The 576716-nt window shown below is 42.4% G+C and overlaps 11 protein-coding genes, 2 long non-coding RNA genes and 1 pseudogene across 91 annotated transcripts; 6 read left to right on the forward strand and 8 right to left on the reverse strand.

The window, feature by feature from the left end:
* Positions 1-75676: 75676 nt before the first annotated feature.
* On the forward strand, positions 75677-78254 carry Hsd17b10 (hydroxysteroid 17-beta dehydrogenase 10). The gene is made up of 6 exons (XM_046452628.2): positions 75677-75868; positions 76191-76355; positions 77144-77308; positions 77435-77563; positions 77643-77751; positions 77954-78254. The coding sequence occupies exons 1-6, from the start codon at positions 75842-75844 to the stop codon at positions 78142-78144; spliced, it is 786 nt and encodes a 261-aa protein (XP_046308584.1). The 5' UTR covers positions 75677-75841; the 3' UTR covers positions 78145-78254.
* A 146-nt stretch (positions 78255-78400) lies between these two features.
* On the reverse strand, positions 78401-95346 carry Ribc1 (RIB43A domain with coiled-coils 1). 9 transcript variants are annotated; one of them, XM_046452620.2, is made up of 8 exons: positions 94917-95175; positions 93820-93858; positions 83527-83643; positions 81940-82021; positions 81414-81758; positions 79530-79648; positions 78737-79131; positions 78401-78620 (listed from the first exon to the last, which is right to left on the reverse strand). In XM_046452620.2, exons 3-8 carry the CDS (start codon positions 83641-83643, stop codon positions 78557-78559), a joined length of 1122 nt encoding a protein of 373 aa, XP_046308576.1. In that variant the 5' UTR covers positions 93820-93858; positions 94917-95175; the 3' UTR covers positions 78401-78556. The 9 variants fall into 9 exon arrangements, with proteins under 9 accessions (XP_046308576.1, XP_046308575.1, XP_046308574.1 ...); XM_046452619.2 differs by lacking the exons at positions 93820-93858; positions 94917-95175 and adding an exon at positions 95239-95346; XM_046452618.2 differs by lacking the exon at positions 93820-93858 and having other exon boundaries at positions 94917-95174.
* On the forward strand, positions 95315-151904 carry Smc1a (structural maintenance of chromosomes 1A). Of its 5 annotated transcripts, XM_046452616.2 has the most exons (26): positions 95315-95446; positions 102524-102712; positions 102822-102934; positions 104531-104734; positions 104826-105064; positions 105763-106021; positions 106113-106253; positions 107283-107365; positions 107505-107712; positions 110557-110742; positions 110835-111014; positions 111106-111252; positions 111349-111486; positions 112350-112466; positions 112572-112678; positions 116281-116422; positions 120405-120550; positions 120641-120794; positions 122028-122138; positions 131398-131554; positions 131974-132128; positions 132234-132385; positions 133520-133589; positions 133880-133990; positions 146007-146037; positions 146624-146755. In XM_046452616.2, exons 1-25 carry the CDS (start codon positions 95338-95340, stop codon positions 146028-146030), a joined length of 3642 nt encoding a protein of 1213 aa, XP_046308572.1. In that variant the 5' UTR covers positions 95315-95337; the 3' UTR covers positions 146031-146037; positions 146624-146755. The 5 variants fall into 5 exon arrangements, 4 of the variants coding, with proteins under 4 accessions (XP_046308572.1, XP_058438027.1, XP_046308569.1 ...); XM_058582044.1 differs by lacking the exon at positions 133880-133990; XM_046452613.2 differs by lacking the exons at positions 146007-146037; positions 146624-146755 and adding an exon at positions 134420-139020.
* Positions 151905-182196: 30292 nt separating this feature from the next.
* On the reverse strand, positions 182197-189714 carry LOC124098050 (small ribosomal subunit protein uS2-like; annotated as a pseudogene).
* A 574-nt stretch (positions 189715-190288) lies between these two features.
* Positions 190289-272073, forward strand: Iqsec2 (IQ motif and Sec7 domain ArfGEF 2). 6 transcript variants are annotated; one of them, XM_046452590.2, is made up of 16 exons: positions 190289-191161; positions 217992-218021; positions 231248-231343; positions 252625-252886; positions 253708-254109; positions 256844-257739; positions 259159-259320; positions 259809-259931; positions 261185-261351; positions 264250-264389; positions 265110-265235; positions 267092-267191; positions 267891-268052; positions 269683-269856; positions 270347-270396; positions 270996-272073. In XM_046452590.2, exons 1-16 carry the CDS (start codon positions 190455-190457, stop codon positions 271959-271961), a joined length of 4563 nt encoding a protein of 1520 aa, XP_046308546.1. In that variant the 5' UTR covers positions 190289-190454; the 3' UTR covers positions 271962-272073. The 6 variants fall into 6 exon arrangements, with proteins under 6 accessions (XP_046308546.1, XP_046308547.1, XP_046308551.1 ...); XM_046452591.2 differs by lacking the exon at positions 231248-231343 and having other exon boundaries at positions 190290-191161; XM_046452595.2 differs by lacking the exon at positions 270347-270396 and having other exon boundaries at positions 190294-191161; positions 270996-271158.
* Positions 272074-280036: 7963 nt separating this feature from the next.
* On the forward strand, positions 280037-314093 carry Kdm5c (lysine demethylase 5C). Of its 16 annotated transcripts, none has more exons than XM_046452632.2 (26): positions 280038-280532; positions 284193-284270; positions 286110-286232; positions 286527-286697; positions 287438-287572; positions 288605-288728; positions 288806-289008; positions 289979-290137; positions 292382-292501; positions 292634-292792; positions 295155-295336; positions 295435-295597; positions 303583-303702; positions 303812-304006; positions 306871-307052; positions 307142-307266; positions 307395-307542; positions 308114-308210; positions 309279-309637; positions 310222-310360; positions 310826-311005; positions 311172-311309; positions 311500-312099; positions 312380-312458; positions 312597-312796; positions 312906-314093. In XM_046452632.2, the coding sequence occupies exons 1-26, from the start codon at positions 280383-280385 to the stop codon at positions 313269-313271; spliced, it is 4695 nt and encodes a 1564-aa protein (XP_046308588.1). In that variant the 5' UTR covers positions 280038-280382; the 3' UTR covers positions 313272-314093. The 16 variants fall into 16 exon arrangements, with proteins under 16 accessions (XP_046308598.1, XP_046308588.1, XP_046308587.1 ...); XM_046452631.2 differs by having other exon boundaries at positions 287441-287572; positions 308105-308210; XM_046452630.2 differs by having other exon boundaries at positions 280039-280532; positions 308105-308210.
* Positions 281673-384352, reverse strand: Kantr (KANTR integral membrane protein). Of its 12 annotated transcripts, none has more exons than XR_006853444.2 (6): positions 384011-384341; positions 383819-383893; positions 380120-380256; positions 372452-372584; positions 318108-318293; positions 281673-282032 (listed from the first exon to the last, which is right to left on the reverse strand). XR_006853444.2 is itself a non-coding variant. In XM_046452645.2 (6 exons), exon 6 carries the CDS (start codon positions 357984-357986, stop codon positions 357756-357758), a length of 231 nt encoding a protein of 76 aa, XP_046308601.1. In that variant the 5' UTR covers positions 357987-358790; positions 364649-364787; positions 372452-372584; positions 380120-380256; positions 383819-383893; positions 384011-384352; the 3' UTR covers positions 350709-357755. The 12 variants fall into 12 exon arrangements, 1 of the variants encoding a protein (XP_046308601.1); XR_006853443.2 differs by lacking the exon at positions 281673-282032 and adding an exon at positions 296049-296190; XR_006853438.2 differs by lacking the exon at positions 281673-282032 and adding an exon at positions 314017-314240 and having other exon boundaries at positions 384011-384339.
* Positions 384353-391097: 6745 nt separating this feature from the next.
* On the reverse strand, positions 391098-397528 carry Tspyl2 (TSPY like 2). The gene is made up of 7 exons (XM_046452648.2): positions 396575-397528; positions 395182-395259; positions 394966-395077; positions 394745-394890; positions 394530-394624; positions 393513-394216; positions 391098-391844 (listed from the first exon to the last, which is right to left on the reverse strand). The coding sequence occupies exons 1-7, from the start codon at positions 397376-397378 to the stop codon at positions 391696-391698; spliced, it is 2088 nt and encodes a 695-aa protein (XP_046308604.1). The 5' UTR covers positions 397379-397528; the 3' UTR covers positions 391098-391695.
* A 2322-nt stretch (positions 397529-399850) lies between these two features.
* Gpr173 (G protein-coupled receptor 173) lies at positions 399851-420646 on the reverse strand. 2 transcript variants are annotated; one of them, XM_058582051.1, is made up of 2 exons: positions 419883-420646; positions 399851-405937 (listed from the first exon to the last, which is right to left on the reverse strand). In XM_058582051.1, the coding sequence occupies exon 2, from the start codon at positions 402595-402597 to the stop codon at positions 401476-401478; it is 1122 nt and encodes a 373-aa protein (XP_058438034.1). In that variant the 5' UTR covers positions 402598-405937; positions 419883-420646; the 3' UTR covers positions 399851-401475. The 2 variants fall into 2 exon arrangements, with proteins under 2 accessions (XP_058438034.1, XP_046308585.1); XM_046452629.2 differs by having other exon boundaries at positions 399851-402694; positions 419883-420645.
* A 28805-nt stretch (positions 420647-449451) lies between these two features.
* On the reverse strand, positions 449452-482623 carry LOC124098065 (uncharacterized). 10 transcript variants are annotated; one of them, XR_009227531.1, is made up of 7 exons: positions 481108-482623; positions 480480-480620; positions 478743-478943; positions 478323-478446; positions 470142-475383; positions 467317-467423; positions 449452-454498 (listed from the first exon to the last, which is right to left on the reverse strand). It is a non-coding gene; the product is annotated as an uncharacterized LOC124098065 (long non-coding RNA). The 10 variants fall into 10 exon arrangements; XR_006853454.2 differs by lacking the exon at positions 449452-454498 and adding an exon at positions 465798-466417 and having other exon boundaries at positions 475299-475383; XR_006853457.2 differs by lacking the exon at positions 449452-454498 and having other exon boundaries at positions 465798-467423; positions 470142-474695; positions 475299-475383.
* A 46-nt stretch (positions 482624-482669) lies between these two features.
* LOC124098066 (protein FAM156A/FAM156B-like) lies at positions 482670-501125 on the forward strand. Of its 9 annotated transcripts, none has more exons than XR_009227533.1 (7): positions 482848-483123; positions 484653-484744; positions 485879-485959; positions 486217-486357; positions 493593-494702; positions 495511-495663; positions 500375-501125. XR_009227533.1 is itself a non-coding variant. In XM_046452659.2 (5 exons), exon 5 carries the CDS (start codon positions 493713-493715, stop codon positions 494355-494357), a length of 645 nt encoding a protein of 214 aa, XP_046308615.1. In that variant the 5' UTR covers positions 482670-482840; positions 484653-484744; positions 485879-485959; positions 486217-486357; positions 493593-493712; the 3' UTR covers positions 494358-495060. The 9 variants fall into 9 exon arrangements, 6 of the variants coding, with proteins under 6 accessions (XP_046308615.1, XP_046308616.1, XP_058438035.1 ...); XR_009227532.1 differs by lacking the exon at positions 500375-501125 and adding an exon at positions 498195-499139; XR_006853460.2 differs by lacking the exons at positions 493593-494702; positions 500375-501125 and adding an exon at positions 498195-499139 and having other exon boundaries at positions 482854-483123.
* Positions 501126-517439: 16314 nt separating this feature from the next.
* LOC124098026 (protein FAM156A/FAM156B-like) lies at positions 517440-536042 on the reverse strand. Of its 9 annotated transcripts, none has more exons than XR_009227534.1 (7): positions 535239-535637; positions 533800-533891; positions 532588-532668; positions 532190-532330; positions 523845-524954; positions 522884-523036; positions 517440-518172 (listed from the first exon to the last, which is right to left on the reverse strand). XR_009227534.1 is itself a non-coding variant. In XM_046452557.2 (5 exons), the coding sequence occupies exon 5, from the start codon at positions 524832-524834 to the stop codon at positions 524190-524192; it is 645 nt and encodes a 214-aa protein (XP_046308513.1). In that variant the 5' UTR covers positions 524835-524954; positions 532190-532330; positions 532588-532668; positions 533800-533891; positions 535704-536042; the 3' UTR covers positions 523487-524189. The 9 variants fall into 9 exon arrangements, 6 of the variants coding, with proteins under 6 accessions (XP_046308513.1, XP_046308512.1, XP_046308511.1 ...); XR_009227535.1 differs by lacking the exon at positions 517440-518172 and adding an exon at positions 519408-520352; XR_009227536.1 differs by lacking the exon at positions 523845-524954 and having other exon boundaries at positions 535239-535613.
* LOC124098027 (uncharacterized) lies at positions 535690-558568 on the forward strand. Of its 10 annotated transcripts, none has more exons than XR_009227541.1 (11): positions 535690-535944; positions 537434-537482; positions 537970-538110; positions 539331-539542; positions 539647-539847; positions 540144-540267; positions 543207-548448; positions 550660-550761; positions 552564-552683; positions 557224-557451; positions 557942-558568. It is a non-coding gene; the product is annotated as an uncharacterized LOC124098027 (long non-coding RNA). The 10 variants fall into 10 exon arrangements; XR_009227540.1 differs by lacking the exon at positions 539331-539542 and having other exon boundaries at positions 543207-543291; positions 543895-548448; XR_009227545.1 differs by lacking the exon at positions 539331-539542 and having other exon boundaries at positions 543207-543291; positions 548261-548448.
* A 7534-nt stretch (positions 558569-566102) lies between these two features.
* LOC124098043 (hsc70-interacting protein-like) lies at positions 566103-567712 on the reverse strand. The gene is given in 2 exon segments (XM_046452603.2): positions 566103-567521; positions 567523-567712. Coding segments are annotated over 2 exon segments (1116 nt in total). The 5' UTR covers positions 567639-567712; the 3' UTR covers positions 566103-566521.
* Positions 567713-576716: the final 9004 nt, after the last annotated feature.

Genomic DNA, 576716 nt, shown 5'->3' on the forward strand with positions numbered 1-576716 from the left:
CTCAAGTCTGGGGCTCAGTTTAAAATTTTGATTTACTTTATTAATTTAATTCATTTCTAATAAAATTTAAAAAAGAATTTGACTAGCTTTCCAGAAGACTGTTCTGTTTGTTTTTGTTTTGTCTTTCCCTTGTCATCTGCCTGCCTGTCTGCCAGTCTGTTCACAGATCACCTAGTAGTCTCTTGTGGTTTTTACTCCATCCAGCACTTAAAGCTAATCTAAGGACTTTGATGGTTTCAGCCTTCAACAACAACAAAAATAATTTAATAAAAGTTTAGTTAGAAAAATAACCCCAAGTGGTTTTTGTGTGTTTTTTCTAATTCACTAAGGTACTGTCTCCTAAAGATTTCCCTGTGGCCTTGTCTCAAAGTGTAGGAAAGGAGAAGAGGCTTAACCTGATACACTGAGCCTAATGCAAGTGGCTGCCATCCATTTACTTCTGTTCAATATTCACATTTTACCTGGACCCACCCCAACAACCAAGAAGATATGGATTTGCCCCATCCCTGTTTCTGAGCTTCTAGTTGGAGGAGACAGTGATCAATTCTGTAACATAACAATGTAAAAAGAGGTCTCAGCTATGACCCACACTTCTAATCCCAGCAATTTGGGGGGCTAAGACGAGGAGTACAAGTAGCAAGACCATTTCAAAAAAAATAAAAAGGACTGGGGAGGTAAAGCACCCTTTGGTTCAATCCCCAGTACCAAAAAAATAGGCCTCTCAGTGCACAGAAGTACTCTACAGCTTAGAGGGTCAGGGCAGGTCCCCCAGCGTTGGTGGCCTTAGATCAAACTCTAAAGCTGTGTAGGAGTTGAGGTAAGAGTCACCTACGTCAGGACATCAAGAGTTCCCTCCGGGCCTGTCTTGAGAAGGGATATTGGCCTGAGAGGAGGCTGGGAGTTTAGCAGGGTTCTAAACTGGAAAGAACGAATAGGCAGAAGTGCCCTAGAACTGAATGACTAAAAACTGGTTATTGGAAACAATAAAGGTCTTGCAAGTCATTTAACTTAAATTTTAAAAGGGCGCACAGGTTGGAGTTTGGGAGTGGGGGTGAGGAAACGGAGTACAGACGGAATAATCCTGAAGGAAATGGAAGCAAATCAAATTCAATGGCATACTTCAAAAATATGAGGGCTGGGACTAGCATGTGTGAGGCACTGGGTTCAATCAGCACCACATAAAAATAAAGGTATTCTGTCCATCTACGACTATAAAAAAAATGGAAAATATATAATATAATCAACCTCAGCAATTTCATAAAGGCCTAAGCAATTAGCAAGACCCTATCTCAAAAACTAGAGGGCTAAGGGGGCTGGGCTTGTGACTCAGTGGTAGAGCACTTACCTGGCACATGTGAGACACTGGGTTCAATCGTCAGCACCACATAAAAATAAAGACTGTCCATCTACAACTAAAAAATATTTTTTAAAAAAATTGGGGACTGGGGTTGTGGCTCAGCGGTACAGCGCTCGTCAAGCACTGTGTCAAGCAATGTGTCCATCTACAACTAAAAATATTTAGAAAAAAAAATAGAGGGCTGGGAATGTGTCTTGGTGGCTAAGCACCCTTGGGTTCAATCCCCAGTACCAAAAATAAAATAACATTAAATTATGTTGTAACATGATTTATCTCTGATATGTACAGGCAGTATATCAACATCAAACAAGAAAAACTGTCAATGCAGTAGATGCAAGGCATTTTTATATTGAATAACCAGTCCTGGTAACTTAAAAAGATGCTATCTTGATAATGTAATCTCAGACTAACAACCAAACTAGACTTGAAAATAGTTGAAGAGAAACTTTACTAAACCAAGTGAAGCAAAAGTTAATGGAACAGTCCAGCAAGAGGCTTGGTTAGAACTTTTATTGTCCAATAGAAATGTAAATTAATTGTAAAAATACATGTGATGGGATCCATATTACAGTAAAATGTACTGCATACTGATTATACATGCACAATCTCAATGATAAAAAAAAGTTTGAGGAATTAGATACAGTGAGACCTGTTTAAAAGTGCAAATAATTGGACAAGCCTGTAATCCCAGCTGCTTTGGAGGTTGAGGCATGAGAATCACAAGTTCCAAGTCAGCCTGAGCAATGTAGCAAGACTCCCTCAAAATAAAGGTCTGAAGGTGTACCTCAGTGGTAGAGCACTTGCTTAGCATGGGTAAGTGCCTGGGTTCAATCTCCAATAAATAGCAAATTCCCTTCACAAGGGGGAAAAAGTTGCAAAATAATAAAAGATACATATGTATGAAGAATATGAAAAACCATGTATGATAATGACAAAGTTCTGCAAATGTTCAGTCTGTCTGGGCTATTAAGGGGGTGTGGGAGTGAACAGAATACAGCTAGGAAAGAGATACATAAGAGGGCTTCATTGGTGGTTATTTCCTACCTGAGTAGTACTGGATGCATGGGTGTTCCCCATACTATGGTGATTTATAACGTCCTAGCAGTGTTTTATATCTTTGCTTTTGTTTTGTTTTGTTTTGAGACGGTCTCCCTGTATTGCCCAGGTCAATCTTGAACTCCTGAGATCAAGTGCTCCTCCTGATTCAGCCTCGAGCTGGTGGCACTGTGCCCAACAGTGCTTTTTTTTTTTTTTAACTGGATATTGAACCCAGGGCCTGGCATGTGATAGACAAGTGCTCTACCACTGAAGTACATTGCCAGATCTTAATTTTATTCTGAGGCAGGGTCTCGCTAATTGTCCAAGCTGGCCACCAACTTGCATTCCTCCTGCCTCAGCTTCCCATGTACCTAGAATTACAGGCATGGGCCACCACATCTGGCTCCGGTACCTTTTTTGAGATATACAAAGTATGAAATTTCATGATGCAGGGGTTTCATGGTATTGGGTTTCATCCCCAGTACTGCAAAAGAAAAAAAGAAAAAGTTCACAATGCATTTGAGGTAGGTAGCAGAGGAGAAAACATAATAGCAAATAGATCCCCTTCACAACAGCAACAATAATAATCTAAGAATAACATTAAGAAGCAATGCTTAGGGCTGGAGTTGTGGCTCAGTGGTAGAGCACTTGCCCCCCATGTGTGAGGCCCTGGGTTCGATCCTCAGCACTGCATATAAATAAATAAATAGAATAAAAGATTCATTTACAACTAAAAAAATTAAAAGAAGCAATGTTCAAGGTGCATGTGAAGAAGCAAACAACAGAAGTCATGGAAGAAGTGTAAAAAGAAGCATAAAAATAAAAGCTTAGCCTACCTCCATACCTTTGGGAACAAATTGACATGTTAATCAAAGTAATCTTGTTAACACCTGTGCACAAAGATAACAGCAGCCCCTGACTTCCAGGATCTGGCCGCTGCCTTCATAGCTGGCCTTCCTGTCCTCCTGTTGAACACAATTTCACAGAATGTTGATATCAAACAAGGTTGCTTTGTGACCAAGATAGATCAAGACAAATTTGAGAGTACTCCATAACCATGACTGAACACATAGTCCAAACCACAAAAATAACCAAACATCCCCTATCCAGACTAAAATAAATGGCTGCTTGTTTTATTCTGACCAAGTATAGCTTTAGCATGTCTCTAGGCTGCCCTCCTAGATAAGATCTATTAACATACCCAATCATAAAATTAACCCACTTCTGGATAGTACTTAATCTAGAAAACCTCACTTGCTTAAACCCTCCTCCCCAACACCCAACACAAGGCCAAATCATAATACATCTTTTCTAACACCCTCTTTCTGAGATGCCTCTCAGTTCCTCATGGTGTCCATTCTCTCCCATTGCAAAGAGTAATAGATCCAACTTGTTCAACTCAGGGCATGTTCATGTTCCTGATCTTTAGCTATGAAGAGCCTTAAAACATACATAGTCAGATGCCAAATAGTAAAAACCCTAGGCTTCCATTAATGCTTTGTAATAATTCACAAGTTCAGACATCAACTGATAGCCCAAACGTTTTAGCTTGCAGACATGGTGTGTGTGTGTGTGTGTGTGTGTGTGTGTGTAAGAATATGAATGATTTGGAGTGGGACATTCTTCTCTAGGTCTCACAGTCCCCACCAATCCTCATTATGGCTTATACCCTCTGTTTATTCGTTCATTCAACAAGCATTTAATTGTGCACCTACTATGTGACAGGCTGGAGATGCAGCAATGAACATACATATCAGGCATAAATTCCTGCTGTCAAGAAGCATTTTAATGAAGAAGGCAGACAATAAACATGAGTAACATGTTTTCTTCTCTGAAGTGAAAGGATAGAGAGTTGGGGGGGAAAGGTATATTTTTAGCTGATGTGGTCAGAGGAAGGTCTCTAGACAGAGGTGATATTTGGCGTGGAAGACTTGCTTGGAAGCAGGATAAGTAAAAGTCAGTGGTGAATCTCAAGGAAGAGGGAACAGCCAATGTAAAGGCTCCAAAAAGGGAATAAACATGACATCTTTGAAAACTAGAAAGAAGACCAGTGTGTTTCCAGGGAGGAGAGTGATAGGCAGGGTCAGATCAAGGGCTCCTACTGAGTATAAGGTGGGAACTACCAAAGAGTGTTCCAGAGGAAGTGCCATCTGAAACTTGTCTAGAAGCTGTGGAGAGTGGGTGGGTGAGGTGATCGTGGAGGCGGGGAAAGTCCGAGGAGTTTCCTCATCGGTAAAAACACAAATCTTTTCTACCTCATGAAACATAAAATGAAGCAATGTTTACCTGGCGCTCAGCACAGTGTCCAGTGCAGAGGAAGCAGTAGGTAAACATTAGCTTATAATAACAGATGTCTGTATCTGCAAGAGTATACCCCTGTGATTTTGTCTGCATTTCAGAGATCATGCATCTGTGGGGTTAACTGTTTCAAGAAAATACATACATATACATATATATATATATATATTTTTTTTTTTTTTTTTGCAGTAGTAGGGATTGAACCTATAGGTGCTTTATCACTGAACCACATCCCCAGCCCTTTTTATTTTCTATATTGAGACAGGGTCTCACTAAATTGCCCAGGCTAGCCTCAAACTTGTGATCCTTCTTCCTCAGCTGTCTGAGTAGCGGGGACTAAAGAGATGTGCCACTGTGCTCAGCTCAAGAAATGTTAATTGAATACCTACTAGATACCAAGCACTGTAGTAGGTACTACATATGCAGGAGGTTTTTTTTTATATTTATTTGTTAGCTGTAGTTGGACACAATACCTTTATTTTATTTATTTATTTATTTATTTATTTATTTATTTATTTATTTATTTATTTATTGTGGTGCTGAGGATCGAACCCAGGGCCTCACACGTGTTAGGCAAGCACTCTACCACTGAGCCACAACCCCAGCCCTTATATGCAGTTTTGAGGAAAGGAAAAAAGTGAGCCACAACCCTTGCCTTCAATCAACTGCCACCTTCAGAATCTGGGTGTACTGACCACCTTTAACACTACAGATATACTTACTTGTGAGCAAAATGGCATGGAAACAAATGTATTGCAGGAAAGCATTGAAGGTGACTAGTTAATCCTCATTAAGCCCCCTAAGACTCTTGATATCAATAATCCCTCACCCTCTGATTTCTTGGCTCTTATTCTGTCCCATGCAGATACCACAGTGTTTTGATTACTGTAGTTTAACAACGAACCTTGAAATGGGGGTATTGTTAGGTTCTCTAACTTCATTCTTTTCTTACAACACTATTTTGGATATTGTAGGTCCTTTCTGTTCCATATGAATTTTAGAATCAGCTTGTAAGTCCCCTCCCCCCCCAAAAAAAACAGCCTTCTGGGGTTTTTTATTGCAATTGCATTGCATTTATAGACCTATTTGGAAATGACTTTGCAACAATATTGAATCTTCCAATCCATGAACATGGCATATCTCTCTATTTATTTAGATATTATTTAATTTATCTCAGCACTATTTGGTTGTTTTCAGTGTGAATGACTTGTAAGACTTTTTTAAAAAATATTTTTCTTAGTTGTTGATAAACCTTTATTTTATTTATTTATACGTGAGAATCAAACCCAGTGCCTCACACATGCCAGGCAAGTGTGCTACCACTGAGCCACAATCCCAGCGACTTGCAAGATTTTTACCAAAAATTCCCCTACATATTTTATATTTTTATGGTATTATACTTTAATTCCAGTTTCTGACCATTCATTGATAGTATAGAAATACAATTTATTCTACAATCTAGCTAAGCCTATTTATTAATTCTAGTAACTTTTTTATAGAGTCTATGTTGGTTTTCTACATAGACAGTCATGCGATATGTAAATCACGTTTATTTCTTCTTTTCCAATCAGTCTGCTTCTTATTTCTTCTTCTTGCCATAGTGCCCTGGCCCCACCCTCCTATACAGTGTTAACCAGAACTCATAGGAGTAGACATCCTTGTCTTTTTCTTGATCTTAGAGTGAAAATACTTTTACCCTGAAAAATGAAGTTAGCTGTAGTTATTATGTAACACTCTTTGTCAGGTTGAGAAAAGTCCCTTCTACTCCTAATTTTCAAAGGTTTATTTTTATCAGTTTTGTGTTGTTTAGTCAGGAATCGATATCAGATCTTGTCAAATGCTTTAGTGGTATCAGTGGAAATAATTATATGGTTTTCCCTCATTAATCTATTAATATGGTGAATTGCATTGATTAATTTAAAAGTGTTAAATAAATCTTGTATTCCTGGAATAAACCCTGCTTCGTCATGAGTTATTACCTCTTTTATATATTATGTTGGATTTGACTTGCTCAAACTTGTTAAAAATTTGCATATCTAAATTTCTGAAGAATATTTGGTTGTAGTTTCCTTTTTTTATAATATCTTTGTCCTGTTTTGATGTCAGGATCAGGGTAATGTTGAACAGAAGATTTTGGGGAGCATCCCTTCCTTGTGGTTGGCAGAATTCTAAGATGGTCATCAAGATTCCCAGCCCCTGGGGGGGCTGGGATTGTGGCTAAGCAATAGAGCGCTCACCTAGCATGTGTGAGGCCCTGGGTTTGATCCTCAGCACCACATAAAAATAAATAAATAAAATAAAGATATTGTGTCCAATTACAACTAAAAAATAACTATTAAAAAAAAGATTCCCAGCCCCTGGCATACAAACAATTTCTCCTAGTTATTTAATTAAATGTGAATCTAGTTATTGCTGTGAAGGTTTTTTTGCAGCTGTAACTAAAGTCCCAAATCAGTTGGCCTTTAGACAGAGAGATTAGTCAGGTGGGTCTGAACTAATCCTATGAGTCCTTTAGATCTGGCTCTAGAAGTCAGAGATTAGATGTATTTGACACTTGATGACTTGAAGACAGAGGAAATCACATAGCAAAGAATGCAGGTGGGCTATAGGAGGTGAGAGCAGCCCTGACTGATAACCAGCAGGGAAACAGAGTCTTTGTTCCTATGCAATAAAACCTGAATCTTGCCAACAACAAAAATGACCTTGGGCCTGGTGCAGTGGTGTACTCCTGTAATCCCAGGGGATCAGGAGGCTGAGGCAGAAGGATCATGAGTTCAAAGCCAGCCCCAGCAATGGTGAGGTGCTAAGCAACTCGGTGAGACCCTGTCTGTAAAAAAAAAAAAAAATACAAAATAGAGCTGGGAATGTGGCTCAGTGGTCGAGTGCCCCTGAATTCAATCTCTGGTACCCCCTCCCCCAGAAAAAAACCTTGGAAACCTATTTTCAGACTTCTAGTACCATGAACAGAGAACACAACCATGTTGTTCTGGACTTCTGACCCACAGAAACTGAGATAATAAATGCATATTGATTTAAGTCACCAATTTCATTGTAATTTGTTATTCATCAATGGAAAATGTATACATTCCTAATTCCTGAGAGAGTTTGTGCACAACTATTTTTTTTTCCTTACTATTTGGTCAAATTCACCAATGATGCCACAAGGGCATGGAGTTTTCTTTGTGGGAAAGTTTTTAACTACAGAATAAATTTCTTTAAAGACTTAGGGCTATTCAAATTCTCTTTTTCTGGAGTGAGATTTGGTAATTCATGTCTTTCAAAGAATGTGTCTAAGTCATCAAATTTATGAATAAAGCTGGGCACGGTGGTGCCTGGAATCTCAGCAACTTGGGAGACTGAGGAGGAGAATCACAAGTTCAAGGCCAGTCTTGGTAACTTAGTGAGACCCTGTCTGAAAATAAAAAATAAAAATGGCTGTGGATGTGGCTCAGTGGTAAAGTATGCTGGATTTGATCCTGAGTACCACAAAAAAATATGAGCATAAAGCTCTTTATAATATTATAATTTAATATCCTCTTAAGTTTTGTAGAATCTATAGTGTTGTCCCCCATCTCATTCCTGATATTGATCATTTGGGTCTTCTCTCCTTTTTCCTTCATCATTCTGGTTAGAGGTTTACCAATTTTACTGATCTTCCCAAAATACCAGATGTTGTTTTTTTTTTTTTTTTTCTATTGCTTTTCTGCTTTCTACTTTAGTGTTTCCCACTTTTATCTTTATTCCCTTTCCACTGCTTACCTTAGTTTTAATTTCCTCTTTTTATCATAATTTCTTAAAACGGAAGCTGAAGTCATTGATTTGAAACCATTCTTCTTTTCTAATATGAGCATTTTTTTTTTCACAGTGCAGGGGATTGAACCCAGGGCTTCATGCATGCTAGGCAAGCTATTTCCCAGCCCCTCTAATATGAACACTTAATTCTATCGATTTCTTTCCATGCACTGTTGTTGCTGCATTCCATAAATATTGATATGCTCACCATCTCTAGCAGTCAGAGAAATGCAAATCAAAACCACCCTAAGATACCATCTCACTCCAGTAAGATTGGCAGCCATTAGGAAGTCAAACAACAACAAGTGCTGGCGAGGATGTGGGGAAAAGGGTACACTTGTACATTGCTGGTGGGACTGCAAACTGGTGCGGCCAATTTGGAAAGCAGTATGGAGATTCCTGGGAAAGCTGGGAATGGAACCACCATTTGACCCAGCTATTGCCCTTCTCGGACCATTCCCTGAAGACCTTAAAAGAGCGTACTACAGGGATACTGCTACATCGATGTTCATAGCAGCACAATTCACAATTGCTGGACTGTGGAACCAACCCAGATGCCCTTCAATAGATGAATGGATAAAAAAAATGTGGCATTTATACACCATGGAGTATTATGCAGCACTAAAAAATGACAAAATCATGGAATTTGCAGGGAAATGGATGGCACTAGAGCAGATTATGCTTAGTGAAGCTAGCCAATCCCTAAAAAACAAATACCAAATGTCTTCTTTGATATAATGAGAGCAACTAAAAACAGAGCAGGGAGGAAGAGCAGGAAGAAAAGATTAACATTAAACAGATACATGAGGTGGGAGGGAAAGGGAGAGAAAAGGGAAATTGCATGGTAATGGAGGGAGACCCGCATGGTTATACAAAATTACATATAAGAGGTTGTGAGGGGAATGGGAAAATAAACAAGTAGAGAAATGAATTACAGTAGATGGGGTAGAGAGAGAAGATGGGAGGGGATGGGAGGGGAGACAGTAGAGGATAGGAAAGGTAGCAGAATACAACAGTTACTAATATGGCATTATGTAAAAATGTGGATGTGTAACCAATGTGATTCTGCAATCTGTATTTGGGGTAAAATGGGGAGTTCATAACCAACTTGAATCTAATGTATGAAATATGATATGTCAAGAGCTTTGTAATGTTTTGAACAACCAATAATAAAAAAAATAAAATAATAAATAAATAAATAAATAAATATTGATATGTTGTGTTTTAAAATACTAACTTTCTTTATGATTTCTTCTTTGACCTGTGGTATGCTGGTTATTTGTTTCATGCCTCTCAATTTCAAACCCACCCTTTCTGCCTGCTCTGTGAAAATAGAATGCCTTTGAATATTTTCTCCTTTGCCGGCTGGCACTGAGGTTTTCTCAATAGAGGGTGCTAGAGAGATACTGCAAAAGGACAAAGCTTCCTGTGCTCACTTGGCAGGCTCCTGCTGCCTGGTTTTTTCTAGCTTCAAAACTCGTGCAGCACTCACAGCTTTTACATCCTCTGGTTCCTGCAAGTGCATGGTGGTGGCCAGTAGTAGCCTTTAGTGACCAGTAGCTTTCCCCACCAGCAGTTGCTATCAGAAAGTTTAGATTTCCAACAAGTCCCACTGGTGCAGCACCACAGTGACTTTTGTACCATTTGGTGAACTAGAGTCATGCCTCTTCTGACTCTAGTTGGGATCTATGGATCCCAGTCTCATAGCCTCATATCATGGCCTAGGAAGGGTGGCTGCTCCCTATATCTGCTATTCCTGTATTCTGTAGAATTCTCTTTACATCTTATTAGCCAATCCTTCATTATTCCAATCCCCCATTATAGGTAATTGCTTCTATTAAACACTCCCTATTCAAACTACTGTGTCATCCTCCCCTGATGGGATTCAGACTGAAACAAAATTGTTACCAGGAGCGGGTCCCAGAAATATACTGGCAGAAATGGAACTCTGGGGTTGGTCTGTTCTTGCCTCTAGGCTTGAGCACAGTGCTGAACTCTTTAGCAATGATAAATGGATGCTAGTCATCCACGGCATGAAGAGGCATCACAATTAATCCATCTATTGATTGTGATGAAGTGACAACTGATGTACCTTCCTCGAGAAATTGAATGGCTGCTGCAGTTGACCATCATGGCAGTAACCAGGACCATAAAGACTGTTGTGGTGCTGATTTTTTTTAAATGCACTTGAGCTCTTACAAAAAGAAAATGGCAAACATAAGCCCATTAACATCTCAGCTCAAGTCATAGTCTGAGAACCAGAGAGCTTTCGTGGTGTCAAAAAGAGGCACCTATTCATCTAGCCACAGGGTTAATATTGCTGAGAAGCAAACAACATTTATTTGTGTAGGTTGCCAAGTTACAATGAAAGTTGAATTCACAGTCTTTTGTAAAGACTGTAAACTTGTAAACTTGTAATTTCTCAAGTGAAAGTTAGGGCATGACTAGTAAAGAATGGGATACTAGGGCTAGGGTTGTGGCTCAGTGGTAGAGCGCTTGCCTGGCATGTGTGAGGCACTGAGTTCGATTCTCAGCACCACATATAAATAAATAAAGGTTCATCAGTAACTAATAAAAATATTTTTTAAAAAGAATGGGATTCTAGCCAGGTGTGGTGGTGCGTGCCTGTGATCCCAGGTGATCAAGAGGCTGAGGCAGAAGGATGGCAAATTAGAGGCCAGCCTGGGTAACCTTGTCTCAAAATAAAAAATAAAAAGGGTGTAGCTCAGTGGTAGAACATCCCTAGGTTCAATCCCAGCACTACACAAAAAGAATACAAAAGAAAGATCCTGAAACTTGGAATGAAGACATCTGTGTGGTCCCAGATGAAACCGACAATCTTGAACTACCAAGTCATTTTGAGCCTCCCTTACTAATGGAAGTAGCTTGCCCTTCAGTATCTGAGACTAGCTTGTCTCTTCTTGAAAATGCTGAGATAAATTCACCTGAGAAGATGCCTTGAAAGGAATGCTCATTCTCTGCTTTTCCCACCACAACAACCTTCTACTGCCACGAGACTCATAATTAGGTTCAAATCTCACCACAAACCAAGTATGAACAAGAAGCAAATAACATTCAAACACAGTATGAAACACAGTATGAACACAGCACAAACACAGTATGAACAAGAAGGAAATAACTTATTCACCAGAAACATTGCAAGTCTTTGCTAATGTACATTAACACAAACCTGAGGAATATGTAAGAAGTGGTTTCTAAGGGTGTTAGAAAAAGGAGGGTGGGATATTACACTAGATTGGGCAGAATTCATTGATACGGTACACTTATTAGAGATTCTCAATTTACTGTGTCAGCTCATGTAACTGGAGGTGGCTCTAAGAGATTATTTTGTTAGTTAACCAAACTTGATCTCAATTGTGACCTACAGTTAATGAGGTTGAGATGCCTCCTCTTTCTTTTTATTCTTCTCTTCTTTCCTCCTCTCCCCTGTCCCTTCCCCCCCTCCCCCACTAAGATGCACCTGCAACAATGATTCCAATGAATTGGAAGATAAAACATTTTGGACACTGTGGGCTCTTTATGCCAATTAAACAACAAGCAAAAGAAGGAGGGGTAAAATAATTAATTTACTGGCTTGAGTGGTTGATCCTAATTACCATATGGAAATTGGGCAGTTGCTACACAATGGATGCAAGGAGGACCACGTATGCAATACAGAGAATTATCTAGAATGCTTCTTAGTACTTCCATGCCCAACAGTCAAGGTTAAGGAGAAATATAGCAACTAAAAACAGGCAGGATAGCTGAGTACAGTGCCACAGGCCTATAATTCTAGCAGCTCGGGAGGCTGAGACAGAAGGATTGCGAGTTCAAAGCCAGCCTCAGCAACTTAGTGAGGCACTAAGCAACTCGGTGAGACCCTGTCTCTAATAAAATAAAAAATAGGACTGGGGATGGGGCTCAGTGGTTGAGTGCCCCTGAGGTCAATCTCCAGTACCAAAACAAAAACAAACAAAAAACAAAACAAACAAAAAAACAGGCAGGATGATCAAGGACTCAGACCCTCAGGAATGAAAGTTGGGTGGCTCCAAGTGAAGAAAAAGAATTTGAGATTCTGGATGACGACAGGCAAAATAAATATGGAATGTATAACAGAAGAAAGAAGCCAGAGCTGTCAATTACTGCCTCATGATCAATTACAGAAACGAATACTAGAGTAGCTTTGATAATTTTCTTTTTGTTTCTTATGCATGTGCATTTATTTGCATATGCTAGCCATTTTCTTTCTCTCTCCTTCTCATTTATATTTTATATATTTATTTTATTAGTGCATTATATTCATACATAATAGTGGAGTTCATTTTGACATTTTCATAAATGAATATAATTTTCCCCATATCAAATCCCAGTATTGCCCCTTTCTCTTCACTCCTCCCTCCCCTGATCCCCTTCCACTACTCTACTGGTCTTCCTTCTATTTATTTTTTTAAATTGGTACATAATAGTTATACATAAAAGTGGAATTCACTGTGACATATACATACATACATATAGCATAATTGGATCAATTTCATTTCACAGTTCCTTCCCTTTCCCATTCCTCCTCCCATCCCCTGAATCCCCTTCCTCTCTATTCCACTGTTATCCCTTCTGTTTTCATGAGAGTCCCCTCTTTTATTAATTATTTATTTCTCTCTACCTTCCACATATGAGACAAAATATTCAACCCTCATCTCCCTGAGTCTGGCTTATTTTGTTTAACATGGTGTTCTCAAGTGCCATCCATTTACTAGCAAATACCATATTTTATTCTTATTTATGACTGAGTAGAACCCCATTATGTGCATATATAACACATTTTTTAATCTACTTGTCTGTTGATGGGACCTGCGCTGGTCCCATTGGTTGGGCTATTGTGAGTTGAACTGCTATAAACATTGATATGCATATATCACTATAATATGCTGATTTTAGTTCTTTCAGATGAATACTGAGGAGTGGAATAACTGGGCCGTCTGGTAGTTCTATTCCTAGTCTTTTGAGGAACTCCCTATTGATTTCCAGAGTGGATGTACTGATTTGCAGTCACAACCAACAATGCATCAGTGTACCTTTTTCCCCCACATCCTTATGAACATTTATTATTATTTGCACTATTGATGATTGCCATTCTATCTAGAGTGAGATGAAATTTTAGTGTAATTTTGATTTGCATTTCCCTGATTGATAAGGATGTTGAACATTTTTTCATGTATTTTTGACTATTTATTTGTATTTTTTCTTTTTTGGGGGATATCAAGTTTTCTGAGTTCTTTATATATTCTGAGTATTAATTCCTTGTCTGAAGAGTAGCTGTCAAAGATTTTTCTCCCATTCTGCAAGCTCTCTCTTCAACCTCTGAATTGTGTCCTTTGCTGTGCAGAAGGAATCATTGCATTTTATCAGTTCACAATAGAATGAAATTATAAATCTATAACAAGATAAGACAAATCATTTTAACACGTGGAGATTGAATAATATGCTTTTGCATGAGGAATGGGTACTAGAAGAAATCAGGGGAGAAATAAAAATTATTAGAAACAAACAAGAATAGATACACATCACATCAAAAATCTCTGGGACACCCTGATTCTAAGAGGAAAGTGTATAGCATTGAGTGCCTACATTAAAAAAAAGAAAGATCCCAAATAAACAATCTAATATTACATGTCAAGGCTCTAGAAAAGCAAAAACAAACTAATTTAAAAACCAATAGAAGACAGGAAATAATTAAGATCAGAGCCAGAATTAGTAAAATCAAGAATAAAAATACAAGTGATAAATGTAACAAAGAGTTTCTTCTTTGAAAATATAAACAAGATTGATAAACCCTTAGCCAAACTAGGCAAAAGAAAAAGGAATCCTGAATCAACAAAATCAGAGGTGAAAAAAGGAAATATCAGCACAGACATTTATGAAATCCAGATGATCCTTAGGGACTATTTTGAAAACTTATATTCTAATAAATTGGAAAATCTAGAAGATATTAACAAATTTTTAGACACATATGACCTACCTAAATTGAACCAAGAAGATATAGAAAACCTAAACATACTGATATTAAGCAATGAGATGGAAGCAGTAATAAAAATCCTTTCAACAAAGAAAAGCCCAGCATCAGATAGATTCTCAGCTAAATTCTACCATACCTTTGAAAGAAAAACTAATGTCAGTCCTCGTCAAATTATTCCATGAAATAGAAAGGGGAGGAACACTCCCAAACACTTTTGTTCTATGAAATCAGTATCACCATGATACCAAAACCAGATAAAGACATGTCAAGGAAAGAAAACTACAGATGAATATCCTGATGAACATAAGTGCAAAAAAATCTTTAATAAAATATTAGCAATCTACATTTGAAAATGCATTAAAAAGATACTATGCCATGACCAGGTGGATTTCCTCACAGGGATGAAAGGTTGGTTCAACATACACAAATCAATAAATGTAATATATCACACATATAGAATTAAGGACAAAAATCATATGACCATCTCAGTAGATGCAGAAGTAGCCTTTGACAAAAGTCCAGCACCCATTCATGTTAAAAACACCAGAGAAGGAACTTACCTCAACATTGTAAAGGCCATATATGACAAACCCAAAGCCAGCCTATACTGAGTGAAGAATAACTGAAAGCATTTTCTCTGAAATCAGGAACATGACAAAGCTGTCTACTCTTACCATTCCTATTCAACATAGACCTTGAAACTCTAGCCAGAGCAAATCAGGCAAGAAAATAAATTTAAAGGAATACAAACAGGGAAAGAAGTCAAACTCTGTTTGCTAATGACATGATTTTATACTAAGTAGACTCAAAGAACTCTACCAGAAGACTCTTAGAGCTGATAAACAAATTCAGCAAGGTAGCAGGATTCAAGATCAACATTCATAAACCAATAACTTTCCTATACTCCAATAATGAATCTGCTGAGAAAGAAATCAGGAAAATAATTTTATTTATAATAGACTTAAAAATACTTTGGAATAAATCTAACTAAGGAGGTGAGACCTCTACAATGAAAATTAAAAAACACTGAAGAAAGAAATTGAAGAAGATCTCAAAAGATGAAAAGACCTCCCATTTCCTTGAAATAGGCAAAATTAGTGTCATCAAAACAGCCATATTGGGGCTGGGATTGTGGTTCAGTGGTACAGCACTTGCCTAGCATGTGTGAGGTACTGGGTACAATTCTCAGCACCACATATAAATAAATGAATAAAGAGGTCCATCAACAACTAAAAAATAAAATAAAATAAATGGCCATATTACCAAAAGCATTATGTAGATTCAATGCAATCTTCATAAAAATATCAATGATGCTGGATGTGGTAGTACATGCTTGTAATCCCAGTGGCTCAGTGGGCTGAAGCAAGTTCTCAGTAGTCCTGAATCACAAGTTTGAAAGCCAGCCTCAGCAATTCAGTGAGGTTCTAATCAACTTAGTGAGACCCTATCTCAAAATAAAAAATAAATAAATAAGAAGGGCTGGGGATGTGGCTTAGTGGTAAAGTGCCCATGGGTTCAATTCTCAGCACCAAAACAAACAAATGACAAAAAACAATGACATTGTTCACAGAACTAGAAAAAAACTATCCTAAAATTCATTTGGAAGAACAAAAGGCCCAGAATAGCTAAAGCAATACTGATCAATAAGAATGATACTAGTAGCATAACAATACCTGATCTGGAATTATACTACAGATCTATAGTAACAAAAACAGTATGGCATTCGCATAAAAGCAGACATGAAGACCAATGCAACAGAATGAAGGACACAGAGACAAACCCACATAGATACAGTCATCTGAGAACTGACAAGGGTACCAAAAACATATGTTGGAGGAAAGACAGCCTTTGAAACAAAGAGTTCTGGGAAAACTGGATATCCATATGTACAAGAATAAAACTATGGGGCTGGGATTGTGGCTCAGCAGTAGAGTGCTTGCCTAGCATGTGTGAGGCCCTGGGTTTGATCCTCAGCACCACATAAAAATAAATAAATAAAATAAAGATATTGTGTCCAACTACAAGTAAAAAAAATATATTTTTTTAAAAAAGAATGAAACGAGGTCCCTATCTTTCACCCTGCACAAAAATCAACTCAAAGGGGACCAAAGACCTAGAAATTAGACCAGAAACACTGTAACTGTTACAAGAAAACATAGGGTCAATACTCCAACACATGGGCTCAGGCACTGACCTTCCTAAAAGCTCCTAAAGCTCAAGAAATAAAATGAAGAATCAATAAACGTCAAGTTTAAAACCCCATTTTAATTTATTTAGAAGTAGTTGTTTGAAGTTAATTTTACAATTTGGTCTTTAGGTAATAGTATATCAGTGAGGTCATGACTAAAATTGAGGAATAATTAATATAGATAGTGATGATACAATGACTCCAGGGATTGTGTCTCCTCATTTGGGGGAAAGAATGATAACCTCCTCTCTTATAAGAGGGCTACATCTTGTTAGATATAAATAAAGTTGCTTTGTTGTACAAGAATTCAACAAAACAAGGGTATACAAGGGTGCATATAGAAACTGATAGGTCAAAGGAGGGTAGTAGGGACTTATCAATTTTTGCTTGTGGGCTTCAGATTGAAAATGTGATTAAATAGGTAACTATTTTTCCTTTGCCAGCTGGCACTGTGAGCTTTTGCCAGTAGAGGGCACTGGAGAGAAACTGCAAGAAGGAAAAGCGGTTTGCTTTCCAGTGGTGCCATAGCACCTACTCAGGAGGTGTCTGCAGCATAGACACCAGGGTCCCGCTGCTCTCACAACCTCTCCAGTACCTGGCTTCATGGTAGCCAGCAGCACCTAGTGGCCAGCAGCCTCACACCTGGAATCCCCCATTAGATGGGTTAGTAGAAGTTTGCTTCTAGCTTCTGAAGCATCAACGGATTTCCCGTTTTCTAGCTTTTGTAGTACATGGCAGCCAGTAGCAGCTAGTAGCCAGCAACTTTCTCCAGCACCCTACATCATGTAGTTTTGAGACACAGTACCTCTAGTTAGACCCTTCCTGCAAGGGCTTAGATATTGAGTGTTCCCCAAAGATTCATGTGTTTAGGGCTTGGTCCCCACACAAGGTGATGGTATTGAGAGATGTTAGGATCTTTAAGAAGTAGGACCTGTGAGAGGTCCTAAAGTCAATGGGAGGGTGCCCTCAGAAGGAACTGTGGGACACGGTCTGTTTCTTGTTCCCTATCTGGCAATGTGATTATTTGCACCCCTGTGTGTTCCTGCACTGCCATCACTAGGTGGCAATAGAGCCAGGGGAGACCCTCACCAAACCCTGTACTCTGCTATTTAGGCTTTTATACCCACAAAATGTGAGCTAAATAAAGCTGTTTTCTTTATAAAGTTAGTCTACCTTAGGTGATTTTTTTTTAATATTTATTTATTTATTTTAATTATCGGCGGGCACAACATCTTTGTTTGTATGTGGTTCTGAGGATCGAACCCGGGCCGCACGCATGCCAGGCGAGCGCGCTACCGCTTGAGCCACATCCCCAGCCCCGAGGTGTTTTGTTATTGTAACAAAAAACCTGGCTAATAAACCTCCCCATAAACAGCTTTAAGGGTGGGTTTCTGGAAAGTTCTAGAGAGCAGATTTTCAGCAAGCTCTGCTATTCAATGAGCCACAGACATATTTTCTCCAAAAAGGACTGGATCTCAGCCCTGAATTGAGGCAAGAGAGAAATATTGTGGGCAAGGGTCATCCATGAGCGCTCTATTTCACCCATGTTCATGCCTTTCCCTACCTTCTTGAATGTATGGCATGTATTTATAACAGCTCTTTTAATATCCTTTGTCTACTTATTCTATCATCTGGGTCACTTTTGGGTCATTTTCTATGGACTATTTTTCTTCTCGTTAAGGGTTATATTTTCCTACTTCTTTACATGCCCGATAATTTTTATTAGATGCCAGGCATTATAATTTTTTTCCTTGTTTGGTGCCGATTTTTTGTACTTTGTAATATTTATTTTTGTTCTGAGACATAGTTTATCAATTTGATCCTTTTGAAACTTACTTTTATATTTTGTTGTTGTTGTTTTCAGGTAGGACTTGATCAACCTTTAGTCTAGGGCTAATTAGAGCTAATTTGGTACTGAAGCAATACCCTTCTGAGTTTTCCCCTCAACATCCCACGTGTCAGGAGGTTTTCTCATTCAGGCTGGTATGCAAATGAACTATATTCCTGGCTCTGAAAAACTTGAGACTTGTTTAGGGGCCTTCCCATGGGCCTTAGATAGTTTGAGGCCAGCCTCAGCAATTTATCAAGACCCTGCCTCAAGACAATAAATAAAGGGGGCAGGCACAGTGGTATATGCCTGTCATTCCAGTGGCTTAGGGGGCTGAGGCAGGAAGATCACAAGTTCAAAGCCAGCTTCAGCAACTTAGCAAGGCCTTAAGCAACTTAGCAAGACCTTATCTCAAATAACAAATAAAAAGGATTGTGATATGGCTCAGTGATATTGCCCCTGGGGTCAATGTTCATACCAAAACCAAAACAAAACAAAATAAAAAATAACAAGGGCTGTGGATGTAGCTCAGTGGTAGAGCACTCCTGGGTTCAATTCCCAGAAAAAAGGAAGGGTGTTTTTAGATTTGGCTTAGATGACCAGAGGCTTGAATAGTTCCACAATGGCCTGCAGACTGGAAAGCAGAGAAACCAGGAGCATATCAGATCAAGTTCTTTTCTCAGAACAAGAAAATCCAATGATACAGCCCCAGTCCAAGGCTGAAGACCTAAAGCCCTGGAGAGTCATTGCTGCAAATCTATATTCTTTTTTTTAATTAATTAATTAATTTATTCTTATTTGTTATACATGACAGCAGAATACATTATGATTCATAGTACACAAATGGAACACAATTTTTCATTTCTCTGGCTGTACTCAAAGTAGAGTCACACCATTTGTGTCTTTATATATGTACTTAGGATAATGATGTCCATCTCATTCCACCGTCTTTCCTATCCCATGCCCCCTCCTTACCTTTCTCTCCACTTTGACCTATCCAAAGTTCCTCTATTCTTCCCATGCTTCCCCCTACTCCCATTATGGATCAGAGAAAACATTTAGTCAGAGAAAACACTCAGCATTTGGTTTGGGGGTATTGGCTTACTTCACTTAGCATGATATTCTCCAACTCCATCAATTTACCTGTAAATGCCATGATTTTATTCTCTTTTAATGCTGAGTGATATTCCATTGTGTATATATACCACAGTTTCTTTATCCATTCATCTATTAAAGGGCATCTAGGTTGGTTCCACAATTTAGCTATTATGAATTGTGTTGCTATAAACATTGATGTGGCTGCATCACTGTGGTATGCTGTTTTTAAGTCCTTTGGTTATAAAACAAGGAATAGGAAAAACACTCCATTCGAAATCTATATTCAATGGTTAAAGAATCCTGAGTCTGACGTCCATGGGCAATGGCAGCAACAAAAACACACACCCATTCAAGAAGTGTTTACTGTGTGCATACGTGCAAGTTTCTCCACTCTTCCACTCTTCCACTTTTTGTTCCATCTGGGCCCCCAGCCCTCCCGGATGGTGCTGTCCAGATTCAGGGTGGGTCTTCCCCACTCAGTTCACTGACCCACATGCCAGTTGTTTCTGGAAATACCTCTCAGACATCTAGAACTGTGCTAAATCCATTTTGTAGGAATCTGTCAATCCAGTCAAATTGACAACCAAGATTAACCATCACACCACCCCAACAATGCACCTAGAAATACTCTCTATACAATCATATGTTTTACTCATTTGTTTCCCTTCTCTCAGGGATCATGGTGCCATGTTTTCTGTTGTCTAATGTCTGGAAACCATTGTTTCATATATTATCTGGTTTCTTAGTTGTTTAAGGCAGAAGAGTAAATCTAGTTGCTATTACTCCATCAGGGCTGGTAAGAGAATTTTCTTTTTTTGATCCATGGTCTCAGACTTTGCCTTCTGGAACTCACACTCAAGTCATCAGCAAAATCTCTACATCCTCAATCTTTTCTCTGAAGGACAAGCTCGCCTTCTTGTTCCAATGGGAACATAAATGGATTTTACATAACAATGTTGCAGATCTCTCAAACCATGGCCATTTTTCTCTCCCACACCTCAACACCAATGGTTCCAAAGGCATAGGTATCCTCTTTGTGCTTCATTCATGTCCTCCAACCATGCTATCTCCCTCCTCAGGACATTCTCCAACTCCTTGGAGGCAGAAGCATCAGACTCTACAGCCTTCTACTCATCTCTGTCACAGCCATCTACCAAGCCCCTCATGACTCCTCAAAACCTTTTTTAGGATTTTATTATAGCTCACTGTCACTCTCTACAATACCTCTCTTACCCAGAATTTTTTGGTGATTTCAAAATCCACATTGATGATGGATTCAAAAATCCATATTCTAAACCATATGTGGTGGCACATGCCTGTAATCCCAACATCTTGGAAGGCTGAGGAAGAAGGATCACAATTTTGAGGCCAGCCTCAACAACTTAGTGAGATCCTGTCTCCAAATAAAAAATAAAAATAAAAAGGGCTGGGGATGTGACTCAGTGGTTAAGCACCTTTGGGTTCAATCCCTGGTATAAAAAAAAAAAAAAACAAAACTATATTCCAACCCTCTGCCTTCTTTGTTCTGTGAACTGTTCTGCACTGATATGGTACCCACTCTACTTCAGCCACCCCACTCCCCACTGTTGTGCCTGAGGTCTAGTGGTAAACAATATCTGCAGTCTCTCCATAATCTCAAATTCAAGGTTTCACTCACTGACCACCACATCTTCTCATTCCAGCTCACTTCTACTTTATTAGTCAGAGTTCTCCAGAGAAGAATCAATGTCACGTAAATGTGTGTGTGTATATATATATATATATATATATATATATATATATATATATATATTCCTCAAATTACAATGTTACATCCCAATAAACTCATCATAAGTTAGAAATGTCATAGGTCAAAAATGCATTTAATACATTTAACCTACCAAATATCCTAGCTTAACAGCACAGTATGCCACAGAGTATTGGTTGTTTCCCCTCATGACTGCATGACTGCCTGGGAGCTACAATGTGCTGTCACAGCCCAGAATCACATGAAAGAATAATACTGCATATCACTAGCTCAACAAAAGACCAAAATTGAAAGTACAGTTTCTAGTCAGGTATGGTGGCACACACCATTAGTCCCAGCTACTTGGGAGGCTGAAGCAGGAGGATCACTTTAAACCTTGGAGTTTGAGATGAGCCTGGGCAACATAGCAAGACCCTGTTTCCAAAAAAAAAGTACAAGTACAGTTTTTACTGAATTTATATCACTTTTGCACCGCAGTAAGATTGAAAGAATCATAAACAGAACTATTGTAAGTCAGAGACCATCTAGATAGATATATAGATGGAGGGATTATAAGGAATTGGCTAATGAAACCTGATTTGCTGCAACATCAGTGTGCTGAATTCTTAAGGACTGGAGGAATTCTAACTTTCCTTTTAGTCCTAGTTGAAACCAAACACCCTCAACCAAGTCTAGGTCTATTCACTGCAGCTGTTCTATATCCAGAGGCAGCAGCATGGATTATGGAAAGGCACGGATTGACAAGGTTAGTTGGTGACCAGGCACCCATGGGCAGATCCTAGGCAGTGAAATAGCCTCTTTGCATTTGGGTCTTGATGCAGGAATTTTGCTGGGAGGTCAAGAATTGAAGATGAGGGGTGGCAATGTTTATCTCGAAGTGGAACTTTTCCAAGATACTAAGAGCAATGAGCTGAGCTGCACTTAAGACAAGGCTCTAGTAAATTATCATGCCCTTGATAAGAGTCTAATATCCCGATTATATAAGGCATTCTTACTGTCCAACACCAAAAACAAAAGCAAAAAAACCCTATTTTTTTTCCTGTAGTACTAGGGGTTGAATACAGGGACACTTTACCACTGACCTACAGCCATAGTCATTTTTATTTTTATTTTTCTTATTTTGAGACAGGGTCTTGGCTAAGTTACTGAGGCTGGACTCGGGTCCTGCTAAGTTTCCCAGGCCGGGCTTTAACTCACTATCCTCCTGCCTCAGCCTCCTGAATAGCTGGGAATACAGGCATGCATCCAGCTAACAACCTGATTTTTTTTAATGGGCAAAGGACATTTTTTTACAAAGAAGATATACAAATAGCCAAGGACATTAAAAGATACTCAACATCATTTATCATTAGGGAAATGCAAATCAAAACCAAAACAAGGTCCCACTTTATCACATAGTATGGCTATAATAAACAAAACAGAAAATAAGTGTTGGCAAGGATTTGGAGCAATTGAGACTCTTGTACATTGTTTTAGGAATGTAAAATGGTTCAGGCACTATGGAAATAGTTGCTTGTCTACGAGGTAAACAAAGAACTACACATAATCCAGCAATTCCACCCCCAAGTACATACCCGAAAGAACTAAAAACTGGTACTAATACGTAACACATATTCATAGCAGCAGCATCCACAATAACCAAAAGGTGGAAACAGCACAAATGTCCATCAACAGATGAATAGATGGACACATTATGGCACACACACACACACAGAGGAATATTATTTAGCTACAAAAAAAACCCCAAACAAATGAAGTGCCTGCTACATGCACAATGTCAAAGATTAACACAGATGACAGTAAAGTGGTAAAAACACATTTATTCAGTAACTACTGACAGTAAGGAAAGCTCTGAGCTCTATTTTGATCTATAGGTGATTTGGGTGTTATCAAAGGAGATGGAGGGAGGAGAGAGAGCAGAGGCTCAGTAAAGTCAGAGAAATGAAAAAGTACAGATGGCTGGTGAGTGTAAATATGATGGGGACCGCCATGTTTTCTGGATGACAATTATGGAAATAGGATTCTGTGCTCCCACAGAAACAGGCCCTATCCTTACTGATGATTACATTTCAAAGGAATAGCTCTGGGGTCCTTGTAAAAGATGTTTCTGATTGTCTGGGGTTGTGGCTCAGTGGTAGAGTGCTCGCCTAGCACGCATAAGGCCCTGGGTTTGATCCTCAGCACCACATAAAAATAAATAAAGGTATTGTGTCCAACTGCTACTAAAAATAAAACATTTTTAAAAAGATGTTTCTGAAATGCGAGAGATACACATTTACAATCATAAGCCTTTTTTTTTTTTTTAAAGCAAATGCTGTAAAGGTAAAGAGCCTATCATGGGGTGATGTCTAGAACAAACAGTAAATTCTGAAAGTCTGAGCTTTCTTAGGCAAGTTTTTTGTTTGTTTGTTTTTCATACTGAGGATTGAACCCAAGGGTATTTAACCACTGAGCCACATTCCCAGCCCTTTTTATTTCTTATTTTGAGACAGGGTCTCACTAAGTTGCTTAGGGCTTCACTAAGTTGCAGAGGCTGACTTTCAGCTTCCAATCCTCCTGCCTCAGCCTCCCAAGCTGCTGGGATTACAGGTCTGCACCACAGCACCTGGCTCAACCAAGTATTTTAGTGGGGAACTGGTGACATCCCAGGAACATGGCCTTATGCTGCTATAACTCATGTTAATGTTTGGTTAGGTCTCTTATTGCAGGGTTTAGATGAAGCTGTTATGTGCCAAGAGTTCTGCAGTTCTCAGTGATACATGTTCCAATGTGGATGAACCTTGAAAATGTGGTGGTATGTAAAAGAAACCAGACACTAAAGATCATATGCTCGATGGACCCAGAATAGGAAAATTCAAAAAGACAGAACACAGATTGGTAGTTGCCAGGGACTGGGGTTGGGGCAGGGAATGGATAGCATTTGCTTGGTACAGGGTTTCCTTTTTGGGTGATTAATTTTTTTTGGAACTACATGAAAGTGGTGGCTGTACAAACTGCCATACAATGGTTGATTTTATGTTATGTGAATTTCACCTCAAGTTTTAAAAAGAAAAAAGAAAAGTCAGGCATAGTGGCACACAGAAACTTGCAAGTTTGAGCCAGCCTGAGCAAATTAGAGCCTGTCTCAAAATAAAACAAGACAGGGCTGGGAATGTAGTTCAGAGGTGGAGCATCCCTGGGCTAAATCCCTATGATGGGAGGAGGTGGGCAATGTGTAGGGGCAGAGAAGAAAAAAGAAAAGAAAATCTAATTTTCTGATGAGGACTGGGCAAGTAAGTTTTCCTTCAAATATTCTATTCACAGTAACTCATGTGTGTGGGAGTAAGTTCCACATGCTAACCTCATGGTAAAAAGCACAGATTCCACCCTCGTTTCCAGCACCTTCTCTAGATTAGCATATGGAATAAAACATTCTGCAATTTCAGAAATGCTCTATATTTACACTGTCCGGTATGGTAGCTACTAGCCACATATGACCATACAGCATTTAAAACATGGCACATGGTGGGAGAACTTGCCTAGCAGATGCAAGGCTCTGGGCTTGATCCCCAGCACTACAAAAAATTAATAAATAAAATATGCTGGAAGTTGTGGTGCATGCCTATAATCCCAGCAGCTCAGGAGGCTGAGGCAGGAGGATTGCAGGTTCAAAGCCAGCCTCAGCAATTCAGCAAGCCTGTAAGCAACCTTGTGAGACCCTGTCTCAAAAAATAAAAGGGCTGGGATGTGCCTCAGTGGTTAAGTGCCCCTGGGTTCAATCCCTTGTACCTAAATGAATAAATAAGTGGCAAGTGTAACTGAGGGGCTAAATTTCTACTTTTTTTTTTTTTTGGTCTGGAGATGGAACCCAGAGCTTCACATGTGCTAAGCACATGCTCTACCCAACCCCTATTTAATTTTTTATTGCAGTAAAATACACATAACATAAAATTTAACATCTGTCTTAGTTCATTTCTGCTGCTATAACAAAATACCTTAGACTGACTATAAATAATAGAAATTTATTTCTCACAGTTATGGAGACTGGGAAGACCAAGATCCAAGGAGTCAGAAGATTCAGTGTCTGATGAGGGCTCACTCTCACACTCTGCTTTAGATGATGTCTTTTGCTGTGTCCTCACATGATGGAAGGGCAAAGGGTTCACAAGCTCCCTGAGGCCTCTTTTAATAAGAGCATTAATCCCATTGATGAGGATGCAGCCCTCATGATCTAATAACCTCCCGAAGTTTCTACCTCTTGAAACCACCACAATTGGGATTATGTTTGAACATGAATTTTGGAGGCACATAAATACTCAGACCATGGCATCATTTTTCTTTTACTGCTGTTGATGGTGGTACTGGGTATTGAACCAAGGGGCACTTTGCCACTGAGTCACATTCCCAGTCCTTTCCATTTTTTATTTTGAGACAGGGTCTCCTGTCTCCCTAAATTGCTGTAGGTCTCACAAGTTGCTGATGTTGGCCTCAAACTGATCCTCCTGCCTCATACCTCCAAGTTGCTGGAATTATAAGTGTGTGCCTCTGCCCCCAGCCATCTTGATCATTTTTAAGTGTACAATTCAGTGGTATTGAGTACATTCACATTGTTATGCAACTATTATCATCACCCATCTCCAGAACATTTTCTTCTTCCCAACCTGAAACTCATACCTATTAAGCAATAACTCCCCATTCCCTCCTTCTTCCAGTGCCTGGCAAACATCATTCTATTGAGAAACAGAAGAGAAAGACCTGACCTTCCCCAAGAAAAACTTTTTATTTTTCTTCTTTCCTCCTGCTGCTCCAAACACTTCACAGCTGGACTGGGAGATGCTGACCTGGCTGGATGTCTCATGGCTGCTCTGGGAGACTTTTGGCTATAGCAGTCTCAGATTCCCTGGGATAATTCTAGAAGACTAAGCCCCTCTGCTGTCACTTCAGATATCCTCATTCTAATTGGCAAGGGGCCTCTCCCTGACCCATGATAGCCAAAGCAGGTGGGCCCAATATACCTGCCTAGGCTGGCATGATTATGCAGAAAATTCACAGTAGGCAGGAGATTGTGTGAATGCATAGGCATGCTCTTTTTGCCTATATATGCAGCATTCTTTTCACTCTCATGGGGATGGGGAAGCCCCCATCCTGTGTACTGCTCCCCTTTATGCTGCAATATAGTCCTAATAAAACCTCTTTCCAGGCTAAGCTGGTTGTATTAAGAGCTAATAATATGAGGGTGGTTCACACCAAGAGATGCCAGCAACCAGAGCTGATAACACCAAGAGCTTTTAGCCCTGAGAACAGCTAACAGCCCAAGAGCTGTCAGGAGCTTCAGAAAAAGCTGCTGAGAGAGCTGCTAGCTCTGATTGCTAGAAGAGCAACAAGGAGAGCTGTCAAATAGCCACTGGCAATCAAGGTTCAGGGCTACTAACACCAAGGGAGCTGCACTTCATTCATTCATGGTTTCTATCCAACTGAGTAAAATACCCCTCAGTCAACTGGTAACTCTACTTTCTTGTCTTTATGAATTTGACTTCATATGTGTGGAATCATACAGTATTTTGACCCTTTATGTCTGGCTTACTCAGCACAATATCTTCATGGTTTATGTATGCTGTGCCTTGTGTCAGAAACATCTGTGTGTCATTCACTAATTCTGAGAAATATGTCACTAGGCAATTTTATTATGCAAACATCATAGAATGTGCTTTCATAAACTAAGATGGTTACAACCTCACTAGGCAATATAACGTGTGTGTGTGTGTGTGTGTGTGTGTGTGTTGGGGATGAAACGCAGGGCCTCACATGTGCTAAGCACACATTCTACCACTGGGCCACACCACCGGCCCAAGGTGGTATACTTTCATAGGACTACACTCATGAATGCAGACCATTCTTGAATGAAATATCATTATGTAGTGCATGATTGTTCTTTATTTAATTTTAATTTTAATGTAAATAGTTACAGGTAGCTAATGTCTACCACATTGGATAGCACAGCTCTATAAAATGCTTTTATCACATTGTGTCAATTTATCAACTTGATATAAACTGTTTCAGAGTAGAGAAAAAAGAAATCCCCCAACCCATGTATTATAATTTAAGTACTGGAGATTTTCCTAGAGGATGCTTATAGGAATCTTCCAGTAAAAGAGAAGGAGCAGATGTCATGTGTGCTGTGTTAAGGATTAAGAGGTATGTTCTGAACCAAAATGTGCAAATAGTCTTTGAAGATGAACTATGGGACCCCTTCTGCCTTAACATACTCTGGTAGAGGAAGACTTGGAATTAAGATGCCCACCTGCTTCTGATAGACAGAAGGTATATTGGAAAATTATCCTGAGGGCTGAGCTGGGGCTAATTTTGTGATATTCTACCATATTTATTCGTTCATGCATGTTTAATTCCATGGATGTTTATGTATTACCTAACTCTTCACTAAGCCACGTGCCAGCTTCTGGGACACGGCAGCACAGCAACCAGATAAAGTCCCTGCATTCATGAATGTTACTTTCTCACAGGACAGAGCCAAATAATAAATAAAAAATAAAAACAAGAAACTCAGATGGCTATACTAAGTACAAAGTAGAATGAAAGAGAATGAGTGCTGGGTGGTTGGAGATACCCAGGAATGGTTAGTTTGTGAGACACTGGAGCAGGCCTCACTAAGAAGAGGACATATAATTAGAGATATAAAGGCAGCCTGGATTATTAGACTGGTTTCTCCCCATGGTCTTGTTCAACATGTTCCTCTGTTGGTTGGGTTTCTACAACCTTGGAAGTTGGATCTAAAGGCTGATCTGCTATAGGTTCAATTTTGGGGCAAGAATTCTTGATAGGTAGTGCTGAATTCTTCCATCAGGAGGCTCATGTCTGGCACAGTCTCTAAGACATATTTTTATTTTTAATTTATACTTAATAATTGTGCATATTTATAGGGTCTCTCTCTCTCTCTCTCTCTCTCTCTCTCTCTCTCTCTCTCTCTCTCATATTGGGGATTGAGCCCAGGGGTGGTTAACCACTGAGCCAAATCCCCAGTTTTTTTTTTGAGACAAGTTCTCACTAAATTGTTTAGGGCCTCACCAAGTTGCTGAGGCTGGTTTTGAACTTGAGATCCTCTTGTGTCAGCCAAGTTATTGGGATTACAGGTGTGCACTACCATGGCCAGCTGGCTCTCTCTTTTGCTGTGATCCTGTGGCCCTAGATAGCCATTGTCTGAACCCAATATTTCATTAAGTCTTTGTAAAGTGATGAGAGTCAATCATTCCTTCTTCAATTTAAGAGTTATTTTACAAATCCTTGGTGTACATAGAACATTTTCAAACAATTCTCCCTTGTTTCTTCCCCAAATCTTTCAGTTTTGACCATCATGTCATGAGAGTCATGATTTATTGAAGTCATTTACCAACCCTCATTTCTCCAGAATTTTAGTTCCTATATTAACCATAACTCCCTTCATATTGCCCTCCCCTTGACCCTTGATGATTTCATTTTCACTGAAATGATCCTTCCAAATATCTGAACTCTCGCTTTCTTGACCTCCTTTCTTGCATTGATCTCCTCACTCACTTGCTTCCATAAAAAATAACCTCATAACACCATCACTGTTATGGTTTGGATATGAAGTGTCCCCAAAGACTCATGTGTTGAAGGCTTGGTCCCAGATGCTGCAATGTTCAATGTTCAATGGATTAATTCATTAATGAGTTCTTAATTGAAGGGTCGATTAGGAGGTGGGGCCCAGTTGGAAGAAGTAGGTCACTGGGGGTGCCTTTTAAGGGTATATCTTGTTCCTAGCATCTTCTTCTCTTTTTTTTCCCAGCCACCACGAGGTGAACTGCTGTGCTCCACCACACCCTCTGCCATAATGTTCTGGCTCATCACAGGCCAAAAGTAATGGACCCAGCCAACCATGAACTGAAACCTCTAAAACAGGGACCTTAAGTTGTTTTTCTCAGGTATTATGTCAGAGACAGAAATCTGATTACCACAGTCACTCAAACTGGAAAAGGTGCAATTATCAACTTCATGCATCCCTCTCTCTGACATTTTTCTTCTATTGTTTCAGGTAATTTCCTCTAGTACTCCAGCTATAGTAATCATCACATCCTAAAACAGGGGCACTGAAACATCATGAAGAATTCACAGCTATGGATACAGACTCCTAAGCATAGTAAAGACAACTCTTCAAAGAAACATCCTCCTAAATTGTTCTAGCTTCAGATCCTGACACAGATCCATTAAAATCTCAGAAACCTCCCACCAGGGACACAGCCTCTCAAACTCAGATACCTCACAGACTGGACACAAATCCCCCAAAGGATCAGAAATCTAACATCCTAGGACACAGACCCTTAATAGAACAGAGGCCCCATACCCTGGAATACACCTGTGAACAGCTTAGCTACCTGAAACATGCACCCCAAATTCTGAGACCTCAAACACTGATATAAATTTGCCAAAACCACAGAGACCCCAAAACCTAGTGAATTCCCAGTCACCTCAGACACCTCACACTATACATATATCCTCAAAGAATTTATATGCATCACACACTGGGTCCCAAATACTGTGTTTCACATCCTGAAATACAGACCCACAAAAAGCTCATAGACCACATGTAGAGGATAGAGCCCCCCAAAGTCTGCACATTTCATATAATGGATAAAGAATCCCAAACAGATTTAAGACATTATACCTTGGGTCACAGAAGCCCTGAAAGAACATAAAAATTAGGTTCTGGGACACAAAACCAGAAAACCATTATAGATAATATTTATAGCCAGAGACAATCCTAGAAAAAGTTCAGAGCTCACACTTCTTGGAAACAGATTCTTTTTTTTTTTTTTTCTAGAAAGAGGTTCCTACACAGAGGAGAGATATCTTATTCTCTGTTAGAATTCCATACACAACTTTTTCTTTTCTTTTCTTTCTTTCTTTTTTTTTGTGGTGCTGAGCCTTGTGTATGACAACTGAGCTACAGCATCAGTCCCCACATATAACTTTTAATACTATGTATCTAAGGATACTGACCTACAAAATACACTAAACATCTTTGACAAAAGCTAAGTGACCTCAAATTCCAGACACATACATAAAATCATCTCAGAGACCTGAAATTTATCCCCAAAGGGATTCAAAACCTTAAAATGCCAGAGCCTTCACACTCAGGGACAATGAACCCCATAACACCAAAACCTAACCATCATGGAAAGAGTCCCACAAAACTTGAGAGTGCCCACATTCTGGAGAGCATAGACACACGCAAAAAACAAACAAACAAAAAACTCAGTGGCCTCAGAAACAGGAAGAAAACCAAATTGGCTTGGGGAAGTCACAGTCTAGAAAACAGAAATCCAAAGAGCTTCAAGACCTCACCCTTTGGACACAGCTTCCCTAAAACCTCAGAGACTATTATGAGACACAGGCCACAAAAGAGCTAGGAGATTTCAGTCTGTGGAACAAAGATCCAAGCAACTCAGATACTATATACAATGGTATAGAGACTCTCAGATTAAAGATATCACAACCTGAACAAAGGCCCTCAAAAACCTCAGAGACCTTGTTCCCTGAGACACAGAAATGCCAAACAACTAATATCACAGCTACGGTTTGAATGTGTTCCCCAAAAGTTCATGATTAAAAATTAATCCCCAAATCCATATATTAATGAATTTAGAGGCAGGGACTTTGGGAGATAGTTAGGATTAGATGAGATTTGAGGGTGGGCCTCAATGATGGCATTAGTGGCTTTATAAGAAGAGGAAGAAAGACCAGAGCTAGCATGCTTGCTCTGTCTCACCATGTGATGCCTCCTGCCATCTCATGATGCAGCAGGGAAGCCCTCACCAGATGTTAGTGCCAGGTACTTGAATTCCCCAGCCTCTAGGATTCTGAGCCAAATAAACTACTTCTTCTTTTTTTTTTAATAATGAGGAATGAAGCCAGCGGCATTTTACCACTGAGTTACATCTCCAGTTCTTTTTTTATTTTTACTTTGAGACAGGGTCTCACTAAGTTGCTGAGGCTGGCCTTGACTTTGCGATCCTCCTGTCTCAGCCTCCTGAGTTGCCGGGATTGTTGGGGAACAGGCAGATGCGATGGTGGGAACATGAGGTTAAAAGAATAATTATATAAAATGGGCCCACTGTTCTGACCCCCACATGCTTTCTTTTCCAAGAAACAATCTACCTGCAGCCCTATCCAGCCTAAGTGGACAGGATATGTCACACTCCTTAGTAAACTACCTGTTCACTGCAGGAGAAAGGGCAGGCCTAAAATAATGTTGATAAGAAGAGCCCATTACCCTGAAAGAGGGTCACCAGGTCCTGAAACTCTGAGAGATAAAGATAGTTCTTACTAACCATAAAATATGTAAGAATGTATGGCTAAGAATCCAATTAGAACTGGTCAGCATGGGCCAAGGTAATCTAGAGTTGTCATGAAAATTGGGACTTAAAAGTATGATGTCATCCTGCTGTTAGTCAAAAGTCAAGAGGTGGACCTGGGCAGGGCTCTGTGGAAACTTCTCTGGCATGCCCAATAAAACTGGAGTTCAGGAGAGGCACATTGTTTCTCTCCTAAGAGGACCCACTCTCTCCCTCGAGAGTGTTCCCTTTCCCTTTTCCTATCTTTTTAATAAACTTATTCCTGTTACTCTCAGCAATATGTCTGAAATTTTTCTGACTTGGTTGCAAGAATCAGGGTTTGAAGAGGGGGGTCTTTACACTGCCCTGGTTTCTCAGAAGGCCTGGCTAAACTTATTTTTACAAATTACTCCATCTTGGGTAGTTTGCTATAGCAATAGAAAATGGAGTTATGACAATCACCATATAACAAACTGCTCTCATCAGCCTTTAATATTTCAAAACCTGGAATACCTGTTTTATTAAGGAATATTATTAAGACCTTAGTTCTATTAAGGGTCTGTGTCCTAGAGTGTGAAGTCTGATCCTTTGGGGGATTTGTGTCCAGACTGGAAGGTACCTGAATTTGGAAGGCTCCATGGTGGGAGATTTCTGAGATTTTCTGAGACTCCCCAAATTACTTGCACGTTTAACATCCTGCACAGAGACACTAAATAGTTCTATGACCTCACATTGGCCATGATCCTAAAGTCAGCTCAGAAATCTGGCACACCTAAGAACAGTAATGTGGCCTCAAATTCAAGAAGAGAACCTCAAAAATTCAGAGATAGTCACAGTCAGGGACACCAATTCTCAAAAATGTCAAACACTTCAAAATAAAAAATAAATTTAAAGAAAAGTCAAGCATCTCACAGCCATATAAATGGACCCACAAAATGTTCAGAGAACTCATGCCACAGTCAAAAATAAGCCAGCTCAGAGAATTCACACTCTAGGAAGTGTGAGATGTCACATGTTGGGTAGTATAACCCCAAAGAGTTCAGAAGGCTTACAGCCTGGGATACAGAGCAGAGATGTGGAATACAGCCTAGAAACCTCATACCCTGAAACTCAGATCCCCAAACTTTCCAAGGAATTTATAGCCTTGGTCACAGAAATGCAAACATATTAATGACCTCACATCCTGAGACACAGGCTCCCAAATACCTCAGGACCTTATCCTATGAGTCAGCAATCCCCAAATACCTCAGAGTTCACACCTTGGAAATGAAACCCAAAGTACTCAAAGTCCTCACAATACTGGGAAGCAGAACCACTGGGCATGGTGTCACATGCCTATAATCCCAGCAACTCAGGATTCTGAAGCAGGAGGATCGCAAGTTCTAGGCCAGCCATGGCAACTTAGTGAGACCCTGTCTCAAAATAAAAAAGAAAAAGGTCTAGGGATGTGGCTCTGTGGTTAAGCATCCCTGGGTTCAATTTCCAGTACCAAACAAACAAAAACACCCAGAATAACCTTAGTTTTAGGGGATGGGAAGGTGGCTTAAGTGGTACACTACTTGCCTGGGAATCAGAACCCCAAACAGTTCATAGAAGAACCCTCACACACCTGGACACAGCTCATCTCTAGGACATAGTCCCTGAAAGAGCCCAGATGTATAGGGGATGCTTGTGAGTTTGAGGTCAGCCTGGGCAACACATTGAGACTCTGCTTCTTAAAAAAAAAAAAAAGCGGAAGATGGCGGCGAGGGGAGTGCAATGCCCCCGTGTGCTGCTTCACTGTGCGGGAGTATGACAAGTCAGGACGGCTAAAGGATATCTTGTTAGGAATTTCCAGCAATAGTGGGGTGCTCCGGAACCTGGAGGAAGGATTTCCATCGCACGAGGATCGGCTACGGGGACTCAAAAGCGAGAGGTTTGTCGCACGGAGGGTAACACTGCTTATTTAGCAAATCGCCCCGCGGCTAGAGTCTGCAGCGCGCGCTGGGATAGAGACGCAGGGTTACAGCGCTGCAGTTTCTGCCAGCCGCACAAGCACCGTACTCAGGGCTGAATTCTGGGTTCGAGATGGGGGAAGGAAGCGGTCCATCTCGGTTCTCCACACTGGTCAGACCACAGAGGAGGCCAGCAGCCACCATGTTGGTAAACTGACATCACCTTCCCTGTTTTCGACTGACCGCAGCTCATTCAGCCATAGAACAGTTAATTGCAGGCTGCAATTCGCCTGCGGCTTGCAGACAGATTGCTAGGGTTCAGTGCCTGGGTGCTTCTTAGAACACCGAGAGTGGGGTGGCCGAGTTCCGGCTCCCGGAACCGTCCCGGAACTGCCCTGGCCCAGGGCTGCGGAGCCTGCGGAGGCTGCTTCTTGGACCCTGCGCCTATCAGAGCATACACCAAGCACTAAGCAGCCGAATTCCGGCTCCCGGAACTGAGCCCGCGGGGACTGCTTCTTGGAGCTTACACTTATAGGAGCTTACACCGAGCACGGAGCGGCCGAGTTCCGGCTCCCGGAACTTCCCTGGTCCGGGGCTAGGAGCCCGCGGAAACTGCGTCTCGGTCCGGGTCCTGCTGAGGGCCGGTCAGGACTCACCCGTTGCTTTGGTTGCCCGGCAAGGGGAACGAAATGCTGCCATTCGCATAGGATACCAACATGGCAGAGATCTGATGTCAGCAGAAAGCGGCGGAGGAGAGAACTTCATCAATACCAACGGTGACATAAGCAGTTGGTCTCCTGGTAGGGGGGGTGAGGCACAGTCACCCAAGTCTCCTCAATTTGTCCTCGAGCCAGAGGGGAGGAGCCGGGCCGCTGCCAGCGCCCGGAGCAGGCCCAGCGGCTCGCCAACGTGGTGACCGCGTGACCCCAATTGGAGAGGGGGCGGAGCGGAGCCGCCACCCACACCTGCAAGGTGGGCAGACCCGCGACCGAGTGGTACATGGGAGTGGTAGGAGGGGCAGGGCAGAGCCGCCCTTCGCGCTTGCAAGGTAAACAGACCTGTGACAGCCTGGCGGGTCAGGCCCAGTGGCCTGCCAGTGTGGTACACATGTCACCCCAACTCGAGTAGGGGCAGAGCAGATCTTTCTCCCACGCCCGGATCAGGCCCTGCCGGTGTGGTGGTCACGTGACCCCAATTGGAGTGGGGGCGGAGCGGAACTGCCACCCGTGCCCGCAGGGTGAGCAGACCAGTGATCAACCTGCAGATCAGGCCCAGGGGTCCGCAGGCGAGGTAGGAGGGGCAGGGCAGATCCGCCGCCCGCACCTCCAAGGTAGGCAGACCTACAACAGACCGGCGGATCAGGCCCAGGAGCCTGCCGGCGTGGTACAAACACCACCCTAATTGGAGTAGTGACAGAGCAGAGTCGCTGCCCGTGCCAGGAACAGGCCCAGCGTCCTGCAGGCGGGGTAGTCACGACACCCCAATTGGAGTAGGGGCAGAGCAGAGCCTCCACCCGTGCCCGAAAGGTGGGCAGATCTGCGACCGACCAGCGGGACAGGCCCAGTGGCCTGCCGGTACGACAGACACGTCACCCCATTTGGAGTAGGGGCAGAGTAGAGCCGCCGCCCGCGACTGCAGGGTAGGCAAACCTGCAACCGACCGGTGGATCAGGCCCGGTGGCCTGCCGGCGTGGTACACTCGTCACCCCAATTGGAGTAGGGGCAGAACAGAGCCGCCGCCAGCTCCCAGAACAGGCCCAGACACCCCAATTGGAATAAGGAGAGAGCAGAGCCGCCGCCCGCACCTGCAGGAAAGATACACAAGCAGTATGAAAAGACAAGGAAAGAAAGGACCACAAGCAATGCAGGTCAACGCAACTTTAGAAGAGGTAACAGCTGCAGCAGATGGAATGTCAGATAAAGAATTCAGGATATACATGCTTCAGATGATCTGGAGTATCAAGGAAGACATTAAACAGCAAAATCAGACAATGAAAGATCACTTCGACAACGAATTACGCAAACAAATCCAGGAAGCAAAGGATCAACTATGCAGGGAGATAGAGGTTATAAAAAACAAGCAATCAGAAATCCTAGAAATGCAGGAAGCAATAAACCAACTTAAAAACTCAATGGAGGGCTGGGGATGTGGCTCAAGCGGTAGCACGCTCACCTGGCATGCGTGCGGCCCGGGTTCGATCCTCAGCACCACATACAAACAAAGATGTTGTGTCCGCTGAAAACTAGAAAATAAATATTAAAATTCTCTCTCTCTAAAAAAAAAAAAAAACTCAATGGAGAATACTACCAGCAGAGTAGAACACTTAGAAGATAGAACATCAGACAATGAAGACAAAGTATTTCAACTGGAAAAGAACATAGACAGCTCAGCAAGACTGTTAAGAAACCATGAGCAGAACATCCAAGAAATATGGGATAACATCAAGAGACCAAACTTAAGAGTCATTGGGATACAGGAAGGTACAGAGCTCCAAACCAAAGGAATGAGCAGTCTATTCAATGAAATAATACAAGAAAACTTCCCAGACTTGAAGAATGAGACAGAATCCCAAATCCTAGAAGCCTACAGGACGCCGAATGTGCAAAATCATAAGAGATCCACACCTAGACACATTATAATGAAGATGCCCAACATACAGAATAAGGAGAGAATTTTAAAAGCTACAAGAGAAAGGAAGCAGATTACATTTAGGGGTAAGCCAATCAGGATAACAGCTGATCTTTCAACACAGACTCTGAAAGGTAGAAGATCCTGGAATAACATATTTCAAACACTGAAAGAAAATGGGTTCCAACCAAGAATTGTGTATCCAGCGAAATTAAGCTTCAGGATGGAGGATGAAATTAAAACCTTCCACGATAAACAAAAGTTTAAAGAATTTGCAGCTAGAAAACCATCTCTTCAAAACATCCTCGCCAAAGCATTACAGGAAGAGGAAATGGAAAATAACAATGAAAACCAACAGTGGGAGGTAGGACAGTAAAGGGGGGGGGAATAATCAAAGAGGAAAACAAACCATGTTTAGTAACATAAATAAACAAATATGGCTGGAAGAACAACCCATATCTCAATAATAACCCTAAATGTTAATGGCTTAAACTCACCAATTAAGAGACACAGGCTAGTAGAATGGATCACAAAACAAGACCCAACAATATGCTGCCTACAGGAGACGCATTTGATAGGAAAAGACATACATAGGCTGAAGGTGAAAGGTTGGGAAAAATCATATCACTCATATGGACTTCGGAAACAAGCAGGAGTGTCCATACTCATATCAAATAAAATAGATTTAAAGCCAAAGTTAATCAAAAGAGATAAAGAGGGACACTACATACTGCTTAAGGGAACCATACACCAACAAGACATAACAATCATAAATATTTATGCCCCAAACAATGGTGCAGCTATGTTCGTCAAACAAACTCTTCTCAAGTTCAAGAGTCTAACAGACCACCACACCATAATCATGGGAGACTTCAACACACCTTTCTCGCCACTGGACAGATCTTCCAAACAAAAGTTGAATAAGGAAACTATAGAACTCAATAACACTATTAATAACCTAGACCTAATTGACATATATAGAGTATACCACCCAACATCAAGCAGTTACACTTTTTTCTCAGCAGCACATGGATCCTTCTCAAAAATAGATCATATATTATGTCACAGGGAAACTCTTAGACAATATAAAGGAGTAGAGATAATACCATGCATCTTATCTGATCATAATGGAATGAAACTGAAAATCAACGATAAAAGAAGGAAGGAAAAAGCATACATCACTTGGAGAATGAACAATAGGTTACTGAATGATCAATGGGTTATAGAAGACATCAAGGAGGAAATTAAAAAATTCTTAGAGATAAATGAAAACACAGACACAACATATCGGAATCTATGGGACACATTGAAAGCAGTTCTAAGAGGAAAATTCATTGCTTGGAGTTCATTCCTTAAAAAAAGAAAAAACCAACAAATAAATGATCTCATACTTCATCTCAAAATCCTTGAAAAAGAAGAGCAAAACAACAGCAAAAGAAGTAGAAGGCAAGAAATAATTAAAATCAGAGCTGAAATTAAGGATATCGAAACAAAAGAAACAATTGAAAAAATTGACAAAACTAAAAGTTGGTTCTTTGAAAAAATAAACAAAATCGACAGACCCTTAGCGATGCTAGCGAAGAGAAGAAGAGAGAGAACTCAAATTACTAGCATACGGGATGAAAAAGGCAATATCACAACAGACACTTCAGAAATACAGAAGATAATCAAAAACTATTTTGAATCCTTATACTCCAATAAATTAGAAGATAGTGAAGGCATAGATAAATTTCTTAAGTCATATGATCTGCCCAGATTGAGTCAGAAGGATATAGAAAACCTAAACAGACCAATATCAATTGAGGAAATAGAAGAAACCATAAAAAGACTACCAACTAAGAAAAGCCCAGGTCCGGATGGGTATACAGCAGAATTTTACAAAACCTTTAAAGAAGAACTAATACCAATACTTTTCAAGCTACTTCAGGAAATAGAAAAGGAGGGAGAACTTCCAAATTCATTCTATGAGGCCAACATCACCCTGATACCTAAACCAGACAAAGACACTTCAAAGAAAGAAAACTACAGACCAATATCTCTAATGAACCTAGATGCAAAAATCGTCAATAAAATTCTGGCAAATCGGATACAAAAACATATCAAAAAAATTGTACACCATGATCAAGTAGGATTCATCCCTGGGATGCAAGGCTGGTTCAATATACGGAAATCAATAAATGTTATTCACCACATCAATAGACTTAAAAATAAGAACCATATGATCATCTCGATAGATGCGGAAAAAGCATTCGACAAAGTACAGCATCCCTTTATGTTCAAAAACTAGGGATAACAGGAACATACCTCAATATTGTAAAAGCAATCTATGCTAAGCCTCAGGCTAGCATCATTCTGAATGGAGAAAAACTGAAGGCATTCCCTCTAAAATCTGGAACAAGACAGGGATGCCCTCTCTCTCCACTTCTCTTCAACATAGTTCTTGAAACACTGGCCAGAGCAATTAGACAGATGAAAGAAATTAAAGGCATAAAAATAGGAAAAGAAGAACTTAAATTATCACTATTTGCAGATGATATGATTCTATACCTAGCAGACCCAAAAGGCTCTACAAAGAAACTATTAGAGCTAATAAATGAATTCAGCAAAGTGGCAGGATATAAAATCAACACGCATAAATCAAAGGCATTCCTGTATATCAACGACAAATCCTCTGAAATGGAAATGAGGACAACCACTCCATTCAAAATATCTTCAAAAAAAATAAAATACTTGGGAATCAACCTAACAAAAGAGGTGAAAGACTTATACAATGAAAACTACAGAACCCTAAAGAGAGAAATAGAAGAAGATCTTAGAAGATGGAAAAATATACCCTGTTCATGGATAGGCAGAACTAACATCATCAAAATGGCAATATTACCAAAAGTTCTCTATAGGTTCAATGCAATGCCAATCAAAATCCCAACGGCATTTCTTGTAGAAATAGAGAAAGCAATCATGAAATTCATATGGAAAAATAAAAGACCCAGAATAGCAAAAACAATGCTAAGCAAGAAGTGTGAATCAGGCGGTATAGCGATACCAGACTTCAAACTATACTACAGAGCAATAGTAACAAAAACAGCATGGTACTGGTACCAAAACAGGCGGGTGGACCAATGGTACAGAATAGAGGACACAGAAACCAATCCACAAAACTACAACTATCTTATATTTGATAAAGGGGCTAAAAGCATGCAATGGAGGAAGGATAGCATCTTCAACAAATGGTGCTGGGAAAACTGGAAATCCATATGCAACAAAATGAAACTGAATCCCTTTCTCTCGCCATGCACAAAAGTGAATTCAAAATGGATCAAGGAGCTTGATATCAAATCAGAGACGCGCCGTCTGATAGAAGAAAAAGTTGGCTATGATCTACATACTGTGGGGTCGGGCTCCAAATTCCTCAATAGGACACCCATAGCACAAAAGTTAATAACTAGAATCAACAAATGGGACTTACTCAAACTAAAAAGTTTTTTCTCAGCAAAAGAAACAATAAGAGAGGTAAATAGGGAGCCTACACCCTGGGAACAAATTTTTACTCCTCACACTTCAGATAGAGCCCTAATATCCAGAGTATACAAAGAACTCAAAAAATTAGACAATAAGAGAACAAACAACCCAATCAACAAATGGGCCAAGGACCTGAACAGACACTTCTCAGAGGAGGACATACAGTCAATCAACAAGTACATGAAAAAATGCTCACCATCTCTAGCAGTCAGAGAAATGCAAATCAAAACCACCCTAAGATACCATCTCACTCCAGTAAGATTGGCAGCCATTAGGAAGTCAAACAACAACAAGTGCTGGCGAGGATGTGGGGAAAAGGGTACACTTGTACATTGCTGGTGGGACTGCAAATTGGTGCAGCCAATTTGGAAAGCAGTATGGAGATTTCTTGGAAAGCTGGGAATGGAGCCACCATTTGACCCAGCTATTCCCCTTCTTGGTCTATTCCCTAAAGACCTAAAAAGAGCATGCTACAGGGACACTGCTACATCGATGTTCATAGCAGCACAGTTCACAATAGCAAGACTGTGGAACCAACCTAGATGCCCTTCAATAGACGAATGGATAAAAAAAATGTGGCATTTATACACAATGGAGTATTACTCTGCATTAAAAAATGACAAAATCATAGAATTTACAGGGAAATGGATGGCATTAGAGCAGATTATGCTAAGTGAAGCTAGCCAATCCCTAAAAAACAAATGCCAAATGTCTTCTTTGATATAAGGAGAGTGACTAAGAACAGAGTAGGGACGAAGAGCAGGAGAAGAAGATTAACATTAACAGAGGTGGGAGGGAAAGGGAGAGAGAAGGGAAATTGCATGGTAATGGAAGGAGACCCTCAGGGTTATACAGTGGAGGAGGTAGAGAGAGAGGAGAGGAGGGGAGGGGAGAGGTGGGGAGGGGGGAGGGTGGAGGATGGGAAAGGCAGGGGAGCACAACAGACACTAGTATGGCAATTTGTAAATCAATGGATGTGTAACTGATGTGATTCTGCAATCTGTGTATGGGGTGAAGGTGGGAGTTCATAACCCACTTGAATCAAAGTGTGGAATATGATATGTCAAGAACTTTGTAATGTTTTGAACAACCCACAATAAAAATTTAAAAAAAATAAATTAAAAAAAAAAAGCCTTCCACTTCCCCCTGCAGATCAAACCTTTTGTTCCATAAGGGTGTGAGTCTAGGCAATCTCGGTGGTGTGGTGCTGTTTCCCTCCTCCATGGAGCACCATACGGGCAAGGAGGGAGTTTTCTCCAGATTCCCCCTACCCTTCTTGTGAGAGCCTGGTGGGGTTCTTGGTATAAAATCCTGGAAAAGGGTGGGAAGTGCCCCATGGCAGCAAAGCCCCAAAGCTTCCCACTCTCTCCCTAGCCTGTATAACAGCCTCCATCAATTCACCAAAATTCCTCGTTTAAAGTTCCTATCAAGCCAGGAGCAGTGGCACATGCCTGTAATTCCAGCGACTCCACAGGCTGAGGCAGGAGGATCCAAGTTTGAGGCCAGCCTCAGCAACTTAGTGAGACCCTGTCTCAAAATGAAAAATAAAAAGGGCTGTAGCTCAGTGTAGCTCATGGGGTTTGACCTCTACCCTTTTATATGAAACATTTTTTTTGGAATGTTTAGAGGGAAGCATGGCTCAGAATAGCTTTTCTAACTTCATGATTCTATAGCTCCCTCTTCTGTTTTTGTAAAGAGCTCAAAACGATGGGATTTTGCTTTTGGAGATAGGTTCTGTTCTCTCTCACTCTTTTTTTTTTAATTTAATTTAAATTTTTTTATTTATATATGACAGCAGAATGCATTACAATTCTTATTACATATATAGAGCACAATTTTTCATATCTCTGGTTGTATACTCTCTCTCACTCTTATGTGAATGCAGCTCAGTGTAAAGCACCCCTGGGTTCAATCCCAGTATCAAAAAAAAAAAAAAAAAAAAGTTCCTATCAGCTTGTGAAGCTTCCAGTGGCTTCAGCCCCATGTAAGCAGAAGTCTGGTCCTGTGTCTCTCTGCAGGCTCTTGTCTCTCTCCAAATTTTAGGATAGCCATCTGTCCTGTGATCTCAGTTCTCTGATGAGTTCACATAGTTATTTATTTGCTCTCTACCCACCTTTTTTTTTTCTTTTTGCAAGGATGGAAGTTTCTTTCTTTTTTTTTTTTTAGTTCTTTACACATTCATGTTGAAACCGAGCCTTTTTATTTCTTTTTGATCTTCAAAACTATCCTCCGCCTTTTCATCTATTTCTCTTAAGCCATTCATTATCTGTTGTGTTTATTTGATTTTATATTCCTTGTAGTTTTAGTCTCAGTTTCTGAAATGTCTTTGTTTCATTGCTAGTTCTTTCTTCAATTCTATTACCCCTTTTCTGAATTTTCTCATTCTGATTTATGTAGTTCTTTCATATCTCATATCATTTCTTAATCTCTTTGAGCTCATTTGGAAATATTAGGATAGAGTTTTCATTTGTTAATTAGGCATGTCTTTCTGACATTCTTCCTCATTGTCTTTAGGGTTGTAATTTGCTTCTTATTTTTTTCTTACAATTTTTTAAGGGGTTTGGCTGCTACCATTTTATATGAAACAATTTTTCTGGAATGTTTAGAGGGAAGCATGGCTCAGAATAGATTTTCTTTTTTTTTTAATTTTTTATTGTTGGTTGTTCAAAACATTACATAGTTCTTGATATATCATATTTCACACTTTGATTAGATTTTCTAACTTCATGATTCTATAGCTCCCTCTTCTGTTTTTGTGAAGAGCTCAAAACGATGGGATTTTGCTTTTGGAGATAGGTTCTGTTCTCTCTCATTCTTTTTTTTTTAATTTAATTTAATTTTTTACTTACATATGACAGCAGAATGCATTACAGTTCTTATTACACATATATAGAGCACATTTTTCATATCTCTGGTTGTATACTCTCACTTTTATGTGGACATTTTTTTTTCATTTACTTCCTCTGTCTCCCTCCCTCCCTCCTCCCACCTCTCATATTGAGGATTGAACCCAGGACTACTATACAACCCTTTTTATCTTTTATTTAGACACGGGATCTTGCTAAATTCCTGAGGGTGGCCTCAAACTTGCAATCCTTTTGTGTCGAACTTGCAATCCTCTTGCTTCAGCTGTCCGAATCACTGAGATTCGTGTGCACATCACCACACTCAATTTATTTTTTTCCTTTATCTCTATGTTCCTCCTAATCACAACGGATTGATGTGTGTGTGTGTGTGTGTGTGTGTGTGTGTGTGTGTTGCTGAGGATGGAACTTAGAACCTTGCAAATGCTAAGCACATGCTCTGCCACTCTACCACTGAGCTATACCCCTGGCTCCTCCAATGGATTCTATTCCCAGTTTTTTCAGTGTCCCTGTTTGACAGTTCATAGGACCTAGACTATTTCAGCCCTTTCAGAAGAATTGTTTACTTTTGCATATGTTTGAAAAAGTTCTAATAAGTCTTAAAAATCTATGTCAGAAATAGAAAGAGACGGGGGGAAACACAAGATTATATAATAAATGACTAATAACGGTTAATGGCAGGGTGAGGGTGGATGCTGGCTAGCATTAGCAGGAAGCTTTTCATTGCATTTCTTTTCACTTCAGGGTTGTTGTTTTTTTTTTTTTATTTGGTAGCAGGGATTGAACCCAGGGGTGCTTAACTACTGAGCCACATCCCCAGTGCTTTTTATCTTTTATTTTGAGACAGGGTCTCACTAAGTTGATTAGGGCCTGGTTAAATTGCTGAGGCTGACTGTGAACTTGTGATCCTCCTGCCATATCTTCTGGAGCTTCTGGGATTACAGGCATGAGCCACTACACCTGGCTTCACTTCTGTTTTTGAAGCATATTTATATCACCAATTCAAAAAGTAGTTTGTAATCTAGTACAGTGGTGCACACCTGTAATCAAGCTACTCGGATAGTTGAGGCAGAAAGATTGTCAGTTCCAGGCCAGCCTGGGCAACATAGAAAGACCCTGACTCAAAAAAAATTAATTCTTTAGAAATGTGCCTATATACTATCATTCACTTCAGGTAGGAATGCAAAATAGTACAACATGTATGGAGGACAATTTGGCAACATATACTGAAATTACAAATGTACATCTATGCTGGGTGAGGTGGTGCATGCCTGTGATTCCAGCAACTCAGGAGACTGAGGCAGGAGGATCAAGTTCAAGGCCAGCCTCTGCAATTTAGCAAGATCCTCTCTCACAATAAAATAAAAAACGGTGTGGGGTGTGGCTCAGTGGTAAAGTATCCCTGATTCAATTGCCTAGTATCACAAATAAAGCAAGTACACATCTACCCCTTAACCCAGTAATTCCATTTCTGGGCATATGCAAAATGATACAAGATTATTCATTATAGCATTTTCATAGCCAGAAGCTGGAAACAATCCAACATTAAATAAAGTAAGGTACATGCACACAAAGGAATGCTAAGGAGCTGTATAAAAAATGAGAAAGCTGGGGATGTAGCTCAGTGGTAGAGCACTTACCTAGTGTGCGTGAGGCCCTGGAATCCATCCCCAGCTCTGCCAAAACAAAAGCGACAACTGAGGACGTTTTCTATGTACCATTTGTAAAGATTTCCAGGGTACATTGTTAATAAAAGGTACAGAACAGTATAAAAATGTGCTATCTTTTGTGAATAAATGAAGAGTATATATTTGTACTTGCTTGTAAATTCATAAAGAAATTCTGGACAGATACACATTGAACTAATAAAGGTGGTTGCAGAAGAAACTCAACCTCTTTGGCCTGGAATACAAGTCCTTTTAGGATAGGCTTTTAAAGCCAGATTGTCTGCCACTTTGGTACATGTCTTTGGGCAAATTCATGTTTCCTCATCTGCAACACAGGATAATAATACCTATCCTCAAAGAGTTGTGAGGGTCAAATATATTAATACATACCAAGACTGTGGCACATAGTTAGCTTTCAATACATATTAGCTAAGCTGGGATGTAGCTCAGTGGTACAGCATATACTTAGAATATATGAGGCCCAGGCTCAATACCCAGCACGTACATACATGTGCACACACACACAAACAAATTAACTAATTTATATTCAATGGTATCAAGCTCTAACTGACCTTTCCATCTATGTCTTCAACAGCTCTCCTATAGTGTGGCTCTCAAGGCTAGCTGAAATTTTAAATCACACAGAAAAAAAACAAAACTGATGCCTAGACCCCACTCCCAGATCACATAAATCAGAATTCTTGTGATGGGGCTATGGAGTAGAGCCCAGGCACTGTTTCTTTGTTTGGTTTTTGCGATGCAGGTGCTCTACCATTGAGCTATACCCCCAGCCAACATAGCATTGATATTTTTTAAAAGTCTCAAATGATTTTGATCACACCTTCCAGATGATGAGTCCCCTCACTGTACCTGACTGGGTCAGGCCCATTCCTACCTCCACACCTCTGCTAACACCATCCTCCTCTATCCTCCATCCCACATCCCTGACTGTTGATTTTCTACTCATCATAGATGTCTCTTCCTCTATAAGGTTCTCCTTGTTCTCTTCATGCTCCTTCACTTGTATTACACCCTGCTGCCTATAGGGTACAGTAGGGGCTACTGGGCACAGCACACAGTGGCCACCTTTCCAGTAGTTCATTTGTTTGTTTTTTGGGTACCAGGAATTGAATCTAGGGTCACTTAACCACTGAGTCACACCCCCCAGCTCTTTTTCATGTTTTTATTTTGAGATAGAGTCTGGCTAAGTCCTTACTGTCTCACTAATTTGCTGAGGCTGGTCTTGTACTTGCAAATCCTCCTGCCCCGGCCTCCTGAGTCACTGAGATTACAGGCGTGCACTACCACCATGCCTGGCTGTTTGTTTTTGATACAGGGTCTTGCTATTTGTTGGCCAGACTTGTCTCAAACTCCCGGACTCAAGTGTTCCTCCTGCCTCAACCTCCCAAGTAGCTGGGACAACAGAGACCTAACATCATACCAGGCCATCCCAAGCCTTATCACCTTCTTATCCTTACCACATAGGTATGTATTTCCTGTGTTCTGCCACACACAACCATTTGGCCTTCTGCAGCCTGCACTTGCACCTGACACTTCACATATGTGCTTCCTAACCCTCCCCAGCCTCAACTATTTGCCTCAACAACTCTTACTCATCCTTCAAGACTCTGCTTATGGGCTGGGGATGTAGCTCAATGGCAGAGTACTTGTGTGAGGCCCTGGGTTTGGGTTTGATCCCCAGCACCACCTCCCCACACAAAAAGAACTCGCTCAATGTGTAGAGCTCCACTGAAGCCTACTCTGAGCCTCTGTGCCAGTCTCCTTAAGGTTCAGTTTGGTTTTCTCTGCCCTCTGTTCCCTTGCACTCTGGACTTATCTATAGCACTTCCCAAATTGTGTTAATTGCCTGTGTATTTGTCTGGGTCCCCAGTCTGTTATCTTTAGGATAACAATTTTTCCCCTCTGTCTTCCTTCGCTGCATCACAGGCAGCCCTGCATAAAGGAAGTACTTAGAATGTTTGCTGAATTCTATTACTCTGTGGGGGTTTACTGGTATTCATCTTGAAAATTACTGGGCTCTCCTTAAACTCAAAGCCCTGATAACTGAACACTATAGTCTAAGACTAGCATGAACAGCACTAAGGGAACTGGATTATCACCTCCTTCATTTTAGCCCATTGCTGTCTAGGTCTAAGATCTCAATACCTTATTTACATTGCATTATCAAGCCAGCCTTCTAAGTCTAAGATCTTATTAATGTTAACAAGCTAGCCTTTGAGTACCGCCCCCTCAGCCAATTCACTGCCTGACAAATTGCTTTTCTTAGGCAATGGTTTGCAACCCTGACTATACATTCAACTCAGCTGGAGTGCTTTTAAACAACCTACTGCTTAGGACTCCCTGCAGGCCAATCACATTAGAATCTCTGGGGGTGGGCCCCAGGCATTAGTAGTTTTTGAAGCTCCCCAGGTGATCCCAATGATCCGCCTTGAGAATCAGAATCACTGGTAGATTTAAAGCCATATAGCACCTTCAGCTGGCTCTGCCCTTTCCCTCTCCCTTGTCTACCTTTCTTCCCTACCCACATCTTCACGCTCCTCTCCTCTCCTTCCTACTTGCCTGTCTTCTGGTTGCCTACCCCTGTTTTCTAATGATGCAGAGCCAGTAAGCCTAGGGCTCTGTCCCTTTGTGGTCTTGGGGCAAGTCACTTCATTCTGGTTCTCAGTTTCCTCTTGATTTCAGTGGGGGATCATAAGCCTTGTTGTGAAGATCACAGGAAATAACAGACCCCCAAAGTCCTTTGGATGCTGGAGAACACCATGTAAATATAAGGGTTATCTAGAGCTGTGTGCATTCCAACATACACAAGGATGAGGGATGAAAAGCTAGCTATAGGAGGGGCCACATGGTGTTAATACAGGTCTAAGGTTTCAAAGCATGCAAAACAAGACTACCTCATGTTTACAAAATACTAGAAAACATTTCTGAAATAGGCATATAAACTCAAAGGACAAAACACCCACAGGAATGATAAACTCCAAACTCCAAATGAGGGTAACTGGGGGAGGAAAGGGGATGCACTAGGAAAAGGGAACTGAGAGGGAGACAACTATATCTTTTTCAAAAATAAATTTATAATACCTTTTATTTATTTATCTTTATGTGGTGCTGAGGATAGAACCCAGGGTCTCAAACGGGCAAGGTGAGTGCTCTACCACTGAGCCACAATCTTTAATGCTTTATTAGGGAAAAAAAAAAAAAACCTAAGTGGCTGGGGATGTAGCTCAGTGACAGAGCACTTGCCTTGCATGCACAAGGCCTGGATTCCATCTCTAGCACTTCAAAAACAAAAATAAGGGCTGGGGTTGTGGCTCAGCAGTAGAGCGCTTGCCTAGCATGTGCGAGGTGCTGGGGTTCGATCCTCAGCACCACATAAAAATAAATAAAATAGAGGTATTGTGTCCAACTACAACTAAAAACAAAATGTTAAAAAAATATGAAATATGGCAAAATGTGATAAAACTAGGGGTGTCATATTCTCTACTTTTCTGCATACTTTAAAAGGTAAAATGACTATACAATATAAATATACAACAACCTTTCTTTCTTTCTTTGCAGAGCTGGGGATTGATCCAGAGCCTTGTGCATCCTAAGTAAGTGCTCTACCACTGAGGTACACAGCCCTATAATAGAAACGTTTTTTTGAGGGGTGGCAGGGATTGAACTCAGAGGCACTCAACCACTAAGCCATATCTCCAGCCCATTAGTTGTAGATGGACATAATACCTTTATTTTTTCATGTGGTACTGAGGATGGAACCCAGTGCCTCACACGTGCAAGGCAAGCACTCTCACCACTGAGCTACAACCCCAGCCCTCCCCAGTCCTGTTTTATATTTTATTTAAAGATAGGGTCTCACTGAGTTGCTTAGCACCTTGCTTTTGCTGAGGCTGCCTTTGGACTAGTGATCCTCTTGCCTCAGCCTCCTGAGCCACTAGGATTACAGGTGTGTGTCAATTCCATTCTAGAGGGTTCTGCCTTCATGATCTCACCACCTCCCAAGAGGTTCTACCTCCTAATACACCTTGGGTGTTAATAATACCAGACACTGGGATTTTTTTTCTTTTCTCTCTCTCTCTCTCTCTCTCTCTCTCTCTCTCTCTCTCTCTCTCTCTCTCTCTCTCTCTCTTTTGCAGTACTGAGAATCAAACCCAGAGATGCTCTACAACTGAGCTATACCCCCAGCCCTTTTTAGTTTTTATTTTGAGACAGGATCTTGCTAAATTGCCCAGACTGTTCTCAAACTTTTGATTCTCTTGCTTCAGCCTCCCAACTCACTGGAATTAGAGGCATGCACCACCTGACCAGTGGGACACTGAGATCTTTTGACCCAATTATGATGGAAATGAAATTGAGTCAGTCAAGTGAATATTGTAGAGAAGGCTTGTATTAGGGCTTCCATTTAGGATGGGAGACACAACTCCAAGACATCAGGCTGGCCTCCTGAACCAAAGAAGGGAGCTCATTTTATTGGTTACTTGCAGGAGTGGAAATTAAATGTAGCATTTTGCTTTGTGCTAAAGACAAGTTACTGCAGCTGTTCAAGAGAACACATACAGGGCACCTGACCTCAGCAATGCATAGTTGACTGTGATTGAGGGTAATACACACCAAACCTCCAGGGGTCTGCTGTCAGGCCATGAGCCAAGGCCCAGAATTGAGGTTTCCTTTTGTCCCTATGGTGGTCCCTGTCTCTAAGATTTCAACTTTTGCCAGGAGTGGTGGTGCACACCTATAATACCAATGAATCAGGAAGCTAAGGCAGGAGGATTGCAAGTTCAAAGCCAGCATTAGCAACTTAGTGAGGCCAAGGCTCTAAGCAAGTTAGCAAGACCATGTTTCAAAATAAATAGAAAATGGGCTGGGGATGTGGAATAATAGGTAAGTGCTCTTGGGTTCAATCCCCAGTTATCCCTCCCCCCAAAAAAGAAAGAAAGAAAAAGAAAAGAAAACATGTATATATGTTATGGGCCAGGCTATATGGGCAATGACCAAACAGACTCCTTTTTGCCTGGAGACTCCACATCATGTAAGAAATGCTTCTCCCATGGAAAGTCCCACTTCTGTACCCATCAACAGTTGCTTAGAATAGCATGTTTGGCAACACAAAATGGAAATTCTTATACAATGTAAAAGTATTCTCTCTTTGGTTCCCGTTTTTCTTGGATAATGTGCCCTGTCAGAGATTGATTGTCTAGATGTTAGTAACCATTCTTTAACTTGTACTCAACTAGGGACATTTTGGCCCACTCCCTTTTCTGCTTATGATTTTAGATCTCATGATGTTTGTTTATGGTTTTGAATCATAGCAATAGCCACTTATGCTTTAATATGGTTTTGGATATAAAAGATATACTCAAACACCAGGAGGGGGGTCAAAGGGTGTAAACTTGCAGCCTACCCCTTGGCCCACCAGCTGGTGGATCCGGACCGCCAACTGGTGAATAAAGTTTCCATCTCCTGCTTTAAGGTCAACTCAGTTATTTATTGCAATCTTGCCTATGTTTGTATGTATGAATGTGTGTGTATATATATATATATATATATATATATATATATAGAGAGAGAGAGAGAGAGAGAGAGAGAGAGAGAGAGCGCATGTCAGGTATGGTGACACATGCCTGTAATTCCAGCGATTGAGGAGGCTGACGCAAGTTCAAAGGCAGCCTCAGCAACTTAGCGAGGCCCTAAGCAATTTAGCAAGACTGCCTCAAAATAAAAAAAAAAATAAAAATAAAAAGGGCTGAGGATATGGCTCAGTGGTTAAACACCCCTGGGTTCAATCACCAGTAAAAAAAAATAGATTTCAGAAAGACACAAATATTCCAAACATAGTAATGCTTCTCTGGAAGATGAAGCCCCTTTGGCTCACAATTTGGCTAGCTTGTGGTTATTAGAAAAGACACCCTTTTCCCTGACATAGCCCTGCACCAGAATGCATTACACAGCTTGGTCAGGATGTTACAGGTGGAATTTTAGGTCCCCATCCTCATTCCCTCAGCACAAGGGACCCTTATACAATGAAAATTGGCACATGGGGTGGTCCTACTGGCACATTAATAAATCCTTGTGACCCGAATGCTGACTGTCTCCAAAACTTCATACTTCAAGGGCTAGCAATGGATCTCAGTTGTAGAACACTTACCTAGCATATGGTAGGCCCTGGGTTAAATATCCTGGCTGCATACACACACACACACACACACACACACACACCTCAGACTTCAGTTGTCCCACCTCTCCTCCCTATCCCCACTCTTGTTTACTGCTTCCATCGCCCATTACCAGCCCTCCAGGAACACTGACCTTCCCTCTTGCTCTGGTAAAAGAGAGGCCTTGTCCTGAAGCAGGACTTTTAATTTGCTCCTCCTTCTTGACTACTTTTCTTCCCAGACTCTGCATCTCTAGATTCTCAGTTCACCGAAATAATCAGTCCCTCTTCCCAGTCCCCCAGATCTTCAAATATCATCATTACCTGAAAGTTTTATTTAAATATTTATTGTTGATTCCACCCCCGCCATCTTGAGAAATGCAAAAACTCTATATAAAGAATGTTTCATTTCATGGGCTGGGGTTGTAGCTAAGTGGTAGAGCATTTGCCTTGCATGTGTGAGACACTGGGTTCAATCCTCAGCACCACATAAAAATAAATAAATAAAATAAAGATATTGTGTCCATCTACAACTAAAAAAATGTTTAAGAAAAAGAATGTTTCATTTCAAACCTTTGCACTAAAATACTTGACCAAACTTAACATGTCTCATAGCAGCCAGAGACCATATCCCTGGAATAACTCGGCCCCCTTTTGGTTTCCAGTGTAAAAAAGTTCAAGGTTATCAAAAGAATTTACCATTTGTTTTAGCTAACACCTGACCATGGGCCCTGACCCCCTTCCTTTCTTATTTCTAAGGAAAAGCTTAGAATTGTGAATTCCTCCTCTATCCCTTTGAGAAATATACGCTGCTGGGAATATCTTATCTGAGAGTCATTTCTATGAATGTAATCATCAGGAAGGAGAGGACCTAAGACTCCCAGTCTCTGTGGGAAGGTAGAATCCCAACTTCTATCATTTTCAACTAGCAAATACAGCTGGCCTCATCACACAAACCCTGATCAACCCTCTTACCTGATTTTTATAACTATTCACTTCCCTGACTCTGTGTAAGCTGCCCCAGCATTAGATCCCACTCCCCACCTACCTACTCCCTCATTCTGCCTTTTGTGAAAGAAATGTGTGTCAACCCTAACAACATCAATGACAAAAATAAAACTGGGAGGTTATGAAGAAAGTGTCCTTGTGCATGCTGCCTGATATTAACTGTCATGAAAAGACTCTACTGGAACCACAAACTTTCACAGAGGCCTGAACAATCTTATACAAAAAGTACTTCTACAAGCACATCTGCCTAGCAACTGTCTGTTTGACCTCAGATGAATACCACTCTTGTTATTAGCCATTATGACCAAGGATTATTGTTTCAAAATATCAAATGTAATCCTCCTCATTTTTATATTTAAAAACTATGGGCAGCCAGGTGTGGTGGTGCATGCCTATAATCCAAGCAACTGGAGAGGCTGAGGCAGGAAGACTGCAAGTTCAAGGCCAGCCTCAGCAATTTATGGAGGCCCTAAGCAACTTACTGAGACCCTGTCTCAAAATAAGAAAGACTGGGGAGCTGGACACAGTGATACATGCCTGTAATCCCAGAAGCTCAGAAGGCTGAGGCAGGACGATTTTGAGTTCAAAGTCACCTGCAGTAATTTAGCAAAGTCATAAGCAACTCAGCAAGACCCTGTCTCTAAATAAAATATTTAAAAACGCTGGGGATGTGGCTCACTGGTTAAGCACCCCTGGGTTCAATCCCCAGTATTCCTCCCCCAACACACACACACACACACACACACACATACACAATGGGCATATGCAACCTTTTTGAATGCCTATAGTTCACTATGGCTTGCATTTTCCCATTGTAGTGCTCTACTATTCCCATTGCAATGCTATTTCCAAATAAATATCATTATTCTTTGGAGAATCTCTCTCTCTCTCTCTCTCTCTCTCTCTCTCTCTCTCTCTCTCTCTCTCTCTTTTCATTTTTTTTGCAGTGCTGGAGTGAACCCAGGGCCTTGCACAGGCTAGGCAAGTGCTCTACCACTGAGCTGTATCCCAACCCCTGATTGTTTTTTTTTTTTTTTTTTTTTTTAATTTAAGGTGACACTTTGAAAATCCTAGTCACCTCTCCACAAATCAGACTGGAGCTCAACTTTCCCCCTACTACCAGTAGTTGCTGAATAAACTCGACTTTTTATCATTTTAACTAATGTCTGAGTGTGTTTATCTTTGGCAACTTTCACCCTCACCTTCTGTTGAGGACCATATTTATTTTGTTCACTTCTTACTCCTCAGTGCCTCCAAAAATACCTAACATTATAAAATCTGCAGAATGAAAAAATAAATTATTTGAATACATACAGCCAGATGTAGTGGCATGTACCTGTAGTCCTTGTACTCAGGAGGCTGAGGCAGGAGGGTCACTTGAACCCAGGAGTTCGAGACCAGACTAGGTAACCCAGTCTCAAAAAACATAAAACAAAATGCATATAGTAAAAAGGCCCCAAGATTGAGAGACAAGAGACCTAGATTTTAGTCTAATTTTTTTTCTTGGTTAACTAACTTGATTTGGAGGTCCAATATTTATATAAGGGCTATCTGGAGGTGGAGCAGGGTGAAGCTGCACAATTTTACATCAATTTTCTCTGCACTAGTGTATTTCCCTTATATTACAAGGGCACAGGTAACTAACTCCTTACCTGAGTCAAATTGCTTCATCAACTTGGTCCAACTACTATCTGTGTGACCTGAGGCAAGTACTGAAAAAGATTGTCTCCTTGGATCAAAACTTCAGTCAGCTCCTCTGAGTCCTCAGTTTGACCACACCCTTGTTTAGGGAGGGGGAAGGTGAGAAGAGAAAGGGGGGAAAAGCCAGTTTTAAAATAAGCCACAGTGATAGATTAGTGAGGGTTATGTTAAAGTTTACCTGCAAATGTCATAAAGTCATTCTTCTTTATAGCTGAATAATACTCCACTGTGCATATATACCACATTTTCTTTTTCATTCAACTCTTGAAGAGCACCTAGGTTGGCTCCATAGCTTAGCTATTGTGAATTGAGCTGCTATAAATATTGATGTGCCCATGTCACTATAGCATGCTGATTTTAAATCCTTTGGAGATATACCAAGGAGTGGGATTATTGGGCATATTAAGTGAAATAAGCCAATTCCCAAAAATCAAAGGTTGAATGTTTTCTCTGATAAGTAGAAGCTAACTCACAATAAGGAGTGGGGAGGGAAGATTAAAAGTTCAACGGATTGAACAAAAGGGAATTAAGGGAAGGGAAAGGGGATAGGAATAAGAAGGACAGTAGAATGAATCTGACATAGCTTTCCTATGTGTGTGTGTGTGTGTGTGTGTGTGTGTGTGTATATATATATATACACACACACACAAACATCACAGTGAATCTCACTATGGTGTACATCCACAAGAAATTAATTTAAAAAAATAACTATAGGTAAATGGCAGAAAGATCAATAAAGGGAAGGGAACAGGAGGGTGGGGAAAGGGAACAGGAAGGAGAGGTACTGGGGTCTGAATTAGAATAAGATATATTCCATGTTTATATAATTATGTTAAAATGGATTCTACTGTTATGTATAACTAAAAAGAAACAATAAAAAATTTTAAAAAGCTTAACTGACTTTGTCCTGTCCCAAAGTGCCTCAAAGCTCTCTGAGGTTTTGTATGTCCTATATAAAATAACAATAATAACAAAAATCTTAAGTTCTTAAGAACACTTGGATTACTTGAGATTTTAGGAATGTTCATTTTAGTTATTTTTTTCTTCATAAAGAATTTCTTGGGGGCTGGGGATATGGCTCAAGCGGTAGCACGCTCGTCTGGCATGTGGAGGGCACTGGGTTTGATGCTCAGCACCAAATAAAAATAAAATAAAGATGTTAAGTCCACCGAAAACTAAAAAATAACTATTAAAAAAATCTCTCTCTCTCTCTTTAAAAAAAAAAGAATTTCTTGGGCTGGGGCTTGTAGCTCAGTGATAAAACACTTGCCTCACATGTGTGAGGCACTGGGTTTGATCCTCAGCACCACATAAAAAAATAAAGACATTATGTGTTCATCTACAACTAAAAAAAATATTTAAAAAAGAATTTATTTTCCTGAGCCCTTGGTAGGCACTATCAAGTACCCTGAAAACTTTATAATGGGAAGCTTATACTGACAATAATTTGCAGACACTTTGGGACAGACTTAAAAGTCCAATCTCAATGGGGACTCATAGAGTATCCCAGAGGTTATATTGCAAGATAGACTGAAGGTATTATCTTGATAGGGACATATAGAGTACCCCAAAGATATAGTATGGAACAGATTTTAAAAATCTGATCCTGGTTGGGGGCTCAAAAAGTACCCCAAGGCCTATGTTTTTGTTTTATTTTGTTTTTCTTTTCAGAAAACCATATTGCAGATGATGGGTAATTAATTGTCTATCAGTGAGAACTCACCACTTGGGTGTATATTAAATAACTGGAATTATTTTAAGGCAGAAGACTTTAAAAAGGGGGAAATGATTTTTTTTTCTGTAACATGGTTTCATCCCAATATAATTAGAAAATGAAGGCATATTCTATAAGTGGGGAAAGAAGGAACAGAGATCTGACTACCTGGGTCCCCCCTTCCTGCTGTCTTTTAAAAAAAGGATAATTATTCAAGGGTTGCTGTCAATACCAAAGGTCACATATTAGTTAGACCCGTGGTTCTGTGAGATTGTTTCCTACCCAAAGGTGGACTTGGGACCTTCCATGTACTTGCCCCAGCTGAAACCTTTGAATGTGTCGTTTAACCTAATTTGATAATGTCAACTGACCTGAGATCCACTTTTTTTGTGGTGTAATACCTCCCCCTTCCTAAGAGACCTTAAAAAGAATATATTTTGCTTTCCCTATTTGGGCTGAAACTTTTTCAGACCCCACTGTGCAGTTAGTTCTAATAAACCTTTTTGCCTAAAGGTTGATCTGACTTCATGCCTCTCTTGAGCCATACTCTCCCTTCCTAAACCTAATATTTTAGTGCCAAGAACCAGGAGAGGTATCACTGACATGGATAGCCCTGTAGGGCTTCTCCACCCTTGCTGCTGCTTTGTCTGGTTCTAAATCCAGACCATTGTTCTCTGGTGAGTCTCCAGTGTCCTCTGGAATTCCCTGCCCATTTTACAAATCCTAGAACTAGGTCAGGGGTTCCCCTGGCTTGGGTCTCTTCCCTCCTCCCGACCCCTCGAGTCCAGGTGTTAGGCAGGAATTTATGGACATCAAGATGGCAGAGGCAGGGTACAAGAAAAATGGCTGGAGTACAAAACCAAAGTTGAGTCATCATGTCCCTACTTACAATAAGTACCATTTTCATGACAAATCCTGCCACAGAGGGCTCATCACCCATGGCAAACCCCACCACAGGTTCAGTACTCTAATTAGGTGAAAATAAAGTAACTAATGTGGGTAAAGTGGCCAGTATTCTAATTATGTATCATAAGGTGACCCATGGAAAAAAACTGAGGCAGGGTTTTCAATCAGGTTCATGTGGGGAAGGTAACACCTTACAGCTCATCATGTAAGAATCTCCTTGACATAGGCCGGGGCTGGGGCTGTAGCTCAGTGGCAGAGCACTTGCCTCACATTCATGAGGCACTGGGTTCGATCCTCATCACCATATAAAAATAAATAAATAAAATAAAGGTATTGTGCCCACCTACAACAACAACAACAACAAATTAAATTAAAAAAAAAAAAAAGAATCCTCCTGACATCCAGGCCTGGAGTCAGTCTCTCCCAGCCCCCCTCCACACACACTCTGCTTTGCAGAGTGTACTCATTCTACTTTATGGACCACATTTCGCCTTCAATAAATCTATGCTTTGTCTGTCATTTCTTTGTCTTGCTCAATTCTTTGAGTGAGAGGTCAAGAACCTGGACTCCAACTAGACACCCCACCAGTAACACAGGAAGGCCTGTGCTTGTTCTCAGTTTATTTCCTCTCTCCAGAAGGGAACTTGAGGAACCAGAGGATGCTTGTCTCACTCCTTTTCTTCCAGACCCTCTTGACTCCCCAGAGCTCATAATGGGTACCTCTCAATCTCATCCACCCAAAGACTCCCCCTTAGTTGCCTTCTCTACAGTCTTAAATTTCCTTGTTCTGGGGGTGATATTAAACCTGAAAATTAACCTTCTTTTGCAATACTGTCTAGCTACAATACAAATTGAATAACAGCAGTCAGTGACCTGAAAATGGTACCTTTGATTTCAAAATTCTAAGAGATCTAGATAACTTCATACAGTATAATGGCAAGTGGTTAGATATCCCTTACATTCAGGCTTTCTTCTTTCTCTATAACCACCCCTCTCTCTGTCAATCCTATATCACATTCCAGATTCTATTACTATATGAAAAAAATGGAAAAGAGATCAAGCCAAATACCAATTAATTGTAGCCACTGTCCAGGGTTATCATTGTATTAGGAGTTCAGGGAAGCCAAGATGACGTGAGGCAGGGTACAAGGAAAACACTGCTGGAGGACAAGACAGGGAGATGAGTCATCATGTCCCTGTTTATGATGTTCCATTACCATGACAACTTTTGCCACTGAGGACTTACTACCCATGATAACTCCTGCCACAGGTTAAGTATTCTAAAGTAATCAATGGGAGCAAATGGAATAAGCTTTTCAATCAGGTTCATAAGGGAAAGAGAATACCTCATAACTCAGCATATGAGACACGAATTTTCAGACATCAGGACCTTGAACCTCTCTTTCATTTGGTCTACTCTGGTTTACCTTATGGAGTGCTACTTTCACTTTCACCTTCCATAAATCTGTACTTTACCTATTACTTCTGCATGTCTTGTTCAATTCTTTATTCAGGACAGCAAGGAACTGGACCCCAAATGGACACCCCAATGATAATGATTATTTTCTGGCATTCTCCATACAGTCTTCTGAATATCTATTCTCCTCCTCAAATTCTTGGTGAGTAGAGGAAAAAAATCTTAAGATTTTTGGACAGTGTTTTGGGTAGAGCACATTCTGGTAAAAGCCTGAAGATCTCGTGATTAGAACTTGGATGCCACAGCCCTTAGAGATAAGAATTGATGCTTTCATCCTCAGTCTTTGGAGGACAAAGCTCATCCACTAGCAATTAAAAATTCTTGGCAAGGGCAATACCCTTGTAGAATCTGAAAGCCAGTGACCATGAGATTTTGATCTTTACCTGTTAGGATAAAGAGACCTGTCTTTCTCTTACTCTTTCATCTTTATCTCCAGACTAACAAAATGTTGTGGGTCCTCATTCAAGGCTCAAATCAGTGGGAAATCTAATTAACATCTAGGGCAAAGGAGTACCCTCTTATCTCTTTGAGTCAGGATATCCTATTTAATATCCTTTGCTTCTCAAGTTCAAAACAGTAACTTTCCTTGCTCCTTAGCTTTCTGCCTAATATCTATCTCTCCAAGACTTTCATTTGGAATGTAAGCTGCATGAGCAATTGTCTAAAACCGGTTTGAGAACAGAATAAAAAGTGTCACTTTTAAATTTAAGCTGTTGTGGGACATAAATTGCTGTTTTCTCTCTTCTTGTATTCTGAGGTTTTGCTCACTCAATAAATTTTGGAATATGTACAAGTGTGTTTTGTTTTGTTTGATATCAGGGACCCAGAGGAACTTAGCACTGAGTTACATCCCAGCCCTTTTAATTTGTTATTTTGAAACAGGGACTTGCTAAGTTTCTTAGGGCCTCACTAAGTTGCTAAGGCTGGCTTTGAACTTGTGATCCTCTTTTCTTTTCTTTTTTTTTCATTGTAGGTGGACACAATATCTTTATTTTATTTTTATGTGGTGCTGAGGATCAAACCCAGTGCCTCAAGCTTGCTAGGTGAGCACTCTATCACTAAGCCACAACCCCAGCCCCAAACTTGTGATTCTCTTGTCTCAACCTCCTGAATCATTGGGAATACAGGTGTGCACCACCATACCCAGCAAGTTTTCTTTTTCTTTTTTTTATGCCTTTATTTCACTTATTTGTCTTTATGTGGTGCTGAAGATCGAACCCAGGGTCTCGCACATGTGAGGCTAGTGCTCTACTGCTAAGCCACAACCCCAGCCCAAGTTTTCTTTTTCTTGAGAAACTTTTCCTGAGGTCTGTCCTCTCCCAGACCTCATGGACTCCCACATTCTTTAAAAATATTTGGACTCACTCTGATCCAAAGGCACACTCTGATCAGATATAGATGTTCCATGTTCTCCCTTACTAAAGTAATTATGTATGTGCCATTTTTTTAAACCCCCATCTTATTCTGAGCTTATGTATTTTCTGGGGATTCATATTTGGTCCTGCTCACCTGAATTTATATATTATTTGTATATAAAATTTATGGATTATTTATATATAATTTATTATTATATACAATTATTATTTTAATATAATTTGTCATTTATATATAATTTTTATATATATATATATATATATATATATATATATATATATTTGCTCTGTTTTTGTTTTGTCTAACTGGAGTTTTTTTTAAGCCCTCTGTTATTTTTTCTGTTGTCTTTATTCAGAGGCCAATTAATTAAGGGTTAACTCTAAAATACACTGGAATAGAAAAGAGATTGCATCCTTTAGAGGAACCCAAATGGAGAATAAACAGTGGTGATTGTTAACATGATTCTACCTTATGGATGGATAAATGGCCACCTGAATCATTGACTCAGTATCCATATATAATTGGTGGACCCTGCCCTACCCCATCCTCAACTATAGGCCTCCCTCAGGTCAATGTCTTCTAGCCTATAACTTATTGTTCACTGTCACCAAAAGGACAACTGTGACAGGCTCTATCTTATTTTCTAAATGGTTAAATGTGATAGATACTGTGTAATAAATATCTGTAGTTCTTTTGTCTCCTACCTATGGGGATCATATACCTAGCAAAAATCTATAAAATCTTTATTCCCTATCTATATTCATGATATCTGTGCACACTTAATTATTATACTTTGTGTCTACATAAGTGCTGTATCTACAAATCATTTACATGGAACCATAATTGACTTATAGATAAAATGAGTGCTCATAAATTTAAAAAATAAAAAATGGGCCATATTGCCATTAAAAAAAACTGGGGCTGGGGATGTGGCTCAAGCAGTAGCGCATTCGCCTGGCATGCGTGCGGCCCGGGTCCTATCCTCAGCACCACATACAAACAAAGATGTTGTGTCCTCTGAAAACTAAAAAATAAATATTAAAAAAATTCTCTGTATCTCTCTCTCTCTCTCTCTCTCTCTCTCTCTCTTTTTAAAAAAACTGGCTTACATCTGTTTGCTTTTTCTTCATAAATGCTATGTAAATGAAATACATTTATAAATCAGATAATAAGTCTATTTCTGATCACTAACAATTTTCAACAGATGGGATATAGTGCTAACTTCTAGTACTAATACTGATCGCAATTAAATGGAAGGGGTAATTGTAAAATTATAGACAGTGAAATTAAAACCCATTACTCCCACTTCAAGACTGGTGAAACTAGCCTGCTGGATGTTTAAAAACCCAAACTTGTAAACCAAAGACAAGAAAGGAAAAAGGACAAGTAAAAAGCAGTCAATATTTTGACCCTTGCCCTCTAAGGTCATCCAGGACTCAGGAAATGACAGGACCTCTCTAAGGGTCCTGCAACTCTGGTAAGTCACACAATCTCCCAATCAGGGATATTGTGAGGACCCTAGAGAACAGGAAACCAACTAGTACACATTCTGCAAAGAGAAGGTGGAAATATCCTTGCTGCTTCCAAGGAAAATCACATGTGGTCAGCAAGACCCTAACCCATCCTGGCAGATGACACACCTTGTAGAGGAAAGGTTAAAGGAGCCAAGAGTCTTCTCAAAATTTCCCAAGAGTAACCCCTGAAAAATCTTAGCTGATTTTAACAGTAGAGAGGAACAAGGTCAATTTTTTGACAACTTGGTCTTAAAACACCTGGTAGGAGAGTATAACCAAAGCACAGTCATACACAGACATTTAAAAGGAAAGACAATGGTCTTTTAATATAACTTGATATGTACACTTGTGTAAGTTTTACGAAAGTAAGATAGGAAGCCATAAAGAAAGGGTTCTTATATGGGAGTGCCTGATAATAACTATCTCAAAAGACTCTGCCAGTCACAAGTGTGTCTTGAATCAATTTGAGCCTGACCTCACTGACCTACAATTCTTCCCGATCTGAGTTTTTGTTTTTCACTGGTGTGATTATCTATCCCCAATATTTATTCCTCAGTTTGGTTTAAAAGATGTGAGGTGACACATGGAAGCCCTGACTAACTATACCAAGAGAGCCCTAAGTAACATAGCTAAAGGGATCCCTCTACTAAACACAGAAGTAACATCAATGAAAACAACTATTTTTCAGAAATCAGATGGCTTTAGATATCTTAACTACAGTTCAAGGAAACACCTGTGCATTATGAAAACTAATTGTTGTGTATATATTTATAACAACTATGCTAATATTTCTAAATCCTTAAATGGCCTCCACTAAAAAACAAATGGCTTGCTGGACCCTACCCTAACCTTTAATGAGTTACTGTCTTCACAATTTTGAGAGACTGACTGGAAATACTAATTGCTCTTGCACAAATAATTTGCAAAAAAAGTAATGTTTTGCTCTATAATTTATTGTTGTCCTAGCAGGATCACTGCCCTATGTTCACCTCATCTAGTTACCCACCAACTACCATCATAAAACTCTGGATTTCTCTGATGTTAAATATCCTTAACTGCCCTGGCCTCACCTGATAGTGAATAAAGACTTCAGGTCACTTCTCCCCAACCATGCCCCAGTTCAGCAGGAAATAGTCCCTTCTCCCCTTGGAAGTCCCCCTACTTCCTTTCCTATAAAACCATCTCTCTGTTTCTTTTGTATACAAACAAAAAGGCTGAAAATATCATGTACCAAAGGTGACATATTAACCAGGCCCATGGTTCTGTTAGTTTGTCTCCTTGTACCCAAATATGGACATGGGACATTCCAAGTACCTGCCCAAAGGTCACAGATTAACCAGGCCCATGGTTCTGTGGAATTTTCTCCTTTCACCTAAGGGTGGACTTGGGAGAAGATCCCAAAGTACTTGGAAGCAAGTACCTGCCCCAGCCCAAACCACTGAATGCATAGTTTAATTTGGTAATGTCAACCAACCTGAGATCCACTTTCTTGTGGTGCAACACTTCCCCCTCCCTAAGGGACTCTAAAAATATCTTTTGTTTCCCTGGTTGGGCTGAAGCTTTACTTCAGATCCCACTGTGCTACTGGCTCTAATAAACTTCTTGTCTGAAGGTCACTCTCACTCTGTGTCTCTCTTGAACTATACTCCCCCTTTCTAAACCTGATAGTTGCTATCTTATTCAAGGGCTAACTCTCAAACTCACTTGGAACTAAAGGAAAGAAAGAGATATTCCCCTTTAAAAGGTCCTAATATGGCCTGGAACTGTGGTCCACACCTGTAATCCCAGCAACCTGGGAGGCCGAGGAAGGAGAATGTGAGTTTGAAGCGAGCCTAAGCAATTTAGCAAGGTCCTAAGCAACTTAGTGAGACTCTGTTTCCAAGTAAAAAATAAAAAGGACGGGGGATGTTGCTCAATGGTAAAGCACTTCTGGGTTCAATTCCTGGTACCAAGAAAAAAAAGTTTTAAAAAGGAGAATAAACAGTGGTGATAGTTGACAGGGATCTATTTCATGTATGGACAAGTGGCCACCTAAATCATTGATTGAGTGTCCAGATATGATTGGTAGACCCTGCCTCAGCCATCCCCAACTGTATAGGCTTCCCCTGGGTCTATGTCCTGTATTCTCTAATATATTGATCATTGTGTCACACAAAAAACATCTGTGACAGACTGTTGTGGTTTCTAAAGTTCTAAGTCTGGTGTGCATTCTTTAATAAGAAGCTTTAACTTTCTTTTTTAAAAATACTCTACAATACTTTATGTGCAATTTTTATAAATTAACACTTTTTAAAATAATATAACTAGACAAAAATAGATAGTTTAGAGAAATTAACATCAGTAATTGTATAAAGCTGTCTTCTGGGGTCCTGAAAATTTAGGACAAACATTAGCTCTGTAAATAAATTGTTACTGCGACAGTCCTGAAAAGCCACTATATATATTTATCTACATATAGTTATCACATTGACATTTTCAAGGGTACCAGCTTTGCTATATAATTTTTAGATTATGTATTCAAGTGTTGAGATTTTTATGACTATGCAAACATGAAAAGATTAGTGGTATAATATAAGTACCTGGGGAACAAATTTGAGCCAGCATTGTTAGAATTTCAGGCTCTAACGTCCCCAATTTAAATTCTAAATCACTGATATTTTTTCACTTCCAAAACAGTAATGAGAAGCTGGGGATATAGATCAGTTGGTAGAGTGCTTGCTTTGCATGCACAAGGCCATGGGTTCAATCCCCAGCACCACACACACACAAAAAAAAGTAGTGAATAATTCTTAAAATTACTGCAAACAAGCTTGAAACATGATTCAGATTATTTTAAAATATATTTTTATTTGTTCTCATTAGTTATACATGACAGTAGAATGCATTTTGACATATCATACATAAATGGAGTATAACTTCTCATTCATCCGGTTGTAGATTTTATTATGATTTTAAGTTTTTTAAAAATGCAAACAGTTCATTTTATCATCCTCCATTCCTGGTGTTGCTGCAGCCACTCCCCAGGCAGCCAGCCCCAGCAGCAAGGGCGGCAAGGGCCATCCAGACACAACTGCCCCAGCAAGACGCTCAGGGCTCCCGCCACCATCTTGGGAACCCTAAGAAGCTTTAACTTTCTTGGCCCCTATCTGTGGGTGCCCAATACCTAGTCTATGAAAACTTTACAAAAAACGCCCTGTCTTTTTCTCTTCCTTTACCTGTCTCAAGAGACACTTTTCTGCTTCTTGGTTAAAGGGGATATCTGGCCTGTTGGTGACTCTGGAAAAAAAAAATACCCTGGCAAATGGTAAATCTAGATGAAAGCTATAGAGTGTTTGTTTTCTGTCTACATTTTTGTACATGTGCATATTGTATGTTGTTTCCGCATGGTACAAGATTGGCTTATAAATAAACAAGTGCTTATAAAATTTTAAGAAAATAAATCCAAATGCCTTTTAGTTCAAGTTACTTAAGTAAATTTTGAAAAAAAAATTAAATTTGTTAATAAAATAAGAGTAAACATGTCTTTAAAATTATTAACCCACATGTTTTTCTTGGTAGTCAGCCAATCAAGAAAGTGTTGCTTTCCGTAAAATGTTTAAAGTTCATTGCTTTTGAAATTTTGTTTGGCAGATAAAAGATGCCTTAAAATGTTGACTGTGCTTATCTGATTATTTTGTTTTTTTTTTTTATGAGTAACCTAAAATTAACTGTTAAAAATAGGTAAATTAGGCTTGATATAAATGAAATTTACAAATGTATTAGAAAAGATATCTAATCAATTTGCAAAGTTAAAGTACTAAAACATCAAAGTACTAAATAAAAATTCAAATACTCATCTAAACTTTATAATTTGGATCTATTAATAACTATATTTTTATAAATTGTTGGTATATGGAAAGAATGGTTTAAGATTGCTTTGTTTCTAGTTCTTCAATAACAGCAAGTTTACTAAGAGTTAAAATTCTAATTAACAGATGTAATTCTATATGTAAAAATGCAAAAAAAAATTAAGCTTGTTCTGAGTAGGAAAAAAATCTGTAAAATGTGAAGTATTTCATTGTATTTAAAAGGAATAATTTGTCTAAATCCAGAATTTTTGCAAGGATTATTTCAGAATATAAATTTAAGAGTCAACAACAAAAAGATTTATATATGGAAATATATTTTGGTAAGGAAAATGGAATGCTTCTGAATGAAAAAACATTTTGTATGGAAAAGTCTAAGTTACAAAAGGTTTGTAGAACAAAAATCTCAAAAAGCTAGGGTATGTGATGAGTTGGTTATAATTAACACAGTCAGAGTATTCAAGGGCTTTACTTTTGGGGGGGGCGGGGAACCAGGGATTTAATCTAGGGGCACTTTATCATTAAGCTACATCTCAGTCCTTTTTTATTTTTTATTTGGTGACAGGTTCTCACTAAGTTGACCAGGGCCTTGCTAAATTGCTGAGGCTGGTCTTGAATTTATGATCCTCCTGTCTCAGTCTCCTGAGTCGCTGGGATTACAGGCATGCACCATTAAGCCCAACTTTTTAAAGGGATTTTTTAAGGTCAAAATTGAATGTATTAAGTGGGGCACAGTGGCGTGCGCCTGTAATCCCAACAGCTGGGGGGTGGGTGCTGAGACAGGAGGATTGTGAGTTCAAAGTCAGCCTCAGCAATTTAGTGAGGCCCTAAGCAATTTAGTGAGGCCCTAAGCAACTCAGTGAGACCCTGTCTCTAAATAAAATACAAAATAGGCTGGGGATGTGGCTCAGTGGTTGAGTGCCCCTGAGTTTAATCCCTGGTACCCCCGCCCCCCGCCAAAAAAAAAATTAATGTATTGCCAGATGTGGTGGAGCATGTCTGTAATCCCAGTGGCTCAGGAAGCTGAGGCAGGTGGATTGCAGTTCAAAGTCAACCTCAGAAATTTAGCAAGACTCTAGGTAACTTTGTCTCAAAATAAAAAATAAAAATAAAAAGGGCTGTGAATGTGGATCAGTGGTCAAGCAGGTTCAATCCCTGGTTCCAAAAATAAACAAACAAATAAATAAATAAATAAATAAATAAATAAATAAAATTTACAAAAACCAAAATTTAATGTACTGAGCCAAGTGTACACCTGTAATCCCAGCAGCTCAGGAGACTGAGGCAGGAGGATTGTAAGTTCAAGGCCAGCCTCAGCAAAAAGCAAGGTGCTAAGCAACTTAGTGAGACCCTGTCTCTAAATAAAATACAAAATAGGGCTTGGTATGTGGCTTGGTGGTCAAGTGCCCCTTAGTTCAATCTCCAGTACCCCCCAAAAATTTTACTGTACTGATATAACATCAAAATTTAATTCTCTATGTGTTAAAACAACAAAGTTTTCTTGAAATATTGATCTGCTCTTATTGGGATAATTTCTGTGTCTATTAGGTTTTATTATTTATGGAAACTAAGTCTTAAAAATTAGGGGTTAAGTACCTATCTGTTTCAAGGTATTTTAATGACTGTTTTGTAACTCTAGTTAAATAAACACCAACTCTTCAGATTCTTAATTTTACTTTAAAAGTAAAATCTAAGTTAATATATAAAGGACTTCTGGGTTAACTGTGATGCTAATTATTACTGGCTTTTACATATTAAATATATTTGTGCCTTCTAAGATGCAAAAGCTTAAGAAGGCACACTATACACTGGTGTTCTCCAAACCGGAGTTGTTTGTAATGATAGCTTCTCTCAGATTTATATAAAAATAACAAATTTCATTGGAGATCTATTTATGTCATTTAATGTTTTGAAACTGGATAAAGGTAAACACACACACATATATCACATAAGGTTTGTTACTCATTACACTTGGCACTTGGGTGGGAATTTAAATATATTTTTGGAAAGGTAATAAGGAAAACCTGATTTGTTTAGAGGTTGACAAAGTGGAACATGAAAACTTTTTGCCACTTTTTCTGTAAGGAAGTTAGGAGCTCTCTTAGTCTTTCTGTTTGATTGTAATGTTATGTAATGTTGTATTCTGTTAGCTGATATTCAGATAGACTCATAAATAATATATAAGAACTTAGAAAAATCATATTTTGAAAAGAGGCAAAGGTCACCTTGAAAAATAAGACACTTTAACTAAGGTTTGTCAAAATGCCGGCCCCACCTGAGATAAGGCTCTCACATGACTCCAAAGTAGGCTAAAATTAAGCTCATTTAAAGTTATTTTTGTTGTAAAAATTACTATAATAGCAAATAAAGAAGGATATAATACAAAATTAAGTAAAGGTTTGGGTAAATTATAAAAGGTATTTAAAAGGTGTGAAAGGGGGCTGGGTTCGTAGCTCAGCAGTAGATAGAGTGCTTGTCTATCATGTGTGAGGCACTGGGTTTGATCCTCAGCATCACATAAAAATAAACAAACAAATAAATAAATAAAATAAAGGTATTGTGTCCAACTATAATTTAAAAAAAATTAGGGCTGGGGACATAGCTCAGTTGGTAGAGTGCTTGCCTTGCATGCACAAAGCCCTGGGTTCAATACCCAGCACCACTCACACACACAAAAAAAAAAAAGTTGTGAAAGTTTTTTTTCCCCATAGCTTTATTGAGGTAAAATTGAAGTACAATAAAATGCACATATTTGAAGTGTGCAGTTTGATCAGTTTCGACATGTATATAACCAATACAATCAATATAAAAAAGATTCCCATTACTTTTTTAAATTTGAAATTATGCAGACTGTGTTTCCTGCATGATTTATTACATTAGAAATCAATCATCTTAAGATATATAGAATCCCACCTCCACATGTCATCCCTGGGATGAAACAGTACTCAGATGAATATTTATAACTTAAAGTACTTGTACTAGAAAGAAGCTAGAATAACAATCACATTTTTTTATCTTTTTTTTTTTTCTTTTTTGGAACCAAGGATCAAACCCAGGGCTTTGAGAATGCAAGGCAGATGCTTTGCCACTGAGCTACATCCCAGCCTTAGAATATCAAATTATTTTCAAATTATGTAGTAGGAAGAAAAAAATAAGAGTAGGAGAAGAAATAAATGAAATAAAGGAGAAATAATACAGCTAAACTTTGATAAAATCAAGCAAGTCTAGTCAAGAAAAAAGCAAGAACACAAAAATTAATATCAATGGAAAGGGGGCTATGAAAATAACCTTACAAATGCTAAAAATATATTAAAGGTAATACCACAATATTATACCAACCTATGTGATAGCTTACATAACATGATCTATATTAGAGAAGGATCCGTATGCTGGTGAAAAGAAAGTGTATTCAGTCATTGATGTCTGTTAAGTCTAAGTTATCAATTTATTTTTTACTTCTATAGCTTCTTTATTTAGTTTTTGTTTGGAGGATCTATTTAGTAGTCACAGAGGCATGTTAAAGTTATTTGAATCTTGAAATTGAGAAGGGTTTGTTTGATGTACTCCATTGTTTGAGGCATAAATATTTAGGATTGTTATGTCTTATCAATGGATAATTACCTTAAGTAGTATGAAATGTCCTTCTTAGTCCCATCTAATTAACCTTGGCTTAACATCCAATTTATCTGATATGAAGATAAACTGCTTGTTTACATGATCCATGTGAGTGATGTGTTTTTCCCCATATTTTCACCTTCAATCTGTGGATGTCTTTGCCTATGAGGTGAAACTCTTGGTGACAGTATATTGTTGGGTCTTGTTTTTTAATCCAATATGCCAGTCTGTGTCTTTTGATTGATCAGTTTAGGCCATTAATATTCAAGGTTATTGTTGAGCTATGATTTGTATTCTTGGCCAGTTTTTAATTTGAATTAGTTTCTACTTTGATTAACTATTCCTTTAGTGTAGTTCCTCCCTTTGCTGGTTTTCATTTTTTTAATTTCATTTTCATGGAATATTTTGTTGAGAATGTTCTGTAGTGCAGGCTTTCTAGCTGCAAATTCTTTTAACTTTTATCATGGAAGGTTTTTATTTCATCTTCAAATCTGAAGCTTAATTTTGCTGGATATAGGATTCTTGGTTGGCATCCCTTTTCTTTCAGAGCTTGGTATATGTTGTTCCAGGACCTCCTAGCTTTGAGGGTGTGGGTTGAGAAATCAGTTGAGATCTGAATTGGTTTCCCCCTATATGTAGTCTGATAATTTCTCTCTTCAGCCTTTAAAATTGTTTTTATTCTGTATGTTAAGTATTTTCATTTTAATGTGCCTTGGTGTGGGTCTGTTGTAATTTTGTACATTTGGGGTCCTGTAAGCCTCTTGTATTTGATTTTCCATTTCATTCTTTAGATTTGGGAAATTTTCCAATATTATTTCATTGAAAAGATTGTGTGTTCCTTCATCTATCCCAATAAATCTTAAATTTGGTCTTTTCATGTAATCCCATATTTCTTGGAAGTTCTTCGTTTTCTTCAAATTTTTTTTTTTTAGTTGTAGTTGGACACAATACCTTTATTTATTTATTTTTATGTGGTGCTGAGGCTCGAACTCAGCTCCTCATACATGCTAGGCAAGCGCTCTACTGCTGAGCCACAACCCCAGCCCTGGAAGTTCTTCATTTTTAACTTTTTTTTTTTTTTTAGTTGTAGATGGACACGATATCTTTGTTTTATTTATTTGTTTTTATGTGGTGCCGAGGATCAAACCTGGTGCCTCACATTTGCCAGGAAAGTGCTTGACCACTGAGCTACAATCCTAGCCCCTCTTGGAAGTTCTGTTCATGATTTCTTAACATCTCTCTCCATGGTCAACTCTATTTTCAAGATTATATATTTTGTATTCATTGCCTGAGATTCTGTCTTTCAAGTGGTCTAGTCTGTTGGTGATGTTTTCTATTGAATTTTATTTTATTTTAATTTTTATTTTAGTTTTCGGTGGACACAACATCTTTATTTTATTTTTATGTGGTGCTGAGGATTGAACCCAGCGCCCTACGCATGCCAGGCGAGCATGCTATTGCTTGAGCCACATCCCCAGCCCTCTATTGAATTTTAAAATTTAGTTTATTGTTTTCTCCATTTTGAGGATTTCTGCTTTTTCCTCCCAGAATCTCTGCCTCTTTATTGAAGTGATCTTTCACTTCCAATGTTTTTTCTCTGATTTCATTTCTTACACCTTCCTTTACTTTGCAGATCAATTTAACTATGTACATGCTAAACTCCATCTCCGACATTTCTTCCATTGTGGTGTGGATGGATTCTGTTTTTGGAGTATATTGGTTTGTTTGTTTGAGGTGATTTGTTCCCTTGCTTTTTCATGTTATTTGTGTGTCTACCCATCTAACAGTATGGACCTGAGGCAGCAGAGTTTCTACCCTGTGGAATTATAGTGTCTTTGAAGGTTTCCAGTATCTCACTCTTTAGGGGCAGACAAACAATAACAACAACCAATGCAAACAATATACAGCTTTAAACCAAATAGTTCCTATTATGATGTCTACAATGTTATCATAATAAACAGAAATGATATGATCAGTTACTGCCTACAATAATAACAGCAAGTTTCCAAAAGGGTTTATAATTTCAAATGGTGGACAGGAAGAGAACAGAAATGATATAGGATGTGATTATTATGAGGGAGGAAGAAAGAAGATGAAGCAAAAAAAAATAAAAGAAGAGTTAAAGAGAAAACAATATAGACTGGCTATTAGCAGAAGAGAGAATCAAGGGAAACAGGTAGGAGAAAAAAATATATATAGCAAATTTTAAAAAAATTAAAATAAAAATAAAATAATACAAATCAAAACTAAAATATACTAATGAAACATCCTAGTTCACACACATGAAAAAACTGATCCATGAAATATAACTGGCTTCAAAAATGCCTGAAATGAGAAAAATAAATATGAATATGTATAAATAGCCACATACCATCAAGATCACAATTAAACAAGGAAAAATAATTCAAAAAAATCTTGATGAAAAGTTAAAGAATTCTTTCCATTGGAGTTCAAAAGACTCTCAGTTTCTCTTCTCAGCAGAGTTATTAGTGGGGTCTTCTGGAGTGTGATGCTCCACTGTCTAGATTTCTGGAGTGAGAGAGGTAACCTGTAGGTGGAATTCCTGGAGGTAGGGTTTAGGCCTAGGTGGTTTCCACGCTCTTCATTGAATGCCAGTTGGTCTGGAGATTTTAAATCAGTGCACCTCCAGTGCCCAGTACTTGCTGGTCCACACTGAAACTGCATGGCTCCTGCACGGACTGCCGGTCTCCCTCCAGTTGGCTGCTGCCCCCTGCTGCCAGCGGCCAGTCACTCCCAGATCTGGTGCCAGCTGACTTCCTCTTCCTCAACTTTTTTCCTACTTGCTTGCAATCCTTCAGGCTCTCCATATCCCCTTTTCTTCCTTCCCCATTTCCTCTATTGATCCCCTTCTCTTTGTTTTCCTTGACTTCCATATCTTTAAGATATGGCTGTCTTGGGGCTGGGGATGTGGCTCAAGTGGTAGCGCGCTCGCCTGGCATGCGTGCGGCCCGGGTTCGATCCTCAGCACCACATACAAACAAAGATGTTGTGTCCGCCGAAAACTAAAAAATAAATATAAAAAAATTCTCTCTCTGTCTCTCTCTCTTTAAAAAAAAAAAAAGATATGGCTGTCTCCCTCTCCCTCCTCTCCAACTCCAAGAATCAAAACATAATAAAACAAAAAATCCAACTAATCCTGTATGACTTCATTATCTGAGTTTGTAGATTAGTCCCAGCTTCCAAGATCCCTGACTGGGTGATGTGTAAACCACCAGGCAATTCTTCCAAGGCTGTGGAGTGAAGGTGAATATAAGTGGAACTGACACTGTGTACTGATTGAAGGGCTTATATCCACCAGAAGATGCAGGTTTATTATGATGTCACTTGTATGCATTTGTATTGCCAACTGTTCTATGCCAAGCCATGTATTGCTCAGCAAGGATACACAAATGAGAATATATCCTCAATCTCTCAGGAAGGCAAGTGTTGGTTTAGAGGTAGGCACACGGAGGCTGTGGGTACCTGAGAGAAAGGATATCTCACCATCCTGGGAATTATTTGTGGGGTAGAGTTGCTAGATTTAGCAAAAAATACAAAGTGCTCATTAATTTGAATTTCAGATAAATAACAAATATTTTTAAGCACATGTATGTTCCAAATATTGAACAAAATACTCACACTAAAAAGGGTATTAATAGTTCACCTGAAATTCAAATTTAGTTATTGAACATCCTGTATCTGATCTGGTAACATCATTGTGGGGGTATTAAGTCATGTATTATTATTGGAAAGTACAGTGTTATACAGATTGAAGTTATTCAGCAGCCGTCAGATTATAATGAGCCTTAAAAATGAGGCTAGGAGAGTCCACTGAAGGAGTTAAAGCAAAGAGGCAGGGTTAATATTAACTGGGGGTTATGACATAATGCTAGATGTTGCTGGTTCTGGTGTCCTTGCCATGCCCCTTGGCTCAACTCTGGCCCTCAGGTTCCCATGAGAAGAGTATCCAAACTGATAAGAATCCAATGTGTATAAAAGTTGGATTGTTCTATTTCCTATTTCCTCTGCCTCCTCCTCCTCCTCCTCCTCCTCCTTCTTCTTGTATTGGGGATTACACCTAGGGGTGCTTTACTGAGGAGATAACCTTTATTTTTATTTTGAGACAGTCTCACTAAGTTCCTGAGACTGGCCTTAAACTTGTGATCCTCCTGCCTCAGCCTCCCAAGTTGCTGGAATTACAGGCATGCACCACTGCACTCAGTTCTGTTTCCTATTTTCTGATCAACTTGAGGCAGAGATACATACAATAAAGAGGGAGGATACTCAACGGCACAAATCTCCAAGAGAATGGGAAGTGCTGGGATACAGCCCAGTGGAAAGAGTGAGCCCCAAACAAGACCTCTCTTCTCTGAGATCCAAGGAATAGATGGTGTGGGTAAGGGTAATTTTGGAAGTGACAAGAAAGGAAGCATTAACCTAATGGCTTCCATTTTCTCTAAATACACTTCTTAAGCCAGAGCCCACAGGCCTCTGGGGGGTCAATGGACAGAATTCAAGGAGCCCATAAATTTGGATGGGGGGTTGTTGCATCTTTATTTTCACTATCATTAACAGAAATTAAGCATATCCTTGGGGCTAGGATTGTGGCTCAGAGGTAGAGTGCTCGCCTAGCATGGGCAGGACCCAGGTTCGATTCTCAGCACCACATAAAAATAAAGGCATTATGTTGTGTCCATCTACAAAAAAAGATATTCTCTCTCTCTCTCTCTTAAAAAATAAATTAAGCATGTCCTTCTAGGCAGTGCTGATAAACTACAGTAATACCAACAGTACCTGTGACTTTGTCACCAACAGAAATCAGATTTTCATAGCACATTACAATTGTTGCATAGTTCTCAAAATAATATCACCATTTTCAAAGTCATAGTAGCCATTAGACCTGGTGATAGAGCTTGTTATTTAATGTGTTAATAAATGCATACATACACTACTAACATTACAGATGTTCTTCTTGTTGTTTTAGTACTTGTGTTTCAATATAATTGGTTTCTTTCACAATTCTATTTGTCTTATGAAATACATGCATTATTCTGGGAAGGGGTTCCTTAGACTTCACCAGACTTCCAGTGGTGTCCACAGCATAAGAAGAGCTAAGAAACACATTCTGAAGAATAACAGGAGCTGGCACTTACATAGCTCTTGCTACCGGACCAGGGCTGTTCTAAATCCTCCTTTTTTCTTACATAGTTGTCAACTCACTTAATCTCCAATCACCGTACATGGTAACTACTTTGATTATACTCATTTTAAAGAGGAAAATGAGGTATAGCAGTCAACTAACTTGTCCAAGGCCATTCAGTAGGTAAATGATGAAGCTGAGATTCAAACCCAGATGTTCCAGTTCCCAAGTCTATGCTGAAAATCAGAGTTGAATTGGCATAATGCCAAGAGACAAATGGGTCAAAGGTGCTGGTGAGAATGGGTAAAGGGAGAGGAGGAATGGGAGCAGGTCTACACTGACCAAAAGAAAAGTAGAAAGAGACTGGCCAAGATGAAAGAAAATGGAAAGGCCCACAAAACAAAAAGGTTTGAGGAGACAAAAGAAGTGGTGGAAGAGAGATCTGAGGCTCAGAGAAAATGGTCAGAGTGAGAGAAGGTGGTGTGTAGGTGTCAAGGAGGTACATGGGATGACAAGGCAATAATGTGACCTGGACAGGTAGGTGGTTAAAGTGGAGAGGAAGTAAAGATCCCTGGGATTGAGCAGATGAAGAGATCTTAAAACTACTCCTACAAATTCTCCTAAGCCTCACTCTTTCATTCATTTAACATGTTCCGCTTTTAGCAGGGGAAGAACTACAAAAATAAGGCCACCTTAGACAAGAGTACAGGTTCACAAGCCTTCAGGCACAATTCCACAATGTTCAATCCTCAGTACCAAAGTTCTGAAAACCATATGGTTATTTTTTCACACGTGGGAGTCCAAACTCATTAGGGGACAAAACCTGACCTGAAGTAGAGTGAGGCTATTTGTAGACTTTATTCACACAATGTGAATTTTCATAACTTTCATTTTAGATATTTTAATGTTTAATTAGCATGCTCCAGACCTTTTTCAGTAGTTATATAATATAGAGTATATGCAGTATAAAGAGTTTTGTAATATAAACTGTATGTCTTCCTTTCTACAATTGAAAAAAAAATCTGAATTCCAAAATATATCTAGCCCCAGGGTTAGAAAAAGGATTATGAATGATCTATAAGTTTTATATAAAGAATTTAAATACGCAATGGGACAGTGACTGTTTACACCTTGTGTGGTCAGGGAGTGCCCCTCTGGAAGTGATATTTAAATTTAATTCTGAATGTCAACAAAAGGCAGGAATGTGGACTACAATTATAGCTCAGTGGTAGAGTGTTTGCCTAGCACATGTGAGGAATTGGGTTCAATCCTCAGTACCACATAAAAAATAAGTAAAATAAAGATATTGCATCCATCTACAACTAATTTTTTTAAAAGGCAGGAGGAATTCAAAGATCAGGAGGAAAGCATTTCAAGCAGAGGAAACAGCTAATTCAAAGATGAACAAAAAGTAGGCCCCTGTTATTGAAGCATATTGGGTCAGCAAAGAGTGCTATCAATTGATGGGAGCCCTTAATGTAGACAGAAAGATTGTGAGTATGGTGGTATAACTTTGATGAATATGATGTAGTGAACATGAGTCTGGTAGTCATCAGCAACTAGGAGGCCCAGAGAGAACTCTTCCTGGGTGGCAAAGCAGATGGGAAGATACTTCAGATAGAGAAAACATAAAGGAATTCTGAAGATGAAAACGCAGGTTTCGGGGCTGGGACTGTAGCTCAGTGGTAGAGCACTTGCCTTGCATGTGTGAAGTACTGGGTTCAATCCTCAGCACCACATAAAAATAAATAAATAAATAAAGATATTGTACCAACTACAACTAAAAAAAAAAAAAAAAGAAAGAAAGAAAACGTAGGTTTAGATTTATTGCCCGAAGACCTTGAATTGGGGAAAGTATAGAAAGAAGACTGGGCTCAAGATTCTAATTGGGCATAGGCCTGTAATTCCAGTGACTTTGGAGGCTGAGGCAGAAGGATTGCAAAGCCATCCTCAGCAACTTAGTGAGGCCCTAAGTAACTTAGTGAAAACCTGACTCAAAATTTTAAAAAAGGGGTGGGATGGGGATATGGCTTAGTGGTAAAGTGCCTCTGGGTTCAATCTCCAGTACAAAAAAAAAAAAAAAAAACTGGGTCTTACATAATGGTTTCAGGTTAAGGTGAAATTGACAATGTTTGATCTGAGCTTTTGGACTTCTCTGTGTTTGTGCCTCTCAACAGCATCTGTATCAAAATGAATGTCTGCCTCCTAGCATTTCTGCCTCTTAGTGTCTCTCCACATTCATATCTCTGTGATATTGTCTGGCATCTCTATTTCTGCCTCAACATATTTTTCTCTTTGGTACCTCTTCATTTCAGAATCTCCATTCTTGGGTCTGTGTTCTGGAATCCAGTTCTTGGGCTAAGAATGTATCTCAGTGGTGGAGTGCATTGTTTGATCCCCAGCACCACAAAAAAATAAATTCTTTGTCCCTTCTGTTCTCTGCACTTCCTCCAACTGTACTGGGGATTGAACCCAGGGGCACTTAACCACTGAACCACATCCCGAGCCGTTTTTTATATTTTATTTAGACCCAGGGTCCTGCTTAGTTGCTTAGGACCTCGCTAAATTGCTGAGGCTGGCTTTAACTCACAATCTTCCTGCCTCAGCCTCTGGAGCTGCTGGAATTGCAGGCTTGCACCACTGCACCCATCTCTCCAACTGTACTTAATAATTATCTTTCTCCAGCTGGATTGTGCCCTCTTAGAAGGCATAAACCTTTTATTATTCGAGTATCCCCAGTGCCTGGGGATCTCAAATTTTTTTCCGAGAAGGGGACTCCCTTTCAATCTCCACCCTTCATCTCCCCCAGGGAGCTGGCCACCTGCCAAATGGCCAGCTAGAGAGCAGGACAAAAGGAATGAGCTGCTGCTTTGGGGTTCTATTTCCTGGGGAGATAAGTCTCCACAAACATCACACTAGGACTTTCTCGGAAGAAGCAGGGTACGCCCCTACGTCCTCCGCGGCGGTCGTTCCACCCTGCAGGCACCACCTCCACCTCAGCCAATCAGCGAGCGCCTGTGCTAAAGGGACGAGCCTCCAGTGGTGAAGCGGACGCAAGATGGCTGCGGCGTGTCGGACCCTGAAGGTAAACCACCCTTTGCCTCGCTTTGCAGGCTGAGACGGCATGGCCAGGAACTAGGAAAAAAGGGCCATGCTTATGTGGGCGGGGTATTGCGGTGGCGGTTGGGCTCAGTAAAGGGAAAGTCCGCTGCATATGTAATATGTGGGGTCACTGAACTATTTGGGGAATGAAACCCCTCGCCCCCCTGCCCTCCCTCAGATCTCATCAGTGAGGAGAGGAAGCACACCTGGGCCACCTCCCGCCCCCACCCACTTCCCCTCAGAAGCCTGTACAACCCGCGTGTGAAAGGATGGAGAGGGTAGTTGCTGACGGTGTCCCTTTTCAGGGCTTAGTCGCGGTAATAACTGGAGGAGCCTCGGGTCTTGGTCTGGCTACCGCGGAGCGACTGGTGACTCAAGGGGCTACTGCTGTGCTTCTGGACCTGCCCAACTCAGGTGGTGAGGCCCAGGCCAAGAAGTTAGGAAAGAGCTGCGTGTTCGCCCCAACAGATGTGAGTGGTTTCAACTTTCCCAGGGTGTCCTTGAGACCACTACCACCTACCTGGGAACACATGGGGGTCCCTCCCATAAAGTTGTTATCTATGGGATAACAACTTGTCCCTTTTGGCCTAAGCCTTCAAGCACTATAGCACTACCTACCGTAAAGACCCCAAAACTGCACCACAGCCTCAGAAATTGGACTTATCAGAATTGCTTGAAGGGAGGATTGCATAATTTGAAAATGCATATTGTATCTTAATGGTTTTACATTTACAAAGTTGAAAAACTATTTTCATGAAATCTTCTTAGTAGGTGGGGATACAAAAAAAAAGCTCATTTATGTTCCTATCAAAAGTTTTCAAAACAGGGTTGTATTAATTCTTTGCTCCATAGCAATCGAGAATCACCAGGGATATGTGAATTTATCAAAAGATTGTATAAGTTTGAAAGGTATTTTGCAACACTGCTTTATAGTACCTGACATATACACCTTCACCCCACTCTCCTCACGTTTTACTATAACACTTTCTCTTCATCTGTCTTTTTTAAAAATAATTTTTAGTTGTCAGTGGACCTTTATTTTTCTAATTTATTTATATGCAGTGCTGAGAATTGAACCCAGTGCCTCACACATACTAGGCAAGCACTCTACCACTGAGCCACAATCCCAGCCCCTCTTCATCTGTCTTTTGCTCACACAATTCTGTTCCCACCCAAGGACTGGGCCTCCTCCCCCAGGTTTAGTAGTGACATGATGTGCTGGCAAATGAATACCTTTTCTACGTTTCTCCCTTTGAAGGTGACCTCTGAGAAGGATGTGCAATTGGCCCTGACTCTAGCAAAGGAGAAGTTTGGCCGGGTGGATGTGGCTGTGAATTGTGCAGGTATTGCAGTGGCCATTAAGACATACAACTTAAAGAAGAACCAGGCCCATACCTTGGAGGACTTCCAGCGAGTTATCAATGTAAGACCTTGGAGGTTCTCCAGGAGTGGGAATGAACTCTCTGGGAGTGGTTATCCCCAAAGTTGTTAGTGATCAAATGGTTGCCTCTTCCTGAGGTCCTACACCATGTCTCTGCTCATTTTCCAGGTGAATCTTATGGGTACCTTCAATGTGATCCGTCTGGTTGCTGGTGAGATGAGCCAGAATGAACCAGACCAGGGAGGCCAACGTGGGGTTATTATCAACACTGCCAGTGTGGCTGCCTTTGAGGGCCAGGTGTGTGATCAGGGGCAAAGTTTGTGCCTCCTCTTGACTTGTTGGGCTCTCTCACCCTTGACCTCTACTCTTTTTCTAGGTGGGACAAGCTGCATATTCTGCGTCCAAAGGGGGCATAGTGGGCATGACATTGCCCATTGCTCGGGATCTGGCTCCAATAGGCATCCGGGTGATGACCATTGCTCCAGGTAGACATATTCTCTCTTCCTGCCATACCTGGGATTGGGTGGGATCCATGGGCACTTGTGAGGGGCAGGTATCCACTATCTAAGTAACAGTAGCCTTCCATCTCTAGGCCCTAGAGAGGCACAAGAAGTAGGCCTAAGGTGAAGAAGAACTGAGTAAATATGAAAACAAGGGTGGGTCTCTGACTCTGACTATCTTGTCTAGGCCTATTTGGCACCCCACTGCTGACCAGCCTTCCAGAGAAGGTACGCAACTTCCTGGCCAGCCAAGTGCCCTTCCCCAGCCGACTGGGCGACCCTGCTGAGTATGCTCATCTAGTACAGACCATAATAGAGAACCCATTCCTCAATGGAGAGGTCATCCGGCTGGATGGGGCCATCCGCATGCAGCCTTGAAGGGAGAAGTCTGGGAAAACAAAGGCTCCTGTGCCCCACCTCCTCCTGGGGTACTACTAACTTTGTCTACCAGTCATCCTCTGTGCCTAATAAACTATTTTCTTACTTTGTGGGCAGTGCTTTGTGCTGGGGGAACTGGCATGGGGAAGAAAGGTAAAGGCTTTGATAGGGTTGGATATATAGAGTCCCAAGCAAGGTAGGATAGGAAAGGCAGTACCTCACATTTTTGTGTGTCCTGTTACAACAATACATGGCCTTGAATTTAGCGAATAACTTTATTACTTAGGGTAGAAGGTGGGGATATTGTCTTAGCTCTCTCATTGGGGAATGGATTAGAGGTAAGAGGTGGGGGTATGTAGCATTTGCATCTGTAAGCTTGATAGGAGAGAAGAGAGAGATGACCATCTTGACCTCAGAAGCTGTGATACTGGGCTGTAGGTTGATTGGTGTAGATTATTGAATTCAGATAATTTTGCCTGTTAAAAAAAAAAAGTCCAGAGGCCTCACTTGATGTTTTCCCTCTCCCTGGTCCTCACCATCCTTCCCTACCCTCCCATGGTATTCATCCCCACTGCCACTCCCTAGAACTCACTGGGCTTTTTGCTCCTTAGCCAACTGCTGGTTGAAAGAACCCAGCCCCCTCCGAAATTCTGCACACAATTCTCTCTCCTGCTCTTCTAGCTCCTGCACTGCCTGGGCCAGGTGCATGGTTTGGCTTTCCCATTCAGTATCCAATGCTTGCTCAGCCTGGTGCTGTGCCTCCTTCTCATGGCACTGTGCTTCCTGGACTTTCCTGATGGCGGCTCGCTGCTGTGGAGTCATGCCCTTCCAGCAATGGGGCAGAACCCGGTGGGGAGCCATGGAATTCTGGGCAACTTGGGGGTTCTCAGTTAGAAAGTCACTGGTGACCTGGTTCTGAATCTTCATGAGGTTGGCCTCCTGTTGGCGCTGATGCTCAAGGCGCTGCCGCTCAGCCAGCTCAGCTGCCTGGTGGGCAAATATAAGTATTTGGGTGCCTAACCTCAGAGAACTCTCAGTTCCAAGGGTGGGAGAAACGTGGCCCTATTTCTCCATCTCAGGGAGAGAAAGAAAAGACACTACATGATTTTAATTATCCTAAGGATAGGCGGTGGAATGGACAGGGAACTTCTCTGCACTCAGGATTAGAGGGCAATAATCTGTTCTTAAATCATTTTGTGTTTGGAGATAGGGAGAGGTGACTTGTATTCTAAGAAGCACCTTAGATGGAAGGGGTGTCCTCAGGCTGATGACAATTCTGGAACTGATTTGAGAAAGGATATGAGGGGAAGGGTGTGGCTAAGGTTCCCCAGGATTTTGTTCAGGGGGTTGGGAGGACCAGGTGCACTGGAGGGGTCAAGCCATACCTGGGCTTTGTTGGCATTGGCCATGGCAAACATCATGGCCACGCGACAGGACTCCTCTACCCTGGCCAGGTGGGCAGCCCGCATGTCCATGGCTAAGTGCAGCTGGTCATTGAGCATATCTACATGGAGAAATACAACTTCCTCCATTCCTGGTTCATTCATTCAGCCATTTAGTCAACAAATTTTATGTAGGTATATGTATACTTGGGAGGGAATTAGTGTCCAAGTTGTAGAGATGTGGAAGGGGTTACTCTTTGGGGCTAGGGATAGCCAAAGTGCAGCAACCTGGGTCAAAGTGCAGCTCTGCCACCTCTGAAATGTGTAGTCTTGGGTAAACCATTTCACCTCCAAGCCTCACTATAAGATCCATGTATTAGATTCTAAGCATACCACAGAATTAGATCCTGCCCCCCCATCTAGTGGGGGACACAGATCAAACAGATTATCAGACCACAATCTGGAAAGGACAATAGCAGAGATGTATACAAGGCATAACAAAGGCTTGGAGGCTAAAAGTGGTAGAGGACATGCTTAGCACACACAAAGTGTGAAGGCTCTGGGTGGTAGGTAGCAGGAAGGCTTCCAGGAGGAGGTGTTCTTGTACACAGGCAAAAAGAGCAAATGGTGCTCTAGGCTGAGGGCACAGCACAAGCAAAGGGCACAGCACTGGCATTCTTTTCCACTCTAGCCACATGATGATCTTGTTTCTAGGAACTGTCAGAAACTGATGATTTGAAAGGTGAGCAATATAAATACATAAGACATAGTCCTTGCTCTTGAAGGGCTTCCTCTGATGAAAGAGAAGGATGTGGCCACAGAGAATATAATAATAGTAGCTACTCCATGTGATTTGGATTATTATCCCCATTTAATTAATTTATTTATCTTGTAGTACTAGGGATTGAACCCAGGGGCATTTTGCCACTGAGCTACATTCCCAGCCCTTTTTATATTTTATTTTGAGATAGCGTGTCACTAAGTTGTGCCTAGGCTGGACTCAAACTTGTGATCCTCCTGCCTCAGCCTACTTAGAAATTGGGATTACAGGCAGGCACCACCAGGCCTCATTTATCCCCATTTTAAAGATGAAGAAACTTGTTGGAGGTTTTGCTCAGTGGTAGAACTAAGCACATATACATGAAACCCTGGGTTTAACCCTCAGCACTAAAAAATAATAATTTAACAATTAATTAAACTGGGTTTGGTAGTGCATGCTCATAAATCCCAGTAACTTGGGAGGCAGAGACAGGAGGATAGTGAGTTAAAGGCCTGCCTCAGCAATTTAGCAAGGCCTTAAGCCATTTAGCAAGATCCTGTCTTAAAAAATAAAAAGGACTGGGGATGTAGCTCAGTGGTAAAGCACCTCTGGGTTCAATCCCCAGTACCAAAATAAATAAATTTAAAACTTAATTAGGGCTAGGGTTGTGGCTCAGTAGTAGAGTGCTCGCCTTGCACGTGTGAGGCCCTGGGTTTAATCCTCAGCACCACATAAAAATAAATAAATAAATAAATAAATAAATAAAGATATTGTGTTCAACTACAACTAAAAAATAAATACAAAAAATTAATTAAAATTGAAGCACAGAAAGGAACATTCATTTCCCAAACTAGCTAGGTAGAGCAGAGCTGTTAGGTATGTGTTTATACTATGCTGTCCCCAGGTAATGGAATGCCAAGCTAATCATGAACAATAGCTACACTGTCAATTACTGAAGGAAGTCAGGGAAGTTGGGGCTTACACAGCCTAAACTTTTAGCATCAGTTATATGGGTATTGGGTAATGACCTCCCCACAGAGTTCTAGCCTCCTGGGTGTAGTACCTAGCTCAGGAGAGCTGCCTGCTAGACCTTGAGACTCTTGAGTCCAGAGGGCCTGGCTGCTTACCTGCACATTTCTCATCAACCCTGGCTTGCTGTTGCTCCTGCAGCTGCCTCTCCAGGCTGTACCTGAACTGCTCCTGCTGCATTCTCAGGTATGTGGTCCTGTCCAGGTCCTCCCCAAAGAAGCACTGCATGCTGGCCTGGCCATAGAAGGGATCACTGTCATTGAAATAGACTGGAAACTCCCTCTGGAGTCGGTCTGGATCCCAAGGGTCAGATTCACGCCTTTTCTTGAGCTGCTGCTTCTGCTTCCGAAAATCCTGGATTTTCTTGGCCAGTCGATGTGCCCGTTCTGCCTCTTCCTTCTCTAGCATCTGGGCTACCAGATCATACTGCACCTGCTTAGTATCTGGGGGTGATAGGCAGGGACATGGGAAGGCACCACAGGAGGTCCAGTTAGCATGCCTCTGCTCCCAAAGGCCATCTGGTTTGTTTCACCACCCTAGGACCTCAGGCCCTCCACACAGGAAGAACTGCCCTACCTGAGCCTACTCAGGCTCTTGGTTTGACCTGTGGCCTTGGACATTTACCATAAGCTGCATCCTTGCTCTGCTCAGTTGCCTCCCGAAGCTTTTTCTCCTCTTCCTGGTTGTTGAGGGCTTCAACATCCACCTGGATCCCAAAGAAAGGGACTAAATCAGGGCAGAGGCCCAGTAGGGTCCTTGAGTGCTCTAACAAACTGCTTAGAACCCACTTAAAAATCCTCCTGTAGCTTCTCAGGACTTACTGTATAAAGTTCCACCCATAAGCATGGCTCTTAAGTGCTTCCATGGTCTAGCCTTTGCCTCCTTCTCCAGCCTCATCTCTTTGCACCCTTTTCCCCTGTCTCCCCTCTCACTAGCCTTGGGAACTGTGCTTCCAGTTCCCTGCACATCTTAGGCAGTTTTGAATCTATAGCCTTTGCTCTGCTTCCTTTACTTAGAACACTTTCCTCCCCTCTACCCAAACTCCAATTCACACTTCAAGACCAGCTCAATCTTTGTTTCTCTGATCCTTCGGGAAGGTTCTGCTCCCATAATCTAGGACCCATTGTCTACATTACATTGAAGTTTGTTCAGTTATCTCCTCTACTAGACTGTGAGCTCTTTCATGAGAGAGACTGGGCTTTAGTTATCTTTGTATCATCACTGCCCGATAGTGCTTTTTTTTTTTTTTTTTTTTTTTTTAAGAGAGAGAAGAGAAGAGGAGAGAGAGAGAGAGAGAGAGAGAGAGAGAGAGAGAATTTTTTAATATTTATTTTTTAGTTTTCGGCGGACACAACATCTTTGTTTGTATGTGATGCTGAGGATCGAACCCGGGCCGCACGCATGCCAGGCGAGCGCGCTACCGCTTGAGCCACATCTCCAGCCCCCCTGATAGTGCTTTCAACAGAGCAGTCCCTGCGAGGAAATGCTTGTCACCTGGATCTCCATCTAACAACTCAAACGTAGCCAACTACTTACTTGTGCCAGGCACCATGCTCTAATTATCAGAGCTGCCACCTCAGTGCTTCCTTTATTTAACTGAAGAGGAGACTGGAGCTCAGAGAAAATAAGGTGACTTATCCAAAGCCACACCTCTAACAAACAGCAGACCTGGCCTCAAACAGTTAAGGTGTCTTTTCCAGAACACCATGCTGCATTTCCTCTTTCTATCCACCTAGCAATCCTTTTTTATTTCTTAAACCATCAATATTTTCTCTTTATTTTGGTTATAATTCATTGGAAACATTTAAAGTAGTACAAAAGGGAATACAGATCAGTAGAGACTAAGTATCCCTTCAGTCTCTCGCCCTCATTCTGGTTAGCAGTATATTACTTACTTTGCCAAAACGGCTTATGCATACATAATACCAAATATGCTTTAGCTCTTTTTTGGATTCACATGGCCTGCCTCTCAAGAATCAGACCACATGGCCCAGAGCTGACCAGAAAAGAGCCAACTGTCACCCCCTGTACCACCCATCCTTCCCAATCCCCTTTTGGGCCTATGGGAGTGGGTACCACCCCTTCCTCCTTCCTTTCTAGCCCTAGGGCCTGCTTGAGTCAGGAAAAGGACTATAATGGGCACTGCTGTGTTCCTTTCCAGTCATGTGAGGTAGCCCCAGTTCTGTGAAATGACTCCCACTGCCTACTCACCACCATGACTCGGTTCCGCACATTGAAGAATCGGCTTTGTCGTTCTTTTTCTCGATTTCTTCTAGCTTCAATGGCTGCCACCTCCTTGGGATCTGCTGGCAGGCCTAGCTTATACATCTGGAGTGAAGGGGAAGTGGAATGGCCCATCAGTGCTGACCACAGTCCTTGATTACATCCCACCTCCTTTCCTTTATCCCTATAGTATCTCACCAGTTATTGATTCCTACTGATTTTACTTTCTGACATATTTCATATCTGTGTCTTCGTCTCTGCTGTCACTGCCCTAATTCAGGCCTCACAGTCTCATATCAGGTGATATTCCCAGGAGTCTCCTCACTGGCCTCCCTTGTTCCATGTTATCCTCTCTGCCCTGGCCACCAGAGTGATCTTTCTGAGAGCAAATATGACCATGGTACTCTTCAGCTTAAAACCTTTGAAAATAGCTTTAAAGCTAATGGCTCCCCTGTGCTCACAAAATAAGGTCTGACCCCCTTTGCCAGATTTATAAGGGTCTTCATGATCTGAACCCTGCTCACCTTTCTAAGCCTCAAAGGCATTGACACATCTCACCCTTTCTCATACTCTACTCAGTTTTCCTCATTTCAGTAAGTGGTACTACCATTCACCAAGTTGCTCAGGCCCAAAACTCAGGGGACATCCTTTAACTCCTCCTTTCCCTCACTCCCTCTTCTTTCAAAATAGCCCTAGTCAAAGCCACGATTGTCACCTTCCTAATGACTGCAGAGGTCTCCAGATTGGTCTTCCAGTTTCCTCCATTGGTTCCTATAGCCCACTCATCACACAGCAACCAGACGTTTTCTTTACTGAAATAAATTTCCCCTTTTGTTTTTATTTTATTACTTATTTTCTAGTGAGATGAAAGTTTCAAGGTCTTAAATTCATCTGTGTCCCTTCACATTTGGGGAAACCCACTTTTGATATGTGAGCCAAAGCCATAGTTAAAAAAAAAAAAAACACAAAAACTCTTGCAAACATAAATCTGATGATGTTTCTCACCTGCTTAAAATCCTCCATAGGCTTCCCACTGCACTGAGAATCAGATCCAAATTCCTTACCATGGGCTTTCAAGATCCAATCCCTCCACACTTCTACAGTTGGTCTCATAACCCATGCTCCAGGCACACTGGCTTCCCATCAAGTATTTCAACATAACTGTTCCCACCTCTGGGCCTTTGAATGTGGTGTTCCTTTGTGTGGAGTATCTTTCCTCAACTCCTATTGAGGTCTTTTTAAAACAATCCTACATGAGGTCTTTTTTAAACAATCATTTTGTAACTGTGAAGTAGTTGATATATACAGGAAAATATATATAATCCTGATGTAAGATTGAAAGTATGACAAAATAAAGAAACCAACCCCTACCTTAAGAAATAGAGCACTATCAATACCATTGAAGTGTTCTATGTTTCTTCTTTCTTTTTCTTATTCCAACAGTACCCTATATAATATCAAAAATCTATTATCATTTCCTCCTAATATTTATTAATATACATTGTATGTGTATGAATCTCTGAAAAACATTTTTACAAGTTTTATTGGTTTTGACCTTTATAAAATATCAGGCTGTATATATTCTGAATCTTGCTTTTTCTACTTGGCATTTATCCTATCATTTAACTGTTGAGAGCCACAGCCGAATCAGCAGCAACAAATTGTATATGATCCTGGTGTATATGCACAAATTGCTGTAGATGCAATTAAGGCATGGAAGACTTTACAAGGACATGGAGGTTTACAAGGTCAATTATCTAAGGTAATACAAGGAGCTAATGAACCTTATGCTGAATTTGTAGATAGGCTTATTCAAACAGCTACCAGAGTTTTTGGGAATACAGAACAAGCAATGCCATTACTAAAACACCTGGCTTATGAGCAAGCGAATCGTTGGTGCAGAGATATCATTAGACCATGGAAACATGAAGATTTAAACACATATATTAAATTATGTAGAGACATTAATGAACAAGAGCAAGTCGTGGCAGCTGCAGTAAAACAGGCTTTAGATGCCAGAGACATTAATGAACAAGGGCAAATTGTGGCAGCTGCAGTAAAACAGGCTTTAGATGCCAGGCCAAGAACATGCTACAATTGTGAACAAACAGGACATTTTAAAAGGAAATTGCCCCATTGGAGGAGGGTTTAACAAAACTAGGTATCAAAGGAGTAGAATACCAGGTATTTGCCCACGATGCCGTAGAGGGAGACATTGGGCTAATGAATGCCGTTCTCAAACCACCATAGAGGGTACTCCATTATCAAAAAACGAACAAGGACCAGGTGTTTATCCACGATATCGTGGAGAAAGGCATCGGGCTCCATTGACAAAAAATGGACAGGGGGGCCCAAGGCTCCGGGGCCCAAAACCACAAATATACGGAGCACTGGAGGAACCCAGCAACCCCATCAGGGTAGTGCCCAGGACACATTGTCCATCAGATCCCTCATCAGACAAACCAGAGGGAGCGCAGGGTTGGACATCTGCGCCTCCGCCAGAGCAGTACTAACTCCAGAGATGGGAGTTCAAATCATTCCCACAGGGGTGAAAGGACCTCTTCCCAAAGGAACAGTAGGCTTATTATTGGGACGCAGCTCTTCTACTCTAAAAGGACTTATGATAAGTCCTGGGGTAATTGATCCCGATTATGAAGGTGAAATAAAAATTATAGCCAGTTCTCCAAAGGGTATATCAGTAATTTCACCAGGAGATAGAATAGCACAGTTACTAATAATACCCAGCCTACATGATAAATTTTCCAGTCATACTGTAGAAAGAGGTTCCAAGGGATTAGGCTCCACAGGTGTAGATTGGGCTATGCTTTCTTTAAATTTAGATTCTCGCCCCATGCTAAAACTAAATATTCAAGGACATGAATTTAATGGGCTACTGGATACAGGTGCAGACCTTAGCATCATCTCTCGTCAAGAATGGCCAAAACATTGGCCATTACAACAAGCCACTCAAACGCTTCGAGGCCTAGGAGTGGCGATTAATCCCCATAGAAGTGCAATGGTATTAGATTGGAAGGATCCTGAAGGATGTGAAGGAACTATACAGCCATATGTATTGGATCATCTTCCCGTAAATTTATGGGAACGAGATGTCCTAGATCAATTAGGTTTGACATTAACAAATAACATCAACCAAAATGCACCCACTATTATGACTAGACAAGGTTTTAGGAAAGGAAAAAGATTAGAAAAACAAGAACAAGGTATAGCAGCACCAATACAAATAGATCAAGGAACAGAAAGACATGGGTTGGATTTTCAGAAAGGGCCACTGAGACAATAAAAATTACTTGGAAATCAGAAAGACCAGTATGGGTTCCTCAGTGGCCCCTGACTAAAGAAAAGATACAAGCAGCCCATGACCGGGTCAAACAACAATTAGCGGAAGGACATATACAACCTTCTGTATCTCCCCATAATACTCCCATTTTTGTCATCAAAAAGAAATCTGGTAAATGGAGATTAGTGCAAGATTTAAGAGCCATTAATAATGAGATGGTTATTATGGGACCTGCTCAATCAGGGATTCCTCAGTTGTCTGCTTTGCCAAAAACCTGGTATGTTTTAGTTATAGATATTAAAGATTGTTTTTTTTTCAATTCCAATTCATCCTGAGGATAGTCCACGTTTTGCATTTACTATCCCTGCACTGAATCATGAAGGTCCTGATCAGAGATATGAATGGAAAGTACTCCCTCAAGGGATGGCTAACAGCCCAACTATGTGTCAAATTTATGTTAACAAAGTAATCCAGCCACTTAGAAATCAAAATCCTGAACTACAAATATTTCACTATATGGATGATGTATTATTAGCACACAAAGATAAAAACACATTGCTAGAATGTTATGCCACACTTACAAACTTATTAAAAAATTATAATCTAGAGATAGCAATAGATAAAGTACAATTAAATTTTCCAATTAATTATTTAGGAGTTCTATTATCCTCAACCATGGTCCGTCCACCAAAAATTCAAATACGAGTAGATCAACTCAAATCACTTAATGACTTTCAAAAGTTATTAGGAGACATAAATTGGATAAGGCCTTATTTAGGTATACCAACAGGAGAGTTGGGACCTTTATTTGATATCCTAAAAGGTCCATCAGATCCAAATTCACCCCGAATGTTAACGCCTGAAGCAAGAAAGGCATTAAAAATCATTGAAACATATATGGAAAATATGCATTTGGATAGAATTGATATAAGTTTGCCTTTATTATTTATTGTACTACCAACAAAAAATATTCCTACAGGAGTATTTTGGCAAGAAGGTCCATTATTATGGATACATTTATCTTATTCTCCTAACACTATTCTTACTAGGTATCCTGAGGCTGTAGGACAATTAATACTCAAAGGAATGAAAGCAGCAAAGGGAGTGTTTGGAATTTCTCCCAATAAAATTATTACTCCATATACTATGAATCAAATTGATGAGTTAGCTAATGAGTTAAATACTTGGGCAATAATCATGTGCAAATCTAATGTTTCATTTGATAACCACTTACCATCTAATCCTTTATTGTCTTTTTGGTCATTGCATCCTGTAATTTTTCCAAAAATGACAAGAAAAACACCTATCATGAATGCTCCAAATATATTCACTGATGGGTCAAATAATGGTACAGCAGCAGTAGTTACCCCTGATCAAACTTTTACATTTTTAGTACCCAAACAATCAGCTCAAAAGGTAGAGCTTAATGCAGTTTTACAAGCTTTTGTGATGTTTAAAGATTCTGTATTTAATTTATTTTCTGATAGTCAGTATGTAGTTAATGCTATAGTATCTCTTGAAGATGCTGGTAGGATTTCCCCTTCTTCTACTGTTTTCTCTTTGCTTTCCACTATACAAAGTCTAATCTGGGACAGAAAAGATCCATTCTTTATAGGACATATCAGGGCACATACAGGATTGCCTGGAGCCCTTAGTTTGGGCAATGATTTAGCAGATAAAACTACACATGACATACATATTTTTTCTACACTAGAAGAAGCTATAAATTTTCATAAAAAGTTCCATGTCAATGCTAATACTTTACAAAAGCGTTTTAAAATAACTAAGGAACAAGCTAGACAAATAATAAAACAATGTCAAAATTGTGTGACCTTTTTACCACAAGTTAATCTTGGAGTCAATCCTAGAGGATTGATACCTAACCATATTTGGCAGATGGACGTCACACACTTGCCAGAATTTGGAAAATTAAAATATTTGCATGTTACAGTTGATATTTCTTCTGGATTTTTGATGGGCTCCCTTCATGCCGGAGAAAAAACTAAAGATGTTATAGCTCATTGCTTACAAAATTTTGCCACTGTGGGTGTTCCAAAACAGTTAAAAACAGATAATGCCCCTGGTTATACTTCTACCTCTTTTAAACAATTTTGCTCAACATTTGGCATTACTCATATAACAGGAATCCCATACAATCCACAGGGACAAGGCATAGTTGAAAGAGCTCATCAAACTATTAAAATGTACTTATTAAAGCAAAAAGAAGGAATTGGGAAGGGGTATATATTCCCCAAAGATAAACTTAAAATAACCCTTTTTACTCTAAACTTTTTAAATTTGGATTCATCAGGACTTAGTGCTGCGGAAAGGCATATGTGTCCAAAAAATGTGCATAAGCCCAAGGTACTTTGGAAGGATATTCTAACAGGACAATGGAAAGGTCCTGACCCAGTAATTGTCTGGAGTCAGGGGTCTGTTTGTGTGTTTCCACAGGGAGAACAGCAGCCGATTTGGATTCCAGAGAGATTAACCAAGGTCCTGACCCAGTGATTGTCTGGAGTCGGGGGTCTGTTTATGTGTTTCCACAGGGAGAACAGCAGCCGATTTGGATTCCAGAAAGATTAACTAAAGCGATTTCTACAGACCAAAAAGAAGATGATTTGGCTCAAATCCATAACAACTGATATCCAAAACTCCAGTTTGGCTATTCTTACATCTGCAACAGAACCAGGATGCTTTTTTCAATATCTATTTTATTATTGCCCTTTGCCATATCATGAAGTTCTATTTTGTTTTTTGAGCTCATACAGACCTAGGTTAATGTTTTGCTGATCAGTTCTATTTTTTGACTATAGAGTTTTTAAACATTGCAATGGAGATTTCACCTGTAAAAAGTTATAAGGCCTTTACTATAATGTTATGTGTTGTATGTATTATATTATGTGTGCACACTTGTGTTTTGTGTTATATGTTTGAATGTACGTATGTCCATATATCATATATGATGAGCGCTCATGATAAAATGGATCCAAATATTTTTTTTCACGTGATTTATATGGTTTAATTTAAATTGGGTAAACAACTCTTGAGGATTGTTTTAATATGTAAACAAAAAAGAAGGTTAACAGATCTGTTTGTTTACTTTCACCTTTCCTTTTCATTATATTTAATAATTCTCTTAAAGATAATGTAAATTGTTAAGAAAATTGTTTTCTTTTAGTGCCTTCTGTAATGTTACATAATTTTTTCTTTAGCCATTATTGCCAGAATTCCTATCTTCATCCCAGTGCCGGTGAAGACAATGTAAATTGTTAATTGGTTCCATTGTGATATATTTAACAACTCCTCCTTAAAAAGCCATGGGCTACATTTTTGTATTGTATCAACGTATGCCCTGATTGTTCTTGATTTTACTGAGATGCCTCCTTCCTCTAACAATTTACTTAACACTCTTTCAGTTTGTTTTTTTACTAATTTCTGATCCCGTATTTCTACTATAATACAACCCAACAAGATGACGCCAAACAAAACTGAAACTGAGTGAAACAAAATTGGAACAACACAAAATCATTATAATAGCCTCCTGAAATGTCCATCCGTCCTTTCTCCCTATCTGTTCCTCAGATGTGAGCGGTTTTTCTTCCATCTTACACATCTCCAGGGACAGGCAACTTAAAACAAAAGTGAAACAAAATAACAAAAGAAGAATCTTAAAATGGCTACCCATCCTCTCGCCCTGCCCTCAGGGGCGAGCAGTTCACTTACCCTCAGTCGTTCCCCATATGGGCCACCAAATGCCACAGTCAGGCTGGGCACAATCAGGAGCCACTTGTCAAAAGAAACTAACTTTATTTTTAGAACCACACACGCCAAACAAAACAGCCTCTCAGGAAAAACCCTCAGAGCCTCAACTGCCACCACCGGCTTTCCACAAGCCTCTCTCTCCCTCACAAGCTTCTCTCCACCTCCCACAATCCTCCTGCTCTTGAGGCCGATTGGCTGGGTCACGTGGGCGGAGCCAAAAAAGTCCCCCAATGAGCAGCTCCGTGGTCTGAAAGGGCAGGGAAACAGCCCAATGAGCATCACCGCAGAGGAGCCAATCAGCTAGATGTTGCTGGGGCCGAGGAGCCAATCAGCTAGATGTTGCTGGGGCCGCTGTGAGCCAATCATCAGCCGGCAGCTGGAAGTTTGCTGGCAGCTGGAGGTTTGCTGGGGCTCCTTCGGCTGTGGCTCTCAACATTTAACAAATATTCATAGAGCGTCTACTAGTGGCCAGATGCTCTTAAGCATTTGGGAGACATGGAGGAATAAAACTGACAAAAATCTCTCATTGTGGAGGTTACTTTCTAGACAGACAATAAAAATTAAAACATAAAATGTACATTGAGTAATTTGTAAGATGATGATAAGCAATATGGAAATAGAGCAGGATATGGGGAATTGGAGGTGCCAAGGAAATGAGAGAGTGTTGCAATTTTTAAATATGGAAGTCAGGAGAAGCATAGTTGAAAAAGTAACATGAGCAAATACTTGAAGGAGGTGAGGGAATTGCCCATGCAGGTAATTCTTCAGCCTGGGTCCTGTAATGATGAAGTCTTGGAATGATGACACAGAGCAGAGATGCAGCCAGTCCACAATGAATAAGAAACTTAAGTGAGATATAAGCTTTTGTTTTTATTCTATTTGTATTTATTTATTTTTGTGGTACTGGGGATTGAACCCAGAGGCACCTCTACCATTGAACTACATCCCCAGTCCTCTTTAGTTTATTCTGAGACAGGGTCTTGCTAAGTTGCCCAGGCTAGCCTTGAACTTGTGATCCTCCTGCCTCAGCCTCCCAAGTTGCTGGATGTGTGCCACTGCACCCAGCTAAGCTTTTGCTTTTATAAGCTGCTGATATTTGGGGGTTATCTGTAACCTCAGTATAATGTAGCCTATCCTGAATGATACAAAGAAATATGGGTTTTTTTGTTTGCTTCTTTGCCGTGCTAGGGATCAAACCCAGTCTTGAGCATGCTAGGGCAAATGTTCTAGCACTGAACTGCATTCCCAGCCCTTAACACAAAGAAATGAAAAGCTATGAGACTATATGAAATCTCTAGGGAGTAAGTGTAGATGGATAAGAATGCCCCAGAGGAGACAAGGACAGGAGTGGCCAGTGAGATGGGAGATAAACTAGGAGATGTGGTCTTCCTAAAGCCAAGTAAAGAAAATGCTTTTGGAGGAGAGTGATCAATTGATGATGGATTAAGTAAAATGAGGACTGAGATTTGACTGATGTAGTAACATGAAGGTTGCTGATGACCTTGACAAGAGCATCTTTGGTGGAGTATAGGGATGAAAGCCCAATTGAAGTGGGTTCAAGAAATTAGGACCCTGCAAGACAAACAACTCAGTTAAGGATTTTTTTTTAATTGCAAGAGAAAAAGAGGAACTTAGAGATGAGAGATTTCATATGTGCAGGTGGGAAAGTTTCTCGTGCGTACGTGTGTGTGTGTGTGTGTGTGTGCGTGTATATGAGAGAGAGAGAGAGAGAAACAGGAAAGAAAGTGCTAGGTTGTAGAATGTATGCATATTTAACTTCATAGGATAATACTAAGTTAATTCCCAAGGAGATTATACCACTTTACACTATGACAATAATGTACAAAAACTCCAGTCAGTGTACATCCTAACCAACACTTGGTATTGCAGACTTAATGTTTTTTAGTTTGTGGGTATAAAACTATAATTACTGACTTTAATTGAAATTTTATTTATTGCTAATGTGGGTTTCATATCTTTTCACGTGTTTAACCATCTTTGCTTCTCTGTGAAGTGCCAATTCATATCTTTTGTTCACTTAATTTTTGCACTTTTAGAATTTATTTTTAAATGATACATAAAAATATAAAGATTATACATATTTTGGGGGTATCATGTGATGTTTTAATATAAATATACATTATCTCATGTTCAAATCAGAGTAAACATAGCTATCTTCTTAAACGTTTATCATTTCTTATGGTGAAAATATTCAAAACCCTTTCTTCTATCTTTTTGAAATATACAGTACTTTATTGTCATTTATAGGCACCATATTTTTGTTTACTTTTTTTCCACAGTCATTGTTTTTAAAAAATCAGGCCAGTGTGGTGGCACAAGCCTATAATCCCAGCAGCTTGGGAGGTGGAGGCAAAGGATCATGAGTTCAAAGCCAGCCTCAGCAATTTAGCAAAGTGTTAAGCAATTCAGTGAGACCCTGTCTCTAATAAACTACAAAATAGGGCTGCTACCTCCCCGCCCAAAACAAAATCAGGTTTGTCAGCTGGGTGTGGTGGCACACGCCTATAATCCTACTGACTCAGGAGGCTGAGGCAGGAGGATCACAAGTTCTAGGCCAGCCATGGCAGTTGAGTGAGAACCTGTCTCAAAATAAATAAAAAAGGGCTAGGGATGTAGATTCAGTGGTAGAGTGCCCTTGAATTCAATCCCCAGCACTGCAGAAATAAATAAACAACAAGCAAATAAATAAATAAATGTGGTAAATATCTCCAAATTTGTGATTTTTTTATTTGCTTATTATTTTAAAGTAATTTTTTGGGGGGGTACCAGGGATTGAACTCAGGGGCACTCGGCCACTGAGCCACATCCCCAGCCCTATTTTGTATTTTTTAATTTTAATTTAGAGACAGGGTCACACTGAGTTGCTTTGAGCCTCGACTTTGCTGAGGCTGGCTTTGAACTCATGATCCTCCTGTCTCAGCCTCCCAAGCCACTGGGAATACAGCTGTGTGCCACCAATAACAAAATGAACACTTCCATGGAACTCAGAAAATGTTATCAATATTTTAGAGGCTTTCTCTGTGTACTTACCCATCTTTTCACTTCTTTATGGTGAATATTAGTGAATGTAAATGTAGTCACGTTTACCCTTTTTTTATCCTTTGAACTTAGTGGTTATTATTTTTTAAAATTCCTTCCTATCCAGAGATCATAAAGGTATTTTCCTACATGTTCTTCTAAAATTTCTAAAGTTTTACCTTTCTCACTTGTTTTAACCCAGGGTTTGATCCCCAGCACTGAAAAAAAGAAAAAAGAAGAAAGGAACAATAATTCTCTCCTTCTCTGTGAATAATATGAAATAGCTGTCCTTGTTCATCTTATCCCCTCTGTCTGTGACTTTTTCTTCCAAGTGAACTTCATTTATGGGTCTCCTACTTGATTGTAGGATTCTCACTTTTCTGGACTTGTCCTGAGGAAGAGTCTTGTCTTTAGGACTCTTCCGAGCCTTCAGACATAATTTTAAAAATAGTTACAGGAGTGGCTACAGCAACCACCAGATCCTTTCCACATCTGAGAATGGCACCAACCCCAGCCTACCAGTTCCATCTGCCACCATAATGTAAGGTCACTGACCAGGAAGATTCAGTAGGCATTTTAAGCTTCTTGTATTGCTAAGGCCATGACCTTAGTAATGAATAGGTATAAGGTGACAGATTATAGAGGGATGAAAAGTTGGTGAGGAGGGATTGAAAAGGTGGGGAAGCTGAGTGGAGAGTGTCAGAGGTGCAGAGGAGGAAAAGGAAGGAAGGTAACAAGGGAGTGGGAAGGCAGAAGTCAGAGAACCAAGAGGAAAGAGGAAGAGGGAAAGAAAGGGAAGGTGGCAGAGGGGTATGCAGCAGTGGAAATGGCATGGGGGAGAGGCATGAAGGGAAGAAGGATGCAGGTGCAGAGCACTGCCTTAGGGACCCTGGCCTCTGGTATTTCTCAGTAAAGAATCGCAATTTTGAAGCTCCTAGTTGGATTTGGGTCCAAGTCTGCTCTTGGGTTACAGCGGCAGTTTCTGAGCTCGCTTGGAGAAACAGGAAAGAAGGACATGGGTAAATCTGAGGCCACAGCCTTCCCCAGTTTGTATCCCTGTCTCCTGGTGAACCCCGTCCCCCTTAACTCAACATCTATTTTGCAATCTCACCTCACCATCAGCGAAATCTGAGCACACCTAAACAATGAATCCTCTCACTGGCTCCTTCCTTCCCGTTCAGCCCTCTGCTCCACGGAGTCCTTCCAATTCCTGACCCTGTCGTTGTCTAAGCCTTCAGGCTTTCTAGACTAAATGAAGCCACAGCAGAATTCCCACCTTTCACTTGCCCTTGGGGGGCATAAACTTGCTGTGACTTCTGACTTGTCTCGGCAAGCGTAGGTTCAGGTCCTGCCTGCCTTCTCGGATCCCAAAAGCTGCTCTGAGTCCTCCTGGCACCAACTTCTCTACAACTTAGTCCTCTGCGGCAGCGGTTTGTGGTTGCCACGCAACAAGAAAGAGGGGCGGGCCCAAATCCTAGCTCGAGCCTGGGCAACGGATCAACAAACCTCCACGTCAGACCGAAGTTCCCGCCCCTAGTTCCCACTCGCGCAGGAAGCCGGATATCCCGTTGGCCTGGGCTTACTCTCGCGAGGTTTACCTTCCGCCCGGCCTGCACTGCGGCGTTTCCCGCGCGGGTAACCTCGGTTCCCGGGCTTACGGCGCGGCCTCTCCTACCGCCGCTGGAGCCGCCGCCGACATGGGTTTCCTGAAACTGATTGAGATCGAGAACTTTAAATCGTACAAGGGTCGACAGATTATCGGACCATTTCAGAGGTTCACCGCCATCATTGGACCCAATGGCTCTGGTGAGATAAACCCGGCTGCCGCCCTGCGCACGTCCCGGCCTGGACCCCCCTATCCGACGCCAAAGTAGTACGACCCAGCCTCTGTAACCTGAACCGTTGTGAAGCCTAAAAGGTTCCTTGCCTCTCCTGACGGGGGGAGTTCGACTCTCCCCGCTCAGGTGTTCTCACTCGAGCCTCTTCCCCAGGTGTCAGTTGCGCGAGTTTTGTGCGGCCCCCGTTCTGGTCCTAGTGGTTCAGGCCGAACTGTGTGTTTCCGCGCCCACTGCCCCCTCCCGCCAAAAGAGGCGCGTCCGGAGGCAGCTGCCAGCTGTCGGCTTCCTGCTGCGCGGCTCCCTGCTGGTCTGTCTGGTTCTAGCTTCCCAGCCCTGTTTGACCCCTCCGTGAAATGTGGGACAGCATTTCGCTCTGTCGTGTCCTGCGGTCCCATACAGTACACTTATGCTTCAACCTAGCGCCCCCTCCCGCTTCGCATTGGTACGCTCCAATTCCTTCCTTTTTACTCATCTCCAGAGGCGGCACTTTTGAATTTTGAACCCTGAGCCTGAGTCTTCAGAGGGCTTGGAGTCCCGAACCCGACCTCAGAAATTGTTGTGTAGAACATTCCTACCGGAAACCACCAAAAGCCTGGTCTTATTTGCTTATCAAATTTGTTGAATGTTTTAATGTTTATAAGTTCAAATTATGGAAATAGTGGAGAATAGAATAAACCAAGTCCATGCTTTCAGAGAACTTATATTCTAGAGGGGAAAGAAGATAAAGAATCAAGAAATAAGATAACTTTAGACTGGATAAATGTTGTGCAGGAAATGGGACAGGTTAATGTGTTGGAATGCCTTGGGTGGTGTCTTTAGAGTGGTCTGGTAAGACTTCTGTTTGGTATCTTAACTCCTCACTTTTAAATGATAACCCCTTGGATTCCTCTCACCTACCCCCAGAAGTGATCCGTTTGGAATCCTGCTGTGTTCTTATACCCCAGAAATGTAGCGAATAATTTTCTAGCCTTTCTGTGAAATAGTTTTGCCTGGATTTGACTCTGCTTAGAGCAAAGTTTCTCAACATTGGCACTTCATTAAGATAATTCTGTGCTGTGGGAATAGTCCTGTTCATTGTAGGATGTTTGACAGCATCCATGGCTTCTCTCCACTAGATGACAGCATCCCCCACTCCTCAGATATGACCGTCAAAAATGTCCTAGAGTTGGTTGGTCATGGTGGCAGATGCCCCTAATCCCAGCTACTTGGAAGGCTGAGGCAAGAGGATCACAACTTTGAGGCCAGCCTTGACAATTTTTTTTTTTTTTTTTTTTTTACTGGGGAAAGAAGATAAAGAAGAAGGAAATAAGATAACTTTTGACTGTCATAAATGTTGTGCAGGAAATGGGACAGGTAGATGTGATAGAATGACTTGGATGGAGGAGGATCACAAGTTTGAGACCAACCTCAGCAATTAATGAGGCTCTAAGCAACTTATGGAGAACCTGTCTCAAAATAAAAAGGGCTGGGGTTGTAGCTCAGTGATAAAGCACTCCTGACTGCAATCCCCAGCACCAGAAAAAAAAAATTACTTGAGACATTTTATCAGTATACAGCCCATATAATGTGTTACAGACATGCTTATGATATTGAGTGCTTGTAGAGGCTTTTGGCTGTGAGATGTTCTTGTCATCTCTAGAGATAATGGGAGAAGCCCAAAGTTGGAAGTTGGTGCCTAAAAGATTGACACCTGGTTTGCATAATGTGTCAGGTAGTCCTGCGGTGATGAGGGAGACTGAACTGAGTCCAGACTTGTGTAGGATAGATGTGTCATTTATTGAATACCTGCTGTGTGTCAAGTACTTTATTGGGGCTCTTTCCATTTATTTTAAAACAAATTTGGTGCTGGAGATTGAACCCAGGGCCTCCCTCACCATTGCTAGGCAAGCACTCTAACTACTGAGTTAAGTCCTAGGATTTTATGTGCAAATGGTGCTAGGTAAGTGCTGTACCACTGAGCTACATCCCCAGCCCTAGGGCATTTTACATTTAAATTGTCATGGTGACCCTAGGTGGGAGATATCATTTAATGGGGAGACTGAGGCACAGAGATTTAATAAATTTCCTATAGTTTTCAGCTGGGATCAGAGCCCATGCCTGCTATATTTTAAAGCATATGTTCCTGCCACTTCAACATAGAACCATGTGCCAATCATTTTTTTAAAAAACTTGTGAGTCATGGTTTTTCGTTTTTTTTTTTTCCCCAGGTGAGGGGATGGAATGTCAGCTAAAAGAGAGTGAAACTTGTGCTGAGGTATATAGCACACTAGTACAGTGCTTGCCTAGCACTTATGAGGCCCTGGGTGATACCCAGCACCACCCTGAAAAAGAAAAGAAAATGGGTGAAACTAAGATTAGAACCTTGCCTACATCTGTTGGATGAGAGCCCAAGCCTTATTTTTTTTTAAGTGCTGAGGACTGAACCTAGGGCTTCTTTCATGCCAAGTTTGCAATCTGTCACTGAGCTGTACCCCCACCCTTCCCATGGTCTTAATATTGCTTCCATGAAAGGACCATTTTTATGGTTAGGTTGAGTGGTATTGGATATTGGATATTATGTCTTCAGTTCAGTCATATAACATGTTTGTGGAGAATCTTGAGGTAGAATTTATGGGAGTTAAACTACCTCTTCACCCTCTAACCCCAATGTAAACATCTTAATTCCTTTTTTTTTTGTACTGGGAATTGAAGCCAACGGTGCTTTACCACTGAGCTACATCTCCAGTCCTTTTTAAAATTTATTTTATTTTTTATTATTTTGGTACCAGGGATTGAACTCAGGGTCATTTAACCCACATCCCCAGCCCTTTTTTGTATTCTATTTAGAGACAGGGTCTCACTGAGTTTCTTAGGGCCTCGCTAAGTTGCTGAGGCTACCTTTGAACTCACAATCCTCCTGCCTTAGCCTCCTGAGCTGCTGGGATTACAGGCGTGTGCCACCCCATGCCCAACTCTTTTTTTAATTTATTTTGAGACAGGTTGGCCTCAAACTTGTGATCTTCCTGCCTTAGCCTCCCACGCTGAGATTAGAGGTATGGATCACTATGCTTGGCAAGTTTTTATTATGAAAACCAGAAAATATATACATGTTCATTCATTCATCCGTCCTCCTTTCTTTCCTTCTCCTTTGTTTTGTAGTACTGGAGATTCAGGGGCATTCTACTACTGAGCTATATCCCAGCCCTTTTTCATTTTTGAGACAGTCTCACTAAATTGCCTAGGTTGTCCGGGAATTTGTGATCCTCCTGCCTTGGCCTCCTGAGTAGCTTGAATTATAGGCATGAGCCACCATGCTCAGCAATATATGTGTTTTGCTTAACCACTTGAAAATAAATTGCAGACTTCATGATACTTCACTCCTATGTGCTTCATTATTCATTTCCTAAAATCATCATTCTCCTGTATTACTACTATTCTATTAGCACAACTAAGAAAATTAATTTCCTCATGTCATCAGTTATCCAGTTTTTTATTCAAGCTTTCCTAATTGTTTTCCAAAAATAGCATTTGATTACGTTCTAGAATGGTTCTCTCAACTCTTCTTTTTAGACATTGACTTTTTAAAATATTTTTTTAGTTGTCAGTGGACCTTTATTTTATTTATATGTGTGCTGAGAATTGAACCTAGTGACTCGCATGCTAGGCAAGCGCTCTACCACTGAGCCACAACCCCAACCCTAGACATTGACTTGTGTGTGTGTGTGTGTGTGTGTGTGTGTGTGTGTGTCTGTCTGTCTGTCTGTGTGTCTGGGTCTGGTGCTCAGGGCCTTGTGCATGCTAGGCAAGCACTCTACTTCAGGTATATCCCTATGCAGACATTGACTTTTTGAAAGGACCAGGGCAATTGTCTTGTAAAATATCTCACAATCTGTTTGTCCTAAAATTTCCTCATGGTATCATTTACCAGGTTCCTCTGTTGTATTTCTTAGAAATGAATATAAGTATGCAAGTGGGATTCATCCCAGGGATGCAAGGTTGGTTCAACATATGGAAATCAATAATGTAATTCATCATACTAATAGACTTAAAAACAAGAATCATATGATCATCTCAATAGATGCAGAAAAAGCATTTGACAGAATTCAGCACACCTTCATGTTCAAAACACTAGAAAAGCTAGGGATAGTAGAAACATACCTCAATATTGTAAAAGCTATCTATGGTAAATCCAAGGCCAGCATAATTCTAAATGGAGACAAATTGAAAGTATTCCTGCTAAAAACTGGAACAAGACAAGGATGTCTTCTTTCACCACTTCTATTCAACATCATCCTTTAACTCTAGCCAGAGCAATTAGACAAAGAAATTAAAGGGATACAAATAGTTAAAGATGAACTCAAACTATCACTATTTGCTGATGACATGATTCTATATCTAGAAGATCCAAAAAATTCCACCAGAAAACTTCTAGAACTAATAAATGAATTCAACAAAGTAGCAGGATATAAAATCAACACCCATAAGTGAAACTTATTTATGTACATCAGTGATAAATGTGAAAGAGAAATTAGGAAAACTACTCCATTCGCAATAGCCTCAAAAAAAAAAAAAAAAAAAAAAAAAAAAACCCTGGGAATCAATCTAACAAAGGAGGTGAAAGACCTCTACAATGAAAACTACAGAACACTAAAGAAAGTAATTGAAGAAAACCTAAGAAGATGGAAGGATCTCCCATGCTCCTGAATAGGCAGAATTAATATTGTCAAAATGGCCATACTACCAAAAGCGTTATACAGATTTAATGCAATTCCTATTAAAATCCCGCTGACATTCTTCATAGAAATAGAAAAAGCAATCATGAAATTTATTTGGAAAAACAAGAGACCCCAAATAGCTAAAGCAATCCTTAGCAAGAAAAGTGAAGCAGGAGGCATCACAGTACCAGACCTTAAACTATACTACAGAGCTGTAGTAACAAAAACGGCATAGTAGTGGCACCAAAATAGACTTGTAAACCAGTGGTTCAGAATAGAGGACAAGAGACAAATCCACATAAATACGGTTATCTCATACTAGACAAGGGTGCTAAAAACATTCACTGGAGAAAAGATAGGCTATTCAACAAATGGTTCTGGCAAAACTGGAAATCCATATGTAGCAAAATGAAATTAAACCTCTCTCTCTCACCCTGCACAAAAATCAACTCAAAGTGGATCAAAGACATAGGCACTGGAACAGAGACCCTGCACCTAATAGAAGAAAAAAATAGGCCCAAATCTTTACCGCATTGGCCTAGGATCTGACTTCCTTAACAAGACTATTAAAGCACAAGAAGTAAAATCAAGAATCAATAAATGGGATGGATTCAAATTAAAAAGCTTCTCAGCAAAGGAAACAATAATGTGAGGAGAGAGCCTACAGATTCAGAGAAAATCGTTACCATATGCACCTCCGATAAAGCATTAATCTCTAGGATATATAAAGAACTCCAAAAACTTAACACTAAAAAAAACAAATAACCCAATCATTAAATGGGCTGAGGAACTGAACACTTCACAGAAGTCATACAATTGATCAACAAATATGTAAAAAAGTGTTCAATGTCTCTAGCAATTAGAGAAATGCAAATCAAAACTACTCTAAGATTTTATCTCACTCCTGTCAGAATGGCAATCATCAGGAATATAGGCAACAATAAATGTTGGTGAGGATGTGGTGAAAAAGGTATACTCATACATTGCTAGTGGGACTGCAAATTGGTCTGCAACCACTATGGAAAGCAGTATGGCGATTCCTCAGAAAACTGGGAATGGAACCACCATTTGACCCAGCTATTCCACTCCTTGGTTTATACACAAAGGACTTAAAATCTGCATACTATAGTGATGCAGCCACATCAATGTTTATAGCAGCTCAATTCACAATAGCCAGACTATGGAACCACCCTAGGTGTCCTTCAATAGATGAATGGATAAAGAAAATGTGGTATATATACTCAATGGAATATTACTCAACTTTAGAGGAGAGTGAAATTATGGCATTTGCCAGTAAATGGTTAGAGTTGGAGAATATCATGCTAAGCGAAATAAGCCAATCCCATAAAACCAAAGGCCAAATGTTTTCTCTAATATGCAGATGCTAATTCATAATAAGGCGGGGACCACTAGGGAAGAAAAGCATTACTTTGGATTAGGTAGAGGAAAGTGAAGGGAGGGGAGGGGAGGGAAGGGGAGGGGATGTGGGGATAGGAAAGATAGTAGAATGAAACAGACATTATTACTGTATGTATATATGTGACTACATGACCAATATGATTTTGCAACATATACACTCAGAAAAATGAGAAATTATATCCCACCTATGTATGCTATATCAGAGTGCATAAATGCATTCTACTGTCATGTATAACTAATTAAAACAAAAAATGAAAAAAATAAAACATTTGCAAAACAAAAAAAAGAAATGGATATAAGTCTAAAGGCTTGTTTAGATTAAGTATTTTTGATGATACCTCATAGCTCATGCTGTGTGCTTCTTGTACAGTAACTGGAACATGCCCTTTTAAGAAAAAATGGTAAAGTAACAAAAAAATTACCAAATTAACTACTTTTAAGTAGTGTTAAATATATTTACTTTCTTGTGCAGCAGATCTCCAGAATTTTTTCATTTTGCAACACTGAAATTCCATGCCCATTTTTAAAAATCTCTTTTATTTCCATTCTCCAACACATTTTTTGTTTTTTTCACATTGGTGAGATCAAATGATAGAGTTTTATGTCTTGCTTGTTTTTCCTATAGTGTGCATTTGCCCATATTATTAAGGGTTGTTAGTATAATCCATTTTATGAATAAATTGTTACTTTTGATAGGTGGTATTCTAGTTTCTGGCTGCTATAAATAATAACTGCAAGGGAACTGTTTTTCTTATCTTTGACTCAGAGCTTTGGTTGGGCCCAGTTTTTATGAGGGCAAAGGAGTAGTCTCTCCTATTATCTGAAAAGAAATTAATTAGGACATTTCTTTTCCTCTCAGTGTCTCCTTTATACCATTTCTTCTCCCCTTTCTTCCTGACTTTCCCTCCTCCATTTTTCCCTTCCTCCCTTAGGTAAGTCAAATCTCATGGATGCTATCAGCTTTGTGCTGGGTGAAAAAACCAGCAACCTGAGGGTAAAGACCCTGCGGGACCTGATCCATGGAGCACCTGTGGGCAAACCAGCTGCCAACCGGGCCTTTGTCAGCATGGTCTACTCTGAGGAGGGTGCTGAGGATCGCACCTTTGCTCGTGTCATTGTAGGTGGGTAAGGCTGGTCATAAAACTGTCTTTGGATCCTAGGAAGTGGCAAGACTAGTTGGTGGGATAGGAGGACATCCTGATCCTCACCAACTCGTGCATTGTCTTATAGGAGGTTCTTCTGAATACAAGATCAACAACAAAGTGGTCCAGCTACATGAGTACAGTGAGGAATTAGAGAAATTGGGCATTCTCATCAAAGCTCGTAACTTCCTCGTCTTTCAGGTGGGCATTTTAAATAGTTATGGGCTGTCTGCTTTTTGTTAGCCCCTGTCCCATCTCTGCTGGGTCTGCTTCATCATTTCTATCCTGAATTAATGTAGCACCTTTTTTACTGGGCTTCCTGATTCCTTTCCAACCCCTTCCAGTTCATCCCCTAGGTCAGGTTCTTCTTATGAGGACACAAATCTATTTCTCTCCTTTTTTTCCCCTTAAAGCATTTCAGTGCTGGGCACTGTGGCAGATGCCTGTAATCCCAGTGGCTTGGGAGGCTAAGGCAGGAGGATTTTGAGTTCAAAGCCAGCCTTGGCAACTTAGCAAGGCCCTAAGTAACTCAGTGAGACCCTGTCTCTAAAAAAAAAAAAAAATTATAAAAAAGGCTGAGGATGTGGCCCAGTGGTTAAAGCGCCTCTGGGTTCAATCCCTGGTACCAAAAAAAAAAAAAAAAAAAAAAAAAAAAATTCAGTGATTTCTTCTTGTATTATGGTGGTGGTTCTCAAATTATAGTCCCCAGACCAGCAATATCAGCACCACCAGGGAATGTGTTACAAATGAACATTCTCAGGCCCCATTCTAGACCTTTTGACTGAAGAGACTATGGGATGGGACACAGCAGTTCGTGTTTTACCAAGCTCTCCAGTGTATTATGATGCCTACAAAAATTTGAGAATGATTGCCTTAGATGAAAATTCATACTTCTAAGTTTGTCGTTCAGGAAGCACTATCATTTGGTTCTTGCTGGCCACCTTATTGGCCTTAGCTGCCAATACTCTTTCCCTCGAACCTTGGTACTCCAGCCTAATTAAACCATTTGTAGGTCCCCCAATTCACCTGCTATCTTTGCCCTGTTGGCCTTTGCATATTAATTTTCTTTCACATGAAATAACCTTTTTTTTTCTCTTAATTTTCTCCCTCCATCCCTTCCTGTGCTAGGAATTTATCCAGGGACTCACAAATGCTTGGCAAGTGCCATACTTCTGAGCTATACCCCCAGCTCCCTCTTATTTTCTTGGTTAGTTTTTTCCCATCTTCCAAATTCAGCTTGGAAGAATCCTGGGGACTAAGGTCAGGTTGGTTTAGGAAGATGAGCTTTATCAATCTTTGCCCAGAATTAATCCTTTTCTCCAGGAGTATAGGCTATTATTATAAAATCCATTTCTTTTATTTGTATTTCTATTGGAGATAAAAAGCTGTACTAGGACAATGTTGTGTTCAAGAGCAGGTAATGTTTAATATGTGCTTTTGAAAAATGTAAATAAATTGCATATTCACTTTTTTAAAAAAGAAAAATTCAGCTTGAATATCACACTTGGAAAGCCTTTCCAAGATAGGCATCCTTACTACTCTTCTACCCTCCAAGCATCATTTAGTCCTTTTTCTGTTTTGCTTCTATCAGTGTTCATAACACACTGTTATCTTTGTGTCTGTCTCTTCTGCTCCCTGTGCTCCTCAAAAGCAGAAAACGTGTCCTCAAAGCCCAGTGTGGAATGTGGCCATATTTGGGGAGAGTGGACTTTTTTTTTTTAATGAATGAATGAGAGGGAGTGAGCAGGGAAAACAGTTAGCTAGGGTATAAATGGGAGAGTGTTTTAACCTTTATAGGGTGCTGTGGAATCTATTGCCATGAAGAACCCCAAAGAGAGGACAGCTCTATTTGAAGAGATCAGTCGCTCTGGGGAGCTGGCCCAGGAGTATGATAAGCGAAAGAAGGAAATGGTGAAGGCTGAAGAAGACACACAATTTAATTACCATCGCAAGAAAAACATTGCAGCTGAACGCAAGGAGGCCAAACAGGAAAAAGAAGAGGTAGGTTGCCAGTTTGCCTCTTAATTCTGAGGGACCTAAATGGAGCCAGTGCCTTACCGAGGCACCCCTGTCCCCGTTCCCATTTGCACAGGCGGACCGCTACCAGCGCCTGAAAGATGAGGTGGTACGAGCCCAGGTACAGCTGCAACTCTTTAAGCTTTATCATAATGAAGTAGAAATCGAGAAACTCAACAAGGAACTGGCCTCAAAGAACAAAGAGATTGAGAAAGACAAGAAGCGAATGGACAAGGTAGAGGATGAGCTGAAGGAGAAGAAGAAGGAGCTGGGCAAAATGATGCGGGAGCAGCAGCAGATCGAGAAGGAGATCAAGTAAGAAGCAGACTTGGTCCTGCAATTTGTGGGAAACCAAGAGGCTGTGCTATTCTCTAGGGCTCCTTTGAGCCTAGAGTCCAGTGCCTATACTAGTTTATCTTCTTGACTTACTTTGACCAGAACCAGGCACATTTCTTGACCTGCATTTAAGACAGATAAAATATTTAAGTACTTAGGCTGTGAATAGACAGGTTCTCAGATGAGGGAGAACTTGATAGGGGTGGTGGCCTTGTCAGATGAGAAGAAGCAATAAAGACCCAGCAATTGAAATGGCCAAGAAGACTGTCCTGGAAGAGGAAAACTGAAGCTAGGAGCATAAACAGGCATTTGAAATGGTTAGATCAGATGAGGGACAACTCAGTAAACACAGGGTATTCTTGGAAGTTGTTAGTGAGGGGTTTGGCTTGGCATGAGGTTGGAGCAGAGGTGGTAGCTTTGCAGCTGAACACAAGGAGGCAATACAGGAGAAAGAAGAGGTAGGTGGCTAGGCTGCCTCTTGACTCTGAAGGTCTAGAACATAAGGCTGAAGCTGTAATTCCAGGTAGTAGTTCGACTGCCCCTTTTTTGAAGATCCATGGGGCATTACATTAGCTGGGACTAGCTGGGGAGCTCAGCCCCCCCTTTCTTTAAGTAGAAAGCCTGGGACTCCTCCCTTCTTCCACAGTGCTGATTGTCCCCTTTCTCTCTGACAAAAGGGAGAAGGACTCAGAGCTAAATCAGAAGCGACCTCAGTACATCAAAGCCAAGGAGAATACCTCCCACAAAATCAAGAAGCTGGAAGCAGCTAAGAAGTCTCTGCAGAATGCTCAGAAGCACTATAAAAAGCGTAAAGGTGACATGGATGAACTGGAGAAGGAGATGCTGTCTGTGGAGAAGGCCCGGCAGGAGTTTGAAGAACGGATGGAAGAGGAGAGTCAGAGTCAGGGCAGAGACTTGACCCTGGAGGAGAATCAGGTAGGCCTTGGAAGCAGTTGATTGACAGGCGATTGCTGGGCTGACCTGGGCTGACTTCGACATTCTTGTCCTCATTTCTGTCCCTACACAGGTAAAGAAATACCACCGGCTGAAAGAAGAAGCCAGCAAGAGAGCAGCCACTTTAGCCCAGGAGCTGGAGAAGTTCAATAGAGACCAGAAAGCTGACCAGGACCGTTTGGATCTGGAAGAGCGGAAGAAAGTAGAAACAGAGGTTGGCAGAAGTTATAAGACTATGTCTGGGGACTGGGATATAGCTCAGTGGCAGAGTGCATGCTTAGCAAGTACAAGGCCATAGGTTCAATCCTCAGCACACAAAAAGATTAGGAATGATGGTCCCTAGAAAAGAAAATAATGATAGTCTTTTTTTTTTAATATTTATTTTTTAGGTGTAGCTGGACACAATACCTTTATTTATTTTTATGTGGTGCTGAGGATCGAACCCAGGGCCTCACACATACCAGTTGAGTGCTCTACCGCTGAGCCACAACCCCACCCCTGATAGTCTTAACAATAATGGCAGTAGCTAACATCTATTGAGTACTTTATTTATTGTGTGAGAGGTACCATTCTTTACATATATTCACTTATTTAATTCTTCATTTATGACTACCTTTATGGGATGGTTACTATTATCCACACTTTCCAAATAAGGAAACTATAGCACAGAGGTGAAGTAATTGTCTGAGTTCATATAATTATTAAGCAGCAGAACCAGAGTATGAACTTGGGCTGTCTAGCTCTAAAGCTCACACTGATAACTCTCTTACCACGTATACTTACTATTTTTCTAATGTCGATGAAGATGATAGAAAGTTGTCATATTGCCCCAAGAACCTGAAATGTTCTAGGCATTCTGTTAAGCACTTATATAGTAGTTACCCTGTTTTAAATGCTTGACATATATTTTATGAAATCGAAGTTATCTACATTTTACAAATGAGAAAACAGGTTCAGAAAGGCCTGTGAAGCTTACTTTGCCTGGGTTTGACCCTCTGATTGGCGAGGAAGCCTGGAGTAAGGACAACACCTGTGAGAGGTTCTAGAGCCCTGGGAGGCCTTTGTCAGTTAGCAAACCAAACTAGACACCATCTGTGTGTCTCCTTTTTAGTAGGCCTCCTGCATTAATGACAAGTTGTCTTGGACTCTTGGATGAGTGGGCACATAGAGAGTGTAAGTAAGCCCCTGTGGTCTTGGAGTTAACTGCCTCAGGCCCTGGTGATAGAATTTACTTGTTACCTAGGCCAAGATCAAGCAGAAGCTGCGGGAGATTGAAGAGAATCAGAAGCGGATTGAGAAGCTGGAGGAATACATCACTACTAGCAAGTATGTGGCTCAGCAGCCTTTCCCCCTTCCTTCTACTCCTGTCCTGCCCTGTCCCTTTTTAGGCAGGACCACTGAATCCCTCAGTCAGGAACATTATCCCACCAGCCAGGGTTAACTTCTATGTTCTGTCATTTTGTAGGCAATCCCTAGAGGAGCAGAAGAAGCTAGAGGGAGAACTGACTGAGGAGGTGGAGATGGCCAAGAGGCGAATAGATGAGATCAATAAGGAGCTGAACCAGGTGATGGAGCAGTTGGGGGATGCACGCATAGACCGCCAGGAGAGCAGCCGTCAGCAGCGAAAGGCAGAGATAATGGAAAGCATCAAGCGCCTTTACCCTGGCTCTGTGGTAAGACAGGAAAAGGGAGTCTTACTGAGCACTTATTCATACCCACTATTATGGTTTTCCCAACAACCCTGTGAGGACAGGGTTGCTAATCTTATTTTTATAGTTGGGGAAATTGAGACTCAGAGAGATTGGTCCAAAGAAGCCCAGCTTATAAGTGGAAAAACTGCAATTCAAACCCAATTTGTCCTGATGCTTAAGCTTATGTTCTCTTCACCATACTAATTACATCTTCCATATGGCCTCCCTTGACATATACCAAGCCTGTTAGCTTTATTTATTTATTGTTTTTTCTTTAATTGGTACACTACAATTTTGCATAAAAGTGAAATTTATGGTGTTATGTTCATACAAGCACATGGCATAATTTGGTTAATTTTATTCTCTCCTATCCCTCCTTCCTCCCCCTCTGTCCCCTTCCACTACTCCACTGTTCTCTTTCTATTTTCATGAGAGCCCATTAGCTTTTAGGGACACCCCGAACTTTATCAGATATCTTGGCCTCTTTCACCAAATTCCGTGTTCCCATGTTCCCTGAGTAGTACCCCTCTAAATTATCCTGTCCCTGAGTTTAACTTAGTTTAGTTCTACGAATATTTCATGATCATTCCTCTGGGTACTGCTGGGGAGATAAGTATGAATCAGAGTCAGTCCTTGGCCTTGAAGATCTTATCCTTTATCTGATGGTTCTTAGGAAACCATGCTTGATTTTGGTCAGGGATGATGTAAGGTCAAAAGAGATTTATGTTGTAAGGTAAAAGAGATTTATTTTGCTTGGTGCTTATGAAAGTTTGATATAATGTATATAACATATTTGACATAATGCCTGGGTTGCAGTGATCTGTGAAATGGTAAAAGTGATTTTTGGAAAGGTAATTTTGAATTCAGACTTTGATTTCCTTGAGTCATTGTTGTTTGGGAGCCATAATAGGCTTTTTTCCATAGGATGGGGATTCTATTCCTCTGTGAGACAGAAAAATACCATGGTGCTTTTCTTACTCTCCCACAGTTAATACAGCACTTTACTTTTGATACCAGATGTTTGGGTTTTTTCCCCACACACCAAGCAGTTCTCTAGACACCAGCCGGGTGTTCAGTAATTCAGTTCAGTTCTGACACTTGTCTATGTAGTGTCAGATCCCACGTTAAGGGTTCAGTCTGACAGGACTGCCTCTCACTTCAGATGTCAATTGCAAGTGGTAGGTTGTGATCTGTGGTTCTGACTGACCTGTTATAAATAGGCTTCCCACGACCCTCCTCTTGGATTTGACTCATTTGCTAGGGCAGCTCATAGAACTCAGGGAGACACTTAGGGATACCCATTTATTATAAACAATTTTACAAAGGATACAGATGAATAGCCAGATGGAAGTGATGTATAGGGTAAAGTATGAGAGCTGAATCATGTAGTTTCTTTTTTTCTTTTCTTTTTTGGAACTGGGGATAAAACCCAGGGCTCTGTGAATGTGAGGCAAGTGCTTTGCCACTGAGCTACATTCTAGCCCAGGTCATGGAGTTTCTATGCTCTCACCATGCACACCATTCTCCAGGGACCACCTCTTGTTCAGATATCTAGAAGTTTCTTTTTTTTTTTTTTTCTAGAAGTTTCTGAACACAGAACTTTTGGGCTTTTATGGAGGCCTCTTACATAGGCAGGATTGATCACTTTATTAGCCATTGCTGATCCCAACTCAATCTTTGGCCCATCTTCCACAACAGAGGTTATGAGTGGGGTAGGGCTGAAGGTCTCAACCTTCTAATCTTGCCTTGGTCTTTCTAGTGACTAACTTCCATATTAAACCTATGTAGGAATGACCAGTGATCTGTTGTCACTCTTGTTTTTGGAGCTATGTGTGTCAAGAACTGGAGACTAGGACTAAATGTATATTTCTTTTTTCTTTATTTCTCTCTCTCTCTCTTTTTTTTTTTTTTTTTAGTAGTTCACATTGAAAGAAGGGACACTCCTGAGCTACATCCCCAGTCCTACTTATTTGTTTATTTATTATTTAGGTATCAGGGATTGAACCAGGGGGTGCTTAAACACTGGACCACATCCCCAACCTGTTTTTGAGACAGGGTCCCGCCAAGTTGTTTAGAGCCTTGCTAAGTTGCTGAGGTTGGCCTCGAACTTATAATCTTCCTGCCTTAGCCTCCCCGGGATTACAGGAATGCACCCTGCACCCAGCTCTAAATGTTTCTCAGTATCATAGTCCACACTGGTGTTTGAGTACAAATCCGTTATACCAGAACAATCATGAGTCAAAAGAAACTGGCATGTTACTAGAATACTCTTCAGTCATTCATTAATAATTAATCTAGTCTATCATCATATCATGTGTAAATGTCTCCTGGATGAGGCTGCTCAGGTTTGTAGCCTTCCATTCATTCTTGTAAGTTTCTAAAAGCAGGAATAGTCTTGGAGAACCTGTAGCTTTGCTCTTTTAGGTGTTTAGAACTATATGTCATCTCTTTCACTAAGCCTCTTTTGAGGTATTAATGTAATATTGGTTTTCCTACATTATGTAACCTATGTATTCATACCTTTGCTTCCCTCTTAACCCAAATGTTTTCATCTTTGGGAGGAACATTAGGATTGGCTACTGTGCAGCTCTAGATTGTAGACAGCACTAGTCTTGCAAGTACCCCCCTCAGTCCATTCCTGTTCACATAAAGTAGGGTTACACAGATGTAGAACTAGCTGGCTAGTTTGACCAGTAGGGAGTATAGTTATGTGGATTGTTTCTGATAGAGATTCTAGCCTGCCCTTTCTGAGCTGGTAATTGAGATTACTACACCAGCTCCCAAAAGCCTCATGCTTCAATTTTTTTTTCCTCCTTTTCCACTTAGTATGGCCGCCTCATTGACCTCTGCCAGCCCACACAAAAGAAGTATCAGATTGCTGTGACCAAGGTTTTGGGCAAGAACATGGATGCCATTATTGTAGACTCAGAAAAGACAGGCCGGGATTGTATTCAGTATATCAAGGAGCAGCGTGGGGAGCCAGAGACCTTCTTGCCTCTTGACTACCTGGAGGTGAGGCTTGTGAGAATGGGGTCAGGGCAGTATTCGAGGGCTCTTCCTCTTGGGCCTCCGTGTTGTGCCACTTATTGAGCTTCTTTACACAGGTGAAACCTACAGATGAAAAACTCCGGGAACTGAAAGGGGCCAAGCTAGTGATTGATGTGATTCGCTATGAGCCACCTCACATCAAAAAAGCCCTGCAGTATGCTTGTGGCAATGCCCTTGTCTGTGACAATGTAGAAGATGCCCGCCGCATTGCCTTTGGAGGCCATCAGCGTCACAAGGTATTGATTCCCTTACCCAGGTTGGAGCTGAACCGCTTTAGTAATGGAGATTCCTGTTTAGTTTTTCCTTCTTTCTTTATACTGTGTATAGACAGTTGCACTGGATGGGACCCTGTTCCAGAAGTCAGGAGTCATCTCTGGTGGAGCCAGTGACCTGAAAGCGAAGGCACGGCGCTGGGATGAGAAAGCAGTAGACAAGTTGAAAGAGAAGAAGGAGCGGTTGACAGAGGAGCTGAAAGTAAGCCATGGGCACCTGTAGTCCCTAGGAGTAGAGGTTCCAAGCTCCCCGTATTGACTGCCTTCTTACTATGTAGACCTTCCTTGTCCTCTTCAGGAGCAAATGAAGGCAAAGCGGAAAGAGGCAGAGCTGCGTCAGGTGCAGTCTCAGGCCCATGGATTGCAGATGCGACTCAAGTACTCACAGAGCGACCTAGAACAGACCAAGACACGACATCTGGCACTAAATCTCCAGGTAGGGCCTGGCCTTTAGCCCTGTTTTCCAAAGGTCCTCCTCATTTTCCTAGTCCAGGTTTCTCTGGAGGTGGGGAACTTGTTCCTTTCCTCCCAGAATGTTCCAGAGAACCAAGCATAGCACAGTGTCAGACAGCCAGGGGTTCAGATCTTGGCTCAGCTATGTGTATAACATTCAGCAAGATACACAGTGTCAGTTTTTTCATCTTTATCTATAAAATAGGAATTAATATCTACTTTATAGGGTCCTTACAAAGATGGAAGAAGTTTATACCTATAAAGCGCTTAGACTAGTATGTGCTCAGTTCATGTTAGATGGCCATTATTAGCATATTCATTCAATAAATTTTTGAACTTCTAAAAGTGAATTAAAAGTGGGCCATAGGAATTTCAGTCCCTGTAGGTGGTGGCACTGTTCTAGGTATTTTCACGTGTTTTTCGATTATTGGGTTCTTCCCCAGCTTACTCTGGAGGTGTAATACAATATGTAGTGTGTATATGCACAATTACATGTGCATGTATGAGAATAAAAAAGAATTTTTACCTTTCTCTAAAAAAAGATCTGACTTGTAGGACATACGTAGTTCTAGGGTATCTATAGATAAGCGATTGTGGACCTATAGTTAAAGGTGTTTACTGTGTTGCCTAGTCCTATGGATTGAAGCTGGTTAATAGGAGGCCAGGAAAGAAGTCATGTGGTGGCTCCAGCAAGAGATGATGGGATTTGACTAGGGCAGTGGTGCAAAATCAGGTTTTCTCAGGGTGTGGAGAGCTTGCCCTTCCTGACTGTTAAGCCAGTGTAGTCAGGGTAGCTCTTGTCCTCCAAGGAGTCTGGTCTCTTATTTTTCAACCCATTACCTCTAGGAAAAGTCCAAGCTGGAGAGTGAGCTGGCCAACTTCGGGCCTCGAATTAATGATATCAAGAGGATTATTCAGAGCCGAGAGAGGGAAATGAAAGACTTAAAAGAGAAGATGAACCAGGTTGGTAGAGGGTGAGCCATACCAGCATGTGTGTCAGGGCAGGACTGGGATTTGAAGCAGACTCTGACCAAGAGAACCTCCATACTCTCTGGCTTCTCCCTTCAGGTAGAGGATGAGGTATTTGAAGAATTTTGTCGGGAGATTGGTGTCCGCAACATCCGAGAATTTGAGGAAGAGAAGGTGAAGCGACAGAATGAAATTGCCAAGAAGCGGTAGGTAAAAGTATTGGTAGAAAATACTGGGATGCTCTTTAGCTTCCAGCCTGACATCCTTGAAAATCAAATGCTGTCATAAGACATGGTCCAGCTCTTAGAACCTAAATAGTTTATTGTAGGTAAGCCTCAAAGAACAGGGGAATCAGGGAGGCAGTATGACGTAGGATAGTGTTTAAAAGTATCAGATTTAAACTTGGTTTACCTGGAATTAATGGGATCTACAACTCATTATCTCGGTTAGTGACTTGACTTCTACAAGCTACAGTTTCTGTGACATGGGATAATAATGATACCTATCTTGTGGCATTGTTGGGAGGAACAGATGAAATAATGCTCATGAAGTATTTAGCATAAAACTTAGCACCTGCTAAGAGCAGTAAACATTAGTATTTATTTTCTCTTATCATGATTGGGTAGGGGGTTCTAGGCTGAAGAAATAGCCAGAACAAATTAAGCTCCTTTGTTTCTCTCTTTAGTTTATTCATTCATTCAATAATCTTGAATACCTATCTTGTGCCAGGTTGTCCTGTACTAGGTATTGAAGGAGCCCAGGGGATTTGGGGGTTAGACAGATGAACATGACATAGTCACTATTAAAGGAGGTCACTCCTTAGATCCTGGTTCTCAGTCAACAGTTCATCTACCCCTTTACCAATACAGTAAATATTCATTGCACTCCTACCACAGGCTAGGCTCAAAGGATTAAATTGGAGGATCTATCTTTTTTCAGGGAGCTTATGGAGTACTTGGGGAAACAGACAGATCAACAATAACAGAACAGTGTGATTGATAGTGTAATTGAGGTATATAAAAATAATACAAAGGACATTTTCAAGGAGCTACAAATCAGTAAGAGGAAAAATACAAAAAAAAGAAAATGGGCAGAAGATACAGTTGGCATTTTATGGAAAGAGAAAATTGGTTGGCTAACAACAGTAGGAATTAATGTTCAGTCTCTTAACCAGAGGAATACAAGTTAAAAGCAATCTAGCAAGGTCTGAGGATGTAGCTCAGTGGTAGAGCACTTGCCTAGCATGTGCAAGGCCCTGGGTTCAATCCCTAGTACTACAGCAAAGAAAAATTCTAGCAGTATTTGGTGAAAATTAGTCTACATATGTCCTCTTTAGTATGGAGATCATATACACACACATATTCCCCACTCCATAATATAATGTTCAGTCTCTTTGAACCAGAGTTAATATATACACATATACACACACCAGAAAATCTTACTACAGGATCACAAATAGGCACATTCAAGGTTGTTCATCTTGGCATAATCTGTGTTAATGGGGCATTGGTAGCAATGTAGAATGGCCATCACTGGGTAAAAGTATAAGTTTAAAGTGATGATTATACAAACTAATACTGTAAAGCAGTTCAAAGCAAGAATAGATTTATAAACAGTTACTTGGATAAAGTATGACTGAAAAAATAAGAATGAAAATTATAACACCAAGCATTTGTATAAATTTGAAAACATTTTATAAGGATATGCATTTTTAAATTTTTTTTTATTTTTTTAGATGTTGATGGACCTTTATTTTATTCATTTTATTTATATGCGGTATGTGCGGTGCTGAGGATTGAACTCAGTGCCTCACATATGCTAGGCAAGCGCTCACCACTGAACCACAACCCCAGCTCAAGGATATGCATTTTTAAGGGGGAGTGTGTGTGTATACATATCACTTTGGGGTATGTATTAATAATAGGGAAGGTAATTGAAGTGGAAATTGGGTATTAAAACAAGAAGACGAGAAGGGTCTTGCACAGACAGTGATAAGTGTAATGAGCCATGGATTTGATTAACTCAACTCTGCAACTGAAGTTCAAAAAAGGAGGAACCCAGCAAAGTAAAACAGGTACTCAGAACCTGCTCTGAACCACCAGGAAAGGTTTTACAGAACAAGGAGTGATGAACTAAAGACCTGAAGAGTGAGTAGGATTTAGCCAGCCAGGTAGTGGCAGAAGAAGAGAGTTGCAGGCAGCGAGAAGAGCATGCTTGGAGGTGTGAGAGAGCATGCCTTGTTCTGGACACTAAGTAGTTTTGAATGTCTAAATCATAAAAACAGGGTCAGGAGAAAGGCGGGGGTGGTGGAGAGGTCAGCAGGGGCCAGATCACAGAGGACTTTATGAGTCATACTTAGGAGATTAGACTTAAAATTGCATGGCTCAAAATTATAGAGTTAATTACATTCCATTTGGATTATAGTGACTAATAGGTTTAAGCTGCTAGCATGACATCTGGCAGCATCTGTCACACTCAATTGGGGATTGGAGGGGCAGTTGAAAGTTATTAGCCCTGCCTGGCCTGCTAGTGTCTATATATGGTTACATACTCTTAGTTTCTGAAAAGATGGGGGACAGGCAATAATAAGAATCTAATATTTTCTCCATGGTCCTACCCAAGCTCTGCCCCTTAAGAGGTTCTAAAATCTTCAGCAGTGGTTGGGATGCTGAAAATAATCAAAACCCTTGAGCAAAGATGAGCTGAATATAGTCAGTATACCTGGCAATGATAACTTTAAAAAAAATTTTTTTTATATTGGGAATTGAACTCAGGGGTGCTTAACCACTGAGCTACATCCCCAGCCCTTTTTTATATTTTATTTAAAGACAGGGTCTCGCTGAGTTGCTTAGTGCCTCGCCAAGTTGCTGAGGCTGGCTTTGAACTCGTGATACTCCTGCCTCAGCCTCTCGAGCCACTGGGATTATGTGCCACCCTGCCCGGCATAACTAAAATTTATTGAGTAGTTACTGTGTGCCAGACATAGTTCTAAGGACTTTAACTCATTGAGAATATCTCTCAGTAATTCTGAGGTAAGTACTGTTGTTATTTCCGAATCTGAGGAATGGAGAATATAATATAACTTGACTGAGATCATACTACTAGTAAATGGCAATATTGGGATACCAATACTCTAAACTCACTACATTATATTGTGATGATGGTGTATGGGAGTGAGCCCAGGTTTGGTGTTAGACTTGGGTTCCAATCTCATATGTGCCATTTACTAGCTGTATGGCCTTTTAGCCTGTTCTCTCTGTTGTAAAATTAGGATAATAATGCCTACTGTGGAGCTATCGATTAGAGGGTTTAAGAAAATGTGTAAAGTACATAGAAGCTTAATAAATAAGAATTAAACATAGCTGGTGGGTTCAGATGGACCTTTTTATGCCCTCACGGGAAAATGGAAACATGCTGGAGTCTTCAGTGTTTGAAGGGTGATAAATGGGTTTTGGCCTAGTCTCCCCTACTTTGTGCCATGTCCACAGGGGAATTTCATTCTTTAACTTTTGGCATGTGGGGGTACCCAACCACTGAGCTACATCCCCAGCCCTATTTTTTATTTAGAGACAGCGTCTCGCTGAGTTGCTTAGTGCTTTGCTTTTACTCAGGCTGGCTTTGAACTCGTGATGCTTCTGCCTCAGCCTCCTGAGCTGCTGGGATTACAGGCATGTGCCACCACGCCTGGCATAGTTTTTTACTTGAAGACAGTTTTATGTGCATGTGAGTGGATGAGATAATGGTGACTAAAATCTAGCAATAATGTGGAGGCCTGAGCCCTGGGCCTAGTTCCTCTCTCTCTCCTTAGTTTGGAGTTCGAAAATCAGAAGACTCGCTTGGGCATCCAGTTGGATTTTGAAAAGAACCAACTGAAGGAAGACCAGGATAAAGTACACATGTGGGAACAGACAGTAAAAAAGGATGAAAATGAGATAGAAAAACTCAAGAAGGTAAGGAAGGAGAAAGTTAAAAAGGAAAAATTGGAATAAATATGACAGAAGGGTATGTCCATAGTTTATACACCTCTCACCTAGATTAATAAGAAAAACATCAAAATCCAAGTAGGGGGAAAATGAGTAAGTAACATAGACAATGAGATTCTAACAGCTCATGAACACATACAAATAATTTATCCTTACCAGAAATCAAAGAAATGCAAATTAAATTAGAAACATTTGGGTATAATTTGTTTCTAGTCTATTGCTCAAGATTTTAAAACGAAAAAAGAATACTCAGTACCAGCTATGGTGCAGGAGAACAGTATTCTTACACAATTTGCCATCATCCATCAGGAGGACTCAGAATACATTTATACCCTGTAACTTGGTAATACCTGAAGAGATCATCAAGATCACGGTAAAGCTTTGTGCAAACAGGTTCATGTTTATTAGTAGCATAATTTATAGTTCTAAATTGCTAACTACCTACATGCCCCTTGGAAAGTGGGAATTTGGCACATCATGGTACATTGATGTATGTGTGTACTTTAATGGTTTTAACATTTCAGTAATACAGAGACCTCTTTTAAAGCAAAACTCTCCTCTAAGATATTGCCTTAAACCCTTGATGTTACTGAAATATATACTTAGAAAACTTAAAACAAAAGCCAAGAAAAACTTACAAAATAAATACTAGCAAAATGAATAAAATTGCCCGGCATGGTGGCACACGCCTGTAATCCCAGCGGCTCGGGAGGCTCAAGCAGGAGTATCACGAGTTCAAAGCCAGCCTCAGCAACTGTGAGGTGCTTAGCAACTCGGTGAGACCCTGTCTCTAAATAAAGTATAAAATAGGGCTGGGGATATGGCTCGGTGGCCCCGAGTTCAATCCACCGTACCTAAATAAATAAATAAATAAAATTAAAATTTAGATTTTTTAAAAAGTAACAAATATATATTTTTTAGGTTTTTTAAAAAATTTGTTCTAATTAGTTATACATGACAGAATACATTTTGACACATCATACATAAATGGAGTATAACTTCTCATTCATCTGGTTGTACATGATGTACAGTTACACAGGTCATGTAATCATGTATGCACATAGGGTAATAATGTCATTCATTCTAATATCATTCCTGCCCCTTCCCCTCCCTTTACATTCGCCTGTCTAGTCCAAAATACCTCTGTTTATCCTTATTGGGGATGAGCATCTGCATATCAAGAAAATATTCAGCTTTTGTTTCTTTGAGATTGGCTTATTTTGCTTAGCATAATATTCTCCAGCTCCATCCATTTACTGGCAAATGCCATAATTTCATTCTTCTTTAAGCCTGAGTAATAGTTCTGTGTGTGTGTGTGTGTGTGTATGTATGTGTTTATGTATATATCTATCACAGCTTCTTTATCCATTCATCTGTTGAAGGACACCTAGGTTGGTTCCATAGTTTAGCTATTGTGAATTGAGCTGCTGTAAACATTGATAAGACTGCAGCACTATAGAATGCTGATTTTAAGTTCTTTAACAAATATATTTTAATTGATCTCAAATAAAAAATTCTCAGGGAAGGTCAATAATTGTTTCAAGCCCCTAATCTGCTGGAGCCATTTCTTGAAGAACCTTGAGGAACTGGGTTAATTGTTTTTTCTCATTATTTCACACCCACAGAATTTGCATGTCTGGCAACTGAGTTCAGTTTCTTCATATTTCATATTTAGTCTTTAGATCTTCTGCTTTGTCAGCATAAGCTTTCATGGCATTCCCTTTAGTACTCCCTTTCAGCTAATTCTGGGAATCACACTTGGCCTTACCTTTGAGTTCCAGCATCTTAAGCTATTCTGTATTTATGTTACCTACGGTCACTTGTTCATAGTGGCTATAAGAGGTATAGCATCTCATTGTCTACTGGGTTTGGTCTTAAGACCTGCTGGTCTAGTCGCAGTCTCTCTGGGAGCCTAGAGAAGGCAAGGGAGAGGAACTAATAGTGTAAGATTGAACTGACAAGTACATCCCCAAAGATTCCAGACCCCAAATTTAACTACATTCATTCCTTGCAACAGATGATGATGTTTTGCTGAAACCTCATCACTTCATAGTGATTTTTTTCTAGTGGCTACTATACCTTAGTTCTTTGGCATGCCTGTGTCAATGTGTACTCTGTGATGACTCTCATTTTCCTACATCCTTCTTTGAGTTACCATAAAACTTTTGTTCCTTACAGTATTCCCTCCTGATATGGTATGGTCTTCTCTTGATTTGAACATATCGTTTTACTTTTGTCTACCTATATCTGTTTTATCATTCTTTGTTTTTTTCATTAACCCCTGGTGATTAAAGTAGTTCTCTTTGTTGTCATTGGAATCTTAAATGCAATTGCCAATAGGGTGGTGAAATCCTAGGGCAGGACTAGATTCATATCTGGATGATGCAGGATAACGTGTTTATGTGAGTTTTGGACTTTTTTCTTTTTGGGGAGGGTATTGGGGCTTGAACTCGGGGACACTTGACCACTGAGCCATATCCCCAGCCCCATTTTGTATTTTATTTAGAAACAGGGTCTCAATGAGTTACTTAGTGCCTCACTTTTGCTGAGGCTGGCTTTAAACTCTCAATCCTCCTGCCTCAGCCTCCAGAGCTGCTGGGATCACAGGACAGGCATGCGCCACAGCACCCGGCTAGACTTCTTATTTTGAAATAATTTTCAGGTTAGCAGAGAGTTGCAGGAATAATACAATGATTCTCTCAATATTTGTGGAGGATTGGTTCTAGGACCCTCCTTCAAAGACACCAAAATGTGAGGATGCTCAAATCATTTGTATAAAACAGTATTATTTTTGTCTAACTCACATATATATTCTGTATGCTTTAAATTATATATTATTTATAATATGTAATATAATGTAATACTATGCAAATAGTTATACTTTAGCGTTTAGGGAATAATAACAAGAAAAATGTCTATACACATTCAGTAGAGACAATTATTTTTTCCAAATATTTTTGGTTGGATGTAGAACTAAGGATAAGAAAGGCCAAATGTCAAAGAACTTCCATCTGCTTATCCCCAAGCTTCACCAGTCATGAACATGTTACCACATTTGTTTTTATATTTCCTCTATGTATGTTTATTAGTTGCAGATATGTCTCCTTTATATGACTTCTTAAAATGAAAAAAAAAATCTTCCAATACAAAATTAGAACATTATAAGTAAGGTTACAATTCTCCTTTGGCTGACCACCCTCAATCCTAGTCCCCTTATTCTTTGCAGAGGTAAGCCCAGAATAGTTTGCATTCTTCAAGACCTTTTAGGATTTGCTTAAATATATGTACATTCATATATGAGTACTCTTAGAAATACGTAGTATTGTTTGTGTGGGTTTTTACAAAACATGTAATATTATACATGACAAATTTTTGATTTATAAAAATAGCTCAAATATAACATTGTCAGAATGCAGACTTCTAATTACAATCTAATCTCAACTATGTAAAGCTGTTTATAAATAATGCTGGGGAAAATATACTAAAATATTAATTGGTTATCTCTGGCTGGTGGGATTAAGGAGTACTCCCCTTCGCCTTTATTCTTATTTTTTTTTTAAATACACGACAACAGTGGAATGCATTGCAATCCTTATTACACATATAGAACACAATTTTTCATATCTCTGTATATAAAGTATGTTCACGCCAACTCATGCCATTATACATGTACTCTTTTTTTTTGGCATTACAATTCTTAATACACGTATATACCACAATTTCCATACTTTGACAAAACTTGTCTATAGTGGGTAACTTAGGTAATTGGGATTTTGTGGGAGGGCAACCAAATAAGATATAGAATGCTAAGAGGTTACAGGGGTGTGAAAGCAAAGCTCATTGATGAGTGGCTCCAACAAACTGCCTGTTGGGAAGGGTGGGGCAAGAGAAGATCCCACAGTGAGATGGGAAAACCTTCATGTCTTATCCTGTTCCATGCTGGGACCAGGAAGAGCAAAGACATATGAAGATCATAGATGAGACCATGGCCCAACTACAAGACCTGAAGAATCAGCACCTGGCCAAGAAGTCAGAAGTGAATGACAAGAATCATGAGATGGAGGAAATTCGGAAGAAACTTGGGGGTGCCAACAAGTGAGTGGGCTCAGGGATAGGGAGGGAGGAGTAGTTAGAAGAGGAAGCCTGCCAGATCTGGGTCTTACTTACCTCCCTGGACCTTTTTAGGGAAATGACTCATTTACAGAAGGAGGTAACAGCCATTGAGACCAAACTTGAACAGAAGCGCAGTGATCGCCACAATTTGCTACAGGCCTGCAAGATGCAAGACATCAAGTTGCCGCTGTCAAAGGGCACTATGGATGATATTAGTCAGGAAGAGGTGAGTATTATGGCTGGTGGTAATGGGCTGTGAACAAAATTTACCAGGGATGGGGGTGAGAGTGGCCAAGAAGGCAGGTGACAGAGGCAGGTGGGCAGAGGGTGGGAGGGACATAAAGAGGGATGTACGTGTGAGAGATGAGGTAAGGGAAGGCAGGTATGGTTTTAAAAAAAATGACTGTGCTGGGTGAGATGGCACACACCTATAATCCCAGCAACTCAGGAGACTGAGGCAGGAGGATTGTAAGCTCAAAGCCAGCCTCAGCAAAAAGCAAGGTGCTAAGCAACTTAGTGAGATCCTGTCTCTAAATAAAATACAAAATAGGGCTGGGTATATGGCTTGGTGGTCAAGTGCCCCTGTGTTAAATTTCCAGTACCTACCAAAAAAAATTGGCCTTGGCGTGAGAGGAAAGATGAATTGGGAGTAGAACTGCAAGCCAGGGAGTGGTGAGAAAGTTGAGCCAGGAAAGGATGAAGTAATCCATTAATCTTAGGGACATAAGTTAGTTTGGCTCCAGCAGGTGATGGATTTTGTAGGAGTGGGAAATGAGGGACATTAGCAAAGAGCAAAGGAAGATGGGAAACTGGGAGACCTGAGGCTTAGCTGCAGTAAGGGATTTTGGCCAGGAGAGGGTTGGCTAAGGGACATCAGCAATGCAGAGGGGAGGAAGCTTAGTTACAGGAAGGGGAGTGACGTTAAGGCAATAAAGGAGCCAAGGCATTTTATCCATTGGAAGTGAAGATTTGTAGCTAGTGGGTGGGAAATATTAACCAAGAAGAGGTAGGAGGTTCATACATATCTTTGACTGGGTTATGTACCTCTGTCCTACATGTCTTTCTTCCTTCCTCTTCCCAAGTAGCATGTCAGTTCAATTCAGTAAAATATTTTGAACTCTAGAAATGTTCTGGGCATCATGGTAACATGTGACATAATTACCTCTAATCCTAACCACAGTCCTGTGAGGCAGGCTTTGTCCCAAAGAAAAGCCCACATTACAGATGAAGAAGCTCAGCATCCAAGGTCATGACTTGCTGAGGATCACACTGTTAGTAAGAGGTAGATCCCTATTATGAAAATTCAAGTCTTTTTGCCTGTAAAGTCTCTTTTGGTTCTTCCCCAGTGCCTTCCTAGGAGGTGCTTCCTCAAAGACATTGGAAGCTGCAAAGGAGCCCTTTGCCTTCCACTAGAAAGGCCAATCTGCTCCATTTGACACTCTCTCTCTCACCATCACAGGGTAGCTCCCAAGGGGAGGAATCAGTGAGTGGTTCCCAGAGAACTTCCAGTATCTATGCTCGAGAAGCCCTCATTGAAATCGACTACGGTGACCTGTGTGAGGATCTGAAGGTGAGGATCAAACATGGGAGTGGGGAGTATCTTCCCAGCTGTCTAGAGAGAATGGGTCAGCCCATCTTGGAGCCTGTTGAGACCATGACTGGAAAGGAGAGAGCTAACAAGAAAGGAGGATTGAGCTGTGAGCCAAGGTCTCTCCCTCATGTACAAATAGACACATGTGCATCTCTTACCCTTGACCCCCAGTTGCTTGTATACATGTTTGCTGCTAGTTACCCTATTTCACATATATACATGGCAGAGCTTAGATACACAGACAAAAGGCTCCTGTACAGTAACAGACTGGCCTCAGGTGTTCCGCACTGTTATGTCCTGGGTACCCTCCTCATGTGGCATTATATCATCGTGGGTGTTTCTTTCCTTCCTCATGCTTCAGCTGCTATCTCTATGCTAGGTCCCACAGGTTACATCAAACTCCAGCCTTCCTCCCAGATCTGTCCCTTATCCTACATGCTCTTCCAGAAATCTGAGCCTCATGCTTGACTCCTCCCTCTCTCATTTTACGTATCAAGTCCTATTGATTCTGCCTCCTAAACATATTAAATTATTTTTTACATTTGCAACATCTTCTCTAGGGCATGCCACCTTCATCTCACACATTCTTAAAGGAGCCTCCTAAATAATTTCCTATGCTTTCCAATCCATATCACATTATCCAGAGGGACTTGATTAAAAAAAAAAACTTTATGCAAATTTCCAAACATATATAGAAGTAAGGAGAATGCTATAATGAATGCCAGGCACCCATCACCCAGCTTCAACAGTTAGCAACATATGGTCAGTCTCATTTTTTTTATACCACCACCACCATTGGACTATTTTAAAGCAAATTCCAGACATTATTGTATCCATAATTACTTCAGCAAGTGTGTCTAGAATACGAGGACTCTTAACCACAGCAGCATACCTAAAAAAGAGGAATTACTCTGTAATAATCTAATATTCAGTTAGTGTTTAGACTTCCATGAAAAGTCCCTCCCACTTTTTTCTCAGTTTATGTGTTCAAGTCAGAATCAAATTGAGAGGTCCATATGTTAAAATTGGTTGTCACTAGTCTATAACATTTTTCTATCCTTTGTTCTTTTTTTTTCCTATTTATTTATGGAAGAAACTGGGTCATTGATCTTTTAGAATTTTCCACATTCTGGATTTGGCTGATTATGTCCCCATAATGTTACTTAACATGTTCTTCATTCCCCATGTTTCCTATAAACTGGTAGATAAATTTAGGTTTTGATTTGATTTTGATACCACTGAGCTATATCTCCAGTCTTGTGGGGTGCAAGACTGGGGATATAGCTCAGTGGTAGAGTGCTTGCCTAGCATACACAAGACCCTGAGTTAAATCCCTGGTACTGAAAAAAAAAAAGTCCTTTCTTTTTTAGGGGGAGGGGGCAAGAATGTATCATAGGTAGTGCTGTGTAATTGTGAACTTCCTTTTGTATCACATCATAGATATTTGTTGTCATGGTGTACTCACTTGTCTTGTGTGCTAATCTGTGTGTGAGTTCATGCACATGCTCTTTTTCTCTCAGTCTGGTTCCAGGAAATCTGTCTCACCCACAAGGATACCAAAGTCCATGGATGCCCAAGTCCCTTATAGAAAATGCTATATTTGCATACATATAACTTATACTTGAAATCATCTCTAGATTACTTACAATACCTAATACAATGTAAGTATTTGTTACACTAGTGTTAGGGAATAATGACATAAAGTCTGTACATGTTCAGTATAGGCACATTTAAAAAATTTTTTTTTGGTACTGGGAATTAAACTCAGAAGCACTTTACCATTATGCTGCATCAGGCAGGCCTTTTTTTTGTGTGTGTGGGGGGGCATGATCTCACTAAATTGCTGGCCTTAAATTTGTTATCCTCCTAACAGCCTCCCAAGTTGCTGGGATAACAATTTGTACCTCCACAACCAGCTTAAAAAGTATTTTTGATCCATGTTTGGTCAAAGCAGAGGATGCTGAGGGCTGATTGTGTAAGAAACACTGAATGCCAGATGAACCTATGAAATAAAAGCACAGGGATACATTCACCAAATCTAAATTATGGGAAATTTGTTTTTGTTTTTATATATTTATTTTTGAGACAGGGTCTTGCAGTGTTGCTGAGGCTGGCCTCAAACTTGGGCTCAAGTGATCTTCCAGTCTCAAATTCCTGAGTAGCTGGGATTACATATGAGAAACTAAGGGGAAAAGATCTGATTTCATCCATAAATGAAAGAAAAGAGGGAGGGGAAGCTGTTACAGACTAAGAGACTAATCAACCCATTGAAATGTGTGCACCTTACTTGAATTCATTGAAGAGAGGGAAGAGGGAACTTAGAAGGTAAGGGAGCTTAAGAGACGTATTAGGTAATTGCACTGTATTTGGAATCAGCTTTGGAAAACCTATAAAAATAATTTATAAAACAGGGCAAATTGAACACTGACCAGATGTTTTTAAAGTTAGAGAATTGTTAATTTTTTTAGGTTATGATAATGGTATTGTGGTTTCATTTTTTAAAAAATACTTATCTCTTACAACAGTGATTCTCATTGTTTAGGTGAGTATTTTGCCCCCAGGAGACATTTGACAATGTATGAGACACTCTTTTCAAACCCACTTGTCATGGCTTGGGCAGGGATTACTCTTAGCATCTAGTGGGTAGATGCCAAGGATGCTGCTGAAATCTTACATAGAATAGCCCCCAACAAATATTCTAACCTAAAATATCAATATACGCCTGAGGTTTAGAATCCCTGTTTTAGAGATACATACTAAAGTATTTGAGAATGAAATGAATGACTTGGATTTGCTTTGATTCAATTGATTATTTTGGAGTTGGGCAGTATAGGTAACAGAGTATTGGGCATGAGTTGGTAGTTGTTGGAACTGAGCAATAGGTACATGGGTTTCATTATATTCTCCAAGGTTTTGTATATATTTGATAATTTACATAATACAAATTTTTTAAAAAGAAAAACATAATCATTAGTTTTGGGTGATCCATTTTTATAGAAGTCCCCAGTACCTTTTAGCAAATTGGTTTTAGCAGATGTTGACAGTCATTGCCTAAATCTGTTAAGGGTTGTAAAAGGATAGTCTAATTCTTTCATTAATCATTCTTTGATTTATTTGTGGGATTTATTTATTTATTTGTTTATTTAGGTATTGGGGACTGAACCCAGTGGTGCTCCACTACACATCCGAATCTCTAACCCTTTTTAATTTTTATTTTGAGAGACAGTCTTACTAAGTTGCCCAGCCTGGTCTGGAACTTATGATCTTTTTGCCTCAGCCTCCTGAAAAGTTGGGATTATAAGCATGCACCACTGTGTCTAGCAATTCTAAGAAGAATTTTGCCACATCAACTGTTCCCTTGAAATAAAGTACAACCCCCCCCGCCATGAACATCCCTGGTTTCACCTTATAAAGTTTGAGTTATTAATGGTCAACTGCAGTCCAAAAATATTAAAATAGAAAATTCCACAAATAAACAAAAAGTTCTGAGTTGTGTGCCATTCTGAATAGCATGATGAAATCTCTTGCCTTTCTGCTACATCCCTGGGGACATGAATTATTTCTTTGTCCAGCATATCCATACTGCATATGCTACTCCCCCTTCATTAGTTACTTGGGCATCTTAGTTATCAAATCAACTGTGGTGGTATCAAGTAACTTTAATGTAGTAGCTTACGGCTGCCTATGTGCCCACACATTAGCTCCACTTAATCTTATATAGGCATTGTATCATATCACATCATCACAAGAAGAGAAGGGTGAGTATAGTTCAATAAAATATTTTGAGAAAGAGACTATATTTCCATAATATTTGTCATAGTGTATTGCTATAATTCTTTTTATCGTTACTCTCTTACTGTGCTTAATTTTCTGTCATAGATTATATATATATATATATATATATATATATATATATATAGAGAGAGAGAGAGAGAGAGAGAGAGAGAGAGAGAGAGAGAGAGAGAGAGATGTGTATATTTAAGGGAAAAAAAACATAGACCATGGCATTCATTACTTTCTGTGGTTTCAGGTATCCACTGAGGGTCTTGAAATACATCCACTCTGGATAACAGGGAACTACTGAACAGTTAGTACAGGAAAGATAGGATAAATAAATATGTAATCCTTTTGTTTTGTTTTCCAGCTTTCAGAATGATGAATTGGTTACCCTTGTAATCTTCAAAGGTGACCAATGAGGTTTTTAATTTATATTCATTATAAACTGCTTAAGATGTGATTGATGTTTTGATTCATTGGAAGTCATTTTTCTTCTTGATGTTCATATTGTCCCATTCTTGGCCAGTGGGAGCCACTACAAATTTATCTTTTTTATTTTTAGATTTTTATTGAAAATTTCACATGCAAAAATAAAAAAATAAAATGCTCCCTCATGTACTATTACTAGTTTCAACAACCATCAGCTCATTGCCAAAATTGTTTCTTCTTCACCTCAATATACTCTGTTGTAAATCCTATATATTATATCATTTCATTTGTTAATATTGTAGATTTTATCTTTGAAACAGAAAAAAAATCTTTCAAAATAATTAGAATCATTACCATTGTTCTAAAATAATAATTCCTAGCTGCAGATATAGCTCAGTGATACAGCATTTGCCTAACAGGCTTGAAGCCCTATGTTTAATTCCTATCACCACAAAAAAATTAAAATAATATTTCCTTGATATGATGATTGGTATCACATGTACCAACTTGTTGCATACACATTCACATTCTGTCATAGTTTGCCTTCTTGAATTGGGATTCAAATAATTTGTTTCATGGATGGATAGATAAGGAGGATTGATAAAACCATCATTTGATATATTTCTTAAGTCTGTTTAGTCTATGGGATCCCCTGTATCCATTTTTATTTTTCTTTGTTGTTATTGAAAAAATTGACTCATTTCTCCTGAAGGATTTTCCACACTCTGTAGTTTGCTGATTACATCCAGTAATGTTTAAACTGTCTTCTCAAAGCAAAACAAAGATAGTTCTACTGTTCCCTATAGTTCCTGTAAGTGGGTAGGGCTCATGCTATCCCATTTTTGGCTAGTGGGAATGCACTCAGTTCTATAAATCAGTGCTGTTCAATAGAAAGAACATGTGACTTCATGTGCAATTTTAAATTTTCTAGTAGCCATATTTTAGAAAGTAAAAAGAAAAGAGTAAAAGTAATTTTAATACTATAATATTTAAATTAGTATATCCAAAAGTATCATTTCAGTATGTGACCAGTATAAAAAATATCATGATTATATTTTTGAGAAAAGGTCTAATTATGTTGCCCAGGCTGGCCTTTAACTCCTGGTCTCAAGTGATCTTCGTGCCTCAACCTCCTGAGTAGTGGGGACTATAGGAATGTACCAATTAGCACAGCCGGCTTTAAAAATTATTGATGAGATATTTGACAATCTTTTTTTGTACTATCTTCAAAATCCAGTATGTATTTTAACACTTACAGCACATCTCAGTTCAGATGCTAAAATAGCCTCAGAAATACTTGATCTGTATTTAGATTTCCTAAAATTTACAGTTGAAAAAGGAGACCCATATACCCAAGTTGTTCCAAATATACTTAAAAATTTTCCAGTAACTGAACTATCTGGTTTTCAATGTAAATGAGCTAAAATTCCATAAAATTAGAACTTCAGTTCCTCCATCATGCTAGCCATATTTCACATGCTCAGTAGTTTCATGGCTAGTGGTACCTCTTTGGACCACACAGATATAGAGACTTGATTAGACTTCTGGGTTTGGCTTATTTGTTGTGGTTGTGACTCCTTCACAGGTGTTCGTGTTACTTCTGTCAGTAATGTCTGGTTGTGGGTCATTTGTGTAGTTTGCAGCCATGAAGATGATTGCTTGGATCCTTTAATTAATTGGGGGTTGCTAAATGGTAGTCTTAGTCTATCATTCCTTTGTTATTAGCCATAATACATAGAGACATAATTCTCATTATTTGGTAACCCTGAAGTAGTTTGTTTAGGAAAGGTAAGATATGTGCTCAGTTCTTTCCCTTTATTCATCAGTTTGTAAAATAGTGAATTGGTTCCTTAATATTCTTAAGATTTGTCCACTGAGTTGTTTTTGTATCATTATGAATTTAAACACATTTAGTATGTTTCAGTTTGTTGTGGTTATTATCCTTGATGCTCAGATTATCCTATCTTTGGCCAGTGGGAATGCATTCAAGTTGGCTTCTGAATCATTTTGATGCAACCCTTGTAGCTTTGTCATCTTCCTTGCTTCCTGATATGTCCATGCTCATCTCTACATTTCTCAGCCTAGACCTGGAATGAGCCATTTCTTCAAGAAGCTCTGGCTTTTTTTAGTGGGAAATGTTATTATTTAGCAACTACCATCTGGACACTAGAATGCTCATGACTGCTGGGTTGGTTAGTGCTTCTAGAACTTTTCACTAGATTGGGCCACTAAATGCATTTTTTATTTTGAAGGGAAAATGCACCCTGAGTTCATTTTGATATTTCCAATTGAAATTATAATTTTCATAGTTTAACATCATTGATTTTATGTTTGAGTCTCTAATTATTCTTACTGGAAATCTTGGTTCCTAGCAACACTAACATAATAACATATTTACTGTATCCTACTCTATGTAATAGTTTAAAAAACACAATAAGATATTATTAGTAACAATTTGATTATTGAATGTAGTTTTAAATAGTTTAAAGATTTTGTTGAGGTTCTTTTGTCACTAAGCTCATTGGGCATGTGTAGTCATGTTGCTATATTTTAATGTGATTGAAAATAATTCTCTTGAGTATTTAACCAGCTTAATGTAAGTTAGGTTTCTTTGTTTTCTGTTTTTAAGAATTATTTTTTTAGCATTTTAGTTTATTTTTTCCCTTCTTCAATTGTGAAATGTTTCAAACCTATAGAAAAGTTGAAAGAATAGAACAGCGAATACCCAAACACCTTTCACTTTAGATTCACCAATGAATATTTTACCACATTTGCTTTTTCTCGCTCTTCTTTCTCTCCCTCTCACCCCACTATACACCTTTTCTTTTCCTAAGTCTTTTGAATGAAGTACAAATGTCATGATATTTCAACCCTAAATACTTTTGCTATACAGAAAATAAGGGATTCTCCTACATAATCACAATTCCATATTGTACCTAAAAATGAATAATTATTTCATATTTACTATTCAGCTTATGTTTGAATTTCTCTGGGTGGTCCAAAAATTGTCTTTTTGTAATCTATTCTTTTTAAATTAGGATTCAGTCAAGATTTATGAATTGATTTTGGTTATTATATCTCTTTAGTTGCTTTTAATATGAAACAGTCTCTTCACCTTTTAATCATGGCATGATCTTTCAGAGTCTGTGAGTTATCTTGGATATGTTGGTTTCCTTTCCTCTTTAACCTGCTCTTTCAACCCTGATATCTCCTATAAATTGGAACCTTGGTCTAGTCTGTAGACTCAGTGAATTTAGGTTAATTTTTTTTGTAAGAGCATTGCATTTGTGATGCAGTACACTTCATGTTGCATCTTACTAAGAAATGTATTGTATCACAGTTTGCCCATTATTAGTGACACCGAATTTGATCTCATAGTTAAAGTGTCAATTGCCAGGTCCTTTAGTGCTAAACATGTACATAAACCTTCTTCATTGATGAGTAATCTTTAGAGTGATACTTTTATAATTGTATGACATCTTCATGTGGTTCTAAAACCAAAAGTACAAAAAAATACATGGGCTGGGTGCAGTGGTACATGCCTGTAATCCCAATGACTTATGAAGCTAAGGCAGGAGGATCACAATTTCAAGGCCAGCTTGGGTGACTTAGTGAGACTTTCAAAAAAAAAAATATATATATATATAAAATAAAGGGGGTTTAGCTCAGTGGTAGAGCACCCTGGATTCAATCCCCAGTACCACAAAAAATAAAGCAAGGTACATGGGATGAGCTCTAGTTTATATTCCTGTCCCTTTACCTCTCTTTTTTCAATAAATCACCTTTTAATTCGTTTTTGGATTATCCTTTTCTTGTGCTTATATGCTTAAAATACAAATATATTTGCATGCAGATCTATTCATATACCTTACCCATTCTCTTAGATAAAAGATAATAGACTGTTATGCACTTTTCATACTTTACTTAAAAGCCTATCCTGGAGACCACTTCACAGCAGTGTATAGCAGTGTTCAAAAGGGCTTTCTAAAATGTAAATATTTAAATCATTTGTGGCCTCTCTTAGGATAATGTCTAAACCTTATAAGACCTTTTGTAATCTGGCTTCCACTTGCCTATCTGGCTTCTCTTCCTGTGCTCTTCCTCAACACATTTGTATGAATTCATGAACATGCTCAAGCATGCACATACATATTGCTACTATTGCCATGTTGATTTTTTTGTTTGCTTTTGAATTTATTAAAGTTAATTACTCTTGAATTATTTTTAATAATAATATTTTTAATAACCCTTCCAGCTTTTGCCTTTGCTCTCAGTCTCAAAAATTGTTCCTTCTCTCTGTCCTCACCCATTCATCCTGTAGGCCTTTGCTTAGCCTGACCCCAGAGCCTGAGTTAGGGGCCCTTCTTTTGTGCTGATTCAGCATTATCTCCCTATCATTGTTTTGCATTAATCCTTTAGAATTCTGATTGTTTAGTTACATGTGTCCACTATTAGCCCCTGAACTCTGTGAACATAAGAACTAGGGTCATAGATCCTGAAAGCCCCAGCGCCTAGCACTTGGTAGGCATTCAGTAAATAGTTATTGATTAAAAGTGGCAGAAAGGCAAAAACGCAGACATATATTACAATAACTATAAGACCTAAAGTCAAACAAGTAAAATTTGCTCAGATGTAGTGATCTAAGCAGAAAATGTGAGTTGTCTTAGTTGTTGTGGAGCTGAAGGAGTCCAGAGCAGCCTGTGGGGGGGCCTGTAGGTCATCCTAGAATGGTACTGGCTCATGGCATGGGCTGAGAGCCAGAGAAGGGCACCATCAGCTGCTTTTCCAGAGACAGAGGATTTGACAGGGCCTGGGGGAAGGGCTAGAGATGAAAAAGCCGCTTCAGCCTGTAATTTCCAGGGATGGCAGGAACAATTAACATGGGCAGGATCAGGTGAAAGGAGCCAAGCTGGAGAAGAACTTGCCTTCTACACAGGAGCAGGTGCCCAGGCCCCACTGAGTTCATCATCTCTGAGGGGGTCCCAGCATTGGGACCAGGGCCTCCTTAATATTGCTGGGCCTGGGGTTACAGGATGCCCAGGCTGAGGAGGAAATCAAGCAGGAAATGAACACACTGCAGCAGAAACTGAATGAGCAGCAGAGTGTGCTTCAGCGAATTGCTGCCCCTAACATGAAGGCCATGGAAAAGCTGGAAAGTGTCCGAGACAAGTTCCAGGAGACCTCAGATGGTAAGGTTTGCATTTCTTTTGGGGCCTTCAGTAAGGACAGAAGGCTGCAGGTATTCTAAGGGCCTACTGTTGTATCACAACAGCTTCTGTTTTGGCATGTTTTCCTTATTTAAAACTCCCAGATACCCTAAACTGGGGAGGTTATCTTACTTGCTTTTTAGAAGGTTAAATGACCTGCTAAAGGTCACCAGCTGGTTGACAGTAGAGTCCAGGGAGGAATCCATGTTTCTTCCTTTAGACTGTCCAGCAGCCAGCCCACAGGATACAGATCATTATGAGGCCTTCTTCAGGCATTCCTCTTCCTCTGTGAAATGTTCCTTTTCTGGATAGTCATTTTCAGATCATTCTTGCCAGGGTGTGGTCCTCAACCCTGGCAGAACCCAGGGCACTGAGGAGTTGTCTGTCCTTCCTTCCGGCAGAATTTGAGGCAGCCCGAAAGCGAGCAAAGAAGGCCAAACAGGCTTTTGAACAGATTAAGAAGGAGCGATTTGACCGTTTCAATGCTTGTTTTGAATCTGTGGCTACTAACATTGATGAGATCTACAAGGCTCTGTCTCGTAACAGCAGTGCCCAGGTAGGCTGGAGCCCTTTACCCAGCCAGCTTCTGCCATCTTCAGTTGCCCTTCCCCTTTAGGGTCCCTGTCTTTCTACCTATCCTGACCCATCTGCCTTCCCTTAGGCATTCTTGGGCCCTGAGAATCCTGAGGAGCCCTACTTGGATGGTATCAACTACAACTGTGTAGCTCCTGGCAAACGCTTCCGGCCTATGGATAACTTGTCAGGGGGGGAGAAGACAGTGGCAGCTCTGGCCCTACTCTTTGCCATCCACAGGTAAGGCTCTGCCCCCAGGGCAGTTGGTGGAGAGACTAAACTGAGGCCCCCAGAGGCTCTGGGGCCCAAGGATATGCAAAGATCTGCAGAGGTGAAAATATTCTGGTGGCATCTGGATTGCATCCCTGTTTCCATGTCTACTACAGCATATCTGGCCTTGGTTTTCCTGGACCTGTCTTCCCCATCCACCCTCATCCACTAAGCATGTTGTCACTGGCCCCTGCATGTATTCAGTCCCACCTTCAGGCTTTTGCTAACCTGGTTGCTGGCTAATAAGCCCTTTCTGTGAAAATCTAGCTTGACTGTCACCTTCCACACCTTCATACCTCCTCATTCTCCTCCCCTTCCTCTAGGAATCCCTGTTTGACCACTGTGGCATACCCTGACCTCCCTCTCCTGAACACCAGTAGTACTTGAGTCTGACCCCTACATAACTTAGTGCTTGATTATACAGCGTCATGCCGTGAACATTTCTTTAGTGCTTCTCTGTGCCAGACCCTGTGGAGGGATTGGGGACACAGATGAGTCAGACATGGTCTCTGGCCTAGAGATGCTCACAGACTAGTGGAAGGCAGACACATAAACAATGTGCTAAGTGTTGTAACTGGGTGAGCGTGGGTGCTGTAGATACATAGAGGAGAGACACCTAACCCAGTCCGGGGGAAGGTGTGGGTGGGCCAGGGAAGGCTTTTGAGGGCAAATAACACTTCAGGAGCAGTATAAAGGATGAGTTATATAGGGAGACCAGCAGGCATTCTAGACCAAGTGTGCTGCATGTGCAGAGGCAAGGAGGCATGGCAGAGCATGGTGTGTTGGGATGGGGTGGACCTCTGGATAGCTTGGTCAGTAAGACCAGAGAGGAGGACAGCTCCATCCCCCAGCCAGCCTGGAAGCTCCTGAGAGGACCCTATTTTTCGTGGTTCTCCAGGATTCTGGGGCACAGGGCTGGGTGCAGAGGAGGGCTCCATTGATGTATTGGCTTTTAGGGGCTCAGGCAACATTAAGACCTGGGTTTTTTAATTTCTGACGAATTGAAAGGGGAAGCTGACCTGGTTGATGGGCCTTGGGGCTGTCCCACCGTGCCTTGCCACCCACTTCCCCTCAGTGTCAGCTCACCTACTGGTTCCCTCCCAGCTACAAGCCAGCCCCCTTCTTCGTCCTGGATGAGATCGATGCTGCCTTGGATAACACCAACATTGGCAAGGTGGGTGCAAGGAAGGTGGGGCCTGGGAGGGAGCCCCCCCAGGTCGGGGCTGGGTTTCAGGGAGCAATTCCTGAGTGTGCCTTAGCCGTTCCTGCAGCCTGCTCTCTGTGCCCGGGAGGCTGGGCCCTGGGTTATCCTCAATGTGGTAGTCAGTTGCCTTCTCTCAGCCTCTCTTCCTGCCCTGCTCCATCCCCAACCCCTCCCCGCCCACCTACTGGTTCTGACTGGAAAACACAGGGGAGTGTTAGGGCTTGAGCCCTGCTAAGTGCCCGGCGCCTCCCCCCACACAGGTGGCAAATTATATCAAGGAGCAGTCGACTTGCAACTTCCAGGCCATCGTCATCTCTCTCAAGGAGGAGTTCTACACCAAGGCTGAGAGCCTCATTGGAGTCTATCCTGAGGTAGGGCGGGTCTGGCTCAGGAGCCAGTCCCACTCTCTGCCTGACTCCCCAGGGCAGGAAGGGAAGGCTACAGTGGAGGGGCAAGGGGCGGGGGAGCATAGGGAATCAAGTCCTGCACGGCCATCTGGGCTCCTTGGAGCCCTGCCCTGGAGGCTTAGCCAGCCCAGTTGGGCAAGGCTGTTGCATTTGGGGACAGGTGGAAAGGCCAGGAAGAGGCAGCCAGACAGTGGAGAAAGGAGGAGAGTGCAAAAACAGGCAGGGAGAGAAGGCACATGGGACTGAGCACATTGTCTCAACACAGAGAAACATTGCCTGGGCTATGGGCAGATATGTAGGGAGGAGGGTTTGAGGCCCCTGGTCCTGGGGCGCTAGACCCCTCTTAATTCTCTCCTTACAATTTTATTTTTCTTTTTCTCCCTCCTCCTTCAGCAAGGGGACTGTGTGATCAGCAAAGTCCTGACCTTCGACCTCACCAAGTACCCAGATGCCAACCCCAACCCCAATGAGCAGTAGCAGTAGTTCTACCCTCCTGCCCTTTCTGGATTCATAAACTTCCCCTCTACCAATCTGGATATTTGGCACCCAACCATCCCCTCCCTCCTGGTCCTGTTTGGTGTAATCATGGGATTTAGGCACTGCTATCAAGCACGAAGAGGAACAGAGGTGATGTTAGGTCTGGAGCAAAAATTCTTGAGCTACAGGGAGCATCCTGGTCTCTGGAAGGAGGTGCTAAGCTGAGCTGAACAGGGCCATCTGTCCATACCACCCCCTCCCAGACCACCCCACCCATCACCCATTAATCATGGGTCCCTTGGGTCCCTGGCCCACTGAGTGTGTGGGTATGTATGTGTGTTTATGTATGTTTGCTTGTGTGCATGTGGGTGTGTTTGCAAAATAATAAAAGATATTGGAGACCTGTTTTAGAAAGAGCCTAGGCTGAATTTGATTCCAAGAGACCTTAGGATGACAGCACCCCAGAGCTGGGCAAAGGTACTTGGTACCTCATAGGAGTCTTAGGCAGTCACTGGAAACTGCCCTCATTCACTTATTCATACGTTCATATATTCATCAGACACATACTGAACACCCTCTATTTGTCAGGCTCTATGTTTAGAATACTAAGTTTAAATCTGACATGATCTCTGTCCTGGTAAGGAGATGTAGTGGATTCATGAATTACAGTGGTTAGCCAATTTGAGAAGAGGATGATCACCTCTAGGTTTCCTGGAGAAGATCATGTTTGAGCTGGACCTTGACAAATTGGTAGAATTTGGTCAGGCACTAGAAGCAGAACATGGGCTCTAGGGCAGACAGTTAGGGGTTCTGGTCCCGCGTCATCACTTACTAGTTGTTTGACCTTTCTGTGCCTCAGTTCCCTCATCTGTAAAATGGGGCTAATAATATTACCTACCTCATAGGATTTAATGATGTCAAGCTCCTCACTGGAGGCATTATCCATGTGGAGCCAACTAGGTGCCGACCCTTCAGAATACAAGCCTTCTCATGCCTGGACCCTTGAGGGCTTCTGATCCTGGCTTTTAGGGACAGAAGGAACCTCCAAATCTGGGAGGTGTTCTGGTTAATGAGAAAGTTCCAGGGAGATGACAGGGTTTACCTAGTAAGTGGAGGTCCTAAGAAAGCCTGTAGCTTCAACCATGTATAACTGGGTGCTTGGGCCCCAATTTGCGTTGTGAGGAACTAGGAGGAGAGGTAGCCTGGGCCTAATATGTGATGATCCTGTTGGGACCTAACCTCATTAGCTATAAGGACAGGACTGTAGAGGCAGCAAAGCCTGGTGCAATGAGTTCAGCTTTCTTCACTCATTCACGTACATTATCATACTTTTCTTATCCTGATCATGTCTTGCTTTTTTGTTTTTTAAAAATTAAATCAACTGGGGGTGTAGTTTAGTGGTAGAGTACATGCTTAGCATGTGCAGGGCCCTGGGTTTAAGTCCCAGCTGCCCCCCCACCAGAGTTCTAACTACAAAAGTAATGCATGAATCCATTCTCTTAAAGAAATTAGATTGTTGCAGATAAAAGTAGCCTCATTCAACTATAACTACTCCCTTTCCTATTCTTTCCCCTCATAACTGCTGTTATGTTTTTTATGCTTCCATCTAGACTTTGTTTTAATATTTTTACATACATATATGAATTCACTGAAAATATTGTGTCTAATGCAAATGCTATATTGAATTGTTCTCCATTTCTTTGCTTAACAATGTTTTTGAAATCTGTGCATGTTGCTAAGTGTAGCTCAATTCATCCTCTATAATTGCTGTATAGATTGCCATCATATGACTCTACCACATTTTATTTACCCATTTCTCTTATGATGGACATTAAGATTGTTCAAATTTTGCTATTACAAAATACTACATAGGAGCATCCCTGTATCTGTGTGAATGTGTGTCTGTGTGTCTGAAAGTTTACCTGGGTTGATTCCTAGAAGTGGAATTGCAGAGTCATAGGATATTTATATATTTGTGTCTGATAGATATTTCCAAATTGCCCTCCTGTACTATTTACTAAGTATTTTTCCTGAGGTGATCTGAGGTCTAACATTGTTATCTACATCAGTTTCATTCTAAGTAGTGATATCCATGAAGTCACTGGTTTGATATGCTAATTATGTATTTTTCTAATACGTATTAAAAGGCATGACTATCTAAACAAAAAAAAATTGTGTTCAACCAAAGAAGTCACATACCACCAGTGGTACATGTGCCATAATTTGGCTAATGCTGGCACAGTTCGGGGGTCAGACCTGGTTCAAATCCTAGCCGTAGAAACTTGGGCAAGTTAGATCCTCACTGAGCCTCAGTTTCCTCATTTTATAAAAGGAGATAAATAGGATGGGGCTGGGGTAGTTTAGAGGTAGAGCTCTTGCTTAGCATGTACAAGGCCCAGGGTTTGATCCACAGCCCTGACCAAAAAAAGGAGATAAATAAACACCTACATTGCATAAGTGAAGGAAGATTATGTAAAATATATTTGAAGCAATTTAGCTGGCATATCTAGATCACCACAGCTTTTTAAAGGTAGTGATTACTATTCTCCCTGCTTTGCAGATGAGAAGACTGAGACCCTAAAAGGGTTTGTGCTTCCGTCACTTACCAGATAACAGTGTGAGCTTGAACCCAGGTCTTCCAATTCATTCTAGTGCTTTTTCCACTATAAAGGTAGTTATCAATCTTGGCTGTACTTATTTGTGAAGCTTTCCCTTTTTAAATCAAAGCAATATATACACAGGTGATAATAGTACAGAAGGGCTTTAATGAAAAGCGGCAGCTCCCTGCTGCACCCCCACATCCAAAGGATTGTGGAGCTCTTTAAAAATAAATTGCTTTGGTCCCGCCTCTGGAAATCTGATTCAGTAGGTGTGGAAAATAACCTGGGTAACTAGCCCCTACCTCGCAGGATAGAAAGGGCTAAGGCCCTGTCACACATGTGCTACAAAGGAGCTTCAAAGACTTATGTCCAAAGGGGGTGGGTGAGGTTCCAGTGGTTTAGTGACAGATCCTAGAGTTCCATTTGGATCTTAGTGCTTGCCTGCTGCTCTCCCCTCTTGTCCCCCAGCACCTCCTGTCACTGCAAGGCAGTACACGTCAGTGAAGACTGTGCTCAGAGGAGGGTGGACACCATGGTGTTTTTCTAAGAGCAAGCTGGTTCCAAGTAGAATCCCTAGGGCTTGTTGGAGGAACCAAGTTGACTCCCTTATACCCTGGATACACTTGCCTTGGTTTAAGGAGTTATGAGTACTCCACAATAGTATCTTCCTTTAATTGTGTGCTTCATTCTGGGAATCAGTATGGTGCACCAGAAACAAAAAGATGAGTCAAATCATTTTTCTGCCTTTGAGGAGTTGACTATCTAGTTGGGGGACGGGGGAATTCATAAGATGGCCATTAACCATTGGTGATCAGTTCTCTTAATAGAAGTACAGGAGGGGCATCTAGCTTAGGTAAATGCAATGAAGGCATCCTCTAGTTAGGTGGTGACACCTGAATGAGACTTGAGGGACTGACTGGTAGGAATTAAAAGGAAGTAAAAGGGAATCCCAGGTAGTGGAAACAGTATGTATGCACAAAGTCCTGAAGGCAAGAAACAGCAAAGCAATTCAGGAATACTGAAGAATAAAGATCCCTGGGGTAAGGAAAGCTGGAGTTTGGTGGGTCAGTGTGGTTTCCAAACTGTACACAGGAAACCCATGGGCCATTCTGGGTCCCAACCTCTAAACAGTTTCACCAAATTTAATTTTCTTAAATGCTTTTAAAGGTCTTATGACTAGTATGCTGCAGACTGGGGCCCGTAGTTTGAAGGTAGTAGGGAAACCATGAAACTATTTTTAAGCAGAGGGCACTCTAGATATGAATTACCTTGTTTCTGGCTAGCCAGCTGGGGTGAAAATGGATTAGATATTCATGCTGGATGCACCTGTGCATGTAAGTTTCCCTGTTATTCAACTTCTTGCACTCTATTATATTTCCTTATTTTGCTCTAAATAACCTGTATGCACCACAAGGATGAGTCTGGGGATATTTGCTTGCCAGTACATCCCTTGCAGAAAGCAACAGTGCCTGACAAAATAGGCACCTAATAAAATATTTGAATGAATGAATGAATGCATTTGTGAGAAAAGAATGAAGACAGGGTGATTAGTTAGGAGAGACCAAGAAGCCTGCTGTAGGGCAAGGGCAATAGGAATGGAGTGGAAGTGATAAGGTGTGAGCTGTTCAGATGGTGAACTGGACTTGATGACTGATTATTGGATGTGGAGGGTGACTGAGAGGATAGAATGAGTACCCACGAATAGCCAAGATTCCTGCCCTATCCCAGTTGTCTCCTCATCCATCTCTGAATCAGAATCTCCCCAGCCTCCTCAGCACCTGGAGCATCTTCCTCAAGTCAGTTCAACATTCTGTGTGCTTTGTGGTCTCTCACTTCTCCCACCCCAGCCATTGATTCATTCATTCAGTTCAATAAATCTTGGCTAAGCACCTCCTATGTACAGTGAGGCTCTTTCAAGCCATGACTCTGACTCCCTCTTTCCTACCTCAAGAGATGTTTTTGAGGGCTTTCCCAGGTAAGACTCATTCCTTATCCAATAACATATAGTGAGATGCCCAAAATGTTGACCTGCAAGGGAACTGAGAGGCTGCCCAACCCCTTCCTGAGGCCCTCAGAGGGGAATTAGCTTCCTAAGGTTCCACTGCTAGAAAGAGTTGGAGCCAGAACTGGAACCCAAGTTCCCTTTGCACATCACCTCTAGAGCCTCGGTCTTGGTCTGTCCCATTGCAGATCAGGACAGGCAGAGGTGGTCAGGGAGAATGTGGGACTTAGGTTGAGCCATGAAGGTCAATGTACTGTATAGGCTAAACAAGATGCTTGCCAATTACACTGCCCCCTTTTGGAAACCCTCAGCAAACCTGCCATGCCCTCAGTCCTTTATAAGAGGTTTCTTTAGCATAAGTTGCCATGCTCTGTACCATGTGACCTCACAGACCTGGCCATAGATGGCTAGATTTGGGTAGTACCTGACTAAAGACGGCCAATCTCTAGGCTAGCCAGAAGCCTATTAGGTGGACTTGGTGTAAGGATTCCGCCTCATAGAGGTGGTGTGTTTCTAATGGCAAATGCATGAAACAATCAGATCTTCAAGGGAGCCTAAATATGAGGTATTCAGAAGAAGTGGACAATTAGAATTTAATGAGGCAGAAGTGGTGGTGGATGAGGGGTAGCCAGAAACTAAATAGCAAAAGCAAAGAGAAAGCTTTGAAAGTCATAAGTCATGAGATATTTACATTATGAGATCATGGAACCACAAGTTAACTGAAGCCATGAAGCAGCAAGGCAACAATGGGCCAAAAGGATGTAGAAGCCATGAAACAATAGGAGCCTTGAGGAACAGAATACATGAGCCAAAACTGATCATGTGAGATCCATGAAGCAGCAGAAGGCTTGAAGAGACAAGATGCATGAGGCATCAGAAGCAATGAGACTGCAAGAGCAACGAAGTAGCTGGAACCACGTGGCAGCAAGGCAACAGGAATGGAAGAGGCAGCAGGAGTTAGAATGCAGGCAGAAGCTACAGCAGAGAAGCCATGGATTAATAGGAACTGAAGCCCCAAGAGCCTCAAAGCTGCAGGAGCTGGGAGGCAGCAGAAGCCATGGGCTAGCAATGAGGGAAAGAAGTTAGTCAGTAGCAGTAGGAGGAGTATAAATACAGCCATAAAGTAGTTGAGTCACCATTTTGGGAAGCACTAGAGAAGGTAGCAACAGATGCCTGCAGCTGAGGGGGTGACGAGATAAGCCAGGCTCTAGAGCTGCTTTGGATCATGAACCATTTTCAAGTTTCTGTTCTTCAGCAAGGCTGCCTGTGTAACTGTTCTTGTCTTCCTTATTTCCTTGTGAATGCTTTAATAAATCCCAATCACTAACTTGAGTGTGTCTTTGTTTCTTACAATCTAAAAGAGGTTAACACTGTGGTGTGCGGTTCAGATGGGTGGAGAGCAGGGCTAAGATTTTTCTGGTGGGTTTGAAGCAAGATGTGAAGGTAGGAATTCATTCTCATGCCCTTACTGGCATATGCATTTTTCATTCACTTATTGGCTAATTTTTCTCATGCATCTACTTATCATTTGTTCATTCATTATTTATGCACTAACTCATACCTTATTCACTTTTTTATTCATGCATATGATATATGAGCATTTATTCATTCATTTGTTCTTTGCTGTATTCACTCACATCATTTTTCCATCCATTTATTCTACAAATATATTTTGAATTCCTGCTGCATGTCAGGCCCTGTACTAGGTTCTGGGGAATTACCCTTCTGGGAATTTTCAGTTTAATTGGGGACTCAAATAATCAGGTAAGTGCACTAAGTGTGGTAGGTGATAAAACAGAAGTCTAGTTGAGGCAAAGTGAGCATATAGGAAATATTGGATGGTTCTTCCTGGAGTGGGGCAGGTTGGAGGAATTAGGAAAGCTTTTATAGAGGAAGGGGTACTGGAACTGAGTCTTGTTTACCATGTGGGAAAAAGAATGAATATTCCAAGCAGAAGAGTTGCCTAAGCAAAGTTGTATGGATAGATTTAGAGTATTACCCATTGCAGTGGAAGAAGTGCTGGAAGTCAGGTAATGAAGTTTATCTTTGATCCCATGAACAATGGGAAGCTGTAGTAGGGTTTGTAGCAGGGGAGTGACAGATTAGTATTAGAAATCTCAGACTGGTAGTGAAAAGATTGGGGGCATGAAATATTCACCTAAATAATGTATATAATCGTAGGTTTATAATATATGCAAAGTGTATGTAAATGTCATTCATAATTGGAGGCATGAATGAGTACTTATGGAAGCCCTTGAGGAGGGAGAGGTATTCTATGAGGGGACTCTAAAAACATTTAGGAAGAGGTGGAATTATTCAGTTAAGCTTTAAAGAGTAGGGAGGATCCCAATTGGTGGAGATCTGGACTTTCCAGGCCTGTTGAGATGTAAGGAGATGAGAGTAGATATGCCATGTTTGGGCTAACATTCCAGTTTGGAGCAGGGGCTGCTTTTAAGGGAGAGGCAGAAGAGAAACTGCAGGGTTTCCCAAACTATATTATATTCTGCTGCAATAGTTCTGGAAGGACAAGGAAATTTGGTGGGGAGGGGAGTCATGGATAAGAGTGTTGCTTTGATTTTTGGATGATTTTTGTTTTTTGCTTTTTAAAACTAATTTTTTTTTTCCTTAAAGTTCATTTTATTTAAAAAATATTATTTTAAAATAGAAGTAATACATGCATGTTATAGTAAAATCAAATCATATGGAAGGACTTATAAAAAGCAAGAGTTTGCACTGCCCCACACATTCCCACTCCCACTCTTACTTTCAGCACCCACTTTCAGTTATTTCTTCCCATTGTTATCTTCATATCTAAATAATATGTGGGCATTTTTAAAATTATCAGTTTTAGACATTACATACTGATATCCTCTGTGACAGATAAGAATTTAGATCATTTATACCAAACTCTCTTTCTGCTTCTAATACAGTTAAGTTTATTGGTTAACTTTTGGAATTTATTTAACACCTTTGTATTTTGTTCCATGAACTAGAGACAATATGTCTTGATTAGTACTTTGCTAGATGAGAAAATAGACTTTTCTTTTAGCCCTCATTCCCACTGTTAACCTCCCAACTTCTGTCATCTAGCTTTTTATATTGTCAAAGCTGACAACATTGAATTCTGTAAACATGACTGAGGGGTTTGGTTTGGTTTTGGTATTTTTACTATTATTTGATTCTAAAAGTTGAAAAGCAATAAATAGCTATTAATATCAATATGACTATAAATATTTTTACTTTGTTTTAAAATCTTGAGACAGGGTCTCAGTGGCCCAGTCTAGACTTGAAGTTGCAATCCTCCTGCGTCAGCCTTTCCAGTCACTGGGATTACAGGTGCACACCACCATACCTGGCTATATATTCTTCCTTTTAGGGCCAAGAAGTTTTATGATTTTTTCTTACAACAATTTTTCTTTTCTGAAGTTTCTAACTTTTCTTATTTTACTATTTTATTTGATTTATATTCCATTTTTTCCTTTCAAAATTCCTATTAACTCTGAATTACACCAATTCTACTTTATGTCTCCTAGAAGACCTTCTTCCTAGAGCCCTTCATTCCCTTTTCAAATCTGGAAGTTATTTTCTAAGGCCTAATTCATAGCTTATCATTTTTGGATTTCCCTTCACTGCTTTCCATGATTATATCCACTATTTACTAATTCCCAGGGTTTTTGTTTTGTTTGTTTTTCCCATCAATTTGATGAAGCACATCCTTAAGTAACTTTCTCAGAAAAGCTGTATAGAAAGTCATATTCTTGAGTTTTTGCATATGTAGAAATACCTTTATTCCATCCTCACTCTTAATTATAAAATTCAGTATCATTTTCCCATGTAATTTTGAAGGCATTGCTCCACTTTCTTCTAGCATCCAGTTTTGATGATAAGTCGCCTTAGAATCACAAATTCAAGGTCAGTGTTGGCAAATTAGTAAGACCCGATCTCAAAGGAAAAAATAAAAAGAACTGCAGATGTAGCTCTGGTAAATTGCCCCTGGGTTTCATCCTCAGTACAGAACAAATAAAAATCTGATTATTAGTCATAGATTTACTGCTTTGTATATATCTATCCCCATCACTTTTTCTCCTCTCCTTTCAGGACCCCAAGCACACAAATGTTGGATCTTTTCTAATTGTCTCACAGGTCCCTGAGGTTGTGTTCATTTTTCCCCAGTCTAATTTTTTCTGTTTTCCAGATTGGGTAATTTCTATTGTTCTATCTTCAAGTTAACTGATTTTTTCCTGTGTCCTTTCCATTTTGCTGTTAGTCCAACCACTGAAGTTTTTACTTTTCAGTCCTAAATTATCCATATGGGTTTTCTTTATATCTTTCACTTCTTTGTAGAGTTCCTACTTTTTCATTTGTTTTGAACATGTTGCTTAGTTTGTTGATGCATTTTTTATGGTAGCTTGTCAGATCATTTTAACATCTCTGTCACCTCAGTGTTGGGATCTGTTGAGTGTCTTTTCTCATTCAAGTTAGATTTCCCTGGTTCTTGGTATGATGAGTGATTTTCAGTTGAAACCTGGGCATTTGGCAATTGTGTTATAAGATACTGAATATAGGGCTGGGATGTGGCTCAAGCGGTAGCGCGCTTGCCTGGCATGCGTGCGGCCCGGGTTCGATCCTCAGCACCACATACAAAGATGTTGTGTCTGCCGATAAACTAAAAAATAAATATTAAAATTCTTTAAAAAAAAAACTGAATATATATATATATATATATATGTGTGTGTGTATATATATATGTATATATATGTGTATATATATATATGTATATATATATATATATATATATGTATATATATATATATTTTTTTGAGGTAGTGGGGATGGAACCCAGGATGTTGCATATGCTGCACGCACTCTACTATTGAGCTACATCCACAACCAAGATGCTAGATCTTATTTAAATATTCTGTTTTAGCTTCCCTCCTCCAATACCACTCTGGCAGTGGAAGAGGGGACACTGCCTCATTAATGTCAGGTGGGTGTTCAAATCCAAGTACCCACTCTCCGTTGAAACTGTAGGGAGAGAGTTTCCTCCTTAGTGATATGTGGGGATAGGAGTTCCAGCTACCTATGCAACCTTCTTTGACCATACCTCAGTGGGAAGAGAGAGGGACAATCCATTTACAAACAGTGGGGGTGGAAGTCTAGGTTCCCTTATTGGTCTTTATACTAGTGCAGTGAGTGTGAGGCCACAGCTTTGTTCTATGGTTCTTGAGTGGAGTAGAGCAGTTATTTTCTAGTTGATGGCTTTTCTGACCATAATTCTGGGATAGCTGAGGTGAAAACTAAAATAACTTACCACCCTGTCACTTCTCTACTATCTGGTTCCCTGCCACATTTGCCACCATCTTTCCACTTTTCTGAGTCTCTTGTTTACATATAATGTTGAAAGATTTTAATTGTAGTTTGTGGGAAGAATGGGAAAAGTATTTCTTTTACTTCATTTACCCCTTTCCTGTTATTTTTAAACAATTTTATTTTTGGTGTTCTAAAGTTTCATAATTATGTGCTTCAGTTTGGGATCTTGTGTCATTCATTGGCCTGATCACATTTTACATCCTTTTATTTCCCTTTAACTCTGGAAAATTCTTTTATATTATTCCCTTGATATATTTTTCTTCTTTATTTTTTTTTCTCTCCTGGAAATAAAGTTGGGTGATGGAATTCACAGGTATGTCTTTTACAATTTTTTATCCATTATCTCCTATTTTCCATCTCTCTCCCTTTTTTCTTTCTCCTTCCCACTCCCCTTCCTCCCTTGCTTTCTCTCTTCCTTTTTTTTTTTTTTTTTGTTTCCTTCTGGGGGAAGATTAACATTATCTCTCAACCCTTCTGTTGCATTTCTTTTTATTTGACAATACATTTATTTTAAATTTCCAAGTATTCATTCATTTATCTTTTCCTTTTGGTAGCGGGGTACTAGGGATTGAACTCAGGAGCACTCGACCATTGAGCCACATCCCCAGCCCTATTTTGTATTTTATTTAGAGACAGGGTCTCACTGAATTGCTTAGCGCCTCACTGTTGCTGAGGTTGGCTTTGAACTGACGATCCTCCTGCTTCAGCCTCCCGAGCTGCTAGGATTACAGGCGTACACCACCATGCCCAGCTATCTTTTCCTTTCTTATAGCATCCTGTTCTTGTTTTATGGATGTATTATAATCTTGAATCTCTCTGAGATAATACAAGTATTTTTATATCTCCTTCTATTCTTTGAAATATCTATTTCATTTGGGATTGTTTTTTCCCTTGATTGCTTATTTTGGTCTCTTTATTACATGTTGCAGTCTATTCTCAAAGAAATCCTGATGATCCATGGTTGTTTACTGGTATTTTTAAACGTAGCAATGAAAATCTGATTGAAAACTGTGTATGGGGGCAGTGCTAAGCAACTGGTGATTTTCCTTTAGGATAATTAAAGAAAAGCTGACTGCTGTGCTACAGACTCCCTGAATGGCCAGAATGTTAAGGTCTTTTCTCTGAAATCGTTCAGTTCCTTAGAGAAGAACCCTCTGGTTTTGGACTAATGGGTAGACACCTGGCTGCTTTGAATTGTACACAGGGGAATGGGTTGATGGTTTGATATACAACCTTCCCTGTTTTCAGCCCTACATCCCACTCCTAACCCTTCATCATACTTGGCATTGTCAAGACCCAAGACTCTCCAGGCTTCTGCAGAGAAGGACCAACTCCTTCCTCAGAGACATCTCCTCCATACATACTCCAGGCTATGGCTCCCTTCACCATGCTTCATCAGTCACCATTTCTCCATTTACTTCTTATCTTCCAGAAATTTGTTGAAATCTCTTTTGTGGATGGACCTGCTCCCATTCTCTTCATCATTGTGTTTTTATACTTTTTTTTAATTCCTTTATGGTCATTTTAACAGGATCTCAGGAGGGAGTGGAGATAAATACGTGGTAAGTCTGTCATCTTGACCTGAAAATCTACTAGTCTACCTTTAACTGTTTTTAGTTTTTCTGGTGATTATCCTCATATCGCTAAATAATATACATATATTCTATTTATCAACTTATCTATCAATTTTAGTCATTGTCTGTTGATGACCTGCTATTTATGCCAACAAACTACTCTCCTCCTATGCCTTCAGTATAGAGATGTTGCCAGTTATATATCCTCTATTCCTTACCTTTTAACCTTTAACTAATAGATTTCTATTTCTTAATTCTGTCTTCTTTACTTTTATATTAACAAGGTTAATGATATTTTAACATTCTGTCTGTAACCATAATTAAGTCATCTGTACTTTGTTGATAGTTCATTCTAAAAGTTTAAATTCAATAAAGTGTTTCTGCTTTTATGATTATGTAAATATTGTTCCATAAAGATCCAATAGGATTACATTCTTTCTGTATACAGTATTTTTTCCTGTAGTTTCTAAATGCCTTTCTTTTTTCCCTTGCATTGCCTGACTTTATCATCTTCTCAATTTATTTCAAATTCTCAAGGAAAGTATAAAATCATTTGAATCCCCTTTTTCCCCAGATACCTTCCTCCTGGAGCCTCCGTCTTCCTGCTCCAATTTGGACTGATTGCTCTGTAGGCCTGCGGCACAGCTGTCATCCTGGGACGTCCCTTCATTACTCTTCTGGGTTGGACCCAATCTTTCTTGGACCCCATATCTTCCTCTTTCTTAATTATTCCCTTGTAGTGGACATTGTGGTTATTTTCCAACATCCATTCCACTTCTCCCCCATTGTATAACAACTGTGCAATTTGAGTGGGATTGACCCCACCAGCAGCTCTAGGTATAGGCCTTCATTGGTATAAATTGATCTGAGTAATTTCATCCCCCAGCTAAGTGATGATTGGTTCAGGGATGATCCAGTCACACTGAGGCTTAGGAATTTTGTTCAGCTTTAGAGGGAAGAGATAGCCCCTCTTCCCTGTATATGAACAAAGAAGCATGTGGCTTTGTTGCTGCTGTTTGCCATGTTGTGAACATGTAGAAGGCTTACCTGAGGATGAACTGACAAGTGGAGGAGGCAGAACCAAGAGAATCACAAAGAAATGGAACCATATTCCAGATCGTACCAGACCTGAAGTCTCCCCACCTATGGACTCCTAAGTTAAGTGAGCCAATAAATTGCATTTACTTTTTAAGCCAGTTTGAGTTGGGTTTTCTATTGTTTATACCTGAAAGCATTTTAATTTGTTTTTGGTGTCTCCCTTTGGAAAGGATGAGTGCAGATTTGGTGATTTGAGGTATATTGTCACATGGAAGCATTTTTTCAAAGTGTAAATATGGGAGAAAGGATATATGTGGGTGTAGGACAACCAAGTGAACTCTAATGTTGGCTTAGTATCTAAATCCCATTACCATTTTGGGAGTCTTGGTCCCCGGATTTTCTACTATGGGAACTAAAGGTGGTCAAATAGTTCCTCTCCCTGTCCAGCAGGTAATAAGGGCTGAATACTCTGTTCACAGCTTTCAATCTGGAGTCAGCAACACACAAAAACCAGAAATACACAAATTAACAGAATGATAATAGATGAAGAGACTATATTTGTAATGTTTTAAATTGACAGAAGATTGATCAATAAAAAAAGGAGATAGTAAACCCATCAGGAAAGTGATCATAGGATATGAAGAGTAATTTACACAGGTAGAAACTTGAATATATTAAGAGATTTTCAACTCTGCTAATAATTAGAGAAATGAGAATTAAAATAACAGTGAGAAATCACTATAAAAGTGGTAACATGTAGAAAGTTAAATATTATCATTTGCTGATGAGGAAATGTGAGAAAAAGGACAATTATCGATGGGAGCATAAACTGGTACAGCTATTCCAGAGCAGTTTGGCAGTCTCTTACAACATTAAGTATGTATATACCATGCAATCCAGAAATCCTATTCCCCAGTATATATTCTAGAGAAATTCTCACACAGGTCCTAAGGAAATAGAATTGAGGTTGTTTATTGCAGCATTGTTTGTGGTAGTGGAAATTGGAAGCAATCTAAGTGTCACCATGGGACTGGATAAGCAAACTGAAGTATATCCATAGGATGGAAAAGTATAAAACAATTAAAAGTAGTAAGCTACATTTACATATAGCCACATGAGTAGATCCCCAAACCTAGTTTTGAATGAAGAAAGCAAGAAACAGTAAGATTTATAGCATAATATTTATATAAATGTAAAACAACAGTGTGTATTTTCATGGGTATGCATATATCTAAATAAACATATGGAAGATGGATCCAAAGGATAAACACATTAATTACACTGGAGAGGTTCACCACAATGGACAGGAGAATGGAAGTGAGCATGGGAACTGAGAGGGCAAAATAATAAAGGAAAAGAACAGCCACATAATGCACAATGAATCAATGATTATGATTAACTGAACCCTGAAGTCCACAACAAAGAAGGCAAAGTAACAGATGCAAGGATGTAGAGTTCACGTGCAGTGGCATATGATGGTAGGTAGCATCATGTGCACTGGGAGCAGCAGTGGGGGTGTCAGTGGTTGCCTTCCTACAGTAGGACCTTAGCTTTCGTTTCTCCTGCCTAGCCTCTGCCCACTTTCTTAGCCCGATTCTTTGGACTCCTGTGAGTTACCTGATAACCTTGCAATAAATACCTTTTCTGCTTAAGTTTACCAGCATCGTTTCCGTTGTTTGCATCCAAGAATCCTGACTGATAGATCATGCATTTTGTTGGAGAAGAATACTCAAATAACTTCTTGAAAAAGGTAAATTTCAGGCTCTTTAAATGTCTGAAACATGTTATTTTTACCATCATACTTCAATGATAGTTTGGTTTTAGAATTTTATGTTAAAATAATTTTTCCTCTGAATTTTGAGGGTATTACTTTTAACACATGGTGTTTCTGATTAGAAGTCAGATGTTAATATTATTTTCATTCCTTTGGTGGCAACCTGTTTTCACCACTTCTGGGAGCTTATGTTTTTTTTTTTTCCTTAGTTGATGCTTTGAAATGCCACAGTAATATGTCCAGATGTGTGTTTTCCCCCATCTATTTTGCCAAGCACCCAAAGAGTGGGTCCTTTTAGACTTATATCCCTCTATTCTGTCAAATTACTCTTTTATTTCTTTGCTAATTTTCTTTATTTTGTCTATTCTTTTTATGACTCCTATTAGTTGGATGTTGATCTTCTTGGATGGCTTGTCTTTGCCTCTTTATTTTCTCTCATAATTTATCATCCCCCCATAAGTGTGTTTCTGTCTGTCCATTACTCTCAATTTCTAGGCCTTCATTTTTCACTTGTTTATTTTTTTTTTAATGTGATGCTGAGGATCAAACCCAGGGTCTCGCACATGTGAGGTAAGCGCTCTACTGCTGAGCCCCAGCCCCAGCCCAATATGCCTTCATTTTTAAATTCTGTATGCTGGGTCTTTTTTTTTTTACTTTATCTTTTATTGGACTTTTTAATTTTGGCAGTCATTTTTAACTTCTAAGCATTCTTTCTTATTCTCCAAAGGTACCTTTAAAAATATTTTAACTGACATATAGTAATTGCATACATTTATGGGATATGGTGTGACATTTCAATACATGTATACAATGTGTAACAATCAGATCAGGGTAATTGGCATATCCATCACCTCAAACATTTATCATTTCTTTGTGTTGGGAACATTCAAAATCCTCTCTACTAGCTATTTTGAAACGTACAATTAAATGTTGTCAACCATAGTTACCCTACTGTGCCATAAAATGTGAGGAGTTATTCCTCCTATTCACCTCCCCTCTCTACCTGTTAATCATACTCTCTACATACTCCCCCACACACACTTCCCAGTCTCCAGTAACCCAGAGGGGTCTTTTTCATATCATCCTTTTTTCATTTTTTTAATAGGTGCAATATCTTCTTTGTATGTGTGCTTAATAGTACTTTACTGGAATCTTGGGGATAACAGCAGATAATTAGCAGGCCAGAAAGGAAAAATTAAAATGGATAACAGATATTACCTCTCCAAGAGAATGTCACTCATGCCCCTCTGGTGGCGGGGGGGGGGGGGTGGCTGCTTCCTGGCTGTCCGTCTCCATAGACCCCTAACCTGATAGCCTGTATGGCTCAGATTATCTTCCACCAACTATATAGTTTTAGCCACGTGCTTCCCACCTGCATTACAGAGCCCCAGCTTTCACCTTGGCATCAGAGAATAGGTCATTTTCCCATTCCTTACTCCCAGACTAGCTCATTTCCTGCTCCAACATAGCTCTCCATATGTTTATGTTCTTTCTGGTACATTTTCATACCCACCTTACAATGGTGACCCTGGTCCCCATGGCCCACACATGGTGATCACAGTAGTCAGCAGCACATTTCACAGAGTGGATGGTTTATTAATTATATTAACAATATTTGTAGTGGAACCAATAATCCAAATCTCATTCCTCTTTACAGGGATCCCTCCAACAGAAGTCAGTCAACAGCTGCTCAAATGTGCATGTCTCCTAATGTACATTTCTCAAAAACAAATAATAATTTTCAGTGACAGTCCAGTCCAAACCCATGTTTAAGATTTTAAAAAATTAACTCAGTGGAAGCAGAATACTCCTAACCTATACTCAGATTATGTCACTACATGGAACAGTTAACATTTTAATCATGGTGGATAATATTTGCTTACTCTGTACCCAGCACTTGAATTGCCTTCATTTTATAAAGAAGGAAAGTGAAGCTCCCAGGTGTCATTCGCCCAAGGTCACAGAGCTAATAAATGGCAGACAGGAAATTGCACCAGAACATTCTAACCACAGGCAATCCACATAACTGCTACACAGAGCTGCCCTGTTTTCCACCAGCCAAATTCAGAATAATGGTGATAGCACAATTTTCTCTGTTTGATGGGTAGATACCTAAGATTAAGTGATTAGCCTATTCAGGTAGGTTTGCTTCCATGGTGAACGGATGCCCATTGCTCTGGAGACAGAAAACTACTACCAACTTTTAATTTCTAAACTTTTTTGTTTGTTTTATGGTACTGGGGATTAAACCCAAGAGCACTTTACCACTGAGCTAAATCCCTAAACTTTTTTTTCATAGAAACCATAACTTTATTTTTTCATTTTTATATTTTTCCAAAATAATAAATATAGTTTAAAAAATAAACTAGGGGCTAGGGTTGTAGCTCAGTGGTGGAGCGCTTGCCTAGCATTTGTGAGGCACTGGGTTTGATCCTCAGCACAACATAAATATAAATAAATAAAAATAAAGGTATTGTGTCCATCTACAATTAAAAAATATTTTTTTAAAAAATAAACTATTACTAAACCTACTAAAACCCAACAATATCCTGCCTTACTCCTTCTGACTGCAAGTCTTATTTCCTAGAGGCAACGACTATCAACTATTCAACTATTTTAACTATTATTTTGTTTGTTTGTTTCTTGCTGCTGCTTCTGGCTTTTATTATTCCAAACCCAATTCTCCCTTGCTCAGAGGCTTTCTTAGCCTCCTTTGCAGCTAAGAATGGTTATACGACCTAGCTATAGCCAATGAGATGTTTGCTGAGGCCTTCTGGGAAAGCTTTGATTTCCTGAGCAAAGAGACTCACATAGCTGATCTTGTCCCCTCCCTTCTTGTTTCTGCCTGGAATATAGTTGTACTGCCTGGAGCCATGACAGCCATCTTGTGAACATGAGGAGATGAGCATGAGGATGAAGACAATACATTAAAGAAGAAAAAATTAGAAGGAATTTGCTTCCCCATCAGGCAGCTGAACCCATGCAACACTTCCTGTTAATTTAAAAAGTGAATGAATGAATAAATAAAGCCTTATGTGTCTAAGCCATTGTCAGTTGGGTATTTTTGTTGCTTGTATCTGAAAGGATTTTTAACTGATGGACCACAGTGATTTTTTATAATATGCTTACACTATTTTTACTTAGCCATTTGAAATATTATCTCTTGATATCGCATAAGGTGGATGAGGATTTTTATCCCCCTCCATATACACCACTATTTCCTTCCCTTCTTTTTTTCTAGTATGTGTGTGTGTGTGTGTGTGTGTTGCTAAGGATGGAACTCAAGACCTCACACATGCTGGGCAAGTGCTGTACCACTAAGCTATATCCCCAGTCTTCTTCTGTCTAACATGTTTATCTCTCAATTCCTAATAAATTAGTATTCACTACAAAGCTAAGGAATATGCTATTATTACCTGGATTATTTTTTGAATTCTCTTTAGTTTTCCTGAATTTAATAATTGCCTGATATTTTTTTTTACTTATGCCATGCCCAGCCACAATTATTCCATTTGTTTCATCAGTTCATAAATATTTTCACATTTTTCATATTTTTCACAAATATTCAAGCCTATCAACTCATTGATTAAAGAGATCAATAAAAAGTTGATTGATTTGGAACCCTATATAAGAAAACAGGGCTTTATCAAGTCCACTGTTATTCTTCCCTTTGTGGTAACTGGTGGACACCTGAGCAATCTATTGGAGGACCTATAAGTCAGAAAGTGGAGGACTTTGCTTTGAAACTGATTTCTTTGGAGAACACTCATATTTTGCTGGAGTATAGGTGCTTGGTTCTTGTAATTTCTTTCCCCATGAACATGGGGAAGGCAAAGGAAAGGTGGGAAAGGTCAATGGTTCCAATGTGCTTGTTTTCTTTCTCTCCCCCCCCCTGTCTCTCTTTTTGTGGTACTAGAGATGTACCCACCAAAATACATCCCAGCCCTTTTTATTTTGAGACAGTCTTACTAAATTGTTGAGGCTGGCCTCAAATTAGCAAACCTCTTGCCTTAGCCTCCCAAGTAAGTTGGTTTACAGGTGTGTGCCACTGCTTCTGGCTCCAACATGGACTTTAAATTAGCCCTTGCTTGGTGCTCCATGTCTTAATTCTACCATCAAGGTGCCTTTTCTGTACCTCTCCAGGGTTTGCAGGGTGGATCAGCTCTCTTCTGCTGGGTGGCCCCCAGGTGTGGACTATGCTTATGCCTTTTACTGCCCTGCTTTCTCAGTCACTGCCCCTCCAGCCCTTTTCTGCTGACCAGATCATTATCAAAATCTCTCCCATGGATGGGAACGCTTTGGAATTAGTTTATGCCCTTGATTCCTTTGCTCTTAATTTATGGAATCTCAGGAATTAGAGGAGATAAATACATTCCACCTTCTTTTTCTTTCTTTTTTTTAATTTTTTTTTAATTTTTTTAAATATTCTTTAGTTGTCAATTGACCTTTATTTCATTTATTTATATGTGGTGCTGAGAATTGAACCAAGTGCCTCACACATGCTAGGCAAGCACTCTACCACTGAGCCAAACCCCAGCCCTCTTTTTTTTTTAAATACCAGAGATTGAACCCAGGGACACTTCACCACTGAGCTAAATCCCCAGTATTCTTATTTTGACTTATTTTGATACAGGGTCTTACTAAATTGCTTAGGGCCTCACTAAATTTCTCAAACTTGTGAGTCTCCTGCCTTAGCCTCCTGAGTCACTGGGATTACAGGCATGTGCCACCACACCTGGCTCTACCTTCTTCAATGGCAATTAGAATCTGAATTTTTAACTGCCTCCAGATTATTTGGATATACCAAATATGTAGATCAACATCTGTGAGCCATCAGCAATGGAAAAAGCATGGGTTTGGGAATCTTAGATTTGAATTTGAATTCTGAGTCCCTGACATCCTCACATCTATGCACCTCAGTTTCCCCTCCATAACATAATGTCCTGGGTAGAATACAGTTCCAGATAGAATAATAGAGTCTACCTGATAGAGTTCGGGGTAAAATTTCCTTAGGTACTATACATAAAGCATGCAGCACAGGGCTTGGCAGACAGTAGGTGTCAAAAAATAGGAGTGATCACTTTTTAATGGGAGCAAGTGAGAAATGCGATTGGAAAGAATTGAATCAGGTTTTAAGAGGGCCTGGAATGCCAGAACTTATTCTTGTAACACGGAGGAATCTTGGCAAGCTTGTCAGCAGGGGAGCAAATGGATCCTAAAGGATTTGGATTGTTTCCTCAGTCTGGTCGGGGGAGGGAGCAAGAAGCCCTTGGCCCAGCAGTTCTTGGGTTAAAATCTTCGTCTGCATCTGAGTTATTTGTAACCCGTTGTCATGGCAACAAGTTTGGCAAGCGAGCCAGTGCTGCAAGCTCCTGACAGTGGGGAGGGGAGGGCAGTGGGAGAAGACGGAAGATTTGGAAGGGGGTTCGTCTGTGACCAGCACCTCACTTTCCTCTGATTTGCCTGAAGCTTTCAGCTGGAGATGAGGGTGAGCATCCTCTAGGGAGAATCATTGGATGTTGGAGACTCTCCTTCCCAATCTCCCGACGTTTCAGATGTGAAAATAGGCCAAGAGAGGTCCAGCAGCTGGCTCAAGGCCCCCAATAAGTCAGGGACTGAGACAGGACTAGACTTTTTGTTTTTGTTCTTTTTTATTCGTTTTCTTTGGGGGGTGGGGAGTCTCACTACCCATGTTACTCAGGCTGGCCTTGAACTCCTGAGCTCAAGCAATCCTTCTGCCTAACCCTCATAAATAGCTAGGACTACAGGCACATGTCACTGTGCCTGGCAGCACTAGACTTTTTTTAAAAAAAGGATTCAGGGTCATAGAATTGAAGCATAACACACTAGAGGAAGCCTCTGAAAACATTTAATCCATCTTCCCATGAACATGCATGCGTATGTCTTTTTGTTGTTCTTGTTCATATAGGAAACCTGGGACCCAGAGTGGTTTAGAACTGACTTAGCGTCACACAGCATTTTTTTAATAGAAAGATCCTTATTATTTTAATTTTTTCATATTTTAATGGGTGCATTATAGTTGTATTCACACAACAATTTTGATGCTGCCTTGAAATCAGAACCCAGAGGCCTCTGGCCTCCCAGGCCTGAGTACTTCCTGAGGAAATGGTAGTCTGAGATTCACAGTTCAGAGAAGTCCCTCTCTGTTGACTGCAAGATGTGGCATCCTTGAGTAAGACTGATTTCACTGCATCGGCCTCTGACATCCCCAAATCCAACACACATGTGTTTGGGTCACATTTTCCCTGCATACAGACACACACACCCTTCATCTTGCATGTGTGTCCTCCTGCCTGTGGCAACACTATTGCACAAGTAGCAGCCCAGAGCCACCCCTATCATGTCCTAAACACACCTGCCACTTGCCTTCTTCTCGAAATCACCCATAGGGATAGGCACTTCCTGAGCATTCTCTTATGTAAGTCAGTTCTCACAATTATCATTTTCTTTCTCCCAATTTAGCAGATGGAAACCTAAAGGACCAGGGAAAGATAACATGACTGGCCCAAAGTCACACAGTATTATCCTGAATCCCTCCGTCTCCCAAAAGATGTTTCTGCCCATTCTATCCCACACTGATTTCTCAGTTCTCAGAGTTCCTCTGGCACTTGTCTTTGTCTTACTCACCCCCTTAAACTTGTGCAATACATTTCCTCTGTGTTCTCTGTCTTATGTGCAAAATGAACTCCTGCCTCCTTATAGCCAATCTCTCACCAAGTTCATTTGATTTTCTTCTTTCTGTCAAATCTATCTTCCTTCCTCATCCTCTGTTACCACCCTGCTCCAGCCTCAACATCCATTGATGATGAATGACCCCAAATCACACTCCCTGTCTTCTAAACCAGCCATCTTCAAATATGTTGCACACCTGCAGTGAGAGGGCATCAACCCAAAAGCCAACATATTCTTCCCTCCTATGACACTAAAGGTTTAACTCCTTCTTTGATAGTTAATGTTATTCAAAGTGCTAGCCCCTGCCTAACTTCTCAAACCTTAGCTCTTACCACTCGACTTCACATAGTATGCTCTGACCACTGAACTAACTATAAGTGCTTCCTAGTATGGCCGGGGGTTTCACTTTTCTGGGTATTTCTGCAATGTCTTCTGTATAAAAGTATCTTAACACTGGTTCCCCCAACCCAATGAACTCAGCTGTTCAAGCTCAACTTCATCCTTGCAGCCCACCTTGATTCCCAAGTTAGACCTAATTCTGTCCTCTGGGCACCCACACCTCCTAAAGTTTCCCTTTGTCCCTGAATCATGTGGACCTGATGGCTGGGGTACTCTGTCCTATCAGATTGGAAGCTCCTTAAGGGCAGGGACTCTGTCTCTAGCAAAACCCAGCAGCATGGCCCATCCCAGATGAAATGTTCGTAAAAATTCATTGAATAAATCTAAGTGCATGAATAGTTGATTAATGAATGAAATTGGGGTTCAGGCCCATACCTCTAACCCCAGCAACTTGGGAAGCTGAGACAGGAAAATGGCAAGTTTGAGGAAATTTAGCAATACCCTGTGTCAAACTGAAAATTCAAAAGGGCTGGGGATGTAGCTCAGTGGTAGAGCACCACTGTACAGAGAGGGGAGGGGGAGCAAAAAGAAATTTGGGTTGGGTTCTGTGATTGCACATTCTTGCCCCAAAAAGGCATAAAAGACATCACTTGTTGCCTGACATCTCCCCTCTGCCCAGAGGCATGGTTTATAGGGAGGAGTCGTGACTTGAATCAGCTGATGCAGGGTATGGCTGCCTAGCAGTCCAAATCAGCCAGGTTGTGACCAATGATGCTGCGAGGTGGGGAGGGATGGAAAATAAAGGGATGTACTGTGTTATGTGCTATTATTTTTCCTCCTCTTGTAGGTAAGGAAACAGGCACAGGATGACTTGCCAAAACCATACAGGTGTGGTGAAACTCCAACACTGATCCCAGTGACTCAAGAGGCTAAGACAGGAGGATCTCAAGTTTGAGGCCAGCTTGAGCAACTTAGCAAGACTGTCTCAAAATAAAAAATAAAATTAAGGTCTGGGGATGTAGCTCAATGTTAAAGCACCCCTGGGTTCCATCCTCGATATTGCAAAGAAAAAAAAAAACAGGAAAAAGGAAACTTGAATGAGCTAACGATGATAATATGTCTGAGCCATGGAGCATGAATAACTTCACCCTTTGCCCAGAAATCCCAAAATGACTAAATAAACCCCCATATCCCCCAAATTAATACATGTTCATTGATGAAAACATCCTACCATTCAAACACAACCACTGTTAGCATCTTGGTGTATTTAGCCTGTATTGTAATCTTAAAAAATATTTCTGATCATGCTGTATGTTCTTTTTTAAAAAATATATATTTTAGTTGTTGATAGCCTTTATTTTATTTATTTATATGTAGTGCTGAGAATCAAACCCAGTGCCTCACACATGCCAGGCAAGTGTCCTACCACTGAGCCCCAGCCCCAGCCCCCATCATGCTGTATGTTATACTGTATACTGCCATTTTCACATAGACATTTCCCATTAAAATTATTTGTAACCACCATTTAAATGGCTGCAAAATATTCCATTGAGTAGATATGCCATTTTGTTATTTTTTGGTCATGTCTTTTCTTTAGAATTTTTTTTTGGGGGGCCAGGTTTTGGGTTGGATATTCTGTGTCTTATTTTGGGTACCAGCATAAAGAAAGAGAGATTGTTGGAAAGAAATTAAGAAAAGCAAGGTAGGCTTTTGGAAAGCAGTAGTATTTGAGGGGAACTTGGAGTACAGAATACATATGCAGGATAAAACCTTCAAATGATACAAAAAGATATGCAGTGAAGAATAAGTGTTGTATCCCTTACCCTTGGTTCCCTAGTTCTCCAGTGGCCTTTGTGTGGATTTTCTGAGCCTGTATGTGCCTGGGTATTCTAGGGGAACTGTTTTCAGGACTCCCCATTGGATACCAAAACTCACAGACACACAATTCCTTATATAAAATGGTATACTATTTCATATAACCTATACACATCCTCCCGTTTACTTTAAATCATCTCTAGATTACTTAATACTTAATACAATGTAAATACTATGTAAATAGCTCTTATATTGTATCATTTAGGGAATAATGTCAAGAAAAAAAAAGTCTGCACATATTCAGTAAAGACACAATTTTTAACTTTTTCCCCCCAATTCTCAATTGTCCAAATCTGCAGATGTGGAAATCACAGATGTGAGGGACAATTGTAATTACAGATTATGTGGATTAGGATGTGGACTAGTGTGGGGAGTGTGTAGCTATGATTTTTGTTCTTTTAAATATGTTTATTGAGATATAATTCATCCACTTGTAAAATACAATAGCTTTTGGTATACCCATAGAATTGTGCAATCATTACCACCATCAATTTTAGAATATTTTCTTTTACCCCAAAGAAAGCTTACACCCCTTAGCTGTTGCCCATCAGTGTCCCCACTCCATACCCAGACACCTAATCTACTTTCTGTATCTATAGATTTGCAAATTCTTAACATTTCACATGAATGGAATCATAAAAATGTGTCCTCTGTGACTGACTTCTTACTTAGCATAATGTTTTCAACAAACATCCATGTTGCAACATATAGCAGTACTTTATGCCTTTTTAGAAATACATATAGAGCTTTTGCTAGTATGGTCATTTTGATAATGTTAATTCTGCCTATCCAAGAGCAAGACAGATCTTTCTGTCTTCTAAGCTCTTCTTTGATTTTTCTCTTTAGGTTTCTGTAGTTTTCATTGTATATATCTTTCACCTCTTTTGCTAAGTTGATTCCCCATTTTTTTAAGGCTATTGTAAATGGGGTAGTTTTCCTCATTTCCCTCTCAGAGGATTTGTCACTGATATACAGAAATGCCTTTGATTTATGGGTGTTGATTTAATATCCTGCTACTTTGCTAAATTCATTTACTAGTTCTAGAAGTTTTCTGGTGGAGCTTTTTGGGTCTTCTAGGTATAGAATCATATCGTCAGCAAATAGTGCTAATTTAAGTCCTTCTTTTTCTATATGTATCCCTTTAATTTCTTTCGTCTGTCTAATTGCTCTGGCCAGTGTTTCAAGAACAATGTTAAATAGAAGTGGTGAAAGAGGGCATCCCTGTCTTGTTCCAGTTTTTAGAGGGAATGCCTTCGATTTTTCTCCATTTAGAATGATGTTGGCCTGGGGCCTTTACAATGTTGAGGTATGTTCCTGTTATCCCTAGTTTTTCTAGAGTTTTGAACATGAAGTTGTGCTGTATATTTTCAAATGCTTTTTCTGCATATATTGAGATGATCATATGGAAATTCCTTAGAAAACTGGGAATGGAACCACCATTTGATCCAGCTATTCCTCTACTCAGTCTATACCCAAAGGACTTAAAAACAGCATATTACAGGAACACAGCCACATCAATATTTACAGCAGCACAATTCACAATAGCTAAACTGTGGAACCAAGCTAGATGCCCTTCAGTAGATGAATGAATTTTAAAAATGTGGTATATATACACAATGGAATATTACTCAACAATAAAAGAGAATAAAATCATGACATTGCAGGTAAATGGATGGAGTTGGAGAAGATAATGCTAAGTGAAGTTAGCCAATCCCCCCCAAAACAAATGTCGAATGTTTTCTCTGATATAAGGTGACTGACCCATAATGGGGTAGGGAGGGCAAGCATGGGAGGAATAGACAACCCTAGATAGGGCAGAGGGGTGGAAGAGGAGGGAGGGGATAGAGGGTTAGCAATGATGGTGGAATATGATGAACATCACTATCCAAAGTATAGTGATATATGAAGACATGAATTGGTGTGAACATACTTTATATTCAGAGATGAAAAATTGTGCTCTATATGAGTAATAAGAATTGTAATGCATTCCGCTTTCATGTATTTAAAAAATAAAATCAATTAAAAAATGACACCAAAAAAAGAAATACATATAGACCTATTAACAATTTTAGATTTACCAAAAAAATTGGGTGGAACGTATAGAGAGGTCCCATATACTCCTGACCCTATGCTACTTCCCTCTATTATTAACATCTTACATTAGTGCAGTACACTTATTATAGCAGATTGGTGTGTTTGCTTTCTTTTGCTATGACAAAATACCTGAGAAAATAAAATTAGAAGGGGAAAGATTTATTTTGGCTCATAGTTTTTTAGAGGTTTCAATCCATGGTCATTTGGCCCCATCACTCTGAGCCTTTGGTGAGGCAGAACATCATGGTGGGGAGTGGGTGGTGGAGCAGGGTAGCTCAACTCACAGCGGCCAGGAAACTTAATGGGAGGGGGTGAGTTACAAGATATAGTTTTCAAGGACCAGTTGAGGACCAAACTTTCAACATGTAAGCCTTTGGGGGAACATTTCAGATCCAAACTGTAACATTGAACCAGTATTAATTCATTGTTATTAACTAAAGTCTATAGTTTGCATTAGGGTGTGTTCTTACTATGGTACGTTCTATGAGTTGCTTTTCTTTTTCTTTTTTTTTTTTTTTTTTTTTTTCTGAGACAGAGTCTCACTATCTATGTTGCCCAGGCTGGTCTCAAACTTCTGGGCTCAAGTGATCTTTCCACCTCAGGCTCCCAAGTAGCTAGGATTATAGGCACAAATCACCACACCTGGCTTATTCTATAGTTTTTTTTCTTTTTTCTTTTTTGGTACCATGGATTGAACCCAGGAGTGCTTAACCACTGAGACACATGCCCAGACCTTTATATATTTTATTTGGAGACAGAGTCTCTATAAATTGCTTAGATCCTTGCTAAGTTGCCAAGGCTGGCTTTAAACTCACAATCCTCCTGCCTCAGCCTCCCTATAGAATGACATTGAATCATTCTATACTTTTTGACAAGTGTATAATTACGTATTTGCCATTATAGAATCAAACACAGTAGTTTCACTGCCCTAAAAAAATCTTCTGTACTCCACTCAAGCCCCTGGTAACCACTGATCTTTTTCCATCTTCGTAGATCCGCCTTTTCCAGAATGTCATAAAGTTGGAACCATATGTTACTTAGGCTTCCTTCACTTAGCAATACATATTTAAGGTTTATCCATGTATCCTCATGGTTTAATCACTTATTTCTTTTCATTGCGGAGTAATATTTCATCGTATAGATATACCATAGTATGTTTATTTACTCATCCACTAAAGGACATCTTGGTTTTCTTGAAGTCTTGGAAATCATGAAAAAAATAATCTGCTCTAAACATTTGTGTGCAGGTTTTTGTATGGAAATTAGTTTTCAACTCATTTGGATACATATCAAGTACAACTTCTGGATCATATGGTAAGAGGATGTTTATATTTTAAGAAACTGCCAAATGGTATTCCAACATGGTTGTTCCATTTTGCATTCCCATGAGCAGTGAGTAAGAATTCTTGTTGTTCCACATCCTCATCAGCATTTGGTGTTGTCAATATCTTGGAATTTAATCATTCTAATAGGTGTTTAGTGGTATCTCATTGTTGTTTTAATTTAAAATGCCCTAGTGACACCTGACATTGAACAACTTTTTCTATGCTTCTTCGCTATGGATATTCTTTGGTGAGGTTCCTGTTCAGATCTTTTACCCATTTTTAAATTGGATTGTTTGCTTTCTTATTGTTGAGTTTTAAGAGTGTTTTGTTGGCTGGGTATGTAGCTCTGTGGTAGAGTGCATGCTTAGCATGCATAAGGCCCTAGTTTCAGTTCAAAGTGAGAGAGAGAGAGAGAGAGAGAGAGAGAGAGAGAGATTGATTTTCGTATGTTTTGAATACCAGTCCTGTATTAGAATATGTTTTGCAAATATTTTCCCCCATTGTGTAGCTTGTATTTTTATTCTCTTAAAAATATCTTCAGCAGAACAGTTTTTAATTTTAATGAAACCCAACTTATTTTTTTCTTCCATCAATTGTGCTTTTGGTATTGTGTCTTAAAAGTCATTGCCAAAGCCAGGGTCACCTGGATTTTTTGCTGTTTTCTTTTAGGAGTTTCATAGTTTTTCATTTTAGGCTTATGATCCATTTTGAATTAATATTTGTGAATAATATAAGGTCTGTGTATAGATGAATGTTTTTGCATATGGATGTCCAGTTGTTCCAGCAACATTTGTTAAAAAAAAAAAAAAAAAAAAAACTATCCTTTCTCCATTTAATTGCCTTTGCTCCTTTGTCAAAGATCAGTTGGTTTGGGCTGGGGATGTGGCTCAAGCGGTAGCGCGCTCGCCTGACATGTATGCGGCCCAGGGTTCAATCCTCAGCACCACATACAAACAAAGATGTTGTGCCCGCCGATAACTAAAAAATAAATATTAAAGTTCTCTTCCTCTCTCTCTCTTTAAAAAAAATCACTTGGTTGTATTTTGTATCTATTTCTGGGCTTTCCATTCTGTTCCATTGATATATTTGTTTATTCTTCTTTTATACCTTTATTTTATTTATTTATTTTTATGTGGTGCTGAGGATCAAACCCAGGACCTCGCACGTGTCAGGCAAGCACTCTTACCGCTGAGCCACAACCCCAGCCTCTTGTTTATTCTTGATTATTAAAGTTTTATAGTAAGTCTTAGTGTCAGGCAGTGCCAGTCCTCTGACTTTGTTTATCTCCTTCAATATTATGTTGGTTATTCTAGGTCCTTTATCTTTACAGGTAAACTTCAGAACAAGTTTGTTGATGTCCAAGAAATAACTTACTGAGGTTTTCTTTGGGATTGAGTTGAGTCTCTAGATCAAGCTGGGAAGAACTGATGTCCTGATATTATTGATTGTTCCTAGGCATATACATGGAATATTTCTTCATTTATTTATATTTTCCTTGATTTCTTTCATCAAAGATTTGTTGTTTTCCTTGTATAGATCTTGTACATATTTTGTTAGATTTGAACCAAGTATATAATTTTTTGATGCTAATTTACATGATAGTGTATTTTTTATTTCAAATCCAGCTATTCATTCCTGGCAGATAAGAAAGCAGTTGGATTTTATATATTAACCTTGTATAATGTAAACTTGCCATAATTGCTTATTAGTTAAATTCTTTGGAATTTTCAACATAGACAATCCTGTCATCTGCAAACAGAGATATTTGATTCCTTCCATTTCAATATGTATACCTTTTATTTCCTTTTCTTGTTTTACTGCATTAGCTATGGGTTCCAGTATGTTGTTGAATAGGAGTGATGAGAGTGGACGTCCTTGCTTTTTTTCCTGATCTTGGTGGAGTAATTCTAGTTTCTCACCAACAAATATGATGGTAGCTGTATGGTTTTTGTAGATGTTATTTAGCTGTGTTCTTCTAATTAGGATTTTTCTTTAAAATCTTTATTTTGACAATTTCAGACTTACAGAAAATTTCCAAGAATAGTACAAAGAATTGCTATATACTGTTCACCTCAATTCCTCAAATGTTAACATTTTACCATATTTGTTTATCCTACTCTATTTCTTCTTCTGTCTGAATTGATAGTTGTAGACATGATGTCTTTTTATTACTAAATACTCCTTAAACAAGGAGTTGTCTTACATAAACACAAAGCAATTATCAAAAATTGTGAAATTTGGGATGAGGTTGTGGCTCAGTGGTAGTGCGCTTGCCTAGCATGCATGAGGCACTGGGTTCGATTCTCAGTAACACATACAAACAAATAAAATAATGGTCCATCAACAACTAAAATTTTTTTTAATTGTGAAATTCACATTGATGCAATACTATTATATATGTAATCTACAGATCTTACTAACAACTTACTAATTTTTCCTCAATGATGTCCTTTATAGCAAAATAATTCTATGAGCCAGGGCGTGGTGGCACACACCTGTAATTCCAGTGACTCAGGAGACTGAGGCAGGAGGATCAAGAGTTCAAAGCCATCCTCAGCAACTTAGTGAGGTCCTAAACAACTTAGCAAGACCCTGACTCAAAATAAAACATGAAAAGGGCTGGGAATGTGGCTCAGTGTTTGAGCGTCCTTGGGTTCAATCCCTGTTACTAATACTACTACTAATAATAATAACTTTTATCTGAATAATATGCATTTGGTTGTTATGTCTTTTTAGTATCCTCCAGTATAGAAGAGTTCCTCAGTCTTTCTTTGCTTTTCAAAACACTGACATTTTTGAAGAGTGCAGGCTAGTTATTTTTAGACTGTCCCTCAATTTGAGTCTAGTGTTTCCTCATAATTAGATTTGGGTTATGCATTTTGGTAGAAACATCACAGAAGTGATGCTGTGTCCTTTTTGATACATGATATCAGGATGCATATAATGTCTATTTGTCCCATTAATGATCATACTAGCTTTGATTATTTGGTTAAGGTAGTGTCCACCAGGTTACTCCTCTGTAAATTACCATAACTAATAAATATCTTATGGAAAGATGCATTATGCTTATGTAAATATACTGTTATTCAAACTTGAACCCACCAATTTTTTCATGTAGAAAGAAAGAATCTACATGTGTTAGTTGGTTTTCTAGTGTAAAGGAGAATTTTCCTTTCTCTTGCACTTATTTATATCTTCATGGACTCATGGTTGTCTCTTTTTATTGTGGGGTATAACATATTAATATAGTTCCTTATTTTATTTGACCAGTAGAAAGCCTTCTGTATTAGTTGGAGTTCTCAGATAAACAGAGTGTGTGTGTGTGTGTGTGTGTATCTAGATAGATAAATAGATTGATTGATGGATTTATGATTTATTAGATTGGCTCACATGATGCACAGTGACTAAAATGCTTCACAATGACCATCTGCAAGCTAGAGAGCTGAAAGCCTCAAAACTAGAGGCCAGTGATGTAGTTCTCCACCCCCAGCCCAAGGCTAGAGACCCAAGAGACAACCAGAGGGCTGCTGGTGCAAGTCTCAGAGTCCAAAAGCCTGGAGTCCAAAGAACCTGGAGTCTGATGTACAAGGGCAGCAGCAACAGAAAACACACCCACTCCAGAAGGAAAATCTAGAACAGTATCTGGTCACATTCATTGTGATTCTTCCCCACTCGGTTTACCGACCTACACGCCAATCTTTTCTGGAAACACCCTCACAGACACATCAAGAAGTAATGATTTGGGGCTGGGGCTGTGGCTCAGTGGTAGAGTGCTCACCTAGCATGTGCAAGGCTCTGGGTTCGATCCTTAGCACCATATAAGATAAATAAATAAAATAAAGGTATTGTGTCCAATTACAACTAAAAAATAAACATTTTAAAAAAGAAGTAATGATTTATTAATTCTTTAAGCATCTCTCAATCCAGTCAGGTTGACAACCATATTTAACCATAATTCCCTCTAAACTGGCTTCTTTGTCCTTGTGGCCATTGTGACTCCATTTTTCTTTAACTTCCTTGTTTTCTAACAATACAAGATGCTCCGGCCCTCTTGTCTTTTCCCTGCCCTATCCCAGGTTATTTTTAGTAAACAATAGCATTTAGAAACCAAAATTTGAGTACTAGTGTTATTATTGAATTTTAATAGTTTGCTTTTTTTAATTCAGAAAGAAAGCTGAACCTATACTACTGACAATCAAATGTTCTTTATTGGAAGTGTTTGCAGATGGGCAATGGCTGCCTGTAAAAGTTATTAACTTTATTTTTCAGTGTTGGGGATGGAAACCAGGGCCTCACACGTGCTAGGCAAATGCTGTACCATTGGAGCCACATCCCCAACCTGAAATTTATTAGGGGTTAATGTGTTCTGAAAGCAAGTTGCACCTTGGGATGTAGTAACACAGAGGTTAGAGGAAAGAAGCAGAATGGAGGTGATTGGCAGTGAGGTTGGGCTAGACCTGTTGAAAGGCTAATAACAGCTAATACTTTCCATTTACTGACAACTTACTGTGTGCCAGACAGTGTGTTGGGAGCTTTACAAACCTTTTCCCTGATCCCTGCAATAATTCTGAAATATGGAATGAGGTTTACTGACAGGCTAGTAATAGGTGAGAAAAGGTAAGAACCCAGAGAGAGGGGAAGATGGTGGGGGAGACCATTGAACAAGAAAAACATATCCCTGAGTTTTAGAGCAGGTACTCTGCTGTATTAGCTAGGACTATGAAGATTGCAGCTCTCATCCTCTCTCTGATGCCCACAAATTGTGAGATCTGGTGTGGCCATTGTAGCCTCTTTGAAACTTAATTTCATTGTCTGGCTACCTTACAGGGTTGTTAAGAGAAGCAAATTAAATATGACTCCAAAATTCTGAATTGCTACACAAACAGAAGTGGTTACTATTTACCTGGCCTTAAGAGCCTGAAGTCTCCTCTTCTGCCAGAGACCATAATTCTCTTGGAAATACAATTGATTTAGGTTATAGGAAAAGAGCTGTACCCTTTCTTTTGCCCATATGCCATGGGATTTCTAGGATATTCCTTTGGCAAATTTTGATGCCACAAAACCTACCATAACTTACATTTCTTGGTAATGTGGCAGGTAGCCTTTAGGATGACTCCCAGTGATGTTTGGTAGTCACACCCTTGTATAATGCCTTCTCCTTCAGTGTCAGCTAACCTAGAGACTTGTTTCCTCCTGCTAGAATGTGACTTCTTTCTTGCTAAACTACATTTTTTCTCTTGTTGTGTGTGTGTGTGTGCGTGTGTGTGTGTGTTACTAAAGATTAAACCCAGGGCCTTTTACATGCTAGGCAACTGTTCTACCACTGAGCTACACCCCTATCCCCTTGTTGGCTTTGACAATGTGAGTCTTCATGTTTGTTAAGTCCATGTGTCAAAGAACTAAAGACCAACATCCAACAACCAGCTGAGTTTCTCAGTCCAACAGTCTTTGAAAAACTGAAAATCTGACCTTGGAAGTGGGCCCTGTCAAACTCTTGAAGCCTTTTTATGAGACCCCACCCCTGACTAACATTCCTGACCCATAGAAACTATAAGATAAATGTTTTAAGCCACTAAATTTGTGGTCATTTGTAACTAAAAAATAAATAACTAATATAGTAACCATATTTTTGTGGGGGCACAGGGGATTGAAACCAGGTATGCTTTGCCACTGAGCTATATCCCTGGTCATTTTTTTTATTTTTTATTTTGAGACAGGATCTTACTAAGTTGTTGAGAGTCTTGCTAAGTTGCCAAGGATGACCTTGAATTTGCATTCCTCCTGCCTCAGCTTCTAGAGTCCCTGGAATTATAGGCATATGCCACCATGTCTAGCTCAAATAATTTTTAATTGACATTACATTTAAATTGTATCCCTTTATAATAATAAGAATCCATAAATAACCAGGAAAATTATGAAAATGAGTTATGAGTAATAACCAGTCTTACCACTTACTGAAGGACATTGTGAGGCAGTAGAAATTAAAACACCATGGTACTGGTTCAAAACTAACAACTAAATCAATGGAACACAGTAGAATGTTCAGGAAAAAAATTAGGTCCATAGAGAATAAAGGGTATCGAAGATGATATTTCAATTTATTGGTGAAAAGATTGATTGTGCAATAAATGGCACTTGGATAATTGTCTTGTAGTTTGGCAAAAATAAAGTTGCATCATTTTTTCATTGCTCACACCAAATTGAATTATAGGTGTTTCAAAAATATATTTAAAAAACAGTCATACTTTATAATCACCAAAACAATGGAAAACCCAAATGTCCCTCAGCAAGTAAATGGGTAAACTATGGTACAGCCCCACACTGGAGGACTACTCAGCAATAAATGTAATGGACTCTTGATACAGGCAACAATTGGGACAAATCTCAGAATCATTATGCTGAGTGAATGAGGCCACACAAAAAAGAGCACATAATGTATGATTCCATTTTTATATTGTTCAAGAGCAGATAAAACTAGATGAAACTCTAAAACTGATAGAAGTCAGAACAATGGCACTTTTTGGAGCAGCTGATGTTGAAGGGTCATTAGAATGATGGAAATGTTCTATATCTTGATAGAGATGTGGGTGACATGGGTTCATGCTTTTGTCAAAACTGATTGAACTTTTCACTTAAGATCTGAGCATTTCATTGTATGTAAATTATACCCCAATAAAAACGATTATTACTATTATTAGTTACAATATCACTCAAAGTTTTAGAAGAAAGTGTGAATAGATATTTTTGTAGAGGAAGACCTTTTCTGTGTGACTCAAAACCCAGAAACTAAGAAGGAAAGGATGATGTTTTCATCTTATTTCATTTTGTTGTTTATTTTATTTTATTTTGGTACTAGGGATTGAACCCAGGGGCACTTTACTACTGAGCTACAGTCCCAGCCCTTTTTATGTTTTGAAACAGGGTCTTGCTAAGTTGCTCAGGGCCTCACTAAGTTGTTGAGGCTGACCTCAAACTTGTGATCCTCTGCTCAATCTCTTGAGTCACTGGGATTACAGATGTGTGCCACCATGTCCAACTTTGTTTTATTATTTTAATTTATTGAATAGGTAATTTATTTATATGTTATAGTAGGCTAAATAATGATCTCCCAAAGATGTCTGCATCCTAAACCCCTGACCTGCAGTTATTACCTTATATGGTGTTTTAGTTTGTTCAACTGCTGTAACAAAATACCTCAGACTGAATAATTTATAAACAACAGAATTTATTGCTCACAAGTCTGGAGGAGGAGTCTAAGATCAAAGCACTGGCAAATTCAGTGTCTGGTGAGGGACTGTTCCTCATAGCTGGCACATTCTTGCTGCATCTTCACATGATTGATGGACAAAAAGGGGCTAACAAGCTCCCTTAGGCCTCTTTTATAAGGGCACTAATCCCATTCATGAGGGTGGAGGCTTCCCAAGGCCCTATCTCTTAATACCATCATCTTGAGGGTTATTTTTCAATACATAAATTTTGGTGCAACATGTACATAACACATGGCAAAACACATGAACTTTCAGATCGTAACATATGGCAAAAGGAACTTTGTGGATGTGATCAAGTTAAGGACCTTGAGATGGGGATGTTAGTTTGGATCATTTGGGTGGGATTAATCTAATCACAAGTGTCCTTGAAAGTGAAAAGAAGGAGGAGAGTCAGAAAAGGAGGTGTGACAATAGATGCAGAGATGAGAGAGCAAGAGTGTGTGCGTGTGTGTGTGTGTGTGTGTGTGTGTGAGAGAGAGAGAGAGAGAGAGACAGACAGACAGACAGACAGAGAGACAGAGAGAGACAGAGAGACAGAGAGATTTGAAGATGGGATCATAAACCAAGGAATGCAGGTGGCCTCTAAAAGCAGGAAAAGGTAAAGAAATGAATTCTCCCCTAGAGCTTACAGATGGAACATACCCTTTGCTTTTAGCCTTATAAGACCCATTTTAGACTCCTGACCTCTTAGAACTGTAAGATAGAAATTTGTATGTATGGGGGTGTTGTGGTACTGGGGATTAAACCTGGGACCTTGTACATGCAAAGTAAGTGACATCCCACTGAACTATATGCCCAACCCAACTTATATTATTTTAATCATGTTTTTTGGTCATTTATTTTAGCAGCAATGGGAAACTAATGCAAAAAGTTCAAAAATCAAAACCATAAGAAATGTATACTTAGAATTAAAAAGTGTATCCTGAGAATTATTGTCTGCACACTGTCCCCATCTATCTGTTCCCCTTAACTCTTATAGAGATAAGCATTTTATTTACTTCTTGCCTGTTTTTCCATTGTTTCTTTATGCAAATATGAATATTCCCATTCTCTTTTTCTTAAGCAAAGAGTATTACTGTTTTCTGTTCTTCACTTTTTTCCCAATTAACAATATAAAGCAGATGCATTCATCTGTATAAATTTTAAGCTTCTGTTGGTGAATAATATTATAAATAAAGTCAAAGTATACAATTGGAAAAATATTTGTATGCAACCCACAGTAAAAATGAAAATCTGATTGTTCATTGATAGGGACTTGCTCAAGTAAATTAAATGTCACATTCATGAAATAATGTCAAATATATAATATTAAGTGAAGAAGGCATTGGCAAAACAGTATGAATAATATGAGCCTTTTGTTTATGAAAAACTACTACTATTAACCTAGAAAAATATATAAAGACTATGTAGTAAACTATTAATAATAGCTATATTGGGGTGTGGGATTATGAAGAACTTTTAATTTTCTTCACTAATGTTTATGCAATGTTCAAATTTTTGACATATATCACTTTCACTATCAAAAAAATTTGAAGATATATATTCTAAAATATCTTCATCCCCATATCCTTTATTAGTCATGGTTCTTGATTGCAAATAGTGCATTGTGTCAGCAATGACTCTGGTTAACTGTAGTGGAAAATGAAATCATTGTAATTAGAAGGTGTGGCAGAATCATTTACAATTTACTGAATTTCCCATTATTAGAATTAGGTGAACCCATGTAACTAGCTCTAGCCAGTGGACTGGTGTTCCATCCTCCCCTTCTCTTTCTCAACTGTGGCAATCATGGAGACTAGATGATACAGCCACAAGATGGTATGTTCCATCAGCCTGGATTCCTGAGTTACCACTTGGAAGGAATATTTTCTGAAAAGCTGCTATACCTACAGTAGATTTTGCATAAAGTAGGAAATAAAACTTATATGAGTCAAGTAGTTGATATTCTTTAAGCTGTCAAAGAAATCCAATCTATCCTAATAGAAAAGGATGTAAGGTCATTCAAGGGATCCATGAGAGGTCTGGAGAACCAGGCAGGGTCATAAATCAGGGGTGGCATGACAGCTCAGGTTTTGCTACAGGAATGGTCTGATAGGATAATCCTTTTGCTCTCACTGTTAACTGAACACTTGCCTGTACATCCCTGGACCCTACTCTCCCTTAACACTATTACTGTACTATTTGATTCTTGATTGTACAGTAACTACCTTGAAAAATCACTAAATAAACCTGCACACTTTTGTTTCATTCCCTCAATATCAAAGTTCCATGCAGGATCATGTGAGTCCCAATGCCAATGAACCATCTACCAGGGGATAGTGAGAAGAAATATGTGTCCTTCTCCCAGGTTTCAGTAGTGCATGGTGCGGTCCTGCCTCTAAACCTGTCTTGTATGTCTCCCAAATAGAAAGAGTGTTTGAATGCTGAACAGCCAAATTACTAATGTTCACTCTAGTGTCTCCTTCACTGACCAATATTTTACCCCTTGACTTAAATGAAACTTACCTCTCTCCTGAAAAGAGTAAATCTAAGCTGACATTCTCTAGCTAATAATATCCTCAATTCATGAGCCTTGTTCCTCCATCACAGCCCCAAACCTAGATGAATACAACTCTCCACCCTTCCCTGTGTCAATCTTGAACTCATACAATTGCTCAGATAGGAGCCACTAAAAATTCATAGTAACCTCTGCTTGGTTCTTCAAATTGCCATGACAGCTTTGCTAAGTCCCCATTTCCTCAGCCTGTTACATCTCCCTTTTCTTTTTCCCCTCACCTCATATCCTGCTGCAAGTAGAAGACCTCAGACGGCAATATCTTCACTTTCTTACTGTGAAGTGCACACAAACTCATAAGCATCCAACTTGTCCTCTCCTCATTCTTCTCTCCTAAGCCAGTAGAAGAGGTGTCCTTTTTCCTAATGACTAATCCTTCCACTGGTGCTCTGTATCCCATTCCCCCCCTACCTCCTCAGTGACATTGGTCTAAAAGTTTCCTCTCACCCTCATTTATCTCTAGTCTCTCCCCCTTTACTGACTCAGGCTTTCATGTTTGAGTCTCTTGCATCTTTAAAAAAACCCCACACTTCCCTGTTTATGACATCAAAAAGAATGTATTAGTTAAGAATAATTTTACCAAGGAGATTCAAGACTTATACACTGAAAAATATAAAACATTACAGAAAGAAATTAAAGAAGAACTAAGTAAATGAAAAGACATCCCACATTCATGGATTGGAAGATTTAACATTATTAAGATGGTAATACTACTCAGAAGGATCTACAGATTGAGTGCAATCCATATCAAAATCCCAATGGCCTTTTTTTTTTTTTTTTGCAGTAATGGAAAAGCTAAACTAAAGTTCATATGGAATTGCAAGAGACCCCAAGTGGTCAAAACAATCTTGAAAAGGAAAACAAACAAACAAAAAATAGTTGGAGGATTCACACTTCCCAGATTCAAATTTACTGCAAAGCAACAGTAATGAAAAAAATAAAGTGTGGAATTGGCACATGTATAGACCTATAAATCAATGCAATGTAACTGAGAGTCCAGAAATAAACCAATACATCTTGATTTTCAGCAGGTTTGCCAACACCATTCAATAGAGAAAGAATAGTCTCTTTAATAATAGTACTAGGACAAGTAGATAACATGTAAAAGAATAGAGTTGAGCTTGGTGTAGTGGTGCATGCCTATAATACCATCTACACAGAAAGCTGAGACAAGATTGCAAGTTTGCAGCCTGAGCAGCTTAGCAAGATCCTGTCACCAAATAAAAAATAAAATGGAATTGGGATGTAGTTAAGTAATGAAGCACCCCTGGGTTCAATCCCTAGTGCTGATTTAAAAAAAAGATTTCTATTTTATACCATATACAAGATTAACCTGAAATAGATCAAAGACTAAATACAAGAGCTAAAACAATAAAAGTCTTAGAAGATGAAAATATAGGGGTAAATTTTTATGACTGTGGATTTGGCAGTGGATTCTTACATATGACATCAAAAGTACAATCAACAAAAAGAAAAAAGAAAGAAATTGGATTTGGCATCTAGGGATGTGACACAGTGGTACAATATCTGTCTAGCATGTGCAAGACCCTGCTTTTAATCCCTAGCACTGCCAAGAAAGAGAAATTGTATCTCATCAAAAATTTTTAAAACTTTTGCATATATAAGGACACCATCAAGAAAGTGAAATGACAAACCTATATAGTAAGGGAAAACATTTGCAAATCATGTATCTAATGAGAGACTTATACCCAGAATAGAAAAAGAACTCTTACAACTCAGCAAAAAAAAAAAAAGACAAACAACTCAACTGAAAAATGGGCAAAAGGCATGAATAGGAAAGAAAGATATAGAAATGGCCATGAAACACATAAAAAGATATTAAGAATCTTTAGCCATTAGGTACATGCAGATCAAAATCACTTCACATTCACTTGGGTGGCTATAGTTCTTGTTTAAAAAAATTACTTTTTAGTTGTAGGTGGCCACAATATATTTATATCAGTTTTATGTGGTGCTGAGGATTGAACCCAGGGCCTCACATGTGCTAGGCAAACACTCTACCACTGAGCTACAACTCCAGCTCTATAACACTTTTTTAAAAGGAAAAGTAATGAGTGTTAGCAATTGGAACTTTGTAACATTGCTGGTGTGAGCGTAAAATGGTGAAGCCACTGTGGAAAACAATTTGGCATTTCTTTGAAAAAGGTAAACATAGAATTACTATATGACCCAGCAATTACACATATAGGAATATACTAAAAAAATGGAGACAAGTATTCAAATATATGCACACAGTGTTCATAACAGTACTATTCACGATAACCAAAATTAGAGGAACTCAAATGTTTATCAACTAATAAATGGATAAATAAAATGTGGTATATTCATACAATGGAATAGTATTCAGCCATAAAAGGGAATGAACTCCTGATACATACTGTATTGTAGATGGACCTTGAAAGTATAATGCTAAGTGAAAGAAGCCAGACATAACAAGCCACATGATTGCACTTATATGAAATATCCAGAAAAGGTAAATGCATATAGACAGAAAGCAGATTAGTGGCTGCTAAAGGCTGGGATTATGTAGGGAAGAGAAGTGACTACTTAATGGGCATGGGGTTTCCTTTTAGTGTAATGACAATATTTTGGAACTAGATAGAGATGATGGTTGCACATTATATGTGTACTATATGCCACTGAATTGTACAGTTTAATTTTTCATGAATTTTATCTCAGCTATAAAAACCATGGTCTCCATTTCTTGACAAGTTAAACATAAATTTACCATGTGACCCAGTAATTCCACTCAATATCTATCCAAAAGAGATGAATACATATGTATATACAAAAAATTGTACTCAGATGTTCATAGATAGCAGTATTACTCATAATGACCAAAAGGTGTAAAAAACCCAAATGTCCACCAACTGGTGAACACAAACAAAACATGGCATATGCATACTATTTGGCAATAAAAAGCAACAATACATGCTATAGTATATAAGAACCTCAAAAACATTTTGCTTAAAGATGCCAGGCATGTGCATGCAACACACACATATGCATCACATTCTATGATTTTATTTATATGAATTTTTCTAAAAATACAAATCTATAGAGACAAAATGTAGATTAGTGGTTGCCTGGGGGTAAGCATGGGGCTAGGGAGTAACTACATATGGACATGAGTGATTTGGGGGGAAGATGTAAATGTTCTAAAAGTGGCTTGGGGCTAGGTGTTGTGGTGTGCACCTGAAGTCCAAACTACTAGCAAGGCTGAGGCAAGGGGAACAATTGAACCTAAGGGTTTTAGGGCCAACTTGGGTAACAAAATGAAACCCTGTGTCTTTAAAAAAAAAAAAACAGTGGGGAGGTTGTCGTGATGATTGTACAACTCTATAAATATGTTAAAATTCATTGAATCGTACACTTAAAATGACTGAAGTTTATGCTATATAATTATACATTGGTAAAGCTAATTTTATAAAAACAACAACAAAAACATTGCCTCATGGCTCATTGCTCTCTAGCTTTTGCCTGATTTCTCTCCTTTCTGTCACAAAGAGCTTGACAATGTTGTTTGCACTTCTGTCCATGCTTCCTCACCTCTCCTTCACTTTTTCATCTTTTTCTCCTGTCACCCCCTTAACCCATCATATTTCAACTTCTACTCCTTCCTTTCTAACCCATCGTAATTTGCCATCCACTCCAGCTACTCCATGGAAACTGCTTTCTTCAATAGTACAAGTGGTCTTGTTGCTAAATCTGGTGGATGGTTTTCAGGCCTTGTTTTGTGTCATGTTTGGCATGGTGGACCACTTTCTCCACTTGGTACATAATTTGCCCTTGGCAATTATATTTACACTCTTAGATTTACTCTTTGCTCATTGATCCCTACTTCTCAGATACTTTTATGGGATGCTCTTCCTCTGTCCTTTTCTTAAATGTTTTTTGTTTATTAAGGCTATGTTCAAGCCCTTTTTGCTTCTCATGCTCATGGAAATAAAGGCCAACCATATGAGCAAAGCCAAGCCTAATTTCTTTAAAGCTTGCTATAGCAAGGAAACCAGCCACCACCACTTGTATTTTGGCAGAGACTCAAAGGAGGCAGAGGGGTGGGAAAGCTTTAGTGGGACAGCTTCAGGTATGCCCTGTTTGGAGATTATTTGTCAGTTAAGTAGAAGAAGGGCATCTTGTGTAATTTGTGAGGAGGGCATATTTGTCTTTCTTGGTCCTAAGTTGGAAACAGGGACAAAAGTTCCAGAAGCTGTTATTCATCAAGTCCTGGTCATTTGGGATTGATTGTTTCAGATGTTACTAATTAGCTTCTTGGGTCAGCACTAGAGGTAGCAATCTGACTTCCTGCAAGTCTCATGTATAATAGGCTGGTTTGCTGGCCTGTTTATCGTAGATAAAGGGTAGAATTCCTGGACAGGTTGCTGCAAGTTGTGGGTCAGAATTCTATATATGGTGTGGCCATTTTTCTTTTGTATATTTAGTCTCTCACTCTCTACAGTTTGGATGGGCTATCTCTGGTTGTATATAGTAACCATCTAAATGCTGACAGCTCCCAACTCTACAGCTCCAGCAAACATTTCTTTCCTGAGCACCAGATCCATGTATCCAACTGCTTCCTGTGTATTGCTCTCTAGCTTTTGCCTGATTTTTCCCACTGAACATCCCACAGATGCTCAAAGCTCAGCAGGTCCTTCAGTATTTTCCCCCCAGAAATTTATTTCTCTTTGGGTGTTCTTCTCAGTTAATGGTTCTGTCATTCACCCAGCAACCTTAGCCATAAACCAGGCTTCCTTTTGACTCACTGAATACAATCCATTTGCTGATAATGTTTTTTTTTAATTTCCTAAATATTATCTAATTCAGAGATTATATACAGGGTTCATGGACCCCTGGAAGCTTTCAGAGCATACAGAATATACTGAATCATAGACAAAATTTGGTATATGTGTATTAGCATTTTTCTGGGGAAATGAAAGCCAAGTCTTCATCACATTCTCAGACAGGTCTGTGACTCAACAAAAAGTTAAGAACCATTTCTCTAAATCCATCCATTTTTCTTCATCCACCCTCCCACACTGACCAGATGTAGTCACTACATGGACTATTTCTTCCTATAGCAACCTCTCTGCTCTCTTAGAACTGCAAATCAGGAAGAAATTTGCTGAGGCCATGGACCAAAGCTAGTAGTGGTATGTATATTCTGCCCCAGGGGGCTCTGCTGTGCCATTTTGTCCTGTTCCCTTCTCCATTTTCTACCAACAGATCATGTGTTCTATTTTCCTTTTCCTCTCCTCTCCCCCCTCTCTTCATCTTCTCTTCTCTTTCATTCATTTTCTTTCCTTTCCTCTTTCCCTTCCTCAACATCTCTGTTATGCTTCATTTATGCACTAATTATAGGGTAATCAGATTGTTGATACACAAAGCTTGAAGCCTCTTAAAACCAAGGCAGCACTCATCATACTAATTGGCTCTCATTTACGGTGTCCCCAACACCCTCCCTGTAGTAGATGAAAGGAGAGTGAGGGGCCTGAACTTGGAGGTGTGGTGTCAGTAAGTAGGGAGACCCAGTCTCAAGAAAGCTGTAGTAGGTTAGGACACATATGTGGAGCAGGTCAAAGATCCACCAATCTTTATTGAAACTTAAAATTTGAAAGAAATTTCTAATTTTCTAGACTGATCTTCCTCCCATCTCTTACAGTCCTTTGTTGCTTTATTGTCCACAACTCATATTTCCAACAAGTTCTATTGGTTTTATCTCAAAATATATTCTATTCTGTCCTATCGACAATGTGAACATTCTTTAACATCACACTCCTTTATGTATTGTGGCTTTATAGAACCATACCTGACTTGAAATCAGGTACCTTGAATCCTCCAATTTCGTTCTCCAGTGTTGTTTTGCTTGTTAGGTCTTTTGCCTTACGTATAAACTTTAGAATCATATTGTCTATGTCCAAAATATGGCTTTCTGAGAATTTGATTGAAATATGTTGAATCTATAAATTGGGAAGGATTGATATCCTAATAATATCAGGTTTTCTTCTATGAACATGGAATATCTCTCTATTTAGATCTTATTTGATTTTATCAGTTTTTTTGTTTTATACCCTCAGATATTATACATATTTTGTTATATTTGTAACTAAGTATTTCATTGCTGCTATTTAAAAGTCTTTCTTAAAATTTTAAGATTCTGTCTATTGCCGATATACAGGAAAACAAATTGATTTTTGTATGTTCACCTTATATTCTGTGACATTGCTGTACTTACCTATTAGTTCCAGGAGATTTGATTTTGTTTTGCTGTAGATTGTTTTGAATTTTCTTTTTTAAAATATTTTTTTTTAGTTCTAGGTGGACATGGACAAAATATCTTTATTTCATTTTTATGTGGTGCTGAGAATCGAACCCAGTGCCTCACGCATGCTAGGCAAGTGCGCTACCACTTGAGCCACATCCCCAGCCCTTGAATTTTCTATAATTGCATTGTTCAGGTAAAAATATATTCCAAATTTGCCCACTTATCTTTCTCTATCATCACTATTCTAGCTCAAGCTATCATGGTCTCCAATTTGGACCGCCTAACTAGTTCCTAGCTGCCCTCCCTGTCTCTAGTTTTGCTCCCACTGTAATCCATTTTCATACATCAGAGTAAGCTTTGAAGAACATAACTCAGATCATGTCACTCCCAGCTCAAAATTCTCAGATGGCTTTTCATTGTACCTGAAATAAACATCTTTACAGCTTTACACAGTCTTATTCCAAAACTTCTTTCCTATCACATCTAGAACTAGTCTTTCCTTTTGCTTCTCCAATTGGACTTCTTTCTGAAGTCCCTTGAATACACTCAGTTCCTTCCCACCCTTCGGCCTTTGTCCTTGTGTCTCACTCTGCCTGGGATGCCATGCCTCTGGATCTTTATGAAATCATTGCCTTCTTATCATTAAAGCTTACCTCAACTTTCATAACTGTGAAGAGTCCTTCCCTGACTAATGTATTTAATCTTGTTTCCAAGCTCACTTTGTACTATTAAATATTCATTCTCATAACACTTTTGACTTTTTGAAATTATTATCCATGTATTTGTATGATTTGTGTTTGTCATCCTCCCTCAAAAATATGAACTCCTCGGGGCTGGGGGTGTGGCTCAAGTGGTAGCGCGCTTGCCTAGCATGCATGAGGCATTAGGTTCGATTCTCAGCACCACATAAAAGTAAAATAAAGATATTGTGTCCACCTAAAACTAAAAAATAAATATTTTTTTTAAAATGTGAACTCCAGAAAAGCAGGAACTCTCTTTTTTTTTCCTTCAGAGGAAAAAAAGTAACATTTATTCCTAACGTCATCACTTAGAGACAACAGTTTGAACAACTCAAGGTTTATCTGTTATGTAGTTTCCACAAATTTAGACCAAACTGTAAACACTGTTTTTTAACCCATTTTTTCACCCATTTTTCATTTGCCCATATATTTAGATTTATTATCAGTCTTCTATAATATTGCTTCAGATGGTTACAAAGCATTACACCATATATAGAAACTACAAAGTATTTAACTGGTCCCTTATTGGTAAATAATCAATTTCCAAGCATAAATTTTCTTTACCACTAAATGGCCAGCACCTGGAACAGTGACTGGACCCTAAGTCTTTAATGAATGGCTGCACTTGGGCTTGAACATTCACAGTAACTTGGAGCTGACTACTTTGGTCCATGAGGAAGCCAATGGCTCTTTGGGTAGTTTTGTGTGGTAGAAATGTTACCATTCTTTTGAGATAATGCTGAATTCTTGACCATATAAACAGAAGGGGAAAATGTATAATCATTAGAAAAGATGATGAGGAAGCATTTGATGAAACTTAGCCCCTATTCATGATGAAGTTCTTAGCATACTAGGAGTAAGAGGAAACTTCCTTAAACTGATAAAGAATATCCTCCAAAATCCTACAACAAACACTATACATAGTGGTAAAATATTGCAATTCTTTCTCTTTTACTGAAATAAGATGCCCATGTCATCTCTTTTGTTTGGTATTGAACTGGAGATCCTGCACAGTAGGACAAGGAGATGAAATAACAGAAATAAACATTTGGAAAGAAGAAACAAAACTGTCATTTAAATCTACTTTCTTATCTTTCACTCACTCCTCCTCCTTCTGTTTTCTGGAGGCCCACAGAACAAAGCTGTCCCCTTTTCTGCATAATAGTCCCAGGTCTACTCCCCTCTTTGGACCTTGATCACCTCCTCTGAAAAAGGAAATTTGTGGTTCTATCTTCTTGTGCTTCTTTGAGTTCATAGTCTCCTTCCTACAGGCTAAACATTTCCATTTTCCTCAATGGTTCCTAATAGGGATCATTTCCAGATCCTTCCTTTCCTAGCAACACACTCAATTTTAGTTTTTTTGTTTTGTTTTGTTATTGTTGTTGTTGTTTTTCAGTAATATGGTGCCCCGAACTGGGGCAGAAAGTGATGACAGGCAAGGGCTCAGAATGGTGGAAGTGGAGGGAATTCGAATGAAAATAGAACTTAAAAATGGTGGAGAGAGGAGGCAGAGGAGGAGAGCTGGAATGAGGGAGAAGAAGCCGGGAACAACATCTGAGGAAAAAGTGGCCTGGCTGGTGAGCTTGTGAGAGGTGCCCCATCTCCCTGACTTATTTCCCTGGAAGAGAAGAAAGGTCTCCTGCATGGTTTGTGGGTACAGTGATGGGTACAGAAACTGTGGTAGGCCACAAGCATTTGGTGCTTTGCCAGTCCGCCCTTCCAGTTTTCTTGCCCCTGGTCTTCAGGACCCTCCCTCTCATAGGTGGAGTAGGGGTAGAGGCAGGGGACATTGACAAAAGTCAGATCAGGATGGGAAGCGAAGCTGAACAGATCCAGGTCCCTGTCCAGGAGGCAGGAGCAGCCGCCACAGTGGGAGGGAGCAGCAAGCCAACAGCTGAGTGAGACAAGGCCTGGGTTATTTTTTTTCCAGTTTGTTGGCATGTGGGTGGATTTTTCTCCTTTTTTCTTCTCTCCTGCTCTCTGCCGTTTCCACAGAGATGTGGGAGTTTGCAAATTTGTCTCAGTGGAGGGGAGAGGCAAGAGCTGATTTGGGGGGTCCTTGTCAGGGACCAGGGGAGCAGAGAAGGACACTGCTATTTTGGCAGCAGGGAAACTAGGACCCATTTCCCTAGGGCAAGGAAGGCATTCATATTCTGCCTTTCCTCTAGCAGCTGCAGGTTTGCCTTCTCACCTCCTCTGGCTCTTGGCTCTCAAATCCATCCCACCTAGTGATTGCATAGGCTTCACTTCACTTCTCTTCTCGCTCTGCAGTGCCAGATGCCCTTTTCTCAAGGCTCTGGACAAACTAGGGGCACACTTGAAACTCTCCTAAGCAAAGGCTGCTCTCCTTCCCAGTATCTCTGGTGATGGGGGTTGGGGAGGCCGAGGAGCATCTTTTTTCCCCCAATATACATTAAAAAAAAGTTTTGTAGTTGTAGATGGACAGCATGCCTTTATTTTATTTATTTATTTTTATGTGGTGCTGAGGATTGAATGCAGTGCTTCACACGTGCAAGGCAAGCACTCTGCCACTGAGTTACGCCCCAGCTCCCCCATATATATTTAAGTGATTAAAAAAAAAAAAAGTACCTGGTCGGTTGTGGTGGCACACGTCTTCTCAGAAGGCTAAGGCAGGAAGATTGCAAGTTCGAAGGCAGCCTGGGCAACTTAGTGTGACCTTGTCTCAAAACAAACAAACAAAAGGGTCTGGAATTGCAGCTCAGTGCTAGAGGAACTCAGGTTCAATCAATCCCTAGTACCCAAAAGAAACAAACAAAAACCAAAAGCAGTACCTGTAGCACATACTAAGTGCCAAATAAGTCTTTCAAGCTTTCAGAGGGGAAAGCTTTCCGAAAGGCTGAAGAGGTGTGTAGTTTAGGGAATGGCTTCTGGAGAATGTGAGACCTCAACAAACTGACAAAGGAGCTGAGAACATGCCAGGTAGGAGCAATGATCACCAGCCTGTGGGTCCAGACACCTAGATGCTGATACTGGTTCTGCCATTCATTGGTAATTTGATGCTGAACAAGGAAGTTCTTTTCCTTCTCTTGAGCTTTGTTTCCTTGTCTGGAAAATGGGTTGGATCTCTAAAGCTCTATGGATGTATACAAATTTAATGCTGATTCCCAGTTTGGGAGTTATGAGCCATCTAATGCGATGATGTTTATGCAGAATGCATTGCACACCATCAAGGGGGTAGGATGACCAACTGTCCCGGTTTGCCTAAGACTCAGAGGTTTTCTGGGATGTAAAAACAATGTACTAAATGTACTAAAACAATCCTGGGCAAACTGGGACAGTTGGTCACCCTAACAAGGACTACATTCACTAATTATTATTATTATTATTATCATTATTATTATTATTATCATCATCATCATTATTACCACTAGAGGGCAACACTTGCTCATGCCTGGGAGTAGGTCTTACCCCACCCAAAAGGTACAGAATGACGGGTGATTCCAGGACCAATCGATCCCCCAGTCTTTCTCCTGGAGAGAGAATGCTGATGAAGACCGAGATCTGAATCCCAGGAGCCTCCTTTCAGCTCTGCCAGCCCCCTGTGGTCTGACTGCCAATTGTGCCTGAATCCCGACCAGCACACAGGTGCCGGGTCTGTCCCACTGTGGCAGAACAGCCTTCTTCTCAGGGAACTGGGGAAATAGAGAGATGCTGACAAGTAGCTTTGGTTTGTCTGAACACAGGGACACTTTCACCTGGTTGTGTAGTTCTCCCTATGCCTTGGCTGACTGGCAACATACACATTCCACAAGAGCAGCTCCATTGATCCAAGAGCTGGCTTCCTCCTTCCAAAAGAATTGATTTCTGTATTACCTTCTACCTCTTATCCCACTGAATTGTAGTTATGATTTATCTATCTATATACCCCATTAAGTTGTTGATTCAGGCATTCAACAAACACAGATTGCTTATTGCTTACCTACCACGTATCAGGCTTTTTGCCAGACTTGTGTACAGTGGGGAACACAACAGACAGAATATCTGCCCTTGGAGAACTAACAGTCCAATGAGGGAGGCAGGAGGCAAACAAACAAAGAACTGCACGAATCAATATGTAATTACAAACTTGCTAAGTTCTGGGAAGGAGAGGACTTACTGAGCATGTGTCAGAGGGATCTGTGTAGTCTGGGAGTGAGAGAAGCTTCAGCTGATGAACTGACATTTGAACTGAGATCTGAAGGATAAACAGGCCAAGGCAGCAGGGAGAGCTTTCCACGACAAAAGAACAGCAGGTGTGCAGAGTCTGAGCCTAGTTGGGGTGTGGTGGGGGATGAGTGTTTGCTCCTTGAGGGCGGGCGGCAGCCTGACTCTTTCTTGTTCATCTCTTGCTGTGGCTCCAGGCCTGTGACAGAGTTGTGGAAAAAAAATGTTTCTGGAGTAGAACTGATGGACTTTCTGTTATGGAAAGCATCATAGATTGGGTGTCAAAAGGCCTAGCTTCAAGTACCAACCCTTCTGGGCAATTTGATTCAATTCAGTTTCTTCTTACTATGTACCCCACTAGGTGCCAGGACGCAGGGTCAAGCCCATTTAGGGGATTGAAAAGTAAACAAAATTGTCTCTGCCTTTAAGCAGCTCATGGTGAGGTAAAGTAGCTAACAGGTAGACTGGTCTCTCTGAGCCTCTTTTTTTTTTTTTCTCCAGGCTCTAAAACGAGGGGATTTGGATTACATACTCTTTAAGATCCCTTTCAGCTCTGATGGTCTTGACCTGTTCTTCTTTGAATAACAGCCAGTAAGATTGTGGTGGGGAGAAATAGAACAGACTTTTCGATTTCTCATGCCCTTATAGGAGTCACATGGGATAGGTCTGGAGCAGTGCAGGCTTGGTTCTGTTTATGGACCAACCATTTGTCCATTTATGAGTGTCTCTGGAGTAGTCAAGGCTCACTGCTTTTGGCTGGAATGTTCCAGCATTTGATAAATCTTTTTCTTTCCTGTTCCCCTTCCACACTTCCCCGCTCCCATCCAGTTTTCTTTTCTACATCCAGGACTGTGTTTTCAATATATCGGTACTGAGAAGAGTCTTTAAAAATTAACCCCTCCATCCAGTTTTCCATTCTCTATGCAACAGATCCTCCAAATGAAGCCACACAGTCACTATTTGGAGACCTCCAGTGATATGCTCTGTTCACTAAGCTTCACCTATGATAGTTTTCTTCCCTGGGATCTGTCGCCCTGTAATTTTCACCCATTGCTTCTGGCTGTGCCCTTTGGAGCTAAGCAGAATAATTCCACTACGTTGCCCCCCTGACAGCTTATTGGATATTTGAAGACAGTAATCATGTCCTCATAAGCCTGTCCTCCTCTAGGCCAAATATCATCTGTTCCTTCAAATGTTCTTCATTGTTTCAAATCCCTTTAGCATCTGTAAATATAGTTTAGTTTATGTAAGATTTATATCTCGCCTACTTTAAAGAGGATATTAGGCGACTCGTCAGTTTATAACATGAAAGAAAGACAATTAGGGATAAAATGTGGAAGAAAACAGAACAGAGACCATGTAAAGGAAGTACGAATAGATGTTGCCAGGTACCTAAAATGAACTGGATTATAATTGGACTCTGAATTTGGCTCAAAGTTTTATGGCAGCTAGGACAAAATTGGAAACACGTTGGGTTATGTGGTTTTGTGTTCTGACAGGATCAAGCTTACGAATCATCTTCAGAGAGAAAATTTCTCCTAAAACAAAACTCCAGATTAACCTATTAGGATTGCTTTCTGTGCAGCTGTTGGAGGCTGACAGGTACTTTGGTTACATCTCATACCATCCCCCACTAGGGGGAAGGGGCCTGGAAGGATAATTAATTAATTAGCCAAATGCTGTCTCAGTTTTAAGCACCGCTGTCTCTGTCGGAATCCCCGAGAGAAGTGTGTCTTCTTTTTTCCTTCTATGTTCCTCAAAGATAGTCACTTTTCTACCTTTCTGCCCTCTAAAATCTACAATCTTAAGGCTCTTTGGAACACCAGACCCTGGAAATAGCCCATGAAAAGACCTGTATCCTGGTGGTACTGACCACAGCAATTAAGTGCTGATCACTTCTCTCTGGCTCTCAGTGTTCTCAACTGGAAAATGAGTTTATCTCTGAGATCCCTTCGGCTCTGATATTATTTCTAAACCCTCTAGGGGAAAGACTGGTGGGATTTTTTTTCTTGGGGTGCTGAGAAGCAAACCCAGGGCCTCACACATTGCTAAGCACATGCTCTACTGAGATTCGCCACCTGAGTTTTGTTTTTAATTTCAATTTTCCCATCTCGTGCTTGGCAGCTAACAAGTATAGGAGAAGGTCTGCTCATAGATAGAACTGTGAGAATCCAGTAGGCAAACCCAATTTGAACAGATGCCACCGTTGGATCTGAGGAAAATGTTTCATGGCTCTCAGTATCCTGACGAATTCTTGTTGACTGGATACTGGCAGTGGTGAGATGTGGATTTTAGGGCTCTTTCCTACTCTAGCTTCACATTCCTTGGCAGAACTGGTCCCAGGGTAAGGGGAATTTGAGCAATCACACTGGAGACTAAGGCTCTGGGAAATGACTATGGGAGGCAGCAGACAGGAAAGGAAGGTAGTGCTATAGTTTCTGCTGAGCAACCACAATGAACCAATACTAAAGTCATTCTGTGGTGTGAAATATTCAGTGCACACAATATACCTGTGGGCACCTCCCCACCAGCTATGTCACTCCTTTGCTTAAAAATCTTCTGTGACTTTTCATTGCCTATGAGAAAAGACTTCCCTTCAAGTTACAATAGGAACCCAGAACACAATCATATATGATATAGGCTTGTGGCTCTCTGCTGCGAGACTGGGAGCTCCCTGAGGGACTAGGCTATGTACTTGATTCACCCAGGGCTCTCCTTCATCGTTCACTTGTCTTTCTCTTTCTCTATCTATCTATCTATCTATCTATCTATCTATCTATCTATCTCCCTCCCTCCCTCCCTCTCTCTCTCTTTCTCTCTTTCTCTTTCTTTCTTTCTTCCTCTCTCCCTCCCTCTCTCTTTCTTTCTTTTCTTTCCTTCTTTCTCTCTCTATTTCTTTCTTGGGATTGAACTCAGGGGCACTTGCCCACTGAACCACATCCCCAGCCCTATTTTGTATTTTACTTAGAGACAAGATCTCACTGAGTTGCTTAGCTCCTTGCTTTTGCTGAGGCTGGCTTTGAACTCACAATCCTCCTGCCTCAGCCTCTTGAGCCACTGGGATTACAGGTGAACCATGCCTGCTTACCTTGTCTTTCTTTTTAGCACTATCACCATCTGTATTAGTCCTCTAGGGCTGTCATAACAAAGTATCACAAACTGGGTGCTGCCAACAAAAATCAATTATCTTGCAGGTCATGGTGGCACATAACCCCCCAGAGGCTCAGGGGGCTGAGAAGGAAGATCACAAGTTCAAGGCCAGCCTCAGCAACTTAATGAAGCCCTAAGCAACTTAGCAAGATCCTGTCTCAAAAATGTTTTAAAAGAACTGAGGATGTGGCTCAGTGTTTAAGTGCCCCTGGGTTCAATCCTTGGTACCAAAGAAAGAAGGAAGGAAGGAAGATAGATATGATTCTCTCATAGTCCTAAGGAATAGGAGTCTAAAATCAAGATGTCACCTGGGCCATGCTTCCTCTGCAGCCTCGAGGGAAGAATCCTTCTTTGCCTCATCCATCTTCTGGTGGCTGCTGCAATTCTTGGCGTTGCTTGTCTTATTACTCCACTTTCTGCCTCCATCTTTACATGGCATTCTCTCACACATGTGTTTCCATGTCCAACATTCCCTCCTCTTTGAGGACAACAGTCATTGAATTAGGACCCACACTAATCCAGTATGACCTCAACTTGATTATATCTGCAAAGACCCTTATTTCCAAATAAGGTCATACTCTGAGGTTGGTTTTTTTTTTTTTTTTTTTTTTTTTTTTTTTAGTGGATACAGATTTTGGAGGGACACTGTTCCTTGTCTCTCTCCCCTTTAGAATGTCAGCCCTATAAGGCTAGGGATTGTTTGGTTTGTTGCTATACCCTCATTATTTAGAGACATGCCTAACAGATAGTGGACACTCAATAAATATTTTGTGAATGAAGTTTAGTACCCATCTGCCTCCATTCCCAGAGGAAATCTGAATGATTAGAAGCAGGGATGAGGTCAAGAATGCAAGAACAGGAATAATGCTTTGCAAATGTTTGCTGGATGAATAGAAATATTGACTGTCTATACTACTTTAACATTTACAGAGTACCTATTTTGTACAAGTTACCAGGAGAAGATACAAAGAAGTGAGAAGGAAGCAGACAAATATCCTGACTATACCTCCATGTGACAGTAGGCAACACCCTCAAACTAAGTGATTAAGTGATTTCATATATGTAAAATACTTAGCATAGGGCCTGGCACATGGTAACCACCATAGAAGTGCTAGCTATTATTATCATAGTAGTTGTTATGTGCTAGCTCTCTGCAAAGTGTTAAAAAAAACAGCTTTATTGAGATATACTTCATGTGCCACAAAATCCACCCTTTAGAGGATATGAGTCAGTGGTTTATAGTGTATTAGCATGGTTGTGCAACCACTACCACAGTCTAATCTTAGAACATTTTCACCCCCCTCCAAAAAAGCCCCATACCGATTAGCAGTCAGCCCCAGCCCCACTCATGCCCTAGCCCCTGACAACCATTACTCTAATCTCTAACCCTATAATTTATTTATTCTGGAATTTAATATAAAAGGAATCATACAATATGTGGCCTTTTGTGACTGGCTTCTCTCCTTAATATGTTGTCAAGATTTATCATATTTTAGCATGTATTGGTACTTCATTCCTTTTTTAAATTTTTTTAGTTGTAGGTGGACACAATATCTTTATTTCATTTACTTATTTTTATGTGGTGCTGAGGATCTAACCAAGTGCTTCACACATTCAAGGCAAGCGCTCTACCACTGAGCTACTGTTGAGAGCCACAGCCAACTTCCAGCTGCCAGCAAGCTACAACCCCAGCCCCTTCATTCCTTTTTAATGACTGGATAATATTCCATTGTGTGGCCATACCACATTTTGCGTATCCATTCATCAGTTGAACATTGGTTGTTTCCACCTTTTGACTATCACTTTTATTATTATTCATAAAGCTGCTATGAACATTCATGTACAAATTTTTGTGTCGATGTATATTTTCATTTCTCTTGGAGAGATGCCTAGGAGTGGAATTGCTGGGTCATATGTGTAACTCTATGTTTAACATTTTGAGGAACTGCCAAACTGCTTTGCAAAGTGACTATACCATTTTTACATTCCTGCCTGCAACAAATGAGGATTCCTATTTCTCTACATGCCTGCTAACACTTCCCATTGTCTATCCTTTCAGTTTTAGCTATCACAGTCCATATGAAATGGAATCTCATTGTATGTGTTTAAGGAATTTATGTTTATTTTCCATTAACCTTGTGTCCATTTTCTGTTCAAGAGCCTGCAGAAGGACACCATTAGACCACTCAGTGGTTGTTCCTATCCAGTCAGAGGTCTGAGCAGTGGGAGCTGCAGCCCAGTCTTCCTTCAGTGGCAGGCTGAGCACACCAAGCTATTGGAGAGAACTACTGAATAGGCACAGAGGGACTTGCATGCCTTCAGACCAGTCTGCACCTTGGGTTGAATAGCAGGAAACTCAGCAGCTGGAGAAGTTCATTGACCCTGAACTTCCTGCCTTGGTCTTTGCCTTTTCAGCAGCAGCCTGCTTTTCTTTTTCAATTTCCTCATGATCTCTGTAGAAGTAGAGATCAGGCATGACCTCCTATGAGTGTTCACAGGAGCTGGTGCCACACATGCACAGAACTTCCCAGGCCAATATCCACCACATTGGACCCACTGAGTGAGCCCCCTTGCAGTGCTGGGTGGCAAAGTCCATGTAGCACAGAGGACAATCTGTGTTACACGGAGCTATGATAAGCAGGTTATCATAGGACTCTGTGAGAGGTTAGTAGTCAGCTCTGGGATCAGTGAGCACCAGCAGATGTGGCTCCCAGAAGGCTGCCTGAATCTGTTGAGTAAAAGTTCCAGAAGCCAAGTGCCCACTAATAGGAGTGGTGCCAATGGAAGTAGCAAGCTTCAATGCAGCCCATTGGCCAGTGTTTCTGGAGAAGAAAACACTGACATCGATTAAGTTTTCAGTAGTAACAATGGCAGAAGCTTCTCCCAGCTCCTTTTTTGATTTATGATGTAGATGTGGTCATTTTTCCTTTTGTAGATATATTGTTCCATTTGGAACTAAGTGAGTTACTGATGTAAGAAGTTCAAGGATATCCTCTTCCTCATGGGTACGACATGAAGAGCTTTGGATATTGGGAAAGTTTCCCTTTAAGTTACAACAGGAACCCAGAACACCGCCTTATGGATATCATAGAAAGCTCATTGTGCTTTTGATTTGCATTTGCCTGATGAATAATAATGCTGAGCATCTTTTCATGTACTTATCGCCCATTTGTATACCTTCTTTGGAGAAATGTCTGTTCAAATTCTTTTGCCCATTTTTAAAAATTGGGTTGGCTTTTGTTGTAAGAATTCTTTACATAGTTTACATACAAGTCCCTTATCAGATATATGATTTGCAAATAATTTCTCTCATTCTTTTCTGTGCAAGTTGTTTTTGAATGTGTGTTTTTTTTCTAAGACCACCTCTGTGAACTAAGTGTTTTGATAGGGAAATGGGAATTCAGAGAGGAAAAGATGGAATTTAAATCCAGTTTTGTCTAACTATAAAACTCATGTTTTCCCCTCTTATCTGAATGTACTCACAAAGATAAATCAAGACATGTTTAAGGCTTTTTTTTAAATTTTTTTTATTGGTTGTTCAAAACATTATAAAGCTCTTGACATATCATATTTCATACATTAGATTCAAGTTGGTTATGAACTCCCAATTTTACCCCAAATACAGATTGCAGAATCACATCGGTTACACATCCACATTTTTACATAATGCCCTATTAGTAACTGTTGCAGTTTTGTCTAACTATAAAACTCATGTTTTCCCCTCTTATCTGAATGTACTCACAAAGATAAATCAAGACATGTTTAAGGCTTTAAGGAGCTCAGTCTGGAAGAAGATATAAAGCCAAATTCCATTTGTCCCAAAAATGCCACAAGAGAGGGGCAGAGGAAGTGTAGTGTGAAGTCAAATGGCGGGGGGGACTTCTTACTGGGGAAATAAGAGTTGGCTTCAGTAAAGTGGCATTTGAGTTAATTCTCGAAGGATGGGAGAATGGGATGGGTACAGTTCATTGGATGAAGATGATGGAATGAATGAGGAGAGCATTTCCAAAGGAGAGCGGGAAAAGAGGGTTGAATGAATGGAGCTTTGATCCCAAGTTTAGCTTTGATGGGGAGTCCCAGGGCTTGTTGGAATGGAAAACCCTGGGACTGCCTTGGTTGAAGCCCCAGGGACTGGCTAAGATCTGGTTGGCTAGGATAGGGAATCTGGGCACTGGCTTAGATGGAAAGTTTAGGGGCTGGCTGGAGTCGGGGGATGCCTGGGATGTGTGTGTGTGTGTGTGTATAGTTGGAGTTCCAGGTGTTTCCTGGGACTGAGGGAGCTTCACACTGACTGGGCTGGAGGGACATGGGGCTGACTGGGATAGGAGGAGGGTCCAGACTAGGACTGGAGACCCAGAGACTATCCATGGTGGCGGCTGGACAGAGGTCTCCAGAGACAGGAGGTCCAGAGGTTGTCTAGGATGGGGTATCTGACATTGCTTCGGGCTGGCAGACCTACGGTATGGGAGAGAATCCCGTCGGTTGTCTGGACTTGGGGACTGCCTGGGATGGGTGTTTTCAGAATGGCTTGGATGAAGACCCTGGGCCTGGCGAACCCCAGAGAGATGTTGGAACCTGGTTATAAGGAGAGATTCTTTAGGCTGCATTTGTGAAGTGAGGACCCTGGGACTGGTGGGTGGAATGAAGAGATCTCATGCAGGATGTGATGGGGCTGGCCCCGGCAGGGCGCCGGTGCCTTGGGGCTGGTCCAGCTGCGGGTGCGGGTGGCGGCTGCAGGTGGGGCGCGCGGGGGCGGGCCGGGCGAGCAGGGTGGGGGCAGGGGCGGGGGGCGGGCCGGCGGCCGGGGCGGTCCCGCGCGGCCGCGCTGCGCAGTGACTCCGCAGCGGGCGGAGCGCCGTGGGCCGCGTCCTCCCGAGCCGTGGCGGTGGCGGCGGCGGCGGCGGCAGCGGCAGCCTCAGCTCCTGCTCCCCGTGCCGCCGGCCCCAGCGCTGTCTCCCGGGCCCCCCCGGGCCCCCGGGCCCTCAAGCCCGGTGCGCGCCCTCGCGTCCCGCCGGCCCCCTCCCCCGGCTGGGCCCGGGGGAGGGTGGCGCCGTGAGCGAGCGGGGACTGGGCTCTCCTGCCCCTTCCCCTGCCCCTGGGCCGCCAGGATGGAGGCGGGGTCGGGGCCCCCCGGCGGCCCGGGATCCGAGAGCCCCAATCGGGCGGTGGAGTACCTGCTGGAGCTGAACAACATCATAGAAAGCCAGCAGCAGCTGCTGGAGACCCAGCGGCGGCGAATCGAAGAGCTGGAGGGCCAGCTGGACCAGCTCACTCAGGAGAACCGCGACCTGAGGGAGGAGAGCCAGCTGCACCGCGGGGAGCTGCACCGGGACCCCCACAGCGCGCGGGACAGCCCCGGCCGAGAGAGCCAGTACCAGAACCTGCGCGAGACCCAGTTCCACCACCGCGAGCTGCGGGAGAGTCAGTTCCACCAGGCGGCTCGGGACGTGGGCTACCCGAACCGGGACGGCGCCTACCAGAACCGGGAGGCTGTGTATCGGGACAAGGAGCGGGACGCCTCCTATCCGCTCCAGGACACTACCGGTTACACAGCCCGTGAGCGCGACGTGGCCCAGTGCCACCTGCACCACGAGAACCCAGCCCTGGGTCGCGAGCGTGGCGGGCGGGAGGCCGGGCCAGCGCACCCGGGCCGCGAAAAGGAAGCCGGCTATTCCGCCGCGGTGGGCGTGGGGCCGCGGCCACAGCGGGAGCGGGGCCAGCTGAGCCGTGGCGCATCAAGGAGCTCCAGCCCTGGCGCTGGCGGAGGCCACAGCACCAGTACCAGCACCAGTCCAGCTACAACCCTCCAGAGAAAGTAAGGAATGTGTTTGTACCCCCACTTCCCGCTCTTCCCCTGTTAGCTCCCTCTCCAACTTGTCCGGCTGATAAAGTAAGAAGCTCCTGTCTGATTCCATGTCCTCTTCTCCTGTCCCAACCGGGTGAAGCCAGGTTCTCCTCGTCCAGCCAACACCCTTTCCCTGGCCAGGGCACACTGGGTTGGCCAGATGAGTGCAGGCATCTCTCTTCTCCCAGTACCGCTGCCAGTGAGGGACTAGAGCAGTCATCACCGCCCCCCCTCCACTTCTTCAACCCGTAGCTGCATCCTTGCCAGAGGATGGGTTTTCATTTATTTATTTATTTTGGCTGTGCTGCTTGGGGTTTTTATTGTCCGTGATGGTGTCAACTCAGAGCCCCAAGGGAGAGGAACCCCCTTCTTTTCTTTTTCTTTCTTTTTCTTTTTTCTTTTTTTTTTTTTTTCCTTTTTTCGCCTGATCTTGTCTCCCCTGTTGGTCTCTGGCCTCCGCTCCATCCTTTCCCAGAGAGGCAGGTGGGGACCAGAATGGCTGCTGGAAGCTGAGACATCCCTCTGAGGGGAACTGCAGCACATCCTGGCCAGGGGGGAGCAAAGATGGGGGAGCAAAGATGGAGGCCAGGCCCTTGGCTAGTTCCTCAAAGTCCACCCCCTCTCCACCCTTCAAGAAAAACAACACCCATTTAAAGAGCCCTACCAGGAAGGGAAGCCTACAGATTTCCCCTCTGTTGAATCGGCTCCAGTTCCTGTGCTGGGGTCTGTGTGTCTATTTGGGACACCTTGGCAATATCTTCTGGGTTGGTGGGACATGGGCTGGGTCCACTTTTTCCATGTAGATCTCATCGTGTGCTGGTTGGGATAAACATATCAGGCTGATAGTCAAGGGCATGCAGGCTCAGGGGGATGCCCTAAAGGCTCCCTTATTGCTTTTCTGCTGAATTGGAAAGAATACTGAATTGGAAGACCTGGGTTACCCTTCCAGCTCTGCTATAGATTGGCTTTGTGACCTTGACTGAATCCCTTCTTCTCTCAGTTCATCAATTCCCCTATGTCTTTTTAAAGGTGAGGTCTGCTGTGGATGCTTTTTAAGGACCCCTCCAGCTTAGATTCCATGGTTCTCTGACTAATCCAGCCACACTACAGAGCAAGCCTGAAGTCCTCTAGCGAATGGACAGGCTTCCCCCTCCTCTCACTGCTCAGCTGGTCCTACCATGTGCCACAACCAGTGGAGTGTCTCTTGGAGGCTGGGCTGGGGGTGGGGAAGCCTTCTGCCTCAGGAAATCTGCTGGGAGACAGCTCTCTGCAACTCCCCCGTGGTGAGGCAGCAGGCTGGGGTGCTGGGTTGAGATGGCTGGGCCCCAGGAGCAGCAGCTGCAGCGTGAGGGCTCTGCTGGGCTCCACTGCAGCGCACCCTCAGCTGAGTCTTGGTGTAGACTGCTCCAGGGTAGTCTGGGGGCCAGGGGAATAGGCTTGCCTGCCCAGGCAGAGCTACTGGGAGCCCAGCTGCAGAGGACTGACCATGTACACCATGGGGCACCACACTGGAAGAGAGATGCAGGGAGATCAGGGCCTGCTTAGGAGAGGGCTATGGTTGGGTGGGGGCATTGTGGTCCTGGAATCTGATTGCAGAAGACTTTTCTAGAGGGGGCAGGCTTGTGACAGAGGGAGCAGCTTCATTATGTATGGTTCCAGGGAGCAGAAACAGGAACAGTGGGGACATTTGAGATAAAATCAGGAAGAACTTTACAACCTGGCCACTGGTGATGCAGTAGATTGCCTCAAGGCGTGGGGGTGGCAGCTGGCTGTACATGTCCAGCAGAGGCCTGGTGGGGATCCAGGAGAGCTGGAGAAAGCATAAGACCCGAATGGGGTATAAAGCCCAGTGAAATGATCTGGGTCTTCCCCAATTCCAGTATTTCGTTGCCCTCACATTCTCTATCCTGCAGACACAGGTCTGAATCTCTTGGTTGGCTGGAAGCCCATTTGCTCTTGTGCCATCCTTGAGGGCTTGCCTCTTGTTCCATCTTTTTGTGCACCTTCCAGGTCGCTCATTGCATATCCTTGTTTCACATTTCCTACTGGATTAATAAAGGGGTTTAGATCGTACTTTGAATTTCTCTCCTAACTACATATTAACTATTCACACATCCTTGATTACCTCTTTTAGTCTTCACAACAAGCTTTGTGCAGTGATTATTAGCAATTCCATTTTAGAGATGGCAAAACTGAGGCTGCAATGTGAAGGAACCTTGTTCAAGGTTATGCTACTAGTTGCTAATGGAACTGGGACTATAACCCAAGTGTGTCTGTCTCCAAGGCACATTATTTGTTCATGAGTGTTCTCCAACCCCTAGGAGTGTCTTGGCCTTGGGTCCTGGACAGGTAGATACTGAACTGGGAGAGGCCAGAAGAGCCTTAGGTATCTGCAAGGTTTGAGTTGGAGGAGATGAGTCTGGGATGAGTGGGGGAGTTGACAGGGAGGAAGGAATATTGTTTCCCTCTTCTACTCTCCTCCCAGCAAGGCATTAGGAGGACCTGGCAGTGCAGTAGCCATTGGTGCCACTGCTGCTGCTGTTAAGTGACTCCCCTGCTAGGCCTTTCTGGGTTTGTAAGGAGTGGGTGAGAAGGCTGCTGCTGGAAGCGCGGGCAGGCAGGGTGGGAGTTCAGCAGCAGAGGCTGCAGCATTGGGGGAGGACAGGCAGAGCTGGGCGCTCCTGGTCCCCGGGCTCCCTCTGCTGGATGAAGAGGGGAGAACGGGGCCTTGGGCTGAGCTGCAGCTTGTTGGGGGCCACTCTGCCTAGGGATTTTCTTTAGCCCTCCCAATGACCCTGGGCATTTGTCACTGCAATCCACATGTTATAGCAGAAGAAACTGAGGGCTTCGAGAAGCAAAGCCCACAGAGGTCATGCTACTAATAAGACAGACTCCCGATCCTGTGGACTTTCCTTTCCCTGCATTGGACATCAGCTGTCATTCCTGTCACCATCCATATCAGCCATCCAGGACTCCCACATCCTCCCACACTGTCACTTCTGGACAGGTTCCAGGATGCCAGTATCCCTTCTGCTGTGCTCTGGGTGTGGCCTTCCTAGTGCAGTATAGAGCTAGATGAGTCCCTACATCCTTCTGGTCTCCGGTCCTCTGTTTGTGAGGGTTTTGTTGATTTGTCTAGTAGTTGTTGGTCTTAACTAATGCTCAGATCTTTTTACCTGGAATTGTCACCCCCACTCCACCATCCTGCCACTATTAGAGAAGAGATCAGCTTTCCTTGTTGATTTGGCCTGGCCCCCTGTAGTTCTGGCACCTGGAATGATTTACAGGAATGCTCAGGGCCCCTTCTGAGGGGGCCACTGTGGAGTACCCCACGCTGAAGAGAGCTGTGTTTCCCACGCTTTTTACATGGGCCCAGCTCTGGCTCTGCTGTAGGTGGTGGTAGGCTGTAGCTGGTATGGTGGTAACTCTCCATCCTCTGTCCCCACCCACCTCACAAGCTGGCTCACATTTGGGGACAGCAGCCGGAGGGACCAACCTGGTATTCTTGACAGCCAGGGCAATGCGTGGTCTACTGTTTGGCTGCCAGGCTGTCCTCCGCAGGCAGTGGGGTGCTGGTGTGCTCCCTGCAGGGACTGAGGCTACTGAGAGGAAGCAAGGGAGAGACTCAGCTCAAGGAGAGGCTCTGGAGAAGCCTGTCTCCTTTGGGGTCTTGGGTTCTTTTCTCAGGGGGGGTTTCTCCCACCTCCTAACAGGGAAAACCATTTATATCCCCCCACACACACTGTGTTATGAGCATCATGCTCGTGTGGGAGGAAATGATAATGTTGAGTTTAATGAGAATTAGAGGAGTCTTGCTTTTCTGTCTAGATCTGGGGCAAGAATGGAGTTGTCATCCACAAATATTTCTTGGCTGTATGCACAGAGCAGGAGGGGCCACCAGGCTGAGCAAAAACCACCATGCTCATGGCGCTTGAAGAGCCCCTATCTCATTGGCCAGGGAGACAAGTCTGCAGGCCCAGTTCATGCCATAGAGATGGGGCTCAGGACCAAATGAGTAGCAAAGGTAGTGAGGAATGGAATTTCTCAAAGATGGAGGAATCAGGGAAGGCCAAGCCAAGGACCTAGGCAGTGGGGAAAGGGGCTCTGAAGAAGGGTGGGTGGTACCTGGTATCTGATGGGGGGGATTGTGAGGAAGACACCAGACTCAGGCTTGCCACCTGCTTTCTATCTTTTCTTCCTCCATTATCCTGCCTACCATGGCCTCTGGGTTTGCTGGGAGCATAGTAAATGCCTGGAGCATGGTGAAGAGGCCACACAGGTACTGAATGAGTCTCAGCCTTCTGTATGACAGGTACTACACTATGTGGTTTTATATAATAATAGCTAACATTTTCTACTGTACTTACTGTGTGCCAGGTCCTGTTTGTTTTAAACACTTTCCATGTAGTAATTTATTTTGTCTTCATGTCAAGCCTTTCATCAGAAATTGTTATTAACTCCATTTTACAGATGAGAAAACTGAGGTTCAGAAAGGTTGGCTGGCATACCCAAGATCAGTTAATAAATAAGTGACAGAACTGTGAAGGAGCTAAATGGGAGCCTGAAGGAGCCCAAGTGGTGGGGATCCAGGGTTCATGGAGTTCTTACCCATAATGCAGTACTACTTCTTGTCTTATTTTCACATAGAATCCCTGCCAGGTGGATGCTATCGGCCTCATTTTTCAGATGAGGAAATGAGGATCAGATAGGGGCAGTGACCTGCCGGAGGTTGCACAGCTGGATAGGGCCTGGAACTGTCTGGTTCCCATTTCTGTAGAACACCTTTCCCCTCCTGCAGGTTGGGTTTAAGGACATCAGAGCCACTCCAAATGAGGCTCTGGCTTTTCCCCTACAAAGTTCCCAGGACTACTGCTTGAAGCAAGGCAAGTTCCCACTCATAATCACCTCCTCATCTTTGCCATAGTGTGGTCTCTCTCTCTCTCTCTCTCTCTCTCTCTCTCTCTCTCTCTCTCTCTCTCTCTCTCATTGTCAATGGGCCTTTATTTTATTTATTTATATCCCATGCTGAGAATTGAACTCAGTGCCTCACACATACTAGGCAAGTGCTCTACCACTGAGCCACAACCCCAGCCCCTGCCATAATCTCTTAATAAATCTTGCTCTGGCTTCAATATTTCCACTCTCTGGCCTGCAAATTCCTTCACCTGTAGTCCATGGTCGTCTTAGGGATCTGACCCCAACTTCCATTTCTCATCTTTTTGTAGTCTCTTTCTGACAGAATATACTCCAGCCACCCTGGCTGGTGTGCCCTGTCATTAGCCCACCCAGGCCTTTTGATAACCTTTGGATCTTGGCTTACGCTATTCCCTTCTCCCAGACTGCTCTGTCTGGTTCCTGAACTGAACTTAGCTGTCACCTCTCCCATGTTTATTTGATAGTCCCTAAGGATGTTCAGTTTATCCCCAACAGTTTTAAGGAACAGTCTGCCCCTTTTTATACCTTAATGGTTGTTTACATCTTGTGTCTCCTCCAATAGACTGAGAGCGCCCCAAAGGATTCATATTTAACTGACATATATTGAGTGTATATTGTGTGTCATGTATGTTGTATGTATAGGTACTGGGGGCATGAATGAAGGAATGAAAAAGCTTGGAAATACACAGCACAGTACAGAACACAGTAGCTGCTCAATCAAAGCTGACTAGACAAATGAATGACTCATTAAGTCCTGGTGAACTAATGCCAGGGGTACCTCATTTTTTCTCTCTTCTGGAACTCCCTTTGAGAGAAATGACAACTTCAGAATTATACTGGCTTTTTGGTGTTTTTTTCCTCATGCACTCTGAAGTCATCTGGCCTTTGTTCTCTGCTTCTCATACCCACCAGTCTCCCAATTCAGAGAGTGACAGAGAAGCAGAGTTGGATGAGCCTTTAGAGACATACAGGCCAATATGCTCATTGTTATCTCTCTCTACCATGCTTTGGCTGTGTCTTGCCATGGTCTTGACTTTTGATGTAAAATCTTCTTTTTCTGAATAGAGGATAGAGGCTCACCTAGGACCTATGTGCAGTCACCCAGCCCAATGAGAAGTTGCTAATTTATACATCATATTTATTTTTCTTGCAGTGCTAGGGATTGAACCCAGGGCCTTACGCAAGCTAGGCAAGTGCTCTATCATTGAATTACCAGTGTGCCCCCCACCCCCATATCTGTTGAATCTTTTTAAAAATTTTATTTATTTTTTGGTACTGGGGATATTAAACCCAGGGGTGCTTAACCACTGAGCCACATCCCCAGCCCTTTTTATTTTTTTATTTAGAAACAGGATCTTTCTTAGTTGCTCAGGGCCTCGCTAAGTGGTTGAGGCTGGCTTTGAACTTGAGATACTCCTGCTTCAGCCTCCTGAGTTGCTGAGATTACAGGCATGTGCTACCGTGCCTGGCTCCATTGAATCTTTACCAAGCTCAGGTCCTGGGCTAGCCACAGTGTCTTGGGGTGGGAATAAGACCTGAACCCTCTGGCTCATTTCCTGCTGTACTCCCTGGAAGGATAATAAACATTGGTCATGGGGAAGAGTGATGAATAAATGACTTATTTCCTCCCTTGGGGGAACTCTTTAGGGCAAGATGATTTGCTAGCAACCCTAACTTCCCCATGGTATTTAGTCTGTCTCCAAGCATCCAAGTTGAAAGCATTTACATGGGGCAACTCATTCCCAAGTGCTTAATAGCTTAAGCTCCTTGGAATCTTAGTGTTCAGATAAAGTATGGTGCCCTGGAGGGAGGACTTCTTGTGACTCTAGGCATCACATCACTTTCGGAACCTCACTTTTTTCCAGTAGGAAACAAGGATTATAGTGTATTTTTTGATATGTAATCTTCATGTTTCCCCCACCCCCCACCATAAAAACGTATCAGAAACTTTCCTGGCTGCTTCTCATACTTGTCAGGGTCCTGATCAGTCTGGAAAGCTGAAGGCTGAGGATGGAAAAATATTAGATGGAGCTGCCCTGCCCCCTAGAGGCGGAGCATAGCAAATAAAACAACAACAAGAAGACCTCCGCATCACATCCTTTTCAAAACAAAGATGACAAGCCAGAGCTACACAGCCCATCACAATTGTTTGTCTAACATCTGAGCTGTAAATTTATCACTCCTATCACATAAGAGGTACCATTTCACTAATACCACGTGCATTTCCTTGGAGCTATATGGTTTTTAAAAAACTGAACAGTTTATTATTAATTGACAGTAATTATATTGGAGCTATGGGTTTTTTTTCCCCCTTTTTTGGTACTGGGGATTGAACCCAGGGGTGTTCTATCACTGAGCTACATCCCCAGCCCTTTTATTTTATTTTATTTTGAGATAAATTGTCTAGCCTATCCTCAAACTTGTGATCTTTCTGCCTCAGCCTCCCAAGTCACTGGGATTACAGGTGTGCACCACCACGCCCAGTGGAGCTATGGGATTTTTATACCTTTTGAAAGGGGTAATATGACTACTTATGTAGGCCTTATGATTTCTTAATGGATCCTAGGATACAGTGTACCACACTTATCTGGATCAAAGCAATGTTTTTCTCACTTTAGAATTATTGTCATTATGTCTGTGATAAAAAGTACCTAACTTTTACTTACCCAAAATTTCCTTATAAAACGGGGAGGCATCTCATACAACTGCATGTCTGATATGCTAGCCACTTCACAAACAATCCATCTCATCATGGTTATTTTTTTCCCCTAGTACTGGGGATTGAACCCAGGGGTCCTTTATCACTGAACTACATCGCCAGCCCTTTTATTTTAATTCTTATTTTGAGACAGCATATATACTAAGTTATAGAGGCTGACATCAAACTTGTGATCCTCCTGCCTTAGCCTCCCAATTCCCTAAGATTACAGGTATATGCTACTGTGCCCGGTTTCATCGTTATTGTCAGAATTAAATAAGATGACATAGTTGAAGTGCTCAGCACATAGTATGTGTTTCCTCAGCATTAAGCATTATTATTAATGGTAACTTCACAAAGCTCTGTGCTAAGGAAGGGCAGAAAGGACAGGCCAAGTGGGAGCTCACCACATTTCTGAGAAAGAGGTCAGTGCAGTGAGTATCATGCTGTGTCTTGTACCCTCGCAGGCAGAGAGTTCTGTGATTTGTATTATACGGTTCCTGGCCTCAGAGCACTCATTGTTGGGTGGAGAAGATGGTTGTGGAAATACAATTGCATTGTGGAGTGCAGTGTGCTATGCTTGGGGAACTCAGGGGGCCAAAGGTGCCCATAGGAGGAACATCTACCCAGATTGTGAGGGGAAGGCTTCTTGGAGCTAAGGATCAGAGGATAACTACGAATTGGCTAGGTGAAGAGATACAGTGTGCTGGGGTCAAAAGGGAGGGTGAGTGCTGGGCACTGTAGGTGGCATATGCCTGTAATAACAGTGTCTTGGGAGGCTGAGGCAGGAGGATTGCAAGTTTAAGGCCAGTCTGGGCAAATAATGAGACCCTGTCTCAAAATGAAATAAAAAGGGCTTGGATGTAGCTCAGTGGTAGAGTATCCCTGGGTTTAATCCCCAGTGCTTGAAAAAAAAAAAAAAGGAAAGAAAAAGGGGAGAGAGGTAAGGTAAATTTACAGGGTATGTGTTGGGGGAAGAAGCACTTTTGTCTGTTTAGTACAAATTCGAGAACCACCTGGGAGGCAGGTGGGGTTGGAGAGGAGCTTGGAGAGCTGGCTAGCCTGGATCACGAGGATCCTTGAAGAACAGCATCAGGAGGTTTATGCTGTTGGAAACCGGAAGCCAGCATGGGGATTTAAGCTGGAAGGAGTTATATCCATTGTACATGACAGGGAGGGGGCACATGGATAGTCATGTTTTGAAGAGATTGCCCCTGGAGGGCAGATTGGAAGAAAAATTGAAGGACATGCAGTGAGGAGGCTGGTGCAACAGTCTAGATGAGACATGAGAGACAATAAGACGCTTGGCAGTGGCAGTACAGATCACCATGGGGGAAGACGGATGATGGCAACATACTGACAAGTGCTGTGATGGAGGGAAGCACAGGCCACTGCAGGTGCTCAGAGGAGCATCAGGGTTATAATGATACCAGCGTTGAAGTCAAGAAACTTCAAGGTGGAAGGGTCCTGAAAAATCCTACAGCTCAAGGCATTCGTTTTTACAGGTGAGAAGACTGAGGCCCAGAGAGAGAAAGCACTTGTGTAAGGCCGTACAAGGTGTGAGAGCTCTGAATGGAAGAGTTGCTCTAGTACTAATGCCAGTATTCAAAGCATCTTTCCTTAAATGTGCTATTTCCTGCCTTGAAATCTTATGAAGGTGTCGGGGATCATTATTTTTGTGTTGTACACGTGACAAAACCAGAACTCCAACAAGGTTGGGTGACTTGTTGGAGAGGAAGTGGTGAAGGGAAGGCATTGCATAAAGGGGCTCTAGCTTAGATGGCACACAGACCCTTTTCTCTGTTCTGTATCTTTAGAAATCACAGCTGCTGGATTCAGAGCTAGGGCATGAACCCAGGGTTCTCTTGCCCCACCCAGCCCAGGCCTGGCCTTCTTTCTGCTGATTTCTCCCTTAGGTAGCTCCCTTAGGTAACTGAGGCAACTCAGGGGCAATTTCTAGACCCAGACCCAAGCTTGTCCCCCTCTTTCTGTTTTCATAAAGGAAGGGAGACTGCATGGATTATTAGTGTGTCCCCATAGCCTTGGGCAGGGAATCTCTGGCCTAGCTGTCTTTGTTTTGGGGCCCTGTGGTATGATGCACAAATAATGAGCTTTTTAGACAGACTTGGATTTAATCTAGATTCTACCCCAATCTGCTGCATGCCCTCAGCAAAATCATTTTACCTTTTCTGAGTTTTTGTTTTCTCATCTATAAAATGGGATAACAATGCCCATCTCTTAAGATGAACCAAAACAATTTGAATGGCATTCCCTGCTACTTACACGTGTTTAATAAATATCTGTTTTCCTTCTCTTACGTGAAATCTCTCATGGACAATGACTTGAAGAATCCAGTGTGAGGCAAAGTTTCCTTCCTCTGAAACCTGGTTTATTTCCTCCTTCCTAATATGAGGCTGTCACATTTCATTGTATCTTGCTTTTTGCCTCTGCCACCAGTTAATTTGAAGTACAGCTCTAGCATCTTTGTTGATCTCTGTTTCTGAGATCTTATTTTGTAGTTCAATTTCTACATTCTGTCCTTATGTGTGTTCTTGGAGTGAGCAACTTCAAATCCTTTGTGACTCAAGCAGGTATAAATAACTAATAGGTGTAAATAGTTGAATGAATGGAAGGCTGGAGAGGTTGGATTGGGGATGGTGAGATTTAAAGAGGACCAGAGGGTGGTGCAGGCTGTGTCAGCTGAGGAGGTACCTCCATGGATGGTTGTAGGAGCTAAAGAAGTCATTATCAGTGGGTCATCCCTTACCTACCTCTCTTGCTTCTGCTTTAAAAAGAAGCAAAGCTTGGAGAACAGGACCTCTGGTCATCCAGAATCATCCCCTTTATATTTCTTATATATTATATTTCTTATAGTGTAGGATACAGAGGTCTAAGAAAGAGAAAGGACTTTTTTTTTTAAAGTACCACACAAGTACTTTTTAAAAAATTATTTTTTAGTTGTAATTGGACACAATACCTTTATTTTATTTATTTTTATGTGGTGCTGAGGATTGAATCCAGGGCCTCACATGTGCTAGGTGAGCACTCTACCACTGAGCCACACCCCCCCCCCCCCCCGAAAGGACTTGTTTTTAGAAATTAAATAAAATCACTGCACTAGTCTCAGCTACTTGGAAGGTTGAAGCAGGATGATCACTTGAGCCCACACATTCAAGAGCAGCATAGATAACATAATAAGACCTCATTTCTGACTGTCTGTCTCTGTCTATCTGTCTCTCTGTCTCTCTCTCTGTCTCTGTCTCACACACAGACACACACACACACACACACACAAGGTGGCACATGCCTATAATCTTAGTGTTTTGAGAGGCTGAGGTAGGAGAATCACAAGTTTGAGGCCAGTTTAGTGAGGCCCTAAGTAACTTAACTCAGTGAGACCCTGTCTCAAAAAACAAAAAGGGCTGGGGATGTGGCTCAGTGGTTAAGCAACCCTGGGTTCAATCCCTGGTACTAAAAAAAAAAAAGCAACACATATGCATAATTTTTTAAAATGCATTTTTATTTTTGATTGACACATGATAATTGTATGTATATATGGGCACAGTATACATGTATACAATATTTAATGATCAGATGAGGTTATAATTAGTACATCTATCACTTCAAACATTTATGATTTGTTTGTGTGGGGAACATTCAAACTCTTTTCTACTAATCTGAAATGTTCCATTAATTGTTGTCAACCATAGTTATCCTTCTGCCTATAGAACATTAGAACTTAGGCCTCATATCCACCTGCATCTTTATACCCATTAATCATTCTCTCTCTATTCCCCTCTCCTCTGGTGCCCTCCCCAGTGTCTGCAACCATTATTCTGTCCTTTACTTCTGTGAGATCAATTTTTTAAATTTTGTTTTTTTCTTTCTTTTATTATTATTGTTGGGGGTGTACTGGGTGTTGAACCTAGGGATGCTGTACCACTGAACCACATCCCCAATCCTTTTTATTTTTTTATTTGAGACAATGTCTTACTAAATTGCTAAAAGTCTTGCTGAGTTGCTAAGGCTGACTTTGAATGTGGAATCCTCCTGCCTCACTCAGCCTCCTGAGTCACCGGGAGGCGACTCAGGTGGTGTGGTGCCTAGTAAGATCAACTTTTTAGCTTCCACATATAAGTGAGAGCATCATACATACACAATTTTAAAAAGGCAAATAGTAAGGACTTGTACAGTTAAAAATAAAACCTTCTTGGGGATGGGAATGTGGCAGGAGGATCACTTGCCTGGGTTTGATTCCCATCACTACAAAACAAAACCCCTAAAGTCTACCCGCCTCCCACTTCCTAGCCCCAAGATGTAACTACTTTTATCATTTTGTTTTTCTGGTGATAACTTCATATCTCTAAATAACATGCTTCAACAGTTATTTCTTCATTTATCAGCTTTGAACATTATCTCTTGACCTCTTGCTTCTGTGACAAATGATAATTTAGCTTGTTTGCAACACTTGCTCTTTCTCTCTCCCATCTCAAATTTCTATTGTTATGTTACTATTTGGTATCCTCTCTTGGTTACCTTTGTAACTTTATTAGATGTATTTTAAACTGTGATTTCCTATTCCTACAATTTTCTGGGTTTATGTAATATTTCTTGATCAGTTGCTTTGCAAGACATAGATATTATTGTTCCATCCTTTCCTTCACCGTTCCTCCCTTTATTTCATTTATTTATTTTTTGTACTGGGAATTGAACTTAGGGCCTAGCATATGCTAAGCAAATGCTCTACCACTGAGCTACATCCCTAGCCCTTTGTTTTATTTTAAGACAGGGCCTCACTAAATTGAGTACATTATCATTCTTTGCTATAAAAATAATCAGGTCTTCATTGCTTTATCTAGAGAGACTAATTATAAGGATTGACCACCAATACAATATGTTTATGTAGTTATGACTATGTCACTATTATTCAGTGTAGGGCCAAATAGTGTACTATAATTGTACCTCATTTCCCATAGTTCTGCTGTCATAATATCTGTACTACTAGGAGCATCAAGATGAAGTGACGTTTCCTTTCTTACATTCTAACAATTGATGAAAATTGCATCACCTTTTACTTTATTTGAACCAGGACTTTCTTTCCTTTTCTTTCTGCCTTTTTATTTATTTAATTTACTTACTTTCTTCCTGTTTGTGGAGTTTATTGAAATCATGGGATAATCATAGCACATCTTTTGGGAATATCATTTTACTTAGAGATTTTTAGGAGAGGAATTTGTAACATTTCATTCTAAAATATAATATGCATGCAGAAAAGTGCTCATATCATAAATGATGTGACTGTTTTACAAAGGACATGGTCAGTTTTTATGGACCAAACACTGATTTATCTGGCACTCAGATGAGGTCTTTTTTTCCACATACTTGGTACTCAGGGAGCCCTTTCAATTTGAAGGCCTTGTCTCTTCTTACATTATATCTTTGATAATTATTCCCCTTCATTTTTTTCTGTTTTCTCTTTCTGGAATGTCTGTTATTTGATGTTGATTGGTTCTGTTATTTGATGTGGATTGGTTCTCTAGGCTGTTTATCTTTTCTCTCCTATTTTCTATTTTATAGCTTATAAATGAGTTAGTAGAAAGTCTTATTGACCCATCTATACCCAGGCTCACTTCTCTACTTGCTGGTTTTATTTTGGTGGGCCAACAGGGAGTTGGTTGTCATCATGGGTGCTCCCCAAATACCAGAATGATAAGCACTCTGTTTGGAAGCCACCTTAATTCATCCCATAATTTAATTTCTTCAGCAAGGAGCCCTCTGATATTTTGCCTAGGGGCAAATATTGAGTGGCCTAGGTCTTGGGTCTGGTGATTGGGGTAGCAGGGAAGGGAGGATTTATATACCCACCTTCAGTTTATCCCCTATCTTGAGCCTCATGATCATTTCTACCCTCCCTGCTACCTACCATTGCCAAGTCTGGAGTTTCTCTTGGCCTCTGATGGCCTGACTGGCTCCCTCTTCAACTGTAACCCCCTACATGGTGTCCTTGGCTCTCCTTCAACTGCAGGTAATCTTTTGTTTATTTTTTTGCTCCCAGAAGTTTGTTGAAATCTCTCATCTTACTGATACCACTCTCTGTGATTCTCTTCCCTGATATGAGTTCATACCTTGTTTTATTGCTTCACTTTCATTTTGGTGAGGCACTGGGAGAGAAAGGAGATAAACATTTTTTTGCTATTGAGGTATAAACTTAGGCTAAAGCTACTTTTAAAAACATTTGTTTTGCTCTCTCTCAGATTGAAGCTGAAAACTACAAAGTGAACGCCCCTACCCCATAGCTGAACTTGGAGTGGCCTCATTTGGGCCTTGTACTGCTACTGGCCCCAACCCCTGTCATGAGCTTCCTTTAGCAGCCCTGGAGCATCCCTTTCCTCATCCTCTGCCTCCTAGACTATACAGTCAAGGGAGCCTCAGCTGAGGATTTCACATCTGGGCTCTGCCCCCAGTCCTCCTGCTGCCTTGGGCCAGCCCCTCTGACCTCTCTGGGTGCCCTGTCTGTGACTCAAGAGGCTCTTGGTCTTCTATGAGCTGGACTTTTCCAGGATTGGCTGGGTGCTTGGAAAGCAGCCCAGCCTCTTTGCTCAGGCAGTGGGAGCAGGTGGGCCAGAGATGGGCCCCGAGCACACAAGAGGGGGTTTGGAGGCTGAACTGAGACTTCTGCAACAGCAGGCTGCTCTAACTGCTCCCCCTTCCACCCACTCTCTTTCCCATCATGGCTGAACCTCCAGCCCTCTGCTGGAGGCAGAGGGAGAAAAGAAGGGAGGGCTGGAGAGCCAGTTCCATTTTCCTTTGCTTTTTTTTTTCCCTCTCTCTCCCCCCCATCCCGCCCTCCCTCTCTCTCTCTTTCTTCCTCTCTCTCCCTCCCTCATCACAGTGTTGATCTGATCTGGGCTGTAATACCTGTGCCTACTCCTACCTTCCTTCTTGGGCTCTCCCCCTTTCCATCCTTGAGTGATCGTCTTTTCTAGAAGCACTCCCTGAATGTGAATGTTCTTGGTGTGGAGGGCCCTAGGCCATGCTATGTGGAGGAGAGACAGGAGATTGGTGAGGAAGAAAGGCCAAGCTCACAGGCTGGTATGGGAGATGAAGCCCTGCTTGGCTCTGGTATGACAGAAGGAAGCAGCAGCTGTAGCAGTTAAAAACACCGGTTTTGGAGTCAGAAAAACCCAGATTTGAATCTCGACTCCACTGCTTATTAACTGTGTGACTCTGAGTAAATCACAGTATTTCTCTGAACCTGTTTCCATATCCATACAAGGAGACAAAGAAGGACTACCTTCCACACAGTCCTGGACCATTGTAGATGCAAAATAAGTAGTAACTTTATTATTACATGGATTTTTTTTTTATACTGGGGATTAAACCCAGGGGTGCTTAACCACTGAGCCACATCCCCAACGCTTATGTTTTTTTTTTATCTTTTGAGACAGGGTCTTGCTAAATTACTTAGGGCCTCACCGAGTTGCTGAGGCTGGCCTTGAACTCGTGATCCTCCTGCCTCATTATCTTGAGTAGCTGGAATTATAGGCGTATACCTCTGTACCTGCTTTTTCTTTTTCTATTTTTTGTGTTGCTGGAAACTGAACCCAGTGCCTGGTGCATGCTAGGCAAGCTCTACCACTGAGTTATATCCCCAACTCCCCCCGTTTTTTTGTGGTGCTGGGGATTGGACCCAGGGCCTTGTGCATGCAAGTTCAACCCTTTTTATTTTATTTTGAGATGGCATCCTGGTAAGTTGCTGAGGTTGGCGTTGAACTTTTGATCCTCCTACCTCAGCCTCCCAAATAGGTGGAATTACAGCATCATCACATCCAGTAGGAATCTGCTTCTTATTGCCATTTCTAGTTCCAATTCTTGGCTCAAATGGGCCCCTGAGAAAGGAGTCTTCCTCTCCACCTGAATCAATTTTCTAAAGGCTTTTCTTTTACTTTTCACATCGTCTTGTGTAGTACTTGAACTCAGGACACATATTTACTTCTCCTTAGTGCTTTTTTACTTCCTTGCTGTCACAAGTAGGCCTTCATACCACTTGTGGTCTAGGGGAGCTCTTGCATGTTCCTTTGGTTAAGGCTGTAGCCCCACTCATCTTTCTAGCCATTCTGTTTCCTTCCTAACCCTGCACTCAATTTGTATTGAACTATCTAGAGTTCTCTAAGCATTTAGGCTTCTTTATGTTTCTCTGCCTTTATTCTGGCTGTTCCCATGGCCAAATACCTTTTCCCCCTTTTCTACACTGCAGACAGCCACTCGACTTTTGAAGAGCACCTTCTGTGTTCCTCACATTGTTCCAGGCACTTGGAAATAGTGAACAAATCAGATAAAAACCTCTATCCTGTGAAATTGACATTCTAGTGTGTGTGTGTTGGGTTAGGGATGGAAAACAAACAAGCAGTTATGTATGTCAAATTGTGGTGTCATGGACAAAAGTAAAACTAGGCAGGGGGATGGGGTGTACAGAAGGCCTGGTCAACTCAACCATAGCTAATATTTGCACAACTATTTGTGGTAGGGGGGATACTGGGGATTGAATCCAGGAGTGCCCTACCACTTAGCTACATCTGCAGTCCTTTTTATTTTTTATTTTGAGACAAGGTCTTGCTAAGTTGCTCAGGCTGGCCTAGAACTTGCAATTCTTCTGCCTCGGCCTCCTGAGAGGCTGGGATTATAGGTGTGTGCCGTCATGCCTGGCTGCATGATCATTATTAAGCAACCTTTTCCTCATTTAAGTATTTCCAAAGTTATCACATATTTTTATAATCATATGGTATTCAATGGCCTTAGGTTAGTAATATTTTTAGCTCCATTATATTGATAAGATACTGAGACTTAGAGATGTAAATCTCATAGCCAGGAGGGGTAGATTGGTATTTAAACCCTGAACTGAAGCCTCTGCTCCCAACCATTGTCATTCACCAAGCCTCACTACAACTCTCTAAAGTCAGAATTATGTAAGATTCCTTTTATAATTGGGAAAACTGAGTTCAGAGAGGGGAATGGATTTACCCATGGTTGCACAGCCAGTGAATGAATTTGAACCCAAACCTATCCAACACTCAAGGCTATGCCCTTCTACAAACCTTGAGGTTTGCAGGGCTCTCTGGGTTTATCCACCTTTATATTTGCAGGCTCTATCTAGGCAAGCTACCAGTTAAAGCCCTTGGTTCTCCCCCTTCTCTTTGCACTAGTGGTTCATATGTAACCTTCAGATACTCACAGCCTGTCTGTCTCCCCTTCTCCTTTGGCCACCCCTTGGGCCTAGCAGAGGGACCTGGATAATAAGACCACATAATTTCTGAAAGTAACTTCAAGAAATCTGGGCAGGGAATTCTGGGGTCCTGGGTATCTTGGAGTGTGTTCTAGAAGGGATAGGCCAAAGATCCCAATGGACATGACTCCTTGACCCCACAGATATTTGATTTATGGGGAGGGGCCCCTAAAGAGTGGGGCCCAGTGTAGGGGCCTCTGTTTCTCACTATAGCCTATGATATTGAGGCTTGTAATAGACTGGGCTCCAAGATCCTCCTCCTCTGGTTTCCTGAGCTAGCTCCTGCCTTGCAGTGAAGCGAGTATCTGTGGGGGTGTGCTATGGGACTAGGCTTTCAAGATCTTTGGCTACTCAGGAATGCTTCCTTCACAGTAAGCCTTGGATATGCACACAGATTTTTAGGGCATTCTTTTTAAAAAATATTTTTTAGTTGTCAATGGACCTTTATTTTATTTATTTATATGTGGTGCTGGGGATCAAACCCAGTGCCTCACACATTGCTAGGCAAGTGTTCTACCACTGAGTCAACAACCCCAGCCCCTTAGGGCATTCTTTGTAGTATTTTGTTCAGAGTACTCTCAGGATACTTATCTTCATTTCTTAGTACCTTTGAACAAATTGTATATTTAATGTGTTCTTCCATTAGAAAATTTAGAAAACCTTGGAAAAGTAGAGGAGAAAAGCATTATGCATAATTACAACATAGAGAGGCAGCCACTCTGAACATTTGGTGTATTTCCCTCATTCTTTGCATTTTTTCATGTAGTCGAAATGATTTTGCACATATGATATTTTTTCTTGTTTTTCTCATTTGCACATTTTCCTATGTAATTGCATATTCTTCCTCACCATCATTTTTAGTATTGCGGATATGCTATGATGTACTTAAGTATCCTCTGCATGTAGGGCATAAAAGTGGGACCCATTTTTTCATTGATTTAAGTTATGCTGCAGTGGGCTTCCTTATAAGATACAGCTTTAAGGGAACTTACAGCTTTTAAAGAATTGACCTTATATAGGAACAATTGTATCCAGCTTATTTCCCTTTGTAGATGGACCCTGTCAGGGTCTGATCCATTCTTATAGTATTTCATTCATTCATTCATTGAATCTAACATGTTTACCTTGTATATCTGTAAACCCAACCCTGAGAGCTGGAGTTATGAGCAGGAATGAGATACAGCCCTGGACTGCCAAGAATTCCCAGTCTGCTGGGAGAGTTGGGCATGAAAATGGACAATTTCGGAACAATTTGATCCCGGTTGAGATGAGGCAAGAATAGTCTACTGTGGGAGAAAAGAGGAGGGGCTCTTAACCCATCCTGAGGACATGAACATAAGCTTCCTGGAGGAGGTGGTGCCTTTGTGAGTCATAGAGGATGAATAGGAGTTGGCTGGAATAAGAAAAGAAGCTTCCAATTAAACACAAGTTGAGCTAGGTATGGTGGCATACACCTGTAATCCCAGCTACTCAGGAGGCTGAGGCAGGAAGATCACAAGTTTGAGGCCAGCCTGGGCAACTTAGCAAGATCCTGTCTCAAAATAAAAAAAAAAAAAAATCAAAAGGACTGAGGATGTGGCTCAGTGGTAAAGTGTCCCCTGGATTCAATCCCCAGTACCACGAAAACAAAACAAAATAACCTTATTTGTTTTGATTGCTTTTCCAGGTCCCACCAAAATATGAGTAAAGGAGTAAAACAGAAACATGTAAGGTTTTGGATACTGACCAGAACTAAACTATTTCACAAGGAGGACCTAGCAATGCTCAGAATTCAGAGGTACTATACACTTCAGAAGGCAGAGTGAGGTACGGACCCAAGAATAGAGGAATGTAGGCAGTCTGTTCCTCCTGGCTCTTCCCCAATCCCATCCAGTCAGGGACTCTCTCCACCTGCAGCCCCATTCCTGCAGATGGAGGTTGATTCTCTGGAGAAATTGAATTTAAGAAGCTTTGGGTTGAGGACAACAGGCACAGTGAAAGATGGAGTAAAACAGGACTGCAAGCAAAGGGGTTTGCAACCTGAAATGATAAGGCCCCAACCTCTTTCCATTCCCCCATTTTCAGGACACCAAAGTCAGGAGCACACAAGAGATCAAAGGATTATTCTCTAGGGAAACTGAAAGACCCCAGAAAAAAGGCCTCTAAGAGATGACATTTGGGAGTCTCCCAACAACAACAACAACAAAAACAGGCCTTCAGCTCAGTAACCCCCTAGTGAAGCTCACTTTTTAGCACATTCCACTTGCACCCAAAGCTTCTGCACAGCTTGTAGTGCTCTGGGAACTGATAGCCAAGGATCATCAACCAGAGATCCTTAAGTTATGTATATTTTATGTAAACTAAACCTTAATACGATTGATGTGTGTTTTTTTTAATTTTTTTTTTTTGCAGTACTGGGGATTGAACCTAGGGGTGCTTACCACTGAGCCACATCCAAAGCCCCCCCCCCACACTCTTTTTTTCTTTTTAATTTTGAGACAGAGTCTCACTAAATTGCTTAGGGCCTCTCTAATTTGCTGAGGTTGGCCTTGGACTTGCAATCCTCCTGCCTCAGTCTCCTAAGTCACTGGGATTACAGGCATGTTCTACCACTCCTGGCTACAACTGATACTTAGAAAACACTTCAAATTCTAGGCAGCCAGAGATTATCAGATAGTCCAAAGCCATTTAGGAAGACCATCAACCTGAAGAACAGATGGAATTACCAAACAAACGGAAGTAAGGAACTGGAAGGGATTGAGGTAATAAAGGAAGGAGAAGAAACCTGGGAAATTAAAAACAGAGCCAAAATAAAAAATAAATCAGTAGAATCAGAAAGTAAAAGGTAAGGAGATATCCTAGGAAGTAGAATAACAAGATAAAGATGACACAAGAGAAAGCAGTTGAGAAAATTTGAGGATCAATTGAGGAACTCTACCACCTAGCGATAGTAGTTCCAGAAATAGAAAATGGAGAAACAGCAGGAAGAAAATTCTCAAACACATAATACAAGAATTTTGCCTAGAACTGAAGGAATGAAAACTCCTGCCAAGTACCCAGCAAGATAGATGATACAAAGGCCCATGCCAAGATATGCCACTGTGACATTCTGATACATGGATTTTTTTTTTTTTTTTTGTACTGGGGATTGGTCCCAGAGGTGCTTTACCACAGAGCTACATCCCCAATGATTTTTTTATTTTGAGACAGGGTCTTGCAAAGTTGCTTAAGGCCTCGCTAAGTTGCTGAGGCTGGCCTTAAACATGCACTCCTCTGTCTTAGCCTCCTGAGTCACTGGGAATACAGGTGTGGGCCACCATGCCCAGCAGAATACCAGGGATGAAAGAGAAGATCCTAAAATCTTCTAGAGAAAAATAACTGCATCACATACAAAGGATCAAGAAAAAATAATGTTAGATTTCTCAACAGCAGTGCTGGAAGCTAGGAGATGATGGAGCAGTTTTTTGCAATATTATGAGGGAAAAGAATTTCCAACTAGAAGTCTATACTCAGTTGAATTATGAATCAGGAGTGAGGGAATGATAGAGACATTTTCACACATGGAAGGTCTAAGTATTTTATGTCCTATGCATCCTTTCTTAAGAAACTTTGGAGAAAGTCCTCCAGCAAGATGTGGACATAAACTCAGGGAAAAAAGTCACAGAAACTAGAAAACAAGAAGTACAACATAGAAGAGCGGTGAAAGGAATCCCCAGATGATGGAGGAGAATGTCTTAGGGTAAGACCTGAAGAGCAGCCATTTTTTTTTTAGTTGTAAATTGGCACGATACCTTTATTTATTTATTTTTATGTGGTGCTGAGGATTGAACCCAGTGCCTCATACATGTTATGCAAGCGCTCTACCACTGAGCCACAACCCCAGCCCCGAGCAGCCAGTTTTGAGTACAGCAGAAGGATTGATATCTCTAAGGGGAAAAATATGAACTAATGGATTACTTGATGTATCACAACATATTTTTTTAAATTTATTTTTTAGTTGTAGTTGGACACAATACCTTTATTTTGTTTGTTTTTATGTGGTGCTGAGGATCAAACCCAGGGCCTCTCATGTGCTAGGCGAGTGCGCTCTACCACTGAGCCACAACCCCAGCCCACAACATATTTTTTTTGTAGTTGTAGTTAGACACAACAACTTTATTTTATTTATTTATTTTTATGTTGTGCTGAGGATTAAACACAGGGCCTTGCACGTGTGAGGCAAGTGCTCTACCACTGAGCCATAAACCCAGCCCCATGTCACAATATATTGAAAAGAGAATTGCCTTTCTGACAGAATCTGGGGAGCAGTTGATCATTTGATGAAGAGAACTAAGCAAACAAACAAACAAAAAAGACAGTGATCATTAACAGGGAGAATAAAAAATTGCAGTCCCCAATACCACAAAAAGTAAAGATTGTATGGGAAAGGAAATACAATTATATATGATATGATTTATCCATTACAAGTTGACCATTCCTAATCCAAAAATCTGAAATCCAAAATGCCCCCAAATTCCCATCTTTGAGCAGTGACATGATGCCATAAGTAGGAAATTTCACTCCATGAAACTTTGTTTCATGCAGAAAATTAGTTAAAATTTGTGTGAATTACCTTGCGCCTATTCATAAGGCGTTTATAAAACATAAATGAATTTCATGTTTAGACTTTGGTCCTATCCCCAAGATATCTCATTAACTATATGCAGTTATTCCAAAATTAGGAAAAATCAGAAATCTGAAACACTTCTGGTCTGAAGCTTTTTGGATAAGGTATACTCAACCTGTGTTAGTATCTATGCAGACATTATAATGTAAACCACCAACATTGATTTAATTCAGACTTTGTGATGTAAGTCTAATGGTGGAATGAGGGGAGGGCACATGTGTACCTGCGTGACAACTGGAATGAATGAAAATGGTCACCATTCTGTAATGCATATAAAACAGCATTTAAAGACTCATGGTGGTGGTAGTATGCATGAGAAGGTTCTAATGTTATACTGCACAGTAGGAATTCAGGACATAATTTAGAAAACTGAAAAAAATATTAGGAAATAAATTGGCATGTGTGTTCTTTAGAAATGAGGGGGTAAATACTGAAAAAGCAGTGAAAAGAATTGGAAAGGGATCCATCGCCTTTGAGAGTGCAGTGGGAGTGAGGAAGGATATAGCAGGGAATTGTGTTTTTCCTTATAATCCTGCAGTGCTATGTGACTTGAAATTTTATAGACATGTATTACTTTGGTAAAAAAAATTAAACAAGCATGTGTGAATGTGTAACAATTAATTCCACTATTATGCTTCAAAAAACATGGAAATTAAAAAAAATAAAATTAGAAAAGACTCACAAGGTCTGGGGGATAGTTCAGTGCCTAGTATGTGCAAGGCTCTGGGTTTGACTCACAGTATTATAAAATAAATAAAAAGAAAAAAGGACACACAAGCAAGCCAGTCATGGTGGCATGTGTGCTTGGAGTTCCAGCTATTAGGAAGGCTGAGGCAGGAGGATCACTTGAATCCAGGAATTAAAGGCTGGCCTGGGAAACATAGTGAGACCCCATCTGAAAAACAAAACAAAAGAAAAGACATATAAGATAAGGCCAAAAATGAATTAGTGATATGAACATATATTTTAGGAATATGAAAAGTAATTTAGAAAAAAATTACTTAAAAAGTCAAAAAGGAGACTTGTTTTGGTTAAGATCCTTTACAATATGATTTTTAAAACCATGTTCATGTATTACTTCAATAAAATTAAAAATCATTTGAAAACAAATACAAATTTAAAAAATTAAATAAAGAGGGTCAAGTGTGTTCCAGATAGCAAATACTAGGTGTGCTCAAAAGGCAGGGGGAGGGTAGAGGGAGAGATTTAAGAGTTTTATTGAGGCAGAGCCTGATCTCTGTGTGTTCGAAGAAGTTATTGAATGTTCAAAGCAGGAGAAGCACATCAACTGATTTGTGCTTTAGAATGTTCCTTTCTCTCAGTCCTGATGAAAAAGGAGTTGTTCATGGAAGACACATGCAGTCAGCTTGGGAGGGAAGATGCCTGGCTGCTGAGGGCTGGTTGTCAGCTTTTGGAGAGAACTGCATGATCCCTGGGCCAGGGTACCTCTTTTCTCAGGACACTCTTCAGAAGATCTTTGTTCACAGTTGCCCTTCAAGTGTGTGTGTGTGTGTGACGCTTGCGCTCTCTCTCTCTCTCTCTCTCTCTCTCTCTCTCTCTCTGTGTGTGTGTGTGTGTCTATCTTTCAGTACTGGGATTGAACTCAGGGCTTCATGCTTACCAGGCAAGTGGTCTATCTCTGAGTCACATCCCCAGGCTGTTTTCATTGACGTCCAACTTCTTTTCTGTTGGACACACAATCTGTGTGTGTGTGTGCGCGCGCGCGTGTGCGCGCACGCACATGTGTATTAGCAATCACAGGGCCTTGCACTCATGAGGCAAGTGCTTTCCCACTGAATCACACCCTCATCCCTGGACACATGATCTTTTAGACACATTACTCAAATCCTGGCTTGAAGACATCTGTCTCATTTGGGTGCCTCTGCATATCTTGTTTCTGATGCTTTTGTTTTGTTTAATTAGTTTAGCTTTCAGAAGACAACTTCGTATCTAATTCCAGGTTCTTGGGGAGAGGTACCATGTTGTTCACCCAGTTGTTGTTTATATTTGATTTGGAGAATCAAAACTGGAGGCAGGGAATCTAGTCTGGAGGCAAGGACAGAAACTCCAGTGTGGCATCCTGAGAGCCTCTAGTCTTTTCAGCTGTTCTGCATTGTCATCTCTGTAAGTTCCATAAAAATTTAGGAACTGTTGAGATTCTGCCATTTATTCTCCCATCTTCAGATTGCCTCTTAGTCCTGGAAGCCATAACATCAAAATTCTTGGGCAGAATACATGCCCAAGGTTTTGGCTCAAAAAATACAGTTACTATACCCAAAGGCCTCAATAAATTACTGTTTATTGAGCATCACTACTGAGCATGGGAATGATAAATCCAAATCATGAGAATCTTGGGGTCTTAAGTGGCCTTTTATTAGAAGGCTTTGGGGATCAGCCTGAGAAATTGATTTCTTCTACTTACATGGATAACAAAAGGGGATTTGGTCCCTAGGTCTTTGCATTTCTGTATGTGGACAGCTGAATCTAGTTGATAAAAGAGATAAACCTGGGGTTCTGAAAAAACTAAATTTTAAAGTCTGAAGGTTACTTGTAACTTAACTAACATGGCCCTATCATTTTGTAGATGAGGAACCAAGGTTCAGAGAGAATTGATTTGCCCAAGTCTACACTGTCAGTTAGGGAGTGAGCCATAAATCAAACCCAACTTCTTTCTACCAGTCTATTCTGCCTTCCAGAATAGTGGCCCAGCTTCATGAAGTAGAAGGTAGATTGACCATTTGGCAGGGCATTGGCCCATGAAGAGGGGTAGGATAGCACTGCATTGATGATTGTTGTCTATTTGTAACATACTAAATGCATGAAGAATGATAAGACCCCTCAGGTGAGCTGTATCCCTACATTGAGAGTCATATGGTGCTGTCTCCTCAAACTAATAAGAATCAAACTGCAGTAAGAATTGGCTAATTCACACTGCATTGTGGCCTGGAGCTCTTTCTCTTCTTCACTATCATCTTGAGAACTGTAACTGTAACTCCCAATACTTTGGGAGTAGAGGTATATATCTGAGAATCTCTCAGAAGAATGATTGATGGGGTGGAAGGGTCTGTCAATACCTCTGGCTTGATACTGGGGAATGAAGTGGTATTGAGCTACTGGTACAGTGAAATGTGGTAAAAGCCTGAGCTTTGGGGTTCACTACAAGCTCCTCTACTTGTGTGACCTTGGGCAAGTCACTTCAGCTTCTCGGTTTCCAAAGGAAATAATTTATGAAAAGAGCCTAACACTGTACCTGGTAAATTGTAAGTGCTCAATGATTGTTTGTGATGATGAAGAAGGTGATTATATACATTGCTTAATCCCTAAAATGAATGTGGGCAAGTGGCCAGTCCATGAGCTTCTTGATGAGTTGTCTTTCCAGGTTAGGGCCTAGTAGATTAAATAAATGTGTGCTGGGTTTGGGGGTAAGTGGGTAGTGAAGAGATCAGCCTGTCTAGAGCAGAGGGTTAGTGTTAGGGACAGAAGTTGAAAGGCTCAGCCTCTATTCTGTGGGCAATTGGGAAGTCATTGAAGGGCCCCTCAGACTTGGTACCTGAGAATAATTGGGCCAGGCCTCAGAAGCAATCTTGCTACTACAGAGTGAGATACAAAGTTTTAATAAAAAAGTATTCCATGGCCCTGCTCCTGTGTTCCTTTGGGGGCTTAAATGATTAAAAGTTGGTGTCACTGTTATCAGATGAGCATGCACTTGTGCCAGATGTTGTGAAGCCTCAAAGCCACTCCATAAAGGGAGGGATTCTCACCACTGCCCCCACACCCACTCCTTTTACAAGTGAAAAAAACTGAGGCTTCATGTAGTGAGGTGACTTTCCCAGGATTATATGGCTGGGAAACAGTCAAACTGGAAGTGCTGTACTCACCTGACACCCTGATGCTTACCTGCCCCACCTCACTCACGGAGCCTCCATTCACCCTTTCAACAGATGCTCTCTCTCAAGCTCCATCTCCCTCCCTGTGTGTCCTTTTGTCCTTTGGCACTCAGCATAGTTAAAGATGGGACTTCCTGCCACTAGTCATATCTTGGCTCTCTCAGCTGAGGAAAGAGCCTGTAATGTGTTTACCTCTGTGTTCTTTTACAGCCTAGCCTAGGAGAGGGCAGGAGGCCTGGGGTAGAGGGAGGATGAAGACTACCAGGGGGAAGAGGAAGACAACTTCCCAGACTGTCTCATTTCCATGGTCCCTGGCCCTCCTCCCCTTCCCTACCCCTCCTCCCCTTCCCTACCCCCAGTTTACCAGCTCCTCTGCCCTAATCTCCCTTACACAGTACATGTCCACACACAGACACACACAAGTACATGAAGAGTCGAACACACACGGGTACCATCTCTCTCTCTCTTCCACACAGACACACACATGCACACAACACACACACACACACACACACACACACTTACACATTCCTTTCAGGGAGGAGTAGCTGGAGGGGAGGGGAGTGGTTCACATTTCACTCATTTCCTTGCTTCCCTCAGAGCTGTCCCCCACTCCATTCTCTTCTGTTGTGCTCCCTTTGTCTCTGAGGGGCCTCACAATGAAGAAGGCAGACCAGTGTAGTAGAAAGGAACCCAGCAGCTGACTCATTTACCCCCTCGGTTCCATTCTCTTCATCCGGAAAATAAGCAGGTTGGGCCAGGCAATTGGCAAAGCCTCTTCTATGTTGTTAATAATACCTGGCATTTGTCTACTGGGTTCCAAAGGGCTTAATCATCCCAACAGCTCTGCAAGGATCGACCTCATGTTACAAATGGGGAGACTGAGGCTCAGACTCAGAGAGGTGAAGTGACCTGCCAGGTCAAGGGGCTGGTAAGTGGTAGAGCCAATATCTGAGCCTAGGTCTCTATGTTTAAAGCTCAGGCTTTGCCCCTGCCCACAGCTGCTGGCTGCTTATTAGGCCACTCCAGAGAAAATCACATTCCTCACCATGACCCATTAGGCCCCACTGCTGTTGATTTATGGGTACCTCTTTGATCTCACCTCTGACCACCCTTCCCTTGCTCACTCCACCCCAGCCTGTCTTCCTCCATGTTCTTCCAACTGGCTAGGCACTCGCCATCTCAACCATCTCACAGCCTTTGCACCTGCTATTCTCTCTGCATGAATGGAATACCCTTTATCTCATTTCCATCAACATGCATTAGGCCTCAAGGGCACTACATAGGGCAGGGGAAGAAAGTAGAAAGCACATGTTGACTGTGTTTTTTTTTTCTTTCTGTTTCCCTTTCAGATCTGATGGTGAGAATTCCAGAACTGTCAGGTCAGTACCTCCTTTCTTTAGTAGTAGTTGGGAAATTGGGCTGGGCATGGGGTGGGAGCCTCTAATTTCTTACTTTGGGATCCATGGGCAGGGGTAGGGACCAACTCCAGGGTTCTTTCCCCATTAATATTAGGGGTGGGTGTGGAGCAGAGTGGAGTGGGAGGGCAGGGGGAATGTGGCAGGTCTTGGGAGGGGGTTGTAGACTGTTCTTCAGTTTTTCTGACCCTAGCTGACTCAGGGGCTTGGCTGAACACTTCAGGGGCTCATAGGAGCTGGCCAGATATGAAAGCCGATCTCCAGAGAGATCAGCTCTGGACCTGGGACCTTTACCACCTTCTCCTCTCAGGAGAAGGGGGTATGATGAATGTAGGGCTTACCTAATATAGTGTTCTTGTTCCTACCCTGAACTATGTCAGCCCTGAGTAGTGGGATTTAGGTGGACTTTGGATATGACACATCCTAGACATTAGAAAAACATATCATTGTGACAAGTAAACTTTTTTTTTTTGGCTTGGTTAAAACGTTTATAAGATTCAGTAAGTTTTAAAGGTAGAATCAATTGCCACTTGAGTAGGCAGGAGGAAAATTGGGGTAGAGGCAAGGGCTCTTTGTGTATTCCCCAGGCTTCAACCATCAGAAACCTCATGAAGGCAGAAGTGTCAAATATAAGGATTATTTTGGGAATGATGGGGGGCTCAGGGTAGGGCCCAATCAGTCTTAGCTTCCAGGCTATGGACTATGGGATGGGCCTCTGAGATGAGATGGGTCCAGGCAGCCAGAGGCACAGGATGGGGACAGTTAGTCCCAGCCAGGGCTACCACTAGCATATATAGCACCTTTGTGAAGAACAGAAAAAAGGTGTCCCTTTCAGGAGCATCCCTTCTGATTGGGATCAATTGGAAAAAATGTTCTTTTATCTCTGAGCCATCTCACCAGGCTTCCCAGCTTCGTGAGCATAGCAAAGGTTAGATATCAGCCCCCACTCATGCCCTCTTGGCTGTTACCCCTTGTGTAGGGCACAGTTTGCCCAGCCATATGCAGCAGTGCAGGTCCTGTCATCCAGACAGTGGATATGGGCTGGAGGAAGAGGATGCCAGCACACACAGAGAGATATAAGACACCTATCCTAGTGTCCCAGGCAGGGGGTCTGTGTTGAACACATTGGGCCAAGGTCAGAGCCGTGGGATAGACACACAGTGAGGTCAGCGTGAAAGCAGGGGGAACATGATGGATCACAATCAGCCCTGGTGTCCAGGAAAGGGGTATATGATGAGCTATAATTAGTCCCAGCATGCAGCCAAGGAGCATGGCACAGGCACAGCTTGTCCTAGCACTTAGGAAGGCACTTGTCTGGAAAAGGACATGGATCTCACCATCCCATTATGGATTTGGGAAAAGGTAACCTGAACTGACCTTGAGCCCAGGGCTCCTAATGATATGCCTGCTACTTGTTGAGGAATCAGCTTCAGGGTGCCTCTGGTTTTTACCTCTTCCTGCCAGGGGAGTTTCTGAGATCTATAGCTCAGGGTATTTAATAATAATCATAATCATAAGTCATGTGATGACTTATGTTGGGCCTTTACGACTTACAGAAGTTGTCATGGACTTTCTTTTGTTTGATCCTCCCAGTGACACTGTAGGTGGAACCTGGGCTGGCCTTATCATCAGTGTTTTACAGTTGAAGAAACTAAGGCTCAGGATGGTTATGGATTTTGCCTACAGTCACACAACTAATATGTGGCTGAACCAGGATTCAAACCCAGGTCTGCCTGGCATCAAGCCCACAGCCCTGCCCACACCATCACCGTGGGAGCTCTCAACAGCCTTACAGATAATAATAATCATCCTCATCCTCATGCTAATATTAGTAATCATAGCAATTATCATTGATTCCTCACACACTAAGAACTCTGAATATGATCTTATTTAGTGCTCACAGCAGCCCTATTAGGCATGGATTCTGATTCCTGATTTACTGATGAGGAAAAGGAGGTTGTGAGAAGGTTAATGCCTTGCCCAAGGAAAGAAGAGTAATGGGCAGGATGGCATTTCTCTGATTCAGAACTTGGCTTTCTGGCTCTAAAGCCAGTGTTGGTTTTTCTTATACTTGCTTCTTGGGCATCCATCCTGGGTGCCTGGTCAAGGAGGCTATAGAGGCTTTGGGGACTCAGCAGGTAGGGAAGTAAGGGTCAAACCTGGGCCACAGGAAGGACTGAAAGAATAACATTATGGGACAAGATCTTGCAAACATGGTGGAAAGATTCTTTACCTGGGAACCAGGACTGGATAGGACCCTCTAAGGATGCTCTCAGGCCCCAATTCCTGAGTTCACTGCAGTTAGGGGTCAGGGAAGTCTTCTGGATATATATATATATATACACACACACACACACACACACACACACACACTCTCCTGGAAATGGAATTAGTGTGCATAGGAAAGCAAGGTGTATGTTTAAAGACAGGGAGCAGTCATTTAGGCTGAAACAGAAGATTTGGGCAGGAAAAAAATTAAAGTTCAGAACTCTGGTCAAGGATGGGTCACAGATACTTTCTATCATCAGGGGGGAGCTGAGAAAGGTTGGGGAGAGGTTAAGCTCTGTAGCATAAAAAAAAAGGCAGAAACTTTGGATCCAGGCAGAGGGCTCCATTTTTGGCTAGGTTGCTTTCTAGTTGTGTGATTGGACAAACCTGTTTGTCCCTTAGAACTCATTTCCTCATCCAATAAGTACGTGTGTGTGCACGTGTGCACGTGTGTGTGTACACACAGAGAAGGGTTAGAAGAAACACCAAGGAAGCGAGACATGATGGCATCTGTAATTTGGAAAGCTGAGTAAGGAGGATCACAAATTCAAGGCCAGCCTGAGCAACTTAGCAAGCCCCTCAACAATTTAGTGAGACCCTTTCTCAAAATAAAAATCACAAGGGGATGTAGCTCAGTGGTAAAGCACCCCTGAGTTCAATCCCCAATACCAACAAAACAAAAACAAAGAAAAAGAAAAAGTAAAAGAAACACCGGAGAGAGGGGCCAGGGCTCTGCTTTTGTGAAACCTGCACAGCAAGGAGTGAGCAGGATAGGTGGACTGCAAACCACCTAAGGCAGGGCCCAGGCCTGAGGGCTTCTAAGTATTGGGTGCCAGAGGAAGTGTAGAGTCTAATTAGAGCTGAACAGCTGGTGATGGGGGAGGGCAGTGAGCAGAGTTAGGTGCTTGGACTTCCCTTAGATTCTAGAATAGTTGTCAGACATAAAGGCACCTTAAGCCAAAGTCTAGAGAAGAACTGGCCCTGGCTCAGAATCACAAAGCCTGCTTCCTAGCTGTGTGCTCTTTGCAGGCACTTAACTTCTCTGGTCCTTAGTTTCTCTTTGGTAAAATGGGAATGGTAATTCTGACTTCTCTGAGTTGATGAGAGAACTTAAAGCAGTGCTCAGCATAAAACAGTGGCTCAAGGAATTTCAGTGCCCTCTGTCCTTCCCTAATCCAATCATTGTTTTATGTTGTAGAGTCAAGCGGAAAAAATATGGGGAAGTGCAGAACTTGAAAACAGACAGGGAAGGAGGGGCTTGATTGATCCCTTCACCAAAGATGAGGGAGCCCAGTAGCCCAGTTCCAGCAGCTCTACTGGCAGGCAGTGAGGGGTCAGGCTGGAACTGGGGGTGGGGGGACCAGGCTGGAGTTGCTAGGCACGCAAGGATGAGAGCCGGAGGAGGTGGCCTGTTGCTAGGGAAGGAGGGAGGGGGTGGGGGAGCCACTGACACCCGCGGAGCCAGGGACGTCCCCATGGCAACTGGAGCCGCTGCAGTAGGGAGGAGAAGTGGGAGGAGGAGCCACTGCTGGCTCTATTCCCAGAGGAGGCCTCCCACTCTGGGCCTCAGTGCCCCCATCTGTCCAACCAGAGTTTGGATTAGATAATCTGGAAGATTCTTCCTTGTTTTGACCTCCTGGCAATCAGAGATGGCCTAGCCTTTATGGCCCTTCCATGGCTTTCCCCATTCACATGTCTAACATACCACCAGTCCCCAGAGTCACCCCAGCTGTGTCCAATTCTTCCCTCCCATGCTGCTGCCTGTTCAACTCAGCCAAGCTGCCCACCCTGCCCAAGCTCTCTCTATTCCTACTGCTTAGTTTGCCTGGAACCTTGTCACTTATTGCTTGCTGAATGGCTGTTGAGGTGTGTACAGGGTTGGGGGGACAACTTCTGTCCTGCTTGCTCTGGAAATCCTGCCCTGGCTGCCATTACCTACCCTGACCGCTTCTTCTCTCCTGGGCTTCTCTGGCCTCATAGGTCTGAGTCCCTCCTATTAGCCTTAGGAATTACTGCTGTAATTTATTGAGCTGCTTCTGAATTGGGCTCCACACAGTACACTTGACAGACTCAGCTATTTACAGTAAATTTATGGTGACATATTGTGAATCTCCATTTTACATATGAGACAATATTCTGAGAGCTTATGGGACTTGCTGGAGGTCCCACAGGTACTGTCTGGTGGAGCCAAGTATGGAATTTGGCTCTGTATAATTGCTGCTACCTCAGGCTTGAGGTGGGGATAATCAGCAGCTGCAGAGCTTACTGAGTGATGGCTAAAGCTACTGTACGTCAGGTACCATGCTGGGCACTTTACCTGCAGTCTCTCTTCTCTTCTTCACAACAATCCTATAGGGCATATGGTGTTGTCATTTTACAGATGAGCAAACTAAGGCTTAGAGAATGAAAATAATTTATCCCATGGTAGAATTAAGGTAGGAATACAAACCATCAGATTTATGATCACCATACTACCCTGGAGTTGACTCAGTTATGTTCCCGAGGCATAAACAGAGCATTCCCTATGTAGCATGCCTGTGTTGGGCAATCCACAGGGGGAATGGAAGCAGGCAACCATGGTCCCTGCCCACAGGGAGCTCCCAGTCTGGAGTTGCTACAGACAGATGAGCCAGCTCTGAAAAGTCCATATGGGAGTGTGCTGACGAGGTGTACAGCCAAAGTGTAAGGACAAGAATCTGGAAGGGTCAAGCTGGATTCTGACAGTGTGATAGAGAAGGCAAGAAGTGGGGTGAGCTGGGGAAATTTTCCCAAAGCAGGTACCTTTCCAGGAAGCTTCAGAGGGGTGAGAAGGAGCAAAAGGTTCTTCTTCTCCTCCCTTTCCTCTTTGTGTTCTCCTGCCCCCGCCTGGCCCAGCCCCAGGAAGTGGGTGACCCCTAAGCTGGCTGAGTGCCTGGTTGGCACCAAAATAAACTTGCCTTCCCTCTCTTCCCCTCCCCTTGCCTCTGTCCCCTCTGTCCTGGCTTTAATTAGCAGCCCTGGGGATGAGTCACTTGGCAGCTGGGGAGGGAAGCTGTGCAGAGCCCAGTCAAGCTTCAACTCCTGCCCTGAGCCTTACGGGCAGTGCCACTGTGTTCATGTGTGTGGGTGTGCATCACTGCATGTCAGAGAGGCTCTGTGTTAGTATGGCTGTGAAAAGTCAGGGCAGCGTCGCATGCTGGCGTGTGGCCATGCACATCAGGGTATCTGCATACAAACATATCTGGTGGTTGCTGCATTTGTTTTGGCATGTGACTGAAAGTTAATGTGTGACTGTGTGGCCATAGTATGTGGCTGTGGCAGCAAGTGTCAGGAAATGCGGGAGCTTTTGAATAAACAAACACAAATACCATATAATTGCATTTACCCCTCCCAACATAAGTGTTCTATATGGGTTTTTGCTTATGCAAGCCCAGCACTTATATTCCCAATTTTCACTTGTCTTAGTCTGGGTACATTTTGCTGCAGGGAACAGAAGCCCACTCATACTAGCTCAAGAATAAAGGGGGGCACTGTTGTGAGGCTACATCTCACAGAATCTAAGAACAGTAAATGAAGTACTGCCAGGTCTCTTGCCAGCTGGAAATGAGACCTGAATGTCAAGGACCAAGATTGCACTCTTACTCTCTGCATCTCCTGAGCCCATATCGTGTGTGTGTGTGTGTGTGTGTGTGTCTCACACACACAGCTTACCTAGTCCCTGTCATTTCCTTTTTATTTCTCTCTCTGTACTGGCTTCCTCTGCTATCACATGACTAACGTGGCTGCCAACTTGGAAGCTATGTGACCTTCCAGCTTCAGAGTCTACCCCATCTGACTGCACTGAGTTCATCCAACCAGTTGTAATATAAGGCAGCAAGAGGCTATATGTCGGACTTGATTCTCTTTGAAGTGGGTGAGGGTAGAGAGGTAAAATACTCAACATTTAGTCAGGTGCACTGGTACACACCAGTAATCCCAGCTACTCAGGAGGTTGAGGCAGAAGGATCGCAAGTTGAAGGCCAGCCTCAGCAATTTAGCAAGATCCTGTCTCAAAATAAAAAGGGCTGGGGACATAGCTTAATGGTAGGCCTTTGGTTCCATCCCTGCTACTGCCACATATACATAAAAAATAATTAGCACTTAGTGTTTCTTCTCCAGTGAGTACAGTTTTTATGTGTACACAAGTAAAGTCAGAGCCTGGGGAGGGGTATCCTGTTCAGAGGCCCAAAGTTGTAAGATTGCTCATCCACCAAAGTTTTAGTTCCTAATTTTTTGCAAAGATAACCTCAGCTCATTTTGTTTTCAAGTTCTTGAATTGTTTTCAAGTGCTCTTGCATCAAAATACGCGGTTTTAGCTAAAACTGTCTTCTTTTTACTTTTTTGTGTATTCTGGGAGTTAAACCCTAGGGCCTTGTGCATGCTAAGCATATGCTCCACCATTGAGCTACCCTGTCCTCTTATTTTATGTCAAAGTAACTTTTAAATACACAGTGAATATTATCATTGTTCCTAGTTTGTGGTGATTTTCATAGCCTCAGAACAACTGGCATAATGCTACTGATGGTAGCTGCTACCAAGATCTTGATTGCTTCAGGAATTTTTCTGTTTTATTAGTGCAGTCACTGAATTTATAATTATTTGTAGTATATAATTACAAGCACATATTATCAATATTATCAGCTTGACGCTTCAGCTTATTTTTCCATTAATACAAACCCTGCAGTTTTTACATTAATTACAGAGGGAATTAATGACCCCTTAGACAAGTTTTCACCTATGAGTAAAGAGTTAGGAACCAGCTGTGCTACTAATAACTGGTCTCCAGACGCAAGGGCGATGCCCACAGCTCAGGCCTCACATCCTCTGACTGAGTCTAGAGTCTTCCCACTACCTCCTTGGGGGCCTTCTGTTTCTGGCCTGGCACATAATAAATTGCTGTTGTTATTTTAATAAAAATGACCAATTTATTATTACTGTTAAAGCCATCTTCTGTATATAAATGGTAAAAGTAAGTGGGAGAAATTATCCCAGGCTCAGGGCAGAGTCTCCTTCAACTCCTCCTCCTCCTTTATTTTTATTGTGCCAAATATGAATAATCACTTTGATTCAGAAAATATCTACTATATTTCAGGCACTGTTAGGGAACACTTGACACACATTATCTTTAATCCTGTGGTTACCCTGCCAAGTAGGGGTGATTTACAGGTAGGGAAATGGATACCTAGAGAGGTAAAGTGACTTCCCTGAAGTCACATCATCTCTCCATTCATTTATTCCTTCATTCAAGCATGATTTATTGAGTACCTACAAAGTGCCAGTTGATATGATGGGATTAGTAGGATAGCAAATAATAAATAGAGTGATGGACCCTGCTCTGATGGAGCACATAGTCTGGTCAGGAAACAGACAATTACCCACAATTATAGGGGAAGTATAGGGTGTCATGGGTGTACTATGGAAGTGTGTCCAACCCAGCCTGAGGGGCAGGGAAGCTTCTCCAAGCTGACATCCAAGCTTTGACTTGGAGGATGAGTAGAAGTTAGCCAGGGGATGGGGTGGCGTGAGGCAAGGCAAAGTGGATGGTGTTGCAGGCCAGAACTGGAAGGAGTGTTTGGCACCTGCATTTATGAGGAACTAAATATGTGTAGTGAGATGGGGCTGTCATGAGAAAGAGTCTAGAAAAAGGACAGAAGGTACATTGGGAGGCTGGAACTGGGACCTCAGTCAGTTAGGCCTGGAGCCAGTGAGCTGCAGGATGCAGTGGCAGAGTTTCCATATTTCTTGGTGCCTGGAGACACTGTCAGTGTGCCTGGCCCCAGGGTGCCTCTTGGGTGGGCTTGTTAAGCGTCAGTACTGGAGTCCAGGGTTGTCAGTGCCCTCTAGTGTCCATCTACCCATCCTGCACTCTCCACTTAATGTGTATTGTCTGTCTCCCACATGTACATGTGACTGGGTGCTCTATGCTGGGTGCTGGGAACACTAAGGGGACATGCCCCTGTCCTCATAGAACTCCCAGCTGAGAAGAGGCAACAAGTATATGAACAGAAAGTGTCAAGAGAAGCTGGCCTAAAGAAGAGCAGGATGGAAGGACACCAGGGAATGACCCACCCTGCCTGGGGTGGGGTCAGGGCAGCCCAGAAGGTACAACCTGTAGCTGACTTTGAAGAATAAAGGGGGACTAACCAGGTGAGGAGGTGGCTGTAGGGGCCTGGAGGGCAAGCACAGTTGAGAGTGAGGCATGGAGCAGCATGTGGCTGAGAATTGCAAGCACTTCTGTCTGGGAGGAGCACAGGCTGAAGATAGGGGAAGGCTGCGACTACCTGGAGGTGGGAGATAAGAGCTAGCTCACAGAAGGTTCTAGGATGCCTGCCACTGGGTCATTCATTAGGCACTTAGTGCATGGAATCTTATGAGATGCTTCACAAGCTGAACATAGTGGTGCACACCTGTAATCCCAGAGACTCTGAAGGCTGAGGTAAGAGGATGGCAAGTTCGAGACTACCCTGGCCAACTTAGCCAGACCCAGTATCCAGATAAAAAATAAAAAAGGGCTGGGGATGTAGCTCAGTGGTAGAGTACCGCTGGGTTTAATGCCCAGTACCTCAAAAAATAAATCAAATAAAAATAAAAAAATAAAAAAGATCCTTTGGAATCACAAATGTCTCTGAGGATCAAATGAAAGATAGAGACTGATATTTTCTCCTCAAAGAATAATATTTTTAATACAATTCCAGAGGTATCAGAGATACTCTTTTCCATGCCTATCTGTGAACCACAGGCTTCCAGAATGCTCTTAGTATAAATAAGGAAACCCTTAGTATGGCCTCCAAGGCTCTGCATGATCTGGCCCCACCTACATCTTCAGTCTCACCTTGTCCCCTTTGGATTCCCCACTCAGCCACATAGGCTTCTTTGCAGTTCCTGGATGTAGCACTTCAGGTCATTTGCCTAGGTCCTTTCCTCTACCTGGAATGCTCTTCCCTTGCTACTGTCACTTTTTGCTTAGTTTAATTTTATTAGTTGGTGAATATCTGTTTCCTCTCACATGGATGGAAGTTTCATCAGAGCAGGACATTGTGTACCCTTATTTAGTGCTATATCTAGCACCTGGCACAATGCTTGGTCCATGGTATCTATTGAATAAAGAAAATGAAGGTTCCACCCGTGCCCCTGTGACTGGGTCAAACTCCTTATCCTCAATTCCTTCTTCCCTTCAGCCTCCTGGGGCATCATCCCATGAGTCTACAAAACAGGCCCAGATATGTTCAAATTCCAAAAGTGACTCCAGATTAAGGTGTCTTTTCCTAGAATTCTTCCCCCATCCCTAAAACAAACAGGCTACTCATGGTTCTCCTCATATCCCTGGGAAAGGAGTCAAACTCTTGGGTTCAACTTGAGACTCTTAGTGATGTATGCATTTTGTCTCACTGAATCCTAATAAAAACCCATATGTTAAGAATTGTCATTCCTCTTCTACAGATGAACAAACTGAGCCTCAGAGGGGCTACCCAGCTAAAAAGTTGTAGAGCATGTAGATGTTTTGTCTTACCAGAGAGAGGAAGGGGCTTGCCAGAGGTCACACTGCATCAGTCTTAGAGGCAGGACTAGAATTCCTGTTTCTTAACTCCTGTCAAGCCAAGAGGAAAGTCTGGGATAGAGGTAAAGCCTGTAGGGTGATAACTGCAAATGGGCTCAAGGTGAGCTGCTGTGTGAGAGCTAGAAAAATTGCTCTAAGAGAGAACACAAAGCAGAGGCTGAGGCCAGAGCCCTGAGGGCTGGGCTTTAGGGGGTGGGCAGAGGGAGAGGAAGCCACAAAGGGCCCACAGATGCCAACCTTGCGGTGGTCCGGAGGGCCTCTCTCTCTCTCAGCAGCTTTGGCTTTCTGGAGAGGAAGCAGCTGCCTCGGCAGGGAGGCAGGAAGGCTGGCCTGTTGCCTGTCAGCTCCTATTTCTTCTAGATCACTGACCCTCTGGCCCCTCCCAGGGCCACCTTCTGCTCAAAACAGCCAGGGGCCTGGGCTCTGAGGCCATGAAAGGACAGGAGAGCTCTGAGCTGTATCTGTGGTCCTCTTCAGGAGCCTCACCTTCTTCAGACCCAGTGGTTCTCTCCCTTACCCAGTGCCACCTATATGGAGGAGAGAGATTACTATGGTGGGTAGGAAAGGAACCAGGGCACCTGGATCCTAATGAGGCTGGCCCTGTGAACTTCAGTGAGACTCTGCTCTTCTATAGGCCTCAGTTGCCCATCTGTAGAATTAGGCTGGGCAACTTCCTTAGAGGAACAGACTCTTGATTGTGAATGGTGTGTCTTCTGATTTGTACTTTTCTCTTTAGGGAACATTTCTCTAGGCCATTCTAGAGAACAACACAAGAAAAAGTGAGAGTTTATTACAGTGATAAGGAATATTGGCCAGGGCCCCATCTTGATATTCCAAATGGGTGATTTGAATTTTACTTGATGTGGAGTGTCCCAGAATACCTCCTAAATATAGTCTCTTTAACCATGCTAAAAATTAGGATGTTTGTGAAAAGCTTCTATTGAAAGATTTCAGTATTCACAGTGAAACAGCCAAGGGGACATATTCCAGATTTGGGAGTGGCCAAGCTAGGTCCTGATCTTGGGGTTCTGCCACTGGTACTGAACCTCTCTCCATCTCCGCTTTCTCTACAGAAGAGACCTAGTGACACAAACTTCTCAGGGTGCTCTGGGAAATTCCAGTGGAGGTGCACATAGGGGGCCCAGCTGAGGTTTGTTTTGCCATAAGAAGTAACGAGCTCTCCAAGCTGCTTCCTCTTAGGAGGAGTTCCCAGCTCTCCTGGGGGAGCAATGAAGGAGCAAAGTTTCCAGTTGCAGCCTGGCCTGCAGCCCAGCAGGCCTGGCCCCGCCTCCTTGGTTCCTCCTTCTAGGGAAGGGCTGGGGAGGAGGGGGTGGTGACACGGTGGAGGCACTGGCGGGCCAGGGGGGCCTGCCCTTGGGACAGGTCCAGACCCATGGAGCCCCCTGGGAGGAGCAGCAGGTAGGAACCTGGGTCCCATAGCCTGATCCCCTTTCTCCCTGCCCAGGCCCAGACCCAGTCCCTGGGCTGCTGATTCAGCAGCCTCCTAGCTTCCTGGTTCCTGGCTCCTTTCTTGGACTCTTGGAGGCCTTTGGCTCGGGGGAGGGAACCCGCTGGAGCAGGCATGGGCATCTGGGTGCCCAGCTCTGTAAGGCCCTTGGAGCCCCAAGCAACACAGTCTGCGGCCTGGGAGGGGTGCGCTTGGTGGCTGCCCTGGCATGCTGGCCTGGCAGGCACAGCACTGCAGGGTTTCAGCCGCTCCAGCTGCTGAGATCCTCTGATACCAATATTCCAGCAGCCCAAGGATCTCTGAGTCTCAGATTCAGTAAGATATCAAGTCAAAGATTTGGGGTGGTGGTTGACACAGAGATGGTACTTAAGAGACAGTCACTCTGATGATGATGATCATGATCCTGAGTATTCTAGAGCCTCAGATAAGAAGTCTCAGATTCAAAGATTCTCTGTAAGGTTCTAAAATTTGGGCATCTTCAAATTCACAGCAAGTGAGAGAGTGGGCAGCTGGCCTGACCTGCAGCCCCATCTCCCAACTTTTTACTTGGGCTCTTGAATGGCCAGGCCCCGACTACAACCTGCTCTTAGGGAATTGGGGAGGGGGGCGCTGATTGACTCTGGCCAACTGGTGTGACCCCAGCATATGCTGGGTAGGGCAGGGACCAGGCCCTTAGCCTTATTCCTTATTGTCCTTCTTCCTCCCCCTTGCCATTCTCTGGACTTTAATCTTGGGAAGAAGTAGGAGGTAGAGGGGCCTTTGGACTCTGCACTGAGGGGTGGGGGTACAGCAGCTGGGGGGGTGGCATGTGGGCCCTGCCTTGGGGTGGGGGGCTCAGCACTGACCTTGGAAGCACATACTCCTGCTTGGAACCTCTCTGTCCTCTGCCTTGCCTGGGCTCTACCCGCCTACTCAGCCCCTAGTCCTAGTCCTATCCTGTCACCAAGACCACCGAGACCTTGTCAGCCTCCTCTGCCCTCACCCGTCCTCTGCTCTGGCATTCTCTGTCACTCCCTGTCTTCTCTCTGTGTCTTTTGTCTCACCCTTTCTCTGTCTTCCTCTTTCTCCTTTTCTGTCTCTTTCAGTTTCTCTCTCTCTCTCTCCCTCTGCTCCTTCAGTGTTTCCTCCTTCTCTCACTCCCACCTGGGTTCTTCCCTCTTTTGGGGACCAGAGCCTCTCCTTTCTCCATCCTCCCCTCCCTTCCTGTGAGGGGTCTTCTATAAGGGGAGCCCCCCATATAACTTTTCCCTTTCTTTCATCCCCTCTTCCTCCTCCCCTCCTCCCAACCCATGTGGCGTCTGATGTGAGGAGGGCTCCTTTCCCCCTTCCCTGCTGTGGTGTCCCAGCGTCTCTCAGTGGCCCAGGTTCCCACGGAGTCACCTGGAACACAGGAGGCCCAGCCGGCTCTTTCGTCTCTACTGCCCCCTGTTGTCGTTGTGTTCTGTTTGTGGTTCGAGTGCCGTCCTCTCTTTCTTGACTTTGTGGTTTTTTTCTTTTTCCTTCCTTCCTTCCTTCCTTCCTTCCTTCCTTCCTTCCTTCCTTCCTTCCTTCCTCCCTCCCTCCCTCCCTCCCTCCCTTCCTCCCTCCTTCCCTTCCTCCTTTCCTTCCCTCCCTCCCTTCCTCCCTTCCTTCCCTCCCTCCTTCTTCCTTCTCTTCCTTCCTCCCTCCCTCCCTCCCTCCTTCCCTGTCTTATCTTCCTTCCTTTTCCCCCTCCCCTCCTCTTCCATTCCCCATCCTCCATTCCTCCCAGCCTTCCCTTTTTCCATCCCCCACTCACTCTCACCTCCTTGTTCCCATTGCCCATCCTGCCTTCCCCTCCCTCCCTGTCTTTCTCTCTCTCTGTCTCTCTTTCTCTCTCTGTCTCTTACTGTCTCTCAGGTCCACAGCGTCTCATACTCTACACCAGTATTGCTGTCCTACTCAGGTCCTTGACTCCATGAAGCTTACCCCCTCAGGCAGGCTGGCAGAGAGCAGGTAAGAGCTAGACCCATCCCTCTCCCACTCCCTCACCCTCCCAGACCAATATGCAATATCATTGCCAGACCCTTCCCCATGTCCCTTAGCCCCTGGTGTGACTGTGGAATGGGTGTCTGAATGTCTGAGTAGAGTACCTGAGAGATCAGGTTAGCAGATCAAAGAGGACATATAGAATTTATTTCTAGTTTATCCTTTTTAAAAGAAATCCTTCCCTAGAGATCTGCCCCAAATGGCAAAAGTGGTTCATTTCAGAATTTGTGATACCTGAGCTGTTCTGAAGTATGAATAGGAGTTTGCCAGTTAGGTAGACTTGGGTGTTTAGGCTCAGGGAAGAATCTACCCACACCTTTGGAGGACATTGTTTCCAAGTTAATTAGAAAACATGCTTTATGTTTTCTAATTAGAATTCAACAAAAGGAAATGTTAACGACGATATCAAAAAGACTAGACCCTTCCCCCATTTGAAAGTTTAAAATACTTGCATTAAAGAGGAAATTAAGAATGGAACTTATAGACTATTTAGAAGAAATGTTATCAATGAGAGTATCATATACCAAAACCTATGGGATATGACCATAGGGATTCCAGAGGAAAATTTATAGCCTTCAACGCTTTTGTTAGTGAACAAGGCAGAGTAAATTAAAAAGGTGAAAGATTTATACGATCTGAAGAGAAACCAGAGTATGGGGCAGAGTAAATTAAATGAACTAATTATTCCACCAGGAAGCTAGAAAAAGAACAACCAAAAGAAAACAGAACAAAGTAATTACTGTAGATAAAGCCCAAAATTAATGAAATAAAAAAAAGATTTGATAAAGTAATAGGTAGCTTCTGAAAACAACAGCAAACTAGGTAGACCATCCTTTAACAGATACAACTGAGAATAAGGGAAGAACAATAATAAAATAAGGTATGAGGGAGGGGATTTAATCATGGATTCTGAGGCGATGAAAAAAATATAAGAAAATGTTCGTATGCTTTTATACCAATAATCATGAAAATTTAAATGAAGTTTGTTGTTTTCTAGGAAAATGGAAATTATCAAAATGACCTAAGGAGGGACAGAAAACCCAAAATAGAATGGAAAAGGATAGAATAAATTAAAAAGTTGGTCAGTTTTCTCCTTGGAAATTGTACCAGGTCCAGTTGGTATTTTAGTAGTCCTAGTATGATGGAAGTTCAGTTGAGTCTGGAAAGGTCAGATAACAGGAAAACATGGACAGCTTTTTAGTTCATTCTCTAAGGCCAGCCTGGGCAACATAGTGGGATCTCATATCAAAAATAAAACGGGGCTGGGGGTGTAGCCCTGGGTTCAGTTCCCAGCACTGCAAAAACAAATACATACATACATACATATATACATACAAAACATAACACACATTAAAAAAACAACATTATAAAAAAGGCTAGTAACTAGAAAGGTTTAAACAAAAAAACCCCAAACTATAGCCTAATCTCACATATTAATAGAGCAACAAATATCTTAAATGAAAGATTAGCAAATGGAATCCATTAGGGTATTAAAAAATATAGCTTGACAAATGAAGGTTTTCCAGGAGTACAGGGATTGTTCAAAATTAGGAACTCTTATTGTAATTTATTACATTAAGAGATTAAAGAGAAAAGATCATATAATCATCTTCATAAATACTGAGAAATGATCTTATAAAATTACACATCTATTCTCTTGCTACAATGGACTCGTTTGTTACACAGCAATAAATAACTAAAAGAAGTAAACTAGGAATCAATGAAAACTTCCTTAATTTGGTGAAGAATTTTTATCAGAAACCAAAGACAATTTTCAAATATAACAGTGAAACAGTAGATACATTTCCACTAAAATTTAGGAATAAAATAAGAATGATTACTATCACTGTTCTTTTATAAATAAATAATGTTTTTTTGGTGGGGAACAAGGGAGAGTACTGGGATTGAACCCAGCGGTGCTTTACCACTAAGCTATATCCCCAGTTCTTTTATTTTTTTTTTGTTTTGAGACAGGGTCTTTCTACATTGCTGAGGGTGGCCTTAGCATTGCAATCCTCCTACCTCAGCCTCCCAAGTCTCTGGGATTACAGATGTGTGCTACTGTGCCCTGCTGCTATCACTATTTTTTTAGCTAATAATTTTTCTGGAGGCTTTAATCAATGGGATTTTAAAAACATGTAAGTATCCTAAATATTAGAAAGAGTCACAAATTTTGAAAATGACATGATTGTCTACTTAGATGATCAAAGAGAATAAAATGGAAATTTATTAAAACTAAATAATAAAATTCAATGCAATGGATAGAAACCCCAAACCATTAACTTCTCCTAATACTAGCAATAACTAGTTAGAAGACATAATAGAAAAAATCCTGCTCATAGTACCAAAAATTCTAAAATTCTGTAAAATTCCTGGGAATTTTCAAAAGTAGAAAATATTTCTCTGTAGAAAACTATAAAATTTCAATGAAGACTGTAAGAAGACTTAAGTACATCAAGGACGCATCCAATTCCTGGATGGGAAGGCTCAATATGGTAAAAAATGACATTTCCCCCCAATTTGATTGAAAGATTCAGTGAATTTCTCATTAAAATTTCAATGGTATTTTCTTTGTGAATTGGGCAATTGGATTTTAAAGGTCATTTGGAAAAGTAAATACTCATGAAGTACTAAGAAAAATTTGAGGAAAAAAGAGTAATGAGTGGGAATGCCTTGTTAGCTACAAAAACTTACAATATAACTTATAAATGTTATATCCTTACAGAAATAGGATCTATAAATGAAAAAATGAAGAATTTTTAAACAAATCCATATGTTGACATGAGAAATTATGATAGAGAAGACACTCAAATCAGTGGGGAGTTATTAATCAGGATGTGACTATTGGCTCCCTCTTTGGGAAAAAATTAAGTTAAATCCTCACTTCGTGTAAAAGCAATACAAAGAATACAACTCTAAAAGTACTAGAGAAAATCTGGAATATTTTTATAGTATTAGGGTGGAGAAGGCCTTTCAGAGCATGACTTTGAAACCCAGAAGCCAAGCCAGCCACTGTGGTATGCTGTAGGTGGTGTGTAGTAGGTCCCAGCTACTCAGGAGGCTAAGGCAGGAGGGTTGCATGAGTCCAGCCTGAACAATATAGGAAAACCTCTATCTCAAACAAACAAACAACAACAATATGACTAAAACAATAATGAAGTACCATTCTTAGGTACCAAAATGAAGAAGATTGGAAGGCTTGGGGGGAAATAGGATTTCTCAGATACCTTGACTGAAATACAAATTGGCACAGATTTTTAATTGGGCTAATTTGCCAGTTGCCACACAAATCTTAAACATGCCTATTTTTCTAAGTTCAGAACCATATTTAGATTTTCTTGTAAAAATCAACTTTTTTCTATTACTTGCCAGAGGTCTTTTCTAAAACATCCCAATCCAACTGCAAACACAAGCATATGAATATGTATATACCTATGTTTTAGTGGTATATACATATGATATGATAGGCAAGTGCTCTACCTCTGATCTATGTTCCTAGCCCTGTGCAACTCTGTATCACATACCCTTGTAGAATGTCATTCTCAACCAACTCTTTTATTTTTATTCATTTATTTTTGGTACTGGAGATCAAACTCATAGCCTCATGCATGCATGTAGGCTTCCACTGAGCTACATTCCTAGCCCATCAACCCAACTTTTTCTTTTTCTTTCTTTTTCTTTTTTTCTTTTCTTTTTTTTTTTTTTTTTAATTTAGAGATAGAGACTCATTGAGTTGCTTAGTACCTCACTTTTTGCTGAGGCTGGCTTTGAACTCGCGATCCTCCTGTCTTGGCCTCCCGAGCTGCTGGGATTACAGGCGTGTACCACCACGCCCGGCTCAACCCAACTTTTATTTAAAAGGTTGCATGATGTATGCTTCTCAAAATGAAGACAGGATTGCACGAGTAGGAATAATCTTTAATTTTAGCCAATCTATAAAAATGTTAAAAGCAATGGAAATAATTTTATTGGCTCTTTTAAAAAAAATGTTCATTCCTTTGGCCCTGTAGTTGAACTTCTAGAAATCTATCCTTTAATAGTACTTCCAGATATATACAAAGATGTCAGTACAACATGCTTGTGATAGTGAAAAGGAGAACAATCTCAATGTCCATCAGTATGGAATAGCTTTTAGCTGACGATACACACACACTATTAGCAGATTGAAAGTAAAACATAAATATCTGTACACAGTTATGGAAAGACCTCCAAGACTTATTGTTAAATGGAAAAATCAAATTGCAGAACAGGGTCATAGTATGATACTAGTTTTGCAATGAAAAGAACCCCCCTCCATAATGACAATGAAAACATGTTATACAAACCCTTTTATCATTTCAAAATTCCTGTTTTTTTTCCCTTGGTCCCATTTCCTTGCTAACTCATTTTCCTCCTCCTTTATACCTTTTCCCAGATCTTTCTTTTTCTTTTAATTAGTAACTCATTTGTTCAGCAAGTATTTTCTCTTGCCTGCTTTAGGTTAGGCCTTGTGCTGAATTTTGGTAGGATATTGGAATTAATTGTGTCTGGTCCTACTGACAGGGAGCTCAAATCTGGAAAGGAAGAAAGACACATAGACAGTGACAGCATAATGTGGTTTGGGATAGGACAGGATTAAGCTCAGAAGGCTGCCAGAAGAGGGGCACTTAACTCCATCTGGGAGTTGGGGAAGGCTTCCTACAGGAAGGGGCATTTGTACTGAGTCTCAAAAGAGTAATAGCTTTCTTTCTCTCCCCGCTCCTGCCAGAAATGGTCTTGTCTAATCTTTGACTCTTTGCAAGCAGGATGACCTCATGGGGGAAACAATTTAGTCAATACCTTTATTCAAGTCCAAATTCTTCTACTTACCAACTCTGTGAGTGGGCAAGTAATTTAGCCTCTGAGCCTTTGTTTCCTCTTCTGTGTAATGGGGCTAATGCCTGCTTACGTCTCAGGACTGTTTTTAGGATTGGAGATGACATATGTAAAACTCCTGGAGTTATTGTCAACTCTGGAAGAGCAGATACTACCCGTGTCTTATTTTCTTCCTAGCCAAACATGTAGCACTGGATTAGATCTAAAAGCTTTACATGTCTAAGGATGATCCTAGAATAAAGGATGGGCCTGACCATAGCAGGGCTCTGTGATAAGACCAAGAGTAGTACATGGGGTTGTCAGGGTTGCATTATAAGAAGAGAAAGTCAAGTGCCTGGTCTTGGTGTGAATAATATAGGAGGCAAAATAAGAATAGATGGGCTTGGGCAGGATGGTGCATGCTTGTAATCCCAGGTACTCAGGAGGTTAAGGCAGAATTGCAAGTTTGAGGCCAGTCTGGGCAACTTAGTGAAACCCCATTTCAAAATAAAAAATAAACATAGGCTAGGGATATAGCTCAGTGGTAGAGTGCCCATGGGCTCAAACCTCAGTACTGAAAAAAAAAAAAGTGGTCTTAGGAAACAGAGTCTAGGTCAGGAGTTCTGGCTCTAGCACTTGGTCCTCTTCTGCTGCTGATGCTGCCATCTCCTAATCTCACAGCCCAGAGCAGTGAGGCATGGTGGACCACTATTTACCATGCCATACCCGGCAATTTCCATCCCAACTCTGTCACTCATGAGTTGAGTAACCCTGAACAACCCACTTCGCACATCTCTGAGCCTACTTCCTTATCTGCTAAAAAAGGACAGAATACTACTAACATTATGGGGTTCATTTACTGAGGAGTAGATGAGATGATTCAGATGAATCCATTCAGAATTCATCTCATTAAATGTTGTTATTAGTATTTATAGCAGTAGACACTTAATGATGGACAGCCGCAGTCAGGGCCTATTTTGGGGAATGGTTCTTGTCCTCTGTGGGTCCTCAGTCAGATAGGGAGACTGAGAAGGGGTGTGGCAGAGGAGAACACAGTGTGTGTGTGGGGGGGGTGGGGGGCATGGTAGCCTAGATGAAAGGATCTGGACCAATCTAGGGCTAGTGCAGATCAACTCAGCCTAAGTCTTAAAGGATAAGTAAGAGTTAGCCAGGGACAGAAGGGTGACATGTGGAAGAGCATTCTAGGCAGAAAGAATAGCATATGTGAAAGAACCTAGATATTATTTATTATTATTATTTTGTGGTGCTGGGTATGGAACCCAGGTCGTTGCACATGTTCAGCAAGCACTCTACCACTGAACTACACCCAGAGCCTGAGCTAAAAGTTTCTTTACCTGGAACATATGAGTCCCAGATGGGCTTTGGGAGGCCAATGAACCTCCTGAAATTGGATGCAAAGTGTTGCATGTGTTTAGCTATGTACATAGTTCATGGCTTTCATGAAATCCATAAAGGGATTTGTGTCCTTGCGAAAAGGTTGGGAACCAGTGTTGTTGGTGACAGTGTCATGTGAAAAACTTCTAAATAGGAGATTAGTTTGGTGAAAGTCATGTTTTAGAAACATATTAGCAGTCAATATGAAAACTGGATTGTATGCATAGAGACCAGCTGGAAGGCCTAATTTGGGGTATTGGCGTAAAAGAGATGAAATTGAGCAGGGCTACTGTGTTGTATGACTCTGGTAAGCCCCATTCATATAGAGGAATTTTAATTTTGAATTGTGGAATCCAAATCCTTTGACAATTATTAATGAATAATTGAATAATAATGAAGCTTCAATAGAAATGTCAGAGGATATAAACTGTTATGGATATAGGAGGTGGAAAGGGAGGAGACGAGGATGAGTGGACTTTAATAGAGGGCCATTAATAGAAGGCCAGAGTAAATAGTACAAGAAATGGGAACCTCTGTTAATGCACATCCAGCATTCAAAGTCCTTGGTCTCAGACATAATTACTAACTTCCATCCTACTCCTGGTTCTTGGGGATCCCGGGTCACCCTGGAAACATTTATTTTCCTGTGGATTTTGGAGTGATTAGTTTGTGAATCAGGTAATTTCCTGAATAAAGTAACATTTGAACTAGTTGTTCAAGGTCCATAAAAATTTTGAGAAGCCAAGCATGGTGCCTTAGGAATCCCAGCGACTGGGGAGGCTGAGGCAGGAGGATCATGATTTCAAAGCCAGCCTCAGCAACTTAGTGAGGGCCTAAGCAACCTAGCAATACCCTGTCTCTTAAGAAAATATTTATAAAAAAGGCTGATAATGTGGCTTAGAAGTTAGGTGCCCTTGGGTTCAATCCCCAGTACCAAAAAAAAAAAAAAAAAAAAAGATTTTCAAGAGCTAAAGTTGGAAGATGAAGGATGCACTGAGGGTCTACACAAAGCCTGGAGGTGAGAATGGGTAAAGCAAAACATTAGAGGGGGCAGAGGTTAACATGCCTCAAGCAGCTGTCTGGGGAGTTCAGACTTGTTATTTTTTCCTTTGGGTAGACAGCTGGGGAGCCATGAGCAGTTCTTGAGTTGGAAAAGTGGTGTGAACAAATTAGCATTTTAGAAGGAAGGGAAACAAGGGAGGAGGCTATTGCAGTAAACTAAGAAGCTAAGGAAGTAGCAGTGGGGATAGAACAGAGGAGAGGGACCAAGAGGTAATTGAACAGAAAACTGGAGTCAGAGACTGAGGAAATAATGGGGTTGGAGGGAGAGGTGGAGATGGCTGAGTGTGGACTTGACAGTAAGTTGGAGTGTTCAGGCCTACCAATGGATTCATTCATTCATTGAATATTTATTAAGAGCCAGCCACTGGGTTAGGCACTAGAGATAAATCAGAACAAAATGAGATGCTGGTCCTGATGGATCTTACAGTGGGTGAGACAAATAGTAAGTAAATATATAGAATGTGTCCGGTGTCCCTGAGTGCAATGAAGAAAAACAGTGAAGGGGCAGGGAATGTTGGGGTGTTTTCTTAAGAGGGAGGGTCCCTCTGATGAGGTAGTATGTGAACAGAGACTTGAAGGAGGTAAGGGAGTAAGCCATGCACCTATCTGGGGAACAATGTTCCAGATAGAAGGAACATGAAGCCCAAAGGCCCTGAGGCAAGAATGTGCTTGGTACATTTGGAGAACAGCAGGGAGGCCAGTGTGACTGGAGAAAGGTTGAACAAGGGGCCATAGGAGTAGAAAATGAGGTGACAGCAGCCACATTATGTACAGACATTTCGAACTATTTAGGAGGTACAATCAGCAGGATTTAGTGACTCACTTGCTAACGGAGCAGAAAGAATCTAGGGTGACTCTCAGGTGTGTTTTGGATTTGAGCTACTGGGTGTATGGCAATGCCTTTCACCTTAGTGAAATGCAGGAGGCCAGGTTTGCAGTGCTAAAGATGCTGAGTTAGAGGTACCTCTGAGATCTGAAGGCCCTGAGGGCCATCCTGGTCAAGCTGTCCAGCAAGCATTAGACTTGATGTGTCTGGATCCAGGAGAGAGATCTGTGCTGGAAGGAGCCACACCTGAAGTTAAGAAATGTGACAGCATCACTAAAAGAAAGTGTGGAATAAAAGAGGACCAGAGCAGAACTGGGGGAGGGGTTCAGATGTGTAAGGAATGGGCATAGGAAGAGAGATTGTCAGGCCGTGGTGGGGTGGGGGAATCAGAGAGGTAGGAGGAAAGCAGCCAGGAGTGGGCTCACGGAAGCAGAGGAAGGAAGGGGCCATGCAGAGGAGGGCCTTGTTAAGAGTATCAAATGTTGCAGGGCGGGAGGAGTAAGTCGAGGGTGGAAGAAAGTCTATTGGCTTTAACCATCAGGAGGGCCTAGGCGACCTTCCTAAGAACAGCTTCTATGCAGTGGTGGGCGCATGAGGCAGATTGCAGTGGGTTGAAGAGTTTGTGGGAGGTACTGAAGCAGAGATGGCCAGTGTAGACAAATTTCTCAAGAAGCTTAACTGTGAAGAGGAGAGAGGGACAGAGGGGGATGTGGGGGCAGATAGAGGGTTTTTGTTCCCAGATGGGAGAGACTTGAGCTTCTATAAATGAGGATAGGAAGGAGGCAACAGAGGGGGAGAGGTTGAAAATACTGGAGGGAGAGGGGATGATTGTTGTGGAGGAGGTAACAGGGATGGGCTCCAGAGCCCAGGTGGAGAGACTGGCCTTAAATAGTATAAGGACCACTTCTTTCTCACAGAGAAGGGCAGCAGTGATGGTGGTGGGCATATAAGGGTATTGAGGGGATTGGTGACCAAAATGATTCAGGAAAGTTCAAAGCAATTAACAGAATTGTGAACAAGAGCATGGATGCTGGAGCCAACAGGAAGCCCCATGAAACGGACTGGTGGTGTCAGGGAGGACTCTTGCAGGAAGCACCATGAAAAGGGTCATGAAATTCAGACAGAATACCAGTAGGCAAAGATCTGTGCAAAAAAAAAAAATCTTCAGAGGGGAAAAAACAGAATCAACAAAGGCATAGAGGCATGAAAAGGCTGAGTGTGCTGATGGAAGCTAGTTTGATAAAGGTTGGCCATGAATGAGTAGGATAACAGTGATGCCACTGATAATGACAGTCATAAAAATAGTTACCACGTGTTGGCCAGGCAGGGTGGCACATGCCTATAATCCTAGCTACTCCAGAGGCTGAGGCAGGAGGATGGAAAGTTTGAGGAAACTTAGCAACACCTTGTCTCTTGTCTCAAATAAAAGACTGGGTATATGGCTCAGTGGTAGAGCACCATTGGGTTTAATACCCAGTACCACACACAAAAAAAGTTAGTTATCATGTGTTAAACACCCAAATTACCCTGTGACAGGTACTTTATCATATTTGAATTCATTTAAGCCCACCACGTCATGCAGGATAGATATTGCTTCATTTTGCAGATTAGGAAAGTGAGTCCCAGATTGGTAAAGAAATGGACTCAAGGCCACCCAGCTAGTAGGTGGTAAGGCTGGTATTGAAACTCAGGTCTGCTGACTCCATCTGACAGGAAAGGCCAAGTGGGGCTGTATGATGGGGGAGCATTGAATGTCAACTTGAGGGGTCTGAACTTTATCCAGAAGGCAATGTGAAACCAAGATGGGTGCCTGAGCAGAAAAGATTGGTGCTCAAAGGTAGACTTTAGGAAGGGGTACGTGGTCCAAGAAGTTAGAGAGAAGAAACAGAGATGCAGTTTCAGGGGAGGAGGTAGCAGGGGCCTGACCTAGATAAGTGGGAAGTAATCAGTGGGACTGGACTATCATTTGTTTCTCATGACAGCCTTGAGAGGTGTGGATTTTTCTTTTCATTTTATAGATGAGGAATGGGAGACTCAGATGCCCAGGACTTGAGTCCTGGTTCATGTGATCTTGCTGACTCAGTGAGTGTGTGGAACAATGTGTCACAGGGAGCTCTGAGTCCAAGAAGTGTGTATGTGCCACATGTGTGCATGTGCTTGTCTGTCTATCCGATAGACAGCAGTGCCTTCCCCTGCCTGTCTGTTTTCCTCCCCATCTCTTCCTGATCCTCCTATTTCTGAGATTTTATACTTACTATGTTCCCAGAGCTGAGTAGTCTGGGAATAGGGTATTTCTATTTCCTTGGCTACCTCCCAGAAGATCAGCCTTTTCATTGCCAAGGTGCCTGGTTCACCCCTGTCCTACTGTCTGTCCATCCACCCCATTAAACTGTAACCCAGCTCCAGTGACTGTCACATGCAATCTGGCCTCTGGTACTGCTCAGCAGTACCCTGGGGACAGGCACTGGTTTCTGCAATAACTCTTCTTCACTGTGGTGGCTGCTTCTGTGTGGGCAGATGGCTACCTTGAGAATTAAATTCCATTCACAAGCAGTTAACAATCCCCACTGTGTTCCCATTGCTATTGTTTGCCAGGCATTTGATATATGTTCTAGACCTTGCAACAGTTCTGGGGGGGGGGCATCATGAGCCCCATTTTATACATGAGGAAACTGAGGCTCCAAGAGGGGCAATAACATGCCCAAGGACACATACCCTGAAAGCCAAGAGGCATTTGTAGAGCTGGGATCTGAACCCAGGTCTTTTTGCTTCCCAAACTGTGCCTTTCTATTCTCCATTTCTAAGCATCTCCTATTTTCCTGACCCTGAGCCTTCAGGAAATACAAATCTTTGTCCTTCAAGGACTGGGTGGATTTCAAGACAGATTTGTCAAGTTTACCCAAAAGACCTAGTAGGATTGAGTCTGAAACCTGGAGTTCCAAGAACTCTGGGTTCAAATCCTGACTCTGTTACTTGCCCAGCAGTGTAACCTCAGATTATCTAACCTCTCTGAGCTTCAGTTCCCTCATCTCTAAAAGGCTGCTTTGCAGAGTTGTTGCAGGGGTTAAATGAGATGTATACAAAGTGCCAACGTAGAACAGGTTGCTGTTATTCACATTAAAATGAAGGTCGGGCACCTATCATAGTCAGAAACGAAGTTTATATACTCTGGGGATATTTTAGGACTGAGTCCAGGCTGCATAAGGGGGAGGGCTGTCCCAGGAGGGGCCCAGCAACAGGCTCCTTGGAGACTGAGTTGGGTGTGGCCCTGGATAATCCATCACACTGGCCTCCCCATTCAGACCCCTATCTTAGCCCCACCTCGCAGTTCTGGCCCTTCATGTATCTCCCCTGCTCTGCAAACTAATGCCTCTGCCTCTCTCTGTCACCCGCCCGCCTGTGGCCTCTACCCTGCCCTTCCTGGCCCCAGGGAAGAGGAGGAGGAGGAGGAGACTGAGGAAGAGGAAGAGGAAGACGCTCACCAGTTCTGCTGTCCGGCCTCCGAGTGCAGTAGTCCCTCCTCTCGGTAACTGAGAGGACAAGGGCCATTTTCTATGCAGAAGCAAAAGCCTTAACCAGCCCCCCACCCAGCCCCTGTGGATCCCCCATGGGACCCTGTCCCCTGCTTCAGGAATCAAATGGGCTAGCATTGTGCCCCTTCTTCCCCTACTTCCTTCTTGGAACCCCCTCCCACTACTGTCTCCCCTGGGCTCCAGCCCCGGAATTAAAAAGAGCTGGAGCCCTAGGTCTGACTAAAATGTGGGAGAAGCAAAGCTTGGAGCTTGGAGCTTGGAATCCCAACCCTCCTGCACATGCACTCCCACTTCCCACTTCCCGATTCCCGGGCACCCTGGAGCCTGCCACTCCTGGAGAGGTCTCCAAATGACATCCCAAGGACCTACCTCTGTCCTCTGTGAGCACAAACAGAGATGCAGGGTGCCTAGGGCTCAGAGGACCAGACGGGGACAGGACCCAGCCTGCCTAGATCCCTGTCGTTCGTCCCCTTGCTGTGGCCATTGCTGCCATTTCCTCCACTGCTTGAAGGCCTTGCCCCATGCCCCTTGCCACTCCCATAGTGCTCTGTAAATATGATCAGGAGGAAAAGGCCTTTCAGAGTGTGTGTTGCTGTGTACAAAGGAATTTCCATCAATAAAAGCTGATCTCTTCTCTCTGTCTGATGTATGTTCCACTCACCCTACTTCCCTGTCCCCATCCCCACCAGGGCCTTGCCTTCTTTCCTATCCAGGGCTGGGAACAGAGACTGGGAGACAGAGTAGGATTTGATTTGTGGTATTCTCAACACCCAAGAGGCACTCAATAAATAAATGTGCAAATGGCTCCCAACTTGGGCATGCCTATTGCCCCTTCAGCCCATTAGCCTGTGGCTGTTATGAGCTGGCTAACCTTAGACATGTCCCTTGACCTCACTAAAACATAGTTTCCTATCTGAAAAATGGGGAGGGAGGCTGGATCAGAGCATCTCCAAGAGCTCTTCCAGCTCTGACATTCTATGAATTTGAGATGCTCTGATTTTAAGAAACCGCACTACGTGCATTTAAGATATGATGATTCTGAGACACATTCCATATAATTCTGTGATCTCTATTTCTGTAATGCCATGATGTTTGGAGTCTCCAATCCTATAATTTTAAGATTATATGATTCTACAATTTTAAACAAATCTGATAATGGGATTTTAATATTCTATGATGTTAAGATTACTTGATCCTATACTTTTAAGGTTTTGATTCTACAACTTTAGGGATCTCTGAATCCGAAAGGAAGCCATTTCACCCACATTCAATGAGCGTAAATATTCTTTGCACCCAGCTTGAAGCAAAGACTCCTTAAAGACTGTCAGCAAGAGAGTGGATAGTGTGCTAAATTTATGTATTTATAGGCCCCTCACCTTTTATGATGTGTCTGTATTAGGAGCACAGCCAGGAGACCCCAAAGTGGGCTCATACCCTGACTTTCCCTCTCCAAGCCTTTAGTATCAGACAAATCTGAGTTTACCTTCTGGTTCTGCCATCTGTTATATTTGTAACCTTGAGCAAGTCTTCTTCTCCTTGAGCTTTATTTCCCTCCTGAGTGCAGTGAGAATCTACCTACCTCTCTGGTTTGTCATGACGCTTATTACCAAGAAAGAATGCAATGAGCCCAGCATAGGGGCTAGTACACGCTTGGGCAAGTGTGCCATGATTAGTGGTTCTTGTTTGGATTAAGGTCCAGGTGAGAGTTCCTTTCTTTCCTTCCTCCCTTAGCACCCCTGTCATGTAGAACCTGTAGTTTTTCCAGAACCTCACCTCATTTCCTCACTCACTGCTTTCCTCAGATACTCAATTCACCTATCCATTCACTCATTCATATTCTCATTTCTCACTTCCCTCTCTCTTCTTCCCTTCCTTCTTCCTTCCTTACTCTCCTAGAAAATATTGCTTGAGAACCGACTGGGTACAAGGTCCCAAGCTAAAGACTTTGAGAGATCAAGTAAGACAATGGCTGAGTCCTCCATGAGTTCTCCATCTCTCAGGGAGATGCTGAGGTGGGTAGAGAGGGGTAGCATCTAGGAGGGCTTGCTGGAGGCAGAAGGGTAAGAGTTGGCCCTTGAAGGCTCAGAAGGGTTTGACTAGGTGGCAAGGGAAGAGAAAGCTTTATCCAGGGGGCAAGGACCAAATGAGCAAAAGCCTGGTGGAGGGCTCCAGGGCCAGGTTGGGGAATGTAGAGTAGGTGAGTCTAGGTATGGATGGAGATCATTCTACCCTTCATTTGAGTGGAGATAGAAGGAGGTGAGGGTGCTCAACTAAATGAAGAGAGGGGGCAAATCAAGGTTGGATGGCCATCCTGAGAGCCATTGGAGTGGAGACTTTGGGTAGGCAATTGTACTAGCCAAATCAGGCAGGGGACCTGTGCTATGGGAAGGGGGCAGGTTTATAGCCATTGTAAGAAAAATATGTCTCCATGTATCTGCACATCCATGCACATATCTTTGTGTGAGGCTGTGCAGGTCTCCCAGTAGCGAGAGATTGTGAGCTGCTGAGCATCTGATAGAATGTGATTATGTGAGGCTGGGTGTGAGGAATTCTGAGAATGTGAGGTCACTTGTGTGAGGTGGTGACTTTTGGTGCCTGGCAGTCTCTACTCATGTGTCTGGTAGATGTAATCACAAGGCTGGGTGTGGGTGGCATTTAAGCATGTGGGGCTATGACTTTTAGGTTGACAGTGTCAGGCAGGATGATCACACACATACAGACACACATGACTTCTACTTGTGGTCTTAGGGGACCAAGGTGGCTGCTGAGCAACAGATGTGTGCTAGTCCCTGGCCTGGGCATGGTAGGTCCATGAAGGTGAATCATACCAGGCCACTGCCCTTGGGAAACAGGCATGGGGGAGGGGAGCAGGGATGGTCACTTCAAGAGAGAATAACAAGTTAGCTGGTAATAAGAACCACCATGAGCTGGTGGTGGCACATGCCTATAGTCCCAGCTACTTGGGAAGCTAATGCGGGGGGATCGCAAGTTCAAGGCCAGCTTGGCCAACTTAGTGAGACCCTGTCTCAAAGAAAAAGGAAGGTCTGGGGGTATAGCTCAGTGGTAGAGTGCTTGCTAATCATGCACAAGGCCCTGGGTTCAATTACCAACACTGCAAGAAAACAAATAGAGCCACCATGATATGTGTGTGCACAAGAAACAGAGTAGGCAGCAGCTGACTCTGTGTGATTCTGTGATGGGTAGGAGTGAGTCGGAACTGACTTCACAGATGGACCTGCCTGCTCAGCATACAGCAAGGTGGAGATGAGCTCGCCCAAGCCTATCCAATCCAGGGTGAAGGGGAGAGAGAGGATACTGGGTAGAAAAAACAAAACAAGTATATGAGCACAGGCATGGGAATGCAGATAAGCTTACCATGTCTTGAAATTATAAGTGCCTGCTGCTGCCAACATTTTGGGTCAGGGTGGGAGGTGAGAGTTCTGAGGCTCCAAATGGGATGTTAGCCTAGAAGATGGGAGATTCTCATCCTGAGGGACCCTGGGCAAGTCACTTTGACTGTCTGGGCCTCAACTTGGATTGTGGAATTGGATGGTTCATAGTCTTCCCCAGCCCTGTAGATCTTCTACCCTTAGCCAGCCAAATCCATGAGTCACTACTCTTGAAATGAGGAACTTCTCCCATCTAACTTCAGTCTTTCATGCTTCTTCCTGGATGGCTCCCTCACTCACATACTCCACAAATATTTACCCAATTTCTGGCCCCTTGCATGCCACTGTGGAAAGGCATGAGGAGGTGGAGAATGCAAGGACTTTAATTTGGAAAAACTGCACAGTGCCAGGGTGGGAAAAGCATGAGCTTTGTGTTCAGATACACTTTTTCTCCCCTTTTTTGCAGTGCTAAGGTTGGAACCCAGGAACATGTTAGGCAAGCACTGTAACACTGAGCTACACCACACCCCTGTGTGTTCAGATACACTTTTGTTTGATTCCTGGCTCTACCACTGCTGAGCTCTGAGACTTTGGGCAAGTTACTTTATCTCTCCATGCCTCAATTTCATCATACGTGTTATCTCCTTCAGGGAGAACAACCCAGACCTTGCACGCTAGCTATGCCTAGCAAAAAAGATGCACTCAATAAGTGACAATATTATGTTTAGGGTGACAGAGAAGCAAAGCTAGATTCCAATCCAGGTCTGTGTGCTCCCAGAACTTGTGTTTGCCCACTGTCTACCCAATCAATCCCTTAGCTGGCCTCCATCACCCCTGTCAGCTCCTGGGCCAAGTCAGGCTGGGCTGTGGGATTGGGCCACAGAAACAGCTTGCAGAAGACTCTTGGAGAAGAAAGAGATGACTGCTGTCCCTCCACCCCTCTGCCACCTGCCACTGGCTCTGGTCTCCTTGCCCAGTCTTGTTCCAGAGCCTAAAAGTCCCTGGCCCTATCTAGGTGCTTTGACCTTCTCCTCTTGTTTTTCTTGTTTCTCACTTCCGGTCCCCTCCCTCCAGCCTAAGTTGTCATGGGGATAGTCCTGACATCCCTTACTTCCTCTTGCCCTCATCTTATGGTATCCATGGCAACAGCCCCCATTCATTTCCATGGCAACTGCATCCTGATCCCATCCCCTGCTGACTGCCTGGCTCCGGGCAGTGCCAATAAAGGGAAGGAGGGAGTAAAGACCTCCCATTTGGAGCAGCATCCGGGGAGGGTCAGTGCCCCACCCCCGCCATGGGCAGGCCAGCCCCAGATCCCTAGGGATCTGTCCTATCCTGCTTAGATTCTTCCCATCTTAAATCCTTGGCTCACAAGGTTCCTTAGCTCCTCATCTCTCCCAGCTGCTTGAAGACAAGGCCCAGTCTATAAGCATCCTCCCCCAGGAAGCCTTCAAGGCAGCAGGAGGGCTAGCAGAGGCTTGGGGGTCTGAATCTCCCCTACTTCTGCCACTTGCTAGCTGTGAGACCTTTGGCAGTCAGTTTCCCTCTTGGAGCCTTTTTCTTCCTCTGTAAACTAGGATTCCTAATTCTTCCCTCACGTTTGCCATGCAGATTAAATAATATGTGGAAAATGCCTGACACGGGGAAGGTGCACAGTAAGTGCGAGTTTATTTTTATTCTGCTCAGCCACCCCCAAGCAGAAGGGATCTCTCTCCTGCACTCCCCCAACACTTCCTCTGTTCTACAGCCCTGATAACTTTCCGCTTTGTACTGTGGTTATTTGTGTAACGTGGCTTATTTACCCCTCTGCAGAGGATGCTCGTTTCCCCCACAGAATAGCCCAGCAGACAGTGTACATGGGCACATGTGTGTATGTGTGCATGTGCCCACATGTGTGGTTGTGTCTGTATATGTGCATGTCTGCACATATTCATGTCTGTTTCCATGTGACTGTGGATGTGTGCTTTTGATTCTAGGTTTGTTGGCCTTTGGATGTATCTGGTTTTGTACCTGTGTGTGCATGTGTGCGAGTGTGTGTGTGTGTGTGTGTGTGTGTGTGTGTGTACATGTACAAGCTTAGCTCCTGGCTCAGGAGAGTCCAGAAAGAGAGGGGTCTCCCAGACCCTTTCCGAAGTACAGGAATCCAAAGAAGGAATTACATTTGCTTGAGCTCTGCACAGATGAGAAACTGAGGTATAGAGAGGGAAAGTGACATGCCCAGACTCACATAGCTGATAAACTGGAAGCCAGGAACTGAAAGCTGAAAGCAGGCCTATCTACCTGTCCTCCGTGTGTGTGTGTGTGTGTGTGTGTGTGTGTGAGAGAGAGAGAGAGAGAGAGAGAGAGAGAGAGAGAGAGAGATTTTCCATGTGATCAGCATGTACCTGAGTGTTTTGGGGGCTCTGACTTGCAGGATTCCACACCCCCAGCTCCAATTTCTTCAGCCATGTGTGTGATCTCAGAAGCAAGTACTCTCATTTTTTTTGCCAGACCCTCTTATGCCAAAAAGTGGAGAGCTGGGGGCAGCACAGAGCCAGGAGTGGGGAGAGGCAACAAGATGTCATAAAAAGAAAGCCTAGGCTCTGGGTTTGAATCCTGGCTTTCTCAGTTAATAGCTGTGTGATCTTGAGTAAGTTTACACCCCCTCTATGAGCCTCAGTGTCCTCATCTATAAAATTGGGCTAATGGTGCCTGCTTCAATAAGTTAGGAGGACTCGATGAGCTAATTAAGCCCTTGACCGAGGGATAGAAGTAACTACAGAGCCCTATAGCAGCACAGAGGAGGGGCCTGTAAACCAGCCTGTGTGAAAAAGGTAGACAGGCATGGAAGGACACACCTGAGCTAAAATTTGAAGGGTGAGCAGGAGGTGGCCAGGTTGGGGTAATGAGGCAGGAGTCAGGTCAGGAGAGCCACCCATGGTCATGTTGAGGAAACTGGAGGTTATCCTATGGAGGATGATTACTATAAAACTGAAGTTAAGTCACATCCCTCCTCTACTGATCTAAATCAGAGCAAAAGCCAGTCTCCTGTGGGCTCAATGTCCTTCATAATTTGCTCCCCATTACCTCTCTGACCTTACCTCCCCTCTGTCTTTCCTCATTCACTCTGTTGCAGCTATACCAGCCTCTTCACTGCTCCTCAGACAGGCCAGGCACAGTTCTATCTCAGGGCCTTTGCACTGGCTGTACCCTCTATCTGTACTGCTTTTGCCTTAGCTCACTCCCTCACTTCCATCAGGGTTCTGCTTATATGCCATTTCCCCAAAAAGGCCTTCCCTGATCACCACATCTATAAAAGCACCTCATGCACTCTGCTTTATTTTCCTTCTTAGAGATTATCCCTATCTGAACTGATAGATTTATTTCTTTAATAGTCTACTTTCCCCATTACAGTATTACCTCCCCAAGGGAACACTCTTGTGTGTCTTGCTCACTGCATAGAGGGTGCTTAGTAGTTTGTTGAGTGAATTATGGGGAGCTGTGGAAGAGTTTCCATGGGAGATCAAAATGGTCAGATTCATATTTTTGAAAGCTCTCTCTTGCCACAGTATGGAGAAGAGTTTGGAAGAGGAGATTGGAGGATGTGGTACAAGTTCAGGTGAGATTTTTATTAAGCAACCACCTGAGAACATTCACTGACTCCCTTATGCCAGAAGTGTTTCTTGAGCATCTACTCTGGGCCAGGCCCCTTGATCTGTGTTAGCTAGGAGATTACCAAATTCTCTTCCTGTGCTGGGATTCTGGGAGCCATGCACACAAATAGCTGTCACGCTTTGCCAAAGCTAATCTGTGCCATAAAAAGAAGGACAGCCATGTGCTGTGTGTGGGAGCTCTGAACAGGATCAGCAATAATTTCTGGCTGGAGGCAGGATTCAGGAGGGCTTCTTAGTGGTGGCATATGACCTGAATCTTGACGGAACCAGGATGTGGGGAATTTCTCAGATTGCACATGGCAGAGATGATGGGGATTGCATAGAAGGTGGAAGGTAGTATATGAGCAGTCTTGGAGGTGGGAGACTGAAGAGCATCGGGGAGAAACAGGATCTGGGCCAGGATGGATGAAATAGGGAGGGGGCTGGCAGCCAGCCCCACAGTGTGGCTTAATGTTTGACAGTGTGGGCTTTGGAATCAGTCTGCCTGGATTTCAATCCTGGCTGTATCATTGGCAGCTGTGTGACAGTGAATACGTTACTTAACCTCTTTGGGCCTGTCTCTTTATGTGTAAAATGAAGATAAATAACAATATCTACCTCATAGGGTTGTTTGGAAAAGTAACCAAATTATTGCATATGAAGTGGTAAGAATGTTAAGTGCTCTATAATCATTGTCTGTTGTATCTTGAAGAGGTCTTAAGTGTCAGAATAAGGAATTTGGGCTATCTCTTGTGGGCAATGGGAGCTATCTATGGATGGTTCATGAGTAGAAGAGACAGTTGATCAAAGCTGAACTCAAGCAGTGTGCTGGGAGGGGAGATGTTTGTGAGGTTGGTGGGCAGGTCCTGCAGTCCTGAGGGAAAGGAGTCTCTTGGATGATGAGGGTGGGCTGGTTTGAGTTTAACCCATGGATGGTGATGTCAGCCCCCCCACCCCCTCCCCCACCCCCACCCCACCCCCCGCCAGGAGAAAGAGAATTTGAGGTGGAGGGCATTCCCGGAGTCTGTTTCTGCTTTGTCCAGGGCAGTGTTGCAGATATAATACTTGGGAGGGTGGAGGATGAGCAGTGGGTGGGAGTTCCCACCAGGGCGGAGCCCAGCTCTGTGACCCAGGGCCCAGCCTTATAACTGCAGTCTCCCTACCACACCCAGCCCCCAGTCCCCAGCACAGTGTTCTGCTGGGAGGCTGGTGGGCCTGTTGCAGCTCAAGCTCCTGTGCTGGTAGAGAACTCCCCATCCATATACCCCAGCTTGCCTCTCTGCCCTGTACTCTAGCCTCTCCCAAGTAGGGGCTGAGGAATGGGCCCTTAACCTTTTTACTATCCAAGAACCCCCCAACCATGTGCCCCCAAACCAGACCATTCTCTGGGCCCAGGCCACATCCATTCCCCCCACAACCTCCTCCATTCCTCACTTGCCTGCTTTTCCCCTCCTGAGCCCTCCTTTTGGTTCTCCCCACCTCTGTGGCTCCTCACCATGCCGGCTCAGCTCAGGGCTCCGGGGCTCTGTCGCCACCTGGGTTCCCTGGCAGCCTGGTTGCCATGGCACCGTGGGAGCAGGTCTGGCAGAACAACAGCTCTGGGTAACCCGGGTAGGCAAGACCTGGGGCCCAGCTTCTGCCACTCTTCGGCCTCGAGACCCCCTTTCCCTCCTCCCCAGCTGAGCAGAGGAGGCCATGAGAAGAAAGAGGAAGCTGCCCCGCAGGGCAGCTCTTTACCTGTGAGGATGTTGGATGGGAGGCGCCTCCCACTTTCGCTGAGCCCTCGCCCTCGCCCTGCCCTCGCAGCAGCAGCAGTAGCAGCAGCAGCCCTGGAACCCTGGGAACTGGCCAGGCCGGGCCTCCAGGCTGCTAAGGGCAGGGGCGGGGCTGCAGGGGTAGGGCTGGGTGGGGGAGGGGAGAGTCTGGGTGGGCAGGGTACAGGGGTGGGCCTTGGGCACCAGGGAAAAGGGTTGGGAGGGGATGACACTCCATGGAAACTGGTCTGGTGTGGCGCTGAGGATGGCACTGGGAGGAAAATCACAGCACACTGTGTCCAAGACAGGGCTCACCAAGGGATGGAGCTGGGAGGGCAGAGGTCTGGGAAGGGGGAAACTAGCCCATGGGAGGAGAGGAGAGTTTGAGGCTGGAGCTATTAGGGGACTTTTTTCTTTTAGGACTATTAGAAGAAGAAAAAAGGGCTAGAGAGGATGGGACTGGGAGGAGACTGGTGTGGGGATAAGGCTGTAAGGGATGAATAGGACTGGGGGCAAGAAAGCCTTGAGGGAAAGGCATCAGAGAGGATGGAGCTACAGGGAGAGAGAGATCTAAGGGTTGGGGGCGGAAGGGGAATGAGGAAAGGACTGAGAGCTAGAGGGCTTGATGGGAAGGGACTGTGGGGGCAGAGTGAGGAGACAGCTTGAGGATTAGGACTCCCCTTTAAGTGTTGGGGTCCCTGTATCTATGAGGAAGCAGGGAGAATGGGATTGGGGGCAGGGATTTGGTTCACTCACTCTCAGTCTGGCCCAGCAGGCCAATCTCCTGTTCCCACATCCTGGCTCATCTTATCTCATCCCCACAGTGTGGAGGGTGATGCCCCGGGCAGTGACCTGAGCACAGCAGTTGATAGTCCTGGGAGTCAACCCCCCTACCGACTGAGCCAGATGCCCCCCACCAGCAGCCACATGGGGGGCCCCCCTGCTGGGGTGGGCCTTCCCTGGTCTCAGCGGGCACGCCTCCAGCCAGCCAGTGTGGCCCTGAGGAAGCAGGAGGAGGAGGAGATAAAGCGCTCCAAGGCCCTATCGGACAGCTATGAACTCTCCACAGACCTGCAGGACAAGAAGGTGCAGAAGATATGGCTCTCTGGTTGGGAATGGAAGTGGGGTACAAAAGAGAACTGAGGGAGGGGTCGGGATATGGAGCTTGAGGGTGGTATCCAGGGAGGGATGATAAAACCAGAATTGGAAAAGACTGGCTCCAGGACCCTTTACGCTCCTGAGGACTCACTCATTTACCACCCGTCTACTGAATCTTGTATTCACTCAGCAAGCATTATTGAGCTCCCTGCCCAGGTCCTGGAGACCTGCCCCCAGTCTTCAAAAACATTCATTAGCACACACATCCGTTGACAGTTTCACAGTATGATACAATATATTGTTTAGCTTTTTGTTTTGAAAAGGGGGAAGGAGAGGACAAAATACTACATATAGGAAAACAGAAATCTGGAAGGGCATACCAAAATGTTAATTGTGGTTATGCCTAGGTGTTTGGACTTTAGGCAAACAAACCTACCTATCTCCCTTCCTCCTGACTTCTTTCCTCCCTGCCTGACTTCCTTTTTCTTTCTTTCCTTCTCTTCCTCTCAATTCTTTCTTCTTCCTTCTTTCTTGAAACTTCTTGCTCTTCATTTCCTTCCTTTCCTTTTTTGGTTTCTCTGATTTTTTTTCCTGCCTTTGAATAATCAATGTATACTTCTTATAAATGAAAACAATAACAACATAGTCCAAGCCCATGTGGCCAGTACTGAAATTCAAGAGAATTAGATTGGCACATCTGAGCAACTGTCAACAGCTAGCTGTGACTCCAATGGGGATGTGCTTGAAGGCCCAGGGCATAAGCCTGTAGCGTCTTTCTGACCTTGTTCCTCTTGGCCTTCCCCTGTCAGGTGGAAATGCTGGAGAGGAAGTATGGGGGCTCCTTCCTGAGCCGCAGGGCTGCCAGGACCATCCAGACGGCCTTCCGCCAATACCGCATGAACAAGAACTTTGAGCGGCTACGCAGCTCAGCTTCAGAGAGCCGCATGTCCCGCCGCATCATCCTGTCCAACATGCGGATGCAGTTCTCCTTTGAGGAGTATGAGAAGGCACAGAACCCAGCGTACTTCGAGGGCAAGCCTGCCTCGCTGGACGAGGGTGCCATGGCTGGTGCCCGGAGCCACCGTCTTGAACGGGGGCTCCCCTATGGAGGCTCTTGTGGTGGGGGCATTGATGGTGGTGGAAGCTCTGTCACCACATCTGGAGAGTTTTCTAATGACATCACAGAGCTCGAGGACTCCTTCTCCAAACAGGTCAGGAGCCCTGAAAAGGGCCTTTCTTCCCCATCCCCAGGCTCTGGCTGCTTCTACTGCTTTTTGCTCATATTCCCAATTGAAAGGAATTGCACTGCTGAGCATTTCATAGCAATAAATAGCTACAATCTGAGTTGGGACTGTGAAAGTGATGAGACAGAATTGGTGAGACAAAAAAAAAATTACATTGCTAAAGCAAGCCAGTTAAAATATGGGAGTATAGGATAAATAAGAAAATAAAAGTTATCACTATTTGGAACTTGATCTGCTATCATAAAAACTAGAAGGTAATGAGCTCTTACTGTGTGCCAGGCACCATGTATGCCTCCTAACAGACCTGTGAGATAGAGATTATTATCCCCATGTTTTCAGAGGAGATTGAGGCTGAGGCACTGGCCCTGGTACTTGTTCAGAAGGATCTCCCAATCTGGTGGGAAATAGCAGACATATGCATTCTACTATTTCCTGAAATAGAGTGTGCTCAAAGCCATGAGGAAGGATTCTATGAGGACCACAGAAAGCTTCTTGGAGAAAACAGCTTTGGAAATGGGCCTTACCAGACTGAGAAGATTTAGCAAGTTAGAGATAATTGAGGGGTGTCGCTTGCGGAGGCATTGCATCAGCAAAAACATGAGAATGTAACTGGCACTGATGGGAGTGGGAGATCATTCTAGGCTTGGGGTGTGTCAGCATAGCTGCCCAGGTATGAATCTAGTTCTGCCATTTCTCAGCTGTGTGACATTAGGCAAACGGTTTAACCTCACTGATTTACTTATTTGTTTTGTAGTATAGGGGATTGAACCCAGGGGTAACTTTACCACTAAACCATATCCCCAACCTTTTTTTAAAATTTTGAGGTGGGATCTCACTAAATTGCCCAGGCTGGCCTTGAACTTTCAGTCCTCCTGCCTTAGCCTCCTGAGTTGCTTGGATTATAGGCATGCACTACTATATTCCAGTAAGCCTTCTTTTTAGAGTGTTTTTTATTTTATTTCAGGTTTTTTTTTTTTGCAATGTTTTGAAGATTCATTTCAAGCTGGGCACAGTGGTGCACTCCTGTAATCCTAGTAACTCAGGAGGCTGAGGCAGGAGGATTGCAAGTTCAAGGCCACCCTGGGCAATTTAATGAGTCTCTGCCTCAGAATAAAAAAGGGTAGGGGATATATGTCAGTGATGATTCCCCCTAGCCTCCCCCCAAAAATGAAGATACATTTCAATTAGGTAACCCATATGGAAGCACCTAGTACATGGTAGCTGCTAAGTACATGTTAGGTTTCTTCCTAAACCAAGGAGGTGGAGTTGGGGATGTAGCTCAATGGTAGACCATTTGCCTAGCATGCACAAGCCCCCAGCACCCTCTACCTCCCAAAAAGGAATACCAAACCAATGATGTACTTGTTAGAAATTGAATGAATGAAACTTTATAAGAGAAGAAATAACTCTGCTCTATACTCTGTGATCTGGTCTTGCCATCAGCCTTCCTTAGAGCTAGTAAAGAGGTGGAAGAAAGTAGTATTGAAGCGAAGGTCTATATAATTCATCTACTCATTCATATGGAAAAGATTTAATTAAACATCTCTTCTGTGTCAAGCAATATATTGAACTGAGCTAAAAAGAGAAAAACCAGAACTGCACCCATCCCTCAAGGGAAGAATAGAGAATAAGGGATCACAGTCTGGTGAGAGAGATAGAGGAACAAGGCCTGGTCCCAGCTGTGGTGCTATACAAGTCTGATGGGGAAGTGTGTATCACTTATCTATTGCTACACAGCAAACTACTCCCAAATTTAATAGCTTAACACTGACCTTAGAAACTGTGCTTAAACAACAAACATAAATTATCTGAAGCCATTTCTTTTTGAGGGCCAGGAAGCTGGGAGGGGCTTGGCTGGATGGTTCTAGTTCAGGATCTCTCATGAAGCTGTGGTCAAGCTGTGTGGTAGGACTGCAATCTCTGAAGACTGGACTGGGACTGACAGGTCTACTGCTTTCAGGCTCACTTACTTGGCTGTTGGCAGGATTCAGTTCCTCACCACATGGTCCTCTCCCTGGGGCTGTTCATGATGTAGCTCCTCCCAGGTGAGGGGTCTGAGAGACAGAGAGAGAATACAAGCCAGCAAGAGAGTGCTCAAGATGAAGCCAGTCTTTTACAACCTAATACCAGAAGTCACATGCTTTCACTTCTACCATGTGTTGCTGGTTACACAGACCAACTGTGGTATAATGTGGTACCTGAGGGTGTGAATACCAGGAGTGGATATCTGTAAGGGCCAGTTTGGAAGCTGGATACCACAGGGAGGCAGAGTTCCCAGGTGTGGTCCAGATTCTTAAGGCTAAATTGAATGGGTTTCCTAAGAAAGAGCACTCTGGGAGCCCAGGATTTTGGTTTTCCCCAGGGGGATGGCAGAGGCAGGAATGTGGCTTGAATCAGGGAGGAGGTAGTATTTGGCTTGAATCTATATGGATACAAAGGAGACATTGGGGTGTCTGAGAAAGGACCTTGTGGTCATTAGCCTCAGCTCTTGTGAGCTCACAGTGGCTCCCTGGGAGTTATTTTATAAACCATAAAGAACCTGCCAAGGGTTGGGGGAGGGGATTATACTTTCTTGACCTACCCACCAGGAAGATTCCCCCTCTTTTCCTCCCCTCCTTCCCTCCCTTCCACCATTCTTCCCTTCATCTTCCCCCCCCAACCCTGTCCCTCCCTTTCCCTCCTCCCCTTCCCCTCTGTACAGGTAAAATCTCTGGCTGAATCCATCGATGAAGCCCTGAACTGCCACCCATCAGGGCCTATGTCAGAAGAGCCAGGGTCAGCCCAACTGGAGAAGCGGGAGTCAAAGGAACAGCAAGAGGACAGCTCAGCCACGTCCTTCAGTGACCTTCCCCTCTACCTGGATGACCCAGTTCCCCCACCATCCCCTGAGCGACTGCCCAGCACAGAGCCCCCACCCCAGGGCCGGCCTGAGTTCTGGGCACCAGCCCCCCTCCCTCCAGTTCCTCCACCAGTGCCACCAGGGACCCGGGAAGATGGTAGCCGTGAGGAAGGCACTCGCAGAGGTCCAGGGTGCTTGGAGTGCCGGGATTTCCGGCTGCGGGCTGCCCACCTTCCCTTGCTTACCATTGAGCCTCCTAGTGACAGCTCTGTGGACCTGAGTGACCGCTCAGATCGTGGCTCTGTCCACCGCCAGCTGGTATATGAGGCTGATGGCTGCAGCCCCCATGGGACCCTGAAGCACAAGGGGCCACCGGGCAGGGCCCCAATCCCGCACCGCCACTACCCAGCCCCTGAGGGCCCAGCCCCAGCCCCACCAGGGCCCTTGCCACCAGCCCCAAACAGTGGCACTGGGCCCAGTGGTGTGGCTGGGGGTCGGAGGTTGGGGAAATGCGAGGCAGCAGGCGAGAACTCTGATGGTGGAGATAATGAGAGCCTTGAGAGCTCCAGCAATTCCAATGAGACCATCAACTGCAGCTCTGGCTCCTCTTCTCGAGACAGTCTGAGGGAACCTCCGGCCACTGGTCTGTGCAAGCAGACTTACCAGCGGGAGACAAGGCACAGCTGGGACTCGCCAGCCTTCAACAACGACGTGGTACAGAGGCGGCATTACAGAATTGGCCTCAACCTTTTCAATAAGTATGTGCCCCCTGTTCTAGCCTCCTCACCCCTGCTTACTCTGCCAGTGGGCACTTTGGTCCTTGGGATTGAGCTCCAAGCAGCAACCTTGGTTCTACTAGCCTCTCATTTGGTAGAATGGTGTTTTTTTCCCAGATGTTCAGGGAAGAGGATTGAAAACAGAGTGGCAGAGTAGAGAGACCCCCAGCACACCCGGGTTCAGGTCCTAGTGCTGCCACTGACTGGCTGTGTGATCTTGGATAGATGTTTTCCACTAAATGAATTCTGAGCCTTATTTCCCCACCTCCCCTTTTCAGAGAGGAAGCAGTCTGGGTTATAAAGAGCCCTAGTCTGGGAAACAGGAGACCAAGACCCTTTGTCTGCCTTTGGCCACTCACTATGTAGCCCTGGGCAAGGTGTGTTCCTTCCTTGGGCTTTGTTTTTTCCATCTATCTATAAGCAGGGGGGTGTATTTGGGAGGTGTTGGGGGGACAGAGTGGTGTGCTAGACTACTCAGTGACCGTGACTGAGCTCTTTCTGGGTGCCTGGTCTCGTGCCAGGTGCTTAGGAGTGGGTTGGGAATGTGGCATTTGATGAGAAAATAATTCAAAAACATTAGCTGCAATTAGAAAATGTTAGCTGTAATGGAAGGCATTAGATGTAATGCCTCATATCTTCATAGTCTGTTAAACACTGCCACCTATATTTAATTCTCAGAGTAACTCAGCAAGTTGGGTAGTTATGTCCCTATTTTATAGACAAGGAATCGAGGCTCGCAGAACTAAAGAGGATTATTCACAGTCATACAACTGGGAAGTGATAGATTTGAGACTCCTAGAATACCAGTGTCTCCCAAATTTTAGCCTCCTGGAGAGCTAAGGTTCTAGGGCTCTGGATGTGGGATAGCTCCAACCCAGATTTTGGCCTGGCTCTCTAGAAACCTAAGGAGCACCTTGCCTGTAGAAATACTAAGGCTGGGTGATCAACCTACCGGGATGAGATATGGGACATGGAACAAAGTGACCCCTTCACTTCTTCTCAAACCTGAGGATGTGTGACTCAGAGAGACCACCTTGTCCTCTTCTCAGGCATTTTTTCAGGACTCCTGGTACCTGATAGAAATATGAAAGCTCCTGGCATAAAGCTGGCTCTCATTAGAAACTGATTTTCTTCCAACTGTGGTGTCATTCCAGTGAAGGAGGAAGTTGGGGTGAGGAGACCTTGGAATTTTGAAGCTCTGTGAAATGAGCAAGTGGTTTCCTCTCTTTTAGGCTTTAATTTTCTCATCTGTATCATGAAGAGATTGGACCATATTATAGATTTGATATCCTTGGTCCTCTGAAGCCGTTGCTAGTTGGGCCCCAAATTAGTTCTAGAAATGGGACAGAGGACAAAGTTCTAGAATGACTGTCATCTCACCCACCTCCTTTCTTTCTACAGGAAGCCAGAGAAAGGTATCCAGTATTTAATCGAGCGGGGCTTCCTGTCAGACACACCAGTGGGAGTGGCTCACTTCATCCTGGAGCGGAAAGGCCTGAGTCGGCAGATGATAGGGGAATTCCTAGGGAACCGGCAGAAGCAGTTCAACAGAGACGTGTTGGAGTGAGGACCCCAGCATGGGGCAGGCGGGCTTGGGATTCCCAGGAAAGGAAGCTAGCAGGGAAGAAGGGGACAGCTCGTCCTTGTTGATCAGATAAACTTTTCAAAACAGGATGAATAGGAATCTGATCTATCTTGATCTTACTTGGAAAGTCTACTGAGTGACCCTGGGCAGGGCATGCTCATCCTATGTCCTGCTTTGGGCCTCAGTTTTCCCATCTCTGGAATGAGTGGATTGATGGATAGGATCCCTAGTGACCACCTGTCCTGCCTTGATTTTCTGGGATGAATATATTTTACACATTCTGCCCTTAAATGTTCAGCCCACAGGTCTTGATTTTAGAAATCTATTGGTGGGGATATTAGTCCATTTGAGCAGGTCAGGGTGGATCAGAAGGGTTTGTGTGTGTGTATGTGTGTGTGTGTGTGTGTTTGTGTGTGTGTGTGTGGGGAAGAATTGAGAGTGCTGCATTCCCTTCTTTGTTCCTCAGCTGTGTTGTGGATGAGATGGATTTTTCTTCCATGGATCTGGATGACGCGCTCCGGAAGTTCCAATCCCATATCCGGGTTCAGGGTGAGGCCCAGAAAGTGGAGCGACTCATCGAAGCTTTTAGGTATGCCAGCTTTCCTCTCCTGAAGCTGTCCCTCTCCACTTTGGGGACCCATGTAGTGTATGTCTACAAGTCACTTCTCTGAGCCTCATACTTTTCTCACCATAAAACAGAAAAAATAAAACCTATCTTCCAAAGCAGTTGTGAAGATCAGAGGTAGTACATATAAAGTATCTAGATCAGCATCTGTAACATGGGCATTTAATAACAACACCAGAAATAAAAACTAACATTAACGGGGTTGGAGATGTACCTCAGTGGTAGAGCACTTGTCTAGCATGCACAAGGCCCTGGGTTCCATTCCCAGCTCGGCCAAAAAACTAAAAAAGCTAACATTCATGGAAGACATCCTAGGTATCAGGCACCAAACTGGACACTCTTACATGATTATTTCATTAAATACTTAAAAACCACTCTATGGGTAGGTGCTTCTATTATTCTGATTTTGCAGATTATAAATTAACTTGCCCAGGGCAGTGAGTAAGGAGTGGAACCAGGATTTGAACTTAAGTATGTCTGACTGCACAGTCCATCCATGCCCTTAACTGTTATACGGTACTATAAATGCTTTAAGGATCAGACAGGTGTGGGTCTGAAACCTGCTCCATTCCTTTGAAGTATTTAGAGGAGAAACAGAAGAGTTGCTGAGAACTTGTTTCCCATATGGGAGAAGGATTTGCTTTGAAGTCAGAAAGATATGGCTTTACCATTTACCAGCTGTATTACCTTGGGCAATTTACCTCACCACTTGGAACCTGAGAGAGAAAGAGAGAGAGAAAGTGAGAAAGAGAGAGGTAGGCTGAGGCAGGAGGATCATAAGTTCAAAACCAGCCTCAGCAACTTAGAGAGACCATAAGTAATTTAGCAAGAACCTGTATCCAAATCAAAAATAAAAAGGGGTGGGGATGTGGCTCAGTGGTTAAGTGCCCCTTGGTTCAATCCCTGATACCAAAAAAAGAAACAAAAAAGAAAAAGAAAAATCGAGAAAGAGAGGGGAAGAAGGAGAAAAATAGCTATTTTACAGGATTGTGAAAAGATTACATGAGACAATGAACAATACATAAAATGGGAAAGTTCCAAAAAGATAGTGATTGTTGTTTTTACATGTTAGTCTTGGGAGATCTGAAATGGACAGACCCAGAAGGCTAAGGAAGTATTTCTTGGAGAAAAGTGTTGGTTCTGCCAGCCTGGGCAAGTGGTGGGTAGGTAGAGATTGCTGGTACCTGAGTTTGGACTTGACCCTTCCTGCCCTACAGCCAGAGGTACTGTGTCTGTAACCCAGCCCTCGTGCGCCAGTTCCGGAACCCAGACACCATCTTCATCCTTGCTTTTGCCATCATCCTCCTCAATACCGACATGTACAGTCCTAGCGTCAAGGCTGAGCGGAAGATGAAACTAGATGACTTCATCAAGAACCTGAGAGGTGACCAGACTTATCATCAGCTTTTCCTACCCTTTGCCTGTGAAAGGAAAGTGGGTGGTGTGTGAGGTGGGGGAAGGATGAGGGAGATCCCAACTGTTTTTAGAAATTAACCTGTGTGGTGTTTCACTTTCTGTCAAGGCTGAATATCTCCAGGGCATTCACTTTTAAATTCACTCAGAGTCATTTTGAAAAGGGCTGGGGATGTAGTGCTTGCCTAGAATGCATGAGGCTTTGGGTTCGATCCCCAGCAACACATACACACAAAAAAATTGTTATTTGCCCATATACTCACCCACACGCTGAATATTTATTGAACATCTTATGTGTACCAGACTTCTAGGACCTAGCGTTATAGCACTGAATATGATAGATAAAAGTCCTGGCTCTTACATTATTTCACCCAGTCATTCACTTATCCATTCTTTGCTCTCTCCTTCCTTCTCTTCCTTATATATACCCATAAAGACTCATTTATTTTACGTACCCTTTCCTGCACTCACATATTCATTTATTCACTCAGCCACTAGTCAGTTGATTCTTAATGTGTGCCAGGCCCTATGATGGGTGCCAAGGACAATGGAGGAGAGTCTGCCATAGTCCCTGCTCTGAGAGCGCTCCCCATGTGTGGAAGAGACTGACTTGTAGTGCCCAGATAACCAACATAAGACAGATACTGAATAGTGATATTAGAAAAGCCAAAATCCAGTCAGACCTCGAAACAGCTCCGAGAGCCTACCTCCAACTGGCTTCCTGGAGGATTTTATTTTAAGTTGAGCCCTAAAGGCATGGATAAGGAGACAGAATAGATGTAGCGGAGGATAGCTAGTAGGAAGAACAAGGAAGGCACAGTGGGAGAAAAATGTAAAGTTGTTTAGAGAACAATGGAAATGGGGTAGATGATAGGTTGAGAAGGTCAGATGGAGCTACTACCTGAGGGCATTGAATGCCAGATGAAAGGTGTCACTTTGACTTGTTATTCTTGGTTTATTGTATTGATGTCAAGCCCTGCCTCTCACCAAAGAGCAGCCTGCTAAAAATGGAAACAGAAATGAAAGAAGAAAATAGAGTTGGGGGTGGGGGGGAGCCAAAATCAAGACAAAGTTGCTGAGCATCAGGGTCTATACAGTTAGTCGGCTTTAAACTCTCTGACAGCTAAAGTGAAAAAGGCAATACAGTGAAGAGTATTCCTTTAAGCCAAGTACCATGGTGCATGCCTGTAATCCTAGTGATTCTGGAGGCTAAGGCAGGAGGATCTTAAGTTCAAGGCCAGCACCAGCAGCTTATCGAGACCCTGTCTAAAAAAAAAAAAAAAAAGAGCTGGGGATGGATGGTAAAGTGCCCCTGGATTCAATCCCTAGTACTAAAAAAAAAATGTTCCTTTAGCACCTGTCCCAGGAGTAGGCGTGGCATTTCCAAAGGAGACATCATTTCCTCTAGCAGAAGGTTTAGAAAGAAGTGAGTGGGTTTCACTGAGCAGACAATCAGGAGGGGAGAAGGATGGTAGACTTAGGAGGAGGGAGTTAGATCAGAGGCCATCTGGAGCTGTCTATAAAAATCCTGCCATTATTCATTCATCTATTCCCTACCCCCCATGTGTATGTACAGTCAGCCCTCCATATATGCAGGTTCAACATCTGTGAATTCAACCAACTACAGATCAAAAATATTTGAAAAAAGTTGCATCTGTACTGAACATGTATAGAGTTTTTTCTTGTCATGATTCCCTAAACAATAAAGAATAAAAACTATTTACATAGCATTTATATTGTAATAAGTGTAAATAATCTAGAGGTGATTTTACATATGCTGGAGGATGTGTGTAGGTTATATGCAAATGCTATGCCATTTTGTATAAGAGACATGGACATCCTCAGATTTGGGTATTGATAGAACCAATCTCCCTTGCATATAGAAGGACAAATGTGATTCTGGAGGCTATGTGGGAAGGGGATGTCTGTGTGTATTTCCCCTCCAGTTATTGAATAAATAAAGCAAACAAATGAAAGTAATTCATGCTCACTTTAGAAACTTTGGGAGCCTGGGAATATAGCTCAGTGGTAGAGCATGTACTTAGTATGTATGAGCTCTAGTTCGAAACCGAGTACTGCCAAAACAATTTTTTTGGAAAAATATAGAAAATGTCTTTTTATGGTCTCAAATTCTGTCATTAGAGCATCCATGTTTAATATTTTGGTATATTCTGGTCTTTTTTCCATGCATATGTAACTTTCTATATAGTTAAGTTCATGTTATACATGCAATTTATTATCTTACTCTTTTCACTTAACTTGCTACAAGAATTTCCCCATGCTACTGAAATCTTTTTGTAAATGCCAAGTTTTTAACATCTGTATATTATCTTATTAAATGGATATACAAACCTTTACTTAACTGTTTCTCTCCTGTTAGAACTTAGGTTGTTTCGGAGTTTCCCAATAAGTAGCGTTTTGTGAACATTCTTGGACTTATATCTTGCATGTTATTTCTGAGTAATTTCTCAGGGCAGATTCCTAGAAGAGGAATCACTGGCTCTGGATATTTAGGCTTTTGCCAAACTACCTTCCATAATAGTCATGTTACTTACTATACATCCCCAGTTCTCTACGCTGGATATTATTTTTGTTAATTTAGAAGGCAAAAAAATACTATAATACTTAATTATAGTGTGTTCTGGGCTGTTTAGACAAAGTCTCTACCCTAGGGAAAAAAGCAATTGGCTGGTTTATTGAAGGGCAGCTTCCCTGCCCCAATCCTGGTCAAGGAATCAAGGGTACCCAATTAACCCTTGGTCCTAACTATTATCATGGTCCATATGTAGGTGTGGGATATTGTGGAAAACCCCTACCAATCACTCCCTACATTTATGTGACATATCCTGGGGTTACTCCCCTCATTCAGGGGTTGACAATGGTGAAGACATCCCCCGAGACCTCCTGGTGGGCATCTACCAGCGCATCCAGGGACGCGAACTACGAACCAATGATGACCATGTGTCCCAGGTGCAGGCCGTGGAGCGCATGATTGTTGGCAAGAAACCGGTAAGTGCCCTGGGAGGCTGCAGAGGGCCAGGGTTCTGGTCTTTCTCCACCATTATGTGGTAAGTCACTGTCCCTTATGAGCCCAGGGTTCCCTTCACCTACAAAATGGAGTGAGTGATAATGCATTCCTTGGGGTGGGGACAGTGTTGCAGATGGTGCAAGGCCCATAGCGGTTGCTATATAAATATTAGCATCCTTCCCACCTCTGGTTTTGCTTGCCCACTCCAAGTAAGGAGCCAAGCTAATATTAGCTGAGAAGCAGAGCAAGAATACACTTTGGTCAACAAACATTTATGAATGCCTTTCCACTGAGTTCAGCATTTCACAGGCCCCCGGAGACAAATGTAGGAATCAGATATGGTCTCTGTCCTTAGGGGCACTCAGAGACCAATGGGGTTGCCAGACAGACATTTATAATACTTCCACCTTATGGTCTAGTTTAGGGGAGTAAAAAGGAAGGAGAGGCCATTTTCAGCATGGGTAAATTAAGGAAACCTTAGAAGGGAAAATTTTGGAATTGGAATTCGAAAGAGGGATGGAATGTGGCCATGTGGAGCTGGACAGGAAAGGCATTACAGACAGAGGGTGCTACAGGGAACAAAGCAAAGTGTCAGAAAAGCTGGAGCTTTATAGTTTTTGTGTCAGAGTGAATGTTACAGTGCTGGGACCCTGAAGTTGATGGGCTGGCCTTGCTGACACTATTTCTCCATGCCTGTCCAGGTCCTGTCTCTTCCTCACCGTCGACTGGTTTGCTGCTGCCAGCTCTACGAGGTGCCAGATCCAAACCGCCCCCAGAGGCTAGGGCTGCATCAGCGGGAGGTCTTCCTCTTCAATGATCTCCTAGTGGTATGGGCATGGTGCTGGAGGAGATGGGAGGGAGCTGGTCAGCTTGGCTGCTGGATCTGTGTAAACCTTGTTGACATTGGTGTATGGAGCATGGCGGGTGAGGTGCTCTACTGTGCCATCTGCATGGTCACCAGCAAGGTCCAGGCCTTCTCTGCTTCTCCTTTTCCTCATGGGTTCATTTGTAGGTTGCCACAGTCACAAAGAGGCAGAAAATGGTTGACATACAAATTTGCAATATGGAAAGTGGTAGGAGAGATGTCCCTGTTCATCTTAATAGCCTGGAGGGTTGTGTGAAAAGAGGTGAACTGTGACCCTGGAATCAGTCTGAAACCTTCCAGTGGTCCTGATTGTGGAAGGTATTCTTGAAACCAAGCTCATCACCAGTACAGAGGTGTTTGTCTTTTAGGGATGGGACTTTCAAGTTCTTCTGGGTAAAAACCAATTTTGTAGATGGCCTATATGACTGCAGGGACAGAAACATACCCTCCTCCAAGGCATCCAGTTGTCTTATCAGACAGTTCTGATGGTTAGAATCTGTTTCCCTGTGGGTTTCCTCTAAGGATCTTCACTTGACCTTTGGGATAACAAAAGACATTGCTAAATGTCTTCTGGGTGGCAAAATAACCCCCAATTAAGAATCACTGCTTCAGACAAATATCTTCAATGCCCCCTCTGAGCCTGTTTCCTGCTGTGTGAAATGGAGCTAACCTGTACATCCTAGGGTTGTCATGAAGATGAAAAAGAGGTCATAGCCAGGAGTGGTGGTACTCCCAGAAACTTGGGAGGCTGAGGCAGGAGGATCACAAGTTCAAGGCCAACCTGGTCAACTCAGACACCATCTCAAAAAATAAAAAGGGCCAAGGATGTAGCCCAGTGGTAGAGTGCCCCTGGGTTCAATCCCCAGTACTGAAAAAAAAGTCATATGTGTATGTGGAATGGTGTTACCCTGAGGTGGGCCTGACCCACACAAGTGCTAAGTCAGTTTTAGATGCCCCTCGTGTGCTGACATCTGTGTCTAGCCCTATGCTGGGCACTGGGTATGTGAGATGAATCAGACTCAGTCCCTGTTCTCAGGAAGCTCACAGTCCCAAGGACTTAAAAAAGTACTTTGAATCACTGTGAGCTGTAATCATCCTGAAATCAAAACAGTTACTTTTTAAGAGCCATTTGCAGGGGCTGGGGCTGAAACCCAGTGATTCAGTGCCTAGCATGTGTAAGGCCCTGAGTTAGTTCCCTAGCACCACACACACAAAAAAAGGCACTAGAAGATTGCCTGAGCTCATGTTAGTGGAAAGTCCAGAGTGCCTAAGTACTTATAAAGCTCTTAGGTTGTTGAGAAAAAGACTTGTTAACTCTATAAATAGGCAGGGCAGAGAGTGCCATTCTGTGCTGGCTGTGGAGGGTGAGGACCAGGTGGGTGAGAGAACTTGAAAACCAGATTCCTGTCCTCCAGGCCAGTAGTGGGCAATTATATACTCAAAGGACTACCATAGAGCTCTAGATGGGAAAAGCACTGATCTGGCACTCTGGTGGAAACTCAGAAAAGGGAAATGAAAATCCATGTGGGGCGTTAGGATGGGCTTCCTAGAGGGAGCAGCATTCAGTCAGTTCCTGTAAAAATTGTAAATACTTGTGTGCATTGTCATGACATCAAGAATTTGGATAGAAAAATCCCATCTTTCCTGTTCTGTTCCTCAAGCTTCAGTTCTCCCCAACTTGTGGGTATATGTGTTTGTGTGTTTATGTCTCTTAGTGGGGGGGGGGTGGGAAGGGAGGGTGATTACTAGAATTAGGTGCCATGTGGAAATTCCCCACCCCAAACCCTGCCTCTTGTCTTTTTCCCACCCCTGCCAAAGGTCACCAAAATTTTCCAGAAGAAGAAGATCTTGGTGACATACAGCTTCCGTCAGTCCTTTCCCCTGGTGGAAATGCACATGCAGCTCTTCCAGAATTCATGTGAGTCCCTTCTTGGACCCCAGCATCTTGAGTCTATCCCATGGCCGCCATGCTCATCCTTCATCCATACCAGTCTTCAGGTTTTGGAGTCCTTTACAAATGGGTTAAGTTCTCCAAAGCACCTACCTGGTCCTGGGATGAAGAGCAGGCCAAGGTGGAGTGTGACTCAAGTCTGGCCCCTAGGGATCAGGGAAACACAGTGTGTGTGTGTTCCCTGGTGGGGCGAAGAGATGGTGATCATGCTGTGCTCTGAAGGACTGAACCAGGAGGAGCATGGTTGGGTGGCATTCAGGACAGCAAAATCATTGTGAGTAGAGGCAGAGGTACAAAGGAAAGGGTTTTTAGAAAGCAGTGCAGAACTGGGTTTTCCTTTACATCCTGGAGTATAATGAGTAAGAGGGCCACAACTATCAGGAGTTCGGGGGCAAAGGGGAACCACTAAAGACACTGGAGCAGAGATAGAGACACGTCAGAGTTGGGCATTAGAGAAATCATTTCCAAGCCAGGTTTGGTGGTGTAGTCTCATCACTGGGAGGCCAAGGCCAGAGTTTAAGACCAATCTGGGTAACATAGTGAGACCCTGTTTTGAAAAAAAAAAAAAAAAAAAGGAGAGAGAGAGAACTCATTTCCCATCTAAGCCACCTTGCTTTAGTTCTGCAGAGGCACCCAACTTTTCCTGTCCCCTCCCTTTACCCACAGATTACCAGTTTGGAATCAAGTTGCTGTCTGCAGTACCTGGTGGGGAGCGAAAAGTCCTTATCATCTTCAATGCCCCTAGCCTCCAAGACCGACTGCGCTTCACATCTGACCTGCGGGAGTCCATCGCTGAGGTGCAGGAGATGGAGAAGTACCGTGTGGAGTGTGAGTAACCCAGCCACGTGTCCTTCCCCCACTCTTGACATAGTGCCCTGCAGACATCAAGAATCCCATCTTCAGAGAATCTCAGAGTTGAGGGTTGGCTTGCATAAATTTCCTATCCTTATTCCAGGAACCCTTCATTCTCTGCTTGAATACCTTCAGTGCCAAGGAGCTCATTACCTCCCAACCTCAGATTACTATTCCAGGCTCTAAGAGCCAATGCCCTGGCCCCCACATCTATTCTCCAATTGGGAGCTAATTCTTCCTTCTATTAAAAGGCATCATGGAGAAGAAGCAGGGTATAGGAGGTAGATCTGTAGTTTCAGATCCTAGATATATGATTTATTATCTGGATAAACTAGAGCAAATCACTTAACCCCCTGAGCCCCAGTTTCTTCCTACATGAAATTGGGATGACCAGAAATCTCCTCCACAGAATTGAAGAGATGAAATGAAACAAGGCAGCCAAAGAGTCCCAATATATCCTAGGCGTTCAACAAATGTCATTCCCTATCTCACCCTCTCCTTCCCTCTTCCCACATATCAATTCCTGAGCTGAGTCTCAGCAACTTGTTCTCCCAGCCCTAGGGGGGCTACACCAAATCATCTTGAATCATATACAATGGAAAACAAAAGTGATTACATCTCATTTCCCCCGATGTCCTCCAAGTTTTTTCTTCTCCAGGCTAAGCAGTCACAGTTAAGTAACATGGTATTAAGGAGAGAGGCAGGCACACAGAGAGAGACAGAGGCGGTGGACAGCTCCTTGGTGAGGCCTTCACAGTTCCAGGGTCTACTCTACTCAGCAAGGCAGGGTTAGAAGTTTCAGTTCACCAAATCCCCAGAGACCCTTAGGAAATGCAGAGCAAGACATTAGCATATCAAGATGAGGGGAGGATAATTAGACTAGAGTTTCTATGACATGCTTGAAGAATTGGGGGTATAAGGAAGCCCGGAAAGCCCAAGCTCTGGAATCAGGAAGACCTGCTTCCAGAATGTTGGCTCCACCATTTCCAGCTATATGACCCTGGGCAAGCTCTATGACTTCTCGGATTCTCAGTTTCTTCCTCTGCACAATGTGGATGATGCTAATAATGTGGATTGAGAGGGATCAAGTATGTGTAGCACCCACCATACTGCCTGGCACATAATAGAGGATTTGATTCCTGTCAGTTTCCTGCTCCTGCCCTTCCAGGAGCCCCTCTGCCCTGGAGCAAGGTATCTGAGAACTGAGTGAGCTCTGGAAAGATTGTCCTCCATAGGCTAGAAGGGTCTTCTTGTCCTTACTGTGAACCATCTGCCTTGAAGTTCTTTTTTGAACTTCAGGGGTGTTTGGGGAGACCTGACTGCTAGACAGTAAGAAAGGGGAGGAGTACAAAGGGCAAAAGGAGGGGAAAAGGAGCAGGTAGGGCAGGCACTGAGAGGAAAGAACTAGCAGGAGGAAGTGGTGCAGGACAGGGTCTGGGCACCAAGGTGGCTTCAGAGACAGAGCTGCAGTTTGGGGGGAAATAAGTGCTGGCTGTCCAGGGGGCAAAACAAGAGGTCTGGGAGCCTGTGGAGGGCTGGGGCCAGTCAGGTGGGTTCCCACTCCCATTCCTGATCTTTGCACCCTGTCTCTTCCACTGTCACCCAGCGGAGCTGGAGAAGCAGAAAGGTATGATGCGGCCTAACGCCTCACAGCCTGGAGGGGCCAAGGACTCGGTGAATGGGACGCTGGCCCGCAGTAGCCTAGAGGACACTTATGGGGCAGGCGATGGGCTCAAACGGGGCGCACTCAGCAGTTCTCTGCGAGACCTCTCTGATGCAGGTAAGTCTTCTGGGCCCTGCCCTGGCTGGGGAGACATGGGACCGGGTGTCCTCTTTGCCTCCTGTCACTGGCCGCCAGACTTCCCTCCACCTGCTACACACGCACGCACCCTGCCTTCACCCAGAGCCCTGGGCACTGTGCCACAGGGGGCCTGGTAGCCAGGTCAGAACAGATGGAGCCCAGGGTTTGGGCCAGGGAGTGTGAAGTGGGGCCACGGGCTCAGCCCCTCTCTCTCGCTGCTCCTCCTCTCCTCCTCTTTTCCCTCTTCTGTCTCTCCTGTACCGCCTCTCCTCCTTCTCCATCTTTTCCTCCTCTTTCTCTTCCTTCTCCACCTCTCCTCCTCCCCACCTCCCCCTCTTCAATGGGGGAAAGGGATCATGGGGTGTCTGTCCCCGGGAGGGGCCCAGGCCTGGTGCCCAGCTCTGGAGCCCAGCAGGGTGGGGAGGGGGGGTTGCTGCTCTGACGCTGGGCTCCTTGCTTGTGGGTGCAGGGAAGCGGGGGCGGCGTAACAGCGTGGGATCGCTGGACAGCACCATCGAAGTAAGTGCCAGCTCCTGCCCCACTCATCCTCTGCATGAGCCCTGCCCCGGCCATGGAGCCCCAGAGGAGGAGGGGACCTGTTGCTTCCCCCTCTTCCCTGCTGGGAACCGTGTGGCTGCCTCTCCCAGCCTACCACTCTCTCCATCTGTCCTCAACTCTGTCTGTCCTCACTCTGCCTGTCTCTCAGTCTGTCTTCCACTCTCCCGTGCCCCCTCTCAACCCCAGGGCCAACTCCGAGTAGGGATGCCCTTGGACTTGGGCCTCAAGAAGCTCTTACCTCCAAGTCCTGCTCTTTGACCCTGAGCGAGTCACTCTGCTCTCTGGTCCTAACATTTTCCTGGCCTACAAAATGGGTGTGAGGAGGAGGTCCTACTAATTCTTCCTATGCCTGCTGAGGTTCATCCGAGATAGTGGATGTGACAGCAGAGCTTTGCCAGCTGGGGAGTTCCATGTACAAGTACAGGACTGCTGTTTGGTTTTCATCATCACTTGGGTGTCCCTGTCTCCCCAGCTCCAGCCCTCAGGGACAGGGGTGGTGTTTAGGGTTGCGGGTCTAGGATGTCTAGACTGGCCTGACTTCCCCCCCTCCCCGCTTCCAGGGGTCTGTTATTAGCAGTCCACGCCCTCACCAGAGGATGCCACCTCCGCCCCCACCCCCGCCGCCAGAGGAGTACAAGAGCCAGAGGCCAGTCTCCAACTCCTCATCCTTCCTGGGCTCCCTATTTGGAAGCAAGCGGGGCAAGGGGCCCTTCCAGATGCCACCACCGCCAACAGGCCAGGCCTCTGCCTCCTCTTCATCTGCTTCCTCTACCCACCACCATCACCACCACCACCACCATGGTCACAGCCACGGTGGCCTGGGGGTGCTGCCTGATGGGCAATCCAAGCTCCAAGCCCTGCATGCCCAATATTGCCAAGGACCAGGTCCTGCCCCACCACCCTACCTCCCACCCCAGCAGCCCCCTCTGCCCCCACCTCCACAGCAGCCCCCACCCCTGCCCCAACTGGGCTCCATTCCACCACCACCCGCCTCAGCCCCACCTGTGGGGCCACATCGCCACTTCCATGCTCATGGCCCTGTCCCAGGGCCTCAGCACTATACCTTGGGCCGGCCAGGCAGAGCTCCCAGACGAGGGGCTGGAGGACACCCTCAATTTGCTCCACATGGCCGCCACCCCCTGCACCAGCCCACATCCCCATTGCCCCTGTACAGTCCTGCCCCCCAGCACCCTCCTGCCCACAAACAGGGCCCCAAACACTTCATCTTCAGTCACCACCCACAGATGATGCCAGCAGCAGGCGCAGCCGGAGGCCCTGGATCCCGGCCACCCGGGGGCTCCTACTCCCACCCCCACCACCCCCAGTCACCCTTGTCACCACACTCACCCATCCCACCCCACCCCTCCTACCCGCCTCTCCCTCCACCCTCACCACACACCCCGCACTCACCTCTGCCTCCCACCTCCCCTCATGGCCCGCTGCACGCCTCTGGGCCCCCTGGCACTGCCAACCCACCCAGTGCAAACCCCAAGGCCAAGCCAAGCCGGATCAGCACCGTGGTCTGATGAATGGAGCAAGTGAGCTAGGAAACAGGAAGGTCTGGGGGAATTCACAGGAGAGGGACCTTGCCCTTCTCTCCCTCCCCAGTTTTTTTCAAAATATATATACACATAGCAATGTCCTCCTCTCACTTCCTCCCTGCCTCGGGGCCCCTCCTCCAAGCCCCTGCAGTTGCCACGGGGTTTCCTTCCAGATTAAAGGACCTTTACCACTTGCAGCCTGGACTCAGGGCACTCCAGAGCTGGGGAGTGGTGGGGGTCTTTCAGAGATCCTCGTCCTCTTTCACCTGTCTTCCTTTCCCCACCTTTTCCCTGGAGGTCTGGCTCGGTGGCCTCAGACCTCCGGGCCAATGTGAACCCCCTCACAGCTCTGGCTGGTGGAAAAGGGCAGCTGTCGGAGCTGTGGGGGTGAAGGCTTCCCCAGAGCTCCTCTGGCCATGTGGAGCTGGGAGAGAGCTCTGTAGAGTTGTGGCCAAACCTCAGCTGGCTCGGCCCTCTCTCTGACCTCAGGGCCTGGCCACACACCTCCATGTGTCTTTCTGCCTGCTGGAGGACACAGACTGTCAATGCACTGGGTGGGTGGGACCCTGCTTGGGCTGGCCCCCATGTGGGGCAGTGCTTCCTCTCTTGAGCCAGTCTATGCCCTCTCTCCAGTAAGCCCCAGCCCAGACCTCTTTGACTTCAGGAACTTGCCTCGCCCTGCAATGTTCTTATCCTGATCAAAGTCCAGACAGGTTTAGGGGGGGGCTCAGGTCTGGGATGAGAAGGGCACTGCCCTCCCTCACCCATATTGCATGCCCCCCCCATTCCCTTCCACCTCTCCCAGCAACAACCGAAGACAATGCACTTTATAGATATCACCCAAACACACCTCTCTGGGGCAGGGCACCCAGCATCAGCCCTGGGGAGAAGCTCCCAGAGGGCCATCCTGAGCCCAAGATGTCTTTCCTGAGGCAGAGATTGAAGCCATCAGAGCCGGGGCTGGGAGCCAGAATGCCTGAGTCCTTCTGTCCGTCAAAATCTCTGCTGCCTCTCCAGCCCTTTTGCAGCCCTGTTTATTTATTATAAATATATTTTTTACAAGCCCCAGCTCCTCTTCTTGCCCCGCACATTCAGCTCCTTTCTCAGCTCCTGCCTTCCTCTCCCCTCTCCACTATGGGCTGCAGTACAGACAGACAGATGGACCCTGGCGAATGGAAGGCCAGGGACCCTGGGGCTTGGGGGCCGGGGAGGGTGGTGGTGGGAGGGGCTGTATGGAGAGGAGCTGGGGTTCAGGCATTGTCTTTTTTTCCTCCTTGTATATAAGAATGTATATTTGATGCCTCATAAAAGAACTTGTGCTCACCTCCCGCCTCTGCCTCCTACTTATGTCCCCTATCCCCACTGTGGAGCCCATGGAGAAAGAGGCCTTAGCCTGGGGAGGTGATGCGCTAATGGTAGAAGTTCAGGTGGGCGAGATGCTTTGGTTTGTTAGGAGGTGGAACAAGAAAGGTTTCCCTGTCTTATTTCATACATAGTCTTTGTGACAAGAGTGGCAACAGTGTGGGCTCTAGAGTTGATCCAGTTCATATCCTGGGGTTTTCATTTCCTAGGCATGTGAACTTCGGGTGTCACCCTTTCTGAGCCTCAGTTTCCTGAATTTGCAACTTGGGGTGATCAGCCCTTGCCACATGGATTGTGATGATGACACGAGCTAACAAGTGTCAAGCAACAAGGATGGAGAGGTGTTCAGCAAATTAGTTCCCTTATTTTCCTTTGGCAGGTTGGATACTTCCAAGGTTTTATGGCCTCTATTCCTGTGGCTTTGCCTTGGAGCCCCCACCCTGCATGCAATGGCTGGTCACATTTCTGTCCTTAAGGGTGGGAGTGTGACTTGGGCCAGGAAGACACAGGGCTAGATACATTATAAGAGCTCTTTGTATATATTTAGATTGTTAGATAACAAATAACTGGACTGCCTTTCATTTACAGAGGAGGGGACAATCCACACAAAGTCAGGATGTGGTTTCCTGACTTCTAGCCCATGCCTCTTTCCAGTGCCCCAAGCTGCTTCCCTATGAAACAATCCTCTTTCTAGCTGATGATTGGCTTTTGACTTAGCAGAGGAGGGATGGAGCAGAGCATCCTGACCCTCTTGATTAGGGTCAGCAGGGTCCCCAGAAACAGCATTCAGTTAATATTTCTGCTGCATTCTGAGAATCTGGAATGGCCTCTAAGAAGGAATGGTTTGGATGGCCCCACTCTTTAGCAACTTGGACCAGTGTCTTGGTTTTCTTCCTCATTCACATTTAAAGGCATCCCAGGGAAGACAACTACAAAAGCAGCAACTGAGACTATCTAAGCATTTGATGTCTCCTTGCAAACCAGACCAGAGCGTTTTAAGAATTTAGGTACAAAAAGTCCCCAATCAAATTCAATCAGCATTTTTGTTTGTTTCTTCTCTGGTAATCCAAGATGGACTACCTTTGGTTGTTCCCCTTTCTCCCACCTTCAGCTTGAGGCTGGTTGCATCTTCCTAGAGCTCAGCCTTTAGCACTCAGATCCTGTCTCAGTGACTTGACTATGCTGCCCTTGGTGAGTCATCCAGCCCTTCAGAGCCTGTTTTTTCACCTGTAAGGAGGGGATAACAATCATGCAGTACAGTTGTTACTAGATGAAAGTGAAGCGCCTACCTCCTGCCAGACACACAGTAGTATTCTTGGCCACCTACAGAAACAAGTGCAAACTGCTAGTCTTGACACTGGGAGTTCTCCATGGGGTGGCCAGCTGATCTCTATAGTCTCCCATTCCTCCCTCACACTTGGATCATACACTCACTGTTCTCTGTAAGTGCCTGTGTGTACTTTCCAACCTCAGTATCTTACCTGTGCCTTTTCCCCCTGCCAGAGTGCCCCCCCAAACCACCAATATCCCTGATGGAGGTTTTCTCACTCTTGAAACACAGAATTAAAGGGACCATCCTTCACAAAATGTGTCCTTGATCAGATTCCCTGAGATTCTCTCATTATCTTCCCAACCAGGCCACAAGTGGCTTGAGAGTAACACTGATCTGTATCATCTCCATCCATAGCATTGCCTAGCACAGTGCCTGGCACAATACTGATGTCACTCAGATTTTATTAATGAAATGAATGAATGAATAATATTCTCTCTCTCTCTCTCTCTCTCTCTCTCTCTCTCTCTCTCTCTGTGTGTGTGTGTGTTTTGTTGGGGATTGAACCCAGGGCTTTATGCATGCTAGGCAAGCACCTTACCACTGAGCTATAACTCAGCCCTTTTTTCAAAAAATGTATTTTGGGACTGAAGCTTACTAAGTTGCCCATGTTGGTCTTGAATTTGTAATCCTCCTGCCTCAGCCTCCTGAGTTGCTGGGATTATAGGCATGTGCCACCACACCCGATTTGAATAGTTCTTTTATGCTTAGAATAAGGTATCTTTGTATTGGTTGATTTATTAATTGATGCAATCTTGTGTACCAAGCTTTTGGGACCCTCTGGGACCTCCTCATGCTTCCTTCAGCTCTTTCATAAGTTCTCTTCCTATCCTCATTGTGGTTCTAGCTCTAGGCTGTCCTTGCCCGTACCTTCTCCTTCTCAGTTGAGGTTCCTGGCCCAGACTTTGGAGCAGTAGTTCATCTCACCTCCCCATTTCTCTGAGGACCTGGAGACAAGAAGCCTATTGACTATTCTTATATCAAAGGACAAAGGTTCTAGGATCTCACGGAGTTCTTAACCTTTGTTCTAGACCAGCACTGTCCAATAAGTCTTTCTGTGCTGATGGAAATGTTCTTATCTCTGCTGTCCAATATGGTAACCACTAGACACATGTGGCCACTGAGCACTTGAAATGAGGCTAGTACAGCTGAGGAATTGAATTTTAAGATTTTAATTAAATTTAGAAGGATATGGTAGCACACACCAGTAATCCCAGTGACTCAGGAAGCTGAGGCAGGAGGATCACAAGTTTGAGGCCAGCCTGGGCAACTTAGTAAGACCCTGTCTCAAAGTGAAAAATAAAAAGTGCTGGGAATGATGTTTAGTGGTAGAGTGCCCCTCCATTCAATCCCCAGTACCAATAATAATTCAACTTAAATAGCCATTCATGGATGGTGTAAACCATAATGGACAGTGTAGGACAAGACTTTCAGGATTTGATAGCCTGGTGGGTAATGTCAGGACAATCTAAGATCAGGTCTGGAAAGAAACACTGGTTGTGTGGGGACACAAAGAACTCCTCCACTTGGGGGTGGGAGTAGGGTCAAGGAAGGTTTTCAGGAACTGCCCCTTTAGCTAAGTTTGAAGACTGAGAAGGAATTGGCATGCTAAAGAAGGTCATTCACTAGAGGGGGCAGCACGTGCAAGGGCCCAGAGGTGTGAGAAAATACAAGTATTAGTGGCATGGCAAGAAAGGGGAGAGTGCAGCTCAGGTGGTAGGCGCAGCATACAATGAAGCATGGAGGCAGATAGGCCTCCTCTGCTATGTTGCCAACAGGTTTTCCAACTGGCTTCAGCAGCAGCTAAAGAAATATCAGGTGATAGTTGGACTATATAGTATTTCCACTATAAAATTACTATTTTCCCCTTATAATGAATATTTTGTGGAGAGATGCATTGAGAATATGTAAATATCCTATTATTCCTCAAACTTTTACCCACCAGTTTTAACATTCACTGATGATTCTCCACTGAAACAATTACTATGGCTGAGGTTGCCAAATGGTGATTTTCAAATGCCATCATTCTTTTCATGTGTATTTGTTGGCTTTCCACTATAAGGTACAACTTTGCCTCCTCCCACATTTATTTATATCCTCATGGACTCATGGCTGTTTTACTCTATGGGTTATATATAACCCATTAACATCATTCTTTATTTTAATGTTCAGAATGCCCCAGATCTGGCCAGCAGGAAGCCCTTCAAGTTGGCTCCTGTGTCCTTTGGCATGTCTCCATCTTTCTTTGAGCACTTGCCTTTTTTCTGGCACCAAGAGATGCTTCAGACCTATCTTATGTTTTCCCTGCCCCAACTCTGGAAGCAGTCATTGTGTCCAAGGAGTCCTGATTCTTTCTAGTAGAGAATGGCATTTAGAAATCAAAGATTTGGGCAGTAGGTGTTATAGAATTTTCTCTATTACTTTGAAAAAGTTTGAGCATCCATTGGTGATTTTTTTAACCCCATCATTCCTTCGGTATTTATTATTAAACATTCTACTTTTAAAAAGAGCTTTCCCTTTTCCCTCATTTTACTTATATCAATGTGGATTCATGAATTTTTTAATCAATGAGCTATAATCCACTATTGCCATAATTCATTTTGATTATCACTATTTGAATATATGATTTTATTGTTATGTATATGTATTAAGCACGTAGTATTCATCTATATTTCTCTGTTTCTCTCCCTGTCTATTTATCCAATAAACCATGTGCTCACACAGGTACCTTGAGGAGGTTCTTTTAATAGTCCAGGCTAGAAGCCATGCATAATAAAATACACCTCTGGTCTCAGCTACTTGGAGGCTGAAGGTGGCAGGGTCGCTTGATCACCCTATTTTGAGACCAGTCTGGGCAACACAGCAAGACACTGTCTCAAAAAAATGTGTTTCTGGCAGGGAGGGACTGGGGTTTCCCCTGACATCTAGAAAACTAGAAAGGAGATGTCACCATTTGTATTACTTGGGGCCGAGTGGGGATAAAGATCCTGAACAATCAAGGTAATATAAAGATCCAGGGGATTAAAAAAAAAACACTAGCACAATGCCTGAATGCCTGGCACAAAAGATATTCTTAATGAGTTTTAACATATTGGTTGCTGACTCTCAGAAACAAAAGTAACAGCTACCAGATACTGAGGACTTGCTATGTGCCAAGTACTGTACAATAATCATGCAAGGTAGGTATTATCATCCCCATTTCAGTTTCAGAAGTTGGGAGTTGCCCAAGGTCACATAACTAGAAAATGGTAGAGCTGGTAGAACAGGAAGGCAGGCCTGTCTGACCCAGGGTGCGAGCTCCTACCTGCTCCCTCAGCTAGGATTTCCTAAACTCAGTCCTGAAGTAGGTAGAATCTACCTAACTGGGCACACAGTATGTGATTAGATATAATTAACTGAATGAAGGAATGACATTCCCCACCCCCTGAAATGCATTCAAGCTCATGGTAGATGCTTAATATATATAGGACATGTTTGCAAAAAGTATACATTATTTTTAGTCAATATACTCAGTCTACTCAAAACTATACAGTTGTTCATTTTTCTTTTGTTCATTCAACATTTACTGCTTACCATGCCAGGTGCTAAGTATGTATATGGCTACATGGTCCCTGCCCTTAAGGAATTCATAGCCTGGTAGAGGAGCACAAAACAAGCACTTAATAGCATGTGCACAAATACTGAAATATGTGTACAGTTGGTATTCAAACTACATGCCATGGGCCTACACCTGATGAATAATAGAGATGATCCTCAAATGCAGTAGATGACTGATGGACAAAATACTGATTTGATACTCCTTCAAGGTAGTTGGGATGAACATGTTACCCAGAGGGAAAGGCCTTACTGTTCACTGTTCCACTAAAAATCTGGGAGACAGGTTGGTAAGGAAAATAGGTTTATTCAAAGCCAACTTGGAGGAAATTAGAGACTTCTCAAATCATCTTCTTGGGGGCTCTTAAGGCAGGTGGAACAAAAGGCAGGAAATATACATATGCAGATTTAATAAGCCAGAGAACCAGTCAGTTTCAGCTTCCCTTGTGTCTGTGCTCTGTTGGAGGAAGTAAATGCTGTCATTGGGAAGTTTTTAATTTCATAGGGGTCTGTTTCAAATCTATTCTGAAACTGCTCAAGGAACATGCATACAATAGGAGTAGATGTACATACAGTAATAAAATGCATATGATGGGCTCTACACTACACAATAAACACACAATGTACACAACAACCATTTTTCTTTCTTTCTTTTTTTTTTTTTTTTTTGGTACAGGGGATTGAACCCAGGGACGCTTAACCAGTGAGGTACACCTTCACCCCCCACCCCTTTTGGTATTTTATTTAGAGACAGAGTCTCACTGAGTTGCTTAGAGCCTCGCCAAGTTGCTGAGGCTCGCTTTGAACTCACAATCCTCCTGTCTCAGCCACCATGCCGGGCTGTACACAGACACTTGAGAAACAGTATGCTGTAAGCTTACAATTGACCCTGGTGTTTTACACAGTAGCACTCACTGGTAGGCGAAGGATAAAATAATGCTTGCTAAACATCCAGCAGTTAAAATATATATACACTCGGGCTTATTTTATAGGATTACTGTGCCACAAATGTGTACACAAATACATACAACAGTTGAAAGCATTCATTAAAATGCTGTCAATGATTCTTTGGGGGTTAAGAATGAAAACCCATCTCTGAAAGGCCTCTACATAACCTTGGATAAAAGAAATATTTCTTTCTTCTACTTGGGACCGAGGATATAGGGTTCTAAAAATCCATATTCCCCAGGGAGTGAGCGGCCTCTTGCCTTCCTTTTTCCAAAGCTCTAGAGGTCGGGGCCTAGAACAGGGAGCCTAGTATATTTTGCTCCACCTGCGATCCAGTATAGAAGGGGTCCTGTGAAATCAGTCACCCCAAACTGCCTTCCGCGGTCCATACAAAAGATTAAGGATAAGGGGCAGAAAACACTGGAGGGGGGCTGGTGACCAGGTTGAGATCCTCTGGGTGGTGGTGTGGGGCGGGGTTGGGGGGGTGGGGGGCGGAGCGGGGCGTCAGTTTGGGCCCACCACCCACGGAGACCAGCTCCTCTTCCGGTCTGTCCCCCAAATGCGCATGCGCACCACTGGCCTTTAAACGTGCACCGCCGGTCCATCCGGAAAAAGGATCCGGCAAACAAATTACAACCTTGTTCTTCCGCGGCTGAGGTGAACTATTTTCTGTAAGTCGGGAAGATACTTTTGAGTAATCGCTTCCAAATAGGGAGCCCGTGACATTCTATTTAGCCAAGTCCCCAAAAGATAAGGGCTTCCTAGAGTTTATCCTGACGCTAGTTAAAAGAGGCTCGGAGGGACACTCCGCGGAGGGATCCGGTTTGTTGTGGTGAGGGGAGGGGGAGACGCTGACAAACCAAGATGGCGGCGGCAGCGATGGAGGCCGCGGCGGTTGGGAGGTAACTGTAGTGGTGAGGGCTGCGTTAGTTAGGAGGCAGCGGCAGAGTTTGGAAGGAACGGAACAAGACGAAGAGGGGATAGCAGCGGCGTTATCCTGAGAGTCTCAGAGTGCGGCAGCCACACGCCCCCCTAGGCCTTCGGCGGGCGGCGGCCGCCGGGCTTAGGGCCTAGTCTCCGAGCAGTGCCTCGGTTTCAAATAGCGGCGGCGCCATGAGCCCTTAAGGGCGGTTGGAGCCCTACTGATCCCTGGCCCATTCCTCGGGCCCACCATGGAGCTGGGGTCTGACGACTTTCTACCGCCGCCGGAGTGCCCGGTGTTCGAGCCTAGCTGGGCTGAGTTCCGAGACCCTCTGGGATACATCGCGAAAATCAGGCCCATCGCTGAGAAGTCCGGCATTTGCAAGATCCGCCCACCCGCGGTAAGGCTTGGGGCCGGTAGTCGCCGGCGGCGAGGCCTGGGATGAAGGATTAGGGTAGCCGGCGGTGAAGCTTGGGGCGGAGGGCAGCTCGAGGTGTGGGAAGATGGGTTGGTTGGGACCGTTGTGGATCCGCGCGGGCTGGAGAAACGGTGCTGGGGGTGGGGGTCCTCTAGTTTGAGGCGCACAAGTGACCTGGGGTCTGAGTCCTACCTCCATCCCCGCTTTTATTTCTTGGTTCCAGGCAGGGGAGTCTAGTGGGCGGGGAAGAGTTCACAGAGAGGCACCCCAAATATCTCTTAGTTACTCCGGACCATTCAGGTCAAGGTTCCATTCAATAAAGCCCTTCTTCCATCTGCTGTCATCACTTCCCTTAAGGCAGGCGACATAGTGTAATGACAGTATCACAGCTCAGAAGGGAGACAGACGTGAGTTCAAAACTCCGCTTTGAAGCTTAGCAGCTGTGTGACCTTGGGCAGGTAATGTAATCTCTCTGAGTCTGTGAAATGAGTCCCAGGAATGGTTGTTTCTAGGATTGGATTAAACTAGGTAGCGTCTGTGCATAGTAGGCACTAGGTAAGGGGTAATTACTGAGACTGCAAAGGTGTTTGATGTGGTCATTGGTTTGCTTCTATGTGGGTTGACTCATATTTACTCACACCCTGCTAGGCCAATTCGTCTATGATAACATCCTGGCCTGGTGGACCAGTCATGAAATCAGTCTCACAGGGAATGCTCTGTCTGGCTCCCTTGAGGTGGGTTCAGGGATTGACCCCTTTTCCTATTTGAAGGCAGTGTCAGGCCTTTTCCTGCACATAACCCCCAAGACTTGCCTTCTGTGGAGAGGCTTGAACCAGTCATCTTGGTAGTGTGGGCTGTGAGTCCTTCTCAGAAGATTTCCACTTTTCTGTGGCCCCGGATGTGGGAGGTCCCAGAGGAGAGGGCTTTGGGGGCGGGGGCGGGGGCAGAAACAGAAACAGAATGGAGCTATGGAATTGTGCCCTCTTTGGAACACTTGATTCCCAGATGTCAGCAACAAAGGCCATGTCTTTCCTTCTGGACCTGGCTAGGCCTGGAGAAATCCCCCAAGGTCTAGGACAGACTGCTCTCTTGCCATGGAGAAGAAATGATATATGCTGTTTATTGACCACTTGGGATTCTGAAGGCAGGAATTGAGTTTGAATGGAACAGGGGGTTTTTTGATTGGGTGTCTCTGGATGGGGAGCCTCATTCCCACCTGAGGAGGGCACCACAGGCCTTCTTAACCAACTTGGTACTTTTGGTGCTCAGCCACAGATCTAGGATGGTTTCAAATGGATCCTCTGGGAGGTGTTGGGTAAGCTAATTTCTTCCTTGTTGGATCCTGGCCACAGATCTCTGAGGTAGCCTTATCCATGGTGAGGGAGTGGCAATGGGAGTGAGAGGTCAGGAAAGCCAGCAGAAGGGAGAGGCTGGAGTCCTGGGCACCCTTAAGGAGGCACTCCCTGAAGTGGTTGGGCAGGCCTGTGGGAAAAAAAAAATATTTGACATAGGGATTAGTTGAGGACTCAACTTCCTTTTTTCTACCTTGGACTTACCCGGCAGGCTGGCCTTCTGCATGTTATTACCCTGGTGTGTGTATGTGTGGGCAGGAGGGATCTGTCCTTTGTTAGGTTTCTTTACACCAACAGTGTGCTCCCCTCCGATCCAAGGCACTTGGCTCTCTGGTTTGGTATTGTTTTTTCTTCTAGACGACTGTCAGGCAGGTTGATATTCGAAGCGCTTACCCAAGTGATGCTTGGGTTCAGGGTAGAAACCTGTGTATGGGTGGGTGCCTGGGAACTGGAGGTTTGCCTTAGGATGAGTCATTTGGGGTCTGAATTGCTGGGAAGGTATTACTACACTAGGGATAGATGGGTGGGAGGACAATGTTGGTACCCTAGAATAGATCAAGGGAGCTTGGAAGGTTCTCACTTCCTGCCTTTTTGTCACCACATCCTAATAATGCTGCCATATTGTACATGGGCACACAGTAGTATGAGACCAAAGGCAGGAAGTTTGCTGGACCTTCCCCAGCTATCAGTTGCATCCACAGCTCCTGCTCTAGGGTTCCAGTTCTGCAATTTTTCTGTTGGGTGCTTGATATTGCACTGATTCTTGTCTAGAACCTGAGTCAGTAGGAAAGAAGGTGCCTGGCTTTTGGGTTTGAGCACCTTTCTACCTGGGTTATCTGCACTGACGGGAGTGCCCTAGAGGTGGGAGACAAGAGACATGGGAAGCTTGACTGGGCTTTAACCTATCATTTTAGCCTATATTTTCTCCCCCTGCTTCACTGTATTTTTTACCTGCTCTTGCTGGAGTTCAGGAGGAGGGGTGAGGAAGAGTATGTGTGCATGCAAGTGTAAGTTCTCTGGCCCCTTTTTCTAAAATGTAAGTGTAGAAGAGGTCAACAGCTTTTCCCTCTCTTACTGTCCCCCCACCTTTCATTCCATGTATATACATGTATGTATGAACACTGGTGCCTTGCTGTAGTGCAAGGAACCTTGGACCTGTAGTTAAAAGATATGAGTGACTCCACCACTAACGCAGCATATGATTTTTGGAGAAATCACATTTCTTCTTTGGGCCTCATTTTCCCCATTTGTAAAATGAGGGCATTGATCTAGGTTATTCTAGGTTCTTTTTGTTTTGCCACCCCAATAAAAGCCAGAGCTCTGGGTACCCCTCTCTAGTACCCCACCCACCCCAGGGACATGGTAGCTGGGGGTGGGTGGAGTACTAGAGAGGGGAGGAATCGTTTACCGTCATCCTTTGGGCAGGAGAGAACAAGCTCCAGCATGAAAAGGCAGAGTCTCCCTTACTTTCATTATTTTTCCTTGACTTCCCCCTCCTCAAATCTTACCATTCTTTGCCACCACAGTCTGGCATCACAGTGCTTACCTGCCCTCGGCTTCCTCCCCTATCTCTTCCTGTATGAGGCTGATGTATAAGAGAAGACCCACAGGAAACCTTCCAAACCAAGGGAGTATGAGGATTTTGATGTTCCTTGCTTTTTCCTGCAGTATCTATCTCAGGCCCTTTAAACTGAGAATAGACATGAAAGTCCCAAACCTTTAAATCCTGCCAGAATCAGAGCTGAGCTACCCTTTGTGTGTATTGGGTTATGGGGTCAGCCTTCAATGTTAGGTCTTAATGATGACTCCTTTGAATGATGTTTTCATTCGAAAATCAGTATACAGGTTCAGAAAGGTAAGATCTTATAACTAGTAAGTAGTGGAGCTAGAACATGAACCCAGGTCTTCTGACTGTAGATCCTATGTGTTTTCCTGTACATGCCTTGGGTATAGGGAGTTAATGTGGGTGTGAGGAGGGTTTGGGGGTCATCTGTTTTGGGCTCCATCTCTCTGTGTCTTGAAATCCTGACGTTGTACTGTTGAGAGGGACTAGAAGTTTCCCAGGGCATACGCATGGGACCTTGGATGTAGACTTGTGGGGCTACCAGGCCTTTTGTGAGTTCTTGCTGGGAAATAGGGGTGGGTGGATTGGGTATTTGCCAGGTTAATGGGTCTGGGGTGCCTAGAGATCTGGGAAGGTGTAAAAGGAGTGCTGAGCTACTTTTATTGCCCTCTAGTCTTGTGTTATACTGGGATAACGCTAGTCTCTTTCCCCTTTTTATTCTCTCAGGATTGGCAGCCACCCTTTGCTGTGGAAGTGGACAACTTCAGGTTTACCCCCCGAATTCAGAGGCTGAATGAGCTAGAGGTGAGAAGACTGGTAGCTGGTGGTTGGGTTGGGAAAATGAACACCTGAGCTCCGATCCCTCTTCCTTCATACCTTCTATGGCTAAGGTCCTTTATTGTCAGGGCCATAGAGGAAGCTTTAGAGCTCCAAATAAAACCAAGATCAGGGGGCATTTAACGTTTCTGGTTTGGTGGCCCAAAGGCTAGAAATGCCCCTTTCCCACAAAAGTTTGCTATTTTTGAAGCTCCCCTGTCAAGATCTACCTTCTTGGGTTAATAAAAAGGAAATACAGGGCTAGCTGAGACCCTTTCTTCATATATCTAATTCATTTATAGCCTTGTGCTTTCTATCTTCTTTCCATGGTGCTTGGTAAGGTGGGAGGTGAGGTAAAAAGGCAGGAACAACACAAGGACTGGTCTATGTAGAGGCAAGAATGGTTAGAGACAGGCAGGGTCAGGCAGGTAGGCTTTCCCCTCTACCTTTTGTTCTATACAGGAAGTCCAGGCCCTTTTTCATGGGTAGATAGGGTTCTACACCAAGGAATTGAGAATGCCCTGGGATAATGAAATAGGGTGCTCTGAAACCAGTTCTAGGTAAGGTCCTGGAGTTTTCCATGAAAGATGTAGGTTAGACATGTGCTTCCACTCCTCCAAAATTATTATGTATTCACGAGCCTTACTATAAGTCCTAGGGGTGATTGGGCCCAGCTAAATTCCCATAACCTGAAAGTTTATTTATCAAGACCAGAGTTCTGTAACCTCAACACTGTTGACATTTTGGGCCAGATCATTTTCTTGTCATGGTGGATGGTTGGTGGGGCTGTCTTGTTCATTGTAGGATGTTTTGTCTTGTCTGTCTTATTTTGTACAGGCGACTGAACCCAGGGGTACTTAATCAGTGAGCTACATCCCTAGCACTTTTTATTTTTTATTTTGAGATAGGATCTTGATCTTGCTAAGTTGCTGAGGCTGGCCTTAAACTTATAATCTTCCTGCCTCAGTGTATACTAATAACTAATTCTCCCTAGAACCATGTCCTCTGACTGGAGTGAGGAGGTTATAGAATTGGGGCTTTGGGGAGCCCTTCTTAGGTCATTGAGTTGACCCATGTACCAGGCAAGCATGATACATGCCTTTTTCCTAGGATTTTTGCCCTAGGTCAGGTACTGAGTTGGTCAGATGTTGGTGCTATTTCAGAATTCCATCTCAGTTCTTTAGTCCATTCTGCCTATAGCATGTTCTCTTGTCCTTTAAGAGTTTCATGGTACTCTTGGATCCAGTTTCATGGTATATAAGGAGGTGATTATGTTCTTTTGGAGTCTTCATTCTTTGAAACCTGCTTAGAGCTTAGATACAATTCTGAAGTTTCCAGAGGGCCTTTACTGGTCTTATTGAGTTTACTCCTCTAGGGTAGGTGGACTGCCAGTTATTTTCTTTGTATAATAAAAATACGGATGATTCAGACATTAGAACCAATTTGTTCAAGGCTATACAGCAAATCAGTAGTAGAGGGAAAACTAAAACTTTAGTTGTTTGACAACCCAGGTATCTTGATGCTTGCTGTGTGATATAACTCTCTGATCCTTTGTGTCCTCTTCTGTACAAGAGATGATAATACTCATACAACCCTGTCAGGGAGATTGGGAATAAATATATGTAAAGCTTTGGCTGTTCTACCCTCTCTTGGGAGATGAGAGAGAGAGAAAACTAAGCATTGCCCAGAGCGTGAGATCCAATTTATTAGGAAAAGCCCTGAGTTAGTATACATGGGCTGCTCTGTTCCCTTTTCTCCTTCTCTTGAGCCAGAAGATAGGAATTGGGGGAAGGGCTGGCCAGTCTCTTTGAGCCATTTCTTCTTCAGGCCCAGACAAGAGTGAAATTGAACTACTTGGACCAGATTGCCAAATTCTGGGAAATCCAGGGTTCCTCCTTAAAGATTCCCAATGTAGAACGGCGGATTTTGGACCTCTACAGCCTCAGCAAAGTAAGAACAGGTTTTTTTCAAATATCCCTACCCCACCCCAGTAACCTTGCTACTCTGGATTCTCCTCATTTTGGATATTAGATCTCTAGGCTACAGTTGAAAGGACGCAGCCTGATAGCGCACAGGTGTCATCAGAACATCTTGGCATCTCTTGCTGAAATTTGAAATTGGGAGAAAGGGGTAGCCCCCAGTAAAGTGAGGGTCTGGGGTTGTTCCTATTTCCCCTTTGACAGGCCTGCTTCCTTATGTACATAAGCACAGCACATTTATGTCCTTTCCTGCTTGTCCTTTCAGATTGTGGTCGAGGAAGGTGGTTATGAAGCCATCTGCAAGGACCGTCGGTGGGCCCGGGTGGCCCAGCGCCTCAACTATCCACCAGGCAAAAACATTGGTTCCCTGTTACGCTCTCACTATGAACGCATCGTTTATCCCTATGAGATGTACCAGTCTGGAGCCAACCTTGTGGTAAGGATGCCAGGCAGAGATAGAGTAGGGCTTTACCCTCAGACATAGATTGTCACTCTTTTTTGGGGGTGGGGGTTTGGGGGGGTACCAGGGATTGAACACAGGGGCACTCAACCACGTCCCTAGCCCTATTTTGTATTTTATTTAGAGACAGGGTCTCACTGAGTTGCTTAGTGCCTTGCCTTTGCTGAGGCTGGCTTTGAACTTGTGATTCTCTTGCCTCAGCCTCCCAAGCCACTGGGATTACAGGCATGTGTCACTGCACCCAACTGGATTATCACTCTTGCTCTTAATAAAACTAGCTTTGTGGACTGGAGCTCTGGGAGCTAGACCATACCCTTTCCTAGTGGGCCTTTTCTTTTCCCACACTGTCCAGTGTTAGAGGTCAGGGAGTTATCTGTAGAGCTAGCCTACTATTGACAAAGTTATAACTGACAGAGAAATTCAGAAGAGGGAGGGATCTTTTGGACTAGAGAGGTTGTGGGAAGAGATAGCGTCTGATTTACTTTGGGAGATGGTTGAAGAAGGATCATTGGAAAGAGGAATGACTGTGCAAAAGCACTTAGAGGTCCTCAAATGCATCTGGTGTCACTGATAAAGACTTGTTGAAGGGAGGCTATTGGTATGTGTCAGGGCAGTGTACCACAATTTTGGTGGCTGTTGAGTGAGGTTAGAGGGAAGTTTTTGCTCTTGAGGACTGAAGTTCCATGCCCTGATCCCTTCCCTTCATGTGTCCCCAGCAGTGTAATACACGTCCGTTTGATAATGAGGAGAAGGACAAAGAATACAAACCCCACAGCATCCCCCTTCGACAGTCCGTGCAGCCTTCCAAGTTCAACAGCTATGGTCGGCGGGCCAAGAGACTGCAGCCTGATGTGAGTACTTCCCCTTTTTTAATTTAGAGTTGCTTTGGGGTGGAAAATCTTCTTTTCGCTGACCAAGGCTGTGTTTCCTGTTGTACTGTCTCTCTCATTCTCTGAGGGTTTTTTTTTTTTTTTTTTTGGAGAAGAGTGTAATTGGGAATTTAACCCAGGGGCACTTTACCACTGAGCTATATCCCCAGCCCTATTTATTTATTTTATTTTTTGGTACTGGGGATTGAACTCAGGGACACTTAACCACTAAGCCACATCTCCAGCCTTTTTTTATTTTTTATTTTGAGACAGGGTCTCATCAAGTTGCTGAGGCTGGCCTTGAACTTGTTCCTTCTGTCTCAGTCTCCCAAGCTGTTGGGATTATAGGCATGTGCCACCATGCCCAGCTCATTCTCTGAGTTTTTAGGCATTGGTTTGCTTATATCTGCTTTCATTCTTGCTCATTTCTCCATTCTTGGCTGCACTATTGAGCTAGATCCTAATCTGTTTGTGTAATACCTTTTGTATGTTTGCCCTTTTTACCTGTCTATTCTTTTCTTGACTCACTCTGTTCATAGAAGTGAAAGTCTTTTTCTTTATACCTTGTATCCTAACTTTAGGCAGAAGCTTATGTGCCAGGTGTTTTTGATGCTGGGGATAGAGTATGAGAACAGGATAGATACTGCCCCTGGGCTCATTGAAGCATATAATTCAGCAGACTATTATAGTCACTGCCACTAATTGATAAAGCCAAACAATGTTAGATTTTCTTAGTATGAGTTATCCCTGAACTGCTTCATCAATATAAGGTAGGAGTTAATAGTCTCATTTTATAGCTGGGAAAACAGATTTTATCTTTAATTACTTTCTAAGAGAGGGCTGAGGTGGGAGCTCATTTACCCCAAGTGTCCAAAAAGCACCTGAATTCTTGTCTTGGTCCATCTGTGCTTGAGCCCCTGGCTTGCGCTTGGGTGATACATAGTCCGAGTTATTCTTTCTGAATGGGGCATTCAGCCACAGATAGCAGTCTTGATTCATTTCTTTTCCTCCTAGCCGGAACCCACAGAAGAAGACATTGAAAAGAATCCAGAACTGAAGAAGCTACAGATATATGGGGCAGGTCCCAAGATGATGGGCCTAGGCCTCATGGCCAAAGATAAGACTCTGCGGAAGAAAGGTGAGCCCTAAGAGGCGAGGGATGGTCTCACCTTGGGGGAGGAGGTAGGGCCCTACATGTCTCAGACCTATGTTTAGAGCCACTTTTCTTTCTGCTAGATAAGGAAGGCCCTGAGTGTCCCCCCACTGTAGTGGTGAAGGAGGAGTCAGGTGGGGATATGAAGGTGGAGTCCAACTCGCCCAAGACCTACGTGGAAAGCAAGGAGGAGCTGAGTCACAGCCCAGAACCCTGCACCAAGATGACCATGAGGCTGAGGAGGAACCACAGCAATGCTCAGTTTGTAAGGACCTAGCCTTGATTTTCTCATGTTCTGCTTCATGGCCCTTTAATGAGCATTTTCCCAGCATGGCACTGCATTAAACAGACAAGTGGGTCTGGTGGGCCCTTAATTGGGAAACAAAGCCAACTCACTTGGAACAAAGAACAAGAAAGGGTGATCAAGTGTTGTCTACATGAAGTGCTGGAAGGGTCCAGAGAATGAGACTCACTGTCCATTAATTTAGGATAAAGGCTAAGCTCCTCATTATCATGCACGATCCAGTTCCTGGTGACCTCTACCCTCATTCCCCATCACTGCGCACCTCATTCATCTGCTGTAGCCACACCAAACTATTTGAGGGTGTGTTTGTTTTTTTTTCCCCTGAAATATGCCATCCTCTTTCATACTTGCATATGTTGTTTCTGCCTTGAAGTTTCTCCTTCTGCTGTGCTCCATTGCCAAGCTTCCACTTGCCTGAAGGGTTCATCCAGTATCAAGTGTCACTTTTACAAAGAAGTCCTCCCTCAAGGCTGTCCTTCCTTATCTCCAGCTGTTTTGAGTGCTTCCTTCTCTAGGCTCCCATAGTACCTTTTATGGCCCATATTGGCCATAAGTTTTTATAAACATAGGTGTCTAGAGTACCGTAAGCCTTTGGAAGGCAGATACCATGTCTTACTCATTTCTGTGCCATAGGGTCTAGTGTAATGCTGATTCAGTAAATGTTCACTGAATTAATAAAAATGGAAAGATTCAAGACAATGATAAAGACCTTTCTTACAGTTCTGCCCGCTTATTTGGGGAGATGGGACATTCATGCAGTTGAATTCTAGACCTCACATGAGTAACTCATACAGGCCATGAATGATTCAGCTGGCAAGCACAGCAGGTTTTCACAGCTGCTCTCTGGACTAGGGTTCTGTGTGGATGGACCTGGAGTTTGAAGGCTGGACAGAGCTTGTGTTGATGGACTTTTACTTCCCTCCCATGTCAGATTGAGTCATATGTATGCCGGATGTGTTCCCGAGGGGATGAGGATGACAAGCTCCTGCTGTGTGATGGCTGTGATGATAACTACCACATTTTCTGCCTGTTGCCTCCTCTGCCTGAGATACCAAAAGGTGTCTGGCGATGCCCAAAGTGTGTCATGGCGGTAAGGTTTTCCCAATCCATCCACATAGGGTATCCTGTCCTTTGTTCCTCTGACCTTACTGAGGACAGCCTCCTAGCTCAGCCACAAGCCTTATGATTTGGTTCCCTGGGGTGGGGTTAGTCTGAGCAGAACTTTGGGGGAGAGAGAAAGAAGAGACCCAAGCTTTGCTTGTGTTCTATGGGAGTTCCTAGGTAAATGTCATGAACAGAGAAATTGTGTTTGGTGATTTATAAGCAAACACTAAGAAATTCTGAGGTATAGCAGTTGAGAAGAGAGGAGAATGATAAGGAGTAGTAATCAGGGAAAGTGTTAGGAATGAGCTTTGAAGGATAGGAATAGATTTCTTTTTCATGTTTCTAAGATTTTTATTCTTTGATTTTTTTTTTTGTTTTAAGAAAATAGACAAATTACCTATCGCCACCTAGTGATAATCACTATTAATAGTCTGATATACTTTTTTCTCATCTTTTTTTTTGTTGGTTCTGTGTAACTATCTTTAACAATTTTGGGGTCTTGTTATATGTGGTCATTTGTTACTTCATATCATATTTCCTTATTAAACTTATTCAAGGTATGAAATTTTTTTTTCATTATATGGGTATAATGTTCATTTGGTTGTTCTCCTATTATGACCTTTAGATTGATTTGCAATAAGCCTGGGGAATGGGGGATTATTGGGAGCTGAGTTGTATAGGAGAGAATGTGCTTAGGGCAGGTAGGGGCAGTAAGCAGAAGCAGCAGTGAAGACCAAGGACCTGGGAAGTCTGGCAGGTCCATTTCATGAGCTTCCTGCTTTCAACCAAATTCCTGGTGCTTGTCTTCTACATTTCCCTCTGGTTTTCTGGAGAGCACACATTGGTGGTTTCACCTCATCTTAGGGACTCAGCTGTGGTTGTAGAGACCGGATGTGGACATGTACACACACACACACATATGGAAAAGGACCAGGGCAATACAATGCATAACGGCCTTGGTATTAGTGGAGATTATTGTCTGGAAAAGTTTGGATACCAATAGCGTCATGAATGAGGAAGACTGTGAGCTCTACTTGGCTCTCTTCTCTTAAGTGGTTATGAGCCAGTGGACCAGGCTGACATTTATTTTTCCATCATGAGCAGGATGTGTGGGGTGCATACAATTCTCATCTGAAATCATGAATATAGATACAAGTAAGGCAAACCCATGTCCTGTCTTCTTAGACAGTCTACAGAACAGGAATAGTGAAGGGTGTGACACTATAGAAACTAGTGCCTTCGTTTTTCCATTCAGTAAGGTACTAGAATATTCAGTGCCATTTTCCCAGGCTGAGAAGTTCCAATCTGACCATTAAGAAAGCTTCATTAGAAGTATCCTATATGAATTCATACTTACTGGAAAGAAAAAATGATGGCAGAAGAGCATGGGAGACCATATTAAAGCTACAGCTCGTGGTTTAGATGGTAGAGTCTTAAAGAATAGAGTATAGGCTATAGCTATGAGGCAACAGTTTCTGGAGGCTGTGGGACAGAAGTTGGGTTTTGTGTTTTTTCTTTTTTTTCCCCTTGGTACTAGGATTGAACTCAGGGTGCTGAACCACAGATCTACATCCCCATATTTATTTTATTTTATTTTTTTACTTTGAGACAGGGTCTCACTAAATTGCTGAGGCTGGCTTTGAACTTGTGATCCTTCTACCTTAGCTTCCCAAGCCACTGGGATTACAGGCATACACCACCCTACTTAGCTTTTTTTTTTTTTTTTTTTTCTTCTTGAGGTGGAGTCTTGCTACTTTGCCCAGGCTGCTCTTGAATGCATGGGCTCAAGTGATCCTTCTGCCTCAGTCTCCCAAGTAGCTGGGACAGGCATGCACCAATGTATTTGGCTTGAAGTTGAGTTTCGAAGAGTCATGAAAAAAACGTGAGAGGGGTTGAGGGTATAGCTCAGTGGTAGAGCACCTGTTCAGCATGTGTGAGGCCCTGGGTTCAATCCTCAGCACTACGAAAAAAAAAAAAGAGAGAGAGAGAGGACATTTCAAATAAGGAGGATCTATATGAACAAAAATATAATGAGGGTGTATGTGGGGAATGGAAAAGATGAATTAGGATCAAGTGGTAAGAGAAAAAAATAGAGCTATAAAGTAAAAGCTGCCTCAAAGGCCTTGAGTATAGACCTCTCTCCCTTACTTCTACTCAATATTCCAGTTCCACTTATGAGGATTCTCTATCTCTTTGCCTATTTGGTGACATGTTCTCCTTTGGGTTTCAGGAGTGTAAACGGCCCCCTGAAGCCTTTGGCTTTGAGCAGGCTACCCGGGAGTACACTCTGCAGAGCTTTGGCGAGATGGCTGACTCCTTTAAAGCCGACTACTTCAACATGCCTGTGCATGTAGGTGATGGAGGGCTGGGATAATGTTGGGGCTAGGGTCATAGGTATTGGTTCCTGATAGTCTCACCTTTCCTGGGTCAATGGGGCCAGGATAAGACGTACCACAGTTCTCTGCTGTCCCTGTTTCCCCAGATGGTGCCTACAGAACTAGTAGAGAAGGAGTTCTGGCGGCTAGTGAATAGTATTGAGGAAGATGTGACTGTCGAGTATGGGGCTGACATCCATTCCAAAGAATTTGGCAGTGGTTTCCCTGTCAGTGACAGTAAGCGGCACCTAACCCCTGAGGAGGAGGTGAGTGGGTAAATACCATGGTTATATGACAGCTATGTAGCTTAGGCAAGTCATTTAGTATCTGAAAGATTCAGTATTTCTCTAAGATGGAGATGATTATGCCTCTTAATGCAGTTGTTGTGAAATTTAGATGAAATGCTGTATGTAAAGAACATAGTCTAGTACCTGGTGTGTATAGCTGCAAGATGGGTTCTTTGACCTCTCTGAACCTATTTTCTTAGCTGTGAAATGGAGATAATACCTATCTTGCAAATGTTACAAGAATTTGCTCAGCTCATTCATAGGAAGTGTTCAGGGAGTGCGATTTGGATGCATAGGAAATTGAGGGCCCAGTCTATCTCAAGGGAAGAGTGGCATTTGGGTTTAGAACAGGGTTTTGATGTTTGTTTTAAAATTTATAAAATTATTAAATGTATTATTATTAAAACTGATATATAAAAACATTAGAATTATATATACTTATGGGGTACCATGTGATGTTTCAGTACAGTATATATTGTGTAATGTTTAAATGAGAGTAAATATCTCATTTATGGTCAACATTCGAAATCCTTTCTTCTAGCTTTTTGAAACATAATAGTACTTAATTGTTGTTGGGGTTTTTTTTTGTACTGGGGATTGAACTCAGGGGCGCTTGACCACTGAGCTACATCCCCAGCCCTATTTTGTATTTTATTTAGAGACAGGGTCTCACTGAGTTGTTTACGCTGTTGTTGAGGCTGGCTTTGAGGTTGGCTTTGAACTAGCAATCCTCCTGCCTCAGCCTCCTGAGCTGCTGGGATTATAGGCGTGCACCACCACGCTTAGCTCATAAATGTTATTTATAGTCAACCTACTATGCAGTAGCATACCAGAATTTCTTACTATCTATCTAACTATAACTTAGTGTATAGTTAGATACACAACCTTTCTTAGTTCTGCCCTTACCTTTACTTTCTCTGCTCACTAGAACCACCATTTTACTCTCAGTTTCTGTGAGGTATGAACTTGTTAAGATTCCAAATATGAATGTGATCATGTGGTACTTGGCTTTCTGTGCCTGGCTGCTTTCACTTAATATAATGATCTCCAGTTCCATCCATTTGCTGCAGATGACAGGATTTCATCCTTTTTATACTTGAATAGTATTTAATTGTGTATATTTACCACAATTTCTCTGTTCCTTCATTGGTTGATGGACTCAGGTTGGATTCCATTTCTTGGTGATTTTGAACAGTGCTGCAATAAACATGGGAGTGCAGATGTCTCTTTGACATACATATTGATTTCCTTTCTTTTGGATATATACCCAGTAGTGGGATTGCTGGATCATATGATAGTTCTATTTTTAAGTTTTTGAGGACCCTCCATACTGTTTCCAACATGGCTATACTGATGTACATTCTTACCAATAGTGTACAGGGGTTACTTTTCTCCATATCCTTGCCAGCACTTACTAACTTTTGTTTTTATTTTTCTCTTTTTCTGTGGTGCTTAGAATCAAACCCTTGTGCATACTAGGCAAACTCTATGCTGAACTATATTCCCCCCCTCTTTATCTTTTTGATACTAGTTATTCTTACTCAGGTCAAGTGATATCTCTTTGTGGTTTCACTGTGTATTCTCCTGATGATTAGTAATACTGAACAGTTTTTCAGATATCTGCTGGCCATTTGTATGTCATCTATTGAGAAATGTCTATTAAGGTCTATTTCCAAGTTTTTAATCAGGTTATCTATTTTTTTGGTATTGAATATTTTGATTACCTTACTTATTCTGAATATTACTTCCTTGTCAGATATTGTTTGCAAATATTTTCTCCCATTCTGTAGGTTGTCTCTTCGCTCTGCTGATTGCTTTGCTGTGCAGAAGCTTTTTAATTTGACGTAGTCCCATTTGTCTACTTTTGCTTCTGTTCACTGTGTTTTGGGGGTGTTATGTGGCATAGTAAAGGAACCAAAAACCCTTGCCTGTTTCAATGTCCTGATGTGTATCCACTGTTTTCTTCTATTAACTTCATAATTTTAAGGTCTTATATTTAAGCCTTAACCCATTTAGAGTTGATTTTTATTAATGATGGAAGATAGGGATATCTATCTTCCATATAGGGATATATATATATATAGGGATATCTATCTTCCATATCTTGCATATGGATATCTAGTTTTTCCAGCAATGTTTATTGGAAATACTGCTCTTTCTCCAATGTGTTTCTTAGTGCCTTTGTTGAAAATCAGTTGGCAGAGGGCTTTGACTTGTAGATGGTAGATGGATAGATCAAATTGAATTGAAATTTTGTGTTTATGCATTTTGAGGGAAGAGGGGTAAGAAAACTTCAGTTTTAGATGTTTAGATGTGATCCCCCAAATATCTGACCTTACAGGAGTATGCTACGAGTGGATGGAATCTGAATGTGATGCCAGTGTTGGAGCAGTCTGTATTATGCCACATCAATGCAGATATCTCTGGCATGAAGGTGCCCTGGCTCTATGTGGGCATGGTCTTCTCAGCCTTTTGCTGGCATATTGAGGATCACTGGAGTTACTCCATTAACTACCTCCACTGGTGAGTGGGGCCCTGAAGAGCCTTAGAAGCAGTCAGGATGGGCTCTCTGTATGACATCAGGTGTGACTACATTATGTGTTCCTTTTTCACTTGAGCAGGGGTGAGCCGAAGACCTGGTATGGGGTACCCTCACTTGCAGCAGAACATTTGGAAGAAGTAATGAAGAAGCTGACACCTGAGCTCTTTGATAGCCAGCCTGACCTCTTGCACCAACTTGTCACTCTCATGAATCCGAACACTCTCATGTCCCATGGTGTGCCGGTGAGTGTCCAGGAAAAATGAACAAGGAGTAGGAATGATTTAGTGATATCCTTTTTGGTGGCAGTGGTAGTCTTCATCTGAGTTTACTCCTGCTCTCGTTCCTTTTCTATCCTGATTGAGTTGTAGGTGTGACTATTCTAGTAGAGACCCATGATAATAGGTAGATACACAATGTGATTGTGAGCCCTCCAGGCCTTGTGTTTGAGGGGGGTACCTTAGGACTGGCTTATTATCATAACTGTGTTTCAGTTAGTGGAAGAGGGAAATGGAGGAGTGGCAGGGCTAGAATGTTTCCTTGCTTTTAAAGGCAAATCTATCAACTTATCTCCTGTTAGAACTTAGTCACGTGGCCACATCTAGCTGTAAGGAAAACTAGGAAATGTTATTTTTATACTGGATGGTCATATACCACCTACAAATTGTAAGTCAAATTATTATGAAATAATATCAGAGGACAAATAGCTATTTGTGCCATGTTTTCATATTGTTACCTTTTTTGGAGCAGTGGGTATATCTTTTTACTTATTAAACAGGTCAAAAGTTGAATCCAGAGTCCTGGCCTATCCACTTTCTCTGACAATTTTTTTCTTACCCTAAAAGAAAAAAAAAAAAAACAATGTATTGCTGGGTATACAACTTCACATATTTGTGAGGGACTTTATATTTCTGGGAATTTTTGGCATTGATTAGCATCTTCCAGTTTTCTGGTGTGGACCTTAAAAAAGCAAACAAACAAACAAAACTGATCAACATTCCTATGTAAAAAGGAATTAGTATATCTTCCATCTCTGCTTTAGTTCTTACTCTGTGCTGGTATTACTCCCTATTCCCTTCTACTCCCTCTGGCCTTGGCCTTATTGCCACTTAGTCTTATACATAGGACATATTAGGTAGTTGTTAATATTTAGTCTTTTTGAGGTATCCCGGACCTTTTGCAGTAGGGCTTTGGACTTGGTCTGTGGTTCTCTCTGAATTTTTTTCTTGCATTCACCTTGTGTTATTATTTTGTATATCCTATGGATAAAATTTTTTACATTTTAATGATACTTAACCATGAATTGGGATATTGAACAAGGGAAGCAACATCTTAAAACAGCTCTGGCAACCTTCCTGCACTTGGAAGGGACTCTCCTTTTCCCTCTGTGCTTTACCCCAGTTAAGGATTACTGGGGTCAAAATGATCAAGGAGGGCTGCAGATTGACTCCATGGTAGAATGTGTGCTTAGCATGTGCAAAGTCCTGGGTTTGATCCCCAGCACATACCCCCTAAAAAAGAAAAAAAAATCATCAAAGACCCTTTCAGTTTTGCTACTTCATAAGTAGACTTTGGGTCTGACATTTTCTCAGACTTCCCTCTTTCTCATTCATAGTCCAGCATTCTTTCTAGTCTACAATGCCAAGGAAAACTGTAAGAGTAGAAGATTCTTAAGGATTTAGGCAGCTAAGATGCATATGTAGAGAGAAGGTCATGGAGCTGTTTGATCCTAAGCTCTTTTTTAAAGACTGTCACACACTTTTAAACATGTACTCTTTGCTTATATCTCCATAGCTTTTTTTCTGCTAATGGCTAACCAGCTTCTTTAGCCAGCTCCTGCTTTACCACTCTGCCCTCTTTCTGCCCCACCCCATTTTGGTAGTTCCCAGCATCTCTAGGTCCTTTGGACTTGGCAGTATCCCCCTAGTCCAAGGCATCTGTGATTTTCATGTTCTCATACTGGCAGGCTGCAGTGTAGCCAGCTGGAGCTCCCTGCAAAGCTATCTTTAGCTATCTGTTCCCCCCTGCCTTCTTCTTTGGAGGGAGAAGGCCATTTCTTTTTATAGATATACAGTGTAAGTATTATTTTCATTAAAAAAGAAACAGTCCTCCTTTTCAAAAAGTGGAAAATAAGGAGGTTATCCATATTCCATCCTAGTAAACATTTTTGTTATGTTTCCATATGTTTTTTGTTTTTTGGGAAAATTTTGATGTAGTAATAAGCAGTATATAGATTTTTTAATGTTTTATAAATTTGACGGTCTAGAACTGCACTGTCCAATTGGTAGCCACTGGTCACATGCGGCTATTAAGCATTTGAAATGTGACTAGTTCCAGCTGAAATGTGCTGAAAGTATATATAATTTATGTTGGATTTCAAGACTTAGTATGAAACAAAGATTGTAAAATACCTCACACTTTTGTATAACAATTGACATGTTGAAATGATAATATTGTGCCTTTATTAAATAAAATTATTGAAATTAATTTACCTGTTTACTTTTTTAATGTGGCTACTAAAGAATTTTAAAGTGCATATGTGCCTAGCATATTTCTTATGGACAGTGCTAGTCTAGAATAATTTTTATAATTGTCATTTTTTTAAAAGAACAGTTTATTGCATTATGGTTTACATACCATAAAATTTATCCATTTTAAGTGCACAATTCAGTTGTGCTGCCATCACCAAAATCCAGTTTTAGAACATTTCTCTTATCCCAGAAAGATCCCTTATTAACATTTGTAGTCACTCTTCATTCTAGCCCTTAGGACTAGGCAACCATTGATCTGTTTTCTGTCTCTAGATTTGCCTTTTCTGGCCAATTCATGATAATAGAAAAATAAGTGGTCTTCTCTCACCTAGTAGGTTTTTAAGGTTTATCCATGTCAGGAGTTCATTTCCTTTCTGACCCAATAATTCCCTTCACTGTCTAATGAATATTGGGTTGTTTTTACTTTTTGGCTGTTCACATTTGTCATTTTTAGTAGCTACAGAACGTGAGAAGAGTTTTTTAAAGCCACCATGAAGGAAATAGTAAAGTGAAATTGCCAAAATGAAGGTGCATGCTGAGATGAAGAGCCAGGAGCATTAGGTTCTACTCCTGGTTTTCCTACCAAAGGCTTCTCTGGGACTTAGTTTTCACATCTATAAAATTAAGCCTGGGACTAGATCATTCAGCAAATATTGCTAAAGCCCTTTCTGTGTGCAGGGCCTCTCATCAACACCCTGAAGGTCAATAAATCAGTCACTGCCTTTGGGTATGCACAGTTGAGTACAGGACAGAGAGCAGTAAACATATGGAATAAAGAGGGGTGCTGCAAAAGAACCACAAACTGGGTCATTTAAGACTGGGGTTTTTGTTCCAATAAAACTTTAGACATCAAAAAAAAAAAAAAAAAAAAAGACTGGGGTTTTAGGAAAGGGTTTGTAGAAACAGGTTAAAATGAGGGGCTCTCTCAGCAAAGATATGCCATTGTCAGATTTGCAGTTTTAGAAGATAGTTCAGGTGTTTGATAGTAGAGGCTAGTACAACAATATGGCAAGCTAGTACAGTAATACAGCAAGAAATGCTTTGAGGCAGATAATTGCCTCTAAGCAGAGAAGAAGAAAATGTACTGGAGGTAGAAACTGATATATGCCCCAAATGAATGTGGTGATATGTTCATGAATGGGAAGATTTAATTTTGTTAGGATTAGTTCATCCTGAACTATTCTAGAATCCTATCAGAGGAATCGTTGAAGGGTATAAACAGGTTCTTGATAAAAATTGGCAATTTTGCATGCAGTAGGAGTAACTTAGAGACTCTGGGTTCAATTCCCAGTGTGTGCACACACACAAGATTATTTTTTGGAGAATAGAGTTTATTTTCTTAGCATCACTGTACCTATTTCACTGTGTGTCTTTGCTAGCATCAAATGTTCATCTTAAAAGTTTTGACTTATTGTAAAAAAAGATAAAAGTATACATAGCTATTTCCATTCCTTAGTGAAACTCCAGTAAAACGACACAAAGGGGATATTTTTTTAGGATATAAGATCACAGAGATTATGAAAACAGAGGATACAATGGTAAATAAAATTCCTGAAACTACAAAACAGACAAGGAAACTGAATCTTAAGCCAGAACTGAGAACATCTGAGAACCAACCTGATTTTTACCTCAGAAGTCCCCCAAAGGTTTGTAGTCAGTGGCACCAGACATTCTAGAGGCAAAGATGGGATGAAAATAAGGACTGGTTCTATATGAGAAGCTGTGAGCCAGGTGCTGTAGGATATGCCTATGGTGTCTGCTACTAGAGAAGCTGAGGTAGGAGGATCACAAGTTCAGGGTCAGCCTGGGCAAGTTAGTTTCTGTGTCAGCATAAAAAAACAAAAATGAGTTAGATGTGGTAGCGCATGCCTGTAATTCCAGCGGCTCCAGAGGCTGAGACAGGAGGATCGTGAGTTCAGAATCAGCCTCAGCAAAAGCGGAGGCGCTAAGCAACTCAGCGAGACCCTGTCTCTAAATCAAATACAAAATAGGGCTGGGGATGTGGCTCAGTGGGTGAGTGCCCCTGAGTTCAATCCCTGATACCCATCCCCCTAAAAAAAAAAATTAAAAGGACTGGGGTTAGTGGCTTAGTGTAGAGTACTCCTGGGTTCAATCTCCAGTACTGTAAAAAATAAAAAATAAATAAAAGAATAAAAAGCTGGGGGTTCCCCTCCCATGCTGGGCTGTTAGAAATGTGAACTACCTTTACTCAAGTAAGACCAAGGATTTATTTCTGAAGAGGTTAATACAGAGGGCCCTTGGATTGAGGTCCCCTAGGTGCAGTTGAAGGTGGGGTTAACAGTGAAAATAGGATTTTTATCGTTTGAGCATACTGATAGCTGGGATTCCTAGGCATTTTCTTTTGCTTGACCATTAGAACATGCCGACAGGCCTTTTTCCTACAGGCAAAAAATGTGAGGATTTTCTCTGGCCTCAGAGGAAAGAAGTAGAGTTTTCTAAACAAAATGGCTCAGGTAGATCACCCAGCATTGAAACTCACAGTTGTCAGATTTCACCTATGTACTCGGAGCTTTTTCATCTCTCTCTTTTTTTGGTACCAGGGATTTAATCCAGGGATACTGAGCCACACTGAGCCATATCCCCAGTCCTTTTTATTTTTTACTTTGAGATCTGGTCTTGCTCATTTGTTGAGGCTGGCCTTGAACTTGCAGTTCTTCTGCTTCAGCCTCCTGAGTTGCTGAGTTTATAGGCATATACCACCACATCCAGCAGCATCTCTTCCTCTTAAATATAAATAGGCAGCCACAAATTAACAGTCAATTAAAGAAACCCTAGTAAATGCAATAGAAACAGACAAATAAGAAGAAAGCTACTTGGAGAAACAGAGGCCAGGAAAGGAGAAATAAACTTAACTTTAGGGTTTGTTTGTACTGGGGGTTGAACCCAAGGGCACTTTACCATGGAACTACATCCCTAGTTCTTTTAATTTTTTAAAATTTTGAGACAGGGTCTCACTAAGTTTTCTGAGCCTGGCCTTGAATTTGCAATCCTCGTGCCTCAGGCTCCCAAGACCCTGAGATTAGAGGTGTGCACCACCATGCCCAGCAATAGTAACTTTAAAAGCAAAAGGAACTTCATTACTGTCTTCAGAGATAAGCATGCACAGTAGTGCCCTTTTATTCATAGTTTTGCTTTCCATAGTTTCATTTATCAGTGGTCAGCTGCAGTCTAAAAATTTTAAATTCCAGAAATAAACAGTTTATAAGTTTTAAATTGCATACCATTCTGAGTAGCATATTGAAATCTTCTGCTCTATCCCACCTAGGTCATGATCATTCCTTTGTCCAGTATATCTGTGCTGTATATGCTACCCACTTGTCAGTCACATAGCTATCTTGGTTATCATATTGACTGTCAAAGTATAATAGTGCTTGTGTTCAGGTAGCCCTTGTTTTACTTAATACTGGCCCCAAAGTGCAAGAGTAGTGAAGCTAGCAATTCAGATATGCCAAAGAGAAGCTGTTAAGTGTTTTCCTTAAGTGAAATGTGAAAAGTTCTCAACTTGAAAAAGTTGTGTGCTGAGGTTGCTAAGATCTACAGTAAATCTTGTGTCTGTGAAGGAAAAAGAAATTTGTGCTATTTTTAATATCACACCTCAGACTGCAAAAGATATGGGCACAGCATGTGGTAAGTGCTTATTAGGAAAGGAAAGGTATCAAATTTGTGTATGTATGTATAGGAAAAAAAGCATTAAATATAGGATTTGGTACTATCCAAGATTTCAGACCTCTACTAGGGGTCTTGGAATGTATTCCCCACAGATACAGTGAGAGTACTGCACTGCAAACCTGAAAGAGCAGAATACTATTTAAAAAGAACATACTAAGAACTAATTAAAAAGAACATACTCAAACATATTGAGCTCTTGGAGCTTAAAATTTTGATAGCAGAAGTGAAACTTTTTTTAAAAAAATGTAGTTGAGATTTCCTAGAAAATGGAATGAAAAGATAAAAATGGGGAAAGATAAAATTTGAGAATTTATCCAGGAAGTTCAAATTCAAATAGTGGGAATTATGAAAAGAAAAAAATAGATGGAAACTGAGAGAATGGAATCATTGGTGAAATCATTTGAGAAAATTTCCTTTAACTGAAGAATTGAGTTTTCAGAGTCAAACAGCCTATCCAGTATATGAATGATCTACACTAAGATATATCTTGGGGATTTTCATCTCAAACACTGGAAACAGAATAATCATGTGAACTTCTTGAGACAGAATCAGGTTTGATTCAAAGCATTAGAAATAAGAATAGCTTTAGACTTTTCAACAGCAATATTGGAATCTAGAAGACTAGAGCAAGCCTTCAAAGTGATTTTCTTTTTCTGTTTTTCAAAGATAGAGTGTGAGGGAGAGAGGGAGAGAGAGAGAGAGAATTTTAATATTTATTTTTTAGGTTTTTTTTGGCGGACACAACATCTTTGTTTGTATGTGGTGCTGAGGATCGAACCCGGGCCGCACGCATGCCAGGCGAGCGTGCTACAGCTTGAGCCACATCCCCAGCCCCTCAAAGTGATTTTCATCTTAGAATTTTATACACAGCTGGATGTCGTGGTGCATGCCTTTTATCCTGACTCAGGTTGCTGAAGCAGGAGGATGGCAAGTTCAAGGCCAGCCTCAGCAATTTACCAAAGCCCTAAGCAACTTAGTGAGACCCTGTCTGAAAATAAATAAAAAGGGCTATGGATGTGGCTCAGTGGTAAACTGTCTCTGGGTTCAATCCCCAATAACAAAAAAGCAAAAAAACCCAAGAATTCTATATACAGTCAAGTGTGAGAGTAAGAATAGACCCCATTACCACCAAAAAACGTTTCTTCCCTCCATTTCTCAGGAAGTTATTGGAGAAAATGTTCAAATATGGCAAAGGAATAAACCAAGAAGGAGGAAGTCATGGGATCTAAGAAACAGGAGGTCTGTCATAGAAGTATGAGGATCTCAGGAAGACAGCTGATCCAGACTAGATCAGATGAGAAGGCTGCATGAGAGAGGTTATAGAAAGGTGAAAATTAATAGGAAAGGTGATTCAGACACTTGTCAGAAAGTTGGGGGTTAAATTAATAGTATGTGCAGAGAAAGTTAAGCAAATTGAGCAAAAAGAGGCTGTCTTTTTTTTTTTTTTTTTTTTTTAAACCCAGGGCCTCACACATGCCAGGCAAGTGCTCTGCCACTGAGCCACAGCTCTATGAAACTGTTTTTAACAGAGTCCAAAGCATGTCATTTAGGGTTGTTAAAGGTCAACACCAATGTAACCAGAAGAGGTGAAAGTGATTGGCTCTGGGAAGGGGAGAATGGCAGGACCTTCTGATTTTATAACAAATCATTTAGAACACATTTGACTCTTAAAACTGTGTCTGTGACTAATAAAAGTAAACATTAGTATAAAAAGTTTGGCCAGCTTAATGAAAAGTGATATTTATAATTTTTACAAAAATTACTAGGGAAGTTGAAATAATTTGATAGGTATGTTGCGGGTTTGGGACTCAAATCTTTCTGTCATCTGTCAAGATCAGAACCTTGAAAAGCAGAGACTAATGGTTCTCCCTTGAGAATTGAAGGGCCTAGGATTCTGTTGTCAGGTTGTGTACCCTGATGCTTTCCTTTGTCTCCTTAAAGAACCTGCAGTGGTTTCTGCAGACTGGAAAACCTCCATATCAATAGTCTTCACCTTTCTTGTTTTTCAGGTTGTCCGTACAAACCAGTGTGCAGGAGAATTTGTCATCACCTTTCCCCGTGCTTACCATAGTGGCTTCAACCAAGGCTACAACTTTGCTGAGGCTGTCAACTTTTGCACTGCCGACTGGGTGAGTCTGGAGTGTGGTGGGCTGGCAATGAGAAGCAGGAAAGTTGTGAGGAAGCTAAGACATCACTGCCTTCAGACTTGGCCACACTCAAACTTGAACCTGTCCACAGCTGCCAGCTGGGCGCCAGTGCATTGAGCACTATCGCCGGCTCCGAAGGTACTGTGTCTTCTCCCATGAGGAACTCATCTGCAAGATGGCTGCCTGCCCTGAGAAGCTGGACCTGAACCTGGCAGCAGCTGTGCATAAGGAGATGTTCATCATGGTGCAAGAGGAGCGGCGTCTACGGAAGGCTCTACTGGAGAAGGTGGGTGGTGGGAGAGTCTCTAGCATTAGATACCCTAGCCTAGGAGGTTGTAGGAAATGGACCATACCAAGGAGATGTAACCTTACTCTTGGAGTGTAGTGAAAAGAACTGGATGCATCTGAATTGAAAAACTCACTCCATTCTCTGCTCTACCCTTTACTGGCAACCTTAGACAAGTCAGTTGACTTCACTGTCAGTTTTTCCATCTGAAAAATGGGAATTATAATAATGCTTATGGGCTGGGATTGTGGCTCAGTGGCAGAGCACTTGCCTTGCACATGTGAGGCTCTGGGTTTGATCCTCAGCACCATGTAAAAGTAGATACATAAAATAAAGATACTGTGTCCATCTATAACTAAAATAATAATAATAATAATAATACTTATATTTTTGAATAGTCCAGTGGATCAGATATAATGTTTAATAACTGACCCATAGCTGGTGATTGTATAGCAGTTCGTTATCATTATCCAAATAACTCAGTGAGACAGGCAAGCATATGAAATCCTCACTGCTGAGTATCTGGGTGACTTTATTAGGTTACTTTAACTCTCATAGTTTCACTTTCCTACTCTGTAAAATGGGAATAAATACCTGACCTGCAAGGTAGTTGTGAAACTCAAACTGAGTTTCACTTGTGTGAGGCAAGTGTGAGGCCCTGGGTTCAAAAAACAAGACAGCCTCTTTTTGGTAATGTTAATACATGAAGAAAATGAAATATGGAATATTTCTTTGAAAGTGCTATTTTCTTACACATAGGTGGTTTAGTAACTCTAATTAGGAAAATAGTGTTACCAAGTAGAAAGTGTTTCTACTTTAATACATTTCTGATAAGCATGTGTCAGTTGTGTGTGTGGCTGAGTAGAAGCTGCTACAGAGGTATAAAGTCCACCCATGTAGATTCAGCTGCCACCTTCAAGCTCCACACTTATCTCTTTAGGGAATTGACTTAGTGGGGCTCCTCCATGAGATTACAGAGGAGGGTTGAGGGTATAGCACAGGAGTAGAGTGTGTACTTAGCATGCATGCATAAGGCCCCAGCACCACCAAAAAGAACAAAGTTTACAAATGAATGCTGGTCCTGAGAAATTCCTTGCTTCCTATTTGGGATGATACTTTATTATTTTAAAGCTCATAACTTTTCTGTGAATATGGGATGTAGGGAGAGTTTCAGCTATAGTAGTGTTGGAAGTCTGGGGCCTCTCAGTCATGGCATTAGTTGGTAAGTCTCTGAGGATTTCCAGGCATCATTTTCTCTCTCTGTGGTCCTATTCTTAAATGATGGCCCTAAGTCTATACTATACTATAGGAAAGAGCCAAAGCAACATGGGGAGAATAGACTGTCCTGTCCTAACATTTGGAATTCTGTACACTTGGCCCTCACCTCAGAGAGGAGTTCTGTACACCCTAGTCTTGGAATACTTAAGAGATGATGTGTGTGTTTGAATACTTTTCTGGGAGGAGAAGATTTGATTTGCATCCAATTCTGTTTTGTTTAATTTGATACTGTGGATTGAACCCACTAAGCTATATTCCCAGCCCTTTTTATTTTTTATTGTGAGACAGGGTCTCACTAAGTTGCTGAGTCTGTCCTTGAACTTGTAATCCTCCTGCCTCAGCCTCCTGAGGCACTAGGATTACAGCATTTGCCACCATGCCTGGCTGCATCCAATTCTTAGTAGTTCATGATCCATAAAAACCTAGTGGCTTCATTTTTTATTTTTTTTTTAAAGGAAGTTCTATTCTTTTTTTAATACCTTTATTTTATTTATTTTTATGTGATGCTGAGGATCAAACCCAGGGTCTCACACATGCAAGGCTGAGCCACACCCAAGCCCATAGGGGCTTCATCATTAGAACATTCTTTGGCTTGGAGTCAAAGTGACTACAGTCAAATCCTTAGTTGGCAAGTTACTGACTCTTGAGATTTAATTTCCTCCTTAGTAAAATGAGATATGCCTGTGAGATACATATTAGAGCTAACAATAATAATAATAAATAATAACAACAATAATAATAATAAGTATTTGTGGAGCACTGAAGTTGCTTTTTAATCCTCCTAACAATCCAAAGAGGATGGTACTGTTACCTCTATCTTACAAGAAAACTGAGACCCAGAAAGGTTTAAATAATTTACTCATGATTACACAGCTAAAATAAGTGGCACAGCAGTGGTATCTATAATTTGCAGTGGGCTTATAGCTTATGCACAGGTTAGTTGTTGAAGTGTATAAGCAAAACTGTTAGCATCAGTATCTCTCTTTAAAATCCCTAAAATAACCCATAATATATAGCATTTTGTCTTTAAGTTACTCCAGCATAGTTGGCTTTTCCTTCATTTCTGAAATAGACTGGTTTGTCTTCATTCTAAGCAGCAGATGAAGTCACTGGCTTAGCTTTGGAAATCTTGTATCTTTAAGACATGGACACAAGGGCATGCAGTTGAATTTCTGTAATCTGGATAGATGCAGGCAGTGTCTTCTGCCTGATAAGCAGTCAGCACAAGTAACTCTTAAGCCAGGATTGTTCCCTTGAATACATTCTACATTGCTACCTCTCTGGTGCCATGGTCCACCACTGTCCTTGCCTTCTCTCATCCAAAAGGCCCTTAGTATCTAGCTGAATCTTATCTGATTTTCTTCCTCTATTAAATTCTCTCTGTCTCAGCCCATATTGATTTTGCCCTGATCCATCTGATTTCTTCCGCCTTGAGATAAAAGGCAGGTGTGCTCTGTGAAGTTTGGCCTCTCGACCTCCATGACCATCAGCATAGATTTGAATCTAAATTGGGGCTCAGTGGTAGCTAAGATGGGGGTTTATTCAACCCTGCCTGGTTCATAGCACATGTGGTTGGATGTTCCCAGGGTATCACAGAAGCTGAGCGAGAGGCTTTTGAGCTGCTCCCAGATGATGAACGCCAATGCATCAAGTGCAAGACTACATGCTTCCTTTCTGCCCTGGCCTGCTATGACTGCCCAGATGGCCTTGTCTGCCTTTCCCATATCAATGACCTCTGCAAGTGCTCCAGTAGTCGGCAGTATCTGCGGTGAGCATGGAACCTTTCTGGAGGAAATGAGATAATGAGGAGGGTGCAGAGCTGGGCCAGACATGCTCTTCCTTGTCTTCTTCCTCCAGGTATCGGTATACCTTGGATGAGCTCCCTGCCATGCTGCATAAGCTGAAGGTTCGGGCCGAGTCCTTTGACACCTGGGCCAACAAAGTGCGAGTGGCCCTGGAGGTGGAGGATGGGCGGAAGCGCAGTGAGTGATGGGGGGGTCGGAGGGACTCCACAGGCAAGTTCTATTCCCTTTTCTACTGTACCCCTGACACCCTTCCTGTGCCTTTACTCAATACTGCCTACTTCTTGCTGCTCTCATTCTCCCTCTAGGCCTTGAAGAACTGAGAGCACTAGAGTCTGAGGCCCGTGAGCGGAGGTTTCCTAACAGTGAGCTGCTGCAACGACTGAAGAATTGCCTGAGTGAGGCAGAAGCTTGCGTGTCCCAGGCTCTGGGGCTGGTCAGCGGCCAGGAAGCTGGGTATGGCAACATGAGGTGCTAGGGCATAGAGAGACTGCTTAGGATCCAGTGCCTAAGAGAAGTGCTATAGGGGGTGGACTCTCAATACCACTGGGTGTGTCAGCAGGAAGTTGTTAAGTACCTGAGAGTATGAGGTAGCCTGGAAGGGTAAGGAGACCAGGCAACTTGTGTCTATTTTATCAGTACCTATAGGAGATTTGAGAGACAGGCTGAGGAATTTTGTGGGCAGGGAGAAGTTATGGGAGAGTTGGGTTAGAACAGGATGTAGACACATAAATCTGAGCATAGCCACACATCTTTGGGTACACAGTGGGGGATGGATTGAAGAGTCCAGGTATTGGGGTGTGTAGCTCAGTGGTAGAGGACCTGTTTCTCCTAATTTCCCTTATCCTATGAACATACTTTAAAACCCTCCCTGTAATCTGGGCAGTTGGGGAAATCCTGAGGTATGAGATCAAGGTGGTTAAGTATGGTGAGGAAAGGTATTGGGTTTTACTTAGCACAGAGCTGGAGGGAAGGGACTGGTTTTGGACCTGAAACCCCCACATGTGAAACTCCATAGTCCCCACAGGGTAGCTGGTCTACAGATGACCCTGGCTGAGCTCCGGGCCTTTCTGGACCAGATGAACAACCTGCCTTGTGCCATGCACCAGATTGGGGATGTCAAGGTGAGGAGGGGTGGACTTGGAATGCTGCTGAGGGATCAGAGGGACTGGGGAACCTGAGCAGCAGGTCACTTTGGGCTCCCTTAGCAAGTTTAAGGTATTTGGGTGATGTAGGTTGCATGTGTGAGAAAATAGGCACGAGGCAAGGGTCTAGTAACTCTCTGTTAAATGTGGGATTTGAGGGGCAGGTGACGGGTTTGAGCGTAGGATGCAGAATCAAAAGAAAGTTGTTTGGAGGAGGTAGAAGAAAAGGAGGTAACGAAAGTGCTTGTTGGGCCTGGAAAATTGAACAAAGTTCATAAAGGTAAAGAATAAGCAGGATAAGAGGAGAGCAAACACTAGTGTGAGCATGATTGTTTGTACAGGGACTAAGTGTAGGGTGGCATTTCTTAGGGCAGAGGGTCTCTCACTGCTCTGAGGGCAGAGTCCTTTGCAAAGAGAAATGAAGCAGATTCCTGACCACTCTCTATTAAGAATTTCTGAGGGTGACTGGGTGTGGTGGTACTCACTTATAATCACAGTGACTAAGGCTAAGGCAGGAGGATCACAAGTTTGAGGCTATCCTTGGCAACTTAGTGAAACCCTATCTTAAAATAAAAAGGACCTTGGGGCTGGGGTTGTGGCTCAGCGATAGAGCGCTCGCCTCGCATGTGCGAGACCCTGGGTTCGATCCTCAGCACCACATACAAATAAATAAATAAACAAGTGAAATAAAGGTGTTGTGTCCAACTACAACTAAAAAATAAATAATAAATATTTTAAAAAATAAAAAAATAAAAAGGACCAGATATATATCTCAGTGGTAGCCTGCTGTACCATTAAGAAAATTTAAAAAGAATCTTTAGTGGTGGGGCCTAGGAGTGTGCATTTTAACAAATTCCCCAGGGCATCTTAAGAAGTACTCAATGTTAGGAATCATGTCTTAGAGCTTGGAGGAGGAGAGCCTGGCATTTAGGTTCCCTTTTCCCAAAAGATTAGAGGGGAAGAAGATAGTGGGGCAAGGGTATGTACTGGTAGAACCTCTAAGTGAGCCCAGCTGAGGAGTTTATTCTTCATTCCATATCCTGGTAGGGTATTCTGGAACAGGTGGAGGCCTACCAGGTTGAGGCCCGTGAGGCCCTGGCCTCACAGCCCTCTAGTCCAGGGCTACTGCAGTCCCTGTTGGAGAGGGGGCAGCAGCTAGGAGTGGAGGTGCCTGAGGCCCAGCAACTCCAGCGGCAAGTGGAACAGGCGCGATGGCTGGATGAGGTAAAACGCACGTTGGCCCCGTCTGCCCGAAGGGGCACCTTGGCTGTCATGAGAGGACTGTTGGTTGCTGGGGCCAATGTAGCCCCTAGCCCTGCTGTGGATAAGGCCCAGGCTGAGCTGCAGGAGTTGCTGACCATTGCTGAACGCTGGGAGGAGAAGGCCCACCTCTGTCTGGAGGCCAGGTAGGCCCGGCTCTTCCCCTCCATGCCCTTTATCCTTCAAAGTTTCATGGAGAACCTGAAGATGGTTGCTATAGGTGTTCTTGGATGTTTTACTCCTGTGTTGGTGTAGGGACTCTCCACCTAACTTGTGTTTCCTGTCTTGTTCTTTTTAAAACATAATTTATATATACAGAGAGGCAGAGATGCATAGAGGACTAGCCCTGTAGGCTTATGTGGTATACACACAAAAGCACAAATAACAAGCAGTTGGGCATATGTTAGTAGGAAGACAACACACATGGGGCAGTCTGATAAGACTGCAGCCATAGGTTACACACCAACAGTATGTGTAGGCACTTCCAGCAGACTGATAGACTGGTGGACAGGCAGAGGTGCAAGAGTTGTGGCAAAAGGAGATGCATGGGTGCATGCAGTCTGAAGGAAACAGGGACTGGCAGCCATCCATAGTCAGGACTCAAGCAATTAAGCCCACATGATAGCAGGAATTACAAGTGCCCAAGGGGCCTGTGCAGATATATCTGGTTATCAGACTGGGCTTCTGGTCAGCTATACCAGACGGAGTCCTCTTTTTTTCCTACCTTTAGGCAGAAACATCCACCAGCTACACTCGAGGCCATAATCCGTGAAGCAGAAAACATCCCAGTTCACCTGCCCAACATCCAAGCTCTCAAGGAGGCTCTTGCTAAGGCCCGGGCTTGGATTGCCGATGTGGATGAGATCCAAGTGAGGACCACTCCCCCATCCAAGGCTTTCTGTCAGCTGAGAAGAGTTTGCAAACACTGGGTTGGGTGGGCTAAAGAGCAGAAACTTGTATGGCACACTGAGGAGGCAAAATGTGCTTGGTGAACAATGTGAGAGGAAGGGTCGCGAGGCTGGCCTGAAGAAAGTTGAGGTGCTGGTTAGGATGAAGATGGTAGGGCAGGGAACCAGTTAGTGTGGGAGTGGAGCAGAGTAGGTACCTGGAGGAGGGTTGAAGAGGAAAAACCACAGGCTAACAGTGAGGCTGGTGGTCCTGGGACTGGGGATAAGCCAGTCAGTGGATGCAGGTGTTTGGGAGAGAGCCAGGACAATGCCTATTTTCTGCTTCAAGGCTGAGTCCAGTCCATCTTCTCAGCTCAGGACTGGGCAGAGTAAGCATCAGTAGACATTGGCAGTTTAAACTCAGCTTTCTCTCACCTCTGTCCTCAGAATGGTGATCACTACCCCTGCTTGGATGACTTGGAGGGCCTGGTGGCTGTGGGCCGGGATCTCCCTGTGGGGCTAGAGGAACTGAGACAACTGGAGCTGCAGGTACTGACAGCGCACTCGTGGAGGGAGAAGGCCTCCAAGACCTTCCTCAAGAAGAACTCCTGCTACACACTGCTCGAGGTGAGACCTTGCACCTTCACCCACAGCCTCTTCTCACCTGGCCTGGCTGTTGTGAGATGGCTCATATGAGAAAATGGGTTTTTGAAGGGCACCAGAAAGGGGAGGAGAGGAGAGGGTGTGGGAGGTAGGGAAGCCCGGTCATTCCCCCTCTGTCTGCCTGCCTCAGGTGCTCTGCCCGTGTGCAGACGCCGGCTCAGACAGCACCAAGCGCAGCCGGTGGATGGAGAAGGAGCTGGGGTTGTACAAATCTGACACAGAGCTGCTGGGGCTGTCTGCGCAGGACCTCAGGGACCCAGGCTCTGTGGTAAGGAGCTTAGACACAGATGGGTAAAGAGCCTGGCAATGATAGAGTTGTCTGAGCCGGGTGACCATGGGCAGACCGCTTGCTTCCTGAGCTTTACTTCTCCTGGTTTGGGAGTGGGGTGTTAAGGGGGCCAAAGAAGAGAGGGGGCAGGCTGCTGACCTATTCTTCCCCCCTGTCCTGGGCACGGCAGATCGTGGCCTTCAAGGAGGGGGAACAGAAGGAGAAGGAGGGTATCCTGCAGCTGCGTCGCACCAATTCAGCCAAGCCCAGTCCACTGGCATCGTCGACCACGGCCTCTTCTGCAACCTCCGTCTGCGTGTGTGGGCAAGTGCCAGCCGGGGTGGGAGCTCTGCAGTGTGACCTGTGTCAGGACTGGTTCCATGGGCGGTGTGTGTCGGTGCCCCGCCTCCTCAGCTCCCCAAGGCCCAGTCCCACCTCATCCCCGCTACTGGCCTGGTGGGAGTGGGACACCAAATTCCTATGCCCACTGTGCATGCGCTCACGGCGCCCACGCCTGGAGACCATCCTGGCACTGCTGGTAGCCCTACAGAGACTGCCTGTGCGGCTGCCTGAGGGTGAGGCCCTACAGTGCCTCACAGAGAGGGCCATCAGCTGGCAAGGCCGTGCCAGACAGGCTCTGGCCTCTGAGGACGTGACTGCTCTGTTGGGACGGCTGGCTGAGCTCCGCCAACGGCTACAGGCTGAACCCAGGCCCGAGGAGCCCCCTTCCTATCCTTCGGCCCCTGCCTCTGACTCTCTCAGAGAGGGCAGTGGCAAGGATATGCCTAAGGTGAGCTGCTTGGCCCAGCTCTTGTCCTCAAATTCCTGTCTCCTGGCCCCTACCCCAATTTAGATTCCAGCTCTGTCCCTGCTTTCCAATTTTCATACTCTTTTGGCCCAGCCTCCCTGCCCCATTCTGTATCTGTCCAGATCCATAGACTCTTCCCTACTGGTAGCCTGTGTCTGCTCCCTCCTCTTCCAGGATGTAGAAGGTCCCAGGTTGGGGATGGAAGAATAAGGTCTGGTTCTTCAGTTTAGTTACTCTTACCCATTATTGTTCTCCTTGGCAGGTCCAGGGTTTATTGGAGAACGGAGATAGTATGACCAGTCCTGAGAAGGTGGCCCCAGAGGAGGGCTCAGGTAAGAGAGGTAGGTCTAGATGTGATGTGGGTAGGCTGTTGACTAGATGTCACCAGAGTGACCCATGTAGTTCTCAGCTCTGTCATAGTAGTGGAAAAGACCAAGGAGAGTTTCTAACATAGCCTGTCCCCACCCCACCTCTCCTAGATCTGGAGATGCTATCCTCGCTGTTGCCACAGTTGACTGGCCCTGTGTTGGAACTGCCTGAGGCAACCCGGGCCCCACTGGAGGAGCTCATGATGGAGGGGGACCTGCTTGAGGTGACCCTAGATGAGAACCACACCATCTGGCAGCTGCTGCAGGCTGGGCAGCCTCCAGATCTGGAGCGGATCCAAACACTTCTAGAGGTGAGGAGAGAAATCATAGGCAGGGCCAGGAGGTCAGGCCAAGCAGGCAGGGAGCCCAGGCCTGACTGCTGGCCCACAACCTATCTTTTCTGCCTGTCTGTGATCACAGCTGGAGAAGGCAGAGCGCCATGGGAGTCGGGCACGGGGCCGGGCCCTGGAGAGGCGGCGGCGGCGGAAGGTGGATCGGGGTGGGGAGGGCGATGACCCAGCCCGAGAGGAGCTAGAGCCAAAGAGGGTACGGAGCTCAGGGCCAGAGGCCGAGGAAGCCCAGGAGGAGGAGGAGCTGGAGGAGGAGACTGGGGGTGAGGTCCCCCCTGCATCCCTCCCCAACGCTGGCAGCCCCAGCACCCAGGAGAACCAGAATGGCTTGGAACCGGCGCTAGGGGCCACTTCAGGCCCCTCGTCCCCTTTCTCTACTCTGACTTCCCGGCTGCATATGCCCTGCCCACAGCAGCCTCCTCAGCAACAGTTGTGACAGTGGCTGAGCCTAGCACAGACCCCAACAGAGATCCCCCACCTTGGCCTCAAGGATCCTCTTTCTGACCATCAAGCCTGCTTCTTGGGAGGTGGGCAGGGAGGGGGGGAAGGCCAACCCCCTCCCCACCCACCCCTGAGTCCCTTGATTTTTATATTCTGACTCCAAGGTATTGTTCAGACCTCAGCTCCTGGGGGCCGGCCCCTGGAGTCCCCCCGTCCCTGGTAACCTCTAACCAGCATTCCCAGACTCCTGAGGCACATAGACAGATGGGCAGGTGGGCAAAGGGACAACTGGGGCTGGGCCAGCACCATTCCAGAGACAAGGCCAGTGCATATGCAAACTGGGGGATCTCCTCTCTCTTCTCTTCCCCAGTTCTGGCCCTGGCCAGGCCATGCTACACTAACCTCCCCTTCCCCCTCTCACTTTTGCCTCTCCCCACTCCCCTTCCTCCCTCTCCCATCCTTCCTCTCCCTGACTGTTCTACCCAGGAGGAGGAAGCTTCACATAGCTGTGCTCAGTTTCTTATTTTAAAGGAATTTGGGGGGCTGAACAGGGCTCCCTGTGGTCTGAAGAAAGCTTTTGGTGCTTGTCCTCACACCCACCTCAACCCTCCCACCCCATCTTCCCCTGTCTCCTTTCCTCCTCCTGGGTTCATGTTGTAATAAAGAAGATTGTTGGTGTGTAATTAATTTGTTCAAAAGGAAAAAAAACAAAAAAGCAAAACAAGAAACTTGGTTCCAACTGAAGCCTATTTTAATTTTATTTTATTATAATTTTCCTCTTGTTAGAAATAAAACCCTTAGCAATGTTTTTTGGAAACATGTTTCTGAAGTGCATTTCTCTTCGAAGGGGAGAATGGTGCCTCCCTCGCCTGTCAGTGGAGCAGCTGTAGTGCTAGCAGGATTCTGGGGCTGAGGCCAGGGAGCCCAGAGTTCAGAATCTTAGTCCCACCAGCTTCTCTTTAACCTGGGCAAGACATTCCAATCAGGTGGGCTCTGGCCCTGCCCACCTAACCTCCAGCACAATAGCCTCCGCCAGCTTTGTGACCTCTTCTAAGCCTCTAGTTCCCAGAGGAATTTTTTTTTTTTTCATGGCTTTATTGAGGTATAGTCTTCACGCTTAAAATTCACCTGTGATTTGTTCTGTCAGACAGTTGTTTCTACAGTATGGATCTGACCCGTATCACTACTGCTTAAAACTTTGTGATGCTTCATTGCCCTTAAGATAAAGATTATATTTAATGTCATTCTTTCTAGAATGCTTTCCTGTTTACCTATATGCCGTATTCAGGGACTCATCCCTGATGTTTCTCTACTGGTTCTTTCTGCCCCGATCAATGGGGACTAAAGCTCAAATGTGTGGTTGGCTATCTGCAATTCCTGAGTTCACTTTTTTTATTTGCTTTATTGAGATAAAATTCACATACCATATAGTTTACCCACTTAAAGTGTACAGTTCAGTGGCTTTTAGTATATTCACAGAGTTGTGCAACCATCACTGCAAAAAAGTCTAGAATGTTTTTATTACCCCAAAAAGAAACTCCACACTCCTTAGGTGTCCTTCCCATCCCCCTGTTTGCTCATTTTTGACATTTTATATAAATGAAATTATGCAATATGTGATCCTTTGTGTTTGGCTTCTTTCACTTGGCATAATCATTTCAAGCCCATTAATGGTCCTACAATAGTTGGGTGGATTTTTCCCTTCTGAGCCTTGAAGTCTTTTAAGATGAGGGTGCTGGGCTAGATCAGGGACCACCCCTGGAGATTACTGACACGTTTTTGTGAGTGTCTGCATGCGTTTTTCAGGTAAACAGACTAACCAACTTGCATCAGATTAATAAAAGGATCCTTGACCCTCCAGAGGCTAAGAACCATTCCTTGTGGTCCTGAATGTTCTGTGCTCAGGACATAAGGACATAGAGGAGGAATCAAGAGCATAGAAACTGCTAAGTCAACCAGCTTCTCTTCACGCTTGGTTCCTAGAGGGCTTTGCCTCCTTTCAAGGGGCTGCACAGAGGTATTAGAAGCTAAAGGCCAGGTCTTGATCCCTAGCCCAGGAATACAGCACATTGCCACTCTATTTTGTCCTTTTTCATCTATGTGTTCGGAGGGTTCCATTTGCTCTATTTCTCTCCCTACCCAGGATTTCCAGGTGATAGGAACCTTGTGATGAATTACAAAGCATGCCCTCTTGTGGCAGCTCTGAGTGGTGACAGGGCTTGTCTCAGCCCTGTGTTGTCCAGTTTGGGTTGGGGCCCTGGACTATACAATGAAAGGCAAGGGCCAATGAACTACCTATCGTGGGCCCAGTTTGATTCCAGGTTCCAGTCCAGGGAAAAAGCTGGCTTTTTATCTGCCCACCTGTCTAAAATTGATCATGAAGAAAAGAGGGTAATGACAGACAAGAAAGATCTGGGACAGGGACAGAAAGGGGCTCAATCTTGGCAATTAATCACCACTCCAAGGCAGCTAACCACTGGAAGAAGTGGCCAGACAGGGAAGGAAGAGATGGTGCAGCAACACCCAGGCTAGAGAACTGCTTGCCTGAGGTGGGGGTCTTCCATGTTATGGGCCCATCCCTCACTAATTGGCAGACACCCTTTCTCACCTTGGCACCGCCGTGCCCCATCCCTCTCTTACTTTATGCCCCCTTTACAGCGGACATGTATCCCTTGAATTCTACAGAAAAGGCTGTAGCCATCCTGCAAGACAGGTTAATTCTAACCTCTACTAGAGAACTTCCTTTGGTTCCACATCTGTCCCTTTCCCAGGCAGTCCCCTAGAAAGAGAGGGGTAACTGATGCAGGAGCCTTAGATCTAAGTGGGAGATAGGAGAATGAAACCAGGGCATTAGTATTGTCTCACTTCAAAGTTATTTTCTACTTTATAGAGACACCCTGCTCTGTATCCCAGATACTACTTTGCCCCTCAGTATGTCTCCTGAGTCTGCAGGTGACAAGGGGATAGGAAGACACATTAGTAAGGACTATCCCATTCCTCAGGCTCAACTGACCCCCCCCCACACACACCTGCCATTAGTGCCTCCACTGTGCCTTGAATGGTGTCTGAAACACTAGGATTAATGGGTTTCCTCCTACCCTCTGTTCCCCATACTGGGAGTTCCTGAAGGAAAGGTGAGGGCACAGGCTTGAGTCCTCCCCACTTTTAGGCTAGGAACCCTGCAAAGTTGGCTCACAAGAAGGCAGACAGAAGCAGCAGTTGGAGTCCCATACTGTGCATGTGAACCTCCTTTTTGCATTGCAAAAAGTTCATTAGTACCAGATGGCAATCTATAGTGGTAGTAATTGGGTTTGAGGTCCATGGTCAATGGGGCAGGCATTAGGCATGCTTCCAAGAAGACCTGAAATTATGAGAGAAAAGGGATACCAAGCCAGAGAGATGGGTTCCCTCCCCTAGAACACTTATATTCTAGCAAAGGGAAGGGAAACAGCCCCTTGTGAACCCTCTCCTGGGTGCCGAGTTCCACATGAGATATTTCAGAGTCCTTGATAGACACATAGGAAACAGACCCCTAGAACAGGTCAGGCCCAGGTATTATCAACCTGATAGGGCTGGGATGTTTACTGTTTCTGTGAATCTAAGCTCTGCCTGTCAGAAGGGTTCCAAAGTAAGTGGTCTGCCACCAGGAAGTAGTTCATAGTGGGAACCCAGCATTGATCTCTGCTGTTAGTAGGCTGGGAACTCAGCAGTGCTATACATATTGGCCTTGGTAGGTAGAAGCCTCTGTTGCTGAGGTTCTGCATAAGCTCCATGCCTGTCTGTATTATGTACTGCTGTGTCACAAATTACCTCAAAACCATAGTGGCTTAAAACAGCATTTATCTCATAGTTCCTGTGGGATAGAAATGTAGGTACATCTTAGTTGAGTTTCTATTTCAGGGCCGCTCACAGCCTGCAATCAAAGTGTCAGCCAGGGCTGTAGTCATCTCAAGGCTCCACTGGGGAAGGATCTGTTTCCAAACTCCCTCACAGGGTTATTGGCAAGATTCAGTATTTTTTGCTGGCTCTTGGCCAGATACCACTCTCAGTTCCTTGCTATGTGGATCTTTTCATAGGGCAACTTGTTTTGTCAGAGCAATCAAGTGAGATGAGTGAGAGACAATGTGTGCCCACGTGCAAGACAGAAGTCATTCTTTATAACCTAAATTCAGAAGTGACATCCCATTACTTTTGCAATAGTCTATTCATTAGAAGTAAGTCACTAGGTCCAGACCACACTGAGTGGGAGGGATTTACACAATGGTGCCAACAGTGAAGGTGAGGAACATTGGGGGCCATCTTGGAGACTGACTACCATTGGTCCCCAATGATTCATATTCCTTCCACATACAAAATATATTCATCCCTTTCCAAGTTCTCTAAAAATCTCATCCCATTACAGCATGACCTCAAAGTCCAGAATATCTTAATCAGGTCCAGGTGTGACTGAGGTGCCTTGGGTGTATTCCTTAAGTATGGCTCTTTAAATACTATTTTTCTCTATTGTATAGATCTGAGGCAGGTTATCTGTTCCCAAGACACCCAACACACAATGGTGGAACAGGCATAGGATAACTGCTACAGATATTCCTGTTCAAAAGGTGGGGGAAATGGGAGATGCAAGGGAGTTGCTGGTCTATAATAATTCTGAAATCTAACTGGGCAAACAGAAGTTCCTTGATTAGATTTCAAGGTCTGGGAATAATTCTCAATGGGTCTTTGCCCTGCCTTCTGGGCTCTTGCTTCCATTATCTATGCCTTCTTTCCTTCCTTCCTTTTTCATTAAGAGTAGCACATGTTTGCAGCTAAGCAGTTCGCCCAATCTGCTTACCCGCCAGTAGAATTTCAGAGGTCCATTGACTTCTTTTTGTCTTGTATTGTCTCTGTAATCATATGCTTGGTATTTCTCTTCTGCTGGTGAGCTGGACAGTCACCAGTGGCTATAGCCAGACTGGCGTTGGTGGAAGTCCATATTGTGGAGCCCATGTCCACCATGATGGCCATTTTGTTCAGGAGTCTGTCAGGCAAGGAAAAGGACGACAGGATAGAGGTTGGCTCATATTCACAGAACAGGTTATCTTGTCTGAGATCCTCCTCCATAGTGGATTCTTTCTGGTGCTCATTTATGTGGGACAGAAATAACTCTCACACTGTATGTCCATTTTATGGAGGACATGGCCTTCCTGAGACTTCCTTATTAACAATATTTCAACTCTATCCTTTTTAAATCCTTGACCAGGGAGCCAGGTCATTGGTAACTACTCATCAATGAGTTGTCAGCTATCTACATTTTTGACCATTTATGTGACCAGGTAGTTTTTCTACTGGAAGAATTTCCCTTCTTACTATCCTTCAAGATCAATCTTAAGTGGGGTTGTAACCCTGCAACTAGCCACTTCTGGCAGATACCAGCATATTGTATAGAACCATTTGGTTTTAAACCAAGATTAAATCTTGTATCCCTTAGTCATTTGGTCACAGGCAACTCCCATGAGGCCTGGGTGTAGGTGAGAAAGAGATGGCAGTACAGCAGGTGGGGGAGTAAGATTACCTGTTCAGGCAGCTTACTTGTGTTTCCAAGACCTGCTGTATAGACCTATTCTATTTGATAGTGGAATGCTGTTGCACAAAGATAACTTCATGGACCTGATGAGACAGTTCCAGAGATCAACATAGGCAGATCAACACCAAGCACAGGTCAGCTGGTGTCCTGTGCTCAGGTGTTCACTCACAAAATTGATCCACTTTTCCATTTTTATTTCTCACTGCTTCTGGGATTCCTATATCATGATGTTGCCAATTCCAATTTTATCCTCCATTTCTTTAGTCTTTAAAAAGTATGTTGTATCTCCTTAGTCTTTCCTGTTGATTTCCAGAAAAGGCCCTCAATCTGATCTTCCTCTCAATAATTTGTTCTTATGCTATAACCCTCTATCTTTATGCCATCTGTACTGTGTGTCTCAATAATGTATCCAGGAACTGGAGAAATCACCTTAGGATTTCTCCTGGGCACCATTTGAGGACTCAGGATGAAACTTCATGTATAACCTGATCCTAGCCTAACTAGTTGACCATGGTGAGTGGCTGGGTCACCAGGGATTAACATCAATACAGCATATCCAGTGTATTTTAAGATGTCTGGATATTTCCCTGTCCACAGCACAAAATTATCCTGGATGTAGGTCCCTGTGGGGAAAGCAGGAAGGGAGATTTTACCATATACACTTGTGAAAGTGTAGCAAGGTCATTCTTCAAATGGACTCTCCCTTTCATTCAAGGGGCTTTATTTAGTCTGTAGACTGGGGGAAAGGCTGGGACTGTAACATTTTGGCAACTATATCATATGCCACACCAGAAAAATTTGGGGAGGGGTTATATAATAAGTAGGACTGTCCATCTATTTGGTCCCAATAAAACCATGCTTAATTAGCCACTATTACAGATTCCCACAGGTCAAACCATTCTGATTACTGCTATGGTTCTGCTGTTCACTATAGGAACCAAACCCAACTTGTCTCTGAAGGTGATCCTATCATCCCCACTGAAATCTTCAAAATATGGTCACCATTGTACTATTGTCACCTCCATCCCAGCCAGCCAGAAGAGGAAAAGACCAGGTAGAATGTTTTTAGGAGCTAAGCCAGGATGTAGTGCATGTTACATCTGCTCACATTCTGTTAGCTAGAACTCAGACAATGGCATACCCAATTTCAGGGACACTGGAAAACATAATCTGAATTTGTCCCTAGAAAGAAGAGGAAGAAGACTTAATGATCACCTAACCAATTTCTGCCATATGTCATACTGTAGTTTTCAAAGCCCTTCTAGAAGGAATAGTAACAGAGGATGAACTGAATGGGTTAGCATGATTAGTCAATTACAACATTCTTGTTGCCCTAAACAATTTGGATTCTTCTATTTACATTGTACCACAGATTTTCTGGCATCTTAACTTCATTTAACACAGATTATTGTTGACCACATTTTAGTCAAACAATACAACAACTCTCAGAAATACTCATAGTTGCTTCAGCCTACAAAGTACATCTAGGATTGCTAATGACTGTACCCATATTGAAAAGTCTGACCTCACCAAAATCAGATAAAAATAGCACAAAAAAAGAAAATTACAGAACAATATCCTTGGTGAATATAGATGTGAAATTCTCAACAGATTACTAGCAAGACAAATCCAGCAGCAGATTGAAAGTATTATATGTCAGGATCAAGTGGGATTTACTCTAGGAATGCAAGAGTGATTCAACATGAAATCTATCAAGGTAATACATCACAATAGAACAAAGAGAAAAAAACACATGATTATCTCATTTCATAAAGAAAAGGCATTTCAAATGCAGAAAAGGCATAGAGCTAATAAATTTAGGACAAGATGCAGGATACAAGAGGAACACAGAAATTAGTTCTATTTTTATATTCTAGCAATGAATGATTAAAAATGAAATTAAAAAACAATTCCATTTACAATAACACCCACAAAAATAAAATACCTAGGAATAAATATGACCACGGAGGAGAAAGACTTACACATTAAAAACTATAAAAAAGTTGCTGAAAGAAAATAAAGATCTAAAGAAGTAGAAAGATTCCATGTCTGTGAATTGGAAGATTTATCATTGTTAATGTTAATACTAGCCAAGATGTTAATACTAGCCAAGGTGTTCTATAAATTCAATGCAGTCCTCTATGAAAGTTTGAACAGGGTTTTTGCAGAAACTGGAAAGCCAACCCACAAATTAATATGAAATTGCAAGGGACCAATAATAGCCAAAATAATATTGAAAAAGAATATCAAATGGCCAATTGATTTTTGTGTGTGATACTGGAAATTGAACCCAGGGCTTCACATAAACTGGGTAAGCCCTCTACCACGGAGTTAACCCTCCAAGTGGATAACTGATTTTTGACAAGGGTGACAAGTCCAGTAGGGGAGAAAATAGTCTTCAACTGATAGTGCTTGAACAACTTAATTTCCACATGCAAAACAACGAACATGGACCCTCTACCTCACACCATATACCATCAACCCAAAATGAATCAGCGCCTTATATTTAAGAGTTAAAATAACACTCTTTAGAAGAAAATAGGAATTATTCCTTATAACCTTGGATGTGGCAATGGAGTTTTAGATATGATACCAAAAGCATGAGCAAAACAATAAAATAGATAAATTGGATTTCATTGATATTAATTTTTTTGTGCATAATAGGATATTATCAAAAAAGAGAAAGGACAATTTACAGAATAGGATTCTATATTTTTAAATCACATATCTGATAAGGATTTACTATTCAGAATATGTAAAGAGTTCGTACAACTTAGCGAAAAGGGAAACAACCCAATTTTTAAAATGGGCAAAGGTCTTGAATAAATATTTCCCCAAAGAAGATATAAAAATACGGGCTAGGGATGTGGCTCAGTGGTGGAGTGCTTGCCTAGCATGTGTGAGGCGCTGGGTTCAATCCTCAGTACCATATAAAAATAAATAAAACCAAAGTATTGTGTCCAACTGCAGCTAAAAAATATTTTTAAAAAAGAAGATATAAAAATAGCCAAGAAGCACAGGAAAAGATGTGTAATGTCTTTTATTAGGGAAATGCAAATCAAAGCCACAATGAAAAACCACTTCATGTCCACTAGAAGGGCTACAATAATAAATTTTAAACCCAGAAAATAGGAAGTTGGAGAGGATATGGAGAAATTGTAACCCTAGTATATTGTTGGTAGTAATGGCCCTCTCTGTAAAACAGTTTGGCAGTTCCTCAAAAAAGATGGTATGATTCCACTTTAGTGAGATTATCTGGGCTTGGCAAATTCAGAGACAGACAGTAGATAAAAGGTTACTAGAGGCTAGTAATATGAGAGAATGGTTGTGCAGAATTTCTGTTTGGGGTGGTGAAAAGTTTTGGAACTAGATAGTAGTGATGATTGCACAACACTGTGAACGTGATTAATGTCACCTAATTGTACACTCAAAAATGGTTAAAATGACAAGTTTTTTTAAATAATGAAGAATTACTTTAATATTTATTTTTTAGTTGTAACTAGACACAATATCTTTATTGTATTTATTTTTATGTGGTGCTGAGGATTGAACCCAGGGCCTCACACGTGCTAGACGAGCAATCTACCGCTGAGCCACAATCCCAGCCCCCAATTTTTAATTTTATATATATATATATATATATATATATATATATATATATATATATCCATCCACAACAAAAAACGTTTATCTCAATGTAAAGTTACATTTCTTTCTCCTGATCTATCATCCTTAGAGTCAATTCCCACACGTTACTGAGATTCCTGCCAATATAAATTAGCTAAATCTCCTTAGGTTTGTGTATGCATGTGTGCTTGCACACTTTCTAATAGGTGTCTACTTGTTCTCGGACGTGTGGATATCTGAATTCTGTAATGGGTCTAAAGGCAGCAAGGAGTGATATTGATAGCTCTTTGAGAAAGATTAGCCAGATTGGTTTTTTTCTTTTGTGGGGGAGGTATTAGGGGATAAACTCAGGAGCTTTTTATCTCTGCACTACCTCCCCCTACCGTTTAAATTTTTTGAGATGGGATTGTTCTAAGTTGTTTAGAGCCTTGCTAAGTTACTGAGACTGGTCTTAGATTTACAATCCTCCTGCCTCAGCCTCCTGAGTCACTGGGATTAATTAGCCAGATCTTGAAAGGGCCCCTAAGTCATGCAAGACCAGCCCCATTAGACTGGGGAGGAAGAACAACCTCTGGTGCCAAGGTTGGGGTTTAGGGCACTCAGATCTGTCCAAATCAACTCTGATATTTATATTCCAATTCTTTTTTTAAAAAATATTTATTTTTTAGTTGTAGTTGGACACAATACCTTTGTTTTATTTATCTATTTTTATGTGGTGCTGAGGATAGAGCCCTGGGCATCGCACATGCTAGGCAAGCACTCTACCACTGAGCCACAACCCCAGCCCCTCTATTCCAATTCTTAAGGTCCCACTGTTTCCCTAATTAGTAGCCTTGTTTTCACATAAGAGACCTGGAGGTCCTGTGAATTCAACCTGCATTGGAAGTTAGCAACCTACAGGATTTAGCTTATGTCTGATTTCAGTCTGCATCAGTCCTGGGCTTAGAAGAGATAAACAGATTTCTTTTTTAACCATAAACTTTATTTTTAGAGTTGTTTTAGGTTCACAGTAAAATGGAGTGCAAAGTACAGAGAATTTCCATATACCCCCTGCTCCCACATGTGTACAGCCTCCCGCACTATCTAAATCTCACAACAGAGTGGTGCATTTGTTACTGTTCATGTTCATAAACTCATACTGTCGTATCATCAATCAAGTCAATAGTTTATATTAGGGCTCACTCTTGGTGTTGTACATTTTATGGTTTTTGACAAACATATAGTGACATGTGTCTACCACTACAGTATCATACAGAGTAGTTTCGCCACCCTAAAATGTCTGTGCTTCACCTATTCATGTGTCTCTTTCTTCTAACCCCTGGCAACACTGATCTTTTTACTGTCTCCGTAGTTTTGTGTTTTCCAAAATGACATTATTTAGGAATCAGAGTATGTAACATTTTCAGATTTTCTTCTTTCACTTAGTAATACTCATTTAAGTTTCCTCCATGTCACTTTATGACTTAATAGCTCATTTCTCTCCTCTTTCCCTCCATCCCTCCCTTCCTCCCTTCCTTTCTTCCTTACCTTTCTTTTCTTCAAACTGGGAATTGAACCAAGGCCTCAGGCATAGGAAAGCACTCTGTCACTGGACAGCTCACTTCTTTCTCCTTCTTCTCAGTGCTGGGGATTGAACTAAGGGGCACTTTACTAACTACTGAGCTACACCCGTAGCACTTTTCTTTAACTTTTATTTTGAGATAGGGTCTTGCTAAAGTTGCCCAGCCTTCCCTGGTACTTGTGATATTTCTGTCACAGTTTCCAAAGTGGTGGAGATTACAGGCATGCACCACTGCACCTGCTCATTTCTTTTTAGCACTGAATAATATTCCATTGTCTGGATGTACCACAAATTTCTCCATTCACCTACTGAAGGACATCTTGGTTGCTTCAAAGTTTTGACAATTATGAATAAAGGTGCTGTAAACATTTATATGCCAGTTTGTGTGGATATAAGTTTTCAACCCACTGGGAAAAAAATATCCAGGAATGTGAGTGTTGGACTATATGGTAAGAGAATGTTTAGTTTTGTAAGAAACCGTCAAACTGTCTTCTAAAGTGGCTGTACCATTTTGCATTTCCACCAGCAATGGCTGAGAGTTACTGTTGCTCCCAGTACTCATCAGCATTTGGTGTTATAAGTATTCTGGATTTCAGCTATTCCAACAGGTATGTAATAGTATCTCATTGTTGCTTAATTTGCATTTCCCTGCTCAGTGAAGGTTGGGGTTTAGGGCACTCAGATCTGTCTAAATCAACTCTGATATTTATATTCCAATTCTTTTTTAAAAAATATTTATTTTTTTAGTTGTAGTTGTACACAATACCTTTGTTTTTATTTATCTATTTTGTGAAGTATCTTTTTCATGTGCTTGTTTACAATTTGTGCATCCTTTTTTTGGTGAAGTATCTGTTTAGGTCTTTTACCTATTTCTTAATCGGGTTGTTTTCTTTTCCAAAATTAAATTTATTTTTTAACTGATACAGGAGAACATAAAATTGTTCAAAGGCTGGAAATGTAGCTCATTAGTAGAGTATTTGCCTAGTTTGTACAAAGCCCTAGTTTGGTCCCCAGCACTGCAAAAAGAAACTATACATAATGATGGGGTAACATGGGATGTTTTGGTACATGTATATACTGTATAATGTTTAAATCAGGTTAAATTTATCTATCTTCTCAGTTATTATTTCTTTATGGTGAAAACTTTCAAAATCCTTGTAGCTTTTGGAAATGTACTGTACATTATTTTTTATCCATAGTCCCCCTATTGTGCAATAGCACATTAGAACTTCTCTTATGTAACTAACTCAGAAACCCATCTGTCATCTTCTCTGTATATCCCTGCTATTTTCCCCTGCCTCTGGCAACTACCTTTCTACTCTCAATTTCAATGAGATCAAGTTTTTAGATTCTACATATGAGTAAGATCATGCAGTACTTGTCTTTCCATGCCTGGCCAATTTCCTTTAACATAATTATCTCCAGTTCTACCTGTGTTGTTGCAAATGACTAGATTTTGTTCCTTTTTATGGTCATATAGTATTCCACTATGTATCTGTACCATATTTTCTTTATCCATTCATCAGTTGATGGCCATTTAAGTTGTTTGCAGTTCTTGGCTACAGTGAATAATGTTGGAATAAATATGGGGTTGCAGATGCCTCTTTGACATACTTATTTCATCTCTTTGGGATATAAATTCAGGAGTGGGAGTGTTGTTTTTTTTTTTTTTTATTGTTGAGTGTGAAGAGTTATTTGTATATTTTGGATACAAGTTCTTTATCAAATATGACCTGTAAATATTTCCTCCCAGTCTGTAGCTTGTTTTCTATTCTTTTGACAGTGTCCTTTGTAAAATATGTCATTAAAAATGTCATTAAAAGATCTAATGAAGTCCATCTTATCAATTCTTTCATGGATCATGCCTTTGTTGTTATATCTAAAGTGTTATCACCATACCCAAAGGTCACCTAAATTTTCTGCTATTATTTTCTAGGAGCTTTTTTTTTAAGTTTTGTGTTTTACATTTAGGCCTATGGTTCATTTGGAGCTAATATTTGTAAAGGGTTTAAAGGAGATTTCTTTCCTTGGGGCAGTAAAGAAACTCCCCAGTGCCTTGAACTCAAAATCTAAAACTATGATCTTGCCTTTAAAAATGCTTTTTTAAGCCAGGTGCAGTGGCGTACACCTGTAATCCCCGAGGCTCAGGAGGCTGAGGCAGGAGGATTGTAAGTTCAAAGCCAGCCACAGCAACTTAGCAAGGCCCTAAGCAACTCAGTGAGACCCTGTCTCTAAATAAAATACAAAAAAGGGCTGGAGATGTGGTTCAGTGGTTAAACGCACCTGAGTTCAATCTCCAGTACAAAAAAAAAAGCTTTTTAAAATCATGTCAGCAAGGGGCTGAGGCTGTAGTTTGGCAGTAAAGTGCTTCCTTGCATGTGTGAGGCACTGGGTTCAATCCTCAGCATCACATAAAAATAAATAAAGATACTGTGTGTTCATCTACAACTAAATAAATATTTTTTAAAAAATCATGTCAGCAATATGTATTTACTGTTCATAAATAATCAAAAGACACTGCTTATATTATATTAAAACAAGGTACAGTTTCTCAAATGCATCTAGAGATAGAGAGTAAAAAGGCCAGTCATATGTATATTTTAGGATACTCACATCTACACATTTACCTTCAGGTCTAGTACAGGTAGATGTTCTCCATACTGTGTTTCAAAAGCAACATATTCTGACTTGGAGCACTTCTAAGACATAGAACATGTTGAACATATCTCATACATAAATAATACACTGAAATAGAAAGAATAAAGTGTTTCTTCAACCATTCTGCTGAGCTCAAGTAAAAAGCACATTAGGCCAGGCATGGTGGCACACACCCTTTATTCCAACAATGCAGGAGACTGAGACAGGAGGATTGCAAGTTTGAGACCAGCCTTGGCAATTTAGTGAGACCCTGTCCCTAAATAAAAGGGCTGGGGATGTAGCTCCGTGGTAGATCACTCTGAGTTTAATTCCCAGTAACCCCCCCCCCAAAAAAAAAAAAAAAAACACTAGATTGGAAATAAAGTGTACAGTAGGCCTATTTTATTCTTACACTAAAACATTTGACAATTTACTTATTAAATACTAAAGTCATCTTAAACCAAATGATATACTAATTATTACATCAAACAAGAACTTTGTTGTTCTTTGGGTGTCTATGGATAAAATTTCAGATGCAAAAACATTATTTACCTGAAATATCACATGTATTACAACTGGCGGGTATTCATATAAAATTGTTTCTTGTTTTATTTACTTTTAAATTTTTGGACATAACCACAAACAGGAAGGGTATGAGTAAATAAAAATTTGAAATAAAAAAATAAGTAATTAAAGTACAGAATGTAATAGATGGAATAAACAGTAGATTTGACTACATTTGTAGAATGAATAAGTGAACTGGAAGATCAGATTTTTCATAGCTAATACTTCCACTTTTCTATGCCTGAAGGAAGATCCCACATGAGCTATCTGAACAGCTGAGTAGGGGTTTGTTTGAGAAGGAGGATGAAAATCCTGCTGAGATCTGACCAATAGTTAAGGTCCAGAGAACAGACAGTGGGGGCCCAACTTGTCCTGCTGGGAATGGCTGGGGCATAGAAAGTAGGATGTGAGGGAGATAAGGTGGGGGAATGCAGGACTTTGTATACTTTATAGAGCTAGGGTCATTGATTCTGGTGGGGAGTGCACTGACTTGTGTCCTCTGCAGACTGTTATGACCTCTGGAGAGAGAGTAGTCTGAGGAAATGTTGGAGGATACCCAACTCTTTGAGTTCAAGAGAATTCCCCCATTCAGTTCATGTTCCAGGTCCATTCTTTGTCCCTTAGAGTACTTGCCAGCCACCACCTCCTTTCTTTTTTTATATTAATATTGTTTTTAATTGTCAATGGACCTTTATTTTACTTATTTATATGTGGTGCTGAGAATCGAATCTAGTGCTTCACACATGGTAGGCAAGCGCTCTGCCACTGAGCTAGAGCACCTACCCCAGCCACCTCCTTTCTTTCTTGGGAACAAAGATAAGTGAAGAAGGAGACCTAGTCTAGAGGGGCTGGGAATTGAGGTCGGCTATGGAGGGACTCAAGCAATGGAGATGTCTTTGGGGCCAGTTCCTTTCTGACAATTTCATCCCCTCAGTTATTGCTAGGAGGTGCTGCTGAGGACCTCCCTTCAGCACCTCCTTGTTCTTTGGATGATGTCATTCCCTGTTTTGTCTTGTGATCAGACAAGAGGTTAGGTAATGAGCTAGGCATTTCCCCTTGTTATTTTTTGAGACAGGGTCTCAATAAGTTGCCCAGGCTGGTCTTGAACTTGTAATCTTCCTGCCTCAGTTTTCACAGTCACTGGAATTATAGGTATGTGCCACTGTGCCCAAGAGTAGTCCTTGTTCTTTACAAATTACCCAGTTTCAGGTATTCTGTTACTGCAGCAGAAAATAGATTAAGACAAGGATATTCAACATTGTCCATTATGATAGTTAATTTTAGGTGTTGACAGTGCCATGGCGTGCACAGATATTTGCTCAAACACTATTTTGGATGTTTCTATAAGAATGTTTTTTAAAAAATATATTTTTAGATGCATGGACCTTTATTTTATTCATTTATTTATATGTGGTGCTGAGAATCCAACCCAGTGCTTCATACATGGTAGGCAAGTGTTCTACCGCTGAACCTCAGCATTTTTAAATGAGATTAAAATTTAAAGCTGAGTGTGGTGGTGCATGCCTGTAATCCCAGCAGCTCAGGAGGCTGAGGCAGGAGAATCTCAGGTTCAAAGCCAGCCTTAGCAATGGCAAGATGGTAAGCAACTCAGTGAGACCCTGTCTCTAAATCAAATACAAAATAGGGCTGGAGATGTGGCTCAGTGGTGGAGTGCCCCTGAGTTCAATCCCCAGTACCACCCCCCAAATTTTTAAATTGGTAGACTGAGTAAAGCAGGCTGTCCTCCTTAATGTAGCAGGCCTCATCTAATTGAAGGCCTGAATAGAAAAAAAAGGCTTATCTTCTCCACACTAAGGAACAATTCTTCCTGCCTGTTTTGGAATTGGGCCATAGGTTTTTTTTCCTGGTTTTGTATTTTAATTAAAACACTGGTTCTTCCTGGCTTTTATATTTGAATTAAAACTCTGGTTCTTCAAGTCTATTGGCCTTCAGACTAGAACTACACAATCAAATCTCTTGTGTCTTCATAATTAACATGAGCCAATTCCTTATAACAATCTCTCCCTCTTTCTGATATCCCATTGGTTACTGATCTATGCCATGATCTGGCAATAGAGTTCCACAAAATGTCACCACGGGATATTTATAATCAATCACTTATAAAAAGGTTCTGGGTGACTGTGTATATGATCCTTAGGGATATTTTTGTCAAATATAATTAGGTTGGATGAATGCTGTTAATGTCACTGGACAAAGTGGGGAAAGTAAAGGATGAGTTTAGGGATTATGAATCCTAAGCTCAAACACTGCAGAAATGTCCTAAAAGCTTTTATGTGTGTTCTGAAGGTCACTCTGATCTCCGGTAGTTGCCAACAATCAAACTCAGCATTATATCACCTGGCTGAATTACAATGCAAGTGAACTGCCAGTCTTTATTAGGAGGACATTGATTGTGAAAGAATGGGTCCTGAAAGATGTAATGAAGACATGTGGGAAGATCCTTGATGAAACTGGGGACATTTGGCCTCTAAATTTTGATGTGTCTTCTCTGCCAAGGGAAGCAACCTCCCCAACCCTAGAGGAAAAGGCCTCTTCACCTTCCTCTGAGAGTGTTAGCCCTGAATTGCCTGAGGAAAGTAATAGCCTCCCCTGAGGCAGTTGCTATGCAAGAAAATGCTGATCCTCCTTACAACCCATCCCTGCCACCCTGCATTTGCTTCTAGATGTGTAACTAGACTCAAGTATCAGCAGGCTTCTAATGGTGAGGCACAAAGTAGACCCATGAGGGAATGCAGTACACTCCAAAACTACTTGAGTCTTCTAATTTATACAGACAGAAATCTGGGGAACCTGTATTGAGAAATACATATAAGGCCAGTCATGGTGGTGCATGCCTGTGAACCCTGCAACTCGGGAGGCTGAGGCAGGGGTATTGCAAGTTTGAGACCAGCTTCAGTAACTTAAGAGATACCCTCTATTATAACCAAATAAAAGGCTGGGGATGTAGCTCAGTGGTAGAGTGCCCCTGGGTTCAATCCCTAGTACCAGGGTGTGGGATAATAATGGAAGGAACATAATGTTGGATTGGGATAAAATTTATTGATATGGGCCCACAAAGAAATACTGAATTTAAGGTTGCCACTTGGAAATTTAAAAAGGGTGCCAATGGGCTGGGGATATAGCTCAGTTGGTAGAGTGCCTGCCTCAGGTGCACAAGGCCCTATTCAATCTCCAGCACCACAAAAAAAAAAAGTGCTAACAGTTGGGTTGGTTGGTTGAAACATTTGATGGGACCAGCAAAAGAGAAGGAGAAAAAAGCTGGACTTGCCTCGATAAAATAGAGAGGAAAAGATTCAAAGACCTGAGGAGACTGGAATTTTAGATTGGATTTGCCATTTAAGATTTACTCACCATGGAAGGGCCGAGAAGACACACCTTTCATCAGCATTATGGGAAATTTTGAGAGGGGAGCTCCAGCATCTTTGAAAAGCTCTCTAATCACTCCTCTCAGAACTTACAGTGGGAACTGCTGCCGCTGAATTAGGGAAACTGAAATGCCATGCAAGTGTAGGTGCTCCTCAACTTTTGATGAGGGTTATGTCCTGATAAACTCATCATAAGATGAAAATGCATGCAGTATACCTAATCTACCAAACATCATATCTTAGCAATACAGGACACAGTAGAGTGTTATTGGTTTCCTCTTGTGAGATCATGGCTAATTGGGAGTTGGGATGGCTACTGCTGCCACTGCCCAGGATAAGAACATATCTTGCTAGCCTGAGAAAAGGAAAAGATCAAAATTCAAAATTTGAAGTACAGGGCTGGGGATGTGGCTCAAGCGGTAATGCGCTCTCCTGGCATGCACAGGGCGCTGGGTTAGATCCTCAGCACCACATAAAAATAAAAGAAAGATGTTGTGTCCACCGAAAACTGAAAAATAAATATTAAAAAAATTCTCAAAAAATTGAAGTACAGTTTCTACTGAATTCCCATCACTTTTGCACCATCATCAAGTTAAAAAATCCTAAAATGAACTATCATAAGGGGAGACCATCTGTAACCGATTTCCAGGAAAGTAGGGGTAAAGAGTTGGACCACATCAGCCAAAGGCCAGGTTAATGTGGTAATGGAGAGCAGTCAACTCAGCAATCAGAATAATTTAATTTTGCACAAATCTAGAGCATTGGCTTGTTGATCATGGTATTCCTAGAAGTGAAATAGTTGAGAAGCCCACAATTCTTACTTGAGCTGTATCAGCATAAAAGTTCTAGGTCAAATGAACAAAAGTCTAACTTGAATCATAAAAACGTAGTATCATAGCCCCTAAGACAATTCCCAGACTTGAACCAGTTTATAGAACCCAAAACCCCTTGAGGAAAGACCCCAGTGCACTGCTGAAATTACATACTGTAATCATTTTCCCAGTTTTTCTCAAAGGTACTTAGAACCTTTTACTAGGGCAACTGTACACTGAGGGAAAAGAAATAATTACATTTAAAAAAAATTGCTGGACACTGGCTCTGAACTGACACTAATTCCAGGAGACCCAAAATGTCACTGTGAACACATCAGAGTCAGGCCTTATGGAGGTCAGGGGCCGTATTAGTCAGCTTTTCCTCTTTGTGATCAAATTACCTGAGAGAACAATTTAAGAGGAGAAATAGTTTATTTTGGGTTCAGTGGTTTTAGACTGTACTGGTCTGGGCCTGGGGTGTGGCAGAATACCATGGCAGAACGACATAGGAGAAGAAAGCTGCTAAGCTCATGGCAGCTGAGAAGCAGAGAGGGAACGGGGCCAGGGATAAGACATAACCCCCAAGGGCACACCTCCAGTGACCTACTTCCTCCAGCCATGTCCCACTTGCCTATAGTTCCCAGTAGTCCATTCAAATTATAAATCCATCAAATGGATTAATCTACTGATGAGGTTACATCTTTCATAATCCAATCTTTTCACCTCCGAACATTGCTACATTATCTAACACATGAGCTCTTTGGGGGAACAACTTTAGATCCAGACCATAACAGGAGATCAATGGAATTTTAATTCAGATCATCTCACAGTGAGTCCAGTTGAGTCCCTTAATGCACAGTTGAAAAAGATACATTTGGCAACTGGCAGAATCCTACAATGATTTCCTAATCTGTGGGGTGAGGGTTATGGTGGCAAAGGTCAAGTGGAAGCCACTGGAACCACTTCTACCAAGGGAAATAATAAACTGAAAGCAATAACACAATCCTAGAAGATAGCAGAAATCGGTGCCACCATGAAAGACCTGAGGAATGCAGGGGTCGTGAGAATCATCTCTATTCAGCATGCCTCTGTTCTGTGCAGAAGACAGGGGATCGTGAAGAATGGCAGTGGATTACTGTGAGCTTACCCAGGCAGTACCTCCATTTATTTATATCTGCTGTTCCAGGTATGGTTTCATTGTTAGAGCAACTTAACACATCATCTGGTACTTGATATGCAGCTAGAGCTCTGGCAAATGATGTTTTTGTCTGTATCTGTCCATAAGACCCACCGAAAGTAGTTTGCTTCCAGCTGGCATGGCCAGCAATATGCCTTGACTGTCCTACCTCCAGTCCTAATGTCATAATTTAGTCCAAAGAAATCTTGATAAATTTTTGCTTCCACAGATATCATGCTGGTACATGATATTAATGATATTATACCAATTGGACTTAACAAGAAGTGACAATTTCTTTAAACTTATTGGCAAGATATCTGCATGTCAGCAGGTAGGAAATAAGTCTGGGAAAAAAAATTCAGGGGGCCTTTACCTCAGTGAAATTTCTAGGACTCCAGTAGTAAGGGCATGTCAAGATATCTGTTTTAAGAAGGAGGATAGATTGTTCTATTTCCCTTCCCACAACCAAAAAGAGACACAACTTCTCATGCATTATGTTCCTCTGGTCCATTTACCAAGTGATCTAAAAAGCTGCTGGTTTTGAGAAAGGCCCAGAACAAGAGAAGTCATTATAATAGGTCTAGGCTGCTCTGCCACTATGGCCATATGATCCAGCAGACCCATTGGTATCTGAGGAGTCAATGGCAGATAGGAATAATGTTTGAAACTTTTTGTAGGCCCCAGAAAGTGAATTGCAGTGAAAACCTTTAGGATTTTGGAGCCCTGCCATCATCTGCAGATAACTACTCTCCTTTTGAAAGACAGCTCTTGGCCTGCTACTGGGCCTTAGTAGAGACCTAAATGCTTAGCTATGGGCCACCAAGTTACCATGTATCCTGAAATTCCCATCATGAACTGGATATATCTGAGCCACCAAGCCATGAAGTTGGACCTGCATAGCAGCACTCCATCACCAAATGGAAGTGGTATATATGCAACAAGCAAATTCTGAAGACAGTTAATTTAAGTGGCCCAAATGCCCATGGTCCCCACTCCTGCTACACTGCCTTCCCTCTCTCAACCTCCACCTATGCTCTCATGGGGAAGTTCTCTATGATCAATAGACAGAGGAAGAGAAGACTCAGGCCTGGCTTGTATATGGTTCTTCATGATATGCAGGGAATAGCCAAAAACAGACAGCTACAGCTCTACAGTCCCTCTCTGGGACATCCCCAAAGTACAGTGGTAAAGGAAAATCCTCCCAGTGGGCAGAACTTCAAGCAGTGCACCTTTTTGTTCACTTTTCTTAGAAATAAAAATGATCAGATATGTAAAATGACTAGATAATTCATGGCCTGTGGACAATTTTTTCAAAGTATAGTCAGATACCCGGAAGAAACACAGTTAGAAAATTGACAAGTAAATTGGGGTAAGAGGTATGCTGTCGTTTGGATTTGGAATGTCCCCCAAAAAGCTTATGTGTTGAAAGCATGGTCCCAGATATAGCAAGGTTAAGAGGTGTGGTCTTTTCTTTTTTTTAAGGGGTGCAGTTTTAGGCAATGATTGGATCATGATGGCTCTGACCTCATTTATAGCTGGGCTACTGGGAGGTGGAACTTAGTTGGAGGAAGTAGGTCACTAGGGGCATGTCCTAGAAGGATTTATCTTCTCCCCACCATCTTCTTGCCCCTGCTTCCTGGCTGCTGTGAGCTTTCCTCCAACATCCCCTTCCAACAAGATGTTTCTGCCTTGAAGCCAGCTGACCATGGTCCAATGAACCTCTGAAACCATAAGCCAATAAATCTTTCCTCCTCTAAGTGGTTCTTGTCAGGTATTTTGGTAACAGTGACAAAAATCTGACTAACAAGGTAAAGTATGATTGTATTTGTGTCTCACCAAAGAGTGACCTCAACATAAGATTTTAATAATCAAATGGATAAAATGACCAGTCAGCTTCTTTCCCCAGCTACCCCTGTCATCTTACAATGGGTTTCAACAAAGTGGCCATGATGGCAGAGCAGAGGTTATTCATGGGCTCAGCAACATGGACTGACACTAAGCCCAACCTGGCTATGGCCATTGCTGAGCACCCAACCTACCAGCCACACAGATCAACTCTGAGTCCCTGATACAGCAGCATTTCCCAGGGTTATCAGCCAACTACTTGGTGGCAGGTTGATTGTTTTGGATGATTTCCTTCATGGAAGATGCAGTGTTTTGTTCTTCCTGAAATAGACACTCTAATTGTGGAATTACACACAAAGTTTCTGCCAAAACTACCATCCATGGACTTGCAGAATGCCTCATCATGGCATGGCACATAGCATTGCTTCTGATCAAGGAATTCACTTCACATCAAATGAAGTACAGCTGGGCCCATGCCTATGGGATTCACTGGTCTTACCATATTCCCTACCAGCCTGAAGCAGCTGGCTTGATAGAACAGTGGAATGGCCTTTTGAAGATTAGTTACAGTGCCATCTAGATGGCAATACCTTGCAGGGGTGCGGCAAGGGTCACCCAAAGTCTGTTCTCTGAATAAACATCCAATATATAGTACTATTTCTCCCACAGCTGGGGTTCATGGGTCCAGAAATCAATGGGTGGAAATGGCACCAGTAACCATCACCCCTAGTGACTCACTGGCAAATTTTTTCACACTACTTCCTGCTCTACATGCCTAGAGGCCTTATTTCTAAAGGAAGTCACAACAATGATTCCATTGTACTGTAAGTGGAGTCCCATCCCTCCACTTCAAACTCCTCAGGCTTCTGAATCAACAGGCAAAGAAGGGAATCACAGCCCTGGATGGGTGACTGATCCTGTCAACCATGGGGAAATTGCACAGCAATTTCACAGTGGAGGTAAGAAAGAGTATTTGTGGATGCAGGAGATCCCTTAGGCCACCTCTTAATATTATAATGCCTATTATTAAGTTCAATGAAAAATTACCACCTAATCCAGGCAGGACTACAAATGGCCCAGACCCTTCCAAAATGAAGGTGTGAGTCATCCCACCAGGGAAAGAACCAACCAGCCCACATTCCTGCTGAGAAGAAAGGGAATATGGAATTGGTAACTGAAAGGGGTAGTTATGAATACCAGCTACAACCACATGAACAGTCACAAGAAACAAGGGCTCTAATTTTCACAAATATTTCTTCTGTATTCTGTTGTGACTATACCTGTGGGTGTATCAAATATCTTTTTCTTCCCTCTTTTATCCCATTATCATGTAACATAACATGTGTAGGCTTTATACCATAATATTTAAGAATATTTAACTTTATATCATAGTATTTAAGACACAGGATCTCAAAGAAAAGAATAAATATCAGTGAAAGGCTTTACCTCCTTTGGAGGGGAAGGAGTTTGTGAGGAGAAAAGGGAGGATTTATGAGGATCAATTCCACATGTCAATCTGACTTGGCCATGGTGTGCCTAGTATTTGGTCCAACAGTATTCTGTGGTTTTCATGAGGGTGTTTGTGAATGAAATGAACATTTAAATTGTAGATTGAGTAAAGCAGATTGCCCTCTCCAATATGAGTGGGCCTGGATAGACAAAAGCCTGATCCTCACTTGAGTAAGAGAATTATCTTGCCTGACTCTCTTCAAAATGGGACATCAGTTTTTCACTCCTTTTGGACTTAAATTGAAACATCAGCTCTTCCTAAGTCTTGAGGCTGCCTGCCTTCAGACTAGAACTATACCATTGGTTTTCCTGGATCTCTGACTTGATTTGCCTTACAGAACTAGAACTAGAGACTGGTCAACTTCCATAATAACATGATCTAACACTCCTTACAATAAATCAATCTCTCTCTCTCTCTCTCTCTCTCTCTCTCTCTCTCTCTCTCTCTCTTTAAGAAAGATATCTTAGTGTGTTGCCCAAGCAGGCCCCAAACTCCTGGGCTCAAGTGATCCTCCTGCTTCAACCTCTTAAGTAACTGGGACTACAAGTGCCTGCTACCATGTCCAGCTTAGTTATATATTTATATACATACATCCTATTTCTCTGGAAAACCTTAAGACAGATTTGAAAGTAAGTATTTGTACAAATTAGATCCATTTATATGCTTAAGTTCTCAAAAATTATTTTAAACTGTTAGAATGTATTAAAAACCTCCTATATAATAAATGAAATATTAATTTTGGCTAATTTAAAAATAAAAATTTGAGCTGGATGCAGTGGTACATGCCTGTAATTCCAGCTATTCAGGAGGCTGAGGTGGGAGGATTGCCAGTTCAAGGACAGCCTGGGTAACTTAGTGAGACACTGTCCTAAAAAATAAAAAGGGCTAGGGATGTAGCTCAGTGGTAAAGCACCCCTAGGTTCAATCTCCAGACCCAAATAAATAATAATAATAATAATTCTAAAACTAAATATTATACTCATGTGTGAACATATTTTGAATGACAGGTTTTTTTGAAGCTGTAAGGGCCTAAAATCAACCCACTCTAATGAATCAATTTAAGTGGTTCCACAGTTGGATGTTTCCTTTTTTTTCCTGAAAGTAAATAATTAAAAATCAATTTCCATTTTAAAAAACCAGCATTTGGGCTAGTTGTTAGCATCAAAATCCAATAATATAGAGAAAGGGGGAGAAAGAGAAATGGGGAGGGAAAGGAAGAGGTACAAAGAATGGATAGAGAGCCCGGGCACAATGGTGCATGCCTGTAATCCCAGCAGCCTGGGAGGCTGAGGCAGGAGGATCCCGAGTTCAAAGTCAGCCTCAGCAAAAGTGAGGCACTAAACTACTCAGTGAGACCCTGTCTCTAAATAAAATACAAAATAGGGCTGGGGATGTGGCTCAGTGGTTGAGTGCTCCTGAGTTCAATCCCTAGTATCTTCCCCCCCCCAAAAAAAAAAAAAACCAAGAATGGATAGAGAGAGAAAAAAAGATGAAAGAGGAAGAAAGGGATGGAGGGAGGAGGGGCAAAGAGAGAATAAGAAAATAACAACTGAATAAATAAACAAAACCAACGATGTTCCCAATAGTAGATGCTGTTGTTACTGATAAGAAAGATGTTACCAGAAAAAAACTGTGAAGAGGACAGATCGAGTTTAATAAATTTAAGTATTATACATATACCCACAAAATGAAGCATCTTGATGAGGAGGGGCAAACTAAAAAATCAGATTATATGGAATGATCCCCAGAGAAGATCACAGAGGTGCCATATAGTGCAGCCCCCTCACAGCTCCCCGCTGGTGGCCTGAGCTGTAACTTATAACTTTCATATCAGCATAATAATCATTGCCTCTAGAAAATTAAAGAGTGAAAAATTAGACTGTTCAAATATAATTTCAAAATAACTTAACACTGGAAAAAAAACAGCTATTAATGTTTGTTAGAAATATTTTAAAAACGTTAATCATTGCTTTAAAAATTATAACTACTGGGGCTGGGATTGTGGCTCAGTGGTAGAGCGCTCGCCTAGCACGGGCAGGACCCAGGTTCGATCCTCAGCACCACATAAAAATAAAGGCATTGTGTTGTGTCCATCTACACCTAAAAAATAAATATTTAAAAAAATATATAACTACTGATAACTCCTACCTCTGGAATCTGCAGCACTGTAAGTACCTGGGAACACAGGTCAGGGAAACTCCATTTTAATGAGGGAAGACTTGTGTTTTTGCCCCTAGAAGCTTCTAATTTGGAGGGGCATACATTTGTTTTTGGCCTTTTCCTTTTATGCTTCATGTTGTGATGAAGACCCTTTTGTCTGTCCCCTTATATATCTGTATATTTCTCTGTGACTTACAATAGCTAGGGGCAAAACTGTTGGATCATAGAATATACACCATCTCAGGTGAGGAGGAACTTCCAACAGCTTTTCACAGTGGGTGCTTTAGTCCACATTCCCATCAGCCACATAAGACCTACAAACATAGGTATTCATATCCCCACCACCATTTGGCCTTATTCTGCTTTCTAATTTTGCTGATCTGATAGACATAAAGTGATATCTCACTGTTATTTTAATTCCTCAGAATTCCAATCTTGAACAGCTGTTGGCTTTTCATATTTCTTCTGCAAATTGCCTATGCTTTTGCCTTCTCCTCTCCCCCCTTCCTTCCCTTTCCTTCTTCTTTTTGCTGTGCAGGGGATCAAACCCAGGGCCTTGAATATACGAGGCATGTGTTCTACCATTGAGGTCCATTACAAGTCTTAACTGTTCTTTTCCTATTGATTAATTCGAGGTCTTTGTATATTTTAGATATTTAGACACTGCAACTACTCTCTTCAATCTGCAAGTTTTCTTCTACCTGTGTCCATAATGTCTCTCATTGACCACAAATCCTTAGGTTTTTTGTTTTTTTTTGTATGGGGTGGGGTGGTAAACCCAGGAATGCTTAACCACTGAGGCACATTCCTAGCCCTTTTTATTTTTCAATTATATATATATATATATATATATATATATATATATATTAGTTGTAGATGGACACAATACCTTTATTTTATTTATGTGGTACTGAGGATCGAACCCAGTGCTTCACATGTGCAAGGCAAGCGCTCTACCACTGAAACACAACTCCAGCCCTACTTTTTAATTTTTAATCTTGACACAGGGTCTCACTAAGTTACTTAGAGCATGCTAAATTGTTAAGGCTAGCTTTGAAATTGCGATCCTCTTGCCTCAGCTTGCTGAGTCCCTGGGAAAACAGGTATGCACCACCACACCCAGCAAATCCTTAGCTTTAATGTAATCCAATCAATCATCTTTTTACCATAGTCTTGAAATTTTGTCTAAGCCCCTAAGTCACAAAGCTATCCTCCTACAATTTCTCCTATTAACATTACAATTTTATCTTTCACATTTATGTGCAGCATGTGTCTAGAATCCACTTTTGTACATGGTACAAGGTAGAAATCCAGTTTTATTGTTCTCCATGTCACAAGTCAGTTTTTGCAATACCCTCAACTTAAATGACTATCCTTTCTCCAATAGCTTGTTATATATTAAGTTCCTTTATATACATATGCCTGTATCTGTGCTGTTCTATTGGTGTAACTTTCTTTGCCAATAATACATTGTATATATTACTAAATTTAAATATACAAGAAATAAAAATGATAAGGCAGAAATAGAGAACAAAAGACAACAGTGAAAATTAAACATACCCAAACTGATTCTTTGAAAAGACTAATAAGAGGGGGCTAGGGGGATAGCTCAGTGGTAAAGCACCTGCTTAGCATGCATAAGGCCCTGAGTTCAATCCCCAACACCACATAAAAAACAAACAACAATAATAAAAATGACATTTTTTTAAAAAGACTAATAAGAGAGGCAGACCTCTGACAAGAGTAGGTAAGAAAAAAAACAGAGAAAAGTTAAAAGTCGAGTGTAGCCAAGCACAAAGATGTATGCTTGTAATCCCAGCTACTCAGGAGGCTGAGGCAGGAGAATCACAAGTTCAAGGCTAGCCTCAGCAATTTAATGAGACCCTGTCTCAAATGAAAAGTAAAAAGGGCTAAGGATGTAGTATAGTGACAAAGCACCCTGGGTTCAATCCTCAGTACAAAACAAACAACAGACCAAAACCCCAAAATATAGAATGAAAAGAGGGTAGTAACTATGGACAAAACAGATCTTTTTTAAAAATGCAGGATTACAAATTATATGTCAATATTTGAAAACCTAGATGAAAAAGATATGAATTCTTAGAAAAATGTAACATTCTTTTGGCACAAAAAGAGAGATCTTAGGGCTGGGGATGTAGCTCAGTGGTGCTTGCCTAGCATGCACAAGGCTCTGTGTTCCATCCCCAGCAGCACAAAAGAATGGGGGGAGGTCTTGAATAGTTCAGTGAGTATTAATGAAACAGAAAAGCCCAGTTGGTTTTGTAGAGTTCCAGCAAACTTCCAAGGAATAGTTCATTCTTACCTTATACATAAAAAAAGAACAAAACCCATCCATTCCATTTTTTGAACCTAGTGTTACCTAGGTAGTAAAACCAGATAAGGAGAACCCAAGAAAAGAAAATCCTAGAGCCATTTCATTATGAAACAAAAATCTCTTCAAAAAAACTTAGAAAATAGACACTAATAGTGTATTCATATATAAGGGATATTATGGTTCAACAGAAAAAAATATACTAATACAGTCAGTCACAGTGGTGCACACCTATAATCCCAGTTACTTGAGAGGGTAAGGCAGGAGGATTGTAAATTTGAGACCAGCCTTGGCATATTAGTGAGACCCTGCCTCAAAATTTTTAAAAGGGTGGGGATGTAGCTCAGTGGTAGAGCGCTCCTGGGTTGAATTCCCAATAACACACAATAAAAAAAGGAGAAAGAAACACACACACACACACACTACACATATATACAATTTATCATATAAATGGTCTAAAGGAGAAAAGTTTATCTCAATGCAGAAAAAAGCAATTGATCTATTCCTTTTATGTTAAAGTTAGTGCATTATGTTAATATTTTAAACTATGTGTGTAGATGGGTTCCATTATTACTAAACTCCATTTCAGGTTGGTAAAGGGAATAATGAGTCTAATATGCTCAGACTTAATTGCCCTCAGGTGACACTGAGGCATATTGAGGACCAACAGTATATTGCCTAGAGGTAGTGGGGTCTGAATACTGATCCATGAGCTGCCTACATTTGAGTGAGAAGCCCTGAGGCTGCTGTGGGTCCCTAAGTAAATGAAGAGCATCTTGTATCCCCAAACACTCCTACTAAATCATCCAATACTCCTTTTGTGTGGGGTAGGGTACCAGGGATTGATCTTAGGAATACTCAACCAATGAGCCACATCCCCAGCTCTATTTTGTAATTTATGAGAGACAGGGTCTTGCTGAGTTGCTTAGCGCCTCATTTTTGCTGAGGCTGGCTTTGAACTCGTGATCCTCCGGCCTCAGCATCCCAAGCTGCTGGGATTACAGGTGTGCACCACTGTGTCCAGTTCATCCAATACTCTTGAAGGTAGAGTTATAGGAATTGAGATTCCTTTAGAGAGCCTGTCTGCTTAGGGTGGGAAAGTTGGTGTAATCTGGAAGGGACAGTCCAAATTATCTGGTGCTGATGGTGAAGGTCAGCCTTGACATTTTAGTGAGACCCTGACTCAAAAAAAATTTTAGGGGCTGGGGTTGCGGCTCAGCGGAAGAGCGCTTGCCTCACACATGTGAGGCACTGGGTTTGATCCTCAGAACCACATAAAAATAAATAAACAAAATAAAGGTATTGTGTCCATGTACAACTGAAAAAAAATTTAAAGGCCTGAGGGTGAAGTGAAAGCAGAGTTTTGGGTAACTGGGGTGTAGTGAGACAGACAAACAGTGTTGGTTAGGACAACCTCTCAGAAGCCTGAACTAGATTCATGGAGAGGAGGATGGTAAGTTCAAAACTCAGGGAAGAACAGGGGTGACAGATACTCATTAATGTCATATGGATCCTGATCATGGTAGTAGACCTGTCTGCTCCTAGAAAAAAAATTTTATTGACTTTCTTACCAGGATAAGGCTTGAGTTAGCTTTCTGTTACTGCAGAATAGTTAACAAAATAATCAACTTATAAGGAGGAAAGGTTTATTTTGGTTTGCAGCTTTGGAGGCTTCAGTCCTGGCTGGCTGGTTGGCTGGCCCTGTAACTTTGAGGCCTGTGGTGAGGCATGTCAGTGAGAGGACCTAGTGAAGGAAGCTGCTCTCATTGTGGAGGGTGGGAAGCAAGAGAGAGGAAGCAGAGGTGCCAGGGTCTTAATATCCTATTTTAGAACATGCCCTTGGTGTCCTCAGATCTCCCACTAAGCCTCACCTTCAGCACCAAGCTGGGAACCAAGTCCTTAAACACATGGGCCTTTGGGAGACATTCCAGATCCACTATAGATTGGCCACCACACAGACTCTGGGTTAGCAAAGACAGCCAGTTTGAATAGCATCAAGTTAAAAAGCTTTTGCACAGCAAAGGAAATAATTAAGAATGTGAAGAGAAAACCTACAGAATGGAAGAAAATCTTTGCTATTTACTCTTCTGACAGACGATTAATATCCAGAATATATAAAAAACTCAAAAAACATAACACCAAAAAAAAAAATACCAAGTAACCCAATGAATAACTGGGCAAATGAATTAAACAGATACATCTCAAAAGAAGAAACACAAATGGCCAACCAATATATGAAAAACTGTTCAACAGCATTAGCAATTGGGGAAATGCAAATCAAAACTCCACTGAGATTTCATTTCAAACCAGTCAGAATGGCAGTCATCTAGAACACAAACAATAATAAATGCTAGAGAAGATGTGGAGGAAAAGGAACACCTTTATACTGTTGGTAAGATTGTAAGTAAGTACAACCACTATGAAAATTAGTATTGAGGTTTTTCAAAAGACTAGGAATGGAACCATTGTGTGACCCAGCTAAACCACTCTTTGATATTTATTCTAAAGAATTAAAGCAAGCATACTCTAGAGATACATGCCTACCCATGTTTATATCAGCATGATTCACAATAGCCAAACTTTGAAACCAGCCTAGGTGTCCATCAATGGATGAATGGATAAAGTAAATCTAGCATATATACAAAATGGAGTTTTATTTAGCCATAAAGAAAATGAAATTATTTCTTTTGCAGGAAAATGGATGGAACTTGAGAACATTATGTTAAATGAAACAGCTAAACTCAGGTCAAGGGCTGTATGTCTTCTCTCATATGTGAAAGCCAGAGAGGAAAAAGGAAAATAAAAGTGGGGGGAATCTCAGGAAAATCAAAGGGAGGTCAGTAGAGAAAAGGGATCACAGGGAGGGAGGAGAGAAGGGAAAGGGGAAGTACTGGGGAATGATTTTGGACACATTATGATGTTATATTGTGTGCATGTAAGAATATTTTACAACAAATCCCATCAGGTACAACTACAATGCACCAATAAAAAATGTGGGGAAAAAAAGATACCCTGTTTGAGAAAGATAATAGGCTCTTTTCCCTCTTCTACCAGTTTTCAAAGTGAGCACCAGGGCAAGAAGACAGCAATGTATGATGTGTAAGTTTGATTTTAATAGGAGTACTAAGCAGCTGCCTGCCCCCATCTTGTTAAGGTCAGCTGTCCCAAACTGGCTTGGACTTCAATAAGGGCCCTATCCAGAAAGCTACTGTGAGCCAGATCAGGGTGATACAGAGCATGGGGAGGTCCAGTTATACTCCAGCTGGTCTGCAGTACATTACTACGTTTAATTTGCAAGGAACATTTCTAACTGATATGCTAGTAGACACAAAGGGCCAATCAGGAAGGCACATGCCTCAAATGAGACATCCCATGGTAATAGGAAGCCATTTTATAATGCTAACTGACCTGATCTCAACTAAAATTGCAGCATACAACAGCTCTGATGAGACAAACTGAATATGGGGAGATAAGACAGAATAAGCAACTTCAGGATTGAGTGGAAAGTTCCATTTGCCCATCAACAAAGACAGGGACAGAATGATTGGAGCTCAAAGGAGGCTCAGTGTGACTAGGGGTGATCTGTGCAGACTCACTATAATCCTCATCATTCTCTTCTAGTCTGAGGATGGTTAAGATTTACCCAAGCACTCATTTCACCAATCACCAGGTTTTGTTTTTTGTTTTTAAACTCCAGGAGCGATTTCCAGGACAGGGCCCAACATGCACTGTACTTTTAAGGTATCAGGGTTTGTTTTTTTGCTTTTGTAGGTATACAAGTTTGTTCTCTTTCCCACTAGTTTATTATGGAATGGGGCTGGGTAAGAGCTGCATTTGGAATCCTTCAGGAATGGTAGGGAACAATCTACAGACAAAACTTTGGATGAATGACCACTTAGGGGGCACTCAAAATCCTTCACCTCAGACATCCTTTCTAGCAACAATTTGCTTGATTATAATGATCTCTTGAGTATTCATGTGATTTGACCTTGGCTTTGGAACAAGCAGATTTATGTAATAGGGTCCAGTTTCTTCATCACATTCAATAGTATTTTTTTCCTTTGAATCTCAGAAGGTAAAGGAAAACTCTACTGTACTGGTCTTGTTATATTATCTTTAAATAGTAGAATCTGTATCTTTTTCCATTCATTCATTTATTCCATTTTATTTTCATTCTCCACTCTTATTTCTAAGACATGCCTCCCCCATGGGTAGATATTCTAATATATTTATTATGATTCTCTTTGATTCTGTGTGTTGTGTTAGGTGTAAATGTAATTGGATTTGAAACCTCTTTGTGTTTCTTTTAAGTTTTTCTATGCATTCAATATAGAGAAAAGTTTCTGAAAACATATATATACCATTTAAAGAAGTATAATAAAATACATACTCACCAATTAGTTTAAGAACTACATCCGTAGGATGCTTCTAAAACACTAGCATGTGTGTGAATCCTACGGATCCCTTCACATGGCCCCTTTCACAGCCCCAGAGGAAACCACTATTTTGACCTTTATATTCTCATTCCCTTGCTTTTTGTGAACATTTTACCTTCCATGTATGTTTGTCTAAGTAACATACTGTTTTGTTTTGAAAACATATGGCAAGCACACATCTTAGCTAGTTATGAAAAGGGCAATATTGGTACGATTAGGTGAAGAATTCTAGGGGAGGATAAGCTGAAGAGAATCTGGGTCATCATCTGGCTTCAATTTCCCAAGAGTGTACACAAGCCACTTCTAGGGAAATATGAGAATAAAGTCAAGAGGAGCCCAGGCATAATAAAAAACAATATACACATGAATGGAAATTTCACAGTGAAACCCATCAGTATGTATAATTTATAAGCATTAATAGTTCTAATTCGTGAGTCAAGGGCTGGGTGTGCATACTGAAATAACAGTAACTTGAGAGGCTGAGGCAAGAGCATCACATGTTCTAGGCCAGCCTTGGCAACTTAGTGAGACCCTCAGCAACTTAGTGAGACTCTGTTTTCAAAATATAAAAAAATAAAAAAGGACTGAGAATACAGCTCAGTGGTAAAGTACCCCTGGGTTCAATCCTCAGTACCAAAACATTAAAAATAAATCAAAAGAGTAAGTCTAGGGAAATGAAATAAACCCATGGCTCAATGCAGTCCAGACACCAGAAGGACTGCTGTGCAGACCAAAAATTAGTCATCTGGGCTGGGCATGGCACACACCTGTAATCCCAGCAGCTCGGGAAACTGAGACAGGAGGAATATGAGTTCAAAACCAGCTTCAGCAAAACCGAGGTGCTAAGCAATTCAGTGAGACCCTGTCTCTAAATAAAATACAAAATAGGGCTGGGAATGTGGTGCAGTGGTTGAGTGTCCCTGAGTTCAATCCCTGCTACCCCCAAAAAGAGAAAAAAATAGTTATCTGGTAACTTTATGACTAGACAGGAACTGGGCTGCTCTGATTTTCCCATTTCTTTTTTAAACTTTCCCATTTCTAATCTCCCCATGAACAGCCCCCATCCTCAGTAGATCACAGCATAGAACTGCTGTGAGGTGACATCATGTCCACACCTGTCCCAAGCAACTACAGTGCTGAGAGGAGGGGTCAAGACTAGTTAAGACACTCATCTGAGGCAGGCCCACCTGGGCATTCTGGCCTCAGGTCAACAGAAGATATGTGTTTCTATTTCCTTTTTATTGAACAACAGATACCAAAGGACAAATACCAAAGGGAAATGGGTAAATAGGCCTAGGAAAACATTTATTGCTTGGAATCTGCAAGGGATTTGTTCCAGAACCTCCTATGAATTCCCAAATCCACAGATGCTCAAGTTCTTTGCATAAAATGGAATAGTACTTGCATAGAACCTACACATATCCTCCCAAGTACTTAACTTCTTGTTAATTTTTTTTAACATGCTGGGGATGGAACCCAAGACTTCTCACATGCTAGGCCAGTGCTCTACCACTGAGCAACACTCCCCAGCCCATCTCCCGTTCACCTTAAGTCATCTCTAAATTACCCATAATATCTAGTATAATGTAAATGCTATGTAAACCGTTGTTATATTGAATTGTTCACAGAATATAATATCAAGAAAATAAATTTGTACACATTCAGTAAAGATAGGATGTTTTTAAAAACATTTTCTATCCACAGTTAGTTGAATACCTGGATGTGAAACCTGTGGATGCAGAGGGCCAACTGTATCTACTTTCTATTTATCTTTTACTCTCCTTTTTGTTTTATTTATTCCCTATTATCCATACTCCCATTCCTCCCCTAACCCACACCACATAGGATCTTTTGAATGTGCTTAACTTATATCCTTTTTGTTTGTGTGACTTCTTGAAGATGTATGTTTGGTATATATGTGTGTATCTGTGACTTATATGAATAATGTTAAGTAACATGGTTTGTTTCATTTCACTCAGTACTACATGGTGAAGTCTTGCTCCAACTGCTAAGAGGCCTTCTACAGAGTGCATCCATCACTGTCCCCATGTACCCCCCCCCATTAATGGACACACAGCAGGCCTCCAAACTTCCCACTGTTGCAAATCACACAATAATGAACTTTCTCCTACGTGACCCTTTATGGATCTGTGTGAGAATTTCTTCAGAGGGTACCTGGAGATACTGAATTTGACTATGTACCACCATGTTCATCTCTGACTGTCAAAGTCTTCACCATCACTAGAAGTACATGAGGATCCCATATCCCTACTATAGGACTTGGCATGATCCAGCTTTTCAAAATTTTGTCTATAAGATCTAAAGTGAAATCTCATTGTACTTTTATTTTATACTTTCCTCATAACTCATGCATTTCAGCATCTTATGCCTTTAGTGGGGTTTCCACTTCAGGAAATTGTTTGTTCAAATCCTTTGCAGAACTGTCTGCAAATAGAGACCTCTCCACTGATTTTCTTCTCTGTATGGATCTACTAATAAGTCCTGATATTGTGGGAAGGCTGGACCCTGAACAGGGTTTCTATACTCTGTGCCAAGTTCTGTAGTGCCTTTCCATATGAATTTTAGGATCATCTTGTCAATTTCTGCAAAAAATACCTGTTGATATTTTTATAAGGATTATACCAAATCTATTGATGAATTTGGAAAGAATTGGCATTGTAACAATACTAAGTTTTCTGACCTGTGAATGCTATTTTCCATCTATTTTGCTCCTTTCTCTCAGCAGTACAGGTTTCTATGGTTTGGATGTGTCCCCTGTTAAAATCTTGATCTTCCCGGTAGCACTATAGGGAGGTGGGGCCATGTAGAATGTCTTTATTTAATTGGAGCTGTATCCTCAAAGGAGATTGTGGGACCCCAATCTCTTCTTGGTTTTGTCTCTTTGTTTCTGGCTTGTGATGTAAGTCATTTTGCTCTGCCATGTGCTCCTGCCACAGTTTGCAGCTTTGCCAGAGGCCCAAAGCAATGGGGAGGGCACCTGATCTTAGAATGGAACTCACTGAATCATGAGACAAATTAAATCTTTTCTTTTTTATAAGCTAATTGCTTCAGGTATTTTGGTCTAGCTATGGAAAGGTAACACACAGGTGTACAGGTCTTTTACATCTTTTGTCAGATTTATCCCCCCACTTTTTTGAGATGGGATTTCCCATGTTGTTCAGCTGGTCCAAATTTCTGGAATTAAGCAATCAGATTTATATATAATTTTTAGATATTATTATTATTTAAATTTTCTATGCCCAATTATCTATTGCTAGTACATAGTATTGCTATGGTTTGGATGAGTATCCCCTAAGGTACGTGTGTATATCTCACCAAGGTGGTGTTATTGGAAGGTTCTATGAACCTTTCAGAGGTAGTACCTTATGGGAGGTCCTTAGGTCACTAGGAATGTGCTTGCAAAAGGAATTGGGGGACCTGCCAGTCTTGTCTCTCTTTGCTTCCTGGTTCATGATGTGAGTAGTTTTCTCTGACATGTGTACCCCACCATTGTCATCCAGTACCCTCATCTGAGGCCCAAAAGAAATGGGTTTATCTGATTTTGGACTGGAATCCTCAGAACTCTGAGCTAAATAAACTTTTCTCTTTATAAAGTTTTAGTTGCCTCGTATACTTCTTTGTAGTAATGTAAAGTTAATAGATATACAATTGTTTTATTCAACTCTTTTTTGGTGCCAAGAATTGAACCAAGGGGTGCTTAACTACTGAGTTACATCCTCAGCCCTTTTTGTATTTTATTTAGAGACAGGGTCTCACTGAGTTGCTTAGGGCCTCACTGAATTGCTGATGCTGGCTTTGAACTCACAAGCCTCCTGAGCCACTGGGATTACAGGTGTGTACCACCATGCCTGGCTATATGCTTCATCTTAATAGTAGTTCTAGTAGGTTCTTTTTTTTTCAGTAGATTATATTGGACTTTCTACATAGACCATTATGTTGCCTACAGTTTTACTTCTTCCTTTTCAATCTGAATCCCTTTATTTCTTTTTCATGCCTGATCACTTGGTGAAAACTTCCAATACAATGTTGAATAGAGATGGTAGGAAGGGACATCCCTGTCTTATTCCTGATCATGTGGGGGAAAGCATTCAGTCATTCACCATGAAACATGTTAGCTGTGGGTTTGGGGTAGGCACCCTACATCAAGTTGAAGAAGTTCCCTTCTATTCCTAGTTCCCTCATTCGTTTTTTTGCTTTTTAAAAACAAGAATAGATGTTGGATTCTATCAAATGCTCTTTCTGTATTTATTGTAATGATCATGAGTCTTGTTTTTTTAGCTTGTTAATATGGTGAATGGTATTGATTGATTTTCTAATGTTAAACCAACCCTTCATTCCTGGGATAAACACAACTTGGTCATTGTATATTATTTTTTTCATACATAATTAGATTCGATAAAATTTTGTTTAAAATTTTATATCTCATGAAATTTCACTTTTAACCCTAATGTTTCCTCAATTTTGCTTCCCCATGAGGCACCTACTTTCAGTATGACCCAGTCCTCCTGTTTGTATCATCTAGATTGTATGGGACAGTGATTGAGGTAAGACTTTCCCCAAACTTAGAGAAGGCCCTAAACTTAGAGAAGAGTATTTAGAACAAAGACTTGAAAGCATTTTTGATGTGGTTAATCCTACCTCTAAAATGAATTAACTCCTGGCAGCAGCCTTTCCCCTTAACTGTGGTGTATCCCCAACTTGAAGAATCATCACAGTATCTACAGGTTAGCTCCTAAGAAAAAAGCATTATTAAATTTTAGGAAATCCTCTTACTCTATATTATCTCTGTTACTGTTCTCCCCATTTGGTATTTCTCTGTTCCAGTGAGGAAATATCCAACACAGCTTGTCTCTACAGAAGGACCGACCATTAAATACTGCTTCCCATTTTCCACTGAGGAATCGTATTCCATTCTGCCTACCTAATTAACTTGACATACCACATCCTAAGGTGTCCAAATAATAGCTTCAGACTCCAGACCTTGTCTTTTTGTGGATGGCATTTGTTTCAAAGATAGTGGAGGAACCCATAGGGCAGGATATATATACTCTGCTTTCCCCAATACATCACAGAAACTCTTTTCCTTTCAATCCTCTCAGCACTAAAGTAATAATGGAGGTCTGAGGATGTAGCTCAGTGGTAGAGCACTTGACTAGCATGCATGAGGCCTGGATTCTATTGCCAGCACCACAAACACACACAAAGTAATAATGGTAATAATATCAAACATATGTACAGTGCTTATTAAGTACCAGGGCACTATTCTAAACATTTTTTGTATACAAACTCATTACTATCTTCAATAACCCTATGAAGTAAGCATTATCATTATTATCACTTTTATTGAAGAAGAAACTAAAGAAGATAGAGGTTAAGTAACTTGACTAGCTATGAAGTCGCAGATCTGGATTTGAACCCAGGCAGTCTAGCTCTGGAACCCACTGCACTAGAAGGCTCTCAAGTGACAGATCAGTGGCACTGACTACTGTTTGCATACTAGTAGAGGGGCCCCTCTTCCCACCATCTATACAAACTCCCTCTAATATGTTACACCTTTGGTATTTATGGTACCTGCAGCCAAATCTGTCATCAGTGAGAGTTTCTCACTACCGCTGACACCCAAATATATGTATTTGGAAACTAAAACTAAGAAGGGAGAAGAACACACAGAAAAGACATTATCATCTAATATCTTCAGAGTGACAAGAAAAAAACATTACATTCATGAAGCAAGATGAAGATACTATAAAAAGGAACATTCAGAGGACAACAACAAAAAAGTTCTTAGAGTTGACTTATAATCGAAGAAGGATCTTCAAAACTGCCCAAGAAAAAAGAACACTAGCAAAAACCATTTCTACTGACATCAGACTTTGCAACAGTAATAATGGAACCTAGAAGACAGTGCCATATCTTCTAAGTGTTAAGAAGAAAGAGAGGTAATTTAGCATTGGGTACCCCTCCCCCCAAAAATCTATCTTTAAAGAAGAATAAAGTTTAAAAAGGGAATTTATAGATAAACCCAGACTGAGAGAGTTTCCTATTAAGTGATCTGCACTAAAGGAGCTTCTAAAGTATATATTTCAAGAAGGAGACTCATCCCCAAAAGTTAGGGTTGAGGTTTAGAAGATGGGGAAATAAAAGTGCAAACAAATATTTAAAACTAAACACTGTCTGCACAAAATGATATTGTTAATGTGTATTTTCTGTGATAATGTCTTCCTTTAAAGAACTAAAATAGTAGACACAATAATATGAAAGTTAGGAGACATTAGAGTTTTACAATTTTTTTGTATTGTTTGGGTGGGGATTATGGTAATGTCTAACTTTAAATTTCAGGTTAAATCTGTATGGTAAAATGTCAAGGCTAGGGGCTGGGGTTGTGGCTCAGCAGCAGAATGCTCACCTAGCATGTGCAAGGCACTGGGTTCGATTCTCAAAACCACATAAAAATAAATAAATAAAATAATGGTACAAAAAGCCCAAACTTTTAAAAAAATGTCAAGGCTAACTACCAAAACCATCTCTGGAGGGACTAATTTTAAAAAGAGAAAAAAATGCATGAATACTATAAACAATGTAAAAGTTATAGCAAAAATTTTAAAATAAGAGAATATAATTAATTTGAAAATTTAGATGATTTGAGCCAATTCTAGAAAACTCATTAATTTACTAAATGAGATGACTATAATTTTGACCAGACAAATACAGTAGATGACCAAAGACACAAAAATCCTAAAGAATCTATTAGCAAACTAAATCCAGAATGAATAAGATTAAATATAACATAAAAAGTTGGGTTTAATTCAAATGTGAAAGCTATGTACCATCAAGAAGTTCCCATAAGAAAGTGGCCCTGTGACTTCAAGGGGGAAGTGGGGTCCTCTTTAAGAGCCATAGAAAGAAGAAGAGGCTGAGGAAGGAAGTCTTTCCAGAGGGCAGGGTGGGGAGGGGCCTAGTGCCTGTGAAGGCCCCATCTTGCATGTTATGTGCTATTATAACACACAAAGAACTCTGAGGTAGGTACATTAACCTTATTTTACAAATGTTAAAACTACTAAGGTTAAAGTGTTACAAAATTTGATCCAAATCACATCAATAACTAGTTGAACTTTAATTCAAATTCACATTGTTCTGGATCTACAGATCATACTCTGAATCCTAGACTGCTCTCCCTTTCATAGCAATAGTAGTAGGTATTCAATAAATAATGGCCAGGTGTATATCTGCTCTAACAGCAACAGCAACTATCAAGGTAGATGGCAGGTGTCTTAGCTACATTCAAATAACCAAGATGTAGGAGTTCCATGCTTAGAAACTGGGCCTACCAGAGGGCTGGGGATGTAGCATAGAGGCAGAGCAGTTGCCTAACACGAGGAAAGCCTTGGGTTGGATCCTCAGAATTGCCAAAAATGTAACAGCAGAACTTCAATGAAGTACTAAACCAAGTGTGGGGTCCCTGCCCCACTGTGCAGTTCTCACGTCTATCAAGTCAGCCCTGGATACCAAAGGGTTTCTGGTTCTTGCTGGGTGTGGTGCTTCATGCCTGTAATCCCAGCAACTCAGGAGGTGGAGGCAGGTGATTTGCAAGTTTGAGTACAGACTCAGCAGCTTAGTGAGATGCTGTCTCAAAATAAAAAATAAACAGGGCTGGGGATGTAGCTTAGCGGTAAAGTGCCACTGGGTTCAATCCATGGTACCAAAAAAATTAATAAAATTGAAACAGGGCCTGCTGGACTCTACTACATACTTCTCCTGGATTATTATGGTTCTGAATAAAGCTCAAGACCAAGGCCCAGTCTATTTCCTGAAGGATAAGGGTTTCTATTCCATGGCAGGCGTCAGGAGTCAGAAAAACATGGGGCTTCTGGGCATGGTGGCACTCAGCTGTAATCCCAGCAGCTCAGGAGGCTGAGGCAGGAGGATAAAAGTTCAAAGCCAGCTTCAGCAACTTAGTGAGGCCCTAAGCAACTCAGTGAGACCCTCTCTCTAAATATGATATAAAAAAGGGCTGGGAAATGTGGCTCAATGGTTAAGCACCCCTGGGTTCAATCCCTGGTACCAAAGAAAAGAAAGACATGCCTGAGGAAGATTCTATAATCTCCAGGACAGTAGGAGTGAGCCTAAACCTAGGGGAGTTCTAAAAGAAGCTAGTCATATAAACTCCATGATCTACATAAGGAAAACAGGAATACTGGAAACTTATAGTCATATTAAGCTCATAGACAGGTCAGACCAACTTTTCACTAACTTTATGAATATTTATCAGATTTTCACATCAGGGAGGGTACAAACTCTTTTTTTGAGAGAGAGAGAATTTTTTACTATTTATTTTTTAGTTTTCAGTGGACACAACATCTTTATTTTACTTTTATGTGGTGCTGAGGATCGAACCCAGTGCCCCGCACATGCCAGGCGAGCATGCTACCACTTGAGCCGCATCTCCAGCCCCAAACTCTTAATGTCTGAATTTTGGTGTGTATCAAAGTCTCCTAGGATGGTCTTTTGGGAAAATGGGTGAAACATGAGGCAGCTTGGTACATACCATGTTGCTTCTTGTCTTTGGATCATTGCCATGATGTATCTTTTGCCTGGACCACCCTCTCCTCCCCTTGTTTGATTTTTTTTTCTTTTGTGATGCTGGGGATTGAACCCAGGGCTTTGTGCATGCCAGGCAAGCACTGTACCAATGAGCTACATTCCCAGCCCATCTTCCCCTTATTAATCAACTAGAAGACTCCTACTCATCATTTAAGATTCATTTCCTATGCCATTTCTACTAAGAAATCTTCCTGGCCTCCTGAGATGGGCTGCGTGTTCCTTAGGGGGTTTTACAGTCTACTATGCCCACCACTGTACTGATCATACTGCCCTGAAATTATGGTGCTGTATCTGGGAATACACCCTGGTTTATTTCTGTGTCTGATGTACAGCAGAAGGCCAAAACATAGTGGTCAAATTTTGCTCAACTGAACTGGTTAAACCCAGTGTGCTAATGACTAATGCTGGCATGAAGAAAGAGGTCTCTACTAGCATGCCACAAGGCTCTGTTTGTATTGATGATATTCTGATGAAATTAGCGGGTGACAAAAAATGTGGGGATGGGGCATAGGGCACATGTTAGACAACAGAACTAGTATCTAGTCATGCACAGGCAGTAACAGTGAAGCCAGGCTAGTTCCCAAGGGGGTTAGGGGCAAAGTCAGGGCTAGAACCCCAGAGACCATTACCACCTGGACAGTGATAAAAGTCCTTTTTGTCCAAAACTTAGTGTTCATCATTATACCAGCACTTAACTATCTACCAGAGATTTATCAGCTTCTTCACTATTCCCTCCCCTCAAGTACCATAGATAGAAAGTCTAACATGGGTGATCCCTTGGCTTGAGAACCAAGAAACAGTTCCTCAGAGGACAAAAGAAAGGAGAATGCTAGCTAGGATCCCTATGCAATCTGGGGCTTTGGCTTCCACTGAGTAAGAGTTTGAGGGCTGGTTGAGACAGAGGCAGGCCTGCTTTCAGGAGCCCTAGATTGTAGGGCCAGTCATAGAGAACATGGGGCTTTTATTACCAAGTGAGATCTTGATTCCCAAAATAACCCAGAAGCTATCCTCACTCCTTCTTCCCAGCCCCCAACCTTGTGAACTATGGTATCCAAGCTCCTTAGGATGTCCTTCAGGCCTAGCCTACTTCCCAAAGCAATATTCATTCTCATATATATTCTCATTCATTCTCTCTCTCTCTTCTCTCTCTCTTTCACATTAATTAATAAAGTCATTCACTCATTCATTCATTCAGTTTATTCCACAAATATTTATTGTCTACTAAATATTACGATGCACTCTTCTTGGCACTGGGGATACAGCAGCGAACAAAACAGAAGTCCCTGCTTTGTGGAGCTTACAGTCTATGGGAAAGAGACAAACATACTCACAATAAATAAATATAAAGTATATCAGGTGGTGATCAGTGCTTCGTAGAAAGATATAACAAAGTATGTAAGGAGAAAGAAAATGGAGGCGAATGGGGCTGTTTTATATATGTTGATCAGGAAATACTTCTCTAGGGAGGTGACATTTGAACATAATGGAAATACTTGGGCAAGTCATCAGATTATTTGGGAGGAGGGATGTTCTAGGCAGTGAGAATAGCAAGCACAAGGGCCCTACAGAGGGAGGTTACCTAGCATGCTTGAGGAACAGAAAGAAGACAAGTGTGGCTGAAGAAGAATGAGTGATGAGGAGAGTGACAAGAGATGAAGTCAGAGAGGTAAGAGGAACCAGATTGGGTAGGTACACTTGGGCCATGGTAAGGGCTGTGGCTCTTGTTCTGAGGGAGGTGGAATCTACAGGAGAATTTCAAGCAGAAAAGGGACATGTCTGATTTGGATTTAAAAAATAATTCAGAGAAGAATTTCTAAAAGGTACTAAAACTTAAGGCAAAAGAAAACAAAACATTAGCTCCCAGGAAAACAAAAAGGTATACAACACAGAATACGTAATCAGAATGTATTATGTGGTTTAGACACGAACAACATTTACAGTACTACATTCATGCAAACAGTGACTACTAGTTGAATGAAAATTGTATAAAATATTTGAAGAAGTAACAGATGTAATCACAAAGGTGAATAAACAATAAGAGACTACAAGGGATGACTAAGCAATTACAAAGTAAAGTATATGGATCTTGTACTAATTAAAATATAGTTTTTGAAATAAAATCTCAATGGAAAGATTGAATAGCAGATTAGACATAGCAGAAGAGAAAAATCTAAAGGATATATCTGAAGAAATTGCCCAAAATGAAGTACAAGAAGACAGAAAATATTAAAGAGACGTTATGAGATATGGAAGACAGATTGGAGATCCAAAATATGAATGGCTAGATTGTGAGAAATAAAAAATAGAATGAAAGAGAGACAACATTTGAGGAGATAATGATTGAGAATCTCCCAGAAACTATAAAAAACATGAATATACTGAGCCATGAAACACATTTCCAAAGTATGTATAATACATGAAAAGAAATGTATACCTAAATATGTTTAGATGACTGATAGTGTGCTAGTGTGCTTCTTTTTCTTCTTCTTTTTTTTTTTTTTTTTTTTTTGCAGTGCTAGAGATTAAGCTCAGGATCTTGCACATTCTAGGCAAGTGCTCTACCACTGAGCTACATTCCTAGCTCAACAGTGTACTTCTTAACAGCAACAAAGAAGACTTTTCAAACCTAAAAGAGGACGAGATCATATTCTCTCTAAGTACTGTAAAAAACTATCTTTTAAGAATGAGAATAAACTAAAGTCGTTTACATATAACAAATATTTGGAAAATTTAACACCAAGAGACTTGTGCTAAAAGAACGTTTAAATTCTATTCATAATGAAAGAAAATGATTCTAGAAGGATGGTCTGAGATGTAAGAATGGATGCATGTAAGTTCAAACAAATACTGTCTATGTAATATAATACTGAGGATGACGACGTACAATCGTGAGGTTAGGACAAAAAAAAAAGAAGAAACTGACATATTTGCAAATAATGGTATGTAGTCAGAAGGGTAATGACTAAAATTGAAGGTTTCTAAGTTTCCTGCATTCTTCAAGAGGGGATTAAAATACTGTTCAACTTTAAAAGAAGTTTAAGTTAAACACACATGGTAAAATTTCAAGGATAACCACAGAAAGAATAGAAAAAGAAATCCAAGCAATAGGGAGGGGAAAATATAGTAAGAAAACAAATCTTAGAACCAAAAGAGCAGGTGAGAAAAGAGAAAATGAAGCATGCAAAAAGCAGTGATAGGGAATGGGGATGTACCTCAGTGGTGGAGTGAGACTCTGGTATGTGTGAGATTCTGGGTTTGGCTCCCAGCACCGCAAAAATAAAGAAATTAATTGATTCATTTAAAAAATAACAATTAAAGAAAATGGTGGTAGAAAACAGAAATAAGAAAGTGTGATGGTAGAAACAAATTCAATTAAAAGACAGAGGTAATAATTTTGATTTTTTAAAAATGTCCAGCTATATGTAGTTTCCAAGAGATATAATTAAAACATAAAGACACAAAAATGCTCCACACTAAAAGGATAGAAGATTATATGCCACACAAATCCTAACAAGACAAAATGTTTGTGCTGCTACATTAATACAAGATTAAGTAGACTCTGAGGAAAAATGCATTATTAGGAATAGAGAGGGGTGTTACATATTTACCAGAAATATATAACAATTATTAATTTGTATATTCCTAATAAAATACATAAGCCACAAAAAAGAGAGAGAACCACAAGGAGAAATTGACAAATCCACCATCATCATTCAATACTAACATGCCTTTTTCAATTACTAATCGATCACGACCAAAAGGATCAGTTTAGAAAAATAATACTTGAACGACATAGTTAACAAACTTGATAATAGACATATGTAGAACTCTGTATTCAACAATTGGAGAACACACATTCTTTTAAAGCACACAGGAAACAATAAAAACTGTTGATTGCATACTTGTTTAAGTCATAAAACAAGACTCAATAAATTTCAAAGTGTTGTTAGCACACAGACCACATCATCTGATCATAAAGCAATTAAGAGAGATTTCAATAACAAAGAGGTAAAATTTTAAATCTCCAAACATTTAAGGAATTTAAAAACACACTTCTATAGCTCGTGGATCAAAGAAGTAATGGTGATGGAAATGTTCATGTACTCAGAACTGAACAGTAATGAAAATACTACATATCTGAACTTGTAGAAAAGCAGTATTTGGAGGGAAATTCACATCCTTAAATGCACAAATTAGTAAACAAGAAAGATTGAAAATTAATGAGCTCAAATGTGCAATTTAAGAAATCAGAAAAAGAATAACAGAATAAACCCAAAAAATGTGGAAGGAAGGAGATCAAAAAAGATAAGAGCAGAAATTAAAGAAATAGAAAACAAAGATACAATAGAGAGAAGCAACAAAGCCAAAAGCTGGTTCTTTGAAAATACTAATAATATCGACAAACCTCTGGTGAGATTGATCAAGAAAAAAAGTGAGAAGGCACAAATAACCAATATTAGCAATGAAAAAGGAGACATAGCTACAGATTATATACAGAGAACTAAAAAAATAAAGGAACTGTGTGCTAATGAATTCAAAAACGTAGACAAAAATGGACAAATTCCTAGGAAACTATTTTACCAAAATTGACTCAAGAAGAAAAAGAAATTCTCAACAGTCCTATAACTACTTAAGAAACTGAAGCAGTATATTAAAACTCTTTCATACCAAAAGAACAAAAACAGCAGGCAGAATTTTCCAGTTGGTTTATGGATTACAGGCTGGTAAAGAGATACTGGTTCCCTCAGCCCTAGAGGTAGCCAGGTAGGACCTGAGGCAGTGCAGACCCTAGGAAGACCACCTCTCTGGAGATCCTAGCCTTCTCTGGAGATCCTTAGAGAGTGGCCCTTAGTGAAGTGGGGTCTGACAAATCCCTCTGCAGTCCCTGCAGGTGGTAAGCACAAATAAGCAATATCCAGCTTTCAGTTACTGCTCTGTGGTAAATGTGCTAAGCAGGACCAAGGAGGTGATCTACCACTTGGACAGCCTCTTCAGTAGCCAGCTTCTGAAGTCTTCTGCTCATTTGAGGACAAGGGACATGTGGAGCTGCTGGAGGAGTCTGTGTTGCAGTTTCCAAGAAGCACCATGCAGAGCCCAAGTTGTGACTGGTTAGGATGGGGCTGGGTGCAGGGTGGCCAAGCAGGGGCTTCTGGAGGGTGTAGCTCCAGGTAGAAGCCCTGAAACTCTGTCTTCCCGAATATCAGATACTTCTATCCGTTTGTTGCCCTTCTAATGATGTCCAAGCTAGCTGCAGGGTGATGATTCTAATAATGATGCATGTTCTGCAAATAAGAGCTTCATCATTATTTTGCAATAGTTAAATAAGAGAGAGATCAACTGGCTTTGAAATCTACTCATATTATCATAAGAAAATTTAACTATATATATATATATATATATATATATATATATATATATATCAGTGAAAAAGAAAAGCTGTTACATATAATTTCAACTGTTAAACACCTTTGAACACTTTTAAAAATGGTGTTAAATATTTTAACACCTACTGGTACAAAAAAGATTTTTTTTTTTTTTTTTGTTGATGGTTATGTGTTCTTCAAATTCTGAACAGTCGTTACAAAGTCTTGGTTTGGATTTGGGGGTAGCTTATATAAAATAAACATTTTATGGAAGCAAAACTTTTTTCATTAAATTTTCTACAGATTTTAATTTATAAGTTTAATAGTAACTCAATATTCAAAAGGAAAACACTAGGCCAAAAACATTCTTCCAAAATGTTGTAAAAGAAGGAACACTCTGGCTCATTCTATGATACCAGAAGAATCTTAATGCCAACAGCAAGTCAGAACAGCAAGAGAAAGGAAAATTAAGGACCAATTTTACTCACAAACACAGATGCAAAAATACTAAACAAACTATTAGAAAACAAAATCCACTGTTGTATAAAAAGGAAAAGATCATGACCAAGTTATGTTTATAATAGAATTGCAAAGTTCTAGAATGAAGGAAATCTATAAATATCATTTGCTAGATTTTTAGATTATTGGAGGAAAAATCTATAATCATCTAAAGAAATAGAAGAAAACATTTGATGAAAAAACTTAATACACTTTCATGATTTAAAAAATAAAACCTTCTTAGAGCAATAGGATAGAATTTATCTAACCTGATAAAACCTATAGAAACCTACAGCAAATATCATTGTTAATAGGAAAAAGTGGTGTTTTCACTAAAATACATAAGATGGAGATGCCAACTACCACCTTTTCTATTCATTACTGTACTGGATATCTTGGCCATCTCGATAAGACAAGAAAAATAAACAAAAGGCAAAAAAAAAATGGAATGGAAAAAAATGTTTTCATTATTTATAGCTGATAAACTGTCAACATATAAAACATAAAAGAATGGACAATTTAAAAGTAACCAGAGCTCTTTGGAGAAATGGCTGATTGAAGGATTGGAATAGGAAAACACAACATGAATCTGATGCATCTTGTAGTGCCAAAAAGTAAGGAAGTTCTCAAAAACAAAGAATGAGGACACGTCAAAGAAGCAAGACCTGAAAGAGTCCTCAGTGGGTAAAGCTGGAACAAATTGAGCAACAAAACAAAGAACAGAGTATTGGGTTATCAAGTTAAATTATTAAATAAATATACATGATATCATAGTGATATAAATAAGTGACTGGAAAAATAAAGGATAAGAGATAAATTTTTACAAAAGAATTCCAAATAATATGTATAGATATACCCTCCTCAGAAACTGGAGCTTAGTTCCTCCTCCTCTCCTTAAAGGCAGTCTAGATTCACCCAAAGAACAGAATGCCAAAAGGGAAAAACAGCAACTTTCCCATGGAGAAACCTGACCAAAACCACCTTAACTAAGGGATCGAAGTTCACATCACCAGGGGATATCCTATGAATACTATATACTCCCTGATATGGTGGGATAAGAAGGACATTTAAACTCTGTGATATTCATTTAAACTTGAGACAACTCCAAATTGAGGGACATTCTATGCGAGGGACAGTATCTTCAAAACTATTAAGTCATCTAGAACAAGGGTAGACTGAGAAACTGTCATAGACTAGAGAACATTATGGAGATATAAAAATGAAATACAATGTGGTATTTTGAATTAGACTCTGGAACAGAACAAAAAAAGATATTTATGGGAAAACTGATAAATCCATGTAAAGCCTGATATTTAGTTAACAGTAATATATCTATGCTGCTTTCTTAGTTTGATAAATGTATCATAGTAAGGAGGATATAGGAACTCTCTCTCCATACTATCTCTCTACTTATTTTTCTACAAATCTAAACTTACTCCAAAATTAAAAACTTGCTTAAAAATAATAGAACTTTGTAAGATGAACACTAATAATATCAATAAACAAAAATTGACTCATTTCCATATACCTGAAAAATGGATATAATATTAAATAAAAATATCCCATTTATAAAAGCAGAAAACTCATAAAGTAAGAAGGGGTAAATCTAATTTAAGATATGTAAGATCTTATGCAGAGACTTACAAAGCTCAGACAAAAGATATTCAAGAATTTATTTAAAATAGAGGGATATATTCTGTTCATAGCTAAGAAGACGCAACATCATAAACTTATAAATTTTCCTCAAACTGATCTGTAGATTCATCACAATTCCAAAGTTTTTATAGAACATGATAAACTGATTCTGAAGTGTTTGAAATAAAAAGTGCCAAGGATATATGATACTCTTTAAGAAAAATAAGATGGGAAGATTTTGTGCTATTAAATATCAAGATTTATAAGGGAGCTAAGTAATTAAGGTAATGCAGTACTGGTTCGAGGACAAAAATCTGGTCAATAGCAAAGAAAGCCCAGAGACAGACCTATAAAGAACTTTGATGTATGAAAGAAGTGGCACTTCAGATCATTAGTTTATCCATGTAGAAAATAAAATAGCTCCATATCTTATACCCACACAAAAATCAATTCCAGTTGGATTCAGGACTTAAATAAAAAGGTAAACCTTTATTAGAACAAAGAGTACGTAATATGACTGTTGGTCAGGAAAGACAAGACAAAGTGCTGGCTATAAAATGGAAAAGATGGATTTATTCAACTCAACTAGAAAATAAGAATTTCTGGTCATGCAAAGATATAATAAAGAAAAAAAGCTGTTAGGTGCAAAGGCACCCACCTGCAATCCCAGCGACTTGGGAGGATGAAGCAAGAGACCACAAGTTGGATGCTGGCATCAACAACTTAGTGAGATGCTGTCTCAAAATAATAAGGCCTAGAGATGTAGTTCAGTGGTTAAATACCCCTGGGTTCAATCACCAGTACCACACACACACACACACAAAAGAACAAAATCACAAACTTTAAGAAGATATTTGATACATTGATACATATACATGATAAACGATGAATATCTAAAATAAAGATTTCCTACAAATTGCCAGGCATGATGGTGCACGCCTGTAATCCCAGTGACTTGAGAGGCTGAAGCAGGTGGATTTTGAGTTCAAAGCCAGCCTCAGCCACTTAGTGAGGCCCTAAGCAACTTAGCGAGACCCCATCTCTAAATAAAATATTTTAAAAAAGGGTTGGGAATGTGGCTCAATGGTTAAGCACCCTTGGGTTCAATCTCTAGTACCCCCCCCCCAAAAAAAAATCCTACAAATCAATACAAATGGTTAAAAATTTAAAGGTACAAAAGATATCAATAGTCCTTTAACAAAAAAAGGAACCATGTCTCCAATAACCATGAAAAGATGCTCAACTACATCAATAACTGGGAAAATGCTAATTAAGTCCACAGTGAAATATTTTATACTCACTAAAATGACAAAAAATAAGTGGGGCAACATCAAGTATATGAAGGTATGGATCAATGTGATCTCTTATAGATTGCTAAAAGGAGTGTAAATTGGTATCATCAGGCATAATCCTGTCAAACTGAACTTTTACATGTCCTATTAGCCAGAAATTCCATTCCTAGGGATAGATAAATGGGTGTGCATGTAAAGCAGGAGACCTGTACAAGAATGTTCACAGCAGCACTAGAAATGACCCAAGTGTCCATAATAGATAAATGGGCAAATAACTTTTTTATGACCACCCTAAGAAATGTGATACATTGATAATGAACAAAGTACAGCTATATGGAACAACAGAAATGAATCACAGAAACATAATACTAAGTGAAAAAGGAAGTCACAGAAAACTACATACACTATGAAACCATTTTACTTTAATGATTTCTTTCTTTTTTTTTTTTTTTTTTTTGGCAGTGCTGAGGATTGATCCCAGGGCCTTGTGCATGCTAGACAAGCACTCTACCACTGAGCCATATCCCCAACCCCACTATGAAACCATTGTAAGAAAGCTCACAACTAAGTCAAATAAACCATGTATTGGTTAAGCATACTCACAAATATGAAAAACAAAAACCCTCATATATGAAAAAGAGCAAGGGAATGCTAAACACAAGACTTAAGGATGACTTGGGAGGCTGAGGCAGGAGGATTGCAAGTTTGAGACCAGCCTTGGTAACTTAACAAGTTACCAAGTAACTTAGTAAGACCCTGCTACAAAAAAAAAGGGGGGTGGGGATGTAGCTCAGTGGTTTAACACTCCAGGTTCATTCCTCAGTACCAAAAAAAAAAAAAACAAAAAAAAACTTAAAAAAGTGGGAAATTTTAATAGGAAGGACACACAGGGAGATGAGATAGAAAATGACAAGGGTAGATGCTATCGTTAATGCTGTTCTTGGGTGGGGTAGTGAGTCCCTGAGTTTTCATAATACTACTATAACTCATATGTACAATATATATTCTTTTATCATATGTCTACATTTTATTCATTTGTTTACAGTACTGGGGATTGAATCCCAGGGTGTTCTACCACTGAGATACATCTTTAGCACTTTTTTATTTTTAATTTTGAGACAGGGTCTCACTAAGTTGTCCAGGCTAGCCTCCTACGTGCAATCCTCCTGCCTCAACTTTCTGAGTGGCTAGGATTACAGGCATGTGCCACCATGCCCAGCATATCTAATATATTTTACATGAATAAACAGAGAGAAGAGTAAGAGGAAGTAAAAACTCATTTGAAGGGCTGGGGTTGTGGCTCAGCGGTAGTGCGCTTGCCTGGCATGTGTGAGGCACTGGGTTTGATTCTCGGCACCACATATAAAGAAATAAAATAAAGGTCTATAAACAGCTAATATTTTTTTAAAAACTCTTTTGAAGAGTTTCGCTCTTAGGAGAATTCAGAAATAAAGTCATGATTTCAAGGGGGATATGAGATGGAGTGGGTTTAAAAAATTCTTTTGAGATAAGAACAACAGGAGGGACTTTGATGAACTCACTTTCCCTCTAAAACAATGATAATATGGGCAAATCAACTGAAATCAATTTCAGAACTCTGGCAATTAACTAAAACCACAGAATGAAATGAAAATCATATATCCAAGAGAGATTACTGAATCTTGGTAAGACAGTAGGCTTTGTGACATTTTACTTGTGACTAGTCCCTTTCTACACTCCCCACACTCTCTCCCTTTCTCTCCCAGCTTTCAGCTCAGTGGTGTAGAAGCCAAAATGTAACCAAATTCCACACAATAGAGAGATATAACTACTTTGGGAATTTAAAAGGAAATTCTGGAGAATGAGACAACCATAGGGAACTTAGTGTACTCCTAGGGATCTAAGGGGCTATGCATGTACTTAAAGGTTATGTGTATACCTGGGAAAAACTTTGGAAAGAAGAGGATCTAAGTCACCTCCTTCTGGTTGACTGTAAAGCCCTGTACAAGCAGAAGTTGAAAGCTCAGATGGTGTAAATGGCTGAAATTTGAAAGTATGTTTTCTTATACACATCTTCACGGCAAAGGATGGAAGACATACAGGCAAGGCATTGAAGGAGATCTTCTGACCAATCATTGGCTGACCAACAATATATATTTACCCTGGTGTGACTCTTAGGAATCTAGGCTTAAAAATAAAAACAAGAACTTTTAAAATACAAGCTAGCAGAAAACTCAGGGGCCACTTAATATAAAGTAGGGAATACAGAATCTACAGAATTAATCCAGGAAAGTCAATAAACAGATACATGACACCAAGAACAATAATCACAACCACAACAGCAACAAAAGCTAAAGCAAAACAACAACAAACCTTGGGAGTCCGGACGTCAGCAAGATGGCAGAATAGGGTTTTCCAGCACTCGTCCCCCCGTAGAAACATCAATTTGAACTATCCAGGCATGAAAATACCTTCACTAGAGCTAAGGAAACCAGGTGAGAGATTACAGCACCTGGGTGTAGCACAGAAATAAGAAAAGACATTGAAGAAGGCAAAAAGAACAGTTCCAAATTATCCACTCACCCCTCCCACAAACTCAGACAACACAGTGTAGCTAACCATGGTTAGATAGCTAACCATGAGGGGAAAGAAGAGGGAACTGAGAACTGAAATTTGTCTTGGACACCAAAACTGGGTCCATTCAAGTAAAACCCAGTTCTAGGTAACCATCCACAGTCCCAGATTCTAGGCCGGTACCTACAGACTGATACTCAAGGCCAACTCTGATACCAGGACAGATTCCCCAGAGTTCCAGGCTCTAGGACTACCTGGTAGACTCAGTCTATAGGCCTATCCAAGCACCAGGCTGACCCCAGGCTCACAAATGGCTCAAGTTCCAGGCTAGCTCCCATATACTCAGGCTATTGGCCTTCTCCATAGCCAGTCCTTCCCCAGTAGCCCTGGGCCCCAGGCTTTAGGCCCATCCTAGCACTGGGCCAGCCTCCATAGCTCTAGCATTATAGCTACTCTCTGACAACCCAACCTGCAGGCCAGACCCTGGACCAGGCTAACCTCTAGCGTCCATGGCCTCAGGCTCCAGACCCACCACAGGTTCCAGACCAGCACAGAACGGTTGGCCCACATAACCCCATGCTGCAGGCCTACCTCAGCATGAGGTCAGCCCCCCTGGCCTCAGGTAGCAGGCTTGCAACTGGAGGCACAGACTCTAGGTTTGTCCATGGGAGGCTGGTTCTGTGGCTCTACATTTAAGCAGAACCACAGTCCAAGCTTGTTCTAGCATATGTGGAATTCAGGTCCATCCCAGTAGAGTCCAATGCAGGGCTGGCTCCTTTGGATCGAGGCTTCATACCTTCCCTAGCACCAGGCCTACCCAGGCTCCAGGCTGATCCTATGGCTTAAGGCTACACTGGACCCAGAGTCCAAGCCTGCTCTAACACAGGATCAAGGCCCACCCCAATAGACATTAATGCTTGGCCAGTCCCTATAGACCAAGGCTCCAGGACCACCTCTGTAGACCCAGGCTCCAGGCCAGCTCCCATGGACCCAAGACCCAAGTCTCCTGCCCCATGGATTCAGGCTCCAGACTTTCCCAGTACCAGGGTAATCCCTTTGGAATCAGGCTTCAGGCAAAACCAGTGAATCCAGGGACCAGGCCTATCCCAGAGTCTGGCTAGACTTAGGCTCATGGCTCACCCCAGTACCAGGTCAGACCTTGTGAACCCAGATTTTAGGCTAACCCCATGAATACAGACTCCAGGAATGCCCTTGTGGACCCAGGTTCCAGGCCCACCCCCATAGATCCAATCAATAGGTCAACCCCATTATATCCAGGCTCCAGTTCAAACACTAGGATAGCCTGACCAAGGACTGCAGCACCAAGCCTGCCCCATAGCCCACACTGACTAGTAAAGGCCTTTTACAGACAGTGTCACTTTTGCAAATCCTGGAATAAGTCCCTACCTCTTCAAATGCATAGAAACTGAAGTACAGTAATAATTATCAAAAATAACCAGGGAGCTGGATGCAGTGGTGTATGCCTATAATCCATGCAGCTGGGAGGCTGAGACAGGAGGATAACAAGTTCAAGGCCAGCTTCAGCAACTCAGAAAAGCCCTAACCAACTTAATAAGACCCTATCTCAAAATAAAAAATAAAAGGGCTGGGAATGTAGATCAGTGGTAAATTACTCTGGGGTTAAATTGCCAGTAACCCCCCACCAAAATAATATTAATCAAGGAAATACACTACTACTAGAGGAATAAAATAAAGCACCAATACCAAAATCTAAAAAAAAAATTATGAACTGTCTGAAAAAACAATTCAAAATAATTGTTTTAGTGAAATCCAAGAAAACACAAAAATAATCCAACGTAGCAATAAAATAATAAAAAATAAAGAAGAGAAAATTATTAGAGAGGTTGTAATTATAAAAAATTATAGAGCTGAAAAAGTCATTGAATGTAGAGAAAAAGGCAACAGATCATTAATAGCACAACTGATCAAGCAGAAGAAAGAACATACGAACTTGAAGGCAGGTTATTTAAAAATATATACTGAGGAGAAAAAATAATGAAAAGAATGAAGAAGCTGAGCATGGTGGCAGCACACCTGTAATCCCAGCAACTTGGGAGACTGAGAAAGGAGGATTGCCAAATCTGAAGCCAGCGTCAGCAACTTGGTAAGACCCTCCGCAACTTAGTAAGACCCCATTTAAAAATAAAAATTAAAAAAAGGTTGAGGATGTAGCTCATGGTAAAGCACCCCTGGGTTAGATTCCCAGTTTAAAAGAAAAAAAGAAAGAAAGAAAAAGAAAAAGAATGAAGAAGCTTGTGGGGTATATGGAGAAGCATCAAAGGAGCAAATAAATATTTGAATAGAAATTCATGAAAGAGAAGAGATAGACAAAGGAAAAGAAAGTTTATCAGAAGAAATAATAGCTGAAAACTTTCTAAATTTTAAAAAAGATATAACTATCTCTGTATAGGAAGGTTCAAAGGTCTCCAATCAGATTCAATAAAAACATAGCTACAAAAGGACATATTATAATTGGACTGTCAGATGTCAAGAAGAAAGAGAAGATCCTGAAAGCAGAAAAGAAAGAAGCAAATAACATGTAAGATAGTTATAAGGCTAGCATCAAATTCCTCAGCAGAATTCTTATAGGCCAGTAAAGAGTGGAATGATATTTTAATGTGCTGAAGGAATAAAACTGTCAACAAAGAATACTGTATCTGGCAAAGCTATCCTTTGAAAATGAAGGAGAGATGTAAGACTTTCCCAGACGAACAAAAGTTGAGGTATTTCATAACCCAGACTTGTCTTACAGGAAATGCAAAAGGGAATTCCTCAAGTTGAAAGAAAAGGATGCTAATTCGTAATATGAAAACATAAAGAAATCATAAAACTCACCAGTAAGTACACAGTCAAATTCAGAACACTCTAATACTACAATGGAAGTGTGTACATGACATCTTTAGAATGAGAGGAAACTATTAAAAATAATGATAGCTACCATAATCTGTTAATGGAAACACAATATAAAATGATGTAAATCATGAGATCAAAAGACATAAAATGTCGTGTGTGATGGGGTGAAGTGAAAGTGTGGAGCTTCTTTTTTTCTCCTTCTCTCTCTTCTTATTTTGTAGTACTGAAACCCAAGGCACTCTTCCACTGATCCACATCACCACCTTTTTAAGTTTTTTTTTTTTTTTTTTTTAGAAATTTTTATTCTTATTTTGAGGTAGGGTTTCACTAAATTGCTGAGGCTGGCCTTGAATTTGTGATCCTCCTGCCTCAGCCTCCCATGTAGTTGGGATTACAGGTTTGAACTATCAGATAAATGTGAAGTTTCTTTTTCTTTCTTCTTTTTCTTTTGGCTCTGGGGTCTTTACCACTGAGCTACATCCTCAACCCTTTTTTATTTTTTTTGTTTTGACACAGGGTCTCATTAAGTTGCTCAGTTGATAAGTTGATAAGGTTGGCCTTGAACTGTGATCCTCCTGTCTCAGCCTCTAGTCACTGGGATTACAGGTGTGCACCGAGAAGTGTGGAGTTTCAGTTTTTAAAATATATTTTTAGTTGTAGATGGACATGATACCTTTATTTTATTTTCTTTTATTTTTATGTGGTACTGGGGATTGAATCCAGTGCCTCATGCATGTTAGCAAGTGTTCTACCACTGAGCCACAACCCCAGCCCTATGAAGTTTCTTAATGCAATCGAAGTTGTTATCAGTCTAAAATAGCCTCTTATAAATATATTTTATGTAAGCCTCATGGTAACCAGAAAGCAAAAACCTATAGGAGATACTACAAAAAATAAAGCATCAAAGGATACCACTAGAAGAAATCATCTAATCACACAGGAAGACAGCAAGTGATGAAGAGAGGATCAAAAGATCTACAAAACAACCAGAAAACAATTAACAAAATGGCAGTAATAAGTCCTTACCTACCAATAATTACCAGGATTTAAATGGATTAAATTCTGCAATCCAAAGGCATAGAGTGGCTGCATGGACCATAAAACAAGACTCAACTATGTGCTGCCTACAAGAGACTCAGTTTACCTTTAATGACACACATAGACTGAAAGAGAAAATATATGAAAAGATATTACATGTGAATGGAAACCAAAAGAGAGTAGGGGTAGCTATACTTCATCTGATAAAATAGACTTTAAAACTATAAAAAGAGGTAAGAAGGTCAATACATAATGATAAAAGGGCCAATTCCTCCAGAGGATATAACCATGCTAAACATTATGTGTACCCAACAGTGGAGCACTTAAATATACAAAGCAAATCTATCAACAGAGCTGAAGAGACAAACTGTAATGCAGTAATAAGAGGGGACTCTGATAAGCCACTTTCTATCTGAACAGATCATCCAGACAGAAAACCAATAAGGATACATTGGCCTTAAACTACACATAAGACCAAATGAACCCAACAGATTTATGCAGGATATTCTATCCAACAGCAGCAGAATACACATTCTTTTCAAACACACATGGAACATTCTCCAAGACAGATCATAGGCCACAAAACAAGTCTTAATAAATTTTAAAAAACTGAAATCATTTCAAATGTCTTTTCCAACCACAATGGTATGAAACAGAAATCAATAATAGAAAGAATTTCAGAAAATTCACAAATATGTGGAAATGAAACAATATACACCTGAATAACCAATGGGCCAAAGAAGAAATTAAAAGGGAAAATGTAAAATATCTTGAGGAAAATGAACATGGACATACAACATACCAAAACTTATGATGTGCAGCAAAAGCACTTCTAAGATGGAAGTAAATTGCAATAAATATCTACATAATAAAAGAAGAAAGATATCCAACAGCCTAACATTATACCTCAAGTAACTAGAAAAAGAAGAGCAAACTAAATCCAAAGTTAATAGAAGGAAGGCAATATTAAATATCTGTGCATAAATAAATGAAAAAGAGCTACAAAAAATAGAAAAAAATCAACAAAAGTAAGAGTTGTACTTTTTTAAAAAAATAAACAAAATCAACAAATCTTTAGCTAGATTAAGGAAAAAAAGAGAGATCTCAAACAAAATCATAAATGAAAGATGAGACATTACAACTGATGCCATAGAATCACAACAGATATAGGAGACTAATATGAACACCTGTACATCAACAAATTACATAACCTAGAAGAAACATAGAAATTCTTAGACATATACAAACTGTTAATAAATAGAAATTCTAAACCAACCAATAGTGAGTAAAGAGATTGAATCCATTAAAAAATAGTCTGTCATGGGGCACAGTGGTGCACTCCTGTAATCCCAGCAGCTTGGGAGGCTGAGACAGGAGAATTGCTAGTTCAAAGGCAGCCTCAGCAACAGTGAGGCACTATGCAACTCAGTGAGACCCTGTCTCTAAATAACATACAAAATAGGGCTGGGGATGTGCCTCAGTGGTCGAGTACCCCTGAGTTCAATTTCCGGTACCAAAAAGAAAATTTTAAAAAAGTCTCTCATCAAAGAAAAGCTCAGGACCCAATGACTTCACTACTGAATACTACCAAATACTTAAAGAACTAATACCAATCCTTTTCAGACTCTTCCAAAACACTGAAGAAGGAGTATATCCAAACTCTTTTATGAGGCCATCATTATCTTGATACCAAAATCAGATAAGGACATTACAAGAAATGACAATTATAGGCTGATATCTTGAAGAAAATAGATGAAAAAATACTACTCAAAATATTATCAAACCAAATTTAATAGTACATTAAATGGATCACTAACCATGATCAAGTAGGACTTATCCCAGGGATGCAAGGATATTCTCAACACATGCATATCTACAAAGATGACACACCATATTAACAAAGAGAAGGACAAAAACCATAAGATCATCTCCATAGATGCAGGAAATGCATCAACTTTAGTTAATAATAATGTATTGTAGGTTTGAAAATTGCTAAGAGAATAATAGATTGTAAGGGTTTTCAACAACAAAAATGTATGTGAAGCGATGCATATATTAATTAAATTGATTTAGCTATTCCCCGGTGCATGTATATTTTGAAACAAATGATCAAAATATATAATTTTTATTGGTCAACTAAATATAAATAAAAAATTTAATAATGAAAAAGAACAATAGCTGGGCATAGTGGTATACCAGTAATCTCATATACTCAGGAGTCTGAGGAAGAAGATCACAAGTTAGAGGCCTGGGCAAGTTAGCAGGATGTTGTTAGCAAGTTAGCAAGATGTTATTGTTTTAAACAACAACAAAACCTCAAGGGTAGTAACCAGATGTGGTGGTGCATGCCTTTAATCCCAGCTACTTGGGAGCCTAAGGCAGGAGGATTCCAAGTTTGAGGCCAGCCTAGGCAAATTTGTGAGACACTGCCTCAAAAAATTTTAAAAATGCCTGAGCTATAGCTCAGTGATAGAAAGTGCCTGCATTGGGGCTGGGGATGTGGCTCAAGCGGTAGCACGCTCGCCTGGCATGCGTGCGACCCGGGTTCGATCCTCAGCACCACATACAAAGATGTTGTGTCCGCCGAAAACTAAAAAGTAAACATTAAAAAAATTCTCACTCTCTCTTTAAAAAAAAAAAAAAAAAAAGAAAGTGCCTGCATGGTTCAATCTCCAATATTGAAAAAGAAAAAAAAAAAAAACCCACAACCTTGAGAGTGAAAGAGTGATACTACAAGTGTTAAAGCAAAGTATATACAATGTCCAATTTAAAAAAAATTTGTAGCTATAGATAAACAGAATGCCTTTATTTAATTTGCTTTTTTAATACATATATTTTTTTAGTTGTAGGCGGACACAATATCTTTATTTTATTTTTATGTGGTGCTGAGGATCAAACCCAGTGCCTTATGTGTGCCAGGCGAGCGCTCTATCACTGAGCCCCAGCCCCAGCCCCTATTTTATTTATTTTTAGGTGGTGCTAAGGATTGAACCCAGTGCCTCACACATGCTAGACCAGCACTCCGCCACTGAGCCACAGTGCCAGCCCATATACAATGTCCAATTTTTGACAAAAAAGAAATTACGAGACACACAAAGAAACAGGAAAGTATGACACACAGGACAAAAGGCAACCAATGAAATATGATCCTGAGAGGGCCCATGTTTAGGACTTAAAAGACAAAGACTTTAGCTATTATAAATATTTTCAATGAAATAAAAACTATATCTAAAGGATTAAAGTATTAGAACAATATCTCAGCAAATGAGGAATACCAATAAAGTGGCAATTTAAAATATAATAAAATTGAAAAGTGCAATATCCAAAATGAATACATCACTAGAGGGACTCAATGAGAGATTTGAGACGGGAGGAGAGAAAGGGTAAACCTGATAATAGGTTAATAGAAATTATCCACTCTAAGAATCTGAAAGACAAAAGGAAAGAGAAATGGATCATCACAAACCTGTGGGACACCATCAAATATAACACATACATAATGGGGTCCCAAAGGAAGAGGAAGAGAAAGAGGTAAAAGTTACCAAATTTAATGAAAAATATTAATCTACACATTTAAGGAGTTCAAAGAGAAAAAACTCAAAGAGATTTATATCTAGAAATATCATGGTGAGACTGATGAAAGTCAGAGATAAAAGAAAATCTTGAAAGAAGTAAGAGAAAATGACTTACACATTCAAGGGACTTTCAATAAGTTTGTTTCCTCATCAGATACCATGGAGGTCAGAAGATGGTGTGATGATATCTTCAAAATGAAGTAACAAAAAGACTGTCAACTATTAATTCTCTATCCAGCATTGCTGTCCTTTGAAAAGGAAAGAGAAGTTAGGATAAAGAAAAAGTGAGAGAATTTGTTCCTAGCAAACTTATTCTACAAGAAACACTGTCAGAACTGGGCACAGTGACACACAGCTGTAATCCCAGAGGCTTGGGAGGCTGAAGCAGGAGGATCCCAAGTTCAAAGCCAGCCTCAGCAATTCAGGGAGACCTTGTCTCTAAATAAAATACAAAAAAAGGGATGGGGATGTGGCTCAGTGGTAAAGTGTCCCTGGGTTAATTCCCTGGTACAAAAAAAAAAAAAAAGAAAAAGAAACAGAAAGAAAGAAAGATAGACTTTCAGGTTGAAATTAAAGTTGACTAAATATGCAGGGTATGGTGGTGAACACACCTATAATACCTGTGGCTCAGGAGGCTGAGTCAGGATGATTTCGAGTTCAAAGCCAGCTTCAGCAATTTACTGAGGCTCTAAGCAACTTAGAAAGATCCTGTCTCTAGATAAAATATAAAAAAGTGGGGCTGGGGTTGTGGCTCAGAGGTAGAAGTGCTTGCCTAGCATGCATGAGGTACTGGGTTCGATCCTCAGCTACCACATAAAAATAAAATAAAGATATTGTGTCTACCTATAACTAAAAAATTTAAAATATATATGTATGTGTGTGTATATATATATATATATGTGTGTGTGTGTGTGTGTGCGCGTGCGCGTGTGTGTATGTGTGTGTGTATATATATATATATATATATATATATATATATATATATATATATATATATATATATATATATGGCTGTGGATGGAGATGTGGGTCAGTGGTTAAGGGTTCAATCCCTGGTACCAAAAAAAAATTGGCTAACTGTTAACTTGAAGGTAACTATACAGTATTACAAAAGAAAGTATTTTTGTTTGTAACTTTTATTTTCCTTTCTATCTTAAAAGACAACTGCATAGCCAGGTAAGGTGGTGAATGTTTGTAATCCCAGCCACACAGGAGGCAGGGGTAGGAGGACTGCAAGTCCAAGGCCAGCCTAGGCAACTTGATGAGACCCTCAATAAATATTTTTAAGGGTTTGGGATGTAGCTCAATGGTAGAGCACCTGTAGGTTCAATCCCAAGTACTGGGGACATAGACATAAAAATAAATTAATAAATAACTATTTAAATGAAAATAATAAAATTGTTGATTTGGCTTATAATGTATAAAAAGATGATTTTTAGGACAATAATGCAATAGAGGTGGGAGGGAAAAGTGGTACACTGAAACAAAGTTTTTTTAAAAAAATATTTATTTTTTAGTTACAGGTGGACACAACATCTTTATTTCATTTTTATGTGGTGCTGAGGATCGAATCCAGTATCTCACGTGTGCTAGGCAAGCATTCTACCACTGAGCCACAACCACAGCCCCACAAAGTTTTTATATACTATTTGAATTGAGTTATTATTAATCCAAAGTAGATTTTTACAAGTTATCATGTTAATTGTAATACTCATGGTGATCAGTAAAATCTGAGCTAAAAATACAGTTAAAAAGGGAATTAAGGGCTGGGGTTCTGGCTCAATGATAGAGTGCTTGCCTAGCACATGTGAGGCATTGGGTTTGATCCTCAGCACCACATAAAAATAAGTAAATAGGGCTGAGGTTGTAACTCAGTTGGTAGAGTGCTTGCCTAGCACGGGTGAGGCACTGGGTTCAAGCCTTGGAACCACATAAAAATAAAATAAAGATATTGTGTCCATCTACTATAAAAAATTTAATAAATAAATAAAGTTGTTATATTCATCCACAACTAAAAATAATTTTTTAAAAAGGGGAATTAAAAATTTACAGTAGACAGTATCTATTTAACACAAAAGAAGAGAGGAATTGGGGAACAGATGAACACAAACAACGTAAGACATACAGGACGTCAGGCACCTTGGAACATACATATAATACCAGCGACTTGAGACCAATCTCGGCAACTTAGCAAGGCCCTAAGCAACTTAGTGAGATCCTGTCTTAAAATAAAAAATAAAAAGGGGCTGGAGTGTACACAGTAGTTAGGGACCCCTGGGTTCAATCTCCAGTATAAAAAAAAAAGACATACATGAAGTGAATAACAATCTTTCACAAACCCATTCCAAAAACAAAGGAGGATGAAACAATGTCTAAATCATTCTATGCAACCTACATACTATGTAGGTTGTATGATAAGAAAACTATAGACCAATATCCCTTATAATATCCTTTATGAACATAGATGTAAAAATCTCAACAAAGTACTAGCAAAACAAATCTAGTAGCATATAAAAATTGTATATAACATGATCAGGTGGGTTTTTATCTGAAAATTAATGTAATATACCATATAAATAAAGCATAAAATACACGATCATTTTAATAGCTGCAGAAAAAACATTTGACAAAAATCCAACACACATGCAACAATTAGGAATAGAAGGAAACTTTCTCAACCTGATAAAGGGTATCAACATAGGACACACAGCTAACATCGTATGAAAAGGAGAAAGACTCAATATTTCCCCCCTAAGATCAGAAGTAAGACAAGTATATCTGCTCTTATAATTTCTTGTCAAAATTGTAATAAAAAGGGTCTGGGGTTGTAACTCAGTGGTAGAGTGCTTGCCTAGTATATGTGAGGAACTGGATTCAATTCTCAGCACCACAGATAAACAAATAAATCTAAAAATAAAGGTCCATCAACAACTAAAAAATATTTTTAAAATTGTAATAAAATGTCTAACCAGGGCAATTAGTCAAGGAAAAACTTGGTATCTATTTAGGAAAGGAAAAATTAAGACCATATATATTTACAAATGACACCTTTTTATTGAGACATAATATTTATACATCTTTATGGGGTATACTATGGTAATTCAATACATGTTCACAAAGTAAAATAACCAAATCAGGGTAGTAAGCATCTCCATCTCTTCAAAGCATTTCTATAAAATCATTTTTATGTGTTGTGAATTTTATACTTTTCTAGTTTGTTGTTGTTGTTGTTGTTTGTATCAGGGATTGAACCCAGAGGTGCTGAAACCCCGAGCCACATTCCCAGCCCTTTTTATTTTTTATTTAGAGACAGGATCTCACTAAGTGGCTTAGGGCTGAGTTACTGAGGCTGGCCTCAAACTTGCACACCTCCTGCCTCAGCCTCCTGAGTCACTGGTATTACAGGCATGCAACTGACTCCCATACTCTTATAGTTATTTTGAATTATACCATATATTTTTTAACCAATAGTTGTTACTGTGCTATAGAAAATCATAACTAATTCCTCCTCTCTGTGTTTTAGTGCCCTTTATTAAACTAATTTCCAGCCCCCATCCCCACTGCCATTTCCAATGTCCAAGAACAACTATTCCACACCATTCTTCTATGAGATGAACTACTGAGTTTCCACAAATTTGTGAGAATTACATGATTTTATATATGTAAAAAAACCTAAGGAATACACTAAATAATTATTTGAACTAATAATCATTTTAAGCAATGTATGATAAACAATAAACAAAAATCAAATGTATTTCTATACATTAGCAATAAGCAATCAGAAAGTTAAAAAAAAAGAAAAAAAATCCTATTTATAATAGCCTCAAAAAGAATACAATGCCTAGTAATAACTTAACAAAAGAAGTACATAACTTATATGATGAAAACTACAAAACACTCCTGAAAGAAATTAAAGAAGTTCTAAATAAACAGAGGATATGCCATGTTTATATAGTAGAAGAGAATATTGTTAAATGGCAACCCTCCCCACACAGATATATAAATTCTGCACAATCCTTATTGAAATTACAGTCTTTTTAAAAAAGAAATTGATAAGCTAATCCTAAAATTCATATGGAAAAATAAAAGTGCCTTAGCAGAGCCAAAACTATCTTGAAAAAGAAAAACAATGTTAATGAAGTCCTACTTCCTTATTTCAAAATGTTCTATATAGCTACAGTAAATAAGACAGTATGGTCTGGTGTAGTAAAAGACCTACAGATCAATGGAATAGAATTTAGAAACCAGAAATTTCCCTTTATATTTGTGATATATGGCCAAGTGATTTTTGACAAGGTTGCAAAGATCATCCAGTGAGGAAAAGAATACTTTTATCAGTAAAAGGTGCTGAGAGTGAGATAGTCACATCACAAGAGTGAATGTAGACTAAGCGATGGTTTGAATGTGTTCCCTCAAAGTTTATGTGTTGGTAACTTAATCTTCAAGTTCATATGTTGATACTATTTGGAAGTGAGGTCTTTGAGAGGTAACTGGGGTTAGATAAAGTCCTGAGAGTCAGGCCCCACGATGGGATCAGTGGCTTTATAAGAAAAGGAAGAGAGACTTCAATATTCATACCCTCACTCTCTCACCATGTGATGACTTTTGCCATGTTATGATGCAGCAAGAAGGCCCTCACCAGATACAGTTCCTCAACCTCGAACTTCCCAGGCTTTTCTTTATAAATTATCCAATTACAAAATATAAAGCCCCTTTTCTTTATAAATATTGTATTGTAGCAATACAAAACAGACGAAGACAGACTCTTATATTATACTACCCAGAAAAATTAACTCAAAATGGATCATCAACATAAATGTTAAGAGCTAGAGCTATAAAATTCCTAGAGGAAAACAGTAATAAATCTTTGTGACCTTGAGTTAGACAATGATTTCTTAGATATAATACTAAAAGCACAAGTGACAAATGAAAAAAAAAATGGACTTCACCAAAATTAGAAACTTCTGTGCATCAAAGGACACAACCCAGAAAGTGAAAAGACAACCCACAGAATGGAAGAAAATACTTGGAATTCATATATTTGATGAGGGACAAGATATACAAAGAACTCTTACAACTCAAACATAAAAAGAAACAATACCAATGAAAATGAGCTAAAGATTTGAATAGACATTTCTTCAAAGATTATATACAAATAGCCAAAAATATATAACAGGATATTTAAAATAATTAGTCAGTAGGAAAATGAAAATCAAAACAATGCAATTCTACTTTATACTCATTAGGATGGGTATAATAAAAGACAATAAAAAGTGTTGGTGAGAAGGTGGAGAAATGGAGACCCTCATATATTGCTAGTGGGAATGTAAAGTGTGTAGCCACTTTTGCAGTTTGGTAGTTTCTTAAAAAGTTAAACACAGAGTTGCTATAAGACACATCTCTTCTACCCAAGAGAAAAGAAAACATAAATCCACCCAAAAACTTGCACATGAATGTTCAGAGAAACATTATTCATAATAGCTAAACATGAAAACAATCGAAATGTCTGTCAACTGAGCAATGAATAAACATGGCATTATTTGGCAATAAAAAGAAATGATATATGCAACAACATGGATGAACCTCAAGAACATTATGCTAAGTGAAAGAAGCCAGAAATAAAACCTAATATATTACATGACTGCATTTATATGAAATGTCTAGAACAGGCAAATCTATAGAGATGGAAAGTATATTAGTAGTGGCCTAGGGCTGGGAAGAAGGGAAGTAATAAGGGATGAATGCTAATAAGTAGAAAGCTTCTCTGGCAGGGAAGAGGGATGAAAATGTTCTAAAACTGATCATGGTGATGATTTTACAACTCCATACATATACTACAAACCACTGACCAGTACCCTTCAAAAGGGTAAATTTTATGGTATGTACATCTCAATCAAGTTGTAACAAAAGGACAGAAGCGGGCTGGGGTGTAGCTCAGTGGAAGAGTACATGCTTAGCACAGATGAGGCCCTGGGTTTGATTCTCAGTGCTTAAAAAAGAAAAAAAAAAGAAAGAGAAAAAATGTGGAGGAAGCAATAAAAAAAAATCTATGTGTTAATGAGAGTGATTTTTTTTAGATGAGAAAAATATTATTTTGGCTCACAGTTTTAGGAGTTTAGTCCAAGGTCGGCCAACTCCATAGCTCTGGGCCCAAAAATATCATCATGGTGGAAGGGCTTGGCAGAGGAAAGTAGCTCAAAACATGGCAACCAGGAAGCAGAGGAGACATTTACCAGGGACAAAATATAAACCCCAAAGGCACATCCCCAGTGACATACTTTCTCCAACCATACCCTACCTGCCTACAGTTACCACCCAGTTAACCCATCTCAGTGAATTAATCCACTGATTAGGTTACAAATCTCTGAGAGTGATCCTGTAGAGAGGGGAAAATTGGTAGAGCAATGTCCTAAAGTAGGTAAGAGAGGGTGAGATCTAGAGCCAAAGTGTAAGGTATGCATTGGGGGTTTCAGGACCTTATACATGCAAAGCATATGCTCTACTACTGAGCTATACCCTTAGCCCAAAGAACTGGATTTTGATGACAGCATAAATAGATTATCCATAATAATAGAGAAGTAGGCAGGGCATGTGAGTACAGATGCTATATGGTGGTTGGATGTGAGAGTGGGAAGTGGTGGATGTTTTCTTCTTTTTAATTTCTTTTTTGTAGTTGTAGATAGACAGCATGTCTTTATTTGTTTCATTTTTATATGGTGCTAAGGATGGAACCCAGTGCCTCACACATGCGGGGCAACTGCTCTGCCACTGAGCCATAGTCGCAGCCCAGATGTTTTCTTCTGATGCCTTTACTTTTTCAGTTAAATAGGAAGCCTGAACATGATGGGAGAGGCTGTGTTGGAGTTTTGAGGAGAGAGAAGGTATGAAATCATCATCTTGGAAAGTAGGAGAGTGAATGGCTTGGGGAAATGCTTGGGAACAGGCAGAGTTGGATTTAACCAGGGATGGGGTTTTGCCTGGTAAGTATGATGAAGTAAGAGAGGGGCAAGGGAAATGAGGCTGTATACAAGAGAATAATTATAATTAATGGTGAGCCATGGAATTTATCCTAATTAAACAAGGTACATGGGAGCAAAAGTGTGACAACATTCGGTCCCAGTGGGGTTGAAAGATTGCTGGATTGGGGGATTAGAGGCAGTGAGCAAGAAGGATAGGAAGTACTGGTTAGATAGCAGGATGTTAGAAAATGAAATCATGGAGATTTCATTTTCTAACATCACAGGTACTGCTAAGAAGAAAGATAACATTGCTAGAATGGGTGGTTGAGGTGCAGTCAAAAAGCAGGATCTCTATAGGAGAGTTGGTCACAGAAATGAGAGATGAGAAGGATCATTAGAAGGATCATTTATGAGGATATTAAAATCATACAGAGTTCAAACTTGAGCAGTGTTAAAGAGAGTTACAGTGAGTTCATAGCTAAACAACTTCTAGGAATGAGAAAGGGGGCAAGTATGTATGTCTACACATGACCATAACAGAGGGGCAGTGGATGGTAGAGTCTGATGATTTGAGATTTAAACAGGGTGACTGATAGTTGTATAATCTCAAAGAATATCAACATAGATCACTTATTAATTACAGAGGAACAAAGAGTACATGGCTGAGGGTGTGGGTCACTGGACTAGCATGCACAAGGCTCTGGGTTCCATTCCCAGCACTGCAAAAAAATACAATTATATGTTGCTTAACAATGGAGATGTGTTCTGAGAAATGTATTGTCAGGCAATTTTATAGTTGTGTGAACATCACAGAATGTACTTACACGAACTAAGACAACTATGACGTTACTAGTCAATTGAATCATATGAGACCACTGTCATATCCGTGTCCATCATTGACCAAAACATCATTATGTGGTGCATGGCTGTAACTACAGTGGAGAAACCTGGCAGACTTTACCTTAAACAAAAAGAAACAAAATTAACATTAAGAAAAAAAGATACCAGGTGCCTCCTGATATGACACACTCGAGACCCAACATCTCCTCTATGGTATTCTTGCCAAAATTACATAACTGGAATATAATCACAATCAAACTTCAGACAAACCTAAATTTTATAAAAATAACTGGTCAGAATACTTCAAAGTTATCAAAGTCATGAAAGACAAAGACTAAAGATCTGGTCCAGATTGGAGAGCCTAAGGAGACATATGATGAATCATGAATCGGATCCTACAAGAAAAAAAATATATTAGTAGAAAAACTGATGAAGTCTAATAAGTTCTATACTTTTATTAGTAGTACTGCACCAATATTAATTTTCTAATTTTTTGTTGTTGTAGTACCAGAGATTGAATTCAGGGCCTTACTCATGCTAGGCAAGCACTACACCAATGAGCTACACTCCCAGCCCAATTTTCTATTTTTTTTTCTTTTTGGTACCGGTATTGAACCCTGGGGCATTCAAACACTGAGCCACATCCCCAACCCATTTTTGTACTTTAGTTAAAGACAGGGTCTCACTGAGTTGCTTAGCATCTCGCTAAGTTGCTGAGGCTGGATTTGAATTCACAATTCTTCTGCCTCAGCCTCCCAAGCAGCTGGCTAATTTTCTAAGTTTTGATACATAAACTATAGTTATATAATTTCTTAACCTTTAGGGGATCCGAGTGAAGGATATATGGGAACTCTTCTGAAATTATTTTAAAATTTGAAAGTTTAAAAATTGTAAAAACAAACAAATAATGATTAAGGAAGAGGAAGACAAAATGTCTGGAAAAGACGATTAGAAGCAAGGACACCCAATTCAGAAGGCTAAGGCAGGAAGACTGCAAGTTCAAGTTCAGCCTCAGCAACTTATCAAGACTTAGTCTCAAAAAAAAAAAAAAAGGACTGGGGTTATGGCTCAGTGGTAAAGCATCCCTGGATTCAATCCCCAGTAACATACACACACACACACACACACACAAAAAAAAATAATAAATAAGCAGCAAGGACACCTACCATCACCTCCCACCCTCCTGGTAAGAAGGGTATGAGAGCTACTGGGGGAACAGAGTGTTCAGGGGGAAGTCAAATCTCCATTAAAACAGTGATTCTCAGTGTGGACAGTCAAGGAGTGTTTGGGGGCACTTCTGATTGTCACAAAAGTAAGAGATCATTAGTGACATTTAGTGGGCACAGACCAGAGATATACTCAAGATAACACCACACAATAAAGAAGTGTTCTGCATACCGTACAACTTTAAAATGTTGTATCAGACTATCATATTGATAAAAAATATGTTCATTCATTCATTTATTTGTCCAACATTTATTGAGAGAGCCTACTATGTGCCAAGCATTGTTTTAGGTAATACAGATACATCAGGGAACCAAAAAAAGACAAAAACTGCTGTCTTTCTGTTGCTTACAAATGAGTGTCAGACAATAACAACAAATATAATAGAGGTAAATAATATATAGTCAGGTGCTGCATAATGATAGTCAACTAAGGACCATATATATGACAGTGGTCCCATAAGATTACATCACCTAGGGACATCATAGCCATGTTAGTTTGCATAAGTACACTCTCTTATGTTTGCACAATGACAAAATTGCCTAACGACACACTTCTTGGAGAGTATCACCACTGTTAAGTGACACATGACTATTATCTAAGAAAATAAAGAATACTATGGAAAAAATAGAGTAGGGTTAGTGGTAGGAGGGAGCTGAAATTTTAGATCGGATGGTCAAGGTAAACCCTAACTGAGAAAGTGACAACTGAGTAGAGGCCTGAAAGAAGTAAGGGCATGAGCTTTGTGGATACTTGGGGTACATGGAAATGTGACTAGGTACATGGAAAGGCCTAGTACAAAATCCCAAAGGTAGAAACATACCTAATGTGTTCAATTATCTTCCTTTAAGGAGACCAGAATGAGTGAAACAGAGCAAGGAGTTGGGGGAGTGGTAGCAGATAAGGCCAGGGAGGTTAGGGGGAACAGATCAGGGATTTTAATATATATTAACATCTCCAGAAATTCAATGACTTTATAAATTGAGGGAAGATTGTTTTGTTTAGAAGTTTATAAAGAATTGTTCACCATTTAGGAAAACTGCACCCTCCTACCTGTGGTTTCACCAATCAATACACATGTAGCTGTCACATTTACAGGTGCAAGTATCATTATGTGCAAGACCATTTCATTATGTCTTCTAGTAGAGTCCTATCCTAGCCTGTATGTACTGAAATGCATATTGTTTCCTTTTTAACTATTCTTTCTTTATTTCTGCCTTATATTACAATTAGGACATTATATTGGTTGGGAGGGAATTATGTGTGCAGACAGATTCTACTTTGTATGCACTTCACTTAAGAATAGTGAAGGGGGCATTTCAAATATTTCAAATTATACATTTTAGAGTGTAGGTCCAATAGGTTTCAGAAAGACCAAGATATGGCAAGAAAATGAAGGGAGTATTCTAAAGCCAGGATGAGAATGGAGGAATGGATTGCTGATGCCTGAAAGTGAGTTTCAGAAGGCTTGGTAGAAGGACTTCCCGATAAGGACAGAAAAGAGGTTGCTCAGGGATGCATGAAGATGTAACCAGGAAATCGATAGGCTTCTTGTGGTGACTAATGTTATGTAGGATGAAGGGTTTTTTTTTATGTGTGGAGGGGTACTGGGGTTTGAACCCAGGGGTACTTTACCACTGAGCTACATCCCCAGCCCTTTTTAATTATTATTTTTTATTCTGAGACAGGGTCTTGCTAAGTTGCTTAGAGCCTCCTTAAATTTCTGAGGCTGGCTTTGAACTTGTGATCCTTCTGCCCCAGCCTCCCAAGTCTCTGGGATTACAGGTGTGTGCCTGTAATCGTGATCTTTCTACCTGTTTAACAGAATAGGCCAGGAAACAAAGAGGGTTCTCTCCTTCACAGACCAGAGCATCTCAAGGCCAGGCTCCATTTTTTACCCTGCCCTCAGGCCAAGCACACTGCTATAAACAGGGCACTTCTAACCTCTTTGAGGCTGGGAAGAGACAGGCTGAAAAAGGAAAAATAACAGAAAGACAGAAGCATTCAGAAAAAAAATCCAATGGGCAAGGGTCAGAGACAGATAAGGAGAAAACAGAGACCAAGAGAGACAATATTCTTTTCAATTACTACAGTCATTATTTATTGAATTTTTTCTAGGGGCCTGGTGCTGGGCAAAGTGATGCACATGCATTACTATCTCAAATAGAGATTATTAGGGCCCCATTAGACAGATGATGAAACTGAGGCCCAGATAAGTAAAGTAGCCCAAGGTTTCAAAGCTAGTTTTAACTGATTGGGTCAGGATTCTGCCTCTTATATCTGGGCTGTCTAGTATGTCTCAGAGGGCGAGACAGACAGAAACAGTGGGGTGGGGGTAGACAGGGAGACAGAGAGGTACGCAGACGATCACGTGAGCGGCAGACCCACACAGAATCATTTCCCAAGGGACTGGGATCAGCGGAGGGTGGGCTCAGCGGTGGGCTCCGCAGGGTACTCACCTGGGCGCCGTCTGGGGATCTCAGGAGCACTCGCCCTCCCTCGGCTACCCGTACGATCCTCCACCACCCGCTGACCTAGGATTGAGAGGCCGCCCAGGTAAAAGCTCGCCCAGGCCCCACCCCTCACGCGCTCTGGGCGGGCCTCTTCTCCCCTCCACTTCCCCCACCACCCCCATCCTTACGGCTTCTCACCAGACACCTCTAGCCGTCGGCGCCGCTGCTGCCAGGCGCGAAGAGATGTCAGGGGCCCTCAGCACGATCTCGCAAATATACTGGACGCTTCCCTCCCGCCGGCTCCGGAGCTAGCGGGGTCACAGGCCTCCACCGCTACCGACGGCTCCTCGGCTCCCATTGGAAGAGTGCCTTCTGCCTTCCCTGGGATTGGCTGAAAATGGAAACACTTTATTTTTACCCCCCAGGCAGGGATCCAAGCCGAGGAAAACTCCGCCCCTTCGGGGGTCTTTGATTGGTTTACGAGCCTAACCCATCCGTTAAGAGGATTGGCCGGGAAGAGAGTGCTTGTCATTGCCCTTTGCCTTTCTATTCAGCAGGACTTAGTGGAGCCCGGGGGCAGACGGGGGTGTAGCTGCGAACACGCAGGCGCGAAGTCCCAAGCCAGGCTAGGCCTGAGTCACCGCACTCTCGAACTCTCCAGTTAGTCACCTAGCCCTTGCATTGCTTTACCAAGCGACGCGACTTTAACCCCAGTTTCTCAAAGCTCCACACCTACGTGCAAGGATTTCTGAACCAGATGTCTCTCTAGGAGAGCAGAATTCCTACTTCCATTCATGGAGGTTGAAGTGGTTATGGGAATATGGACATCTCACACCGGTCCCTACAACTTCCAGAGATATTGGTCAAGTGACAACCTCGCTAGTAGCCTCAGTTTAACCATCTGTGAAATGGGAATATATTTACTTTCCCCCACAATGTTGTGATGATTAAATGAGAACACAAATTAATTGACTGTGGAATAAATAAAGACTCTCCAAATTCTTGCCTTTCCCACGTTCAGGCAAAGAAGACTATGGTCCAGAGAGGCAAACCAATTGCCTTGAAGTCACACAACCATTACCCAGAATAAAACGCAAGCTTATATCTTCCAAAGGAAAGCTGTTTAAGAAGGAAGGAAAGACAGGAAAAAACCTTCTATTAATGTAGGTTTTTGAGTTTCACAGACCTCCGGGTGAGTCTGCGGATAGAGTTTGGAAAAGCCCATAAACTTAAATTTATTTTAAAATTAAATTAAATTAATTTGCAACAAATTTATGTCTTTATTCTTTCCCTAATAACTAAAATTTAGTGTTTTCTCAATTAAGAATATAACTAATGGGCTGGTGGTGTGCCTCAGTGGTAGAGCCCTTGCCTAGCATGTGCAAAGCCCAGCATCACAAAAAGGAAAAAATAAAAAGTAACTAACCATACTACTACTATTATTGGTGACTGTCCCCAATAGAAATCACAGAGATTTTTACATCACGTTATAGATGTTGTGGATCTCTTGAAATATATAATCTTATCACTGTTTTAAAATCATGATACTAGCCAAGCATGGTGGTGCACACCTGTAATCCCAATAACTCAGGAGACTGAGGCAGGAGGATCACAAGTTTGAAGCTAGCCTCAACAACTTTAGCAAGGCCCTAAATAAATTAGTGATACCCTGTCTGAAAATAAAATATAAAAAGGGCTGGGGATGTGTCTCACTGGTTAAGCACCTCTAGGTTCAATCCCTGGTACTACAAAGTGAAAAAATAAAAATCACAGTACTTATTAGATCCTCCATAAGATCTTATGATTTAATGAATTAATGGGGAGCACATATATTACTCTAGTACATATTTGCTTTATATATGTGTATACACACACACACACACACACACACATACCAGGGTACTCTACCACAGAGCTACATCCCCAACCCTTTTTATTTTTATTTTGAACAGGACCTCACTAAGTTGCTGAGGCTGGCTTTGAAGTTGCAATCCTCCAGCTTCAGCCTCCCAAGCTGCTGGAATTAAAGGCGTGTACCACCACAACTGGCTCTTTTTCCATATTTTGATAACTATATTTCAATATAATAGTTTTCCTTTGTAATTCTACATATTTTGTTTTAGGCACTAAAGAGGTATTTTTTTTTTCTGAGAAAAGATTGATGGGTTTAATTAGATCACCAAAGAGGTACAAAACATTGAACTTGAACCCAGACTCCAGAAAGACAAATATTTGGTCTCTCTTGTTCTCTTATTATATCCCTGTCACCCATTCTAGTATGGGGCACACAGTAGGTGTCAATGAGTACTTACTAAATGAATAACAGGATTCCTCCCTAATCGTCCTTCACACCCTCGCTTGAGGGAACCAGTTCTGGCCCTTTTGGTCACCTAAGAATAAGGGACATTTCTGAATCTACTTTTGTCCCTGCCAAAACTGATTATCTTCACAGAAGTGAATAGCACTTTAAAGGTCTGGCCCTAGGAAACAGTGGGAACCTCATACTCAGGAACAGGGCCCTCTGCTTCAGAGGTAGATAATCTGTGAAGGATACTAGGACAAGTTCAGCATGGGATCAGGCCCTGGGGCACATTGGATGTGTGACTATTCATTGCCGCAGTCTGGCTGGGCACAATTCAGGAGCCACTTGTCAAAAGAAACAAACTTTATTTTTAGAACCACACACCCAAACCACACAGCTCCTCAGGAAAAACCCTCAGAGCCCAACTGCCACCACTGGCTTCCCACAAGCCTCTCTCAACCTCCCCCACTCCTCCTGCTCTTGAGGCCGATTGGCTGGGTCGGGAGCGCGGAGCCAAAAAAGTCCCCCAATGAGCAGCTCAGTGGTCTGAAAGGGCGGGGAAACAGCCCAATGAGCGTCACTGCAGAGGAGCCAATCAGTTGGCAGCTAGAAGTTTGCTGAGGCCGCTGTGAGTCAATCATCAGCTGGCAGCTGGAAGTTTGCTGGCAGCTGGAAGTTTGCTGGGGTCCCTTCCGCTGTGGCTCTCAACAATTCATCCTCCTGGCTTCTGTTTAAGGTCCCAGCTAATGGGACCTTAAAGAAGAAGACTACATTTTGGAGCTAGATGTGTCCCTAAAGACCTTTTTGAACAGTCTTCTTTTTTTTTTTCCTTTGGAGGTCCAGTTTAAGGACTGAGGGCACAGGGAACAAGATGTCATTCTAAGCAAAAAAATGTCCTCTCCTCCTCTTAGGGCTTGGTGGTTTCTTCTGCCCTCCATCAGAAGAAGCAGATAAAGGCACAACTGCAATGGAAACAAGACTCCATTGGGAATTCTTGCTGGAGCAGAAAGGAGTCACATCACTGACCAAGAGAATGTCAAGCGCCTCTCAAAACAAAGAGAAAGAGCTTATTTTATTCATGTGAAAGGGTAGTAGGGGTGAACTAGAATTGAGGAATGTCAATTGGTTTTAGGTGTATTTTAAAAGCTGTTTTTCTTCTCCTGGGAAGCACTTTAACCATGAGGTAGGGGTAGTCAGCCCATCATCCTGGTGTCAAATGTTACATTTTTCATGTTGATGCCACATCCTGCATAAACCTCTTTGCCCTGTGATAGGATGAGTTGTTGCAGCTGTTAAGAGAGCACATGGGTGGAGAGTGGAAGAAAACATAAATCATGCAAGTAACAAGTTCAAGGGCCTAGGAATTTGTTGTTTCAGTGAGTCCTCAACAGCTTTATCTTTTATGTTGTTTGTCCTTAGAGAGTCATGAAGAGGGTGTTCTGGCTTTAATGATGCACCTGGTTTCTAAGGCCCACAAGACTATTTGAAAGTGACTGAAGTGAGGGAGTGGGGGAAAGCACAAATGCTTTTAATACCCCATGAGCCTTGAGTTAAGATGGGAGAGCAGGGAGAGAGCACATGCTATGCTTTTAATAGCTTATAAGCTAAGAGTTAAAGTCCCTGAAGTGCATTTGCCCTTTTCAGGGATGGGAGCTGTCTCATCTGCCCCTTCAGAGTTTTTACTTGCTTAATCTTAAGGGGTGCTGTTTTTCATGAGGGTCTCTTACTTCTTCATTCTTATGCCTTAGCCCTGGACATGAGCACCTTGGACAACTATACTAGAATCTCATTATTGGCTCCAAAGAGTGTCCCTGCAGACCAAAGGCCCTCTCTGACAGGGTGGATGAAGAGAAGCCTCATATATCAACTTGAGGGGCTGGGAATTTGATTGGGGTGTAGAGAGAAATCAGGGAAGAGCACAAAGAAGGCTAAACTTCAGAGACTATCTTCAAAACTAGATTCTATCTTGGGAATTTAAGTTGTTTCTCCTGGACTGATGTCCCAGCATGATTTGCCTTAGATTATAAATGGGAAAACTGAGGCCCTCTAGAGAGGATGAGGGAGTCACATTGTGAGGTAGACCAGACTGAGGCAAGAATAATCAGGCTGGCTACCTCTCAGACTGGCTGGGATCCTCTTGCCGGGCTCACACCTTCCTGGCCCACTCCAGAGCCTTTGCCCTGCTGCCTCCCATTCTCTCTTGGCTCTTCACATGTGCTCAGGGGACTGGCTCCAGATAGTGTAGGGAGATGTCTCTTTCGATTCTGCACAAGATGCCTTGATTCAAGGTTCTGCACTCTTTTCTTTGTTCTAGCCCTGAGGTACTACATTATCTTGGGCAAGTTGTTTCCCTTTCTTCTTTTAAAAGTAGTTTCTTTTTGTTTTGAAATGGAATCTTACTATGTTTCTCAGGCTGGTCTTAAACCCCTAGGCTGAAGCTATCCTCCTGTCTTAGCCTCGTGAGTAGCTGGGAATACAGGTGTGCACCACCATACCTGATTAAATGTTTCTCCCTTTCTAAGCCTCAGTCCTTTTTACCCAGCTCTGACAAAATGAGTCAAGATCAGAACCAGAGATATTAAAACCTCCATTCTCTTCCCAAAACATTTATCAGAAGCACTGAGAATTATGTTCATTATCTGGCATTCCAGCCATTTCAAGAGACATGCCCAGAGAGGGAAGGGGCCTTGCCAAAGTTTCCACCACAACGTGACACTCAGCCTGACTCCTCTCAATCCTTCTCCTTCTATATCTAAAGCCTGGCAATTTCAGTAACTTAAAAGCTCTCTTGTAATAGACAGATTTCTCATACAGAAGAATTCTAATTACTTTAGATACTTTCCTCTCGAGGAAATGCAGCATAACTCCTCACTCCTTAAACATTAGCTGCATATAGTGGCTTCTTTCCAAAGATTACAGCAGCACAAAAAAGGACTAGCTTTAGAGTGAAGAAACCTACAGACACTACTTCAGCCATATGATCAAAGTTAACATCAACAGCAATAAATCATGTTGATAATACAAGCCCTTGATATGATATGATTAGAATAGCATTTTACTTCTGTGGTCTTCCTCCCATGTTGTGGTTTGAATCTAGAAATATCCCCCAAAGAGCTCATATGTTAGGCAATGTAGCAAGTTCAGAGATGAAAATATTGGATTATGAGAGCTATAACTTCATCAGTGGATTAATACATTTGATGGATTAATAAATTGGAATGGACTACTGGGTGGTAATGGTAGGCAAGTAGGGCATGGCTGGAGTAAGTAGGTCACTGGGGATGGGCCTTGGGACTCTTGTCCCTGCTCCTCCTTCCCCTCTGCTTCCTGGGTGCCATGAACTAACAGTTTTCTTCCATCATGCCCTTTCATCATGATGTTCTGCCTCATCTCAGGCCCAGAGCAATGGGAGTAGGCCAATCATGTACTTGGACCTCTGAAACTGTGAGCCCTAAATAAATTTTTCATCCCCTAGTTGTTCTTGTCAGGTACTTTTGGTCACAGAGACAAAAGGTAACTAACACTCTCTCTTGTTTAATCATGAGAAAAACATCAGACAAATTCCAGTGAAGGGATATTCTACAGAATACCTGACCAGTACTTCTTAAATATTGATGGCTCCAGATTATCAAAAACAAGGAAATCCTGAGAAAGTGTCACAGTCAATAGGAACTTAAGGAAACATGACAACTAAATGTAGTATGGTACTCTGGATGAGATCCCGGAGGATACAAAGGACAATGAGTTAAAACTAAGGAAACTTGAACAAAGAGTGGACTTCGGCTAATCATAATGTGCTGATACTGGTTCATTAACAGCAATAAATGCACCACAGTAAAGTAAGATGTTGATAATCAGGGAAACTGGCTGTGGGGTATACAGGATATTTCTGTATTGTCTTCGTAGTAATTCTTTAAATATAAAACTACTCTGAAATTAAAATAAATATATATATTTAAAACCCTACCATATCCATCCCCATGGTACCTTCTCATCTGAGGTATAGCTTCAACTTCCTCACAGCTTTTTCCTCCCTCCCATCCATTCTCCTGACAGCCAGCAGAGGGCTGTCTCTAAAACGCAAATCTGACCTTATCTGAATCCTTCCTGCAAAATAAAGGCGTTAGATGGAAAGTTCGGGAGATATATTGTAAAATACCGACCCGAATATTTGTCTAAAAGTTATTATAGTCCAGACGAATGTGGGAAATATTTCTGGTGTCCGTGGAAATAAAGTTACTAGGTCCAAAATTAAATACAGCTCAGTCTTTCCAAGGTTTTCCAGACAAAGCCTGCTTTTCAGATACCCAACTCCCGACTCCTCACCCCATCGATTCCCCACCCCACCGCACAACTATAGAGTGAATTTCCTTTGTTCTGCCTTTATCTGTATAGAAACTCCTCAGCCTCAGCCCTCTTTATTCCCGACTTCTCCCTTAGGTCCAGCTACAGGGATTCTGCACCCCCACCCCCCAAAGACAAGAGCGCGCTCCTGTATGATTGTGTTGTGATATCCGGACCGATATCGTAGCTTTTATTTTTTTTTACTACGTAAGAACGAGAAAAAAAATGGATTCTTCTGGCTTCCCCACGCCTAGCTAACACTAGGCCCCAAGAAAGACTTGACGCACTAGAAATGAACAGATGAATCACCGAATAAATTAAAGTTCAGGCTCAGAACATCTCTTTGCGCATGCGTCAAACGAAAGGCGTGGGAAGCTCTTTGCTACCTGGCTGGGTCTAAAGCGACCGCCGCGACAGGGAGGGGCTTCCTCAACCTCACCCTGCGATTGGTCAGGATGGTCCGCAATGGTCTGACGCAACGCCTTTGCGGCCTGGAGGGGCTTGCCCCAGGTCTGCAGAACCCCCAGCAACTACCATCTTGGAGGCGATTGCGTAGGCTAGGAGGTTTCGTGCTGGCCTGTTGGAAGACTGGCCGCTAGAGACTGCACACTAGGGCGGACAAAAGACTCGAAGCTGCACTTTGAATTTGCTCAGTTTTATTAGGATCATCAGGGTTCACAGGGAAAAGAGGCGGGACTTCTGGGGGAGCGGGGACAGGAATACCGCAATGGCAAAGCGGCCTTGCATAGACACCTAGGCAGGCTAGCGGCACGGTGAGGGGGGAGGGAAGAAGGAAAGGATGGAAAGAGAGAGACTTGGTAGAACAGGGTGGCAACAGAGCCTTCAAGGCTACTGCACAGCTGCGATGAAGGCTACAAGGACCCTCTCCGCTTTGGGATCAGGGTGTCCACTCCACAGGAAGAGGGGCTGGGGCCAACGCTAACAAGGAGAAGGGGGCTAGAGGGGCCCTGACCAAGGCATCACAATAAATACGTTTAGCAGCACACAGAAGCCTGCGGGAGGAGGAGGGCCAAAAAGGGGGAGAATCTCCCTTCCCCCCTCCCAAAATAAGAACTCTGCAATTACTAAACCATAAAAATAAACTTTAAACCCGTGTACGAAGTCGGTCACCCCCCAGAAGTGCAATGTGGAGCCGCGTGGCCCTAGCTGAGGGGGTGGGAAACGGGACAGGGGGAGGGGGATACAGAGAAGAGACCCCCCCAAAAGGGTCAGATGTTTATCCGGTTTTCCCCCTCTTCCCCGGGTTGGCCCAAGCGTTTGGGACTTGAAGCACCTCCTCAATGTCAGAATCTTCTGAATCGATTTCACTTCCTTCCTCCACGTAGCTTCTTTCCTCCTCATAGCTGTCTTCGCTTTGCTCACTGCCTGCACAGGGGAGAGAGGCAAGGAAGGGGAAATCGAGGAGGGCAGTTAGATGTCACTCTGAAAAGGAACAGAAGACACAGCCAGGGCCTTTGAGGGGCCTGGAACCACTTTCCAAGCGCCTCTGCTTGGAAAAAGCAGCTCTGTTTGTGTCAGCACATGCCCACAGACTCAATCCCACGGGGGGGGGGGGGGTAGGAAGGAGGCATGAAGGCAGGGTGGGCTCCCTGCCTCTGTCCTGTCAAAATTGATACATTTCTGAAAGTAGCTTTTTTTCTGTCCCCTCACCCCCCATTCCTCAATCTGGCTCTTCCTGAGTTCAGACCTCAGCTGAATAAACCTATTCATCCCCAGGCAGCTCCCTCACTTCTTTTCCCCAGTCTGGTGCAAACAGGCCCCAGTCTGTCTTTTTCGGTCCAATTCCCCACACCCACTACCACCCCAGGGTTGGGCAGACCAGCTCTGCCTCCCATTCTTGGACTTGCCATCAGGTGGGAGAAGAGGACTGACAACTCCCTCAGTTCCCCTACCCTACCTGAAAAATAAATCTAAATTGAGGCCACTCACTCATCCCACGCCATTACCCTTGATGACCCACCCCTGTCTGAAATGATGTTTGTCAGGGAGCCCATGGCCAAAATCTGTAGGAGTGGTTGGTTTTCTCACCCAGTCTATCTCCCTCTCCACCAGATGGGGGCGGGAATGACACTTCTCTTCTGTCTGCTTAGAATCAAACTCAAATACCTCCTTTACACGGGTTTAAAGTTTATTTTTATGGTCTTCTGGGTCAGAACCAAACTTAGGAGTTACCTCAAATACTTATCTCTCCCTTAAACCCCCTTGTGCAATCCTTCCTCATTTCCCAAAAATGTGTTCTTTGATAATTTCTGTGGTCAAGAAGTTTAAACATGTTGAGATCTGCAAAGCGAAATAGGTTTTTTTTCACAGTAGGTTTTCTTAGTCTTTAAGGTGCTAATATGTGTGATTCTATAAGAGGAAATTATTGTATGTAACATGTATGACCACTGAACCCTTCTGTGAGGACCAACTTTCAAAACTGATAAAACGGTTCTCAGGAGACAATTTTGGAACCCTTGCCCAACAAACCATGCATTTTCACTCTTCTAGGTCCTTGTTCACACTATCCATTCCATGAAAATGCTCCACAGTGCTCTTTATTGGGAATGCAGCTTCCAATTCAAGTATCACCTCCTTTTTCTAGCTCTCCCACCCTCTTCCCCACTCTTGAGTTAGAATTAGCTGCTCCATCCTCTAAGCTTACAAAGGAAACTGTCACTTCACCTTCAGCTGCCCAAACAAGCCTGGGAGTTCTCACAAGACCAGGGAGCTGGGTACAGAGTGCTGAACTGTAATGTATTTGCCACTTTTTTCCACGTAAGTGTGTGTGTGTGTGTGTTTACTTTTAGTTTTCCACCACTATCCCCTATATTTTTGTCTACTTTTTTGTCTTTTGCTCTGTTACAACCTAGAACAGTTCTATCACCTAGAATTGAACTTTTTTTGTTACATTTATAAATTAAATGCTCTCTGACCTTCCTTTATTTAAAAAGCTGCATAGAAGGTTTTTTCTTTCCTTCAGAAGAAAAGACAGTGTTAGTAGCTGGATACCCTGGTTCCAGGCTTTCTCTGAGAGAAAAGAGTCTAGCTCACCTTCCTCACTGCCCTCCTCCTCTTCTTCTTCCACTGAGTCTTCAGAGATGATCTCTACCTCATCCTCGTAGTCATCCTGGTTGGAGCTGTTATCCTGATCCTTGTCAAAGATGTTAATATCATTCTTGTAGTAGTCAATGTCTCTGTCGTCATCATCACTTCCCTCATTGTCACCCTCGTTGCCATCATCATCACTACCCTCATTGTCACCTTCATTGCCATCATTGTCTTCATCATCACTGCCCTCATCTCCGTTGTCACTATCACTGCTGTCCTGGTTGTTGGCACTGATGCCTCGGTTGTCACTGTCCAGGTTCTTGTTGTCACTATCAACACTTTTGTTGGGATTCTCATTGTTTTCAGGATTCTCATTTTTGTCGTCAGTGCTCTCATTGTCATCAGTACCCTTGTTGTAAGTGGTCTCATCATCAGCACTCTCGCTACTGTCAGCAATCTCATTGTTGGGGTTCTCAATGTGGTTAGGGCTCTCACTGTCACACAGGCTCTCATTGATGTCAGTTATCTCATTGTCAGTGGTCTTGAAGTAGTCGGTGGTTTCCATGAAGTCAGAAATCTTGATGTCATGAATAGTGTCATTGTCAGTGGTCTCATCAATGTCTGAGATCTCGCTGAGAACGTCTCCCATGGCATAATAGTCATTAGCGTCTTCCATGATCACCATCTCAAATTCATCCTTGGCTTTACTGTGGGGAAGTTTCAGGCTAAGTATGGGGTTAGTGGGAGATAAACCCAGGGAAAACACTGAAAAATGGTAAGTAAATGGGAAGGCAGTAGGCTACAAGGGCTCCTAGGAATGATGTTAGGCTAGGAAGAGTCCCATTTCTGCCCTTGACTATGTAACCCTCAGGCCATTTCTGGGAGTCATTCTTCACTTATAAAACATTGCACTAGATTATCCCAAAGGTCCCTTGCAGCTCCATAAATCTTGTATAACACTAACCTAGTCTTTGCTCCATGTCCAACAAACCATTTCTCAACCACCAATTCCCCCATCACCTTTCCTTCTCTTCTTGCTTCTTTCTGTTTGCCCTGTAGCCCCCTTCTCTCATGTAGTAGCGTAGAGGGTTAACCCACAGGTCATTCTTGATAATCTGTTGAAAGAGAAGGGGAATAGAGCCATGTGTATAAGTGCCAGACCTTACATCCAATTCCCCAGACACCCAGGGAAAGTCTAGCAAAGCCTTCTCTGCAAATGCCAAGAGGGTCCTCACCTCAGCAATTCTGTCAGCTTCTGGGAGGCTGTGGTTTGAGAACCAGCTGAAGAAGCTGTGGCTGGTGTCCTGGTTCCTGCGATTGTGGGCCTGGGGTTCCTGGCCCCGGTGCCAGCGAATAGGGGTGGAGTGAGACACCAGCCGGCCTATGGGAAGAGGAGGTCATAGAAACAGGACTGGATAAGGACAGACAGGGGATTTACCTTGGGACCACGACTTACCCGAGCGGTTGCGCTGGAACTCCTTGACGATCACCATGTTTGTAAAGTAAGGGTTTGTCTGGAAGTATAGCTTCATTTTGTAGCCCATGGAGATATGTCTGAGATCCTGTACCTGCTCAGGGTGGTGGCAATGGTGGAATCTTTTCCCCCAACGGTACCTCCCACCCCCCCTCACCTTTAAGGACCAGATTCCTTGGTGTTCCTCTTTGGCCTGACCTGAAGATTGGTCAAGTAGTGGAAAATGTCTTCATCTCGTTGGTTGATCAAGATTGAAATTCTGGGGTGGTTGAGGAACTGATGAGTGGAGCAGTTTAGGTCAAGGATTAACTGTTCAATGTGAGGGAGGGAGGGAAGGCCAGGCAGGGCAGAGCAAAAGAGAGGCTGGAGCAGGAGGATTTCTTCTATATTGATGTGATATGTGTAGAGCAAGCATACTTTATAAAAGCATACTTTTATTCCCATGATACAATTTATGTGATGAGACCCTGTGTTTATGTAATGTTAAATCTGTGTTAGATAGCCTTGCCATGGTTCATATTTGCTATGTGTCTGGGTGCTGAGGATCTATGTCCATGTGATATCTCTGGATGCTGAGGGTATGTGTACACAAAATACTATGTATCTGGGGGCTGAAGGCCCCAAGTGATGATGTATCTGGTTACTGAGGGCCTCTAAGTGGGCGTCAAGGGTCTGCATCCACATGATGTTGTGTGAATGGTTCTTAGAGTCTGTGTTCAAGTGATGCTATATGTCTGTGTGCTGAGAAGCTATGGCTACATAACACTGTCTGGGTGCTGAAATCTTGTGACTACATGATACTGTATGCCAGTGTGCTGAGGGCCTGTGATCACATGATATTTATATCAGGATGCCAGGGGTCTGTCTCCATGTAATTCTGTTAAGATGTTAAACCTATGTGTTCCTAACATGTTACATGTATATGTGTTCCCCAGGGATGAGCTTAACAATCAGGAACAGTGAATGGGATTCTTCCTATTCTCCCTTTTCCTTCAGTTAACCCCTTGATCTCCATACCCAGGTAATTCTCTCCTGGCCTTTCAGAGGCTCCAGCCCCTCCCAAGTGCCCTCTCCTCCATCCCCTCCCAACTCTAGCTAGGATTGAGGTCTCCTAGTGTCTAAGTAGACAACTAGGCTTGCAGAGCCCTCTGTGCCTTAAACATCCTCTCTGGGCAGTTTCTCTGCCTTTCTCCTCCCTCTTCACTGTCTGAGTCAGTTCATCTTCTGTATGCCCCTCCCCTTCTCCTTTCACCATCTCTGGTCCAATTTTTCTGCTGTGCTCCCCTGTTACCCTCCCCCTTTCACTGTTTGTGATCCATTTTTTTTAATGTTATGCTTCTCCTCTTCCCCCACTCTTCCCATATGTGGTCCAGTTTTTATTGTGTGCTCCCCCCAACATCTCCAGTCCAGCTTCTCTGCTGTTTTGCCCTCCTCCTTCCATCCCTCTTCTACCCAATCTAGTCAGTCTTCCGATAGGGGGCTCACCCCCATCTCTGGCCCTTCCCGACATCCCTTCACCCTTTCTGTCCCTCCCCCATGTCTCCTTTTCTGTCATGGGTTTCTGGCCCATGAGTATCGATGAGAAGGATACTGCTTTGACCCAGAAGCCTGGGATGTGCTGAATGATCAGGTCTCTGCGCTCCAGGAAGGGTCTTCGCATCTGGATGAACTTGCGCTTGAGACGCAGGAAGGCCTTGCCTGCCTTGATGTTCACTGCCTCCAGGTCCATTTGAATGCTCTCCAGTGCCTGCAGGATGCTTTCCATCCTCTCAGCATTTCTCTCTTTGCTTTCCTTCACCTTCCTCTGCTTCCTCCGCCGCCGCCGCCTCCTCCTCCTCACACTTTCCTTTTCATCCTCATCCTCATCTTCCACTATGATGACAGCCTCCTCCTTCCTCTTTGGACTGACTAACATCTGGGGCCCCCACCCCCCTGAGCTACAGGTTTCTAGGGCCTTCTCTCCTGCAAGGCTGCTGGGCTCTGCAACCTGAAAGTCAATTTCCAGGCTCCCCCCAGAGGCTTCGGAAGGGGGGAGTGTTTCCAGGCTCCCTGTGGGAGGGGGCGACTCCCCATACCCTGACTCGATCGCAGGATCCCAGCCGGGACCACCAGCACCCAGGGTGAAGTACGCGCGGATCCCCCCCTCCTCAAGAATGACATAGGGTGGCGGTGGGGGCAGCGCGGGGCCCAGTCCCACCCTCCTCATATCAGCCAGCACCTGTGCCGCCTCGGTTTCCTCGCGGAGCCTCGGGCGCTGCTGGGGTGGAGGGAGAGGCAGTCGCAGGAGCGGCGGTGGCGGCGGCGGGGGAGGCGGCGGCGGCGGATCGCGCTGAGGGGGCTCCGAGCCGCTGAGGCGGCGGGTCTTGGCCGGAGGCCCCTCATCCGGGCGGTCCATGGTGACCGCGCTCACAAGCTCAGGAGATAGCACTAGCTCCTTTGCTCTTGGCCGGCCGCCGCTACCAGTTACACCTCAAGTGCAGCCGCTGCGCCTCACGCGACCAGCTCCGCTCACCGCCTCGCTCTGGCGTTCCCTCCCACAGCGATTGCCCTACTCCCTCCGCGCCAATCCCGAGGCCCCGCCCAGTGCCTGACGCAAGGAGCCTGCCTGCCTCATCATTGGCTACCGGCCGCCGCGGCGGCGCTCGCGTTCCTGCGACCCCTGCCCGCTCTCACGCAATCTGCTTGCCAACACTACACATCATCACTTTGCGATTGGCTCTCCTCAAACCCGCGAATCAGCGGGCTAGCTACCCCGGCGAAGAGAGGAAAACTGCCAAACGATTGGTTGCGAGGAAAGCTAGGGGAAGAAACCCCTCTCCCTCACTCTTAAAACGTTTATCCAATGGGAAAAGTACCAGTGGTTCTGAAGACCAAAAAACAAGACGAAAAACAAACGCAGTGAGCAGGATGTGCTCAAATAAAATCGAAGAGCCTCGCTATCGTTCCCCCGCCCCCCTCTCCTCAGCAACTACGCACTTCTTAAATCTGCCCCTTCCCCCATCTCTTGCTTCTGCCCCCGTGGTCAACTCTAATGTATCCACTTAGGGTGCCGGCTGCCCTAGCGCTCCTGCAGTTTAGGCACTCAAGGTCTTTGATTTGGGGTCTAAGTTTTGACGTGGCATTTTCCATCTCTGCAAAATGGTTCTAGAAACAATACTTACACAAAAAAAGTAACTGCCTCTGCGTCATAAAAAATGATAGCGATTCAGCTCATCTGCTAGATTTTTCTAGGACTTTCTATCTCTTAATCTGTTGAACAGTTCTCTTCCCTTCCATCCTTTCCTCCGTGTATACTGCTTTTAATTATATCTTAAGATTTTGTTTTTGACCAGAGATGGATGGTCTTTGGCGAGGCATGGTGGTTAGTGGAATTCTGGCTTTGGGTCTGGAATGAGTATGACCCTCACATTGTAACCCTAATCAAATCACTGCACCTCTCTGAGCTTCTTCTCTAAATTAGGCATCCCTAGTTCCTAAAGAGATGTAGGTAGCTTCCCATTGCAGCCTTGTTGTGGTAGCAAAGAATGGAAGTGAACCTAGGGATCCATCACCAGGGCAATGGATTGGAAAAATGTGATATATGTTTAAGATGGACCACTAAAATGAATTAGATCTATATATAGCAATATGGCTGGATCTCAAAAACATAATGTTGAGTGAAAAAAGAAACAGAACAAGATTTATAGTACAATACTGTTTATGTAAATTAAAACACAACAATACCATATATTTTACACAGATACACATATGTAAAGAAACACATGATCGGTGGATTGGAAGGACAACGTTAAATACACGAGTGGGTGCCTATGTGGAGTGGGGGAGGATGGGATCAGGGATGGGTGATGAAGGGGACAAAACAAAACAAAAAATAAAAGGGCCTTGCATGGACCAACGATGATATATTGTGCCAAGAACTGAGGAGTATGGTCCACTCAGTTCTGTGCACCTGAGAGAATAAATAAATAAATAAATAAATAGTAAATCAAGCGTGCAGGGAGTAGGCCAGCTGGGTAGACCCCAGACCTGCTGCACCTGCCTCTGAATTTAATCAAAGTTGACCAAAGTCCCAGCTGTATATAGTGGATCCTTGGGAAAGGCTCCTAGCCCAGACTGAGCAATTTCTCCAGTGCCTTTACTTTGGGGGGGCATTTCCTAACCCCATCAGTTTCCCCAATATTTTATCCCCAATTCCCTTTCCCCATTCTCCATGGTCATCCAATTTCAAGAACATCTTGTTTGAGTTTGAGGAAGGGGACTGAGACTCCAGGCTTTGGGAGGAGAGGGGTTCTCAAGTACCCTGCCTTTTTCACCTGGTGCTCAGAGCTTGGGCCAAGAGAGGATGATCTTATACGATGGGAGTCAGCCCTCTTTCTAAATACATACACATAATTTCCAGGTTCTATCTCCTGAACACACTACTTCCTGCTGCAGGCACATACTCTAGTTTGTCTCCTCTCAACTAGATGGATGTGTGTGTGTGTGTGTGTGCACGCGAACGCACATGCAATGTACACATCTCTGCATACAGGCATTTACTCATATGTGTGCACCAGGCAAGTTCTCCTCAGGGGTGTCTCCTCACACAAAGTCACACAGACACATCCTGTCTTACTCAGTCATACTTCCCCACGTATGGTCACACAGACAGGACACACACACACACACACACACAGTCAGAAAGAGAAAACATCCAATATAGCATTGTTCATTTCGTTTTTCCATTTACAAAATCCAATGGTGAATCCAGGCAGTTAGAAAAAAGAAATGGAGGAAAACCCTCCTGAGTGTACCCTATCTACCCCCCACCCCCTTGGTCTTCCCACCCCACCCCTCGGAAAGGCACCCCCATCACTATCACTGAGAGAACAGGTACCCCCCCCACACTCCCAGCCTCTCAGCCACTCTGGCCTGCCTTTCCAGGGTCACTCCACAGCTAGGCTCATTAATGTCTCTCCTGCCTAGAGTGCCCTCCTCATTTCTTTTGGGTCAAGGCTTCCCCAGTTCAGGGGCTGTCTTGGGGTAGGGAGGGATCTTAGGACAGGGGCTTCTGTAAGAAAGGTAAAGGGGGGTGGATAAATACAGATAGATCCCTGCCCCTGAAGGAAATTATAGGGGGACAGAAAGCCTGGGCAAGGCCAGGTAAAGGAGTGCCAACTTGGCTTACCAATTCATAGAACTAGCCTTGAAGTAAGCCCAGAGTAGATTCTGTCCCTGGAGGGAGGCTTGGAAACTCCCACCTAAGTAATCTGGTTGCAGTCTGCTCCACTTTGGGTGTAGGTAAGGGTGGAAAGGAGGAAGGGATTGAAGGATTGTTGTGAGGAAGGACATTTGGGGCTGACCCAGAAGGCCAAGGGCTACCAAGGAGGGGCTTGTGGCCCAAGGCTTTAGGGGGACAAAAAGAGGTCAGATAGGAATGGACTCAAGTCCATAGTGCCTTGGGGTTTATACCATTATCAGTTACCAAGGCCCAAAAAGAATTCTCATCTTCAGAAGAGTAACGTGAACCTGGGAGAAATTCTGGGGTTGAATTCAGCTCTGACCTCAGGCTCTGGGGTCCAAGGTACTCTGGGGAGTTCAGCTTCTTCCCTACACATCTGAGGGGCTGCTCCTGCCTGCATGACACCTACAGCCCTAGTGGGGCTGGAGTGGGTTTCCATCCTCAGGAAGAAGAGTTATTGGGCTAGGGATCCAGGAGATGGTGTGAGAGAATGTGGCTACGCTCGATCTCTTCGGCTCAAGGAGTTCACTCACATCCTACTCTTTACCTAGTTTTTTGGGCCATCATGGGGGCCCTTTTCTCTACCCTCTTGGCTTCTCAAATAGATCCTCAAGAAGCACTAGAGAGGTCTGGACATGGTGGGGAGGGAGAGAAGACTGGGTTGGGACCAGCATTAGCCAAAAACGACATTGCACACAACATAGCAATAAACATCCTTGCTCCCTGGGGACCTAGCACCCCTTTTGGTCCCTCTTGTTGGCAGCCTTGGATAAGTTTCTCCCTAAACATCCAGGCCTTGCTAAAGGACTTGGAAGGGGAGGGTGCCTGGGAGCAGAAGGGGCAATAAGAGCTCTGGAATTCTATTTTACAGGACAAATTTCCCCCTTCTGGACAATGTCAGAAGGAGAGACATTAAAGCAAGAAAGCCTGCCTCCTTATCTGTTAGTAGAAAAACCTGCATTTTCAGTTTTGTTTTCTTTTTCTGAATTGTCAGAGAGAGAGAGAGAGAGAGAGAGAGAGAGAGAGAGAGAGAGACTGTAGAAGTAGAGAAGGAGGCTGCAGACACAGGCCCCACAAAACTAGGATGCCTCTTTCCCAGTCCCCCACCCTAGGGTGGTATTGGCAAAGGTGCCTGGATTATGGGTGGTTCGAGGGGCTGGGGCTGGAGCTCAGAAAAGAAGGCTCCTGTATGGGGCCCCACCCCTCCCTTGCTGTTGGCCTCACCATGGTGGCCATGACCTTTTCCCTGCCTGTCTGCCTACCCGCCTGCTTCACATGACACAGTAGGGTTCTCTGGGAGCCGGGGCACCTCCTGTGCCCCAGCAGGGGGCATGAGTCCTCAGGCACTTCTTGAGGTCCTTGTTGAGCAGGAAGCAGACGATTGGGTTGACAGCAGCCTGGGCGAAGCTCATCCAAACAGCGGTGGCCAGGTAGCGGTGGGGCACAGCACAGGCTTTCACAAACACTCGCCAGTAGCAGGCCACGATGTAGGGTGACCAGAGGAGCAGGAAGAGCAGTGTGATCGCGTAGAACATGCGACCCAGCTGCTTTTCACCCTTGACCTCGTCCATGCCCAGCAGCCGCCGGCTGGCCGCATGCCCATTCTGCCGGATACCCAGCAGAGTTGGTGGCATGGGCCCACGGCCAAAGCCAGCGATCCAGTTGGCAGCAGCCTGGCCTGTGGCCCCAGGGCCATGGAATGTCCAGTTCTGGCTAATGGCTGGCACCATCTGCACTGGCTTCATCTTGCGGTGACGGTACTCGAAGAGGAGCAGCTTGCCATAGACAGCATGTGTGGCTGCCATGAGCACGGCCAACATAAGCATGAAGCCCAGCGTGTCATTGGCCTTGAAGTAGCGATGCTCAAAGATGCATTGGTCCTCCTCCCGGATAAACTTGTAGGTGCCCACATCGAAGACGGGTGGGAAGGCCATGGCCACAGACAGGGTCCAGGCCATGCAGATGACAGCTGCGCATGTCCAGAGTGTCATGCGCTTGGCGTAGAAGCGGTGGTGGGCAATGGCCATGTAGCGGGTAACGCTGATGCAGAACAGCATGAAGGCCGCATGGAAGCAAAAGAGCACGGCCATAAAGGCCACAATCTTACAGCTCAGTGCACTGAAGGTCCATGAGGAGCCGTGGCGCACAGAAGCCAGCACAAAAGGGAAGCAGACGGCAGAGCGTATGCCATCAGCTAGGCACAGGTCCAGCAGAAAGTAGTAAGGAGCCTTGTGCAGGGCACGCTCCTTGAGCACCAGCAGGGACAAGATGGCGTTGCCCGCCAGGCTCACGCACATGATCAGTCCCAGCAGCACCAGCTTCACATAAGCAGATGCTGACGGCGGGGACAGTGCGCCGCTCACCTCCTCAGGCTCTCCGGTGGTGTTGGCCATACTGAGGGGCAAGGGCTACTCCCAACCCTAGGGGGTCAGCCAGTCCGATACTTGATGGGCCCTGGGGGACTCCATCAGTTGTCCTGCTGGGCTGCACCTGTAAGTGGGGACAGTAAGGGAGACACAGACACAGAGAGACAGAGAAGTGAGGAAAGGAGAGAAACAGAAAAATGCACACAAATATGCAGAGACAGTAGGAAAGAATGAGAGAGAGAGAAATGGTGACGAAGTTATAAATGGATATAAAACAACACAGATGTGGAAAGGATAAGAGGATAAAAAAGAGTGATTGAAACAGAGATAAATGAGAGACAGTGAGAAATGGGTGGAAAGGAAAGGTGAGGAAGAAACATAGAGGCCAGGGTTAGTGTGTCTGTGAACCCTTCCCACTGACTCCCTAGTTAGGGTCAGGTCCTGAGTCTGGCCCACTCCTGCTCCTACCCCTTCCTTGCTGGGTGCAGATGCTTCATCTCTTTGGATGTCCTCAGTTACCCATTTCCTCCACTTGTGCGTCTGTGGGGACAGGAATGTTGTTGGGGCTCCTTTCCCCCTTTTTAAAGCCTCAAAGTTGTGTTAAAACTTTTTTGACCACCACCCACAGTAAAAAGGATATTTTACACCACAACCCAGTACACATATGTGCATGAACACACACAACTCACCAAGTTTCAAAAAACAGAACTGATCCCATGTGTAGTGTACTCCATTCTATTTTATTACTTTTTTCTTTCTTCCCCCCCCTGCAAATCACTTCCTTCCTTCCTTTCTTCCTTCCTTTTGTACTGGGGATTGAACCCAGGGGCCTTTTACCATTGAGCTACATCTCCAGGCCTTTTAATTTTTTACTTTGAGACAGGGTCTTACTTAGGTGCTTAGAGCCTTGCTAAGTTGCTGAAGTTGTCCTCAAACTTTTGATCCTTCTGCCTCAGCCTCCCTGGTTGATGGGATCATAGGTGTGTGCCACCATGCATGGCTTCTATTTCATCTTTTTTTAAAAAAAAATGCTGGCAGTCATTCATCAAATAGATTTCTGTTTAAAATTTTTTCTTAGGATAACAAGGCTTCTTTAAAAAATTTTGTTGTTGTTGTATATGGACACAATACCTTTATTTTATTTATTTATTTTTATGTGGTGCTGAGGATTGAACCCAATGCCTCACATGTACTAGGCAAGTGCTCTACCACTGAGCTACAACTCTGGCCCCTAGATTTCTTTATTCAAGATCAGATATGCATTCAGCATGTTCCAGGAACAATGGAAAGATTAGTGTCACAAAAGTAGCATAGGTGAGGGAGACAGTGGTAGGAGGTAAGGTCATACACATGTCCAGGGTCAAGTAGTATAGACTGTGGGCCATGAAGAGGACTTTGGTTTTTACTTTGGGTGAGATGAGGAATATGCATGAATACACAGATGAAAGCATGCTTGTATGTGTTCATTCATTCATTGAAAAAATATTTATTTATTGAGTATCTACTGTATGCCAGGCACTATTCTAAGTACTGAGGACAAGACAGATGAACAAGACAGATGAAGATCCCTGCCCTTGTGGAGATGACACTGAAACACAGGCGAAGTTGGTATATCAGATGATGACAAATTCCTATGAATAAACATAAAGGAGGGAAGAAGAATAGGAAGTACTAGGGCTGGGGAAGGTGTTGCAGTCTTTGATGAGGCAGACAGGGAAATTTTCACTGAGAAAATGTTATTTGTGCAAAGACCTGAAGGAAGTGAGGAAGAGAGTCACATGGCTATTTGAGGGAAGAGAAATCCAGGCAATAGGAACAACCTGAACAAAGGCCCTGGGGTGGGGCAATGTATGGCACATTTGAGAAAAAGCAAGGAAGGAGTTGGTAGAACAGAATGAGCAAAGGGCAAGTGCTTCCAGGTGAGGTCAGAAAGGTGGCAAGGAGAGACCACAGAGGCCATGGTAAGGACTTTGACTTTGACTCAGAATGAGATGGGTTTTGAGCAGAGGTGAGGAGTGATATGATTTAGGACTGAACAGGATCCCACTTGCTGCTGAGAACAGATCATATGGTGCAATGGTGGAAGTGGGGAGACTAATCAGGAGGATCCTGAAGTAATACAGGTGAGAGGAGAGGTCACAACACTCCCATTCCTGGTTCTCTCCTTTATTTTTTCTTCCTAGAATTTCTCTTGCTAACACACGATATAATTTATTTTTAAAATATTTTTTAGCTGTAGTCGAACACATAATCTTTATTTATTTATTTTATGTGGTGCTGAGGATTGACCCCAGCACCCCACACATGCTAGGCGAGCACCCTACCACTGAGCCACAACCTCAGCCCTATATAGGAGTAGTACAGAGCACACAGTAGGTTCTCAGAAAAGATGTCAAATAAATTGACTGAGGGACTAAATGGGCTGGTGAGTAGAGAGGACTCCCTGGGGGCATCCATGTAGGATTTGCTGAAAGAATGGTCTGGGGATTGTGTCTGGTAGTGAGAGTGGCACAGCTGAGCTTGGGGAAATCAGGAGAGGATCTGGTGTGTGCAGGTAGAGAATTTTGGGATTTGATAAGGCAACTGGGCAAGGCCCAGAGGGAAGGTAGCTGAGCTACTTGAACAGAAGCTGGAGAAACTCACAATTGCTATTGGGGCTGGGGCTGGGCTGGGCTGGGCTGGGCTGGAGGAGGTGGAGCTTGAATGGATATTTTCCTACCACCTCCTTCCTAAAGTTTTCTCTCTATACTATTTCCTGACCCAGTCCTACCTAGTCTGCCACAGCCTCCTAGAACCAGTTTGTGGGTTTTTTTTTGTCTTTTGTTTTTTGTTTGGTTTTGTTTTTTATGGTTCTGTGAAGTCTCAGAGTCATTGGCTTACTGGCATAGGAGGGGTCTAGGACAGGTGTTAGGAGAAGGAGGGGTGGGCTCTCTTTCAGTCCCTCAAGGTCTGAAGGGCAGCCTTCATCTGGGTGTGTGTACATGTGCATACACCCATGCCTGTGCACAAGTATGTGCACATACACACACACACTCCTTAGCCTTTAGGGGAGGCAAGAGGAAAGGGACAGAAATAGAGACTGAATGTAAGAGAAATTTAGAGAGACACTTTCTTTAGTGAAAGAAAAGAGAGGTGTGTGTGTGAGAGAGAGACAGATGGAGACACAGGAGGGGGAAAGAGATAAACAGAGAAAGAAGAGAAAGGAAGAGATTGAAATAGAGACAGAAAGGGGAAGAAGAGTGAGAAAAAAGATACAGACAGGCACATAGAGAAACATCACAACAGAAAATGAAAAGGAATAGAGTCAGAGATAGGAAAGGAGAGGGGGGAAGAAGAGGGATGACAACAGAAAGAAAGATCTAGAAGACTAGAGAGAGATGGTAAATGAAAGATAGAGAGACAAAAATAAAGATGGGGGGAAACAGAGAGACACGCTAAGACTGAGAAGGTGAATAATGAGTAACCTTGAGTCTCAGTAGAAACAAAAGCTAAAACAGAAAAAACCCAAATAATAATAATAATAAAAAACCCTTACAAAACAATGGCAGCAAACAAAGCCCTGGTGTTTCTGGGAAAACTGGGGAGATTGTTGTAAGTGATGATGGGGTGCTCCTGAGCACAGACTAGCAGCCACAACTGGGTCCCAGATAAGGCTAAGGATGTGTGTGCACCCACAGATCACACCTGTGCTGGTGCCTGGGCACTCTCACATGCAAACATACACACTCACAGATTTCCACAAACACAACCTGTGGCTATGGAGCCTTTTGGACAGCAACCAACTCATACATGAATAACAAACACATTCTCTCTCTCTCTCCTGGGCACGTATGCACACACAAGCGCGCACGCACGCGTGCACACCACACACACACACACACACACGAGATGGAAGTCGATCTTATACTCTGCCTCTTCACACAGGGACACAGTGTACAATGCCTAAGAACCAGTGCCTTTCTCAACAAAGCCATTACTGCCCCCTAGGGGACATTTTGGAAATTTGTAGGAGCATTTTTGGTTGCCACAATAATGGAGTGTAAGGTGTCCTATTTAGGGGTCCAGGGCAAGGATGCTGGCCAGCCAGTGATCTGCATGGCAATACCACACCACCACCATATGTCCTGCATCCCCTAGGACTTTGAACTTATAATTAACAGAAGCTAGACTGTAACCTACTTCAGTCAAATGCCATTTCTTTTTTCTGGTTCTAATATACCCTGAATTATCCAGGAATGTGTCTGTCTTTGTAAGTTGAGATGAGACTGTACTTTGATTTGTGGTGCACTTCCCTTGGCACGATTTACTATTTTGTAAACTCTCATCCAAATGATTTTGCCTATCATTTTCCTGAACTTTCCCCCATCTCCTAAATCCATATTTATTTATTATAGGGTCTTATGAGCCACTAATTTCTTTCTTGAATATCCTAAAGAGTGCCACACCCAAGCATTTACATATTGAAATATACATTATTTTCTTATAAATCATTTCCCTTTTATTTCACATTAGTATTATAGTTAATAAAATATGCATATTGTATAAAATACTATATGAGCCCAGTGTGGTGGTGCACTTAAAATTCTAGTGACTTGGAGCCAGGGTTGTGGCTCAGTGGTAGAACGCCTGCCTAGCATGCATGAGGCACTGGGTTCTATCCCCGGCACCACACAAAAATGAAAACAAATAAAATAAAGGTATTGTGTCCATTTATAACTTAAAAAAATTCTAGTGACTTGGGAGGCTAAGGCAGCAGGAACACAAGCTTGAGGCAAATCTGGGCAATTTCACAAGATCTCATCTCAAAATAAAAAAAAAATAAAAAGGATTGGGGATGTAGCTCAGTGGTAGAGCACCTGTGGGTTCAATCCTTAATAACATACACAGACACACACACACACACACACACAAACAAAAAAACTGTATGGATTTTCTTTTTGAAATTGCATGTGTAGAGTGCTTATATTATTTAAGAATTCTGTCTCCAGATAGTAAAAGGATATTACAAATAGGTTACATTAAAAAGTGCATTGGGGCACCACCCACTACTGTAATCCCAGCAATTTGGGATTACAATTTGGGAGGCTGAGGCAGGAGGATTGCAAGTTTGAGATCAGCATCAGCAACTTTGAGAGACCCTGTCTTGAATAATTAAATTAAATTAAAAGGGCTGGGGAGTAGCTTAGTGGTAAAGTGCCCTGGGTTTGATTCCTAGTACAAAAAAAAAAAGCCAAATTGGATTCTTGGTGGTATTTCATCATTAATTTATTTTAAAAAATATTTTTATGTGGTGCTGAGGAGTGAAACTAGTGCCTCACAAATACTAAGTAGGCAAGCACTCTACCACTGAGCCACAATGCCAGTCCTCATCATTAATTTCTACCTTTCGTTTTTAGGTAAAAATATTCATCAGTAAATGAATGAAATGTGACTTAACTGAGTTGATTCAGTAAAGGTAAATCTAGGCCTTCATGGCAGGGAAATTGTCCCACACTATATTTGAGACCAATGAGGTTAAGGGAATAGGAAAGGGGACACTTTCAACTATTGCTATTAGGAAGTACTGGGGTGTAGCTTAATGGTAGAGTATGCATGGGGCCCTGGGTTCAATTCCCAGTGCCTATCCCCCCCATACATACACACAAAAAAAACCCCTGTAGTTCTCAATTATTGCTATTAGGGACATACTAATGAAAGGTCAAAGGACGTTGAGATGACACTAACCTAGAAGACTGTTGAATCAAAAGAGTTTTCATCTTAATAGTGATGCATCTGTGGGTGTCATCTAACTGTGCTTAGTTTATAACAGTCAGAAACCCTGAAGAGAAATGAAAGAAGTACCAAAATGAACTAAGGTTGAAATATGCAAATTGGTACATGAATATTTTGAGATACTGTGGAAACTCTGCATAAGTCTATCAATGCTGCTGTTTGCTGGCAGAAAGTTTGTTCTGATAATACTGAGTTTCATTCACCTGTAAAAGTTGGCCTGTAAACCAGCATCACTTCCACAGTAAATGATGCTGTGTGAATTTAACTACATCCAAGACACTCCTCACCTATCTTTCAGCTTTCTCTGAAGAATTGGGATCGGTACAACCTTCTCTGGTGTTTTAAACCTACTTGTGTAGGGATTTTGTAAAATATATATATATATATATATATATATATATATATATATATATATATTTTTTTTTTTTTATATATATATATATATATAAAGGAAACGTTTAAGCATTTCTTTGTAATGATTCTTACTTTACAGATTTGATGCTTACTGGCCTCAACAAATGGCTTTTTGAGCACATGAATAAAAATACATTCAAAAATTTAAAAACACTCAAATATATTGTATAACAGAGTATGCAGTGCTGACAAGGTTTACAGATTCAAAGCAAAATTTCAACTTGAGAGAAGTGAGGTCAAGTATGATTCCCTGGGTGATGTTTACTTGGTGTTACAATTTGAATATGAAATAAGACTTATTAGGATGTGTAGAGAAACACTAATTTCTATTCTGGGGAAAAGCTCCATCATTATTTTGAGATACTGAAAATTAAAATTTTGTTGGATTCAAAATTCATGAATATTGATTTCAAGAAATCTCAACATCACATTTGATTGAAAGAAGAGAAAGAGGTGGTAGATTTAAGAAAGATCCTTTCTCTTTTTAAAAATTTTATTTGTTTATTTTGTACGTGGTGCCAGGGAATGAGCCCAGTGCCTCACACATGCTAGGCAAGAGCTCTACCACTAAGCCACAACCCAGCCCAGATTCAAGGACTGTATTATCCAAATTCTGATTATTGGTGAGAAATAAATTGTTTTGTGTATCTATTTGTTTTTGTAGTGCGAGGAATTGAACCCAGGGCCTCCTGTGTACTAGGCTACATCCCCACCTTAAGAATTTTTTTTTAAAATTTTAAGATGTTGATGGATCTTTATTTTATTTATTTATTTATACGAGATGCTGAGAATTGAACCCAGTGCCTCACACATGCTAGGCAAACACTCTACCACTGAGGCACAACCCCAGCCCCCTCAAGGAGTTTTAATCAGTAATATGTATATTCTTTGACCATTTGTTGCCACCTACTTTTGCAAGCAGTTTCCTATTGATGGTGACGACCAAGAGACAGAAAAGATCATGTAGCTACTTTGAGCCTAAAACCTGGGTCTCTGACCATGGCAAGAGCAAGTGAGTTATAAAGGGGAGGTGGAAAAGGGAGGCATGAACGAGTAGTTGTTCCATTTCTTAAGATTAAGTGGTGTGGTATGGAAGCACCAGCTATATTGAACAGTGGAAACTGCATTTGATGCTTCAGAGAAACCACAATGGTATCCAATGACCTCAAGGCTCATGTTTTTGAGGTGAGCTTTGCTGACCCGCAGAATCATGCATTTATGTTTCACACATTCAAGCTAATTATGAAAGACTTGGGGCAAAATGTGCCTGAACACTATTCATGGAATGGGCCTTACCTTCAATAACATGGCTTCCAGGATCAAGAAATGGCAAACCATGATGGATATTTTATCCATGCCCAAACTACCAGTTGTTATTTGCTTCACTTGTTTATTTTTTTTTACAAAGAAGCAAAATAACTTGATGTAGAAGATTTAAGCTCAACACCAACAGATTTACCAAACCAAGGTTTAAAATGACAGAAATTAATCAAATGACCATAAAATAAACCCAGGCAGTTACAACTAAAGGCTCAGAAGAAGTGTGTACAGATATTGACCACTATAAATTTACATTAGTGAGTTAAAAAGTTATATTCTAGAAGCGAGCTCAAGTGTGTCATGAAAAAATTCTGAAAATATTTCATATGAAAGTTGTATCAAATTCAGTACTTAATAAGTCCCCCAAACTTTGCATTTTTGTTTTTTCCTCATATGAGACAATGCAAAGAATTTCTTTTCACCAAGTCTCAGAACCCCAAATACTTTTCAGTTTATCACACTGTGCCATACAAAGATTTCACTTTCTCTGGGTGCTGGATTGTGAGTGCCCTAACACATTTACATTTAGTCACATCACATGAAAACATCACCACACATAGATATGTCCACAGGGGCACATAGGTACATGAAGATTCAAATTTGCAATACCAGCTGATAAGCACAACTAGGTGCTCCTACATGCACATGCGAGTGCACGTGCACGAACACACACACACAATCCTCATCTACATAGAAACGGGTAGATATGTATCTAGGTACCCACTCACATATACCACTGAATCACTCAAGGGTATGCAACACACACACACACACACACACACACAGAGAGAGAGAGATAGAAATATAGGACCAGGCAAAGACATTTATCATTCAAAGGTCACTTTCCAGTACACACACATATAAACCAAATTGCATGGACCTGCACTTCCTGCTTGTGTAGACATAAGAATTCACATTCAGACACAAGTCAAGTCCTGCTCACATCCCAAGATCCAGGCCCTCACCTGCCATACACTGACTCTCACACTAAGAGATTAAAGCTCACTATTTATACAAAGCTACTCAAATCTGCCATGGCACACAGACATATACACACAGTATAGACATGCTCATGAATGCAGGCAAATTACTCAGGTTCACTGCTACATACAGAGGCAAGCAGGCATGTAGAGCAATGTAGACTGATGCATACATACCACATAGCTACTGAGGCTTATAAATACCTAAAGACAGGCTGGGGTTGTGGCTCAGTTATAGAGCACTTGCCAAGCATGCATGAGGCACCAGGTTTGATCCCAGCACCACATAAAAATTAACAAATAAAATAAAAGTATTGTGTCCATCCAAAAAAATTAAAAATAAATAAATAAATACCTAAAGACACAAGACTTCAGATGCACGCACCCATTCACACCTACACATGCACTCACACAACCCAGATTCATGCATCCTAATACACAGCCATAGAAACACAAACTCTTTACACACACACACATCCACCTGCATCAAGACATATAAAACTGGATATTAACCAATGACATTTATGGATTCTCACAATAGAGATTCACATGCATGCATTTCAATGCTGATAGCTGCAAACCTGGTTCCATGGTCAGAAAAAACCACACTGGCATGCACATATGCACTTACACATAGACAGAAGCATGGTCATATATACAGAAATTCTAGCAATGCAGAGAACACCTGCACACACGCAGATGCTACCACAGATATGGGTATGTGTATTCATATGCCCAGAAGAGTGTGTACCCACAAATATACACACAGGGCCCAATCCACTCCATCCATATCTAGACACATACTTCCCTTCTCATGCACCTGCACCTGTAATTAATATGCACACTGGGGCACATATATGTATAAACCCATTTTCATATGTGAACAGTCTTATTTTCTCACACATACACATGAACACAGATAATGGGGCAAATATGCACATGGAAACCCCCTTTGCATTTGCAGATGGACACATACTGTTATACAAGGAGGTAGATAATAATTGCATTAATAGGTAACACCTCATGAGAGGGCTTATTATGTGCAAGGCACTGTTCTAAGGGCTTTTCATATATTAACTCACCTAATCCTCACCCTATGAGATAGGTAGTATTATTACCCACTCCCTATAGATAATATACTGGAGGTTTATTGAGGTTGGGTGACTTTCCCAAAGCTACACTGCTAATAAATGACAGAACTAGGGTTCACACCCAAAGGCTGTCTCCAGAGATCCTGAAGATCCAATTTACATGTAGAAACACACTCACCTCATATATAAACACACACCATTCTAGCACAAACATGCACACACACAAGTCAGCTCCCATTTACTGACACTCTCAATACAGGTAAAAATGACCACACTCACCTAGACATATACATGGATGGAGAAAATGGACATGGTGATGTTATAGACATTCCAACAGAGATGTATATGCCCAAGGAAATATACATACATTCATATATATGCCCATAATCACAAATCCTACCCACCCACACTACTAAACACACAAAACATCCAGATACACCACCTCAGATAAATCCACTATCCAGATAAATCCACTCACACACACATACTCACATTTTCATGTACATTCCCCACATAAATACACTTGAACATGCACACTACCCAGATATACCCACATGTACACCTACCCAGATTCACTCACATTCTACACAGACTTACCTATATACTTTCATGTACACATACCACTTGAGTACTCTCTCTCTCACACACACATACCATCCAGAAAGAACTGCACCATTCTACTTAGATATACCCACACTGCCACATGCCCCAACCCAGATACACACCCATTCTTCTTCTCATACACGACTCAGATATGCCCACTTTCACACATATACCCAACACCAATATATCCACACTCTCACACACATATTATCTAAATACACCTACCCTCATATATACATACCTCAAATACACTTACACTCACCAGCATTCTATCCAGATATAGCTGCACTTAAACAAATCCCAACTCAGTACACCCACAATCTCACATTCAATTCTGAGATACACTCGAACTTTTGCCCCCAAGCTCAGAGCCCTCATATCTATCCCAGATGCATCTAAAATCTTTCACATGCAAGGTATCAAGACACACCTACAACCACATACACACTTTCCACCCAACCCAGATACTCAGACCACAAATTCTCAATCTAAATATGTGTACACACACAGAGACACACAATCACTTGGATATTTACTTACACATTATTCAGAGAACCCACACTCACACACAAATCTTGTCCAGATGCACACTTATACTTTCTCAAGTTCTCTTTCTTTCTCTCAGACACAATCACATTCAAACACACACATCCCAAATATAGCCTCACTCTGATACATTTACCCTCTTATACATACATCACTATCCAGGGTCATCCCAACAGAAATGTACGTGCCTGAGGAAATACACATTCATACACATGCCCCCAATCCCAAACCTTATCCAGACACACCCACACTACCGAACACACAAAACATCCAGATACACTACCTATATGACATCCAGGTAAATCCAAATTCACGGACAGACACACTCGTATTTTCAGACACATTTCCCATCCAAATACATTCAAACCATTAAGACCATTCAAATCCACAAACACCATCTAGATAAATCTACATTCAAACATACATCCTACCCAGAATATATCCAACCCTCACACATCACCACACACACCTTACTCACCAGATATACCCATGCTCTCATACCCTCCACACCACCTGGATGCACCCACACCCTACAAACACACTCCCATCCAGATATGCCCCAAACTCTCTCTTTTATGTTTTTATTAGTGCATTATAATTATACATAATATTAGGGTTCATTGTGACATCTTCATATGTGCATATAACATACTTTGCTCCATTTCATTCCCCAGTACTTTCCCTTTCCCTCCTCCCTCCCCAATATCATTCCTCTAGTTTAGTGTTTTCCCTTTAATTTATTTTTTAATCAGTGCATTATAATTTTACATAAAGGTGAGGTTCATTGTGATGTTCTCTTTCACATGTTCTCTATTCAGTTATACACACACACAGACACAAGTACATACACACTCACACTCCACCCAGATATACAACCAAAGCTCTTAAAACACATTATTCACCTTAGTGCACATTATATACCTTAGTGCACACTCTGCCACCCAAATATACTCATGCTCTCACCTGCCCACCATCCTAACACATCCACATTTGTACCCATTCCACCCCATATATTCTCACACACTGTGTCATGTCACACAAAGCCCAAATGTACCTACACACTTTCTCTCCCATGCAATCCGAAACTTACACATGTATCATCCCAATATACACTCACACCCCTACTACATGCACACTCATTCCAACCCAGTTAAATCCAAACTCTTGTATCCCACCCAGATAGATACATATTTACATTCTTCTTATCAATAACATACATGTTTTCATATCTGTACTACTCTCAGAAATATCTGCACAATTACACACATCCATGTGTGGGTGTATACACACACAATCCAGACCCCTCTCTGAATCACCACTATCCAAATCTGTCCACATCCACACTCTACACACAAAATGCAGATATACTCTCACATACACCATACACATCCTCACCTAGATGTGCCCCAAGTCTCTCTTCTACACACACCATCAGAATCATCCCACCATTCACCTCCATTGCCTAGATAACTGTGTTCTCACGCACCTACACACCATCCAGATATTCCCACACTTGAATAACCCCACTGGTACCCATACTTTCTCATATACATATTCTACCCAGAAACACCCAGTTTTTCTTATATACAACAGATACAACTATGCTATCAAATACACACACTATCCAGATAACCCCTTATTCTCTCCTGCACCATCCAGATACACCCATACTCATATGCCCCTCAAATATACACATCCTCACACATATTCCACCCAGCCAAACCCAAACTCTCATTCACCATCCTCCACTCAAACAGGCCAATTTACATACACCCACACCCACCCCTTCCCTCCAAAATACACCTAAATATCTCACATGTACACCTTACTCACAAACAGCAACACTCTCCCTTACATACACACAACCCACACTATACACACACACACACACACACACGTACTCTACTGATATATCTTCACTTAAATATATACATTCACATTTAGATTTCTGCCAGGATGGTGTAATTTGGGTGCTATGAAAACTATTTACCAACCCAAGACACTATGCCATTCTGCCATGAGCCTTTGATGGAGCAGGGATGGGAAGAGAGATCTTTGTGTTTCAAGGAATCCTTTTTTAAAGAGTTCATAGGCCTCCTTCTCCCAGTAGGATATCAGTCATGATTGGTTCCTACTTTTGGGGTGTGAATAATAAGAGGACTTGTCCTGAGACCCCCACAAAACCTAGTATATGGTCAAGGCAAGAAAAGCCTCAGACCCAGAAGTGGGGGTCATGGATGGCTTAAGTGTCATAACTTGCCAATTCACAATTATAAACAAATCTGGTCTATTGGGGCACCACTGATCTCAGACTTGCATATAAGCATAAGCTAAGGTGCACATGGAGTCCCATAAATTCATAAGAACCTTCTTTATCACCTTCTCAGTGATAAGTCCTATCTACATAGGACCAAGTCAAATTTCCTTCATATGCACCATCAGATGGGCACATGCACAAATAACTTCACTCTTCCATACACATACTCACACGTCAAAGCATACTCACACTGTACCAGCTCACACATTTATTCTTTTTTTTTAATTTGGTTGTAAATGGACACCTTTATTTTATTTATTTTTATGTGGTGCTCAGGATTGAACCCAGTGCCTCACATGTGCTAGACAAGCGCTCTACCACTGAGCTACAACTCCAGCCCACACACATTTACTCTTAAACACAGGCATATATGTGACATACATTCATGCAACATTATGTACATGAATGATATATATTCATCCAAAAATACAGGTATACATGCAGGTATACTTTCACATGCCCATGGACAAGCTAACTCTGTATCACATCTAAGGAAATGACAAAGAAACATCAGATACACATTGTCAGATGACCACATAATTGTATTTATGCACACACACACACACACCCCTGTGTGGGTGTGCTCACAACATAAATATCCAGATATGTGCATGATTATAAATGAGATGCTGATACATATATAGCCATTCTTGCATACAAGTCTATGTGTGAGCATATATACTTATGAGCATATTCATATGCACATAAACTTGTACACTAATTCATTCCCATATGCAAACAGATATTGAAACAAAAAATATACTTACACTATCATAGCCAGATATGCACACCATGTAAATTCACACACCCATAATAAGACCATACAAATGAGAGCAGAATCATTTGTATCTACATTCCCACAGACAGACTTAGATACAAAGGTATGTTTACACACATGCACACATGGAAGTATATTTACATATTTTTGCACACACAACTATTCATCTACACAAGAATAATTTATCCACACCTATAGAAACACACCTGCAAAGACATCCTCATATATACATACACACTCAAACACTCTTATAGTGGCATGTACATACATTAACTTACATTGTTCTGCAGTATATGCTCCAGAACAAAGATATATAAACACACGAATACAAATAATTAGAACTGTACAAACTGGTACACTCACACACATGTACATTCAGACAGGCACACACACAGGCATATTCACATACACAACTAGATGTGCATGAACATACAGGCATATATATATATATATATATGGATATGTTCACTCAAATGCATGCAGTCATGTGTTCATACATATTAGCATATACACCCACATATACATGCACAACCATTCACAAGCATATTCAAACATATACTCACATAACACTCATACTCAGAAATTCAAACAAAACACATGAGACACGAATGCCCAAGTATTATGAAATGTAGTTACTCATACATATCACAATTATATATGTACTCACACATGGTGTATACACAAACACAATTAGGCATATATACAAATGCATCCACTTATCTACACACACAGCCTTGTGTGTTTGCATATGTATAATATGTACTGGTATATACCCCCCACAGCCATACTCATATACATAGTCCACTGTGCATATACAGGCATACCCACAAAGTATATTTTTATTCATATAATATCCCATACTCACAAAATCAGTTTTCTTTATACTAGTGTGCCCATCTATGCTTACATTTCCTAATTATATATGAAATCATAGGTTTGTCTATAGATAGTGTGCACTCAAACATGTACACAAAGATATACACAAAATTAAAAATGCTAGAGAATCCACATAGACATTCACACATAGACATACTCACACAAATACATTACAGACACACCCACATGACACACAAGTATGTTCACACATATACACACCCTCTCCTACATGCATGGCCAGACACATATATTTCTTTACACTCACAAACACACCATTTTGATGTACTCACACTCAAAGGGACTTGTGGGCAGAGATGAATGTACATACAACTAAGAATCCACCTAATTGGACATGCATACTTAAGCATTCTGAAATCCACATACTCATAGACATATAACCAGACATGTACACACTCATACACATATAACCAAACATACAACCAGACATTCAACAGGCCTATAGGCTCAGAGAAACACACCCACACTCAGGTCAGAATCAAACATGCCCATTCCCTCACCCAGACAGACATGCAAAGTCATACCCAGCCCCCTGTACAAACACAAGCCTGACCCAGACACCCACACACTCCCACATGCTGTCACATGGCCTGCTCACACACAGAGACTCATATACACCCACAGTCCCCACGAACTGACATGCACATACACACAGACTACATACATAGCCACATGTTTTCAGTTGCACATATACACCCACACTCAGGTCAGATGCCTCCAGACACAGGCTGGGTTCTCTCCTTTCCACACCAAATGCTTTTTTAGAAAAGTCTACCCTATGCTTCAAAACCCCAGATCTCCCTGCTCCCACAGAGGAGATCTTCTGGGCCTCAGTCTTTCTCCTCCTCTTGCTCCTTCCCTGGCCCCCGACCTCTTGCTCAGTGTTCTCACACCCAGAAACCAATCAGCAGACCACACTTCCCCCCACACCCCAGGCTCTAGGTGAGCAACTCCCTGGGATCCATTCCCAATGGGTCTGGTTGCTGCATGGGCCACACCCCAGCTCTACCAGAAGCCCTGCGATCTCAAAAAAGCTTCAGCCTCATCTCCAGGCCCTGCCAAACATTGACCACAGGCCAAACTCTTGCCAAGTCTCCCCTCAACAGGGAGACGGAGACGCATACATCACTAGGGCCAGGGATGCTGCAGGCTGCAAGCCAGGCCTTTGCTGGATCATGGGGGCTCAAGACTGTGTGTGTATTTGTGCACACAAACAGGGGAAAGTGCAGGAAAGGGTGGGGATGGAAGGCTCTGCCTACAGCTATCACTTACCATTCCCTACAAATGATAAGTAACAACATAGGTAGCTCCTGCCTCCTCCCACTTCCCATCCTTCCATTTGCCCACCTGCTGCCTTCCCAAGATCTCTATTGGGACCCTGGACAAATATTAGCTCTTCCCCCAAATAATCAATAGCAATATTAATCATGAACAATCAGCAATGATATTGACCATGAGCTTGGTTGACATTGCTTCAGTGCCACCTCTATGCATATCCTTTATTTATATGCACCAACACATTTAATCCCTTCACACACCATGAAGGAAGGGTTACCAGTATCTTTGACAGATGGGAAAACTGAGGTTCAGTAAGTGGCATGCTTCTACTAAAGTTGCAGAGCTAGCAGTTGAGGGATGTGTCCCTGGTAGAATCCATGTTCTCCATATACCAGTTTTCCTGCCCTCAATATATAGGGACTTCTGGCCACCATGCAGAAGGCCATAAGATCTGGAGGTCCCAAACACAACATGGGTATCTGAAACAGAGACAGAGCCATATGATGGAGGCTGAGGCCCACTATGTGGGAATGACCATGTTGTGCCTGGTCACTGCAGGTCATCATGTGGATTGCTCCTTGCCCCCTGAGAGCCTTCAGGCAGTCTAGGGCCTGGAAGTACTCCCTACCCCCACCTCACCTTCCTTTATCCCTACAGCATCTTCCTCCCCCTATATAGGAATCACATATTTTCCATAGTGAATGAGCAAAAGTCTGTGCTACCTGTGGGGAAATACGGGAAGGAAAGAAGGAAAGGCAAAAAAGGAGCAGGGGGTGGTCTGGGCTAGGTGCAGCTTCCCTGTCATTTGTACCCACCTGCTTGCTACACAGGTGCTCTCTCTCTCTCTCATACACACAAACACACTCACACGGACATGGACACACATACACATCCTGCAAACAGGCCAAGGAACCTGGAGGAGGGTGAAGGAGGAGGGAGAGGGAGAGGAAGCAGCTGCAGGCGTTGTGAGGGGAACACAGCCGGGCTCCCAGGCATCCCCTCTATAGCTAGTACACAAGGAATTAACACAGCCTCATGCCTAAACACCACCATAATGATAAAAACAGACCCTATGTGGGGAAACAGGTGGTGGTTCCCTTTCTCATGGGACATTTGGGACTGGGAAAGATGGAGAAAGATGAGGAGTCTCCAAGCTTGGGTGCTCGAGTAGTCCCTGTGATGGAGCAGAAAGAGAGAGACTAAAGAGTCAGAGAGAGAGAGACAAGGAGCATGGCAGTGATGGAGATTCTGAAATGTGTGGGGAGACAGAAAAGAAGTCCCAGCCCCCCATCCTTGATAAAGAGATGCCGACTGCTTACCTGGACTCTCTCAGCAGGTCTGTCTTGGCATCCAGGAAGAGGGCTCAAGCTGTCTTGCCCAGGATAAATCACAGCCCAGGCCACATTGTGGGACCCTCAGTGATCTGGCGGCCAGTGACACTTCTGCTTCTGTTGCCGTGGATACAGCTGGGCTGGTCTAAATCGCAGGCATTAGGGGAAGCAGGCACCGGAGGGGTGCACTGGGCAGGGCTGGGGGTGTTGGGGAACACCAGGTGGGCAGCATACAGCCATGGGGTGCCCAACAAGCTGGCAGGTGGGGGTCCCAGCAGGTGCTTCCCCCACTACACACTCCCACCCCCATCTTCATGCCACAGCCAGGCTGGGAGGGGGGGGGGCAGCGCTGGCCCCTGCTACCCGCCTACTTGCCTGGCTGCCGGTACCCCCCCCCCCTCGCCCGTCTGCCTGCTGGCCGCCGCCTTTTGTCCTCAGAAGACTTGGTCCCCGCGGGGCCTCTGCCAAGCCTCTAGCAGATGCTCAGGGTCTTGGGCTCCTCCCCGGGAGCACAGGGGCCATGGCCTGAGAGAGCCCCAGGTTGGGGGGCTCTCATCCAGGCTCACCCCTCTCCCCGGGCCTGGCGGGGATGGGGAAGAGGTGCAGGTCCACAGCCAGAGGCAGCAGCAGAGGTGGTGTTGGGGAGGGGATGGACGCCAGAAAGAGGGGGTGGGGTGGAGAGAGAGAGGCTGGCCTGATAGCTGTGTCCCGGGTTTTAGATCCGGGTTGAGAAGGGTGGCTCAGAGTATCCGAGGGGGGTCCTAATGTAAAAAGAGGGCACTACAGGCCTGCCGGAAGGAACTTCCTGGCTTGGGAGTCACCCCAGCTAACACAAATCTAGTTCCTAAGATGCTGGGGATACCCAGCCTAGATAGGGTAACAGTGGGGAGTCCAAAGCCCTAAGCTAGACCCCATCAGGCTTGTCTGTCCCCCCTCTCCTCGATTTGCACGGTCCCTGCCTCAGGGGCGGGTGGAGGAGGGAGGGAGAGAGAGGGAAGGAGGGAGGCTGAGCAGGCAGGGAGACTCCCAACCACCAGCCTGGTCCTCCCTAGGGCGGGGCGGGGAGGGGGGGCTGGTGAGGCCGGGGAACAGCCGGCTGGCTGGCTGGCTGGCTGGGTGGGTGGGGATGCTGGCGTGGCGGTTGTGCTGCCAGGACAATAGCTGGCTGAGGAAGTCAGGCTCAGGCCTTTCTGAGATGCATGCATGGAGGCAGGTAGAGGTGGCGAAGGAGCTGCTGAGAGAGCCACTCACATGGGTTACAGGTGCAAAGGAGGCAGGGAATAGGAGCGTCTGGGGTCTGGACAAAGGTCCGGTGGAAGTTTTTCAAAATCTCTGGGTTGGGAGGTATGCTTAGGTCTCTGAGAGGTAGGATAAATAATTTATTTAGAGTGGGGTTCTATGGGCAGGTCCAGGAGATGGGTGGCGGGGGAGGGGGAGTTCGGGGAGAAGCCCAGCTCTGATTAATCCCTGATACCTCTTGTGCTACCCCTGTTTTCCTTAGGCAAGTAGACAGGCATGAACCCATACTAAGGCCATGTTCTGGGAAGGCATAATGGGACAGGTGAAGAGAAAGCCTGGTGGTCAGACCAGAAAAGGAAGGGAAGACAAGGAAAAACTATTTCTGATCCAAATGGGATTAAACTGGGGCCAAATGATGCTGCTTGAATTTAGCATTCCAGAATTCTAATTATCTTTGTATAAAAATTTATTTCCTTTCTTCCTTCATATATTGGCTCATTCGGTTCTTAAACACAGTTTTACATGGGTGCAGTGCTGGGCCCTGATGATTCGGGTGAAATGAACTTGCTCCCTGCCCTTAGAAAACCCAGTCTCTGCCACCAAACTGTGTGCCAGGAAGGCAAACACCTGCATCTCAATCTGCTAGAGGATTTATGAAATGTGAATCCTCAGGCCCTCTTTATAGAAATACTAATCTGGTAGGTTTGAAATGGGACTTGAAATCTTATATTTTGACAAGCCATTCAGATGGTTAATTTTTTATGCCCACTGAAGTTTGGCACCATGATTTGGAGAGGGAGAAAACCCCTGGATAAAAGAAAACTCCATAATGGAAATTAGAAAATATTTTGGATTAACCAATAATGAAAATAATATATTTGAAGGCTTCTCACTCTCAAGATAGCCCATTTTTTTCCCCTGAATGTGTCTCTGCTTTCTTAAATAAACACTTGTCTGTCTCTGAAAAAAAATATCTGAAATTCTGAGGGATGCCACTAGGTCTGTGTTTTGGGAGAAACTTATAGCTTTAAATTTATATATTATTTTAAAAGAATGGCTGGAAATACATCTCAAGAAATTAGAAAAATTAGCAAATTTTATTTGGAGGGCGATAATAGAGATAAGACAGAGGTCAATGAATACAAACTAGAACAATAACAGAAAGGATCGATAAAACTAAAAGTTGGTTCTAAAAATCTAGAAAATGATAAATCCTGAGACTTATTTAGAAAAGAAATACAGAAGGCACATTAAAAAAAGTATCAGGAACAAATGGGGGCACTACAGTACAGGTCACAGAGACATTACAATTTAATAAGATGGTATTAGAAAGAACTTTATACTGGCAAATTTGAAAATTTCAATACAATTTTAAAATTCCTGGAAAAATGCAGTTCACTATAACTCACAAAAAAATAGACTCTGAGCAATCCAATAATTATTAAATAAGTTGAATTTATAATTAAAAAGCTTTCTACAAAAAATCCTCCAGGCCCAAATACCATAAATAGTAAATTCTACAAAGCATTTAAAGAAAAAAAAAGACCATTAATTTTCTAATTTTACACAAATCTCTCCAGGGATTGGAGAAAAATCATGTGATTGTTTGAACAGATGCAAAAAAAAAAGCAAAGAAACACATCATGACAAAAAAAAATTAGCAAACATAAGTTTGCTAAGAACATAAGGGAAATTACTTTTAAAGCTGTAGTAAATATCATACCTAACAGGAAAATGTTGAATGTTTTCTAAGTTGGGAATAAAACAAGGATGCCCACTATAGTCTTTTCGTTCAAATTGTGCTGGAGGTCCTGCTCAGTGCATTGAAGCAAGACAATTAAAAGATACAGGATTAGAAAGGAAAGATAAATATACAAATATTTATAGATGATGTGATTTTTGTGTATAGAAAATACAAAAAGTTACATAAAAATTTACTTATAATAAGTAAATTTGTCAGAGTTGTGAGACATGGATCAATATAAAAAGTTAGTTCTTTAGGACTGGGAGTATAGATCTGTGGTAGAGTACTTGTCTAGCATGCACAGGGCCCTGGGTTTGATCCCCAGCACCACAAAGAAAAGAAACCAGTATTTTCTGTATACCAGTAATAAAGAGAAAAATTGAGAAAAGAAGACATCATTTATATCAGCATCAAAAACTACCAAATATCTAGTAATAAAACTAATGAAAAATGTGCAAGACCTATATACAGCAAATTATAAAACATCATTGAAAAATTAAAGACAACTTAAATAAATGGAGCAATATGCTATGTTCAAGAATTGTAATGATATACAAGCTTCCAAAAGTAATAGAGTTGTTGAAATTCTAATGAAAATCCCAACATATTTGTGTGTATGTGCATGTGTAATTTGATAAGCCAATTGTAATTTTTCTTTAGTATTGCAAAAGGCAAAGAATATGAAAACAAGAGAAGGTTTCCTCTACCAGCTACTAAGACTTATGAAGCTACCAATAGGGCAGTTTTGCTGCAAGGATAAATAAATAGACCAATGGAAGACAATAGAGTTCAGTAAGTGAACTAAGAATATATAGTCACTTGATTTATGATGAAGTTGGCTCTTTAGAATCGGCAAGGTCAGTCTTCTCAATAAGTGTTTTCAGATTAGTTGGATATTCACATAAAATGTATCTTTTTAAAAATATTTATTTTTAGTTGTAGTTGGACACAGTACCTTCATTTATTTATTTTTATGTGGTGCTGAGGATTGAACCCAGGGCTGCACACATGCTAGGCGAACACTCTACCGCTGAGCCACAATCCCAGCCCATAAAATGTATCTTGATCCCTGCCTCACACAAACATCCCCAAATCAATTTGCTAAATATTGAGAAAAATATAAAAGGCAAGACAATAAAGCTTTTAAGAATATGACATAGGATAATATCTGTATAAAATGGGGTGAGAAAAGACTCAAGACAGGAAGGAGTTACCTACCATAAAAGAAAGGATCAACACATTAAATTACATTAAAATTTAAGACTTTTGTCCCTCAAAATGTAGCATTAAGAGAATAAAAAGGTAAGTTACAGAATGGGAGAAAATATTTGCACATATATCCAATAAAAGATGCGTATCTGGAATAACTGAAGAACTCTTACCAATCAATAAGAAAAGACTGATAACCCAATAGAATAACAGTCAAAACACTTGAACAGAGACCTTACAAAATAGAATATACAACTTAAGAAAATGTGCTCAACCTCACTGGTAGTCTAAAATTGGAGTTGGTGGTATAGTTCAGTGGTAGAGCACTTGTTTGACACGTGTGAAGCCCTGGTTTCAACCCTAGCACTACACAAAACAAAATGAACAAACCCTCCCCACACCCACTAGAATTGTCATAAATAAAAAGACAATATAAAATATTGGTGAGAATATAGAATGAATAAAATTCTCACAAAGTGCTTATGAAAATATAAATTGATATCACCACTTTCAAAACTGCTTACCAGTATTTACTAAAGGGGACCATATGCACAGTTCATAACCTAACAATTCTACTTTTAGGTATGGGCCTGTCAGAAATGCTTGTACAGTCATGTGCTGTCAACAACTGACTACATATACAATTGCCCAGTGACATCATAGCCATCTTGGTTTATCCAATGACAGAATTGCCTAATGCATCTCTTAGAACTTTATAAAACATTTTCTTATGTTTTGTTTTTGTGTTTTTGGTTTTGGTACTGGGGATTGAACCTAGGGGTATATAATCACTGAGCTACATCCCCAGCCCTTTTTATTTTTTATTTTGAGACAGGGTCTCACTAAGTTGCTTAGGGCCTTGCTAAGTTGCTGAGGCTGGCCTTGAACTTGTGGTCCTCCTGCCTTAGACTCCTGAATGTCTGGGATTACAGGAATGCACCATTGCACCAGGCTTCTCTTAGAATTTAATCCTGTCATAAGTCACACAGGACTGGATATGCTAACTAAAAAAATACAATAATATTCATAAAGCCACCATTTGTAACAGCACAAATTGGAAACAACCCAAATGCTATCAACAGGAGAATGATAAATTGTGGTATATTCACATAATGGAATACTACACTTCAACTAGAAGAAATGACCCATTGTACTGCATATAATAATATGGATGAATCCCTCAAACATTATGTGGAGCAGAATAAACCAGACTCAAAAAAAATACATGCTATACGATTCCATGTATAAAGTTCTAAAACAGACAAAGCTAATCTATGGTGAAATAAATCAGAATATTGATTACTTTTGAGGGACTGAGTAGGAGGCCCCAAAAGACTTTCTGGCATGCTGGAAATGTTCTGATTTTTTATTTCAGTACTGATTACATGAGTGGTTACTTAGGAATGATTAGTTGAGAACTCTGCATTTATGTCTTGAGTATTTTTCTTTATGTGTGTTATACTTCAATTTTAAAAAGTTTTGGGGCTGGGAGTGTGGCTTGGTGGTGGAGCACTTGCCTAGCATGCATGAAGCCCTCTTTTCCATTGTCAGCACCACACACACAAACGTTTTTAAAAATGAAAAAAATCAAAGAGGCAATTAGATTGTTTCATCATAACATGAGGCAAAGGTGGGAACCAGGACGTGTGGAAGCACAAAATCAGGGGAAGAGTGGGGTGAGGTATTAATATCCAAGATAAGTGTGTAGAAGAAGTGGAAGTGAGTTGGAAGAAGCTTAAGAGGCAGTATAGTGTAAGTGGCTAAGTACACTGACTCTGGTCTCAGACTGCTTGGGTTTTAAATCATGCCTCTTACCTTCATTGTGTCTCAAGTTCCTTGTCTGTTAAATGGGAGTAATAATAGTTCTTACTATGTAAGATTGTGAAAATAAAGGAGATAATATCTGCAAAGTATTCGGAAGAGGGTCAAGACATAATCAGTATCATGTAACTCTTAATTAAATAAGAAACAAAAGGTACTTGAGGGAGTGAAATAGCCTGCACAAAGACTTGGAGATCCCAGAAGGCAGGATGTGTTTGGAGCACAGTGGAAGCAATTAGATGTGGCCTGATGAGAGAGGATCAAACTCTGATTGCCAGTCTAAGGATCTTAGACTTCACTACTAAGACAGAGGTCTTGACCTGGACTCCTGATATCTCAGTTTGGCCTCATCCTCCACCCATGACATTCCAAGGCCCTCAAGAGAAAGGAGTGTTCTGGTGAGGTGATGGGCAATGTTGAGTAAGAGAGATGAGGAAGGAATGGCCTGCACAGGAGATAGGAGAAGCCAGATGGGCCCAAGACCCCACCCTTCTAGAGAGGAGGGGATCAGCTTTCCCCCATTGGCAGTGGAAAGAAAGGATTCTCCAAAATGGCCTGTCTCTATGAGATGAGCACAAATAAGTCAACAGGCAAGCAGGAGGGGGAGAAGACAGAGGGAACTTAGTCATACGCTTACAGACACAGGCCCCTGTTTTGAATTCAGTCCAACATTCTAGGAATGAAAAAGCATGGATTCCCTTCTGTCTGTGTCCCTCTGTTTACCATTCTGAAGAGGCAGAAAGATAAACATGTTTTAGACAATTTAAGAAGTTTATTATTTTCTCCTGTTCCTTTCTCTGACATGATGGTACTCTGCCATCCAGTGGGCAAAGGACCTTTGTGGGGCTGCTGTGGATTCCTTAGCCAGTCCAGGCTGCACTCAGTTGAAAGAATATCATGTTTTATTATCCAATTCTACTTTTTTAAAAATTTGACTTTTTAAATTGTGAAATGTAAGGTATAGATGGAAATGTGCTTAAGGCTTATGGATACATATTAACAAATAATTAAAAATCAAACACCCATGCTCAGCTCAAGAAATAGAATATGAAACGTACCCAGAGGCCCTAGCATTAAGGAAATCTTTTGTGAAAGAAGCAAAATGTAATTAGACCATATTGATATTTACAATTCAAAATTAATATTCCAAAGTGTTTAGGTAATTTAAAAATTTTATCCTTCATTTTCTCTGAAAATCGTGGTTCCTAACATCTATTTAATGCTTTCTTTGCATTAAACTAATAAAATCAGTATTTCTACTAACAATTAGACCCTTCAAAGAAGTCTAAGATTTCTAAGTATTTCTATTTGTTTTTGAAATATATTCCACTATGGGTATGGTATGCATGGGTCTTGAGACACTGTATTCTAAAGTTGCTGGAAATAGTACATTTATCATCTCTGGAAGTTATGTTACCAATGTAACAAGTTCTTTTTTTTAATTTTTAGGGGTTGGTTTTTAAAAATTGAATTGAAATTGAAATATGTAAAACATTTTTACATTTCCCAGGTCTCAGCTATATAATTATACAAGATTTATCCAGAGCAATGTCACTTTTATCCTGTACCTATTCCCTGTTAAGCCCCCTCCCTCAGAGGCTAATATTTTAATTCATTTTTGGCTTATTCTTCAGTGTTTATCTATCTCTATACAGATACTATACACCTTATAGATACATAAGATAATAACTTATATTCTGCATTTCTTCCTTTCTTATGCAAAGCTATCTGACTGTATATGTCGCTTTACCCTTTCCGCAAGCAGCTATTGAGTTCATATTCCCAGCACTGTGCTGAGGTAGTCAGGCAAGATTTTACTTATCACCATGTTCTAGTGTATTTTTCCGTGTAACAGTTAATTAGGGCTGCTGCTCTTATCTCTGACTCTCAGCAGACAGCGCTCCTTGGGTAGCGCCTTAGTGCAACTTATTTATCTCTAGTATCTTGCAGTGAGCACTGACAGTGACAAACATTTGTCCCTCTGCATGACAGAAATTATACATATTTTAATTACACAAGCAATGCATGTCAACATGCACACTGTGAGACGCTTGAATAACTCAGAAGTGTATGGAATAAAAAGCCATAGGTTCCCCTTGCTCTCTCACAATCCCTTTGCACTTGCCTGAAACAATGACTACTTTAATAGGTGCCAAATGGTGCTTTTCTAATTCCATTATTCCTTATACATTTATCAGTTCACATTCTACAATAAAAAAGGTTTTCTCCCCCATTTATTTATTCATTAATTTAGTCAATTTTATCACATGTATTTGTGGATTCTTATTTTATTCAATGGGCTATAAACCACTAAATTCAATATTTATTCTAGAATTATTGGTTTTTTTTTCTGGTGGTACTAAGTATCAAGCACAGAGCTTCATGCATACTAGGCAAGCATTTGACCACTGAGGTAAAACTTCAGCCCTGGGGAGTCCCCTTGAACTTTCCTTTGTGTTCTTTTATTACACTCCATTATTCTTTGAACATTTATTCTTTTTCTTTCTTTCTTTTTTTTTTATAACAGCAAAATGTTCCAGGCTTACTTTGTAATTCAGTCTTAATTCTTTTGGGTAAAGGTGCCAAGATATGGGCACTAGGTGTGCTCTTGTTGCTCTTATTTCTAGGCCATTTCAGTGGAGCTAGGATATTCCTACACATATCACCTTTCTATCTGTCAGTTGGTCTGTCTATCCATGCAACCATCCACCCTTCCATATACCCATCTATTCATCTATCATCTGTCGATCTAATCTCTGTATCTCCTTGAAGACCATGAGCTCATACTGATATTTTAATTCCAATTCTAAATTACAAGGTTCATTCTAGCTCTGATAGAAACTGAGTTCCCATTATCCACAGTGAATTTATATATTTGTTCAAGTCTAGTTATGTAGGATAGAAAGGAGACAAAAGGAAGGACAAGATGATTATAACTTAAATCTGAAAGTCTGTACTAAAGTTCTTCATACCTTCACTCCCAAAGCCAGTATTCTTCCCAGGCTGGTCACTCACTAAGATAGCTTTTGTCCCAGACCTGCCAATCTAAAATTTCTGGGAAATCTAAGAATCTTCATTCATAATCTTAAAGTTACTGGAAATTCCACCTATTTATAAAAATTGCCCTGTGCAGCCAGGCATGGTGGCACACATCTGTAATCCCAGCAGCTTGGGAGACTGAGGCAGGAGGATAGTGAGTTCAAAGCTGGCCTCAGCAACTTGTGAGGTCCTAAGTAACTTAGTAAGGCCCTGTCTCTAAATAAAATACAAAAAAAGGCTAGGGATGTGGCTCCGTGGTTAAGTGCCTGGATTTATCCCCAGTACAAAAAAAATGCCCTGTGCAGTGTTAATTACCCCACAGATGAACGTAATTTTTAATAGACTGAACAAAGGGAGGTTTTAAAATACTTATAATGTAGGACACTTTCCCAGAATCATCTATTGAAAACTGCCAGACCACCTCAAACCACCTGTGATCATGAGACTGATGTCATTTTCACATACCTTTCCATGCCCACCCCTCACAAAGTTTCCATTAAAAAGAAGAGTCTGAGACCCCCAAAGTCTGCTTCTTATTCTCAAGATGGCCTGCATTCTCCCTTGAATTTGTACTCCTTGCTTTCCTGAATAAATCTCTGTGCCTCTATCTGACGTATCTTGAAATTCCTTTCTGCCACATTTGTCAAGAAGGACTGTCATCCTGAGTTGAAGTCTCCTTCTCAGACCCTCTTCAGTAACACGAGAATATATACTCAGCAGTTTCAGAATTGGCAAACCACACCACTACTAAAAAATAAAGCTACTAACTAGGACTAAATATCTATTTACAGTTCTTTTGGGTTTTCCCCTTTCAGTATAGTCCCATTATTCACTTGAAATAAGCTCCTTTGTTTCTGCTTGCTTTCTATTTTCTTTTTCCCTATTTTTGTTGATTGATTATATGATACATCAACATGATGTAAAGTTAAAATTATACAAAAATTATACTCAGAGAGAAATGTCACTTCCTCACCTGCTGTACTCCCATCCTCTCATCTTTTTCACCCCATTCCATACCTTCACTAGTTTCTGATTTACCCTTGCTGTGTTTCTGTCTGCACAATGAACAATATATGTATTTCTCATTTTTACTTTTCTTCCACACAAAGTAGTATACTATGGATCCTCTGTTACACTTTGCTTTTGTTTTTGAAGTATTTTCTTTACAACTATATCCTGGAAGTTATATACTTTAAAAAACATTTTAATGGTAAATATATATACCTACAGAAAAGTATAAAATCTTATATCTATTAATTAAGAATAATTATAAATTAAACACCTATATAACAACCACACATTTTAGGAAACTAGAAGTATTCTGGGTGACTTACCAATTGTATCTCCTTCTCTTTACTCTAAAGGTATTTATCACCTGAATGTTATAGTTTACTTCCTTGCTTTTTTCTTTTTTTTAATATTTATTTTTTAATTATCAGCGGACACAACATCTTTGTTTGTATGTGGTGCTGAGGATCGAACCCGGGCCGCACGCATGCCAGGCGAGCGCGCTACCGCTTGAGCCACATCTCCAGCCCCCCTTGCTTTTTTCTTACCATCTGGTTTGCCTTTATTCTAGTATCTCTCTCTCTCTCTCTCTCTCTCTCTCTCTCTCTCTCTCTCTCACACACACACACACACACACACACACACACACACACGCAAGATTCCACAAAACTTATGGACAATTTGATGAGTTTTCACAAATGGAACATACTCAAGTAAAGAAACAGATTCTGATCAGCATTCTAGAAGGTCCAACTGTGTCTTCTCCCAGCCACTTTCCACCTCAGGGTATCCACTATTTTGACTTCTAAAGGCCTTGCATGTGAGACAGATAGATGTGGCAGAAAGTTGCATAAATTCTACATGACAGTTATACAAGTGGAGTTATGGGTAGCCAAACCTAGGGATGTTTGAGCTAAATTTTGACAGATGGCAAGACAGAATATTCCTAGGAAGAAAAGGGGGGGGGGTGGTATTGAGATTTATCGATTAAAGGCAGAGTGGGAGCATGAGGAACTGCTAGCATTTGGGAATGCTGGGTCATAGGGAGATTTTTTTTTGTATTTTTTTTATTGGTTGTTCAAAACATTACAAAGTTCTTGACATCTCATATTTCATAAATTAGATTCAAGTGGGTTATGAACTCCCATTTTTACCCCAAATACAGATTGCAGAGTCACATCGGTTACACATCCACTTTTTAACATAATGCCACATTAGTAACTGTTGTATTCTGCTACCTTTCCTACCCTCTACTATCCCCCCTCCCCTCCCCTCCCATCTTCTCTCTCTACCCCATCTGCTGTAATTTAATTCTCTCCCTTGTTTTTTTCTTTTTTTCCCTTTCCCCTCACAACCTCTTATATGTAATTTTGTATAACAATGAGGGTCTCCTTCCATTTCCATGCAATTACCCTTTTCTCTCCCTTTCCCTCCCACCTCATGTCTCTGTTTAATGTTAACCTTTTCCTCCTGCTCTTCCTCCCTGCTCTGTTCTTAGTTGCTCTCATTATATCAAAGAAGACATTTGGCATTTGTTTTTTAGGGATTGGCTAGCTTCACTTAGCATAATCTGTTCTAATGCCATCCATTTCCCTGCAAATTCCATGATTTTGTCATTTTTTAGTGCTGCGTAATACTCCATTGTGTATAAATGCCACGTTTTTTTTTTTTATCCATCAATCTATTGAAGGGCATCTGGGTTGGTTCCACAGTCTAGCTATTGTGAATTGTGCTGCTATGAACATAGATGTGGCAGTATCCCATAGGGAGATTTTTTAATTGTTTACAGGTAGAGGAGAGAATTAAGGTGGCAGGGTCAGTTGGTGAGGCAAGTAACATGCCACAAAAGCTCCAGGGTGCTGAGTTAGGACGATGGGACTTTATCCCTAAGGGATTGGGTCAGTACTGAAAAATTTCTTTCTCTTCTCTTTCTCCTTTGTTCTTAATCATGGACGTTGTATGGTCTTTTTTTGCGGTTGAGAAGGACCTCTCTAGCAGGGAAGGCAGGGAAGCTGGATGGAAATGGGTAAAAGCAGGAGGCAGGGTGGCCAGTTAGGGAAGCCATATCAATATTCATGTACTGATATATATTAGTGGTTAAGAGTGAAAGTCCTGGAATTAGGCTCCCAAATTTATGTCTCCAGGCTAGTTCTCTCTCCTAATCTCCAATCAAACTTTGTACTTGACATCCTCTCTTAAATGTCTAATAATCATTCTCAAACTCAACACATCTATAACTCAGTTTCTGACATTGTCCCTAAAACTATAGCACCTCCCACAGTCTTTGCTTTATCATGTTGGTAACCCCATCTATCTGGTTGCTTAGGTCAAATGTATGTAGATGGACACAATGCCTTTTCTTGGGGTAGGGGTAATGGAGATTGAACTCAGGGGGCACTCAACCACTGAGCCACAACCCTAGCCCAGCCCTATTTCCTTCCTTCCTTCCTTCCTTCCTTTCTTCCTTCCTTCCTTCCTTCCTCCTTCCTTCCTTCCTTCCTTCCTTCCTTCCTTCCTTCCTTCCTTCCTTCCTTCCTTGTAGTTGTAGATGGACAGCATGCCTTTATTTTATTTGTTCACTTATTTTTATATGGTGCTAAGGATCGAACCTAGTGCCTCACACATGCTAGGCAAACGCTCTGTGCCGTAGTCCGGCTGGCTGCAGCAAAATAACCGGGGGGGTGACGAATAACTTGTGTACGTTGATACAGCAGGAGTAGGAGCCGTTTATTGCAGGACAGGAGCAGTATTTATACATTTCACACAGCTTATCTAATTAGCATAAACTAGATACAGCAGTCAACCAATCAGGAATCTCCACACTTAATGGCTTGCTTTTGCTACTTCTCAAACCACTCCCTCTGGCATTTTGCCAGGCACCATCCAGACTTGTTTACGAACTCTAACATTCCCCTGGCTAAATGCCAGGTGTTATTTTGACTTGTTTACAGACTCTAATATTTCCCCCTGATGGCTTTTTCTGTTTTACACTTTCTTTCTCTGTCTGACTAGCTTGAGAGGCCTTCTCTTTTACTTGAATCTTTTCCTCTGTCTGACTAACTTGAGAGACCTTCTCTTTTACTTGAATCATTATGTCTTCTCCTTCCTCTACCATTGTCTGAACTGAAGGCTTTGGACTAAGCAAACAAGATATGAACGTCCACAATGGCAATGTGCCATCTGGCAGAGTCCCTGGGCTTTTCTTTTCTATTCTTTTTAAATCTTCACCATGATGGTTCCATTGTGATATATTTAACAACTCCTCCTTAAAAAGCCATGGGCTACATTTTTGTATTGTATCAACGTATGCCCTGATTGTTCTTGATTTTACTGAGATGCCTCCTTCCTCTAACAATTTACTTAACACTCTTTCAGTTTGTTTTTTACTAATTTCTGATCCCATATTTCTACTATAATACAACCCAACAAGATGACGCCAAACAAAACCGAGACAGAATGAAATAAAAAGGGAACAACAAAAAGTCATTATAGCCTTTCTATCCTCCTGACATGGGCATCTGTCCTTTCTCCCTATCTGTTCCTCAGACGTAAATAGTTTTTCCTCAGATGTGAGCGGTTTTTCTTCCGTCTCACTCATCTCCAGGGACAGGCAACTTAAAACAAAAGTGAAGCAAAATAAAAGAGGAATCTTAAAATGGCTACCCATCCTCTCGCCCTGCCCTCAGGGGCGAGCAGTTGAGGCTTTGAGGGTTTTTCCTGAGAGGCTGTTTTGTTTGGCGTGTGTGGTTCTAAAAATAAAGTTAGTATCTTTTGACAAGTGGCTCCTGATTGTGCCCAGCCAGACTGCGGCAGCTCTGCCACTGAATTACGGCCCCAGCCCCCCAGCCCTATTTTCTATTTTATTAGAGACAGAGTCTCACTGAATTGCTTAGCGCCTTGCTGTTGCTGAGGCTGGCTTTGAACTCGTGATCCTCCTGCCTCAGCCTCCCAAGCCACTGGGATTATAGGTGTGTGCCACTGCATCTGGCTGCCTTTATTTTATTTATTTATTTTTATGTGGTGCTGAGGATTGAACCTAGTGCTTCACATGTGCTAGGCAAGCACTCTGCCACTGAGCCACAACCCCAGCCCCTCAGGTCACATTCTCTAAGTTATTTTTGACCTCTCCCCCCTCCCCACACCATATTTGAACCATCCTCCAATCTATTAATCCATTCAATTGCATTTCTTGGATTCTATATCAATATTATAGGGTATTGATTTAACATTCGAGCAGCCATCTTAAATGTTAATCACCATCTCATGAGATAAGTTTCATTTTCCTGTGTTTGAGCAGCCATCTTAAATGTTAATCACCATCTCATGAGATAAGTTTCATTTTCCTGTGTTTCCTCTTACTCAGACTCCCCCCCACCCCATCCCCATGGTCTACCCCACAAAAGCTGAACATGTGAACATCTTGGGGCCTCTCTCCGTCTATGGAGAGATGGCCTTTATTTGTGAGCTCTGACAAATAAACTCTCGTGTGTATCTCTGTCTGGTCTCCGTCTTTCATTTCTTGCTTGTCCATCTCCCAGTTCTTCACTTTCCTTTCAAGTATGTTCTCTTTTTGGTCTGGTTCTTTCACTCAGTATAATTAGTTTGAGACTGAGCCTTGGAGTCAATAGTTCATTCCTTCTCAGTGCTAAACAAAATTCCCCTGTATTTATGTACAACAATTTGCATTTCCCTAATGATTAATGATGTTGACTGTTTTTCATGTACTTAAACTCTCACCTGTATATTTTCTTTAGTGCAGTATCTTGTCAGATATTTTGCACATTTGAAAAATTTGATTGCTTGTTTTCTTAGTTCTTCTTTTTTAGAGAGAGAGAGAGAGAGAGAGAATTTTTAATATTTATTTTTTAGTTTTCGGCGGACACAACATCTTTGTTTCTATGTGGTGCTGAGGATCGAACCTGGGCCGCACGCATGCCAGGCGAGCGCGCTACCGCTTGAGCCACATACCCAGCCCCTCAGAGTTCTTAACATATGCTTTATACAAGTTCTTTATTAAATATATGCTTCATAAAACTTTTTTTCCCCCAGTCTGTGGCCTGTTTTTTTTTCTTTTCATAATAGTTTCTTTTTGAAGAATAAATTTCTACTTTTGATTTAAGTCCAAGTTGTTGTTGCTTTTTTTCATGCTTTTTGTGACCTCTTTAGGAAATTTGTCCCAAACCAAATGTGATTAAGATCCCCTCCTATGTTTTCCTTGATTTTAAAAATAATTTTATTGTGGGTCTCTGATCTATCTTGCATTATTTTTTTATATGTTGTGAGGTAACTGCCAGGATCCAAATTTCTTACATATGGCTATTCGATTGTTCAAGCACCATTTAATGAAAACATATTCTTTCCTCATTGAATTACATTTATACCTTTGTTGAAAATCAATTGACCATAAATGTGTGGGCCTATTTCTTGACTCTCTTATTTTTCACACATCTTTTACATCAATAGCATATCATCTTGGTGACTATAGTTGGAAATCATTTAAAAAATTGTGTCGGTTATTCTAGGTCATTTGCATTTCTTTATGAATTATAGAATCAACTTCTCAGTCTGTGAACCTTGGTAATATGAGTCTTCCAATCTGTGAACACAGGATATCTTCCTTAATGCTCTCATAAAGGTTCTATGATTTTTCAGTGTACAAGTCCTGCACATTTTTTGTCAAATTTATCTTTCAGTGTTTTGTACATTGTAATGCTACTGTTAATGATCTTTTTAGTCTCAAATTCTGATTGCGACTGGGATTACAGGCATGTGCCACTGTGCCCGGTCCCTTTTATTTTACTCTGAGATAGGGTCTCACTAAGTTTCCCAGACTGGTCTTGAACTTGCAATCTTCCTGCCTCAGCATCCCCAGTAGCTGGTTTTACAGGCATGAATCATCACACCCAGCTAGCTGCTGGCTTTTTATACATGCTCTTTATCTGACTGAAGAAATGTTTTTTTTTATCCCTAGTTTGGTAAGACTTTTTTTAGCATGGATGGGAGTTTGATTTTTTGAGTGCTTTTCTGCCTCTATTGACATGGTCATATAGATTTTCTTTTTTATTCTGTGAGCATGATTAATTACATTGATTGATTTTGGAATACTAAACCAATCTTACACTATAGGATAAAATATCTTTTGTTTATTAGGATCTATTTATAAGTTTTTGGATTTTTGAAGTCTTTGTTAACATTTTTCATATATATATATATATATATATATATATATATATATATATATATTCACAAGGGATGCTAGTCTGTAGTTTTATTTGTAAATTCTTTTTTCTGATTTTGGTATCAGTTTAATTCTGGTCTCAGACTAGATTGTATCATGTTCTTTCCTCTTCAACTTTCTCGAATATATTTGTATATTTCTACACAAATATATTGTGTAGAAGTTGTGTTATTTTTTCTAAAAGTTTGGTAGACAGCCAGGCATGATGATGTATACCTGTAATCCTGGTTACTTGGGAAACTGAGGCAGGAAGATTTCTTGAGATCATAGTTCAAGACCAGCCTGGGAAATATAGAGAGACTTTCTCAAAACAAATGAAGCTGGGACTGGTGGTGCATTCCTGTATTCTCATCAACTCAGGAGGAGTGGCAGGAGGATTGCAAGTTCAAAGCCAGCCTCAACAACTTGGCAAGACCCTAAGCAACTTAGTGAGACCATGTCTTAAAATGAAAAATAAAGAAGGGTTGGGGGAATGTGGCTAAGTGGTTAAGTTCTCCTGGGTTCAATCTCTGGTATCCACCGCCCCCCCCCAAAAAAATGAAAAATGTTTGGTAGGTAGCATTCTTTAGTGAAGTCATCTGGGCTTGGGGTTTTCACTAAGGGAAGATTTTAACTATAAATTCAATTTATCATATATATGTATATACACACACATATATGTATATATATACACATATATGTGTGTATATATATACACACATATATTGTATATATATATATACACACACATATATGTGTGTATATACATACACACACATATATATACACACAACTATATACACACATACACATATACATTATTTCTTTTTAATTGAGCTTTTGTAGTTCATACATTTCAAGGAATGAATGTATGTATTCAAGGAATGTATGTACAATAGATTCTATTGCTATCTTTTTAAAATCTGTAGCAGCCAGGTGCAGTGGTGCATGACTGTTATCCCTGTGGCTTGAGAGGCTGAAGCAGGAGACTCTCATCAAAAGCGAGGCCCTAAGCAACTCAGTGAGATCCTGTCCCTAAATAAAATACAAAATAGGCCTGGGGATGTGGCTCAGTGGTCCAGTACCCCTGAGTTCAATCCCCAGTACCAAAAAAGAAAAATCAAATATGTAGCATCTGTAGTCTTTCTTGATGTAGATAATTCGTGTCTTCTTCATTTCCTAATCATTCTACCTAGGAGTTGATCTTCTAAAGGAATGAACTTTTAATTCCATTTATCTTTCTCTTTTATTATTTTTTCATTTAATTCTGATATTATTTCTATAATTTCTTTCTTCTGTTTACCTTGGCTTTTGTTTTCCTTCTTCTTCTAGTTTATTATGTCAGAATCTGAGATCATTGGTTTGGGAGATTTCTTTTATGAATGACTTCTTTCACTTAGGATTATGTTTTTAGGTTCATCCATGCTGTAGCACATAGCACTTCATTCCTTTTTATTGGCAGATAAAATTCCATTAAAGAATATATTACGGGCTGGGGATGTGGCTCAAGCGGTAGTGCGCTTGCCTGGCATGCGCGGGGCTCTGGGTTCGATCCTCAGCACCACATAAAAATAAAAAATAAAGATATTGTGTCCACCTAAAACTACAAACTAACTATTAAAAAAGATCTTAATTGTTTAAAAAAGAATATATTACATATTATTTGTTTAATCATCAGTTAGTAGACATTAAGTTTGTTTCCACTTTGTCTATTGAAATAATGCTGCTATAAACATTTGTATGGACCTATGTTTTTAATTCTCTTGGGGAATATACATAGGAGCAGAATTGCTGAATCCCACAGTGACTTTATTCTTAATAGTTTAGAAGTTGACAGACTGTTTTCAAAAGAGATTGTCTTGTTTAGACTTATATAACAAAATACCATAAACTAAGTAGCTTATAAACAACAGAAACTATAAACAGCAGAAATTTCTCAAAGTTCTGGGAAGTTCAAGATAATGGCACCAGCAGATTTAGTGTCTGGCAAGGGTCCACTTTCTGGTTTATAAATGGGGTCTTCTAGTTGTTTCCTCACATGGTAGAAAGGGCAAGGCATGTTAAATTTATTCCTAAATTTTACTTTTTCAATGGTATTGCAAGTTGAATTGTTTCTTTTATTTCATTTTAGGGATATTCATAACTAGTGTATAGAAATAGGATTTATTTGTTATATTGATCATTTAACCTGCAAATTTTCTGAAGTCATTTCTAAGCTTTAATAATTTTTAGTAAATTCCTCCGGGTTCTTTATATACCAGAGCATGCCACCTGCAAATACAGAAAGTTTGCTACTTCTTGTCCAATCTGAATGACTTTTATTTCTTTTTCTTGCTTAATTGTTCTGACAAGAACCTTCAGTCAGTTTTGTTTATTGTTCTCATAGACCTATTAGCCTCTTCTTAATTGCTTACCATCAAAATCTCCATTGTTTTTAGGAGTGCCCTTAAGTTTGAACTTCCCCATGCTCTGTTTTAAATAAAGTTTTTTCCTTTGGGGATAATTAGAGCTTTCTTTTCTTTTTCTTTTTTTGTAATATTTATTTTTTAGGTGTAGATGGACACAACACAATGCCTTTATTTTTATGTGGTGCTGAGGCTCGAACCCGGGTCCACGCCCATGCTAGGGGGCGCTCTACCGCTGAGCTACAATCCCAGCCCAGCATTCTTTTCTTATGAACTACCTCTGTCCCTGGGCGAAATCTCTGAGCCACTGCTCCAGGTGTTAGATGGGGTTGGTAGCCTATGCTTTTCTCAACTAGAACCACATCTTAAGAGTAAGATGAGGTGAAGGTTGATGTTCTACTATATCAGCCTGTTGTGGTTGGGAGCCCCTGAACTCTCACACACACTCCACTATGAATTTAGCCTTTGCAACTTGAATTTGGAGGCAATGAGAAATACTGGCATTCTGCCTCTTCCAGTGAGATATGTATCCTTTGATTAAGAGCTGAAGGGAGAAGGAGCCTCATCTTTTTGGTCACATCCTCCCAGCAGTGAGCTTGGGGTATAGGAGATACAATGGTCATGGCTCACCTACCAGACTCTCACTGTTCTTACCAAAAGTTAGTAGATATTCTTTTTTTTTAAAGACAGAGGGAGAGAGAGAGAGAGAGAGAGAGAGAGAGAGAGAGAGAGAGAGAGAGAGAATTTTAATATTTATTTTTTAGTTTTCCGCAGACACAACATCTTTGTTTGTATGTGGTGCTGGGTGTTGAGAGCCACAGCTGAAGGGGCCCCAGCAAACTTCCAGCTGCCGGCTGATGATTGGCTCACAGCGGCCCCAGCAACATCTAGCTGATTGGCTTCTCTGCGGTGATGCTCATTGGGCTGTTTCCCTGCCCTTTCAGACCACGGAGCTGCTCATATGGGGGACTTTTTTGGCTCCGCCCACGTGACCCAGCCAATCGGCCTCAAGAGCAGGAGGATTGTGGGAGGTGGAGAGAAGCTTGTGGGGGAGAGAGAGGCTTGTGGAAAGCCGGTGGTGGCAGTTGAGGCTCTGAGGGTTTTTCCTGAGAGGCTGTTTTGTTTGGCGTGTGTGGTTCTAAAAATAAAGTTAGTTTCTTTTGACAAGTGGTTCCTGATTGTGCCCAGCCAGACTGGGGCATTTGGTGGCCCGTATGGGGAGCGACTGAGGGTAAGTGAAACTGATCGCCCCTGAGGGCAGGGCGAGAGGATGGGTAGCCATTTTAAGATTCCTCTTTTATTTTGCTTCACTTTTGTTTTAAGTTGCCTGTCCCTGGAGATGAGTGAGACGGAAGAAAAACCGCTCACATCTGAGGAAAAACTATTTACGTCTGAGGAACAGATAGGGAGAAAGGACAGATGCACATGTCAGGAGGATAGAAAGGCTATTATGACTTTTTGTTGTTCCCTTTTTATTTCATTCTGTCTCGGTTTTGTTTGGCGTCATCTTGTTGGGTTGTATTATAGTAGAAATATGGGATCAGAAATTAGCAAAAAACAAACTGAAAGAGTGTTAAGTAAATTGTTAGAGGAAGGAGGCATCTCAGTAAAATCAAGAACAGTCAGGGCATACGTTGATACAATACAAAAATGTAGCCCATGGCTTTTTAAGGAGGAGTTGTTAAATATATCACAATGGAACCATCATGGTGAAGATTTAAAAAGAATAGAAAAGAAAAGCCCAGGGACTCTGCCAGTTGGCACATTGCCATTGTGGACGTTCATATCTTGTTTGCTTAGTCCAAAGCCTTCAGTTCAGACAATGGTAGAGGAAGGAGAAGACATATTGATTCAAGTAAAAGAGAAGGTCTCTCAAGTTAGTCAGACAGAGGAAAAGATTCAAGTAAAAGAGAAGGCCTCTCAAGCTAGTCAGACAGAGAAAGAAAGTGTAAAACAGAAAAAGCCATCAGGGGGAAAGTTACAACAGGAGACTGCTACTAACACCTTTCTATCACCAGAGGGTATAAGTGTCCAACCAACAGCACCACCTCTACAGGAGACTGCTACTAACACCTTTCTATCACCAGAGGACGTAAGTGTCCAACTAACAAGGCCACCTCCATATGCTGGGAGGTCCCCAACCCCCACAGTTGATAGTTGGGATCCTGAGACAAGATCTCAAATATTAACATGCCCTGTATTTGTGGCAGGAGGGCAGCGATTTTACCAAGTTTTAAATTTCAAAACAGTGAAGCAGCTAAATGAGGCTGTAACAACCTATGGTCCTCAAGCACCCTTCACTGTAAGCATGGTCGAATCCATTAACAACTTGAACATGACGCCAGCAGATTGGGCTAATATGTGTAAAGCTGTGCTAAATGGAGGACAATACCTGTTATGGAAGGTTGCCAATGAGGAATTTTGCAAGGAGACGGCTAGGCGAAATGCAGCAGCTGGTTATCCTCAGAGAAATCTAGATATGTTGTTAGGAAAGGGACCTTATGAGGATCAGCAGCAACAAATTGCATATGATCCTGGTGTATATGCACAAATTGCTGTAGATGCAATTAAGGCATGGAAGACTTTACAAGGACATGGAGGTTTACAAGGTCAATTATCTAAGGTAATACAAGGAGCTAATGAACCTTATGCTGAATTTGTAGATAGGCTTATTCAAACAGCTACCAGAGTTTTTGGGAATACAGAACAAGCAATGCCATTACTAAAACACCTGGCTTATGAGCAAGCGAATCGTTGGTGCAGAGATATCATTAGACCATGGAAACATGAAGATTTAAACACATATATTAAATTATGTAGAGACATTAATGAACAAGAGCAAGTCGTGGCAGCTGCAGTAAAACAGGCTTTAGATGCCAGAGACATTAATGAACAAGGGCAAATTGTGGCAGCTGCAGTAAAACAGGCTTTAGATGCCAGGCCAAGAACATGCTACAATTGTGAACAAACAGGACATTTTAAAAGGAATTGCCCCATTGGAGGAGGGTTTAACAAAACTAGGTATCAAAGGAGTAGAATACCAGGTATTTGCCCACGATGCCGTAGAGGGAGACATTGGGCTAATGAATGCCGTTCTCAAACCACCATAGAGGGTACTCCATTATCAAAAAACGAACAAGGACCAGGTGTTTATCCACGATATCGTGGAGAAAGGCATCGGGCTCCATTGCCAAAAAATGGACAGGGGGGCCCAATGCTCCGGGGCCCAAAACCACAAATATACGGAGCACTGGAGGAACCCAGCAACCCCATCAGGGGAGTGCCCAGGACACATTGTCCATCAGATCCCTCATCAGACAAACCAGAGGGAGCGCAGGGTTGGACATCTGCGCCTCCGCCAGAGCAGTACTAACTCCAGAGATGGGAGTTCAAATCATTCCCACAGGGGTGAAAGGACCTCTTCCCAAAGGAACAGTAGGCTTATTATTGGGACGCAGCTCTTCTACTCTAAAAGGACTTATGATAAGTCCTGGGGTAATTGATCCCGATTATGAAGGTGAAATAAAAATTATAGCCAGTTCTCCAAAGGGTATATCAGTAATTTCACCAGGAGATAGAATAGCACAGTTACTAATAATACCCAGCCTACATGATAAATTTTCCAGTCGTACTGTAGAAAGAGGTTCCAAGGGATTAGGCTCCACAGGTGTAGATTGGGCTATGCTTTCTTTAAATTTAGATTCTCGCCCCATGCTAAAACTAAATATTCAAGGACATGAATTTAATGGGCTACTGGATACTTGTACTTATGCATTTCTGTTTTAGGGGTCTTTTATTAGGTTGGGAAGTGTCTGAGTGGCATGGGAGATCTAAGACATGTATCCCAACAGTTTTGTTTCCCAGGGTTGAGAACTTTGTTCTGGTGTGTTTGGGAGGTTAGGGGGCATCTTTGTTATAGTGTGATTGGTCTGTGTTCTGTTTGGGGCCTTTTTGTCTCAAGTTGTGAGTTCTCTCTGCAGGGATTTTTGTAGTATGTCTTAGATTGTGAGTTCATTGGGTTGCTTTTGGTAGCTTTGGGTATCTGTGTCTCAGGATTAAAATCTCTTCATTTTTTGGTTGTAAGATCTCTATCCCAGAACTATGGGTTTTGGAGCCTGGAAGACATGACTTTAAGGCCTGGAACTCCCAAGTCCTGATTGTAAGATGTTGGGCAAGTCATTTGCTTCCTCATGTCTCATTATGTATGTATCATAATCAGTAAAATGGGACCAGTTCTTCCTCATCTTGAAGAGGAATGGTACATATCAGCAAGGTGTGTAATAGTATCCTCCTTCAGCTATCCTTCAACAATGTTCTGAGAGCCCATTTGGTGCCTGAGTACTGTCTAGGTTCTGGGTATATGAGAATAAAACTGACAACATCCCTGATTTTGTAGAGTTGGTCAGTAAATATATAGCACATCGCAGGGTAGCAAGTGCTATATAAAAAGTTAAGGTGGGTTGGATGCCGTGGTGCATGCCTCTAATCCTAGCAACTCAGAAGGCTGAGGCAGAATGATCACAAGTTCAAAGCCAGCCTTGGCAACTTAGTGAGATCCTGCCTCAAAATAAAAATAAAGAAGGGTCTGGGGGTGTAGGTTAGTGGCAGAGCACCCCTGTCTACAATTTCCAGTGCCACACCCAAAAAAAGTTTAAGGTGGTATCAGGAGAAAGGGTAAGTGGGCAGGATGTTTATTATTTTGGGTGTACAAGGAAGGTCTCTCTGAGAAGGTAGGGGAGGAAGGGAGGAAGCAGGCCATCTGATTATGTTCAGAAGAGCATTTCAGGCAGAAGGAACAGCATATCTAACAGACCTGAAGAAGGAAGCTTTTTGGTGGGTTCTTGGATATCAAGGAGTCCTATGATACTGGCAAAGCCTCATCCCAGGTTTTGACATGTAGTACTCAGTGAAGGCGTCTGGTGTCTTTTTCTTTATTTCTCCCACGACCTGTGTGTTATTCCTCATGCTGCAGATGAAGAACCTGAGGCTCAAAGTGCCCTGAGCCTGGTCTCTTGTTCACACCTGGAATTCCTACAGGTGGGGAGGGTGGCCTTCTATTGCACCAGGAGACAAGAAGACTCAGAGCTAGAGGTAGTATGCCACAAACAATAAATGTCAGCCAATGTGTCAGTAGTATTATTATATGGTGACCATGACAACGTGTCTTTTTTCCTTTTTATTGATGCATTATAATTATACATATCAGTGGGATTTGTTGTTTATATTTGTACAACACATAATATAACAGTATAATTTGGTTGGTTTTATTCCTTAGTACGTCCCCTCTCTCTCTCTTCCTCCCTCCCCCTCCTTCCCTTGTACTCTGTAGGTCTTCCTTCTATTTTCATGATATCCCCCCTTTTTTTCTCTCTAGCTTCCACATATGAGGGAAAATGTATGACCTTTGACTTTCTGAGTTTGTCTTATTTCACTTAGAGTGACACTCTCCAGTTCCATCCATTTACCAGTAAATGATGTAAATACATTCTTCTTTATGACTGAATAAAACTCCAGGGTGTATGTATATCACATTTTCTTCCCATCAAAAATATTTCTACTTTTTTTTGGGGGGGGGTTCCTGGGGATTAAACCCAAAGGTGCTTTACCACTGAGCTACATTACTAGTCCTTCTCATTTTTTAATTTGAGTCAAGGTCTCACTGAATTGCTGAGGCTGGCCTTGAACTTGTGATCCTTCTGCTTCAGCCTCCTGAGTCGCTGGGATTATAGGCATGTGCCACCACACGTGGCTACATTTCTGTTTTTGATGGAGGGCAGGATTCCAGGAATGAGAAAGGAACTAAGATTTGGGAGAGAAGCAAAAAGGGGGAGATGAGGAACAGTGAGGAAAAATACACTGGCTTTATAAGATTGCCTAGATTTGGCCAATTTACCTTAATAAATCAATTCTTTTAAAATATGCCCTTTCTCTACCCTTTCTTTCCCTTCCCCTCCATTTTGCACCTGAGCTGAATTGTCCTAAGGCCATTCTCTGAGGCAGAGCAAGCAAATGTACATGTGTAGGGGCATCCCAACTTGGGAAGTTAGAGCCCAGGCATAGTGAGGAGGGCATGATAGTGAGGACGGCAGACAACCTGGAGTGGGTGCCAGAGATTAAGGCTGTAAGGAGGATGTCCAGGAGATTAGGTGGGGGAAAGGATGACTGGCTAAGGGATGCAAGTGTAAGTGAGGTGTGGAGGTCAATGGGTTGAGAAGAGTTCAGCACAGCAGCTGAGAAAGGCCTCTGTGTGGGAGAGGGATGGCTTATATGCATTGGATTTCATCAATGAGGTAAGTGTATTAAAGATAACAGGATCTAGGTCTTTCACTTTTTCCAAAGGGAGTTACAAATATGGAAAGCAAGAAAACTAGAACAAACTCTGAGATGATGTACTGGAGGTCTGCATATGAACTCATGGTTTTCAATATATATGCCTGTATGTGTGGATAGATTGATAGATTTGGATGTGCATATGTACATGTATGTCATGCATGCATATATTCCAAAATTCCTGGCACAAGCAATACCCCAATTTTAATAAGCACACTTAGCCCCCAGATTTTAGTTTCTAAGTGCCATTCTCCACTGAGAGGAGCCAAGGCTCCTTGGAGAGCTGGGAAAGGTAAAGGATAAGATGAACCTGACTTCAGTCGTGATGCCACTAATAAGAGAGTGTTCAAGGGCTGGAGTTGTAGCTCAGTGGTACAGCACTTGCCTTGCATGTGTGAGGCACTGGGTTCAATCCTCAGCACTACATAAAAAATAAGTAAATAAAATAAAGATATTGTGTCCATCTACAACTAAAAATATATTTTTAAAAAAGAATATTCAAGGAATGATGGGGGCTAAGACAGGGAAACTGCTTGAAAGGACTCCTAATGACCAAACTGGGGACAATTTTGGCATCAAAATAAATAATGATAGTAATAGATTGTATCCCACTGAATAAAACAGGAAACACTGAGTCCATACAAATACAAATAAATAAACAAATGAATTGCAAGTTTGATTCAAAATGGAATATTTGAATAATTTCAAAGGATTTTGTTATAAAATTTGAGTTAATCATAAATGGGAAAAGTGTAACTCTTCAAGAAGTGATGAAAGTAATCATCAGAAATAGAACAAATTGAAATCATGTGCCACATGATAGAAAACAATGAGAAGAAAAAGCAAATATGTGAAATTCCTGCCAAATAAACATAACCTGAATTTAATAGAGGAAACAGGACAAACCCACATGAGGATCATTGTACAAAATAACTGGCCTATAGTTTCCCAAAGCATCAAAGCCTGGAGAGATGGTGGAACTATTCCAGATTGAAGGACACTAATGAGAATAGGATAACTAAATGCAATGTGATTATGAACTGGATTCTAGTACTATATATAAACTGCATTCTTGGAAAAACTGGCACTTTTTAAAATATTTTTTTAGCTGTTGATAGGCCTTTATTTTGTTTATTTATATGCGGTGCTGACAATCAAACCCAGTGCCCCACACATGCCAGGCAAGTGCGCTACTGCTGAGCCACAGCCACAGTCCCCAGAACTGGCACATTTTAATGGGTCTGTGTAAGTTAGCTCTCTATTACTGTAACTAAATACCTAAAATAATAAGAAAGAAGTAAAGTTATTTTGGCTCACAGTTTTGGAGGTTTCATCTCATTGTTTTTAGGTCTGTGGCAAGGCAGTATATCATAGCAGGAGTACACGGCTTAGAAAAACTGCTTACTCTATGGCCAGGATGTGATCAAGAAAGGAAGGGCACATCCCCAATGGCTAGAAGACCTCTCAGTAGGCCTCACCTATTTCACCACCTCTCAATAGCTCCAAGCTGGGGTCAAAGCTTTTAATACATGAACCCTTTGATGACATCTAGATCCAAATCAGAAGGATCTGAGGATCAGATGGCAGTACTGTATCAATGCTGACTTCCTGGTTTTGATGGTAGGATTGTGGTTATTTAGGCGAATGTCCTTGACTGTAGGAATTACTGTCATATCATGTCCTCATGTTCCTGCCATTGGCTTAAGGGAGAGGAAAATATTTTTGCAACTTTTTTGTAAATATTTCAGAATAAAAAATTATGGAAAAATGAAGCATTGAATGATGTCTTATATGCTTTACAGCTGAATTTCTTTTAAAAAGGTGATAACTCAGGCTGAGTGTGTTGGCATGTGCTTATAATCCCAGTGACTTAAGAGGCTGAGGCAAGAGGATCACATGTTTGAGGCAAGCCTCAGTAATTTAGTAAGGCCTTAAGCAACTTAGTGAGACCCTCACTCAAAAATAAAAAAATGAAAAGGACTGAGGATATAGCTCAGTGGTAAAGTGCTCCTGAGTTCAATCCCCAGTACCAAAGGAAAAAAAAAGAGTTAACTCCATAAAAATTTATTATTTGAACTATCACTGGAATGGATTTTATAACAGTAAAATTAAAAAAAAAATATCTTCCTTTTCCTTACCATTCCCTCCCTGGGTTTTAGGGGTTTTTGTTTTACAATTCCGGGGATTGAACCCAGGGTCTGATGCATGCTAGAGAAGTACTCCCAATCAAGCCACATACCTCCCACCCCTTAGCACTCTCAGCCTAGGTGTACACTTGGGCATTTTTGTTTTATTTTGTGGTGCTGGAGATGGAACCCAGAGCTTTGCATGCTAGGCAAGCCTCCACCCCTGAGCTATACCCTAGCCTAAGGTGTATCAACCTGGTCTACTATTCTCAGCTGAAAGAAGATAAGCTCCTATCTGGCTCCCTGCCCTGTGTTCCCCACAAGTAATAGCATTTCCTTTGCTCTGTGCTAGACATTTGGATTCCTTGAAATACTTGCATTCTTTCTCACTTTGCACATGATATCTTAAGTAATGGTATCACTGAGCACCATTTAATCATCTGGGAGTCTGTGGGATGAAGTGGAGAAGGAAAATATGGTTTGGAGACAGGCCAACCTTGTCTCAACTGTCGACTCTGGCTTTTTCCAACTGTGTGACTTGGGGAGTCACTTGTCTTTGCTGAGCCTCTGATCCTCATTCATAAGTGGGGTCTGCTCCCCATTAGGCTGGGTAATTATGGGGTTTGGGTAGGATATATGTAAAAATCCCTCATTTTTGATTACATTTAATTGATTATGCTTAATTGATCTGGTAGTTGATACAGCTTAGCAGGGCAGGCAAGAGCAGGGGCTAGAGTGACAAAATCTAAGACTGAAATGTCCCCATGTCAAGCAGTGGGCAAGTTACTTAGACTCTCTGTGCTTCCCTTAGATCATCTGTTGTCAGGGTAGTAACTTTCCCTCCTCACAGGGTGATGTGAGGATGAAATGAGATGACTTGTCAGTTACTGATAGCAGCATCTGGCACATGCCTGTGGTTGTCACCCCTTGGCAGTGTGGATAGTTATAACAGTGGATGATGTGCAGGGTAGGAGCTTCCCCATGCTCCAAGTGCCTTCCTGGCCTGCACCCTCATGAGGCACTGGGTCCTTCATACCCTCACCAGAGGACCTGAAACTTCTTCAGTCTCCTCTGTCACTGAACTTGGTAATGAGACAGGGCCCATTACCTGAGCTATACCTGAGGATAGCTCAGTGGTAAAGTGCTCCTGAGTTCAATCCCCAGTACCAAAGAAAAAAAAAGAGTTAACTCCATAAAAATTTATTATTTGAACTATCACTGGAATGGATTTCAAAACAGTAAAATTTTAAAAATATATTAACATTGCCTCCTGGGTTTTAGGGGTTTTTGTTTGCTTGTGAGAGTATCTCAGTGACATCCTGTGTAGGCTGCAGGGCTAGGTGTCTCTGACACAAATGGCCTGGGAGGGAGGACGGGAAGGAGGGTGGAAAGGATGTATGTCCCACCTGAATTGTTTCCTGTTACTGATGGAAAAAATTCACAACAAGCTTAGTGACTCAAAACAACACAAATATATTATCTTACAATTCTGTAAGTCAGAAGTCTCACAGGTTGGCAGGCTTCATTCCTTCAGAAAGCTCTAGGGGGAGAATTCATCTTGCTCTTCCAGCTTCCAGAGGCTGCTCACAGTTCTTAGCTGGTGCCCTTCCCCTCCCATTTTTAGAGCCAGCAATGGCCAGTTGGTCAGGGTACACATCATGTGGGGGACAACAGCATGTCAATGTCAATTACCATAGAATGATTCTAGTAATAATCACAATACTATCAGGATTTACCTCACACTAAATCTGTGCTGGAACCAGCTGACCAATTTACAAGAATCACGCTTTTCTTTCACTAACTCTTAAGAGTGTGAATTTATCATCAGCAATCAGATGAGGAAACTGAGGCCTTGGGGCCTTCTGTGTTCTTATCAGCCCTGAGTGCAGTCCCTTTCAGGGGCCTTCTTTTCATCTTTTCCCTCTTCTTCCTTGTTAGTAGGCTCAGCATCTGAATTTCACAGTGGACCATGCTCTCTCTGGTCTCAGTTGTCACCTGCACACATCCTACAACCCCTCTACTTCCCTTTCTGGGTGTCTCTTATATAGTATTGAAGTGGTTCCAAACACTTACATAATTTGCTATAAGATATTTCTGTTTTGAAGCTTATGTTTTGATGTTTTAAGAGTGGATATATTATTGGATCCCATATGTGAGAATTTGGAATGAATTCCCCACTTTCTTTAAGAGTGTAAGCAATCTTATTCCTCATCATTAGGATCCACTATATGTGAGTTACTGACCTCAACTACTGGACTTCGAAAAATGTATAAACTCAAGAGTTTATATATCTTGAAAGCTTAGACAGTTAGCGGGGCTATATTCTGTCAACTGCTTTTCTGAAGAGAGTCACAGTGTCACATCTCTGTACAATGAGAGCTGAGGCTGCAACAGGCAAACACAGGAACATGAAGGGATCTTCTTTTTTTTATTTCTTACATACATGACAATAGTGGAATGCATTACATTCATAATTATCCATTCACAGCACATTTTTCATAACTGTATATAAAATATGTTCACGCCAAATTATGCCATTATACATGAGCTCTCTTTTATGTATTAAAGATGTACATCAAACTTCCGTTAGACCTTACTTTTCACAGAGGAAAACTTTTCAATCCTGGAATTCATATACTATGTAACTAATGTTTCTCATATATCAAGTATATTCCCTGTGAGTTTTGTTCATGTTATTTTCTTCTGTTTAAACACTGAAATCTAAGAAAAATTCTCTTTTTATGTTAATGGATGGTGGGTGATTTTCCATGAAATCATAGTTGATCAAGCCTAAGGTTCCTGTTAAGTTAAAATGAGTTTTATTTTCATTTAGGGAAGCCTGGCAGAAGCCTGTGGCCCCATGGTGACTGTGGTTACACATTGAGGTCTTGGTGTTACCTGGTAGAACTCAGCCATGGAGTCTATGTTGCAGCAATACCCATCTTTGCCAGCAGGGAGTGTCACAGTTCCAAGACAGCGAAGGCCTCAGAGAAGACAAGGGAATTTTAAACATTAACTCCTAGAGGGGTGACAGGCCCTGAGTGCATGAGCCTTAGGGCGAGGTGTCCCTTGGAGCTGCCTCCTCTAAATATGGAGAGGTGGAGGCAGCCTGGCCGGGGGTGGGGACTGCACCATCTTGATAGTCCCAGATTTTAGTGAGTGCTGTTCTGGGTTTTCTGAATATGCCCTCTTCTTCCTTATTTTCTTCTTCTTCCTACCAGGAGTTCATTTCCAAGGCTCTAATATTTTTAATCTTCTTCTCATCTAAAGTTTGCATTATAGGCTTTTTTCCCCCACAAGATGTATTGGCTCTGAAGCTGGAACCATAGGCAGGTCGGGGTACAGCTCGGCCAGTCCTAAGGGCACACAGGTCTAGATCCTAAAGGCATTGGGGACAATTCCAGCAACCTGGGGTTTAGAAGGCCACCAAACTCCCAGATATATCCTGGGCAGCTGCTAGATCAGCCTCTGCCCAGTCCTCTTCCAGGGCCTGAATGATGAGTCTAGAATCCCTCATTGGGGCAGGTAGGTGCCCCAGGTCTAGTGGTCTGGGGGAGGTACAGGCCAGGAGGCCGCTCAGGGGAGCAAGCAGCAGAAAATCTCCACATGGCTTGAGGTGGCTTGAGAAGATGTATGGCTGTGGGTTAAGGGATGGCCTACCCACCACCTACCCACTGCTCTGCTGTGCTGCTGCAGATCCAGTTCCTGCCCTTTATGGCCTCAGTCTCCTAACCTGTTCAATGGGCATAATTTTTCTCTCAGCATATGGGGGATGCTCCTGAGTGGAGGGGGAGCTGAAGCCATAAGAAAGCAGATTTGGCTCAAGAAAAGGAGGAGAAAGTCAGACTTAGTGGGAAAGGACTGATGTGGGCCACCTCACCCCCAGGGATTGCCTTCCTAGAAGTACTCAGTGTGGTCAGGTAGGGGGACACGCTGAGGCTGTGACCAGAACCATGGGCCAGAGAGGCCAGAATAAGTTGGCTCCATAGTGATTTGTGGCAGGCAGGTGCCTTTTTCACTGGCTCCTTCCTATTTATCCTCATCTCTGCCCACCAGAGCCCTGAGATGAGCTCAGAGAGCTCACTGCCCCATTGGTTACTGTGACCCACATGCCATCATTAGAGCTGTGAGCCATCATCACAACAGCCACCAAGGGAACACTTGTGTAATTTATCCAGCTCACATAGTCTGAAATGATTCTGATGATATGACATTATTTATTATCATCACTGTTAATTAAGTCATTGGTTAGATGGTATTTGATTTACTTTTTTGCTATCATAAACTATCTGGTCAATAATCTTGCCCATATGTGTAAATCTAGGAAAGGTACAGAGATGCTCATGAGAAAATAACCCTATTTATAATAGCATAAAACAAAACAATGACAAAAACAACAAAAAACCTGGAAACTACCCAATTATCCACTGATGGGAAATGTACAGATAAATTGTGCTACACTGGAATACTGCACCCTGGAGTACTATACAACTATGAGATGGAATGAACAAAGGAGTACACAGAAGTAATGTTAAGTGAAAGAATCCAGATATAAAAGAGGACATACTACATGAGTCTCTTTATATATTTGGCTTGAAACCAGACAGAATTAGTGTTAATATCTACATATACCTGCATTAAAACATTTTTACAGAGCATAGTAATTCTCATTGCCTGGTTGGCAGGTTTTTAATTTTTAAGTTTTCTTTTGGACTTTGCTTTGTCTTGTGGATTATTTACAAGTATATGACTTAATTTCTACACAGTTGGAAATATTTCTGTCAACTTTTTATTTGTAGTTTTTTTCTATTTTTGTTAGAGAAAATTCTTATATGATTTCAAGTATTTTATACTTGGTAAGATTTATTTTATGTTCTAGGATATGGTCTATCTTGGTGAAACTTCCATATGCACTTGAATATATAATCTGCTATTGTTATGTGGAATGTTCTGTACATGTCAACTAAATCCACTTGGTTCATGGTATCATTCATTTAATCTCTATATTGCTGATTTGTTCAGTTCTGTCTGATTTTATTATGTATTTTGAATATTTGTGTTCTCTTCTGTGCAGAAAAAAAAGTTAATATAGAAAGCCTGAGACTACTGTCCTGAGAAAGGCCAGCTTACAATATTGACCTTTGCCTGGCAACTGGGAAAATGGATTCGGGGAAGTTTCCCATCATTATGTGCCTGATAAGAGTGATTAGCTCTTAAACTCTTTGTTCAAGCAATATGATTTATGCTAAACCCCAGCTTTCCTCCTGGGAATCTGAAATCTTGGTACATACATGTTGGGCAGAGGGTGCCTATTGTGAGCAGCCACCAATAAAAAACTTGGGCACTGAGGTTCTGATGAGTTTCCCTGGTAGACAACACTTCACACGTGTTGTCATAATTCATTGCTGGAGGGACAAATTGTGTGACTCTGCTGGGAAAGGACCCTTGGAAGTTTTACTAGTTTCTTCTAGACTTTGCCCCTCCCTGATTTTGCTTTGCATCCTTTGGCTATACAAGTCTTAACCATGAGGACAACTATATGTTGAGTTCTGCAAGTCCTCCTGGAGAATCATTGAAAGTAAGGATAGTCTTGGAGAATCCTGGCACAGGGGTGGCAGTTGTGTGATTCCCTGGCAAGACCCTGATTCACTACAGTTTGGTGATGGGGGGTATGAGTGATGACCCTTTGATGTCTGGGGACTATGGATTTACCCATAATATGAAACAGCAGTTGAACTGTTGTCTATTATGAGAAGTAAATGCGAATTATAGAATTTAAAAATAATACATTTGACTGAAGGAGAGTTGACTCACAGAATCCCTTGGCTGCCTTGGCCTTTCTGAATGATGTGAAGAGAAATAGGTGCAGCTAGGTGCTGGCTTTGGTTTTTTGTTCTCTCTCTAGGCAGGAGCAGAAAGTAACTAAAGGTTCCCCAAAGTGAGCTTTGGATAGACCAAAAATGTTAAATGTTTTGAGTTGCTCTCTCTTTGAAATGGGAGAGGAAAAAAATTAATCAATTCCCTAGGCTGGAGCAAAGTTTTAGGTAAAGCAGAGGGGAAAACACTCTTCAGCCTGTTTTTCAGCTTGGCTACTGCAGGCCCCCTTCCAATGCTCCAGACAGTACTTCCCTTAGCTCCTATAATGGCAACCCTGTAAATACTAAATGCACTGCTAAGGGTTGGGATGTTTTTTCAGCAAGACGATAAAAAGGGATAATTTTTAAAATGACCTTGCATTTTGTGGATATTGCATCTGGATGTGTGATAAAACTAATGTAACATATCAGACAGTTTGACTATTCAAGCAGTGTTTCCAGCAAGAGATTGCTCTTTTCCAGTGTTCTCACTGGATAAATGATAGAGACAAAAGGGATGGGAGGCTATGGAAACCTGTTTAATTTTTTTTAAATTCAAGATTTCATCCTGACAGTTCCTAGATATGATGTGTCTTTATAGTTAAATTATAGAAAATTATTTTACTATGACAGTGTTTTCATCATCTTGCATATAGTCCTTTCAGACAAAAGAAATGAGAAGTTTAGATGACAGAATGGAACATGCTGATTTCCTAACAATGGAGAAACCTCAAACCCTGCCACCTGGGGAGAGACAAGGGTGGGAGAGGACATTAATGATCTATGTTTCTTTAAATGGTTCCAGAAAATTTCCCCTTTTCCTGAACAAATACTACTCATGCTGCCTTTCTATCCACTATGAGCACTTTGAAATCACACTCACTACTTTCCATAGGCACAACTGATAAGAAGAAAAGATTAAGAGAAAAAATGAAATCACCCTGCCTGCCAAGCTTCCAGTCACACCTGACAGAGACAGCAGGGGTGACCCAGCGTGTGAACTTCCCATGCAGAACACCCATCAATGTCATCCACACTTGGAAAGGGGAAGAACTGGTGTCACAGACTAACAAAACTGGAGCTGACTGCCTCTGGCAGTTCCTCTGAAACCAAAGACACAAGGACCAGGAACTGGACAGTGAAAGGTCACACAGTAGGGGGCCACACTGGAGGCCCTGGTCAGTTGCCCTGTCTGACTGACATGTTCTGCTGGGTGTGCCTGAACAATTGTAAATGATTGGTTTCCAAGATGTACTTGCATGTGTACCTGCCTATCCTGAGCCTATCTCAGCCCTGGCAGGCATTCAGGTCAGGTCAGAATTGGACTGAGCTTGAGTTGATTACTTGGGTCAAGAAGAGAGATTAATACAGAAACTTAAGTAGTCACTTACCTTTCTAATATAGAACTTGATGATTTGTATTAGCTGGCCTATGATGGTTAGCTTTATGTTTTCACCTGGCTAGGCCATGTACACAGGTATATTTTCAAACACCAGGCTTGAGGTCTCTGGAGGTACTTCTTAGATGAGACTAACATTTACTTCAGTAGACCTTGAATAAAGCAGATGACCCTCCATAGTGTAGTTGGGCCTCATCCAATCAGTCAAAAGCCTTAGGAGAAAATAGATGGGGGTCCCTTCAGAAAGAAAATATTTTATCTGCAGAGAGGAACACCCTAACTGGCTAAAAGATATGAAAGATCAATACCGCAGAATGGGTCTCATTCTTCTGCATGGTCCTAATACAGAGATCCATGGTTATTCCATTGCCCTCCCACCCTCTGCACAGTGATAGCCATATAGCTCATCGTTAGGACACTGGGATTGTTCATCCAGTCATTTAGCATGTATTCCAATTCTACAAGTGTTGACTGGGGTCCTCCTGTGTGCCAGGCCCTGTCTTCTATCCTGAGGACTCAAAGAGTATACTGGTTGTTTCCTGCCTTCTAAGAAGGTACAAGGAGAATGGTGAGGGAAAGACCGGGTCTCACAATAAAAATAAAACTGAGCCGGGTGTGGTGGTGCACATGTGTAATCCCAGTAACTTGGGAGGCTGAGACAGGATCTTGAGTTCAAAGCCACCCTCAGCAACAGTGAGGCACTAAGCAACTCATTGAGACCCTGTCTCTAAATAAAATACAAATAGGGCTGGGGATATGGCTCAGTGGTTGAGTGCCCCTGAGTTCAATCCCTGGTATCAAAAAAAAAGATAAAATAAAAATAAAATGGGTTGAGGGTGTAGCTCAATGGTAGAGTACTCTTGGGATAAATCCCCAGAAACACAAAACAAACAAACAAATAAATGTCACTTAGTGCTTGCTATGATTTGGTTATGGTCTGTTTCCCACCAAAACTCATGTTGAAATTTAATTGCCACTGTAATATATTGAGAGATGGGAGAGGCTTCGGGTCATGGTGGCCCCACCCCACAAAAGGTTAATGTAGTTGCTGTGAGACCAGATTAGTTACTTCCAAGGGTGGATTATTATAAATCAAACCCACCCTTGCACATGTTCCTACTTGCCCTTCCACTTTTTTTTTCACCACGAGATAAAGTAACACATAGCTCTCAGCAAAAAGAAGCCAAGTGGACACTGGTGTCGTGCTCTTGGACTTCCTAGTCCTCAGAACCCTAAGTGAAAATAAATCTCTTTTCTTTATAAGGCCACCCAGTCTTGAGTATTCTGTTAAAGCAGCAGAAAATGGACTAAGATGGTACTCATTGCAATGCTATGAGGTAAGTATTAATGTAATCATCCCTTTTTACAGATGAGGAAACAAACAAATTATTAGGTTAAGCAACTTCCCCAAAACTATTTAGCCAGCAAGGATAGTCAAATTTCTCTCCAGGCTAGAGAAACATGAAGAGACACGGAATTCAATCCCAAAAGTCTTGAATGCACTACAATGTCAGATGTCCTCTGGATCAAAAGGCAAGTGAAAATGTCCATCAGCATTACTGGATTACATTTTATCTATGTATGGGTTGAACATGATGTTTGTTGAGTGCATTAATTAATATTGGAGTAACAAGTAAATACATGGAAAGCACAAAGAACAGTTTCTGGACCACATCAAACTTTCTGTTATGTATTTGCAATCACCAAGGTCAGCAGCAACACCCTTGACATTGTCATTATATAAAATAGGTTTGATATGATATTAAACAAAATACACCAGATAAAATATTGGGAAGATATTATCTTCTCTCCCAATGTCAGGATTTTAAAAAATGTATGGAATAAAAATCCTGGCAGGGAACACAGCATATATTAAGAGCTTTGGTCAAAGTGTGAAACTCTAGAAAACTTTCAAATAAAACTCTTCACTGTTTTGTTTATCTTTATTGGTTTAGCTAAGCCAGTGTTTCTACAATTTTAACATTTTTCTCTGAAGACTCATTCTCTTAGGTAGCTTGATGTTTCATAATAAAACATTTGTTTTGATATCCTTGTTAGGTGAAAAACCAATCATGGTCCAAAGGTAGCATTTGAAACAGGACGATTTGAGGCAGTAGACAGGAACAGTGGCGGAAGCAAGGTGGCCCAGATGGAAGGTTAACTAAAGTCTACAGGTGTTCTGAAAAATGTCATAGTCAATACAAGTAAGAACACAAAGGAAAACACCCTATTTGTTGTTGTATTGAGATAAATTAAATCTTCTTAGAACTTTTCTCTTTTGACTCCAGTGACACCATCAGGTAAGACATAGTATCAGTAAGGCAGTACTGCTTGTGAGCTATGCTGAGGTTGAGTCCTAGCCTCACCTGTAACATCAATTCCTCTGTGAGTGATCTGGGGTGGGAAGCTTATGGATTTAAAAAGGGAACACAGAAAGAAAACATATGGTAGAAAGTGAGATGCAGATACAGGTTGTTGTTGTAATAAATTCAGAATTGGCAGGGCGGGTTGGGTCACTCAAATAAGAAATGTGTAAGCATGCTAAAATGCATTAATAGTGGATACACAGCTGAAGTTCAATTTTCTGGGCCTGCCTGTTTTTCTTCTGAGAGTATAGCATGCTCCATTATTGTGAGAACCTCCCTGGTCTGAGGGAGGGAATTATTTACACTTAGCAATTCACATTCTTAGGATTTGCCATGAGCTGTGACAAGTAGACATTGAATGTCTGAAGGTATGAAGCTTCCTGACCCTTACCAGTGACAGACAGAAGACTTTTTAGCTTGACTGGGAGTAGTACTGTGCACCTTTGGGGATCTTCAAAGGCACCCTCTAGCAAAACTACCAGTACTCTTCAGCCTCCTAATCCAGATCAGAGTGGCTGCCCAGAAATGGCTCTTTCAGTTGAATAACTATGATGATAGTTTGTGTGTATTGAACAAAGATGGAGGGAGAAGCTTTATTCAACTAACAATGGTTTGCCAAAATCTGACTATGTTCTAATCATTCTAGGTGCCTGGGGAAGCAATGAAAAAAAACAAAACAAAACAAAAAAAAAAACAAGATACAGCTCTTCTCTCATGGAGTTTACTTGAAATCATAAGACAACAGTTTATCTAATAATCCCACATATAAATGTAGAAATTACTTCTGATTGGTAACTTCAGGGTTTTGGGGAAAATCACCTCAGCAGGATCTTTAGATAAGTCTTCCCCAGAAGCAATGCTCAAGTTGAAATGTGAAGGATGCATAGAAGTTATTAACTAATCAGGTCCTTTCAGGAAGAGAAGCCAGTGTCAGTGGAGAAATTTAAGAACTTTGAGGATGTGAAAGAAGCCCAATAAGTGGAAGCTTTTATTTCCTTATTGCTAGAGAGGTAGGCAGGGTTACACCATGCCTCGAAGGCCTTGGTTAGTGTAACTTCCATAGCCTAGTCATGCTAGGGCAGTAGAATAGGTTGCCAAGAGACCAAAGACGACACCTGGAGATGGGGTGTGAGACATAAGGTTTATTGAAAAATGCTTATTGGGAGGATCCACTGGCAACCTGCTGGACAGATAGCACATCTGTACCTCATAGTGCCGAGACAAGTGTATTATAGAGAAAATTGTCTCCATCCTTCTCAATGTTTTGTCCAGTGGTGGCTGGCTGGATAAGTGGCACTTGTCATCTCCATAGTTCCTTTAGTTCTGTGCCAGTTATAACAGGAAGAGAGGTCTTCCTTCCTCCCTTCTTCCCTCCCTCCTTCCTTTCCTTCTGTACTGGGGATGGAACCCAAAGTTTCACCCATGCTAGGCAAGGGATCTACCACTGAGCTACACCCCCAGCCATTTTTATTTTTTGAGACAGGATCTTACTAAATTGGATGGCCTCCTACTTGTGATCCTCCTGCCTCAGCCTCCACAATAGATGGGATTACCATGCCTAACTAGGGAGAGGGGCTTTATCAGCTAGTCTATAGAAGTGGTGACATCATTAGCTTGGCAGAGATAGACTAAAATATGAATATTTATTTTCCTTTTTCTTAAAAAGTCAGGTTTGGAAATGTAATTTATAAAATAAATAATTGTCAACCTTTTAAGACATACAGGTTGTTGAATTTTGATGAATGTATACAGTTGTTTAACTACCACAACAAAATACAGAGAATTTCCATCACTCTAAAATGTTCACTTGTGCCCATTTGCAATCAGATTCCTTCTCCCACTCCCACACTCTGGCAACCATGGATATTATTTCTGTTCCTATGGTTTTGCCTTTTCCAGAATGCCATTTAGATGAAATCATATAATGTATAGCCTATTACATCTGCCCTCTTTAGCATATTTTAGATAACTCCATGTTGTTACATCCGTCAGTACTTTGTTTTTTATTAGAGAGTACTATTCCTTTGGATGAGTATACCTCGGGTTTTCTCTTTTAATCCATATACATGTTGCTGGATATTTGTGTTGTGTTCTAATTTCGTTATTATGAATAAAAGTATATGAATATGTCAATACAGGTCTTTGTGTGGAAATATAATTTAATTTCTCTTGATTAGAATTCTCTAGGAGTACAATTGCTGGGGCAAATGGTAAATATATGCATACCATTAGATAAAATTAGGCTATCCATTTCAACTTTCTTGTAGTTGTTTTTGTGAATACCTTTTCTTCCTTTAACTTGTATCAATCTATATGTATCATTGAATTTAATTTGTCTCCTGTAGACCATATAGTTGGGTCTTGTTTCCCTATCCAGTCTAATAAGCTCTACCTTTTAATCAGATTGTTTAATCCATTCACATTTGATGTTATTATTGCAAGATATTATGTTTGCCATTTTACTCTTTGTTTGCCGTGTTTCATGTAATTTTGGTTTTTAAATTTTCTACTTTGCTGCCTTCTTTTGCATGAAATGAATATTTTATAATGTAGCATTTAAATTTCCCTAATAATTTTTTTTTCACTTTTTGAGTTATTTCCTTAGTGGTTGCTCTAGGCCATACTATGTACAACTTATCATAATCGTCTTTAGATTTATAATAATTTAACACTAGGAGGCTGCAAGGAAAGTGTCTGGGCAAGATCCATCATCCACATTGGTGACAGGGGTGGCACTGGCAGTGGTTAGAAGCAGTAGTAACATTGGTTTTGACTGCACATGCAGGTGTAGGTCACTGCTGCAATTGTTGCCAGACAGAAAGATGGCACTGGTTATGGCACTTAGAAAGAAAGCATAGAAAAACAGGCCTTTCCTGGGCTACTTCATCCCCACCAGTCTCCTACCAGTTGCCTTTCTACACAACCTCCACTGTTTTTGAAAGTGCCATTAAGTTTGACCTTCTCAACATTCCATTGCAAATTCAGTGAATTCCTTTGGGAAGAAATTCAGAACTATCTGCTTCAAAATCTGAGCCAAAATTTTGTAGTTGGGGAGTGGGGAAAAAAATGGCACATTTTGCTGGGCGTGGTGACACATGCCTGTAATCCCAGTGGCTCGGGAGACTGAGGCAGGAGGATTAAGAATTCAAAGTCAGCCTCAGCAACTTAGCAAGGCCCTAAGCAACTCAGTGAGACCCTGTCTCTAAATAAAATACAAAAAAAGGGCCGGTCACGAGGTTCAATGGTTAAGTACCCCTGGGTTCAATCCCTGGAAATAGATAGATAGATAGATAGATAAAGGCACAATTTTCTTTGAGCAATACACCCACTCTAGGAGCTGAGGGTTTGATGCAGGGGGAGGCAACAACTTCACATGTTCTTGACTTAACCTTTCCCAGTTTGAAAATACTGCTTTATGATCTAGGACAACACATACGGAAGTCCCACTATTTTTAGCAGTGTTGCACCCAAGGTAGAGCCTCTGTCCTACCATTGGAGGATGAATTAAAGGAGAGAGCCCCTACTTCTTACCATCACTTGCCTGAAACTTAGAATAAATGAATAAACATTTTCTCACAGAAATCTACTAAAGTTTAAACTAAAGTTTAGTCTTGGTGTTTTAGACTAGCCTGGTGTTGATAAGACTATCTGCCTTCCCCATTCCACTTGACAGGAGAGGTAAGCTCTGTTATAGACTGGTGTATCCAAGAGCACCTTCCTTGAATAAATGTTTCTTCATCTGCTGTATGCTCACAGGAACATTTTCAGAGACTTTAAGTGGTTGTTTTTTTCATAACTTTTACAAGGGAGTGGGTATGTGGAGCTCCTCGTGCTGACATGCTGGAAGTAGAACTTGATTATTGTTGTCTTAAAATAAATCTTAAAATCAGGTATTGTGCATTCCCCAACATTCCTTGCCCTTCATAAAATTATTAGGCCATTCAAGTTCCTTTACTTTCCCATATACATTTTTGTATTAACCAGCTGGTCAATTTCTAGCACCTACCCCGCAATCAAAAAAAGTCAATCAGCCATGGTGGTGCATGCCTGTGATCCCACCTTCTCAGGAAGCTGAGGCAGGAGGAGCACACAAGCTTGAGGCCAGCCTGGGCAATTTAGGGAGACCCTATCTCAAAATAAAAATTTTAAAAGGGCTGGGAATGTAGCTTAGTGACAGAATGACTGCCTAGCATGCATGAGGCTATGGGTTCAATCACCAGTACTAAAATAAAATAAAATAAAATAAAATGGCTACAGCAATTTTGATTTGGATTGCACTGAATCTGGGGGACAATTAACATATCTACAATCCTGAGTTTTCCAAACCATTAATGTGGTATAAGTTTCTATTTAAGACTGTTTCAATTTCTTTCAACGGGGTTTTGTAGGTTTCTGTGTACAAGTCTTACACATATTTCATTAAAAGTATCACTAAATATTTCATGCTATAGTAAAGGACATTTATTTTTTTTAATTTCAATTTTGTCTGTAGCTAGTATAAATAAATACAATTGAATTGTTTTTGTTGTGATAATGTATCATGTTAGTTATTCAATTGGCTTTTTGTGGGTTCTTTTATATAGATTCACATGTTGTCTGTAAATAAAAACTGTTTTACTTTTTTTAATGTTTTTTTTAAAATTTTAATATTTATTTTTTAGTTTTCGGCGGTCACATCTTTCTTTGTATGTGGTGCTGAGGATCGAATCCGGGCCGCACACATGCCAGGCGAGCGCACTACCGCTTGAGCCACATCCCCAGCCCAAAACTGTTTTACTTTTTCGTGCCTTATTTTATTGGCTAGAACAGCCTGTGAAATATCGAATATAACTGACAAAAGTATTCACATCCTTGTATTATGCATTATTCTTAATCTTTTTTTTTTTTTTTTGCACTGTGGACTGAACCCAGGGGTGCTCTACCACTAAACTACATTTCCTACCCTTTTTATTTTAACACAGTGTCCAAGTTGCAGAGACTGGCCTCAAAGTTGCCATCTTCCTGCCTCAGTCTCCCAAGTGGCTGGGATCAAAGGCAGGGGTTGCTGTGCCCCACTAGCATTACTTCCACTCTTAAGAGGGAAAGAATTCATTGTTTCACAATTAAGGCTTATGTTAACTTTAGATATTTTTGTAGATGCCAATCATCAGTGTAAGGATGTCTGCTCCATTCCTAGTTTGCTGAGAATTTACACTATGTTGAATTTTATCAATTTTCTATCCATCTATGAGATGTTTGTATTTTAGTCTGTTGTTATGGTGAATTATAGATTGATTTCCACATGTTCAGCCAATCTTGAAGCTGTGAAGTAAACCCCATTCAGCTATAGCATTTTGTCTTAATATATTGCTGGTTTCAGACTGCTAACATTTTATTTTGAATGATTGCTTCCATGTGCATGAGTTATATTGGTCTATAATTTTATTTTCTTAAAATATTTTTGTCTGGGTTTGATATCAGGGTAATGCTTTGGGATATCTGATTTCTTAAATTATCTAGAAGAGTTTGTAGATAACTGACATTATTTCTTCCATAAATGTTAGGTGAATTCAATCTCTTCAGGAGAGATGAAGCTATTCATGTTATCTGTTTTTTCTTGAGTGAGACTTGCTAGCTAGTGTCTTTCAAGGAATTTTCCCATTTCATCTAAGTATAATTTTTGGAAATTATTTGAATAATATTTCCCTTATAATCCATTTAATACTTGAAAGATTCATATTGATGTCCTTTTTTGCATTATTGATAATGATCATTTTTGTCATACTCCTGCCCCAGTTTTTTTTTTCTTATCAGACTGGCTAACTTATTAAATTTATTGATCTTTTCAAAGAGCCAAATTTGGTCCCATCAATCAGTTTTGTGATTTGTATTTAATTGATTTCTGCTCAGATCTTCATTATTTTTTCCACATGCTTGCATTGGGTTTGATTATTTCCCCCTACATTCTTTTAATCTTTTTTTAAGTTCTAGATGGACTCAATCAATCAATCATTTATGTATGTATGTATGTATGTATGTATGTATGTATGTAGTTCTGAGGATCAAACCCAGTGCCTCACACGTGCTAGGCAAGCACTCTACCACTGAGCCACAACCCCAGCCCCTTCCCCTAGATTCTGAAGGTGGAAGCTTAGCTAATCGAGGCCACACTTCTCCATCATTTTGTGTCTGTGTGTGTTAGTGGGGATTGAATCCAGGGGTGCTCTACTACTGAACTACATCCCAGCCTCCCTTCCTTTTTTGGGGATTGGATTTAGGGACACTTGGCTACTGAGCCACATCCCCAGCCCTATTTTGTATTTGATTTAGAGACAGGGTCTCACTGAGTTGCTTAGCACCTTGCTGTTGCTGAGGCTGGCTTTGAAGTTAAGATCCTCCTGCCTCAGCCTCCTGAGCCCCTGGGGTTACTGGTGTAATCTGCGCCTGGCCCCCCACCCTTTTTTGAGACAGGGTCTTGCCAAGTTGCCCAGCCTGGCACTGAACTTGTGATCTTCCTGCCTCAACCTACTGAGTAGCTGAGATTATATTCATGTGCCATCTTATCCAGCTACCATTCTTCTTTTCTAATATAAAGATTTAATGATACAAATTTTCCTCTATGCACTTCTTTTGCTTCAGAAATTTGATGTTTTTACTTTCTAATTCTCTGTGATTTCTTCTTTGATTTCACCATTATGTAGAAATGTCATTTAATATCAAATTATTTTGTGATTTTTCAGATATCTTGCTCTATTTTTTTTTTTTTTTTTTGGTGGTGCTAGGGATTAATCCCAGGGATTTGTGCATGCTAGGCAAGCACTCTACTGAGTAATATCCCCAGCCCTCTTGCTCTAATTTCTATTTTAATTATTTTTGGTCAGAGAGAATACTTCTATGAATTCAGTCCTTTTGAAGCTGTTGAGATTTACTTTATGGCCCAGAACATGGTCTACTGGCGAATATTTTACTGGTGAATATGCACATCTGAAGTTTGTGTATTCTGCTGTTGTGGGTCTATAAATATCAATTAGGTCAAGTTTGTCAGTGAAATCTTTTATGTATTCTTGATTTTTTTTGGTTCACTTCTACTATTGATTGCTGACACAGGAATGTTGAGGTCTTCAAATATAACTTGGATTTGTCTATTTCTCCTTGCCCATTCTATCAGTTTTTACTTATTGCATTTTTTTTTCTGGTACTGGGGATCGAACCACTGAGCTACTGGGGATCGAACCACTGAGCTACATAACCAACCCTTTTTTGAGACAGGTTTTCACTGAGTTGTCTAGGCTGGCCTTGAACATGCAATCCTCCAACCTCCAGCTCTTGAATACCTAGGATTTCAGGCATGCACTATCACATCTGGCTTCAGCTCTTGCATTTTGAAGATGCATACCCATTCATCATTTTTATGTCCTTTCAATGAATATGCCTATCATTATGTAACATTCACCTTTACCCCTTGTAATAGTCATTCTGAAGTATGTTTGGATATTAATTTAGCCTTTTGGCTTTCATTTGATTCATATCTTCTGGGTATATAATTTCCAATAATTTAAACTTATTAATATTTAAAGCAGGATTCTTTTGGATGGTATATAGTTAAGTCTTGCTATTTTTATTCCAACTAACATTTTAGATATTTTAACTGACAGTAGAAGAAATGCACATTTAGTGTGTAAAGAGTTTTACATTTAAATCTACCATCTGGCCATATTTTTCTATTTATTATGTCTTTTATTCAGACTTTCCTCTTTATTTTTATTGGATCAGTTGAACATTTTAAAACTATTATGTGTACTATTGGTATATAGTTTACAATATATATTGTTCCTTTATCACAATATGACTTCAAGTAAAATTCGACTTCATGTATGCTCTAAGAATCTTACAACTACTTTCATTTCCTTTCCCCCTTCCTTTGTGCTATTATCTTGCACTATATTTCTACATGTCAAAACCCCACAGTATACTGCTACTTTTTTGACAATTTTCTTTTACAGAGATTCTCTAAGAGAAAAAAAATTGACTGGCTGCAGTGGTACACACCTGTGATCCCAGTGATTGCGGAGGCTGAGGCAGAAGAGTCACAAGTTCAAAGCCAGCCTCAGAAACTTAATGAGGCCCTAAGCAACTTAATGAGACCCTGTCTCCAAAAAAAAAAAAAAAAAAAGAAATGTATATATATATATGGCTGGGGATGTGGCTCAGTAGTTAAGCAGTCCTGGGTTTAATCCCCCGTGCAAAAAAGAAAAAAATATTTTTTTTTCACAATTTTGCTCTTTCTATCACTATTCAGTTTTTTGTGTGGATCCAAATTTCCTTCTGATCAAAGATAATAATAATTAAATAATAGCAATATTATTTAAAAAATTTATTTTTAAATAAATATTTAAAAATAATTTATTTATTTAAAAAATATTAAATACTTATTTAAAAAATATTAAATACTTATCTAGAATTATTTGAGTTTATAAAACCTCATATAAAGTCCCAAGCAGGTCAATAAAAGGTAAAAGAGGTTGATCCTTCAAAAGGAAATTGTATGTACTATAACTTTAAAAGAAGCAGTTTTAGCCAGGTGCAATGGCACACGCCTATAATCCCAGTGGGTCATGAGGCTGGATGATCTGAAGTTCTGGAGGATCTGAAGTTCAAAGCCTGCCTCAGCAATGGAGAGGCGCTAAGCAACTCAGTGAGATCCTGTCTCTAAATAAAACACAAAATAAGGCTGGGGATATGGCTCAGTGGTTGAGTGTCCCTGAGTTCAATCCCTGGCCTCCCCGCAAAATATGCCCTACAATCCCTTGTAGGGCATATGTGGTAGCAATGATGTTTTAAAAACTTTTTTTTAACCTTCATTTTAAAAATTACAGGGCTGGGGATACAGCTCAGTGGTAGGGCACACAATGAGGCCCTAGGTTCAATCCCTGGCAAAAAACAAAATTCTGGGTTACATAGATTCTGATGAAAAATCTGATGACCTTAAATTTGTTCTTCTGTAGTATGCCTTCTTTATTGTATTTTTCTGTCAGGGCATCATGAGTGTTGGTATCTGAATCAATATTTTCATTAGTTGAGCTGGACTTCAGTTGTATTATTCCTATATTTTATTTTTAGTATAATACAGGACTTCAGATTCAGGCCACAAGATGGAAGACCAATATACAAAAATCAATTGTATTTTTATATACTAGCAATGAGCAATGCAAACAAATAATTAAGAAAACAATTTCAGCTACAGCAGAATCATAAGAATAAAATACATAGGAAATTAATTTAACCAAGGAGGTGTAAAAGTTGTACACTGAAAATTACAAAGCACTGTTGAAAGACATTAAAGATGACTTAAATAAATGGAAAGACATCTGAGTTCATGGATTGGAAAACTGAATAATAAAATGACAATATTTCCAAAGTTGATATACATATTCAGTGTAATCTGTATCAAAATTCCAACTACAGTTTTTGCAGAAATTGACAGGCTGATTCTAAAATGAATATGGAAATTCCAGCAACCCAACGCAGGTTAAGTAATCTTGAAACAGAAAACCAGGTTGAAGGACTTATACTTTTGAACTTCAGAAATTATTACTAAGCTCCAGTAATCAAGACAGTGTGGCACTGGCATAAAGACAGACCTATTGATCAATGGAACAGAATTAAGAATCCAGAGAGGGCTGGGGTTGTGGTTCACAGGTAGAGCACTCGCCTAGCATGTGTGAGGCACTGGGTTCGATTCTCGGCACCACATAAAGTAAAATAAGATATTGTGTCCACCTATAACTAAAAAATAAATATTTTTTAAAAAAGAATCCAGAGATAAACCCACACATACACAGTGACTTAATTTTTGACAAGGATGCCAAGATAATTGAGTGGGAAAAGAGTATTATCAGGAAATGTTGCTGGGACAATTGGATATCCACATACAAAAGAATGAATTTCAACTCTGACATCCTACTGTATACAAAAATCAGCAAAAATGAATCAAAATCCCAGGGTAAGAGCTAAAACTATAAAACTCCTGTAAGAGAGCATAGGAATAAGTTATTGTGACTTTGGATTAGGCAATACATTCTCCAATATATTAAAAGCCATTTTTAAAAAATGACATGTAATACATGTTGAGAAAGATGTGGAGAAACTGGTGGGAATGCAAAATGGTACAGCTGTTACAGAAAACAGTTTGGCTTTTCCTCAAAAAGTTAAACATGATCAAGTGATTTCACTCCTGGGTACATACCAAAGAGAAATGAAAATATGCGTTTACAGAAACTTGTACATACATGTACAAAGCAGCATTATTCATAATAGCCAAAGACTATCAGCAGCCCCAAATGTCCATCAACTAATGAATATATAAACCAAATGTGGTAGTATATCCACATAATGAAATATTTTTCAGCCATAAAAGTACTGATATATACTTCAAGATGGATGAAAACTGAAAATCATTATACTATCTGAAAGAAGCCAGAAACAAAAGGAACCAGTATACGATTCTATTTACATAAAATGCATAGAATCCACAAATCCGTAAATAAAAGAAGATAATTACATGAATGACAAGGGAATAGAGAAGGGGGAAGAGATGTTAACAGTATGGGGTGGGTCCTATGTTTTAATCCATTCCTTATTGCAAAATATCTAAGACTATAATGTAAACAAACAAAAAGGTTTACTTTGGTTCATGGCTCAGAGGTCTAGTAGCATCGTGCCAGCATCTTCTTGATTTCTGGTGAGGTAGCAGAGATGAAAGCACACAACTTCTTCTATAGCAAATCCATTCCTAAAATTAAAAAAAAAATTAGTCTATTCATGAGAACACAGCCCCATCACCTAAATAACTCTTAAGGGACCCACCGCACCCAATACTGCCTCATTTAAGAACAAACTTCAATATGAATTTAGGTGCAGACAATCAATCATTCAGAATATAGCATTCTAGAAATGGTTACTGTGATGGCTCACAACCTTTTGAATACTACAGTACTTGAGTTATAACTTTATAACATTAAAGGTTAAAAAAGGAAAACTACATGTAAACTTGTATATTTTGATGATTTTTGGCAAATACAATCTACTACATCAAAAAATGAAATAAACAGTCCGTATCTTGCCTCTCTCAGTATAATCATCAGAGGAGACTGCTGAAATCACTTTAGGTATTTTGTTGGCCTTGCTTTCTACATTTGTAAGCATCCCGTGTGTGTGTGTGTGTGTGTGTTTGTGTGTGCGCACGCGCGCATCTCCTAATGACCAATCCCCATTAAAAGCATGACATGAAAAAAAGCATTATGGCCAGGATAAACCAGTTCTTTTATGTGGTTCAAGTACAGAGGATGTTACATCACACAATATGAACATTTCATCTCTCACTTAACTTGACTACAATCATTAACTATTTAAGCTTATTATCCCCACAAGTAATGTCCTCTTCATACCATTGTACATATTTTCAATTGCTTCCCTAATACACATTTTTGGACATAGGAATTCTAACTAATATCAATGGAGGGCCTAATTTGTGCCTCACACTATTCTAGGTGATAGGGAAAGAGAAAGAAATAGAGCCAACAATATACAATTCTACTGAGGGGGAGGTGGTTTAATTTAGTACTGATAGATATAGAGAGACCTGAGGTTGTCTTCCCAATTCACATGCATACACAAGTTTTTGTGGGGACATAAGTTTTCATTTTGGGGGGATATGTACCAAGAAGTGGAATTCTGGGCCACATGATGCTCTGTATTTAATTTCGTGGAACTGTTTCCAAAGTGACTGCATCATTTTACATTCCAACCAGCATCTTATGAGGGTTTCACTTTCTTCACATACTTAACCAACATGTTTTTTGGAAAACATCCTAGCAGGTATAAAGTGCTATCTCAACATGACTGACTCATAGACACATTTCCCTGAAGCTAATGATATGGAGCTCCTTTTCATGTGCTTATCAGCCATTTGGATATCTTCTCTGGACAAACTGTATTTAGATTCCTTGCCCATCTTCTAATTGGGTTTTCTTTTCTATTGAGTTGAGAGGTGAGTGAGTGTGTTTTATAGGTAGAAGTTCTTTATCACATATGATTTGCAAAACTTTTTTCTTATATTTTGGGTTGACGTTTCACTTTCTTGATGGTATTCTTTGAAGTATAAAAGTTCAAATTTTGGTGATGCCACATTATCTATTTTGCCTTGGGTTGTTTGTGCATCCATGTCACATCTAGTAAATTGTTGCCCAAACCAAGGTTTTTGAAGACTTATGTCTCTGTTTTCTTCCGATAATTTTAAAGTCTTACATTTAGGTCTGTAATTCATTTTAATTGTAGACAGTGTGACATACAGGTCTAAATTCATTCCTTTGTGTATGGACATCCAGGTTATGCCAGGACAATCCACTGAAAAGACTTTTCATCCTTGACAACAATAAGTTGACCACAGAAATACGGCTTTCAGAAAACTCCATTTTATGCCACTATCTAAAATTATGTCAGTACCACACTGTCTTGAATGCAGTAAATCTATAGTAGGTTTTCAAATCAGGGAGGGTGAATCTTGCAACTTTGTTGTGTTTCAAGACTGTTTTGGCTATTGTGGAAGCCTTTTTCCCCTACATTTTTATTAGGGCTTTAGAATTGTACATAATGGTGGTATTTGATGGTACATACTCGTACATGCACACAACAATATACTTTGGCCAATATCACTCCCCAAGCACTCCCTCCTTCCATCCCCACCTCCCACTCCTTGGTGCCTTTCCTGTACAGACCAAACTTTCATTTCCACCTTTCTTTTCCTTTTTCCTCTCTAGCTTCCGCATATAAGAGAAAACATAGCTCCTTTTATGGTTGGAGTTTGACTTACTTTGCTAAACATAATGTCTCTAGTTCCATCCATTTTCCTGCAAATGACATACTTTCACTTTTCTTTATGGCTTAATAATTAACTCCACTGAGTACACATACCACATTTTCTTTACCCATTCAACCATTGGACAACTAGGCTAGTTCAATAGTTTGGTTATTGTGAGTTGTGCTGCTATAAACATGGGTATGCACATACCACTGTAGTATGATTTTAATTCAGGAAAAATACCAAGGAGGGATATACTTGGGTCATACGGGATTTCCATGCCTAGTCTTTTCAGGGCCCGCCACTGTGATTTCCATAGTAGTCGCACTAATTTACAATCCCACCAACAGTGTAAAAGTGTTCCTTTTTCTCTACATCCTCTTTGCAGGAGACTTTCATTTCATTAGAATTATAGCACCATTTTGTTAATTTAGGGAGATAAGTAATTAGAATTTTGATAGGGATTGCAACGAGTCATAAGATCTCCTTGGGGAGTATAATTGACACTAATTGTAAGTTTTCTAGTCCATGCATGTGAGATCTGTGTACATACATGCATGCACACACACATGCCCCCAAGTGTGCACATATACACGTTAACAAACACACACACACACACACACATTTGCACGTGCATGAAAACACACTCACTGGGTAGGTATGAGCATCTCCTTCTTGCTACTCTCCATTAATACCACGCCATGGAGAAAGGCACTGTGATCAGGACAAACTATGCATTCCCAGGACATACCGTTGGCCATGGAATTGCCAGGTCAAAGGATGCTTTCCTTACCAACATCAATGGAGGGCCTATTCTGTGCCTGACACTGTTCTAGGTGCTGGGGAGAAAGCAAAGAATATAGTGAACAACAGTCTCCCTCCACTGAGGGGGAGGTGGTAGAATTTAATGATCGATGCAGACACAGAGACCTGCAGCTGTCTTGTTGATTCACAGTTCTGTCAGTGGGGAGGGGAAGGAATGTCCCATTCGTGACATCCTAAGTACCACTCCCGGGGCAGGGGCTCCAGCTAGGAGGCTGGACTCTACACTAGGCACTCTACAAGAACAGGAATATGCAACTGGCGTGGCCCATTAGACAATATTAGGAGAAGTGAGATGGGAATGGAATCGTCCACTGAGCAGTGTCAGGGTCACAAAGGCAACACCCATTGGATGTACTGTCCGGGGTGGGGTGAGGGATAGAGATGAAAAGACTCATTAGAAACAGCCTAAAATTAGCACCAGGGACTGAAATGGAGCAACTTATATTCCACGCACGTATGACTAGGTCAAAGGAACCCCACTATTATGTATAATGATAATGCACCAATAAAAACAACTTTTAAAAGAAATAGGTTGAAACAGCCCCTTCTGGGAGAATCACAGACACTGGGGACACTGAGAAGGAACAGGCTGGATGAAACCTCCCTGCACTGAAATGTACCACTTTAGTGGCCCAGATGAAGCAGTACACTTTGGGAAACACCACTGGGGAAGGGAGCCCTGTATTTTAAAATAAACCATTCTGTGTCATGTGTATTGGGCTCCCCACCAAGCAGGAACCTCCACACATCCAGTCAGGGTGAGGCCTCTGCAGCCTCTCAGGTCACCATCATTCCATTTATGGGCCCAGCTACTTGGCTCTACAGATCTAGCCCTAGTGCAGCCAGGAACAAGGGTGAAGAGATAAGTGAATGGTCCCAGGGTGGAGCAGCAGGGCAGAAATTAAGGATGACACTAAAATCTATGTGGTTAATGTGATTGCCCATTCAGGACCTTCCAGGTTAGAGAACATGCATGGTCTGGGTGTCAGGGGTATTGTCCTAGTTTGGAAACATACAGCCCCAAAGGTGGGGCTTCAAATAGCAAAGTGGAGGTGGATTGGGAGAGTTCAGGATCCTGCCCTGGAACCTCAGTCGACTCACCTGTACAAAAGGCTTAAGGTATTACCAGGTCAGTAAGATCACTGGCTCATTGATAAATGCTGATTGGATCCCATTATATTGATCTGAAAGCCCAATATCAGTTTACAGACACACCAAGAAAACCATTCACAGTCAGAAATATGTTCCCCAGAATACCCATGGGTGCAGTTCAAAGAGGATTGGGTTCCTCCAGAACCAGTCCTGATTCCTCCAGGGAGACGGCAACCTGATCCATAAAAAGAAGTAAATGCTCAAATGATGTGTTTTTAGGCATTAGGCAGCAGAGATGTTGAGAGCATCTTGGTAATTAGGGCTTAGGTGGATTCTTAAGGGAACAAATTTATCACCAGGCATCAATTAAGCCCTGACTTTGTTGAAACATCTCCAGAAACACTGCAGGTATGAGACTGAGTCCTCAGGGAGTGGAGATCCACCAGGGGATCAGATATGAGCCAGTGTGTGTCTCCAAAGAAGATGAGGCCCACTAGCAAGGCCACATCAGCCTCAGTCCCAAAACAGCACAGCCTCCCAGCTGTGACTGCCCATGAATAAACAGTCCTACACCAGGGTTGCTCTCATGGTCTATGTGCGGGAATATATCTGCTCTGTCAACTTACACCAAGCTATGTGTAAGTACAGAGACCCTCACACCCCATTCCCTTTATACCTGATTTATGAATTGGGAGGAGGGGACAAGCATACTCAGAGGAGGACAGAAAGGACTGGGAGTGAGGGGTTGATGAGGGGGCGGGGTTGTACGGTCTGTGTCATATAGCCCTGGCACTCTGCGGCAAACACTTTCACCATCTCCCCTTTTAATCTTGAGTCATTCATGCTCAAAAGATCTGCAGAGGGCCATCTGTTCAGGGTTGAGGAGGGCAGAGGAAATCAGGGGGCTCCTGGATCCACATGCTCAAGAGTCAGAAGGGCACCATTCAGGGTGAACAGGATGCTGGGCAGGAGGTCCATTGTTGAGCTGGAGGCGGGTTCCCTGAAGCATCAGCTCTGCTATGACCACTAGAAGACCATTGTGGTTCGTTCACAGGGACACACTCAGCCTCTCCTTACCCAAAGAGTGATTCTGTGGCATAAGGGCATCTCAAGCCTGAGGGCAATGAGGGTTCATTTCCAGGATGGCACAAGACATCTTAACCTAGAACATATCCCCAATCTGGCAGGCACAGGACTCCAGGGTGCATCAGGCCTCGGTATATGTGAATCACTGCCCAGAAGCAGCCTCTGAGGGCAGAACCTGGGTCTTCATCCCCTGGAAAAGGATACTCAGGTGCTTGGACCAGGGCCCAGATGTAGGGGTTCATTCTCATTCTTCTCTATTTCTCTCTCGGTAGTAGGGATTCAACTCAGGGGCACTCAACCACTAATCCACAGCCTCAGCCCAATTTTTGTATTTTATTTACAGTGAGGGCTGAACTGAGTTGCATAGTGTCTTGAAAATTGCTGAGGCTGGCTTTGGACTCACAAAACTCCTGTCTCTGCCTCCCAAACTGCTGGGATTACAGGCATGCACCACCATGCCTGGCCCTCCTTTCTCTTTCATTCCACCCCTGTGTCTCACTCAGGAGACTGGGAGAAACCTGGCTGTGGCCCTATCTGGCATGGATCCTAGAAGGGGTGAACTTGTAGGTTTCTAAGGCCATCTAACACAACTCTGAGTTGTTTCAAGGTCCGCGTCCAGACTGGGAGGTCCCTGGCCCATTATAGGTTGTCAGTTGTCTGAGTCGTTTCAGGATGTCTGTGCAGGATGTGAGATCTGTTGAGCCCTGAGGGGCTTGTGTCCAGAGTGAAGGATCTCAGGGTTTTTTATAAATGTGTGTGCTGGTGTGTGAGGTGTGTGATCTGTTTTAGGTGCTGTGTCTACCATATACATTCTCTGCAGTTTTTGTTCTGCATGTCCAGAATTAGGGTTTGAGCTCTGCAGAGTAGCGATGTGCAAAATGTGATGCAACCCGACATTCCTCATCCTATGCTCATGAGATCATAGATGTTATCCAAAACAAGGGTGTCTGATCTTTTTTGATTCTGGATCCTGAATGTGACCTCTGTGACCCAATCATAAGTCTGTATCCCAGGGACTGAGGTTGCTGCAATTTTGAGGGGTTGACCATTTCCTGGTTTGCAAACTTTGGGCTTTGTGCACCAGGCTCTGACTTCTCTGAGATGTTGGTTACACATACCCTCATGCATGAGGTCTCTGTGTTTTCAGTACCAGTCCTCTCAGATGTGCATGTGCCTGCATACCAGGGTAGGGATCCAAGCTTTTGTGGATTTGTATGTCCAGGGTGGGAGGTCTGGGAGCTATTTGGGTTTTTAAGTCGTGAGTTATGAAGTTGTTGGCATGCAGTTGAGTCTATATTTCAGAACTGGACATCTCAGGGCTCTTCTGAGTCCCTGGCCTCATTCACTGAGCTGAGCAATCTAGGTTCAGTCAAGTGTGAGGTATTGTGTGTCCAAAGATTTGAGGTCTGTGAGTTGTGCTTTCCTGGATTGCGTTCTGGGTTCTGCGTGGCACTGGGATACTTGGGGTTTGGTGACTTATAGGGTGAGGTCCCTGAAGTAGCTGGAAGTTCATGTCCAAGGTGTGATGGTTCTGAGCTGAGGGAAGATCTGTGTCACAGAGACAAGCATGGTCTGCCTTTTGTTCTGTATTCCAGGGTCTCAAACACCTGAGCTATGAGCAGGTTCCACTCTGGGAAGAGAGACATTGTCACATTCCCAAGTTCAGACAGGAGGTTTTTGACCTCCTCCTGATGTTTCATTTTCACAACTGTCCAGAAACAGTGAGAGGTTATCCTGAGACTTCGTTCACTTCAGCTCCCCAAAGCCCACATTCCTTATCAAAATGTTCAGTTTAGTCAGCTTCCTTCAGACCCTGCCCTGGATTGAGAATCCTGCTGCTCTTTAGAAAGACAAGGCACCTCCTTCAGCCACAGCTGAGGAAATCTCAGTGACAAGGGAAAACGGGCCCCCCACCCAAATACGAACGGGACATACCCATCTTGTCCTGGGATATTATGGTCTGCTTCCTTCTAGGCCTCACGACACCCAGAAAGTAACCAAGGCAGAGGCACCGCTGCAGCTCATCACCCACACAATTAAGGGCCTGGATCCCAGGACACTGCTGGGTAAGAGAAGACACTAGCTCTTGGGAGCACCTTTGAACCTCTACGGGACTTTTACCTGAGAAGCACTGACGGCACTGTATCCAGACCCCTTTGGACCCTTCCTCCCATTGGACACATCTGAAATCAGAAGTTGGGGCTGGGGAAAAGAAAGGGACGCCGTGAAAGGCCATCTCTGGCCAGGGAAAGAGGATGGGCCCTACTGTCCAGCAGGAAATGCAGGATGAAAGTGCGCAGATCATTTACCAGAAATGTGGGTTGGGCCGATGATAGTGAACTATCCCATAAGATCACCTCCATCTCTAAGATACCCATGGTTTCATCGTATTAACTTCTGACTAACCACACGTTATACACTGCTACATGAGAGAGAGGTTCAGAGACAGAACTCTTGGTTCCTTCTCTGGTAACTTGGAACATGGTGACATGACAGGTTCCTGATAACGACCCAAGCCATTTCCACGTTGTGCACAATGGGATAACAAGGCAAGTGGAGAATGGGATGTTCTCTTCAAATGCCAGGATTAGTGTTTCAAGCCAATTGTACCAGAGCAGGAAGCTTTAGCCATTTTCCAAAACACCCTCTGTTGGAGGACAAGCAACCCCTTGCTTCTACCGCATGTGTTCCCAAACCTGCAGAGTATCGAGGACAGTGCCTCCAGGATCACAGACAAGAGCACCTTGTCTATCACATGCTGGGGAAACTTCCTTCTTAATGACAAGTGAGCTTTGGGGGACTCACCTTGCACCTTGGCCTCAGAGCACTATTCACTGTGGAGCCCAGCTGCCAGTCTCTGGAGGGGTGAAGTCTGGGGAAGCCTTCTCACCTGCAGGGTCAGGGAAAAGGGAGTCACACCCCATAACGTTTCTAACTTCTCTTATTCTCCAATTCCATAAGGCCAATGGGAACTTCATGGATGTGTGTTGAGCCTCCCTCTGTAACAGGCATGGGAATGGGCTCACTATTATTTAACAGTGAGATCCTTTGGGGGCAAGTCATCGGAGCACTGGGGGAGGTAGAAATCTTCTGCTTACTCTTGAAACACAAAAAAAAGGTTGAAAAATGAGAAAAAGGGATGAGGGAAACAAGTTCACACACACAGTTCAAAGCATCTCATAGTCACCCAACCACATTAATCACACTGCTCTCCTGAGTGTTTCCTAACGTGATGCGGTTTGTTTTCAACTTACCACTTCAAGGAATGACTTGAGGCTCCAAACTAGGGCCAAAATGCTGACTAAATTAAAATTTCTGGAAAGTCAGTGCGTGGGGTTTGAAACGAAACCGGGCAGCCTTGAGACTCAGATGACAGAACTATTTGGCAATAATTGTGCCTCAGACTGATGCAGCTGCTGCCACACAGCGACCTGGCCTGAGCACACTGAGGCCACTACCAGATGGGGGAAACTAGGACCCAACAGGGGTCTCAGTCCAGTGGGAAAGGACACACGACCCTTCCAGCGACAAACCCTGCGGATGGTCTTCTCTGAGCCAGGGCAGCTTGCAGAGCTAGGGTTCATCTGGTTACAGAATTGACAGAAATCCCTGCCCAGGGACCTGGGGATGTGACTCAGAGGTAGAGTTCCTGCTTCACATTTGTCTCCAATGATAGGGACGTCTACATCAGCCGCAGCAAAGAGAATGGGACCGTGGCCCTGGATGGGTACCTCCAGGAGGGCAATAACATACTCTTCGTAAGTGTTGAAGGCCTAAAGAACCTACTCTAGACCTCTTTCATAATGCAGCCTATGCTCTGTCACTGTAAGTGCAGCACAGGTTATAGTGCAGAATGGACTGAAGAGATGTCGAGATGAATGGGAGCCGTGGTATTCCCATAGCTATGGTGCTGCTGTCAGTGTCTGCCTTCACCATGGTCATGGCCTAGGCTGTCACGAGACACTGGTAACACCTTTGGAAGGCTTGCTGTCTTCTAGTGCTCCCAGTGAACTTCACATTTCTCTTACCCTCCTTCCCTGCTGTTGTCCCATAATCCTTCTCTCTCTCTGCACAACTAACACATGACTTAAAAGGCCTGATTCCCACCCAGAAGCTTGCTGTTCAAAATCTCCAAGTCATCATATTCTAATCAAAGTGTAAAGGTATAACTGGGAGGAAAGCTGAAGGAACCAAATGAAGAGTTTTGTGTTTCACTAAGACTGTCAACAGAAACTCACCTACTACCCAAGCCTGAAAACACCCATCACCGTGGGTGACAGCATTTTTCTTAGCTGGCACGCCATGAAGGCCAGCTGCAGGACATGAGACAAAGATATACATGGTACACACACAAATGCATATGTGACAGCATAATACCGATGCCTTAGGGAAACTGAAGAGGTGAGAAAGCTACTACCTGGTTTCTAAGATTATGATTTAAAAGATGATTTTAGCTGAAGAATTTAAAGAGCTATTTGCAAAGAACATATTGTGCGATAGTGGAAATGCCCACTCAGTGTCATCTAAAAAATTAACAACTGAAGGAACTAACTGAAAATCACAGAAGAATGGTATTTCTTTTCACAATAGCTAAGGTGAAGGAGAGGTAAAATTTGCTACAAGGTAGCAAAATCTGCTCCCATCAGTAAGTACTAAAAACCTTGTGATATTAAGGTAAGACTCATCAATCTCTAGCTACCCTAGTGGCTTCTTTGGTACCTTTCAGTGCTGTTAAAGGTCAGCTGGGTTGACTCTGACCAGGGTTATGACAAAGGGACCAAACCGACCCTTCAAAACCACTCTGGAAGGACAAAAGATAGTGCCTCCAAGGTGGCACCTGAACTCTCTCAGGTTACCTACCGGTCCTTTAGGTTTCTATTAACAGGCAAACCCTGAGAAAAGGAACTGCCTTCTGGGCCGGATGAGCATGAAATCAGCTCTGTTTCTGATTTACGAAAGACGAGAAGGCCTGGATTGTTTTTTTTTTTGTTTGTTTGTTTGTTTGTTTGTTTGTTTTTGGAAAGTCTCTAAACACAGAGCATGGCCTTTAATAAGTTAACAAATGATTTTTCAGAGACAGGGTAGGGAGGGGAAGAAATGCTACTGAATCAGAAATATTGAAATGGACAAGTGAGCTGCAGGTGCGAGTATCAAACAGAGTAACCAGAGTCCCCATGGAGAAGGAGACATTTTGACACAGATGAGAAGAGGAAGAAGATTCAGTCAAGCAGACACCTGGGGTCAGGGTTTTCCACGGGTCAGGCTTTTCCACACAGAGAGAACAGCTGGGAAGAGTGTCTGAGGCAGAGCTTGCCGAAACAGTGCAGACACACTGCAAGGACACCAGAGCAGCCTGGAGTGGGGAAGAGCTGAGCAGAAAGCTGAAAGTGTGAGGGTCAGAGGGCCAGGCTGCTGTGGGATGAAGAAGCTTCGGCTCTATCAGCCGGACAGTAAGGACAACAGAGGGTCACAGATACCCAGGCAAGGCAAGGTGTGGGGAAAGGAGAGAGGTGGGGCAAGAGAAATCAGCAAACAGGAGGGTTTGGGCAAAAAGCTAGGACCACAACCAGGTAAGGCTGAGAGAGCCCATGGGGACCTCACTGGCATCTTCATACTGTCCACAGCCTTGTCTCAAGGGACATCTGTGCTCTAGCCACAGTACCACATACTCAAATACCAGGCCCAAATTCACTCGGTAGTCCTCCTGCTGAACAGGGGTCTACTATGTGCACCGGACACTTGAGAAACTCTGGTGACGGACCAGAGCAATACTACTGGGAGGCTAGACTGGAGCCTGATGGACCAAGAGACTGCTCGACATATACTCACAATATTTGGAACCTCTTTCCTCAGATTTCCAGAATTGGACATGGGATGAAACCACGATCTTCCTTTCCACCCTGGTGGAAGACAATCCAAGCACAGGGGAACCCTTTGTTCATTGTCGTTTCTGCTGCAGAAATAACTGTAACTATAACAGCTATCCGTTTCTGTCCAAGTAACTTTGCTCAAAGTTCTTCAATCACTAAATAAGCAAGTTCTAAGCACTTGCTGGGCAAGGAGATGGGAAGGAGCATGCAGGGATGACATAGGCAGTACCGTTGCAGGCTGAGGACCCCCCCCCCCACTCTGGTGTGGTGGGAGAAGAACGATGCCAGAGTTTAAGCCACAGCACCCCACGAACATACAGAAGGGCAACTCACACTCACCTACAGGGTGTCTGGGAGGGTTTGCTCGGGCCACACTCACCAGGGAGGGGTCGGCGTAGCAGATAGGTACTCTGATTATCCACATCATAGAATGGGGAGAGCTGAAGAACAGAGCTAGACTTCCATCCTCAGTCCGGTGGGCCCCACATCACTATGCTTTGGTGTCTGGTTGACTCCAGGGCTGTGTTGAAGCCATTACAAACATTTCTTCTGGCACTGTTTGCCTCTGAATTCCTATTATCTGTCAGGGAATGAGATTAAACACAGTGAGACATAATTTGAGGGTGGAACTGAAGATTTCCTGCTGGAAGAGAAAGCCCTGTGCCACTGTAAGCTGAAGCCAACCTTTCCCACCAAAGAGACTCCAGGGCTGTCGGGTCACAGCGGCTCCTGGGAGGGCAGACACCGAGTGTCCTAGAACCCTCAGGGTGGCTTCACCTGATGGGGGCCCCTGTTTCTCAGATGCACGTGGTGTTGGAACAACAAGGACCATCCAATCACAGCACGGTATCTGCATCTCGGCAGGCAGCTCTGAAACCCAGACGGTTTTGCTGTACCTGGAAAGAGGCCTGGCTATAAAATTGGACAGAACTGGGATGTGAATCCCAGACCCAGGCTCTTCTGCATCAGCAACCCAACTTCTTACTGTTTGTCTCCCTTTGCTATGCAGAACCAAATGCTAGGGCCCCTGGGATTCTAGCTTACACTCCAGGCAGGATGAGGTTGGGAATGGTGGTGGTGGGACTGGTGCCATTTCCACCTTTTCTTATTTATTGTTCCCCTGTCCACAGCACACACTTCATTTCACGCTTAGGTGTGCTAAGTTAAGAGGAATCACACTGGGCTTCGGTGAACAAAATTCATGCTCGCGGTGTACTATGTTGCAGATAGAACCAGCTGTGGACCTGACTTCTCTAGTGGATGGTGTAAAACAGACACAGAATCTCATGTGGGAAGCGGATGGCATCCTTAGTAAAAGATAAATGACGAGTTGCATGCAAGCACTGCAGAGTCCCTTGGAGGGTCCCCGAGTCAAAGACTGATGACCTTGGCCTCCTGCTGACCCACACCCTGGCAAAGGGAGGACAGCTCGGCTAGTTTACTTTCTTTTTGTTCTTTTTAGTTATACAAGACAGCAGACTCCATTTTGAGATGTTTAAACAAGCATGGTATATATCTTATTCTAATTAAAATCCCAGTCTTGTGGATGGACACCATGTTGAGATTCACTGTGGTGTATTCACATATATACACATAGGAAAGTTATGTCAGACTCATTCCTCTGTCTCAGTTAGAATGCTTTGTCACTACAGAAAGCTCAGACTGTATCTAAGACGGAACCTGCCGTGGACCATCATTACACCAAAACAGTCGTTATCAAGGGCAGATCAAATCTTGTTTACTTAATTTCCTTGGTCAAGGAGGCTATAAAGTGACAGATTCTTTCCTTGTTTCTGCTACTTAACTCTCCACTGCAAGGGAGACCTCCAGCCTGCATCTCATCATGGTACAAAAATTATAGCCGCAACTGCAAATTCCAAAGGCAAATGCAACATTGGGTCCATATGAATGAAGGGGAGATCTTTGTGAATGTATGCTATTCTCTTCCTTGAAATCTTTTACACATATGCCTTTATTACTATTTACGTAGGTGTCACTATTCTTTAAGCTCATTTTTATCATATAATTAAGGCATACGACATGATGTTCTGCACTACATACACAGTGAAGTGATTACTGAGGTCGATCAAATTAAACTGTGGCCTTCCACACTTACCATTGTGTATTGTATTTCTCAGTAAAACTTGCCCCGGAAGCCCAGCTCTCAGACCTATTCCAATTAGTCAGTCGATCTGGGAAATCTATAAGGAATCTTCATCAAGTGCCAAGTCAGTAAGCTTTTCCAGCCATCTACTCCCTAGGTAAAACAGAAACTGCAGCTAGGCGTGATGGCAAACACCTGTAATCCCAGCAGCTGGTGAGGCTGAGGCAGGAGGATCATGAGTTAAAAGCCAGCCTCAGCAACTCAACCAGGCCTTAAGCAACTCACTGATGCCCTGTCTCTAAATAAAATGTAAAAGAAAACAAACAAACACCAAAACCAAAAGGTGGTGTCTTGGAGAAAAAGGTGTGCAGAGGGTGGGCGTGGACAGTTTCAGTTTGGGACATGCTGATCATTAACTGTTGTGGGAGTCAACCACAACGGTGACTCTGGGGAGCTGACCTAACCTCTCAGTGCCTAGCATGCCATTTCTGTGATTGGAGAATAATAAATAAGAATTAGAAAACATGACTTAATTAGTTTCATCTGTTTAGTGTAGGGGAATGTTCTCTTTTTATCCAGAAGCATCGTGGTGGTTATGGTCAGGTAGTCACCATGCAAAAATGGGAATCTCTCTACTTACCCACATATAGGCTTCGGGTGTGCTCACCACAGAGCATGTTTTGCAAATGCTGAAAGATAGGCAGGAAGGAAGGGAGGGGGGGAGAAAGGAAAAGTAAATAAATTGAATATAATCCGAGCTGACCACCACCTGCGTGGAGCATAATTGTCTGTCTCCTATGGAAGACTTAACCTCTCCTCCTCTCATCCTTCAAGCTCCTGATAATAGGCCCTCTCTCTCTCCAGCCGGTAGGGCACCGGCTTTGGGATCCACTTTCCCTACCACTCTTTTCTCTTGGAGGTCACGTCCACTGCCCCAGAGTTCACTGAGTGCAAAAATGTGACTGGTGGGTGGTTAGTTGGCTCAAGAGGTCTACAGTTTAGGAGGGAGGACTGATTCAGATATCTGGATCTGGAATGGGGTACTGAAGCCACAGACACTTGGATTTGCATCAGTGATACCCCAGTTATTCCCTGTGTAACTCTGGGCTGGTTATGAAACCTCTCTGTGGCCGTTACCTCACTTTACAAACATTTTTATTTGGTGCTGGGGATCCAACCTAGGGTCGCCAACCTGCTGGGCAAAACCTCTGTCACCTGAGCTCCAGCCCTCATTTGGGGCTGGGGACAAAGTTCAGTGGCAGAGGGCATTCCTAGGTGGCGCAAGTCCCTGGGTTCCATATCCAGCACTGGAACACAAAAAGACACCTCATCTATAAAATGAGGATGATGATCACAATCTGGGACAATTACTGATTTCTGCCTTCACCTACACCATGAGTATGCGACCATCTGGAAAGTATAAAATGCTGTTCATGGGTTAGTAACTTCCAGGGCAAAATGATCATCTCTTTCCATACATATGGATCTGCTTGGAAAGGCATGAAAGATGCCCTGCTTAGTTTGACCTTGTTGAACATCTCCTGACTCCTGATGCAAGTCATCGCGAAGAAATTCCAGCATGATTTCCTGCTCTGGGAAACGCTGACCACAAAGGACCACCCTTCCCCATGCGACTAAAGATATGAGGCCTGCACTCTGTCCACCCGGCCACCAGTCCCACACCACTCGGGTATGACACGCCCTCCTGACTCCTGGTCCACTGTCTGTCTCAAGGATGATGCGCTTAGATTTGGAAGTTTCTTCTCCTCGACTAGCTGGGCAGCGATAATCACTCCCCATTCAGTTTACAGAGAGCACCTCTGATCATATCAATAACCTCCGCCCCCGTTAAATCTCCCCCACTATAGCCTGTCTATTCCTCGCGAAACGCAAAGGCAAGAGCCACCCCGCCGCGACACTGGTATCCACATCCAGGGCCCTCTGCCTACTGCAGCAGCCCGAATGGGTTCCATGTCTTTGCGTGTGTGCGTGCGCACGCGCGTTCCTTCTCGGTGGGCTCCTTCCGCCCTTGCAAAAACAGCTAGTGAAAAAAACCCAAATCACAGAGCGGGTATCCGGTCTCGCGCGCTCCAGACCAGAACGAGCCAGCCCGTCCCCGAGCAGGTGGCCTCCCGTGACCCCCTCGCCGGTTCCCACGAGCCCCGGCGAGCATCGCCAAGTCCCGGACCCGCGCTCTCGAGGTCGCGAGGGCCCGCGGCGGTGCGCTGCCCGGACGGCGGGCGGCCTCGACGCCGCCGCTCCGCGGGGCCGAGAGGGAACGCGCGGGCCCCGACCCCCTACCCTGCCGCTCCGCGGAGCAACCCGGGGCCGTCCCCTTCCCGACTCGCACTGCAGCTGCCACAGCGAACCCAGGTCCCCGTTCTCCTCCTCCCAGGCGTCCCTGCCCTCTGACGCACGCCAGGCCCACAGACCCCGCCTTCCCTGGCGCGGCCTCTCTAGCCTCCGGAGGGCGGCTCCTCTCGGTGATCTTAACCCTTTCCTTCCAAGCGCCGCGGTGCGTTACCAGGGCTGAGGAGAGCTGGCGGCGCGCCGGCGAGCAGACGCCCGGACCCGCTCCGGAGAAAGACCGCGCGTGAGACAGCCCGAGTGACACCGAGACCTAAGGAGCCCCAGCGACAGAGATAGAGAGAAGCGGGTGGGAGAGAGGCTCGGAGAGACGGAGAGCGTGGGAGCCACAGAGAGACAGGGAGAGACTGAGAGAGACTGGGAGGCGAGGGGGCTGGGAGAGAGACAGACGCAGAGGGAGCCGGAGACCCCGAGAGACGGAGAGAGAGGGAGGCCGAGGGGGAGAGACAGAGTCTCCCTGGCACCGGCTGGGTGAGAGAAGGAGAAGAGAAGGGGGTGGGGGAGAGACTCAGAGAGAACCTCCTGGACCAGGCCAGGTGCGCCTGTGGGTCCTGGGACCGGAGTCCTCCTTTGGCCAGCCGTGAAGGGCGCTTTCCGAGGGGACCGTTGTTTTTCTCAGACGCCCCATCTCGTCCTTATCAGAATGGCGGGTGGGCAGTCTGCGTGTGGCGTATTTCTCTTTCTCTAGCTGGGGCCCGGCGTTTTGAAGCCGAGAAATAGGACTGAAACTTCCTGTGGGCATCCTTAAGCAGCTGGGTGCTCGAATCCGTGTTCAACAGGTTCAGAAATAACCTGTTTCCTCGGTATCGCCTCCCACTCCGCCTCATCTCCCACCCCACCATAGGAGACAAAAATCTCTGAAGTGATTTCAAGGAAGGCGACATTTCCCAAATGGAAACGTCAGAGAAAGTCTTCCCAGGATGCGTGAGAGCCAGAGGGCTCAGGATGTGACTTAGAAGCAGGCAGGCTCTTAGTAGGCTCTGTGATTCCTGCATTCGCATGCAAGTGTTTGGACCTTTTCCATCAAATCACTATGCGAGCTGCAGTGTGTGATGTTCAGAGAGGGAGGGCATCTTTGGTCGTCCCGTTGGCTGCAGTGCAGCCGATCCTGGGCAGTTGACCTGGGTGGGATCAGAAATTTGGTGTCATGATAGGCTGACAGATTTCCACTGGCACTTCCCTTGCGGTTTCCCTAGATTCACAGGGTCCTATGGGGTGTGTTGCATTTGTGTGTTGACCTGCGTGCGTCAGGGTAGTGTTAGTTTTATCCAAGAAGGGCCAGTGAGTGGCCTTGCTTGGCTGAGCCTCTTGGGGTACCAGCAACAGGGAGAAAGGCCAGAGAGGAAGCAGTTCTCTGTTTTCAGGAGCAGAATCCCAACAGCTCCCTGTCAAAGTGTCTCTTAGCCTGGACCATCACTGGCATTTGAGAAAATGCTCCGGGAATGATTTTCATAGGGAGGCGCTGGTCATGCTCTTTGCAGTCAGATGTCCATTACATTGGAAATCAGACTTGGGATTGTGTGACTAGCTGAGTTAAAACTAAGCCCCAGATCCATTTTGTTGACCCGGCGTGTGGGTGGAAGAAAAACTAAAGATAAATGTTCGGTTCTGGTGCGTTGCAAGGAAAATTTATGTTCTTAGAGTAATGATCCCGTGCTAACACCCCCTCTGTATTTGATATTTATCAGATTATGAGAATTTAAAGGTAAGGAGAGCCACGGGTAAGTATAAGATGGCGGATGGAAACTGAAACAGGCGACAGTAGTGAGAGGAGAGATTGGTGTGATGAAAGGTACAGAGATATTTGTATTTTAACAGACCTAGCGGAGAAATGGCCAGCATCACAACCTAGCTCCGTGACCTTGAGTGAGTGGCTGAACATTTCTGATCCTCACGTACCTCATCTGCAAGTAAGGGCAATAATACAGATTGAGTCTCCGTCTTCTGACACTCCACAATCCGAACTGCTCCCAAACCCCAAAATTTCTGAGAGTGGCTGGGGGTGGGGTAGCTCAGTGATAGAGGGTGTACTTAGCATGCCTGAAGCCCTGGGTTCACTCCCCAGTGGGTATGCACACATACACACAGGCGCCTTAATTAAAGATATCATATGAAACTATCTTTAGGGTATTGTATACAAGGTGTGTATGACTCGTAAATGAATTCAGTGGGTCTCCCCCTCCCAGAGAATCTCATTAGGTATATGAAAATTTTGCAAAACCCGAAACACTCTGAAATACTTCTGTCCCTGAGTATGTCAGGTAAGGGATAGGTAACCTACGTTTTCCCTAGGGCATCACGCCCATGGAGAAGCCCTTCCTGACCACCTGGGCCTCAGGGCCTTCTCTGAGTTTTCAGCTCCCCCAGCTCAGGTCCTCTTCCTCATCTTCAGTTTGGCTCCCTGCCCCCAAAGACTGGGAGCCTGCTGAGGACTTTTATCCTGCAAGGAGGATAGAGTGTGCAGGAGTGGATGCAGAAAGTATATCAACTTCATTTTCCGTCCATGCAGAGAGTGTTTATGGCTTTTATCCCCACACAGTAGAGAGTCCAGAGCCATATACTATGAGCACAATAGCCATGTATTCCCCTTCGTTGGGAATAGGAACTGTCAGACCAGCTGTTACTCGGGCGGGAAAAAAAAAAAAATAAAATATATATATATATATATATATATATATATATATATATATATATATATATATATATATATATATATATATATAGTGAATGAGCTGGCGTGGCAGGTCCTGTGCTTGAATTTCTGCTTATTCTGAGGAGATGGGGTGAGAAGCATTGTGTCTTCTATCCCTAATCTCTTCTTAGGTTTCTAGTAACAATGTAGCACCTAGGGTTTTTTTGTTTTTTTTTGTTTTTCCCTTCTGCTTTATATTATACCTTAGAATGTTCCTTACTGGGGCTGAGCTCTGTTCTCTGGGTATGGCTGCTTTGGGTACCTCACTGAGGGGACCGCTGAACAGAGTGTGCCATCAGTAAAGAAGTGTTAGGTGAATACACCTCACCATTCAGGTTTTGTTGTCTTGTAGGTGAGAGGCATAGATCTCACTCGCGATGGCATCAGCAGCATTGACGATGTGAACCTAGTGATCAGTGACCCGGGTGACCAGGTGAGCTCTTCACTTTGCAAGAGGAGACTTTTCCCTTGTCTTCCTCCTGCTGCTTCAGCCTCTCCTCCTCTTCACCCTTTCCCTGCCCCCACCCCTTTGAACTCCCACTGTGGTTCCCTGTCTGTGTCTTCTGGGCCCACCTACAGGAAGATCCCAAATGCCATGCTAGGACCACGTTTCATTGGTCTTCATTTTCTTCTTTCATGCTGGAAAGCGGGCATCACTGAGTGTTGGCTAATGTCCATGTTCTTTTGCAGCAGAGCCGCTGACAAGACTATCCCCTCTCTTCCTGATAGAGGAGAATACAGCTAATCCGTGCAGGTGACAAAGATACAGAACAGCAGCGTGGCACTGCATTGTCTGGAACTCAGACTCCTTTTTCCCTGGCGTTGTATAAGGTGGGCATACGCTTTTCAGCAGACAGTGACCTTGCACGGATCTCAGCCATTTTTGGTAGAGTCTTGCCATTTCTGGAAAACCATCATAGTATTATGTAGTTGATAGTAGTATGTGAACTCAGTTCTTCCGAACTGAAATGAACTCATTTTATAAGGATATGTCATCACATTAGGCAGAGTTGGAAAAAGTATCGTGTGTCCTTGTCTCGATCGTCAAAATCAGCACAGCTCTCTTCCCAGTGCTCATCACCCCCACACTGTATGCATTTACTTGTTCGGCTATTTACCTTCTGCTCACCCGGGCTAGAATGCAAGCTGATGAGGGCAGGAGGTTTGAGCAGGCTTTGTTGAGGACAGCATTCCAGGCACCGAGAACAGAGCCTGGTACCAGTAAGGGAAGGTAAACATTGGCTGTGACAGTTGCCTGATCCCTGGACCAGCTCTGGACACGTGGGCCAGCCTCCAGGACTTTCCTGGCTGGCCTCTTCCCCCCGCAGGATTACTTTGTAACTCGGGCTTCCATGCCAGTTGATAATCCACAGAGGCAGTGCCCTGCCCCCAAGAGAAACACGCACCTGGAGTCAGACAGACATGGCATGGAATTCTGCCCCTGTCTTAGATGTGTGGTCTTAGGGCTATTACCCAACTTTGTGGTGCAGGAATTTGCTTCCTTGCAACACGGGACAGTACGGATTGTATAGGGTTTTACTTGCAGAGTGAGACATTTGTGGAGGACCCCAAATTCTTCTTACTTCATTTGCAGGCTGTTCGTGAACGTCCACTGGGGTCGGGGCTCTGTGATGGGCAAATTCTGCCAAGTCGCTGGCCACTGTTGGCTTCTGGGCTAGTGAGTGAGACAGGCAGAACCATCTGATGCCAACTGAGTGGGGCTGGGGCTGGGAGAGGGGAAATTCAGGGTGCTGTGTGAGCTCATCTAGGGCTTGGGGAAGAGGCCAGAGAAGGCCTCCTGGAGGAAGTTCTTTCTAAGCTGAATCCCCAAGGGTGGATAAGAGGTGAAAGTCCTCCAAGGCACCACTCCCCTCCAAAATCTCTCATCCAAGACTGCCATGGTCATCCATTCCACTGGCTCCCCACTGACTGAGGAATGGGGAACTAACCCAGAGGGAATGTCTGTGGGGGCTTCTGGTCTGCTCCCTTGCTACAGCAGAGATACAGAGAGTAGAAAGTGCCTTCCTGTCCTTGGACATTGGCATGTATGGATGTCAGTCCTAGAACTGATATGGCCGAAAAGGAGAGCTCCAACAGATGATCCTGGGTGGCAAACTGGTGGGTCACAGATTATACCTGGCCTGGGCCCACCCTTCCTCTTCACTCTGTTTTGTGAGTTGGCAAATTACCTCTCTGCTTAGGTCTCATTCCTCTTCACTCATTGTCTAAAGCTGACTGCCTGATACAGTGACTGTTGTGGATTTTATTTGAGGGAGCAATATAGTTTCCGATGATTAAAACTGCCAGTGCCTCTGTGGGACACACTGGAGGAAGGCGGGGCCCAGGCCATGCTGGGAACCCTAGAGAAAAGAATGTAAGTGTCACATTAGCATTCTCTGGCCAGCCCAGGAGCCTTTCTTTCTCCGCCCCATTCTTCTGGGCCTCACCAGAATGCTGGCCATTGCATGGTGGTTTGCCCCATCTGGGAGCCATAAACACACCTCGCCTTCTATTGTGTGGATCCATCCAGTTCAGCTCCAGCTCTTTCCTCAGTAGTTTGGGGCTGCTTCTGCTTTGGTGGATGCCCCAGGACAGTGCCCAGAGGGTGTGACTTTTTATTGCTCCTGCGTGGCTTGGAAGTCCTCCATGAATTGGTCCCATCTGCTCTGTTCAAACCCATCTCCCCATTCTCCAGACTACTCCCCAGCTCTCTCTCACACTCCAGATTCCAGTGTGGGCCCTGCCACCGACATCTTTCTCCCCGTAGGCCTGTGATTCCCCATTTGTAAAATGAGACCAAATGAGATAATGGATGTGGAACTCCCAGCCCACGTTTCCTGGCACGTGGAAGACGCTAAGTCAACAGAGGCTGTTTTCTGTCAAGCATCTTGTCATCCACCTGGCACTTGATAGTATGGCAGCTCGGTAAATGTTTCTTGAGTTGGACTTCAGGAAGATGTGGTATGTTGTGGGTACACGAGTCAAGGTTCTCCGGAGAAACCAAACCAATAGGACGTCCATGTGCCTGTGCATCTGTGTGTATCTATAACCATCTGCACATGGATAGATGGGTTTTAAGGAGTCGGCTCCCCGGGATCTTGAGTACTGGCAAGTCTGAAATCCAGAGGGCAGATGACACCACTGGACTTTCACATGACAGTTGCAGTCTTGAGGCTGAAATCTGCAGGCAGGCTAGCAAACTGAGAACTCGGGCAGAGCGTCTGTGGTCTTCAGGCTGAGTTGCTTCTGCCTTGGGAAGCCTCAGTCTCTGCTCTTGCGGCCTTCAGCTCATTGGCTGAAGGCCACTCACGTGATGGGGGCAGTGGACTGTAATTAAAGTCTAGTGACTGTGCAAGTTCATTACCCCCACAAATACCTTCACAACAACACCTAGATGAATGTTTGAGCAACTGGGCACCGTAGCCTAGCCGAACTGACAAGTAAGATTCACCAGAGCCGTGGGCAAAGAGGTTGCTGAGGGACATCACCTGCCGAACTGAGCTCAGACCAGTAAACTTGGTGGGTTCATTCGTGTCCAGTGGTCCTTGCCTTCTCTTCAGAAGCTGGGTGTGAAGATGAAGTAAATCCAGAACCATGGTGCTTGCAGCAGACATTTGATATGAGATCTTTATCCCTCTGGGACAAGGGACTGTGGAAAAAAGGAAAAGGAATAAGATAATGAAGGATGGGAAGTCACAGTGATTGACTCGGCTTCTCCCCTCCCCCCAAATAGGGGACTTCTCTAGGCCCCCGTGCCTTTGATGGCTCTGGAGAAGATCACGAGGACCTTCTTGTGGTGTGGTTTGGAGATAGGACAGTGAAATAGTTCACGGGAACCGTGTGGGGAGAGAGGGAGAGCAAAGGGTGATTAAGACACAGGTCAGTTGTGAATTGATGTTTCCAAAGGCTTGGTTTTTCTACACAAAAAGGTGTTCGTGAGAATGATTTTCTTTCTGCGAGAATCGCCTTTCCATATGAGGAAATATGATCCTGAGGGAGTCCCTGTGACATGTGAAAAATCAGTTGGGGAGGTAATGGGGCTAAGATCAGTTTCCAGATGTTTCACACATAAGCGTTTATTTGGGAGGGCGATGGCCCAGAGGGTGTAACTGGACTAACTCCTGAGAAACAACAGCTTTCACTTACTGACGTGTTAAGGGAGACTCTCTCTGGGACCTCTGTCTGTGTTTGTAGGTCAGATGATTTGAAACATTTCTAATATTGTTCTGTGTTTCCTGCTCTGATGCTTGGTTAATACAAATTGCCAATTGCCAGTATGCTCTGAAGAAAACCGGTGGATTCTTGGTTTCCAAGTTGGCTAGAAGGACAGAGCCTGGGTTGCTGCCCTGAAGCTTCAATCTGGCATTGCATGTGAAGCGTTTTTAGACTCCTTCAGGACATGTGTATTGAGAAAATATAGAGAGATGTCCTTGTGGCAAAGTCTGCCATTTGGGTTTTTCAACTACCACCCAGTAAGACCAACATTTTTGTTTTCTTTTGAGTACGGTTCTGCAGGCTTTATCCCATGTGTAGCTGCTCGTAGCCACCACCACGATCAGGACCGTGTACTCGCCCTTTGCCCCCACAACACTCCTTGTTGCTGCCCCTTTGCAGACACACCTCCCCACCCCTAATCCCTGGTAAAAACAAATCTGTTCCCCTGACCTGCAGTGGTGTGTTTTAGAGAGGGTCATGGATCTGAAACCAGGAAGCCTGTGGCCTTCCAATATGGGCCTCCTTCTTTTAGCATAATGCAACATCTTGGTGAATCTCAGAGCAATACTCTATTCCTTTCGAATGCTGAGCAGCTTGTCATTGTGTGGACACCACAGTTTGTTTATCCTTTCATCTGAGGAAAGAGCTGCTGCAAACATTCGTGTGCTGGCTTTTGTGGGAACCCAGGTTTTTCCTGGTCCAGGGTAGAGGCAGGCATGGGAGTCCTCGGTCCTCAGGGGAACACAAGTTTAGCTTAGGAGAAAGCATCACTCTAGATTCAGAGTGGTTGTAGTCTTTTGCCTTCTCGCCAGCAAAGTGTGAGGGTTCCATTTGTTCAGTCTGTCCTCCGGCCCTCGGTACTTCCAGTGCTTCTCGTTTAACCATCGTAGTACTGTGTAAGGGGATACTGTCATCACGGGTTTAATGTTCAGGTCCCTGATGGTTAATGATGTTGAACATTGTTTAACGTGCTCACATGCAAGTCTTTGGGGTTTTTTGTTTTCTTAGCAGTAAGTTTTGCAAACGCTTTCTTTCTATGCTCTGGATATAAGACTTTGTCAGATCTGTGATCCTTATGCATAGCTCTGCTTTTCATCGTCTCGACACACTGTCTTTTTCCAAGCCAAAGCTGGTTGAAATTTTTATTCCTTCCTTTGTTTTAGAGACAGGGTCTCTGTGTATTGCCCGGGCTGGTCTGAAACTGGTGAGCTCGAGTGATCCTCCCTCCCTCGGCCTCCCCAGTAGCTGGAACTACAGGTGTGTGCCGTCGTTCCTGGCTTCAGTTTTACATTTTGATGGAGTCTGTTTAATCAGTTTTCTTTCTTTCGTGGATCGTGCTTTTGCTGTCGCGTTCAAGACTTACTCTTTCCTGTCCTCTGGCTCCAGAGATGTTCTCCTGTGTTGTCTACTGAGAGGCTCACCAGTGGACTTTTCACTTTTAGATGTCTGAACCATTTTCAGTTAGCCGTGTATAAAAATGGTGGGGTCGAGGTTGGTATCCTGGCACGCGGATATGCAACACTTTCAATGGAAAGATTCTCCCTTCTCTTGAATTCACCTTCGCATTTCTATCAGAACTCATATTTTCATGGGTGTGTTTACGGACTCTGTATTTTCTTCCGTTAATCTACCTGTCTACTCCTTTCCAAGATGGCAGTCTTGATTACTGCAACTTTGGCAAGACCTCCCCAAATTCATCCTTGTTTTTGAAAATTTGGACGTTCCAGGTGAAGCGCAGAATCAGACTGTGTATGTACACAGAACTCCTGCTAGGATCTCGATGGGAATTGCATTAGTTTTACAGAACAACTTGGGGATAATTAACTATTTTACCACATGGACTCTTCCACGTCATGGACACATTGTTTCTCTCCATCGAATTAGGTCCTCTTTGATTTCTTTCATTAGGATCTTAAGGTGTTCCGCAGGCACTTCCTGTAAATTTTTTGTTGTTATCGTTGGTTTCGTACGTACCTATTCCCTTGCGTGTTGCTTTTCAGTTTCAGTTTGTGACGCTCACGGTGGTTTTCCATGTGTTGACCTTGTCTCTTTCATCATTGCTAAATGCACTTATTAGTTCTAGGGGTTTGAGCAGAGATACGTTGGGGTGTTCCACGTGGCATACACGGTCATGAGATCTACGCCAAGGGGCAATTTGATTTCTTCCTTTCTCATTTGTGTGCTGCTCCCTTTCCTGACATCATTGCCCTGTCTGGGACTTCCAGGGTGACACCAAACAGTCGTGGTGAGAGTCACCACCCTGACCTTGTTCTCAGCCTTACAGAGAAAGCATTCCATTTCTTGACCTTGCAGGTTTGGGGGCACATACCCTTTAGCAGGTTCAGGAAGTGGTCTTCCATTCCCTGTGTGTCAGAGGATTTCATATCATCAGTGGATTTTGTGTCTTGTCAAATGGCTTTCCTTCGTACCTTCATATCATGCTGTCATTTGTCTTCTTTGCCTGACCTCAACCTCTGTGGGATTATGTTGATTTTGGGCGAGAGAAAGCACCACCTTTGCATTCCCGGTATGAAACCCACTTGGTTGTGGTTTGTGATTCTTTTCACATACTGCTGGGTTGGAGCTCTTGTGTATTTTGTTGAGGAATTTTGGGCTTTTGCTGATAAAGCACCAGTCTGAAGTTTTCCAGGTATCAGTACAGTACTACCTTCATGGCATCGCTTGCAAGTGTTCCCTCTGCTCTGATTTCTGGAAGAGATTGTGTACAATTGGTGTGATGTCTTCATTGAATGTTTGTTAGAATTGGCCAGGAAGACTCTCTGGGCCTGGAGATTGTTTTGCAAAGCCTTTCTTCCTTCCTTCCTTCCTTCCTTCCTTCCTTTCCTTCCTTCCTTTCCTTCCTTCCTTTCCTTCCTTCCTTCCTTTCCTTCCTTCCTTTCCTTCCTTCCTTTCCTTCCTTCCTTTCTTTCTTTCTTCTACCAGTTCAGTTTCTGTAAACGATAGAGGACTGTCTACGCTACTTCATCCTGGGTGAATTTTGGTGGCTTACAATTTTCCAGCAACTGGTCCATTTCAACTAAGGTGTAGCATTTATTTTCATGGTGCTGACTGCAGTCTGACCATGTTGTTCTTTTTGTTCTCCGAGTCTGTAGTGAAATCTCTTCTACCATCCCTGCTATTTATACCTTCTTTCCTCCCTCTTTTGCCCTTCCTGCTAAAGATGTATCAATTGATCATTTCAAACAACCAGTTTTCCATTTAATGGAGATTCACCATTCTTTTTTCTCCCCCCCTTCGCCGTCCCCCCTACCCCCCTACATGTGTTGTTTGCATTGTCGTGGTTTTACTTCCTGGTTTTTTAGTAGAAGAAATTCTTATTTACACGTATCGGGACTTTTGAGATGATTTCCATCAGTACGAGCAGCCTTTTTAACTAGATGTAAAGCCACTGATCGTGAAGGCAGAAATTCCCAAGGGTGTGTTGTCACCGTGGTACAAATATGTACAATTTACTGAAAGTCTACTCGATGAAAGTATTCGAATGCTTATGAGAAGAGCATGTGTTAGTCAGGCATTGCTTGTTCTTATCATCGTTCCTGAGCCTGGGTTACAAAGAATCTGCACGGAGTTAACCTCGTTCAATATGTTTCTCCATGTTACATCACATGCCTCATGGATGCAATCAGTGGTGCCATTTCTCAAACCTTTATGCTATGCCATCAGCATTCTAAGCTCTGGACATGTGTTATCTCATGTCATCCTCGGAGGAAGCCTAGAAGGTGGGTCTCATCATCAGCCCCATTTTACACCTAGGAAGCGGAGGGACAGAAAGGTGGAGTAAGATGAATAATCACGGGTTTTCTTTCTTCTCTTGTCACCCTTTGTTGCAGTCTGGTGTGTTCTGGCCACACGCTTCCCTCGCCACCTCTTAGCTATTCGAAAACCTCCAGCTTCACCTTCCCGGCTAGACCCCCGGGCTGGGCGGAGCTTCTAGCTCTAACTGGACCCCCATGGATCCACTCCAGAAATGGAACCCAGCGTTGGTTTCCGGATCTTCCCAGGTGACCGCTGGGGAGAACTCGCAGGAGGGTGCGGCAGCCTCTCAGCCTTCTTCCTCGGAACAGCTAATGATGGGCCTCAGCGGCCTGAACCCCAGTCCTGGTCCTGGCCTCTCTGCCCCTCTGCCAGAGGGGCTGTTCCAGCAGCAGTACAGGGAGGAGAAGACCCTGCGGGAGCGGCGCTGGGAGCGGCTGGGCTTCCCTCAGAGGAAGAAAGCATTCCTGGGTCACCTGAGACGCAGGCACCGCGATCACATGGCACCTTACCCAGTGGAAAGGGAGACCAGGGTCTACCCCACAGGCGACAGAGCTCAGAATCGGTTCCGATGTGAATGTCGCTACTGCCAGGGCCACAGGCCGAGTATTTCTGGGCTCTCTGGCGAGAGGAATGGGGCCCCCAACCCTTCCTCCTGGGAAACGCTAGTGCAGGGCCTCAGCGGCTTGACCCTCAGCCTGGGCACCAACCGGTCTGGCCTTCTGCCAGAAGGGGCACAGCAGCAGCAGCAGGAGCAAGAGGAGAAGTGCCAACTGGAGAAGCAGCAGGAAAGCAAGAGAATGTTCCAGAGGCTGCTCAAGCAGTGGTTGGAAGAAAACTGAGAGCCCCCTGCCCCCTTTCATGGGGCGGAGACCTGAAGGGATTCAGACAGTGCTGTGTTGCCAGCTCCTGGGGGTGGGCTCCTTCTGGGGACCAGACAGTCAGCTGTTGTCGGAGGAGTCCCAAGACTAGTTTTGTGACTGGATGGATTCCTATTGGCGTGAGATTTGACCCACTCCCAGGGAGGTCCTCCTCTTCCTGCCTGTCATCTGTGAAGCGCTGTGGGGCACCCTGGGGCAAGGCAGACTGCACACCAGTGGACCTCACCTCATCCCATATGGCTCTCATGCCGCATGTTGTCGCTTTCCCAGCCTGGATCTGCGTCTTTGCTCCCTACCTTGTTGTCAGTAAGATATAAGATGTCTATGTAGTGTGAATGCCTTGTTCATGTCCTTGTGCTTTTGTGCCGTTTTATCGACTGCCTCCTGGGAGCAGTGCTAGGGCTGTTTGAAATGGCGGTGCGCAACACTGAGATCCAGGTTCGAGAATCTGCAGCTAAACAAAGTGTGGGAAAGGGGTGTGGCATTGGAACTTGGTGGCTCACTATTGTACTGTCTGTGTAAACTATTATGACTATGATAAGCTAACTGTAAGTAAATGTTTCCCTGCTTCTTAACCATTGAGTAGTATTCCCTCCGCGCAGGATTTTCTGATGGGGTACCTCATCGTCAATACCAAATAAACACGTGTATGAAAGGAAAGTAACTTTAGAATTCAGGTTTGTTGATCGATAGTGGTTTGTTTCTTGTTGGACCTTGAGATCCCCGACCAGCAGACCAGAGCATGTCAAGAGGAGCTCTGCACTGTGGAGATTCAGAATGGGGGAGAAGGGGGCTCAAGAACCCTGTCCGGTCACTGTTTCAGGTGCTGTAGTGGGACCAGCATTCAGACCAGTCAGGCAGCGAGGTTGGAAGCAGGGTCCCCAGATCCCAGTAGGAGCCCATGCTGGTTGCCGCTGATGCCCTGGCTGAGGGGTCCAGGGCCATTCCTTGTCACCCGGTGCACTGGTTTGGTGAAAGTGTACAGCAGTTTTCCGCCTGCTTCCTGAGAACCAGAGCATCACTGAGTTATTTCAAAACTGTATCTGGATTTAGACACGTTGTCTTTTGATTTCAGGAAGCCTGAGTGATTAAATCTACCTATTTTCCCCTACAGAAGCCCGTGATGTGTATCCAGCCACGGACCATGTGATTCCTCTGAGCCGAAAACAAATTCTGCTTTGTGTCAGTCTGTTTTTAGGGAGGCCCCAGCACTACATTGCTGCAGAAGTCTGCGCGTCTCCTGCCAACACAAGTGGCTTGAGAGCAGGTAAGTTTCTTAGATTTTCAACTTGGGATCCCCTCAGAGAACTTGAGAGCTAAACTGACCCGATCAGGATCTCGTCTCCCAGTTCCAAGGGAGAGGGTAAATAAAGAAGGGCGAATTCTTTCCTGAAACTCAAAGGCCTAAATCCTAGAACGGGGATTCTGCAGTGTTCAGAAGGGATGACAGGGTGATGCACATTGGCTGGTTCTTTACCAGGTGTCAGACAGTATCCTGCGTGTTTCTATATGTTAGCTCTTTTTATCCCCACCACAGACCCATCACTTAGCAACAATGTCAGCCCCACAGTAGAGAGCTTGGCCAGGGTCCCCTGGGCGGCAAGAGGCAGAACTGGCACACAAGCCTAGGCAAGGTGGAGTCTAGCTGGCAACCTGAACCTGTTCCCCCTTTGTAATGGCTATTGCAAAGTCACCTTACTGACACCTCATGCCTTCAAGGACCAAGTCTTGGTAAGATGTGTTGTTGAATCCTCAGCACAGCGCAACAGGGCAGGGATGCTTATTTGTTGCTGAGAGTCTGTGGAGGTTGTAAAGTGGTGGCCAGAGAGGCAAGCCTTTGTCTGACTCCCCACACACTGAGTCACGCTCCTCAGACCTCGCCTCACCATCCTCAGTTCATCGGCCACACCAGCTCCGTGATGCCAATGACGACCAAGCGTTAAACCAATCCCCCGGGGTTCAATTTCCACACTTGAACTCCCCCTAGTCTAGGCCATGCTGACGGTTGTGGTGGGGAAATGAGGAAGAATGGCGCCGTTGGTCCTTGCCCTTAGGCACTGAGCATTGAATCAGGGAGGAAGATTGGGCACTGTCTCAGTCTCTTTTGTAACAAGATACTACAGACTGGGCAATTAATACAGAAGAGAAAGTTATTTCTCATGGTTCTGGATGCCTGGAAGTCCAAGATCAAAGTACCTGCGTCTGGTTTCTGGTGAGGACCTTCTTCTCACATGGCAGAAGGTGGAAGGGCAAGCGGAGATGGACGTCGTTCCTTTCATGGCAGTGGAGCCAAACCCATTCACACAAGCCCCCTTTTAACAGAATTAATGCATTCATGAGGGCAGATCCCTGGGGACCTAAATACTTCCCGTTAGGCCACAGCCCACCCCACCCAACCCCGACACTACCACATTGGGGTTTAAGTTTGCACATCAGTTTCAGAGGGGACAAAAAGGTTCAAACCATAGCATGCACCAACGGATGGGCTAGGGAGCAGGCAATCGATCCCTTGTGTGGGGCGGTTTGTTCAGGGTGAGAGGAGTGAGAAGGAACCCCGTTGGGGCTCCTCCATGCAGACACGGAGGGCTTGTGGAGGAATTCATTACTACAGAGCAAATCAAAGTATGCAGGAGATTGTGTGGAGAATGGCACCATATCCCCGCCTCCAAGACAAAGGTCTCTATACCCATGGATGGGTTGTAGGAGGGGTTCTGGAAGGGATGTCTCAGACATCAGACTATCCAAAGCTACAGGCTAGGAGCTGGAATCTCATGGTGTCCACAGACATCCGACATGTCAAATTCTAAACCGGACACTGAATGAAAGGTACCAGCAGGCAAGAAAACACTGGGGCAGAGAAAGGTTACAATGGATGCACAGGATGAAAACCTGGACAGATTTAGAGCATTCCTATGAAACGGAGAGAGGAAATGAGAAATATCTTCCCACAATTGAGAAGTCAGGCCCAGGTGACTTTGGGGGTGAATTCTACCCAACATTTAAAGAAGAAATAGTACCAATCCTTTGCAGACGCTTCCAGAATGTGGAAGAGGGTGGGGGGTTGGGGGGCATTTCCCAACTCATTTGGTGAAGAGCATTTACTCTGCTACTAAAGCCAGACAGAGACATCACAGGAATGCGACAGACCGATATCCACCATGAATATCAACACAAAAAGGCTGAAGAAAATATGAACGAGTCAGGTGTAGAGGTGCAAACCTGTAATCCCAGCTATTTGGGAGACTGAGGCCGAAGGATTCAAAAGTTTGAAGCCGTCCTGGGCACCTTAGCGAGGCCCCGTTGCAAACTGAAAAAGAAAAATTATTTTTACAGGGCCGGGAGTGTACTTCAGTGGTAGGGCGCATGACCAGCATGTGTGGGGCCCTGGGTTCCATCCTCAGTGGCACCAAAAATAAAGAAAATATTCATGAACCATATCCAGCAACAGATACAAAATGTTACGCAACATTTCCAGGTAAAATTTCTCCTAGGAATCCACGATTGGTTAACATTCCAATTTCAATTAAGGTCTTCCACCATGTTAATATAATAAAGGACAGAAGCGGCATCATCATCTTGATAGGAAAAGAAAAGGCGTTTGACAAAACCCAAGACACATTCATGGAAAAAGAATTTCTCAACCAACCCCACATGGTTAGAAGGAAAGGCTCTCAACCTATAAAGAGCATCTACCATAAACCTACAGCTGACATTATATATTGTAGTGAAATAACAAACACTTTTCCCGTAAGACTGAGAGCAAGGCAAGGATGCTCGTTCCCACTGTTCTCTCCACAGGTTCTATCTGGCGCAGTCACGTAAGAAAAAGAAGTGGAAACGTGGATACATTAGAAAGGAAAACACATGACCACTCAGAGACGTGCTGTGGTTTGTCCCCTCCAAAATTCATGTTGAAATTGAATCCCCATTTTTGAGATCTTAGGAGGGGCCTGTGAGAGGTGATGAGCGCTCTGCCCTCACCAATGGACTAGTCTAGGACGAATCGGGTAAGAGGTTAATGGGTTGATCTGGAGAGTGGGTCTGCTATGAAAGCCAGTTAGGACGGTACCCTCTCTGATGCTCCATGTCTCCCTGCCACGAGATGCCCTACTCCACCTGGGGACCCTGCCAGGAAGAGGGCCATGGCCAGATGGGGAACCTCGACTCAGAACCATGAGCCAAAATAAACCTCTTTCCTTTATACCTTCCCAAGTTGAGGATATTGGCAACAGCAAACAGGCTAAGACAACGTGTACTCCATGCTTATGGCAGTATTATTCATGATGGCCCCAGATGAAGACAATTAAATGCCTGCCAGTTGTTGAAGGTATAAATAAAAGGTGGAAAAAATAAAATTAAAAAAATGAAAAAGTGGAATTCAGGTATCCATATAGTAGAATATTAATGAGCAAAGTTTAGGGACAAACTACTAATACGTGCTATGGCTTGTTTGAAACTTGAAAATATTTTCCTAATGGCCAGAACCCGGGGAGTGGGGAGAGGGGAAGTCCGCTTCTTGCATGAGTCAGTTTATAGGGAATTCCTGGGCCTGGCGGTAGTCATGGAGATTGACTGCTACATGGGTATGAGGGAATCTTTTGGGGGCAAGGGATAGAAGCATTCTGAAACAGGGTTGTGGTGATGGTTGCACAACCGCATGAATGTACAGAACGTCACTGCATTGTACCTTTAGTTGCATGAATTTCATGGTATGCCTCAATAAAGATGTTTTTAAAAATGTAATGCACACGTGGAAGTTAGTCACGGGGGAAAGGTGTGCAGTCGTTTCTCTACAACAGTAAAGAATCTGTTGCTCTCTCTCTTTCCTTCTTCTGGGTCCTGCCTACATTTCCTGCCTATTTCCTGCATCCCCCATGTGCACTTGATGCTCCAGCCAGACGGTGGCACTGTGCACGTCTGGGTAGAAGGTGTGCTGGTGAGTGCACAACATGACTGTGTGTGTGCACCAGTATGCCTGCGCAATCATGAGCACAATTCCATAACTGGGGGCAGGTTCCCATAATCCATCCTGTGTCCTAAATTCCATGTACGTCATTTTTTACTCACGAATCTCAAGGATCCGGCTTCAGTCTCCCTGGTAACCAACCTCGGCTCTCAGCTTCAACCTCTGTTCCCAGGAAGACATCAGAGTGGGGAGGGCTGTTGTCTCACTCCAGGGCCCCCTGCCTGAACAAGGGACCCTGTGGAGGTGAGCAGCAGCACGGTTTCCAAGACAACGGCATTCAGAGGCCTCACCACCTGTGAGGCCCTCCTCCTCCCCTCAGCCATCAAGTAGGAAAGGGGACTTTGTGGAATAAACACACTCCTGACTCCTTGAGATTTATCTACATATGCCTATAAAATGAATGGCTCAAACATAGCTCTCCACAGGGAAGATACCCAATCAACCTTTTGGGGGAAAAAAAAATCAGTGAACAACAAACAAGACCCTCAAGCTCAAGATTGTATTTGAAAACAAGACAGGGGGAGGAGGAGTGTGTGTTTAGGATTCTCAGCCTCAAGCTGCGCATGAGATCTCTGGTGGAGTGATTTTAAGAACAGATGCAGGGCCGCCGTCCCCAGAGATCCTGATTTAGTCAGTCTGAGATGAACCACCACCAGCACCACCCCTCCCCCCGCAATGAGTGTTACCTTATGCTCCACTGAGGAAAGCCTAGGCTGCAGCTGTGGAAAAGGACATGTCTTTATAGGAGGAAAACCAAAATCAGAAATGAGAGGCCCCTCCTTATGAAGGAAAGCAGGTTTTCATCATTCACTGCTGTGCTGTACAGATTTCTTAGGCTAAGGAATGGGGAAAACGTTTCACAGGAAATGCATGTTTTCAAACAGTACACTACCCTTGAAGATCTCTGTATTTCTACAGTTGCAGTTTTGATGTAGAAACCCTGCATTTGCTAATGAAACATGAGATTCTTTATTTCTTCTGATGATCCCTTGTGCTTGGGTTCTTTTCACAGTTGGTGAACTGTTGTACAGCACCTTCATCAGATACAGCACAGCAGTTATTTGAAAACGGAAGATGGCTCCAATTTGTGTCAGTTGATGCGGGTGAACCAGCTCTTAGGCATACTTGCTAAGTGTGTTGAGTTGCATTTGTGACGCGCTATGACACCTTGTAATCAAATTAATTCGTGTGTTTAGGCAACAGTCCAAATAGTGCCATGAAAATTGATGATGAACAATAAGATGCAGATGCAGCAATGCCTTATTTCAAACACAGACACGGAGAGGTGTCTCCCCAACCATTCTTTAATTTTTAATTTTTTTTTTACTTGCAGATTCTTTTTTTACAAATTCTTAATTGTCCTTTTTAGTTATACATGACAGTAGAATCTATATTGATATTATATATATTTATACAAGCATGGGATATATCTTATTCTAATTAGGGTCCCAGTCTTGTGGATGTACACAATGGTGAGATTCACTTGAGGGTATTCACGTACGTACATAGGAAAGTTATGTCAGATTCATTCCGCTGTCCTTCCTATTCCCATCCCCACTCCCTTCCCTTCATTCCCCTTTGTCTAAACCACTGAATGTCTCTTCTTCCATTCCTCCCACCCTTTGATGTAGATTGGCATCCACACATCAGAGAGAACATTTAACCTTTGTTTTTTGGGGGATTGGCTTATTTCACTTAGCATGACAGTCTCCAGATCCATCCGTCTACTGGCAAATGTCATAAAAAGTCACTCTTCTTTTATGACTGAGTAATATAATGTTATATATATATATATATATATATATATATATATATATATAGTAATATTACGTATATAATCTAATATTAATAATGTTATGTGTGTGTGTGTGTATATATATATATATATATATATATATATATATATATACATATGTATAATCTCTCACAGTTTCCTCATCCATTCATCTGTTGATGGGCATCTAGGTTAGTTCCATAGCCTAGCTATTGTGAATCGTGCTGCTGTAAACATGGATGTGGCTGTTTAACTCCTTCGGATATATACCAAAGAGTGGGATAACTGGGTCAAATGGTGGTTCCATTCCTAGTTTTTTGAAGAATCTCCATACTGCTTTCCAGAGTGGTTGCACTAATTTCCAGTCCCACCAACAATGTATTTTCCCCACATCCTCAACAATGTTTATTGTCACTCATATACTTGACAGTTGGTGTTCTGTTTGGAGTGAGGTGAAATCTCAGTGTAGTTTTAATTTGCATTTCTCTAATTGCTAGAGATGTTGAACATATATTTACTGACTGTGTGTATTTCTTCTTTTAGTTCCTTTGCCCATTTATTGATTGGGTTATTTGTCTTTTTTTGGTGTTAAGCTTTTTGAGTTCATTGTATATCCTGGAAATCGACACCTTATCTGAGGTGTGGGTGGCTAAGATATTCTCTTCACACTCTTGTTTCCTTTGCTGTGAAGAAGCTTTTTAGTCTGATACCATCCCATTAATCCAATCATTGTTTTCTTAGCTGTTTCTTCTGCAGAGTGCTTGGATGAAACCCGGGGCCTCGCGCATGCTAACCAAGCACTCTACCACTGACCTACAGCGCCAGTCCTGTCTGTTGAGTTCTTAGAGCAACTGAGGATTTCAACCACCCGGATATATTACAGGGCCCAGGCCTTCTGCCTGGAGTTTGTGGTGGGGGCTACCCAAACCAGGGCATATGCCTGGGCTCAAGGTGTGTCCAGAATCTCTGCAAACAACAAAACCCTCGTAGGAGACTTTCCTGGCATCTGCGCCGATGTGGACTTCATGGTTGGCTTTTTCCAGAGAGTCCCAGGGAAGTAATGGGCTGGTTGTGATCAAATGGAGCAGCATTCCCAGGTCTGTGGCTTCAGAGATCGTATGGGTGGCAGTGCCTACCATGAGACATGGGACACGGGTGTGGGGACACCTGTTGATTGCAGGGCTTGAGGGATAATCTGAGTGGAGGTGCTCCAGAAGTTGTGTCCTCTGGAGGCTCTGGGAATAGGCTGAGGGTTCCTATGTAGAGTTGGCCACATGAAGCCATTAACATGCCATTAACACGCAGGGACATAAGAATGTAACAAGTTGGATTGGTAAAAGGTCTGGGTGTAGATTTGGTCACCTGAAATCATGTGTAGAGTGACAAGTGTCCCAGGCAAAGGTCAGAAACCAAGAAGAATCGTGATTTTTCAGGTGTTCCAAGAAAAAGGGACCAATAGTAGCCTGACGGGTAGGAGAAAGCTGGGGTACAGATGTCACAGATGCTGAGAAAGCAGAGTGTACTGAAAAGAGGAACGTTGTCTGTGGCCAAGACAGAATGGGGCAGGCTGGTTTGGCAATGTGTAACTGGCTGGAGAGTTTAGCTGGAGATGTGAGGACACACTGAGGAAGACAGGGAGAAGTGACCAAAAAGTATTTCATTGTAGTCTACACTTACAACAAGCTTGGCTTGTAAAGAGGCAAAGGCGCCGGGTACTAGAAGCTGAGGGCTGTGGGCTTTTCAGGGTGTGGTCCTTTCTGTTCCTCCAGAGCACCTGTGAAAAATAACATACCGCATGTGCCGCCAATCTGTGATCATCACGAGGACTAGTGAATGAATAGACAACAGAGACTGACGCAGTTGGGACGAGCCCCAGGAGTGGTTCCTCGCACGCCAAGAATGGAGGCGCAGTGGTCTTAAGGTAGAGGCTGGGGTTCAGGAAGGCTCCGTCTTCCCTCCTGCCCCCAATCTTTCTTCTGTGATGCACGGTGCTGAGGGCAGGGAGTACTACATCTTCTGTGGAAAAGGTCTAATTGGATGGTGTCATGGGAGGGTCCAAGATTGAGTTAACCCAGAAGAGTGGCATCAGGGGCAAGGTTTGACCTATTTGAAAACAATACAGGTAGGAGGAATCTGGCTGGGCAGTGGGGAGGGCACCGGGGATTGAATTTGGGGGCACTCATCCACTGAGCCACACCCCCAACCCTATTTGGTATTTTATTTAGAGACAGGGTCTCACTGAGTTGCTCAGTGCCTCACTTTTGCTGAGGTTGGCTTTGAACTTGAGATCCTCCTGTCCCATCCTCCCGAGCCACTGGGATTACAGGTGTGTGCCACCACACCTGGCCAAAGCCGTCTTTTAGAGTACCTTGGATTTGGGGCAAGAGGCGAGGGACAGGAGCACTTGGCTGGCTTGGAGATTCAGACCGAATGTCTGGGACAAAGATGCTTCTTTGTCCAGGAGGGTGGCAGCATAGGGAGCTGTGGGCAGCTTGGAGAGGTTGCCTTGTCTGTGGCAAGCCTCTGCAAAACTCCGGCAGGATCATGAGCTGCCAGCTCAGAGGCGAGCAACTGACTGGGTCAGCCCAAAGGGGACAGAACTGAACTCCTTTGTGATTCTGCCCTCTGCGGTGCTAGGGTGTCAGTCTGAGTCCTCAGCTCACTAGAAGGGGTGCAGGGCCCAGTGCCAGGGTGGTAAATGGAGAGGACCAAATCCGGAGGTTCAGAGATCTTACCAAGGGCCACCTGAGTCAGCCCACCATCAAATTACTGAGGTGTGTGCTCTCCAGTAGAGGAGGAGGGTCCAATCCAAGAGAGGATTTTGGCACCATTGGGACCTGAAGGCCTTTGCCAAGGAAACCCCGTCTTGCCCAACTCCTCAAACTGTGTGGTGGGTGCTGGGGTTTGGTGGAGTAGCAAGGTCCCCGATCCGAAAGGGAACCGCCACAGGCTCACCCTGATGGGAGGAGACCAGAAGGGGCTGGACCACGACAAGGGGAGAACCAAGCCATTTCTCCACAGGACCCCATTAGAAGTTCTCAGGATGAGCCACAAGAGCCCTGATCACCCCCTGGGGCCTGTGTCCTGGCTTGCCTTTGCCAGACTCTTGGGTCTCACAGCACTACCATTTCAGTAAGATGTGAGGTAGGCCACTGTTGTTGTAGAACCAAACAAGGCAAAAATTGAGTACCCTAATATTTTCTACATCATACAGCCCCATATAAAGTAAGGATGTTCTCTCTGATTTCATGTAAGCTTCTACTATAGGATGGGTGTCCTGGAAAGAAAACACATCCAAAGGGGCCAAAGAAAGCCCACTTGCTGGAGTCGAGAGTTGAGAGATGCCCTTAAGTTAGAGAAATTCCCTGCTTCTCCCCTGGGACAGAGGGCAGTGCTGGATACATGGGCGTGCAAGGTCTAGGAGAAATGAAGCATAGGTTATCTGACAAAATGATATGGTGGGCAAGAGATCCCGGGAGATATTTCTGGGTCAGTCTGGAACTGAAATATCCACTGTTGCCTCTCAACCCTTGGGCAAAGCCCGGCATTACTGAACTTTAAAACAAACAGTAATAAGGAAAGAAGTACTCCTTTTAATAAGAAACACCGGCCTTCTGCATCTCCTCTGAAGGTCATTTCCTGGCGTGGAAGAATTTTCTGAGTCCAAGCTCCAGGACACAGACCCTGGGAGGTAGGATCTGTGTTGCTAACGGACAGTGGAGCCTGGCATGTTTTGGGGAGTGCAATGACAGGCCTCCAGGAGGCCCTGATCACCTCAGGAAAGCTCACCAGATGCTCCCCTCTGTGTCTGTCTTCTGGCCCTCTCCGCTTTCCTTGCTGTTCTCTGGGTCTGACAATGGGGGTAAAATTTTCCTGGGTTAAAGGAGAAGAGGCCAGGAGGCCCCATTCCCCCATTCAGGTGGAGGTGGGGAGCCAGTGGAGATAGACGCTGGCTGGTCAGCTGTCCCGGTCAGCTCAACGAAATGGGTCTTGTCAAGGCAGACGCCACAAAATCACTGGTGTCCCCAGTGAATCTGTGGATTCATTTGTCCCCTATGGCTGATCTGATCTTCACCAGGAGTGTCTACCCTCTGTCCTGGACAGTAAAGGGAGACACCACCAGATTGATGTCCGGGTAAGTGTCTTCTGATGCTGTCACGGGGGTGGTCCATTTGACTAAGTACTCAATCTGTTCCTGTGAAAGTGCTCAGTCTCTCAGATTTCCACCCCACCTCCCTACTCCCTCCTTTCCAAGGTGACAAAAGAGCCTGTATAGCTTTCCAGTATCTGCGCTGATGTAGGAAGTGGGCCTATGACATTCTTATGCTGCTCACCGTGTCCTCCGTCACTCCTGAGGGTCCTACTGGTGATGCTGACCTGCTGGCTCATGCCTGTGGCCAGGGTAACTTGCATTTGTATCTTTCTCCTCTTTGTCTGGACCTGGTGCTCCCTGGCTGACTAAGCCTCTGCTGGTGTTGCTGGCATTGCTGGCATCTGCAATTCCAGAGAACCCTCCGATTCTGGGTCTCGTCGTCCACTTCACTGCCTCCACTACAGGGTCCCCTAGTCCCTAGATGGGTTAGGCTTCTTTCATGATAGCTCCCCTGATTCTTCAGTCGGCTACTTTCCACATTCCCTTTCAGGGAATGCAGCCCCACCGCCACCCCGGGGTCTCACTGGCAGCACAGAGGAAACCAAGATGAGCTCTATACATGGAAGTTCCTCAACTCCAGCCATCCCTGTGCCCATGGAGGCTACTGGGTCATTCTGCAAAGTGAACTCTTGCAGGTCCCAAATGCATGTGGGGTAAAGCCCTCTTAAAAAGCAAACAAACAAACAAACAAAAACACTTTTTTGTTTTTTTAGACATTGATGGACCTTTATTTTATCCACTTATTTATATGTGGTGCTGAGAATCGAACCCAGTGCCTCACACATGCTAGGCCAGCGCTCTACCACTGAGCCACAACCCCAGCTGAAACCCTCCTTTTCTTGGAGCCCCTGTCCTCTTCTCTAACACCCTTCCTCATCTGAGATGTCTGACTCTGCATGCCACTGCCTCTGAGGACCTTCTGCCCCATGGGACTGCAATGGAACACTTTCTTTGCCCTGTGTTCCATGTTGACGCAAGCCTGGCCCTGCCATATGTGGGTGAAAAGGGGCATCCTTGGGCATTACAGGAAAATATTTATCACCCTCCTCCATCAAGTGAACATATATAATAGATAAAGAACAGAATGGTCAAGTGTGCCAAAGATGCCTAAGACCTCAGCTGAGGCGTGCATAGAGAAGTGTCCCATGGGTTTGGCTACACGATTACTACTGGTGGCCTTGACAAGACCCATTTCGTTGAGCTGACCGGGACAGAAAAGCTCTGTCTGAGTTGAGGAGGGAATGGTCTCAGAAGTTTTGCATTAGCAGATAAAGTGCCAGTAGCTGCTGAAGGACATGTGGGTAGGACTGAGTTTTCTTTCCCCTTCCTTTGTGGCATGTTCCAGGACAGAAGGAGCACTGGATGGCTCAGGAAAGAGGTGTGATCATTTCAGGAGGCCTAGGATCCTGAGCCGAGGTCAGGGTGATGGTCGCAGTTACGAGTGTTATATGCAGAGAGGTGCAGAGAACGCCAGGCGAGGCGCGGGCAAATTTGGCTTGGGAGGCCCTGAGAATTCCCACCCCAGCGCTTCTGCCTTCTCAAGGCATCTTTAGGAGAAATCATTCCAATGGAGGGAGGGTTGCTAGCATTGTGGAGGAGTATTGTAGTAGTACCGGTGGAACTGGCCTGAAAGCAAGAAGCAATCCTCTCACGGTCGTGGATAGAGGTAAAGCAATATACAGAAGGTTTTAAGGTTTTTCTGATCACTGCTAAGGTGCTCAGACATAGGCACGGTCAGGCGCGCGATGCCCAGGGCGTGACCGCGGGCGGGGAGACTTAGGAGAGGAAGAGGACGGAGAGGCTCCGGTGCTGGCCGGCTCAGCCTCGGGGGCGCTGAGGTCGCCAAGAAGAATCAGAGGGGCGAGGACTGAGGAAGTGTTCCGCGTGAGAAGCGTGTTCAAAGGCTAAGGTGGGTGGGACGAGAATGACCCGACCGGTGCGGGTCCGGACCGTTGGGCGGCGGGGGCGGTCAGGCAGCAGGGCCTGGACATCACCGACCCCGCCCCCCCATCTCTTGGAGAGGGAAGTCCAGGTGGATGGCTGCCGCGGCCTCAATGGGCTCCCACGCGCAGGCCCACAACCCGCCAATCCTAGGCCAGCCTCAGCTGCGTTCTTCCTGTTTTGCCGGAACTTCCTGCTGCTGTCGCTGTGGTTCCGAGGGCGGGACTAGCTACGGCCTCCTCTACCGGCATGGTTCTGTCGGCCCGCTTCGGCCAGTTCTAGCGCGTTCTGTCACCCGGGCATTCATCCCTCTTGGCCCCCACAGCCTTTATCTCTAGGGCCCTGGGCAGAAAATCCGCGGGAAGAGTGGATTTTCCTCCGGCGTTGGCCGACCTCAGTTTCTGTGGCCTGTAGATGGCAGTGTTGCGCCGTCCGTCCTTTTGCGCGCTTCTCTCCCCCGCCCTGCGCGGTTGAAAAAAATGTGGCGGAGCCTTTTTCTAGGAAAGAAGCCTTTTCCTTCTCCCTACAAAGTCTGCACAGCCCTGGAGCTGGGGATTGAAATGCCGCCTTCTGGGACGGACTCCCGCTTAAACTCTAGGGCTTGTGGACAAAGCCCTCTGATTTTCAGATTGGCATTTCTGCTGTTGAACCTTGTATTTCTTTTTCTGAAATAGGGGAATTCTTTTCCCCACCTATCCTGATTTTTTTTTTTTTTTTTAGGGGAAAATTCATAATGTAAATAGAGAGTCTATCTAATATATATAAAACAAATCAGTAATCATAGGCTTAAATATTTATTCAATAAAAATAGAGAAAGAAAAATGCACAAATTTCCAATTCAAAAAAATCAGAGAAAGAACAATGTACATTACAAGCCAACATTAATGAGATACAAAAGTATTTATTTAAAAGAATCAACAAAACAAATGACCAGAAACTTAATTTTAAAAATAAAGCATAGGGCTGGGGATGTGGCTCAAAGGGTAGCGCGCTCGCCTGGCTTGCATGCAGCCTGGGTTAGATCCTCAGCACCACATACAAATAAACATGTTGTGTCAGCCGGAAAAAAAAAAAACCTAAAAATAAATAAATAAAGCATAGATTGGGCTGGGGTTGTAGCTCAGTGGCAGAGTCGCTGCCTAGCATGTGTGAGGCACTGGGTTCTATCCTCAGAACCACATAAAAATAAATAAAATAAAGATATTTAGTAAATAAATAAATAAAGCATGAACATATTTTTTTAAATGCTTGTAAAGAGATAACAAACCATCAAACACAAAGAATTATTAATCACAAACCTACTTTGAACAACTTTAAAGCAAACTCATTTGAAAACCTAAAGGAAATTCATAATTCCCTTAAAAATTAAAATTTAGTTCTTTGATCCTCAAGGAGACATAATGTTTAAAGATATCAGTGACAACAATACCCTCAAAATATTCCAAGAAATAATATTAATAGAAGTAAAATAGTAAGTAGGCAAATCATAAGAAATTATGATGTAAAGCCAGATTCCTGGGATGCCAGTAGACCTCCAGGAGCTGAATCTGATGTAATCTCACAAGAGTCTTTATTGCAGGCTCTAGCCTGGACTCACAACCATTGCCACTCAGGGGTCCCTAAGAGTGGACCTATCTCGATTTTATGGAACTTTTATCAATGTGTTCTTTCATTATAGATGTCATTTAACCTCCAACTCAAAAATTTCTGTACTGATAAAGTGAATGAAAACCTTATCCACAGTCTTCTCACCCAACGCTGTTAATTAACCTTTGCAGTCATTTCCTAGTAAGATTTTGATCCATAAAAATGCACTTTTAGCATACTGAGATCCCCTTTTTGCATTGTGACATTGACATCTTTCTTTTTCAGCTGTTTTTTTTTTTTTAAGTTTTTATAATTTGGTTTACTTTTATCGAAAAAAAATGGAAAACTTTTGTAAAAGGTACAATGGTTATGTAAAATGGAAATTCAATTTTACAAAATTTTGTGTCTCAAAGACTATCACAACAGGAGCTCTGTGTTGCTTCACTTGTGAGCATATATGCTCACAAGTGAATGCAACTACACAAGCTCCTTGTGATAGTCTTTGAGACACAAAATTTTGTAAAATTGAATTTCCATTTTACATAACCATTGTACCTTTTACAAAAGTTTTCCATTTTTTTTCGATAAAAGTAAACCAAATTATAAAAACTTAAAAAAAAAAAAACAGCTGAAAAAGAAAGATGTCAATGTCACAATGCAAAAAGGGGATCTCAGTATGCTAAAAGTGCATTTTTATGGATCAAAATCTTACTAGGAAATGACTGCAAAGGTTAATTAACAGCGTTGGGTGAGAAGACTGTGGATAAGGTTTTCATTCACTTTATCAGTACAGAAATTTTTGAGTTGGAGGTTAAATGACATCTATAATGAAAGAACACATTGATAAAAGTTCCATAAAATCGAGATAGGTCCACTCTTAGGGACCCCTGAGTGGCAATGGTTGTGAGTCCAGGCTAGAGCCTGCAATAAAGACTCTTGTGAGATTACATCAGATTCAGCTCCTGGAGGTCTACTGGCATCCCAGGAATCTGGCTTTACATCATAATTTCTTATGATTTGCCTACTTACTATTTTACTTCTATTAATATTATTTCTTGGAATATTTTGAGGGTATTGTTGTCACTGATATCTTTAAACATTATGTCTCCTTGAGGATCAAAGAACTAAATTTTAATTTTTAAGGGAATTATGAATTTCCTTTAGGTTTTCAAATGAGTTTGCTTTAAAGTTGTTCAAAGTAGGTTTGTGATTAATAATTCTTTGTGTTTGATGGTTTGTTATCTCTTTACAAGCATTTAAAAAAATATGTTCATGCTTTATTTATTTATTTACTAAATATCTTTATTTTATTTATTTTTATGTGGTTCTGAGGATAGAACCCAGTGCCTCACACATGCTAGGCAGCGACTCTGCCACTGAGCTACAACCCCAGCCCAATCTATGCTTTATTTATTTATTTTTAGGTTTTTTTTTTTTCCGGCTGACACAACATGTTTATTTGTATGTGGTGCTGAGGATCTAACCCAGGCTGCATGCAAGCCAGGCGAGCGCGCTACCCTTTGAGCCACATCCCCAGCCCTATGCTTTATTTTTAAAATTAAGTTTCTGGTCATTTGTTTTGTTGATTCTTTTAAATAAATACTTTTGTATCTCATTAATGTTGGCTTGTAATGTACATTGTTCTTTCTCTGATTTTTTTGAATTGGAAATTTGTGCATTTTTCTTTCTCTATTTTTATTGAATAAATATTTAAGCCTATGATTACTGATTTGTTTTATATATATTAGATAGACTCTCTATTTACATTATGAATTTTCCCCTAAAAAAAAAAAAAAAAATCAGGATAGGTGGGGAAAAGAATTCCCCTATTTCAGAAAAAGAAATACAAGGTTCAACAGCAGAAATGCCAATCTGAAAATCAGAGGGCTTTGTCCACAAGCCCTAGAGTTTAAGCGGGAGTCCGTCCCAGAAGGCGGCATTTCAATCCCCAGCTCCAGGGCTGTGCAGACTTTGTAGGGAGAAGGAAAAGGCTTCTTTCCTAGAAAAAGGCTCCGCCACATTTTTTTCAACCGCGCAGGGCGGGGGAGAGAAGCGCGCAAAAGGACGGACGGCGCAACACTGCCATCTACAGGCCACAGAAACTGAGGTCGGCCAACGCCGGAGGAAAATCCACTCTTCCCGCGGATTTTCTGCCCAGGGCCCTAGAGATAAAGGCTGTGGGGGCCAAGAGGGATGAATGCCCGGGTGACAGAACGCGCTAGAACTGGCCGAAGCGGGCCGACAGAACCATGCCGGTAGAGGAGGCCGTAGCTAGTCCCGCCCTCGGAACCACAGCGACAGCAGCAGGAAGTTCCGGCAAAACAGGAAGAACGCAGCTGAGGCTGGCCTAGGATTGGCGGGTTGTGGGCCTGCGCGTGGGAGCCCATTGAGGCCGCGGCAGCCATCCACCTGGACTTCCCTCTCCAAGAGATGGGGGGGCGGGGTCGGTGATGTCCAGGCCCTGCTGCCTGACCGCCCCCGCCGCCCAACGGTCCGGACCCGCACCGGTCGGGTCATTCTCGTCCCACCCACCTTAGCCTTTGAACACGCTTCTCACGCGGAACACTTCCTCAGTCCTCGCCCCTCTGATTCTTCTTGGCGACCTCAGCGCCCCCGAGGCTGAGCCGGCCAGCACCGGAGCCTCTCCGTCCTCTTCCTCTCCTAAGTCTCCCCGCCCGCGGTCACGCCCTGGGCATCGCGCGCCTGACCGTGCCTATGTCTGAGCACCTTAGCAGTGATCAGAAAAACCTTAAAACCTTCTGTATATTGCTTTACCTCTATCCACGACCGTGAGAGGATTGCTTCTTGCTTTCAGGCCAGTTCCACCGGTACTACTACAATACTCCTCCACAATGCTAGCAACCCTCCCTCCATTGGAATGATTTCTCCTAAAGATGCCTTGAGAAGGCAGAAGCGCTGGGGTGGGAATTCTCAGGGCCTCCCAAGCCAAATTTGCCCGCGCCTCGCCTGGCGTTCTCTGCACCTCTCTGCATATAACACTCGTAACTGCGACCATCACCCTGACCTCGGCTCAGGATCCTAGGCCTCCTGAAATGATCACACCTCTTTCCTGAGCCATCCAGTGCTCCTTCTGTCCTGGAACATGCCACAAAGGAAGGGGAAAGAAAACTCAGTCCTACCCACATGTCCTTCAGCAGCTACTGGCACTTTATCTGCTAATGCAAAACTTCTGAGACCATTCCCTCCTCAACTCAGACAGAGCTTTTCTGTCCCGGTCAGCTCAACGAAATGGGTCTTGTCAAGGCCACCAGTAGTAATCGTGTAGCCAAACCCATGGGACACTTCTCTATGCACGCCTCAGCTGAGGTCTTAGGCATCTTTGGCACACTTGACCATTCTGTTCTTTATCTATTATATATGTTCACTTGATGGAGGAGGGTGATAAATATTTTCCTGTAATGCCCAAGGATGCCCCTTTTCACCCACATATGGCAGGGCCAGGCTTGCGTCAACATGGAACACAGGGCAAAGAAAGTGTTCCATTGCAGTCCCATGGGGCAGAAGGTCCTCAGAGGCAGTGGCATGCAGAGTCAGACATCTCAGATGAGGAAGGGTGTTAGAGAAGAGGACAGGGGCTCCAAGAAAAGGAGGGTTTCAGCTGGGGTTGTGGCTCAGTGGTAGAGCGCTGGCCTAGCATGTGTGAGGCACTGGGTTCGATTCTCAGCACCACATATAAATAAGTGGATAAAATAAAGGTCCATCAATGTCTAAAAAAACAAAAAAGTGTTTTTGTTTGTTTGTTTGTTTGCTTTTTAAGAGGGCTTTACCCCACATGCATTTGGGACCTGCAAGAGTTCACTTTGCAGAATGACCCAGTAGCCTCCATGGGCACAGGGATGGCTGGAGTTGAGGAACTTCCATGTATAGAGCTCATCTTGGTTTCCTCTGTGCTGCCAGTGAGACCCCGGGGTGGCGGTGGGGCTGCATTCCCTGAAAGGGAATGTGGAAAGTAGCCGACTGAAGAATCAGGGGAGCTATCATGAAAGAAGCCTAACCCATCTAGGGACTAGGGGACCCTGTAGTGGAGGCAGTGAAGTGGACGACGAGACCCAGAATCGGAGGGTTCTCTGGAATTGCAGATGCCAGCAATGCCAGCAACACCAGCAGAGGCTTAGTCAGCCAGGGAGCACCAGGTCCAGACAAAGAGGAGAAAGATACAAATGCAAGTTACCCTGGCCACAGGCATGAGCCAGCAGGTCAGCATCACCAGTAGGACCCTCAGGAGTGACGGAGGACACGGTGAGCAGCATAAGAATGTCATAGGCCCACTTCCTACATCAGCGCAGATACTGGAAAGCTATACAGGCTCTTTTGTCACCTTGGAAAGGAGGGAGTAGGGAGGTGGGGTGGAAATCTGAGAGACTGAGCACTTTCACAGGAACAGATTGAGTACTTAGTCAAATGGACCACCCCCGTGACAGCATCAGAAGACACTTACCCGGACATCAATCTGGTGGTGTCTCCCTTTACTGTCCAGGACAGAGGGTAGACACTCCTGGTGAAGATCAGATCAGCCATAGGGGACAAATGAATCCACAGATTCACTGGGGACACCAGTGATTTTGTGGCGTCTGCCTTGACAAGACCCATTTCGTTGAGCTGACCGGGACAGCTGACCAGCCAGCGTCTATCTCCACTGGCTCCCCACCTCCACCTGAATGGGGGAATGGGGCCTCCTGGCCTCTTCTCCTTTAACCCAGGAAAATTTTACCCCCATTGTCAGACCCAGAGAACAGCAAGGAAAGCGGAGAGGGCCAGAAGACAGACACAGAGGGGAGCATCTGGTGAGCTTTCCTGAGGTGATCAGGGCCTCCTGGAGGCCTGTCATTGCACTCCCCAAAACATGCCAGGCTCCACTGTCCGTTAGCAACACAGATCCTACCTCCCAGGGTCTGTGTCCTGGAGCTTGGACTCAGAAAATTCTTCCACGCCAGGAAATGACCTTCAGAGGAGATGCAGAAGGCCGGTGTTTCTTATTAAAAGGAGTACTTCTTTCCTTATTACTGTTTGTTTTAAAGTTCAGTAATGCCGGGCTTTGCCCAAGGGTTGAGAGGCAACAGTGGATATTTCAGTTCCAGACTGACCCAGAAATATCTCCCGGGATCTCTTGCCCACCATATCATTTTGTCAGATAACCTATGCTTCATTTCTCCTAGACCTTGCACGCCCATGTATCCAGCACTGCCCTCTGTCCCAGGGGAGAAGCAGGGAATTTCTCTAACTTAAGGGCATCTCTCAACTCTCGACTCCAGCAAGTGGGCTTTCTTTGGCCCCTTTGGATGTGTTTTCTTTCCAGGACACCCATCCTATAGTAGAAGCTTACATGAAATCAGAGAGAACATCCTTACTTTATATGGGGCTGTATGATGTAGAAAATATTAGGGTACTCAATTTTTGCCTTGTTTGGTTCTACAACAACAGTGGCCTACCTCACATCTTACTGAAATGGTAGTGCTGTGAGACCCAAGAGTCTGGCAAAGGCAAGCCAGGACACAGGCCCCAGGGGGTGATCAGGGCTCTTGTGGCTCATCCTGAGAACTTCTAATGGGGTCCTGTGGAGAAATGGCTTGGTTCTCCCCTTGTCGTGGTCCAGCCCCTTCTGGTCTCCTCCCATCAGGGTGAGCCTGTGGCGGTTCCCTTTCGGATCGGGGACCTTGCTACTCCACCAAACCCCAGCACCCACCACACAGTTTGAGGAGTTGGGCAAGACGGGGTTTCCTTGGCAAAGGCCTTCAGGTCCCAATGGTGCCAAAATCCTCTCTTGGATTGGACCCTCCTCCTCTACTGGAGAGCACACACCTCAGTAATTTGATGGTGGGCTGACTCAGGTGGCCCTTGGTAAGATCTCTGAACCTCCGGATTTGGTCCTCTCCATTTACCACCCTGGCACTGGGCCCTGCACCCCTTCTAGTGAGCTGAGGACTCAGACTGACACCCTAGCACCGCAGAGGGCAGAATCACAAAGGAGTTCAGTTCTGTCCCCTTTGGGCTGACCCAGTCAGTTGCTCGCCTCTGAGCTGGCAGCTCATGATCCTGCCGGAGTTTTGCAGAGGCTTGCCACAGACAAGGCAACCTCTCCAAGCTGCCCACAGCTCCCTATGCTGCCACCCTCCTGGACAAAGAAGCATCTTTGTCCCAGACATTCGGTCTGAATCTCCAAGCCAGCCAAGTGCTCCTGTCCCTCGCCTCTTGCCCCAAATCCAAGGTACTCTAAAAGACGGCTTTGGCCAGGTGTGGTGGCACACACCTGTAATCCCAGTGGCTCGGGAGGATGGGACAGGAGGATCTCAAGTTCAAAGCCAACCTCAGCAAAAGTGAGGCACTGAGCAACTCAGTGAGACCCTGTCTCTAAATAAAATACCAAATAGGGTTGGGGGTGTGGCTCAGTGGATGAGTGCCCCCAAATTCAATCCCCGGTGCCCTCCCCACTGCCCAGCCAGATTCCTCCTACCTGTATTGTTTTCAAATAGGTCAAACCTTGCCCCTGATGCCACTCTTCTGGGTTAACTCAATCTTGGACCCTCCCATGACACCATCCAATTAGACCTTTTCCACAGAAGATGTAGTACTCCCTGCCCTCAGCACCGTGCATCACAGAAGAAAGATTGGGGGCAGGAGGGAAGACGGAGCCTTCCTGAACCCCAGCCTCTACCTTAAGACCACTGCGCCTCCATTCTTGGCGTGCGAGGAACCACTCCTGGGGCTCGTCCCAACTGCGTCAGTCTCTGTTGTCTATTCATTCACTAGTCCTCGTGATGATCACAGATTGGCGGCACATGCGGTATGTTATTTTTCACAGGTGCTCTGGAGGAACAGAAAGGACCACACCCTGAAAAGCCCACAGCCCTCAGCTTCTAGTACCCGGCGCCTTTGCCTCTTTACAAGCCAAGCTTGTTGTAAGTGTAGACTACAATGAAATACTTTTTGGTCACTTCTCCCTGTCTTCCTCAGTGTGTCCTCACATCTCCAGCTAAACTCTCCAGCCAGTTACACATTGCCAAACCAGCCTGCCCCATTCTGTCTTGGCCACAGACAACGTTCCTCTTTTCAGTACACTCTGCTTTCTCAGCATCTGTGACATCTGTACCCCAGCTTTCTCCTACCCGTCAGGCTACTATTGGTCCCTTTTTCTTGGAACACCTGAAAAATCACGATTCTTCTTGGTTTCTGACCTTTGCCTGGGACACTTGTCACTCTACACATGATTTCAGGTGACCAAATCTACACCCAGACCTTTTACCAATCCAACTTGTTACATTCTTATGTCCCTGCGTGTTAATGGCATGTTAATGGCTTCATGTGGCCAACTCTACATAGGAACCCTCAGCCTATTCCCAGAGCCTCCAGAGGACACAACTTCTGGAGCACCTCCACTCAGATTATCCCTCAAGCCCTGCAATCAACAGGTGTCCCCACACCCGTGTCCCATGTCTCATGGTAGGCACTGCCACCCATACGATCTCTGAAGCCACAGACCTGGGAATGCTGCTCCATTTGATCACAACCAGCCCATTACTTCCCTGGGACTCTCTGGAAAAAGCCAACCATGAAGTCCACATCGGCGCAGATGCCAGGAAAGTCTCCTACGAGGGTTTTGTTGTTTGCAGAGATTCTGGACACACCTTGAGCCCAGGCATATGCCCTGGTTTGGGTAGCCCCCACCACAAACTCCAGGCAGAAGGCCTGGGCCCTGTAATATATCCGGGTGGTTGAAATCCTCAGTTGCTCTAAGAACTCAACAGACAGGACTGGCGCTGTAGGTCAGTGGTAGAGTGCTTGGTTAGCATGCGCGAGGCCCCGGGTTTCATCCAAGCACTCTGCAGAAGAAACAGCTAAGAAAACAATGATTGGATTAATGGGATGGTATCAGACTAAAAAGCTTCTTCACAGCAAAGGAAACAAGAGTGTGAAGAGAATATCTTAGCCACCCACACCTCAGATAAGGTGTCGATTTCCAGGATATACAATGAACTCAAAAAGCTTAACACCAAAAAAAGACAAATAACCCAATCAATAAATGGGCAAAGGAACTAAAAGAAGAAATACACACAGTCAGTAAATATATGTTCAACATCTCTAGCAATTAGAGAAATGCAAATTAAAACTACACTGAGATTTCACCTCACTCCAAACAGAACACCAACTGTCAAGTATATGAGTGACAATAAACATTGTTGAGGATGTGGGGAAAATACATTGTTGGTGGGACTGGAAATTAGTGCAACCACTCTGGAAAGCAGTATGGAGATTCTTCAAAAAACTAGGAATGGAACCACCATTTGACCCAGTTATCCCACTCTTTGGTATATATCCGAAGGAGTTAAACAGCCACATCCATGTTTACAGCAGCACGATTCACAATAGCTAGGCTATGGAACTAACCTAGATGCCCATCAACAGATGAATGGATGAGGAAACTGTGAGAGATTATACATATGTATATATATATATATATATATATATATATATATATATACACACACACACACATAACATTATTAATATTAGATTATATACGTAATATTACTATATATATATATATATATATATATATATATATATATATAACATTATATTACTCAGTCATAAAGAAGAGTGACTTTTTATGACATTTGCCAGTAGACGGATGGATCTGGAGACTGTCATGCTAAGTGAAATAAGCCAATCCCCCAAAAAACAAAGGTTAAATGTTCTCTCTGATGTGTGGATGCCAATCTACATCAAAGGGTGGGAGGAATGGAAGAAGAGACATTCAGTGGTTTAGACAAAGGGGAATGAAGGGAAGGGAGTGGGGATGGGAATAGGAAGGACAGCGGAATGAATCTGACATAACTTTCCTATGTACGTACGTGAATACCCTCAAGTGAATCTCACCATTGTGTACATCCACAAGACTGGGACCCTAATTAGAATAAGATATATCCCATGCTTGTATAAATATATATAATATCAATATAGATTCTACTGTCATGTATAACTAAAAAGGACAATTAAGAATTTGTAAAAAAAGAATCTGCAAGTAAAAAAAAAATTAAAAATTAAAGAATGGTTGGGGAGACACCTCTCCGTGTCTGTGTTTGAAATAAGGCATTGCTGCATCTGCATCTTATTGTTCATCATCAATTTTCATGGCACTATTTGGACTGTTGCCTAAACACACGAATTAATTTGATTACAAGGTGTCATAGCGCGTCACAAATGCAACTCAACACACTTAGCAAGTATGCCTAAGAGCTGGTTCACCCGCATCAACTGACACAAATTGGAGCCATCTTCCGTTTTCAAATAACTGCTGTGCTGTATCTGATGAAGGTGCTGTACAACAGTTCACCAACTGTGAAAAGAACCCAAGCACAAGGGATCATCAGAAGAAATAAAGAATCTCATGTTTCATTAGCAAATGCAGGGTTTCTACATCAAAACTGCAACTGTAGAAATACAGAGATCTTCAAGGGTAGTGTACTGTTTGAAAACATGCATTTCCTGTGAAACGTTTTCCCCATTCCTTAGCCTAAGAAATCTGTACAGCACAGCAGTGAATGATGAAAACCTGCTTTCCTTCATAAGGAGGGGCCTCTCATTTCTGATTTTGGTTTTCCTCCTATAAAGACATGTCCTTTTCCACAGCTGCAGCCTAGGCTTTCCTCAGTGGAGCATAAGGTAACACTCATTGCGGGGGGAGGGGTGGTGCTGGTGGTGGTTCATCTCAGACTGACTAAATCAGGATCTCTGGGGACGGCGGCCCTGCATCTGTTCTTAAAATCACTCCACCAGAGATCTCATGCGCAGCTTGAGGCTGAGAATCCTAAACACACACTCCTCCTCCCCCTGTCTTGTTTTCAAATACAATCTTGAGCTTGAGGGTCTTGTTTGTTGTTCACTGATTTTTTTTTCCCCCAAAAGGTTGATTGGGTATCTTCCCTGTGGAGAGCTATGTTTGAGCCATTCATTTTATAGGCATATGTAGATAAATCTCAAGGAGTCAGGAGTGTGTTTATTCCACAAAGTCCCCTTTCCTACTTGATGGCTGAGGGGAGGAGGAGGGCCTCACAGGTGGTGAGGCCTCTGAATGCCGTTGTCTTGGAAACCGTGCTGCTGCTCACCTCCACAGGGTCCCTTGTTCAGGCAGGGGGCCCTGGAGTGAGACAACAGCCCTCCCCACTCTGATGTCTTCCTGGGAACAGAGGTTGAAGCTGAGAGCCGAGGTTGGTTACCAGGGAGACTGAAGCCGGATCCTTGAGATTCGTGAGTAAAAAATGACGTACATGGAATTTAGGACACAGGATGGATTATGGGAACCTGCCCCCAGTTATGGAATTGTGCTCATGATTGCGCAGGCATACTGGTGCACACACACAGTCATGTTGTGCACTCACCAGCACACCTTCTACCCAGACGTGCACAGTGCCACCGTCTGGCTGGAGCATCAAGTGCACATGGGGGATGCAGGAAATAGGCAGGAAATGTAGGCAGGACCCAGAAGAAGGAAAGAGAGAGAGCAACAGATTCTTTACTGTTGTAGAGAAACGACTGCACACCTTTCCCCCGTGACTAACTTCCACGTGTGCATTACATTTTTAAAAACATCTTTATTGAGGCATACCATGAAATTCATGCAACTAAAGGTACAATGCAGTGACGTTCTGTACATTCATGCGGTTGTGCAACCATCACCACAACCCTGTTTCAGAATGCTTCTATCCCTTGCCCCCAAAAGATTCCCTCATACCCATGTAGCAGTCAATCTCCATGACTACCGCCAGGCCCAGGAATTCCCTATAAACTGACTCATGCAAGAAGCGGACTTCCCCTCTCCCCACTCCCCGGGTTCTGGCCATTAGGAAAATATTTTCAAGTTTCAAACAAGCCATAGCACGTATTAGTAGTTTGTCCCTAAACTTTGCTCATTAATATTCTACTATATGGATACCTGAATTCCACTTTTTCATTTTTTTAATTTTATTTTTTCCACCTTTTATTTATACCTTCAACAACTGGCAGGCATTTAATTGTCTTCATCTGGGGCCATCATGAATAATACTGCCATAAGCATGGAGTACACGTTGTCTTAGCCTGTTTGCTGTTGCCAATATCCTCAACTTGGGAAGGTATAAAGGAAAGAGGTTTATTTTGGCTCATGGTTCTGAGTCGAGGTTCCCCATCTGGCCATGGCCCTCTTCCTGGCAGGGTCCCCAGGTGGAGTAGGGCATCTCGTGGCAGGGAGACATGGAGCATCAGAGAGGGTACCGTCCTAACTGGCTTTCATAGCAGACCCACTCTCCAGATCAACCCATTAACCTCTTACCCGATTCGTCCTAGACTAGTCCATTGGTGAGGGCAGAGCGCTCATCACCTCTCACAGGCCCCTCCTAAGATCTCAAAAATGGGGATTCAATTTCAACATGAATTTTGGAGGGGACAAACCACAGCACGTCTCTGAGTGGTCATGTGTTTTCCTTTCTAATGTATCCACGTTTCCACTTCTTTTTCTTACGTGACTGCGCCAGATAGAACCTGTGGAGAGAACAGTGGGAACGAGCATCCTTGCCTTGCTCTCAGTCTTACGGGAAAAGTGTTTGTTATTTCACTACAATATATAATGTCAGCTGTAGGTTTATGGTAGATGCTCTTTATAGGTTGAGAGCCTTTCCTTCTAACCATGTGGGGTTGGTTGAGAAATTCTTTTTCCATGAATGTGTCTTGGGTTTTGTCAAACGCCTTTTCTTTTCCTATCAAGATGATGATGCCGCTTCTGTCCTTTATTATATTAACATGGTGGAAGACCTTAATTGAAATTGGAATGTTAACCAATCGTGGATTCCTAGGAGAAATTTTACCTGGAAATGTTGCGTAACATTTTGTATCTGTTGCTGGATATGGTTCATGAATATTTTCTTTATTTTTGGTGCCACTGAGGATGGAACCCAGGGCCCCACACATGCTGGTCATGCGCCCTACCACTGAAGTACACTCCCGGCCCTGTAAAAATAATTTTTCTTTTTCAGTTTGCAACGGGGCCTCGCTAAGGTGCCCAGGACGGCTTCAAACTTTTGAATCCTTCGGCCTCAGTCTCCCAAATAGCTGGGATTACAGGTTTGCACCTCTACACCTGACTCGTTCATATTTTCTTCAGCCTTTTTGTGTTGATATTCATGGTGGATATCGGTCTGTCGCATTCCTGTGATGTCTCTGTCTGGCTTTAGTAGCAGAGTAAATGCTCTTCACCAAATGAGTTGGGAAATGCCCCCCAACCCCCCACCCTCTTCCACATTCTGGAAGCGTCTGCAAAGGATTGGTACTATTTCTTCTTTAAATGTTGGGTAGAATTCACCCCCAAAGTCACCTGGGCCTGACTTCTCAATTGTGGGAAGATATTTCTCATTTCCTCTCTCCGTTTCATAGGAATGCTCTAAATCTGTCCAGGTTTTCATCCTGTGCATCCATTGTAACCTTTCTCTGCCCCAGTGTTTTCTTGCCTGCTGGTACCTTTCATTCAGTGTCCGGTTTAGAATTTGACATGTCGGATGTCTGTGGACACCATGAGATTCCAGCTCCTAGCCTGTAGCTTTGGATAGTCTGATGTCTGAGACATCCCTTCCAGAACCCCTCCTACAACCCATCCATGGGTATAGAGACCTTTGTCTTGGAGGCGGGGATATGGTGCCATTCTCCACACAATCTCCTGCATACTTTGATTTGCTCTGTAGTAATGAATTCCTCCACAAGCCCTCCGTGTCTGCATGGAGGAGCCCCAACGGGGTTCCTTCTCACTCCTCTCACCCTGAACAAACCGCCCCACACAAGGGATCGATTGCCTGCTCCCTAGCCCATCCGTTGGTGCATGCTATGGTTTGAACCTTTTTGTCCCCTCTGAAACTGATGTGCAAACTTAAACCCCAATGTGGTAGTGTCGGGGTTGGGTGGGGTGGGCTGTGGCCTAACGGGAAGTATTTAGGTCCCCAGGGATCTGCCCTCATGAATGCATTAATTCTGTTAAAAGGGGGCTTGTGTGAATGGGTTTGGCTCCACTGCCATGAAAGGAACGACGTCCATCTCCGCTTGCCCTTCCACCTTCTGCCATGTGAGAAGAAGGTCCTCACCAGAAACCAGACGCAGGTACTTTGATCTTGGACTTCCAGGCATCCAGAACCATGAGAAATAACTTTCTCTTCTGTATTAATTGCCCAGTCTGTAGTATCTTGTTACAAAAGAGACTGAGACAGTGCCCAATCTTCCTCCCTGATTCAATGCTCAGTGCCTAAGGGCAAGGACCAACGGCGCCATTCTTCCTCATTTCCCCACCACAACCGTCAGCATGGCCTAGACTAGGGGGAGTTCAAGTGTGGAAATTGAACCCCGGGGGATTGGTTTAACGCTTGGTCGTCATTGGCATCACGGAGCTGGTGTGGCCGATGAACTGAGGATGGTGAGGCGAGGTCTGAGGAGCGTGACTCAGTGTGTGGGGAGTCAGACAAAGGCTTGCCTCTCTGGCCACCACTTTACAACCTCCACAGACTCTCAGCAACAAATAAGCATCCCTGCCCTGTTGCGCTGTGCTGAGGATTCAACAACACATCTTACCAAGACTTGGTCCTTGAAGGCATGAGGTGTCAGTAAGGTGACTTTGCAATAGCCATTACAAAGGGGGAACAGGTTCAGGTTGCCAGCTAGACTCCACCTTGCCTAGGCTTGTGTGCCAGTTCTGCCTCTTGCCGCCCAGGGGACCCTGGCCAAGCTCTCTACTGTGGGGCTGACATTGTTGCTAAGTGATGGGTCTGTGGTGGGGATAAAAAGAGCTAACATATAGAAACACGCAGGATACTGTCTGACACCTGGTAAAGAACCAGCCAATGTGCATCACCCTGTCATCCCTTCTGAACACTGCAGAATCCCCGTTCTAGGATTTAGGCCTTTGAGTTTCAGGAAAGAATTCGCCCTTCTTTATTTACCCTCTCCCTTGGAACTGGGAGACGAGATCCTGATCGGGTCAGTTTAGCTCTCAAGTTCTCTGAGGGGATCCCAAGTTGAAAATCTAAGAAACTTACCTGCTCTCAAGCCACTTGTGTTGGCAGGAGACGCGCAGACTTCTGCAGCAATGTAGTGCTGGGGCCTCCCTAAAAACAGACTGACACAAAGCAGAATTTGTTTTCGGCTCAGAGGAATCACATGGTCCGTGGCTGGATACACATCACGGGCTTCTGTAGGGGAAAATAGGTAGATTTAATCACTCAGGCTTCCTGAAATCAAAAGACAACGTGTCTAAATCCAGATACAGTTTTGAAATAACTCAGTGATGCTCTGGTTCTCAGGAAGCAGGCGGAAAACTGCTGTACACTTTCACCAAACCAGTGCACCGGGTGACAAGGAATGGCCCTGGACCCCTCAGCCAGGGCATCAGCGGCAACCAGCATGGGCTCCTACTGGGATCTGGGGACCCTGCTTCCAACCTCGCTGCCTGACTGGTCTGAATGCTGGTCCCACTACAGCACCTGAAACAGTGACCGGACAGGGTTCTTGAGCCCCCTTCTCCCCCATTCTGAATCTCCACAGTGCAGAGCTCCTCTTGACATGCTCTGGTCTGCTGGTCGGGGATCTCAAGGTCCAACAAGAAACAAACCACTATCGATCAACAAACCTGAATTCTAAAGTTACTTTCCTTTCATACACGTGTTTATTTGGTATTGACGATGAGGTACCCCATCAGAAAATCCTGCGCGGAGGGAATACTACTCAATGGTTAAGAAGCAGGGAAACATTTACTTACAGTTAGCTTATCATAGTCATAATAGTTTACACAGACAGTACAATAGTGAGCCACCAAGTTCCAATGCCACACCCCTTTCCCACACTTTGTTTAGCTGCAGATTCTCGAACCTGGATCTCAGTGTTGCGCACCGCCATTTCAAACAGCCCTAGCACTGCTCCCAGGAGGCAGTCGATAAAACGGCACAAAAGCACAAGGACATGAACAAGGCATTCACACTACATAGACATCTTATATCTTACTGACAACAAGGTAGGGAGCAAAGACGCAGATCCAGGCTGGGAAAGCGACAACATGCGGCATGAGAGCCATATGGGATGAGGTGAGGTCCACTGGTGTGCAGTCTGCCTTGCCCCAGGGTGCCCCACAGCGCTTCACAGATGACAGGCAGGAAGAGGAGGACCTCCCTGGGAGTGGGTCAAATCTCACGCCAATAGGAATCCATCCAGTCACAAAACTAGTCTTGGGACTCCTCCGACAACAGCTGACTGTCTGGTCCCCAGAAGGAGCCCACCCCCAGGAGCTGGCAACACAGCACTGTCTGAATCCCTTCAGGTCTCCGCCCCATGAAAGGGGGCAGGGGGCTCTCAGTTTTCTTCCAACCACTGCTTGAGCAGCCTCTGGAACATTCTCTTGCTTTCCTGCTGCTTCTCCAGTTGGCACTTCTCCTCTTGCTCCTGCTGCTGCTGCTGTGCCCCTTCTGGCAGAAGGCCAGACCGGTTGGTGCCCAGGCTGAGGGTCAAGCCGCTGAGGCCCTGCACTAGCGTTTCCCAGGAGGAAGGGTTGGGGGCCCCATTCCTCTCGCCAGAGAGCCCAGAAATACTCGGCCTGTGGCCCTGGCAGTAGCGACATTCACATCGGAACCGATTCTGAGCTCTGTCGCCTGTGGGGTAGACCCTGGTCTCCCTTTCCACTGGGTAAGGTGCCATGTGATCGCGGTGCCTGCGTCTCAGGTGACCCAGGAATGCTTTCTTCCTCTGAGGGAAGCCCAGCCGCTCCCAGCGCCGCTCCCGCAGGGTCTTCTCCTCCCTGTACTGCTGCTGGAACAGCCCCTCTGGCAGAGGGGCAGAGAGGCCAGGACCAGGACTGGGGTTCAGGCCGCTGAGGCCCATCATTAGCTGTTCCGAGGAAGAAGGCTGAGAGGCTGCCGCACCCTCCTGCGAGTTCTCCCCAGCGGTCACCTGGGAAGATCCGGAAACCAACGCTGGGTTCCATTTCTGGAGTGGATCCATGGGGGTCCAGTTAGAGCTAGAAGCTCCGCCCAGCCCGGGGGTCTAGCCGGGAAGGTGAAGCTGGAGGTTTTCGAATAGCTAAGAGGTGGCGAGGGAAGCGTGTGGCCAGAACACACCAGACTGCAACAAAGGGTGACAAGAGAAGAAAGAAAACCCGTGATTATTCATCTTACTCCACCTTTCTGTCCCTCCGCTTCCTAGGTGTAAAATGGGGCTGATGATGAGACCCACCTTCTAGGCTTCCTCCGAGGATGACATGAGATAACACATGTCCAGAGCTTAGAATGCTGATGGCATAGCATAAAGGTTTGAGAAATGGCACCACTGATTGCATCCATGAGGCATGTGATGTAACATGGAGAAACATATTGAACGAGGTTAACTCCGTGCAGATTCTTTGTAACCCAGGCTCAGGAACGATGATAAGAACAAGCAATGCCTGACTAACACATGCTCTTCTCATAAGCATTCGAATACTTTCATCGAGTAGACTTTCAGTAAATTGTACATATTTGTACCACGGTGACAACACACCCTTGGGAATTTCTGCCTTCACGATCAGTGGCTTTACATCTAGTTAAAAAGGCTGCTCGTACTGATGGAAATCATCTCAAAAGTCCCGATACGTGTAAATAAGAATTTCTTCTACTAAAAAACCAGGAAGTAAAACCACGACAATGCAAACAACACATGTAGGGGGGTAGGGGGGACGGCGAAGGGGGGGAGAAAAAAGAATGGTGAATCTCCATTAAATGGAAAACTGGTTGTTTGAAATGATCAATTGATACATCTTTAGCAGGAAGGGCAAAAGAGGGAGGAAAGAAGGTATAAATAGCAGGGATGGTAGAAGAGATTTCACTACAGACTCGGAGAACAAAAAGAACAACATGGTCAGACTGCAGTCAGCACCATGAAAATAAATGCTACACCTTAGTTGAAATGGACCAGTTGCTGGAAAATTGTAAGCCACCAAAATTCACCCAGGATGAAGTAGCGTAGACAGTCCTCTATCGTTTACAGAAACTGAACTGGTAGAAGAAAGAAAGAAAGGAAGGAAGGAAAGGAAGGAAGGAAAGGAAGGAAGGAAAGGAAGGAAGGAAGGAAAGGAAGGAAGGAAAGGAAGGAAGGAAAGGAAGGAAGGAAGGAAGGAAGGAAGGAAGAAAGGCTTTGCAAAACAATCTCCAGGCCCAGAGAGTCTTCCTGGCCAATTCTAACAAACATTCAATGAAGACATCACACCAATTGTACACAATCTCTTCCAGAAATCAGAGCAGAGGGAACACTTGCAAGCGATGCCATGAAGGTAGTACTGTACTGATACCTGGAAAACTTCAGACTGGTGCTTTATCAGCAAAAGCCCAAAATTCCTCAACAAAATACACAAGAGCTCCAACCCAGCAGTATGTGAAAAGAATCACAAACCACAACCAAGTGGGTTTCATACCGGGAATGCAAAGGTGGTGCTTTCTCTCGCCCAAAATCAACATAATCCCACAGAGGTTGAGGTCAGGCAAAGAAGACAAATGACAGCATGATATGAAGGTACGAAGGAAAGCCATTTGACAAGACACAAAATCCACTGATGATATGAAATCCTCTGACACACAGGGAATGGAAGACCACTTCCTGAACCTGCTAAAGGGTATGTGCCCCCAAACCTGCAAGGTCAAGAAATGGAATGCTTTCTCTGTAAGGCTGAGAACAAGGTCAGGGTGGTGACTCTCACCACGACTGTTTGGTGTCACCCTGGAAGTCCCAGACAGGGCAATGATGTCAGGAAAGGGAGCAGCACACAAATGAGAAAGGAAGAAATCAAATTGCCCCTTGGCGTAGATCTCATGACCGTGTATGCCACGTGGAACACCCCAACGTATCTCTGCTCAAACCCCTAGAACTAATAAGTGCATTTAGCAATGATGAAAGAGACAAGGTCAACACATGGAAAACCACCGTGAGCGTCACAAACTGAAACTGAAAAGCAACACGCAAGGGAATAGGTACGTACGAAACCAACGATAACAACAAAAAATTTACAGGAAGTGCCTGCGGAACACCTTAAGATCCTAATGAAAGAAATCAAAGAGGACCTAATTCGATGGAGAGAAACAATGTGTCCATGACGTGGAAGAGTCCATGTGGTAAAATAGTTAATTATCCCCAAGTTGTTCTGTAAAACTAATGCAATTCCCATCGAGATCCTAGCAGGAGTTCTGTGTACATACACAGTCTGATTCTGCGCTTCACCTGGAACGTCCAAATTTTCAAAAACAAGGATGAATTTGGGGAGGTCTTGCCAAAGTTGCAGTAATCAAGACTGCCATCTTGGAAAGGAGTAGACAGGTAGATTAACGGAAGAAAATACAGAGTCCGTAAACACACCCATGAAAATATGAGTTCTGATAGAAATGCGAAGGTGAATTCAAGAGAAGGGAGAATCTTTCCATTGAAAGTGTTGCATATCCGCGTGCCAGGATACCAACCTCGACCCCACCATTTTTATACACGGCTAACTGAAAATGGTTCAGACATCTAAAAGTGAAAAGTCCACTGGTGAGCCTCTCAGTAGACAACACAGGAGAACATCTCTGGAGCCAGAGGACAGGAAAGAGTAAGTCTTGAACGCGACAGCAAAAGCACGATCCACGAAAGAAAGAAAACTGATTAAACAGACTCCATCAAAATGTAAAACTGAAGCCAGGAACGACGGCACACACCTGTAGTTCCAGCTACTGGGGAGGCCGAGGGAGGGAGGATCACTCGAGCTCACCAGTTTCAGACCAGCCCGGGCAATACACAGAGACCCTGTCTCTAAAACAAAGGAAGGAATAAAAATTTCAACCAGCTTTGGCTTGGAAAAAGACAGTGTGTCGAGACGATGAAAAGCAGAGCTATGCATAAGGATCACAGATCTGACAAAGTCTTATATCCAGAGCATAGAAAGAAAGCGTTTGCAAAACTTACTGCTAAGAAAACAAAAAACCCCAAAGACTTGCATGTGAGCACGTTAAACAATGTTCAACATCATTAACCATCAGGGACCTGAACATTAAACCCGTGATGACAGTATCCCCTTACACAGTACTACGATGGTTAAACGAGAAGCACTGGAAGTACCGAGGGCCGGAGGACAGACTGAACAAATGGAACCCTCACACTTTGCTGGCGAGAAGGCAAAAGACTACAACCACTCTGAATCTAGAGTGATGCTTTCTCCTAAGCTAAACTTGTGTTCCCCTGAGGACCGAGGACTCCCATGCCTGCCTCTACCCTGGACCAGGAAAAACCTGGGTTCCCACAAAAGCCAGCACACGAATGTTTGCAGCAGCTCTTTCCTCAGATGAAAGGATAAACAAACTGTGGTGTCCACACAATGACAAGCTGCTCAGCATTCGAAAGGAATAGAGTATTGCTCTGAGATTCACCAAGATGTTGCATTATGCTAAAAGAAGGAGGCCCATATTGGAAGGCCACAGGCTTCCTGGTTTCAGATCCATGACCCTCTCTAAAACACACCACTGCAGGTCAGGGGAACAGATTTGTTTTTACCAGGGATTAGGGGTGGGGAGGTGTGTCTGCAAAGGGGCAGCAACAAGGAGTGTTGTGGGGGCAAAGGGCGAGTACACGGTCCTGATCGTGGTGGTGGCTACGAGCAGCTACACATGGGATAAAGCCTGCAGAACCGTACTCAAAAGAAAACAAAAATGTTGGTCTTACTGGGTGGTAGTTGAAAAACCCAAATGGCAGACTTTGCCACAAGGACATCTCTCTATATTTTCTCAATACACATGTCCTGAAGGAGTCTAAAAACGCTTCACATGCAATGCCAGATTGAAGCTTCAGGGCAGCAACCCAGGCTCTGTCCTTCTAGCCAACTTGGAAACCAAGAATCCACCGGTTTTCTTCAGAGCATACTGGCAATTGGCAATTTGTATTAACCAAGCATCAGAGCAGGAAACACAGAACAATATTAGAAATGTTTCAAATCATCTGACCTACAAACACAGACAGAGGTCCCAGAGAGAGTCTCCCTTAACACGTCAGTAAGTGAAAGCTGTTGTTTCTCAGGAGTTAGTCCAGTTACACCCTCTGGGCCATCGCCCTCCCAAATAAACGCTTATGTGTGAAACATCTGGAAACTGATCTTAGCCCCATTACCTCCCCAACTGATTTTTCACATGTCACAGGGACTCCCTCAGGATCATATTTCCTCATATGGAAAGGCGATTCTCGCAGAAAGAAAATCATTCTCACGAACACCTTTTTGTGTAGAAAAACCAAGCCTTTGGAAACATCAATTCACAACTGACCTGTGTCTTAATCACCCTTTGCTCTCCCTCTCTCCCCACACGGTTCCCGTGAACTATTTCACTGTCCTATCTCCAAACCACACCACAAGAAGGTCCTCGTGATCTTCTCCAGAGCCATCAAAGGCACGGGGGCCTAGAGAAGTCCCCTATTTGGGGGGAGGGGAGAAGCCGAGTCAATCACTGTGACTTCCCATCCTTCATTATCTTATTCCTTTTCCTTTTTTCCACAGTCCCTTGTCCCAGAGGGATAAAGATCTCATATCAAATGTCTGCTGCAAGCACCATGGTTCTGGATTTACTTCATCTTCACACCCAGCTTCTGAAGAGAAGGCAAGGACCACTGGACACGAATGAACCCACCAAGTTTACTGGTCTGAGCTCAGTTCGGCAGGTGATGTCCCTCAGCAACCTCTTTGCCCACGGCTCTGGTGAATCTTACTTGTCAGTTCGGCTAGGCTACGGTGCCCAGTTGCTCAAACATTCATCTAGGTGTTGTTGTGAAGGTATTTGTGGGGGTAATGAACTTGCACAGTCACTAGACTTTAATTACAGTCCACTGCCCCCATCACGTGAGTGGCCTTCAGCCAATGAGCTGAAGGCCGCAAGAGCAGAGACTGAGGCTTCCCAAGGCAGAAGCAACTCAGCCTGAAGACCACAGACGCTCTGCCCGAGTTCTCAGTTTGCTAGCCTGCCTGCAGATTTCAGCCTCAAGACTGCAACTGTCATGTGAAAGTCCAGTGGTGTCATCTGCCCTCTGGATTTCAGACTTGCCAGTACTCAAGATCCCGGGGAGCCGACTCCTTAAAACCCATCTATCCATGTGCAGATGGTTATAGATACACACAGATGCACAGGCACATGGACGTCCTATTGGTTTGGTTTCTCCGGAGAACCTTGACTCGTGTACCCACAACATACCACATCTTCCTGAAGTCCAACTCAAGAAACATTTACCGAGCTGCCATACTATCAAGTGCCAGGTGGATGACAAGATGCTTGACAGAAAACAGCCTCTGTTGACTTAGCGTCTTCCACGTGCCAGGAAACGTGGGCTGGGAGTTCCACATCCATTATCTCATTTGGTCTCATTTTACAAATGGGGAATCACAGGCCTACGGGGAGAAAGATGTCGGTGGCAGGGCCCACACTGGAATCTGGAGTGTGAGAGAGAGCTGGGGAGTAGTCTGGAGAATGGGGAGATGGGTTTGAACAGAGCAGATGGGACCAATTCATGGAGGACTTCCAAGCCACGCAGGAGCAATAAAAAGTCACACCCTCTGGGCACTGTCCTGGGGCATCCACCAAAGCAGAAGCAGCCCCAAACTACTGAGGAAAGAGCTGGAGCTGAACTGGATGGATCCACACAATAGAAGGCGAGGTGTGTTTATGGCTCCCAGATGGGGCAAACCACCATGCAATGGCCAGCATTCTGGTGAGGCCCAGAAGAATGGGGCGGAGAAAGAAAGGCTCCTGGGCTGGCCAGAGAATGCTAATGTGACACTTACATTCTTTTCTCTAGGGTTCCCAGCATGGCCTGGGCCCCGCCTTCCTCCAGTGTGTCCCACAGAGGCACTGGCAGTTTTAATCATCGGAAACTATATTGCTCCCTCAAATAAAATCCACAACAGTCACTGTATCAGGCAGTCAGCTTTAGACAATGAGTGAAGAGGAATGAGACCTAAGCAGAGAGGTAATTTGCCAACTCACAAAACAGAGTGAAGAGGAAGGGTGGGCCCAGGCCAGGTATAATCTGTGACCCACCAGTTTGCCACCCAGGATCATCTGTTGGAGCTCTCCTTTTCGGCCATATCAGTTCTAGGACTGACATCCATACATGCCAATGTCCAAGGACAGGAAGGCACTTTCTACTCTCTGTATCTCTGCTGTAGCAAGGGAGCAGACCAGAAGCCCCCACAGACATTCCCTCTGGGTTAGTTCCCCATTCCTCAGTCAGTGGGGAGCCAGTGGAATGGATGACCATGGCAGTCTTGGATGAGAGATTTTGGAGGGGAGTGGTGCCTTGGAGGACTTTCACCTCTTATCCACCCTTGGGGATTCAGCTTAGAAAGAACTTCCTCCAGGAGGCCTTCTCTGGCCTCTTCCCCAAGCCCTAGATGAGCTCACACAGCACCCTGAATTTCCCCTCTCCCAGCCCCAGCCCCACTCAGTTGGCATCAGATGGTTCTGCCTGTCTCACTCACTAGCCCAGAAGCCAACAGTGGCCAGCGACTTGGCAGAATTTGCCCATCACAGAGCCCCGACCCCAGTGGACGTTCACGAACAGCCTGCAAATGAAGTAAGAAGAATTTGGGGTCCTCCACAAATGTCTCACTCTGCAAGTAAAACCCTATACAATCCGTACTGTCCCGTGTTGCAAGGAAGCAAATTCCTGCACCACAAAGTTGGGTAATAGCCCTAAGACCACACATCTAAGACAGGGGCAGAATTCCATGCCATGTCTGTCTGACTCCAGGTGCGTGTTTCTCTTGGGGGCAGGGCACTGCCTCTGTGGATTATCAACTGGCATGGAAGCCCGAGTTACAAAGTAATCCTGCGGGGGGAAGAGGCCAGCCAGGAAAGTCCTGGAGGCTGGCCCACGTGTCCAGAGCTGGTCCAGGGATCAGGCAACTGTCACAGCCAATGTTTACCTTCCCTTACTGGTACCAGGCTCTGTTCTCGGTGCCTGGAATGCTGTCCTCAACAAAGCCTGCTCAAACCTCCTGCCCTCATCAGCTTGCATTCTAGCCCGGGTGAGCAGAAGGTAAATAGCCGAACAAGTAAATGCATACAGTGTGGGGGTGATGAGCACTGGGAAGAGAGCTGTGCTGATTTTGACGATCGAGACAAGGACACACGATACTTTTTCCAACTCTGCCTAATGTGATGACATATCCTTATAAAATGAGTTCATTTCAGTTCGGAAGAACTGAGTTCACATACTACTATCAACTACATAATACTATGATGGTTTTCCAGAAATGGCAAGACTCTACCAAAAATGGCTGAGATCCGTGCAAGGTCACTGTCTGCTGAAAAGCGTATGCCCACCTTATACAACGCCAGGGAAAAAGGAGTCTGAGTTCCAGACAATGCAGTGCCACGCTGCTGTTCTGTATCTTTGTCACCTGCACGGATTAGCTGTATTCTCCTCTATCAGGAAGAGAGGGGATAGTCTTGTCAGCGGCTCTGCTGCAAAAGAACATGGACATTAGCCAACACTCAGTGATGCCCGCTTTCCAGCATGAAAGAAGAAAATGAAGACCAATGAAACGTGGTCCTAGCATGGCATTTGGGATCTTCCTGTAGGTGGGCCCAGAAGACACAGACAGGGAACCACAGTGGGAGTTCAAAGGGGTGGGGGCAGGGAAAGGGTGAAGAGGAGGAGAGGCTGAAGCAGCAGGAGGAAGACAAGGGAAAAGTCTCCTCTTGCAAAGTGAAGAGCTCACCTGGTCACCCGGGTCACTGATCACTAGGTTCACATCGTCAATGCTGCTGATGCCATCGCGAGTGAGATCTATGCCTCTCACCTACAAGACAACAAAACCTGAATGGTGAGGTGTATTCACCTAACACTTCTTTACTGATGGCACACTCTGTTCAGCGGTCCCCTCAGTGAGGTACCCAAAGCAGCCATACCCAGAGAACAGAGCTCAGCCCCAGTAAGGAACATTCTAAGGTATAATATAAAGCAGAAGGGAAAAACAAAAAAAAACAAAAAAACCCTAGGTGCTACATTGTTACTAGAAACCTAAGAAGAGATTAGGGATAGAAGACACAATGCTTCTCACCCCATCTCCTCAGAATAAGCAGAAATTCAAGCACAGGACCTGCCACGCCAGCTCATTCACTATATATATATATATATATATATATATATATATATATATATATATATATATATATATATATATATATATTTTTTTTTTTTTTTTTTTCCCGCCCGAGTAACAGCTGGTCTGACAGTTCCTATTCCCAACGAAGGGGAATACATGGCTATTGTGCTCATAGTATATGGCTCTGGACTCTCTACTGTGTGGGGATAAAAGCCATAAACACTCTCTGCATGGACGGAAAATGAAGTTGATATACTTTCTGCATCCACTCCTGCACACTCTATCCTCCTTGCAGGATAAAAGTCCTCAGCAGGCTCCCAGTCTTTGGGGGCAGGGAGCCAAACTGAAGATGAGGAAGAGGACCTGAGCTGGGGGAGCTGAAAACTCAGAGAAGGCCCTGAGGCCCAGGTGGTCAGGAAGGGCTTCTCCATGGGCGTGATGCCCTAGGGAAAACGTAGGTTACCTATCCCTTACCTGACATACTCAGGGACAGAAGTATTTCAGAGTGTTTCGGGTTTTGCAAAATTTTCATATACCTAATGAGATTCTCTGGGAGGGGGAGACCCACTGAATTCATTTACGAGTCATACACACCTTGTATACAATACCCTAAAGATAGTTTCATATGATATCTTTAATTAAGGCGCCTGTGTGTATGTGTGCATACCCACTGGGGAGTGAACCCAGGGCTTCAGGCATGCTAAGTACACCCTCTATCACTGAGCTACCCCACCCCCAGCCACTCTCAGAAATTTTGGGGTTTGGGAGCAGTTCGGATTGTGGAGTGTCAGAAGACGGAGACTCAATCTGTATTATTGCCCTTACTTGCAGATGAGGTACGTGAGGATCAGAAATGTTCAGCCACTCACTCAAGGTCACGGAGCTAGGTTGTGATGCTGGCCATTTCTCCGCTAGGTCTGTTAAAATACAAATATCTCTGTACCTTTCATCACACCAATCTCTCCTCTCACTACTGTCGCCTGTTTCAGTTTCCATCCGCCATCTTATACTTACCCGTGGCTCTCCTTACCTTTAAATTCTCATAATCTGATAAATATCAAATACAGAGGGGGTGTTAGCACGGGATCATTACTCTAAGAACATAAATTTTCCTTGCAACGCACCAGAACCGAACATTTATCTTTAGTTTTTCTTCCACCCACACGCCGGGTCAACAAAATGGATCTGGGGCTTAGTTTTAACTCAGCTAGTCACACAATCCCAAGTCTGATTTCCAATGTAATGGACATCTGACTGCAAAGAGCATGACCAGCGCCTCCCTATGAAAATCATTCCCGGAGCATTTTCTCAAATGCCAGTGATGGTCCAGGCTAAGAGACACTTTGACAGGGAGCTGTTGGGATTCTGCTCCTGAAAACAGAGAACTGCTTCCTCTCTGGCCTTTCTCCCTGTTGCTGGTACCCCAAGAGGCTCAGCCAAGCAAGGCCACTCACTGGCCCTTCTTGGATAAAACTAACACTACCCTGACGCACGCAGGTCAACACACAAATGCAACACACCCCATAGGACCCTGTGAATCTAGGGAAACCGCAAGGGAAGTGCCAGTGGAAATCTGTCAGCCTATCATGACACCAAATTTCTGATCCCACCCAGGTCAACTGCCCAGGATCGGCTGCACTGCAGCCAACGGGACGACCAAAGATGCCCTCCCTCTCTGAACATCACACACTGCAGCTCGCATAGTGATTTGATGGAAAAGGTCCAAACACTTGCATGCGAATGCAGGAATCACAGAGCCTACTAAGAGCCTGCCTGCTTCTAAGTCACATCCTGAGCCCTCTGGCTCTCACGCATCCTGGGAAGACTTTCTCTGACGTTTCCATTTGGGAAATGTCGCCTTCCTTGAAATCACTTCAGAGATTTTTGTCTCCTATGGTGGGGTGGGAGATGAGGCGGAGTGGGAGGCGATACCGAGGAAACAGGTTATTTCTGAACCTGTTGAACACGGATTCGAGCACCCAGCTGCTTAAGGATGCCCACAGGAAGTTTCAGTCCTATTTCTCGGCTTCAAAACGCCGGGCCCCAGCTAGAGAAAGAGAAATACGCCACACGCAGACTGCCCACCCGCCATTCTGATAAGGACGAGATGGGGCGTCTGAGAAAAACAACGGTCCCCTCGGAAAGCGCCCTTCACGGCTGGCCAAAGGAGGACTCCGGTCCCAGGACCCACAGGCGCACCTGGCCTGGTCCAGGAGGTTCTCTCTGAGTCTCTCCCCCACCCCCTTCTCTTCTCCTTCTCTCACCCAGCCGGTGCCAGGGAGACTCTGTCTCTCCCCCTCGGCCTCCCTCTCTCTCCGTCTCTCGGGGTCTCCGGCTCCCTCTGCGTCTGTCTCTCTCCCAGCCCCCTCGCCTCCCAGTCTCTCTCAGTCTCTCCCTGTCTCTCTGTGGCTCCCACGCTCTCCGTCTCTCCGAGCCTCTCTCCCACCCGCTTCTCTCTATCTCTGTCGCTGGGGCTCCTTAGGTCTCGGTGTCACTCGGGCTGTCTCACGCGCGGTCTTTCTCCGGAGCGGGTCCGGGCGTCTGCTCGCCGGCGCGCCGCCAGCTCTCCTCAGCCCTGGTAACGCACCGCGGCGCTTGGAAGGAAAGGGTTAAGATCACCGAGAGGAGCCGCCCTCCGGAGGCTAGAGAGGCCGCGCCAGGGAAGGCGGGGTCTGTGGGCCTGGCGTGCGTCAGAGGGCAGGGACGCCTGGGAGGAGGAGAACGGGGACCTGGGTTCGCTGTGGCAGCTGCAGTGCGAGTCGGGAAGGGGACGGCCCCGGGTTGCTCCGCGGAGCGGCAGGGTAGGGGGTCGGGGCCCGCGCGTTCCCTCTCGGCCCCGCGGAGCGGCGGCGTCGAGGCCGCCCGCCGTCCGGGCAGCGCACCGCCGCGGGCCCTCGCGACCTCGAGAGCGCGGGTCCGGGACTTGGCGATGCTCGCCGAGGCCGTGGGAAGAGATTCCGGGCAGCGGAGGTGACGTCACAGGCGGGGCTCGTGGGAACCGGCGAGGGGGTCACGGGAGGCCACCTGCTCGGGGACGGGCTGGCTCGTTCTGGTCTGGAGCGCGCGAGACCGGATACCCGCTCTGTGATTTGGGTTTTTTTCACTAGCTGTTTTTGCAAGGGCGGAAGGAGCCCACCGAGAAGGAACGCGCGTGCGCACGCACACACGCAAAGACATGGAACCCATTCGGGCTGCTGCAGTAGGCAGAGGGCCCTGGATGTGGATACCAGTGTCGCGGCGGGGTGGCTCTTGCCTTTGCGTTTCGCGAGGAATAGACAGGCTATAGTGGGGGAGATTTAACGGGGGCGGAGGTTATTGATATGATCAGAGGTGCTCTCTGTAAACTGAATGGGGAGTGATTATCGCTGCCCAGCTAGTCGAGGAGAAGAAACTTCCAAATCTAAGCGCATCATCCTTGAGACAGACAGTGGACCAGGAGTCAGGAGGGCGTGTCATACCCGAGTGGTGTGGGACTGGTGGCCGGGTGGACAGAGTGCAGGCCTCATATCTTTAGTCGCATGGGGAAGGGTGGTCCTTTGTGGTCAGCGTTTCCCAGAGCAGGAAATCATGCTGGAATTTCTTCGCGATGACTTGCATCAGGAGTCAGGAGATGTTCAACAAGGTCAAACTAAGCAGGGCATCTTTCATGCCTTTCCAAGCAGATCCATATGTATGGAAAGAGATGATCATTTTGCCCTGGAAGTTACTAACCCATGAACAGCATTTTATACTTTCCAGATGGTCGCATACTCATGGTGTAGGTGAAGGCAGAAATCAGTAATTGTCCCAGATTGTGATCATCATCCTCATTTTATAGATGAGGTGTCTTTTTGTGTTCCAGTGCTGGATATGGAACCCAGGGACTTGCGCCACCTAGGAATGCCCTCTGCCACTGAACTTTGTCCCCAGCCCCAAATGAGGGCTGGAGCTCAGGTGACAGAGGTTTTGCCCAGCAGGTTGGCGACCCTAGGTTGGATCCCCAGCACCAAATAAAAATGTTTGTAAAGTGAGGTAACGGCCACAGAGAGGTTTCATAACCAGCCCAGAGTTACACAGGGAATAACTGGGGTATCACTGATGCAAATCCAAGTGTCTGTGGCTTCAGTACCCCATTCCAGATCCAGATATCTGAATCAGTCCTCCCTCCTAAACTGTAGACCTCTTGAGCCAACTAACCACCCACCAGTCACATTTTTGCACTCAGTGAACTCTGGGGCAGTGGACGTGACCTCCAAGAGAAAAGAGTGGTAGGGAAAGTGGATCCCAAAGCCGGTGCCCTACCGGCTGGAGAGAGAGAGGGCCTATTATCAGGAGCTTGAAGGATGAGAGGAGGAGAGGTTAAGTCTTCCATAGGAGACAGACAATTATGCTCCACGCAGGTGGTGGTCAGCTCGGATTATATTCAATTTATTTACTTTTCCTTTCTCCCCCCCTCCCTTCCTTCCTGCCTATCTTTCAGCATTTGCAAAACATGCTCTGTGGTGAGCACACCCGAAGCCTATATGTGGGTAAGTAGAGAGATTCCCATTTTTGCATGGTGACTACCTGACCATAACCACCACGATGCTTCTGGATAAAAAGAGAACATTCCCCTACACTAAACAGATGAAACTAATTAAGTCATGTTTTCTAATTCTTATTTATTATTCTCCAATCACAGAAATGGCATGCTAGGCACTGAGAGGTTAGGTCAGCTCCCCAGAGTCACCGTTGTGGTTGACTCCCACAACAGTTAATGATCAGCATGTCCCAAACTGAAACTGTCCACGCCCACCCTCTGCACACCTTTTTCTCCAAGACACCACCTTTTGGTTTTGGTGTTTGTTTGTTTTCTTTTACATTTTATTTAGAGACAGGGCATCAGTGAGTTGCTTAAGGCCTGGTTGAGTTGCTGAGGCTGGCTTTTAACTCATGATCCTCCTGCCTCAGCCTCACCAGCTGCTGGGATTACAGGTGTTTGCCATCACGCCTAGCTGCAGTTTCTGTTTTACCTAGGGAGTAGATGGCTGGAAAAGCTTACTGACTTGGCACTTGATGAAGATTCCTTATAGATTTCCCAGATCGACTGACTAATTGGAATAGGTCTGAGAGCTGGGCTTCCGGGGCAAGTTTTACTGAGAAATACAATACACAATGGTAAGTGTGGAAGGCCACAGTTTAATTTGATCGACCTCAGTAATCACTTCACTGTGTATGTAGTGCAGAACATCATGTCGTATGCCTTAATTATATGATAAAAATGAGCTTAAAGAATAGTGACACCTACGTAAATAGTAATAAAGGCATATGTGTAAAAGATTTCAAGGAAGAGAATAGCATACATTCACAAAGATCTCCCCTTCATTCATATGGACCCAATGTTGCATTTGCCTTTGGAATTTGCAGTTGCGGCTATAATTTTTGTACCATGATGAGATGCAGGCTGGAGGTCTCCCTTGCAGTGGAGAGTTAAGTAGCAGAAACAAGGAAAGAATCTGTCACTTTATAGCCTCCTTGACCAAGGAAATTAAGTAAACAAGATTTGATCTGCCCTTGATAACGACTGTTTTGGTGTAATGATGGTCCACGGCAGGTTCCGTCTTAGATACAGTCTGAGCTTTCTGTAGTGACAAAGCATTCTAACTGAGACAGAGGAATGAGTCTGACATAACTTTCCTATGTGTATATATGTGAATACACCACAGTGAATCTCAACATGGTGTCCATCCACAAGACTGGGATTTTAATTAGAATAAGATATATACCATGCTTGTTTAAACATCTCAAAATGGAGTCTGCTGTCTTGTATAACTAAAAAGAACAAAAAGAAAGTAAACTAGCCGAGCTGTCCTCCCTTTGCCAGGGTGTGGGTCAGCAGGAGGCCAAGGTCATCAGTCTTTGACTCGGGGACCCTCCAAGGGACTCTGCAGTGCTTGCATGCAACTCGTCATTTATCTTTTACTAAGGATGCCATCCGCTTCCCACATGAGATTCTGTGTCTGTTTTACACCATCCACTAGAGAAGTCAGGTCCACAGCTGGTTCTATCTGCAACATAGTACACCGCGAGCATGAATTTTGTTCACCGAAGCCCAGTGTGATTCCTCTTAACTTAGCACACCTAAGCGTGAAATGAAGTGTGTGCTGTGGACAGGGGAACAATAAATAAGAAAAGGTGGAAATGGCACCAGTCCCACCACCACCATTCCCAACCTCATCCTGCCTGGAGTGTAAGCTAGAATCCCAGGGGCCCTAGCATTTGGTTCTGCATAGCAAAGGGAGACAAACAGTAAGAAGTTGGGTTGCTGATGCAGAAGAGCCTGGGTCTGGGATTCACATCCCAGTTCTGTCCAATTTTATAGCCAGGCCTCTTTCCAGGTACAGCAAAACCGTCTGGGTTTCAGAGCTGCCTGCCGAGATGCAGATACCGTGCTGTGATTGGATGGTCCTTGTTGTTCCAACACCACGTGCATCTGAGAAACAGGGGCCCCCATCAGGTGAAGCCACCCTGAGGGTTCTAGGACACTCGGTGTCTGCCCTCCCAGGAGCCGCTGTGACCCGACAGCCCTGGAGTCTCTTTGGTGGGAAAGGTTGGCTTCAGCTTACAGTGGCACAGGGCTTTCTCTTCCAGCAGGAAATCTTCAGTTCCACCCTCAAATTATGTCTCACTGTGTTTAATCTCATTCCCTGACAGATAATAGGAATTCAGAGGCAAACAGTGCCAGAAGAAATGTTTGTAATGGCTTCAACACAGCCCTGGAGTCAACCAGACACCAAAGCATAGTGATGTGGGGCCCACCGGACTGAGGATGGAAGTCTAGCTCTGTTCTTCAGCTCTCCCCATTCTATGATGTGGATAATCAGAGTACCTATCTGCTACGCCGACCCCTCCCTGGTGAGTGTGGCCCGAGCAAACCCTCCCAGACACCCTGTAGGTGAGTGTGAGTTGCCCTTCTGTATGTTCGTGGGGTGCTGTGGCTTAAACTCTGGCATCGTTCTTCTCCCACCACACCAGAGTGGGGGGGGGGGTCCTCAGCCTGCAACGGTACTGCCTATGTCATCCCTGCATGCTCCTTCCCATCTCCTTGCCCAGCAAGTGCTTAGAACTTGCTTATTTAGTGATTGAAGAACTTTGAGCAAAGTTACTTGGACAGAAACGGATAGCTGTTATAGTTACAGTTATTTCTGCAGCAGAAACGACAATGAACAAAGGGTTCCCCTGTGCTTGGATTGTCTTCCACCAGGGTGGAAAGGAAGATCGTGGTTTCATCCCATGTCCAATTCTGGAAATCTGAGGAAAGAGGTTCCAAATATTGTGAGTATATGTCGAGCAGTCTCTTGGTCCATCAGGCTCCAGTCTAGCCTCCCAGTAGTATTGCTCTGGTCCGTCACCAGAGTTTCTCAAGTGTCCGGTGCACATAGTAGACCCCTGTTCAGCAGGAGGACTACCGAGTGAATTTGGGCCTGGTATTTGAGTATGTGGTACTGTGGCTAGAGCACAGATGTCCCTTGAGACAAGGCTGTGGACAGTATGAAGATGCCAGTGAGGTCCCCATGGGCTCTCTCAGCCTTACCTGGTTGTGGTCCTAGCTTTTTGCCCAAACCCTCCTGTTTGCTGATTTCTCTTGCCCCACCTCTCTCCTTTCCCCACACCTTGCCTTGCCTGGGTATCTGTGACCCTCTGTTGTCCTTACTGTCCGGCTGATAGAGCCGAAGCTTCTTCATCCCACAGCAGCCTGGCCCTCTGACCCTCACACTTTCAGCTTTCTGCTCAGCTCTTCCCCACTCCAGGCTGCTCTGGTGTCCTTGCAGTGTGTCTGCACTGTTTCGGCAAGCTCTGCCTCAGACACTCTTCCCAGCTGTTCTCTCTGTGTGGAAAAGCCTGACCCGTGGAAAACCCTGACCCCAGGTGTCTGCTTGACTGAATCTTCTTCCTCTTCTCATCTGTGTCAAAATGTCTCCTTCTCCATGGGGACTCTGGTTACTCTGTTTGATACTCGCACCTGCAGCTCACTTGTCCATTTCAATATTTCTGATTCAGTAGCATTTCTTCCCCTCCCTACCCTGTCTCTGAAAAATCATTTGTTAACTTATTAAAGGCCATGCTCTGTGTTTAGAGACTTTCCAAAAACAAACAAACAAACAAACAAACAAACAAAAAAAAAAACAATCCAGGCCTTCTCGTCTTTCGTAAATCAGAAACAGAGCTGATTTCATGCTCATCCGGCCCAGAAGGCAGTTCCTTTTCTCAGGGTTTGCCTGTTAATAGAAACCTAAAGGACCGGTAGGTAACCTGAGAGAGTTCAGGTGCCACCTTGGAGGCACTATCTTTTGTCCTTCCAGAGTGGTTTTGAAGGGTCGGTTTGGTCCCTTTGTCATAACCCTGGTCAGAGTCAACCCAGCTGACCTTTAACAGCACTGAAAGGTACCAAAGAAGCCACTAGGGTAGCTAGAGATTGATGAGTCTTACCTTAATATCACAAGGTTTTTAGTACTTACTGATGGGAGCAGATTTTGCTACCTTGTAGCAAATTTTACCTCTCCTTCACCTTAGCTATTGTGAAAAGAAATACCATTCTTCTGTGATTTTCAGTTAGTTCCTTCAGTTGTTAATTTTTTAGATGACACTGAGTGGGCATTTCCACTATCGCACAATATGTTCTTTGCAAATAGCTCTTTAAATTCTTCAGCTAAAATCATCTTTTAAATCATAATCTTAGAAACCAGGTAGTAGCTTTCTCACCTCTTCAGTTTCCCTAAGGCATCGGTATTATGCTGTCACATATGCATTTGTGTGTGTACCATGTATATCTTTGTCTCATGTCCTGCAGCTGGCCTTCATGGCGTGCCAGCTAAGAAAAATGCTGTCACCCACGGTGATGGGTGTTTTCAGGCTTGGGTAGTAGGTGAGTTTCTGTTGACAGTCTTAGTGAAACACAAAACTCTTCATTTGGTTCCTTCAGCTTTCCTCCCAGTTATACCTTTACACTTTGATTAGAATATGATGACTTGGAGATTTTGAACAGCAAGCTTCTGGGTGGGAATCAGGCCTTTTAAGTCATGTGTTAGTTGTGCAGAGAGAGAGAAGGATTATGGGACAACAGCAGGGAAGGAGGGTAAGAGAAATGTGAAGTTCACTGGGAGCACTAGAAGACAGCAAGCCTTCCAAAGGTGTTACCAGTGTCTCGTGACAGCCTAGGCCATGACCATGGTGAAGGCAGACACTGACAGCAGCACCATAGCTATGGGAATACCACGGCTCCCATTCATCTCGACATCTCTTCAGTCCATTCTGCACTATAACCTGTGCTGCACTTACAGTGACAGAGCATAGGCTGCATTATGAAAGAGGTCTAGAGTAGGTTCTTTAGGCCTTCAACACTTACGAAGAGTATGTTATTGCCCTCCTGGAGGTACCCATCCAGGGCCACGGTCCCATTCTCTTTGCTGCGGCTGATGTAGACGTCCCTATCATTGGAGACAAATGTGAAGCAGGAACTCTACCTCTGAGTCACATCCCCAGGTCCCTGGGCAGGGATTTCTGTCAATTCTGTAACCAGATGAACCCTAGCTCTGCAAGCTGCCCTGGCTCAGAGAAGACCATCCGCAGGGTTTGTCGCTGGAAGGGTCGTGTGTCCTTTCCCACTGGACTGAGACCCCTGTTGGGTCCTAGTTTCCCCCATCTGGTAGTGGCCTCAGTGTGCTCAGGCCAGGTCGCTGTGTGGCAGCAGCTGCATCAGTCTGAGGCACAATTATTGCCAAATAGTTCTGTCATCTGAGTCTCAAGGCTGCCCGGTTTCGTTTCAAACCCCACGCACTGACTTTCCAGAAATTTTAATTTAGTCAGCATTTTGGCCCTAGTTTGGAGCCTCAAGTCATTCCTTGAAGTGGTAAGTTGAAAACAAACCGCATCACGTTAGGAAACACTCAGGAGAGCAGTGTGATTAATGTGGTTGGGTGACTATGAGATGCTTTGAACTGTGTGTGTGAACTTGTTTCCCTCATCCCTTTTTCTCATTTTTCAACCTTTTTTTTGTGTTTCAAGAGTAAGCAGAAGATTTCTACCTCCCCCAGTGCTCCGATGACTTGCCCCCAAAGGATCTCACTGTTAAATAATAGTGAGCCCATTCCCATGCCTGTTACAGAGGGAGGCTCAACACACATCCATGAAGTTCCCATTGGCCTTATGGAATTGGAGAATAAGAGAAGTTAGAAACGTTATGGGGTGTGACTCCCTTTTCCCTGACCCTGCAGGTGAGAAGGCTTCCCCAGACTTCACCCCTCCAGAGACTGGCAGCTGGGCTCCACAGTGAATAGTGCTCTGAGGCCAAGGTGCAAGGTGAGTCCCCCAAAGCTCACTTGTCATTAAGAAGGAAGTTTCCCCAGCATGTGATAGACAAGGTGCTCTTGTCTGTGATCCTGGAGGCACTGTCCTCGATACTCTGCAGGTTTGGGAACACATGCGGTAGAAGCAAGGGGTTGCTTGTCCTCCAACAGAGGGTGTTTTGGAAAATGGCTAAAGCTTCCTGCTCTGGTACAATTGGCTTGAAACACTAATCCTGGCATTTGAAGAGAACATCCCATTCTCCACTTGCCTTGTTATCCCATTGTGCACAACGTGGAAATGGCTTGGGTCGTTATCAGGAACCTGTCATGTCACCATGTTCCAAGTTACCAGAGAAGGAACCAAGAGTTCTGTCTCTGAACCTCTCTCTCATGTAGCAGTGTATAACGTGTGGTTAGTCAGAAGTTAATACGATGAAACCATGGGTATCTTAGAGATGGAGGTGATCTTATGGGATAGTTCACTATCATCGGCCCAACCCACATTTCTGGTAAATGATCTGCGCACTTTCATCCTGCATTTCCTGCTGGACAGTAGGGCCCATCCTCTTTCCCTGGCCAGAGATGGCCTTTCACGGCGTCCCTTTCTTTTCCCCAGCCCCAACTTCTGATTTCAGATGTGTCCAATGGGAGGAAGGGTCCAAAGGGGTCTGGATACAGTGCCGTCAGTGCTTCTCAGGTAAAAGTCCCGTAGAGGTTCAAAGGTGCTCCCAAGAGCTAGTGTCTTCTCTTACCCAGCAGTGTCCTGGGATCCAGGCCCTTAATTGTGTGGGTGATGAGCTGCAGCGGTGCCTCTGCCTTGGTTACTTTCTGGGTGTCGTGAGGCCTAGAAGGAAGCAGACCATAATATCCCAGGACAAGATGGGTATGTCCCGTTCGTATTTGGGTGGGGGGCCCGTTTTCCCTTGTCACTGAGATTTCCTCAGCTGTGGCTGAAGGAGGTGCCTTGTCTTTCTAAAGAGCAGCAGGATTCTCAATCCAGGGCAGGGTCTGAAGGAAGCTGACTAAACTGAACATTTTGATAAGGAATGTGGGCTTTGGGGAGCTGAAGTGAACGAAGTCTCAGGATAACCTCTCACTGTTTCTGGACAGTTGTGAAAATGAAACATCAGGAGGAGGTCAAAAACCTCCTGTCTGAACTTGGGAATGTGACAATGTCTCTCTTCCCAGAGTGGAACCTGCTCATAGCTCAGGTGTTTGAGACCCTGGAATACAGAACAAAAGGCAGACCATGCTTGTCTCTGTGACACAGATCTTCCCTCAGCTCAGAACCATCACACCTTGGACATGAACTTCCAGCTACTTCAGGGACCTCACCCTATAAGTCACCAAACCCCAAGTATCCCAGTGCCACGCAGAACCCAGAACGCAATCCAGGAAAGCACAACTCACAGACCTCAAATCTTTGGACACACAATACCTCACACTTGACTGAACCTAGATTGCTCAGCTCAGTGAATGAGGCCAGGGACTCAGAAGAGCCCTGAGATGTCCAGTTCTGAAATATAGACTCAACTGCATGCCAACAACTTCATAACTCACGACTTAAAAACCCAAATAGCTCCCAGACCTCCCACCCTGGACATACAAATCCACAAAAGCTTGGATCCCTACCCTGGTATGCAGGCACATGCACATCTGAGAGGACTGGTACTGAAAACACAGAGACCTCATGCATGAGGGTATGTGTAACCAACATCTCAGAGAAGTCAGAGCCTGGTGCACAAAGCCCAAAGTTTGCAAACCAGGAAATGGTCAACCCCTCAAAATTGCAGCAACCTCAGTCCCTGGGATACAGACTTATGATTGGGTCACAGAGGTCACATTCAGGATCCAGAATCAAAAAAGATCAGACACCCTTGTTTTGGATAACATCTATGATCTCATGAGCATAGGATGAGGAATGTCGGGTTGCATCACATTTTGCACATCGCTACTCTGCAGAGCTCAAACCCTAATTCTGGACATGCAGAACAAAAACTGCAGAGAATGTATATGGTAGACACAGCACCTAAAACAGATCACACACCTCACACACCAGCACACACATTTATAAAAAACCCTGAGATCCTTCACTCTGGACACAAGCCCCTCAGGGCTCAACAGATCTCACATCCTGCACAGACATCCTGAAACGACTCAGACAACTGACAACCTATAATGGGCCAGGGACCTCCCAGTCTGGACGCGGACCTTGAAACAACTCAGAGTTGTGTTAGATGGCCTTAGAAACCTACAAGTTCACCCCTTCTAGGATCCATGCCAGATAGGGCCACAGCCAGGTTTCTCCCAGTCTCCTGAGTGAGACACAGGGGTGGAATGAAAGAGAAAGGAGGGCCAGGCATGGTGGTGCATGCCTGTAATCCCAGCAGTTTGGGAGGCAGAGACAGGAGTTTTGTGAGTCCAAAGCCAGCCTCAGCAATTTTCAAGACACTATGCAACTCAGTTCAGCCCTCACTGTAAATAAAATACAAAAATTGGGCTGAGGCTGTGGATTAGTGGTTGAGTGCCCCTGAGTTGAATCCCTACTACCGAGAGAGAAATAGAGAAGAATGAGAATGAACCCCTACATCTGGGCCCTGGTCCAAGCACCTGAGTATCCTTTTCCAGGGGATGAAGACCCAGGTTCTGCCCTCAGAGGCTGCTTCTGGGCAGTGATTCACATATACCGAGGCCTGATGCACCCTGGAGTCCTGTGCCTGCCAGATTGGGGATATGTTCTAGGTTAAGATGTCTTGTGCCATCCTGGAAATGAACCCTCATTGCCCTCAGGCTTGAGATGCCCTTATGCCACAGAATCACTCTTTGGGTAAGGAGAGGCTGAGTGTGTCCCTGTGAACGAACCACAATGGTCTTCTAGTGGTCATAGCAGAGCTGATGCTTCAGGGAACCCGCCTCCAGCTCAACAATGGACCTCCTGCCCAGCATCCTGTTCACCCTGAATGGTGCCCTTCTGACTCTTGAGCATGTGGATCCAGGAGCCCCCTGATTTCCTCTGCCCTCCTCAACCCTGAACAGATGGCCCTCTGCAGATCTTTTGAGCATGAATGACTCAAGATTAAAAGGGGAGATGGTGAAAGTGTTTGCCGCAGAGTGCCAGGGCTATATGACACAGACCGTACAACCCCGCCCCCTCATCAACCCCTCACTCCCAGTCCTTTCTGTCCTCCTCTGAGTATGCTTGTCCCCTCCTCCCAATTCATAAATCAGGTATAAAGGGAATGGGGTGTGAGGGTCTCTGTACTTACACATAGCTTGGTGTAAGTTGACAGAGCAGATATATTCCCGCACATAGACCATGAGAGCAACCCTGGTGTAGGACTGTTTATTCATGGGCAGTCACAGCTGGGAGGCTGTGCTGTTTTGGGACTGAGGCTGATGTGGCCTTGCTAGTGGGCCTCATCTTCTTTGGAGACACACACTGGCTCATATCTGATCCCCTGGTGGATCTCCACTCCCTGAGGACTCAGTCTCATACCTGCAGTGTTTCTGGAGATGTTTCAACAAAGTCAGGGCTTAATTGATGCCTGGTGATAAATTTGTTCCCTTAAGAATCCACCTAAGCCCTAATTACCAAGATGCTCTCAACATCTCTGCTGCCTAATGCCTAAAAACACATCATTTGAGCATTTACTTCTTTTTATGGATCAGGTTGCCGTCTCCCTGGAGGAATCAGGACTGGTTCTGGAGGAACCCAATCCTCTTTGAACTGCACCCATGGGTATTCTGGGGAACATATTTCTGACTGTGAATGGTTTTCTTGGTGTGTCTGTAAACTGATATTGGGCTTTCAGATCAATATAATGGGATCCAATCAGCATTTATCAATGAGCCAGTGATCTTACTGACCTGGTAATACCTTAAGCCTTTTGTACAGGTGAGTCGACTGAGGTTCCAGGGCAGGATCCTGAACTCTCCCAATCCACCTCCACTTTGCTATTTGAAGCCCCACCTTTGGGGCTGTATGTTTCCAAACTAGGACAATACCCCTGACACCCAGACCATGCATGTTCTCTAACCTGGAAGGTCCTGAATGGGCAATCACATTAACCACATAGATTTTAGTGTCATCCTTAATTTCTGCCCTGCTGCTCCACCCTGGGACCATTCACTTATCTCTTCACCCTTGTTCCTGGCTGCACTAGGGCTAGATCTGTAGAGCCAAGTAGCTGGGCCCATAAATGGAATGATGGTGACCTGAGAGGCTGCAGAGGCCTCACCCTGACTGGATGTGTGGAGGTTCCTGCTTGGTGGGGAGCCCAATACACATGACACAGAATGGTTTATTTTAAAATACAGGGCTCCCTTCCCCAGTGGTGTTTCCCAAAGTGTACTGCTTCATCTGGGCCACTAAAGTGGTACATTTCAGTGCAGGGAGGTTTCATCCAGCCTGTTCCTTCTCAGTGTCCCCAGTGTCTGTGATTCTCCCAGAAGGGGCTGTTTCAACCTATTTCTTTTAAAAGTTGTTTTTATTGGTGCATTATCATTATACATAATAGTGGGGTTCCTTTGACCTAGTCATACGTGCGTGGAATATAAGTTGCTCCATTTCAGTCCCTGGTGCTAATTTTAGGCTGTTTCTAATGAGTCTTTTCATCTCTATCCCTCACCCCACCCCGGACAGTACATCCAATGGGTGTTGCCTTTGTGACCCTGACACTGCTCAGTGGACGATTCCATTCCCATCTCACTTCTCCTAATATTGTCTAATGGGCCACGCCAGTTGCATATTCCTGTTCTTGTAGAGTGCCTAGTGTAGAGTCCAGCCTCCTAGCTGGAGCCCCTGCCCCGGGAGTGGTACTTAGGATGTCACGAATGGGACATTCCTTCCCCTCCCCACTGACAGAACTGTGAATCAACAAGACAGCTGCAGGTCTCTGTGTCTGCATCGATCATTAAATTCTACCACCTCCCCCTCAGTGGAGGGAGACTGTTGTTCACTATATTCTTTGCTTTCTCCCCAGCACCTAGAACAGTGTCAGGCACAGAATAGGCCCTCCATTGATGTTGGTAAGGAAAGCATCCTTTGACCTGGCAATTCCATGGCCAACGGTATGTCCTGGGAATGCATAGTTTGTCCTGATCACAGTGCCTTTCTCCATGGCGTGGTATTAATGGAGAGTAGCAAGAAGGAGATGCTCATACCTACCCAGTGAGTGTGTTTTCATGCACGTGCAAATGTGTGTGTGTGTGTGTGTGTGTTTGTTAACGTGTATATGTGCACACTTGGGGGCATGTGTGTGTGCATGCATGTATGTACACAGATCTCACATGCATGGACTAGAAAACTTACAATTAGTGTCAATTATACTCCCCAAGGAGATCTTATGACTCGTTGCAATCCCTATCAAAATTCTAATTACTTATCTCCCTAAATTAACAAAATGGTGCTATAATTCTAATGAAATGAAAGTCTCCTGCAAAGAGGATGTAGAGAAAAAGGAACACTTTTACACTGTTGGTGGGATTGTAAATTAGTGCGACTACTATGGAAATCACAGTGGCGGGCCCTGAAAAGACTAGGCATGGAAATCCCGTATGACCCAAGTATATCCCTCCTTGGTATTTTTCCTGAATTAAAATCATACTACAGTGGTATGTGCATACCCATGTTTATAGCAGCACAACTCACAATAACCAAACTATTGAACTAGCCTAGTTGTCCAATGGTTGAATGGGTAAAGAAAATGTGGTATGTGTACTCAGTGGAGTTAATTATTAAGCCATAAAGAAAAGTGAAAGTATGTCATTTGCAGGAAAATGGATGGAACTAGAGACATTATGTTTAGCAAAGTAAGTCAAACTCCAACCATAAAAGGAGCTATGTTTTCTCTTATATGCGGAAGCTAGAGAGGAAAAAGGAAAAGAAAGGTGGAAATGAAAGTTTGGTCTGTACAGGAAAGGCACCAAGGAGTGGGAGGTGGGGATGGAAGGAGGGAGTGCTTGGGGAGTGATATTGGCCAAAGTATATTGTTGTGTGCATGTACGAGTATGTACCATCAAATACCACCATTATGTACAATTCTAAAGCCCTAATAAAAATGTAGGGGAAAAAGGCTTCCACAATAGCCAAAACAGTCTTGAAACACAACAAAGTTGCAAGATTCACCCTCCCTGATTTGAAAACCTACTATAGATTTACTGCATTCAAGACAGTGTGGTACTGACATAATTTTAGATAGTGGCATAAAATGGAGTTTTCTGAAAGCCGTATTTCTGTGGTCAACTTATTGTTGTCAAGGATGAAAAGTCTTTTCAGTGGATTGTCCTGGCATAACCTGGATGTCCATACACAAAGGAATGAATTTAGACCTGTATGTCACACTGTCTACAATTAAAATGAATTACAGACCTAAATGTAAGACTTTAAAATTATCGGAAGAAAACAGAGACATAAGTCTTCAAAAACCTTGGTTTGGGCAACAATTTACTAGATGTGACATGGATGCACAAACAACCCAAGGCAAAATAGATAATGTGGCATCACCAAAATTTGAACTTTTATACTTCAAAGAATACCATCAAGAAAGTGAAACGTCAACCCAAAATATAAGAAAAAAGTTTTGCAAATCATATGTGATAAAGAACTTCTACCTATAAAACACACTCACTCACCTCTCAACTCAATAGAAAAGAAAACCCAATTAGAAGATGGGCAAGGAATCTAAATACAGTTTGTCCAGAGAAGATATCCAAATGGCTGATAAGCACATGAAAAGGAGCTCCATATCATTAGCTTCAGGGAAATGTGTCTATGAGTCAGTCATGTTGAGATAGCACTTTATACCTGCTAGGATGTTTTCCAAAAAACATGTTGGTTAAGTATGTGAAGAAAGTGAAACCCTCATAAGATGCTGGTTGGAATGTAAAATGATGCAGTCACTTTGGAAACAGTTCCACGAAATTAAATACAGAGCATCATGTGGCCCAGAATTCCACTTCTTGGTACATATCCCCCCAAAATGAAAACTTATGTCCCCACAAAAACTTGTGTATGCATGTTCAAGAATTATGTTTAATTTTCAAAAGGGTAAATAATAGAAATCCCATTGGACTGACAAATTGAAAAATAAATGTATATCCATATGGAATCCCACTAAACATCAATAAAAAGAAATCATGGATGAAACTTGGAGACCTTTTGGGAATTCAAGCCATTTAGAAAGATACCACCTGTTGTATAATACCATTTTTTTGTGTAAAGTTTAAAATATGCAAATTTATTTATTTAATTTTGGGGGAATAAAACCTAGGGTGCCTAAAAACTGAGTCACATCCGTAGCATGTTTTGTTTTAATGCTTTTTAAGATAAAAAGTCATAGTTGGGTACAATAACTTTCTTTTATTTTCATGTGGTGATGAGACTCAAACCAAGTGCCTCACATGTGCTAGGCAAGCACTCTACTACTGAGCTACAACCACATCCTCACCTTTTGAGAGAGCGACTCATTTGCTGTGGGACTTGGTAAGTTGCTGAGGCTGCCTTTGAACTTTTGATCATCCTGCCTCAGCCTCCCATGTTGCTACGATTATAGGTATGTGTCACCTTGTCCAATTTCCAGAAGAGGAAAATTTATATAGACAGAAATTAGATTGGTTATTCTCTACAGATGGGGATTGGGGAAAAAAGGAGGAAATAAGAAAGGACTGCTAATTTGTTTGGGATTTTTCTGGGGATGATTAGAGTGTTCTTCGGTTGTGGTGTTGGTTTTACAATTTTGTGAATACACTAAATATCATTGAATTGTTAATGTTAAATGGTCAGTTGTAGGTTGTGTGAATTGTATTCCAATAAAGCTGTTACAAAAAGTGATGTAAGTGAATGATTCTTATGATTATCTGTAAATGACTGAGTTGTGAAAATGCTGTCATGTCATGCTGTCATGTCATGCTGTTAGATAATAAAGGAAATTGAGCCAAAGTTCTATCCCTGCAGTGATTCATGGCTCAGAACCAATTTGTCTAATACTTGGTACATATATGTCACATATTCACTGCCTTCATAGATATCTTCTCAGTACTTTCCTAAGAATTGAGAAAATGTTTTCCAATTGGGGTCATTACAAAAAAGTAATTAACTCAATACATATTTAATGAGATTCATTATATTTGATATATTATCTTCAAACAGCATTGCACCCTCTGTATTCCAATCAATCTGAGCCTCTTTCTGTTTATTACATGTCCCACACTCTGATTTACACACCCTTACATGTACTTCTGGGATGCTTTTCCTACCATTTTTTCTGCTGAGTTGAGATTTACCTTCAGCTCTTGGGTTACACTTATCTTCCCCTAGGATATTTGCCTGAAATCAGGTTATTTTCCTGTTCTGTACAGAAAGAGTCCATTCATTGACCTCCTTTAATAGAAAGCACTTATCACAATCTTTGCTCAGAGACTAGGAGCTCCTTGTGGGAAGGGATCATGTCTATCTTTTCCTTCTCTGAGCCCGTGGACTGAACATAATGTAGGTTTTTTTTTTAAATATTTCTAGTCATAATTAAATATAAAACATTAGTGATGGGCAATAATCAAATATGAAACCATAAATGGAATTTCTGCTTATTCAACAAGGGTTAAATCTGGATGGAAGAAAATAGTTTATAAACTATTTTTACTGAGTGGAACATGATGGAGATTTATTAAAAATTCCACGAACATCAATATTTTCAGATTCAAATGAGCTATGGGAAAGCTGCAATCTAAAAGCTATGTGTTAAGGAAAAGTTTCCTTGCTCACAATAGGACCCACACAGGAAGGGTCAGGCCTTTATTTTCTATTGAATGTTATGTCCAGATGGTACCCAGGCCTATGGCTAAAATTTTGGTAAAACAAGATCAAGAACAAAAGCCTATTCAGTAAGGTTAGAAGCCAGAATGTGGAGTTTGTTTATGAGTTATTAAATTTGTCATACCTTGAACCATTATACCAGTGGATTTTTTGATGCATAATTTTTCTTTATAGGTTTTTATCCTAGCTAGGATAGGATAACTGAGTTATCCTAGCTCTGTCAAGGGTATTATTTCTGGTCCCACATCATTACCGGAGAGACAAGGATCAGTTTATTACTGACTTGGGAACCTCCCAGGGACTTTGACAAGCCTACCTACTTTGGTTCTTGAGATGGGTTAAACTCACTCAAGGCTGTATCATTTCCTATAATATCCACTTAAAGGATGGAGACTCTAATTTTGGGAGTGGGCTACTGCATGAACTATGAGAGCTAATTCATATTTGCAATGTATTGTTTTACCTACTCTTAGCCCAACTCACTTAGGGATGAAGTGAAGCGTGTGCCTCGAATGTGTAAACCAAAAGAATTGGACTGGAGTAACCTCATTCCATCCTAGTACACTGGTGGTCTCATTGATATGTTGGCTCTGGTAAGCGTGGGAGGATGACTCCTGTGTGTGGCATTGTCAACTCATTTTTGGTATAAATACCTCTGCTGTTGCTGAATTAAAGCTGCTAACAATTTCATAAATGTTTTACAAGATTCTTGCATATTTATGGGTCAGCTTGTGTGATGTGATCTGGCTACAGCATTCCACTGAGTGTTGCCAAACTAAGGGAGATTTGGGGGGTTCCTGGTGCCTTTGTTCTCACAGATATGCTCCTTATATAGGCCCATGGTTAATGGCAAGGTTATGATAGGCTGTGGCCCTGAACTCATGTTGTCTATACTATGGAGAGAAGGGAGCCGTGGCAGGTTTCACAGCCCAATTCCAACAGAGGAGATGGAATTATAGGAACTATGTTCCAGTCTTTGTCCAGGGTTCAAAACTTATCTATGCCTCTCACACTCCTACCCCTCAGATATATACCACAAAACTGAGGCAGGCAGAGATACAGTAACTTTGCTAAACCCACAGACAAGTGTTGGAGCTTGGATTCTTCCTCAGACTTTACTTTCCCCCAAACCAGACTTCTTAGCATCTCTGTTATGAGGCCTTTCCTAGGAAATTGGTACAATAAATCAGAATATTGTACTGATGAGTTCTGGGAACAGGACAAAGGCATGTTTATTTGAATGATATCTCACAATCACTAGTCTAAAGAGAAACTTGTTACAGTGACTTGCTTTAACAAGGGAAAATTATTATCCACAGAACCAGATTGTTGTACCAAGGTTGAAACCCTTTGAATCCTATTCTCTGGAAAAGATACTAAAATATGTAAGCAAATAAAGTTGGAGAGCATGAGGCATAACAGTTAACTTCATACACCCCTGGTGAGACTGGAATGTAGGCTTGCTATGTGCATCATGATTTAAATGTAAAATCAGTTTGATTTAGACACATTACTTCCAAAAGACTTAAGGAAATGATTGGACAGATAAAAATTTCTAAGCAATGGTATTTAACCTACATACATTTGAAAATTTGAACAAGTGGAATGGACGTTAATACACACCTGTAAAGTTTTGATTTTGAGAAATATACTACTTCCATGCATGGGGTGATATGCATTTAAACTTCTAGGTGTCTTTTTTTGGCATGAGAATGCCGTTTTTTGGACACATAAACACGAAACATCCCTGAAAGCCACAATATTGCATTATCTTTTCTCACATGGGGATTCTACTCCATCTTGGACTTCAACAAGTCCTCCTGCTCCTAATACACTCCATTTCCCCCTCCTTTGGGTCTAAAAGCATGCTGAAGAATGTTTTGTGTGCTCCTTCTGAACTACTGTGAATAAAAGCAACAACAGCCTTTCACCAACATGTCCTGATTTGTATTATCCAAGTAAGGAAAATCTTTAAAAATTACATCTGTGGGGCTGGGGCGGTAGCTCAGTGGTAGAGTGTTTACCTAGCACAAGTGAGGCCCTGGGTTCGATCCTCAGCACCACATATAAATGAATAAATAGAATAAAGGTATTAAAAAATTCCTACCTTTTAAAAAATTACATCTGTTATCTCTTCACTCCTGTCTATTGTGTGCTTCAGTCACAGAACTTCTTTTCTTCCCACTAATTACAGAGATTAAGGATGTTTGCACTTAGTGTAATGAGGTATAGGGCTTGGTAGACATTGTAAAACTTTCAGAGACCAGTCTTAACAAACACTGGTGGCACCACTGAGCAACAGCACATGGAGATGTAAACTTCAATATGTATACAAACTTGTTTAAAAACTGAATAAAAACAGTGTTTTATGCTGAGATTTTTTTTGAGTACTGAGGATTGAACTCAGGGGAACTTGACCACTGATCCACATTCCCAGCCCTATTTTGTATTTTATTTAGAGACAGGGTCTCACTGAGTTGCTTAGCGCCTCACTTTTGCTGATTTTGGCTTTGAACTTGCAATTCTTCTGCCTCAGCCTCCCAAGCTGCTGGGATTATAGGTGTGTGCCACTGTGCCCAGTTTATTGCTGGGATTTTGAGAAGGCTAGTTTAAGAGATTCAGACAAACTAGTGAGTTCAAACATCCTTCACCATCTGATCCTGTGTTACCACCAGCAGGTTCCAGATGGGTGGCAAATTGATTTTACTGCATCATGTCTCTTACCCCAGTACCTTCCTTAGCCATATGAAGTGTGGCTCTGGGCCCTTTCTCTCTCATTCCTGTGGTTCCAGGATAGAGAATAACAAGTCAGTAAAATGTGGACTGGGAAACACTGGCTGGAACTAACAAGACTATGTAACTGTTTTCTTTATAATGTTTTATCTACACTAAATACAAAATACATTTTCCCTTCCATTTAACTGATTGTTATTTTGGATAACCCCCCCTTTGTTTGGGCAAGAAAGGAATACTGTCTCTCTCTGAGTGGAATCCAAAATATATTAAGAAAAATCAACCTTTTCTACACAGTTTTATTTTAATGGAAGGAAAACCTACCACATACATTTCAGATGGAAAGAGAAGCAAAACAAAACAAAACACTGCAAGTAATTGACCTTGGTTCCAAAGACAAAGATTTTTAAAAGTTGGGACTTTTCTTTGCAAGGGCAGCAACAATGTGCCTTATAGACTGGCAAAGCTTATCCAATAAGGAACTGTCCTGGTTCTACCTTATTTTAAAACAAAGTGAAAGGACAGCAACTCTGAGTATAAAATAGTTAAAAATAATTCTTTAAAAAAGACATGGAGACATATGTGTTTCCTAACTGGTTTTAGAAATTGCCAGGTTATGATATAAAAAGTAGCTGATGAAATAATATCAAAATCTCATCTAGAAAACTACATCATCAGGGGAGGAAAAAAGGGACTTGAAAAAAATGCTTATTGCCAAAGTTGACTTTCTGTAAGTTGAAAGATCACTTAGATTGAACAAACCACAGAGCAACATAAAATGGGCACTTTTGAAGATTTTGAAAAATTATAAAAGCTGTTTTTTTTTTAATAGGGACAAACTTGAATACTATGACACTATTATCTTTCATCGTAACATGGATTACATGTGTTTATGTGACACATTTACAAAAGTCAACCAAATAAGGGAACTGCCTGTTTGAATCTGCCACTGAACCCAGTGCAATTGCTTGGCAGCCTGTACTTTCACCAGTGCTGCAGTCTGGCTGGGCACAATTCACGAGCCACTTGTCAAGCAGGAACGAACTTTATTTTTTGAACGCACGCTGCACCACGCGAGCTCTCCAGGAATTCCCCGAGAGCCCAACTGCCACCACCAGCTCTTCCGGGGAGCACCTCAACCAGAACCCTTAGGTACCCCCTCTTGAGGCAGATTGGCTGGGTTGCGTGGGCGGAGCCAAAAGAGTCCCCCCAATGAGCAGCTCCGTGGTCTGAAAGGGCAGGGAAACAGCCCAATGAGCATCACCGCAGAGGAGCCAATCAGCTGGAAGTTTGCTTGGGCCGTGGTGAGCCAATCAGCTGGAACTTTGCTGGGGCCGTGGTGAGCCAATCAGCTGGAAGTTTGCTGGGGCTGCTTTAGCTGCGGCTCTCAACATCTCCCCCTCTCTGTTTAATTAAACAACAAGCATGTGGCTTAGGGACTGTGCCTGTCTTAGGTTGTCCAATAGTACATATGGTCCTTACCTGTCATCAGATGAGCTGACCTCAAGGCGTCAGCCTCCTGTCTTAGGTTGGTACCATTGCAATTGGATCTTACCCGTCATTGACTACGGGTCCAGCATACAGCCACACCTGTGGATAGGCCTTTGTACCAGTGTGGGGGGGTGAGGTTCTTTGCCTCACCTCTGTTGGCCCCCAAATTTTAGCTGAACGACCATCACAAGCAGAAGGGAGGAGGATACAAAATGCCACGACACCAAGCCAATTGACGGCTCCTTTTGGAATAATTGTACCACTGATGACATCATCAGCAAAAATACCCCAGCACTATTACACATCGCTGCACCAACAGATAGTTCACAATGCATACAAGTGAGTTCACAATGCATACAAGTGATACATAGTCCAGGCAAGTTCTGCGAGCAGTTCAGTGATAGCTATTGCAGAAGCTGTCGTTTGGTTTTATCTTTGTCTTCACCGGCACTGGGATGGTGATAGGAATTCTGGCAATGATGGCTAAAGAAAAAATTATGTAACATTCCAGCAGGCACTAAAAGAAAGCAATTTTCTGAACAATTACATTATCCTGAACAGAATTATTAAATATAATGAAAAGGAAAGGTGAAAGTAAACAAATGAAAAGGAAAGGTGAAAGTAAACAAATGAAAAGGAAAGGTGAAAGTAAACAAACAGATCTGTTAACCTCCTTTTTTGTTCACATATTAAAACAATCCTCAACAGCTGTTTACCCAATTTAAATTAAACCATTTAAATCATGTGAATAAGAAAAAAATATTTGGATCCATTTTTTCATGAGTGCTCGTCATATATGATATACGGACATTCGCACATACAAACATACAACACAAAACACAAGTGTGCACACATAATATAATACATACAACACATAACATAATAGTAAAGGCCTTGTACCTTTTTCAGGTGGAATCTCCATTGCAATGTTTCCACATCTCTCCCCACTGGAGCCATACCATCCAGTTCATCATCAAATTCTGCAAACTGGGAAAACTCTCTCCGATGGTGTTCTGGAAATGCCCAATGAGCATCATCACAGAGGAGCCAATCAGCTGGAAGTTTTCTGGGGCCACTTTGGCTGCGGCTCTTAACACACCAGCAGCAGAAGTCTGCAGAGATCACTAAGATAAAATAGTAAGACTAATAAAACTCTATACAACTTTGAAAGATTAATGCCAGTTAAGGGCATTTACAGTGGCAGAGTCAGAAATATCCATTACACAGTCTGTGGGCACCCCAGTGCACATGTGTAGAAGCAGGGGCACACAGTGGCAACAGGAGATACTCCCGTCCTGCTTGGAGACCCAAGGCTGTGCTCCACTTTCCTTGCCTCTGCCTCTGACATCCTTTCAGCTTTCATCCCTAGATGAGGGGGCAGCTTGTGAGGTTGAGTGTTCCAGGCTGAGGGCACAGAGAGCTCAGCTCCAGGAGGCCATGGTAAGCATGGCTTTGGCAGGCAGGAGATGTGAAAGGTAGCCAGATGGAGCTGGGAGATGCAAGACCACACAATATTAAACAATTGAAGAGATTGAACCAGGTCATATTTCTAGTAAGCTCTAATGACAGGATGTGCTAGAGCTTTACCAGCCAATCAAAATTGCCTATTTCAATGATATTGTTGTAGGTGCAGTGTGCTGCAGAGTGGATCATTCACAGGATCAGAAGAGACGAGATCAGAAGAGAAGAGATGTCTTGCACATTACCGAAAGCTAGGAATAGGAACTAAAATGTTAAATAATGCCTTAAAGATCTGTGGAAAAGATGGCACTTATTTTGGCGGGGGGAGTACTGGGCATTGAACTCAGGCACTGGACCACTGAGCCACATCCCCAGCCCTATTTCGTATTTTATATAGAGACAGGGTCTCACTGAGTTGCTTACCTCCCTCCTTACTTTTGCTGAGGTTGAACTTGTGATCCTCCTATTCCAGCCTCCCAAGCCATTGGGATTACAGGCATGCACCACTGCACCAGGCATGATGGCACTTTTGACAACATCTGTTTACATGTTTGGATCAGCAATGAGCCAGTAATTGATTTCTACAGGAAGTTTGGCTTTGAGACTATTGAGATGAAGAAGAACTACTGTAAGAGGATAGAAACTGCAGATCATATCCTCATGTCCTTCAGAAACCCCCCAAGTTTCTTCTGGTCAGAATGCAGATGTATAGAAGGCAGACAACTGAACAAATTACAAATGACCTATCTTGTACTTCCTTGTTACCAAATAAAAATGAATCACATCGATCCTCCACCTTTTCTTAAGGTCTCGTCCCTCCTTGTTCTTGTTTTTTCTTCTTTATTTTATTCCTCTAAAAGTTTTTTAGTTTCATAGTTAAAATACATAGTCCCCAAAATTTGGGTGTCAGATGATTTTTAAAAAATAAGCTGGGACAGGACTGGGTTTTGTTCAGATCATTTTTTGGGGCATGTAGAGAGTGACTTTAACAGGTTGATAACTTTTTATAAGAAAAGAGACATCTGAAATACACGTGTATTCATCCTATTTTCCCATCTTAAATAGTTAGAACTTTAATATCAGTAGTGATGGCTCATGAAACTTTCTTATTGGGCTTTAAAACAATGCACAGGACTTGAATTTTCTGTCATTTGACTTTAAAAGGGAGTTTTATAATAAGTTTTATAAGTCATGGTGTTTATTTTCTTATGTAAAATTCTGGCATAAATATATCATCTTCAAATAGATTAAATAACAATTATTTTATGGGATATTTGTACATGCTTTCTTAACCTTAAGTTTTTATTTGAAAATGTGGAAGTAAAATAAAATAAAATACACTTCTGTAGTCTTAACTGAATGCCAAGAAAAATACAAGAAAGGAAGATGGTTGATGACTAAGTTTATAGGGCTCTAATTTGAAATTAGTAAAAATGTAGAAAAACCATGCTGGTATTTTCAGTGTAAGTTCCTTAAATAATCCAAATATAGGCCTAGAAGAAAAGTTTAGCATTAAGTACCTTTACCTTTGTGGATAAGCTTCAACTTGTTCTTGCCAAGAGAACAGTGCTTGAGTTATAGAAAGCATAATTAGTGTGAAGATATCAGATATAAAAATAGATTTTGATATATAACTGAGTTTTCTTAGATGACACTGCCTCTATTTCTATAAGCATTTCACCTGGACTATTTAAGCAGTCCTATGAATGTGATTATCAAAAACTTAATAACTGGGTTGGGGTTGTAGTTCAGTGGTAGAATGCTAGCTTAGCACTTGTGAGGTGCTGAGTTCGATCTTCAGCGTCACATAAAATATAAATAAATAAAGGTATTGTGTCCACCTACAACTAAAAATAAACCTGAATAGCTGCCTCACAATTAAGTATATGTCACCTTTTTAAAAAATTTTATAGTTGTAGATGGACAGCATGCCTTTATTTTATGTTTATTTATATGTGGTGCTGAGAATTGAACCTAGTGCCTCACACATGCTAGGCAAGCACTCTGCCACTGTGATATAGCCTCAGCTCCTATATATCTCTTCTTAAGAGGGAAAAATATTAGAGTTTGAACTGAGTGTGTAGGCTCCCTATCATCATAATTTCTTTTTCCACACTAATCAATGACCTAACCTAAGTTCCAAGTGTTTGTAAAAGGTTAATTGTCCTACATATAAACTTGTATTAAATAATCCCATCCACTAGATAAAAAGATGTGGCAGTGGTAGAAGCTGGGCACAGGACACATGCCTGTGATTTAGTAAAGAGTAAAGTAATGTCCATGTTAAGTTAGTTATTTTGATACATGATGAAAAATAATCTTTCAGGTAAAATAGTCTGTTAACTGGAAGATCATAGAATATTTCCATCATATTTTTCAGGATTGATAGTTTTTGCTGTAAGTCACATTGGTTAAAATGGTATTACATGGTCTTTGCACTTGGGTTCTAAATAAAATAATGTGTAGAAAAATCTATAATTTTCCATATTAGTTTTCATATGGGGAAAGGAGTTCTGAAATATCTCCAAAGCAGTTTACTCATCAGTTGAAAGTCCTCCAAAAAGAGAACTGTTGGGAATTTGTAGTGTGTAATCACGGGAAAGCTCCTTTAGTTTTTGGAGGGAATAACTTTACGACTACTTAAATGGCTAAGTTTACTTGGCACAGTTAAGATTCAAACTTGTCAATATTAATATTGATGTTACACATGAAATAAACATATATGATATTCTGGAGAAAATGTTTATCCTTCCACCCAATTGGTTGTATTGAATTGAAGTGGATTGTTCAGTTTTTCCCTCCCACTTTGTATACCCGCATTCAATGAACACAGAATAAAGGACTATGTTTATAAGACTACAGGGAAGTGATGGAACACCAGAGCTAACAAAATATTACATAGAAACCTTTTGTGTAGGGCTGGGGCTGTAGCTCAGTAGTAGAGCACCTGCCTCACATGTGTGAGGCACTGGGTTCGATCCTCAGCACTACAGAGAAATAAATAAATAAAGATATTGTGTCCATACAACTAAGAAAATTTTTAAAAAAGAGAACCCTTTTGTGTAAAGGCCTTTAGAAAGTTTAGGCTGACCATCCTTTGCATGTTGAGGTAAAAATACCATCCACTGCATTAGAAAAGATAATTTATAAGTATGTATTGCTTTAAAACTGACTCAGTTTTTGTTGATGCATTAGACAGTGTTGCAAAGTGTAAATTCAGTGCAACTTTTCTGAGCTGCTGCTAGATTACCTTTGAAGTCAGCTTGGGTCTATCTAGCATTTGAAACATTGTAAGGTTGCTTGGGGTGCCAAACTGATTATTTTCCGCAGCTCAAGCAAAATACATTGTGTGCTGGTTATCATGGTGGCTCTGCACAGCCTTAGCCAAGGTCTGAGGATCCTAGGCTGTTTTCTGTCCTTAGACACAAATCATTTCTGCACTGACATTATCTTTATCATCAAAGGATACCTTTCCCTAAATGCTACAAGTTGGGCATATTATGCAGGGACTGGAATGGAGACTGAGCGTCTGTTTCTTTTTAATTTTTTTTTGGGGGGGAGGTGGTACCAGAATTCAACTCAGGGGCACTTGACAACTGAGCCACATCCCCAGCCCTATTTTGTATTTTATTTAGAGACAGCATCTCACTGAGTTGCTTAGTGCCTGGCTTTTGCTGAGGCTGGCTTTGAATTCATGATCCTCCTGCCTCAGCCTTTGGAGCCACTGGCACACAGCTTGGGTGTCTGTTTCTTTGCAGACAGCATAAGCTACAACAGTGTAGCAATATCTTTAATGTAGTGAAAGAAAAATATTAATTAGTCTGGAATTATATATCTAGTGAAAAACACTTTCAAAAACATTGGAAAAACGAAGACTTTTTCAGAAGCACAAAAGGAGAATTTGTCACCAGCAGACTTATGACAAGAGACTTTATTTAATTTTATTTTTATAGCACTATTGTGATGTAATTGATGAATGAAATTGTATATATTTAAGGTGTACAATGTGATGATGCGATTGTGAAATTATTACCACAATGAAGTTGGCTATTCATTACCTATATAATTACGTTTTTGTGCTATGAGAACATATATATTTCAAGTATACAATATTGTATTAATGATAACCATTATGCCATAAAATAGGTCCTCAGAACTTATTTACGTTATAACTAAAAGTTGGTACTCTTTGACCAACATTTCTCCATTCTTCTATACCCCCACCTTGCCTTGCCCCAGCTCTTGGTAACCATCATTCTACCCTTTGTTAAGAGTTCTACATTTCTTAGGTTCTACTACATTTTAAGGCTTGAGAATAATCCTCTTTGGCTTGATGCTATGTTCTTTGGGCTCAATGGAGTGCCAGTTCTGCCTTCTGGGCCATAAGTATAGGTCCTGCTCCCTTGCTTTTGGGCAGAAACTCCCTGAAATTCAGGAGGTTGCTCTACCCTCTGAAATTGAGGAGGAAGTTAGCTCCATGCTCCTGAGTTGGCTATTTTGGCCTATAGTGGCAGTGGCAGACTTGCCAACATCTACATCTGTGGCTATTCCCTCAAAGTTATTCTTTTTAAATTTTGTTCCATTTCATTCCCTTTCATTCCCAGTTAGCCGTACTTCAGAATTCTCAAGAACCTTGTTGGCCTCTGATACAATTCATGGGGTCCAGGCCAATGTAACACGAGTTCTCCACAAATCTTTACTAGATAAGTGCAGCTGTATTCCTGGCTTCTGCTGAGATGGCTGGTTGAATACACAATTTGCATACCTAATCTCTAGCAAACAGTTCTAGCTCTAACCTTGGGCTTGTTTCCACAGCATGCTACTTCAATAGGCAGAGAAGCTTTCAAATCATCAGTGATCTCTTTTTGCTTAGCATCTCCTTTTCACCTTACTCTCCCCTCTTGCACTTTGTTACAAGCAGTATAGAGAAGCCAGATAAGATTATTGACACCTTGCTTAGAAATGTCCTTAGCTAAATATTGGATTTCATCACTTAACAAGTTGTACTTTACAACAAGGAGAATGCAAGTAAGCCACATCCTCTGCTCCTTTATAAGGACTATGTGTCCTTCAGTTTCTAATAACATGCTCATGTTTACCATCTAATATCTTATCAAAAGCACATTTAATATTCATATTCATAGCAACATTCTCTTCATGATGATACATATATTCTCTAAGATGACAGAAACTTTCTCTACAACTCTCCTCTTTTCTTTCTGGTCCTCAACAGAATTTCTTTAATATCCAAATTTCTACCAACAGTCTCTTCAATGAAATGTAGACCTTTTCTATCAGACACCTCAGAATTCTTCTAGCATCTCACTTTCAAACTACTTTGACATTTTTAAGGTATTTGTTACAGCAGCATTCTGTTTTCTGGCACCAAAGTCTGTAAAAACTTTCTAGGGTTGCTGTAACAAATTATCACCAACTGGGTGGTTTAAGCAAAATAAATTTATTGTCTTACACTCCTGGAGGCAAGAAGTCTAAAATCAGAGGATCAGGAAGATTGGTTCATTCTGAGGTCTGTGAGGAAGAATCTGTTCCATACCTGTCTCTAAGTTTCTGTTGGTTTGCTTGCATTGTCTGACATTCTTTGGTTACTAGATACATTACCCATCTACCATCAATTTACATAATTTTCTTCCTATGTGTGTGTGTGTGTGTGTCCAAATTTTCCTCTTTTGTAACACTACTAGTCATATTGCATTAGGGGCCTACCCTAATCCATTATGACCTCATCTTAACTAATTACATCTACAAAACCCCTGTTTCCATACCAGGTCACATACTAAGGTAGTTGGAGTAAGAACATCAGCATATGAATTTTTCAAGAGTGCAATAACATTTTACAACAATAAAAATTTTTAAAAAATCTCCCATGCATTACACAGTATCAAGGGGATCCATGGAAACAACAAATGTACATGAATCTCATTGTCTAGGAAGTTTCCTTTATAAACATAGATTGGCAACTTCCTGACAGGTAGAATTTCACCTGAGCATTTGAACGACTGACATTCCCATGTCTTTCTCTGCTCTCCTCTATACTGATAATGCTAGAATATTGATAACTAAATGTCCCAAGGTCACTTGTAGGCAGAGGTGCTGCACAACTTCTCAGTGGCCTGAGAAGTAGAAAATATTATTATTTTTTCCAAAAATGGTACCAGAAGCATGAGTTTAGGCAGGTGTGAATATTTGCAGTGGCCTTGGGATGCAAACCATCACAGTATTAAAATATAAATTAATAGTCAGTTCTGACTGCAGCCATAAAGAAGACAAACCAAGAAAATAATCTCAAGGCATTTAAACAAACAAGAATATATGTGGAAGTCAAATGAGCACATAAAAATGTGGTTAGCATGTTGAAATGCACATTAAATACCAAGGAGATAAGACTTACATACTTTTTAGAATGGCTAAAATGAAAAAAAAGCTGACCATACCAAGTGTTGGTAAGAATGCAGAGCAATTGGAGCCCTTTTAGTCTGCTGGTAGAAACGCAGCATGGTGTAGTTCCCTTTGGAAAATCATTTGGCAGTTTGTCCATAAAGGTGTGAAAAGAAAAACTCCAGGTGAATTTTAAAAAGTACTTTATGGAGTGATCAGAACAATGTAAATTATCTGTGGTGAATGTGATTTAAAATATATTTTAATTCTGAGAGCAAAAAGGATGGCTATAAAGAAAAGGGCATGGGGCTGGGATTATAGTTTAGTGGTAGAGCGCTTGCCTTGCACTTGTGAGGTACTGGGTTTGATCTTTAGCACCACACAAAAAATAAATAAATAAAATAAATAAAGACATTATTATTATTATTATTTTTCCAGTTTGAAACCATATTTTATTTTTAACATAGCTAGAAATATCCAATAACTATATATTTTTAAGCAGAAAACTTTCTTTTCCTTCTTACACCATCATTAGCAGAAAAAAAGAATATTTCTCGCTTTTAGAAATGATACTGGGTCTCTAAGAAAATGAAGACTATCTGTTGTATTTGTGGAACTTAAAGTCTAAAAGCACAGGACACAGTTTCAGAAGAGTAATTTACTTTTACCCATTTATATTCGTAATATTCGAGTATAGTTAAGTCATGTATAATTAAGTCAATCAAATCAGGAATCCAAAAAGAAACTGTTCTTCTTGAGTTAAGCACAGCACACATGAGATTTTGAGAACATACATGAACAACAACAACGAAAAAGAACACCAGCAAGCCCAAATCCAAGTATAAATGGTGTTTTTTCCCAAGGATTTTAAAAGCATGCTCCATTAGCATACAACTTTTTCTCATTTTTGTAACAGATGCAGTTCTGTTTACTCATGTACAGTAAAGGGTTAGAACCTGTATAAATATATTAGAAATGTACTACTTTATAAATGTACTCCAAGGAATTTATCATTTCCTTTATCTTTGCAGGGACAAAAGGGAAAAAGAGGTGGGGGTATGGTTACAGTATTTAAGGAAGAGCTGAATACAATAATGAATCTTCATGGTGCCAAGAACTCCATAATGAATAACCAGGCTCTCATCTATTTTATAATTCATGTTAGATCAAGCAGTTAATTCCTTGTATGGTTACCAATAACTCAAACCATATACTCTTCAAAATACAAAGATCAATAGGTACTTCCTAAATAGAACACCAAACACTAAAAGGAATCCTTCCTTCCAATGTTTTTTGACATCACAAGATTTTGCCAGAGTGGAAGTCTAATAACATTTAAATAAGCAATCTCATGGCTAAGAAAGAACTACAGCTCTTATGGGTATTATTCCACAGCTAGGATATGTATTACATATTAAATTAACCCCAGCATTAAATATGCTTTGCACAATTATGGTATGATAGCAGTGATGATGCTAGTGAGAAAAGATTATCTTTAGTTCAAGAAGGAGGGAAATACAAGAAGCAGAAAGCAGACATAGTTGGTCATTTTCTGATAAGAAAAGGTAAATTTTAAACATAGAACATAAAAAGAAAACTACTCCCTTATTTTCCCATGGTGGAAATAATATGAAACATTTATTTGATATATTGAACAAAAACAGAGCTAAGTAATCCTACTCCATTGCAGTATAACAACAAAAAAATCACCTCTTCAACCCAGTGTAAGATTTAAATGCAACCTGCATAAGGGCACATGTCATATAAAATAGTAAGACTGCTGCTGCCTTACCAAGTACTTTCAGTCCCTACCCAGGTTAAAGTGAAATGCTGGTGGTCCCAATAGTTTTATTGAAATTAATCATTTAAAAATATTTTTAAATGACAAATCAAAATGCCTCAGTCTCAGTAACCATATATTCAACTGAAACTTTTATCTATGTAAATGAGATTTATTTACTTCCCACTAGTAAGTCTTTATTTCACTCACCTTACAGCTATGTATTTTCCATAGTTAGTATCTGCCTTGCCCAATATCAAAGAAAAAATCCAAAATGATTAGTAAATAAAAATGTAGGAAATAACACCCCCTTGAGTTTTAAATATTTTTAAGGTTTAAAAAGTGTTTTAAGTTTGTAATTCCTAGTAGGAAAACATTATCTGAATGAACACCCTAATGGCAAACCATTGTAAAATGCTTCAACTGGATTTGCTGCAGAGGGGTAGGGATTATCTTCAAAGCACCCCAGCTCTCCTGATGAGGTCAGATGTACACTGGTTTGTATTATTTCGACAGCCATTAAGTGATCTAGGTTGCTTTTCCTTCAGTAAGGGTTTTGTCAGGTGGGCATTATGCTTGACCTCCAAACTTGGCTGACAATTTACTGATCAGATTCATAACCTTTGGGTTGCTTTGATATTTTGACATATTTGCTGGGTTCTGGGCCACATCCTGGAAGGCCACCATAACTTCTGGATCCTGCATGGCTGCAAGAACCTCTGGATCACTAAGAATTTCATTGAGCCCAGGCATTCCTGCCATTCCAGGCATACCCCCTCCCATTCCAGGCATACCCCCTCCCATTCCAGGCATTTCTCCAGGAAAATTACCAGGCATTCCTCCAGGAAAGCCACCTGGAAAAGAGCCAAACTGAGCTCCTGCTTGTCGTCTGGCTTCTTCCTCCCTCTGGGCGCTCTCATGTTCTTCTCGAGCCTTCTTAACTCTTTCTATTCTTTCTTTGATCTCTCGCTCTTCACGTTTTCGCTCATATTTTCTCCGATGTTCAGCAATTTTCTGGGCCCGTGGTTGAACTTCTTTCAGCATTGCACTAGCATCATCATCATAATCCAGTTTACAGGCAAGAGCAAGATCGTGGGCTGCTTCTTCCCAGTGGCCCAAAAGTCTGTGGGCTTTCCCTCGCCACTTGTAAGGCTGAGCTGAATCAGGATTTATTTCAATGGCTCTGTCACAGTCTCGAATGGCAGCATTTGGCTTCTGTAATTTGATGAAGACACTGGCTCTCTTGGCATACAGAATGGCCAAGCGAGGATTTAGCTTGATAGCATCTGTGAGCAAGTCAATGGCTTTCTGTAGTTCACCATCATTCAGGGCGTCAATGGCAGCCCCTTTCTTTTCATTTGCTCGATCCATCATCTCCTCGGTTATCTCCGCATTTTCATCTCCCATTTCTTGAGGAGCATCAGTGTCTGGTTCAATTACACCTTCATTATCAATTTCTAGATCACTTTCCTCACTTGATGGCTCATCTCTCTTAATGTTTTCTTCCGACTTCTTGCTATCTGTTTTTTCTTCCTCGGTATTTTCTTCTGATTTAGGTTTATGAGTTATCCCCCATCCTCTCCACCCACTCTCTCAGGAAGCGCATCTCCTCGGTGTGCAGGACGCTCGGATCCTGCTTACACATTTTCACAAAGGCCCGAAGCTCGCTCACTTTGCGGGGATCCATGGTGGAGGAGAGGCAGGGGGAGGCGGCTGCGGCCCGGTCCCAGGCCCGGGCGCTGGCTCAGCGTGACCGCGCAGAAGGGGGCGGATGCCGCGAGGCCAAACAGACTAGAACCTCCCTGGCCGCTGGCTCCTCCCTCTCAAGACATTATTATTGAAAACAAAAGAAAAGGACAAGTGAGTCCCAAGAATCTTAGTTTGAAAACTGATTGCACCAGGAATTAGTTTTTTTTTTTTTTTTAATTTTTAGTTTTATTTTTCAGTTGTTGATAGATCTTTGTTTTATTTATTTATATGCAGTGCTGAGAATAAAGCCCAGTGCCTCACACATGCCAGGCAAGTGCACTACTGCTGAGCCCTAGCCCCAGCCCAGGAATTAGTGTTTTGACCTTGAGTAAGGTACTTATTTTCTCAGATTGTCAGTTATCACATGTATAAAATGGGATAACTAAATATATTTATGTGTTTTAGTGAAAATGTGCCATTTTTATTATTTCAGTGTGAGTTCAAATTGGTTGAGACATATATGTCATTCAATTTTGTTTCTATAGAACCAAATATATAAACATAGTGATAATTGGAAACAGGAAATTCAGTTGTTCCAACTAGAAATGGGGTCCATTGGCTTATATATATTCTACAACCAAGGAGTTGGGAATGTAGCTCAGTGGTAGAGTGTGTGCCTAAAATAGACTACAACCATAACCCTAGGAACCCCCTTTGGCTTATGGTTAGCCTCTGTGGAGACTTTGAAGATAGACTTCTTGGCACATATATTATCACTAGTTTTTAAACTTGCCATACTTTCTAGTGGCATGATGAAGCCAAGACACTGAATACAGAACAGATTAAATCAAATGAACTCTTTAGAAGGTAGTTTTAAGTAGAAATAAAAAATTGTGCTTACTTTTACTAACAATCTAATATATAATAAACCTGAGAAAAGAAATGGACAAACATGTATAATTGAAATGTTTTCACTTGCTATAGATAGCTAAAGCAGTTAATGTTTGGAACTGCATAAATGATACAACATAAAGTTTCAGTATTACATTTGCCTTTTCCTTGCTGTGCAAAAGTACAGAACTGTTTTTTTTGGGGGGTGCTCGTTTACCTTTATGTGATTTTATAAGTATGGTAACCACATGCCCTTGGTTTCCATCTAATGTTCAGGTATAAATGCAGATAACATATGTTTTTATACTTGAAAACATTCTAGTTTGTAAAATAAATCATATGGTCATACTAGTTTCAGCCATTACTATAATTTTAACATCAAAATGGAAAGAGTTATGTACTATGTTTCACAACAAGGGAAAGAAAAGAAAAAAGGAACAAATGGAGGTAGATGGAGGGAGTGGGAAATGGAAAGGGAGAACAAGACACTTGGAAAAGTCAAACATTTGTTTCTAAAAGTTTGAGAGATAAATGGCAAAATTCAGAAGTTCTTCCATGATATTTTTGATGTTTAGATTCAGGTACTATTGGATAGATATATTTAATAATGCATACTTTAGTAGCATATCTATAATTTCTTCCATATTTTGAAAATATCAGAGCTCAAGAATGTATTTCCTTTTAATTATACAATACATTCCATAACTGTTGGTGTCTCATTCATATTCTTTGTTGAACTTCTTCCACTTTCAACATTATGTAAACTAATAGATACCCCTGTAATTTAACAGAGCTATCTTTTTAATTTAGTAATTAATTTTATTCTTCTTTAAGAGTTAAGGTTAGGGTAGGGTTAGCAATATAAGTCAGAATTTGACATAACCTAAGAAGAGGCATTCAAATCTCCATAAAAAATCAAGCAGAGTGTTTTCTCATTTGCTTAGTAATAATAAAATCTTAATTCAGATGTTATAATTTGATTTAAGCAGATATTTTATGAAAAAGAACCCATGCAAAACATATCTTTGTATTCTATCCAACAGAACCAGTGAATGTAATAATCAGAAGTGAAAATGATGTAATATGTCTTATTTGAATTCATTATTTTAAAATTTTATTTTATTTTTGTAGTACTGGAATAAAACCCAGGGCCTCACACATGCTAGGCAGGTACTGAGCTATACCCCTAATCCTTGAATTTATTATTTTTATTAAGAGAGAAGATGGGTTTGTAAGTTAAGGGTTTTTTTTGTCCAGAATTTTATTAATTATGCTAAAACTGATAGTAGAATTACTTTAGTGACTCAGCATATTTCATACAAACTGATATTACAAATGCAATTACTGTTAAAAAGAATCGGAACACTGTTAGCTTTAAAGTAGGAAAATGCTTTCATGTTATTCAATATGACTCTGGTTCAGTTTACTTCTGTATTTGTTCTTTTATGTCTTCTTTGAGATCCCAAAACATTTTAACCATGTATATCCTGAAATCTTTCTCTGTCATTTTTCTGCTATAGCTGCCAATGCTTCTAATGATGTGTTGTCTTGGTTTGTTTGTGGTACTCTCTTCCCTTGTCTTTTCATGTTGCTCATGTGTCTTCCTTTCCAGCTCTGTGGATCTGGTATTATTGTTTTTATCCTATAGATTTGTAGTGTTCTTGTAGGGTTCCAAGATCTCTCCTTTGTGGGGAAGGACAATATTAACAGATCCCTATGTCAACAATACATCACCTATGAACAAATTGTTGTTCTTAAGACATTTACAGTTTAGTCTCAATGTCCAGAAATGTTGGATTCAATTATTATTTAATATATAATCAATAGTTTCATAAAAAGGTTTACAGTTTCTGGTGGTGGACAATGAACTGGGGGTCAGGCGTAGGACTATATGCTGAGGGGGAAAGATGTGAGGGTATAGAGTTAATATATCTTAGGAAATGTGAAGGAGAAATCTAGTGAAGAGGGTTAGCAGCAGGGGAATAGACAGGAAGTAATTTGGGGTAGATAATTATGTGGGAAGACCGTAGAGCACATAAAACAAACACACATATGTATTTAGAAAAATACAGGATGTAAAAATAGTAAAATTTGGAGGATGAAGAAAGAATAAAGAGAAAAAAAGGGAAGGAAAGAAAGAAAGAAAAAATAGAAGAAAAAAGAAAAAAAGGGAAAAAAGGGGCTTATGCAATTCCTCTATATTATATTAATCAGGTGACTCAGTCCTAAAAGTCCTATTTCATGCAAAGTTCTTGGTTTTACATCTGTTGGAGATATGAGGGTCAGAGGACAGAAGGGTAGAAGAGAAGGAAGAGGAGGAAAAAAAATACTCTTAGAGATCCGTTTCTTTCTCTTTACATCCAGTAGGTGGGGTTATGTCGCGACCCCTTGCCCGCAAGGAAGACGCAACTCAGGAATCTTCTTTCAGCAGTTTATTCAGGCCCTTGATATTTCTTCTTCTTTTTCTCAGATGCCCCTCCCAGCCTTAATAAAGCATCTCAAGCCCCAATGCGAAGCTGCCACGTGGAGCTTTCTCATAGGGTGGTGAAAAACCATGCGCCAACTCTCCCAAATAAGGAGTTGTTTGTCACAGACCACAGCGGAGCCAGCGCCATCTTGTAATGGCGACCATAGTCTGCAGAAACGGCAGAAGCGGCTCACCACAGTTCCCCCTTTCTGTTTTCTTAAAACAATACAGGCGAGAGTAGAGGTCCTATCCCACTGTGCAGAAGTGGCTGCATAGTATGACTCAGTCCTAAGGAGGCGCCTTCCCCAGATCTGAGGCCATATCAGTCGACGCCTTTTTTCGTGGGGCGGGGCGTGGATGCGTCTAACCCGCATGCAATAGGACATGCTCTCCTTGAGGTCCACGTCAAGGATCACTCAAGTGCAGTGCCTTGCCTCGCATCCTGTATCGTGACGATGGTGGACGAAGGGGGATAGCTGAGGCTGAACTGTGGCTGTTTATAACGACAAACAAGTTGACAGCACCCTGAAAGAAAGGCACGGACTTTAAGGCGATAGAAAAGCACTAGTGTGGAAACCCATCTGCGTGCAATGGCAGTAAGACCGGCAGAGTGCAAGGGCTTTCCAACACTAAGAGAATAACAAGGAAAGTCATGTCGATCCCAGTGCAATGTTATAATAACTTGGGGTGTAACGACCATGTCAAAGGTTTACTGTTTAAGATGCGCAAGCCAGACTTGAGGTGAGTTGCCATTTTCTAAAGCTGCAAGAGCTTGTATGATCATAGCCTTATTGTGAGCACTGTGGGCCTTAAGGCGACAGAGAAACCACAAACAGAGGAACATACCGAAGCAACACATTGCACCAAAAATGCCTACCCCCACCCACTCTTTGAAGAAGGAAAAAGCAGAAGATATCCAATCGGTGAATTGACCCAAAGTCACGGGATCGACACGGGTACTGTTCAAGACAGCTATCTGGGTTAGTTGAGACTGGATCATGTCTTCCGCTGCCATGGACCAATTTCCGGCCAAATATTCGCCAATGATGCGGGAGGCATTTCTGGAATCATTAAATCTGACAGAGGTTATGCATAAATGTGCACGTTGGTCAACACAACCCAAAAGCACCAAGTCGGCCAATTCTTCTACCTGAGCTTGGAGTAAATCTATTCTTTGGTTGGCAGCTAAAATCCCTGACAAAATATGTTGATTAATTGTATTTTGGGATTCAAGTATGGTGGAAGTTTGTTGAACAACTTGATTAATGGTGGCAGCAGTTTGTACTTGACTGGCCATGGCCATTCCGGCCATAACCGCTGCAGCAGCAGACACTGCCACAGCTGTCACTATAGCTGCCGTAATTCCAAAATCCCTGCGGACTCTAAGTAGCTCAAGAATGGGGAATTTATCTGGGTCCGCAGTGACTGGGATTGGGACAAAAGTTGGAATTTTCATAACCACTGCTACAGTCCAAGAACCATTCCAACACTCAGATAAGAGACAGGTAACATTAGAACAATCCAGCATCCCCGACGAGGTGTCATTAGCCAAAAGGAGCAAGAACGGGGATTGGACACAGACCATTGCAGGGGGCAATGTGGCATTATATAGCAGAGAGTTGAACGAAACAGATGTAAATCTATTACCTCGTTCACTTTCCCTAACAGTGCCAGAAACATTAGCCAGCCAGCTTTTGGCTCCCAGCAATTGAGCCAATGCAGAAATATCAGCTGAAGCCCCCTTCTCATTGGAAATCAGCCATTGAAACCAGGACCAACCTACTCCTGTAGAGGAGTTGGCACTGTTGTTAAAGTTATAAACATGCCTCTTAAGAGAGGGGGAAAGGGAGAAACCTTTAGCAACTTGATGTTTCTCCCAAGAATGATCCTGACAAGGCGTAAATGTTGGGGGGAAACCAAGATTAGGGGTACAGTAAGGGGAGGCCTTGAAATGAGTGGTATTGTAAGTACGATTAGAAGAAGGAGGCACTGGGATTAGTACCTTGGAGATAATAGCCAAGGTAGTTATGTTTAAAGCAGAGCTATTTGCGGGGGTCCCTGAGCCTGATTGCTTCCCCGAAACTACTTGGCTCAGTACGGCACTGATAATGCTCCCTGAGACCTGACTGGACCGCAGTGGGTACTCCCAGTTAGTCAAATTTTTGGTCTTAAGGCTGATGCAATTAGCGTTTCCAAGGCTGAAACAAAAAACTCCTGTGAGATTAACTTGAGATTGATTAAAAATGCTCTCCATGTCCCCTCTAGGAGAGGCACAGGGAGCAGACATCTCACATGAGGTAGAGAAAAGAGTGGGGAGGACACTAGAATTACCATGAACCGGCATCGGCATTGGCCAAGCCCGTGCCACTGCCCACCACTGCATTGGTGTCGTCTGTGCCATCGGCACCAGCACCAGAACCAGAGCACGTAGCAGAGTGAAGATCCTCATCACGGGATTGCTGTGGTATCTCTTGTTGCTGGTCGGTTGATGTCAAGACTCTTCTTGTCAGGCGTTCAGGGACCCACAACGGTTCCGTGCGATCCTGGGGAAAAACACATACAGATCCTCGCGCCCATGTCAGCACGGGGTCCGGGCCGTTCCATTGGCCTGTAAGAACATCCTTCCACTTAACATAGCCAATCACAGAGGGCTGAGGGGACACATGTCTATCGGCCACAGAGCGACCATGAATATCCAAATTCAAAAAATTAATGGTAAAGAGAGCTAAGGACAGGCGTTCTTTAGGAGTGTGTTCAGCTCCTATTCCCCCTTTTTGTTTTTGTAAAGTTTCCTTTAAGGTGCGATGAGCACGCTCAACAATGCCTTGTCCTTGAGGATTGTAAGGCAGACCATGAGTAAGTTGCACTCCCATGGTAGAACAAAAGGATGTAAATTGTCTGCCAGTATAAGCAGGGCCATTATCAGTCTTAAGGGATGCAGGAGCACCCCATGCTGCCCATGCTTCTAGGCAATGAGTAATAACATTACGTGCCTTTTCTCCCGATAAAGCAGAAGCATGAATAACTCCAGAGCACATATCAACAGAAACATGCACATACTTGAGGTTACCAAAGTCAGGTATGTGTGTCACATCCATTTGCCAGACAACCAATGGCTTCAATCCCCGTGGGTTCACTCCATAATTAGGGGGATGAAGAAATGTGACACAATGGGGACATTGTAATACTATCTGACGAGCATCCGCTCCTGAAAGGGAAAAACGCCTGCGCAGCGTTAAAGCATTAACATGGAAATTCTGGTGAAATAATTTAGCCCCCTCTAAGGAGGAAGCCAAGCATATCAACTGACCTCTAGTGGCTGAGTCCGCACAGGCATTACCCTGTGATAACGGACCAGGAAGAGAGGTGTGAGCCCAGATGTGCATTGGATAAAAAGGAGCAGTGCGGCTACAGATAAGCTGTTGAAGCTGATTAAAGTAAGCAGATACATTATGGGCATTACTAATAGCTCCCACGGCCTCCAGGACTTTTAGTGCTTGTACCACATAGATGGAGTCCGAAATAAGATTAAAAGGAAAAGAACACTGTTTAAAAACCTCAATAACAATTTGCAGTTCCACCCATTGTGGATTTCCAGGAGCAAATTGATGCTGAACAGGGGGAGAATCATTAATTACATAAGCTCCCATTCCAGACTTGGAACCATCAGTAAAAATATTAACAGCCCCCGGAATTGGAGTGGGTGAAGTTACCTTAGGGAAAATGATGGGATGTTCTTTAACAAAATGGAGTAATGGATGGGAAGGGTAATGATTATCAATATCCCCTTGAAACGAGCAACATAGAATAGCCCAGTTGTCTAGAGTAGCACACAAAACATTAAGTTGAGCTTTAGTATAGGGTATAATAAGAGAAGAAGGTGATTGTCCGAAAAATTGAATGCTTTGTTGAATCCCTTTAAGTGCTAACGCTGCAACAGCATCAGGATAGTATTCTAAGGAATTTCCTGGGGATACATGTGGGTGGATCCATAGTAAAGGCCCATCTTGCCACAGTACTCCAGTAGGCTGCCGCATAGTGGCAAGCACACATAACTGGAAAGGTTTATCACTCTGGAGCCTGCATAGAGTAGCATGTTGTATAGCTTCTTCTACTGTTATAAGGGCCGCTCTAGCCTCTTTGGTGAGGCTACGAGGAGAAGCAAGATCTGGATCACCCTTAAGGGTAGCATACAAAGGCTGGAGCACACCATTAGGAATATGTAAATATCCCCTTATCCAATTAATATCTCCCAGCAGTTTTTGAAAATCATTTAGAGTTTGGAGATCCTGAGTTCTTATGGTGATTTTTTGTGGTTTTACTTTGTCATACCCAATTATCGCTCCCAAATACTCAATAGAATTCCCTGTTTGAACCTTTTCAGGTGCGATATGTAGCCCATATTGAGCTAACAGCTTTACTAATTCTTTATAGGCCTCATTAACTGTCTGCTCTAACTTAGCGGCCAATAACACATCATCCATATAATGAATGATCTTGATGGAGGAATACTTATGTCTGAGAGGTGCGAGTGCCTTCCCCACATACATCTGGCACATCGTGGGACTATTAGCCATTCCCTGCGGCAACACTACCCACTCAAACCTTTGATCTGGTTCCTCGTGGTTACACGAGGGAAGGGTGAAGGCAAAACGCTGTGAGTCTTTAGGATGCAAAGGAATAGAAAAGAAACAGTCTTTAATGTCAATAGCAATAATATGCTAGCCCTGAGGAACAGAGGAGAGCAGAGGCAGCCCTCTTTGAATGGGCCCCATAAGTTGCATTTGAGCATTAACTGCTCGTAGATCATGCAGTAGGCGCCACTTTCCTGATTTTTTTCTTAATAACAAATATGGGAGTATTCCATGGAGAAGTAGAAGGTTGGATGTGACCCAAGTCAAGTTGTTCTTTGACTAGATCATGGGCTGCTGCCAATTTAACTGAGGGAAGAGGCCACTGAGGCACCCAAACAGGCTCCTCGGTGAGCCATGTTATGGGTATTTGAGCCCCAGTGGCCCCTAGGAAAAACCCAGACCAAATCTGTTAAGCTTTTGATGACCTTGCACAGGATGCCTACGCCCCTGTAGGTGTTTTCCTAGTCCTAGACCTGGCCTATACCCCATATTTTGCATAATTTGTTGAGACACTGGGGAATAGTCATTACTAAGAGTGAACCCCATGTCTTTCATCAGATCACGGCCCCATAAAGAGATAGGTAAATCAAGTACATAAGGCTGAAAGGTGCCATTGTGTCCTTCCGGGTCCTTCCAAGATAGATGTCTACAGCTGATTTGAGGGACTTGGGCATATCCAAGTCCTCTCAGGGATTGATCAGAAGTCTGCACTGGCCATCCCTTAGACCAGTCCTTAAGGGCTATGATACTACGGTCTGCTCCTGTATCCAGCAATCCCACAATAGATTTACCTTCTATGTTTAATTCCAAAGTGGGGCGATTGCTCATATCTAGTGACAAATAGGCACAATTCCCTCTGGTGGTACCAATCTCACTTCCCGTCCGTGACCTTGAGTCAGCAGGGAAGTGATTATGTAAGCTAGGCAAAATTAGTAATTGAGCAATCCGATCCCCTGGGGAGATAGACACAATGCCCCTTGGAGCCTCCACCATAACCTTTACTGCCCCTACAGTATCAGGGCTAATGACTCCAGGAAAGACATGAAGACCTTGTAAGATAGAGGATGTACGTCCAATTAGCAAA

The sequence above is a fragment of the Marmota monax genome, unplaced genomic scaffold (assembly GCF_021218885.2).
Source record: "Marmota monax isolate L192 unplaced genomic scaffold, Marmota_monax_Labrador192_F-V1.1 WCK01_AAM20220418_F8-fsc00223, whole genome shotgun sequence".
Classification (NCBI taxonomy): domain Eukaryota; kingdom Metazoa; phylum Chordata; class Mammalia; order Rodentia; family Sciuridae; genus Marmota; species Marmota monax.

Coding starts and splice junctions, on each gene's coding strand:
- Hsd17b10 (XM_046452628.2), top strand. CDS start 75,842: ATGGCTGCGGCGTGTCGGACCCTGAAG. Junction 75,869..76,190: donor CGGCGTGTCGGACCCTGAAG/GTAAACCACCCT, acceptor GTCCCTTTTCAG/GGCTTAGTCGCGGTAATAAC. Junction 77,309..77,434: donor ACTTCCAGCGAGTTATCAAT/GTAAGACCTTGG, acceptor CTCATTTTCCAG/GTGAATCTTATGGGTACCTT.
- Ribc1 (XM_046452622.2), bottom strand. CDS start 90,880: ATGCTCATTGGGCTGTTTCCCTGCCCTTTCAGACCACGGAGCTGCTCA. Junction 83,644..90,562: donor CATATGGGGAACGACTGAGG/GTAAGTGAACTG, acceptor CCTTCACTCCAG/ATGTATAAGCTAGGCCTGCC. Junction 79,132..79,529: donor CCAATGCCAACAAAGCCCAG/GTATGGCTTGAC, acceptor TTTGCCCACCAG/GCAGCTGAGCTGGCTGAGCG.
- Smc1a (XM_046452613.2), top strand. CDS start 95,338: ATGGGTTTCCTGAAACTGATTGAGATCGAGAACTTTAAATCGTACAAG. Junction 111,487..112,349: donor ATCTGGCACTAAATCTCCAG/GTAGGGCCTGGC, acceptor CATTACCTCTAG/GAAAAGTCCAAGCTGGAGAG. Junction 131,555..131,973: donor GTTCCAGGAGACCTCAGATG/GTAAGGTTTGCA, acceptor TCCTTCCGGCAG/AATTTGAGGCAGCCCGAAAG.
- Iqsec2 (XM_046452590.2), top strand. CDS start 190,455: ATGGAGGCGGGGTCGGGGCCCCCCGGCGGCCCGGGATCCGAGAGCCCC. Junction 191,162..217,991: donor GCTACAACCCTCCAGAGAAA/GTAAGGAATGTG, acceptor TTTCCCTTTCAG/ATCTGATGGTGAGAATTCCA. Junction 264,390..265,109: donor TGATTGTTGGCAAGAAACCG/GTAAGTGCCCTG, acceptor ATGCCTGTCCAG/GTCCTGTCTCTTCCTCACCG.
- Kdm5c (XM_046452630.2), top strand. CDS start 280,383: ATGGAGCTGGGGTCTGACGACTTTCTACCGCCGCCGGAGTGCCCGGTG. Junction 295,598..303,582: donor TCATGTCCCATGGTGTGCCG/GTGAGTGTCCAG, acceptor CTTGTTTTTCAG/GTTGTCCGTACAAACCAGTG. Junction 311,006..311,171: donor CCTGCTACACACTGCTCGAG/GTGAGACCTTGC, acceptor TGCCTGCCTCAG/GTGCTCTGCCCGTGTGCAGA.
- Kantr (XM_046452645.2), bottom strand. CDS start 357,986: ATGTCTCCTTTTTCATTGCTAATATTGGTTATTTGTGCCTTCTCACTT.
- Tspyl2 (XM_046452648.2), bottom strand. CDS start 397,378: ATGGACCGCCCGGATGAGGGGCCTCCGGCCAAGACCCGCCGCCTCAGC. Junction 395,078..395,181: donor ACTACTTGACCAATCTTCAG/GTCAGGCCAAAG, acceptor CACCCTGAGCAG/GTACAGGATCTCAGACATAT. Junction 391,845..393,512: donor GGAGGAGGGCAGTGAGGAAG/GTGAGCTAGACT, acceptor TCCCCTGTGCAG/GCAGTGAGCAAAGCGAAGAC.
- Gpr173 (XM_058582051.1), bottom strand. CDS start 402,597: ATGGCCAACACCACCGGAGAGCCTGAGGAGGTGAGCGGCGCACTGTCC.
- LOC124098066 (XM_046452659.2), top strand. CDS start 493,713: ATGGATCCACTCCAGAAATGGAACCCAGCGTTGGTTTCCGGATCTTCC.
- LOC124098026 (XM_046452557.2), bottom strand. CDS start 524,834: ATGGATCCACTCCAGAAATGGAACCCAGCGTTGGTTTCCGGATCTTCC.